Source organism: Myiozetetes cayanensis, unplaced genomic scaffold (assembly GCF_022539395.1).
Source record: "Myiozetetes cayanensis isolate MyiCay16 unplaced genomic scaffold, myiCay2020 scf1, whole genome shotgun sequence".
NCBI lineage: Eukaryota > Metazoa > Chordata > Aves > Passeriformes > Tyrannidae > Myiozetetes > Myiozetetes cayanensis.
This window is the reverse complement of record NW_026086604.1, coordinates 7,785,201-8,361,916: the sequence shown is the minus strand read 5'-3', so window position 1 is coordinate 8,361,916 and position 576,716 is coordinate 7,785,201. Positions and strand designations below refer to the sequence as shown.

General features: G+C 40.3%; 2 protein-coding genes and 1 long non-coding RNA gene across 15 annotated transcripts; 1 reads left to right on the top strand and 2 right to left on the bottom strand.

Annotated features, from left to right (window-relative positions):
- Nucleotides 1-247,321: 247,321 nt before the first annotated feature.
- CYRIB (CYFIP related Rac1 interactor B) lies at nucleotides 247,322-343,906 on the bottom strand. Of its 9 annotated transcripts, none has more exons than XM_050314185.1 (14): nucleotides 343,769-343,906; nucleotides 289,716-289,793; nucleotides 278,245-278,281; nucleotides 265,718-265,800; nucleotides 264,622-264,704; nucleotides 258,550-258,671; nucleotides 256,746-256,851; nucleotides 255,579-255,715; nucleotides 254,879-254,956; nucleotides 254,664-254,780; nucleotides 253,495-253,574; nucleotides 252,215-252,341; nucleotides 250,547-250,617; nucleotides 247,322-248,122 (listed from the first exon to the last, which is right to left on the bottom strand). In XM_050314185.1, exons 5-14 carry the CDS (start codon nucleotides 264,692-264,694, stop codon nucleotides 248,059-248,061), a joined length of 975 nt encoding a protein of 324 aa, XP_050170142.1. In that variant the 5' UTR covers nucleotides 264,695-264,704; nucleotides 265,718-265,800; nucleotides 278,245-278,281; nucleotides 289,716-289,793; nucleotides 343,769-343,906; the 3' UTR covers nucleotides 247,322-248,058. The 9 variants fall into 9 exon arrangements, with proteins under 9 accessions (XP_050170142.1, XP_050170149.1, XP_050170120.1 ...); XM_050314192.1 differs by lacking the exon at nucleotides 343,769-343,906 and adding an exon at nucleotides 322,935-323,081; XM_050314163.1 differs by lacking the exon at nucleotides 264,622-264,704.
- Nucleotides 343,907-349,321: 5,415 nt separating this feature from the next.
- Nucleotides 349,322-497,263, bottom strand: ASAP1 (ArfGAP with SH3 domain, ankyrin repeat and PH domain 1). The gene is given in 31 exon segments (XM_050313880.1): nucleotides 349,322-351,992; nucleotides 353,874-353,996; nucleotides 357,709-357,734; nucleotides 357,737-358,210; nucleotides 360,147-360,205; nucleotides 362,466-362,532; nucleotides 365,398-365,559; nucleotides 374,999-375,221; nucleotides 376,564-376,671; nucleotides 379,134-379,201; nucleotides 381,429-381,544; nucleotides 383,090-383,175; nucleotides 385,631-385,817; nucleotides 386,385-386,476; nucleotides 387,617-387,750; nucleotides 389,296-389,459; nucleotides 394,680-394,728; nucleotides 395,440-395,527; nucleotides 396,702-396,771; nucleotides 397,192-397,292; nucleotides 403,505-403,591; nucleotides 404,418-404,493; nucleotides 405,254-405,339; nucleotides 406,110-406,239; nucleotides 408,435-408,484; nucleotides 408,823-408,897; nucleotides 413,673-413,818; nucleotides 422,355-422,427; nucleotides 467,659-467,788; nucleotides 478,511-478,597; nucleotides 497,048-497,263. Coding segments are annotated over 30 exon segments (3,384 nt in total). The 5' UTR covers nucleotides 478,570-478,597; nucleotides 497,048-497,263; the 3' UTR covers nucleotides 349,322-351,917.
- LOC126639536 (uncharacterized) lies at nucleotides 468,390-573,885 on the top strand. 5 transcript variants are annotated; one of them, XR_007628832.1, is made up of 6 exons: nucleotides 468,390-468,506; nucleotides 469,136-469,194; nucleotides 469,648-469,772; nucleotides 478,522-478,670; nucleotides 507,747-507,877; nucleotides 573,177-573,885. It is a non-coding gene; the product is annotated as an uncharacterized LOC126639536 (long non-coding RNA). The 5 variants fall into 5 exon arrangements; XR_007628830.1 differs by having other exon boundaries at nucleotides 468,420-468,517; nucleotides 507,770-507,877; XR_007628829.1 differs by having other exon boundaries at nucleotides 468,420-468,517.
- The last annotated feature ends 2,831 nt before the right edge of the window (nucleotides 573,886-576,716 follow it).

Here is a 576,716-nt window from a genome sequence, read left to right as displayed (position 1 = left end):
AAAAATCCCAAGATATTTTGTTTTATCTGCTTTAACAGGTGGTAGTCTAACATGACTGCTCTAATACTTGGAAAGTTATTTGTCTTACTTACAGTTGGCTGCATTTCTATCACCTTAAAACACTGATTCAATGCCCATCAGTAAGTAATATCTAAACACCTAAACAAGTTACCATTATTCAGCTGAGTTTCATTCCTGCTGCTAGAGATCTAGAAGGGCTATTACTTAATATTCACCTTAATATTCACCTTAAGCCAAATGGAGTTACAGGCACCGATTTGGAGACATTTTTTTTAACTTGGAGCCATATGTGTGTGTGCAAAATGTATGGGAAATAATGCAAAACGTTAACAATATGTTTGAACCAAATGAAATGAAATAAGAATCTGGACTTGGTTATACATGAGGAACCCTCTTTTGCTTGGGATATAGAGTTTTCAGCAAGATTGTAAACAGAGAAGGGACATCACATGGTTTGCATTATAATTTCTCCTACGAGCTTTCTATTTCAAAATTAAGTACTCACTCCAAGATTTCATGTGTTTGACTTACTGTGGTGGAGAAATAAGAATAAATTATTGAAACATTTGTGCACATAATTAGGCCAAATTGAGTCTGATGGAATAGAGCTCTAGGAATTCCGGTTATGCTTCAAATCTCCCTTGGAAGATGAATAAGAAAGAAATGAACCCACTATAGTCATCAAGAATTTCAAAGAAGATTGAGGAAAAAAGAAGAATGATACTGTGGTTAAGACAGTTGATTTAGGTCTTGATTCAATTTCTTCCTTAGTTTGAATGATCTTATGGTTTAGTTGAATTTAATCTCTCTGTGCCTCAGTTTCCCATTAGCAAAATAGGCAGTGATTAAACCCTTCCTTTCTCACTCTCTGTTTAAGTTACAAGCCAGAATCCATCCAGAATGTGTGCAAACAAAGGAAGTTCTTAATACTTACTTGGTTTCTGAAAACTGGTAATATTTCTGTAGCAGCAGGGAGACTGCTGACAGCAGGTGTGCTTCTCTCCCATCCCACATTCGAACTCTTTTACATGGAGACTAAAGGCTGAATTCAGAGAAACATGGGTACCAAAATCCTAAACTGTAACACAGTGCAATGCTTGAAGGGATGCCTAAAGCCTAAAAGTTGGTGAGTTATTAGCAGCATATTGAAGAAAAAGTATATAGGAAATAAATGAGAAATGGATGCAAGCCTCTGGCACCTAACCTCCTCTCTAGTAAATTTAAGTCTATAAAGTACCAGGACACGCTTAACATTTTACTCTGGCTGATATTGGCACCTCCTCTTTGAATAAGCTGTGTACTTTGAATATACTATACAGATGAATATGCTGTCCCAGATTCTGCTGCAAAAACTTCTCACTAAAGTAGGGTATTGCAGTATGTAAACTTGACACAACTCTCTTGTGGAAAAGGAAAAGATGTTTTACAGTGAAGGCAGACTAGTCAAGTCTTGAAAGCTGCTAATGACTGCTTGAAGAGCAGTGAAACCAAAGTGTGCTGTCATCCAGGCACTGATTCAGATAACTGAAATATAACATGAAAACTAAAACTGTGTAACTAATGTGCTTGCATTGGGAGTAAAACTATAGTGCAGTAATATATGGTGGAATATCTTCCTGTTCATTGCAAATGTCCCATACTTGAAGAATCATTATAACCACAATTGAAGAACTTTTAACAAGCCTTTTCATCAGATGGAAAGAAGCAAACAGTAGGCTAAGTGAGTGTGAGAGTGTGAGAATGATTGTCTCTGACCTGCTACCTTCCCAGTCTACTAGGAGGGATGGATTTTTAATTTTTTTGGTATGGTTAGGGTGAAGACTTGCATATTGCAAAAGGTAAATTGGCTGACCCTCTTTTCTCTTGCAGAAAGTGTTTGAAGGTGTTGCTTTTCCATCACAAATTGTCTTAACCAGCTTTTTTTAGGACAAATTTCTAAAGGGAAGCAAAAGTCTAATGTACTTTCCAAGTGGTATAAAGATGATTTTGTCTTTAAAGATATCTAATTTCTGTAGCAAGGGAGGAGATTACTTTACACCATATGGTAGCTGTCCTGTGATGTCATAGTGATTAATGACAGGATCAGTTGGATGCTCCAGTGGCGTAACAAATGACCTGAGTTTCCTGTAATGGCAAAAGTTACACGCTCATTCTAGGAACCTGCAATTAACTGAGCTCTAGTCACGGCTCCCATGGGCTTAAGTATAACTATAAAATGAATGTGAAGACTACTACCAACTTCATGAGGATGTGGGTCAAGCATTCTGTGACTTCTGGCAGATCCCTTAGACTGTGGATATCTGTTTCCCATCTGTAAAACTGATCTTATAATTAACTGTTCATAGGTTTGATGTAAAACTAACTGGTTGAAGTATGTCAAATCTTTGTAGAAGAAAAATATTAAGGGAAAAATAACATTTTAGGGAAATTATCTGTGTATCTTTAACTCTGTATCATGAAGAACCTTCAACACTGTCTGCCTAATTGGTCTAATTATCTGTCAGATAAAACCAGGAAATCTTCAGTAATGCTTTGTACTCTACTTTAAAGTCAAACACCTTTTTTGGGTAATCATAGTTCCCTGTCTGAAATGATTCTGGAAGCAGATAAAATATTCCTCCTGTACTGAAGCAAAGCAGTACAGACAAGGAACAATCCATTTTGCCAAATACCAGCTTTATTGACAGCCTGATGACTGCCACTGTAGCTGTTATTTTAGCTGATGAAAAAAACCAAAACAATCCCAAACCTGAAAAACTATTCATTTTCTTGATCCAATTTTTAGATTTTCTGCAGTACTTACTGATAATTTTCATCAAAATTACAATTAAATTTTTTTTTTAAATTATGTTGTTCACATAAACTGTATTTGGGATCAGACTTTGCATTTATCAAGTGTCTGAGATTCTTTGAACCCAGGATCTTCAAATGATTCATCTTTTGGAGTAGTTTTTATCTGTCTCTAATGATAACAGTATAATATTTTTAGGTGATTTCATTATATTTCGATACCTTTCTGCCACTGCTGGTTTCTGGACAGTTCAGTCAACAAACAAAAGGAAGAAGATCCTGTTGCTATGGACATTGGGTTTTCTCAAAAAACAGAACACCATTTTTATTTGGTTTGTTCTTTCATTTTGCAAAAAGTGAATGCTGCTAGGTTATGAAGGGATTGCTTGAAGGATGACATGTTTGGATTCTCAGGCTAACGTTTTATGATTTTCTTGAATAAATCACACTTCTGACTGGTTTCTGAACCTTGCAGTATATGAGTGTATAATTACTTCACACCAGTGAGAGGAGTTCACCCAAAACTCTCCTATACTACTGATATTCTGATTCCAATTGCATCCTGGAGGGAAGAAAAAAATTCCGTTTCTACAGACATTTTCCTTCAAGTTAGATGATCCAGAGAGTACAGACGTGAATACTGTGCTCTCTATAAACTAAACAACACATGGATTCATGTTATTCCCCGTTCACTCACTGTTTTCATGATGGGTTCAGAAGTGACATGAACATAAAAGCTTCACGCAATTCATGAAAGTAAAGATGCAAAATTCACACAGATCATATTCCAGTGATGAGATCCTGGATGGTATCTGGAAAATACCAGGTGCCAGAAACAGTGATGGGAGAAGGTGAAGATAAACACAGACTGATGGCTGGCTTCATTCATCCAGAGCCCCTGATCCCTGCTTGCTCATGGGAATGTCTTTTTGTGTGATTTGGAAGTGATGGATGATGGCTAGTCTTATGGTCAGGACAGTGCCTAAAGCAGATCAGAGCCCTGATTTTGAAATGACAATTCTGGTGTGTTTTTATAGTGAATAAAATTGCACGTATCCTTTGAATTCTTTTCTGGTTTGTTTGGTTGTGGGTTTTTTCTTTTCTTTTTTTTTTTTTTTTAATATTTTTATGTGATTATCAAAAGACATTCTCAGCTGCATTTTCTTCATTAGCCTAATTTACAACATTTTTTGTTTGTGAACTCTAAATTAGACCACAGCTTTTGCAGGGGATAGGCATTCCTTCTTAAGTTTATTTCATCCAATATATCTATGGAGTGACAAGGGCAGTGTTAATTTATGACTGGACATTGGAACCTGAAACAACAAGTGGAAAGGGAGAGACAAGAGACTTTCAAAGCATGAAATTAAAACCTTTGGGCTATGGCTTAACTTACTACTTATTTTTCTCATTTTGTTGCCATCAATACTTTTGTTCTATTCTTGATGTGATGTTTTTCACACGGCATGATTTGAGGCTTTATTCACTCTTTGTTTTCATGTGATATATGGGGTAATTTTTATTAGCTTGTATTATAACCCATGCTCTGTCTGTTCTTACTCAGATGTGTGCTATTAATTGTCTTTATGAGAGTTATAAACATTTCTGAGATACTTGGCTGTGGTTCTCCTTTAACTTGCATGAGAATCAGATCTGAGTAAATAGAAAATGTAAATTTCTGGAGCAGCCTCAGAGCTGGCAGTCTTCTGCTTCTGCACTAAATTGGCCCAGGGGACTGGCATAGTCACTGGTTGCTTATTAGGAAAATCAGTGAGATGATCCCTTTTCCTGGTAGTGTTGACTGGGGCCAATCAACAACCTGCCAGACAGCGCCTGGCCCAGTGTATGAAACAGGGCTGGACAGAGCAGGATGGGACAGGACAAGGGCTATTCACATAACAGTGAACATATAACAAGTCATATGAATCAAAGTCTGTCCATTTGCCGCAAGGGACACAAAAGGAGTGCAGGATGTTTTTTGTTTTAATTAATATTAAGAACAAACTTTAGGCGTACATTAAGAAACAGGAGGACAAGATGTAAGATAGAGTGAAGAAATCACTCTGGGAAATAATTGTTAACCTATTTTTATGAACTTTGTTGAAGAAGGAAAATCTGAAGTGAATTATTCGTTTTCATGACCTCTTGTCTTCAAACGTACTTGAAGTTGTCAAATGCTTCAGGGTTAGAAAGAACTACCAGGAGAACTTATTTATGTTCCTTACTCTGCTACCACTCCAAAACAAAAACATTAGCAAGTTTCTTTCTTTTCTGAGTAATATAGTGACACCTTTTTCTCCTATTCTTTTTTTCTGTCTCTTTTCTTTTGACATCGATTGTCTTTTCGAAGTATAGACGCAGTTTGCTGGCAGTGAGTCCTCCGAGCTATTGCAATGCCAGTTATGATTTTGATACCTTGGAGTTTTGATGTTTTAATTTTTTTATTTTTGTAGACCTTAGAAGTAGTTATGTAGTAAATGTAGATTTTAGAGTAGCAGCATATTATCCCTTTACCCTTTAACACACCAGCTCAAACCCCTGTTACCCATTCCCCTATCAATTCCCTAAATTCCATAGCCTGTTTAGTCTCTTTTTCAAGGTAGAATTGTAGAAGAACACCCTAACCCTACGGAACAAGATATAGCCATAGACCCAACAACCTTCAGGCCTAGAATTCTGGAAGGCCTCCAAGGACATTACGTGCTCTGAGGAAGATGAAGATGAAGAAGAGGGGGTCCCAAAACGCCCCCAGACCCAATTCCCAAGAGGCGTGGCGGGGGCAGAACCTGGGTGGTAGCAGGACGGGGATTGGGTGAAAATCATTATAAAAACTGTGGACATCTGTATTTCGGGAGCGCGCGCTGGGGGTATTCCAGAAAGCCTGGGGGCTCATTAAAACTTTTGTATCCTTATCTTATCTCCTACCTAATTTGGCTTGGAGTCTTTTTTTCCCCACAGCCATTTAGGCAACAGTTTGGTGACTCCGTACGGGGAATCGAGACCTGTGACTCCTCTGGATCGGTATTCCGTTTTGCAGGGATTTCTTTCCGGCCGGCATATCTTGAAGAATTCCTGCTCTGATCTTGGGGGGCCCAGCTTCTCGGAACCGCACGTGGAGGAGGTAAGATAAAGAACAAAACTCCTAGAGAATTTTAATTAGCAGCTGCGGGAAGGAGTTTCCCCAGGGCTAGGGAATACGGTGAGGCTGGGAAGGGAAACTTGGACTTGGGCCCAAAGTCAGTGTTTTCCCAGTCTGTTGGCAAAGGGATTTTTGCCGGAGTGGGCAGTGGAACTGCCCGGAAAGTTTAAGTTAGGGCAGGCAGGAGGATTTCGGGTTTCTTGTTGGCCAGGTGCGGCCGGAGAGGGGGGGACGCCTCCCGCTTGAAACTCTGTGTTTCTGCCTGAACCTGGTAGTGTCTGGATTAGACACAAGGTCTGCGGTGTGTGTGGCTGTGAGTTCTAGGTTAGATCTGTCGTTTTCCTCGTGTGTTGTTTGTTAACATGGGATGTACACAAGCTAAAGAAGAAATTCCAGAGGGAACCCCTCTTGCTTTGGTTTTACGGTATTGGGATGATTTAACTGGCCCTGAGACATCTTTAAAAAGGCGGGAGGTAGTTAGACTCTCTATGGATGTTTGGCCCTATACCGGGAAAATTAGAGGAATAACCTGGCCGAAATTTGGCTCTTTTGAGGCAAATACAGTGTTTCATCTTATGACAATCCTTCATAAGGAGGAAATGTGGTCAGAATTGCATTATGCAGAATTATTCTACCTTTTCTTAACCCGTCCGAAATTGAGAAAGGTATATAAAAAGGACAAAGTTAAAATAGAAGCAGAACACACAGAAATGGTATTACAGGAGAAAAAGAAAAAGAAAAATCGTGCTAAGCATGATCCTGAGGAGGAAATTAATCTTGAAAGCCCTGGAGATGAAAATCTGGACCTTTTAATTCCCCCAAATATGAGAATAGGAAGCCCACCCCCCCCTTTGGCTCAGGCTTCGGGCGCAGCAGGAGTAAGTCCATCAGGAGCGGGGGTAGCCCCTGGGGCGGGTCCTGCCAGCTCGGCAGGGACGGCTGGATCTGCAGTGCCGGGTCCAGTTGCTTCGGGGGCCTCGGGGGCAACGGGGGGACAGGTTGGGACTGCGGGAGGAGCGGGGGTCCTGGGATCTGCTGTTGGTGCTCCGGGACCCGCGGGGCTGGGGCCGGCTGCTCCGGCCGACGCGGGAACAGGAGGAGCGGGGAGTGTCCACGTCCCGCCTGCCCCTCCTGGAGCGGCTGAACTGGCCCCTCCCGTGACCGCGGAGCCGGTCCGGTCCGAAACTGTGAGCTCCCTAGGTGTCGGTGACCGGGGGGCGATAGCCCCTTTCGGAGCCGGGGTGCCGATCCCATCTGGAGCTGCGAGCTCTGCCGGTGCCGAAAGGGGGGCGGTAACCCTCCCCGGGACTGCAGGTCCTCTCGGTCAAAGGGGGCCTGCACTGGCTCCCTCCTGGGCCATTCCGGGAGCGCCAGGCGCAGGAGTGGTTACCAGGACAATGGGGGTGGGAGGTTCGAATCTCAGCACTGCGGGAAGAGGAGCGGGGGCAGTGTCTACAGCCAGAGTCCCTGCCCCGCCTGACACAGGACCCTTTAGCTCTGCCATGAGGGGCGGGAACGAACCCGCCCCCATCCCTTCGGCACCACCCTATCCTATGGAGGAATGGAGAACCCAGGGTTTAGAATTACAGCAACGGGGGAGAAGCCGGTTAAGGAGGAGCAGTTCGGTTCCTCCTACCGACAAGAGACAAAGATGGGGTCTTCCCCCTTTTGACCCCTCGAGCACAAACGTTAAGACTCGGGATAGTGATTTTTTTGATACAGGCACAGAAACTTCTGAGGATGAATCAAATGATAGACTGGAGAGGAGGGAAGAGAAACCACTTATAGTAAGACTAAAGACAGGGGGAAGAAAAGTACAAGAAGCTCTGTCAGACCCCAGTCCGGTGGCTAGTAGGACAAGATCACAAAAGGAAAAGCCTACAGTAGAAGCCCCCTTAAGGCAAGCCCTGAGCAACCAGGGTCCAGTTTTGATAAAAACTCCCTTTTCTCTAGGTGAGTTACAGCAGTGGAAAGCTTCAGTTGGAACATATAGGGAAAACCCAGACAAGGTAACTAGGTTTATGAAAAGAGCAATAAAGACACAAAATCCTGATTGGGAAGATTTGGAAATAATGTTATACACATTGTTAGATTCTAGTGAAATAGACATGGTTAAGAAAACTGCCCGGGATGAAATAGAAAGGCTCATAACATCTGGGCAGATGCAAGGACAACTGCAAGATGTGTTTCCCTCAGAGGATCCTAAATGGGATCCCAATTTACCAGAAAAAAGAGAAGCATTGAAACGCTATCAGGATTGGATAATTTATGGTCTTAAATATGGAATTCCAAAAGCAGTAAATTGGTCAAAAATGTATACAGTGAAACAAGATAAAAATGAATCACCTACAGATTTTTTGAACAGACTAACAGAGACCGTACGAAAGTACACAGACATAGATATAGAATCAGGCGCAGGGAAAAGGCACTTGATTTATTTATTTATAGGCCAATCTGCAGACGACATAAGGAAAAAGCTACAAAAAGCGGGTGAGGACAAGAGTATTGGTGAATTAATGAATATAGCTTGGACAGTCTATCGAAATAGAGACCAAAAAGGTGGAGAAAAGGAGCATGATAATGACCAGCAGAAATATCGCAAACACAATATCCACCGTGAAAATTATAGATCTAGTTACCAGCATGATAAGACTAATGATGTATGTTCTTTCTATAAAAAGAAGGGACATTGGAAAAGAGATTGTCCGGACTGGAAAAGGAAAAGTGAATTTCCACCCCCTCCTCCAGCCTCCCAACTGACTTTAAGCCAAATGCATGGAGGGAACCGGAGGTTTCTACCCCAGCAGAACCTCTGGTTGTAGCTAAGCTGGGGGGAGAAGATGTGGAATTTTTAGTTGATACAGGTGCTGCATATTCCGTGTTAAACACCCTGGAAGGGAAACTGAGTCAAGATACTGTAACTGTGGTTGGTGCCACAGGGGTAAGTGAAATCAGGCCTTTCTTCAAACCCTTGAAATTTAAATTAGGGAAACACTGGGTAACTCATCAATTCCTCTATATGCCAAATTCTCCTATGCCTTTATTGGGCAGAGATTTATTAGAAAAACTGGAAGCTGAAATTAAATTCTGTAAGGGGGGGGAATAAAAGTTATCATCCCTGACACTAAATATATCGAGGCAGCCACCTTTTTCATACAGGAGAACCACGGAGAGATCCCCGCAGAGGTTGAGAATGCTGTGATCCCTTTAGTGTGGGCTAGCAAATATCCTGGGAGGTCCAAGCGAGCAGAACCCGTAAGCATCACACTCAAGCCAGGAGCAACACCGGTAAGGCAAAAACAATACCCCTTGAAACTAGAAAGTCGTCAAGGTTTAGCACCCATAATTGAAAAGTTCCTTAAATTTGGCCTATTGGTAGAATGTGAATCTAAATATAACACCCCCATCCTTCCAGTGAAGAAAGCTGATGGTAAGAGCTATCGATTGGTCCAAGATCTGAGGGCAATCAATAAAATAACAGAGGATATATACCCAGTAGTAGCGAACCCCTATACCTTGTTAACCACATTAACAGAGGAATTAGGGTGGTTTACAGTGCTTGATCTAAAAGATGCCTTTTTCTGCATTCCTGTGCACAAGGACAGCCAAGAGCTTTTTGCTTTTGAATGGGAAAATCCTGAGACAGGGAGAAGAACTCAACTTACATGGACTGTCTTACCGCAAGGCTATAAGAACAGCCCGACGATATTTGGAAACCAACTAGCAAAAGAACTAGAAGACTGGAGAAGGCAGCAGCCAGAAGGACTTGTCCTACAGTATGTAGACGATATACTAATTGCTGCTAAAAGTCGGGAACAATGCATCGAACTCACTGTAAGTCTTTTAAACTTTTTGGGACTAAGTGGATATAGGGTCTCAAAAGAGAAAGCACAAATTGCAAAGGAAATAGTCATTTACCTGGGGCTTGAAATCTATCGTGGACACCGACGGCTCAGCACAGATCGGAAAGAAGCCATCTGCCGTCTCCCAGAGCCCCACACTGTACGAGAAATGCAGGCTTTTCTAGGAATGGTGGGGTGGTGTCGCTTGTGGATAGCTGACTATGGGTTATTAGTCAAACCCCTATATGAAGCACTGAAAACAGCCAAGAAAGGAGTTATAACATGGACAGATGAGATCAGAGCTGCATTTAAACAACTGAAACAGTCCTTAATGTCAGCTCCAGCACTGGGACTACCAGACCTAACCAAACCCTTTGAACTGTTTACATATGAGCAACTAAATGTTGCCCTGGGGGTACTGTCACAGACCCTGGGAGACCAGCGAAGGGCTGTGGCCTATTTCTCCAAACAACTAGACAATGTCAGCCAAGGATGGCCAGGGTGTTTGAGGGCTGTGGCAGCAACTGTTATCTTGATCCAAGAGGCCCGGAAACTCACCCTGGGACAGCGCATTGTCGTGTATGTACCCCATGCAGTCCAAGCTGTACTTGAGCAAAAGGGGGGCCACTGGCTGTCCCCTAGTAGAATGCTTAAGTATCAAGCTGTGTTGTTAGAACAAGATGATATTACCCTGAAAACAACATCTGTTGTAAATCCTGCTATGTTTCTGTCCACAACATTAACTGACAGTATGCCTGAGCATGACTGTTTACAGACCATCGAGGAAACTTATTCCAGCAGACCGGACCTGAAGGATGAGCCTCTGGAAAACCCAGACTGGGAACTGTACACGGACGGAAGCAGTTTCATGCGAGATGGAAAACGGATGACAGGGTATGCAGTGACAACCAGGGACGAGGTAATCGAGGCAAAGGCCTTGCCTGCTGATGTATCATCCCAGAAAGCAGAACTCATTGCATTGACAAGAGCTCTAGAGCTGAGCGAAGGTAAGAAAGTGAATATCTGGACAGATTCTAAGTATGCATTCAGTGTGGTACATGCCCATGGAGCCATCTGGAAAGAGAGAGGGCTACTAACTGCACAAGGCAGTGGAATTAAACATGCTGACCAAATCCATGCACTCCTTCAAAGTATCTGGAAGCCAGAAAAGGTATCTATTATGCATTGCAGAGCTCATCAGAGAGGGAAAACAATTCCTGAATTGGGAAATCATTTTGCTGACCAGGCTGCAAAAAGGGCTGCAGAAAAAGGCATTCTAGCAGTAGTTCCACAGAAAGAAATCGATTTGACAGGGTACACCCCAAAATATGATGAAAAGGACCACCAATTAATTAAATCGCTTAAAGCTGAAATCAAAGAAAGTGGGTGGGCTGTTACACCAACAGGACAGGTTGTGGTCACACCCCCACTCCTAAGGGAAATAGCTCTGCGGGAACATGAGGCTACCCACTGGGGAATAGAAAACCTTCTAAAACACCTAAAGAAAGTAGTGATAGGGACAGGTATGACTGAAGTCGTACAATCCATAGTAACTAAATGTGAAATCTGCCAGCAAAACAACCCAGATACAACCAAGAGGGTGGTGCTAGGAGTAACAAAGGCTGGAAACCTTCCTGGAAATTACTGGCAAATAGATTTTGCTGAGTTACCACCGAGGGAGGGATATAAATACATACTAGTGCTGGTTGACACTTTTAGTGGATGGCCTGAAGCTTACCCGTGTCGCACTAACACAGCAAGAGAAGTGGTAAAAACTTTGCTTAATCACATAATTCCAAAATTTGGGATTCCTCTGGGAATGTCATCAGATAGAGGGACACATTTCATTGCAGTGATAGTAAAAGAGGTGTGTCATGTCCTAGGAATTGTTTGGGACCTACACACTCCCTATAGACCTCAGGCAAGTGGCAAAGTGGAACGCATGAATGGCACTCTTAAAATGCAAATTGGTAAAATTTGTCAGGAAACATCCATGTCATGGGTTCAGGCTTTGCCTCTGGCTCTGCTAAGGATTCGTATCCAGCCAAGGCAGAGGGATAACATAAGTCCTTATGAAATATTGTATGGAAGACCATACCAAGCTCCACACATTCCAGGAGACATTCACATGAGAGGGAAAGTTGATTTACAAAAGTATTTAATTGCTTTAGGCTCTACTTTACAGAAGCTCCAGAAATTTGTCGAACTTTCAAGACCCATTGGATTGGACACCCCTGCTCATCAATTCCAACCAGAAGACTGGGTCTACATCAAATGGTGGGACAGTGACCCGCTGCAAACCAAGTGGAGAGCACCTTTCCAAGTCCTGCTGACTTCCCTCACTGCTGTGAAAGTTGCTGGCAAAGGACCGTGGTTCCATTACTCCAGAGTGAAGAAAGCTTCAGTTCCTGGAACTATCAGCAAATCAGAACCCAACTCAGACGAAGAGGATGTGGCATAGACTGTTTCTGCTGTACATGTTATCTGTACAGTCGGTAACTATGAATTAACTTTGGAGCCTAATTTACATTTGGCTTTAGTAAAATGCACTTAATATTCTTTGTGAAAGTAAGTGCTGAATTTGCACTATGAATTTGTCTGCAATTCGGAATCAAACTAAAATTCTACATCAGGTGTCTCTGGACAATGTCTCACTGGGTTTGGGAGACACTCTCCACAAACTTACTTCATGGTTACCGAACTGGACCTGGATTAAACAACTGTTTCTATTGGTAATGTACATAGGTAGTGTTTGTGTAATAGCTTATTGCATGAACCAATGTTGTAGATGTTGCTCATCTTTTTGGAAAGTGATTAGAAGTAAGTAGTAGAGATTGGACAAAATTTTTGAGTTTTGTCCAGTCTCTAAAGGGGGGACTGATACCTTGGAGTTTTGATGTTTTAATTTTTTTATTTTTGTAGACCTTAGAAGTAGTTATGTAGTAAATGTAGATTTTAGAGTAGCAGCATATTATCCCTTTACCCTTTAACACACCAGCTCAAACCCCTGTTACCCATTCCCATATCAATTCCCTAAATTCCATAGCCTGTTTAGTCTCTTTTTCAAGGTAGAATTGTAGAAGAACACCCTAACCCTACGGAACAAGATATAGCCATAGACCCAACAACCTTCAGGCCTAGAATTCTGGAAGGCCTCCAAGGACATTACGTGCTCTGAGGAAGATGAAGATGAAGAAGAGGGGGTCCCGAAACGCCCCCAGACCCAATTCCCAAGAGGCGTGGCGGGGGCAGAACCTGGGTGGTAACTGGACGGGGATTGGGCGAAAATCATTATAAAAACTGTGGACATCTGTATTTCGGGAGCGCGCGCTGGGGGTATTCCAGAAAGCCTGGGGGCTCATTAAAACTTTTGTATCCTTATCTTATCTCCTACCTAATTTGGCTTGGAGTCTTTTTTTCCCCACAGCCATTTAGGCAACAATTTCATGAAATCATAATTTGAAAAGAATCTTGTTATTTGAAATAACTTTGAAGTGCCAAGTATCTTTGAGGATTGAGTGTGAGCAAAACCATGGTCAAAGCACGTGTAAAAGGGTTGTTGGTTGAAAATTTCCATTCTTGGCTTTCTGTTGTATAACCAGTTTCCACAGCTGCCAAGTAAAAAATGTTGTAGATATATAAGAAAGCTCTAAGGTGCTATAAACTCATTCTGCTGGTTCAGAGCAAACCAAAATGTTCTGTCTGCACCAGATTTAATGTTTCTATGGAAGAGGTGGCATCTGTCTAATGCAACACGCATAAAATCATAAAACCAGTACAAAATCTGCAGTGTTTCCTGCACTTCAACAGTCATGAGCTTACTTCAATCAAGATCAGAATTAATGTTTGAGTTATAAGGAACAGATACCTTATTCTCTGTTATAACAGGTTTAGTTGAGATTACTCCAAGTTCTGTAAACATACAGACATTGCTCAATTGATGCATTACCAATGAGCTAAAAAAGAAGTACAAGTGGAATCTGAATGAAACTAGAAAACAGAAAGTATTGATATAAGTTAAATACCTTCTAAGTTAAATCTTAGAAAGTATTGGTGAATGAGTGGCAGTATAACTTTTTCAAAAATGTGATTCAGTGTTTCATGGTTATAGCAACTGATACAACCAGAAAGAGCAGAAGGTTGTGGATAAATCCTTTGTCTCAGTTTTTGGACTGCTCACTCTGCCGAGTTTGCACATATCTGACAGCTTTCAAATCATCTAGAACTCTACAGAAGTCTCTTAACACTTCTGAATGAGGTGAAGGAGATGAGCTAGCTGCAATGAATCTCAATGCACTTTCAATGCAGTGCCAGACTTTTAATTGAAAAATTGAGGGAACTGTGTCTGAGAAGGCAGTGGGAAATTCCCACAGAAAACTTGGATTCGATTTTTACTGCTTCTTGTCACTTCCTGGTTGCATTGAAACTCCCATTATTGTTAACCTGCCTAAGTGTCCATGAAAATTATTTGAATCAGGGCCAGCATAATCCTGTTCTTCTTTCCTGTGTCACCTTTGTTGTTTGAGTGTTAAACTCTGAAGGGGTCCATTGCAGAAAAAAGATTGTTAACTCTAAGCACTTAGAAGTTTTTAATCAAGGATCCTGATACAGGCTTAAAAACAAAAGATTATATTAATAAATTATGATTTGTAATACTAAATAGTTATCTATTTTGTCTTCTGTTTTGTGAGACTGAAGAATAAACTTGATTGGCATTTTAAATTTTTCACTATAGCCATGCAGGGATGTTTTAAAGAGTTTCTAGTACCACAGAAATTAAAGAGGTTTTTTAGCTCCTCTATACAGGGAATCAGTTCTTATGAATTAATTTTGTTAAATGCAAATGTCCTGAAAAATCTTACTTTTAAGAAGTAACATGGAGACTAACAAGTCCATATGAGTGAGAAAGGTTAAGACAGTGAGCTGGATAGTAACGTTGCTGCTGAAATAATTTGAAGAAAATATATAAATTAGTCACTACTCACTAGACATTTAGAAATCATTTCACAGAATCCCTGAATATACCGAGTTGGAAGGGACACACGAGGATCATCTAGAGGATCAACTCCTTCACAGAACCATCCCCCAGAAACACACCATGTGCTGAGAGCAGTGTCCAAACACCCCTTGAACTCTGTCAGGCTTGGTGCTGTGACCACTGCCCTGGGCAGCCTGTTCCAGTGCCCAACCACCTTCTGGGGGTAAAACCTTTTTCTAATACCCAGCCTAAACCTCCCCCTGAAACAACTTCAGGCCATTCCCTCAGGTTCTGTCACTGGTCACCACAGAGAAGAGATCAGTGCCTGCCCCTCCTCTTCCCCTCACAAGGAAGTTTTAACTGCAATGAGGTCTCCCCTCAGTCTCCTCTTCTCCAGCTGAACAGGCCAAATGCTCTCAGCTGCTTCTCATATGGCTTCCCCTCAAAGTCCTTCACCATCTTTGTTGCCCTCATTTGGACACTCTCTAGTGGTTTAATGTCTTTCATATATTGCTGTGCCCAAAACTATGCACAATATTCAAGGTGAGGTTGCACCAGCGCAGAGCAGAGCAGGATAATCACTTCCCTCAACCACTCCCTATGAGCAGACCTTTAACCATTTAGAGGCTTATTTCATCAGTTTGGGCAAGGAAGAGAATTCTTCTTGGGTGCCAGAACACACTGTAGCAATTCCAAATTTACTTATTTATTTATTTATCAGGCAGACACAGGCTGAAATAATTTGCAGATTAAGGAAAAAGTTATATCCATTTGCTTGCTTCCAGCTGGCTGCAACCTCTATTATCAAGAAACCAAATGCAACCAGCAGCAAGCCTGAAGAAATTCAATATGTGAGCTTGACTTTAAGGCTCAGGGTCATTTTGCTTTGACGTATTTCAAACAACTGAATCATTCTCATCAAAGACACTGTCACCCTTGGTTGACTTACAGGAGAGTACGATTCAAGAACACTCTAGTGAGTCAAGCTTCCACTTTTCCAAAACCTCAGAACTGGTAAAATGGCCCATACTACATGCAGTTGTGTTTGGTTTTTTTTTTCCCCCTACACCTCTGTTTCTGTTGCAAAATACATTTCATAGAAAGAAATGGTATTTATAGTTTCCTGTACAAAGAGAACCTGACTCATACCTAAAGTAATGTCTCCCTCCCCAGTGTAGTGTGTTATTGTGGTTACTTGTGTAGCCTCAGGTACGTAGACTGAGAAAACGCCACCAAATATGAAGACAAATGAACTGACTGGTGAATCCAGTATCATGATCAGCTTTCTGGTCTACAAAACCCTTTCTGACCTCTTGTTCTTATTAGAGCTTGTTGTTTAAAAGATCATCAAAGTATGCCCAGAGAGCTCTCAGAATAAATACCCTTGCCTCTTTTGTAAAAATGTATCCTTTACTGCCCTAAACCCAGCACTGAATTCAAGAGCACATCTGTGATTTGTGGATGCAGGTTACCTAAGAAGAAGCAAAACCCTGCAAAAGCCCCTGATCCTCTGTCCAGTATGAGGAACTTATTTTTATGAGCTCATGTGTTCAGACTGAAAGTGATTAACTTATCTGCAGAGATCGAAAACTTGATGATCTGTGTTTGATGGGAAGAAGGGAGTGATTCTAAAGTCCTGCCAGTGGGGTGTGGGTTGAATGTGTCAACTGCATGTGTAGGTATCTGTGTGGCAGCTGCTCCCTCTGCTGCACATCATCACATCTTCCCAGCAGCTCACCTTTTTACACCAACCACAGTTTGCTCATCATGCTTCTGAAGCTGGAGAAATTACTTTCCCCCTGCCAGTGAGATATTCAGAGTCACCATGCTTTGCTCTGAGCCATCCATGAAACTTCTAACAGGCTATAGCTGTCTTGCAGTGGTCTAGAGCAGTGTTTCTGCTCTACCGCCTGATGAGTGTGCAGATCTCAGCCTCAGCCATCCTCACCATCACCACAGTAGTGGGAAGAGACTTTGAATCTCTATATGAATCCTGGTAGCTGTAGTAGTAAATGCTGTAGCAATGTCTATAGAAAGTAAGCATAACCTAAAATTTTAAGACATTCCTCACTTTCTACCCCCGAACCAAGAAGAATTTCCTACAGGCACCACTGGGGAGGTTGTGCTGGCCCCTGGGCTCAGATTTTGCCAGACCATGGACTTCATCTTACATCAATTACTTCCCCTCACATCAGGAAACAACAAGACATGGACATAATCTCATCTAAGAGAGGGAGAGAAGGAATATCCTCTTTCTCTGGCAATCACTGCAAAAACAATGGCTTTCACCTTTGAAGAACCTGAAGGGTTCAATATTTATACGTCTGAAAAGGGTTCTGGGGAGATGGAGTATGATGAGAAATCTGCAAGTTAAAAACAACACAAAATGTGTGTGTTTGGCAGTATTTCAGGACAGAAAGCATAGATTAGACTGTGCAGAGAACTACTGGGAATTTCAATATGTGAAAAGATTTTTTAACCTGAACATTTTTTTGGTTCAGATTTAGAGTCTCTGCCTACTGACAATGCACTATTGAAGATGACTTCAGTACAGGCAAATTTTGGCTTAGCCTGAGAACTCTCCAGCCACTGTCCAGGCTCCAGGCCAGAATAACACCTTACCTTCTGCTCCCTGCTGCTCATTCACACATCTGCAAGAAACTTGCAGGACTGCCAGCCAATTTGTCCCTCTGAATTCACCTTAAGCTAATTCAGCTGCAAAAGAGTTCAGCTAGCTAAAGCTGTTTGAAACAGATTTTGCTGGCCTGGTCACTCTGATTCAGATAACTTAAATAAGCAAATTTGTTGTAAGAAGCAAGCTGGAGCTGTCAAAAGGGCAGTGAAAAATATCAGGATGAAGAGTGTCAGATCACGAAGTTCAGTCACAAAAGGAGATACATCCAAGACCCAAAGACTGTTATGATTAAGGAAACTCCTAATATATTCTTTCCTTAAAGATTTAATTTTGCATATGTATTTATGGAAGTGTGCACATGAGGTAAGACTATGTGCACAAGCCATGTGCCTGGACATTATGAAAAGTGAATAATAAGAACTGAAATTTCTCATAACTAGACCTTGTCAAACCTTCCAAATTCAGATGCTTTTCTCTTAGAAAATTGTTATTTAAGACTTTCCAAATAGAATTCTCATATATTTATTTTTCATGTGCTTTTACTCCTTCCACCTGCTCTCCTTTTAAATTATTTATAACTGCAACATCTGGAATTGTGAATTGATTTGAGCTGTCTTAATGTGATCTGTTGATATGAAAAAGAAATAATGGTGTAACGCCACATTTTCTTGTACATTTTCCAGTATGTGGTTAATGCAGACTGGGACAGTCAAATACAGAAAAGAACATGAAAGTGTCATGGCTATGTGAGCATATTGAATTACTGATGACACAGGCAACATAAAACTCTACTTAAATGCCAGGGTTAACCAGAACCTTGCAAGTGATTGGTCATTTGTTTTAAAAATCCAAACTTTTTCGGCTAATAGTATTTCTGCTATTTCAAATTTACCAATTATCCTCCTTATGATTCATATCTCCCCTTCATTGCTCCAATTTATCAGTGGTTTTATTATACCCATGAGAGTAGCCAGCTCTGGCTACAGCCTCTGAAGGCACATTCAGGACCTACCCAAATCATCTAAGAAAAAATGAACACATGTTTTTCATGGTTGGAAGCCTGGTCTGGAAAGACCACTATATTATAATTGCTAAAAGTGTGACTGAAGGGAGTGGATTTTGGTTGCACAGAGTCTCCTCTGCCCAGCACTTCAAAACTCTCTACACCTCTTTCTTACACATCTGTCCTCGGAGAAAGCTTATCTACAAATTGTGGGGTTTTGCTGCTGTTCCACTGTTTGTCAGGGACAGTCACGTTACACTTGCTCAGTGACCAGGGGGAAGATGTTCGTGCATTAGCTCTATAAGCAGAAAGCAGCTGCTTTGTGCCTCTATGAGTTTAAGGCACATATAAAATATGAAGGAAGCTTGTCAGCTCAGATTAACTTTGCAGACACCTCTTCTTCATCCCATGCTGCAAAGGAAGGAAGACAGTCTGGAAAAAAAAAAGAACATTTTGGTGAATACATGGCCTTGACTATGTGTGATCAGCATTAAACTACTCTTGTTTGTTGGCTACCAAAGATGTAAAAACAGAGAAAGGAAAGTTGCTTCATTACAGCTCAAGTCACTAAGTGAAGTTCAAGGGGAGTCAGGTCCTTACAGATATTCACTTGAAATGTACAGATGCAAAAAAATAGACTCTAGAAGTGACAAACTTAGATTATAAAAACAATTTCAACATGCAGCACTATTAAAAAAATATGTTCTCGATGGCAGCAGCTCAAGTAAATCACTCCTACTGAGCTTGTGGCAGTAGTTAAGAGCCTGAACCTCTGTTCTAAGAGAAACTCTTCAAGGGTTTTTTTTTTCAAATAATAGTAGACTTGTTACTAATGTGGGGGGTTAAGTTTCTGTGAGAAGTAAATTGTGAGGATAAACATTATTTCTTTTTGAAAATTTTCCCTGCAGACTGGAGCTCTAATAATCTAATATGGAGTTAATAAAACCTTTATAAAAAAACCAACAAAACAACAGGAGGGATGATACTGGGGTTGCTGTGATATTATTGTTAAAGTCTGTGTGGGGCTCTATGAAATACTTCACATAAGTGAGTTCTTGTTCATTTTTAGAGAAGTTATGGGATGTATTTTGTGGGATGTATTAAGTACATTGACACTCTGTAATAATGGAGATATTTAAGTGTACTTTTTTAATTTTGGTGAGATATACAAAAGTTTGGGGGTTATTTTCTCTTTGACAGCCTTTGGCATCTTACCTGTGCCTTTAGGAACTTTTTACCCTTTGTGTCACTGAGTCTCTGATTTATCCCAAACACTGGTGTGTCATTAATTGTGGGAAAATTGTGTTTGATGGACAGTCAAGTGCTGGTTACTGGATTCTTTTCCAGGTACAGAAAAGAAATTTCATAAATGATTATGGAAAAATTATTTTATTACAACAACATGTTCTATTGGCTTTTTTAAAATATTTATTAGTCTACGTTTTTACATTTTGACTTTGTCTGTGTTTTGAGAATGTACGTATACATCAGAGGAATCTTTCACTGATGGTCATAAAGTTCTCTTCTCACATTATTGCATATGTACCTTTGAAGCTACCATATTTCTACTGTATATAATACTCTTTCCCAGTAAAGTAAACCCCTTAGAATTTTGCTCTTCATTCTCATTTGATATTTTGGGGTTTTCTGTGATATTGAACTTCATTCAGCATTGTGTTGCACATCATATAACTATTTACCTTTGCAGAAATAAAAATAAAGTTAGCACAAAATGTTACCACGCCAGTTCTGTAGCATTACAAGACTGCATCAAAATAGTTCCAAGTGACCACACACAGTGCAGTGAAGAAGGAGAGGTAGCCAAATATTTGTAGTCATTCTGTATTTCCTAGCAATGTGTTGGGGACACTAGCTTCCATTGTCCAAGAAAGAATTCCTTCACCTATTGAATAAAATGATGGTTTGCATTTGTTTATTGTTTGTCATGTAGAATGAGGGAGTGTATTAATCTGCCTGTTGATGTAATCTGGGTGTTCTTTTGCATACCACTGAAATGCAGCCACCTCTGGGGAAATGAGTGGCAGCTGTGAGTAGCTCAGGGCATTGCAATAGTGTGGGAACCAAGGGAAGAACTGTGATTTAGTGGCAACCTGGACTTTTTAACAGTTACTGCTCAATAAGTTCTTTGAAATGGTGACTTTACTGCCAGTTGCAGCAGCTGCTGGACTCTTGCACTCCCATAAGGAGAAAATTAGAAACACCTAATTCCCTCTTGATGTTTTGTTGTTGTTGATGCTTCAATAAAACAGCTGGCTATTTTTTGTTTGTTTGTTCTGTTTATTGAATTAAAGACATAATAAAAATAAAATACTTTAAAAAAATAAACTATTCTTAGCTACTAAGCAGACCCACACTTCAAAGATATTTACTGTTTGCTACCTGCAAGCACTGTTACGCAGTTACTCTGCTGCTTCTCTTTACCTGCAAGTTTCATCTCTCACTGTTTCCAGAAAGCCTCAGTCTATTAATCAACCTGAGCAGATGGGAACTAGTTTACTGTGATAAAACTCAATGGAACATTATTTATTTAAAAAAAAAAAAAAAAAAAAAAAAATTGAAGCAAAACCATCATAAAAACAGTTTTCAATAAACACTATCATATTATTTACCATATTACCAGTTAAATGTAGCCCTTTGTTCTATGTATTGTAAAAGAGATGTAGTCAAACGAGTCTCAAGGATTAGATATGGGATATTCTGCCATGGGGTTGAGTCCAGAGAATTGTTCTAGTGCTCATCTATTCAACAACCAGAAAAGCTGGTGACGAGAAAAAAAATTAAGAAAAGCTAGGATGTCAAGAGGAGAACCACCTGGATGAATATTTGTCGGTTTTAAAAATATCCAATGAGTTTTTGCATATTCAGGGAATAGCTGGAAAGGTGCAACAATTTCAACAAGTGAGACTTGAGAGTGCCCTGTTCCAGAGGACTCTGCAGTCCATTGATTTGGATTTCCTCCAGAGAGCACCAGAACTTGCAAGCTGTAAATCCATCTTCTCCCATCCAGATAAGCGAGTTAATCAAGGTGCAACTCTGCACCAGAATACCTTGGAGTCCAATCTCATTCTCTTCAGAGTCCTGTTATTATTAGAGAAAAATGCAAAGGTCTTTATTAAGAAAATCAGACAGAAAATAGGAGTCCAAGACTTCAGTCTGTATGTAGAAATAACTAATAACCTGTTGTACATTAAAATATTCAGAAAAATAAATTCCTTCAACATGTATAATGAAAGAAACTAAAATTATCCAAGTTTTATGAATGAGGAAATCAAGACATATTAGCTTGTATGTCCCAGCAAAAATTTAAATGTCATAAACATCAGTAAATCCTAGAAATACTCCCTAAATCTCAATTCTGCTGTTTTGTGATAGTGGTCTGAGTTAATAACTTTGTAATAATTTGGGTTGAAGAAACATTTTCTATGCACTTATTTCTTTTCAACATAACAATATTGAAAAGAAATTGTCTGCATTTAAAACAAAGTTAAAAAATAAGGATTTCTACTCAATTTTTAAATAAATTGTAATATTAAGTATGAAACTAAAATGAGACTAAGCTGATGCCTTTCACTTTAAATTGGTTCTATAACCAATCAGAGCAGTTCAATCTAAGCTGCACACAATTAGACTTGAAATCAGTTCCTCCTCTTTTAAGGGAAGAAATCACAGTTGGCCAATTTAGAAGCTGTAATGTTGGCACAAGTAATCATTGTCTGATGCAAATCAAATAATAATTATGCTTAAGTGTGCTGCATAAAATCTGTGTAGAGGATGCACTTCGTAAGCAACACTGTTTTCCACAAATGTGGGAGTTTCCACATATATGATGGAGAAGCATCAGAAAATCAGAAATAACAAGGTTTTGGAGAAAACTATGTAGTAGTAGACTATTTCCACTGAAGGGTCTGGTCAGTTTTACAGCTTTATTACTCTAAGAAATTCCTAGCATAATCACAGTTTTCAGAAAAATTAACCAAAAATGCCGTAAAATGCACAGAAAGTTTGCAGTCAGTGACAGTATCAGAAGGCCAGGACTGCTGCCCTTCTAGAGACACAACCTTCTGCAGCAACGAAACGTAACAAGGGAACTCGTTCCCTTCTTTGCAGCTTCATAGTTCCTTCGACTACTGTGGGGTAGAAAGTAGAAAATTATGTTTTTGGGCAAAACATAGCATCTAAAACTAAGTGTTCAGAGGAAATTACTTATCTAATGCACCTCATTGTGCCTTTCTTCTCAGTGTAGGAAAAAGTACATTTGGCTACTGTATTTCTCAGTAGTAGTTAAATCAAAGGATGGGAGAAAAGAACCACAAATGACTACTCAACATTTTTACTCTGTTTAATGGAGGAGGTAACTTTGGCAATTCTGTTTGTGTATTTTAAACCAAAAATGATCAAATAATAAACTTTATTTTCATTTGCCTTTATTTTATTCTCCGCAAAACTGCTTTTACACTGAGCTTTCAAAATATTCAGAGAGTTCTAATAAAGATTTCCATGGCTATTTTTCTGATTTATTAGTGTATAATTCTTCATGGACAGGTGATATTTTCCAGAGATTATATTTTGGGAGAGTAAATTGTTACTGGAGTAGCAAAAGGAAGATGCCAGATTTATGAGAGGAAGAATCCAAGTAGGCTGCCTATGCAGACTTTTCAATTCCTCCACAGACTCTGGCATATAATATACATCCATTGGAAGAAATCCTTTTTCCTGTTAACTCAATGGGAATCTACCAAAAATTTTCAAGTGACTGATATTTTATTCAAGGGATTTTGAATGTAGATAAGCCATCATTCTTCAGGACACTGAGGAATCTCTAATGAGTAGAGTTGGGTAGCAAATTTTCCCTGTGGGTAGGTCATTTATGGTGTGGTAGAACTCCAGGCTCTGTGCCCTAGTGTGGAGTCACAAGAGACTGATTCTGACTCTAGCAGGATAACAGCTTCCTTCAACAGTACTCCTACTTGATAGTTTCACTGGGACTAATTCAGGTCTTCCCAGTACCTGAAATTTTTTATTTAAGGCTCTTTCTGGCATTTCTGGGCATGCCATGCCTTCATCCCTTCAACAGCTGTTTGCTCCAGAATTCCTTACACCTTATTTTCATTTATCTAGGATTAGTCCCTTCTGAAGACAGGATATTAGACTACATGGAACACTTTTGGTTTCATAAGATCATTATCAGGAACGTTTCATCACTGTCATGGAGATGCAGGAAGCTTTTCTTAGTCTCTGACACAAAGACGTGGCTGTGGTCACAGAGAGCCACTGTCGGTGCTGGGATTCCATATTTCACTGATCTATATCAGATTTGCATGTTTTATATCTAACCAACTGTCATCTCCACTCATTCTCCAGATCTCCAGCATTTCCCTTCTCCTAAACACAGAGACTGGAGGGTTTTTCTTTTTTGACTTGCTGCATGCCCAGTATGGATTTCAGCTACATATATATATATATACAGCTCAGCACATACATCTGACAAGTCTAGGTCCTTCTTTGTTACTTTCCCATCCTCCCTGATGCTTGCAGCACCTCCTAATTTAGTAATATCTTCAGATTTAGCAAATGTGGTGTGTAGTCCTTCTTCAAGATCATTAATAAAAATGTTGAATAATGATGGGTCAAACCCCTATTGCCACAGCACTTCCCTACAACATGATGCATTGCTGTTTAAATTAAATCATAGTGAGTGCTCCTCCTTTACACAGCCAGTGCTGAGGATGTTCTGTGGTGAAAAATCATAGATAACAGCAGAATAGAATATTCTGATACCTTGGACTTCATTAAGTTATATTTCAGAAGTTTCCTGGTACCTTTGAAACTTGAAATGCAGGTGTAAAATATCTTTGTAGACAGGGGAGTTGTATTAATGGGTTTGGCAGAACTTGGAAAGTACAGATTGAGCCAATTGTTTGACTTTGAGAGAATGCTAATGTTTTATTAGCACTTCTGCTTCTTCTCAAGGGAAGTCAGTGGTCTTTTGGGAGGTCTGATAAGAAAAGCCTCATTAATGGAGTACCAGTGTTTCCAAGGAGGAAAATTAAAATAATTCTGTACCCCAAAAACTGATTTTTTTATAAGAGTATCCCAAGTTATCTCACTTGTACCTCCAGTCATAAAAGACATGAGGTATGAGGACACTGTCAGGGTAATGACATCCTTTTCCTCCCTAGGCACTTTGCTAAGGTGTAAAGCTAAATAGCTGTTCCAAATAGTTGACTTTACCTGGGATTTCTCAGCAGGGTCAACCTCTTGTCAGATAGCTATTTTCTGAATGCAGCCTAACAGAGAAGCTTAATGACCTCTATTTACTTCAAGTAGAAATCCATCAAAGGGACAATTAGCTAATTTTAAGCATAAATTGGCTCCCTGGTGAGAAACAAGCTTATAAATAAACCATTTCATTTGTTCACTGAACTAGACTGTCATGCAAGTGAAATTGCTGACTCCAAAGCAGACAGGCGATTCGAAATGTTTACGTGAATGACTTCAAATTGGCAAACTTTTCTTGCCTTAAGTGCCCTGAGAGGACTTTGGGGAAAAAACCACAGGAAGCAGCTTCCTTTGACATTGCTGATGTTGCAGGCAGGTTGGATCCATGCTTATCCCTCCTGTATCTACACCATTCTCCCAAGTAAGGCAGTCCAAGCCCTCTTCAGTGACTGTTAGCAGGAGGTAAATGGTGCAGACAGACAGGGCTCCTCAGCTTTGCAGCTTGCACGCAAACAATGCGGACAGTAGCACAGCACATGGAGGGAAGAGCAGGTTCATGTTCAAAGTTAGACTGTGTAGAATCAAAAAGTTTTGCAAGAAAGATGCAACTGATTGCCTCTTGGTTTTTCCTCTCTCGAGTGTTCCCATCACCATGGTACATGAGCACCTTCAATCTTCACTGTAATTATTTTACCAGTACAAAACAGTTTCCTGATGGGATGGAAGGGCTGGTTTATGATAGAGTCACTGTACCTCAGTTTCCTACGTGATGTGATTGATGGCATCTAGGTTTGCAGAAGAGAAAGGCAAGGAAAGAAGATCCGTATCTCAGGAGGTTGCCTTATGACACACACTAGGGGCTTTCATCTTTTTTCCAAACTGCCATTCCTGAGAAGCAGCATGTGCATATTGCTAGTACTCATCACCACAGTGTTTCCACAATACTAGCTTTGTTTAAGGGGTGAATACATGACAATAGCCTAAAGGTATTTAAAAGATTACAAATAGAGCAATAGAGAAAAGGAGAGGTTGCAGGCCGGTTTCCAGTCCCATGAGATATGGGGACTATGGAAATGCATGACGAGACCCCAGTGCATTCTCAACCAGAAAAGAGGACAAAGCCTTTCTAGGTCAGATGGGGGGCTCAGGAGGGAAACTTTATAGCTATTTTCACTCTGTTTGAATAGTTTGTTTCAGTTTGCTGTGTGCAATGCTATCAGACCAGAGATTAATTGCTTCTAAAGGCAGCCAAGTAACTGCTAGAGGCAATAAAAAGGGGAAGAAAGAAAAGATCCTTTAAGTAGAATTTAATGACCACATTGTTTTACTTTACCAGATTAATATATAGTCACTTGTATAAATGTGTGTGTGTGTGCTTGTGTGATGATGCATGTGTGGTGAGATTATACTTGCATACCCAGTTTGTTCTGTTTTTTAATGCTGATTATCTTTGCTCAGAGGAACATGTCATGATTAAATCAATAAATCTCATCCAAACTAATCTAAAAAAAAGAGATACAACTGTTTCCACAGCTGGCAAACAGGAAGCCTCTATCCTCAGGTAGATTATCCATGTTCCGTGAATTTTTGGGACCTTCATCACTCTTTGAAATCGTTGGCAGAAAAGTTCAAAATGTGGCACTTTGCTTTGGTGTTCCATGCCTGCTAAGTGACAGAAAGGTCTGTTCATGCTGAAAAATTCTCCCAGAAATATTACCTTGATGGGGTTTTATGGTGTTTTACATGACACATCAATGCATTTAGTCATGATTTAGCAAACTTGTGACTCAATCTCTTTCAAAGTACTGAAGTATCAGACCACTTTTCAATTGGAACACAGAAATGCTTCCAATGATCACACAGTAATTGCATATAATTAATATGCAATTTTTGCCCCAAAGAGGTCAAGCATACGATCTTACCTTCACCACAGCTTGGTTGTCTACTGTCTCATTAACTACCGATAGATGTTCTTTATTTTATAACTATACGTATATAAATCCACAAAAGTGCATGCTGGAGAGAAAGAAGATTGAGGAACATCTGTCCTAATATCATTGAGATATTTCTAGTGAAGACAGGTCAGTTTTTCTTTCCTTAAGTCTTTGTATAATCTGAATTGATAATTGCCATAACTGAAATAGCTATGCTTCAGAAGTTGCAGATGCAGCAGAAGAAATCAATAAGTACAATTAGTTCAGTCCTTAAGGGATTCACACCATCATATACCAGACCTGCAGGTAATGGAGCCACATCCCTTTAGAAACCATTTAAAGACACAATTAAACACAAGAAACATTGTCATGGATTTTTTTCTTCTTCTTCCACTTACTCTCAGTGTTGAGGAAAGAACAAGTCTGCCACAAAAAAAAAAAAAAAAAAAAGAAAAGGATTCTAAGAATAGTCCCTAAAGCATGTTTGGTAGAAGAGGACTCATGCTTCCAGAATTTTGTGGAGAACCACAGCTGTGGATCAGCACACATTCCCATAAAATGGTTATCAGATGCAAGCATACAATTTCCCAGCAGTACTCTGTGGTTCAGTTGGAGCTAGCAATTCTTACCACGCAGCTGAAGTCATTTCCCTGGGTTTGCAGCAGTTTTTTAAACAAAATGAAACACACCACAAATTCTGAAAAACTGAGAAGATAAATCTTGAAGCCAATGCCCAATTTGGGAAAACTAAAGGATAGAGATTTAAGGTATGAGTATAAGGCATATGGCCACATTCTGTCTTCTAGTGTATCTTCATTGTGACAAAAAGAGAAGTGGTTTTCAGTTATTTTTTCTAAGTTGGACCACACACCACTTTCTTCCCAGCATGCAAATTTTATCTCTTACTCCCTGTAGGAAGGCATAGCTGAGATATTCATATCAAAGCTGCAGGCTAGGGTCAAATCAAGCATCATTGATTAGATGTTCCCAGTGTTTAGAGTTGTCCCTGATTTCATAGGAAAGAAAACTCATCTGTCTTCTGTTTCCCTTTACTGGTTGACTTGATTATACGTTTGAAGCATAACACTGCAAGAGCGCTACATTAAGATGAGTGTCAGCTATACCATGAGGTTGTCTTGGATCCTTCCCAAGAAGTTCAATCTGAACTGAAATCAAATACAAGTCCTTTCAAACTTGCTTTGACAAAGTGATATGTCCTCTAGATAGGAAAACAATGAGCTGAACCAACTTATAATGATGGAAAAAAATAATGATAAATGTTTTTAAAGATTCTGGTTGCAGTATGAATGAAGATCCATGTTGCTTTCTTGCAAAGAAGTTACATTACTTTGAACATTCATTAGCATAGCCATTCCCAGTAAGGGCCCATGCAGGGAATTCTAAAACTGCTGTTTCTGCTGTGTTACCTTCTGTAGGAGTTATTTAGTCTATTATTAGGATGGGCCTGCATGGGAATGATAGTACCAGCACTGTTAATTAACTGTAAGTTACAGAGGCAAGAAAAGTGGGAAATGAAAGGAAGCTTGTTGAATTTTGGCATTAGCGATGGTTTATTCCTCCATCTAGTCTTCCCCCACTGTGTGTCTGATCAGCAAAGACAGAACAGCCATCCCAGACATCTGCTTAGAATCACCTTCTGGAAGAGTCTCTGCTTTTATTCATTGACTACAGAGGGAGAAAAGGCAGCTCCATCTGGTGATTCCAGCAACTCCTGACTAGCAGTGTCACCTGAGGCAAAGTCCCATGAAAAGGTGAGGAGATAAGATCACTCACAGCTCCTTCTGTTCTTCTTTGCTCATCTCTGTTTCACTTATCTCTGCACACAGATCCCACTTACAGCAGAACTGTGAGCTTCCTGATGCTTACAGTGCAGGGGCATTTGGATTCATCTGCCAGATTTAAACTCTAGACCACTGCAGAATATGGGTGCTCTAGATTGCATTATTGTTTTTCTTGATGGATGTATTATTATTAACCTCATATCAGATCAAGATATGAAGAAATGACAGGTCTTTGAACTTGAAGATCATACAGGAAGGTTTTGAGACTTCATAAGAAAAAAAGTAATTATGTCTATGATCTGAGAAAGCATTTACATATGCTCGAATATTTAAATATGATATAAAGTATCCTTTCAAAGTGAGAGAAAATGAGAAACAGGGTCTTAGGAAGTACAAATCTTACACGCTAATCCCAACCCCTACCCTGCTTTGGGACCATGAGCACTCATTTATTTACCTCATTTTCTAAAGAGATTCAATAATAAACAGTTGCTATCATTATTTAGCTCCTAGGTAACGTTTTTATCTATCAGTCTCATTACTAGTGAGGTCACATTATTTTTTGTTTTCCACGCCTGGGGCAAGGGCTGTGCAAAGATAAGCAAAAGGACTTGTCCCGCCCTCCCAGTAGAGGGGTTGGAACAGGACACCGTTCTCCTATGTCTCAGCTTACTCTTATACCTGCTGACTCCCACTTTGCAAATTGCTTTCTAATCCACAGTGAATTCTAAACTAAAGCAATCAAAGTTTGAGGAACCTACTCACCCTGAGTTGAAAGAAATGATGTACACTAAGTGCATGGTAAATATTTTATGCATTGTCTCCATATGACACCAAGGATTACTATCTCATTGCTCAAAATACAAGTAAGAATTTGCTTGATAGGAAAGAGAAAATGTTGTTTTCGTGACTATTTTGTATAGTTGGTCAGCAAATGGATTTTCCAACCAAGGGGAAAAGAGAAACAAAACAGAATCTTGCAAAATTCTTTTACAAAATAACAATCAAAAAAATGTATTCACTTCAGGTCAATGACAATACCTTCTTCTGATAAAATAAAAACATTATCTCATAGGCAGACCTCAAATATGTCATTTTAAAATAAGAAATTCTACTTTTTAACTAGGCTTCAAGTATTGATTTAAAAGAAATTTTATAAAAATTAGGAAGATTTCCAAATTATTCTTTCATTATAGACAGAAAAATTGCTCAAAAGAGAGTTTCCTAGCTCTTTTCTTCTCCACTCTTCCCATCTTAAATTGTTCTTGCTGTCCTCCTAGCAGATGAAATAAACATACTGTGTATTTCTGTCACTTGGTTCACTTGAGAATGAGACCTTCACTCAATTCTGAAACTGTGTTGTGGATTGGGAGGATTTATCCTTTGTCCTTGTACTTGGGGACAGGGAGAGGAAATAAATTCAAAACAAAGCTAAGAAAACTGTATGAGAGGAGCAACTCACGGGGAAGATGCCTGAAGTGTTTGCATTCTGCTTGTCCTTCCCACACAAGCCAATGGTTAAGACCTGTGCAATGATCATGTTTTCTCAAGTATGTTGCTCATTTTCATCAGGAAATTTTTTCCCAGTAGAATTTTATAGTTTAAAAAAATTTGTCAGAGGTTTATGAACAACAGTTACCTGTTTAAAAGACAGTGATCCGTCTGACTCAGCTGCCATATGTCTGTATAAAGACCTACATCTCCAATATGCAGATCAGCTATCTCATGGGTAAACACGAAGGCAGATCCTTCCCTGAGCTCCAGGTTTGGTGTTCCACCATGCAGAACCTTGCCATGAAGTTTGTCAATACTCTTCCCTTCACAAGCAATTTCATGTGGGGTAGAAGATCCAAGACCTTAATTCCTTGAGAAGTTTAGTGCATCTGAAACTCGAAGCTCAGGCACACAGCCCTGTCCAGCAGCTCTCGGACACCCAGGCAGAAAACAGAACAGATTTACAGCATTTAGGCTTGCAGTGAGAATACCTCAAAGCTCTCTGCAGAATTTCACTTAAATGTAGTTTTTCTAACAATTCTGAAAACCCAGCAAAACATTATAGCAGTGGAAGAAAACGTAACTCAAATATCCAGTATTGAAACTTTTTCTACTGCTTCTGTTTCAAAAATCATGAGACAATTAATTTAGAAAATGAATTAGTATCATAAATGTAGATGTTTTCTCTGTAGTACGATTTTTCAACCACTCTAAATACTTCAGATCTACCCTTTTACAACAGCTCTTATATTGTTGTTTCTATCTCTCATATTTTTACAATTAGTAGCCTGACCTTTCCTTATCAATGTGCTGTAATGGTTTACTTAGTTCTAGTTAATAAGACACTTTTGTTCATATTTATATTTCAGGAATTTTTATTAATTTAGTTGTTGTTTAACAGTAATAGTTATAAGTGGATCCAAGTATGTTAATGTGGTTTATTTGGGCTCAATGTCAACATCAGTGTAGTACTGATTCAAAAGTTATCAGAAGTAAGATAAACAGAGCTTTTAAGGAGCAAACTAAACTACTCAGTGGAGCAGCCTTCTTCTGACCCCAGTAATGGATTTCCTTCCAGATCTGCTGGAGCAAAAGTGCTACAATAGGAACCTTCAGGGTTTTTAGATGAAATTTCAGAAATTTTGACAAAAATGATAATGGCTAAATCCTACCTGCCTAATCATTCATCCAGTATTCTTGTATGCATATATATGTGTGTGTATGTATATATATATATATATATATATATAAATATATAAATAAATCTGGTTATTGAGTTTGTATGGTGTGTATTTTATTTTCAGTGTGTTATGCCAAATCACAGGTACAAGAAAGCAAAATACAACATAGGTTTTAGATATTTAGACATATCTCATATTTTCCCATAGTCTGATATTTGACATTTGAATATTTTCATTTGACAACTCTGCCATGGCTTTCCATTGGGATTTCTCAGTTTTTGTCTGCTTCAACAGGGTATAAGGATGCTGAATAGGAAGAGATCTATCAACACTGTAAGGAACATAGGCCAGAAGTTCCCATTTACCACAAACTGAAAATCTGTAGTCCTGAGATGCTGAGACTGAGCTCTTTTACCACAGGGTGCTCTGGCTGAGTGTCTGTAGAACGCTACCACTCTTACATGTAATGTCTGCAAAAAAAGCCTATGGGCAAAAGTCAAGTGGAAAAAGAAAACTGAATTAAAAGCAGTCATTCAAGGTGGGAAAGAGCTAATATAGCCTGGCTTTCAACAGCCCTTTCTGATAGCTAGTAAAACATATTTGCCTTTCCCTCGATGGAGACACAAACATCCATTTTTTATGCAACTGCTTACTTTTCTGATGATTTTTTAGTACTTAACATTGCTTGGGATTTCTACTTCTTCATCTGATTTTCTTGAAATTAGACAAAGAACTCAAACATTATTAGGAAAGGTCAGATGGATAGATAGACACATGCACGCACACAGAGTATGATCAAACAAGCCTCATTTCCTTACAAGCCTGAGGTAAAAATAACATTTTGGAATTTCCACTGCCAGAGTTTTGAGCATTTCTCATTACAGGATCAGGAATGAACCTTGGCACTGCTGACTAGAGTCATTTATTGTAGACAGTGGAATTATTGTTTACCCTCCAACAAAATGTTTCCTCCTTCTTCTGGGCCTCACATGAGAAGTGGGCAAATTGCTTAAGAGGAGAAATCTAAATCCCACTATGGCTACTAGAATCCCTCAAACTTCTGAGAAGCACCAAGGAGCTGTAGGTGAGGAATAATTGATTGGGCATGCTTAATCTCTTCCTTGTGCACGGATATGTGTGAGCATGTGGCAGTTTCCCCACATCAATCATCGATCGAGGAAAGCTCACCTACCATACATCCAGAGAGAAAAAGCTTGCCAGGGCATGATAGCAGCACAGAAACCTGCTGCAAGATGTTCGACACAGAACTGACTGGTGGAGAAGGTGAGTGCAGAGCAATGAGCCTCTCTTACAGTAAAGGAACCAAAGGTTCACAGTGCAATGCATTGATAGCAACACTGCTGCTAAAATAAACAAAGGGAGAACCTTTTTCACACATAAGGTCACCAAATTAAAACATGTGTAACCATATGAAAATAAAAGCCAGCCGTGGCTTTTCCTTGGAACAGGGGAATATAGCACAAAAGGAAGTTAAGCACTGCAATTAGTTGCTTCTTACTTCTTACTCCATGTAACTTTATTCTCCCAGCCCTGAGATCCACGGTTACGTTTTTCTCCTTCCCTGTAGCAGAGAGCCTCAGATACAAAATGACTTGGAAGCTGCCCTGGGAAGGAGAGATTTATTCAACGGCAGGATTACCTCTCTCCCAGCCTGAGCCCTTCCTCACACTGTATTCCTGCCTCTTATTGCTGAAAAACAGTTCTCTGTCCCACTCCTGCTACCTACACAATATTATCTGAACCAGGGACAGTGGCAGCTATAGAGAGACACACAAGTTATTAATAAGTAACATCCAGCTATTTGACAGCAGGATGCAGTGGTTTCAGTGACGTCAGGAAAAACATGTTAAATTTTTACAGCCAAATTCAAGCTAGAATTTGTAGCCTGTGCCTTGCAAAAAGAGAACATGACTTTAACATAAGTAAAGTGTGTTCTCCCTGCTGAGAGTGGAGAGAAAAAATTCCTTTGCATACGTCATTCCAGGGAAATGTTTCTGCCAGAGAAGTACTTTTGAGACATTCTCACCTTTCAGAGAAAAGGTTCATAGGTACAATTCAGCTGAACAATACTTGAATTGTAATAGCAGCTGTTCAGATGACTACCTAAAAGAATGCAAATCAGCAACTTTAAAGGTGGTCCAAATTAGTGCATATGCTGATGAAACTGAAGTCATCCAAGAATACCTGTAAAACCTCAGGCAAGGAGATGCCTGATGTCTCCTTAGAAAAATGATGAGCTTTTCCTCATGTATCACTGACCTAAAAATGAACTCAGATCTTGCAGAAAGCAGTTTGTACTCATTGATGAATTCTCCTGAGTTTGACAACCCTGTAAGAAAAGCAGCTGATGAAGCAGATGCAAGAGGCATGATTATTTCTACCACCATTCATCAGAAAAATAACTTTATGCTTGTTTTAAGTTGTTCTAGTAAAAAACAAATAAAGTAAACTCTCCAAAAGTGTGAAGATACGCCTCTTGAAATTTTGAAAAAAAAAAAATAGGAAGAAATGGTGGTGAACTGCATTGAAAAATGATAGTGGGGGCTTTTATTCACAAAATTGTCTGACCTTGGCTAGTGGAAAAGATGACAGAAAGTCTTCTTTGAGTTGGAATTAGACTTGCCATATCTAGAGGCCAGATGAAATTACTACAGCCATGTTACAACCAGTAATCATAGTTTTTAAGCATTTTTCATGAAAATGAGAGGAACCACCACAAAAAAAAAAAAAAAAGTTTGCAGCAAAAAGAATTAGGAGAATTTGCAGAAAACTTGTGCTGTCAACTATTGAAGATCTATCTATTGAAAGAAAAAAAAAAAGGTATTCAAAAGAGAAGATCATGCCAGCACTTCAGAAAATTAAACTGATGAAACTTTGCTCTATCTCCAAATGTCAATTGTGAGTATGAAGCAGTTGCCAAAGGCAATGCTCTTCTCAATGACAAAATCCAGCATATGCTTTGAAGCCAGAGAACTGACTCTATTTTGATAAGTATGGTTGAAATTTTTGGTTGGTTTGTAATTTGCTAAAATTATATTAAACTGTGGAACTATTTATTCATCAAGCAATTATTTTAAATATGCTAATGCTATCTCATACTACCGTTATTTCTGTAATGAATTTTTGTGGTAAACTATCTGATGACGTAAATGTATCCACAGATGCACATGAGTGGTTACATTTAAGAAATTCTCTCTTTAGAGAAGTGTAGATTGCTTGAGATGTAAATTATTCGTGTCAATAATATGTAGTATAGCTACAAATTTCACTCCCAACTTTTGGAAGCCAAAGACCTAATATTTTCTCTAGCACAGACCTGTAATAGGTCACCTTGCAGTCATTTATGGTTAAGATGCAAATTCCAAGTAAGAAAATGCCTGAAGGTCCACTTTTGGGATTGGGAAGTATAATAACTGCTCCACCATATTTGTCTTCTTCGTTATATCCTGATAACTCTACCCTTCCTAGGATTACATCTCAAAATGGAGATTTGTGTTTCTCTCTCATATACTTTCTTTCATGACTTGAAAGCAGTGTGCCATAATATACTTGCTTTCACATCCCTGCCCAGTTCCATCATCTCCCTGGCTACTCTTTCCACTGGAGTTCCATTTTTTTCAGACATAAATAGACCCTTTTAAACAACTTATCTTCTGGATCATAGCCTTATATCAGCCTCACATCAAAATTATTCTTTTATTGATATACATTGTATGTGTACTAATATCTCATAATTTTAATCATATTCACTTTAGCCATGAGTTTGTTTACTCAGTTCTTTTGGCCCACTCTGAAGATTCTTTTGTTAACACCACTATTGCAGTGTCTTAGTTATATTCCAATATATCTTCACTTTGTTTTAACTCTCATTGCTTTTGTGGTCCCCTGTTCACCTTATGATATAATTTGTAGGTCAGCATCACCTCCCTTTGCGACAACTCTAGAAAATTAAGGTATTACAAATTGCTGTTAAAAATTACATAAACATCTGGCCACTGTAAAGAAATGTCTTGAATTGGACTGGTAGGGATAAGAGTCAATCTGTAAGCAACAAAATGCATTGTCTTTTGAGGCCTCTTCCTTGGATAACAAACTATTATGTTACATTATAATTTTTTGGGGGGGCACTTAGTATTTGCCAGCTAAAGACAACATACAGACTCCTCTGCTTCTGACTACTCTGTTTTCTTATGGCCTGTCTGTCTTAATTATTGAAGGAAAATAGTTTGTCAGTCACTGCTGTAAAATATTTTCTGTATAATATGGAGCACTCAGAGGAAAGAAAAAGAGCTACTAAACAAAAACAGTGACAAGATTGCAGGTGGTGTACTCCTTGAGTAAGGAGTGAACTTAATGTACAGTGGGACACAAAATAATGATCTGAGCTCTATATCAGCTTTTGTTCAAGAGTTCAGATGGTGGGTTAGGTGTCTGAAGTTAAAAAGAATGAAATGCCTCAGAGGTACTACTTCAGACAATGTATTTTTAGCCTACTGAGCAAGAAAAAATATGAATAAGGCACACATTTCCCAAAGTCCTTGGTCCTTGTATGATCTTCCTGACACAATCAATTTAAAATTCTTAGGAAATGGTTCTGTATGTATTCACATGCACTAAAATCAATGGAATTTTATACACAGCCTCTTGGTATAATCACTCAGGGTTTTGAGATTACCTACAAACACTTGTGCTGACAGAGTATTTCAACCCACATGAATTCCTGGGGATGTCTTTCCTTTTCCAGTCTTTAATAAACTCATATTCAGACAAAATTCCTACTTGAACTGAGCAAAGGTTTTTGAGCTTAAAAACCAGTCAGAATCAAAATAGACCATACCTGGAGGTGAGCTACAAGAAATCCCATAATCCCCTCTCTGAGAACACAGCATGAGAACACACGAACAGCTGAATCAGGTTAGACCAGCTCCGTGGCTGAGATGGATAATCACATCTTTGTGTTTAATAAAAAATTCTCTATTTCTTTTTCCTTTCGTGATTTTTTCCAATCACTTTTCTGAAACCATGAAAGCTTCCAACATCCACAATGAGGAGTTCTTCATGTCTGGTTGAAGAGAAATCACCATTATCTCTATGAATCTACTTCCTATTTCATTGATGTACTAGCTCTTGTACTAGAAGAGACAGTGAACAATAATTTCCTATTCACCTTCTCTGTGTCATTCATGCTTTTGCATATCTCCTTTCACTCATCTTCTTTTTCCAGTCTGAAAAGTCTCGGTCTATTTATTTGCTCCTCGTATGGAAAATATTTCCTGCCTCTGATTACCCTTGTCCTTCTGAAAAACTTTTCTAGTTCTACTAGTTCTACTACTTGGAGGTGGTAGTCAGCTCAAACCCCATTACCCTGTTTACATATGTTTTTAATTGCTCAGCTCTGCTGTATTTTTTCTTAAAGTCACAAAAAAAATGGGAAAAAGTAATCTTTAGCTGCAATATTGCAAAGAAATCAGCCAGTCAGCATGATCTGTCCTATTGCATCATCTCCTTCTGTTGTGCTGGTCTAGCTCACATTGTGTTCAGAGTGAATCTCTGGGACTCTCTTGACAATTTGCCTGGGATTGAGGTCTGTTGGCAGTGGGAATGAAGGACACCGTTTTGCTCTGCATTCCACCAAAGCTGGGGAAAGAGGTAACCAGCTGTTTCTTCCCACCAGGCAACAACAGCTTTTACGAGGGGAAAAAAAAAATATAAACGATCTCTGGATCTTATTATTGCTAGACATTTTATGTTCAATAGTGAAAAAAAGAGGGAGGTGACTAACCAGGACTGTTTGAAGTCCAGCTGGTGCTGTTTGGAAGAGGATGTGTCACCTGTAGTTGTGAGGTACAAAGGTGAGGTGGCGATTTAGAATGTGTTTTTGTAATAAGTCAGTTTTTTATAACCTGAGTAGTTTAGTTTCTATCACCTGTTGTCCCTTATCAAGCACGCCTCTGATGTTTTTGATTCACTTAGTTCATTCATTTTTACCATGCAAAACAGCATTGGTGGGCCTGGTCTCATAAAAGCAGATCACTAAGGCCCCTGGGGCACAGGAAACCAGCAAATGCATGTTTGAAAAAAAAAAAAAAAAAAAAGAAAGAAAGAAAGGAAAAAAAGCTATATGACCCAGCACAGGAAACAAATCTAATGAAGGAATGTCCTCAGCTTTCACAGGAAATTATTTTCATTTTATGCCATTTTCTGCCTCCATAAAAAGTAACAGAGTTGACCTCCTGTGCTCCTACCTAACCTTTCGGCATCAAGGACTGGAAAGGAGAAGTGCTGCCTCAACCACCAAGATACTAATCCATTAAGAGTGTAACAGAGAACAGACTCTTTTCATCACAGGCAGCTTAACTGTGACACAACCAATATTTTCTGAAACAGAGTTAAGTAGAGAATGGGGGATATTTTCTGTTTTGCAACCAAACTGAGATATTTTAAAGGTGTTACATTTTTATAAAAAGCACTTTGTTTTCTGGCAAGCAGATCTTGACTGGGATATTCAGTATCACTGACTGTTGCTTAAATCCTGATAGTTTTTACTAAACTGTGTAAAGCAAGGCTGTAATAAATTACAGGCAGTTGTTAGTGGGAAAGGTGGTTTAACCTGATGTGTTTTGTCCTATGCACATGCTGATTCTGTTTGGTTTTGATTTAGGGCAGAAGCTGAAATAATGTTTTTATTTTCATCTCCTGGAGTCTACACACACCTTAATTTGCTTTAGCCTTGTGAAGGAGCTCAATATTCTCTTGCATGACAGACCCTGCACTCACATCTTTTATTGCTGACAGGATATCTCAGGAAGAAATTGTGTTGGGTACGGCCTAACTCAGAGAAAGATAATCTCACAATATCCTTGTTACACTGTTAACACTGGAACAGTTGATGATTCAAACTCTCATGTTTGTTTTCCCATGGTAGAAATAACAGCAATGAAACTACTAGATGTCAAAATGTTGTTTCTTAAAGCAACTGCTCCTGGAGACAATTTTACAAAATGCTTTGGGTCAGGAGGTGAGTACCCGTGTCTGTCCCCCTTCATTAGTCAGACATGTTAAAACTACAGAAAACAAGCCTCCAAAATGCTTTTCAAAGAAGACCTTACAGGGAATAGATGATCACCCTTTAAGAAATAACTTTATCTGTACCATATTCAATTTCTTTCTGCAATTTCCTGCAACTCTCAAATTAACACCAGTGCAAGGAATCTTTGTAAATTAATGAGTTTAATGAGTGAACAAGAATCAATCAATCTCCCTTGTTTCAAAACCACTAATAAGAACTTAAACTAAGTATAAACCTCAGAGTCACAGCCTCTTGCTAATAAAATGCTTTTTGCTTTGAAGAGGATAATTAAATCATCACCACATTCCTTTTCCTCTGTATAACTTCCTGTATGATATGAATTTAGATCAAAACATACCCTTTCTCCCCTAAGGGTTATTTGTTATATCACTTTGGAAAATGATTTCAGGAATTACTTTTGTCCTTGAAGGAATACAAATGAGGATGGGAAGTTAGCAGTGCTGATTGCCTGAACCTCAAAAGGACTTGATAAGCCAGACACACCCCAGTATTTTACAACTCTGTTAGATAGCACACAGATCTATGTTAACCTTCTTATAAAGGAGAAGCTGTAAAAGTCTGGGAACTTACACAGGGAGCACAACAGGCAGGTTAGCTTGCAAGTTAAGGGATATTTCAGCAAAAGAGGTATAACTGAAAAAAAACCAAAGAACATCCAAAATATATTTAGTAATGTAATATCAGACTCTAAACATACATACGAAATTGAATCTGGATCAAAGTTGTAAGGGAATAATATTTTGCCATAAAATCAGTGCAAAACTCTGAAAAGAGCAAGAATCTTACTGAAAAGAAAGCTACATTACACTTTCTCTATGACTCTAGGCCCTGGGTCATAAAGGAAAAAATGTATTTGTGCTGGTTAATATTACCATTTGCTGGATCAGGTAAAGGCTATCGAATGCAGAATGTGGAGAAAGATCAGAGACAATCCAAGTCTCATAAAACGGTGATAATGGGTGACCTTCGTAACCTGCATATAAACTGGTCAAATGTCACAATGGGAAAAGGTTAACAGAAGCAATTTCTTGGTACCTTAAATGATTGTTTCTCAGAATAGCCATTAACCTACTGTATTTCCATCTGCTGGTGTGTTTTTAGTTCAAACAGGTAGTGTATTATTACCAACAGCTGCATATCCCATATAGTTATGACGAGGTTCACGGAGCACAGTGAGGTCAGAGCACAAGGGGAGTGAATAAAGTGCAGAACCACATGTAAGGTGACCTGGTTTCTATTCCCCACCTAGACAAAGATTTGCTCTGTGATCTTGAATTCAGGTTCCTTGACTTCTTTGAGTTTTATCTTGCCATCTGTAAAGCAGGAGTTTTGTCCACTGGTTGAAATCTCTGGTAAGTTAAACACACTGGTATGTAGAGACTTTTGAGATTCTTGATGGAAATGGTGGGTAGACATGTAAAACATCTCTATGCATGTTGAGTGGTTATTGTTTATGGTCTGCGAGTGCCTCAAAAGGATGTCATCTTTCAGCAGATGGTCTAAATCAGCAACATTGTCTCCAATTAGGGTAAAAATACCATGACTGAGACCAAATACATAAAGACCACTCAGTCATTGACATCATGGCAGATTAATCTTCTTTAACAAGGGAGAAACATACTCTTATTTCAAGTGGTGACGGAAAGAGTCTGAGAAGGCTCAGCAGAGTGGCAGGAGCTTCAGAGAGCTATTTTCATGCATGCCACGGTGCACAGATGGAGAGAGAGTGGGACGTCCTTGCTCCCTGTGGGAAGGAATCTGCAAGCTATGAGCATTCAGCTCCTCATAATGCATGACTCCAGCTATCAGCTGGTCAACAGGTTTTCTTCTCCCACAGAGAAGAGTGACTCCATTGTTCAACATTATTACTTTCCTCTGGTTGTCAAGTGATGAACTTAATCCCACAACCATATTTGTCTTTATGTTGAACATAAACTCCCCAAAAAAGTTGCTCTCACACACTCTCCCTCTACTTTCAGCAACTAACTCCCAGCTTGGAATTCTCTTTACATAACATTTTAAAAATGTGACCTGTATCCCCGCATCTCAGCTTGCTTTTCCATCTTCGTTCACTGATCACTTTATACCCCTACTTTAAACTGTATTTATTTCCTCTTAGGCTTGTAGCTGTTAATTTAGTACTTGAAGTATCTGTATGTGAGTGCAAAGTTGCAACTTCCCATGACATAGATTGCAGGTACATTTTTCATATGTGTACATCATTTAATCCCACTTTCAGCTATGCATTTTGCAAAACCTTTATTTTTTTAAATGTATACACTAAAATTCCATGTAGTAAACTTGTCTGCCTGTATCTTGAGCCAAATTACCAAAAGAGAGTCCTGATTCATCTGTGACCACAGACAATTAATTCTCTTGCTGGATTCAGTTAATGCAACCAGAACCTATTTTGGGGAGAAGAAACATTGTCTCTTTCTGGGCTACTGCCCTGGGAAAGGGGGAATTTTGAAGTCTGGTATGCACTTCTCTGAAGAGTGGCTTTTCTTTTTAATTGTGTTAAAAATGGAAGGAAGTACAAACAAAGCTTTCATATATGGTATGTACAAATAGGATTTCAAATCTATTTTGGGTCTGGTCCTACAAAGAATGAATGGCTGCATAGCTTTGTGGAGACTCATGCCTTATACTGAGCTTCTGCACACTCTAAATTCAAGTGCTATGAGACCTTCCACTTCGAAATAGACATGCTCTCACGTTGAAGAAGACTGAAGGTTGTTCAGCTCATTGTCTCTACCTAGTGCTTCCATTTTTTAATAGGAGGCTAAAAATAATTGCCTCAACTGGAAAATGTTAGCATGTAAATGAGCAAGGCAAAAAATAATTAAGGGAAGAAGTATGTGTGCAACAGCATACACGTTTCTGTATATGCACGTACAACTGCAAATTAATTTAGAAACTGGGCTCTTATTATGTAAATATGATTTACATAAAATTGTAAAATTCAGCTCACTGTTTGTTTCAGTGCAATTCCACAGCCCACATGCTTAATTCAGGAACATTCTTGTCCAAGAGCTGCTACAGGCTTAAATGACAATGGATGGATCATATATTTGGAAAATATCTGACTGGATGCAAAAATGCTGCATGTCCATTTCTTGGCATACATGTAATCCACGCACGTGCACGGTGGCAGTGCCTGCTCCAGGACAGCACTGCTCATCTACACTAACGTGCCTGGCAAATGCAGCAGTGGGTCCTTATTCACCAGGGGTGAGATACAAAAATCTCTGCCCAAGCTCCTCACAGATTAGTATCTCCCCAGATCATGGTCCAGTGCTCTTCTGGGACGTAATTTCAAGCCCAGAAAGCAGGACACCCCTCAGGTTGATTAGCTTGGGCAACATGCCCTGCTAGTTACACTGAGTCCCTTGAGTGTCTCTTTGCTGCACCTCCCACCCTCAGGCTTATAGAGCTGAGATCCAGGAGTTTACATCATCCTTCTCCTTTCTTCTGCAGAGCTCTCAGATGTGGAAGAAAAATCATGCCACATCTTTCCTTTCTGATGTGTGAGTGGGCTCTGGAGAAGATGGAGAAGCGTGCAGCTTCTAGAGTGGGTCTATATAATATAGTGCACCTTGAGACAGAATAAGCAAATTTATTAGAGAATATAAACACAGTACCTACAAAACTATTTCATAGTCACACTTCAGACTATCACTGCTCTTTAAAATATTTATAGATTTTTAAAAAATATTTTATTGTATATTCTGGTTTATAAGCAAGGCCCTAACAACTCCACCATGTAATGTTTTATATTTTCTTGCCAATATCCCTTATTCTAGTGTTTCAAACTGTGTTTCTTCAATAATATCAACTGAGTTTATTCACTTTTGTTTGTATCCTCTGGAAATAATGTGAAGAGTCAAGGAAAAAAAAGCCCTTTTTGTGGAAGGAAATAAATCAGTCATGCATTGGAATGGAAAGTCAAAGGTATGAAATTTTGCATAGAACCTGGCTCAATTACCTTTGTAGATACTTTGCATTATAAATTATTTTCAGGGGAAACATCTGAAATTTAAGATGTTCTTATATATATCCTAATAGTCAGCAGAGAAGGTATGTATTTTTTTCTTTATCTATGTCTCAGAGTCTCAGGACTGTAATGAAATAACTCCTAAAAAAGGAAAACAGCTAAAAAAAAAGAAAACAACATCTTTGTTTTATAATGTCTGATAGCCAGTGGGGAACAAAATTCACCTGGAAAACTGAAGAAAGTGAGGTCACATTAGCATCTTTGTGAAAGTTGCTACTTCTCAGCAGCTTGTTTCTGCTGAGAGCTACAGCCTCAGATACTGCTTGTGTGTTTTACTGTTTCTGTGGTACAGGAAGATGAAAACAGATTTTTGGAATGGAAACTCTGAGGACTTGCGTAAATTGCAGCATCTCAGAAGAGCGGCTGAACCTGGTTAAAATGGGCTAATGAGGTTGCAAGCAATCCTAATCGGTAGGTCAAATCCCTGGCCTGCATCATAAAGACAGTTACTCTGAAAATGGTTGCTCTTTCAAGAGAAGCCTAGCCTTGCCTTCTCATCTTTCATGAGAAATTCCTGTCCTGTTGGAGAGAGAGGTGTTCAACTGCTTCACAACGCTAAGACAGTTGGTGTGACAGAAGTGATTCCTAGGGTAGCATGTTGAGTTCAAGCCACAGTGTGATCAGTTGTAAATATTCTTACAAATCAGGCCAGTGACAAGAGGAAATACTGCAAACAGTGCTTAATATAGGGCTGGTGACTTATGTTTTGTTATAGAGGTCCAAGTTTACTTCCCTTAGGTGAAGGGCTAAAAGAAACCCCAGTGTCCTTCTTAAAAAAACACTCCAGATAAGGATTTGACCCCTGAGACAGCCCTTTGTGGTGAAGCAGTAATGTTAGCGTTGGGCTCCAGATTTTCAGAGCAGCAGCCAGATTTGAGAACTTCAGTTTGAGCAACATTGTCAGAGCACTGGATGGTCCTTTTTAAAGCCCTGCTTTAGTCTCCCTTTTTAAATCCACATGGTTTCACATGAGGGTTAGTCAAGGTATTTATTTCTGTAAATTCATCAAAGAGTAGACTGAGATAAGCCACATGGAAAGGTGAAAGAGATAGTCAAAGATAATGAGTGGATGAACACCAACTAGATAGTCTAGAGATCTACAAGTTAAAAAAAAATTTTGGGGAAGATATACACTTTCTAACAATCAACAACCTTTCTTTAAGTGGCTTATGAATGTTTTCCAAGTGCATTAAACGGAAAAAAAAGTCTTTGAATCCATGATGCCCTTAAATACACGCACTTTGAAGATGTGTTTGGGGTCCTAGATGGGTTCTGACTGTGACTGGACATTCTCATCTTATTCTTTCCTAAAACCTGAAGTACATCATAAAGAAGCACAGACAAAAAATACCATTGTTTTCTCTTGAAGGGGAAAGAAAAAGCAGAGATGTTTGTTTATACTCACCTACATCCTCAACTTAGTACAGTTTCACACTCAATAATGGATGTTAAGTCTGTTGACATTAAGAGAAGTTTCCTAAGTGGATGTGGGAACAGAAGAAACAAATCAGCTGCACTGCAAACATTCTGTACGTGCTCTCCTCTGAGTATTCCCACAAGATCAATGCAGGCTATGCTAAACTCTGTTTTTAAAAATGTAAAATCAGATGAGTCGAGCCTGAAGCTAAATTTTGGATCTGGAAACCTCTGTAATTTGGGGAAGACTGAATCAGTATCTGAACACTGTGGCTCAGACCTCTTCCTAAAATATCACAGTTGACCTCCATCTGCCCTCAGTGTGCCCTCTTCTCAGATGACTGTGGCTCCTCTGCTTGCTGTGGCTGACTGCTCCAGAGCAAGACTGCACCAGAGGGCAGTGACATGATGAAATGTAGGAGTAGAAGTCTTTTCTAATGTGATATTCTGCAGTATGCTTTTTTATTAGAGCCTGAAGGTGTTTTAAGTGAATGACTCAGTGTTATTGTGTCATTATGTCTTATCTCTTGAATAAAACCACAACAATAATAACCACAAGTTTCAGTGATGTTTATTAGCATTTGCAGAAAAATGGTCACGTTAAAATTAACAGCTTTACCTCTATGATGTATCATCAAGATCTGATGCTAGTCACTGCCGACTGTAGTGATGAAATAAAAGAATATTCCACCATAATTGACACCTTTTCCAAATGACTGAGGTGACTTTTGGTTTAGTCTACCCTGCAACATTACATGCTCTGTTAAAAGCCACTAGATCTTCTCTTACTTTGGGTAGAAAGACCCAGACTAAAATGGTTGTCATAAGCTAAAAATGTTTATACTTCAAAGACCAAGACAGTGGTCTTTTATTGTACTTATGTGGCCTTTGATTTGTCTTAGAGAGTTGAGAAGTGTCTTGCATTATATTTTTGTTAGAAGGTTTTGTGGCTGGTTCTTTGAGCATGTTCACAGAGCCAGTGTTCTGCAGATCCTTCCAAGGAACTTGCTGGCTTTGTTGGCTGCGATGCTTGGATTCTGGGTTCAGAGATCTAGTGGCTGATTTTAACCCTGCATTCTGGCTGAAAGGGTCATTTGTTACTCCAGCAAAAGTACTCTGATATTGCTTTTGATAAGTTCAGCTGAAGTATCCCAAAAGTTTTAAGAAAGAGAATACAACACGGGGCTTCAGCCTCAATTATTTTACAACAGCAATCTCCTTGGACCTAGCAACTGCAACTGCACGTACATTTATAGAAATGTGCCCTCCGAGGAAGAGGAAAACATCTGCACCTTGAGGTCTGCAGCTACTGGATACTGCGAAACCAGAAAGGAGAAGGCATATGGCATCTTTGTCAAGACCTTATCTCAGCTACAAGGCCTCAAAAGCAGCAAGGATTTCTGCTAAAACTTGCAGAATTACAACTGCAGACTTGCAACTCTCAAAGGGGAAAAAAGTGACCCATTCCAAAGAAGTATGCCACTTACAGCAAGATCTTTTAGATTCAAACAGCTTGAGTCACCAAAAACATTTGGGAATTATGCAGAAATACAACTCTTCAGAAAAGGAAACAGTTGGTACTATTAAAAAAAAAAAAAGTAAGAAAAGAAAAAAGATAGAAATCAAAGATTTAGTTTTGCAAATAGGACAAATGTAAGGAACAATATCTTACGTAATCACTTTGCTCTTGGCATAGCTCTCATATAAAAAGATGGAGTGACCCACATTACTGACCATAGATGGTATCTTTGTAAGTGATCTCTCTGACTGAAATAATTTGTGATTGGGTTTAATTGTTTTCACTGAAAAAGGTGCATTTAAAAAAATAAAAAGGTAAAAAATCCATTTTTTTAATTTATCTTGAAAATCATAAAAACCAACTCTAATTATTTATTATAGCTCACTGTTAAACTTTTCAAGATATTTGGAAGTAGAGAGATATTATTAACCCTTATTGTACAAACAGGAAACAAGATCATGGAGAGAAAGCTTCAGCTTTTCAATGAAACGTAAGCTTCTGTCATATTTCTAAATGCCTTAACCAAAGTCAAAAAGCTTTTGTAACAGAATAGGGACCTGAACTAAGTTAGCCCCATGTTTAGTAAAACATCTTTCATCTTAACTGCCATAGTGGTAAAAAATCCAATGGTATTTTGAAAAATAAATTCAAAAATATATTAATACGTAGCTATACTACTACATAGTTCTCAAATTAGGAATGTAAAACACACATTACCACTCTTTTTTTTCTCAGTGTTGTATAAAATAGCAACATCTTCGAAATATGTCATTTTCAGCCACATCTGAAAATAACATGTACTTTTAAAAATGTAACCATGTAGGACATCCTGGTGATTTAGTGATTGCGTAGTGTGTTTGCCTTATGAGGGATCCTAATTTGTGCCCAGACTCTGTGAGCTAAGAAAGAGTCTGACGATGCAGCAGGAGAGAGGGGGAAAATCCAACTGCAAAAAACATTGGTAGGTTCTGGTGGGCACAAAATAGTCTAAGCATCCAGACACAGAAGTTCGCATGGTCAGCAATGTGTCAAATAGCTCTATTGTTTTAAATGGTAATTTAGTGTGCAGGCATGATTACAGTTTGGTTTTCTTTTTCCCTTGTATTCAGTCCCTAATTTGTCTGAATCATACACACTTAATGAAATCCTGCATTATAGTTCAGGCAGTGCAGCTCTGAGCTCAGTGGGGTTGTTTTCCTTTGTGCTCCAGGCATATCTACAATATCTGGCTTGATTAATCTGTTGCCTTTGTGTGGTTTATTTTAAATGTCAAATGAATTGTTAATGTGGGAAAACATTCTGGGCCAAATTCATCTTCCAGCTACACCTGTGCTACCTAAGCAAAATCTATGGCACCCTGTAGCTGTAAAGAGAGAGCAGAATTTGCAGCTCATTCAGAGCAAAGAAAATTCTCAAATCTTGGGTTAAATTTGTCAATGCTTGTAAGAGCTGAATACTCATAATTAAGCCTCTCACCAATGTTAAATGAAGTCCACTAAAATCAATGCCATCTAAAATTTACAGGATCAAGATTTTTTCTTTTACAGTGATCTCATGCCCACATATGCCAAGATTTTTGATTTGGCTTTTCTGTAAGAACCACTCATTCATCTTTTGTTTTACGTGTATCTGTGTTTGCATCTTTCTTTGTCTGAAACATTTGTATAATAATCATCCTTTCCACCTAAAATACTGGTGAAATTGCATGAAGACATTCTGTCTGTCTAACCAAAGGTCAGTAGAACATCCATAAAGTTAGGGATTTACTTCGAATTACTAACTGATGTTTCAATGTCATGGGAAAGAACCTTCAACTCTTCACCTTAAACTTCTTCCATCTTCCATGGTACTTTAGCTTGAGCAAACTAGTTTTGATTAGACAGCTTAAACCTGTCTTTTTTTCTAGTTTGGGTGGGGTTTTTTGTTTGGTTTAGGCTTTTATTTTGCCACAGATACATGGTGATATCTGTATAACCACAGCTGAGGTTACAGCTTTAGGTATCTCAGCACATCACAACTTTTGCAATATTTATTTGTTCACAGTCTTCTGGGAGGTATTTACAGATGAAGAAGACAGAAAATTTATTATACTTGAGATAACCCGAAGAAACTAACCAGGTAATGGAAATGATCGAGTCACAGAGGCAGAAAGCTCCTGCAAGTTTAGGAATAACTCCCATAGACCTCTATGCTTCAGTGGCTGTACAAAATATAAATGTAGAACTGAGGGACACTCCAAGGAAAACTGATGGACAGCTCCAAAACCGTAATTCATCCCATCTTAATAGATTAAATGGATCACTCTATGTATTCATTTCTCACCTCACTGAGTCTGGAGAGAGCTTGAGTGACTGGCTTAGTCTGAATGTCTAACGCAGCAACCTGATACACCTCCCATCCTAGTCTGACATACTGTAATCATCATTCACTGATTTTGAAAAGAGTAATACAAACCCACTCTACAAAATCTCAGGATATTCTTTCTCAAAAGCCCTGTAGTGAATAAAGAAGCATACTGAAAGTTAGCACTAAATATATTCAGAAGGCAGACAAATCAGACTGCACACTGCCAAGACTCACCAGAAATCAACGTTGAACTAGGTGGTGGGGGTCATTTACATACTACAAAGATATCCTTTTTTTCTGACTCAGCAGGGGGTTTTTAGAGTGTTTTTTCTATATGGATATCTGCTTTTGAGCTCAGCAATATTCTCAGAGATTATGCTGGCAAATTGCATCTACAGGTGTTTTTTTTAGAAGCATCCTAGGAAGATTCCCAATATCATTTTCTAAAAAACTGTGAGCCCCTTGTCTGCTTCAAAGGAAGGCATTCCTGCTGACCTAGCTAGTTGGAAATGCAAGCTTTACATGGTAACAAGGCACATGATATACACCTACAAAAGCTGATCGGTGGTGATAGTGCTTTGTATATTTGAGAGCTGAAAATGTGATGGCCTTGCTTCCCCTCCAGACAAATGCTCTGGTGGGTGCACAGCTGCACCAAGAGGTGATGATGTAGTAGGCCCTGCTGTCTTATCTGCTTCTTCAGTAAAGAAAACTTAGACTCAGCACTCACTACACCATTATAAGCCCAAATCACTCCCAGCTTCAGATCCACACCTAAAATACAGTCTGTGTAAAGTGCAAGCTACATTGGAATAACAATATACACGAAATTCATAGAGGAGAATATTGGAAGAGTAATTCTGAAAGACAGCCCTTCGTTAGAGGGCTAGAAAAATTCTTTCCCTTTCCCTTGGAGGCTGTCTTATATCAAAGAGTGGTTTTTAGGCCAGTGACAAGCCTAATGCAGCTCTTTTAATACTAATCTTAGCATTGTATTGGTCAAGCTCTCCATTGCCAACCCACTCCTCATGCCATACAGTTAAACATAGTGGTTCACTGGTGTTTTTATTTGGTGGCTTAATTTTCTCTTTGTTTTTGCTCTCAGAAAAAAACTAAATTGAATCTTGCCTTGTAAAGCCCATATATACTCTTTCTGCACGGACTCTAAACAGAAAATATGGCATCATACCCTAAAACATAATTGCCAACTGCCAATAAGGAAGAGTTTAATGATTTTAGTGACCTAAGTAGGAAATAAGTTTTCTTTCCATCCAAATCCCTGAATATCCACTTCTGGTTTAAGAGTTGACCTCTGGTGAGTGAGATGTCTAAGCTGCAAATCCACAGAGCCTTGCATGGAGAGAAAAGCTCCACAAGAAGAGAAACTGAGGCTCCTGGAATTGTCCTACAGGGCAGCCTGTGTAGAAAGATGACCCTCTTCAACTAGATTAGTTTGAGGATCCAGAAACCAGTTTAACTGTGGAGACCAAGCAATTCAGAAGCAGCTCTTGAACAACAGTGTCAATAAGAGCTTCCTGACTCCGTTCTCTGTGTGGGCTCCAAGCCTGGTGAGGGGTCACAGGGAGGAGCTAAGATTCATTTGCCTATTCAGTCCTTGGGCTGCCATCCAAGGCCAACAGCAAGAATGCCAATGGTGATGGAGGTTTGTGTGATGTGGTGTACCCTCTTTGCTGCTCCAAAACTGTCTTATGCTTTCCTTATTCTCTTGCATTCTTGGAAATTCCAAATTGGGGTGGCTTTTTTTTTTGTTTTGTTGTTTTGGGTTTTTTTAAAGACGGTAACCAGAAACATTCTAAACCCGACAACATTCTTCCAGAAGTGTATTTTGCTGCCTGGTAGCTACCCACATTGCTTCAGTGCCTAACGGCAGTTGACTTTTGAGGTTGTGTTTCTCAGTGTGCTTGAAGGTGCTCAGTTTTGTGGTTTCCTGACCACTGTGGTCCCTAGGGACTGACTGATCAATACAGGATTAAGCTCTGACAGGAACACAATCACCCCAGTTTGGCACTACAAGTAAGTAAATGCCCAAATCCCACAGAATTTAGGAATATTTAAACACAGGCTTCTTGTCAGCTGCCTTTAGCTTTACTAGTCGTCCCAGCCACTTTCAGTTAGGATGGTACAGGTTTGACTGCAATTTGAAGAACCCAAAAAATGTGTCCTGTTTTATGATCCTCAGGGTGCAGAAAGGTTCTTAACAGTAGGCAATGCAGGAAAGGCTACAGTGATTGATAGGAGATATGAAAATTTTTAGCTTACCACTGGACAAGCAGAGACAGTTTGGAGAGTAGGCACAGGATGACCAAAAGCAGACAGGGAGTTGCTAAATCAATTTTTACCTATATCTCTTCCAGCCCAGTTTTTTCTAGGCATCCAAGGCGGATTACTCCTGTCTAACTCACTTCTGCAGCAAATGCAGTTAAATACAGAATCTTTCTTTTTGCTCCCGCTTCAATTACACTGTACTGTAATTTATTAGTACAGACTCCCTAATGATTTTTCTCTTAGAGAATATTAAGCAGTCACTGGCTCAGAAATATAACTGACTGCAATGATCAGTTCCACCACACAATATACTGGCAAGGAAAGGTATTTGTTGTAGTCGTTCGATAGAATTGTCCTTTGAGAATGGCATTTTAAAGTGTTCAACTAAATTACAGTTGTGCCATAAATATGACAAGTTTAAACTACAGCAGCTAAGAAATTATATATATGAAAAATTACAGGGATATGCTCTTTTTGCACTGGTGCATAAAGTTTTAATCTCCTGGGTTAAGTACCCAGAACGCAGCACTTGTGTCAAGATAATAGTTAGAATGACGCTCAGAGAAATGTTTCTCATGGTTATTTCTAAGACCTTTGAAGTTTTCTTTGAAATAAATGCCTTTTGTGGAGTACAGGTGCAAAGCTCATGTGGTAACCCCTGGTGAGCACTCTTTTGGGGGAAACACTGCAGAAAGACAAAGGAGGCAAGTGACCACTGAAGGGTTGAACTGAGTTCCAGTTCATGTCTCAGCCTCTCAAGTTCTAGGAATGCCCCACAGGTTTCTGGTTAAGCAGCACAAACTGGAAACCAGGAAAATGGTACTATTCCAGGAGAATATGGCAGAGATTAGGTCAAGAAAATGATACAAATAATTCCTTGCACCTGTGTAACAGTCCCAGAACAACCCCAACAACTTTCTCAGAGATCTATGTACTTTGGAATGTATAACCTGTAGAAAGTCTAGTAGACTAGTGAGGCTGTAATAATAAACACTGCTTTTCCCCTCCAATTTTTCCTGCAGTAGAAATTATAAACTCTACCTATCATACCTCTCTGTGTAACCACTGCCATTATTTGACTTAGAGGGGAGTGGATCAAGTTAAAACATGTAGCTGTACAACTGTGGCTTTTGATGTGATAATAGATACACACTTGTTCAACACACCAGTAAGCTCCTAAGCATCAGGGATCTGAAGAGGACCTGGGGGACATTGTGTGCAAATATAACATATATTCTCTGACAAAGTAGATTAATGTCACCTTTAGTGTGCAAGTGAAGAGTACTGAGCCAGCAGAGAGAGGAGACCGTGCCCTGTGTGCAGCACAGTCTTCTGCTACCCTCTGTAGAAGAATGATGCACACATTGCTGCCACTCTACAGCTTTTAATTGTTGTGCAATAGCTGGAGAGTGTTCATTAGGAAGCTTAAAATGTAAAACATTTTGAAGATGATAAATTTTTTTGTCTGTGGAGACTCTTAAGTGGTCTGAACCTGTTTATCTGATCAGAAGAAGAATGGGAGAGTTTACACGTATGAATCCTTTTCCCAGGAAGAAGAGAACAGGTACTAAGAAGTGCTTTGATCTGGGAGTCAAAGGCATCCTGTAATACAAGAAATAACAGCCAAATGTTTAACAGGGAGGATTGTTACCAAGTACAACAAACCACTGGCAGCACAGATAGATTGCCTTTCTGGAATAAATCTTTAAGATGAAATAGAAGCAGAAATAGTTTTCATATAAAAATAAGTAGGTGATATTTACAGGACTGTAATATAACAAAGGCCTAGGTAAGTATCTTCTAGGGGAAATCAACTAATGTTCCCTTTTTACATGCAAGAACAACATCTCAGAAAACTGCAGTGATTCAATCACAGTAACCAAATACACTAATGGCAGAACTGGGAGAAGACTTGAAGGTCTGCTTGGTGATCTACCCTTCAAATAACTTTACAAAACTTCCCTTTCCTGCATATGTAGAATCCCTTCACAAATCATTAAATCCTTTGTGCTTAAATTGTGTTCAGGTCTGTGAGACTTTCTATAAGATTTATTTTCTGTATGTATTTGTTCTATACATGCTGCTGGCAAAGAGAGGAGGAAAGTTGGCCAAAACTCAGGTATTTTACTGTACATCTGGAAGCTGGTTTTGAAGACCTGGGGCGAAATTCTGGCCCAACTGAAATTAATGGCAAAACTTCAATGGGGCAGGATTTCACCCCTGGGAACTAAGCAAAAGTATCTCCACCGTTACAAGCTGAGAACGGAAACTTGCTTTCAACAGGACATTATTTGCTACTACCTATTCCACAGTAGTTCTAGAGAGAGTTTTGTAATCAGTCCAATTAGCTTTTTAAAGGAAATAAGGATAAAAATCATGGTAAATTCCATTTAAGTGACTTATGAATACCAATTAATTCATGTACACAGAAAAGTAATAATGAGATATTTCACTTATGTTGCAGAGTGCAGAGACCCTTTTTTTCTTTCAGATTATACATTTATATTTATCTGGATTGAATTTGGAAAAGTTAACTGTAGGGGTTAGGTTAATAAATCAAAAGAAGCAATGGTGCCCTCTCACAAAATCATAAACAGTCAGAATCTGATATCCTAAGTGCAAAAAAAGAACACGTCTTCTAAACTCAGAAAAAAAACCCACCCAGGGTTAGGGGAAAAATAAAGCTCCTTTTTATTTCAAACAAATGTTAATTCAAAGCTAAGTGGAAAGAAACACCACAATTGCTTCTAAGACTTATATGTCTGATCCTCATTTGTATGGAATTTTCCAAAATCTTTCAGTTCTAAGGACCTAAAATCACTCTGTGCCTTGTGACTGGATGGTAAAAAGCATTGTTGAAACAAAAACTTTGGTCTGAGTCATCATGACAAAAAGATGCCAAGATATTTGTCCAGATGTTCCCTATTCCTCTATTTTAAAATGAAGAGCAAGAGGATGAGCAAACTGGGGTGGAATCCCTCTTTTTCTTTTTACAAAGGGTAAAAGCTGTGAAATCTTTGGGGTTGACCAGTAGGACTTCAGAATACCTAAGGTTAGACGATCACTAAAATGTGCTGCTGAAATAAAATAGCCTCTTTGAATTAAGGCCCAACAAGGTGGTCTGAAATAAAATCGGCCACTGCCCAGGTCCAAGCAATTCTCAACATCAGTTTTATAGGAGGAATTGATGTACATAGTTATTGGTTAACTTTGCAAGTTCACAGTGAAAGGTCAAAGACCTGTCCTAATGCAGGCTATTTAAAAACATTATTTCTTTCCATTTACAAGATTTTTTTTGTTGTTTCTTCTCTCATTCATTTCATGTGCTCTCTGTTCAGGTCTCAAGACACTCACCTCCCAGCTCCAGACAAAGCATTTTCTCAGGTGTTGCTATCCTAGTATGCTTACTTAGTAATTGATTCACATATATCACTTTCCGAGATGGCAGTGCTAAGGTTACTGTGAGGAGATACAGACAAGGAGGGCTATAAATTAGAGCAGCACATTTAGTGGGCACAGAGGAGCACAGCAAAGCAGCAAGTCAGCTGTCTCTGCTTATATTCTCCTGGTACTTCGAAAAGAGATATAAACACTCATCATGTTCTGAGCATGACTCAAGCATACTAAAAATCATGCTACTGAAAGAGCTAAAATGGTACATAAGATTTTGGGATCTGTTTGCTTCAGTCAACACTGGGATTTTGTGCAGATGCTGCTAAAATGTGACTTTGCCATTGTTCTAAAGCTCATGGGGAAATAAGGAGAGTGACACTAACCTGGACAAAGGGAACAGTCACAAATATTCCAATAAATGGTTTTGCATTTTCCTCTGTGAAGGAGTGTCGTATTATGAAGGTGTTTCACTTTAGGCAAGTGGGGTCAAACTGTTGAGAGAGCTCGGAGCTAAATTTACAAGCATCTGGAGCAGGGGGCAGACTTTCAAAAGAGCCCAGCTCAGCTCAGTTGTGACACTCATTCCTTAGCCTGACTTTGTCTTATTTTACGCACACAGTTTTACGATTCACCTTATTACTTATCGGGTTTTTTTTCATTCTGTTTGCTCATCTTTCTGTGTCCTTTCTTTTCTTCACTGTTACTCCCAAGTCTTTCCCATTTATGTTCCATTATGTTCCTCTCTGCTCTTAAGCCTAGTGCTTTTCCTCTCCCTCTCTATCTCTTTCCAATTGACTCAGTTACTAGTCATTATATTTCCAATGCGTTCTACTCTTAACCGTGTGCGTGAAGGTCATTCGGTGTCACTTACTTTGTTCTTCTCCAAAAATCCTAGCATCTTTTTCTAATACAAAAATACATGTAAGATGGCCAAAGCTGGGAGATGGGATAGAAAAGGGGAGTTAGATTTAATGGTATGAAGGTCTACATTTCATGATGTCTGGATCTATAGGCTGGGAAAGTAAGCTTCAAATGACTGAAGAAGGCATGTAAGTTCTGTTTGCACCATCTCAAGAGGTAAGTGCCTAGCACCAGACAGTCAATAGGAAACACTTGAAGAAGGTTTGTGTGAAAAAAACTGTCTCTCCCTCGAACAATGACGATGAGCTCAGGCAGGCAGAGAGACGCCTCTGCAAACTGGAATTCAGTGTCAAACTGCTTCCTGCCTTCTTCATGCATTTGGGCATGGACAAGTAGGTTGATGTTCTGATGCCAAGGCAGGTGGTCCAACTCTTACACCTAATCCTTTCCCAGAACACCCTTTGGAACAGCCTGAGGACTTGGAAGACGCTGAGGAGACTTCAAAGCATGTCTTTTTCTTACTGAAGATGTTATGTCACTTTAGGTGTGCATCCTAGGATATGATTTTTCTTAAGCCAAAATGAAGAGGAGGCAAATTGTTTCAGTAACAGTTCAAGATTTTTACTCAGCCTTTGACATTAGTGAGAACTTTTTGTCTGGCTTATATGACTCATAATTATTGTTCACATTCACTGAGAGTCTGCTGGGATCAACACAATTATCTTGTCCACAGTCCACGCACCTTCAGAGCCAGATCCTGGCAGGCACCATTCCCTCCTCTCATGGGAATATGACAGTGAACAGAGAATATTCATCACCCAGGGGATCAGGGCCTTGAGCTCCTTACGTATTCTGGTTCTGTTAAAATAAGGGCAAGACAAGCCTTTGGTCGAATATAGCTATGACATACATGTCCCCCGTAATTACCCAATTTAGCTGTAAAAAACAACCACACTTAGACCTGGAAAAGGGTAGCATTTTTGGGAACTGTTTCGAAATAGACCATATTTGAGTCAATGTCCATCTGATATCACTTAGCTGTTGTGGTATCTTTGTTTGAAGTGGTTTCTTTCAGTGTTGGCTTGGGCCCATAAACCAGTCAGCTGTGGTACATTCTGCCACCCACATTTAACAGAGAGGCAAGCAAGGCACAGCTGGAAATAGTCACTGCTCTAGAAAGAGCAATAGGAGTAAAGTGAATGAAAAAAATGATGACTCATGTCTTTGGCTGGCTTGGTTTTCAGGAATTTAATGGGTTTTGAAGGGATGAAATCTAGAACTGTTTAATTGCATAAGGGCAGATGTCAGGATCCTGTAAAAAAGAAGGTACTAGCTCTTTCCGCCTTCAAAAGGAAAAAATTTGAGGTTTTTTCATTGCAAAGCTTTGTGGAATTTTACTGTAACTTAGCAAAAATAAATAAATAAATATATGCTAATTATCAGTGAGGACAGCAGAGAGAGGTTAAGAAAAGTAGTGGTGATAGATCTGAACAGCTTTAATGAAAGAAAGAATTAAACAGGGCAAATTTGCTGAAGTGTGAGAAGTGGAATTTTGCCTGAAGTTTAATAACAAAACATTAGAGCAACAAGTAGAACAGTGCAGAAATTAATCAAAGGTAAATAGATCATAAACCTGCAAGGCAGTAAGAAATGTGACAATTTCTGTAACAAAAAAACAGTGGATGAATGAGAAATTCCTTTTATCTTCCCTCCTTCTACAGGACATGGAAAAGTGGTGTGGAGATATGGTAAAAAATATCTAGTAATTTGGTTTTGATTTAGTTCTTGCTTGTGTTCCCCTGCAGTTTTGTAATAATGTTTTATGCATCTTGTTAATTATCTGCATTACAATAATAGAATGAGGAGTGTTAAAGATCAGACTCTCACTTAAATGCATTGCAAAATGCTAATAAGTGTCAAAAATGTAAAAAAAGAGAAAACAATAACAGGAATAATAAAATGGAGGAAGGGAAGGAGCACTCTCCCTAGTTTACAGATGGAGCACAAAGGTCTTTTAGCCTTTTAGAGTTCAAAAGTCACAACCAAGGATGCAGAAATGACAGAGTGCCTTGGAAGCAGAACAAGGATGTTCAAAGCATGGAGGAGCAGAAAACAACACTTCTGTTTCATAAAACATATCCAAGATTCAAATGTGTTTTGCATGCTATAAAAAACGAAAGGAAAACTTTTCAGAATTTCTATGAGGAAAGAAATTAATGGGAAGTACAAGGAAGACTTGGTAACAGGTACACTCCTGTGATGTGAGAGAGCAGGCTTACAAATATTCTGGAAAGTAAGAGAGGGCTTGAACTAGAATGACTGTTATTACCAATGAGGGCCTGAATCAGTTCACCTTTGTTTGCAGGGTCATTCTAGATCTGGGCAAAACAGTCCACAGAACTTATGGGATATTTTAGCTTTCAAGAAGTGTCGTTTTTCACCAGGTAACTGTTCCACTAAAAAAAAAAAAAAAGTTTTTCACCTGCTCCAGGTCCTTCTTTATCAGGATGCAGTGTACACTGGCATTATTTTTTTCCCTTATTTCTCTATATTCTTCCCTTATTTTGTCAATAAAACCCCCTATTTTATTGACAAAAATTTTGTGCAACATAGACATATCAATTTCATGTATTTGGACTTCAAAAACATACTGGAACTATACCACAAAATAAATTAGAACTGCTTTTGATGTTAACATCTCCCAGTCACTCCTGGCAACACAGACCATCATTTTTTATTGATTGAGTTAACTTTAAACATATTTCCTTCAAATGAATTATGGTAGGTTGAAGACCTGCAGTCACTTTTCTAGTCTCAACTAGCCTTTGTTTTCCACACCATTCACTCCAAAACTGACAACAGGAAAGGTCAGGTAGGTCATGCCTAGCTAGTCTCAAATGTCACAGTATATTATCCAAGACAGAGAATATAATTATCTTTTCACAAGTGGCAATTAGTAAGAATAGCCCCCATCAATTCTGTTTAACATTCAACATTTGTAATGTGGCAGAATCCAAGGCATTACAACAGCAAGGCCAAGTTACCTTAATAAGGTTAAAACTAACATCTAATACAGAAGATATTTTTTTGTAAACAGCAATGTTCCAAAATTTTAAATTTTAATGAAACACTTATTCCAAATCTGTCAAAGTATTTTTCTAAAATTTTGTGCTGTAAAAGTATGTATATTTGGTTAGTCTGTTCCTTCTGCATATCAGCATCCCTTACAGTTGCAATGGATAACAAATAAGTAGCAAATGATTTATTATTATTATGGGATAGTATGCTGAGAGTATTATTATTTCCTTTCCATAAATAAGCAACTTTTTAAAAAGGAATAAAATTATCCTTCTTATTACTGAACTGATTTACAGTGGACAGGGAAAACTGGTGGTAAAAAAGAAGTTAAGTAGGCAGTTAGAAAAGTGATAGTTAATTGGGGATACTTCTGTTTCTGGATGACTGATGTAAGTACTCGGAATCATTTTCTGAAGTTTTCAATTGTGGTCTGGCTTCAGCCCAGATCTCCTCTGTTCCAGGTCTGTGCTTTAACCACAGGATTATTCCTCAATCCCTCTACAGTGAGTAAAATGAAATTATAGAGATACTGAAAGTCTTCATTTGGGTATCTGTGGACTAACACTGAAAGTATCCTGGATCACCAACAAAGAGTTCATACACTACGAACATTTATTTCCTATCATGCCATATCCACAAGATCATTTTTTTTGCCAAGTTAACTTTCCTATATGTAATGGTCTCCAGTCCCAGCACTGAGTGAAATGGCCTTGGACTTCATTGTCTAGTACTGTGCTATGCACCAATGGTCTGAACAAGTCTCTCTGATTCCTTCCAAGTGATGTCTATTTTTCTCTTATTTGTCTCAAAACTACAAAATCCTTTTCTGATGGATTCTCAGTTGAAAAGTTCTTTCCCTGTGTTGTCGAGGGGAGCATATACATTCAGTTTGGCACCAGGCACAGAGAGAATTCCAGTAATTCCCACAGCAATTTAGCCACAAGCCATTTGGGATGATCACAGAAATGCCCTGTGGGAGGGATTGAATTAAATTTCCCCCACTTCTTTCAAACAGCTGAACAGCACCCTGCATCCTTCCTTCCTTTCTCAAAGAGCAGAGCCAACCCCTGACAGTCAACCCAGCATCCACTTGCAGCAGACTCTGACCCTACTTTGCATGCTGGAAAATCAGCCTTCTGGTAGTTATTTAGTGGTATAAAAGTCATAGGTTATATGAAGGGTGACTTTCCTTTTTACTTTTTTCCTTTCTAAAAAGAGCTGGCAACATTGAAGACAATTGACTGAAATGGAAAAAAGTTATTAACAAAACATTTATGTCCAGAAGTGTCAGGGTTACAGGATGCCTGATAAAAAGGAAACACTTATTGTCAAATGGCAATTACCCTTGAACTAACAGTACAGGGTGATGACGCAGAAGCAAATGGATTATGCATTCAAGTTTCTCTTGAGCATTTGTGGGTAGCTCTGGACGACTCTCTCACACAAAATTCTCCTGAAGATGCATGGAAGGACTTTGCCAAGTTCTGACTACAACCCAGCTGATTGAAAACTTTAAATCTTTTCAATATTATCCACACAAATTCACCTGATTTCACTGGTATTTAGCAGAAAATAATACACAGTACCTCTTTACTTTGACTGTATCAGTGACCAGTACTGTCCACAGACTCTTTTTCCATCTTTTACCATAAAGACAAACGTATTAACTCAGTATCAGGGAGTTGACAATTATGGTTCTCTTTAAACCTTTTACATCTCTTATTCGTGCAGAAAACGTTTTCCCTCCTTTCTGTCTGTCAAAAGATGTAGCTTTCTTGACAAAGGGGTTTTTACAGTTTACAGAAACCACATTGGCCCTCAAGACTGAAGAGAAAGCCAAATAGTCCCCTGGCTGCTTAGAGATAGAAGAATTTGTTTAACTGCCTCGAACTTTATGAGTTTCTCTCTTTCCGTTTGCTATTTGATTACAATGGTGCATAAGATGCTGAAACTAACTTAAAGGCCTGCATCTGAGACCTTAGAAGCTCATGATATAAATGGTTACACAAAATTCAAAAGGAAAGAATCAAGAACTGATGGATTTTTGTGTGCCTGAGACAGTGGGATATTTGCCTCAGGCCACAATGAGAGTCAGCATCAATGTCAGGATCTGAGCCTCAGGCCCCCCAGGTATGTCGATCTAAGCCTTCCACTTCCAGTTGCCTCCTCCAGGCTCAAAAAAGGAAAGGGCTATTCAAAGCTTACCACTGTGAACCCACAGCAAGTTTGAAGAAAACCCAATTAGTTACCAGCAATGACCGCACCCTGACCCTCATTTCAAATGCTTGTAACATTAATTATTAACCAGGCAAAGAACTAAAACCTTGCAAGGGGCCGGTCGGAAGCACGGATCAAGAATAGCATGCAGTGTGACAGGGACAGACAAGCAGATGCCAAAGATGCTCTTGTGTGACCTATTTTTTGGCATTTGGCTACCACTTGAAACCCTTTAAACAGACATAACCTACTTCTCAAACATTCCTTCCTTGAACTGCTAGAGAAAGCAAAAGGAACTACCAAACGAAAAAATAAAGGAAAACAATGAATTATAGCAGAACAGTGTTCACTGTGAGTATCACTGACAGCATCACATTAAAGCACAAAGGTGAAAAGACTTTTTTATAGCTGCCGGAAATCCTGGTAACACACTCTCTTTGTTTCCAAGCTACTGAGGCCAGAAAAACCTTGCCTGAGTTCCTTATGTACAAACCTCTAATATCCTTGTTCCTGGCTCACGGGAAGTACCTCCTAAGGCCTGCTGTCAACTCATTCGTGGCACGTAACCATAGTCAAAAAGTGGTTGAATTGCCAGTTTTGTAGTGCACACACACATTGTTCAAGATTATCTAAGAACATTAGCCTCTGGGAAAAGGATGCCTTCAGGGGTCTAATTAAAGGAAATCACAGACAGTCAAATCAAGTGCTTCCTATTTGTATTTTATTTAATAAAGAAGGAATGACAGAGATAGAATTTCCCCCAGCCTCGCCTTTTCAGTAAAGGACAGGGGGAGCAATGAGGCTTTGAAAGCCCTACAACAGCCGTAAACTAGTCCCAAATCGATTGCCATCCCCAAACCCCTTGTCTGAAGGCTTAATGGTATTTTCACGTGGGATCCAAAGCAGGCGGTCTTCAAGGAAAGTTATTGCATCTGGTGAAAAAAATAAAGTTGACATTTTTTGACAAGACCTTAAGTATGACTCTCCCAAGAGGGTTGTAACATAGAAGAGGCTGAGCAGGTGGTAATAATCAGCATTACATACATTTGAGCATTTTCTATAACATGGATTACCATGGAATTCCTTCCTCCCCCTCCTCTCCTGGGGGAGACTTGCACAAATTGCAAGCATTTTCAAGTCCCTTTGATAAGCATTTCTATCATCAGTTTCACAGCTGTAGGGAGATTGTTTAAAATATATGAAACACAGCCCCACCCTCCAGTGGAGATAAGGACTAAGGAAACAGAGGACTTTGTCCCCTTTCTTTCTCAGCTCTTACTAGGCCAGTATTATAAATGCTTCCTAAAAATATTCTACTGTTGTGTTTAAACACAACATAAAAATGCTTATGCAGCAACAAGTCAGAGCTTTACAGTGAAGGGTGGATGCACAGACACATCTCAGAGAAAACTGGTGGGGAAAATCAAAGGTAATCAAGCAAAGATTAGTGTGTGCTTAGAAAAGGCCAGGACTTAATTCAAATCTTTTGTTCCAATTCTCCTGCCTACACTAGAAAGAGGTAAACAGGGTGAAGGTCTAATCACAACCAGAGGGCCTTTCAAGGCTGAAGGAGGAATCCCACAGGGAAGTGAGATGTGACAGTCCTTCTCCCGTGTGTGTGGTCATATCCAAGGTCTCCAAGGTGGGAGCCCTGCTCTTGGGAACTTAGCTCTCTGTGTTGAAAATGGTCTCTGCTACAAAGACCTTACAATTTAAAATGATGCAATGAAACAATGAAGTTGACATTAATAAATATTTTTATGATTAGTTTGGTGATATATATTCACTGAATAGTAAATTGACAAAAATTGTAGTTTCTGGAGGTCACTGAAGCAATTAGGAAATGGTAAGGAGTGGCTTCAGCCACAAAAAAAAAAAAAAAAGGAAGAAATGAACTGTGGAAATAGGGGATAGAGGAAGGCCCTTCAAATTAATAGCTTATTACTGTTTAGAAATTTTAATCACCTTTTAATTTTTCATTTCAGAACTTTTTCTTTTTTTATATATATTGCTTTTGCTGGGTTTGAATTTAATATTCTTTTTTGTTGTTTTTTTTTTTCTGAGAGGGGAAGATTTTTCTATGGAAAGAAAGCACTGGCCAAAGAGCTTTGATCAAATAATCCTTGATGAATCAACATAAAGCAATTGTTGTTGTTTCTAAAAATCACATCTATATCTTCTTGGGTTTCTCTGTATATTTTTAGCTTAGGATATTTTACTTAAAAATCTATTATTAAAATAACTGTGATAGCAATACACCACATTTACATCCTCCTCAATCTTATAATATTTCTACATTTTTGTAATTACTTTATGAATTAATGTAGAGTTCGTTTTTAATACTTAAGCAGTGGCACTAATATAGGCTTTTGATTCCATCTCAGCTAATATTTACCTCACTCTGATAAAATCAGATTTTAATATATATTTGTTTGTAAAAGGTTGTGAAAGATTCTCTGTGTTGTTGGTTTTTTTTTTCCCCAGAATAGCTCTAATTGTCTGTTCAGGTAGTTATTGGAGACTAGATTTTGGGTTTTTTTCAACAACCCATATAATTTAGGTTCTTCTTAGCTGAAAATCATAGATGATAATTTTTCTTTCATCACAAATATGCTTACCCTCCAAAGAACAGCTCTGTCAGCTCTCCCCTGGTTTCAGTCACAGTCATGTTATTTTCACTTTTTATTATTTCATTTTTTTTTGCCAGAATACTGCAATGTGCTTTTATAGTACTTAAATTCTGGAAGGACTTCAACAGAGGGAAGCCACAATTAAACCTTAGCATGTTCTCCCATGGTATCCTCTGACTAAGTAATGTTCAAGTTTCAGCACACTGAGGGTTTTATTTCCAAAGCATACAAGCAATTTCTCCTGAAGCCAGAGAAAATAAATGGTAATTTTACTGGTTCATTTCTATCATTTGTGTTGCAACTGTGTCTAACAGCATGATTAAGACCCATTTATGTGGACAATATATTCTTACATGAAGCAAGTTAATACCCACTTTTGCTTTAAAAGGTCATTTTGCTAATGATATTTGAACAGTTTCATGGAAATATTAGGGATGTGTCCAGAGAAGCATCTCTATGTGTAAGAGAGAGAGGCTAGAGAGACTGTTGTAGTCTTGGGATATGTACAGGACTGTCTGGCTGTGTTTCAACAATTTCTGTAAATTCATAGTACATTTGTGAACTAGCATATAGAGGAGAAAATTGGGGTGGCCTCAATAAAATGAAGCCCTTTCAGTGAACTTAGCAAGATCTAACCATCATAAATCAGATGAAAATTTGAATAATTTTTGTTTCAGAGTATGTCTTTACTCTAGAAAAATACCCTGCCATGCACTTATGTTTCTTTATCCTCATTTTCTCTTGAGTGAGCCCTATCAGCTGTGTCTAAGCTACAAAGCAGCTACCCTCTGGGACATCTTCTGCCATGTCATGACTTTCAAGGATGCTCTTAATGGGACAAGCATGTCCTTCAGCCCTACAGGTCCTGTTTTAAGGATTGGGCCTCCTAGACCAAGCAATGGACTCATGTCTTGGCTCACCTTGGACAAAGCCCTGTAACCTTGATCCTTTTCACTCCAACTAAAATCTGAACTTAGTGTCTACAGGTTCATAAATAAGGCATTTGAAGCTGATTTCAGATGCTTGAGTGTTGACACAGTAATAGAGCCATCCAGAATGAATTATCACCCTCTCATGTGACAAGGGATGTCATCTTTCTATTGATGAAGTAAAATATTGAAACCAATGACTTTCATCTGATACCTGCAGTCATGTAGGGTTGAAAGCAGTCATGCACATGGGAGAGCAGACTGTAAAATGAGAGCTAGCACTGTGGCTGGCTGAGGTTTGATTTGCATACAGCCAAGTAAAACAGGCTAAATAAAACATGGATGCAAAAGCAGTATTTGCACACTAAGGGAAATATAAAAGACTGGTTTCACAGACATGTCTGTTGGGGAGGGCAAAACTTATTACTAACAATTAAGCCTGTTATATCACTATGACACTTGCTGATTCTGAACTCAATACAGAGAACACATCAATCTAGTTTGTGGATCACTGCCCTGTTCTATGGATATTTTGCAAGTTCCCATTAAGGGAAATAATATTACTATCCCTACACAAGCTGGTCATTGTGGCAAAACATGAAAAAGGAACTCCAATAGCACCTGAAACTGCATATGGTGGTCTTAGGGAGTTTCTAGATTTTAGGTTCAGTGATGCCTCCAGTTAATGGGACTATACTTAGGCAATTACTTGAAGAGGTCTTCAGACTCTCTTCTACTTCCTTTTTTCTTGCTTTGCAAGTAGCCTCCTTTCAGGCATCTTTTTGCTGCCTGCTTTCAGCTGAAGCATCTGCATGGACACAGCAGGACACAATTCTCCAATTTCCATTCACACACACAGTTCCTATTTCGAACAGGGGGGTTGTGAGATCTTGAACCGCAAAGGGGGAGCAGAGGGCAATTCCACAACTGGGGAAAGGGCAGCAGAAAATGTGGTATGAATTACCATGTCATTCCAAAATGCTGGCTTTGGTTGCTGTCAGTTCATCAATGCAGCAGTGCTCAGCAGTAAAATGGTTCATCTATACTTAGGCAAACACATCCATGATTCATACTGCCCAGCTGGCATCCGTCATTGTTTTTGACTGCCACTACACACACTGCCAGGCTCCAGGGTTTCATTGATCTTTGATCAACAAAACTATTGATTTTATATTGTATGTTGACTCTGGAGGTTTACAACTAAAAAAATATTGTCTCCTATAAGAAACTTCCCAGAGTCTACCTAAAGTCAGTGCAGGTATGGAATTGTCAGATGTGCTGCTTCACTTCCACCTGCATCTCCTGCATCCAAACCACCATACTACATTGCAAAATTAGGTCTCTACAATTTGTTGAACTGAGTTTAGGCCAGAAATATTTAAATAGTTTGAAGTGTTTAACAACATAGTTCTCACAGTCCTTATAGGGTAAGTAAATTCTACATGGATTTCATATTTGTATGAAGAATTATACTTTATGATGTATGAGACATCTGATACCATCTTTACCATTACTGCACTTCTAAAAAGCATTGGGTTTAGGCCTGTTTCTCCTAAAGTTTGAATGTGGGCTCTTTACATCAATAAAATACTTTTTAAAATATGTGTAGAAGCTCATACAAGAGCTGTTAGTTTTATTTCCTAGAGTGCCTGCCATTAACTGTGTTTTGCACTTGACTTCTCATTTTACATTTGAGAAACTAGATTTGATACTCTTTGTTAATGTTATCAATTAATCTTCACAGTGCTTGAGAGCCTATACTCTACAAATATGGAAGAAAATTCAGGAAAAATTGAGTCTTTCCTGGAAAATAACCCAGTAATCACGTGCTGCCTGCAGCCTCCTCTTATTTTATCCTGTGGGATACATCAATTGACCAAAGCTGAAAAGATATACTGATATACCATTCATGCAAGGGAAATATTTATGCTCTCAATTGGCAAAGATTCTTCTTTTCTTTCTAGCAAAATAGCTGTTACCCACATAAATGCTGACTTGTGATTGTAAAACACATGGTCTAAATGCCATTTGTAAGCCCAGGGTTACTCATGAGTTCTAGAGACTTTCAGACCATTGCCCAGAGCCAGATGAGAGGCCCAGATTTTTTAATGTTAAGAGTGATTGAAGGAGAACATCTACCCTGTTACTGGAGCTGCTAAAACCAATTGCACAAGATGCGGTATTAGGCATGTTTCAAACATTTCAGGAAGAGATTAGTTAAATGGTATGCTGGGCTTTTTCCTCCAGCTGGGCCCACAAGCAGTGATAGCAAATCCAGACTTTTCACTGAGGTTAGTAATTAGGTCTGCCTCACTCCCAGGAGATAATTCTCTGCAGAACAGATTATTACAGTCCAGCTTCTGTATCCATCTGTGGACTCAGTCAGCAGGCTGATTTCAATTAGAGAAGTTAAGTGCTATTGACTTCTCCCATGTACAAGAAGAGGTAGGCATGGGAGGTAGGAGCCAGATAAGAAAACAGATTACTGAGTTAATCTTACAGTTAAAAATACTGGAAAGAACCTTAATCTACTATCTCCTCAACAAAAAGGTGAAGACACACTTCTTTATTTCATTGCAATCAGCTCAACCCTTATAAATTATGATTTTCAAAGGAAGAAAACATGGTGTGGTTTTGTTCTAGTTTTCTGTCCTACGAGAGGAGAGAACACAAATGTTTTGTCTCAGCAATCAAACTCCTGTCTTGTCTACCTTAAAAGTCTCTGTGATGATGGAGGACTAATCAAGTTATAACCTCATAAGAGGGGCAGGGCTGAGGTCATGGTTTAACAGTACAGGAGCTCAGGCAGCACCAGTGCTTTTCCATGAATTTGTTTCCCTGCTCCTGGTTACATGTTCCCATGCTGTTAATACAAAACACTGCACCATAGATGTGACAGAAGATAGTCCTGTTTTTGAAGTACTTGGCCATAGAGATGCTGTAGCCTCCTCACTGTGCCTTGCAGCTGGCCAAAATATCACTGTATTTCACATCTACATCACATGTAGATGGCTATCCATCTATTTCTTTGGTCACCACCTTCTTAATACTTGTGGATTAAAATGAACTCACAACTTAATAACTCTGAGCAAAGCAGTAGTGATATGAGTGATATGAGAGATCACTTAATATGTAAAATGCTTGCTGGAGATTTACTTTCTACTGTGTCCGAATGAGTAGAGATTCATTTTGCTTTCACAGAGACAATGAAAACATTGATGTTGCTGCCCCCTTTGCGTGTATCATGAAGACTCACAGATTCCCATGAGGTGAAGTATTCCACAGCATTTCTTACACCAGCTATTCAGAGGGTAAGAAAAAGGTTCTCAGAGGGGTTCACACAGTCTATTTATCAGAGGACAGATGTAGAGGAGTGGTTGAGAATATTCAGTGCACACTGTTTCCCTTTGTTGCACTGGCAGAAAAGCCAAACGTTTTCTGTTCAGTGACAGCAGGGGCTGCTGAGCAGGTGGAGAGAGATGTGCAGGTGGGGAGATCACACAGGTTTCAAGAGCAATTTCACATCTGTGCTCAAGGCCTTTCTTTCATCGCAACATTTATCTTTTCTTTCTGAGCAGCCTGACTGCAGAGGGGTTTGGGGTTTTTTTGCGGCTCAAGAGTGATGATCAAATAATAATGCTTATCATTTACCTTTTCAAAGTCACATCCAAGCAACAATTACTTCAGTCTCACAACAGTTCAGTAGACTGGGAGAGCTCTTTCTGTATTGTTATTTGCAAAAGATAAACAAGTAGATATGGAGAGGTTCAGTTTCCTCAAGACTCGCAGACACATATTGGCAGAGCCTGGGCTACAGCTTGGAAAACATGGTAAACATCTGTATGGAGTACTGCAACATGGCAGAGGTCAGAAAGCTGAGCAGTGGGCGGGTCTGCAGGAATTCTAATGGCTTGAAGAGCATAGGGAGGTTATAAACTGTGCTGAGACCTCCTGATGCTCAGCTCCAAAGACAGATTTGGATGCAGCTCTCCCACTTGAAGGACAAGAAAGTGAAGACAGATATGAGTGTTCACAGGAAGGACTGTGCTTTGAAGTTCTAGTGCACAGTCTGGCTCACAGCTGGACACTGGTGCAGCACAGCTGCAGAGGCTGTAGTGGGTTGGCATATTTGGAGGTGGATTTTCTGAAGTTAGCAGCTACAACCTGCCTAGATTGTACTTTTGTTACCTAAGTCACAATACGGGTTTTTCCTTTATGGTTTTACTTCACTGTCTGTCAGTATTAACATTTATTTTCATTCAGAATTTTGCAATTCCCTTATTTCATTGCAGTAATACCAGGTGGTTCTCAGACACGATGCTAATTCTGCTCAGATGATCCAAAGTTTCTGGTGAATGAAGAGTCTGAAATTTCCTAGAACCTGTTAGTGGCAAACCTAGTGTGATTACAATTTAAAGTGATGAAAATTTAGATCAGCTCTAGTTTTTACAAATTTATTTCCAAAGCTACAAAATTATCAAGTCTTCTCCTCAACATGTGTGTGAATTTCTTGCTACTGCTGGAGTTTTCCATGTGCTCAGCTTCTGTACACAATAGGGCTTCAGTCACTGCAAAAATTGTGATGATAGCTGAAATAATTCAAGCTAGTTCAATAACTGAGTTATTAGATGTCCCTGGTGTATACATGCACATCACGAAACCCCTGCTAACCATTCCTTTTGTAGGTAAAAGCATCTGCCATTCCCATGTAAATATATTACTGTCATAGTGTTGCAATTTCCATATATATATGGGAGTGTATAGGAATACACATTATAGAAAGGGTAGAGCAGATTTGTATCCTGCCAGTTCCCCAGTGGTAGAGAAAGAAAAATAATTTGACCAAGGGCAAAGATGACAAATTATTATAAATTATGCAGCCAGGTGTATTCTAAATGACAGATTAACTGTGCCTGATTTTCTCATGATATTTGTCTCCTATAATCTTTAAAACTTCATTGTGGTGCAAACATCATAATTTCCCTAAGCAAGCTACTCTGGAACTTCACTTTCCTTACTGTTATAAGACTTTTTCTATTGCCAAACCTAAATAACCCTGTCTTTGATTTAAGACATTTACTTTTTGCAACATCTCCACTGGGCAACAGCAATAATTCATTTCTTTCCTGATATAAGAGAAAAGTGGATAGTTCTAAAATATTATTAATTCTTCACAAAAAAATATGAAATTATTTTGAACTTTCAGAGATCTCCTCAGAAATCTCTTTGGCCAGTCACCTGAGTACTCTAGGAAGAATTTTTTAAAGACATGGGTAACAGGCACCAACTCATGTGTAAGTCTGAACAACAAGTTCATCCAGTGTTGTAATAAGAATTTAGGAAAAAAGGGCATAAGTCCTCCCAGCTCCATCTACCAATCATTTTCCCTCTCTATCAAGTGTCATGGTCATGCCAACATTATTCCATCCTCTCACAAAAAAGCACTATGGAATATTATACAGCCTTCATTTACCATTGGATCTATTTTTTGTCTTTGTGCTTCTGATTTTGTTCTGACTTTTCTTCCATCACATTTATACATGATCTCAGAAACTTTGCTTTTCTCTGCTTGATTGTGGGGCTCAAGTTCTTTAAAGGAAACATGGTTTCACCAAGTTTGAATCTCTCCAGATTTCCTTTTTTTTTTTTTTTAATTGTCAGCCTATTCTTATATATATAATTCATTAGAAAAGTGCAAATTATTTCAAACACATATCATCTTTAATTATGTTTCACAGGCCGTGTTCGGTGTCTATGAACAACAATGAAGACTGGTTTCAGCAAAAGAATGACATTACTGCGATTTTCTTTCTCACACCATAAGCAGACCACATTTGTGCACCGACTTCTGTAACACAAGCCCAGGTCTGATTCCATCCTCACAAATGTAGGTAACATCATCACAAAGTCATATATGCTTTGCTTTCTGCAAGTCTCTTTAAAATGCCTCATGCTTAACAGACAATAAAGATGACATAGTCACTGATACTGACTTACAGGAGATACAAGAACTACAGTAGGTAATTAAAATTGTCAGGTATTGTATCTTCTGAACATTTACCCAATTCATAAATTCATATTTGATCTATCCATTCCAATCCCTTCTAGTGATCAGTATGACTGCAGTCACTGTCTGCTAAGCATATCTACTATAAATTAACAGTTTCTGTTTCAAACTGTTTCCCAGTATGCCTTGACAAAAGCAGAAATGTCTATTCTGCAGTGAATTACAGAATCTAACTTTTTTTTCCTAAAGTAAAGCTGAAATCTAAAATACAGCTGCAAAGAGATGCCAAGAAATTAATTCAGGAAAACGTTTTTCTTTGGTATTATTCGTCTAGTAAAATCCAAATACTGAATATAAGAAAATAACGATCAAACTATTGTAGTTGGTGTTCCAATGTCAGAATAAAAAATTGAAATTATTTAAAACACATTAAGTATACTCTGTGCATGAATCAAGAAGAAACAGTCATCGTATCAAAATGAAAAAGCCAATTCTCTTTAATATTTTTTTCTACTTCAAATTGTCAAAAATTATGTTATCCAATTAAATGCTGTGATTTTTATTTAAGTGGGTTTTTTCCTGTAGAGCCTAGTCAAACAATTCATTGTGCCTCTTTACATTCTAATATAATTGAAAAAACTAAGTGAGATAAACAGGTAGAACTGACTCATCAAAATTATCAGTTGGATGAAATTAGCCAATTAAAAGTGACTATTACTGTATTTCTCCTTTGGGAACTTTTGTTCCTCCTGCTCTATGTACACTTATGCACTGATGTTCTTCATTCATGGCTGAGGACCTCACTTTTTGAGTTCACATTTCCTCCCAGGCTAATCCCCTCCTGATGCTGACTGAGATGGTGATTTCATATGAATGTAAACAGATAATAGAATAACTAACGATAGCAGAAAATGGATTTGGTTGACTGAGCAGAGTGCCTAGCTCTATCACAGTTCTTCGGTATTCAGGGGTCTGTGATTTTTTTGGGGTTTTTTTTAAAGAACAAACATTTGGCACCATGTACATGTACTGACCTTCTAATTTTGTAATAAGTTTCTGTCAACTCTCTGAGATTCTTACCTTTTTTTCTCACTCCTTTCTCTGCTGCTATTCAGAAGAGCTTGGGACTGTGGTCCATATGCATTCCATAATGTGCTACTGGGGTCATTATTTCCTCACAGGTGCCCATTTGAAAAAAGGAAAATTAGGAGACTTCAAAGCCGACTAATAGACTTAGGACTCTAGTTCATGATCTTTGTATCAAAGACTGACAATCTTGATAAACTTGTATATGACCTGAACCTTTTAAGGCCTGTGCATTTTCCTGAAATCAGGGCAGGCACTTGCTGTTTCTGTTCAGTTCAGGGAAGCATTGAGATTTGTTTGGATTTATGATCAAGTCTCACCTCCAGAAAAAAAACAAGTTGTAGTATGGGAGCTTAAAGGGCTCCCTTCCCCTTCCTGCATAACACCAGCTTTTCTTGGGCTGTTGGTTTTATCCACTTCATGATTCTGGGCACTGGCGCCGTGGGGGCTGGAGGGAGCAGCTGAGAAAGGCAGGGAGGGACTGACCACAGCCCCATGTCCACCCCTGCACCCCTCAGGGGAGGCAAGTCAGGAGTGAAGGGGGGAAGCTGGGAATGGGAATAAAATGTGGAGAGAAGGTGTGGATTGTTTTGTTTGTTTGCTTGTTTCTCATTATCCAAACCTATTTTAATTGGCAATGATTAAATTAATTTTCCCCAAGTTGAGACTGTTTTGTTTGTGATGGTAATTGGTAAGTGATCTTGTCTTGACAAAGGAGCTTTTCCATCCTTTTTTTCCCCAGCCCTGTTGATAGAGCAGCTGGTTGGGTGTCTGGAAGTTGTCCAAGGTCAACCTGCCTCGTTGGTTTATTATAATATTATTTATCCATATTCAGGAGTATCCTTAGTTTCTGTCTCATTGTTTTGCTGAAGAGTTCAATTGCAGCATGTTTTTAAGATCCAAAAGTTACTGGCTGAGAGCTGGATCCTGCTCCTTCTTTACAGTCAGTGTAGAGGAGAAGGATTTGGTAATTTAGCACAACCTAGCTCAGATACTCTGAAGTTACTTCCAGAAGAAAGGAAGTTACAGAGGATGTATTTTGCTGAACTACATGGAGAAGGAAGAATTCATTCCTGCCTTTAAACTGTAAAGAAATTGTTTAATGCCAGATGCTGTAAAAAAATGCCTCTTAGGCTATGACTGTGTTGGTAAATTCCCAGCACCTTCTCTGGCACAGATATTGAGCAATATGAAAGGTTATAGGGTTATTTTCTTAAACTCCCTTATCTTTTAAAACAGTTGAGGGTTGTATTCTTTTTGTTTAATGTGAATGGCCTTTGGCCCCACTGTTCCCTGAATGATACACAGCATTCTTTAGAGGAGCCTGGATTGACTCGGGCCAAAGCAGTGCCAAGGGCCACTCTAACAGTACAGCAATACAAGGGATCAAGTCCCAGAGCACAGAAATTTCCCTGTTACTGTTTACTAGTACAGGTTTAACTTTAGAATCAAATTTAATCCCTGAATCAAATTTGAATAAATGTCTGGAGTCAAAGAGGTTTTGCAGCAGGCCACAGGGTTGGGAATCCCACACATGAACCACAACACACATTGCCCTACAGGCTCACATCTCCTATTCTGGGGCTGAGCTGCTCAGTTCCTTTCTTGCAGTGGGTGAGTTCCCTCTGCTACCAACATCTTCCTGTCAGGGAAAGCAAGTGATCCCCCCAATTTTGTTGTGCCATGCCATTTCCCTCACAAACTGCTCCTGATTTGCCCCCACTTCTTCAACCTGTCATTGACATCAAAGCAGTTTGTATAATACTGAGCAAACCTTGCCATTCCAAAATGTTCTCTCCTATTTTCAAACACCTTCAAGTTTCACCAAGAAACTAATCAACATCTCCCACAAAAGCTTGAAAAATCAATTCTGTCTCTGTAATTGAGAACTTACTTTCATTCAGTGTGGGAAGAAGCATGAATGATTTACTGATTTAGGAACTGGGTGGAGTAGACCACAAAGATATAAAATGAAAACATGTGGTGTGAGTTATTTGCAAAGAAGGAGAGAAAGAGAGAAAGAAATGCCTATAGATCTCTATAGATAGATCTGGATACATAAATATATAACGTTGAGTACCACTGAAACAAAGCACAGATGATTAGGCCAAACCAAACATTCACATTAAACATTGCACTTGGCCTCCTTTCAAAACAGGCAGCAGTAACAGCAGGGAGAGATGGCTTGCCAAAATTGCATCAGACACACATTAGGGAAGGAGGAAATGAGTTTACTTGAGCCAGCTGTGACATCAAAGGGGTTGGTCTTGAAATGGATTGTGGGAAAGGGTTCCCCCTTTGGTAAAGTTTGCAAAGTTCAGCCAAACTTTTAGAAAGAGACCCAACTCTAAAGAAAACTTGACTCTTTTTACTTTTTCCCCTTTCCTAAAGAAAAATAGCATTCTCAGTCAGAAGTGTGAGACTGGGGACTAATATAAGAGAGAAAAGTGTGGATACAAGGTGCAAAGGTTTGTTCTGGAAGAACAACTAGGATTGTATCCCAGCTGGAATGCTTCTCTCTCTCACAAATGTGCTTTAGTAATAAGAATTTGTCTGCACCGAAGTGACTGCAATAGTTTTTCATTAAGAAGACTCTTACTGAGATGAATTAAGAAGGCAAAAATATGAGAAACTATCCACTGGTTCAATAATTTTCCTGAACTGCAGCCAGCCTAATGGAAACTGTAGATAGAAATTAGAAAACAAATTAAGATGAGACAACTCCTGGCATCACTGAGATCAATGGCAAAAGTCCCACTGACATCAAGGAGACAAGAACATAGATCAGTTCACCAACTCCTCACTTAAGCCGTTCTCCCACCTACCTACTTTAAGCCCTGTTGCAAGTTTTCACAACTGTAATTATTATGCAAAGATGTCCAGCTAAGGGAAGTCCCTGCAACTTCACTGATGACAAGAGATACTTGAAACAATGCACTGGCCACACTGCTTCTCTTTGGGACCCTTCACATTCAAAGTCACTATTTTACTTTGAATCTGCCTATCTGTGCTGTTCCTGTGGAGAATGTATCAGTGTATCATAACAAGTCCATGCACAACACCCAGTACAGTGAACTCACCAACTCAGAAGAGAGCTGTAATTTAGTTTTCCTCATCATTGGAGGTTTGTTGGGGATGCTGGCAGGGATTTCATGTGTACTGGTAAAATATCAAGTGTCAGGGAACAGTCTCAGCACTGAATCCCCATCAGCTGAACTGCCAAATGATTTCAACCCAGATCAGCAGACATTCCCCCAAGTGGCTCTGGGTGCAGGTGAGAGTCAGCTCTGGTAGGAACCACTCCTAGTATGAAATTTGGTGTTGGCTTCCCAGTGATGGACAAGATACACAAACACTTAGTGTATAGCAGTCTTAAATTCCTATTTGGGATATTTTCAAGGATCTTTTCAGAGGTCAGCAGGAAACTGAACTGTCCCAAAACTGAGACCTCTGAAATTACTAAGCTTCAAAAAATTTCCACTGTGGTCTATGCTTTGTGAAGCACTTTAATGCAACAGTCCCAGACTTTCTTTGTGAAGAAGGAAGACACCCACATGGTATTTCAACTTCTATTAATCTTTCTCTCCTGGTAGTTGAGGTAGAGGTTGAAGGAGGTCTTCCTCAAGTCCTGTGATTCATAATCATCTTCTTTCATTGCATGGTGCTCTAAAGAATTGGCAGGTTACGATTGCCTTTTACTGGAAATAGTGTAACAATGCTTTTGTATTTTTATATAAATATATATATATATATCTCCTTCCTAGTTTCTCCACAGTGGTCTCAGTCAAACTGCCATCTTACAAAAGTCACTTGAATTTTGTCATGACCTAAGATCTTAAACATCTCTAACCACAAATCTATATCAGTCTTACAGCAGCTAGATCTCAGGGTCCATCTGCTTCCTTCTTTTATCTGAGATCCCTTTACTAGCTAGGACCAAATGCTGTTTGTTAATCTTTCAATTTAAAGTAGTGCCTGAGATAAATTTTGCTACCTCACAGAGGACCCAATTATAGAGATTATTCAACATTTATAAAGTGCTTTGATATTTTCAGAGGGCAACAGTTATAACACTATGCACAAATATTTGTTATTACTAATACTGTAAATCTCTCCTGCCAATGTTTTATCAGTTAGATACAAAATTATTTCAGGTGTCAACCAAAGGACAGTAGCCAGCACTGGTAATTGTATTGAAACTATTATAATAAATATAGAGGATGAGACTACATAAATCAAACATGCAATGTGGGGAGGTCAGAATAACCAATTTATTTTCACTCAAGGGATATAGCCTTGTGTAATTGGCACTGATGGTTTCTCTGCACTTCACCACTTGTGAATTTTGTGGTCACCCCTCAATCACAAAGATAAACTGGTCTACCACCACGTATAAGTGAAGTTTAAAATGATTGCTAAACATTTTGTTTCCATTATTGTAGTTGGACTTCAGGTCTTGCTGTAAGAACTTTAAAAGAAAAGAAATATGATGTGTGCATGGAAAATGGGGAAATTTTGAGCCTGGACAAAGATTTCCCTATTCCTTAGGTGGCTGCATAGTTTTAAATAATTGTCACATTTATGTAGCTCAGGTTTTTTCTATTAGACTGTAGTAGGTCTGTAGAGGGTCTTCCCTGTGAGAAACAAAACTCTCATGCCTTTTGGAGCATGAAATAAAGAAACAACAAAGTATACTGGTACTATACTATCTCATGTCTCATTCTCTAGCTTTGAACTCAGCAGCAGGCTTTATGTATTTCTCAGATGTTAGAAGTTAATTACTCCATCCCTATTTCCTAATAGGTCTCCTTTCCATGACTACTTTAGGGCAGAGCTTCTGGCAACAACATAGTTGTGCAGAGACAGACACCATAGATGTTTCTTTGAGAATAACCTCACTTTCTTAATATAATAAGTTGGAGAAACACTCATGAAATTCTATGCCTTTCAGCTTTTCTCTGGTATTTGTTTGAACAGAGACTGTTGTTCTTGGTTCCACTTTCTTCTTGGGAAGCAGGACACTAAATTTCCCAAATAGGCTATTAGCAGGAAATATTGTATTCAAATGGGAAGGGAGGGTGAATCTTACCTTCTAATATTAAGACAACCAGAACACTTAATAATGTGCTATCTTAAGAAACAGAAAGATATTTTAAAATACTCTAACACTAAAGTTTGAAGCTTATATCTTGAGTCTCCTTTTCAAATTTGAAATATTGCTTCTTCTCTCTGGTTAAAATTAGGTAAAATAAATTTGCATTTGCCCTCAGTTGAATAATTAGGTTATTTTTTCCACTCCATTTAGCAAGCCTGGAAGCCTGGTGTATTTCTGAAGCAATTTAAGTACATTGGTGTCTATAAAATGTATTGCTTCAGTGCACTCCTCTAATCATCAGGTTTTTGAGTTAGAACTTCAAACTGTTGCTGCACAAGTTGTGTCCTAGTAAAACTAAACCAAACTGAATTTCAGCTTCACACAATACTGTATGTGATTCAGACCTGAGCTGGTGAAATACTATAAAGTTTTGTATAAAAAACACAAACACTGAACTCCTGTTCAAGTGAATGTTAAGTCATCTTTCTTGTTTCTGAAGTCAGTTGGCTCATGACTACTCTGTATTTTGTATAGATCTCAATGCCATTAACACCACCATTGTCCTGTGACCATACTATCAGTGCCAGCCTGGTGAGATGGACATCAACAATTGGATTTACAACTACTTATTTCACCCTGCTATTAAGGCATCACTCTGCAAATCCAGAATACATGGTAGGACCCTTCTAAAGTATATATAAACAGTGCCAGACAAAAGAGTTAACAAGGTTAAACTCTACATCAGTTCTCATTAATCTAAATTAATTCCTTGCAATCTGAAAAATATGTTAATTTTCATTTAATAATTTAGCTTTGAGGAATATGAAGGTGCAATGCTGGTATTCTGTGAAAAACGCTAATTTCTTTATAAGACTTTACTGGGAATAGTATAGCAATACCTTTGTATTTTTATATGAAAAACATATATCCTCTCATTTTTAGTTTTTCAACAGTGGTTGCAATACAGAAAAAGAAAGGCCAAAATGTAGTCAGTCTGAATTCACCAACTATTTTTTATCCTTCTTCAATTAGATCAAAAAAATTTGCATAATGAAGATACTGTCCTTTAATTGTCTATTAGATGAATGGTTAGGATATTTTCTCAGGATGTAGGAGAACCTGCTTCATTTCCTTCTACAGCCTGAAGTGATTTCAGCTTGTTATAGGCAGAAGGTGGATATGGATTTTAATTTCCATTTTCACACATCAGTGTAATGAGGGTGTAGAAGGAGGAGAACTGATGCTCACTGTTGTTGTCCCTTTCACTTTTTGTGAATCATTAACCCTTAATTAGGGCTGGATATGGAGCACAGGTGCTCTGTTGCCCAGCTGAAGATCTTAAGGATCAAATCTGAGCTACTACTCGACTGTCAGTGTATATGACTTAAGCCCAGGGGCAAAGATGTTTTAGTGCCTGTCCTGAAAAAATCAATCTACTCACCTTGACACAGATTCTTACATTTCCATCTAAGCCAATAAACAAAACTTGCCTCTCTGATGTACTCCAAAGCAAACCCAAACTGGAAGCATTATTGAGACTTTCCCAGAATATCCTAAAATCTTTATATGGAGTGACTGACCATGGTTCAGACCTCATCTTATCTTGGATGTTCATCTACCCAAGTGAGTGGCAAAACAACTGCATAAAGGCTTGTTCTGAAACACGTTTTCCACTGTCTCTGCAATTAAAGCTGTTTTCTCATCTATCAGATATTTAGTAGTTAAGCAGATGTTTCCAATAAAAGGCTAATAATCTAAGTAGTGGTCATTATAATATGTTTTACTGTTTGCCTCTCATAAACAAATGCTTACAATTGCAATTCAGTGTCTGAGCCTAGTTGGATTCCAGATGAGTTTTCAGGCACAGAAAATAGATTTTACCCTGTAAAAAAAGGTACTTCTCTCCTCTTCTAGGAATGAAACGCAAGAGCTATAATTTCCTCGGAGTCTTTTTCCTTGGTATTGATTAATACAGTACACAGGAACAAAAAAATAATCCAGCAAATTAGTGAGTTAATTGTGCAAAGGAAGAAAAAGTAATTTATTTTTAAATGTTTTCATTTATTTTTTAAATTTGTAAGTACACAAATGAAACTAGATCCACTGGCTATTTTACCATGTGTTTGCTAGAGCCCAGTCACAGAGTGAACTGTCACGGTGAGGCAGTTTCTCTGTAGGAGAGAAATTTGGAGTGCTGCACTAGTGGTGCTTGGACTGTGTCCTTATGGAAAAGCCTGCTAGCATTTCCTGATCAAGCTGACTCCTAAAAGATACTTAAGGCTAAACAATGAGCTCATTGTCACTGTGCCTACTTACACCATGATTTCTGAAATTATTTTAAAGTATCTTGCCCAGGGTTAATATTAATATTTATTCCATCTCATACATAATGAAAATAACTTGGTAAAGTAATGCTATACGTGTGTTGATTAAGATTTGGTTTCTGGACTTACGTCTTTGTTTCTGTCTAAAAGGTAGTTCAGCCAAGGAACACGCACAAGATCTACCCACAAATAGATTTTCTTTTTGTTCATACAATAAACAAACCCTCTCTTTTTCTTTAAAAGAAATTGAAGAGTGGGGAATCCTTTTTTTCATATTTTTCTAGCTTCTCAAGGGCAAAATAACAGAAAAACGTATTCAGATCAGATGTGAAGATCTTATTAGGAACATCTGTGCTAATCAATGTTTATAAAAAATGTAAATAAATTATACAAGAAGGGAATATTAGAAAAGACAGTTCCTCATTTTCTCACTCTTCAAGCTATTACATAAATAAGATCTGATCCTCCAAATCTGGAGTCATGTGAGTGTTGTCTTTGAAGCTGATGTGTTCACTGAATTAACATGAATAAATTGCTACTCACGTGACTCAGAACTTGGATGACTGAAACTCTGATATAAATATTTTTCTCTCTTGCACATCAAGTTAAATAAATCAGAAAAGGGCAGGGTTTTTTCAGCTATTTGAAGACTAAGAAACCAATTTTACAACTATTCGTTATTCCTGACCTTGACATTGGCTCCATCCCTAAGACTGCTTCTACATCAAAGGCCACTGGCAGCTCACAGAGGTCATCTGCCTCACTGGAATCAAGGAACAGAGCATTTTGACTATCTCCACTTGACTCCAACCATCTCATGTAATAAATGACATGCAGAAGCCAGCACATTGAAATCAGGTCCACCCTAATAATAAATCCTTTTGTGACAAAGTTTTTATTTAGCCCTTCCCTGGGTGGCCATTTTGCAAGGGTAATTAATCTCTCCTAGCTGAAATTTAGCTTTGGCTAAAGTCAACTGTTTTGTTACAGTCTTCAGAAGAACTGGAAAATCTCTCTCCTATTGGGATGTTTTGTCTCTCTCCACCAAATATGTGATTATTATTCTGCACTGACCTTCACTAGCCAAAAACAATTTGATGACAAAATATATAACGTGGTAAAAAATGTTCCTACCCTCAACTGTTCTTTGGACAATTTTACTGGCCTTGACTCAAGCAGAGAAAACTTTATCATATAACCTGTAAGAACTCACAAAATAACATGATGTAACCTGACAATTCATTAAACTTGGCTTAGGTAGACTGACAAAACACAGAGATGTATGTACTGTCATTCCACAAATACAAGACATATGATTAGAGTAATGCTGTGGTCAAACTTCCATCAAATGCCTTCTACCTGGATTATCTCTGGGATGGATGGCCACAGGGCATTTATAAACTTCTATGTGGACCAGCTGGTGATGAAAGGCACCAAAATAGTGTTTTCAACATTTTCCTGGGAACAAAAGTTCACTAAAGAAAGATTTTCCCATCAGGGGAAAAACATTCATTAGCTGTAAATGCCAAAGATCAACAACTAACAACCTTAAATTGCATCCCATGGTATATTCCCCTAACATTTTGAAGCTTTTCTCATCTCTAGCAATTTTTGGACATAATAAGCCAAGACCTATGTTAAAATTGAGTGAAAATCATACAGGGAAAAGATTTTTTTTCCCATTTGCCCTCCTTTAGATTATACTACTTGACCTCTGTTGATTTTTATTTTAAGGATAAAAATATCATCCATATGATCCTAGATTAATGTTTTGTTTTGCACATTCTCTAAATAGGAGATGCCATACTGGAACAGAGCAATGATTATAGGTCTCTTTCCGCCCAGGAACAACCTATACCTGGTTCTTCAGGGGCATTTGAAAATGTATCACTATAAACAGTGCTGGTAATGTAATACCTTGTTAATAATTTAATTTTCCGTCACTTAAAACAATGTAGAATAATCCCTATGCAATTGAAATTCTTTCTACTCTTCAGCAGCTGTGGTTATAAAAAAAGTCTAGAAAAATACATACTTATTTTCATTCAAGCACTGTCCTTTAACATTACTCTTGTTGACTTCTTAGGTTTGTTCAAAAAGGTACACGTTCAAGTAACTGGTATGAGCTGGTCTCATCTGTTTTTCTACATCCATTTTCCCAGAGTAGTGCTGGACATAAACTGCTGGTAATGGAGGTTCCAGTGCTGACTTTTAGTACCCCAGAGATCTACAAACAATGTGTGCCTCTAATATATGCATAAATTCAGCACTTAATTAAAGGCTCTGAGTTAATTGTTGAGGTTTATACTGACTGAAACTTTTCCCTTCTCTGTGTACAGGCAAGGAAAATGGGGAAAGTTTTATTGATCTTATCCAAGGATAAGGATCTAGTATGCTGAAATGAATTACCCAGGTGTAATATCATTCCTGAAGAGATTGAATCTCTCACGGTGACAGTTTTGTGGAAAAGTCCCCCTTTATACTTCACAAAGGAGCATGTATTTGGGTGAGATTGGAGATAAAGACAGTGGACATCTTCAATATGCTAGGAAAGATTGTTGCCATCTGTGCCGCAATTTCACTGGATGCTTATCCAGGTTTGGGTTGTTTATCTCATGTTCGATTTTCCAGTAGGAATTTACTATTTCCCTTCTCCAAATTGGGTTGTCAAATATTCCCAAAGTAGACATCCAAAGCTAGTTGTGACTTTTAAAAGTCTGGCCACCAACCATCAAATCTTGTGTTTTCTGCTGTGGATATTACTGGTGTCTATTTCTGAGATAAAAACTTGAATCTGAACTTCCTTGCCTCTTGGCTTTTGTTGTATATCATGACCAGCTCTTACTTTTGAGCTCAGCTACACAACCGCTACCAAGAAATTTTTTTCTTATTCTTACATCATCACTGCTATTTCCACCTCCACTTGTGTAGTGCAGAAGCAAACAATTGAATGGTGCTTAACTCAGAAGAGCACTTAGCCTTGAGGTTGATGGCACTCTGCAATCACAGTTCATTCACATTTTAGATACTTATTCTATGCATGTCCTTTGTAGTGAAGCATTTATCTCGTGCTGTGTTCATAAATAAGCTATGGTCACTAGAATCTTGGTAGTCACAACTTTAAAATCAATTTTATTTACTGGCAAGTAACGATCAGCTCTTATTTATGAAGCTCAATTAAGGATTGTTGAGACTTCTCAGAATATAAAAGGAATTATAATCAGTTACAGTCCCACTCTGGACCTTCCAGCCAAGAAAGCTCCAAGCCATGCGATTTGCATGTTCTGTTTGTTGAACATGTTTCCATGTCTCCTGGAAACAAATAATCCTGACACAGTGGAAACTTAAGGGATACTCCATGTAGAAAAAGGAGAAAGCCTGACTTTCCAGCTTCATCCCAGCAGTAGACCTTTTCAGTAGGTTGGATCTGTGGTATGCAGAGAGCATAGGGCCTGATCTGTACAAAGGGCCAAGACTCACTGTTCTTAATCCTCCTGCTGCCATTGTGGAAGGACTCAGTCTCGTTCACTTCATGAACTGAGGCCAGGGGCTTGTACCCCAGGGAGCTGTGAGGTGTCTTGGCCCTATGTTTTCACTTCTTTCTTTAAATAATTAAATTTTTTTTTAAAAAAGTAAAAATAGTGATTTGCACTGAGAAGCTTTAAACCTTCAAATAACCTAAGGAAAAAGAGAAGTAATTTTTTAACAAGTCTAGCACTTTATCAAGTGAGCTAGCAAGAGGTAGAACAAGCTACATGGAGGTATATTTGGCTTTCCTGGAGAGCACTCAAGGGACCAGATGACTTCAGGGCCTTTGCTTGGACACCCATGAACATGACAGGGACTGGTCTTGGCTCCTGGATCTGAAGGAAAAAATCATCTTCAGCTGCATGATCAAGTCTCCCTTAGATGCCTTGTTAAAAGTCTGACATAAATCGAGTGTGTTACCATGGCAGGGAGCCCAAGAATTCTGGGAAGTGCAGTCAAACAGCTGTTGTGCCAGAGAACTCAGCAACACTTCAGGAATGGATGGTGAGCAGGCTATAATTAGGATGTTGAACTACCCTTGGTTGTTTGCTCAAGAATACTTTGGAAACCTCAGACAATAAGAAGAGACTCACAGTGTATTTTCTGTTCAGGGGCAGAGCACTGCCACAGATCTCCTTCAGGTGTGAGCTAATGATTACTTCATCATCTGGCCCTTTGTTTTAGTTGTCTTGCCCCATTTTGCCCTTTCCACCATTTCCCACGTTTTGCTATTTACACAGATTTTAGGTAATTCTCCTACAAGACAGAGATGCTCAGAAGCAAACTTTCTACTTTCTCTCATGCACTACACCACTCCAAACAGAGCCAGCATCCCTTCAGCAGGACATCAGAGTCTTCTGACGTTTCCTGTATGTGCTCTGTATTATTATTTTATCTCTTATAGTCTCCTTTTTCCTTTTTTTTATTTCTTTTTTTGTTATAGGGTGGCTGCAGTTTCTATTAATCAAATCTCAGAGGAAAGATTTAATGAGCAAAAATTATGAGCCTTTAGCTCATCATGAACCTTTAGCAAGGTGGTTCCTTTTCTCTCAGTAACATCCTCTTGCCAAAAAATAGAAAAATCTGCAAAGGAAGGGGCACTTATCATTAGTCAGGATATTTAAGACATAGGTGTAGTAATCCCTTGGAACATTTCTTCCATTGTCTTTGGATGGATTTTTGTAAAGCAGAAGGGCACAGCCCTGCTCCACAGATTTTCAAGGAAAGCATTCTGTCAAACAGAACTGGCAAAGTTGAGCAGCACTGTGTCCATCACCTAAGTCAGGTGATGGAGACAACCAGTCTGAGAGTGTCTGAAGTCACAGTATCTACACAACACGTGAAATTTGGGATGGCACCTCTCAGTCTCAGTCCCCTCTGACATGCCATGTTCCTGTAGGGGCAACAGGAAGAGCAAGCTGGGCTCTCCTGGCCAGGTCTGAACCATCAGCCCTGCAGCAGCAAAATGCAGCTTTGCCTTCAAAGGAAAGCTTTATGCCAGGTCTGGAGAGAAGTTTGCACCAGAGAGGCAGGGTGTGGACTTAACTGAGCACTGGCTGCACTTTGGTGTGGGTGGGCACCAGTACAATGCCTTTCCAGGACATTGTATGAAACATTTGTGACTCACCACTGTCTTCTGCAGCAGGAAAGGCTCCTCAGAGGCATATTCAAAGAATCAAAGGAAGGTTCTCGCTTTGAATAATTTTCTGTGGAAATCTGGCTCTTTCCTTTGAATACAGTGGAATCCTAGAGGCAAAGATGCAGTAAAGCTTTAGGGAAGTATTTATAGAATAGTATGATACTCTTGCAATGTCTGCCATTCATTTCATCAGTGTTACTTGCAATATGTTCCTGACCAGATTCTAACCATTATATTTTACACAGTTTTGATGGTTCAGTAAGATTTGTGTAGTCATTACAAACATTTGAGCCAGCAATAGCCGTGTCTGGTTGTGTGTACTTGCAGCAATTTCAGCCTGTGACCTTTACCTGCTGCTCCCAAGGATATGGTGAGTTTGTATCCATTTCAAAGATCAGATAATTATTAGATGGTTCTCTAGGAGTAATTCTGCAATAAAGCCTTTGGTTTTACAGTCTAGGGGCATGACTGAGGAGATTAGAAAGTAGTAATTCACACTCTTGATACCTGAGATTGATCTTGAAAGGAGCAGCTGTTCTGCCTCCCATCAATTAGACACTTTGCATATATATCATACCATTAGTTACCCTCAACAGTTCTATCTTCACATGTACTCTAAAGAAATCATCATCTATGGTTCAGCTAGAACTACGTTGAAAAATAAATAAACACAAAGGCATTTATCAAGTCCATCTTTCATAACACCAAACCAAAACCCACAATGCACAATTCATAAAATCTCAGCATTAGAAAAGAGTGATGAAATTTGCTAATCCATCACTTTGACTACGTGAGATTGTTCCTGGCAGTGTGCTTGGTGGTGCTCTGATACTGTCTAGACTTACAGAACTAAATGATCGACTGCCTGTGCAGAACCAAGACCATTTTGTGAGTGAATTTGTCTATATGTGTCAAAAGCGCGATGATTTCTGGTGTTTATCCCACGTGTTTTTTACAGTGAAGGCAATTTCTTTGAATGACAAGAACATGATAAGGTGACAGTTTTGGATAAGCAAAAAGATTTAAATGTTCAGGTTTCTCATTTTATGTTTCACTGCAAATAGTTTGCATGTTTCTTGACTTGTGTCCTGGAGTTGAGGAGTTAGAATGTGAGCTTACTGCATCCATCTGCCACAAAGGAACAGCATCTGTTTACATTTTAAAGCCTGTACTACCAACTGCCAGGGGAGATTCATCACGAGCATCTACAGCCTTACAGTGGGATAATGAGGCCCACTGGTTTTGAGAAGTTAAGTTGCCATGAAATGGCTTAAAATTCATTTTGAACACTGTAACAAGAGGTAAGTCCCAAGTCATCATTGTTCAAATTATTAGTGTGTTAAAAGCATTTATTAGATATTAATTTTAACAAACTCTTTTCTACTTCTGAGCCTTTCAATTTCTTTTTTTTGTACAGGATTTGTACTTGTCTATCATAGTGGCAAGACTATTAAGGGAAAACAGTAAAAGTCAATGCTTCTGTGACAATAGAGGTGATTCATAGTTTTACTAGGATGAAAACCATCTTTCAAATGTTATTTGACTATTAAATACTGTTCCAGCCTAACTGAGCATGTCGTCACAACTGAGCATGATTTACTAATTATATATGATGAATCTACTTACATTTGGTTTCAAAAGATCTCGTTTTAGCACTCTTGGGCACTGGATAAGACACAATTCAGTGCTGACACCGGATATGGCAATTCTTACATCCCTTATGTGCCATGCCAAAGGCCTGAGATTGACCAAACTAGCAAACTGAGATACCACACTCTACTAACTGTGGTTTTAATGGCAGTCCTTGAAGAACAAAAGACCAGTGAAAGAAAACAACACAGCAGTGTCAGTGTATTTCCAAGGACTGGTCAGAAATAAGTAATCTGAAACGTTATTTTATTAATGTTGTCATAAAGTTTAAGAACAAATCAAAAAGGGCTAAGGCAGCAGATTCCATTAATGCTAACTAGGTAGCAGAAATAAAAATAGAGACCACAGGGACTGCTTAATATGTGAATCACTTTTGTGTGTAACTGCAAGAGAGAACTCAGGCTTTGTATACTCTGAAAAACTTTTTCTCTGAGTTAAGAAAAATCGATTCTCTTCTATGTTTTCTGTTGTCATCCTAGCTTTCTTCTTTTCTTCTGAACAGTTTTCCAATCTAATCTCCAAATATTTTAGCTTTTTTCTTGGCTGAAAAACACTGATCAGCTTCTCCACTCTTGAAATGCCTGAGGGTGAATCAAATGAAAGAAACTACATTTGATGTGTTCACATATTTAGCAATTTCAGTGCCAGACATGAGTGGGCTTTGTGATCTGTGATTCAAAGCTGAAGGTCTCTGGTGAGAGAGAGGTCTTCTATTATTGTAGAAGTATGTCCTGTAAGAAGATGTTCTGTTCATTGACTAAAAGCTTAGAGAGCAAAGATACAAGAGATGGAGCTTCCTTGCTGAACTCACTGGTAGGAGGACAAAGAGGCCAAAGAGGAGTAGAAAATACCTGACAGCCTCCACTTGACTGGGAATGGAGGTTGCCTGCTAAGATTAACAAATACTCAGGATTCAGCCACCAGTTTTACTGCCCTGCAATGAAGCACCTCAGACATAACCTCAAGCCAACTTTTCTGCGCTAAAGCAGTTGAGGAGTTTTGTTAGTCTCCACAGGAATTTACATTTCAGTCTACTGGTCAATGTGTAAAAAGAAGAAGAGGAAATCCCTGTGGAAGATACTCACACATTACCTTTCTGGTGTTTCACCCACCAGTGTTTGCATCCTGCTCAGAAGCCATTTGTTTGCTTTGAAATGGAGCCATCACACTGTGAAAGGTCAGATCCTGATATGAGACCACGATGTGGGGAGCAAAATTACTTCCTCAGTGGGTATGGCTTATAGTTATAGGCATATTAATGAGAAAGAAACTGCCTTTCAGTGTCCAAAACCCAGAGATGCAGTTGTCTCTCCTAACCTCCAGGAAGCCAGGCATGGCCATCAGTGCCTTACACTTATTTAAATAGCATTGCAGTGTCAGTGTGAGAGAGCTGCCACCCTCAGAACCCCAAAGGCTTCAACATTGTTGTGCAGGGCAGATCCTGGTGGTTAGCTTGAGCAAGAGCAAGTTCAGAGGCATGCTCTGAAGTTAACAAATACATCTCCGGGTTGCAAATCTTTATTACTTTTTAAGTGAGCCAATATACTGTAATGCAAAATGGCATTATCACTAATGAAATAAGATAATTACACTAATGGCATGACCAGTGATGGTAAGTTCACATTGTACAAATTGTAATGAGGCTTCTGGATCAATAAGCAGCTTTTTGGCTGGTCGCATCAGATGCACAGGGTATAACATTTGTGAGAAAAACCTTTCAGAAATGCAGATGGTTAACTCTAAAGATGCTGGAACAGTTCTCCTTAAATATCCAAGTCTTAACCTAGTTGCACTGATTTGTTTTATTGCTTGTTTCACTAAATGAAGTGATACAACTGTACGTTAGAAAACCCAGTGAGCTAAATGGTGCCAGTTTTCTCATTTTTGTAAATTATAAGTTGTTATTATTCTTTGGATGATCTAAATGCTATTCTTTTATCTAGGATGAAAAATTCGCTAGTTTTATTGATAAAGTCGTCTTGATAGGACCTTTCCCAAACGGTGAAATATTTTTTCAATGGTCTTTTATTTTCTTTCTGGAAAAAAAAATTTCTGTGCAAAACTATTATGAAGAAAAAAAAGTATATTTCACCAGATCATCCAGTTCAAGCAAAGCATTTTTCTGTGCCTCTCTCACTGTCACTGCTGCTGGGAAGGAACATAAGGAAAAAGATAGTGAAGTCTTTTGTCTGTCTATTTCCCTTGGTGGTAATATTTTATTTTTTTCTGCCAGTGGATAAATTCTGTACAGTCCATAAAACTTTGCTCTCCTTCCTCGGGAGTCAGATGAGAAAAGATATCAAAAGCAACTGGTTGGAAAGTAGCTTTGCAGCTGTGCCCTCTCCTACAGCAGAATACCACAGTGTGCATGTTATGCCCAGCTCTGCACTGAACTCTGGCAGCAACACAAAGGGGATATAAAGCCAACAGACTTGTCTGCCTGGAAATTCCCTTGGCTCTTCTTGGTGATGGGGCGAATACCTAAGAAATCAGAATTAGAGGGAGGAAATGGATGTGGCTGAAGGCAAAACCATCTGAGCACAGGAATTGTCCCTACAGATCAAGATGACCCAACTTTAATCAGCCAAAGAAGTCCCCAGGCTGCTTTAAGTGCGATCCTGGATGGTCTTGGGATATTGCTATTGATGGAAGCAATGTGAATTCCCTTGGCAAATTGCTCATGGGACTTGAGGGCATTCACAGAACTTAGTAAGACTCCATTTCTGTTGCCAAACAGCAGCAACAACAAAAATAAGTACAGGGAATTACTTGAAATATCCCAGTAAGGATTTTTTTTTTTTTCACTGAAGTTCTTCACAATGTACTTCCCATAAGGCAGAAAAATTTACAGCCTTCTACCAGAGGAAGGTATTAATAAAAACGATGCTCCAGACATTGTGTTGCGGCTTCATGGAATGCCTGAGAGGCAGGGACATATTATAAATGACAACTTTATTTAATAATAAAAAACACTAAAATATGTTTAAGTTGTGTTTTGGTTGATTTTCAAGCCTTTATTTGCTATTATTGAGCTGTGTTGGAAGATGATTGCTTAATTGCTGTCCCACTGGGCCCATCTCGGAAATGAGATGTGTATCTCATAAGCTTATCCCTCAGAGTTATGTTTTAAATAAGTTCCATGTCAACTAGGAGATTGAGATGTATAACTGATGCTGGGTAAGAGCTTACAAAATGAAATCGGCGATAAATAGGAATTTCCAGTTCTGTGAAGAAATTCTGTCATAATGAGATGTGTTTTCATCCAGTTTCAAAATATTTTAGTGACATATAATCAGATATTTTAATAACATAATATTTTAAAGCTGGAATTTTATTCAGGTTTAATATTAATAATATTCCTTTATTATAGTATCACTACAGGAAATTTCTATTTAATGATGATTGCTCAAGGTGGAAAAAAAAAGTGTTCCCATGTCCCTTTTGTTTACACTCTGTGTATTGAATTTCCTACAATTTAATAAAAAGAGGGTAGTTTGGTCTAGAAGGACAAGTATTAAAACATAAGTAGCAATTCTCTAGTGATTCTGAAATAAAGTTAAAATAATATAATCTGTCATTAAAATAAGAGTCTGTAATTAAGTGACATAAAATGGAATGAAAGAATTTCCAAGTTGAAACTAAGAATGTCAAAGAAAACCTTTAAGACTTTTCCCAAAAGTAAACAAACCCTGAAGGTTTTTTTGGATTTGAGTTTAATTTACAAGTTTTTCCAGAGGACTTTTCACTGAGATTAAAATGATTTGGAAGAGTGTCTTTTTCAACAAAAACTGTTCTTTAACGAAGAAGATTTCAGTCCCACTGTTATTAGGAGACACAAATTAGCAAACCATGGCAATGCCTGTGGCATAAGATGTACAGCACAGCTCGAACACCTGAATGTTTTCTGCCCTTCTTTGGACCAGGGATATCATTAAGAGTTATGAGACAGATGTAAAAAAACTGCTAAATCTCACTCCTAAATTCATTCTTGGTAATCAACAGGATGTTTGGTTCCAAAATTAGCTTCTTCTTGGTTTGCCCAAGTCCTGCAGTTTTTGCTGTCACCACCCAGCAGAAGGGCTGAGCTTAAAACTTGGGGTAACTTATAACCTGGGCCACAGCCTCTACCTAGAATTTGTTTTAACACCACCAAACAAACAAACAAAAAAGAACAAAACAACCCAGCAAAATTTGCAGTAGCCAGATAGCAAAACACACTTCCTTAAGAAGTGAGTGTAAACTGTAAACACCGCTTTGATTCTCACAAAAGACATAAACATGTTTATTATCTAAGGCATGAGACCTAAAGACAGACAAAGTGTAATGCAGGTAAGAAGTGTTTAGCCGTCAGTGAAATCCTCCACTTGGACAGACTATGAAGAGAAGGTTTGGACTCTCCTCCCTGAGGTCTGCACAGCAAGGCTGGCTGACACTGGAGATGAAAGCATCGTAGGCAAAGATGTGTCTTAGGATACGTCGGTGAAACGCTCAAATGTTGCATGGGAGGATGGAGGAGATGACTGATTAGTCCATTGGGATCAACTAATATCAACCATAAAATCAAAACAGTGGTTCTTGTTTACACTACAGAGAGGATCCAGAAGCAAATACTTAACTTCTTAGCTAAGCATTTTGCTAAGGTAATAGCAAATTGTATATCAAATTATAACCAGTGGGACACATCTCGTAGGAACTTCTGAAGTCCATGGCTTGAAGGTTTTCCAAATCAGAGACTGTTCCTTTGCATTTAGCTGCTTTTGGGTCCTTTTTCTTCTACGAAATTCTAGTTGAATTTTTAAGCAATTCTTGAGTGTGACATCCAGAATCCAGTTTGCTATCCAGGCTTACTATCCAGATTTTCATCAAGAATATCATTACAAAGACACTCAGCAATTGACCTACATACTTCCTATGAAATAATAGAAAAGATACTGTCTCGAATGGACAACTCAAAATTTAATTTTTTAGGTCCCCTGTCTTTTTAACTGCCCTTGTTAAAAGCCATTGCATAGATGGCCTGATGCCAATAGCAATTCTATTATATACAACCCAAGTCTATGAATCTGAGGTGTTTTGTTTTGTTTTTCTCAAAATTGAGTTTACAGAACTTTAAACACAACTTCTACTTCAATTATAACCTTTTTCCACAGTGGAAGTTTAATTCAGAAAATAGGAATGTGAGGCTCTCTAATTCTAGGTGATTTCTGATTTGAGAAAAGTCTACTCAGTTCTCAAGTGGAGAAAGCAGAGTAAGCCTTGATTGAAGGGAACTAAGCTAATCACATCCTGCAGTTATTGAGGACACTTAAAGGATCATTTATAAAATAATGGTTGTTTAAATTGTCTTATTGAATCCATTTGCCAATCCCTAATAATTTTTTTATTGCTGATCAGAGGAAATACCTTTGCTATTGGCATCAGCTTGTCTATGCAATAGATTTCAGCAAAAAGCATTTAAAAATCTATATCAGTCAACCAGCCTTGATTTGTTTTGCTCCTAAAAAAAAAAAAAAAAAAAAGAAAAGAAAAGAAAAGACAAGACTTTTCTGGTTTATACTCTGCAAAATAATTGTTCAAATCCTGATGACAAATAATTTGTGTGTGTGGGGTTTTTTTGTTGAATATTGCCAAGTAAACAGATTAATGTTTATGATAATTCATATCATGCATCTGAGAAAATATCTTTTTGTGAAATACACACAAATTAACCCAATCTAACTGGCAGCTGTGCTGCTAAATCAGTTGTTTCTATTCCCATGGTAACAAAAGGAGTTACCCCAGGCAGCACTTCTCACTGCAATTCCTACAATGTAGACAGATTCTTGCAATGTAGCAGGTTTAACCTCCTTGGATTTTAAATTTCCTGTATTTCGAGGATTCACTGCCAAGATTATTTTTTCTGTCCTAGCAGATTCAACTGCCTTTCCTGTGTGATGGCAGATCACCGTGAAGAGAGGACAGTGGGAAGACAGTCTTCAGTTCTAGTTTTAACCCAGATTTTTTCTACAACATTTTTATCATCACCAGCAGATAAATTCTACCCTCCTATGAGTTTTGCTCCCCTTCTTGATCAGCTCTGACTCTCTCCCACCACTGGCCTGGATATTCATCCCCCCAAAGGAAAGAGAGTATCTGTAGAGGTCTTGTTCTCAAATCCTCTCTTAGATGTGCAGGAGCTACTTTAATTTTACTGACAAAAGCTATTGTTGCTACCCTAATTATGGCTCCTTGATAGTTAGTATAAAAAACAAACAACAGCAGAAACTAAAGTATGAACTGAAGAAATCCTGGGCAGCTACACATGTCTCAAAGTCTGTGTTCTTCGTAGACTGAAGTTATGTATTTTCACATGGTGGTTATCTAAATTTGCCTGAACAGGGAAAACAATGCAACAAGCAATCTGTATATTAATAATAATATATAGGTCTCTTTCAGCATTTGTTTTTACATCCCTCTTTCAAATCAGCAAGCATCATCAGCTGACTCATGGCAAAAAAGACCCCTAAATACATTTGTAAATAGGTGAGAAATGTGACTCACAGCTCCAGGAAGCAAGGTAGAAATGCAAAAGGAAACAAAGGCCAAATAAAAGATGTCAAAGTTATCTTGAGTGACAGAATTGAAAAATTGAAAAATTACAAAGAATTCCAGCACTCAAGAAGAAACTGCAGACTCAAACCTGCCAGCATGACATTGGATGTTGGGGGTTTTCAAGCCACCTAAAAGAGTTAAGAGCATGGCAACACGAGATTAATCTGACTTTTGGTAAGAGTTGTAGAGCTACACTTTGAAAAGCAGCAGGGACTCATGAGAGTATATTGCTTTACCATTCAGTCTCAACAGGCAGTTTGCAAGACCTTGCAAACTTTCCCGAGCATGATCATCATGTTTTAGTGAATGGTACTTAGCAAAATAGCTGGAGGTTAATTTTTCAATCCCTCTGTTTCATGGTGAGTTGCACTGCTTGTAACTGGTAATAAGATAATATACAGAGCAGACCAGGACTAGCACATGTGGAATTAGTGAGACTTAGAGTGACTTTATGTGTATTGCATCATTCTAGTTTTGTTCAGTATTAGTGGTGGCAGTGCTTCATTTTTAGTTTGTTTAGATCTGTTTGGATTTAGGGTGACCCTGTGTGGTAGCATTAGCTGAACATAGTATAGGATGATTTTTTATGAGTTAGGAAGACACATATCTCATATATTTTATGCTATAATAATGGCAAAGAACAAAGAAATAGTTTTGTTCCTTCTTTCCTGCCAAAGGTGAATGGAGAAGAAAAGAGGAAGTGGTGCATAGCTCTCAGGTCTGCTCTTCTTCCTTTTAACTATATTTGAAACCTTTTTTATGCTTTAGATATGCAGAAATAATAAGCAGCTCCTCTGAGAGGTAATATTTCTGGAAATCTAGAGAAACAATCAGTAGCTGCTGGGTAATTTATGTGCCTTTGCTTCAAAATGGTCCTAGTGTGTTTTCTTCTAATGTCTAAGAAGCACAGTTATAATTAGAAGCTTTTGAAGCAGGCAACCTGGTCTCCTGGTGGTGTTTGCAGGGTTCCACCTCACATTTTGGTCTGCTCCCCAGACTTGTCATCCCAGACTTATTTTTATTGCTGTTTTTATGTTTCCACCATGCAACATTATTTTGATCTATTTTACAGGCCGTAAAAACTGTAAAAAGGTTTTGCATGTGCAAACTCCTTTGAAATCATGGAAGCTGATCTCACAGGACAGCGCATACTGTTCCATTCCTTGAGTCCCAAGCATGTTCAGCATTGCTCTGCAGGCCTGAATGGCTGCATTGCCTCAGTTCCCTCTGGAGATGCATTTTTAATTATTTCATTCCAGCAAAATGATACAAGTTTCTCCTGTTCCCCCAGATTAATGGCACAGAACAGGCTGCACAACAGATTTGATGTTAACACCAAAATTAAATTAATCACAGGTTCTGATTTTAAACAGACAATTCACACCCCAACCATAAAGCTAGCCTTGCTTCACAAAGATTGTGTGAGATTTTTAAAAATAAACTAACAAAATAAAGTAATATAACACTCTGTCCAAGCTGTTGATCCAGGCTTTGTGCATAAAAAGGAAAGACAGGTTTCTTATACTTTGATCTAACAGCTTTAATGTGAAAAAATGGAGAGGAAAGACCTAATTTGTTGGTTTAGCAAAGTAATGCCACTCATTAATCAGAGTACTGAAGAGAGAAAACATAAAGTGACTTGATTTGACTTTTATCACACAGGCCTGATGATAAAATATCCACTTCTACTGGAAGCCCCGCCATCCCAGTTTTATTGAATACACAGTAATTCAATCATGACTAGGAATAATTTATTTGTAACAAGGAAGGTTTCTGTTTCTCCATAATGAGTTGATTATATCTTGTCAGAGGAACCTTAAACCCATCAAATGTCAAATGAATTATATCAAACATATTATTTTCATAGCAGCTGGATATGAGTAACTGATGAGACAGAGCTCTCTATTTTAATTTCATACTGTGAATGATAAAATGTAGTTAGTAAAATGGAGCCTGCGACACAAATTCATGCAGGTCCCTAATTTCCTAACTTTAAAAGGTCAGTTTCAAAAATTTGACGTAGTCATTTACTTAAAATATTAATTCATAATTTGTTGGGGGAGTCTACACCAGAATGTTACATAAAATATTTGCACTATTTTTTTTTTTGCATTCAGATGAAAGCAACCCTGTTCCCAGTGCATGGCCTGATAATGCACTTACTTACCAAAAAATTAAATTTGAGATAACATTTGATCCCATCTGCCTCTAAAAGGCACTTCCTGGAAACAGGAGTGTGGCAGGCAGACTGCTGCAGGGCCAGAGGGTGGGAGGCAGCCACAGGAGTAGCTGGCTATCCATCCCAAAGAAAACAGATGTGTGGGTGGCCCATGGGGATCAGTTTTTTGTCACAGCCCTAGCCAGCCAGGGATTAGGGTTCCTGTCTGCTCCACCAGTACGTGTCATCTACTTATGGCTAGACCCCTTTGACCTGCCTTGCTGCTCCATCTCACTGAAGCAATCAGCACAGGGGAGAGGTAGAGGAAGATGAGCTCCTCGTGAGCATAACTGGAAGAAGAATCATGGAAAGATAGTGGACAGATTGAATACAATCTGCAGCAACTTCTTGACCAGTTTCAGGAGCGTACAGTCCTTGTTTACTGCTACATGAAGTACCCCATTTTGCTAAGTATTTTAATGTATTAGAGACAACCTTTGAAGTAGATCAAGTTCAGACATCAGAATGAAAGAAGAAATGGAGAATGAGAGTTGGAGAAAGCAAGAGAGAATGGTCAGCTCACACCCATGGACCTGTCTGCACTCCTGGCTATGTGTTGGCAAGCATCAGTATCTGCTCTCCCTTCACTGCTACATCTCAGCAGGTAATGTTTGCTCACTTCTTAAGTAAAAAGCCCAGGACTTGTTCAGTAGGGAATTTAACATTCACCTCTTCCATAGCAAATGTCTGCTGTGGACAGATAGAAATTGTGATCCCTCTCTATGGTCCTGGCAAAAGTAACTTTCAAATGGGACTTTTTTTGTGCCAAACTATGTCTTTGAGATGCATAAAATGCTGAGCTTGCTACTGGCCTCTAAGGGAGAGAGGGAACAATGGACAGCAGCTGCATATTGGAATGAGTTGTCACTTCACATGGGAACAGCAGAAACTGCAGTTAAATAGATGAAATTTGCTTCCCTTTTACCTTAACTAATAACCCGAGGAGGTCCCAGAATGTACAGAAATTCAGAGCTGGGAGGTAGCAGGACTGAGCAGGGCAGCATGCACACTGGAGTGGTGAAGGGGTCTTTCCACTGGCTGCAGTGACTAACTTCAAAAGGGATGTGATAGGCAGCAGCTCATTTCTTACTATGTTGGAACATACAAACCATTTTAACATATATACCAATATATGTCGGTGCATTCCTGCAATTACGCTGTCAAGTTGAAAGCCAAGGGAGAAGTTATGAGATCCGTGTCCTTGGTACTCTCTAGCCCTTCTCTTTAACAGGGTCTCATGTGAGACCTGTGCAGGTCTTCCCCCTCCTTATGCAGAAGGCATTCCCATCTTCTCTTTCACCAAAACTCTGATGAATTCCCATTCAGCTGCTGTGCTGAGACCTCTGGGCTGGTAGATTTTGTAATTTGCTTGAAAGCTGTATTTTATTCAGGGAAAAAAACCCAATATCTAGTGAAATTGTTTCTATATGGGTAATTATCCCCAAGATATGTTTCAATATATATTTTCAAGGTATATCCCTACCTTCTTGCATGAACCAGCTTTGTGACAAATTATGCTTTTGACACATCACCCCCTGAGAGTTTAGTAATGGGATTTTCTAAAGATGCTTGGGCAGCGGGGGGCAGCTTCAAAGATGTTTCTGGTTCTCATTACAGATGCCTGCAACAAAACTGAATAAATCCAGGTAATAATTCACTAGTATCCAAGAAACACTTTTAGAGACTGAAGACAGACCCTGTATACTTGAACCATGGTGAGAGCCACCTCCAAAGCCATGAGATGAATGTGATAGAGACAAAAAAAGGAAGTGTTTTACTTCTAGGAAACTCACACCCTTGGTCAGGGAAATGAAATAATGTCTGAGTACCATGTTGTGTTTGAATTTTTCCCCAAAATCCTAAAATCCATCTCATTTATAAAGTATTTTCTTGTTTTATACAGAATTCCTGTGCTTATGGCTACAGAAACACTACTTCTGAAGAGAAAATGGGGGAGGTATCTATTTATCATGTGTTTCTGGGTGTGAGGTTCAAGCTAACAGTATTTATCTGTTTTACAAAGAAATGTAAATGTTTTCAGTTCATCTCCTCTTGCTTTCAATAATACATTGTCAGTAAAGCAAATATGTCTGGGTGTGGAGTTAATTAATAGGAACTATCACTCAGAACACTAACATATTGGTATAAACCCTGATTATCTTACTGGGATACAGAATCAAATATAGTGGCTATATAAGGCATCACAAAGTAAAGGAATCACATTTGTAAAGAAAGAACAAAATTTCCTTCAGACCACACTAATAGCACTGAAGAAAAATCAACTATAACCATAGGACATATGTACATTTAGTAATTGCTATTCCTGGACAGAAATCCAGTGGCCAGAACTCCTATCTTGCTATTTTTTTCCTTTAGAGTAAGGAGATGAAAGAATTTTATTAAAACATTTCCTTTAACAAAATTGCCATCTTATCAATGTGATCGTTCTCTTAGTGAATGGAAATATTTTGGAATCTCTCAGAGGTTTAATATTTTAAGAGAAAGTTATAGAATAATGTTCTGTTTGAAGAGTTGATAAGGATAATATTATTGTTCTTTCTGTCATGGTTGATATCCCTTTTATGTTGCCATGCTACTTTCTCAATAATGTATTGTAAAATCCTGTATTTTTTACTATTTCCCCAATGTATTTTTCACTTGTATTGTTCTGTAAGATCAAACTACCTATCCCAAGAAGCTGTAGCTCTGAATGTATCAACTATTTTTTTATTACACTGATAGACTTGCCACTTCGTTTAGACCAGTGAAAAGTCAAAGTAACTGTGTAGATTTCAGTGAAAGCTGTTCTGTTTCCTACATCCTGAAAGTGAAGTGGGCCTCCCACTTCTAGAGTCAGCCCTTCAGGAAACCTAGACGCCACTACATTTTAACTGTCTAGATCTAACTGAGCTGTGGTTATAGTCAAGTATTTAACAGCATTTCACACTTCTCCTGTCATCTGGATTACATAACAATGTGCTGATTTTATAAACAGCAACTACTCATTTTTGTGGTCGAGTTTTACTGGATGCACAAGAGAAAGATCTAACTAAATAAAGCTGGAGACAGGAAAATTGAATGCAGAGGAAGGGCAGGCATTCCTAGGCACATGCAAAAACAAACGGTGCCAGGATTTGCAGACTGCAGTGCCACCATGCAAGGCCCCTGCATACACTTCCAGCCAAGAGATCATAAGAACTCACTTTCTTGTGGTTGTTGAAAGTGCTTTTGCTTGGCACTTGCTCTTAAAAATCCCGCAAATGCCACTTACACTATTAAGTGCACAGGGAGGGAAGGGTATTTAACTATTCAACTCCAGGAGGTTAGCGATGAGGGAAAGTGTTAAAAATCAAAAGAATCCCTGTGTATAAACACAAATGTTGAAAGTGTAGTAAAACTACTGAGGCAGACCCTCAAGCAGCGTAAATCCAATGGCTCTTTTGGCCTCAGTAAAGCTCCCTTAGCCTGGGCTAATTTAGTCTGTACTGTAGTAAATGCCTCCAGACCAGACACCTGTACCTGGGCCTGACTCGAGCTCTACTGAAACAATTTTCTCTAATCTGTTGTCTAAAGTGTGGAATGTCTTACACTGTGTGATTGTTACTGCTACTGGAGCAGCATGGGTACTCAGGGAGACCTTTTCTGTAATGTTTCATACTACCCCAAAGGACTTCTATTCCTGTGTCATTGTACTGTGAAGGTGGTAGGAGAGTACCTCTGTTGGATATAGGCCAGCTGAAAAGATGCTCAAGAACATCTACAGACTCAGCTTCTACTAAGTGGTTCTGAGCTACCATTATCTTACAGACTTTTTGAGAGCTGTGAGAACACAATTGTCCAGGATTGAAAACAGTGTTTGTAGTATATACTTAAGAAATCTTTCATCCGAGGGGGCTCCTCCTCTCAGCCTGGGAAAAGTTCAGCAAGGCCAAGTGTCAGGTCCTACCCCTGGGTCAGGGCAACCCCCTGTATCAATACAGGCTGGGGGATGAAGGGATTCAGAGCAGCTCTGCCAAGAAGGGCTTAGCAATGCACGAAACAGCCAGTTCCTGATTCATTGCCATGTAAACTGGCATGTGGCATGGCATGTCATGCACCACAACAGGCAAGTCAAGAGGTCTGCAAGTAAGAAAGTGACATTGTGGGATTCCCCTGAGTGAAGATGCCTAGAGCTTAGGTATTCAGAGTTGAGAAAAATCATCTTGGATCCCTTCATAGTCAGTAAAAACCTGTCACTGAAATGTGTGAAACTATCTCAGTTTAAACAGGTTGTGCTGTGAGATCAAATGGATGCCAATCAGCTTCCATTGGTTGATATTGATTACACCTTAATGAGCTTTAACAAGAATCAGGTAGGGTGGCTCAGATACAAAGACCCATACTCTAGACTCCTAAAGCAAGCTATATTTACTAAATATATACTAATATATTGAAGGAGACTTTAAATTCATGTAACTTAGAGGGAAAAAAGCTTTTTTTGCCTATAGTCACAGAGTTCAGGCAAGTGTGAAATTGAGGCGAAGTTTCTGTTATGTACTAGTGCAGTAATAGGTAGTGTATGAGTGATTTTGGCTCCACCTTTGGCTCTCATTTCTCCTCATTCCACTTCCATATCAGGATGCAACCTTAGGGATAAACCACCTTAAGTGTTCATTTCCTTCTCTCATTCACTACAGTGTTTGATTCTGGTTCACACTGTAAAACTTGAAGTCCCCAATTTAGTTGGAAGTGTCAACAAAAATAATCTTAACCTGTTCTTCTGTTTGTTTCTTGCTTACCCCCCTCTCCCCCCCCGGCTCCAGAAGCACAGCAGTGTTCCAAAGATGGTGCCTCATTACAGGTTTAAGAATGGGAGTTTCAGAGCTCACTCTGGTCTGAGTTGCTTAGAGTTGGACCCCGTCCTTCCATGTGGGAAAGACATCACACAAGTCAGGCCACTCCTTTGTGGGCCAGTGACTTATAAATGCCTTAGGGACAGACTGGAGTACAGGGACATGGTAAGTCACACAGACTTTTGGCACTTATTGGATGCTGTTTACCTTTAGAGTTGGATTTAAGCTGTTGCATCCAGACCAAGTTTCTTAAACTTGATACAGAGCTCACATCTGAGTCTTTCCCTCTCCTTTTTGGTTTGTAACTCATCGCCAGACGACACAGAAATGTTAAGTAATCTCAGGAAATCTGGTTGGAAATGTGCAGCTAGGAGAACTTTCAACAGAGTAGAGGGGGAATATTTCAGCAGATTTTTTTTCTTTTTTTCCTTTTTTTTTTTTTTTTAACAATACTTTGCTCAGTTTATGGAAAACACTCAAGGCTATGATAAATATACACAAGATTCTTCCACTTGTTGTCAATAGATTTCCCTTTGTTCCAGTTGTCTGCAGCTTCTTATCCTTAAAACCCAGCTTCTTTTTTGCCAAAATTTTTAGGTATGAGAGAAGGTTCCACCTTGTTACAGTAATTTAAAAAACACCTGTCATCATATATTTTCATATGGCAGTTACACTGGAACTAATCCACACATAATTTTCTTAATATGAGATACTATGGGCTTACTCTACAGATAAGGGCTTTGCATTCATGTCTCACTAGATTTAGAACTTAATTTTACCTCTGATGCTTCCACAGTATATTTATATGTGTCTTTCCTTGGCATGTTTGCCTTTTATCAATTTTAGGGAAGAAAAGTAAACACTACACTTTCTTTTCTTTTTTTTTTTCCTTTAATAATAATTATTCCCACCTAGTGGTCTTCCTTTTGCCTGATTGAACAGCAGCTTTTGTAAGTAGAATGGTGCTAACTCACTTGTTCTCCATGGCAAGATGAATAGCTGTGTGTTCACATTTACACTGTCTGGAGGATGAGGGGAAACACTTGAACACATGCTTGATTTTAAACATGTGTCCATATCCTGTTGATAACCAGACACCTTCTGTGTTATGCACAAGCAAGTAAACAATAGGATAACAAACTTTAATTTTGAAAACAATTTCCAATATGTCATTTGTTTTTTCCATGCTATTAATGTACCATTACCACATCAGTAATTAAACTTGTTTATTCAAAATCTTTTTTCCTTCCTTCCTGACTGAAAACCATTTGAACTCATGGACGTCATTCTATTTTATCAAACACACTGTTGGTCTCATTTTTACCTCTGGTTCATAGTGTTTTGTGGGGTTTAACCACTATTTTAAGGTCTTTTTCAAATATTTAAATGCATTTAATTACTCACACTTTTTATTTAATTATAGGTCATGAATACTTCCTATCTGTACAGGGTCTGTATACAGAGAGCTAGCTGGTTTAGAGGTATGTACATATTTTGGAGTGTATAAATACATTAAACCCAACCCTTTGGTTTAAAGAGCATTAAGGTGGTAAGATCAAGTAATCATCGCGTATGAAATGCCATTACTAAGGATGAATACACAACTCCAATTTTGCCTTGTGTGCACATTTTATCAAATATCCTTTAATTACAGAATGACAGATTTTTTTTTTCATATGCCCTCCTTACTATGCAAAAACAACTTCACTCATTGAATCTACATTTGAATTTTCACCCTCTGACCTCACTAATCAGTATCTGCTTTCATGCCTCTTCAGCACACCATCTTCCAACACTGCTCCAAATATAGCTGCTCTGGCTTTTATCTGGTTTCTTCACAGACATTGGAACGTTATTATTTTTGATACCTTTTATAAGGAATATCCCAAGTTGTGGATTGAGATCCTTTGAACACATAGACTAAACACCAAACGAAACAATGCTGCAAACCTTGCTTCACTAAGCGGCTGTTTGGAGAAGAAGCTGCTACTCTCCTTCTACAGGTAGAAAAAGTGACAGTAGTCATCATAATTTATCAGCCTCCTGGTGCCTAGATAAATTTTTATGCACCATCTCTCCCAGTCTCTGAAAACCAGTTTCAATTTCAGATAATTTTCAAGAGTATTGGTTTCATTCAAACAACACACCTATGGTCCAGACATGCATCTTGTTCACACTTCATCTCCAAACATAAGAACAGTAGGAAACACAAGGAGAAGTAGCTGAAGTCATGGTAAAGAAACCAAAAAAATTCATTAGGCAGCCAAACTGAGTAACTGCCCGTGTTGGTTTCATACATACAGGGACGTTTCTTGTACCAGTATGTTGCCATCTTTTCTCTGCTAGTCTGACCTGTATCCCATTCAAAGCTGAAGGAAGATACTCTCCCATCACAACACCAGAATTTGGGTATCAGACCAGAGGATACACAACAGATACACACAGGCAAAGGAGTCTGGAGTAGAAGTTGTGGGGAAAGGTGTATTCAGCTTGTACTGTGCCGTCTTAGCATGAATTCCATAAGGAGAGAGGATTTGGAAGGTCACCTGCCAAAAATAAAATTCACAGCAACTGTTAACTCAGATTATTCATCTATTTATAGCTTAGCTAGTTATGCTGGGATTTTCAACATGACTGCAGCATAAGATCTATCACCAACAAAGCTCCCATACTACCAAATTTGAAACACTTACTTCAAAATGTGATTTCCATAAAACATGGTTCAATAGGGACAAAACTGCGTATTTTTCTCCCTAATCTTTTTCATGAAAATAACTGAACCACTTTTTGCTGGAACTGACAAGTAAATCCCTCTCAGGCATATTCACAAAAGAATGTCCTGAAACAGAAAATTGTCCAGTAGCTTAAATAAAATTCCTTCCCATAGGTGAAGACAAAGTACTGAAATTAGAGACCTACAGTATGAAATTTCAGACAAAAATCACTATATATTTTCTAAAAGCTAGTCCTCTACACCCCATAAAATGCATGTAATGTACACTGTTGAACCCATATTTATAGAAATGTGTTGAACACACATTTATACATTAACTTACAAGTTTAGATTTCAATTGATTATTTTTCTCCCATGTTTTCTGAGTTTCAAGGTTCAGAAAATAGATGTTTCAGTGCTGTACAGAATGCTGCATGACATACAGCTTCTTCATGTCAAGGTATGTGTGGCTTTCATTCATTTTACAGCGATGCTCTACAGGAAGGGAATACTTGCTGGCAACATTTTTTGAAACCCACTGCTCCACTGGAAGGGTAATGCAGAGCCATGAATGTCTTTTCCACAAATTGCCACTAAAATTATGCTGGCTTCTACAAATGTATAAGTAGACACTATTGAACACATTTTACAGAAGCTGCAATGTTTTAAGTGCATATTTTTCACTGAAAATTTTAACCTCTGCAACATTTTGGTCTATTTCTCTAAAAGAAGTATCACATAACACCCTTCTCAATTTCAGATATTGAAAATAATGAGATTCAGAGCTGGGAATGACCCTACCATTTTTAATGTAAAGCTCAACAAGCACCATATACAAGTTTAGTTCAACATTTGTGAGTGTGGACCAAGGGCAAATAGTTTACACAGGGCTTTATATTCTTTATGTGTCAAAGCCCTGAGCACACCTTTTCAGAGCGAGAAGTGACAACCTGTTTCTCCTTTTCCTCAAGATTTGCATTTAAACTGAGGCTTTGCCACTGCTCTTCACCTGTGTTATATTACAGTGTCATCACAGCTATGTCTCTGTCTAGTCTTGTACTTCCTCTCTTCAGCTCTCTTCACAACAGCTCTTACTAACAAAGGTAGACACAGATGAGATCCTTAACTCCAGAAAGGAGAGACACTTGGGGTCTTGAGACTTACCAAGCAAGTGAATTCATTCTGGTAAATTAAATAAACAGAGTTTTACGCTGCTACCTTTAGAATGATCATTTTCTCAAGCTCCACTTGTACTTTATACTCTTTTGATATCATGGCCTTTTAGTTCCTTTACATGCTCATGGAAGACTTGGCTTTGCTTCAAGTCTCTTGCTCTTTATTTTATTGCTAAATGAACATTCAGAGATCTCCGCTGATCTTCCAGGTCTTCATGACTGTTTATAACCAGGATTTTTTCCTTCCTTCTCATCAACTTCTTTGCCTGCACAACTAGACATACTTCAGATCTCAGCAGTAACCAAACTACTAAATTTGTAGGACAGCAATTTCTTGGGTTTTTTCATGGTTTGGTTTTGTTTCTCTATAGCATATTTTAGAGGGAGCTATTTACTGTGGCTGTGAAGCCCAATCCTTTGGTGATTTAGAGCTATAACAATATTGATGCAGATGAGCCTCTGCGGAGATATTTGATGACATTATGTAAATGTAATCAATGGGCTCAATAAAGCATAACAATAACAAAATACTGTTCACATTATATATAAATGCACATGGACACATCTATGTGCTTCCTACATAATTACTGTAACTGTGCCCATTTATATTACTCATCTTCCAGCTTTCTATATGCCATTTCCATAATGTCTGTTTATACAGCCTTATTGAATCCATAACATTTAACTAACTGATTAGGATCTTGACTTATGCCAGAAGATCATGTATCTTCTGAGAGGAAGGAAAAAAAGCTGAAATTAAAGTGACTCAAAATTTTCAAATGTTGCTATTCAAAACTTTCAGGAATTAATTTTTTAGAAGGGAAATATTTCAGCAATTCTTTGTGACATTCTCTTTACATTTTGACTTCAATAGAGGAAAATGAGCTTATAATCTTCGAATAGAGAGAGTAAAAAAGAACAAAATCTTGTTGGAGTTTTCCAATGCCAGATTATGACATTAACTCTCTAATCTAAAATTTCTGCAGTTATAGGTATGAGCTGGATTATCAGGTAGTGCAACATCTGGGTACATGAAGGAAAAAAAAGAATGGGGGAAGCTATGATAGACCAGTGCTTGCCCTACTTCAAGATAACTGTAATCTGAACAGATTTTTGGGGAGTATACAATATAATATATATAATATATAGATGTTAAATTGTTTATATGTGAATCCTGATCTCACAGAACTGAGTTAGATCTCTCAACAAGACCACAGGAAAAACTGGTTTTTTCTGTTCAATGTTTCATATTACACAGGCCTCAATGTCATGTAGTGTGTTATGTCACATTACTGCTTGGATTTGTGTTGGAGATGATTAATAAATTGGGGTTCGATGTCATCATAACTAAAAGATTACAGAATGTGCACTATATTCTGAAAATATATGGCATTTCTGAAAACATATGGTACGATATGATTTCAGTCATGGAGGTCATAAAAGGATGACAGCCACATTTTACTACTCCTGTGACAGCAATGGAAGAAATTTAGTCCAGTGATTAAGGCAAAAACAGGAGAACAAAGCTGGCTTGAAAACAAAAAGTGTATTTGGAAAACTGCTGCTATTTCAGGATATACTTTTCATAACATATTGTAGGAAAACCCAAGATCACTCCATCATCAACTAAGTTGAATGATAACTTTCATGGGGACACCTCTCCTGATGCAAAAACTCATGAGGGTCTCCTTGTGAATGAATGAACACCCAGGCTCTCCAAGTGCAGGTAATCAATGAGGCTGTGCAGTCAGTCTCACTGTGACCTAACTGAAATTTATTGCTCAAAATGGAACAGATCCTAAAAGAGGGGATGATGCCCTAGCCTAACTGCTAGGATGCTCAAGTGGAAAGTGGGAACTCAAAGTTCACTTGTCTGTTCTGAAAAAGCCGTAAAAGTTATCCAGGATGACTTATGTTTCACTTTGAACAAAAAACACATCTTAACAAAATTTTTACTACAACAATTGGCACGTGTCCATATCTTAGTCTTTGGGATATCTAAGTTCAAATACAGTCTCTTCCTTTTCTGTAAGCATTTTATATAGATGTGAGAAGAGATAGTTGACAACTTGGATTAAGATTTAACTGGACTGAGTAGTCTTCTGGAGATAATTATCTCTTTCTGATAGCTATTTAGTGGAGCAGTGTTGACTATGCTCATAACTTAGTTGTCTCAAGTATTTAATGTTCTCATGTATGAGTTTCATCTTTCCTTTTAAAACGTGTAATTTTCCCTCTCCCTGACATGAAGGCTATAAACAATCAATGTAAAAGTGATCAAAAAACAGATGATAGATGCAGTTGGTTCTTTATTGGCATCAGAACAGAGAAGCAAAATATCTTTTACTGTGGGGAACACAGACAAAATGAACACTGGCAATTATTTTTACATAGGACATGGGGTGGAAAAAAGTAAAATGAGAGAGGGATTCAGAGCCACAAAATGGAAGAAAGTGCACTGAAAAGGAGAAAAGTGAACTGGAAGGATGAAATGAGATGATGTGTGGACATGGAACACTTCACTTAGTCTGACAAAAGACAAGAAGCAAACTCTGTTACTGTGTTTCAGTATCACTTGACTTCAAGTGCCACTAGGAATGTAAACAAAGGGAAGTGTTAACTAAATTTCTATCCCTTTCTTCCAACCTCTTCAAAAAGTATTTGGGTCAAATTTCAGGCAAAGAACTGGAGGCACTTTTGTTCTTTACACGAGTGAGTTCCTCATTCATTGCACAAGTTAGAATTCATAAAGGTACCTACGCTATTCATTAATACATTCCTTCTCTTTTCTTTTTAGGCTTAATTATCATTTATCAGCAATTTGGGACTTGACATAAATCTCAAGGTAGCAACTGCTTAAGAAGAAGTTCGGTCCAGTGATTATTCTTTCTTTAAAAAAAAAAAAAAAAAAAAGAGAGAGAGAGAAAGAAGAGGGAGAGAGAAAAGAAAGCCACAGAAGTCTCAGGAACAGTTTGGGTCAAAGGAACTCTGGTTTTTTCTAATTGTCCCAATAAATTTTAAAGATGTTATTACTCTGTAGTGATTAAGAAATGGTAGAAAGAGATGCAATGCTATAACATCAAGGCCATTAAGCTTAATAGTCCTTAACTGATTGTCACCCCACCCCAACAAAAATAGACATGCTGTTCTCTGCTCTCCCTTCCCTCCTCCATTACCCTTCCCCCCTCATTCGAAGGCTTCTAAAAGCACCTCCAGCCAAACCAAGGGGAATTTATACTTCCTGCAATAAAATCCAAAGAACAGAACAGCTGGCAGCTGAACTTAAGATTGCTAAAACAAACATTGTGACATTGATGTGGGGAGGGATTTAGTTATTATTACAACACAGCGTGGCCGGTTCTGCAGGGAAAAGATGCAAGCAGAGCTTCTTCTTTTTTTTTTTTTTCCCCCATCATGCAAATAAAAGGCTTTTAAAAACCCCAGTAAAACAACAAAAGCAGCACTATTTGTTCTAGAAATACCTAGGGGCAGAGGGAGGGGGCAGGAAACACTGGGCAAAATTCACAATGTTGTTTGCCTAAAATTTAGATTTGAATGACTGGAATTACATGAATAATGTTCCACAGAGATGCCATTTCAAATAGGCCAGGCAGTATCATTATTAATTCATCTACTCTGACAAGTACAAAATATGCAAACGAATACATTATTTCATAAAACTCCTATACAGATCATGCTCAACTTCTCTGGTGTATTTAGTCCAGTTTCCTGTGATAACTTAACAATCTTTCAGAAACTTTAAACTCTACTTTAACTTGAAGGCTTCATCAGACATCCCATGTCTATACAAACTGGGTGAGTAATGGAATATTAATAACTAATCAAAGGTTGGACTGATGACAACAGGTAGTAAATTTATAACAATAGCAAGTGGATTGATACTCCACTGTTACATGGATTTTGGTTACTATTTCACAGCAGAATATTCTATATTGTAGATTCCAGTGTGAGTATCCCTATTTCCATAAGGTTGAAGGAAAATCCCTAAGCTTGTTTAACTACCTCCTAAAATTCTGGAATTCCCAATACAGATTGTTAAGAGAGATAAATTATTAACTGCCACATCTCCCCATTGAGGTTAGGCACCTAAATTAGTGGCCTTTAAATTAGATAGATTATTAGATAACTACAGTCACATTTTCCAAACATCCTGCATTGAGAGCACTGGTTGACTACTCTTGACTTTTTTCCCAAATCTGATACTTTCCACTGATTTCTTCAAAATTCAATGTTGTTTTTGTCTTCAGGATCCTATTATAATGAACATTGTAGCCTTAAACACTGTGTAGGGTTAAATAAATAATCTAAGCTCTTGTTGTTTGCTCTTGCTGTTCTTTTATCCTGTGTGAAAAATGACAATATCTGGCATAATTTGAACTGAGTTGAAGCTATTTTTCTGGATGGAATTAAAAGCTTGAGGTGGTATTGCAAGACTGTACATGATGAAAAATGTTACAGTAATGACACAGAAAATTACCAGTCATCCAAATAGGTATGGGGAAAAAAGAAAAAGAAAGTTCTTCCTTGTTCCGTGCTTGAGAAAATGAGTTCAGGTTTAGGTTAATCAAAGATTTAATCAAAATTGTCAACATCTCAATTGAAGAGAGATAAAAAGCATATGAAATAGAGGTTTCCATTGTTCAGAATTTATAGAATAAATAAATAAATAAATTAATAATTTAAAAAGTTCTTTTTGTTTTTTCTAAAGTGAATCTGTTTGTTCACCTCTGTCCCAAAGCTAATCAGCTCTGGTCTCAAGGGAAAGGAAATGGTCTGCTTCAGATTCCAGCTAAAACAACCTGTCTGTTTGCCACCATCTTCAGCTAACAACACTGCAACCAGGTCATTGCACATCTCACAGCTCTCTTCCTTGTAGATACAGTAGAGGGCAAAGACAGACTAATCTCCCAGCTATGCCAGAAAGGGGTGGTGGAACATAGGTTAATACCCTAGGGAAAAAATAACACCTCTGCTTCCTAGTTGGGTGGTGAATCAGCAGTTCCCACAACTCCAGATGCTGCTTCTGACACCAGATGGTTCCTTGGTGGTTTTCACCTTTTCCGAACAGGTGTGAAAAATCTGTTTGATGATGAATTGCTCTGGGTTTCATGGTTGAATTTTCAGTTAAAGAAAAGAAACCCACTGGTGCTTTTTCACCTGAGAAGTTTAGTCAGGGACACTGACATAACCCAACCATTAACCACATTATCTTCCAGGCTCATTGTTTAAAATAGCTTTCTAAGTTCCAAAACAAATATGCTGGGCTGAAGCAAGCCCTTAAAGGAACAATTCTAGATCATATTTTAATTTATATGTAGCTGAATACAATAGAGTCCTGGCAGTGTCCACATGGAGAATTATACTTCCCATCACAGACTCTTCCTCTTCTTTCTTTGAATCTGAAGCTTATTTTCCAGTTTCACTTAAATCTGAGCTTTAAGTTTGGCATTAGTTTCAATGGAGCTAAATGTATTTAGGATGTTGCCTTAGAGGCCTGACTTGATTTCTGAAGTAGTATATGGGAGACAATCCTGAAATGTACAGTTTTACAATTGTCATACAAGCTGGGTACTTTTTCCTCTAAGTCTAAAGTAGTTTTGTGATGTGACTATGCAAGAGCAACTACTCTATCTCACGTCAAAGATCAGTTTAGCCCTGTTGCAGATCCCCATGGAAGAGCTAGGGAAAGCATTCAGGGATACTTTCCCAGAATAGGATCCCAGCTGCCAATAATTCATAATTCAGGGATATTCTAAACCAGAATTAGAATTTTTGTACTTAATAGCCCTCAATGGATTTTTCCTTCATGAACTCGTCCAGTTCCCTCTTGAACCCAGATCCCCCACATTCTGTGGGGAGCAGTCCTATAGCTTAACAACATGCTGTGTGAAGAGTTGTCTCTGGACTTGCTTCCCAATACTTTCATATGACATCCCCTTGTTCTGCAAGAGGCAGTGAACACTCACTAATTTTTCACTTACCCTACATTGTTTATGATTTTACAGCTTTCTGTCATTACTGTCTATTCTCCAGGCCAAAGAATTGTAATCACTTAAAATTTACCCAACAGGAGTTGTCCATACATTTTATTATCCATTCTCCAACTTGGTGCTCTTGTGTGGTTGACAATGTGATCTCACAGGTTATGCTTAACCTGTAAGGCCAGATTAGCCCTGTCAGAAAGAGTTTCAGCAGTCCAGATTTTTCTACAGAATTCACTCCAATTTTAATTGGCTTATGAAGGTTATAAAAGTGCTGATATTCTAAATTAATATCTCTCTACAGGTCTTCATGGTCTGTCTTCTGCAGGGAGAAGAAGCAGAAATACACAGATTTTCCAAACTAATACTAGCAGAAGGGAAAGGTGGAACCTCACTACCTTACTGTGCATCAAAATCATCATAGTAATATTTACTTTTTTAAGAATATGCTAATGAAATGGCACAAAGTCACCTACCTATCTAGTTCTACAACTTTCACTGCCTCATGTTTCATTCTATATATATTCATGTGTTGTTTTCTATTGTCCACATGATTTTTTAAAAATCTTTTAAATCTTTAAAAAAAGTACTTTTAAAAATATACTACCCTTTGCTCACTAGCTTTTGGGGACATGTACAGCTCTGAGCTGCAAGAGGCCAGTGTAAGCTTCAATATAAATTAAAAAAAGATAAGTGTTTAACCACTTGATTGTTTCTCTGTATTTAATGGAACTTATGTAACCCAGGAACTTCAGCTTCACACTCCTGAGTGTGACCATGGTCTTCCCCTTCCAATGAGAATCTAGTATTTTACACTGTCACTTCTTCACATCTTGAATCAGCCTAGATACATAATTCCCTGGTGACTTATAGTTTGGAAAGAAATAATATAGATAGTGTAAATTTTATCCAAATGATATCAGGAAATTGCTTATGATTTTACCAAAAAATTATGTTCCATAAAAGTATCATCAGTTCTAATCAATTCCATGTTTTATGGTTAATAAGACCTAAAGTCTTTCCATTAGCAGATTGTGATCCTAAACCTATGCAGCTTTAACTTACTTAATAGGAATATATACTTAAGTCTTGAAGGCTGATGTATTTCAGAGGCACCATGGTGTGCATGAGGGCAAACCCTTCAGGGGTGATTTTGTGGTGGCAAGGAAGCAATATCACATGGGGGTCATCACATCCCAACGCTGTCTCACACCAGCCTGTGTACAAAACTAATTCTGTTCCTTGTGAATATTGATCAATAATTATATGATGAAGGCTTATATAAATATATCCTTATAAGCTTTCACATTTATGTCACTATAAGTACTTTTGTCACAGGCGTTTAGAGGGAATGGCTGATTGTTAGGCAACTTCTAATTGTATTTTAAAGGGTGTGTTTTTGGTACTTTTTAATGGCCTGAATTTCCACTAGTTGCCATGAGGAATTCTTTAATAATCTCCTGTTCTCTTTTAGGATATCTCAGGAACACGGGCCAATTTTTCAGCTGTTTATAGTTAAATAATCATATGTGCCTAAGCATCCTGGACTTGGTCCCAACTATGCTGTGGAAGGAAATAAATGGATGGTCCAGATCCCAAAGAGGTAACAATGTAAATTAGAAGGTTTAAGGCAGATAAATGTAGGCAAGCAAACTACACCAGAGCTACAAATTTACTTCTGGTAGACAGTTATGACTTTATTAGGCAAAAATGCTTTGAAGAAATCAGTATATGCTTTGCTGATGTGATAGTTTTTGAAGCTACTCCATTGGTTGTAGTGGCCACCATTAAAACATCCACAATTCTTTTTTAGTCACCCAGTGTCTCCATGGAGTAGTTGGAGGATGAATTAATCCATGGAGACAGCTTTAAAAATGCTCTTTGGCAGAACTCAGCTGCATTGTTAAGGTGAATGGGATGAACAAAGCTGAAGTGTGTCCTCTGCTGCAGGCCTGAGGTGGGTTGTTTGCCAGGGAAATACTGAAGTTCCTTGAAGTGTTCTTAAAAAAGGTCAAGAAAAAAGGAGTTGAAATAATGAATAAAATATTTCAGCAGGGCTCCTTGAATTTAGACAGTAAACTCTATTGAATTTCTTTTCTAAAAATGTAATATTTTGCATTAAAATCTAATAACACTCAACTCTGTGTTCTGGTCCACATTTCTGCAAGTAGAAAACAATGACAGGTGAGAAATTTCACTTAAGCAGGAGGACAGATGGTTGAAGAATGATTAGCCTCTAAAGTTTCTTAATAGTTTGCCATGATTGTGTCTTACAGACACTTCCCATAAGAAAATGAAAATGTATCAGCCAGAAAACCCCTTAGTAGCTTTCGGAGAACAATCTCTTTTCTGTGGTGAGCAGTGACAGGACCCAAGGGAATGGCATGAAATTGTGTCAGGGGAGGTTTAGGTTGAATAGTAGGAAAAGGTTCTTTACTCAGAGGGTGGTTGGGCACTGGAACAGGCTCACCAGGGCAGGGGTCACAACACCAAGCCTGGCAGAGTTCAAGTGTTTGGACAATGTTCACAGGCACGTGGTGTGATTTTTGTGGAGATCCTGGCCAGGAGTAGGACTCGATGACCTTGTGGGTCCCTTCCAACTCAGGATATTCTATGATTCTATGAACACCAGCTGATGGGATTCTGAAGAGAATGTGTCCTCATGAACATAGAAATAAGGAACACATAAAAACTGCTCCCCAGTTTTTTAAGTTATAGAATTTCGGCAAGGTTATCTTACTAGACTTCTCTAGTGATTTTCTTACATTGCATACTATCTGAACATAGTCTACAAGTTTTTTTAAGTCAAGAACAATCTCTAATTAAATACTAACCCTTCTGGGCTTGACCCACAGAAACTATTTTTAAGACAAAAGATAAAATTAAAAATGCAGAGAATGCTAATTTTTTGATAAACTGATCCATACCATTTTATTTGGGTTATATCTGCATAAATTTGTTAGTAGGAAGTTAACACTTTATCTTTTAGAATATCTTCCTTTTTCATTCATGGGAGCTCATTAATGGATGTTGTGTATCTCCAGTGGAGGCCCCCACCATCATTAATATAGCAGCCTCCAGGGAGCAACCAGAGACACCACACAGGTAGTCTGGTGTAACAGGAGAAATGTTAAATGTGAAGTTAAACCCTTGTGGACAGCCTAGTTACATGAATTAGTTTCTCTTCTACCCACTCTGTTAGGGACCTCACAAGACAGTTAATTAGGGTCTTAGAGTATGGCTGATTGTGTGAAAAAGGAAGGAAAACACCTTTGGGAACTGCAAATCTGTGCAGCCAGGAATCACTGTACTAGCATCAATCTAGGAACTATTGTATCTCTGTCTGTTTACACTGACATGGTTTTATTACTCTTTACCTTTGAGGAGAAATCCATGGCTGCATTTTTTTTTTCTGAACAATATTTCTCTTCATGAGTTTTAAATTAATGCCTGTGGAAGGTAATTAATATTGGTTTCAGTGAATTTGGGTCTGAGGTCAGCTGTCTGTCTATCCAAACAAGAGAAGAAGGGGCACATGCTCTCTTCCTGCTCCTGTGCTGAGGTGGAAATCTCGTTAATCTCATGTGCACAGGGGCAGGACAAAGCATGGCAGGAGCAGAGGCTGCCCTGAGGTTAGTAATGGCTATAACCACTTAAGTTTCATCCCTTTTACCCTAAATATTAAAGCCAATCCTTGGTTTCCAATATGATCCATGTGACAACAGTTGTTAAATTTTCATTGTATTAGGATGAAAAATAATTTAACCTGGAGCATAACTTTGCCAACCATAGGAACCAAATACTATTTTAATTACACTCTTTTGAAGGCCTAATTAGACACCTGGTCCAGAGCTACCTCCAGCCTTATCTCATACTCAGGGTCCTTGTGTTCTCCCATGTCCACACAACAGCCATGGTGGCTGGGCTCACGTGTCTTCCAAGGGCTGGCATTGAAGTAGCTGCAATTATGGCAGCATATTCACTGCCGAAACAGATGTCCTGGTATCCTCTGTGGGAAATTGTTCCATTGGCCAGAGTGAACCCCTAGGATGCTGGCCTTTCAGATTGAGACCTTTGAAAAAGCTCCAGTTAAATAAATCATTGTTATATACTGAATTAAAGGTTCTGACCTACAGTTGATAATTGGTTTTGACACAAAGACCAGGAAAATTTGTGAGGACTTGTAATGAAAGAGAAGAGATAGAATGGTCCCTTCTGATCAGCAAGTAAAAATGAAATCGGGAAACAAACCTTTTTTAGCTTAAAGCCTACAGTTTCTAACCTGCTGGGAAGGAGGAAATGTTCTAAATTCTTCCCTGGTTAAAGTGCCGGAGCAGAAGGGGAAGATCCTGACCAAAGGGACATGGAGGGTCCTGCATTTGAAATTTATGAGTGGGAGGCAGCATTACCAGATGTTCATAAAAGTGTAGCTTCCAAACTGTGTTCTGTGAAGCCAAATGTTTCATTTGGTTTTCTGTTTCCCCTATTGACTGAGCTACAGCAGGATCTACCAAGAGGATAATCTTGTACTGCAGGGGGCCAGGGTTCAGCAACTAAAGGGCTTTTCCATCTCTGACTGCAGTTAATCCTCAAGCTTTTATGTGAAAAAGTATAGGAGACTGCAAGCTGTGGATCAGTGTATCTTCACACATGACCTATGTACAATCCCATGTCAGCCCAGTGCAGAGTATGATCAGACCTGACTTGGAGAAAATCAGCTCAGGTACCAGATCAGGTCAGTACAATGTTTCTCCTACCTTTTCCCTGTTTTCCAGAGTGAGGCCTTTGGAGGGATTGGTCAGTCCCTGGTGTTTCCTTGATATCTGTAGCTGCACGTTCTTCCTGCCTGATCAAGAGCTTGGAGACACAAGTGCTCCTCAGACTTCATGTAAGGAGCAAAGGCACTTTCAGTTTCTGGATTCTACTCCAGAGACCTGGCTCCTAAATGTCAAATGTTACAGCACATTTCTTCTAGACTTCTGACCTTCTTTTCAAATCTAACCTTAAAAGCCTCTCTGAGACTTAAATAGTGATCTTATTTAGCAGCAAGACAGATGGTATCAGTCTTTTGCTCACTGATCTGTTAAAGCACTTGGACAGTTTTGCACCACGTGGAAGCAAGGAAACAATTTCACTAATGTAACTCCACACCCTTAGAAGCTAGAGCACCCTACCAATTCCCCCTGTTTTTGTCTCCCTCACATGGAGGGATGATCCCAAGGGATTCTTCTTATTGGGAGTTGAACAACACATACAGCCTTGCCATGAGTAGATGCACTGAGGCTGCTATGCCCCCACATTCATTTATTATAACCCACTGCGATTGAGCATGGGTGCATGTACATATGCATGAAACAGTGAGCTTGAAAATGCCTTCCTTTGTGTGATGTTAGTCCCTAGGTCACAGGATTTAAACTATCTCTTCTGCCTCTTTAAACAGACACTGTTCCCTGTCATTTTTTTTAACAGCTGTGGGCCACATCCTGCCAGCTGTTTGGTGGATGTCTGGATCAGCTGTTAGTGCTGCATGTTGACTGGAGCTGGAATGGGGCCTCTTGGCTCAGCTCCAATGTCCTCATGTATTGCATCTCCTAAACAAGCCTTGCATTAGCTCTCAGGATGAAGGAATGAGTTTGGAAGTGAATTAATCATATCCATGGGAAAACAAGGAAAAGAAAAGAATCACTAAGATGATGGATTGCTCTGAAAGTGCATTTGGGTTGTGTATGTATGTGTCACCACAGATGTATTTCTTACATCTGTGCAACAAATGTTATGTATTTCAGGTAGGAACCTTCGTTTGTCCAAGCCCAGCAAAACAAGGTTAGTAGAGATTTAGTGCTGAATTTTCAAATCCAGTGAAATAGAACTGGTAACAGAATCTCCAATTGCTTTAAATCACCTGAGTTTATTACATCTAGTCTTTGCAAACCAGGTTTTCAGGTAGAGAAAAATGACTGTGTGGGAATGGGGAAGAAGACCAGCTGAGGCAGAAGACAGAATGCTTCCAACTTTCACCTGTTGAAGAGTATAAAATCCAGGCTGGAGTTGTAATTAGTGAGAGCACAGATGAAGCTGCATGCTCCCCATAATAATGTTGGACTCCAACACTGTGGAAATCACTAGTTACCATGAAACAGCATGTCTTCACACAGGTAGCCTGGAAAACAAAAATGGAATTCAAGAGAGGAAGTTGATGGTTTTATGATGACAGTTTAAATCCCACCATTCTTATTAACTTTGTTACTTTGCCAATACATCCACTTAATGTGCTTATCCTAGAGCTTCAAACTGACTCCCAAGGCCTTCCCAGGTGTCTAAAGCATCAGCTGTCAACTCTCCAGCTGTCAAAACATGTAGCTTCACCTCTGGCAGTTCCTTTGATGCAGTTCAAAATCTGTCAGTGCAAAATTCTGTGGCATGTTTGAAAATGGCAATGCAAGGACTGCAAAACCTAAGTTGAATGCAATATGAACATCTGTAACCAAGGACTGACTTCCTCAAATTCAAGTTACTGCTGTCTCTGTGTCATCATATTATTCACATCCATGGCTAGGAGGAGGTCAAAGTAGTCACTGCCCCCCCACCTAAGAGCTGGAAGTTTCCCTTAAATTGCAGGCCCTCCCGTATACATAGGAGAACAGCTTCTGGTCAGACATGGCAGCACTCATTCATCCCATGTTCATGGATTTCATTCATCAGCGCTGGGAGCTTCCAGCTCTACCCTGCTGAGAGTTACTTCAGGGAAGAACGGTGCTGAGGATCAATCAGCCTGTAGAGAGTAGGTTGGGATTCCTCTTCAATTTTTCCTTTTCTCTCTTCAAAAAGTATATGCATTTACTATGCCAGTGCCAACATAATCCACCACTGAGCAGAGCTGAGAGCAGCAGCAGAGCAGCCTCATTTGTGGGCACATGTGCATCTGAGAGCCACTGCCTGCTGGTCATGTGTACTGATGTCACCCACACCAGTGGCAATGGTCACTCAGCAGCATGCCAGCTTGTTCTCATCCCTCTGTCTTCCCTGCACAATGCAGATGTGGCATGAGGCCCCTTTCTGCCAGGGGCAGCATTCTGCATGGACAAAGCAGGGTGGAGCACGTCTTCACTGCAGGACAGAGATGAGAGGGGTGGTTAGCAGAAGGCAAAAGAGGAGGGAAAAAAATATTCTCTCTTCTCTGAATTTCTGATTGTTTAGTTGTTGTAGTAGTGATGGTGGTTGCTGATGTCTGTCTACCTGTCTTCAAACTCTTCTAAGCAAGGCCTATTTTACCCTCTGTGCTTGTGCAGTGCTTAAGACTGCAGCCACGCTACAAAATCACAATAGTAACGGTAGTAGGATTAAATGTGAGGCTTTAATATGCTTCACATCAAGCAAGCCTGTGTCCATGCAGAAATCACCAGTGAAGGCATGTGCAGAAAGACATGTATGTGCTTGGTAAGCCTTATCTGAGCAAGAAGGGACTTACAGAGAACTGACTTGGAGCAAAGCAGGATAGCAGCAAAGCCCACGCATGTGGTCAGCAGTAAAACAAAGAGGCTCTGGGAGTTGAATGAAGCCCATTGTTTTCCTTCCACCAAGTTTTTTTATTATATGTTTGTTTCTAGTGGCAGACACACAAATGTGTGAGGCCCTTTGCAACCTCAGTCATGCCACAGACGAAGCAATTGGATAGAGATGAAGGGAAGGGTGATGCATCACAAGCAAGTCCAGGGGCAATTCTTCACTTCCCAGTAGGACAAGTTTTAAATCTAAAGGTTATATACCCGTACGTGTGTGACTGCACATATGAAAAAGAGATATTTCAGGTGCTTTCCTTTATGTAACCATGAGCTCTAACCAAGCGTATGCTGGATCAGAGCCAGTCGAGTGAAAGAATATAATGAGGAAACTTGCAGAGGATGATGCTTTTAATCCTGGCAAACTTTTCATTGTTCTGATTTTCTCAGCCCTGAACCCTCCCAGCTAGCACTTATTCACTTACTGTCTGCTCACAAAATGAGCTTTCCCCCAGTTCTTCAAAAGACAAACCTCTGCTCCACCACCAGAGCCCGACTTTGATCTTGGAGCTCTGCAGGGCACTTACCCAGACAAAAGTGCATTCAGAGATGTCCACACCTGTTCATGCCTTAAAAATCCACATCTGGTTTTTTCATACTGCATCAGCTGTATTCCTCCTCCTCTCAGAGCTGGCACTCCCAGCTCCTCGGTGTGCAGAGCACAGCTGAACCAGCGATATGGTGACTTTCTGATTTTAATGCTCAGGCCCTGCTGCTGTTTCTCTCCCTACTTATTAGCACTGCTTTTCTGTGCGCTCAGAAGGGATGGCTGCAGGATGCTTTCTCCCCCTCCCTTGCCTGCCATGCATATGATCATTCAGGGTTTTGAAATTTGGGTGTTAGATTGGTGCATGTCAGGAACAGAGCTCCATAAGCTTATCAAACAGGGACCAGTGTTCCCACTCCTGTGGTTTTCAGAGATTTTTCTTTGAGATTAGTCAACAGCCTCACAGCATTTCATTATCGGGTGTTTTTTCAGTGTCTGCTGTTACCTTCAAGAACTGTAGAAAGAGGGATTTCTCTCTTTCTTCTTTTGTTTGCCCACAGCCTCCATTCACACATTTTATTATTTTATGTCCATTTGAGGCTGGCAATGGCACACTTTTGGTAGGTGATTATTTAAATGACTTCCCATATACATCAGTGGAGTTTAGTAATTGCATAATTAATCTGTGTCATGCCTGTGAAGTCACATTCTTTTTGTCACTGATTGTTCTTCCTTGAATTGTTGTTTTCCAATACCTCCCTTAGTAAGGCGGTCATCGCCCAGTAAAATTTTCCAAATTAAAAGAAGCACAAACCCCAGAATGTTTCAAGAAACAGTGCCATTTATATATCTTTGTTGCTTTGATGTGACTGTGGCCTTACATCCAAGTTTTTTGCCCACCCTTCTTTCTGCACTCCTGTTGGCACACTGGCTTCTGGTTGGAAGACCGGTCCCAAGTTTGTTTCTTTGCCAGTTCCGAGACAGTTTTCCACTATATTCTCCAAGACTTCAAGCGGTACAGTCATCTCAACAGCTGGTCCTCTGAATGCACTTCCATTCAGATGTGTTTTTCCAACTGTTTTGAATCAAAAAACGATGCCTTTTGCAGGAAGTCTTAGGACAATTTTCTGCAATGCTGTCCCAAAGGGATGTCATTTAAAAGCAAATAAGGATCAGAATGGACACTGAAAACACTCTTATTTCTCCCATTTTGTTTGCTGCTGTGGGAGTGAGGTGTTTGTTTCATTTTTATATTTTTTCAGCCATTTAATGGATTGTGCCGATGAGACTTATGTGCCATCACTGGTCATGAACCACCAAGCAAGAAAAGCAATCTAAATCAGATTTCTACACATTCTTCCTTGCAGATGCTTTGTTCTAGAAAGAGCTATTCTTGAAGATTCCACAGAGTTACCTTTCTCTCTTTCAGGTTTGTTTTTTTCTGCTTTTTTAGAGTGCTTCCAGAAACTTGTATTTTAAAATTACTATTATCAGGAAGGAAGATAAAATTTCATAAATAAAATCTTTAAATCTTTGTGACTCAGATGTGTTAGAAAAAATATGGCTCTGACAGCAGGTTAACAGTGTGATGACATAAAAAAAAAAAAGGAAATCTTTGCTAACTAGCTTTTCACAATCTACATATGTGAAACACATAGAGTTGGAAAAAGTACTTTTGTCCCTCTGAAAAAAATACCAGAATACAGTTGAAGGTTTTTTGCAGGTGTTGACTTACAAAATCCGTACCTTGGAAATTACAGAAATACAATTATTGTAGTCCCACACATTTGAAACATTTTGACAGAAAACACATGAGCAGTGCCTGGAGCTGGGCATATGCTCACCTCCCTTAAGAAAGCAGGTCTTCAGCCTCTGTTCAGAGCGCTTTTCTTTCCCACTGTAGCTAAGGACACAGTCTGGTCTCTACACAGAGGGAATCCAGTCCTGCCCACAGATGACAGAGCAAAGAGCAGCAGAAGTGTTGGGTGATGGGTTCCCACAGGTTTCTTGGTGTAGCTCTCCCTGGCCAGTGCAGATGGATGGTGAGGAGGAACTGGAAGCTCTGGAATCAAAAGTCTGAGCTAGAGTTTGTTACGCCTTTGCTAAAGGAGCTTAACTGCAAGAGGAGAGTGACAGTAAGCTGACACAGATCAGTGGCTTGTCTTCCGGAACAAAGTAGGGTTTTGGTTTTTATCCCCTTTGTAAATGCACACAAAGGACAAAGGTGCTGTGGATCCACTGGTGGAGGAGCAGAATCACTTCCAGGAGATCCCATTGCACTAACAGAAGATATGTTTCAGTGACTGACCAACAAGAAGCTGCTTCTCTGGCTACCACTATCATTTAGCACTCAAGAAGATCTTCCTTGTTTATATTTACCTTATTTATATTACCTTAACTGAATGCTTATCAGTATGAAAACAACGCCAGAGGCCTCAGCCAGTCTCCCTGTTAAAGGCCATGCATTGTGGTGTGGCTGGAGATACAAACACAGACTACAAGGCTGTCAAAAATGCCAAACCACTGTAGTTGGGGATGAAAGAGCTTGGGACTCTTCTGGGAACACCCTACTCGACAGATCAAGTCGCAACCTGAAATCAAGGAAAGGCCTCAGCAAGAGAAGGATGAAGATTTGCCTTTCTCTCCTTGATAAACTATTGTTACATTTCAGGGATCTTTAATCTCACTGTAAGAGATGGGAGGGAGGGAAGTACAGGGAGGACTCTTTGTTCCTCTTAATGCTATCTTAGTTCTTCATCTGAGATGCAGCAAGAAGTTTAATTCAAAGCCAAACTGTGTGAACTTCATGTGTGCTCCTAGTCCCAAAATCAAGGATATTCTCAGATAAGAATTAAATTACAAAGCATCATGGAAAAAGAGAATGAAGTTACATTGCTGTTAGCAAACTTAGAACCTGATACTCTTTATATCCTCATATTGTAATTCCTCCCTAAAACAGTTGTCTTCGGTGCAAACAGAGGACAGACAGGATTGCCTTTTTGTCTGGCCAGTTTCCCCTGATGTGATGGGAGTGGCAGTCATGTCAGCGTAATGGTCTGAAGAATAATAAGGAAGGTTTAAAAAAGTACAGTAACACTAAGAAAGGCAATGTTTTGACCACAGATGGACTTACCCACTGCAGAATCTTGGGCAGGGAAAGGAAGGGAAAGGGATTTTTTACTTCATTTTATAGAGCTCATAATCAGGATCATGAGGCCAAAGAACTACTCATTCAGTGGATGTAGGTAAAGCTGAACAGCAAAGTTCCCACTTCTGTTCCTGTTTGTTCCCATCTGAACTTTTTAACCTAAACCAAGATGACCTGACGTTGAACACATCAGCTGTACAAACCAGTTGGAATTATGTATGTGAGTCTGTGTCCCCTCTTCCCACATTTCTGCATCTAGGACAGAATTTAATAAGGCATTCTATGGCCTTGTTCATTTTCTGGGTCCACTGTGCTAAGCACTTTCCATGGGCCAACCTTCAAACAGATGTGGAAGGTGCGGTAGAATTGTAGGAAGAAGGTGGTGAAGGGCCTAGAGGGGAAGATATACAAGGTTACCAAGCCTGCCAGAGTTCAAGGAATGTGTGGACAATATTCTCAGGCACATGGCGTGATTCTGGTGGTGGTCCTGTGCAGGGCCAGGAGTTGGACTCTCTGCTCCTTGCGGGTCCCTTCCAACTCAGGATAGTCTATGATTCTATTCTATGTTTCTAGGAGGATGATGGCTGCTGAGCAAGAGACACTTAGGAGCATTTTGTGCCCGGTACAAGACTCACACCGAAAACTAGTGGCCACCTGATCTTATATTTCTTCTTCCCACTTTAGCAAAAGATACCAAAATACATGATGTGCATGTATATGTTGTAAGGAGATCTGGAAAAACAATTTTTCTGTTGACAACCCTGGCTCACTTCAGGGAAGAAGTGCTGGAGAAAGGCAGTCTGGGCATTTGCAGCTGTTTGCAGAAATTGGTAGGGAACAATGCTATAATATGGTCTTGGTGCAGAAAATCCCATCTGAGCTTCTCAGGTTCTTTCATTTTTACTGACTGGTGAGAACATATAGAACTCAAAACATGGCAAAAAGGGTTTGGTATTATTCAGGTTAGCAACTGATGTTCTTTAAAATTTATAATGGATTGAATTCCCATTCAAAATGATAAAGTAACCCAGGTAAATCCTTATTTCAGTTCTTTTATGGATAAGAGAAATTAGTTGCTTGTTTTAATAAATCAATGCATCATTTTGGAGCTGTGATTTCAGACCTTTGCTTTAGAGAGATAAAGTAAGAGTATTTGTATCATCAAATTTCAGACATCTAAGATCCTCAGAGAAACTTTTAAACTTCTATTGACCACATCAGGAGCCTCAGCTCCTGAATTATAATTAGCGAGTGTAAATCCCATTAGGTGTAAATAACCTTGAATCAAAGGAAATTTGCAACCCACCAGGAGTCTAAATTAAACAGTCCCGAGTTACAGACGGACTTATGCAGTGTGAATCTGAGGGCAAATCGATGTTTGGATCTTCATGAGAGGCAACTGAGCTTATAATGACAGTTACCAATGTCACAAGCATTGGACCATGCTTATTGTTATAGAATCACAGAACCTCTTATGTTGGAAGGGACCTTAAATATCACCTAGTTCTAATCACCGTGCTGTGGGCAGGGACACTTTCCACTAGACCAAATTGCTCAGAGCCCTGTCCAGCCTGGCTGTGACCAATTCCAGGAATGGGTCATCCACAACGTGTCTGGGCAACCTATTTCAGTACCTTACCACCCGCACAGTAAAGAATTTCTTCCTAATATCTAATTTAAACTGATTGTCTTTCAGTTTAAAGCCATTCCCTGTCAATATATGCCCTTGTACATAATGATACAAGGGCAAGAGAAAGCAACTTATATGTCAGTACTACCTGAGGGTGAAGGGGAAAAGTGTGGCACATACTAGGAGGCACCAAACTTCTCCATGGAGAAAAAATAAGAAGCCAGCTATCTCCCACTGATATTCATAAGGAGTCATTTTGTCAGGATGTGATGGGATTACTCCCCCTGATCCCTAGCCACACAGCAGGTGTTGTAACTTGCTAGCATGTGGTGGGAATCACTGGAAGACCTATGGCCAACAGTTGGCACATTTAGAACCTATTATTCCCTTTTCTGCTTCTGCTGAACAAGAGTTTTCTGGAACAGTATGAATTAATTCCCAACAGTTGTGAATCCTGCATAATTCATTTATTCATGTGCCTGTAAAAGGCATTAAAATTTAAGAGTCTGAAATAAAAATGAGTGTAATTGCAACTAGTTTTAGATTCCTTCCTATTCTGCTCCACCATTTCATTTTTACTGCCATTTAAATGCCACAATGTTTAATTGAAAGCCCTGAATTGCTGATTGCTGGTACAATGCAACTTCTCAGTGGGGAAAAATACACCCTTTGTAAATTATTTGGAAACGAAGTGGTATCTTTGCTATGCACAATCTCAGATACAGATGTGGAAAGTCAGAATTAGAGCTGTGATAGTGCCTATAATTTCTAGCTTAATGCAGATTCATAGGAGTGGTTTTAGTGAGCACATTGTGGGAGCAGTGAGAGATCTGGCATTTGTGGAGACACACAGCACACATTTCACCAGGACTCTTACCATGCTGGGTCAATTAGCAATTAGTAGCCTTTAGAAACTTATTAATTTGTTTAATCATAACTTCATAAATTGCATATAGTAAATTTCTGTGAAAAAAAAAAAAGACTACTAAACATGAATCAGACATAAGATTACTTGGGAAAGCTGCACCCTATAGAATTTATGAATCCAACCAAAGGGCTGCTGGTCACACCGTGTCAGGGATGCTCTACATGTGTAGCAGAACATTATATGGCACTGCTGTGCAAAGTGCTATATCCAGAGGCAATAAGGTAGCTCTTCCTAGCAAGAGTAGGAAAGAGGAGGTTCAAGACCACCTGAGGGGGCTCGTGATGTCAGGGAAACACTTATGATCAGGGAGCTAAATGGTGAGTTTATACACTGATCCCAGTGATCCCCTGTACACTCCTGCTACTAATTTGTGGTGGAATGGAGATGTTTGGGTTGTTTTTTTGGTTTGTTCCCAATCCAAAACTTTGGCCAACATGTGCAAAAAGAACAGATATCTGAGCTGGGTTCAAAGCTGACTGTGATTAGTCTGTGGTTTTGATCACTCCTTCGTCCTTGCTAAATTTGTGCTTGGAAAAAAATTCAGTGCATATCAGTTTTTATGCATTTTCTTTTTAAATTTAGGTATACTGGGTTCACCTGAATACAAACCTGATGGAGGGCATGGGAGGTGATAGTTCTTGATATCTCTGGGAAATAAAACCACTGATACTTTCACATAGCTCTAGTTTCCAGCCACTGTTACGTTTTAATGATATGATCAATAACCATATAGATAGAAGGGACATTTCCTACCACACAAAATACAATAGCTTGAAACATGAGAAGTGGTTTCTGCATCCCTTTAACTAGTGGTTAACCTCATTGAATTACTGCACCTGCCAAGGCTGTGAGAACTAAATACAGCTGGTGGTACTGTCTGGCCAACTGAACCCAACTCTATGTTAATTTGAGCAGATGAAAGCAACCACATGGCAGACTCTGGCGTGACGTGACGAGACTGTGCTTCATCACAGGTTGGAGTCATTGGTCCCGAGGTGCAGAAACCAGGGCAAGATACAGCTAATTGTTTCTCTCTCCTCACTTAATCCATCCCTGGCAAAACCACAAAATCAGGGAGTAATTCAGGCTGGAAGGGACCGTGTTAAGGAAGCTTCAGGAGGACCAGGAAGTTAATTTCACCTCAAGGCCTCTCAGAGCAGTTGAGTTGTTGGGTGGAGACAAGGAAAGAAGAAAGAGCCTTGGGGGATACCTTGTCTAGGCATCCCTTAACCAGAAGTTTTATTTCCTGCCATGCCTTGCCCCAAAATGCTTGCCTTCAGCAAGCACCATGTAAAAGACTGAGACAGCAAATGTTTTCTTTCTTATATGGAATTTGTCCAGAACCTCTTGCAAAGTCCAAAGAATATCTTACTTGTCCTACATAGAGGACAAGATGGACAGGAGAGGGATGCTGAGCTAGACAGACCTTTATTTCTACCCTTTATGCAATTCAACTCTCCTTGGCTCCTCTGAGAGCTTATCATATTTACATTTTGAAATTTGGAACAGAAGCCTCTTAATGAGTATAAGGAATGCAACCAGCCTGACCCTCTTCCTCCAGTGCTGCATAATTTCCTATATTATTTTCTTAGACTTTGTTCAGTTTTAAATGGCATGAATGTAAGGTTACTAGGTCCCTAAAGTACCCTCAGTTCTATAGCAGGTAAGACAATTAAATAATACACACTTTCACAGCAACCTGCGCTCACAAAACATATAGGCACATACATGAACATGTGATGTCATCTACCAGATGTTTAGAATTACATGCTTACTCTGCTTGAGATGTATAAGTTCATGTATATGCAGATTATGTAAAGACATTAGGCATAAATTATATAGACACAATAGGAAGCATCACCGAGAGAATTCAGATTAAGTCAAACAAAATTAGTCATATGTTTACAGTTCACATGCCTGGGTTTTTTTAGTGTTTCTGAATCAGAGCAGTCATTCATGAACAACTTTCTTCCTCTGACATGTACAAATTAGGGAGAATGCATAACATGGATGTGAATCCTTATTGCCCTTCCCTGATCTTCTCACACTGAACCCCCTGACAACACTGTTTACAGTTCAAAGGTTACTCAACACTATTTCAGTGTCTAACTCTTTATGAATACTGAGGCTGTATTTGTCTTGCCAGAGCAGGAAAATCCTCAGGATTACGTCTCAGATTGGAGAAATGCAAATCACTGCAATGTACTTACAGTGAGACGCCTAATAACAAGGATGTTATTTTACAGATTGCCACACTCAGGTCAGGAGAATGTCTGAATGAGGTATAAAACACATATAATGGGAGCAGACAACCTCTGGAGGTCCCTTCTAGCCTGAATTATTCTGTGACTTATTATTTTAGAGAACAAACAGCTAAGTTGGGTGACAGCAGCATGAAAACCACAGAATGAAGGTTTTCCTTGTATATCTTTTCCCTCATGTGAGTTCCACTATTTTCTTCACTTTCTTCTTCTACTTCCCTAGAGAGTAACCTTGCAGGTTTTCTTAACTGGGATTTCTCGGGTGGAGGAGAAGCCCTGTGAGAAATGGAAGTTTCATGAGATCTTAGATGACATTCTGTTTCTCTTTGCTACTCTGCAGCTGCCAGATTAAAGCTTTTCCACCTTCAGCAGTCAGGAATCAAGAGAAGGAGAGCCAGGTTCTCAGGTGCTCATTTCTGCTCCCCATGCCCACCTTTGGGGTAGCATTGGTACCAGCAGTGCAGGAAGCAGCAGAGGTTCGGTGTGCTGTGGATGGCTGTACCTCTACCTCCAAACTGACACCTCAGCAGCCACACCTATGTTTTAGCTCAGTCTATAAGTCTCAGCCACATAAGATTAGACCACAGTGAGACCACAGCAGAAAAGGTAGTTTTTTAAAGTACAGTCATGGGACAAAGTCACATCCTGGAGTGTTTCCAGAGAGGCATAAATAAATATAGTGTTACAGTCCTTTTCATTTAAGGCGTTAACTAGCAATTTGAGAAAGCAGGTTGATTAAACTTTTCAGGTTGATCTCAGGCCATTAAATGAAAAACTACATTTTAATGTCACAGAAATTTCAAACCTGCCACTCAGTTTCTGCCTACCCTGAAAGCACATAAGTGTTTTTGCAGGGAAGCCCCTCCAGCAATGACATTTCTTTTTCTAGCAATATGTAAAGTGACCTGGTGATCTGCAGAGCCTCATCTGCATTCACAAATTGTGTACCACTCAGTCCCCAAAGCCCCGAGGCCCAAGGTGGTGAACAGTCTGACAGCAGGGCTGGTGCCACTTCTACCCTCTGTCACCCAGTTATTACAGCCTGTCTCCACTTGAGGAGAAACATGGCTTTTCACTCTCCAGACCAAAGCAGGAACTTGAAATCATGACTCAGCTCTAGGGGAGTTCATGAGTCACCAGATTGCGTTTTTTTTTCCTCTTCCTGTAGGCTGTACAACTTTGTATAATGTAAGGGAAAGGCATCCTAACAGTCATGGTCCTTCACTGAAGTAGTGGAATTCAAATGCTGTCAGGGTGAAGTGCGATTCTAGATAAAGTGGAACTCTTGCAGAAGAAGGATTGCTATTTTCAGTAATTTTGGAGAAGAAAGAAATTATGCTTAAGCCCTGCTCCAAATCAAGCAGAAGTTGACCTTGAGGGTCCAGTAAAGAACCAACTTGGCCTAGGTGAAAAAACACTTCTCTTACTTCTGGTAACATTTTTGCAAAGAAAAGTTCCAAGCCTAATCTCCCTTTAAGTGCCTTTACCATCAGCCTAGCAGCTAGCTGAGCATGCAGCATAGCTTGCTATCTATTCCTGTTCCTGGCCTTCAATTCTCACATGTAAAACAGAAATGCTAGCAGTTTTCTGACTCTCATGGATGTTGAGAAGGAAGACAGAGATATGACTCAACACTATATTAATGAAGAACACAGAAGTATCTAGAAGATGAGGAAATTTCTTGGTTTTCACTGTATAAAGCCTAGGTGATTTTCCCTTGTTAGATACTCAGCTAGTCTACATCCAGACTACTTTAAAGCAACAGAAACCTAATTCATTATTATATATATGGTATCCTGCCCTTAAAAACTGGTCTGTAAAGAAAAGGAAAGTAGCAAAAAGTACTTTTCAGATAACATCTATTAAACATTGACACAATGTTAGGCAAACATTAATTAATCTCAAAATGATCCAATATTAAAAATTTTGGCTCAAATTAACAAATGAGAATTTTATATTTAGTTGGTCCAATTGGTAACTAAAGCATAGCAAGGTCCCTTTGGCCAGAACTGGATTTTCTGTAACATCGTTTTTCCACGAAGAATTCCTTGCAAGTTCTGATATAAACTAGGAAAACTCTAATCTCCTTCAGTGATGATGGCTCAGGTAGCTTAGTAGAACTCTCAATAATGTTATCCTCTTTGTAGATGTGTGTCTGGCATAAATCTGAGAAACTTCTTGTCATTTTGGAAGAAATAAAACACAACAGAAATGCCATCCAGAGATTAACTTGTCTATTACAAAACTTTTTTTTGGCTGTGTGTGTCACACTAAGAAAATGGTAGTAGTAGTAATAATAATAATAGTAATAGCAACTAAGAACTGCTAGAAGTTGCATTTTAATGCTACCAGCAGCTGGTATAGGAAGCAAGATAGTCAGGAAAGGAAACATATCATCAAAATAATGTTAGCAGCTTTTGCTGGACTGCTTTTTTCCAGATGCCACAGAGCTAAATGACAGTTGCTAAATATTAGAGAGGGAGACAAACTGAAGTTATTGAGTTTTCTAAGCAGTCAGCACACCATTTGCTTTACAGTAATTTTGGCATAGTAATTATCTAAACACAGGTAAGAAAATCCCACAGCCCTACTGTAATCAGTGCTTAGATTCTATTAAGTTCATGGCACTAGAAAAATATCTTATTCAGCGTTTTGTTCAGAACATAGAGAAGATCTGTCAGAACAGATGGTCAGGGATAGTAAAAGCTACACAAGGAGATTATAAAACAACAATACTACTGACTCTTAATGGACTTTAAACTCCTGGCTTCTGCAGATGCCACCTTTCTTCCATACTGCAAAATCAGTAAATTTATAGTCCATTCTGTACAATGCAGGCAATTCCACAATGTCCAGTAACATTGCTCAAAATGGCAAAGCCTTTGAAAGAAACTTGTCAAGTGTGACTGCCCTGTTAGTCGGCTTTTATTCATGCTAAAGTGGCACTTAGAGCTGCATCTGCAATTAGAAGTGTCTACACATACTGTGATTACAGTCTCTGCAGAAAGAGAAGAAGAACAGAAAAAAAAATCAGGAAAAGAAAAAATATCCCAATCTGATCTCCTACCGAAGGTGCTAAACTGTGAGCTGAGACTCACTCTCTCTTGACTGATTAAGGAGAAAATGTCTGGCAGCTCTGGACAAGAGACAACCACAGTATCTCATTGTTGAGCGTAGATGTCAAACAAGTAGCCATGGCATTGTCATGCTCTTATAGTAGAAAATCTAGATGCAGCCTATGTAGCCTGAAGCTCAGCTATGAATCAGAATCCTATAGATTTCAAAAGGAATCTTAAAAACATTTAAAGTTCTGAACCTGAGTGAGACAAAGTCACAAAGGAAACCTCTGGCAGAATGAAAATTGGATGAATTCTGTACTCATGAAACACTTTCCGCCATGACCACCTTGCTTCTTTAAAGATGGTTACTAATAATTTTAGTGAGGAAAATATGTTAACACAGAAAAGATATGGCAACAGCAAAACTTATAGACAAAAAGCATGTATGTAAGAAATTTTTCATTGACTTTGCCCCAGAAAGATTACACTGGCCATCCAGTGGAAAAATATCCATACAGTACTCATGCCATTAATATGTAGCATATAATTCATATATTTTACAACACATATTTTGGAAAGATGCCCAATCTTCTTGTCAAGTATTCAGGAATCTATCACAGAGCACCAGAGATGTCCCAGTGATTGATACCACCTCAGTTCCACACAAATGTTTCTACTGTAAGTTTCTTGATTATAAAGCCTAATAGTACCAGAGAGCCACTTTGTCTTATTACACATAAGTAAATCTTTTTGAGACAGGCAGGTCAAGCTCTTTCTCTTTGTAAAAACTTTTTCCACACCCCATATACTCTAGACTTTTTCAGATTATAACCATGCTCAAAAAGGCTCCTTTCAGCTAATGTATAGTTGTCTAAAAAGTATAATCTTACTCACACTACCTCTATGTTCAGCTCAAGAAATTCCCCTCACTGCTGGATAACTGGTGTGAATCATCCCGATGAGGTACTGGTCTATCCACTGGCTGCAGAAGGAGCCTGGACAACAGATTTTGAGTAGACATCAAATGTTTTGATCAAGACAGAGCCTGTCCTTTAAGTGGTAACAGTAATCCAGTTTCAGCTAAAATATACCCTGGTAGCTCGTCTCCCAGCCCTGCCCAGAGGAGCAGACATTATTTCCCACAGAGATCATGGCTGGCCCTCATTTCCTAATGGCTTGTTCTGGCAGGAACGCTTGTACCCAGCCTTAGATAAAAGACTGAAGCTGACAGAGAAGAAAAAACTGTAAAAGCCAGACTGCTCACATTGCATTTGCGAGGCAGCAAAGTTAATTGCTGTGTAATTACCACCCAAGTAAATTGTTTAATGTGGTAAAATGTGACCAGGGTTGTTACTTCTGCTGCAAGCAGTGGCTCGTGATGCCATCTGCAACCCATCAACAGATCACATAGTGAATTTGCCGCAGATGTAAAGCAAACCCTCAACATCTCCAAGCATGTTGTTAAAAACCCCCATCAAGTGAATACTAACATTTCTGTTGTTTCAGATGTCACTGTGGCTATTTACACAGGGCTCAGTGGTGCCGCACTTGTTCATGTTGATGAGGGAAGAATATGGTTAGTTAAGAGAAGAGCAGGTTGGCAATGGCTTCTGAGGTTAGAAAAAAAAAATAAAAGGGGCATAAAAGACAAATCAATGTTCAACCATAATTGGAAATCCAGCTATGTCATGTGGAGAGGGGGGTGATGAGGGGGAAAGGAATGTGGTCTGTCATGAAAGCAGCTTTCTGGCAATTTAGTGTGGGACTGTGAGCCATTCCTATAAACAGCAGGCAACTGCTGGATCAACTACTGACTCCTTCTGGGTGCAATGTGCTCAGTGCTCAATGCTAGTGGGTGGGAGCACCAGGTCAGTCATAAACCACACCAGGCGCCAGTGCTCAAATCTGTAAAGCTGAGCTAACGTGCTGAAAAAGGAGTAAAATCTGACTGCATGGGATGTGACATAAACTGCTGATGGATCTGCAGCATCTTTTGCAGGGCACTGGCAGAGGAGCCAGGGCTCCCTGGGAACCATAAGGTTTGGGCACAAGTTGCTGCTGTCAGCATTGTGAGACTTGCAGTATGCATGGGGAAAACCTTTGCATCTTATTTTACCAGTAGCATTTCATTACCTGCAATCTCCAGTTCAAAAAGTCATTGGAAATAAAAAAAAAAATTAAAAAAAAGTGACATTTTCAATCTGTGCTTTAAAACACTGACCATTTCCTCTTGCTGCACTTCTTGTGCCCCCACCACAAATCACTTGCCCTGTTTAAGTGTTTGGATTTGTTTCTTGTGTTTTTAAGTTTTTTTATATATATATATATTTTTAATAAGAACATTTCAGAAACAGATAAAGGATCAAGGCACCATCAAATCTCTTTATATTTGAACTCCTTGGCGCCTGAGGTGCCTTTGAAAATGCCTCCCATGGTCTGTAGTAACACAGACGCTCAGCAAATCTCATTCAAAGCAGAAAACTGAGCCCTATAAAATGCTGTTCTTCCCACTGAAGGTATCCAGGATTATCAGTACACATTACTTCATGAGAGAGAAATGCTTCCCAGCTTCAGTGATTGTCACACTTTGAGCCATCTCTCATGATGGTTGCAGCTTGGTTTTGCTTCTTTGGTTACTTTGCACAGAGTTGTAGGGAGCATAAAGGAAAAAGAAAACAATTTGCAAGGCAGTTTTATTTTGTTTTGTTTTAAGCTCAGGTAACAACACTGCCCTAATACCACTTGTGTGTGTCTGACATGTCTGCTGAGCTGCTTGAAGAATATTTATTTGTGGAAAATTTGTAGCTGCTCAAGTTTATATATCTTACTCTTTTGCATTAAAAGCAAACAGGCTCAAGAATATACACCATTACTTGACACACAAACTTTTTGCAAATGCAATATGTAGATATGAAGTTCAACAAGGGAAAATGCTGTATTCTGCACCTGGGATGGGGTAACCCTGGATGTGCGGACAACCTGGGGAATGAAATGCTGGAAAGCAGTGCTGAGGAAAGGGACCTGGAGGTCCTGATCAGTGGCAAGTTGAATATGAGTCAGCAGTGCCCTGGTAGCCAGGAGGGCCAACCCTGTCCTGGGGGGCATCAGGCAAAGCATCGCCAGCCAGGTGAGGGAGGGGATTGTCCTGCTCTGCTCTGCACTGTGGCAGCCTTACCTTGAATATTGTGGCAGTTTTGGGCACCACAAAATAAGAAAAATATTAAGCTATTGGAGAGTGTCCAAAGAAGGGCAACAAAGATGGTAAAGGGTTTTGAGGGGAAGCCGCGCGCGAAGTGTCTGAGGGCAGTTGTTCTGTTCAGCCTGCAGGAGACTGAGGGGAGACCTCATTGCAGTTACAACTTCCTGGTGAGGGGAAGAGGAGGGGCAGGCACTGATCTCTTCTCTGTGGTGACCAGTGACAGGACTTGAGGGAATGACCTGAAGTTATTTCAGGGGAGGTTTAGGTATTAGATATTTATTAGATGTTAGAAAGAGGTTCTTCCCCCAGAGGGTGGTTGGGCATTGGAACAGGCTCCCCAGGGAAGTGATCACAGCACCAAGCCTGGCAGAGAAAGAAAAGTTTGGATGATACCCTCAGGCACATGGTGTGACTCTCGGGGATGTCCTGTGCAGGGCTAAGGGTTGGACTCAATGATCCTTATGGGTTCCTTCCAATTCAGCATATTCTCTGGTTCTGAGATATATTTCTAGAAAATGACCCACAGAAACCTTTTGGTCTTGTAAAAACTCAGACTCATTTTGACTTAATGGGAGTTAAATTTTTCCTTCAGGTGAATATATACATTTGAAGATAAACATTTGTTTATATTTTGGGGAAGAAAAGTAGCTTCTAGATTTTAAAGCTGTTTGTTTCCTTTCATGGAACAGTCGATTTGGAGAAAGAACTTTTACAAATAAAGCAACACCATTTTGTACCATGACAGAATTTATCTGAGAGACTGATCCACATCTATCTTCAATCCATGGGGACTTAAATATTTGAACTGGAGCAGAAATCTTGCAATGGTAATTGCCATAGTTCAGCTGATTACAGTAGCTGAAGAGTTATTATCACAGGTTTGAAGGATATCAGCAGACTGAGAGCAGTCCTCAGGTTTGTATAATTAATTTTCATGTACACCATAAAGTGGCAATGTTTAACATATGCTAATAATAACCAAGCCATGTACTTTCTTGCATTTTTTTCCCTGATATTTCTAAGTGCAAAGATATTTTTATTGGAAGAGTGGTTTGTAATGTACAACAATCCACAGTTGTTTTTGCTGGCATTATTATGGGAGCAAAGCAGTGTCCTAATGGTGTTTACTATTACAAAAGAAACTGTGGTAGAAATGGAACCATTGCTACTTGGTGATATCTTACATTACAGAAGATTTCAGGAACCAACTCTTTAGAATTTTATGTACCAGGTAAGGGCTAACACTGAGCACACTTGAATCATGACAGATCCACTGCAAAGGCCCAGAACATTTGCTTGCTTTTATGACTGGTTTTATCAGTAGCAGGATATGGTATTTTGTCATCAGTCTTAAAATGCCATCTAATCAAACTATTTTTTGTTTTGTTTTGTTTTTATGCTTTTATGATCCTCTCCTAATAGGTTGAAAATGATGCTGCTGCAATCCAGCGCACAAAGCACCTTCACTGGCCCCACACAGCTGTTCCTGTCCTTTGGCAGTATAAAGCTGAAGCAAACACAGTGATTGCACCACGAGCTGTAATTAAAGTTGGTTGAGACTTAGCACAGGACAACTCAGAGACTGCAGAGGAGTGTCACAGACTGGGAATGGGAAGGGTCTGGGATGTGCAGTAAGTGGGGTCATGTGCATCTTAGCAGAGACTTTCCTGGATTTATTACAATAGCTGTAGGAAATCAGCTTGAAAAAAACCCCAGCTTTTATTATCCCTAAGATTTAATAAGGTTATTAATGAGCATAATTTGGCAGTTAAGTATTTTGATAGAAGCTGTTTCAATAAAATTATTTTCAGTGGAAAAATGTATTACAGAGCAAATCTTCCTTCAGTTTAAAGTTGCACAATAGAAGATACACATAGAAAGGAGGTGGGTAGATGGCTATTTCACAGCAGAAAATTGTATTCAGCTTTAATATTAAAATAAAGAATGCTTAGGTATTTCTAAATCAAACTATTCTACAGCATTTTATTTCATCAGTGATAGTTTGCCTTTTTATACACAGTGAAGACCTAAATGAAATACAGATATTCCACAATTCCATGTAGATTGTAAATCCTATTTTCTGACTAGTTCTAAATACAGCTATGAAAATAAATAAATTCAAAAGTGGATTTTTTTTTTTAATTTTTTATATTGGAAATATATTGACTTTGTCTAGAAAATAAATCTATACATGGTGTAAATAAACCTTGCAATAATTATTTGGAAGAAAAACAGAGGACCACAAGAATAAATAAAGAGAGATTGTTTATGGCATCCTCATTTTCTTTTTATGAAATGAGGAAAAATAAATCCTTCACAGCTGAAGGCCAGTTTTGCATTCTGGTTCCTCACAGATATTTTTTCAGCATTTTTTAAAGTTCACAAATCAAGACAAGGGCATGTTCTCTTGTTCTCAGTAGGCAAAGCATATAGTTTTACTGCAAGGGGAAAAGGGCAGCAAAGTTGATCTGCAAATCTCTTACTTGAGCCTTAGTAATTTTAGACAGGTGCCCTTTGCTTAGCAATATTTTTTTCTTGGAAGAATGTATCTTGGCACAAAGGGGAAAAAAATAATTGTAGACATGTGGCCTTTAGAAAGCCAATGGCTTACAAATTAATTTTACTGGAGGCTGTAACAATTACAAGACTTTATAGTGCCATCTGGATATTCACCTGAACCTCACTGCAGAGTCCACTCCTCTGTCCAGGTTTCTGTAGCAATTTACTGAGAAAATGCTGTAGATCTTGACATGTCCTAAAAGCAAAATATTGTGGTCCTCTCACTGCTAAAGAGAATCAGGCTGTGTGTCGCTGTGTTGATATTCAAAGCCTTTCAGAGTCAGGTGTTCCATGGATGGAAGTTCACCTTTCGCTCTGCAGCTGCCATTTTTTCTGTTAGCAGCCGTCTCCGCTGAGATTAAGGATGCTGCCAGCTTGAAATGAGCACTGCTGCTCTCCAAGGGGCTCAAAATATCTTTAATTAAACTTTTTTTAGCAGATTGAGGAGAGAAAGAATGCTGTCCAAATGACAGCACCTGTCTGGGAAATGAAATCTTTTTTACAGGGAGCTGCTGATCTCTCAGGGAAAGATCTATCCACAAAGATCAGGAAAAGGGTCCTAATTCTGCTCAAAGAGTAGGAGAGACTGGAAGTAGTTTGAGAATAATCAGCAAATGGTAAAAGTCAGTTCAGATCTGTCATCCACCCAGGAATCAAAAGAACACTGAACTCCTCCATCCTGAGTACCTTAATCCACAGAACATGGGCACAACAGCTATTACTCATGTTTTACACACAAAACATCACGATATTAAGGGTTATTTTCTATATTAGATGTGGCTTTGTTTTCCAAAACATTAATAATTTTGTGTGGTGGAAGGAAATATTTTCATCCCAATTCCAATATTAGCACAAATTATAAAAAAAAAATAAAATTAAATTAAATAATGAATTAAGACAGGATAAGATATGACACTCTTTTTCTGGGAAAGAAGAGCAATACAGTGAGCAATAATACAATGGAAAAGACCCCAGTGTCATCAAATAAAATTAGAGTCTAGCTTATACTGTCAATAATTCAGTATCTCCCACGTTTGAAGGCTCCCTGTTGTGTAATCTTCTGTGTGGATCCAGGACCCATGGACAGCACTGTACTCCCACATCAGAAACTCATTTTCTGTCTTCAGCAGGGTGTGGGACTGCATGAGGTCAGGGCAGAGCAGTCACCAGCTTGTGGTAGCTTTGAGACATCTACATGATGCTCTCCGAGCTATGACCCTTCAAATCTTGCCTGGGTATCACAAGACTCAAGTCTGGTGGGGTTTCCTGGGAACCTCACACACTTTATTACTGAAACTGCCTGTATGAAACATTTTAAACCCATTTTAAAGCTAATGGTATGTGTTTTAAGAGATAGTAAAGTTATGATTTCTTCTCATTAAAACCTCTTCACAGTATTTTTCCCAGTTGTGTCACTCTTAACTTTCTGTGCTTTTTAAATGTTTGAGTTCCTGTCATGTCTGTGCTGCTTTAGCTTCTTAAACCATATTCTTTTGAAATGCCTTTTTTTCTATTAAATCAACGCAAAATTTAAATAATGACTAAACAATAATTCACTAAAGAAGATACTTGTGGAGTTTTAACTCAAATGTGAGTTTATTTTCCATAATAAAATATGTCAATATTGATCCTTATTTAAGACACAATTTTTTCATATAATGGAGCCAATATTAGGGGAACTATCTATCTTAGAGACATATAAGATGCCATTTTTAATTGTCTGGAGACTGCAAAGCTAAGAAATATTGTAACTGCTGCTATACCAGCATATCTCTTGAGTCAGCTTCGATAGGGAGACATGAGATTTTTTCCATTAATCATTCTTTCACTGCTACTCAGTTTCAGTCATTAACTTGTAATGCCCCAAAGGCTTATAGCACAGAGAATTTGACTGCTGCCAATGTAAAATCACCAATAAGAAGCTGGGCTTTTCAAAAGATCTGTAGCAATTTGTAGATGTTTTTAACAGTAGAATCCAGAAGGTAAATAACTCCTAAATGTTTTGAAACTTGTGGAACTAGTTATAAATTGTAAATATGAATATTGATAAAATTATTACAATATTTTGTAAAAAGGTGCTTACAGTCAAAGCCTGACTGCTTTTCAATAGAAATGAAGGCAGCAGTGGCCTTGAATCAAAACTCTACATCTATGAGGCTTGAAATAATGAGATATTAAAAATGCAGCTCTCAATCTTGATCTTTACTCTGTTCTAAACTTTAGTTTAACTCTGTCCCACAAATTGAAGCCTTTCATTTACAGCTTGGTCATCCAGGGAAGGAAAAGGACATAGCCCTCCAAATGTCATTGCTTCATACGTCTCAGCACACCAGGGCAGAGACATAATTTTATACAACTCTGTCTCTAAATATTTAACTGGCCTTTTTTCAAAGGAAAAGACAATCCTTGAATTCAAAACCTGTATTTTTCCTCCTATATTTAATCTCATCAAATTGTTTTGTGTGTAACTATCAATCAATTGGTACTAACCTAAATACCTAGATAACTATTATCACCTGCATCAGAGAAATTCATCATCTTTTCCATTTGCTACCTGGCTACCATGCAGTTGATAATGGCAGTGCCCTTATCTGAGGTGAAATCCAGCTCTAAGGAGTAGTGGGCAATATTTAGGGGATATAAAACCAGAATTAAATTTTTGACAGCACTTTTATGTTTGAAAAGTAAGGTTTGAAAAATTAAGTTTTCGTCTTGCAGGAAAGCGTAATGGTTGAAACTTATTCCTGTGAATAGGATTGGTCCTCATTCTCCATGAGGTACAGAATAGCTTATATGGAACACATACATAAGCCTGAAATTCAGTGGCTGTGAATTCTGAAACACAACCCCAATAAAAGGACAAATAGCTTCAGATGTCTTGAAATAAATCTAGATTCTGCTGCTCCTGGCTACTATTTCAAATGAACCAGCTTGTTGGCAGGACCAAAAGCATATGGTGAATTTGACTTTAAGGTGAATATTCTCCTTTTTTAATGTAGTTAATCTGTCTGGAGATCTTTCTGCCAATGGCTATCTAGGCTAGAGATTATATTTCAGTCTGGTTTGAAGGGAAGACTTTAAATGGCTGTCCCAGAGAATATGGAGCAAGAAACCTTTCACAGACAGAGAGACAACAAGAGGCAGCTTAACTTTTACTATATCAGGTATCTGTTTGGTTTACTGGTGTACACTGTAGTTTTAGAGGCATTAGTGAATTAATTTGTTGCAATTATATGTGATCATTCTGGAATCCTAAACCCATTCTGGAATCCTAAACCCACCGTGGAAGTGAGTATTAGTCCCCTAACAAATGGAGACACCAGCTTCTACCAGGTTCCAATTTGGCTTTCCTTCTACAGGTACATCACTGTCTATCACAGCATGCTATAACTCTCAGCTTCATAATTTAATGGGGAAGCCTCTAGTTGCCACCCAGTTTTCCTGAGAAGATGCGACTATTAAGGATTATTGCTCATCTTCCTTGGAGGCTGGACTCCATGCCCAGCAAAAATGATGCTTCTGAAACTGCACAAAAGAGTGCAATTTTTAAAGGTGGATGAGTTTATACTAGTCCTATAGGAGCTCTCACAGCTGAAAGAAATGTCTCTGCTATATTGCTGCAAAAGCAACACATAGGGTTACTGCACTTTCCTTCATTGTGTCAGAAAGCTTCTCAGCTTATAACGCTTATAACCAGTCACACACATATGTGTGTCCCATACTTCAGCCTAACAGGCAGATGTGGCACATCTGCAGTACTGAGGGATCTTTGACCACAGTGCAAGCTTTAAATTCTCCCTTGCAGGCTCCAAACTAGATGCACAGAGCTCCGAAAGAGCAGATTTGCTGAGGCTTTATAAAGAGACTCTCCGTCTCATCTGGCACAGTATATGCCATATGTCACATGCAGGAAGAGAAGTTATGATGGCTGTTTGGCACTGCCCTTCCGAGCCAGGTGAAGAGGACTCCATGCCCAGCAGTGTGACAGCTCTGCTTCTCCCAGAGTCTGAACTCAACATTGAGGAGCAGCACGACACCACAACACACACCAGGTGAAGCCATATCATCACTGAAATCAGCTTGGCCCTCACACTTTTGTGTTCTTGCTCTAGTAATGATGGTGAGAGCATGTGATGACCAGAAGTGTTGCACAGATTTCAGCTCAACGCTTCACTTTTGTTGTTATTAGCAGGATAGTTTGGCTCAAATGAAGACTTGTCAGGTCTGGCATGGAAATGAGGAATACGGCTAGAAAAGACATTGTCATTGTTCTGGAAATCTGTCTCAGAGAGCCATTACCTCAGTGGCAAAGCTGTAGAAAGCACTAGGCAAGGGAAATGGGACCATATAGGGCTTTAAAGAAAATCAGTGTTCTACAATTTCTGTTTTAAAATTACCTACTAATTTAATTCGGGAGGAATTTGGCATGATGAACTGGTCAGGGAAACACCACCTTTGAAAGCAGGTAATTTTGGCATTGGATAGAGAAGACAGTTTTTCTTCTTTTTTCTTTCCTTCTCTTTTCAGCTAAAAGCACTATTATTCAGTGTTTGAGTTGAAGATAATTCCTTTCTTAATAGAACTGGCTGGACAAAAGAGTAAAAGATCTTAGATTAGGTAGGTTGACACCCTGTGCAGATTCTGTCATTAGAGATGGGCCTAAAACCTAAAACTGTCAGGGACAATCTGAGTTCATAAGACAGAGATATTGGCACTCATGCATTTTATTTGGATGGAGACCTGTGAGAGTCATCAACTGCTTTCCCTTCAGTTCAACAATTTTTCTACTTACTGTTTCTGTTCTCCTCAGCTGTAGATCACCAGACCCTCAGACAAGTAAGGCACCAAAGGTTAAGCCCCCCCCACCTAGGGGATACCATTGGGCACACTTTCCTGGTTAGGAGTGTGGAAGCAGCCTCAGCACTTTGGGTGGGTCCGTGCAGAAGCTCAACCCATTGGTTTGTGGGTGATGTTGAGACACCAGAGTATGCACAGATCTGCTTCCCATGGGGTACTATGGATTTAAATACAGTGGGTTGCATGGTAACCTCCATCATGACCAACTTTTCCTGCCAGTAGTGGTTAAACAGGTATCCACATAAACTGAGGGAAACAACCAGACACAGAACATGATGATGCCTGATGAGCTGCAGGCTAACTCATATTTGTTCTGCCCAAGGGATCTGGTTGTCTCTGTGCCAAGACAGCCGAGGCCAGCTGAGTGTCCCAATTAGCCATCCAGCAAAGCACAAAGATCATAAATGGAGCAGGAAGGGGAGTCCCTCCCTGCCTTAAACAGAGCAAACACATCACTGAGTAGGTGGTATCCTGCTCCAAAATGAGGCAAGGGTTTTCTGACCCCACCTTTTAGGCAGTCAGGGGAACAGAGGCTGTGATCACTCACAGAAGCAGGACACCTACTTATATTGAACTCTAACATCTCTGCATGAGGCAGTGCTCCCACTCAGGGAGAGCCCAGGGTTCTCTCCCCCAGCCCTGCACTGCACCAACACTGCGCTGGCCGCCTGCCCTCCCACCATTAATCCAAGCAAGACCTGGGTAAACATCTTTTGGCACACAGCTTTGCAGGCAAGCAAATCTGAGCACATTTGTAAAGTAATTAACTTCCTTACAAATTGCTTAGATTTGCTTCTCTAATCATAAAAAGCCACAGAATACAAATAGCACTGGCTTTCTCATTACAGAAATGACCCTGTTGCTATCCACACTGTTGTCATTCTGCTAGGCTAGGCTATTACAATTAGAATTTAGAGTCATAATCATCATTCTTCATCCACCCCTCTCAAAAGTAAATGTCTTGGGACACATCCCTGGGTGCAGGGAAACAGTTGTAAAACTGAAGCAATGTCATTGTGTTCAAAGAGGGAGTGAGACCAGAAATCTCTCTGCTGGATTCAAAAACAATTGACCCTTCTTTAGTAATAGCTGACACAGACCAATAGTTTATTATCAGACTTGACTTTCAGTTACTGAAGAAATTCAGCAAAGGGAATCTCCAGCTTGGAAGCATCAATTAAAAAAATACCCAGGTAAAGAAATGGCTTACCAAAAGGATAATATAGCATGTATCCACTGCATTGATTGAATCCAAACACAAATAACTACCTGACTAAAAGGAAATTATGAAAAATAGAAACTAAATTTTCAGACTTTCTTTTATTACCCTTCCTAAAAGTTTTTATTATAAGAGTTCTTTAGGAGTCTTGTCTTTCTAGTTACTGGTTGAAGTAAAGACTCACTTAAGGTTTTGCATTTATGTACCAGTTGCCTAGTAAAGAGCAGAATTAATAAAGCGTGATCTCCATGTGATTGTTTGTGGGTCAATTTCTGCCATGCTTTTTTGACAGGAATACAGCTTCTCTGCTTTCACTGAGCCTTGAGTTACATTAAGCTGATAATGGTTCCTCTTCACAATCTTAAAAAAAAGGATCCTGCTTATGTTCTGCTCCTTTTTCTTTTCTTCAGCTTCAAACCCATGCCTTGTCAGTCAAAAAAAGTTACCTTTAGTATGAAAAGGCAGTGCAACACATATGATTTCAATTGCATGACCATGGCAGAATAGTGTTCTTCAATTGAATTTTACAATCTGAGCTGTACTCAACAGGGAGTCATTTCCAATTTGCATCATGTCAGAAGTAAACTGTTGAAACTGTTGTGTTACTAGCCACATACATCTTTTCAAAACATTGCTTCTCTTGCTTTTAGTTTGGATAATAGTGCTATGGAGTCCAGCTTCTTGTGTCCTGCAGCTGGAACCAGCATTCTCTCCCCTCTGCATTTCCATCAAGTTTTATTTAAATTACACCTAAGAAACTGAGGTCTGAAAAGCAATGAGTTCTGGAGAATTTCATGGGGATCAGAGGGATAGAGGAGTGTTATTGAACAGCTAAACAAAAAAGGGAATAATCCACATATTAGTTACCCTGTACTGTGGAGAATAGTACCACTGTGTTTTGGCCAGTACAGCAAAGTTCAAGAGCATAACTTAATATTTCAAAGACTGTGAAACACTTGTAAAAGTAGAAAGGCTACTAAACATTACTACTGGATATAGGATACCCATAAATGTATGGATTAAATCAGTAAAAACCTTTAAAAATCAACTAGAACATTGTCACCAATTACAGCAGACCAGATGTTCAGGTATAAAAACAGCAGCACAAACATTTTCAAAATGTTAGCAAGAGTGTATTGTATCAAGGTTTTGAGGTGTACGAGTACATGTACTCACTAAAAACAGTGATAAATGAAAGGTGATTCACCATGTATACACCAAGATTTAAGGAAACACCTCCTGTATTAACTCATCCAGCTCTAGAGCAAATGGTTCCAGTGAGAAAGCAGAATTTCAGGTCTATTTTCAGCCTTTAGTCTAATATCTTTACTCTTCCACCTCAAAGGCAGAATGACATAAAAATAATAGGTTGGGAACGGCTTTGGTTTATGTACACTGTCACTTATTATTTCTCATGACTTAGTTCTGACCTGGTAATGAATAGTACCAAAGGATCTGAAGAAAAATAGGTAGTCAAACCTCCCACCACATCTCTGAAGGTGTTTAGATTGCAGTGTTAACTGGATTTAATCTGAACTTTAAAAAAAAAATAATTGTAGATAATGAAGAGAATAGAATTGTTATCCCTTGCAATCATTCCTTTCAGATTTACCATTGTTGCACACATGTACTCAGCTGTGATGAGTCCTTTTGAAATGTACTGATTGCAGCCTCTGAGAGCTAAATCTCGGTGCCCAGCACTGTAATTAACTCAAGATTTATTAATTTATCAAGACTCCTGAAACGAGCATGTCTAATTGCCTTTCTTTATTAATACTTTCAAGAATGTTTAACATTTTACTGCTATTTAAACAAGAGTTCTAATAAGATACTGTATCAATTAATGGTCCTATTAAAAGTCAGCTGGTATTTTTACAATAGCAGCAGAACTCCTTGTTACACATTAAACACCATGAAGCAATCATAACGTTTGTGGCTTTGTTTGGAAAGGTGCATTGCAAAGATACACTGCCAAGATTTTAACAAGCATCTCCCACAAGACATTCCTTCCTTAAGAGGATAGTAAAAGACTCTTAGTTTTGGACTTGCCCACAAAAAGAGAATGAAGGAACAGGAATTGCACTAGCATGTTTGTCCTTTAAAAGCAATATGCTTTTCCAAAGCCCTAAGGATGCAAATTCACAACACTCTACTGCTTTTTTTTTGGTTCTTGAAAAGTGTTGTTCTTACAGTCTGCATTTAGTTTTTGGCTTTGTTTTTTTGTCTGGGGAGGGTCATCAGTTTGAACCAAGCGGAGATTAGTATACATCCCCACCCCTATGCTCCTCACTCAGGGTGTTCCTGACCTCTGGGAGTGTCACACACGCAGTTCACACCTGGGTGAAGGCTGGTGCTGAAAACCCTTTGTCAGAAGTGGCAGTTCCTTCCTTGCTGAAGAGAGCAAGACTTGATAGTTCACTTGCACTAAAGCAGTCTTGTTTTGTAACCACAAATAATGGCCCAAAGGCACAAACAGAGCTGACCAGAATGGCTTTTTGACAAGGCACATTGTTATTTCAAAACCGAAGTTTTCTATGGGTAGACTGATCTTCATCCAACTCTTATTAGGATGCTTTCTTTCAAAACCTGAAGCTTGGTGATGATATGGCTATAATTAAATAGTTGACTACAGTGTCTGTTAAAACACTGGCCTGTGATGTGAGCAACACACCACAAATGCTCTGCTCTGTTATGCAGTGGCAATTATCAGGACACCTTCAAAGTAACCAAAGTAACCAGATTGAATGATGTATGATGCTTTAGCAATCAAACTCAATTTCTTACTTCAATATTGTCCAATAAACTCATACTTTTACTTACTGAAAGAATTGCTATAAAATTTATATGTTAGATTCATTAAGCCAATTGAAGTATTTTTGTTTCCTTTGTGAATCATAGAATCATAAATTTCCATAAACCAATGAACACTAAAGAGCTGAACACAATAAACTGGGAAATTACTTGCTAACTCAGGCATAGTGGGTAGTGTATTCAAACACCACCAGACACCAGGAGCTACCATTCTGGCAGCCACAAGCCTCTGCAGTTTTATTTACTGAAAAAGTAATCTATAACCATGGAAGATCCAGACCTTCTCTTTTCTTTTGTCTTTGTAGTTGCCAAGCACCCTCACTTTACAGGGCAGTAACACAGACGAGCTAGCACATAGCAAAGGAGGTGTCTTAAGAAGTTTTTACTGTCTAAAAAAAAAATTTTCAAAAATCACACTAAGTCAGATTTTTACCCAGAAAATTTTAATTTGAATCCCTGAAGTGCATATCAAACTCAAGATCTTTGCTGTTGGAGTTCTTATGCTCTTTCTGATGTATCCTAGTCTCTTCCAAATTGGACACGTGCCTCAATTATTTAAAATGAAATATTAAAGGCAATAAAATCAAACTTTCAGTTATAGATATTTAGCTATCTCTTCCTCAATGAGACATTAAAGAAGACCTCCTATGTTTGAACATGCATGTAGCTTTTATTCATGGGAATAACTTTTCCAGTGAAAATGGAAACATTTTCCAACTAACCTTTCTGAAGTTCAGGTCTAGGATACTTTGCACCAAGGCCCTGAGACAAGTGATTTCACCATCATAAACTTTCCATCCTGGTATTGTGCAACACAGGGCACGCCTCATCCTTCACGCTGAAGGGTCATATACTGTGATTTAGATGGGCTAAAAAGAAAACAACACTCACAGTCAAGTATCCACTAGGGAAAATGCTCTTCTTTGGACAGTGTACGATTTGTCACCCTACCCGTACACTTACCTGTCCCTACATGCTCTACTGTGTAGGAAGACCTAGGGTGACTCCAAGACCAAAGGAGTCCATGTACACGACTTGATGAAGAAGCAGTTTGATCCTGTAGAGACCTTTAAGGTTCACTCACCCATGGTGTAGTTGGGCTTTGTGCCTCCATCTCTGTCTTGTGTCCCCCCAGTGATAATACCAGCCCAAGAAGAGAAATAGGCTTCTTCTCAGCAGGGTTTGGCATGACCTGCTTGAGCAACCTTCAGGACTCTGAGACTACTTGGGTCCTCAGAGGGGATGTCCATCCTACAGGACCTGTACAGAGCAGGAGGGAGACAGTTCAGACAGTGCTGGAGCAGAAACAGTGCAGTCATGCTCAGGCCATCTCTTCCTATGCTTATGTGCTTTCCTTGAAAGGTTAATTTTCTTCAGTGGATATTATGCTAAACTAATGATTCCACCACATGGGGCAGCTCATGTAGAGTCAGTGCTGCACCAGGCCATACGAATAGACTCAAGAGAAGTAAAATACTTCTGTTTGCTTTGTGGCCCAGGAATCTAAAGCCAAAGAGTTTCAATCTTCACATCAATGATCCTGTGAAACCCACAAGTGCTCGTTGTCACAGTGCCAGGTTTTGTATTCAGGGAGTCATTTGCAATGGGATTCTGTTACCCTTTCAAAACAAAGGCTGCATAATTGCTGGAAACAAACTGCCTAGCTAGGAAGGAATGACTTGTAATGTTTTAAAAGCCAATAAAGAATACTCAGCAATCCCATTATCATCTAATTATGACATGGTGACCAGTGGAAGGGATTGACTGCCTAAAATACTGTCAGCTTTTTCTATCTCTCTCAGCTGGTCTAAGAAAAGATTTTACCCCTTGTTATTAACTCTGCTGCTCACATTCCTCATCCCTATCCATAACAGTCAACTCCTTAGCTCCATAAATGAGACAACAGCAGATCTCTAGGGTTTTCTCCGAGGAATAAACCAAAGTGTTCAATGCAATTTCACCACATTTCCCTAATTCATTCTATCATTGTGTTTGGACAGTTGTACAATGCTTATTTTTGCTTTTTTTATTTGTTTGTTTTCAGACTGTTAAGGCAAAAGGAATAAAATTAGTAGACAATAGCACAGAAGAGGGTTTAAAAATATTTGGGTTTAGTTCCTTCAAGGTCATACCTGGGACTCTGGAACACAAGTTTAATCCCTCAAATCTCCATTGATAAGTAAGGGATAATAATTTCTCTGTCTGTCTGGTCTGCTTGGATTAACACCCTGCAGGATATTAATTCTGAATTCTTCCCTGGCAAAGGCAGCTTTTACATAAAGCCTGAAGGTACCATTAGAATACACATAATTATCAGCACAAGCACCTATTTTCCCCCAAGAAAAAGCCTTTTAATTTAAAATCATCATTGCAGTTTCACCTTCTTCAAACATCTTTTATTGACAACTAAAACAATTGAAAAGTAAACTCCATAACAACTAGTTTTGGCAGGGACATTTAAATGTAAACATCAGTGAGCAGAAGAACAGGTGCAATGTGGGTTTGAACCCTGTCTCTGCTACTTTTTCAATGTCCTCCTTTGGCTTCACTAACTTTAAAATTAAGGTACTAACATCTACCTTCCCCATTTACCGCTTTGGGCCATAAACATTTCAATGCTCTCCTCTGATGAGCATCTCCCTGCCAGCTAGTGAAGGTTTCAGAGCTAAGGTAATCACCCAAGTTGTCAACAAGGTGAAAGGGAAGAATCTGTCATGTAAGAAACCAATGCTGAGTGGCAGCTGCTGAGTCAGCAAGCAGCGAGCAGCAGAAGGAAGAGGTTTATGTTCTGTCTACATGGCATCATCAACCTACTTCAAAGCTATTACAACTCTAAATCCTGTCAAAATTAAAGGGTTTTTTAAGTGTTTGGGATTTAGGGTAGGGATTTATCTGCTTTCGGCTTCTGTTAATTACACAAATTTTCCCTGCAAACTCTGAAATTGGAATTTTTAATATAGGTATAAATACAATTTCAGCTTGTCACAGAACATTAGAAATTTCTAAACCCACTGTAACATTATGAGATTTCAACATTAAAAAATGCTAAATCAAAAAATGTTTTCTACTTCTCTGTAAATCCCTAAGCATCCTCTCTTCCTATGGCTTACTTGTAGACTTGAGTCCACAAGACTTCAGCAAGTATTTTGTTTTCAACACAGCCAACTGCACTCTTGCCACTGAAAGAGCAAAATAAGAGAGAACCATATGATGTCCCTCAGGCAGGAGCATTTAGCTTGAGTCCATGGAAGGCAATGGATTTTGCTTGCCCTTTCCAGAGTCCCTGTGATATGAAATCACTTTGTCTTATGATACCACAAACTGAATGGCCCCAGATAGGGGCAAACCTCAGAATCACAGGCAGTGCCTCCAACCCTGCCCACTTGTTCTTTACATAGCCATTTCTGAACCAGCAATATCGGAACATCTGGTTCAGAATATCAAGATCAGGACAAATTGTACTCGATTTATGGCTGCCCAGCTCAAACAGGGAATTTTGTGGTCAGGAGAGCACTTGCTGGTGGTTCACAGAGACCTTAGTCACATGTATGATGACGGCTCCTCCTCTGGGTGTCTGATGGAAGCAGGGGAAGAGCTGATGCCAATGACACAGTTACTGTCTCGTAGGGGTTGGGATGGTCCTGAGTCCACAAGGAGTGAAAATATTCCACAATCTTCATCATATCATTGTTCTGAGTGTAAGCCTTTCTTTACGTCCGTTCCAAGAGTATTCTGATTGTCAGAAGCAGCTTATACTAATACTAGGGAATGAGTTAATAACCATAAAAATACATCACTATTGAAAGAAAGCCCGTGATGAGCAAACTTTGGGAGTCATCAGAACCTGCTGGAATTTGTAGAAAAGGATCATTGAGTCAGTAAACACTTCGGAATAAGTTCAATGTCATAAAAATTTAGTTAAATATCACTAAGTTCCCAAAATTATTGCTCTGTAAGTTTTATCACAGAATCACAGAATGTTTTGGATTGGAAGAGACCTTAAAGATCATCTAATTCCAACCCCTTCCATTACACCAGGTTGCTCAGAGCCTCATTCAACCTGTCCTTGAGCACTTCTTGGGATCGAGCATTCACTTCATCCAAATGTATGCCTCAGAAGTGTTTAGAAACACAAATAAATGAACTAATGACTCCTCATGGATCCACCACAGCAAATAGGGCAAGAATCAGAGCACTGTGAGGAGTCCAAAGACATCCAGGATGTTAACAAGGGGCTGACAGGTATGATGCAGCACCTTCAGCAGACCACAATCTGCAGTATACCCAGTGATGTGTGAAATGGTGCTAACTCTCCACTTCAGAGACAACTAAATGACAACACACTTTCCTGTGTGAGGTGTTCTACAAAATGAAAAAGCACATATTCCTAGGCAGACTTATAATTAAAAGAGCCACATGAGGGTTAAGGGGAAAGCAATTATCATCCTGTTTCTACATAAATAGGCAGAAAGAGATAGCGATTTACTTAAGAGTCACTGAGGAAGTCTATGGTTCATGGGCCAGTCTCATTCTGGTGCATCATTGAACAGACCCCCTCTGTATGCACAGACACCCCATAGCAGTGTGTACCATCTCAAAAAAGGGTGCAGCCTTACCTAACTATTTCCCAAATGCTGTATTAGGACTACAGGGTTATAAGGGTGTGCACAAGACAGAGATCCTCCTGGCTCATCCAAATTTTGCCAGAGAGAAGCTTTGTCGGGAAAGTAACCAAGTTGAAGGAAATGAAAATGTTGTTTGAAGTCCTCCTGGATTCCTTCCAGGATCTGTGTTAAGTATTGCTGGTTGAACTTATTCTCCTCCTCCCTATTCTCCTCAAAAAGTGATCCTCCCATGCTGCTTTTAGGACACTGCACATATCTGTGTGTTGTGCCAGGAGTCAGAACGTTCTGACTCTGGCTGTAACACAGGCTCCCATCGGACAGCAGCATTTCTGTGTGGTTAGCATGGACACAGAAATGCTCTGCTCCCAGAGCCAAAGAGACACGACCAGATCATTAATTATTTCCATACCTTCAAAAACTTCACAAAGAAGTAAATAGCCATGGAAGCTCTTGCCAGGACTTGGACCCCACATAGCAGAAAACTCTTGGTTTCTTGGAAACTCATTCCCTCAGGGGTCTCAAGTTCCTTTCATGAACATGACAATTTATACCCTGCAGGCAGAATGGACACTGATGGGTTGTGTGTCCTCAGTGAGTGATTGTGAGGTCTTTCTTTCCCCCATCCTCTTATAATTTAAGATCTTCCCTCTTTGATTTTACATTTCCTTTCCTGCTACATGTACTTTTTCAGCTTCACTTACATGGGTGTTTATCCCGAAGCAGCCTTTCCTCCCCCAGCTTCCTCTTCCCCCTCCTTACTCATTGTGAAGAAGACTTCTCTGTCTAAAGCAGCAATTGATGAAGAGCCTCAAGAGTACTCATTTCTCATCCACCCCCTTTTTTGATGCACTGATTATCCTCTTGTTGGATCAATAGCCCATCAGCTTTTAGAAGTTTTCTAGAATTCTGATGCTAAATTAAAACAGAGAGAATCAATCCTCAGTTAATTTACCCAATCAAACAATTTATTTCTCTCTTCTGATCTACCATCATTTGAATTATACAATACTGACACACTGTGAGGCCTTCCCAGACAAAGGAAGCACTTTTATAATGCTAAATTATCTTCCTTATTAGTAATTCTCAAATGTGACAAACCAGGAGATTTATTTTATAATGTTGCATAGTCCTTGGTTGAACTTGTTAAAACTCTCAGCTATTGTAATGAAGTAATTTGCTAATTAACAGTGGGTTTTGCTTTGTTTTTAATGGACTTTGGGGATACATTTCAGACTTAGATTAAGATTAGTGTAAAAAAAGAGTTCCCTTTAATTATTTCAAATTGAGTGTTATGCTAATAGTAAACAATTAGTTCTTTCCTGACTGAAAATTAATGTTCTATAAATAATTACAAAACCAAGCTCTTATGTGAGTCCCAAAAGGAGCTGCCAGACTTGCTGGTTAACCCACAAGAAAGAGTTGTGAATTTTTTCCATGGTCTCCCACTTTGTGAAAATTAGGCATGAGCTTTGGTGGTTTTCTAAGGTTTTTCTACCCTAATTGAAAAAAAAATTTAAAAAGATAGGTAGATAGATAGATAGATAGATAGATAGATAGATAGATAGATAGATAGATAGATACTGTTAGATAACCTGCAGAGGGAATTTTTGATAGCAAAAGTGTATGGTCTTATGCTTTGCCAATTCTCAGGACACTTCTCAAATCAAAGCTTAATTAAAATATTAGCATCTGTCCCAGTAGAGATTTCTGCCTTGTAAGGCTTTGTACCCACTTTTGCATTGGGAAAACTGGGAACACAGAAAGTTGTTTTATCGGTTGATTCCTGTTTAAGTTTCATTGATAAGGTATGAGACCAATGTACATCCTATTATAGAATACCTAATTCCCTCATTGAACTCCTAGGAGTTGCGTTTTTTTATAGCTACAAAATCTGGTTATTCATTTTGATTGATATTAGCTTTTTCTCATGACCCTGAGCTCTTCAGCATTTTCCATACCTTTATAGTTGTCCTCTTCAGTCAGTGGAAGCGGAGAGACACCTCTCGTGCCTAAATCAGTAAAAGGTAGAATCTGTAACTTCACAGAGTAAAGGATTTCTCATCAGCAAAAGCAAAGTTCATGTTGGCAAGGGAAGAAGAACAAGTCCTCTGAGCATCAGCATCATGTAAATAACTCATGAGGACAACCACCAGTGCCCTGTCATTGGAGTAGTCTGTCTTGGCCCTGCATGACCTGTCCCCAACCCACTCCTCTACCAGAACTGATGGTGTGCCATGCCATGAGGTGAAGGAGTGATGTGTGCAGCCAGGAGCCAGGTCTCCCAGACTTTGCCTTCTCAGAGGATGCAACCCTACAACATGTACAGGCTTTTGCTCAGTGGTGAAAGAGGAAAAACCTGCCAGGAGGGTGGCAGCCCTGGGTAACAAATACATTGGGACTTGATAACATTACTACAGGTTTCCCTCCATCCTGCTGCACTTCACTGTACCAGCTTCTCACAGAGACACCAATGCTGCTCTGAGACCAGGGAGATATCTCTCTCATGTGTCTCCAAACTGAAAGTTTGCCATTTCCACTTTTGTACTTTGGTTAACTACCTACTTGGCCTCTGTTTGAAGCCTTCCCAGCCACGTGTTGTGTTTTGCACAGCATAGCAGAGCCACAGAAATCAATAAAATTTGCAATAGACTCTTGCCTCAGTTTTCTTCTCATTTCTGAGTGTTGGCTTGAAGTCTGCCAAAGCCTGTGATAATCCCCTCCTTCCTCTCGGCTACTGCCTTATTCTGGCATGAGGGAAGAAACCAGAGATTCCTCAGAAGAGATGTGACATTTTGTTCCTTGTCACCTCCCCTCTCCACGCAGCCTCCATGCCTCACTCAGAGAGGGCAGTGTTCTCATCTCTTGCCTATGTGTTAGCCAGCTAAAAAATAACCCCCCAGCTCCTACAGACCAGCACAAGTGCCCAGAGGCCTCTGTTAAAAAGCTGGTGGGTCTTGATGTCCAAGAAGCGCCTAAGCCACAGCAGTCATAGGAGAGAAAACAAAACAGCACTAACTTAGAGCTTGATGAGTATGTGCTTTCCTAATGTTCTTCCCGGATTTGCGTCAGTCCTGAGGTCTTCCTCTAAGCCCAAGTTCTCAGGTGAGAGAGAGATGAGTTCTGTCTGCACTGTAAGTAAAATAAGATTTCAATTTGCTGTCAGAGCTTTAATTAAAGCACTTATAGATCAACTTTACCATGGTAAATTGTCTGCTCTACTATTACTATAGGAAGACGAATGTTAGCTGTGAAAACAGGCAACGTACACTCCCCTAGACTAATGTGTAATTTCATAGCCATTGATTTTTGACTTTGAAATTCCCCCACATGCTTCTGGGAATTGGAACTTGTTACAGGTGACCTCACAGCAGCTTTTGCAATTTTTTAAGTCTTTTGTGAATGTGGAGGAAAAGCCATTTTGCCCATTCACATTTTTCCATGGCAGGCATTACATACTGGCACCTCCCTGTCAGGTTCTGAAACCCCGAATAATTGTTGGATGACTGTATTTAATAGATAATACATAATCTACAGCTTTAATTCCTATGGGATATTGATAAACAACCACTATTTCCTGCTGTAAGAGTAAAAATATAATTCTGCAGTTAGTCTGAGTATCAGCTTTCTTTTTGGTAATTATGAAAAGCCAAATTGTGTACCAGGATAAATTTAGTTATTGGGATGAATCTGTTTATGCCATTGAGTTACATTAAGAGAGCACAAAATGTAAGTAACTATTACTGACTTGAAAGCAGGTGTGTGATTTAGTCTATAACAGGCTATTTGAAATGGTTACATAACTAAATGGGCAATTTTACCATCAAAATTAACCATTTAACCCACATAAACATTGTGATGCTTACAGTAAATGCTGAATACCTAAAATCAGGCAGCGCACCTGAGAACCTCAGAGTCCCTAGGACATCATCTTCCGATCACTTCCCTGGAGCAGCCACTTTAATCATGACTGTCACTTCTCTGCTCTTTGCTCAGTCCAATGCCACAGGATGTCAGCAACTCTCTCAACACTCCCTTAAATGTGGAGGCACAAGCAGGATTGAAGAGTAGGCTATGCTCAGGGGGTCTGAGCCACATATGTCTTGTGGTTTCTGTATGTCTAAGTGGACTGTCCAATGCCACATAAGAAATCAATGGCAGAGCACCAGGTTTAACTGAGACCTGCATCACTCTTCAGGCAGCAGCTGAGGAATGGGTTTCTGTAAGGACATGTCATACATGCTCCATCTCAGAAACACCCCTACTCAGGCAGGAAAGATATAAAGAATATAAGGAATAAAGAAAGAATCACCAGAGAGACAGGGGAAAAGGAACCTTTTTTAACTAGAAGATAATGCACTTGGGGTTACCTACTGCTTTAGATTTGCACCACACCGTCTGCACCATGATGATGGGACCACTTGAAAGTGCTGGCACTCAGACTGCACCTCCTAGCAGTCTCTGTGACTGTCCAGTTGTACATGTTAAGCAGAACAGAAATAGACTGTGCTAGTGTCAGCACGTTCACACTGTTGATGGTGGCAGAGGATGAAAGACACCAATTTGACCAGATAACACAAAAAGTTCAGGACAAAGGTCAGGGTGGGGTCCACAGCTGCTCAGGCTCAGCTAGACCTCGGTACAAAGCCTGCAAACCCAACACTCCAGCCACTCATACCACAAGACCTCATGCCACAATAACTGTGCCCTGACCACAGCTACTCAAGGACCTGCCCCAGCAAATCTGGGCCTGGTTGTAACCACATTTATCTATGGTCTGAGTTAAACACATTAAGAGAGAAAGACTATACCAGCATAGCTGTGATCAAGAGTTCAACCCAGCTGGCTACAGGAAGATGAGAAGACAGCCTAGTGGTTATGCAGTTTCCCAGCAATATCCAGCATTATCTGGGACCTACATTCTATTAAAGTACTTATGTATATGCACTAGATATGCAACTGCATTAACCTCATTCACTGGCTTGATTTACATACTTAATATTAGTGGCATTTTTTCTTCTGCCGTGGGGTTGTCAAAGACATCTTGTCCATCAATGCCAATGTGAGGACTTAATTCCAGCTACTATATGTGTGGCCTCAGGGCACTGATGAGCAGAACAATGTGGTTTGATTAACCACATTCCTGTCTACATTGTCAGCTGAGTCCCCCTGAACAAACATAGTCCAGCTGTTTCTTATGCTATTATGCACTTAGATTTGCCTTTATTATACAGTAAATGAGAAATCAGGGGTAAACAAGAAGGTGAGGGTTTTACTGAGCTCCTTTACTGTGACTACTGCTTCTACTGGCATTTCCTTTGACTTTTGACCTTTCTTGATGCAAACGCTCTGGTCTCCTTGCAGCTAAGTTTCGGCTTTCTCTGAAGTACATGGGATGTAATGTGATACCTGCGGATATGGTACCAAGGGTAATTAAGATGTTTGTTGACTTTGGTTCTACCCCCACCAGTGTGTAGTTACATTTATAGGAAACCAGTGTTTGCTTGCTGATGAGGTGCCAAACACTGGTTCATAAAATCACCAAAGTTCCTAGTCTTCAATGTTCTATGCTTCTTCGTTGCTAATTGAATAAAATTAAAGTCAGTGTGTTTGGCAAAGAACACATAAAGGTTCCATTTACAATGCAGGAAACAAACATTTATAAATTGGTTATAGAGTGAGGACAGTACTTGGCTTGGTCTCTAATGGTAAACATCCAAGGCATCATGGAATTATTCAGTCTTGCAAGAGTAAGGCCGGATGAAATACACTTGGCCAAGTATCAATGTCTTTTAGAAAAGACTATAGTGCACCCTAAACTCTGCTGATGCTAGTAATCATTTCTCCACTGACCTGAGCTAGCCACACCTGATGACTGACTTTCACTTACAGTTCAGTGAGATTAATCCTCCTTTTATACCCTGAGCAATTTTCACTACCATGGTTTCTTTTCATTGTTGATAAGTGATTTCATACCTTCATACCATTCCTACCTGATATGTGATTCCTACACATCTAGAGATCTTTCATGAAGCAGATGACTTCAGCAATTTCCACTTCTCCTGGTTCTCCATCTTGTGGTACAAATATCCTCAAGCCTCTCCTTTTTTTAGTTCTGTTGCTGATCTTTTCTGCTCATTTTCTTGTTTTTCTCCTCTCTGTCTCACTTTCTACATCATTCTAGTTCTGATAGCTTTAATTTTTTTTTTCCTAAAGGGCTTTGATAAAGAAGAGATCATTGGGAAGTTATCGTGAATGTAGCCTGTCAGGAAAGGGGTAAACTGGATGTTCCATGGACCTTCCTTGCATCTGATTTCAACGTCTGAACTGAATCATCAACCTGATGCTTTCAGTCTGATATTTGTAACATTTAGTGACACATGGGGATTTCTGTCCTCTTCGATCAGGATGCTGTGGGGCTCAAAAATGAAGTAACAACAGGTATCAGGCATAATAGAAGCAGTGAACTTTTATAACTCTGACAGAGTGATCCAAGAAATTTAGGTACTTCCTTTAAGGCACAGAACTAGAAGAAATTATTGTAGTTTTCCTAATTTTACCTGTAAGCAAGCATTACTGCAGGAAAGTTAGATTGAAATCTTCCCCAGTATTGGATTCAACATCTCCAAAATCACTGGAAGTTGGCAGTGTTCTTTGGAGGAAGGAGGAGTGCAGAGGACAAGAGGAAAACTCAAAGGATGTACAAGAAGTGGAGAAAAGTTTACAAAGAATACAATGAGGATTGTGTTTGAGTGATTGGACTTTCACACTGGACCTTCACTCATATGGACAATCAAAAGCACCCGGAGATGACAAGTTGCAGAATGGTTTTGAGTAGTGTTGTTAATGCATGTTAATGTTAAATGTGCCCCAGTTATAAATTCATTATTTTATTCCAAATGTGTTTTCCCCTCACAAATCCCTAATCCCTGATTGGTTGTAAAATCCTTCATCCTGATAGGTCGAGATTTGCCGCAGTGTGGGTGGTCTTGACACACCCCCTGAGTGTTGCTATTGGTTAAGAGTTAATGTATGCTTGTTATTGATCCCTCATTGGTTCTACCCTGTTGTCAATCCCAAACTCCTCCCAGTTTCCAGACCCTTCCATCCCCGAGCCTATAAAAACCCTGTTCACCCTCAGTTCTTGGTCAGTGCACCTGTGCTCCTGTAGCCCTCGCAACTTCTCGCTAATAAATCACCTACAGCAGAGCACGAACCCTTGTGTGCTGCGTGTCCTTTCCATCCACCCGGACTGTGGCAGAGGAGGACTACTGGAAGCTGGTAAAACAAGACTTGAGAATGAACAGTTTAGGAAATGGATTAGTCAGCAGATTATTTGTAATGTAACCGATAACAAGGTCAGAGCAAGGTTATTGCAGCACTGGGTTTGACTTTGCAAAAAGACTTGATACTTGCAGGTCAAGTCAAAACTCTGCTTTTCAAATGAAAAGTTTGCTAAGACCAAGGGAAATCCAATTAAAAATGAATACTGGGTTAAAAAGATGGGCTGCAAAGGTCAGCAAATGGCCCAGACAAAATTTACTTACAGAAAATGTGTCATTTCATCACAACAAAATGGAAAGGGGTCCACTGCCGGAAGAATGTGGCTGCACAGAGAACACACACAACTTGAAGCCATCAGATTCATGTTTTCTGCGTACTCTGTCAGGCAGCACTCCAGTAAGTTCCTTGTAGTTGTTTACTTCTGAGCTAACCACCTAGATTTCCTTTATCACCAGTGGCAAAAAACAGGCTCTTCTTGAGCATAATTCCTCTCACAGTGACACAGACATCTAAAACACATGACAGGAATAATGTTTCAAAAAGTGCTATTTCTCTCTGTCAACTATGAAAAAGACATGGGTGACTGGTTGATATGCATTTGCTTCTACACCATGGACATCTAAGCCAAAGTAATATTAATCCAGGAAAAGATCACTCATCAGTTACCATCATGGGCAAAACAGTCTGGACTTGAATTTACTAACCAAATCAGAGTAGGGTAATTAAAATTAAACCAAATCTTAAAGCACACCCCCCCCCCCTTTCTTCCCAGGCTCAGCCTCACTCCCCATTTTGTCTCTTTCCTCCCCTTCAGTGGCACAGGGGGACAGGTAATGAGAGCTGAGGACAGCTCGTCACTTATTGCCTGCAGGAATCCTCACACTCCTCCCTACCTCCCATGCTGGGTCCCTCTCATGGGAGACAGTCCTTCGTGAAATTCTCCGATGTGAGTCCTTCCCATGGGTTGCAGTTCCTCACAAACTGCTCCCACAAGGGTCCCCCACAGGGTCACAAGTTCTGCCAGCAAACCTGCTCCAGCCTGGTCTCCTCTCTCCACTGAGCTACAGGCCCTGCCAAGAGTCTGCCACTCACAGGCTTCCCACAGGGTCACAACCCTCTTCAGGCTCTGGTGTGGGTTCCTCCATGGGCTGCAGGAGGTTGTCTGCTCCTCCATGGGCCCCCATGGGCTGCAGGGGCACAGCTGCCTCACCACGGGCTGCACCATGGGCTGCAGGGGAATCTCTGCTCCGGCTCCTTCCTCACTGACCTGGGTCTCTGCAGGGCTGTTTCTCTCACATATTCTCACTCCTCTCTCCAGCTGCTGTTGAGCAGCAACTTTTTCTCCTCCTTAAATACATTATCCCCTAGGCACTACCACTGTCACCGATGGGTCTGTCCCAGCAGTGGGTCCGTCCTGGATCTGACTGGCATTGGCTCTGTTGGACAGGGGGGAAGCTTCTGGCACTGTTCACAGTGCCCCATACTGCCAAAACCTGTTCATGCAAACCCAATACACTGCTAGACAAGCTCCTCCTTTAACAGTATATAAGAGATATGTACGGGCTGCTGGAAGACGCTACTGTAGAGGAATTATCATGGCCTTGGTAATCTGCTGGATCCAGCTAGTGAGGCAGCGGTTAACCAAATAATTCTGGACTAAATTTTCACACACCAATGAAAACTACTTGGACAATCATGAAATTAATAAGTTTACTAAAAAAAATTTTTTTTTCCTAGCTAAACAGCAAATCCATTTTTTTTTCTAAATTTTGCGTTGAGAACGTCAAACGTTTAGTTTAATGCTAGACTGCAACCAAGGGTTTTAAAAATGTGCCTGAGAAAATGAGTTTATTAGGGTGAGGAAAGAATGATATGATACCCACAGATGTGCAAATATGAAATACACTAACACACACCGTCATCTGATCTTGCAGCAGAAAACACTGCCAACAGGTTCAACACAGTTAATGAGGGTGTGAAGGGCAGGCTAAAACAAATGTCTGATGAAAGGAAAATCTAGTTCCTGTTGTTTCAACAGCATTTAAAAGTGACTATTGGGGAAAACACTGCTCAAGATGAGTAGTTTGTGCTGCTTTGGGCCAAGCTTCCCCCAAAAGACAAACAACTTCAACCTCCACCACCTTTATTGGTACATGACCTGCCCCTAGCATGTATTGAAAACGTGTGGACCAGGAGGCTTCCAGTGAGATATGTGTTCTGCCAGAAAGGTTGGCATAAAATGTAGTAAAAACTACCAGATCCAATCCAGAGAAGACTAAGAAGAGATGTTTGCAAAGAGGGAACAAGTCCTACAGAAACACTACTCAAATCATTGATTTTGGGCATCTGCGCTAGGAAATCTGACTCCTCCCATGGAAAGTTACCCATTGCCTGTGCAGATGTGTCTAGGCTCCATCCAGGTGTACCTGCAGCTGGGCAGAGGCTGCAAAGACAGGTACCTGAAGTTCTGAGCATCCTCAGCATCTGTTATTGATCCCATCAACCCCCTCAAGGATCCCACCAAGGATCTCACACTCCCTTGATATAAGAAGACCTCACACATCCCTGTTTTTTTTCTGTTAACTGAAATGAGGAGTAAGACTTCACTTGGGGTCAATCCTACAGTCAAAGATATGCTACTACACCATTAAAAGCAATGACACTCTGGCAAGAGGGACAAACCCTTGCAAAAAGGATCTTGTTAAGAAAAGGAGAAGTAGCTTAGGAGAAAGAAGGAAAATTAGACAAAGGAATATTTTTTTCTTTTTCTCTACTAAGTAGGAGGATGTGGTTTCAATTTTGACCATTATAATTTTAAATGATGCAACTGAAACAAAGTCACCCCACAGGACTGTGTTTAAAAATACACATTTGTCCCTTTGTCTTTTTCTGATCTTTGAGATGTAATTGAACCCACACAAAACTGAACCTGTCAGCAGACACCTTTCCTGGCTACTGCATAGTGAACCCCAGAGATCAGTCAGTCACTCCACATTATGGCAGGGGTATCTCCTCCATAGAGTGCTGCAGACATGGAGGATGGACACAAAAAATTTCTGTCCAAAAGAATATGAATAGCAGGATCTCTCCTTAAATCTGATGGATTCTTTAGCCTTGGGATAAGGGACTATTATGTAATAACTCTCGAGCAGATTTGGTTTACTTAAACCTGAGTATCTGATGCTGCTTGAGATGCCTTTGTGTATTTGAAATAGATAGATGTGGTCACACTGCTAGATATGACACATAACCTACCTACATGAGACTTGTGCCCTTCAATAGCAGCTGAAGGTCATGTGGGACAAGGCAGGGCATCTGAAATGTCACCAGACCCTATATTTAGGCTAATGATTGATGTGAAATACAGATAAATCAAAACCTGTCCTTAGCAAGATTCTTCTCTTTCAGCAAAGTAGACTCCCCTCATCCTTCAGGGGAAGCTTAACTATCACCTGGGACTTCATTTGGAAACATGCCGACACAGATTCCCTGAAATTTCTATTCTAACCTTTCTTAGGCCGTTCCTACCCATTTTGGCCCATGATTATTTTCTCTAAGCTGAAGAGTCATGAGCAGAAAGATACAGATACCTCCCTTGGTTTTATTGTCAGTGAGCTAAAGAACACCCTGGAGAAGGCCATCTTCCTCTATATATATGCTATAACAGCTCCTGTGGTAAAATCTTTGGTTTATGAATTGAGTAAATAAAACTATGTGGATGAGTCTAAACATTAGAGTTTGTTAGTCTCAGTTGAGAGTGCCGTGTGCATGAGAAATTTTCTCCTTTTTTAGTCCAGAATTAAGCTCAGGGTATTTGCAAGGTATATGTCTCTAGAAAAAAATATCATCTAAGATTGAATTTCTGCTCATCTTGACAGGGACTTCTGTGAGTATATCCACCTATAAGGAATCAATAGCTGCCAGCTGGCTAACGTGACTGAGTGAAGGTCGCACTGTCTGTGTTGATGGGTGTGATCAATTGTGGAGGGTCAGCTCAAGCATATCCTGCAAGGGGGTAAAGGTGGCACTACTAATGCAAATTGGTCAGCTGGGAATAAACATCATTAATTCCATATGACATGACAGATAAACAGCCTATGGAGAGGCATGCATTTACAAAACATTGAAAGACTAACTTGTGTAGGGTTTATCCTGAGACAGCAATAAAGGTAATCAATTTGGACTTAAAGATGCTCCCAGAGATATGATCACCCAATTGAGATGAATGGTTAAAATATGCACCTGCTAGCTTGCATTGCAACAGTCAGTCAGCAGTAACTGGCATTGTAAAGAGCAAAGTTTGTGCTGTACACTTGGCCATTAGTGAAATTTTTGTCTCACAGAAAGCAGCAGGGGTTCAGAAAAATGTTAGTGTCAGATGGGTTCAACAGTAAAAAAAACCCACAAAATAATTCACAGGGTTGAATTCCTCCATCCACCCATTCCCAGAGCTCATTGTATGTGAAGGTACTGGGCCATCACAATTTCTAGGAAAGTTGATTTATCTGGAACTATCCTGTTCATCCCTTCTTCTACACCTGGGCCTCCAGTTCAAAGACAGGCTGCTTCCTTGGCAAGGATCAGTGAGAGCAGTTGAACACGACACTGGACTCCCAGATCAGTAGGTACTCACTATATTTTCAGGTTCCCAAAAGAGAACTCAACATTTTCATGCAAAACTTATGTTTTCCCTAATGCAAATTTTATTTCTGCAAGACTAGCATATCCTAGCAGTAAAATTTCACCTCTATATACAAAGATAAATTTTGGGAAAGACAGTCTTAAGCCCCTCTCCCTATGACTTTTGTCTCTGCACCTATACAACCCCTGAGACACAGGCACTGAGTCATGGCTGGAATTATTAAGTACATATCAATTAACAAAAAATAATAATTTCCCATGAGTAATAAGAGCTCTACTGCAGTGTGCTCATAATGTAATTACTGGTAGGGGTCTCTTTGCTTGGAACAAGTAATAAATTGACATCAATCACTTGCACTTTTCCACACAGCTACATTTCTTTCATTAATAAATCTTGCTCTATGTACAGAGTAAGCCTATTTTTTTGGGTCCTAATAAATATTTAAAGTACAAATCTTCTATAACTAGAAGACTAGATAACTATTGTCTGAAAATTAAGCCTAATCTGTAACTAAAAACTCACACAAAGTTGATCAAGAGCTTCATACAACCAAAGCTCAGATGCCATGAGCTAATGTGACTTTACACATAGGTTTTGCAAAGCAGATGCTCACTACTTTTTGTAATGCCTCAACAGGAGCACCCTAATACATCACTACAAGCTCCAGACCACCACATCCACCAGTCCTTTGCTTTCTATCATAACTCTGTGTTTAGATGTCCATAGATCTGAGTGGGGTTACTTTGTAGGCTGAACATACTCGGAAGGTACCACTTATTAGCACAAGCAATTTTACTTTTGATTTTTTTTCTTATATTAAGTGACTGTTTCCAAACTAGATTACATAAAGCATAAAAATCAGGCTCTGTGATCATTGGCTCAGCTGCTTAAAAATGGAGAGGCTTTCACTCACTGTGCCATGAGCAGAGAAGTGACACACATGTGCAGGTCTGAAATCCCTGTTATCCTGACAACAGGTTCCCATCCAGGAACATGTCCAGCACCTTCCATTGGTACCAAAGGAAACTAGGAAATACTTTGCTGGGGAGGGGGACAATTTGTCAAGCTGACTCTATATAGGCTGGAAATTACTTGTTCTTTCTCTATCCTGAGAACTGATGATTGAGACAAGACAAATGGTGTTTCATTTACCCTGAGAAAATATTGCAGTGCTAGATAAGAAAGCGAACACAGAGACTTGACTGGATCTCCTCATGCCCTTCATTATACCAAAAATGAAAGAACAAGTTCCTTTCTGAAACTTTATATTCTTGCCCATGCTTATAGCCAAAATATACATAAGAAATTATGTCTACCCAATTCTAATTTGAAAAATACTACATTTACCTTCTTTTATTATTTTCCAGAGGGCTGATCTCACATATTTTTTTTTAATTTACTTCCACTGCAGTGGCTGAGAATTGATTTCTAGAAGCTTTCAAGGACAAAGTAAGGAGGAAGTTTTACTAGTCATGTCAAAGACTGTTCTGTTTCCTGCACAAAGAGGAAGTCTAAAATATTCTGAATTCCAAGAAATAGTTAAAATAAAAATGTCACCTCAGCTGACTAGAGGCACAAAAAATTAGATTCCTCTTCCCTAACTTTGCCTGTGATATGAGTTTCCATCTAAGCAGAGTGTTCAGGTTCTGTTTATAGACAGTTTAGGGAGTGCAACACTTTTAAATAACGTGAGTGACCACTTTAGGAAATACCCTCAATTCCCTGAGCTCTGCTGACAACTCTTCACTGATTGCAAAGGCAGCCCAGGTGACTATCTGAGATATAGTTTACTGCATTGTAGACAACCACTTTAAGGAGATAAATCCCTCCTTGGAAGCCCACAACTCCCTCAAGGCCTTGTGCTTCTGGGAAGTGGGAGTGGTTAAGACCTGAGGCACCAAACTGTCTTCATTTTGCAGGACTTCCAATACCTTTATCTTCTGGGGCATAAGATATTGAGAGGCAACTGAGAGATGGTTATTTGCAACTTTGCCACAGTACTCTGCACAAGTGCTGACCACATTTTGAATCTGAATGTTTAGGAGAGATGGGAATTGGGCAGAGAGGGGAGATGGGGTTTGGGAATAGGGGGTATAGATGGAGGGGTTAGAGTCGTAGAATCATAGAATATCCTGAGTTAGAAGGGACCCACAAAGTTCAAAGTTCAACTCCTGGAGCTCCAGGGCTGGATTATGGTTGAAAAAAGAGAGGAAAAAACATTTGGCAGGAGACGGGAGCTAAAAAGAAGGAATGGAATTTGAAAGCGTATGATAGGTAAGCCCTTGGGGATGGGCTGTCAAGGGAAGAACAGAAGAACTTGCTGTCTACAGAGGACTTGGGAGCCGTAACTCCTTGCTTGAGGCTCCTCTCACTGGCACAATAAATAAATAAATAAATAAATAAATAAATAAACTCAATTTTGGTTTTATTCTTGCTTAAATCATAAATAAAACACTTAAGCAGACCTATGTTGCTCTCCTGGAGAAGAAACTCCTGGACTTTCACAGCATTCAGCTGTGGGGTTAGACTGCACTTCCTAAATGTATACAGTAAATCAATGCCTGTTAATTCACATTTCAACTCATGAGGATCTCTTTATGAAACTCTTGTGTGTCCCCACAGATGCCCCCTTCCCCTCCTCTTCCATTTCCACTGCTGGGATTTGTCTTCTTGTGTCTGGTTGATTCAAAACTAAAAGCTGAAATTGTGCTGCAAATTAACGACTGCAAAAACCAGCAGCAACCACTGTGGCTGTCGCCCTTCCAAAATTAAGGAGAGTTTGCCATCTAGAGGGGAAGCAAGAATTCTGATCTGTGGTTGGGAGCAGCTTTCTATTTGAGTACAGATAGTTCAGCATTACAAACTGGGCAGCACGACCATGACAGACTCACACCACATAAGGATGAGGGTTAGTTACTTCTCTCTGAGTCTGGGACAAATAGTCATTTTCTTATCTAAATTGTACAAGCTGAAAAAGCCAGACAGTTTAATTAAGCTCATCAGATACATAGTGTTCACATTCAGCAGAAGAAAAACCTTGCCAGAGACTGTATTTTTTGGGCCAGTTTGCTCCACTAGACATGTAGCACAGCTGGGATGATAACCAGCAAATGGTCTTTTTTTTTGTTTGTTTCCAATGCAACTGGGTTTTGGCTGCAAATTTCTGCTCAACTCCAAAGCTTCATCCCATGAGAGTGGAAACTTTTCCATTTTTACACCCAGATTACACAGAAAATTAATTACTTTTCTCCAGATTGAGTCCTTCACCAGTATATTTCCTTCATGATAGATATTAAAATGTACTGTCAGGGTTTCTTTTTGTCTCCTGGCAAAACTATGGGGGTTTTCTCATTTCCTTTATTTTCTTTTCCCTTCTGGAGTTTCTTGACTGCATTGAGATACCCTGCTCTTTCAAGTCTTGAGCTTCCATCCATACTGCAGCTCTGCATTTCACCTCACTTGAAAATATTCCTGTTTCCTGAGGGAGGAAGGACTAGATGTCCTCCAAGGCTCCCTTCTATCCGCCATTTCTGTGATGCTGTGGAGTGCAGGCAGTGCGAGGAGCAGTTCCTGCTCCACACAACACACCTTTAAACATCATGGACCCCATGCTGAACGGGGCTCATGGGGCTGTGACTTGGTGACATAATTCAGTCAGTTTGCAAAGCAGCTGAGAGACACTAAACTGTTGAATAAATATCCCTTTTGTAAACTACCTGGAAGGGGTTAGGAATGATGGCAAAGGGAAAAACAAGGCAGAGACCTCCAAGAACTTCATGATTTTGAAGGCTTGTTGAAATTCATGTCAGGAGCTTGGACACCAGTGGATTGGAGAGGCTGGTGTGCACATCAGTGGAAAAGCTTCTCTGCCTACACATTTCAGCTGCTTTCCTACTCATTCATCTGAAATTTTCTTCTACCAATATTGTTGACTTATCTTTGCTTTCCCTATGTCTCCTGGCACTCAGTTTTCAATATGCTCGTGGGCTACTACAGGTATTGCTGTCATGACCTGTGCAGTACTAATGAAACCATCTGTTGGGTCAGCCTGTCACTTTACATGCCATTCCAGGCTGTGATTCCATGAGATCACACAGGCAAAGCAGTCAGAGCCCTCACAGCAGTGCCCTCATGTGATTTTAGGAGGGGCTAAGCTACAGAAGAAGTCCTTTTGCTAGATGAGACACTAAGCTGCTGTTGTGAACGCTTGTGACCTTTGAAGACCACAGACTGCTTTCTCTAACAAAAAAAGCTTAAGTTCGAGTTCCCATTTCTTCTTGGAGAAATGTAAATTTTGCCTCTGTTTGCCCTTCACTTTTAAATAGCACAGCACACTGACTTCTGAAGTGCATCTAAGGCCTCCTCTAGCTTATAAAATGTTGTCCAGGGACAACTAAATGAGATAATAATATATATATTTAGATCTTTTCCACCCACTCCTTTTGGACTGGGGTGCATGAGTGAATTCAGGCAGTTAATCAAGCTACTGATTGTCAGCTAAGCCACAGTAATGGTTGGTGCCTGACCGTGCATGTGTCCTTAGCATAATGCAGCTGCAAAGTAAATTGTGCTAGCTTAGCTCCTAATGAAAATGAAATCCACTGTAGAGGCAGTTTAAACTAACATACTTCTCAGTGGGTCAAGCTTAAGTCATGCATATGGTCAGTTAGCAGGTTTCATATGATGGGCATCTTCAGTAACTCAATTATTCCTTGTCATGTGCTCAGACCTCGGAAATTATCCATTTGGAATAGTGATGTAAGAGAGGACTGAACTGGCTGAAACTGCTCTGCATAAAGGGCTCCCACAACTTGAGTTATATCTATGCATAACCTTAACTAGAAATGAGGAAAATTCATTTGAAATCTTTTACATTGAGATTGATTTTGTCTCCCTAAAAATACACAGACTTTCAAAAAGAAACTATGACCCTGGTGTAGAAAGTTTGGGGTGATATTCTTTGACCCGTGTGATAAAAGGAGCTAATGTAGATGGCCAAAGTGAACTCTTCTTGACTTCAAAACCTACAAAACTGTAAATCCTTGTGGTTGAGTAAGGTATAATTCACTGCCTATGCCAACACTCCCTTCCCATCCCCCTGGCATCTGGCCCACTGAGGCTACATGTCTGTAGTAAAACTGTGTGCCATGGATCTGGGACAAATGGACGGGAAAACCTAACTTCTTAGCAGAGCAAAGCTAAAACACATCAGCTTCCACTCCCTGATGCACTGGTATGTGGAGTATTAAAGGCATTTAAACCACAATCCCCACTCAAATCAGCTTGTGCATCCCCTCTGGACAACAGAGTAGCACTTCCATTTCTTGCTGTGCTGGTGATTTGTTTGACAGTAACATGTTGAAACTCCCTAAACCCAAACTCAGGTGATACCATGTCCTGATATTACAGCCATCCCATTCATCCCAGCTCTGAAGAATTCCCCATGTTCAGTCCACAGTTTCTGCACTGGAACAGCTTATGTAAGAGGCAGATTTATTTGTCAGAGGCAGAATTACATCACAGAAAAGAGCATTTTCAAAAATTTACACTAAAAGATTGGATGAAAAAGTATCTTTATGTCTTGGATTTAAAGCATTTTTTTATTGCTAGTAACATTAAACCTTACTAGGACTATGAATTTAACTCGACTTCTGAGCCTCAGCTGGTATTTTGCAATTTTACCCTTCAGCCTACTTTTTTTTTTTTTAATTGAAACTACCAGAATATACACTTTCTGTTCAGCTTTTGCAACTTCCTGCATGAGTGAAATATCCCCTAACCCTGACCAGAAAAGCCTTCCACATCTCTTTCAGAAATTCACTTCAGCAAATGTAACATCCTCACCAGAAGGAAACACAAGCTATAAAACATGCTGCAGCCTTCCTTTCTGCCTGGCTTGCTTCAGACTTCATTCATAAAAAAAGAGAGAGAGAGAATGAGAAAAAGTGACAGTTGATTCAGAAAGTTGTACAATGTAAACACTCGTCCACAGATGATGCATTGAGGGTTGGTGTTGCATATCTTTGGGGACAACATACGCCTGTCTTTCACACTTGTCAAATCCTAACGGCCGTGGTTATCAGCACACAAAAGCTTCCAAATTCCTACCTGTCTCTGAAATTCTTAGAAAATGAGAAACCATAACAGACTGAGAAAAAATAACTGTGATCCTTCCTATCCTACCACTGCTTGGGTCCCCAGCTTTTTCCCATAAGCACAATCCTTACACAGCAGCACTATCTTACTGATACTCTCAAGACTTCTCAGTCCTTCCAAAGGCTGCAGACACCTTAGTGAGTTTTATAACCAACATTAAAACACTCATTATGTGAAATATTTATTTATTATTCTAATTATTATTGTTGTTGTTTCCACTTTATAAACAAGAAAATGAGAATAATAGCCCTTCTTTTCAGCCCTGCTCAGACCAGGGTTTACGTTAAGGTTTACCAAGCACCAAGTCAGGACAAGGATGAAAAGTTTCCAACCTTCTGGGATAGCATAAACGTCACTTTCTCCTGAATTTTAAGGTTTTATGAGACCTTGCCTACAGCACACTTGAGACAGAAGCAGTAGCCTTTCCATTTTGCCAGGTCTCATTTGTGGGACAGAGGTACAGGCACTCATCATAGCCTCTCCTCTTCCCTGGACCACTCTTCCCTTCCCAGCTCCACCTCCCTGTCCCTGTGAGTGGAGATCCAGCCTCCCAAAAAGTCCTTCCTGGCCCTTGCCTCAGTTTCTCTCTAGCAAATGGTGGGATTTATACTGCACCAAGGCTCTGGAAACATGTAGGCATCAGCCCATGAGTGCTGCTGTTGACTCTCCAGATACTTTTTCCCACTGCTCCCCCAGCTATATCTGTCCCCAACACGGGTGGCCCGGCAGCTCCGAATAGAAAGGCATGCCTGGCACAAGGGACACAGGGAGAGCAGTGGCCGCCCCCACAGCTGGTGCAAAGGTTTCCCACAGCCTCTGGAGCTGCCTTTGAACAGGCTTCGTGTCAGCAGGCGGCAGGAATGCAGAGAATGTTCAACTGCAGGGCAGTCCACTTTGGGGGATTAAGGCACATGACTCCCAGACAAGAGAGATAGCCATAGCCGCCCTGAAGGCCAAACCCCACAGAGAGCACTTTCTTCCCCACCACGAAGTGATCTGCAAGCTCCCATTATCCTGGCTCTCAGAAGGAAGCAGGACCTGTCTGTGTGGCACTTAGAGCTTCCTACTTTTCTTTGAGAAAAATGAGAGCATGGTCAGTATTTGACAGATTATCTCTCCCAGGGCAGAAAACTGGTTTAGGAAATGGGTAGGGATGGGTAGGTATTTCTTCAATGAATTCCGCTCCTACTGCGTGTAAGGGTTACTTCCCTCCAGGTTACTTCCCTCCACCACCTCGCTGGATCCTGTCACACACTTCCCACTGTGAATGAAAAGCAGAAACTGCCTTTCTGAATGAAACCACTTCTTTCTTTGCTGTGTTTGGGCAGCCAGGATACCCACTCTTCTGTGTGTCCTGCTGCAGTTTGGTTCAGCACTGAAATTGCTGTGTTTCTGTCAGCAGCCATTGTGACAGAAGACCTTGGAGCTCCTTGTACATTTTGATAACAAAAATGTTTGTCAGGCCCATGGGATTTGCACTGGAAAACAGGTTAACTTGGTGATTTCATGCTGTGTGTAGTTTCCAAGCTGAATGGTGGAAGGATACAGCCCCCTCTCTTTTTCTTCATAAATCCTGCAGGCCCTCAGTATGCCAGGTTGTCCTGAGGTTACTTGTCTGAAGCATACCCCAAGAGATTTCCTTCTTTACCCTAGGAGCTCAAGGAACCCCAGAGCTGACCATAATCACTCCCTTCCTCACACACCACTTGGCATTACTGCCAAGGGCTTTCCAGCAGGAGGAATCCCTCTATCACCTGATACAGCTCCATAATCTTAAAGGGTGATAGTGTGTGTAAGTACATTGGGCCAGCAGTATGTAATGGCACAGGTTTGAGAAGTTCTCACGTGGTCCAGAGATGACCATGAAGAAGGCAACACAATCAACCGTGCTAACCCTCTGAACTGCAAAGCATTTGGATGTGGACAGATGATGGGGCCTTTGTCTTCTCCTCTCACTTAAAGAGATAGGTTTAAAGAGCTTTTTGCAAAAAAACCCCACACTGATTCAAATGTTCCCTATTGCCATTCAAGAGCTACACCTGCACTGCCAGCAGGAAGAGCAGAGGACAGACAGGGGGAGGAACCAAGGTACCCATGACATACTAAAGGCCTGATTCTGCTTGTTGTTACACTGCCCCACATCCACCAACTGCAAAGGAATGATTCTCTGTTTATCCTTCTACAAATAAAAGCAAATTCAGCCTTCAAACAGTCTCTGCAGATTTTCGGTTGCAAACACAGTTGCTTGTGGGATAAGTAATTGATTATCATTAAAACTATATACCAAAGACAGCAAGTTTCACATTCCTCCTTTCTCCCCAAGTACTCAGTGTCCACAGTAGAATACCATCTGGAGTAAGGGCATCGGAAGTTTGACATAGTTGGCCTTATCTTTACTGTGCATGACTAGAAAACCTCATGTTTGTAAGCTAACACCCTGATCTTATTCTTCCTTCAGAATATATGACCATGCAGTTTGCAGTTAGATAAGCTACCGCTTTTGCAGGTGATAATTTGTGCCCAAAGTGTGACAAGACACATGTAGGTCTTCAGTTCTACTCTCAGATTATTAAAAGATTATTTATAAAGTGTAGGAATAGCTGTGCTAGATCCAAAAGTTGAACATCTCAATTTGCTGTCTTGAACCTCAGTCCCTGTCATATTAAGGAGGAGACTGAAGGGAGTGTGTTAAGATTTAAGGAACAGAGTAGATCACATAATGCACAGAATGATCCTTTTCTAATCAATTATCTAATAATAGCCTTCCTGGGATCATCGTATGTAGTCATTGTCACTATAGCCCTCCTCCATGAGTTACACAGGCTTAGAAAAAAAACACTTCCTTTATGCTTTTGTCATCTATATCCCTTGGCAGTGATTTGCCCTGGTCAGTTCTGAACTTTGTGAAACTATTTTCTTTTCTTTGCTTGAAATTTAAACCATGACTTGACAACCCTAGGCAGCAAAAAGAGAAGCAGCAAAGAGAACTCACTAGAGAAGATACTGGCATTCACTGAACCCAAGACAGTGTGGAGGTACAAAGCTGGGCAGAGGTATAGCCAGGGGGTTGACAGAGCAGACCTCCATTTGAAGCCCCTTAACTTAGGGAGTTAATGGCCTGGCACTGCGGAGCTGAGGCTGGTAGGATCTTTTGGCTGCAGAGGCATCTTTACCTGGAGCTTCAGGATCTCTTCAACTCCCCATAAACCAACACTGTAACCAGAAGAAGCAGTCCTATCACTGATCCACACAACTTATTTCTGCTGTGGTGCCTCCATGCCTCATCTATGGGGCCAGTATCTGTGGCTGTACAATAAATCAGATCAATTAAACTGTCTTTTGGTTGCTCTTCCCTGGATAGTTTTAAACCAGGTCACTTGCAAGACCCTGTTACCTGCAGAACACAGAGGCACCTACTCTTGGTGATGGCTACAGAAAGGTCAGGGAAAGGCAGACCTGCTTCTTTGAGTGGCAACAGTGGCTGCTGCTGGCTTACAATGAGCCTGGAAACACAGCACTTGACTCCTGGGCATCATCTGCTTGATGGTGAGCTCTTTGACTGAAAACCAGTTTAGCACTTGGGTCACCCCACTGAGGCAACGAGGCCAGATCTGTCAGCAGGGTGTTGGACTCTGTCCTGACAGACACATGCTCCGAGCCCGATGGACACACACCCTGAGCAGAACCACTTGCTGCTTGCTCCCACTTGCGTTCTGTTGACAGAGCTTTTCCTCAGATCTTCACAATGATGTTTTGAGCAGTTAATATACATATTAGGAAATAACTGCTCTTTATTGGCACTGAATGAACCTCTTTGCCTGGAGGAGACTCGGGAATGTAATATGTCATTTACAAAGCTGTCCTGAGAGAGCTGAGACAGATTACAAAAATATGCCTTCTATTCAGTCCATTTAAGTGAGTAAGATGACAGCACAAGGATTATGGGTTGAATTTACATGCTGAATGGTCACACTTAGAAACCCAACAAATTGCTTTGGAAAAATAAATAGTATTACCTTAGAACAGGGACAGTGTCAAGTGCTCTCCACATGAAAAACAGAAGAGTAGAAGGAAAACTGCAAACACCAAGATAACCTTATCTGCTTCAAATGAGACGCATAGTTTTAAGAACAGTGGTTTACAGGTATACAGGGCGCAGTCCCTCTGTGGCAAATGAGCCAACTCCCAGATTCAAGATATTCAAAGTAAACAGGCAATAAATTCCTATTTAAATTTTATCCACCAATCTGAATTTGGCTTAATAAGCAGGGTGATCTGGTTACACAATTGTTCCTGTCTATTAAAAAAACAAACCTCATGTGATAGCTGACATTTTTAATTCAGCCCATGCACATTTGAAACAATACCCCGTGTCTTGCTTCATGTGGCTGAAATACTTTCTTACACACTCACTGCACAACCCATGCTGAGCCTGCAGTAATTCAATCTACACCCTCTCTTAGTATGAAATACTCTGTGTGATGTTATCGGCCTGGAATATCACCAGTGACATCGTGCCTCATAGTGACTTAGTGACATCTAATCTCCACGCATTTCTCATCAGAAAACAAAACCCAAGAATATGTCCATCCCCTATTAGGAAAACAAGCATGGAATGCATGGAGACAGAGTATCCCCAGCCACCATCCTGATGTTTGTTTCAAGAAAAATGGCTACAAGTTAAAAGCAAAAGCAAAAGTCAGATGTTTAACTTTGCTAAGTTTTGGTACTGAACCTTTGTTTTGTTGTTGTGGGTTTGGCTTTTTTGTTGTTGTTTGTTTGTTTGTTTGTTTTTCACAAAAAAAGACTAACTCTGATCTCATTCACGCTGGTTTGCACTCATGTAACTTCCTGGCTTGATCTGAATCACTCCAGTCGTGATGGAAATGAGAACAGGATCAGGATAAGGAAAAAGACTGATAGTTCAAACAAAGGGCTGGTGAAATTATGATAGTTTAAAAAAGGGCAGAAAATTATGTCAAGGATCTCCTCTGCTTTTTTAATGTAAGTTAAAAGAAGGGCTAAAAGGCTTCTCTGGTTCCCCCAGCCAGCACAGGAAAATCAAAGCTCAGACATCTTTCCTCTGTTGCATACAGAAAGCCAAACAAATGAAAGTGAAGGTCTTTATTTACGAAGCACCCTCAAGAGCTGACATGATTGACAGTGCTTACAGAAAGGTGCCAACCCATGAATCAATGGAATTTCCTTGCTGCACGGCAGCTCGGAGTAGATCTGATGAGGAGCGCAAAGGGAGGTTGGGTCTTGCTGGGGCAACAGCTCCCTCTAATGATAGCTGGAAGTCAGCCTCAGGGAAGGAGAGGCCCTTGCTTAAGTGTTAGAAATGTGACAGGAAGATCCAAAGGAAGCAGCTTTCCTCCCAGTAATCTGGCACCCATATGGAGCTGGCCTCTCCATTTACTGGTCACTCTTTACTGACAAGTAGCAATAAACAGTATTTTGACAGGAAGAACAGATTAGGGGGTTGATCTGCTGTAGTCACACACATGTACTCTCTTTATTTGCAATGGCCCTAGCAACTCGGGCTGACTGGTTTTCCGTTGCTGATGGAAGAAATCCCTTTACCTACACAGAGGAAACTAACTATAATAGGTACCTGCAGCAAGGCTTCCTGTGCAATAGAAGAAAAGCCAAATACTCCTGTGGTTGCACTGAAGGGATAGCCAGTGCACAGGTCAGAGAGGGTCATTTCTGACCAGGCTGTGCTGGTTTTTGGTCCCTCTGCCTAACACTATTTCAGCTTCTTTCTCTCCCGTTGATCTCTGCCTGTTTGGGGCAACACTTTAAGATCTGATATCATACCTAGAGAAATCAACAAGAGTTTTTCTGGTGGTCTCAGGGAGAGTGGGGCTGACAGTACCTCTTGATTCACATAGCCATGGAGAAAGCCTCCCAGAACTCTACTACATACACAGAAACTTCAGTGGTTTGTAGTCTTTGCCTTACTGATGCCTTTGGGTTGGTTACAAGACTCCTTTCTCTAGAAGGCTTTTTAATTTCTTCCCTCTGGTGTTATCAGTGTTCCCAATAACACGGCACTCGTTAATTTTATCTATGTTGGTAAATGCTGTATGGTGAGCAGTGATCACTTAGATGTTCTGGGGTCAGCTCACACACCTGTAGGAGCTCTGTTAAGATTATTAAGTCGAGAAACTTTTCTCCTTAAGTTTTGTCCTCAGTCAGCCAGGAAAGACAGTCATTTAAGAGCAGTCTACAGAAATTTGGAGTACCAAGCGTGGTCTGCACCACTACAGGGCATGTAAGGTCCTTTACACAAGACCAAAGTGAAAGTCAAATGCTGCAGCTCTGATCTGTCAGAACATCACATCCACTTGCACCCTTTGGGCACTGACAGTGCCCCCTCCATGTGTAGTGGAGACCATCCTCTGCTCCCAGCTAAATTTATTCTGCAAACTACCTAGAACAAAGAAGTCTTCTACCTGCTCTATTTCCTGAGCAACTACTGCCTGATTTAAAGAGTTAAGAAAGCAAAAGGAGTTAAAAATAATCTCATGAAGTGCCCATGGCCACTACCTTGGACCAAATCTAACTAATAGATTTGGTCAAGAGAATGGCATGATGCTCTGACAGGGGAGGTTTAGGCTGGACATTAGGACAAAATTCTTCATACAGAGGATGGTTGGGAACTCCCAGGGAAGCGGTCACAGCAGCAAGCCTGCCAGAGTTCAAGAAGCATTTGGATAACTCTTTCAGGCACATGGTGTGACTCTGTGCAGTGCCAGGAGTTGGACTTTGATCATTCCTGTGGGACCCTTCCAACTCAGGATATTCTGTGAGTGTAACAGGATTTTTGCAAAAAGTAGGCATTAATTAGAATGAGTAAATTGCCTAAAGAAATACTAATGGGAAGAGAGAGGAATATTTGCTTGTAGGAAGTGCATGATTCTTCCGATTCTGATGATGAACTTATGATTCCTATTTGAGGGCCCATTTTTAGTTTGCTGTGCATGAAAGATTTTTTCCTATCTTTGCAAAAATGTGCTTAACAATAAAACTTACAGATAATCTTTCTAATACACATATGGGCCTGAAACTGAGAATACATAGAAAACCATTGGCCTGATTTTCTAAACAATTTAGTGCCAAGAAACTGCAGTGCAATAGGCCCAGTTTTAAGGTGTCTAAACAGCATATCCAAATATTCCAACTGGTTACTGAAATCAGCATTTAAGAGCTATAGCAGCTAAACACCAGTTTGATTCACCTGGTTTGCAGCTTCACATCTCTTCTGGAAACTGGGTTGTGGGCACCAGCCTTACATAAAGTACCGCCTATTCCTACAGACCACAAAGGAGGGAAAGGTTTTTTAATAAATTGTGCAACAAAACCTTGAAAAGGCAAGGTCAGGCTACATGACAACAGTCCTTTTTGCTTTTAAAATCGATGGATCCTAGCAATGTGATCCCATCACTTGTGCAGTACACCTAATTGATTGCACGTTTGCCTTGCACACCATTCAGGAAATTGGGCACAGCTGCCAGCAGCATTACTGCACAGAAGACTCCTGTGGGGAGTAGGCAGTCCCTAACAAATGGCACAACTCTGAGCAGTCGCTTCTGTGGAGCAAAGACGAAAGTGAGAACAAACAATGAGTGGAGAATATAAATATCAGGCAGTAAAAGTGTAAAAGGGAGCTGCTTCCCACAAGCCATGTTTTGACTGGAATCCTGGGAGGCAAGGCAGCATGTACCTTGAAGAAATCACGTTATCACAACAAAGAGTAACCATGAAAACAATCCACACCTATTGTAGCTATTTTGAATCATTCATCTCAGCAATTCACTTCTCTTTACAGTAGAAAGTTTGTGTGTTGGTGACCGCCCTGCAAGGCTTACCTTTGCCATTACTGATAAGATTTGCTGTATTCTCTCAAACATACCTTGCACTGAACTGTTTTTCCATCCTAAAATAGACATGTGAAGCTTCAGTGTACTCTGTGTTCATCAATATCACCCTTGCCAGGTTGAAAGCACTGGGCTCTGCATGGTGCACAAGAGTCTCCCTCCAAGCGAGTCTCTTAATACAAATCTGACCACCCCAAAATAGCAAGGTCCTGAACACTGCCTAGCACCAATATTTACTTTTCAGTTCAGAAGAAGGAGACAGTATGTCATTATCTGCATACTTTAGAAAAAACTGTTTGGATTTTCTGTTTTGTGTTGGGTGGCTGTCTGTGGGAACATCACCTTCCCAAACTGTTCTTTGGACCAGTTCTGAGTTTAGTCCACCCAAGACACTGCCTGGGACTCAGTCAGAAACAGTTCATGCACATCAGCAACTTCGTAGCGCTTTTCCTTATAAGCAGACCCATACTGTGGCACCTGTTGTATTCCCAGAGCAATGAGCCACCACCTAGAAGGGAAAGCCACAACACCAGGGACAGAGTGTCAGAGCATCCCAGATGAGGGTAGGAAAGCAGGGCAGCACAGTTCTGGGAATAGCAAATACTCCCAAATGGGTGAACCATGGGATATCGAAATGCAAGGTGTCGGATGTCCAAAATAAAGGATATGAGGATAAGAAGCAGGGAAGATTAACTTCTTTTTGAGACTCAGAAACCAGGGGGGTCAGCACTGTTGACTGCCTGTCTTCACTGAAGTGAGAGTGCTGTCCTCAGTGGGCAGTGGAGCTGGATTCTCTGCAGTAATGAAACTCCTCACATTTATGAATGCTTTTAACAGCCTGGCCCATCAATGCCAAATCACTTGTCCAGCTTTACTGCAGACAAAATAAAATAGCTCTAGCAAGATAAGCATATCCTGGAAGGCTGGGTTTTTCCAGCGGGGAGGGCCAAGTCTCTGTTGGTGGCTATTGGCACTGTTGAGCTCAACTCCACAGGCAGGTGCCAAATGACCATAGCAGAGATTTTGGCAGTGGAACAGCAGTTGTAATAAATGACTCTCTGAAGCCTTGTGCACTTCACCTAAAGTGTTACAGTTCGCCCTGCCCTTCCAAAGCACTCCAGAAGTGTGGGATTCTGCTTATCAGCCCAGTGAGCCAGCAAAAGCCAGTCGGGAAAGTTCACCCCCACACTCAGTGGTATGAAAGCAGCAGCCACCTCGCCTGCAGCAAGGAGAAACCCCAACTACCTTTCCAGAAGTCTCCCATTGCTCCAGTTCCTGAGCCACCAGCCTCAGGGGAAGGAACCACAACATCTGGACGAGGCTCTGTGGGGGGAAGGTTGGCACAATAGCTGCAGCCACAACTTGAGCACAACAGAATTAGGAGTGGCTTTTGTTCTTCCAGTTGCAAACTGTAAGGGTTCCCAGACAGCCATCTCATCCTCTTTCAGCTGCCTGGAAAATCAGTGTTTGCAGGGGGACAACAATCCTGGTGATTCACCGCCAAGCCCAGGCTTACCAAGGGACCTTAGAGAAGCTGCAACACTCACAGTGGTATTTGGCATGTGCTGGCCTGACGTGTCGAAGAAACAGTCACGCTGCTTTGCCCACTCATTGCTTGGTTGGTCTCCTCCAGATCTGGCTTCATCAGATGTTTCCCATGCCAATATGTTGACTAAGCCAAATTGCTTCTTACGTTAAAACCCTCTGGGTTTGCGCTTTATAAGTCTTTAGATTCCCACAGATGTTTGGCTTATGACTCTTGGACTGGCTTGTCCAAAAGCCAAAAGAGATGTGCAGGTCCCAGCTGCCTTTTTCCCCAGACTGGTTGAAGTGGCCAGTTGCTGCTATATGTGCACAGCAGGTTGGCAAGTTGGCAACGGAGTAGGAGTCAGGCTTGTCAGTATTTGACCATTTTTTGCTCACCTTGACAGATCCAACCTAAATTGGGTCATGTTGAAGAGTAAAAACATAATGTGGATCTGTGCCTTTGTGTGAGTGAAGCTTGATGCCCCTTCACCACTTTGTCCCTGATGGTTACACCTAATAACTCATATTCAACATTCCAAGCACACTCAATAGCTCAGTATCTCTGAGAACCCACAGGTGCCTGGTGACACCTTCAGCTGCCTACCTGCTCTCAGCCAGCACCCAGTGAAGGCTGAGCCTCCACGCAAGAACTCCCAGTGTGATTTTATTGTATTTTCTTTAATTAATCTCTGCAGGAAGGTAAAGGCCATTCCTGTCCCTGGAAGCAGATCGTTAGCTAGCAACACAAACTTCACAGAAAAAAAGCGCAACATGACAGTGGTAATGAAAACAAGACAAAACCAAAAAACTGTGAACATTTTTATTGCCACTGGAGCCATCAGCATTCACAGAGTATATTCAGAGCTGTCAGCAATGCCTCTCCTCATTTGGGACCCAGTCAAAACAAAGCTTCAAGTCAAATTTCTTGCCTGACCATTACATCAAGTTTTACTTTCATTCTCAGTCATGGCCTGACTCTGATTACATTATGAAATGCATTAAGGAAGAGAAAATTGCAATTATTTCCTTGATGGAGCTAAGTGGTGCTATTGCAGAATAGCCAGGAGCAACCAGGGAAAACATGCCCATTAGAGGCTGGTGTAATCCCAGAAGGATCACAGCCAAGCAGTCACAGGACAAAAGCAGCAATGGAAGAGATGCAGTGACAGAGCACGGGGTAACTTTTGAAAAAGGAAGATGTTTTGCAAGGCCTGATCTTTTGGGTCATATTGAGAAACAAATGTGTATAAAAGCCTCAAGGAAATGAAAAAAAAAGAGCAACTAACCATATTCCAAATATTTTCCTGCTGTAACTATGTGTTATAATAGAATAACCTGGTGGCATATTTTATGGTCATTAGTGGTTCAATTAGGAAACATCATTTCACATCACCCAGTTCCCACCTCACTGCCATTAAATAGTTCATTTCTTATCGTTCTCACAGAAAAGGTAATGCTGTGAGAGCAATTACATAAATGAACACAGGCTGCTCAGAAAGTGTAAAAAGGAAGAAGACACCAAGATTTTCACCACAAACAATCTCACACTTTAGCAGACACATATATGAAAAATAAGTAAAAAAGTCTCAAGGGAAACATTGTTTCATTCCCACAGAGTGGTTGTGATTGAGCACAGGTAATTTTCACAAGGCAATGGCTTTCTTTGTGGGACTAATTTGAACGATTTCCCACAGAATGGAGCCACTGTGCCGGAAAGTTCGAAGCCAGAAGCTGAGGACCCTAAACTGGCAGCACAAAGAGGCACAAAGCCTGCACTGGCCCTGACTGCCTTGGATAAGAGCACAGTGTAATTCTCACAAACCACAACTGACAAGGTGCACTGGGAGATTGGAGGGAACTTGTTTCTTCTGTTAGTAACCACAGGAGTTTCTTGTGGTCGGTAGTTCTGAGAACGGGAAGCTGGACAAGCTGTAGGTGCAGGAGATTCTTGCTGCCTCTGGGGTTACCCACCCAGCCAGAGCTCAACTGATTAGGAGGGTATCAGAGTTACATAATGACATTTCTGGGCTGTTTTACGGTAAAAATGTGGGGGGCCTCTTTGAAGAGAGGGATGGGGGTTGCGGATAGCAAAACCACAAGAAATCGAATTTAAATGGGAGAACAATTCAACAAATTCTTTTAAGATGTAATATACAATAAACACATATATTTGTTAAATTAAAATACAAGTCAGTATTTACAACCTATTGAATCTGTTAATGTTTTTAGACTTGGAGTTTTGTTTTTAAAATACCTATACAATTTTTTGTGTTCCACAGTGATCCAGCTGTCCTAAAACCACACATCTGAAACACTGACATCTATCTCTGAGCTAAGCTCTGAGAGTTCCAGAAAGAGAAATTAAAAGCCCGTTAAAAGAAACAGGCACTTTTAGGATGTTCTTAGAACTACAGTTTTAGGTGTTTTCTTCAGGGTGGATCAAATCTTCTCTATCTCCAGTGGCTAATGATAGTGCTTGGTTACTAGCCCACATACAGATATGTGTCTTCCAGATGCCAGTATTTACCCACAGGAATCTCACCCCAAATGTCCTAACATGTTTAATAAGACATCATAATAATGGCATCAATATTTTAAAGGGAATTAATTCATCTTCCTACAAAAAGTCTTTTCCGGGTTTTTGTCATTGCAGGAGGCATCATCCACCTCTAAATTTCTTGTCAAATGGATGTTTTGTGCAGGATCAATGGCCACGAAATTCAGGTTTCATGAGGCCAACATGTGTTAGAAGGCATTGCTACCCCTCACCATGCAGTTACTGCACATGGTTTTCACAGCAAGGCTGTGATGCAGCTCAGGTGGGTTTGCAGACACAGTGGTTTTCTGTGTGGAGAAACCAGAAGAAACTTACCACAAAAATGACTATGAAGGGTCAGACTACTTGAAAACGGATCAGAGAGTCAGCCTTCATACTCATTCCTGCCTCCTGAAACCAAGTAGAGCAATGGTTTCAGCAATACACTTTTGTTTGTTTAATAAGGAATTATATCAAAAATACCCTTATTTCCAAGTGAGCACCAGCTCTATAAAGCAGGGCTATAATTTCTCCAGAGTGTTTCTTCCCTTTTAGTTTTTATATCAATAAGGAAATTCAAGTCTTATTCTATATACCTCCTACAGAAATAAAATTGAATATGGATTTCAGAGGGCAATATTCATTAAATGCTATCAACTCACAGTAGCATGGGGAAAAACCTTCCTTTATTATCTCATTGGATGTGGAAAAAATAACAGAAAAGCTGCTATTGTTTGGATGCTTTTTGTGATAATACTTTGAGAGACAAAACATTTCTCCTCCCAGCTCTAAAGCTATTGAAAAGATTTTCCTGACACACTCTAAAATGATTTATTGTAGGTCAGAGGGCAATTGGAAGAGAAAAAGATCAATCACACAGGAAGAGATAAGTTTTCCCCTTGATCTTTTTTTTTTTTTTTTTGAGTGAACAGCTTCACTCATAGGATTTTAAAACTATAGTCTCCAGTTTGCTTAGGGTTAAGCCATTTTTTATCAGAAGAGCTAAGTTCATGGTTCTGACCTTACAAAAGCAAAAATCCAACCATTGCACTGTAGCAAATAGTCAGCTGAGATGTTGTTGTGAATAAGATACTTGTAGTGACTGGAAAAACTTCTCTGGTGAAGAGAAGAATATAAACTACTCTGTACTACAGTGAAATACAACCCAGTGCTGTTAAGATCCCATAGATGCCCCTCCTATTCACCATGATTAATGTTATCACAGCCTGGATTGTCCCAAGGGTTGCAGTAATGACTGGCCACTTTTCATGATGAGCTGTGAAATAGTTTTTTTTGCTCTACATGCAAGACAGAAATAATTTAAGTGCAATAGACTGAGCAAAGCTGATTACATTCAGGTACAAAATCATTGCATTCATAATGCAACTGTTCATAATGCAAATATTTTCTTTCTCTCTAATATGAACAAAGGAAATTGTCCTTTCATTTCTTAGAGAATTAGTCATGCAGATCCTATTGCCTGTCAGGAGAATAGCATGGCTGATTCCTCAATAACTGTACTCAAAACAAATCCTTACCTGGTAATTCATATTTATCATTCTAGCACCCTGCAAGTATGAACAAAGAGGGGATACAACGGTTTTGTGTTCACTGGAATAACCACAACAGTTGAGACTGCTTTTGTTAGCCAGGTATTATTTTCATAGCTGTAGTGTCTACATGTCCCAGCATGAGCAGAACTGTAGATTAACTCTGCAAGAGAGAGAACCTCCTCCAAAGTGCTTTGAAATCAAGGCCATAGAAGATCTGTGGATATGTTTGGATATGTTACAGAAGTTGGGATAGGCAATGACCTACCCAGCCAGTGACAAACAGAACCAGCCACATCAGGTTGTGTGGCTGGTCCTAGGAGTCAGTCAGATCTGAGTTAGTGGTGCTGTTTCTGATTCCCAGTGGGGTTCTGATTCCCACTGTCTCTCCACATTAGACAGCTGGTGCTACACTCTTCCTGACAAAGCCCAGGTCTCAGGAAACAAAGATGAAGGTGTGCAAAGCAAGGTCTGGATACTCTAATGCGTAGGCACTTGTTTAGATAGGGTGCCTGGGCAGCTTTATTGCATCTGTAAACCAAATGGAAGAAGCTTCAGCACAAGCCTGGAGCCAACATCAAACTCATCCCCTAGATCCACAGAGAAGCCTCTTCACTTTTGGTCCCTACAATCTCAGACTAAGCAAGCCAGAAAAAAACCCCATTTCTTTCATTCAGACAAGCTGATGGCAGATGCATAAGCCTGGTTTATTATGGGTGTTTTATGCACAAAATCCCCTTTTTAGGTACAGTGTCATGAAAGCCTCCACTCTTTTTGCCATAGGTAAAGTTTGGCACATGGCTGTCAGTTTGAGCAGCATAAGCCATGGAAAAAAATCACACTCTCACTATAAGTAGGAGTAAATCATAGAGAATTGTAACGCAAGCCAGAATTTTACCCAGAGGTTTCACTGACACTCATCTGGGAAGGGTATTCATGTCCCCTCTGGTAGACTAGGAAGCCTCCAAAGAGCCCAGGATCCCAAAGTGGCACTTGGAATGTCAGTGCTAGGAGCTGTGGTGTTAATTGTAACTCCTTGTAATGTAGGCACATACACCTGAGCACATCTCTGCAAAATCAATTGAGAGCTGATCAATTGCATGTATGCTCTTTATTGAGCAAGATAGATAGACTTCAACCTGGATAGACTGCTGTCTTGGGGTCAGATCTCACCCTGAACTCCGTTGGCTGCACTGGGACATCTCCAGAGACTGTCACAGAGATCTACTGCCAGGCAGCTCAGACCCAGACACCTACACTGTGAACACCTACAATTAAAAGACATGAAACCCATCATTAAAAGTTTCTCTCTAAAAATTGAGCCTTGGTGAACAACAACGTAGAGAATGGCAGAGTGAGAAAGCAAGACCCCATGAATTCTAGTTTCCAAAAAGTTCCTTCCCTCTTCTCCCCCCTCCAAAAACAATTTTCTGTCACTACACTTAGAAGACCATTACTGTTCTTTGAGTTTCTGTAACAAAATGGAAAAGGCATTAATTTTCATTGTATTGTATATCTACAAATCAGTTTATAGAAGTTGCTCTCAGTGTCTAATTTTTTTCATGATAAATCATAATAGCCTCCAAGAAATGTTTCTTAGTACTAGATTTGGGGGTTTGCCCACTGGAAAGTATCTGAGCAAATAATTTAACTTCTCATATTTTCAGCAATGAAATAAATTATTCAACATCAACTAGGTAAAGACTCACCTTTTCCATCATCTTCAATTCTCTTCTGAAAGCTTGTTCTGTCCTAAACCCCATCTGAGTTAATTACATGGTTTACCAACTGTCCAGGTTCACTGGCATTGGTCTGGCACTTGTATCTTTACCCTGTATTTTCCCCAGTCTCCCTAAATATCAGTAACATAGGTTTGTGTCCATTTAGTCAGCCTTGTTGGTGGAATAGAGCTATTTCTTTCCATTCCTGTTTTCCTGCAGCATGTGAAGGAAAGCACCTGAGTCATTTGGTCACCCTGAGGATTGCAGGTCACCCTATCACTTAAGTCACCCTGGCCACACAGTCAGCTACATCTCCCCTGTCATCTGTATCAAAATCCTCAACTCCCAGGGGAGGTGAAGCCCAAACATTGAGTACAAATATCTTTGAACTGAGAGGGAGATAAACTAAACATGTTGCAGACAAGCTAGAGCATTAGATTCAAGATAGGCTTATATTCAGCTCCACGTTTGTTTAAATGTAATACTTCATCAGAGAATATATCAGAGGGGGGAGGGGTGGTGTTCCCTATTATCCAGATATGAAATTCATCATGGATTAATTACAAATGTAGCAAAACTATATCAGTGTCTATTCACATCTTCAGTTACCATAATCTCCTGAACATAGTGTTGCTGCTTCTACTTTCTTTGCCTGGCTTTTGGAATACAGTCTTCTTTGACAACACCTCTATAGTGATACATCTATTACACTTTTAGGATGATGTTTCAGACAAAAATCAAGAGAATTCATAAGCACAAAATTGCACTAGTGTGTTTCTCCAGCATTATAGAATCTGCACCAGGTAACCAGCTAGGAAACCCCACAAGCTGTTCAATGACAGGGAGAAGAGCGGAGAGCTTAGTTAACCGCAGTCCAAGAGGAGCCCCTGCTGATCCCTGGAGGGATTGCAGTGAGCATTGAGACAAAATGTTCAATATTTTTCACCCATCAGGCACAGAAACTGTGCTAATGTGATTTGAAATGTAACAGCAAAAAATAAAAGAAGACTCAAAAGCAGCTGAAGAATGAAAAACTAAAATGGATCTCAGTAAGAGTAATCAGCTTATCTTTAGCTCAGTGTCACTTAATTTTCTACTTTGTCATCACATTTGAAATCGAAACAAATTTCAACCTTTCTTGAGGAATAGAAGTTGCAAGTTTCACCCCACACAGATGCCATTCAAGTGTGTCTGCCCAAAACTTGTATCAGCCAGCTTCAGCGTTCATCAGAGGACCATCACTGGAGAAGAACATCCTAGTTCCTACTCAATACCAGCAAGTCATGACCTCCTCCATGAAAACCTTAGAATAATTTAGGGTGAAAAAGGCAAGATCATCGAGTCCTACTGTGAACCCAATACTGCCAACTCCACTACTAAACCTTGTCCCTAAGCACCACACCTAAACGTTTCTTGAACACCTACAGGTATGGTGACTCAATCACTTCCCTGGGCAGCCTGTTGCAATCCTTGATAATGCTTTTGGTGAAGAAATTTTTCTTAATATCCAATCTAAACCTTCTTTGTGCAACTGGATTCCATTTCCTCTTGTTTTCACTTGTTACTTGCAAGAACAGACTGACCCCAACCTCACTGCAGCCTCCTTCCAGGTAGTTCTAGGGAGTGATAAGGTCTCCCTTGACCCTCCTTTTCTCAGGCTAGAGCATGCTTCTATAAGCCACTGTAAGGACACAAAGTCCTGGGGACAAGAGATGAGTTGTACAACCCCAGGGCTCACATCATTTGTCTGGAGTCTTGTGAGAAGTAAAAGTGCCATTTTCATCTAGAAGCTACTTTTCTAGTGCCATTTTCATCTAGAAACTACTACCCCTTGCTCTTACTGAATTACAAAAGCTCAACGCTGAGCAGAACAGGAATGGTCTTGCCACAGAGTCGTGTCAAAAAAGTTTTATGTTACTGGTGGTCCTGTAAAGATAAATATATATATATAAGGAAAAAAGAAAAAAAAGTATATAAATATATATATGTATGCAGCAAATTGGAAAAGTGTGGATATGAAAAACAGAGGAAATTATCTCAGAAAGTTAGATCTGAGATGAGCACATAGGCCTGGGAGGGAAGAGTCTCTAGAGACGTGTGCATACTCACATTACAACTAATAACAACAGTACAGCTGTTCTTTGTTCTTATTGAAGAAAGAAGAAAGTATACTTATGGATAGATGTAATTAATGTAAAATTCCAGCTGTTTAAAAGGAAACTTGGAGTTTTCTTGCACATCCTCAATGTGTTATTCCTTACAAAACAGCTGAACCTGGATGTCCTTATGCACATGAGAGCCAGCGGTTAGAGCCAGAGTTAGTCAAACAAATGTGAATTAAGGTCACCTTAACTCTGAATAGGAGTTTCTGTCCTGGCTTTCAGTTACACTTGACAAATTCATTTCTATTTCATACCTTTCTTATACTTAGATTCATCTCCTAATCTCCTGATATCCTGTTGTCAGTGTGAGGATAGGAAGAGGTCATTACCTTCAGTGAATGAAATGCCATTGAATCACAGTCTCCTTCATCCTATCTGTAAAATTTATAAATGCCTAGTGATCCACAATGAACCAGCTCTGGATTTATCCTAATGCATTCAAATGGTGACCCTTGTTCACTTCACTTGTTTATGAACAACAACTTTGGTTTCCTGCCAGCTCTATATGACTGAGTTTTTCTCTTGACCTGCTACCTATTTACAGTATTATAGATGCATTATGCATGCATTAGATCCCAAAATGAATCTGAACTCTCACAGCCTTTCGCACTGAGGATGTGTCCTCCCTTAACCCTCCTGCACAGATATTTGCTTGAGATCATTTCCTTCTTTTCAGCTTCTGCCTGCACTGAGCAAAATAAAGAAGCAAAACAGCTTTACAAACACTAAAATGCTGTGAGAGAACAATAAATTTATAACAGCCTTCAGATGATTTTGCCCTAGTAGAAATACCTGGTCCCTCAGCATCCAGGGACTGCAGCCAGACCAGTAACAGGGTGGAATTAGGTCAGCATCTCCTTATTTTCCCCATTCAGCTCAGCACGAGGTAGGGGAATAAGGTTCCTATTCCTACATTCAATTACGAGGCACATAAAATCCAGCACATCTTTGTGCTGTGGTACAGAAAATCAGAGCATGTAACACACAAAGGCAGGAGGTAAGATCAAGAGTCCATAAGTAAAAAGCTGGAAAGGTGATAGAGTATTGCAGGACAACATGCTCATTATTGACCTATCAGCAAGCACAGCACACCTCGCACAAGGTCTTTTTTCTGTGAGAGAGTTGCCCTTTCTGGTAGGCTGAAAACAAATATCAGCTGGTTTATATTTTCCACTCCAGAAACTATTTCAGGTGATCATATACTTTTCAAAACCTTAACTATTTGGCTTTTTTTTTTTTTTTAACATGTAGTGAAAATCTGAAAAAGTTGATCAATGCATTGCAGCTATTGAGTAAAAAAAGTACACCAAAAATAAAACAAACAAACACAAAACACACACACACACAAATTCTAAATCCTCCTTTTAAAACTAGCATATTTTTGTCATTTCATTTAAAAATTATGAGGCCCAAATGGCAGTTTTGCTGAAATTGTAATGCTGCATGGCAGAAGAGATGGAGGCAATTACAAATGAGTGTATCTAGAAAGAGAATAGGAAATAAAAGAGCCAAGAACATGGAGCATAGAAGGGCAGAACAGCTCTGACTCTATCAGTCCACAGCAAGCAATCAGATCTAGTCTTCATGAAAGCAAGTAGAGATACTGAAAGAGGCAACTAAAAGCAGCCTTTCCATCAAAGAATCACAAACCTTGTTTTATAATATGCATGTAAGTGAAGATCAAACTAGTGATGAGATTATGATCATGACACTGAAAAAAAAACTTTGTTCTAGACAGAATGAAACTTTTGAGAGAGATCTTATGACGCGAGACAGGATATCATATGAGAACTCAAAAAGAGGGGGAAAGAGGCTTTTGAGGTCTTGAGAACAGAGTTGTGACTGTTGCATCAACTGCGCTGTTTAGAGGGTTTATGGAATCCTTCATTTGAGGCAAAAGTTGTAACAGACAAAACCAAGAAAAAGATTGCAGAAAAGATTCTGACTTCAGTCTGGAAAAGGTAATTAGACCATAAGTGAGAACATAATATGCAGATTGAAAGCTCTGAAGGAAAACAGGTCTCATTCAGAGGATTGAGTTAGTCAGAGGAGCAACTGGAGGAAAATCAAAAGCTCAGAAAGGAACAGGAAAATTGTGCACAAAAATTTGAAAGAAGGATAATGAAAAACTGCACAAGAAGGGGAATAAAACACAAACCAAACTTATATCTAGCCTTTGTAAAAAAACTGCTATATTTTTTAACAAGCAAAATTATTTTGCAAAATCTTGTTAAAAAAACAGAATTTACACCAGTGGGTGTGAACTCTATTACCTCTACACAAGCAAAGCCTAATTACTTCAGGGAAAGATTTAAGTAATACCTAAATGGAGTAGATTTTTACCTTACAGAGTAACAGCTCCCTTATTAATTTTAGATTGGGTGCATGGATCAGGGCAATACCTGATTTACAATACAGAGTATGAAGACAGAACTAATACCACCAATATTACAGGGGACAAACCACTCCTGAAGAGGTGCCACGTAAGTGTAATGGGACAGTCACCCGACTGGAGAGGTAGAACTGCCCAGGCCCTTCTGGGAAGTGCATATCTAAAAAGATATCTTTGCTTTGAGTGAAAACTTAACAATATTAACTAATATGATCTGAGTAATATTGTAAAGAAAAGGCCATTTTAAAGGGCCAAAATAGAGAAATAGAAGTAGCAGAGAATGGTAACTCTAAAAGCTTTAAATATATGATCCAAAACTGATATCAATTAATTTGGATGTGGTGGGGGGAAAAAACCCTATCTATATATATTTTTTTTTTACCCATAAAGCATTATCAGAGAATACAACCCTAAACATGCTATCTCACATGTAAAATCTTTCTTTGTAAGCCCCAGCACATCATCTCCAGCAGTAATGGCTTACAGACCACAACTGACACAACTCTGGTTTGCAAAAATATTTCATTTAAAAATAGCATTATTTCATCTCTAGGATAGCTACATTTTGTTGCTGCTATAAAAAGACTTATTTAAAGGGTGCTTGAAAGAGATGAAGAATCAGACTTGGAGCAGAGCAGTACCCTCTGAACACTTCTGTCCAGACCAGAAGGTTATTTTAGGTGCTGCTGCTAAGAACTGCAGCATTTTCATCCAAAAAAGTGAGCCACAAAATCTATCATGATTTTGGATAACATGAATTTTATGGGTCCACAGGACACTAGACTAGTATATTACAGCAGAGGACAACAGTGAAGTAACCTCCCTCCCATGAGGTGATTACTAACGGAAGGCAGACCTGCAGTTTCCATAACAAAAAGAAGATGAAAAAAAGAAAAAAAAAAAAAAAACACAAAAAAAGTCTTGTCCTCAAAACCAGAATCAACAGAAATGAGGAGTAACACGAGAGAAGGCACAAGGCTGAGAAAAGCAGGGCTAAAACTCATGAGATGCTTTAGACATCCACAGAACAGAGATGGTCAGCTTGGAGATTGGTTGAGACCTGGTGATGCCTCATTAGAAATCTCTACTTTGGTACTGAGTGGGAAATAGGTTGTTAGACTAATTGGTTCTTCAGGAAGCTTGAGCTAAAATACAACCCTGCCCTGCCTTCCAAGCTCTTTCCTAAAATGCCTGTTTTCTGATCTCATGGTATTAAAGAACCATCATAGTTCTACACTTCAGCCCCAAATTATTAGTTCTGTCTTAAACCCACTTCCCCTCCATGGTCCAAGCCTCCCCTTTTGCAAATATCCTCATTACTCTGTTCTTCACAAATATCTGGGGCACTTACAGGCCACATGTTCCATTTTCTTTGAGGGTGTAGGAGAGACAGGGACCCACCGATCCTGTGGATTACCCTGTAAACATACTTGGTAGGACTTACTCACTAAATTTAAAGTGTTTGGTCCAGCCAATAGCAACTTCAGATTCCTATGTGAAGTGTTGTGTTTTCAAATTTTTGAAATTGTTGAAAACCTAAAAAATGCACTGTGTACCCACTTAGAGATAGAAAGGGATATTTAGGTTACAAAGTTAGTAAATACATGCTGAAATAAAGGCCACATACCCAACCTCTTTCTGCACATTTTATAGATTCACTTTTAAATTCACAGTGCCATACTCAGCCTGCTTTGCCCATGTTCATTCAGTGCACAGGAAAAAACTCTTTTAGCCCTCAGCTGTAACTGGAGGTGAAGGGACCCATACCCTGAGCATGCATGATACACCAAGGTCTCTGAGAGAACATGACCTGTATTAAAGGCTGATGAATCTCTCTCTGCCACCAAAAATACGAATAATAACTTCACTATATCTTTGGCATTAGTGAGAAAATGTTTCCTTTAGAGTTAGCCTAGCATTTGACTCCTACCATGATAGGAAAACTCTTGTAAAATAAGTGGTGCTGCATTCAGGGTACGATTTGTGCAGGTCTGGTAAGCAAGATGAGCTCACACTGACTATGATCAACTATCCAGCTAAATGACCACTGTCTGTGGGAGTCCCAGAAGGTGCAGGGGTCTGCAGTCACATCATTAAATATGACTTGTTCATATGAGGAGATCAAGTTGGAGCTGCCTAGACAATTTTATCTTTTTTATCTCCTAATTTGGGAGCACTTAAATTTACCACCACAGTAGGTTTCTTTCAATAGTTATGAAAGGGACTTTCTCAAAGGTTTTGACAAGTATTGCAAGGAACATTTCTGAATGACTGTGCCTGAGGCTTCAGGTCTCATTTGTCAAAGTTGTTGGCCAGTAGCTGTTCCTTTGTCCTAAGAGTGTCCCGGGGTCAAGACATGGTTTGCAGCAGAGGAGCAGGCAAGGGCTCTGTGAGGTGCTGAGAAGCTGCTCCTGCCTTCTGAGCTTTACAGTAACAGCTGCAGGGGGTTGTGTGGGAACATCAGGTTGGTTGAAAGGGAGGACATTGCCCCTGGAAATAGGGGAAAGACAGTAACAGGTATAATGTCCTCAGCCTCTTCAGCTCCTGCCAGGAAGTAAATTCAAGGGTTAAATCCAAATCCCACTTGAACTTATCATAGAGGGGAAAATGTGGCATTTTATGTGGTTACCTAAGGGTTGTAATAATGCCATTTTAAGAGATATTTAAATTCACTTATATATAATTGAAAATGGATTAAGAAATACTATTCACCTGTAACACTGATTATACTCCACTTGACCACATCAGCTAAGTGATTTCAGCTTTGGCTAGGCTTTGGATTACCTAAAAACCAAAAGCACCAAGAACAAGCCACACAGTCACAAGGGATCACTAAACATCAATTTAGTGAGCAGGGAAACAATTTAAGTCTAAATGGAGATTAATCTAAGTAAGAAAGCTTTATGGACACAAAATGAGAGAGAGCAGACCTCTAATACATAGGCTCAAATATCAGCTGAAAGATGGTTAAGAGTATTAAACATGAGATTATGATGGAGTGAAGCAAAATAAAGGTGCCTGATAAGCTGAAGCAGCAGCCTTTCTGTGCATGTGTTTACCAAAGATCTGAATCTTCATTAGTTTGCAATTTATTTTCACCTGTGATAAGGTAGGTGCAACATATTGAGTTGGCAATAACTTACAACCCCTTTGGAAAGGTTAAGAGATGAGTGTAGATGATTACCAGGAGCTGGAGTGTGGTGAGAGATGCATTGACCAGCTTCCAACACTAGAACTCTTTTTTTCTTCATATTAAATAACTTCCCAGAGGAACACACCACACTCATTTCTAGTCCTGGAGAAAAAAAAAAAAAAAAAAGTTATGATATTATTATGTATCAAAAAGCTATTTTGCATCATCTATTATTTATCCACTGAGGCTTTGAGAGCACTTGAGTTTCATCCATGCATGCAGAAAAGATAAAACCCAGTCCCAAGAAATTTATTAGCTACAATATTTGCTATAACTAAACTTGCGTCAGATTTACTTAACAGATTTCCAAATTGATTTAAATAGTGCAAACCTTTCTGCAGACAATGTAAACTTAGCTTAGATGTTACTTACAGAAATTTAATATCCATAATTACTGACTGGAATCAAGAAAACTCAAGTGAGGTTCTCAAGTTTAAGATGTTTATTTTGTGGGGTTTGTATCTGGAATGTATAAGTGAATTGCAAACACAAGTTTTCAGAGGTATTTCATTCTCTAAAAAAAATCAGTTTTGAAAGAAGTGATCTTTTATGTCTAGAAAACTTCTCGTAAAACATAAACCAGCTTTTACCCTTCATTTTGCTGCCTGATTTTATACTTGGCAACAGCTGTCTAGGTTTTTATAAGGTGTTAATAAATCTACCCATACTATTTTTAAATAATTTATCAGAGAAATGCTTTCTCATTCCTGCCATGAAGACTGAATCTGTCTGGGAAGTACTTGGCTGCTATACAGATGGGCTCTGTAGAAAACCCCTTGATAAAGATAGCTGATTGTGTTGTAACCAAAAATAGTTTCTGCCTGTATTAAGGACACACACTGAATGGAAAATCTGACAGCAAAGAGGTGCTTAACACCTGTGCTTGGTACTAACTAGAGCCAAGCCAAAAGTAGCTTGGAGCCTGACAGGCTTTCTGCCCCTTCTTCCTCTTCCTCATACACAAATTTAGGCATAACTGAATTTGTGTGGGCAAGGGGAATGGACTAGACCCTTTAGGCCCTGATTTCTATTGCTTTACAGTGAGAAAATGAACTTTTTTAAGAGAGAAGAGATTGGAGTAGGGGATGGGGGAGGATAGGGGAGAAGCCAAGAAAGCAGAGCACTAAGGAGAGCTGATTGCACAAGCAAGATGGGGGTACAGCTTCATACAATGACAATCTCTGTGGCAGTGAGGACAAACTCTGGCCAATATGACTTAAAATTAGCTCTGTCCTCTTGAAAAGGGTAAATGAGATCTAGGTACCTTTCTAAAAACTAACTGCTGCTCTCTGTGGAAGCTCAGAAAAGCTCACCATGAGTAGCTGAGCTTTCCCTTGGTATCCGTATGTCTTAGTATGTCTTCTTCTGCATGCATTTTTTGCTGAGGAATTTGAGTCAAAGGACTTTACGACACATCAAATTCGAGGTGGGAGACTCTGGCATTGGGTGGGTAAAAAATATGTTAGCACAAAGACCTGCTAACCATATATCTGATTTAGTCTAACCTTAGTCTGCATCTTGAGACAGAATTTTATAGTCCTAGGTCAGAGACTGTAAGAGCAGTTTAATACACTCCTCTTTCATTAGACAACTGACTAAGTGCTTAAGTGAAAATTACACCATTAAAAAAATCCACCATTATCAATGGAGCATTTGCAAGTCAGAATTAAAAATGCAAAAAGGGATGATAAATGTATCATTTGGAGACTCAGGGTTCAGAAAGGCCTTACAGAGACCCATTCTTGACCTACTTTCTCTCAGTGTCTCTATCATTGCTCCTTTCCATCTGTAACACCAGCCAGCCACAGAGTTAAGCCCAGACACTGCTGATGGACTGGGGGCTCCCCACGGCCCAGCCTTGGCTCCCCTGCTCAAATCCACCACAGACACTGGGCTGCACAGTCTCACTTACTCTTCCTGCTCTTCTCAGGGACCTGTGAACCTTCCACTTCTAGTGAAGTGTTCAAAATGCAGCTTGTACTGATCCTGCTGCAGATGCCCTCCGGGCACACTTGGCAGGATGCTCCCCTCAGACATGAGGGCACTGGGTTCTGACACCTCAGGGTGCACGACTGGCTGTGAGTCACAGCCTACTGATCACATTTGAGTTACGTGGGAGAAAGGCAGCTCAACAACCAACCTCTGTGCAAACCACGGAGCAGCACAATCCTGCTTGCGTTCACAGGATATTTTATCTACTTATCTCAAAAAGCTTTCCACACCTTGCTTACAGCAACGGAAACAGACATCCCTCTCACTCCTGGATTTGCCAAGGGGCCAGTGAAGGCTCCAGTGCATTTATGGACTGAACTGCAATTCACACAGGTGTAAAAAATGTCATCCTTGGCATCAGTGGCTTCCTACTGAAAAAGGAATATTGCAGCTAATGTGAGTATCCAACAGACGTGCAGCAATGGCCAAACAAATGAGCATCTCCCCTGGGCTCACATTATCTGCCTCTGCATTTTCCACAGTCAGGCCCTGATCTTGCTTCCATTAAGAAAGATGGAAACACTCCAAGTGCTTTTGGTGGGAGCAAACGCCTGCCTCTATACACTCCAGACTCCTGGGGTGTATATATTGTAGAATATATTCAAGCTACGTGCCTGTATGTATTTCCTATACAGTTTCAGTTTTCATAAACCTCTGAAGTTTGCAGCTTTGTCAGCAGTGGCATTGACAAGTTTTGTTCCAATTGGTGTGTTCCCAGGGAAAGTTCTTACTCTAAAGAAATGTCGCTTCCCAATGAAAAAACTGTTCTGTTGAAAAATTCTTCACTGTTTCTGTCTTTTGAGCTAATTGAAAGCCTCATCTTGCTTTCAGGTGCCCTGCACACTTAGGAAATACTGAACCAAAACAGCTGATACTGTAGTGATTATGCACTTCTTCAGACCCCCCTTTGTGGGTCCCCATTCCAGCTGGAAAGCGATGACAAACTATGCCTGGCCATTTGTTTTTGCTCATCCTGCATAGACAGTAATAATAGTAGAGGCTTCCAGATCCTTTTCTGTTTTTTGGGACAGAAGTTAGCAACCTTTGGAAGGTCTTCTAACACTTTATACTTCAGCTTTGCTAATGTCATCAGTACAAAAAGCAAACACCTGTAAGTAGCATTTGAAGTTTAATGGGAAATTCAAAAAGCTTCTTCTACATTTGCATATATTCTTGATTTTGGCTTCTTCTACTCGTGCTGTGCACTCCTCCGTGCATTTCCCATCTTTGGATACTAACATAGGGCATATGTTCCCCATTTAGCTCTTCCTTGATTCTTGTTGGGATCATGTTTATGGCAAAGGAGAAGGAAAACAGCTGCTTCAAAAGAAAATACTTGTTTGCAAAAACAAACTTTTCTTTGTATTTATATGTGAAAATGGTCAAAACCCTTATATTCTTTGGATAGTCATATCTGCAGGAAGAATATCTTTCATGACCATTTAAGTTAGGAAGTAATGATTATGTTTTAATGGAGTTTATGTAACAAAAATGAAGTAGAACAGATGTGTTAAAGTGTGTTTGTGGTCCTGAACCACCTGTGTGTTTCATGTATATAAAAACAACTGGTTTCTGCAACAGTGCTGGAATCTTAAAAATTAAAAAAATACCTTCTTCAAATAAATTACCTTGTCCATAACTGAAAAATGTTATCTAGCTAACATTTCCATTTCAGTCACTGGTTTGCAAAATACTGATATGCATCTGTAAGTCCCACAGGGAATAAGCCTGCCTGGGCACCTTCAAAGAGTGAGGACCAGGAACCTAGAGAGGGAGCAACATGTACTGAGTAACCACTTGTAAATCTCACCCAGTCAGAAGTCATTTTGGAGACACATGTATGCCAAGACCAAGTGAAGTAGAAGATAAAAGACCACACATCTGGGAACAAACAAAACAAAAAAAAGACCATCACCAAATATAAAATCAAACAGGAAGAATTCAGAGCAGCTTTGCTGTTCTTTTTCTCAATGGCTAAAAGAATATACCATTGAAGTCAGCACTAATGATTGCAATGTTTTGCCGTATCCTTTAATGGAAGCTGATACAGACCAGATATAGAATATTCCAGATGTAGGATATTTTTAGAAGGGAATAATGTCCCAGGAGTTGCAGGTGTTCTATTACTTCTCACAATTTGGCCAAAAATTACAACACTCTGTTGCATCAATTTCAGAGGAGGGTCATGCTTGCTGAAATATGAAGGAAGCACAAAATGCACAGGCGTATGAGCACCTTCTTTCTCAGGACTGGAAAACACTCTGGAATTGTCATGGCTTTAGCTCCTTTGGAAAGCCAATGGGACTAATACCGGAGCTCTTTATAGAAGATAAAGGCAAGGAGGAGTCCTATGACCCAGTATCACTTCAAACCTCCATGCTCTCTTGTCTTTACCCATATTTCTTGATACCAAGACAAGGGGGATGGTGTTGAAGGAGTGGGAAGGGGGGTCTTCTCAGGGTAGTGAAGGGGACAGCAAGTTCTTAATTCAGTTAACGATTGCAGGAAGTGGTTTGTCAGTTTAGAGGTAGTCCCTGCTCAAAGCCAGTGCCCTTCTCAGAAATTAACTTGCACTTCTCTAAAGATAGATTGCGCAAAGCACCAGGGGACCCTCAGGAACCTGCAGCCACAATTCCCCAGACAAGGAGCTCCAGAGAAGCAGTGAAATGCCCCCCTTCCTGCAGCTGCTCTGTGGACTAAACCAACACTCACTGGAGCTTGTCTCTTATGCAAGTTCTCAGGTTTCATATCCGCAGTGACCAAGTTTTGTTAAAAATATGACAGCTGCTCCTGTCATTTTCTTTCCATGTAATTTTAACCGTTGCTTCAAACTGCACATGCATTTTCTGCCTTTCAGCGATGGCAAAGGAGATTTGCATAAAGCAAAGGACTTACCAGAAGTTGCCAGCTTTGGCACTGAAGGATCAGGTCCCCTTGGCACACCTCATAGATTGCATAAAAGAGTTTGCAAACTACAGCAAGTAAGTGATATTCTAGATGATGTTCAGAGCAGTTTATTCAAGCCATGTAACAAAGTAGGATTTGGTTGGGTATAATTGCAATAAAACAGGAAATTGTTTGATGGACTTCAAGGAATAACTCCCAGGTTGCCTTGAGCAATAGCAAGGATCTGATCAGTGTTACTATAGAGTATCAGGATGTCTCATTCCACATTCCCAGGAACCATATAATAAGTCCTTTCACCAGAGCCTCTAAGATGCCCTGTGAGAGCATTTTATTCACCCTTAAGGAATCACTTCAGCTAATCCATCTGAATGATTCCATATCTCACTGATGTAAATCTAGATTATCTGCACTGATGTCAACAGATTGACTCAGAGCTTTCCATCTTTGCAGCTGGAGAACAGAATCTTTGCATTACTTTCAAACAAAAGGTTTCTCAGTTAATTTATACTCCTTTTTTTAACCAAAACTGCATAAACTGGCACAACAGTGAAATGAGTGCTCCATATAACCCAGTCTCCCACTCATGGCAGAAGTAACTACTTCACGAGAAGACATCTTAGAGTAGGTCCACGTTGGTCCATAACTGCAAGTCAGACGTGGTCACACATCGCGCAAAACAGCAGTGGTTTTGGGAGCATCATGGTCCAGTTTCCATCCAAATTCTCACCTCAGCAGGTATATGTCTGTCCCAATGCCAAGCAACAAGAGGTTTGCTGTCCCTTCCTCAGTGGTGGTGGTTGTATCTCAAGAGAGAAACATGTCAGTCTGTCATAATCCTGTCACTGTGTCTCTCCATATGGCTTGTTATTTTGTCCCACGGAATTTTTGCACTATTGTAGGCCAAACACTTCAGGCAAAACCAAAGCATCTTTGTGCTTTGAAATCTTCTTTTTGGGTATTTGGGAGTTTTGTTTTTATCAATAATGCATTAAATGCTATGTGGCAGAGAGAGATAGGCCTATTTTCAGGTGTTTTAGACAGAAGGTTGAAAAGCATGGCACTAGCCCTTCCTCACTGACCTCAAACCAGAGTTTGTTTGTAAGCAGTTGCTTGATCTAATCTCCCATGGCAGTAGTTCCATGAGCATTCCACTTTTCCTCATACCTGCTAAGGCTGGTAGAGAAGCAGAGGCAGGACCCTACATGGTCCATACTGCAAAGAAATGGAGAATGTGCAAAAGAAAAGGTATCAAAAAAGTGGACAACAAAAATCAGTTTTCTTTGGGGTAGATTTTTCAGAATAAATGATGATCATTAAGTGAGGGTTCAATTGCTTTATTAAAACAGCTTTTCTCCATGGGAGACAGATATCACCATGCCCTCTCCTGGTCTGTGGCACCTCTGCATCTCATCTGCAAACATTGCTCATTTCGTATCTCTTGCTGAAGCATTTACTCTTGGCCTATAGTTCCCTCCTTGTTTGAAGGTACTTTCCTCTGCCGCTTTGCTTGTTTCCCTGTCATCCAGTCACACCAGCAAAGATCTTTCTTAAAGGGATCTGCAGAAGACACTTTGCTCTAGTGAAAAAAGCTCACAGAGGGCCTTAACATCTCAGTTGCTTTCCAGCACCAGGTGCCTCCCATGTCACGACTGGTCACCCCAGCTACACCTCCAGACACAGGGGCTTGTTCCAGCCTTTGGGAAAGAAGGTGGTATGAAATGGTGCTGCCATATGCAGGACCCCAAGCACCACAGGCAGTTTGTTTGTGGTAACAGCACATCACACTGTCACTGTGATCCCTTCCTCAAGTATTGCTCAAAGACTCCACACATGTGAGTAAGTGCTCCACAAACTCACCCAAGTGCAGCATATGATGCAGCTGGCAGATGTGGCCTTGAATCATCTGCTACCAGAGCCCCCCCATGTACCTCCTGCATCTTTTAACTGAAAACATTAGCTTTCAGGAGAACTCATGAGATGGTTATGTACTGTCCCACAGGGGATAGGAGTCCATCATGCTCCCCAGTGAATTAATCAGACTCTCAAATGAGTAGGCTCTGTCTGTCTCTCCAGCTTCCACTTTCTCAGTCATGGCTCATTCTTATGTTCCTCGTTTACGCTGAATTCCCACACTGGGCTCTCTTGTGTAATTTAGACTGAGATTTTCTCCCTTTTCTTTTCCCTCCCTCCCCTCCGCCCCCCGCATCCTCTGTACAACAGAGCTGGCCACACAACAACAGAGGAAATGAACAACATCTGGTGAGATTGATTCCTCGTTCTTGTAAGCAGTGCAAGCTAACAGCTGTGTCAGGCATTTCATCCAGCTCTGGAATAGAAAAGAAATCAATCACGCATTCCACTTTACCACACCTCCTCATTCTGGCGCCTGCACCGGTCCTGCAAGATAATTGCATGGTTCACTTTCCTGAAAATATACTGGAATCCCACCCTTTGTATAGAGGACATTCCTTGACACAAATGTAATCATTCTCTTAAAATACAGGAGACTTTAAAGACAAAAGGAAAAAGAAAATAAAAAAAAAAAAAAAAAGAGCAGTGCACTTGAGCACTTGCCCACCTTAAATAAAGGAGTTCATTGGATTCAAAAAATTATGCATAAGATTATGTGTGAGTTTTAATAAACAGGGTTATCTTATTCTGTGCATTTAAATCTGTGCATTTAATAAACAGGGTTATCTTATTCTGTGCACCTAATCACTGTTGTATCCTAGGGCTCCTGGTAGTACCCAGGCACTTAGAAAAGCTCCTTTTAGGCACAGACATTAGTGGTACAATTATGCTCAATGATACCATAATGGTGACCTCATATCTCACTGGATTGAAACTTTACTGCTGACTGCTCTGGAAATCAGAGCACGGGGACAGAAGAGATCCAAGGCAGTAGCAGCCATGAGCCATTGATGTAGCAGGAAAAAAAGCAATTTTTTTATAACTTATGAGCCTCTGAGCCAGCTTTGGAGTTAAGGATTAATCTCTTCTTTTGAGTGTTTCTGCTGACACTGCCAAGAAGCTGCCAGCTATCTTCAATTGCCGTGGCAGTTTCTGTGGTGCAAATGTTGGACCAGTAAGAATTCGTCAAAGATCCACCAACAAGTCTTCAGTAATTACTGCCCCACAAGCCCCACTGTGACCACAGTAAGCACAACATAGCTCAGGAAGGAGGATTCAAAGGTAGTTTCCAAGAGAGTGTGGAACAGTCAGGCACTGGGCCACTTGCCCTGTCTGTCTCACAGCTGCATGGGCTGATGGTCTTGCAGATGAGCAGCTGCAAAGAGCCACAAGCAAGAGCATCTTCATCTGTCCCTTGGGTTCTATTCACAGGCATACTGGCTTTGACTCCATTTCATTGGGATTCTGGCAAAAAGTATGGTCACAGAAGTCTAGAAACAGCAGCTCATTTGTCATCGATCTGGATAGTTCTTTGGTCCACAACCATTGTCAAAACTTGGATCCCTCTGGTAGGTTGTGCAGGCTGCATGCTGGACTTTTCTGCAGAGATTTAAGCAGCCTGTGTTCTTGCTATCCATCTGCTTTCCTAGAGGTTCTTCAGATTAGTGATACCCACCTCCAGACCTCCAGAGGTGTTTCCTTAAGGCCCTATAGGATTACTCATGATCACAAGTAAAGGAAAAGTAAAGCATGACGCCGAGAAGGATGGCAATGTATGATATTGCATGTGGCACACAATCCTGCACAGTTTGCTAATACTGGAAGTGACTAACAAGAAAGTAAGAAGAATGGTTTGGGGATTTTTTAGCCTCAAGTACCATCGTAGGTGTCTCATGCCTGCAGTGAATTATTCCAGCACCTCTGTACTGACATTCACCCTGAAAATCTGAGCAGTACAGAGCACAAAAGCCCTATGTCGTAAAAGGCAGGACAAACTGTATCTTCCTTTTTGTCAGCTATATGCACTTGTAAGTAAGTCCTCTTCTCAAACCAGTGGGATTCACTACTGTGAAGTGGAATGGAGAATTTGGAAACAGGGAGAAAACAACCTAAGAAAAAGTGGAAAGCAGCCACCAAAAGACATAATCAAGAGAAGCAAGCTATAGTGCTAGGGATTTGCTTGGAACTGAAGATTTTCCAATAAGCAGTGCAACAGAACAGATTTATGATTTTACCATAAAGTTGCATGATACCATTTAATGAATTAAACATTCGCATACAGGTTCAGAGAAAATATTACTGACTGGGAGAGCATAAAAGCATTGGGACATTCTTCACATTTATTACTCATGAAAAGCTAAAGAAAGAAAGCAATCACAATAGCAATGAAACATACTTTTCCACCCACATAGCATCTGATCAAATATTCACAGATGGAATTTATATGGGGGTTATGGTAGGTTTTTTTTTTTTGCTGCAGTTGTAAGTTAGGTTCTGCTAAAATCCAAATATACATATATATCTTAGGTATTTATAGCAGTCCTATTACCATAATAATTGAGCACTTCCCCCCTTTTAATGTATTTATTCTCACACCATCCTTGCAAGGAGGATGGGCCCAATGCAGAAATGGGAACTAAGGCACAAGAGGAGCTATGGACAATAAAGTGCCTTAACTGCCTTCAGTCTGGATATTGCGATGTCTAGAAATTAGGCACTTGGCCACATCAGAGTGCTTAAAAAAGCAAGAGCTAGATGGCTTCCTAACCAATCAATAGGGAAGACTGCATGCCCCCTTAGACAGAGCAAGGAGAATAATCTAAAATAAAATTAAATTCCCTGAAACATTCACATTTTGGAACACTGACAAAACGGGAGAGTACTTCCATGCAGCAGAATTCAAGTAAAATGCAGCTGGTGAATATACAGATATAGAAACCAGCTGATTTTTTTTAACTGCTTGAGCACAGTCTTTACAGGTCACAAAGATCCTTCAGGTCCTAAATTCTGCCTAAGTAGCTTCAGTGAAAGCTGTCTACCAGGACCAGCAAGAGCTCCATCTAATAGAAGCTGGGAAAGTTCTGAAGTTACAATTATGCTCTGTTGGCTTCAGTCCCACACCATCCCACCAGTGCCTTCATCCCACCAGACTCAGCTCAGCTATGCAGGGAATGGCTGCCTCAGTCACTTACCCAATTGTTTTCCACTCTGATGCCCAACCTGAACAGGTCCCTGATGAAATACACTTACAGAAATAGCAAGATTGATATTTCTGAGGTTACTGAGCAGGAGGAATAACTCTTTTTGAAACTTCTAAACCCCTGTTCTTTCTTTGTTCACATCACTGACATGAAAACATCCCATGTAAGTGTGAGTGATATGACAGTGAGGAGGGGAAGCCTTGTACACTGTGGGCTGGTTTTCAGAAGTATAATTCATTAAATAAACGAGGCTGAGTACATGTCTGAGATCCAGGAAGGGTTGCTCAATTGGGTTACACACAAAAAAAGGGGTTTCAATTCAGATTCAATGTTGTGGCACATTACCAAAGGCCTTGTGCCAACAAATTTTGCTCAGAACAGAAACTCATAATCTCACAGGGAAATACAGCCCAAAACAACCAAAAGCAGTAATTGGCTCATTGCAACAGGTCAATAGAACTATATTTCCTTCAGATATGATGGGAAATCGTTCGAACTTTAGCAGCAGTGTTGCGGTCAGTTTGGAAACTGGGGTAAATATGACACCACTACAGTGCTGAAAACATTCCAAAGATTTTTCCCACTCTTCTCCCATCCCCATTTCTAAAGATGAGCTCAGAAATGCTCGGTCTCCAACATTTAAGAAAATGTGCTGGTTTTGGCTGGGGTAGAGTTAATTTTCTTCAAAGTAAATGGTAAGGGGCTGTGTTTTGGATTTGTGCTGGAAACAGTGTTGATAACACAAGGATGTTTTCCTACTACTGAGCAGAGCTTACACAGGGTCAAGGCCTTTGCTGCTCCTCACTGCCTCCCCCTCCACCCCCCACCAGTGAGGAGGCTGGGAGTGCACAAGGAGTTGGGAGGGGTCTGAGCTGGGACAGCTGAACCCAACTGACCCAAAGGATATCCCAGACCATATGGCACCATGCTGAGTATATAAAGCTGTGGGAGAAGAAGGAAGGGGGGTACATTTAAAGATAGCATTTGTCTTCCTAAGTCACCACTATGCATGATGGAGCCCTGCTTCCCTAGAGGTGCTGAATACATCCCTGCCCATGAGAGGTGGTGAATCTATTCCTTGTTTTGCTTTGCTGGCATGCATGGCTTTTGTTTTGCCTTCAAACTGTTTTTATCTCAGCCTATGAGTTTTCTACCTTTTACTCTTCCAATTATCTCCCCATTCCACCAGGGAGGGTGGGCAAGTGGCTCTGTGAGACTTAGTTGCTGGCTGGGGTAAAACCATGACAGAAGGATATACATGTTACCTAAATCCACTTTGACAAAAACTAAAGTGTATTTCTATAAACAAATAATGTCCATCTAGTTCCCAGTTACCAAATGGAAAGGAAGTTATATAGCAAAATCCTCAGAACACACAGGTATCTGGCTTGAGTACTGTATTCCTTCCTCCCAAAACACACAAAGGCATCTTGTTTGATCACTGATGGACACAGAACACAGAGGAGGAAGCACATCGTTGGCACCATGAGGTGCTACGTGCAATCGGCTGTCACTGAACTCAGCAATAGGTGACTTTGGTCATCTCATACTCATCCCTTCAGATTGTCACTTCTGCAGGACACTGTGTCAGAGATTGCCTGACCTTCTCGAGCATCACCAGAGCAGGAGAAGCCTGGACCTGGGGCTGTTCACTCATGGCATCCAGCAGGTTAAACAGGGGCTGTTAGAGGAGGCACCTCCCCCAGCTGCCTGTTCCACTTCCTGGAGGCTGTGGCACTGCAGAGGATACATCAAACTGTGTGTGATGCAGTTCCCAAACTCCCAAACCATCATCTACAACCTGGGTGATTTTAACAGAGCAGATGCAAATGGTTGTAGTACAAAAGTTACTTCACATGCAACTCAGCTTCCAGACAAAGGAAAGGAGCAACCTTTGGGACAGGGGAGGAAGGAAGTACTGGAGAAGGCCATTAACTCTGCTATGTAATATTCCAATTCTTATGAATCAACATCCTTAGGAAAAAATCCATTTGGAACTTTGAACTCTCCTACTAAAAACATCCCATGTGTTACTTTTTCAGCAGCATGTCTCAGTGCATTACTGGTGTCATCTTAATTGTTATTTTAATTTTTAAAAATATTTCATTTGAAATTAGTAAAGAAGAAAAACCTCAGGCTCTTTTTTTCGGGGGGTTCATTGTTTCTAGACTGAAGCTGCAATATATAAAAACCACTTCAGCTGGTTTTTGTCAGTACTAGAAATAAAATAATAACTTACTGATTTACTATCACATGACATTCAGATTACAAAAGCAGCACTACATAAAAACCAATGCAGCACATATTAAATGGATTAAAATTGAACTAGATTCCTAATAGTAACTATATGATGTGGTTACTGGAAATAGCTGAGGATTAGATTCAATGGCCCAGGAGGTCTCTTCCACAGAAGTTATACTCCTAAAAAGCAATTGTTAATAGGAAATCATCATCAAAGGGGGGTATTTTCTGTGGGTCCTACAGAGATCTCCTTTTGTCAAATGTTGTTCAACATCTTTAGCCAGGATGGTGAAGTTTTCGGAGAACAGTAAACAATAATGGGAATGGGTCAATTGTCCTCAAAGCTTGGTAAACTGCGCTGTTCTGAACTTTACTCGGCAGCGAAACACACTATTTCTTCATCTCAGACAGTCACTTTAAGAGCATATTCAGAAGCAGGTATTCCAGAAAACTCTGTATATTATCCTGTAAAACAGAAGATACAATGTGTGGATATACAAAGAGCATGTTGTGCCAAAATGGAATGTTGTTATTACCTCTGCATACAGTGCTGGCGACTCCATTACTCAAATAACAAGCACAGTCCAAGGAGGTAGCTGAAGTACTGGAAAGGGATCAGAAAAAGGCTGCAGCAATGACTCTATGTCTGGAAATTCTGCCTTAAAACAAAAGACATACGAAGCTCAACCTCTTTAACTTCTCTTAGAAAAATCTGAGAGGTAATGACTTCACAGTCTCCATTTGGGGACTGGAAAATATTTCTGACAATAATAAGTTGCTTGATTTAGCAGACAAAAGGTATGCAATGTCTGAACAGCTAGAATTTGAAATCATCCAGGTGATATAATATATATGTTTTATATATATATTAATAATGACTTAAAATAATCACTGAAACAACTTACCAAGGAAAGTGGTAGATTTGCAAATCTCATGATATCTGAAAGGCCAGGTGTCTTCTGCAATGCCATGACCTGGCTGAAGGAAGTATTCACCCTGATATGGGGATGAACAGGGCCCTTGAGATCAAAGCCTCTTTCCTGATTTCAAAACGTGTGAAGAAAGCTAATCTGCCCACTTATATGGACCATCCCATACAGCCTCTTGGTTATCATGTAGAATGTCTCAAGAATCTCTCCATCCAAAAAAACCCTTTTATTTTGACTTCAGTGAGCCACCTATTAGGCCTTTATTCTTTCCAAATCTTTCTATTCTCTGAGTTCTGTTGTAATATCTTCTTTTAATCCAATGATTCCTTCTTGCCTTCCCATAAAATTGTCATTTTCTTCAGATGCTGAGACTGATGAAAGAGCCGTACTGAAATAAAAACTAAATGAGGTGAAAATATATCCCATAAAAACCCCCATTAAGGAGTTTACAGAGAGATTTCCTGCTCCTCTGGCTCAGATAGCCATATTTTATTCCTTCTAGGAAACAGAAAACCCTTAATCCCAGAAGAATGCAGCCAGAATCAAAGAGCAAGAGGAGGCATTGAGTTGCAATAAAAGGAGGGGGGAAAGAAAGAAGAATTTTATAGTCAGCCCTTCAACACAATGTGAATGAATGGGCTATCACCACAGCTACTGCACTAAGCACAGGCACCAAGCAGAGTGGATACAGGAGAAAAATATGATAAACTGGAAATCTACACAAAGCCCACAGTCAGATAGCACTGGGTTAACATCATGCAATAGGCTGTTGAGTGCTTAATGAGCCACACACTGTTAGGAAAAATGTCTATTATAGGAAATGAACAGAGCTAGAAGAAAGGCATTAAATGCTTGTGTACGGTCATGATTAATTAAGAAATTGAGAGAAATGGCAAATTTGATAGTTTCTCATCCTTTACATAAGAAACTGATTCTTCATCAGAGCAAAATATATTCTGTCCCCAGCCGGCTCTCAGGTTATCGCTTCCCCTGCCTGGTCTCTTTATTTGTTTGTTTTTTCTCTGTGTGTGTATGAGTGGGTATTTATCCTTTTGTATTGCCAGTTGGTCAGTGATCAAACAAGACCAGCAACAATACAACATAACATCCCAGACTATGGAAATCTGATATTTTGTGAAAGGTGGCTGGTACAAATGTCACATCCTTTTCTCAGTCTGCTTGAGCACTTACATGGTTTTGTGCATTTTTTGATCAGGGTATCATGTGTTTTATTTTTTATTGTTATATTTTTTACATAAATAAAGTTCTTTCAATTATACCTTTCTGATCTTCTGAATTTAACAACTGACAGAGGTTAAACCTGTATCTGTGTTTTAGTGAATCAACACGGCATTAGATGATAGATGTAGATTTTCCTGCACATTTTCATATGTTTCTATAACAAACCCTTCTGGCACCTCTAGCACCTTCTGTCAGAGGTAGTACAATTCAACATCACTCAGGATTTGGGCTTGTACCACTTCAATAACTTTTCCCTAAAAAGGAGTCCTCATTAGTTTTGCAGTTTTTCCTATCTTGATTGTTGTCAAGTTGCTTCCAAGAGTTGAACACATGGAATTCATTGAGCATACAACAAAACACACACTCAATTAGATATTGACGGTCCTGAGGGGATAACAGCAATAAAATGTGGCCAAGGGGGAAAACAGTTCACGAGTTATGGTACGGTGACCCAAGTGTTGTGGGCAGAGGGGAATGTTGCATAATCTGAACAACAATGAGGCGAGCAGGAGGAACCACATTGTCTCCTCCACACCCTGCCACCACAGCACTGTTCCTGGAATCAGTCCTGCCGCTTGTGAGAAAGCCTTTTGAAAATCAAACCCCCACATTTTCAAGTCGCTTTTAGACATGTGGACCAGAGATTCATCTGAACCGAGGCTGGATAATTCTCTGCCATGAGTATGACATGTTTTCTCACTCCATCCTCCACATCCATCACACCAGTCAGAGGCCAGCAAAGTGAGATGTCGTCTGTTAAGCGGCTCTTTAGGAAACCATGCATGTTGCTTATGATATGGACTAGTCCTGGGCAGAACACCATATCATAACTTCTAGTACAGCCTTTTTTTCATCCATCTTTGGCTGTTTATCTAGTCTAAGCTGTTTGTCTGGGCTGTAGGTAGTCAAAGGAAAAATATTCATTTTAGCGTAACTCATCTGACCCAGCAGAGGTGTCTTAGGGTCATGCCTATCTTGCTCTGTTGATGACATATGGGCACTAAATGTGCAGATGGCCATGTTAGGTGGACTGAATTACATCCATACTTCTGATTTCAGAAGGCAATTTGCAATGGATGGGACAGTAAGGTTATTGAAATCCACTTTATTGACTTAACTTGGCTTTGAACCAGAGCAAACAGGAGCTAAGAGCATGAAGAAGGATGCTTATCTTCTGTGAGACCTGTATCCTTCCCTGCCTTCATTGGTTATAGAAGGAGTCTAAAGTTACTGGGCTCCTAAATGAGACACTTCACTTGAATGACTGAAATGAGGTGGCCTAAATCTCTGCCTTCCTGATGTTCTCTGCAGTTATTTTTTTGCAGCACTTGGATATGTCATCTGTACAAATTCTACAGAACACATCCCGATCACAATCGCAGCGTTTTGTCTGCTTTTGCAGATACATTCTCCCACTAGAAGCTGAAATAGCACAGGCAACCATCAGGAGTATGCCCCAAACTCGCACCTTAAAGCTCCATTTTCTTTTTTATTCTCCTCCTTCAACTCACATTTAATCCTTTCCTCTCCTCTGACATTTTCTAAGTCTACGAATCATGAAGTTCCCATGCCTTACTCCTTCCTACTCTCTCCTTTACCATGCCTATAGGAGTTTGTATTAAAGATTGCAGCCCTGATGTACTGCGGTCTGAGCCACAAGAGAGTCATAAGTCATGTTCTGTATAAAATACTCTCCTTTCCTAGAATTCACTCCCACTTTCTGCATTTGTTTGCAGAGAATCTTCTTTTGGAAGGTAGAAATAATTTCCCTTTTGTCCAAACTGGCTTAATACCGTGGTTGATAAAACTTACTAATTTCCTTTCTTCCCTTTCATAATATACCACATCTGGACCAAAGCAAGTTTCACCAAGGGAAAAGCTATCTTTTTGAAACAGCTGAGAATACCCTGCACAGCATATCTGCCATTAGGTGTGATTTGCCTTATCAACTCAGGAACAGGATGATTCCATCCTAAGGATGTTTTGGGGTACTTTTTTTTTTGTTTTGTTTTTGTTTTGGTTTGGTTTGGTTTGGTTTGGTGTTTTTTGTTTTGTTTTGGGTTTTTTGTTGTTTTTTTTTTTTTGTTTTTCTTTGTTTGGTTGGTTTTTTGGTTTTTTGTCTGGTTTGGGGGTGAAAGAAGAGCATAATTACAAGCAATGATGTGTTTTACCCAAAAATGTCCTTTCTCAGAAGTATGTGTGAACAGACCTGGTCTTTGGGGGTTTTGTATTTGTCTGCCACAGCTCCAACCCTCATCTCCAAAACAAAAGCCTCCTCTGGAACTATCATCTACTAAAAAGGAATTTGAGATTCTCATACACTTTAACACAGGTTGTACAGGATGAGGATACACTGTTCACTGACATTCTGATCTCACACATCTCTCCACTGCACAGCCTGCATGGATCCAAGTCATTAAGCTGAAAGCCTTTGAGGATATTTCCCTGAAGGATGCGTGTGTGTGAAATCCATTTCCCTGCTGCAGACTCATCATTGGAATCAGCAATGCCTTCCCATCCTGCTTCCCAGAGGCAAACTGTGGTCTCTCCACCATCCCACTCCACAAACCTGGGACATTTCCAAGGATATCTGCAGCCAAAGGAGGGGAATGAAGTTTCCTACCACAAGAAACTGAGCTGCCAGTGCAGATGTTTAGTGTGTACTCCTCTCTGCAGATCTGTGCTAAATAGGGAATCACAACCCAGTTCATGTGAAAGAACTGATGTGGACCTTCATCTACAAGTCTCAGACATACTGGTCTAAAAAGCCTGGGGAAATGTGGGTCAGAAGCAAATACCCTGGTGTTGGACACAGCTTTGTGTTACTCCAGTGCTCATATTACTTACTACTTGCACCATCCTGTATAAGCCATTTCATGGAGTGCCTTAAAACTGATGCTAAAACATTACAGAACAAGAGTAACATGGAGAATATAATTCACTCACGCACTAGAGAAGTTCAATTCCACAGCCAGAGATACGAAACACCACCAGTGGTTTGCTCACAGTGCAAGTCACCAGCAACACCTTCTACAGCAAGGCTAAGGCACAAATTCCTGTGACGGGCTTCACAATTCAGCCTCTTCCTCTTTAAAAGCAGTCCTAAAGGTAAACATTGCTCCCACTGTTTGCAGTACATATTCCTGTATTCCAATTTAAATTCACTCACAGAGATGATTGACTGCTGCTTTTAGTCATACACTGTGTCTGTGAGTTCATGAGACACCTGTAGCTTATAAAGTAACACTTTCCAAGCTGCTGTGACATTCATCTGTTCAATGAGTGCAAAGAACCTCTGTGCATTTATTCATAAGAATCTCAGATTGGGGCTCCAAACTTCTGGTCACAATTGCTCACAAAAAAGCACGTCAAGAAGTCCAAGGAAGAGTCTGGACTGATCTCTAGTTTAGCAAATCAGTTAGAAATGGAAATTTTTTTTTCTTTTCAGGTGTCCAAATCAGGTGTTCTCACCTTTTCTAAGTGTCCATAGTCTCATACCATCGAGACAACCTTTCTGAGAATATTTAATAACGCATTAGATCATATATGGATATAACGGAGACCAACACTTGTTGCCTTCTAGTCAGAGTTCAGACCTTAAAAACAAGGAACAAATGTCCCAAAGCAGCCCAGCTAAATCCATAGAAGGTTCATTAATCAGATACTTTATACCCACTGAAGCAAATTTCGTACAAAAAGATGCATCGCCAGCAAACAAATTTTTTAGAAATCCTTGCAATCTGGGCTTGTGTAATCACTCTTTCTTGCAAAGCAGATACTTAATTCACATTCCAGTGCCCTCTCACGCTGAGGAACCAGAACTTCTTCAGGTATCTCATTATTTTTCTGTTAATTTTGCATCATGCATCAAGTTTTAGAGACTCGACCTTCATTATCACACGCTGCTGACCACCACTTATAGACATGGAGAGTAGATGTAAAATTTTTCTGAAGCATAAAAATTGTCCTTCTGCATAGAATTTGTCCTTCTACCATCGTACCCCATCCTCTTCCCACCAGCCCTGGATGCAAACGACCATGCAAATAATTAATACGCTTGCCTCCCTTTTGGTTGACTGATAAAATGGAATCAGACAAATGAATTTTTGGTCCCCACTGATCTTTGAGTACACTGTGTTATGACAGGGTGTGAGGTGACATGTCAGATAATGTATAGTGTCACACTCCCCAACTATTTGATGCCATTTAATGTAATGCATCCTGGCATGTCGTGATGGGATGACACAAAATGAGAAAGAAGCCAAACTGGAAATACCAATTACCCACTCTTAACCCCGAGGCAATAGGGGGAAAATATGCCTGTGTCTGGGTGACCCTTGCTCTGCTTATTGCCTAAGCTTCATAATTCAGGGAGTTTGTTTCGGATACTCCTCAGTCCGAGGTCATTACCAACCGTTCAGATGGTCAAAGTGTCTGTAACCCTCCACTTCAGTGGAAACCCAGGAGAAGCAGCAGAGAAATCAACTGAAAAAAATGTAAATCGCAGTTCCCAGAGTGTCAAGTTGAGCTGATATTTTGTGTCTAATGAGCTGCAAAGTCACAGGGTATAAGGAATAAAGACAAGGCAGGAGAGAGCAGGGAGAAGGGAGAGTGTGCTGGCAGACAGGCTGAGTTGAAGATCAGGCTTGCATCCAAAGACTGCACTGACAGACAGGGTCGAGGCCTCTGAGCTGTCTAGCAGCTTGGAAACAAGCAGCACATAGGAATAACACACCCAGTTCTGCTGCAGGTCAGCCTTGGAGAAGGTTACTCTCCCAGCCTACCCTGAGAAGCTTACCGTCAGTTTTCCCTTCATCTGAAGTCAAGTCTCCTCTGTTCTACCAATAATCTGTTTGGGTATTTGCTGCCTAAACTGGTCCCCTCGAAAGATCTGAGTCCAAGCACTGCTCCCTGTTTGACCCCTCAAGCTCTGAGTGAGGGTACACTTTCCCACTTGGGTATTTTGGCAGAGTGGAGGGATAGCCAACACCCCAGCAGACAGGCAGAGGTGATCCCATGGATCCCATGGGATCCCATGTCTCTCTGCTGCACCACAACACCACCTGTGGCCATGCAAAAATACTCCTGGCTAGTGGCACAGATAAGCCTATACAGAGTGACAGTTTCATGACAAATGAGCTTAATACTACAGACAAAGCAGAAGTCAGCAAGGTTTCAGCAGTATTCCTTCTCAAAATCACCTTTCAACTTCTCATCTTCTTGCGCTCTCACTACATAGTTCTAAAAGCAACAATTTCCATCCCCTCGTCTAGACCCAAGATTTCAAACACATCATACCAGGAATGAGTTCAAATCAAGGAGACATCTGTCACTTGATTCAAATCTAGAGTTCCTTGTTTCATAAGTATGTATGAGGCTGTGCTCTCCAAATACCCCTCTGCCAATCTCAATGGCCATGCCTTTCTCCTCACAGCAGTGGTTTCGCCCCCACAACTAGTTCCTGTAACCCTTCCAATAACTGTGCAGTCCCACTGCCTGTTTACTGAAGGATCAGTGTGAATATCTACATATGATTGCTTCTCCTTGCCAGTATTGGGTCATCACTTTCCCAAAACCCACTATAATGGGTTGGCTGAAGACACTTGATTCTTCAGATTTTTAAATGGCATTAAAGGAACTCAAACGTTTTGGTGTGATACAAAACACTTATCATACAAATCCTGCTCTCATCATGTACTTTGTTGAAACCTCTAAAAGAAAATTCATATTTGTGAGCTTATTCATAATATTCTTTAAAAAAAAAATCCTTACCAAAATTTAAACCTAAATTATGTCATAAATATATGAAACATGCATTCTGAATATCTGTCAAAGGCAGCCTTGGTCTGCTCCCAAGCAGGTTTGGAAACAAACTGATGATCTATTTTCATTAATTTTTTCCATGATTGAAGAAACATTATCCTATTTATTGCAAAATATTTTAGGGATATGATGAGAAAGAGGGGGAAATGCTCCAGAGGGCTTTCTGATAGACACAACAATGAGCACATCTTCTTATAACATATAACAGCTAACAACTTTGAATATGATATGGTGAATCATAGCTACAGTGGACTTAAGTAGGGACTAACAAATTCCACATTGTTCATAAAATTGGGAGATTCCTTATGGCAAAGTTGAAGGAAATACAGTTTTACTGAAGGAATAATTGGTTTTGTTGGGCTGTATACTATAGTTTATTTTATGTACTTCATTTGAACTTCTTTTTTTAAATATAAGCTTTTGTAAAAAAGAAAAAGCCCAGCCAGTCTCCAATAGATTGATAAAACTGAAAAAATTGTAAAATCATACTGTGTAATTGCCAGAAGAAAAGTGTTAAAAGGATGTAATCAAATTCCAATTGATGGAATAAAGATGGTAAAAAGAAGAAGAAAAAAATCAGGCATCTGAAACTGTTGCACCAAATCAGTGTGGCAACTGCAGGGTTTACGTTAGGTCTCCGTGTGAGGTCCTGAACAAATGATTGTGAGCAGGAATTCAGACACGAAACACTTTCAGTTCAGACAGACACACAATAAGGCCCATGAGTGACATGGCTCAAAGCTGCAGGATTTTTCAGACCCGATGATGACAGGGTTTTTTTTCTGAAACACACTGTATTCAATACCTGTTCAATCCTTGAGACAGTCCTAACAGAATCAAAGTACATTTAGGATCGCAATGGAGGCTAACAGAGAAACTAGGAAACAGATTGGGCAGCCTTGGGGTAATCAGCAAGAATCACCTTCACCCAAAATGAAGAGTGTGGAGTTGAACTGGTCCTTCTGGCCTCCAGTAAGCCACATCTCTGCAGCAAGTGATAAACAACCTCATTCAACACTGTCTCATTTCTGACTCCTCATCCTGTAGTCCATCTGCAAAAAACACCAGCATAACCCTAGCAATCAGTGTAGAGTTGTTTTTCTGTTGAAGAATGAATCTATCAGTAGAAATGTGAATATATTGACATATACACACATGACCAACTCTCTATAAATAGAATATATAGGTGAAACAAGCCTCATCTACTTCCCAATGCATGTTTAATATATTTATGAGTATTTCTAGTTCATTTTTCCTTTTGACTCCAGATCTGCCTGTGCTGCAATTCTCCTACAGTTTAAGTAGTTTGTGTTCAATGCTTAAATTTCACACTTTATAGGTTATAAAAAATACAGTTAAACCTTAAAGGACAGCCTCTATAAGAACAAGAATAGCCATAAAGATTCCACAGGAGCCTCTCAATTGCCTTAATTCCTTACTTTATTGCAGAAAAACTTTGCATGTTTGAGTCATTCCAATCTTGATAAATTGGAAACTGCAGGTAAATAAAATTCTTAAACCATTTGGACAGTGACCAAAATCTCAGTCCAGCCAGTGATTACATTTCTGTTGTTAGAGAAGTGTTGGTGCACTCTGAAACTGAAACTCTGCCATGCGAAGGTCAAGCATAAAAGCAAAGAAAAGGTATTTGCTGGTTAGTTGATGAACCCATGAGCATTATAACATCCTGGGAATTACTCTTATGAGCATATTTGTCTCTTGAAAACTATTTCCTCTATTGTTCAGCTCTTCATTAATTGACATGGAAAAGATCCATCAACATCCAGCTCGAAAAACTAATACTGGGCTCAGCAGTAAAACTTCCCACAGCAGTTATACTGAACTTTGCTCACAGGGTATTTTGTGCATTTGTGGGAAGGAGATGCCAAATGTGATCTCAATGCCTGTGGCCAGAATGACTCTTACCAGAGCATGACACCTGTGTTTGTGCTTGCACTGCCACTGGGGCTTCAGCAGCAGGGAACAGACAAGTTAGAGCAGGAGACCCACAGTGTAATCCAAGGCCTTTTCCAGTCTGTTGTTCTGTGTCACTAATTCAATATCTACTTCCAAGTTTTCTGCTGGTAGAACATTCTAAAAAGGCTTGTATTTCTTTAAAACCAATGAATATTCCTCATGGTTTAAATCAGGAGCACCTGTAGCAGGTATTATGTCACCTGTTCACCAGATGTTACAGTTGAAGGGTCTAAGACACTTGGTTAGAAAAATCTAATCTCAAAGTTTATATTTCTTTCTAACTAGGCTCCTTAAATATATAAGGCTTAGGATAATGATATCTACTGTCAGACAATCCTTCACCAATAGCTTGAAGATGTCAGTGCTCATCAGCAGAATGTGGTAAAGGGATGGCAATCTCAGAGATGCTACAGAGCTTTTCTGGATACCAGTAGTTGAGTTGGGGAACAATGCTTATTAGTGACAGCAAGGTCAGTGTGCAGAAATTTATTGAATCCATATAAATGGAACCTCTCATGCACACCAATAGACAAGCACATAACAAACTAGATTTCTGAGGTTCTACTGCTCACAGTGCTTCCTTCTCTCCATCAGGCGGTAGACAATACTTAAAAGACCAAGAGCCAAACTCTCCGTTAACCCAAAGCAGAAAACAAAATCAGGATGATAAGGTCCTTATTCACACCGACAGGCAGCTGTTAAGACATGACTTTAAGTGACATTGCAGCTCATTCATGTCTGACTGAAGGGAATAGTTCATCCTCTGGAATAAGGTATTACTCTATATTCAATCAGGAATCAGGTGCTAACCCATAAACTATGCCATCACCATCATGAGGTTTATATGGGCATAAATTTAAAGTAGTTCTAAATTAAGTCTTGAGCACTTTGGCCATCAGACTTCATAATTCCTATATGGAGTACTATTACTTGCCATTAGAAGCATTTTTATTTCAGAACAGTAAACAGTCCTTATCTAGCTAATTATCACTGAAAGAACAAATTATCCAATCCAAATTAAGAAACAGTAGACAAAAAATATTATTATTCAAGGCAGGATTTCTATAGGTAATCCCACCTGAATAATTAGCAGCATCGTCTCTGTCCCGCAGGGTTTTAGCAGACAGGTATATACGGGGGTATATGTATCACCCTGTGATCACCTATTTTTCAAAACTAATAACTTGGTCAAGTAATACACTGATGGAAATTGAGGGGATCTGGGAAAAATGTTGGAACACCAAGTCAAAAAGAACATTCAATACTCTGATAAGATTCCCTAATTATAGCCTCCTGGGAGAATGATCTTCGTTACACTTGCAAAGGGCTTGGGGAACTAAATTACTTCAATACTCCTTATACAGACATATCTGGTGACAGATTTTGTTGTTGGATTGTTGTTTTCACTTTCACTGAAACACTGGGGGCCAGTCTGGGAAATGATTCTGTAATATTCCAGGAAGAAATACAAGAAGTGGGGAGTCCTCCTTTTATCCCCTGCAAAGCAGCTCACATATTGTACCATAGAGGATTAAGCCCTGAAGTCCTGGGGACCTGTGGTCAGCCTTGACAGGCACTTTCCCAGCTGAGAAGTGCTGTCCCTTTCAGCTCACCTGCGACCTTCCTCTATACAGAGATTTTGGCAGCATTTTGAGAAGTCAGAAAAAGTATTCTGCTTCTCAGCTGACATAAAATGTAATCAAACTATGCCAGGAAAAGCCCAGGAAAAACAGCTGAAAGAAACTATGACCCAGTGAAGCAAAAATCCAAACAGATCAGCCATGCAGTTTTCCTCACTTTCAGTAATGCACCTGCGGAGGAAAGATTTGGCAGAGAGGGTATGACTGAGAATTTTCCTACACAATGAACCTCCTGATACACTCAGGAAAAAAAATAATCCCATAAGAGTACAGGGATCCCCTGAAGCACACAGAGTTCGGGTGAGAAAAGAGAAAAAATCAAACATTAAAAAAAATCATCTTTGTTTTAAAACAATCCTTTCAGTATGAGCTAAGAACTAGTATGGCATTTTGTCCTGTTTGTTATTTGTACATGAGTAGGTCATAGAGATCTCGAAGAACAAGGTTCTTTGTGTTAGTTTCCTCACATTGTGAGAGATACTACCTGTCAAAAAATCTTTTTAAATAGACATGACAAATATGGGGAGAAAGCATAATATTGAGGAGCTAAAAAGAAATTAAACTAAACATGCCCCAGGACATTGCAGAGATCTCTATCAAGGTACTCACTCTCAATGATCTCAGCTCCTTGGTCACAGTAACTAGCAAATACAGGAATCACCTGACCTCACATATTAACCACATGTTAACCTTCCCTAACTACAACTCGATCTCTTAGTCCTGTGATACTTGCAAAAATGGAAGGGTTACATTACATTACAGAGCACATCTGATTTTGGTTCTTTTAATTATGAACATTTTTTTAAAAATTAAGAAAAGCTGTCACTTAGTTCTAATAAAACCCACTTTAGCATGTTCTCAGACACCTTCTTCATTCCTCATCCTAAGATTCCTTATTTCCTTTGACTATGGGCCTTTAGGTGCTCACAAATTATTCTTTCTTACTCCAAACACTTCTGTCCCTTACCTAAAGCCTGAGGGATCTGTCCACCTTTTTCAGATGACTAGTGCCAGTGCAGTGTCCGTACTGGCTTGTCTGAGGAAAGCAAGCAGAATTACACCCTTGAAATACACTTCTCGAAAGACAATAAGAAATCATGATGAGGACATCCAAGTATTGGAGCAGGCTGCTCAGAAATATTATATTCTCTCCATTCCTAGAGGCTTTAAAAGCCCAGTGGGATGAAGCTCCAGTCTCACAGCTGACCCTTCTCTGAGTAGGAGGTTGGGCAAAACATTTTCTGAGGTCCTTTCCAACCTGGATACATTCCATGATCTCATGATCTTACTGTGTGAGACAAATTCTCAAATTCTTACTGTGTGAGACAAATTCCTAATTTAAAGATGTTCCAAATTCTGTAATATGATTCAGTTTAAATTGTGTCTCACTAGAAGAAACATAAATAATAGTATCTCTTCTGCCTACGTGGATTTGATAGAAAACATAAAAAAGTCATTTGCATCATCAATACCAGCAGTGGTGTTTCCAACAGCAGTCAGAAAGGTTAAACACTTTCTAACATTGATCTCAAGTCTATAATTGGCATTAGGAAATCTGATAGCACTGTGATAAATGAGTTATTGAAACCTGATCTCTTGATTCATCCTGGATCTTGTGCTCCCCTCTCTGTCTACCTCCTATAACAACTCATACCACCCAGCAGAGACCCTGGAAGCATCACAAAGCTCTCTGCACTGTGCATATGGCCAAACATACAGGTCTCAGATAAAATATGTTGAATTCACTGAACAAACTTGAACCGCAAAACACATGATCAATAGGGACCCAGCTGCATCTTCTCAATGAGCAGTCAGGGCTGGGCAAGGCACAGGATACAAATCCATAGCAGAAGATAACATTGGTGTCTTACCTTACATAATGCCATGTGGGGCAGACCACCTTTGTCCTCTCTATATATTTTTAAAAAACACCTATTATAAACTTTTTAACTAGGAACAGTCATTAATATTCAACACATCTCAGGAGCATTTAAAAGCTCTTAATCTGCAAAATTGTTCTACTTTCTTGTTACTGGAAGTCTACATGTTATGTTTGTTCAGATGCAGCATATTATTTGAGTCTGAACACTTTGATTCCCTTGTGACCATCTTCCCAAAACTATATGCCCCAGTTGTATGGCATGTTTGATTGATACAGTGTTTGCTGGATGATGTGCTGTGAGCTGTGACACAAAAGTTTATAGCAGATACTCTGGTTGGGTTCATTACTTACACTGCTGGTTCGAGATTTCAGAACTGACTCAAATCCATCCACCAAACTTTGATTTCAGTTTGCTCAAATGTGAAACTGTCATCCTTTCCACTGGCACAGTTTAGTCTGATGCTGCTGTATAATCATTCTGTAGCACATTAAAAGAGAGAACACGGGCTACCACTGTGACAGCCTTGAGGTTTTACCACTTCACAGAAGCCAGTAGCCCTATCGGGTATTAATATCACCAAGGACTTGGTGCACACAGTTGAGAAACAGTGGCTTCATTGGTTATCACTGATCAGCTGAATGGTGGAGACTGTCCAGATGATCACTTATCTCCAGATATGTGGAAGTATAATGCAACTTTAATGGTCTTTATCAAAGTTTAAGATAAAAGACTTGACCTCATCATCAGGCAAAAGCGTATGCTCTGAGGATTGTGGAGAGCTACGTCAGCCCAGCCCCTACACTCCATGGGTTTGATTGCCACATCTCTGTTGCAGGTTTGAGCCTTAGGTATGCTTGATTTAAGCTGACTGACACCACTGACACTACATGCAATGCAGAGATCCAGACCTCCACAACATCCAGCACACCTGTTAAAACAAAAAAAATACAGGAACAGCAAAGGAACCTGTAAATATATCTGAAGAAAAACTTGGGACATTCCAATAAAAACATGTTGTGCAACTGTTTAAAGCTAATGACGGTATACAGTCAAGGATCTGCAAAAAGTGTAACAGCAATTAGAGCCACCGCTTCCCTGAGCACCAGAAAACACATCAGATACGCAGCAGCAGTTATGTAATAGGAAGCAATAATTTCCGGCAATTTCCACATCAGCATATTATATAATGAACACATTGATGTGGAGCAGACCAACGACCAAGCCACAGGAGGATGGAACATTGGCACGCAGATTTATGACTCTTCAAAAGAAAAAAACAAAACAAAAACAAAAAACCATCAAGAAAGAGGAGGAAAGGAAAAAAAGGTATCAGCTCCAGTGCTATGCTTTTTCAACTAGGAATCTTCCAGGAACTCCACAAAATTTGTGCAACACAGTTCCACAGAGCTTCAAGGAGGATACTGAACTGGTACAAGTGCCTCTATTTTGTATCTCTGTAAAGTAAGGGCAGGACAAGAAGTTGTAAGGTAATAGAACGAGACTGTGGGAATTTGGATTCCCATGTCAGTCCCAAAAGAAATACACAACAGGAAATTAGGAAAACTATTTTAGGCCAAAATTCAAAGGTATTTTAAAAAACCAGATTGGTTATCCAGACAAAACTTTAAATACACTATAGCGGGACATTATTGATTTTATGGGAAGTCAGTGGGAAATTTTTGAGGAATCTTTGGGGGAAAAAAAAAAATGGCACCTCTTTAGCCTGGTACTGGTGATTAGCCCTGGAGAATATATGTGTGTTTTGTGTTATACATATGTTAATGTGTAAGCTTGTCCTTAGACCTCTCTTTGAAAACTAGAGTTGCTGATATTGTCTTCTCGTGGATTTTCCTGTTTAGAAGCTTTTTGGAGCAAAGACAGTCAGTAACCTACACTTTGTTGGCTGGCAGAGTCCCTTGGGAGGCTCTCCTGAACAGCAAAGGAGTCCAGGAAGGGCGGAAATTTTTCAAGAAGGAAATTTTACAGGAGCAGGAGTAGGCCAACACTATGTGCCAAAAGATGATCCAGTAGGGATGACCAGCCTGACTGAACAGATAATTTTGTCTGCAACTTAAGAAATATAGAGAGTTTATGACTTTTGGAAGAAGGGCAGGCATCTCAGGAGAACTACAAGGATGTCATGAGGTTATGCAGGGAGAAAATTAGAAAGGCTAAAGCCTAATTGGAACTTAATCTGTCTACTGCCATACACAACAATAAAAATGTTTCTATAAACACATTAACAACAAAAGGAGGGTGAAAGAGAACCTCCATCCTTTTTGGATGAGGGGGGAAACATAGTGACAAAGAATAAGGTTGAGGTACTTAACACCTTCTTTGCCTCAGTTTTTAATAATAATATCAGTTGTTCTTTGGGTACCACAACCTTTGTAACCTCAGTCTTGAATAAAGTACAGTTTACTGTGACTGATAAACACATTCAAGGGTCATGGTACTTCTTCTGGGAAAACCAATGGAAACTTTGCACAAACACCAGCAAGAAACAACCTGTGGCCCAAGTGAAAAGACATCAATAGTCCCGTGGGGCTTTTTTCCATCAGTGAAGTCCACATTCAGGGCATGATGAACAGAAATATCAGCATATTAGTATCTATTCAGAAATGGAAGCATTGGGTTTGACAAGTGACAGACTGCAACAAAGGCTTTGATTCTGGCAGGCAGTTTGTTTCCTGAGTCCTGAAGGTTATGTAGACTAGGAGAAAACTGTTTTTATATTCAGTCTGAAGAGTCAGGACTCCAGGGAAATTGTTTTGTTTTACTTTAAAGTCTTTGGAACATTAAATTTTACAGACATGGAATCACATCTGCTTCCACACTTCTAAGATATTTACAGGTGATCTGACCTCTTTTCGGCCTCATTAGACTCACCAAATAATTGCAAGCAAACGATTAGACCCCTCTGAAGGAGAAAATCATCCAGACTGTGCTAGTAGGATGCACTCTTAATTGGCAAATCCATGCACCACTGAGTATTGCTTGGCTCATTGCTGCTGTGTGATTTAACGCAGCAGTCAGTGCTTCCCCCTGTGTCTGATAGTAACGTGACAAGGGATTTTAAAATGTATGTGTCTGGGAAACGTAATAAAGTAAAAGTATGGGGGAGAAACCAAGGGAGCAGCTGTATATTTATGGTAGGCTTTGAACAAACGGTGCCAAATCACAGTTCCACCAAAGTTTGAAGCTGGGGAGAAAGTGCTCTAAAGGGGGATTTGGATAAAAGTACGTGGCTAAACAGTAACAGAACCTGTGGATGCTTGGGCTCACTGAAAGTCATAGAATCATGGAATGGTTTGGGTTGGAAGGGACCTTTAAAGGTCATTTAGTCCTACCTCCCTGCCATGGACAGGGACATCTTCTGCTAGATTAGGTTGCTCAAAGCCCCGTGCAACCAGTCTTTAAATAATTCCAGGGAAATACAACCTAAGTGTCTCAAATAGGGAACCTAAAACTGAGTCTCCTTGAAGAAAAACAAATAGCTCATTGCTTGAAACTTGACATAGACACAAGGATCTGCACAAAGGAGTGAAATCCAGGGACTTGTAAGTGTTCCAGTTTAAGCCAGTAATGTTTCTATAGTCATGTTTCACTCCCAATGTAATACATAGCTCAGGAGGCGATATCAAAGGCAGCCCTGTGCCAGTTCTTGATTTCTTCATTTCTTCTGACCTCCAAAGCATTTATCACACTCCTGGAAGGAACAAGAAAGAGCTCAAAGAAGTGATACCTGAGCAGTCAAGAAGCACTCTGTGAAAGGAAGTCTTGACAGTGCTTCTCTCACTGTGACTCATGGCCATATTGTCCAAGGGAAGAATCTGCTCAAATTAGTTCAATTATCCACACTTTCTTCTTCTTCTAAGAAGAATGTTTCATCTGTTCATTAAACAGGCCTTTGTGGTAGTGCTTGAACAAAATGCTTAGTGTGGGAGAGTACTAAATTATCTTTCCTCAGGCAAAGATGTTGATTTATAAAGGTTTTTACAGTGGGGGCACATTTTAGAAATGGTCCAAAAGGAAGAACATAGAATGTGGTTTGTGGGAACTAAAGGCACAGGGAATACCCAGGGGAAAATCTAGTTACACTTTTGCGTATGAGTTTGCACGTGGGGTTTTTTTTTCAAGTGTTCATGTACAAGTTGCACATGTTGCACTTGGTTTTTCAGGTGTTTTGAGATCTCTCTAGAAAACAAAGCTCAGCTATTTAAGGAACAAACACACCTTTAACTTTTCCCCCAAGAAACTAACAAAGAATATCGATTGGACACAAAACTGATGCAACAAAACTGCATTTAATTCCTGCCCCCAGAAACATCACAATGGTCAAAGGGGGAGATCAATTTCCACAATCAAGACACATCAAGGTCTCTGTTGAAAACAGAGGCAATGCTGCAATGGAGCTAAAGCTCCACAGGACTGTTGTACCCTAGAGTGAAAACAGGTAGGTTTGCTCACTGAAAGGTGAACAAACCCCATAATCTCGTTCCACTTTCCATGGGAAAATTTGACCGCTGCCTGAAAGGGGTTAGTGCAGGCTGGAAATAAAGAGATATCCACCCAATTCTAATCCTTTGTGTCAGCTTGCTCAGGGGTCACGTGCGAGAGGGCAGAGACATCTCTGCACTTATGGACACCAGCATCAACCAGGAGCAGTTCTCCACAAGGATCAGCAGTCCAGTGTTGCAAAAAAAGAATGGAAACCTGAGCAATTTGGGGTCATTGTAACAAAGCTCTTGAATGCCCTGGAGTGTACATCCCCACGTATCTCAGAATTTCCTTCCACTCTCATTGGCACAAAGAAAGTCAACAGTAAGATTCTGGGCAGCCCACACCAAATGCTGTGAGTTTCAATTTCTAGCCTGGAGCAATAGGAGGACAGAAAGAGCTTTCTCTGTTTCATATGGATAGGGGGAGGAGGAACATTTAATCCAAGGCAAGATCTTGTGTCCCATCTTGGACAGCATCCAGAAGCTGTAGTCTGAGAAGACAGCAGTAGAACTAAGCTGGTCCATGGATGTGGACTAACATGCTGCCTGAGGAACATGATCCTCCAATTTCTCACAACAACTATACTGCAAATCAAACCTGTCTCCCTAGAGCAGCGTGACTTGTTCTTGAGTTAACTCTGCCTCTTTTTCCTGATATGATTTCTAATTCTTCAGAGCACTTGGAGCAGAGTTAATGATGTGTTCTATTTTCTCTTTTTTTCAAAGAAAAATATCCAAATATAGCTGAAGTCAAAAGGAGTTTTTAGCCTTTTATGGAATCTGGACAGCCAGCAACAGAGAAAGGCTTTATTTCAGGGGAACCCAGCAGACACTCACTGACAGTGATCAATGAGTCCCAAAGCAGAGAAGAGGGAAGACTGATCTCATTTGGCATGCAGGCAGCATCTCCTGTTCCCTGTATGTCCAGCTCAGTGGCAGAGCGATGAGTAAAGGTCCCCCTGGTGACCCCAGTCTGGGTAATGTCCCCATATGGTGCACTGACACACAGGCCTGTACAATGAGCTGTCAGAGGACAAAAGACTGGACACTTCTTCACATTCAAGCTGCACTGTCAAAAACTCAAGAGAGAAACATGTATTTTCAATCTTAAATCACGCTGCTAAGCACAGACTGAAAAAAAGTTGGTGCTTGGAAGGCTTTTCAGAGTCTTCTTTCAGTAAAACGAGGAACTCTGCACCAACTCCCCCACTGAAAAAATCATAGCTGATACAGTAAGATTAATTGGATGAGATTACACAGAAGCATAACATCATTTATAAAGATTACTCTTAATAACTATGGAGTTACTTCAAGAATATGATCCTTAGTAGGGGTTGGTGAAATCATCCTGGAGAAGTCAATAACAGTACAAATATCAACTTTTCAGTCATGTAGCATAGTCAACAGAACACTGCAGACATTAAAAGCACTCTCCTTGGCTGCTGGAGAAGGCTCCAATGATTCCCTCGGTAGAAGTCGTCTGTGATCTTTCAGTCTGATAGGCAAGGTCTGAGAGAGAGCCTGGAGATTTTCCACACTGCCATGAATGTACCAAAAGGACCATGAAAACCACTTGGATCAGCGGGACCTGAAGTTATACCTGGAGTCTGTTCCTTCTGGGGAACCTCGTTCCATCTTGAAGTCCTGTCTGGCAGACACAGGCATGGCAGAAGCAGTACATCTGCCTCCCATGGGCTGGAGTAGAGCTGCTCTCCTGGTGGCACCTTAGCACCCAGGAGGGGCTAAGGATGAACAGCAGCTACCAATCTCCCATACACAGGTGCCTAAAACATCCTCTAACACGTGACTAACCTGCACCAAATCCACCTGCTGGCACACAAGGAAGAAGATGGTAGCTCATGTGCTTTTCTAAACCACTGTCAAAGTCTTGCTGCAAACTGGACCACAGCACCCTCTTTGGAAGAGCAGGCTGGAGCCACTTGCTCTACATGTTCACTCTTCATCATGATTAACTCCTCCGTCACAGAGAGGGACACAAGCATCCATCTCTGCTCAGCCAACTGGAATCACTGGCCAGCACACCCCATGCCATTTATCACCAGCATTTACGTGGGAGAGGATGACAGCAGGTGCCATTTGTGTCAGCATCCCTATGTGAGTGGACTGATTAATTAAAGCCTCACGGCCCCCAGGCTGCCAGGAGGGCAATGAGGAGCAGGAGGGATCGTTTGTTAGCTCTGCCTGAGCCCTCGCTGTGTCCTTCAAAGGCCCTTTGAGTAAATGAACCAAAATCCCATGGCACCCTTGGGCATGGAGATGGGAAAGGTGATCTCCCTGGGGAATGGCTCCTGAAGGTCACTGTTGGTGGAGGTCTATACTCTAGGAGTGGGCATGAGGGCTCCATGGATTCACTCCATCTACTAGAACCTTGTTTTTAAACATGCTGCTTTAAAAGATGTGACAAAAAGAAGGAAAAAGGCCAGCAAACACTGAGATAATTAAAAAAATTGTCCCAGATGCTGTAAACAAGGAATCTCTATTATTCACAGAGCAGAGCTGATGGGTGCAATAACATTTCTATTTGTTCTCACACTACAATTGCATCCATCCAGTTTCCCAGCCCTCACATGACCCCCAGTTCAACAAATTCCAGTAAGTTTGGACAGATACTGATGTAAGTGAGACCAATACCCGACCCTGTCATGCAAGTCCCCAGGATGTTTCAGAAGGGTTGCAATGACAGACCCCAGAGTGGTCCTTGCCCATTTTCAGCTAGGCTGACTTTTGTAACTGCATGAATCTCAGTGACGTGATATGCCATTTAAGGGCTTCCCCAGGGAAATTTGAGTATGAAGCAGGTCTGATTCACAGGGGACGAGGCTGCACATTGCACTGGAACAGCCGTTTGGGATTGCCATCCATCCCTGGTACAGAGATGCCAGCCTACTTCCTACAGCACTGGCGTTGCTCATTCTCCCACAGTCAGGCATTTTTCGTCTCTGTTCCGGGATGAAAAGCTCTTCCTGATCCTGTTCACTGGCCAAAACCCTTTCCCATAGTTTGAGACCGGGAAGTAGAAGAGGCATTTCACTGTGGGGAGATATCAGCCAGGACGCTTCTACATTTCAACACTTGCTTACATCTCACTGGAGCAAAGGGCATTGGTTTCTCTATTATGTATTACAATGAAAATAAATAAAATTCATGAACTTTTAGTGCCCTAGAGGTATTGCCTATTTCCCAGACTCAAAATAGCCACTTGGCACGGTTTAAAGGTGGCTTGCACTCAGATTTTTAGCCTGCCAAGTAATATTACTTCAGTGAACAGTACAGAAGCTTCTCTCTCCCCAGCAGTTGTACACACCCCCTGACCTAGTCTTGCATCATTCAAAGCTAGAAGGAGCCTAAAGGAAAAGATTTAAGGTGATTTTGATGAAGACTGAATGGGGATATTTCACTGGACTGTCCAAGAGGAAAATACAGCTTTTCATATTATTAAATACACATGTGGCCCCCTGATCAGTTTTCCAGGGCATTGCAACCAAGAGCTCAGGGAAGAGTTTGTAAAGGATCAGTTGAGTGGGTAAATTCCCTCTGCTCTCCAGTAGTGCCAGGGACACCCTGGTCAGGGTCAGACTAAAAGGCCAACACCTGAGTTCACTTAAGAGATCTGGATGTATTCCCTTGCACTTGTATCTCTCAACCCTCTACATTTAAATCATCAGATGTGTCCCAGCTTGGTTACCCTGCAGGGAAGGGTTAGTATGGGGTTAACGCACCGAAACCGCCCCACCGGTCAGGAGAGGCAGCAGAGTTTGTCCCCAGACCAGGATGGGCATTGAAGTCTTGTGCAGCCTCACATGCCAGATGTGACACACTGATCATTAGGCCCAGCTCCATTAGGAACCCCATCGTTTTTAGGAGAAAATATCAGGGAGTTCATTCCAGAGCACCCACCCATTGGTTCTTTGTCTGACTGAAAAGACAAGGGTCAAGCAGACACAGAGGCTGAGACACTACAGAGGCAGGTCAGAGGAGACTGCATAACTTCCATCCAAAAGCAAAATTTTAATACCTTCATATCCAGTTGGGCACTATAATTGAAACTGGGGGAGTCGCTTAGTAACCATCAAAACAGAGCAGCAGAGTAGGTGATCTGCTGCACCTCTTCCACTGCCCCCTCCTGTCCCTGACCAGCGGACAGGTCCCTTTGCACCTGGGGAGGAAGCAAAGCCCTCTGGCCACGGCGTGCAGCACCAGCCTTGGACACGGGTCGAGAGAGAGGCTGACAGGTGAGATTTGGACAGTCCAGACAGGGCAGCCAAACACACACCAGTGCAGAGGGCACTCCTCTCCCCTCCTGTCACACTCCTTCTGTCTTCAGGACAGACCCTCCACTGTCTTCTTAGCCCTAAGAGCGGCGTGAGCACCTTCCCACTGCCGTGCACAGCTCCATCCATCGTGCACGCACCCACTGCCTCCGCGGGAGCCCACGAAACCAGCTCTGGCTGTGCCTTTCCATCCCGCAGCCTTTGCTGCCATCTACAGCCCCAGGACTCCCCAGGGGGACGGGATGGGGACTGGCATGGGATGCCCATCCCAGAGGAACCCACCCGAGAGCCATGGCAAACGCTGGCCTCTGCCCTGTCCTCCTGCAGATCTCCCCACGGAGGGCTGAATAATGCATGGGCAGTAGTTTCATTCAGGCAATTCGCCCCTTTTTTTTTTTTTTCTTTTTCTGTGGGTTTAATCATTGGGAGATAAATCACTTGCATCCCCGGCTTCCCGGACGAGGAATCGTTAGGGGCCAGACCTGCAATTTATTTTATTTTGGCAGAGAGAAGCTTTAAACACTCTGGGGTGGGGCGAGGAAGGAAGGAGCTCTCACAAAGACATGAATTAATGCTGCTAAATACTCACCTCTAATCACAAGCGTTCATAGGCAGATTGATTGCTTTTGTTTGAGGAACAAGGAGAAAGTGAGGCAGTGGGAACTTGCATGAGACCCTGCACAGCCAAGATCAGGCGTCCCCTGTAACACTCCAAATTACTTCATGCTGCAAATGGGTGCATTCCTACATCATCCTCCCTGCCCTCAGTACCCAGAGGCATCTTTTCACACCATCACCCCAATATAAAAATAACAAACATTAATTCTTATAGAAAGGATTTTCTCAGTAAGTTTCCATGTGTTCCAGGATAGCAGCAAATATTGCAAATAAGAAGTCAGAGGAAAAAAAAATCCAATCTCTTTTTAACATTTTTTTATTTCCCTTTCCTTTACGCTTTCTTTTCCCCCTTCCTTTCCCCTTCCCTTTTTCTGGACGATTATTGCCTATTTAATTTAGGCATCAAGACAAATCAGGGGTGAAAAGAAAATATATCTCTACACCTCTATGCCAAGATTGCCAGCACATCCTACAACATTCAAACACAGCTCAAGACAGGCACATTTCAACCACTTTATCCTATCATAGGACTGCATCACCTTGGCAGAAAAAAAGAAAACAAAATAAAAGCACAGTTAGTCATAGAGTCAGAAAACCTCTTCACAGGAAAGTCCTTGCCCACTTAAAGGGGCTTAAGACCCCAACTTCATGAACAGTCTTTTCAGTGATTGTGCCATGGAGTTCTTGGAAAAGTTTTCATGAAAGCGCTGCAGAGATTCCAACAAAATGCATTTAGCAAGCAGATTTAACAAAGCAGAGAGCTGGGGAAACTACACGCACCAGGTACATGCAACCCAAAGAAATGTAAAACCAACCAGGTGAGTGTGTGTTGGAGAGGGAGGAGGTTACATGGCTGATACCTACAGCATGAAACAAATGCAAGCCAATCTCATTGCCCCAGATGCCCATGGTCATCAGAGCTTCACCACACTAAAATTACTGTCAACAGATTTTGTTACTTCTGACCCATTTTTAGAAAAAAGGTGGGAGCTGTGTACCATCATGAAGTACTGAGCTGAGGCAATATCAATAATTCACAGAAAAAAATGAAGCCAGGATGAGAAAAAAGATAATTATGAGGGACAAAAACTTAGCAAAGTCTGTAGGTCTTGGACTACACAGAAAAGGCAACAAAACTGAGCTCAGCAGTGCACTCCAGGGTGTCTGAGTTTGTGCACAGGCCTCTCAGCAGCAAATGGACACAGAAAGCAAACACTGTCCCTTCATGACCTCATTTTTTATGTACTGCTGGTGACTTTGCTGGAGGATACCTCCTGTCTGCATGGTCCTTGTTGATTGTCTAGGCTCTGTCCCAACATGACTGTGTCTCCACTGGGTAATGGTAGCCATCCACTGTTGTCACAGCTGTCTGCACTGGGATAACACTTCTGCAAAGGGTTTTGCTTAAAAATCTGCAGAAGGCAGTGAGGGAGACACAGCCTCCTCTGGGAAAATCTGCTCATGAGCTAACTGCTCCTCTAGGAATCTCTCCTAGAGCAGCTCTTTTTGAAAGAAATTAACATTTTCATTTCCAGTCTAAGCTTTTTTCCTGGACTATTTGCATCACTTATTACTCTCCAAACTGGTCCCTGAATTACAATGTTCTTTTACCTCACTCCTCTAAACCCATGTCTATGCTCCCAGAAAATGCTTTCTATACACTCTCCTTCAGCAAAGGGTCTGTTTCTTTAGCATGAAGCTGAACAATCATCCCTAGATCTCCAGCCCAGATTGCAAAAGGCATGTGCAGCCATTGGATCTTGGGAGATATCCACCACTGGCAGCAAAACTCCAGTGAGAACAATCTAGAGCTGAGCTCAACCCTTGTCCTGATTTGGCCCAGGCTGGGCTCCTGATCCAGGCTTTTGCTTTTGCTCATGCCTGTTTTTCTTCCACTGACAAACACAAGAGAAGGGAAATTTCTTGCCAGGCCTTCCCACTGTCTCTTTATGGCAGTCAATAAGGCACTCATCCCCATCTGACCCAACAAGCTCCATCTTGTTCATTTTCATCTCTCAGGTGCCAGCAGGAGTTTCTCATCTTTACAAAAAAAAAAAAAAAAAAGAGGAGTTTGTAGCTTCTTAGAGTGCCTTAGAGTGGGTGTTTTCTGTGGATGCAAGAGTATATTGAGACACATCACACTCCAAGTGCTGTTTGTGTGAATTAACTCCAGCGCTCTTCACCACATTTGCCTCAGAGCCCAACCACCATCAACACAAACCACCATATCACTGAGCATTGTCATCAGCAAGGTGGGCTGATGAGCCCCACATGAGCCAAACAAGGCTTGGGGCATGGCCAAGGAAGATGGAGAATTCAAGGTAAAGGAAAACAAACAGGATACTTAGTTCTGAGTCACTTCATGGCAGCAAAAAACTAAAAATAAGAAACACCTGGCATTTAGAGAGAACAGAAAGGCAATTCTTAGCATAGGGCAGTCATGCTAAGTCCAGATCAAGGTCAGATCTAGGTGCTAAGAGAACAGAGGAGCACCAAAAGGATGCGGCTTTGTGCTGAAGCCAGCAGTCAACACCCACCTCTATTAGAGATCTAGTTGCTCTTCTCCCAAACCAATCATTTCTACTGTTTACAGTGGGGGCTTTGCACATGCACAGAACAAACACCCAGCAAGCATTAAGAGTGCTTCTCCAAGGAAGTTAACCCTTCCTTTTTTTTTTTTTTTTTTTTTTTAATATTAGAGACTTGGTCCTTTTTTTTGTGATTGCTCATTTGGATATTATATCAACATCATTCTAGAACCAAGAAATAGTCTATGTCTCGACCTGGAGTGAAGACTTTTCAGGGACACAAAAACACATCATGAAATCTAAGTATATTCTTACTTAAGCAAGCACTTGAACACAGGCACCAATTCTGAACTATTGCAATGCCCAACAGTCCTGCCTTCTGCCCAAAATCCGTGTTCATGGTAAGCAACCTGACACCCATACTGGCAGATAAACACTGCTCAGGGAAGAGGTTTGAGCACTGTACCATGGAGGTTCTTACTCATCATGGAGGTGAGTAACATTTGGGCATGTTCAGGAAATGGTAGGTTTCAGGACTACTTGGATATGGCCCCTTTGCTTGGCAGAAGACAAGGGTTTAGTCATGACATTTGAGAGTTGGCTTTGGTTGTTAATGCAGAAGCAGTCACTGCCTCCTTATCTGGCTTAATTAGAGTACAGGTTGCATCTGGTCTTATCTCACTGCCAACCTGCGTGTTCTCCCTCCCTTACAATGATTACTTTACACAGACACTGCCTACATCCAATGGTATGAGCCCAAATCCAGGTGTGGGGTTTTTAAACACACCAGGAAAGAACTGGGAAAAGTTTGCCATACCAACATGCCGCAGCACCCACCCATCCAATTGACAAAATAAGTAATTGCTGAGTGTACATTTTAGGAATGTTATTTCAGGGTTTCCTGAGTAGGTTCACAAGGACTGCACAAGTTCTTCAGTGTCTCATTTAAGCTATGGTGAACAGTAAGGTGTCAGGCCACATGATTTAGCTCTGACTTCCCCTCATTAAAGTGAAATAAAGACTTCAGGGTAGTGAGGAAGACAAGGAGGGCTCATTGGCCCATTTGGCCCTGTGCATATTGGCATTTGACACCTGACTACTCTGTGTAGCAGAGGCAAGGATAGAAGAGGGAAGCTTTAGGGATACCAGAATACCTTTTCACTGCACACAATGGAAACCTACTGTGTAACCCCCCTATATTTCTTAGATCACCAATTAGCATGATCACAACTTTTGCTCACGTAATTATTTCTCCTTACTAGAGGAACAAAATAAGCATATTTAGAACTAAAGAGGGAAAGATATCTCTCTTTCATGCTTATTCTCTGCCAGCTTAGCTGTAAAGTGACAGAATTAAGACTTCAAGCCTTGGATTATCAATAATGCTTGGTATTAATGGAACTATAAATACCTTGAATTCAGTAGTAAGTCTGTGGGTAAAACACTGTGATAAATCCTTTGCTGATGTAAATTTTCATCACTTCATTAATTCCATGTTAAAAAAGGATTGGCTGATTTTCCCTAAGAAGAATGACTGGCTATAACTGCTGGAAAGATGGTAGGTCAATTGTAGGAAATTTTTCATGCCAGATAATAAGATTGGAGAAGTTAGGAAGGCCGAGAAAAGCTTTATGCACCTGCAGTAACATTCTACAATCTGTTCTGTAATTTAATTAATCCATAATAGCAGAGAATCTATTTTTTACGACCTCTAGGAATTAGATGAAAAAAAATTATTTTGAGCAGCAGATCTGAGACTTAAAGAAATAAAACCCCAATATTATTAAAGTGTGTGTAGGGGGAAATCTATCAGTCAGGGAAGAAAAATGTTTATATAACATTATATAATCCTATTTATATTTTCCAATTCATATAAGGGCAAATCAAAGCATATGGTGCTTTGGCTTTGTAGAAGAATACTCTCCCTCAAATACAAGATAAAGATTTCTATTGAAAAGGCTGTTTGAGACACAGCCACATCCTCTTCAGCATTTTGGAGACACTCTGCACAGAGGCCTCACAGCTGCAGGTGACAAGGCCAAATATCTCAGCCAAATATTTTAACTTGGGCATGGGCTTTTGAACTTGTCCCATGTCTTGCTGAGGATATCAAGTCATTTTGTGTGCACTCATCTATAAACAAACACAGTAAAACCAGAGTAATTTCATTACTGCTGTAGCATCTAGGAATCTTCATTGTAAACCAGAAAAATACTGGGCAAGTTTCCATTAGATGGGAAAAAAAAAAAAAAAAAAAGAAAAAGCAGTCAACTTCCTTTAGAGGAATTTATAATTTACATGTACTCAAGTTTTGGTTTCTACAGAGAAAAAGGGCTTTTTCATTTAAAAACATAAAGGGTTACTCTACATGTTGTTACACCTGCTCAGTGGGAATTGCTGTGATTTACAGGAACAGTGATGCTTTCAAGGTGCCATGCAATATCAGGAATAGGAAGGGATGGATCAGTGTCACCTGGAAAATAATAAGTTTTACAGAATATTCTGGAAGAGATAAATCCATCTGCATGTCCAATGCATGTGCACTTTCCACTACTAGCATTCAGTGAGGAGATGCAAGTCAACAGCTGCTGCTCTCACAGATAGTCCTGCCCTGGCTAAAAGACACACACCTACAGCAAAACCATAGAGGGGGACTGCTGTTGTCACCAAAGACTAATTAAGAGCGTGTTATTTCTTTCCCACAGTTGTTACAGATGTTGACAGTAAGTGTTTAGCTCTTTCTGGAAAGCTCTTGATTGCATCTTGAGAAGTTAAAGGACCAGCTTCTGCCAGTCTCAGTGACGTGAGGTGTCACACACCTCACACTCCTTCCAGATCTTCATCCAGAAATTTCCAGCCTGACTGCTCTACGTTCAGACCTCCAGCAGCCCATGGACCAACCCACCCCACCCAGTCATCTTTGAATCAAGCCCATCATTTCTGGGTTTGCTCAAACACATGCGCACGTTCGAGTAGAGGAATGCCGGGGTGGTCAGCACCTCCCTCCACACACGCTCAGCCACCAAGAGGGAATGACACAAGTTTGCGTCACTGGAGGAAATAAGCTGTGGCTTGGACCACAACAAACACTCGCAGTCTGGCATCCCGTTGGAGATCTTGTGACTCTGGTCGTCCCCACAAGACAAGAGCCCCCTTCTTGTACGTCTGCCCCATGCTGCAGTGGGGGCCTGAGGCCTTGTTCAAAGGCTTGACATCAGTGACACAAGTGCAAAATAAAATCCAGAGCTGGCTGTGCTCCAAGGATTCATCCTGCTGGTGTCTCAGCTGTGCCAGTTGGAGTTAGTTACGGAGGAAGAGCAGAAACTTCCACAAGTGCTGGAAGGATTGGGAACGTCATGTATGGCGTAAACAGGAACTGCAGAGTCGTGGCAGGACCTGCTTGATCTTTGTGGTGTGGGAGAAGACATGATGTGGTTTGCTTCAGCATGGTCTTCCTCTCCCTCAGTTCAGAAGGGAACACTCAGAGACTGCTAATGCAGATAGAGCAAGTAAGAGCGAAAACTAAGGCCCTTCGAAAATATTGGATGGAATTGCTGCCTCCTGGCAAAATGGGCAGGTTTCTCTCCACTTATATTCTCTCTGACTTAGAACAGCACTTTGTACCTTAGCCTGGTTCCATGGGCAAGACCAACACCCCAGGTTTGGGGCTCTCCTCATCCTCTACAGTTTCAACAACTAACATGAAATCACAAGAGGGAAGAGGAGATCCTGCTAGCTACAGGCCCAGTCACGAAACTATTTTGGGATCTCTGACCCATGTTAACCCCATCTCCAGGAGCTGCCTGCAATGGGCAGCTTCTTCATGGGCTGCAGATTGCCCTGCAATAGGACAACTCCCTGTTTGATGTCTAGAGCTACTGCAAGCTCGGTCAGAGTCTTTTTTAAAGGGGTAATTGATATAAGCAGGAGAATATATTCTGTGTCCTCCCCTAAGACATATTCAGGTGTCTTTGCTAGAAATGCTTCCAGCACAGATAAGCAGTTTTTTAATTTCCTCATGTCCTACTCACTGCAGCATTAACACACTCCAGGGAACCAACTTGCCCAAAGGGGCAGGCAAGACACAGCTCTCAGACAACTTTTGCAGCCTTCCTACATTGCCCCAAGCAAGTTTGCTGTAGATCCTGACAGGGCTTGTGTGCCCAGAAAATCACCAGGAATCATAAGATGACATGAAACAGGAACACACTGACCTTCTGGATGCTTTAAACTCTGGTCAGCACTGGAGAGAAAACATGTAAGTCAAAAATATGATCTTTATGGGAGACCTAGGATGAAACAGAGTAAAATGCACCATTTAAGTCCAACAGTTGTTACCAAACCCTCACATCTCTCATTACCTCCCTGCCACTGATTTACGAATCAGATGGCTCATCCTCTGGACAGGCACACACATGTTTCACATTGACACAGGTTTCTTTCCCACACATCTCTGCTGTGTAAAGTGACCATTTGAACTTATTAATTCACCATACAAAGCAAGTACGTTCCCTTAGCTGGTGTCCTACAGAGCACAGGTTAAGGGCAGGAGAGTGAAAGGTGTTCCTGGTTTGGGAAAGGACAGGAGGAGGGAAGAGAGCACATGAAAAGGCTGTACTTTAAACCCAGCACAACTTGCCTTCTCTTCATGCACAGCATATGGTGTGCACATGATTTGAATGTAGCAAAATAGCTCATTACTTTACACAAACCAAGCCAAGCATATTTGTAACTCCGGGGGGTCCCAAGTCAACCTGAGCTTGGAGAGGCAACAGCAGCTTTTTCATACCAAAGATACCTGTAGAGCTCCTAGCTCTGATGCTTTTCACTGTCTCAAATCCTCAGTTGAAATAGTGCTGGCTCAGATCAACCAGGTGAGAGAGGCTGAAGGAAAGCAGATTTCCCTGGGCCTCACCCTCTGCCTGACCTCATTTGGGGGCACCTTCTCTCCCCATCATCTGCCCAAGCTCTGGACGTCCCATGTGTGGGACACCAGAAACTTGAGAGAAATAAATGAATCTTCTTTGCTCTTCCCTTTAACAGCACACATTTTGGTATGAAAGAGGTGAGAACTTGTCACTAGGTTGAAGTGCCTTGTAGGTGATGTGTAGATCCTGGTATCTTAGCCACTATAGCTCCCTGCTCCATACCTATGTGTCCAAGCCCCACCTGTGCTCCATCACCGTGGTACCTGGGCCCTCAAAAGGTAAAGGACACTCAGCTCATGTGGAATGTTCTCCATTTCTTCTCCCAGAGAAATCATTAATAATCTGCCAAGTTTGCACAAAATTCAGACTCACTCTTGCATATCGCTAATGTTAGAGTTTGGGAATGAGTCTGTTTGCGGCAAGCAAAAAAAAAACTGAGGGGAGGAAGCAGCAAAAGATAATTGGTAGGTGGATGTCTTTAAGGAAATAAATACATGGTTAAAAGTAATTCCATGGTCAAGAAACAAATTTTTCCAGGAACTTTAGGGAAGATGATATGCACATGAAAACACAGAGAAAGAGAAGGGGAAAACAATTTAAGAAATTACACACACACATGTATATATTTACTTCTTCATTAAAACTCCTAATGTAAAAAGGGTGCTCCCATCTCCCACTGAACTTTGGGGTTCTTTGTAGTATTTCACAAAACATCTGTCACCCCAAACTGTGATGAATTACTTGCTTTAAGATGCTTGGTACTCCTGACTTCCAGTGACAGCTCTCTGCAACTGCCTGAAAGGCCCATAATTACTAGCCATATGCCATGGATGGAAAAAATCCACGCCAAATATTGCTAGAATGCAGTAACATTATTTCCAAAGGTCTTTGAGATGCATCCAGAGCAAGGGAGACCTGACTCATTTCTTTTATTTTACTTTTGGCAGGAAGAAGTGGGGAAAAGGGATTAGTCTGAAACTGCCGAGTAGTGAAAGAAAACGATAAAACTGCCGTGCAGAAGTTGGACACAGAGGGTCACTCACTATAAGGCATGTGAGGAAACCATTTGGGTCCCCTCCTCACCACTTCACAAGGCCAAAAATCTCAGTTGATGTAAATTATTGTTCCCTCTTTTACTTCAATGGCACAGTGCCAGTTTGCAGCAGCTGAGGACGTGACACAACAGTTTTCACTCACTGTGAACGTCAACAAAGTTATGCAAAAATACAAGAATATAAGAATTTGAGGTCTAACATCCTGCTGGGATAACACCACTGATGGCCCTGGTATTTACATGAGCCTATAAAATAGGCTTTTTAGTCTTTCCTTGTCCTGACCTTGTGCTTAAGGTATTACAAAGGTGGGTAATAAACAAGCAAATAAATTCTTATGGCCAACAAGCAAAGGATCATCATTGCCACACTGCTCCTGAGTTTGAGTATTATCTCAGGCAATCAAAACTTTAAAGGGAAAAAAGTCAGCTACAGCAAAACCACCAGCTGTGTGCCCTTACATCCATATGGCTGCAGCATGCTGAGAGGGGAAACGCCTGGAGCCACTGACACCAGCCCACAAGGGGCCAATTCTCCTGGCACAGAACTGAATTAGAAGGAAAGAATTGTGTCCTGCACAGCTCAGCACTCTTTCCTTCATGACTGGAAAATCCTCCCCGTGGAGAGAGGGGTTAATCCTGCAGGACTCATATGGGTGAGCTCCCTCAGCACAATGATGGTTGGAGGATCTACCATCCCCATCCTGAGGAGTTATCATCTCTCTCAGGTCCCACAGTCAATCATTCTTCAAAAACCGAGGTGCTCTTGCAGTGACGCTCTGGGAAAGGCTCTTTCTTCAGGCAGACACCCTTACAAACATGAAGCTGAACTCAGCAAACCTAGATGAACCTTGCCATTAAATCACATCAGGAATTGAGTGACAATGATCTTATGCCGTATCTTTGACCACCTGCAAGTGAACACACTCTTCCTAATATCCACAATTTTTAATCCTTCCACTGGAAGCAAAGGTAAAGTAAATATAGCCAATGTCCTGGGACGGTGACAGGCAGGGACACAGGCACAGGCCAGATAACATAAATCGTCTTTCTCCTCCTGTCCCACCAGTTCAGCCTGCTTCCTTCATCTCACAGCACAAGGGGAATTCCTGTTGCAGCAACAAAGTTACTGGAGCTCCGAGAAGTTCAGTGTAACGGACAAGATAACATTAAAAATTCCAAGGGAAATAAAAGCTGGGAGTCCTGCCTCCCCACCGTCAATATAAAGAACACTTCAGTTGTAAAGACTCTTCATTTTACTTCTGCAGAACCCTTATAAGGCTGCAAAGCAATCCTAAGAAAACAATAAAACCCAAGACACAAATTTCAGCATGGACTGTTTTTTTCATGGGTTAGCAACATCAAAGGTCTTGCCCTAACCTTGGAGATGGTGGTAAGCTCTCACTTTCTGTCTATGCACTTAACCTGAAGCAAACATGTATGTACACACACACACACACACATATATATATACACACACACACAGATTCCTTATGCAGAAGTAAACCTCTAATAGTTCGTCTTGCCAAACATACCCAGTGGCTTTTATTACACCACTGCAAGTTTCCTAATGCTTTATGTCCTCAGATCCTAAAGGGAACTATTAGAGAGCCGATGTGTGATCCAGCATCCATTTGTGGATGAAGAATGCTAACGGCCGGCACTGCCGCGGCAGGAGGGGTGGGGAGGGGGGAATGGCAGGTCCTGAACGACCTCCAGACAACCAGGAGGCAGTTCAAAACACTGCTGCAGGGATGTTAATCCCATCTATGCCTGCAGTAAAAGCTCCCTGTGCCATTTTGCAATGCAGCAAGTGCTCTCCCTCCTAAGAGCAGCAATTTCATCTCCTCTCAGCTTTCCCTTACTGCATTTAACATCAGTGCCAAGGCTCCTTCTCCAAAATGCCTTAGACACAGCCCAAATACTTGCCAGATGTCTGGGGGAGCCACTGAATTAATACAGTGAATACACAGAAAAAGCTCTGCCTTTTAAAAAGAATATATAAATTCCTTAGGACTTCTTCCCTCCCTCTCCCCCCCCCCCCCATAAAACAACTGTCAGCTACGTGATATCTCAGCTGGACAAAACCCATAAAGCTGGGACAAAGCTGCTGGGCACAGGAGTTTTCTGTGCAGAATCACAACATTGAGGGGCAGTACGAGGAAGGATCTGGTGGTCCAAGGGGGCAGCTCGATCCATGGGTTTTCATTTCAGAGTTGCACATGATCGCCTCCACTCCGGAGTCTGAATCCTCAGGCAGCAGATGCTTATTTAACTCAGGGTAAGATCTTGGCAGGAAGTCTGATATTTTCAGAAGATAACTGCACTTAATAGCACAGATCTACTTAATCACTTCAGTCAGGACGGAATGACCCAGTGTCATCTTCTGATCTATGAAATGATGGCATCAAATAGGATAAAGCAACTGGTTGTTACAGTGTTGATGAAATGATATTCCTGCAGTGCTCAAACACATGGTTTTGGGGAGAGGCAGAAGGAAAGCTAATGAAGCTGTAGAGACAGAGGATCACATCTTCCTTAAGGACCCCAGCCCGGCATGTTAGCATCCCAAGAAACTACAGCTGGAACATGGTTTTTTTCCCACAAGACAAAATTTGGGCTTGGAAACTTGCATAATCCCCCTAAAGAGAGAGTCCAAAGGTGAAACGAAATAAGTAAAAGGGGATATACCATTGTTATTTCCAGTCCCTCCTTCCTTCTAATTCTCCTTAGCTACTGTCCCCTCTAGCTAGGGAGGCCACCACCCCTACAGAGCTCAGCACGCCATCCCCACACTGACAGTCAATAAACAGAGCAGGCTCCTTACTGCAACCCTTCCATGGTCACCTTCAGGCCAGCTCCTTCAAAGGAATCACTTCATAATTTACCCACTCCCATAGGATGCATTAGTCCAATCCCCAAATATCTGCTAAACCAGTGGGTTGCAGCCTGCAAGTATGGACCAGCCAGTGATGGGTTGGAACTGGTCTGTGAAGTGCTTCAAGACTTTAAAAAAAACCCAATCAACCAACCAACCAACCAAAAAATTATCATCATTCTTACCAGATTTTTCTGAAAGAAACAATGTACTATTTCTAAGCACTTAGATGAATTCAAAGGCCACAATCACCATGAAATTATTTAAATGAAATTCTGAATAATGAGGATCATATCACGTCAACCATCATCCATTACTGAAATGAAAGACAGAGCGATAAAAACAGTTTTCACCACAGTAAAAATAACACCATAAAATGGGGAACGACTTTTTTGTGTTCTTGTTGCTGAATATTCAGGTTTTGTATCATGAAAAACCATGTGACAAGGTCCCTGCAGAAGATGCCAGGCGTTTCCGGCAAACCATACCAACCGCAGTATCATTAATTTAATCTTCCACTACTCAACTCTCCTCCTGACTGAAAAATCAATGCTAATAAGGAGCTTTGGGGAAAGGCTGTGTTGATGCCTCATCTTGTATGGACTAATTTTAACCTGCTATCAAATGACTAAGTGGCTTTAAAGAACCTATAAACCGAACAAAGAGATTCTTAAATGTCTCTTTCCCAAACGGTGCTCTCCACTGATGAAGACATCTAAATGCATGAGGATGGGTTTATGTGCTACCTCAGCCTCTCTGTCAGCAACGCTGGGGATGGAGGCCAAAGCCTTGTACTTCAACTGCATCAGCCTGTGCTTGTGTGCAGGAAAGCACCAGGCAATGAATCCACCAAAGAGCAATTTCAAGTAGCTGGAGACACTAATAGGGTCTGAATCTGTTATAGCTGAAAGAAAAGAGTGTGTTGCTATTTGTTCATTCAGATAAATTGCTGCTAGAATAATAATCAAAGCCTGAAGAACAAGTGTGATCTTAAGCAATGGTTAAGGTAGGAGAAAACCATCACCCCGAACAGCCTCAGCTTCACTCCTGGGAGTTCCTTCCAGAGCTGACCTAAGGTGTCTCTCTTTACCTTAAGGTCTTTGGGGAAGCAGGCCAGGTCATAAGGCACCTGGAAGATCATTCCTCACCTCTGGGAGCTGTGAGACTTGACTGTTTTGAGTCACACAGCTTTTTTCCACTTTTTGGCAAACTTCCCACCAAAATTTGCTACATGGCCACCACATTGCCCTATTTTAAATCATGCCACCTGGGGAACACTAAGGCATGAATTAGAATATTGTTTTTTCTGGAAAATTTCCTTTTATGACTAGTCAGTTCTTTGAGTTCATATGTCTCTTCCATTCCATGTTTTATCCGAATGTGTAACCACTAATCCTGTTGATCTGACTACCTGAACAGCAACTCTCCTATGTCTTACCTCTTTCTACATCTCCTAGCACTGTGAGGACTTGATCTTTAAATCAAAGGTCCTGAGATAACTTCAGCTGCACTCAAATACAAATAAACACACCAATATTGTTCATAGATTCTTAGGAATATGCTTTGCTTTTTGAAGATTCACCTACCAACATTGGAAAGCACCTATGAATTTTTCTTATGACTGCAAGGTTGCCTCTATAATGAATAGATTATTTACTGAATACTCGTTCACCTTCCAAAGGCAGTTGAAATTTGTTTCGCCTTCTATTCAGCAGCTTTGACCATGAAAGGAGGTAGGGGAAAGGATGTATCTAAGACTAAATATTCACTCAGCCTGAGCAGAAGCTGCCTCCCTCCTACAAGAGAGACTGAGAAACCCTGGAATGCCTGCTTCACAATTCCCTCTTCAACACAGTCATACATTTATAATAATGCCTACTATTAATGCAAATGAGGGGGGGAAAAAGCAGAGTATTTATCCCAGCTAAACATCACTGTCTTATCATTGTGATAGGAGTGGGAAGGAAATCAAACTCCACTATATCAAACCAGCTTTTAACACTGAGATCCATCCTGATAATATCACGGCAGATAGTTTTATCAGCAGGATCTCATTCATCACTAACTCCAAACAGGGAGTCTGTGACGAGGTTATCATCCCACCAGAGCCCTGTTTCATTCCCCAGTGCCTTGTTTTCATCCCACTATCAGCATGCCTAGCAGAGACACTGGTCCAGCCCCCACAGGGCTAATCCCAGAGGGACCAAGGTGTCTCAGAAGAGCTCTGTGCTCTAATGAGTTGGCAGCTGCAGTGAACCACCATCACTTCATACCTTGAGGCTGTAATGAGGCTGCTCTCCTCTGTCACACAATGCCACAGCTCATAGGAAACCCAGACATGGCTGTGGGCTGTTTGGGTACCACATATCAGTATGAGGGTGACATTTGGCTAAAAATGGCCAAAAAAGAACAGCTAGATGCATATATGCAGATAAATCCCACATCCCCAGGCACACTGGATGTGTCCAGCCCACCCTGCATCTCCAAGAAGCTGACCTCTGTGTCTGACTCTGCTTTTCCTCTATGTCAAAGGTGGCTACAACTCTCACCAGGGTGACATCTGCCTCCATGCTGGAATGACTTACCTGCCTCAGATAGCACAGGTTCCACAGCATGCTGTGCCCAGGCTCTCCAAAATCCCATGTACCCAAATATTTCTGTGCCTGGGTCATCAGTGGTCCCCTTGTCTTGTCCCTGCAGGGCATTACCTACAGCTCTGTTCTCAAGTACTGCCCTCAGTGCATGGGAAGGAGGAAGAAGGGGCTGGTCCAGGTGAAGTCTTGGACCCCAGCACCTGAGGTGACTCTTAACCAGCAGCACATTGCAGCTCCCATCAGGAGAGGCCAGGTCTGAGCAATATGCTTTGGGATTGCCACCAACACAGAGTTATCGGGGTGAAAAACAATCCCAAAATGTATTGTTGTGCTTTTGTGCTCTGCTACAGCATGTTACATGAAGTGGGAAAAAAACATAGGAAAAAAGTTTATTGTTTTCCAAAAATTTCCCCAAACTCTTACCATTCTTTATTTGGTCATTCTACAGATTACTGCTCTCACCCATCCTTAGATCATCATGCAGCAGGATGAAGCTGGAAGATAACAAAGCCATGGCAGGACTCCCACCATGATTAGACATTTTGATGAGTAATGAGCATGACCAGAGTTACAGCAGTAAATATTTAAAGTTATTTTTGAAATGAAGTCTCAGGAAAGATGTAAACTCCCATGATTTGAGAGGCATTAGCTAACCTCTAATTACAGAGGGAAGGGGAGGAATGGAAACTTTTCTGAGATAAGGGATAACCTAACTGCTTATTGCAGGGTTTCTTGGAACAACCTTGGTCGGTCCCGTTCTGGTCATTGTCAAAATCCTGGGCTAGAAGACTTGCAGGTCTGAGAGAGCTTTGCAGCTCCTAAATTCCTAGAAAAACAACTGTAACCTATACTTTGCCTGCTACAAACATTTGATTTTCTACACTAATCATAGAAATATATTATTATTATCTAAAATCAGATGTTTTGTTAGAAGCAAAACATTACCATAGATACATTTTTTTTCCCCCAGAAGCTGCAATTAATACTTTGTCCATTACGAATATCTAGGACGTATTTATATCTTATGTCTTTTATATTTTATATGTATATATACACAAACATATATACACACAAATTAGGTTCTGTAAATTATTGTTGAAGTGTTTTTCTGTCACATGAGAAAGCTGGAATGAGAAAACAGCTTCCCACTGCAGGATACCCAAGCTCAAACACTTTTACAGATAAACTGTGAAAGAAAATAAGGGAAGACCACAGTAATCATTGATATACAATATGATCTATTCAATTCACTGAAATTTTAATTATTATGTGCAGCCTATTATTATGTGCTTAACTTCTCTTTCCCCCATACAGTGTTGGATCCATTCACTGTTTCTTTTTTTGGAAACTCACTTTCACCACCCATTTTGTAAGGAATGAAGCAATAGCCTCCAACCTTGACTGTGTCCCTCAATACAGAGGTCTCACGACACACATCATTATGTGTGCTCAGGTTATCATCCCTTCTGCTTCCACTCTGCCAAGGCAGGAATTTTGGAGTGCTTTGTTGGTGGAAGTAGGTGGGTTTTGGTGTTATACAGAAAAGGGTCACTCCTTACAGCTGTAAAGGTTGATCACCATCCTTGGATCCACAACCTCAGTGCAGGAACATTTCACCTCCTGCCCAAATGTGGGTTTTTTTGCTGTAAGAGGTCAACAAAGGAATTCAGTGGTAAACCCCAACCTCTTGTCCCCAGCACCTAGTGATTTTTTGGATGTTACGGGCTCAGGCGTGCCAATCCTCCAGAGAAGGAATGCCACAGGAATGCAGAGACGTGCCCAGAGACCTTCTGGGCTCCCCATCCCTGGAGGTGTTCAAGGTCAGGCTGGATGGGGCTCTGAGCAACCTGGTCTAGTGAAAGGTGTCCCTGCCGATGGCAGCAGTGTTGAACTAGATGACCTTTAAGGTCCCTTCCAATCAAAACCATCCTGATTCTGTGATAAAGCAGCACTCCAGGGCAGGAACCAGAACAGATCTGCTGGAGCTGCCAGAGCTGGTCCAGTGACACACAGCACCATTTTGGGCTAGTGAGAGCCCCCCTTGTGCTGCAGGCTGTGCCAGATTTACCCTACAGTTATAGTCTCACCAAGGATGGGTCTGTTCTCTCTGCAAGGAGGAGGTACAGAAATACCCCAGGCGTGCAGGTCAGCCTGTGCTGACACAGGGAGCAGGTGACCCTCAGCACCAGTCAAATGTGCCTGTTTGGGCTCCTTTTGGGGCCCTGCTGAGCCATGGCTGAAATGGAAGAGAACAGGAGTGGACAGGTTTCCCTGGGATGTGCCAAGTCCCTGGAGTTGATCAAAGCATGGAAAAGCAAAGCACTCGAGGCAGTGTCATGACCAACAAACCAGGGAGTGCAGTGGGCAGCACCAACAAATACTGATGATGCCACCATCTCCAGAGCAGTGGTGTTAGCCAGCTGAGGCTGTGCACACCTACTCACAAGCCAAAATGCTGGGAGCAATGGCCAGTCTTTGGTACAGACCACGCAACGCAATACAAAACCATCACAGTCCCTACACTCAGACTGAGCCCACCTAACGAGATTCTCTAGTGGCTGCATGTAGACAGCAAAATAAAAAAGTGAGAGGAGGGTGATTCCTGTAGGACTTGGCAAGCTGAGCAACACCAATCCTGGGCAGCTCATTTGGTGTTGCTGTTCACTGTGTGAGCCTCCCTATGAAAAATTCAAAGTATTTTTGTGCATTTTCCTGGAACATTCTTTCTCTCCAAGTTGGCACCTAATGGTCAACAGTGCCAATAGACACTGATGCGGTGGGAAGCAACATTTATTCTGTGTCCTGATTGGTTTTGATTTTGCAGTAACGCTACTACGGAGTTACAAGCCCTTTCTCTTGGCTCAAATCCAAAACTGGTGCTTGAAACCTGAGGTTCAGCAAGCACTGATGCTGTTAGCCTGCTGAGGAATAGGCATTTCTGGCAAGAGGCTGCTGATTAGAAGAGGTGACAGGAGTGCTGAGTGGCTACATCACTCCTGAAGAAAAAACCCAATTTGATTAGCATCCCCCGAAACTCCCGCAATGGAAATTTGTCTGCTTTCCCCATTTACAGCCGACGCTGTGCCCATCAGCATATACATTATCCTTGCAAAGCAATCTTTAAAAAGCTGTTCCAAATCTGTGAGTTGTTCACACAGACATCATTTCAAGTCCAGGGCCCTGCTCCTTGATGCTCACGTGCTGCTTATCAAAGCATCAGGCTGCACCTGAAGCAGGGCTCAACGTGCCTGCTGCCACTCCTCCAGCACATCCCAACACCCAGCCCAGTGCTCGGCTCCGGGCAGCCCTCCTCCATCTCCGACGCCTTGCTGAGGAGGAAGCGGAGCAGACTGACCAAATTCCGATCCCCTTACACAGCCCCTCGGAGTCGCTCTCTGGACGTCTCAGCACAGCCTTGGCCGCTTGCTCAGACCTGAAAATAAAGTGAAGATTCAGAGAGCCAAAGTCTTCCTTTACAGGAGAAATCAAGTGTGGGATATTCCCAGCCTCAGGCTAACCAGACCCAGAAACTTCTCTGCACTGGATGTGGTCTCAAGCTGAGTCTGTTGTTACTGACATTATTTAAAAAACAAACCGAAAAACCCCCAACCCAACAGTTTTGGGGAAGAAGAATGCAGCCAAAGCCCCAGCCCAGGGTGGGGAAGGAGATGCAGCAGTCTGAAGAAATCCCTGCAGTGTCCAGTGTCAGCTCCTCCCCTACCTGCAGCAAAGGTTTAATTGTAACCTTACAGCGCTGACAGTAGCGATGCAGAAGGTGATGAGAGATGTACACTCAAGAGATGCACAGAGCACTTCATAGCAATAGCTGCAAATGCTGATCTAGGTTCAGATCACAGAAATTTCCCATGATCTGATCTCCAGCTCTCCTGGACTCCAGAAGAAATCTATCCCCCAGAGAGATGGGGTGGGCTTGGTCTCTCATCAGATTTGTCTTTTAAGGGTTTCCAGACCCAAGCCCCATATGAGCCACCTCTGTGCTGGGAAGCTGTTTGGGGCTGCAGACACCAGGGCTCAGGCTCAAAGAGTAAATTTGAGTCCAAAGCGTGGGAGGGGCCATGAACTGGCCAAGCATGGAGCAACATTCATAAAAACAGCTGATATTGCCCCAAAGCCTCACTGATGAGAGACAACTCTCTGATAAAGAGGGACAAACCCTGAAGATGATAATGCCTGTGAGGCTGAAGGTCCTTCGGCAAAACAACTCACTGAGACCCTCCCACTCTGCTCTACCTGCTCTGCTCCCCGAGCAAGAGCTTCCCATGACAAAGACCTAGACAGAGCCTTCCATAACCAAACCCACCCTGGAAAAACTAATTAAAACATTTAATTAGCTTTTGATTAACAGCGTATTTCAAAATCCTTTAGAGACTTGCAGATCAGCAGAAGCACAACTTCGGAATCCGGGGCTGTTCGGTTTTGAAACACGTTCCCTCGTTGAGAGCAGACACGCAATTACCGTGCTGCACCAATCGCTCCTCATTTGCAAAGCCAGAGCATTAAGCAAGTTGTGTTAATGTGTTGAAATGGGGGGAGAAATAAAGAGAGCAATGGATCACTGAGTCTTTGAAGGGAAAAGTAATATTGCAGTAATTTATAGAAGGGAGAGTTTGTGGGTACGTCAGTCACTCTCAAAGAACAGCGGCACTTGGCCAGTAAACATGGTTTGCTTGAGAAGAGCATCACTGCCATCTTCAGGACAGCCGCCTTCTCTTTCCCAACCCACCGCAGCTTTCCTGAGAGCGTTTTTTGGTTTATGAAATACAAAGGAGAGTCTTCTACAACTGCCAAAGTTATATTTTTAGATATTACTGACGCGCTGCGGAGGATGTTTTGGTCCAATGCCTCCCTGCTTCTGGATTTTGACACCTCAAACTGCCTATGCAGGAAAACCTCATAAACATCACTTGCAGTGCATCCTTCAGTTTAAGATGGAAAAGACCTCTCAGTCAGTCTGGTCCATTTCAGTTCAGTAACATTTCCTAATGGACATCTCTGGCCCTTTAACCAGTCTAGCTGAAATGTCTCTAAGGAGCCACGCTCTTCCACTTCTTTTGCAAGATGTTTACGTTAGCATTAAGAGAAGCATTAGGAAACTCCTTGTGACATCAGCCAATCAACCATCATTCCTCTATCCAGGACACAGTCAATCAGCTGCCACACACAGAAGGCATCTCTAGCCTGGGCCTCGGAGCAGCATTTCACTCTCAAGCACTGCCAGCCATTTCAAAGACACACAGTGCTGAATGTAGTCTCTCATCTTAAAAACAAGAGAAGGATACTAAAGATAAAGGGAATTGCTTTAAAGCTAGGAAATAGCTCAGTTAGAATGCCCACTTTACCAAAGGCCACATCTTTCAGCAGTGCACTCCCACACTGTGTTTAATGACACCAATGCTGATCAAGGGTCACATAGTTGGTTATGGGGACATAAGTTTTATACTGCAACATCTCCCTCCACCCTGGAATTGGACACGACTCATGTGCCCCTTCACACGATGGATGTGTTTCCAGCACATGGGATGAGCTGGATGTGCACACATACTCCTTTCCCAAGCCTGGACACTGGCCTGTCATTTGGTCAATGCTCAAGCACCACTTTGACACAATGGGCACATGTGAAATCACAACACAAGACTATAGGGGAGCCACAATAAAATAAACAGCTCAGTTTCTTCTTAGCCTGCATCCAGGGAAGAAATAGGTCAGGTCACAGATCAGGCCAGATAGATGCTCCTGCCAGGCCAGCTCTGACTTGGGGTTGCCTTAGACTCCCTTGACCATAGAGGCCATCTCTTCTCTGCTCCAGTCAGTTCACAGTGTACGTGGTTACCAGCAAAAAACAAAGCCATAAAGGACATACAGATGTCACCTGCAGCAGGAGCTCTCCCTGCTTCTGAGCATGAGGACATCAGTGATACACCCTGAATGGAAAGGAAGGGGAGAATGTGCAGAAACACTCCTCCAGAGACCTTGGAATCAAAAGGGATTTGCCATCTTTAACAAGGGAACTCCATGGCAGGAACCAGGAACCATACACAGCTCTTGTATGTCCCACTTTATTATCACAGTCACCAGGTGCTTGTAACTCCTCACCTCAAGCACTGGACACCTCTGACCCTTGCAGTGATATGCTGGCTTCTGGACAGGGCTCAAGCATGAGCAGAGATCACAGGAGCTCCAAGGCAGGAGCCTGCAGGGTGTAGCAGATCACTGCATTTCACAGCAGACTGCTACAGGGTAGAAGGTAAACACACCTCCAGAATTTCTTCAACTCCTGTTGCGCAGACTGAGGTCCCAGGAGCCATCCAAGGAACTGTCCTCAATCACTTCTAACTGTAGCAGCACGTGGAATATAACTGGCACCACCAACACACTTCCATATATAAGACAGGTAAGATGAGTGATTTTGAAAGGAAAACAAAGGGCCTTGCATGAAGCTGGAGCTGTGAAACAGAGACATGACTGAGCAGGGCAGCCAAGGAAAGGCTGCAAGTACAAGGGCAACCTCAGTAAGTATGTTCAAAACACACCAAGTCCCTGTAACTTGTTGCCAGCCTATCATGTATTTATGCATTTGCTGGAGAAACAACTGCAGCACTTGGAAAGCTCAATTCTACTTGGCCTAGTCTTGTAACACCCCTGCAGTAATTAGATAACTTCACCATTGCCCCATACAACCCCACAAATGCCCATTTCCCGCTGCTATAGCTGTGACACAAAGGATCCACCATATTTCACAGATTCAACAGACAGGGCCAGGTTAAACCTGGTTAGATTTGCTCACCAGGTACAGCCCTTCTTGTGCTGTAACCTTGAAAGAACAGGTAACCCTGTCCAGGCACCTTTGTAACATCACAGTAATAAAACTGAAGGATGAGACCAGCCTGAAAGGGTCATTAGCAGGCGGGGAAGCAGATCATTGTCCAGACCCAGAGCATCGAGCTGGTTGCAATCATCTGGTTTTTAACTACCCTATGTGATAGCAATTCATTACAAAGTTCATATGCAAATTGATATCATGAACTTTATAGTGGGACTGCTTTAGTCCTTGCCCCACTGTCCCCAGTTGGGGAGCTTGTTATTATTGATCAGCCTGCAGGCCTTACACTGGGCTTGGGAGAAGGGGATGAGAAAATTTGGCTTAGGCCAGTAGAACGAACCAAAAGGGCAAGCAAGAGCAAACAGCCTGGTAATTCAGAGCTAGTTCTCCGTTTTGATAAAAGAAGCTGCTTCACAGAGGTATTTCAAATTTTGAGGAAAAAAACCACCCCCATCACCACAGCCAGGAAGGGCACCCTTAAGGATGGCTCCCACCTCAAGCAGGACTTGTGACTACTTGTGTCTGCAGCACCTGGGGAACATCAGTGACCCTGCACACTGACACACTCTTGAAATGCCACAACTAACTATAAACTCATGGCGACTGCATAAACTACTCCTTGTTAGTTATTTCACAAGTCTAAGTGGTTTTAGGGACAGAAAGACAACACTTTCTGAGAAGAAAACCCAAAGAAAAGGAGGATGAGTATCCTTCTAGTGAAGCAGCAGTTTAAAGAATAATCACATTCCTGCTGTGGAAGACATGCTGGTGCTGGCCTTGCGAGCCAGGAGAAAGCAGCCACAGGACAGCGCATTCAGAACAAGATGTTTGCACAGGAATGCTCGAAGTCCATGTGCAACAAGGCATTTCAGGGCCTGCCTCTCCAGGTCTGCCCCAAACATAATAGAACTAAACAGAGATAGGCAGCATTTCTGTCTGGTAAAGTGAAACACTGATGTGGTTTATAAGCCGGAGAAGACACGGACAGGAAAGTACACTTTTTTTAGGAGAGACATTTCCATAATTTACTGTTGGTGTGAAGTTCAAAGAACCTAATCAACACCACTCAAGTAGGCTGCTATTAAAGAACTGCAGAAGCATTCCAGAGCTTGGGAGTGGCACACATTGTTAGCCATGCAGCCTCTCCACTGTCCGTGACACACATCACACACACCACTGTGGATCTGTTCCCCCCCGAGACCCATCTGTGCCCAGAATTTGAGACTCACAAGAAAGAAGTAATAGCATTTACACTCAATTACACAGCACCATGAGGAGAAGGACTTCCACCCACAACAGCTACAGGGTGGTTACAGCAGCTCACAGCACAGGAAGGATGGTGAATTCAAGCAAAGCATTTATCTAAGCCAGTAAGTGCCACCCAGCCCAGCATCCCAGGGTTCCAGTTATCACATACACTAGGATGGAGCCACCCAAACAGCACAGTTTCCCCCCCAAAACTTACATGGAAGCTGTTTGGTGGCAAATACTTAGTGCTGAGTCTCACAGTTACTCTCCTGTTCACTGCCACATATAAGTGCTGAAACAAAGGGGATAAGATTAAAGAGCGGGTTTGCAAGGAACAAGAACCGAAGCTTGAAGAGGAAAATGCAGCAGTTTCAGTTCAAAACTGCAAACAGCTCATGCCTGGTACACTGGGAGGGCCTGTTTTCTTTTCTTGGAAAGCTCCTGAGGGGGGAAGCTTGTGGAGCTGTGGGCCAGCCAACTCCAGGCAGGCCAGTTCTAATCTCCCTTCCCAGCTGCCTACACAGAGAAACTTCAGAACACAAATACCAGAGGAAAAAAAGGAAAGCTCCAATTATCCTAAGACCACAAGAACAACAATGTTTAAAAGCAAAGATGCAGGCAGGGCAGCAGAAAGGAAGAGCTGTCCAAAACAGTCAACTGAAGAAATTATGTTTAGTCGGCAGCCACTGGGGCAAGACAAAGAAGAAATCTGCTGTATGGTTGGTTCTTCCACAACAGCACCCAGGCTGGATTTACTGTTTCAAGTGTTTTCTAATGAGATCAGAAGTAAAAACTGTCAACTACACAAGCTGTGCTTAAAAACCATTCTCTGTAACTTAGGTTTCCTTTAGAAAGCTCTGCTTCCAAAAGTAACCCTGGACAGGAGGAATGATTTGCTCCTCCTGGGATTATTATTTCTTAACTGTATTCACAGTAACAAGGTTGACACTAAATTGTTTTTTCCTCAGGGTAAAGGACTGATGAGGATAGTTTCCCTTTAAGACCCATGCAGAAGGGTCAGTTTTATACAGTTGGTAATATTCATATGATTCGAGGAAAGATTTTTCTTTTTAAAAAAAACAAATCTAGTTCTGTCCTTCCTCAGATTGATACAACTATGATATTGCCAAAAGGACTAGAGAGCAGTATCATGTCAAAGAAAGAGTATTTTATTCCTGCTGAAAGCCTTGCACTTGGGTTGGTTTCTCTGTGGCAGAGACCACAGCAAAGTATCTTTGGCAGGAAAGAAAAAACGTCCAGGTGAGATGGACATACAGGTACACACAATACACACTTAAACCTCCTTCAAACTCTGCAAGTGTCCTGATTCACAATTTTGCAGACCTCTTCTTTCAAAAACAAACAAAAGATAAGAAGAATATTTCTGATGGTGTAGAAGGGGTATCCACAGAAAATCCAGCATGATCGCACCAATACCTTGTATTGGAACCAGTGTACTATATAAAGTTATAAAATATTTGTTCAGCAAATAAAGCTGAGGGGCTCACACTTGCCTGGAGGTTTCAAGTCTCCTATATGGAACTCATGTTAGGCATAATCACAACAGCACCATGCACATGAGGTGCACTAATGTTTGCCCTTTGAGGCAAAACAGGCCATTTCCCAGAGATGTTCACTAGTAATTCTCAATTTGCTTTCAGAAAACCCCAGAATGGATCTGGTTGGAAGGGACCACAATCTGGTCAATCTGGTCCAACCAGGGTTATCCTAGAGCACATGGCACAGGATTGTGTACAGACACTTTTTCAACATCTCCAGTGAGGAAGACTCCACAACCAATCTGGGCAATCTGTTCCAGTGCTTGGTCACCCAAACAGTAAAGTTCTTCCTCATATTCAGGTGGAACCTCCTGTACATCATTTTCTGCCTGTTGCCTCTTGTCCTATTGCTTAGCACCACCAAGAAGAACCTGGCTCTATCCTCTTGACACCATCCCTTCAGATACTTGTAGACGTTAATGAGGTCCCTTCTCAGTCATCTCTTCTCCAGGCTGAAACCCATTTCCCTCAGCCTTTCCTCATAAGAAAGATGCCCAGACCCATAGTCATCTTTGCACTCAGCTGGACCTGTTCCAGATGCTCCACATCCCTCTTACACTGAGGAGTCCAGAATTGGACACAGCACTCCAGGTGAGGCCTTGCCAGGGCTGGGTAGAGGGGCAGGATCACCTCTCTCCACCTGCTGGCAATGGTTTTTCTAATGCACCCCAGGATACCACTGGTTCTCTTGGCCACAAGGGCACTGCTGGCTCATGGACAACCCCCAGCCTGTACTGGTTCCAGGGATTATTCCTCCCCAGGTGCAGGACCCTGCACTTGCCTTGGCTTGAATTTCAGTTGGTTCTTCTCTGCCCAACATTCCAACCAGCCCAGGTCCTTCTGAAGAACTGCATATTTTCCCCTTCAATTCTTTTCCTTCCAAAAGAGCTTTAATTTCTTCACCAATCTATTAAACACTTCTTCTAAAATGCCACACGAAGAAGAAATGTTATTTAGTATACTGAGATGTTCAGATTTTACACAGTTCCCGTATCTGGATCAACAAGCGTACACACCAGGACACAGCCAGGGGAAGTTCATCTCCCCACCACTGGTATGCAAAGAGCCTAATCTGGAATGCCACTTCTGAAGACCATACTGAGGAGTCAGCATGGGTTAATCAGCAACATCCTCTGAGATCAATATGGATTGCAAAAAGTTCCTTCCCACAAGCTCTATCCGAGTAACATTTCTGGGGACAGGGAAGCAGCACGGAGTGGAGAGCAACAACCCTAAAACACACTGGGCTTAAATCAGTGGATTAGGCTGGTGCTTACTGGTAATGAAACAGCAGAGTTTTCACTATATAAAATTTATAAATTTATTTTTTTTTTGTAAAAATGCAAAGAGCACGAAGACATCTCACTCAAAATACTGGTAAATCAAACCACACTTAGAAAAATGAAAGCTGATTTTATTATCTTATCCACAGCCAATCATTTGACATGAACATGCATACGTAATTTTGCTACGCACACACCACAGTTTAACGTTAGTTATTAAAGGTTAAACATACAACATACATCCTTACAAAAATGAGTCAAAATGCAAACGTAACTTTTAAACAAAACAGTTTTTACTCATTTAAAAAAACTTTTGTGTTGGGTACCATTTTGTACAAACACAGTTAATTTAAACAAATCTGCTTTTAGTTTCCTCATGGTTGCACATGAAAATAAGCTGCAATAGAAAATGAAGTCATCAAGGGATTTTTAAATAGCAGAAGTAGGCAGTCTTGCCATGCAGAAGAAGCAATATTAAATATTAGTTTTTCAAAAAAAGAAAAAAACCACAAGTTTAAAAATATTTAGTTCAAGTCACAAATCTTTCCCCAGTACAGAGAAATCCAAATGCAACGCATAATTAGCTGCCACTCAGGATGGCTATTCTGAAAAGTAGAAATACTTTCCAGAATTGATAAATTTCTTTGATTTGGCACAGAAAAGAAGTCTGAGCTTACTTAGGAACAAGAAAGTGATTAAAAAAAAAAAAGGGTAAACAGGAAGAGAAAAAATAAAAAGCAAGAATGAACAAGATAGTAGTTGCAATCACTAAAAAAAAAAAAATAAATCTGTGCATCTCAGTCATTGCAGAATACTGTCTACAGCAGGTGCGAATTCCAGGTAATTGTTATTGCAACATGGATTTAATTTGCTTGGAGGTAGTCTCATCATTCAAATGCTTTGTTGTGTACCTAAACAAAGAAATAAAAGTTGACATGAGCATAGAGGCTATTGCACTTTGACTTAAAAAAATACGTAATTTCTTTGTTTATGGTTCAACCTGACTGTACCAGAGCAAAACCCTCAGCCATCGATCACCACCCACTCCATGGTTCCCCAGAGCACAAATCAGACATCCTGATCAGAAAATGCTGTCATCAATCAGAATTCTAACCCAGCAGCCTTGCACCAAGGGGAGTTCAAAAGAAGCCTCAGCTGGACATTGGCTTCTGTGCTCATAGGCTATTTCATAGTAAACTCATATTATCACTAATCAGACTAACAGTAACATCAGACTAACTCTGAGGTCTCTGCCCGCAGGAAACATCTTCAAATAAAACAGCGTCAGAAACTTTTCTCCAGAACTTCCAGTGATCAAACCTTCCTAAGATCCCTCAATGACAATGGATTTAATAATTTTTCAGCCTAATTTCCTGCTTAGTTAAGTGACTGCTGCTAAAACTAGAGAGCATACACACGTGCTTATTTCAGCCCCTTTCCCCTTCAAAATTCTCTAGGACAATAGCACATTTTAAAATTCCTATAAAAATCTTAGTAACCTCTATTTTTAAAAGGGAGTAATGTATATCCTTAATATTGGCTTCTCTGTATGATTAATTTCTCTGATCTTCCTTTCTAACTAATCTAAAAGCAAATAAAATCTTATTCTGTAATTTAAATTTAACCCGTTAAATTAGCACTTCCATTGTTATCCACAACTGCAGTGATATCTATTTGTTCACTTGAAGAATATATAACGACTTTTTCGTTTGGAAATTAATATCAATGTAGATTTCTGAACTCTTTAGTAATTTATATTTTCCACAGACAAGCAGCCTAAGGTTTTCTGAAATCCTGAAAAGTTACTGTACTTGGTATTCTGCCCACGTGAAAAAGCTGAACATGATTACAATGCCCATATGAATTTCAAATTACAAACAGCTGATCTCCTTCCAAAATCCTTACCACCTTCCACTTGCTTTTGAAACACGTTATCTATCCCCTGAGGAAACGTGAGAACTTCTAACACTCCTCCAGAATCACATGCTCAGATTTGGACTTAACTTGCATGACATCATCTTGAACCTGCTTTCATCACACAGCGGTTCACCCCTGCATCTCTTCCTAACACTGCCAAATGTGATTTAAAAAACATTTGAACGTCCTGGCCAAGTGGCTAATCAAGTGTATGAAACCAGGGCTGTTGAAGCATCTGTGGATGGAAAGGGTTGGCGTAGGGAAAGGTCAGTCTGAGAGCACGGGTTGAATTTACACCACTACACACATCACTACACAGTGAGTGAGAACCTGAACTGCACCTTCCATGTACTTTACTAGTGTCAACAAAGATGGGAAAAATGAGGTACCTGTAAAGACTGGTGTTAATTTGCAGCTGCAATCACAATAAACTAGTCAGAAAATAAATGCTAATGCAGGGTTTTCCCTCTGGAAGCTTGTGTTTTTACTGATCACCATCTCAAAAGGTGATCATGTAAAGAAGTTCAGAAATGACCAACAACATCATTTTAGCATGGAAATACTCACATGAAGTCCCAAATTAAGAATAGATGTTTTCTTTCATTTAACTGCTAATCTGAAAGAACTTGGCAAATGAACCCACTTACAGCACCACATTACTTTACTTCTTACCATATCATAACACACAAAAAAAAAAAAAAATAAAGAGAGGTCTAATGGAATTAAAGCAGTTTCACCATGGATAAGAAAAAGCAATCACAAATGCTCACTTTCTGGCACGACAAACTGAAGCTTCCACGTTCCAAAGCAAGTGCATGAGTAACAACATCCAGTTACACCTATCTGTTACCAAAGTAATATGATACTTTTCCAAGTAAGGACAAGAACAAAGATTTAATCTACCTATAACATTTTGGGACCTTTTGCCACTCCTCCAATGCTGGACACCCACGCAAAGAACATTTCTGACTATAGATACAGCTTTATGACCCAAATTAGCAGGTTTTAGATTAATATACTAAATTATTAATTTTTCCTTACTTCTCCAATTAATATGGCAAATTCTTGTCTCATCTGTTCTACAGCAAAAGAACTGAGACTTGTGCCTTAAGTACTTCCTGAAAGAGGAACAATTGCTAGTTACTTACCCCACCATACTGACTCATTTTTAACCTGTATGCAGGTAATGTACACAAAAAGCTATCTTAGAATGACAACTGCAAGTTTACAACCCAGCTGTTAAAACTGGTTTTCTCATGCATCCTTGTCTCAAGACAATTGGAAGACAAGCCTGCAATAATCACATTCATCTTTCCCAGTAACAGTGACCGAATACTTTGGTGCTTAAGAAAATGCCCTGGACAATTAATGAAATTTCACATCAAAATATTAACAAAATCCAAACCAAAAAAGAGTACCTGAGAGCATTTAGAAGGCCTTCTACACTGTTAGGAGGCTGGTCTTTAAGAACTTTGATGCATCCTTTCATCTAGGAGTCAAAAAAAGATACAGTTTTTTTCATGTTAGTACCTTCTGAGTTTACAGAAATGTTTTATATTCAGTTTGTCAAAGAGAAAAAAATAAGTATTTAAAACCAGCAGCACTGTAAAGACATTTTCTGGATATTAGAAAGGAATTAAGCTTTCAGTATTATATTTTCCTATGACAGACTGGCTTAGCTACTTAAAAAGCTGCATTCTGAGTGCACCCTCAGCAAAGTTTGCTGATGACACCAGGCTGTGTGGTGCAGTCAACACGCTGGAGGGAAGGGATGGCATCCAGAGGGACGTGGACACGCTTGAGAAGAGGACCCGTGTGAACCTCATGAAGCTCAACAAGTCCAGGTGCAAGATCCTGTGCCTGGGTCTGGGCAATCCTAAGCAAAAATACAGGCTGGGCAGGGAATGGATTGGGAGCTGCCCTGAAGAGAAGGATTTGGGGGCATTGGCGGACAAACAGTTCAACATGACCCTGCAAAAAAACCAAAAAGGCAAACATGTCCTGGGCTGAGTGGGCAGCAGGTCAAGGGATGTGATTCTCCCCCTCTATTCTGTTCTTGTGAGGCCCCAACTGGACCCAGCTCTGGGGTCCCCAGCAGAAGAATGACATGGACCTGCTGGAGCAAGTCCAGAGGAGGCCACGGAGATGCTCCCAGGGCTGGAGAACCTCTCCTATGGAGACAGGCTGAGAGAGTTGGGGCTGTTCAGCCTGGAGAAGAGAAGGTTCTGGGGAGACCTTACAGCACCTTCCAGTACCTAAAGGGGGCTACAAGAGAGCTGGAAAGAGACTTTTTACATAGGCTTGGAGTGATAGGATGAGGAAGAATGGCTCTAAACTGCTACTCCATCCCTGGAAGTGTTCAAGGTCAGGCTGGACAGGGCCTTAAGCAACCTGATCTGGAGGGAGGTATCCCTGCCCATGGCAATGGAGCTGGCACTAGGTGATCCTTAAGGTCCCTTCCAAGCCAAACCATTCTATGATAACTTCAGACAATGCCAACTTTCATGTCAAGCTCTGCTTTATCAACCTTAAGAAAAAAAGAAGGGAACTGTAAATAAAAATACTTGTTTATCATAAATCCTTTAAGAATTATTACATTCAGCCAGTGAAATAATGACCAACTCTGTAGCTAGTACAATAGGATAACAGACCATTTTAAACCAGGAAGCCACATACAATAACAGCATGTATTCCACAGGCTTACGAACTAGCAGTAGAAAGTTAAAAACTTGAAGGCTGTTGCATTATGAACTGAGCTATTTACCAGACAGTGAGGAACCAGCCAGATGCCGTTATTTTCAGTTGTTCTGATTTGGATCTTTCAGCACAACCACTGTTTACAAGTATTTCAAGACACTACCTGAATTCCATAAAACCAGATTTTACATGCCTAACAATGACCATTTACATGCCTGAAGGCCTAGCTTGTGTTTCTCACTACTTAAATATGTATTTTTGCTCGCAGCTACCACTACCCATTTAGTTTGAATCCAACGTATACATCCGCTACTGGAACTTGGAAGACAGAACAGGAACCTACACACAATTTAAATACTCAAGAGATCATTTAGCAACAATAAACTTACATCAATTTTTGAAGTTTTGGCAAAAGCGCCCACTGGATGCACGTGGTCATAGAGTATGATGACACCCACCATTACCCTCAGACAGAATGATACTGTTTCCTCATTTGTAAACCTGCTTCTATATTCACTGTAATTCAAAAACACAGGTTATTATCTACAAAACACAGGATAAGAGTACATACTAGTAACATACAACATAAGATTAAAGAGAAAAATTCTACTATAAGTCCTCAGAGAAAAAAAGAATCCTCTCCCTAAAAAAAACTAAATCCACCAACTCCAAGCTTTTGATAGTTTTCTTTTTTCCTTTCAATAACCTGCCTACAAATCAGACAACTGCGTAGAAAGATTTACCTCAAGATTAATAAAGATTCTCAAACCTAAAAAAGGACCCTGCTGCTAAAAAGATTAAAACAATGCATACTAACTTTGCTTTCAATGCTTCCTATTGTTTTCCCTACCACCGTATAATACACAAACTTCTTACTCAGGGGCAAAAAAAAGGTAAAGAAAGCAAGCTAATGAACAATGTTTGACTACTTTCCTGAATAGAACAGTCCATTCCTAAGAAGGATAAGAATATAAATGTTTGGAGCTCTTAATGTACTTCAAAACAAATGTGCTGTGGTATTTGGACAGAAAATTATTTAAATAAGACATAGCTCATGCACAAGTAATTTTACCAGTGCAAAACTATTTAAAACACAGAAGAAACAGGTAAAAAGAAAAAAGAAACAAAACGAAAAAAACCCACCAAAACCTAAAGTTTAGTCTGACTTTTTGGTCATACTCTGAGTGCCTGCCAAATGTACAGTAGACCATAGAATGCCTTCGTGCCTGGAAAACATCTCTTAATTCCCTAGACAGGGGTACTGTCATTTTGTTACAGACATCAGCTGGGCCAGCCCACAAGGACGAACCATCCAGCACATTGCCCACAGCCCCTCTTTCAGGAGGCCCTAGGCAGTCATGCTCAAATAGTCTATTTCTCTGAATTATACATGAGAAAACCACTTATAAAGAGTGCCAAGAGGTTGTCTAGCTTCCATAGCCATGCTATTTTTAAATATTAATATGTTCAGAAAAGTAGACCGCATGATTTGCATGGCTAGCAAAATGAGACGCGGTAGTTTCATATCAAGGTAAGCAACTAGGCTGGTAAAAAGAAAACACCACAGTCCCTAATTACCCCAATTATATTTCTTTCATCTTATGCATCACAAGTCACATCTGAGATACAGAGATGACTCATACCCAGAACAAGCACTGTTTATACTCACGGGGTTTCCAGCATGACCCTGCACACACTGGCCATGGTGCTTAAGCAATCTGTTGTATTCTCTATCGGTAAATTTTTATTCTGCAAAAGATCAACAGTTTCCAAGTCAATTCTTGGGAAATATTGTGCTACAAAACCTAAATCAAATCAGTGATCTGCTGGCATGGCAACATGGGGGAATTAAAAACATCAACACAGTATGGTAAGTTGGGTAGTTCTGCACCTTTTCATAAAATGTTACCATATAGATTAGCAATTTCCAGAACAAAGTCTAACACACAGGTTTTGCTTGCTTTGTGAAGTCAAAGTACTACACTATTGACACTACTGACTTTTGGCAAATTTTAAAGGAATCATCTAACTTGCTCCTTAAAGACAAATTTCTATAGCCAAATATATTCATCTGCTGTAATACTAAAAAATCGTAGCAGACAAACATCACAAAAAAATGTAATATAAGAGGACAATTTTCTTGAGGCATTTCAAGCATAAAGCAGAATTTTAAAAAATATTAAAAAACACATGTATCTTTTCATTAATCATGTAACATACAACTATTTTTAATTAAGAAATAGTGTGCATTCTTTGCATGTAAGCCAAAAATCACCACAGTTACCAGAAGGCAAGCACAATACTTGCAGTGACTGGATTTTACCACCAATATTTATCTAGGTAATTAAGAATAAATAGGGATGTGTGAAAATGTTGGAATACTTTTCCCATTCAGATTCCTCCTGTTTTGCAATAATGTAGTATACTTGACTCTACACAGTGAAACCTTCTCTTGGGAAGGAGAAAAGAAAGGTACATTTGTATTCCATTCCTTATTTCAAGCACACAGAATTAAACTGTTTTGCTTTTAATTTTCTGAAATTTCTGCTCTAAGCCACCACCAAAATGGAGGCATAATACTTACATGTCCCACCTCCCTCTCTGAGGAATGCTATCAGCACTGATGTGACACTATGCACTAACTTCTGGTGACACAAAAAGTGGCTGCAGTCTCTAACCTCTACAGCATCTGGGAAAAGACACTTCACATTTCTTGAAGCTTCAAAAAACAAGTTTGGTTTCTAGATGGCAAATTAAGCCTGGTAGAAGTTTTCTGTTCCAAATCATGCCTGGCCCTGTGGTGCTCTGAAGCACACTATCCAGGACATACACTCTTACCTCTGACACAAACTTTGTAGTAGCATCACTTAAGGTTTTCAACATTGGCGTTGCTTCAGCGTAAAATAAAGACATTCTGTTTGCCAACTCGTTATTTACTTCATTTTCTCCCTCTGCCTACAAAACAGAAGGAAATGAAAATTTAGTTGTTCTGTACATGAAGAAGAGGGGTGGTAGCATAAGATTATATTTTATCTCCTCCAAGGGTTACCTACTGGGACATTGTTAATTCTCATACGGCTCAGAGTTCTTCTATAGTAGCTGAAGTCATTCTGTATAGCAGGATTTGTCATCTAGAGAGATATGGAAGCAAGAGAGTTGTGACAAATTCAAGAAAAATAAGGACAAGTTTTCATAAAACATAATATAAGAAAATATCCGACTTCCTGAAGTAAAAAGGTCTGTGACATGGTGGGAACTGATAAGCACAAAGTAAAGCTTTCTGGTTAGTTTCTCAGATTTTGCAGAAGAAGATCTAACAGGAAAAAGAAAAGGAGCAGGAGTTGGAAATTAGAAGGTTGAAAAAAAATTACTTTCCTAGTTTGACTCCATGTATCAGACCAGCAAACTAATAATCATTTCAGCTTAATTCTTCGCACATCAGCAAGAAAATAGCTGGACTATGCACGTGCACAAACTAAGAGTAGCAGCACTATCCCAAGAGATATGCCAAATTTGGATGAAGAAACATGATTAATATGAACTGAAATATAACAAGTGCCTAAAGCTAATATGATATTTCATCTCTTTCCAATCTAATCTAACTCTAGGTCAAGCAAGCAAGCCAAATACACTGGATCTTTGAGTATGTACTGCACACTCTGTTCTAGAACAGAACACAGCCCAGATTGCTTTGGTAAACAGACCTGGCTTCTTTTTGCCAGCCTTTGTGCTCACAGAACTACGAGTCCTTACCTTGAGCTCATCAAACCGGAGTGTAAAGTGAAGAATTTCTGCAAACTGCTTTGCGAGAGCCTGCTCTCGCTCCAGGTGCTGCGTGGGGGAATACGGAGTGCTCGTCAGGGCTCCCAACAGGCCTCGTAATCCTGCCTCTGAAACAAGAGGACACAATTTTTCCATATACAACAGCATCTGCTTCTTGTACCTCTGTTGGCTGATATCCTGCATGCTAGACTCAAAATATATACATCTGCCAACATACATGGTGCTTCATAATAAAGGGGCTTGATTAATTGCTTATTTATGTGTCACTGTTGTCATATTTACCTACAAATTGCTGTACAGACTAGGTCTTAGCACTGACAACCATAAAAGAAGTTTCTGAAAAGGTTTCATTCAAGTTTTGCCTGCAACATTTGTGTAGAACATATTTCAATAACCTCTGTTAGCAGACTTCAGCCTTTAAAACAACACAGAATTCAAGAGGCACATTACTACAAGCAGAAGTCATGTCTTAAGATAAACTCATAATCCACTTCCTGTTCATCTTCTTGAGAAAAATGCCTCACCTCTTTAACAAAGCAGAACTTGCCTGCAAAAAGTTTCCATGTTTTTAACTAATTTTTTTCATGAGTTATGCTAATAACTCTGATTAAAAGTGAGATAACAACAGATAGTTTGTCAAAAAACCAAGTCTAATAGGTTTAATCAGCTTAGCCACCACATCAGTCAAGTTGGTTTCATAAGAGGTATGAAGAACCATCTTAAGTATTGCAGTGAACCAAGATCAGGCATTTCCACAGACCAGGAACAAATTATACAGACACTTTTAAATTCTCTTATTATGAGAAACATTAACAGGACTAATGCCCAGATTATTTAGTCTACTAGTTTTCAAACAATCAGATGGTTTCTGCTTTCTGGAGTTCCTAAAGGAGTAGGGGAAGAGGATGACAAGCAAGCTCCCATTCTCTCTCTCCTTTCAGGCACCCACTGAAGCAAGTCTGCTGTCAAATGCAAGAAGGTAGTACACAGACATAAATAAGACCCAATCCAGTGTACAGAAGGAATCTATACAAGATGAGTTTGTTTCTATTAAGAAGTTGACCTAGATGGGATCACATATGCCAAATATACTAATTAATGAAGACAAAACCCACAAGTTAATACCTTTCCACTTACCTAGTCTTTGAGAAAATTCATAGAATTTCTTTAGTTTGCCTACTAGTGGCACAACTGCACCCCATGCCTTCTCTTGCAGCTTCTCATCATTGGGATGCTGTATTGCCTTAAATTAGAAAAGGAGAGGAAAACAGTATGCTTAGATTAATTGAGGTACTGCTGACTAAAAAAATTATAAAAAACCTATGCAGGACAATTGTTTAAAGATCTAATAACTAAAACTTCTACCTACTGAGAGGTTTTCCAGTTGAGAGACAAGCCTGTACTAACCCAAGTCTGTTCCAAAAAGGTCTAAGTAATTGTGTTGAAAGTAAGTATCTTGAACAGGAAAACAACTTGGAGAGAGTAGAAAGAAATTGTTAAAAATAAAGTCACTCAGATAAGAAAATTTACATAATCAGATTTCATTAATTAAAATCAACAATTTTACTGTGGTTCCTCCAAGCAAAAAAGTTTAGCAGTCAAAGCCTCATCCTAATGTTGGTATCTATCACCAATTCCTGAATTTGTGAAGAAAAAAAACCAACCAAACAAAATCAACAAATTTGCTGTGAAATTCAGGCTAAATATTACAGGAGCATTTAAACATAAACAACAATATAAAGCACCACCAGGACATTGTGTATACCAGATCTCTGAGGTATAGATCTTGTCTTTACAGTACACTTCCCAGACATAATACCTTAAATTCAACCCTCCAGGTTTTTAAGATAGAAACTCGGCTACTTAACAACTGAAAATATACTATGAAAAAAGAAATAAAAATGTTCATAACTCTCCTGCTGCATTTTCACAGTCAATTCCTTGATTCAAAAAAATGTGTTGGTCAACCCTGGGTTGTGAGTTGCATCACACTCCCCTCGGGTCCCTAGAAAGACTCCTTCCTGAGATGTCTCCCTCCTCTCAGGAGTGTCCCTCCTTTCTCCATGGGAGCTGCAGGTTTCTTTGCTAAGCCACAAGTTCCTGCCTGATCCTCCAGCCTCTCCCTGAGCCTGCTCCTTCCTTGAAGAACAAGTAAGCCACCTCCCCACCTAAGGGGTTTTTGTGTGACACAGTTACCCTTCTTAAACCTACCTGATTAATTCAACAGAGAGAAAAACTCCCAAAGCTGAATGTCTCTGAGTATCTCAAATTCATCTAGAGAGAGCAGAGAGCCCTCCTATCTAATACTATTTCTTAAGGGTATGCTACAGTGAGAAACTCCTCACTTCGGGAGTATAGCAGCCCCCATTCCTGCATGTGAGGAAGAAAGAAAGGGGGTTGGGAAAATATTTATCCCACCCTTTCTTAAACATAAAGAAAAAATGGAGTGACATTCCATATAGAAATTCTGCTTCTGTTCCAAACATCTACTGTAGTAAATAAAAGCCCATTAAAAGGGATTGAAAATGAGATGTCTTTTGTGTTAGGATTACCACACCAGACTTCTCCAATTACTGCACAAGAAGATGTCGACACTACTCAGCATTGCACTGTAGTCACACCACGCTCTTTCCAAATTCACTACTAACTCAAGGAGAGCTCATGCGGGAACACAAAGAAAAATCAATAGCAACAATTCCCTGAAAAGTTTGAGAAGCATCATTTGCTATTACACATGTGGATTAATACGACTGAAACAAGCGACATCTGTTCCGCTGTTAAAAAGAAACATTCCAGAGCAGAAATTCAAGACAGTGATTTTAATAGACAACATGCTCTGCCAAAACAGCTCCTGCAAGCAAAGTTAAAACCCAGCAGTATTTGGTTAGGGTCAGACAATGAACAACCACAGGTTGTGCACAATTGTAATGCTCTAGCTCACCTCTCGTATTTCATGGCCAGCTCCTCTATATGACTGCAAGTCTTCCAGTATTCCTTCTGCATCCTTTAACACTACATTCACCTGATTATAAATTTCCTTTTCAGATTCTGTAGGTTGGGCATCTAAACAGCAGAACATATTACATGCATATATATATATATTTAGCAACAATATGGAATTCAATAGGCACACCATCACCCATGGGACAAATTCTTCATGCAGCAACTCATCAAGAATTTCCATTCCCTGAAGAGCTACTACAGTGTATGAGGAACTCCAGGAGAGCAATTTTATTCATTTTAGTAGTCTCTTAGCTTCATTTACCATCCCAAAAAACCACCTGGAATCTATCCTTCCAGACTTATTTAAAACTGAGTTAGGAGAGGAAATCCTGATGAGTTGTCTTTATGACTATCAAGTCATCTCACCTTGGGGTGCTGTACAGGCTCACTGGAAGAGACTTAGGTAAGCACTCAGACACACTCACTGCAGATTGCACAGGAGGTGTCCATCTCTATTGCTATCTAGAAACACTGCATCAGGTCATTTTCCATCTTCTCTGCCTCATCTTTAACTGGCTGGGAGCCATATCTTTTACTTCAAATACAATTAATTCTCAAAACATACTCTTTATCGCACTCATTGCACAATCAGAGTTGAGAACAAAAAGATCTCGCGTGAGCTTGTGGGCTTTTTTTTTGTCCCCCATCTTTAAAGACATATGTTGTCTCCCAGGTTTTTTATAATTAGTAAGGACTTCCCACATGATCAAATGTATATTTGATCATAATTTCAAAAAGCTACAAATATACTTTTAAAGAAAGGCAAATCTGTAAAAGGTATGTTTTGAGAAGAATCAACAAAGGGCTTTAACCTTTAAAAAGAATCACCTAGTGCAAATAGCTTGGACATGGTTTACCCGAAATGAAATAGATTTTTTTCTTTTAAAACTTTGATGGAAGCTACAGGGTTAGTTCCTTTTAGACTAATATTAAAAAAAATAATTGTTAGTTACTGAAGCTCTTGTAAGAAAAAAAAACACAAACAAAACCAAAAAAACCCCACTTTTCTCTTTACAGGGGGAAAATACATTATGAAATAAATATCATTGTATTTCAGTCCACTATTTCCAATGCCAAAAATCAGGGGTTTAACAATAGATTCTTTTTTATAGGGACAAACAAAAGCTATCTAAGGACAATATATCCTCATGACTTTGTGCAGTTTAAGGAGTCTGGAAAATGTCTTTTTAAAAGTGCTTTTTCCATGATCCATACATAAAACTGCCCATAGAAGTTAGGTAAAACTTATATATTTGAAATAAAACCCCCATAGTATTCTATTTCACATTAGAAAAACACAACAGAAAATGAAGTTTGTATTAGGAGAAAACAAATTTCACATGCATTGCCCGTATGGATTTTTCTGTAATTTTTGTACAATAGTTCTTATTTTTATGGTTTAATGTATAGACAGTGCGTATTACTGGCAAATATGCCTATATATAGACCTTGCAACAGTTTAACTAATATTTTGAGAAACATCAAGAATTAGTACTGGTTAAAAAAAAGCTGGTCACTCCTTTAAAAATAAATAAAAGAGCACCACATTGATTAGGCATCGAGTAAAAGTGGCCAGTGCTTTTCAGACCATCACAAAAGTCACATAATTTTGAAAGCTGCTGAAGACTGCTGTAAGAAATGAAGACAAAAAATGAGGAAAAAGAGCAGACAGGGAAGCACCAGCTGACTGGCAGCAGTTCATGCACCAACATGAAATGCTGTAGTGAAATACAGACTAAGACGTGAAGCTCTGTAGCATTCCAGACTGTGTTATTAAATAATGCAATCAAGACTTGTCACTTGGATCGTCTCACACTGAGTACATCTCTTGCCTACTTAATTTTTCATGCTCTTTTTTCTTTACCCTGTGTAGTAAGGAGAGTTCATTTTTCAACACTGGGAGGGCAGAGCAGAAGGGCCCACAAGAACTCCTGCTCCTCATTTCAAAATACACCAATAAGCAGAGCAGCTGCAGTTCTGTGACCCTCCATGAAACAAAAACCATCTTCCAGATATGATTTTAGTGGTCTTCACTGAACAGCTGGCTAGGCAAGTCAACATCTTCATCACCTCCGATAGTGTAGGACGTAATCAGCCAACTACCGTATTTCATTTCCCTAAAATATTCCAGGAAACCTATATCCAATGGTTTATAACTTAATTTGTTGGGGTAGTGGGTTGTTTGTTTGCTTGTTTTGATTATTACCAACTTCCAAATATCAAACTGTTCTAAAACCCAGTAGGTAGTGAGTTATTTATTTTGGTATGCATTTCATCTTGGACCTCTCATTTGGTGGACCAAGTCCTCTCCAATAAAAGAAATCTGTAAACCTGATTTGTCCTAACTAATTTCCTCTGCCACCTGTAATTTTTTTTCCCACCTAGAAGGGAGCTCACTTTTATAAAGCAAACTTGAATTCTTTTAAAATCCCTTCAGAATACATTTAAGATTTTATTAGGACAGAGATAAAAGGCATGATACAGAAAATCTTCAAGACTTAGTGCTGCTTGACCCAGAGCAAATGGTTTATTTGCTTCTTAGTGCCGGTCAGGGCACTACATTCTCAAAGCCCATCACAGGTGGAGAAAGGAGAGGTCCCTCTTCCTAAGCACAGTTGTCACCTTGACTAGTTTGAGGTACCATTCCCATATTATGGGAATAGTATCCCTCAGGATGTACCTGAGGACTCAAGCTATGGGACTTGTCTCAAGAATCACTAATTTTGGAACTCATTTTCATCAATGTGGAGTGCACAGAGTAGGAAAGGGAGCTGTACTTCTGGAGTTACTCTGGCAACTAACAAAAAGCAGCCAGCAATGCCAGGCATCCAAATAGGAGGATGAAGGAGACAAAACGTCAGGGATTTCCCTTTTCCCCCCACATCCATTTAGGTTCCTTCTATAATCTTAGAACGAGGCTGTGCCTTCACCCAGAAATGCTTTTCCATTGGAAAACCAACTGGTTCTCCATCTTCTATGGACAATAGAAAGAACAAACACAGTAAGCACAGCACAGTTCACTGAGATGTTCTGAGGTTTGATGCTGTTGCCACGGGAGCTGACCCCTGGTTATTCAGGGCAACTTTCCTACTTTCAATCCAGTAGTAGAGAAAGGGAAGACTGAGGTCCTGCAAGCAAGTGGGGAGTTCATCTTTAAATTAATTTTAAATTTAATCACAATGCTACTGCACTAAATGCAATATACACTTAGAGTTTAGAATGCTCACACCATACAGTCTTAAACACAGAAGAGTAGACTTGCAACAATATACAAACATTGTTATGCGAACTAAATACTACAAAAATATGACAACATACGGCATGAGGGGGAACACACACATTTAGTGACTATTTAAAAAATATATTTGGCTAGCCTACAGAACTAGTAGGCAGAGAAATTTGGGGTTAAAAGTTTACGCTGCACAGCAAACACTACTTAAACTGAGATTTTCCCAGGGAAGAACACGTCAAGTCATCTGAAACTGTCTGGGACAAAACTCACAAACAAGGGAGAGAAAAATCCCAGACTGCTGGAGATGAAATAATTTATTCATCTCTATCAGCATTACTGTGGAGAACACTGTCTCTGTGGCTCCTCTGAAACCTGGCCAAGTTCTCTGGGGTAACACAGAACACTGTCAGCCCCAGCTTGAGATCACCATCTGAAAGTACACTGTATTTTAGCTACTACTCAAATCACTAAATTTGGAAAGGATTTGCACTGTGACAGAAATGACTCTAATGTAAAAATTGAGCTGTAAATTTCCCACATTACAGGTGGCTGTTTTATGTGAACAATACTGTCCTTGCAAAGCTGTGCACTTTGCTCATGTTCAACTGGAACTGCACAGACTTTAGCAGAATACTTAAGACAACTCTTTGCTTCAAATAGGTAAGGTGAATGACCAAATAAAGCATAAGCTTAACCAGTGCTGGGGCAAAGGAAAGCCAACAGCCCATCATATCATTTATCAGAATGTTTTTTGCATGTATTCTGATAGTCAGTCACACCAATCCCTATAATCTAGCACCAAGACAAATATCTGGGGGGGGGGGGAATAGCAGCCAGAAACCAGTCTAAAATCTTTCTAGATTTGAAGTTTTTAGCACTATAAAGCTTTATGGACATTGATTTTTAGCTCTTTGTGATACTACACAAGAAATGTTTAACTAGCCTGCTCACTTCAAAGATAGATCTATCCATCTATCTATATATGGATTTAAGAACAAAACAACAAAAGCCTTCCAACTGCCTATTATTGGGCCAGACGTAACACAGAATTGTCAAATTTGTGTTTAATACAGAGTTTACTTGTCCTTCCACATAAAAACACAACATTAAGTATCACAAGATAAAGTGCCAAGTCTTGAAGAAAGATCTTGACTGTGTCAAAGCCAAGATCCTGTCAAGGCAAGCTATCTGAAACAGAGGAGAAAGAAGCATGGATACACAGTATAGCAGCAGAAACAAAGGCAGGACAGGGTCCAAAATGAATAAAGAACAGTCTAACAATTCAGCCATAATATAAGTCACTTAATTTAACTGCATATGTAAACATTTCATGTCAGCAACCTGCTTACTCTCATGCCAAATCTTGTTCATGCTCAAAACATGCATTTCAAAACAAAACTGATAGCTAAAGAATCTGTATTTAAAAAAAAAAAAACCCACAGCAATTTTTATTGCAATTTAAGAATTATGTCTCTTCTATCCAGCTACCTTGAACTTCACTTACTTCAATTAAATGTTCAACATTTGTAGATTAAACTGGAGCTTCACAGCTCAAACATTCTCACTATGAGTTCTACCTCCTTCATTAAGTTGTACCTACTCCGACAATATGCAAGATTTGATCTTAAAGAAGTATTGTTTCCTGATTTTTGAACACAGCCCTTGATTAATCTTCCCTTTATTAATAATTTGTATAGTAAAAATCTTCCAATAACAATATATTCATAAGAGACAACTGATAAAATTGAACACTACAATGTAAGGGTTTAGAGAAGTTGTAACTTTAAATGTCATCAAATCAAAACCATATTTCTCCGAGCATTTGTTTTCATATCATAACTAATATAAACCAGCTACTGTTTCATCACACACAAATAAAATAATTCAGGGGAAGAAAAGAAGATATAATGCATCTCAAATTGTCCATATCACAATACTTCATTAATTTTTTTATTATACTATTTCATTGTGTTTTATAACACAGTCAAAATGCACTTGAGAATTAATTTTCTTAGTTTTAAGCTTGTTGATGTACAGCTGGGTAAAGCAACAGCACATCCCAAAAGATAGTAATTAAACATGCATAGCAGAAGCCAGCAACACTTACCTGCCATTCTTAGGCTTTATTGTATCATGCAACAAAAACTAAAAGCAGAAATATAGACAATATGTGAACCTTCTATGACACCTGGCATTGATCAGCCAAGTCACATCTCTTTTCAAAAGCAATTTTATTTCTATATACTCTGAGATCCCCTTTTAAGAAGGGATGAGGTTAAATTTCAGTGCCAAATCAAATAAGGTTCACATATACACCTTTAACGTGATGATGCTGGAGCTATGAATATGTTGTGAGCAAATCTGTATGTGCAGCATTATTAAGAGGAAGTGATGAGAATCGGGTTTCATTTTCAGTCCTTCCTTTAAGGTGCATCCATCTCCTTGTAATTTCAGGAAGTCTTCAAATAATTCCAATTCTTTTTAAAGTTTTGATTAAAAGTAGGCAGAATTTTAATTTCAGAAACAAGAACCATATCAGGTTTCAAGATATAAAACATAATTTGAAAGCCCTTCCTGAAATAAAGATTTTCCATTTTAGAACCTGAGGATATTTCAGAACAGGTTATTGCTTTATATCAAAGTTCGCTGAACAATTATCCATAGCTCAGGCATACAAAGCAGTTAGAAGGATGGCAAAATGAAAACATACATTAAGTACATGACAAATGCAGTCTACTGCAGGCAAAGAGTAATAGATATATAAAATCATCTTCTCACTTTCAAAATCAAGGAAAAAATTTGGCCCCTGCTCAAGGTCTGTGCATGTCAAAACTTTTAGAAGGTTCCCCATGTTAAGGTACCTGCCAAGACAAGAATGAGAGAAAAGAAAATTTTCTTTTTATAAGAAGGAACAGCCCAAATGTAGTTGATTGAAGCAGTGGGGGGGAAAGAAGACCAGAGAGTTCCATCAGGCGTGAACCCGTCCTTCAGGCCCCTCGCCCCAATGGGTGAGGGGAGAGCCCCACACCTCAAGGAGGCACAGCTGGTGGTCCCAGCCATACAGCTTTCCTGTAAGAAGTGATCACATCACCAACATCTTCACGGTTCCCCTTCTGGCAAGGGGCAAAATCCAAACAAAGGCTTTGCCAGTGACTCATTCTGTCCTGGAACACCCTAGCACCAGTGTCCTGAGCAGGAGTACTGCCTTGAGGGCCAAGTACCATATTTGCAAGCATTAGCCATGCTACAGATTTTTACCTGATGGGACAACAGAAGGAAAGAGCTTTAATTTTGTCAGCCCTTATAATTTTGTCAGAAAGCCATCATAGATCATCAAGGTCACATCAAGATGCACTGCTTCAGTGTGCAGAAAATGCTAACACAGGTATGCCACAGATCTTTTACACAAGGTGCCCAAAATGTCTGGGAAACTCAGACAGTTTCACTTTGGACTTTTGGATGTTAAAAAACACACATTGACTGCACGATGAATGACCAAAGAGGGATCACTCTTGTCTAAGAGGGGATTATGGTGAACAACGGCTCAGCACAGATTACTATGGCATACTGACAGAATTTTCCATTTCATGATTACTAGATTTGCAGGCAGATGGATGGACACCAGTGACCACAGAGACCTGAAATGACTAAGCACATGGAAAGAAAATTTACACAGCAGCATGATGGTGGCTTGGCTACTACTGGAGGGGAGGAAAAAAAAAAAAAAAAAAGCAAAGAGGAACAGAAGAAACACATGCAACTCTTTCAAATTCCAGATTTGCAACTGAGTCCCCTGGCCTTCACTGCAGCAGGTATAAGCAACCCTACTGTTACCATTTGAAATGCACCAGCTGTGAAGGGCTGAGAGACTTACTTTCAAAATCCAAGAAAAAATGTGTTGCATTGTGGTCTATGTCCCTGGTTAGCACCTTAATGAGATTACCCATGCCAGCAAACCTAAAAATAAAAATGGCAAAATAATTTAGTTCCAATAACCATTTCCTATTTTAAGTACACGCCTCGGGCTCACTGGAGCAGGGCTCCCACTGTGCTTTGCACACTGGACTCGTCAACTTCTGGTGGGAAGCAGAACACATGCACTGCACAGTGCATTTCCATGCCCCTTCTTCTCAGGGATTCTCAAGGATTGTTATAAAAATGGAAAAATCATAAGCTTTGACAAAAATAAAGGCGTGGTATCTTTTCTGTCTTTGCTTAATGCATTTAAAGAACATGTGACCTATGATGACTGAGCAATTGTTTTGCATAACTGCAGCACTCAGTGCCAAACAAATCCATTATTGCTTAGGACAAAAGCAACCTCAAATGGAACTGGTGTCATCATAAGCCTGTTTTTTCACTATCTCTCCATAATCCAAAACAGATTTCAGAAAGCCTCTTAGTAGTAGTCATCTGTGGCCAATGAGCAGTTTTCTCATTAAATCACAAGTTAAACACAAGTTAGACTTTTCCAAAACCAGGAGAAAATCAAGTTTCAACAGTTCTTCTTATGTTTGCTGTCCCATCCCAGCTAAAAGAAATGAAAAGTGGAAGAAAAATTAAATAGTTGTTAGATTACTTGAGATCAGAGAAATTATCAAAACAGTTTCAAATGTTACCACAAGTTTCAGAAATCAATACCTTCAGTAGGACTATGAAAACTGCATTTTATAAGGCAGCCTTTTCAAGGACTCTCCCACATTTTACAGAAGCTGAAAATATACCTAAGAACAATTGCTCTGAAATAACAAGAGCTCACTAGAGTGAGCTGCAAGGTAAACAAGACACCACCCAAAAATCTCATCTCAAATTATTTAAGAATAAGACATTGACAGTCTGACATTTGGATTAAAGCGTAAGATATAAAAAAAATCAATTTTCAAATTAGTCTTACTGTACTAACCTACCATTATATGCTCCTTTTTTCCTGATCTTTAGTTTTGTTGAAGACCCATGTTTACCTGGGGGGGAGGTAGCATGACACTAAGAATCATTCATTCATTAGGAATCAAAGAAACTGAAGCAATGCGAACTCAAAACAAAGTGCCTGGCAAATCAAACTTTCAGAACTTGTGTTGACAGATTTCTTGAATTCTATAAGAAAAAGGCAACTGCTTTGTGAGGGGGGAAAAGCAAACTAAAACCAGTATGTTTTATTTTTCCAGATCCTCAAGATTCAGCAACTCACACAATCAAGAAAAGCTACAGAAGGAAGGAGGAATTAATCCCCAGTTGTTGAAAATTACTCAGTCTTTGCTCCAACAACTTCTACAGAATGACCAAATGACTGTTAAGAAATCTAGATTTTTACAACAGTGACTTTGAGTGTAACCCTGCACACAGAACTCCATCAGCAGGTATATTTTCACTTTTTTACATGTTCAGCTTTCCCCTTTAAACTCAAGAAAATGCAAGACGTGCTTCCTAAGCATTTGAACTTGGATCCTGGAAAGTGAGATCAGACTTCTGAGCCTATGAGAAACACTCATTATTTCAAGGAATTTTTAAATTAGAGTGCCCAGTTTAGAGGCTCCTCTCAAAACAGAGCCATGAAAACATGTTTCTTCAAAGAGGTAGCTTTTCCAGAACCTTCTATTCCATAGCTTAGTAAACTCTTTATTGCTACACATGCACCAATGCTGTGTAAACACACAACAGCAGAAATCAGATATATTACTCTTCTGTATCTTGCAAGCATGTTCTGTAACATGGGACTGAATAAGCCACTTTGTATTTCAGCTTTATCCAGATTATGAATGTTCTTCTTGTTGGGGAGTGGACAGAGGCATTCTTAAATATTTTCAACAGGACCAGTAAAAAGCCAAAAATAGAAGCTGCACAATGGTGATCCAGTCTGAAGATTCAGATTTAAAACCCAAACCTTAAACTCAGAACAGTGTATTCCACATTTCAATTCCAACATTAACAAACAAGCAGCAAACACATGGCAGTGAACAGTGTTAATGGCCTAAACAGCACTCCTATACACTACAGTTACTGCTGTGCTTCAGCTGCACCATCCCCTCCTCCACCAAAATATTTTCCACATCTCAAAAAAAAATGCCTCTGCATAGGTTTTGCCTTCGTTTAGATATTAACCAGTCTCCTAAGAGTTTATAGGCTCATGAATGTGCTTATATATTGGATAACATTACTTCTGAAGGTCAGAGTAGGGACATGCTTATAGGGTTGAAATGTTTTGAAGCTAAGGTTACAGGAGAGCACATAGCCACTGCCGAGCAGATTGTTTCATTGAGCCCCTGTCACCTCCTAAAATGAGTAGGGGGTTGGGGACTCAGTTTTGAATACAAATACTTTAATCCTCCAGAAAGGTTTGCCAGGAAGAAGAAGAATATATGGTTTCTTTTCTGGGTGTTAAGTTTAACAGATAGAGAAGCACAATAAAAGCCTTGGCACTACAATGGAACAGTCTATGTGATATTCAAGCAGAAGATGCAACTGACCTCAAGGTAAAAGCTCAGTGAAAAGCCTCCCTGAGCAAAGGAAGAGAAATTGAAGATGATGATAACAGATTAATTCAACTACAACAGCAACAAAATGACAAGGTGGGATATAGGAATGTATTTCAATTCACATGAACAGAAAGCTGCATGAACACTTGTTTGTAATGAAGTTCCTAATAGACCTCTTCCCTCACATGTGCAGTGTACTGAAAAAATCTTGATAAACTTTAATCACAACAGAGTTTTTCACACAAGATGTGCAATCATATCTGCTTCCTTAGCAGCAAAACATTCACTATATATTCAATTTTTATGGAGTGCATGGAAATCTAGCAGAAGCTGAACAAACAGTATTTTGGAAACTTGAATCAAGGTGAACTGTAACAGTTACTCAAGGATCTCAAACATTCTTTAATACCAATAGACCTGCTGTGTTTTAAGAACTGTAAAAATGACCAATTCTCCAAGTTGTATTCCAGAAGAACTTTAAGAAGCTTAAAAGACCTTGAAAACTCAACTGAAAGATATTTCTTTAGCATTTTTCGGGAGGACACTTTCAGCTTAGCATTCAAGGTAATGAATGAGAGAGCCAGTAGGTCAGAATTTACTCTTTGATCAAGTCTAAACACTCTTTTCTTGAGCTCTAAAAGGGCTTCTTAGAACCAAGGTCATGGTGCCACTTGTGGAACTTCCCAGATACATGGAAGCAGCATCAGGTCAACACGCCATGGCTAAGGTTAGATGGCTCTACACTTCTGTACGTTATTTTCCTTCCAGAGGTATAGCTGAGCAGTAAGCAGAGCCGACCTGTTGCACTCAGGTGGAACACTACAGAGGGCAAAATGAAATCTGACCTTTCTGAGAAGCGGCTGTGTCAGCAGAATACCTGGTTCAGTCTAGAGTAAAGTAACTTAGCTCAGAGATACATCAGGTCCATGACAGATAAGATAAAGATTTACTAGAGATTCTTGTTTTGTTCAAGATAGCTCATCATTTGCATTTCTTCTGGGTCCAAAATACATTAAGAGACCACTACTGGTTCTAATATTAAAGATGATGACAATTTGCAAGTAGCATAAGAAGTAATCTATAAAACCAGCCACTAGTCGCCTTCGGCAACCTCTTCTGCTATTTGATGCCCTGTAAAAGCATCATTAGCATGAAGATTTTGGTAATTCCATGAATTACCTTGGTAATTAACCACCATAGTGGCATGCCCAGTCAGTATTACTACACCAAGCACTCTTCCAATTTCCTTGAAAGTCCACAACTTCAGCTGAAGAAAGTAGAATTACTCATTTACAAAGTCAGATATGGTTCCAGTTAGGTAGTCCTGACACTGAGCTACCATTGTCTAGTCAAGAATATCTTCCTGCATCCTTCTTGAGCACACTGCCACATCAATCAGCCCTGATTCAAGACTTAAGCCTGTAGGAAGACCAAAGCCAATACCAAGCACTCCTACTGATGTCCTGCAACTGGGCTTAATCTTGGAGCCAAACAGCTGATTCAGAACACTGACTGGAGATGACTTCTGTGGGTGCTAATACACCTTTTGACCCACAGCCCTTCCAGCTGGAAAAAAAATCCACGCTAAGAAGAATTCTCCATAGTGCAATCACCAGCATCAAAATATTCACATGTCCAGCCTTACGTACACTTTAGGTCACTATCTATTTGTTCTTCCACAGCTTCAGGATGGCCAACTTCTGTCCAATTTTATTTGGTATTCTCATTCAGAATATATCCAGTACACTGTAAACCAGTTTTACTCCCAGGGGTATTATTCGTTTTAAGATTTTATAAAGCAGTGTGCAGAAGGAACTCATTAGGTTAAACTAAGGCTCAGTAAAAGCACACATTAGACCAGTGAAGTCTTCTCTTGCCACAAATCCAACATCATAAAAGCAGAGCAGAACAAAAACACTAGTTTCTGTCCAAAAACTGTCTATCCCTGTGAGGTTGCTTAGAATCCCTGCTGGCATGCTCTGTACTCCACCACAATACTCAAGCCACGTGGAGCAGGTTATGGGAAATCGGAGCACGAGCCAAGAATATGGTTTAAACTTGACCTACTTGCAGAGGAAGACATACGGAATGCCACATCGGATTAGGATGATTCGGCCCATTACAGCCTTATGGGGTTGTATGATGTTGCGTGTACTGTCATGATCAGACAAGCGGAAAGCAAAGGCATATTTTCAAAACAAGCCTTGCACGCATGCCCTTCCTGCTGAAAACATCCCTGACACACTTCGGCTCCCCCCACTCCCCCCCCAGCTAAGCCCAGGGGAAATGTAATAGAAATACACGATGCAAATAAATTCATCTGAGCACTAAAGGCATTCCCCCTCTCACACCTGAAAGAAAAACTGTACATGAATGAGGATTTTGCTTGTGATTGGTGAGCTTTCAAACGAGTTCAAAAAACCAGATAAACAGATTTAAAGAATCTGTTTGTGACTGAAGGAAGCCTGCTTCAAGAACACATCAGCTCACCTTCTGGAAAAGTATATACTATTCCCAATACTAACATCCAGAGTGTGAAAACTTTACTCCATGAAAACCTTGTATCCATGGCTCTGGAGTCCAGAGGAGGAAGTTAAGCACAACACTACATGGAAAGCACATCTAATGAAATAACAAACATTTTCTTCCCATGATTTGAGTTTTAAATTTTCATTTAGTTATATGAGGCACAAACCTCCAATTCAGAGATATTTTGGTAAAAAAAAAGTGAAAAACAATTATAGCACTGAAGTCTAACATTATAGTGGAACACCATAGAGTTAAAACACTCTATGTGTTACCACATAAACATACCCCTCGCTGAACATCTCCCTGTACTATTTTTCTAGAAGGATAATCCTATCAGCCTGGCAATTGTTTCATGGCTTACTGAACATTTTCTGCCTACAGTATCTGGCCATGAACAGGGAGGTAAAAAAAAAATAAAAATTAAAGAGGCAGTGAATAGGTGGCTGCTCACATCAGCTGAATCCAAGGCAGCCCTTAGCAACACACAGCATCACAGAGCTGACAGCCTATGGGATCCAGTGCCACTTTCTCTCCCAATGAAGCAGTCAAGCTTCACAGCCAGTAAGAATGCATCAGCCCTCAGCCTTAAAAGCCAGAGACTGCTGTAGAGATGGAAACAGGCTTGTAAAATACACTGCAGGAATCACTCTTTTCAGGGAGATGTAACATTTTCCCTGGATACAAACACGTTTTTTCTAGTCTAATGCACATTCACTTCTCTTCTGAATATTGCTAGAGAAGTAGAGATGCCCTCTGACACATTCTAATTCCTACTACTGATATTAGTGGTGTTTAAAGCAAAGAAGATCTGTCATTACACAAAATTCAAGGCAATAAAATACACTGTCTAGAAAATAAATAATTAGAGTCAACATTAAAAAAAATAGTAGCTACCACTCAAAGTGTGGAAAAATAAGGAACGCATAGAAGTGATCACCTTTAGATTTAGGAAGGAGAAGCTTGGTGCTACTAGCTTAAAACAAGTTACATATTGGATAATGTGGTTTCAATTTCAGGAGTCATCACAGCTCTAGCAACATTACTAACATTAAAGGTAACAGTTCAGATCGTTTCACCCAAATGCTGAATCAAACACATAAAAAAAGTGCCAGAGCAGTCACCAGTTGTGCATAAAACATGCAATTTCATTCACTGATGGACAAGTTGTTCAAGCAAGTGTTAAGATTTCATTGGTTTTATGGACACTTTTGGGACACAGTTCCCAGTCAAAACCATGCCCAGACCCGCTCACGGCTCTGCACTGCTGACACCCAGTGGCCACAACCCAGGGACTGCAAATCGACCACAGTAAGAATAAAAACATGCGGGGGGGGGGGGAGCATCCCCCAAAACCTGTACCACTGAATTATTGGTACTTCAATAATTAATATTTTATCTGAAGAGTGGAAAAACAAATTATACAGCCAGATAGAAAATGTTTTTTACAGGAAAGTAAACTATTCGGGCTACTGAAAAGCTGTTTAAAGCTGCCTCTGATGTCAGTTCATTTGGTTGAACTGACTTTGATAAAATAAACTGTTTTAGTTGAAACTGAAGTGTGGTTTTTTGGTTTTTTTTTGGAGCTCACACATCATCAATAAAGTCTCCTTTATGAACAAAACTGAATTCAAAACTTGTCATATCAGGAAGATGGAGGTCTGCCAGGGAAAACAGACCAATGAATAGACTCACATTCCTCAAAACCAGAATTGTAAAAGTACGGTCAGGTCAGTGTTTATTCAGTCCATTTTGCCTCTAAGAGGAAATCAAGGGAAAGGCATTGAAGAATCCACAGTTCCTTTAGAAGAAGCAGTCTTAGAGCCTTGTTAATTTGGGAACGTTTTAGTGGCACAGCTGACACTGAATAACGTATTTGACAGGAGCTACAATAAAATAACTAAGCATGCTCACACAAGTCTGGAATAAAACCAATTTGTCTGGAAGAATTACGCTTGTTTTTAAAACAGAACTTGTACTGAATAGGGGAGAGACTATGCTCCAAAAATCTGCTCTGAATTACCCTTCAACAAGTAACTTCACAATTTTTCAAAGAGTGAATCTGGGGCTAAAAAAAAATTAACTATGCTTTCCTCTTTCCAAATGACACAAGCTCAACATGCTTCAACTTAATACTGCAAAACACTCTTTTTTAATTCCATTCCATTGCAACCATCAGGAAAACACACCTTTTTTCAGTTCAGGGACATTGCCATTGGAATGCAATTTACACTCTGCTTTCTCCCAACAGAGTTTGAAAGCTGCAGAGCTTTCTGCAGTGCTGTAATTCCTCCAACAGAGGCCGCTGCCCTACCGCTGGATCTTCCAGGGCCAGGGAAGCTGGAACCAGCGCGTCCAACGTTATTTTAACAGCCCAACAGCTCAGAACCAGCAACGTCCCTCCAGCCCGAACACTGCATTTAGCTTTGTGACATTACCATAGAAAGAAATAGTGGCTGACCCTGAATTCTGCCTTTTTCTAAAGTAAGCTGAGAATGTTTTTATCAGGTACATAAAAGATACAAATCCCCTCCCATTTAATAAGAGCTAAGGTAGATTTACATATTGGTTTTTTATTCTTTCAGAGAAAAGCTGCTTAATCTACAGAAGTTGGTATGCCTATTAAAACTGTGCCGCATTACCACATTACTAAGAAAATTTCATATTCCAAGGATGTCAGCCTGTAATTTAACAAACCCTCAAGCCCTTGTCTCCCAAAAAACCCAAACCCAACAGTAATTTGTTTACTAAGTCCTTCTCCTGCCAGCTTTTCACCTCATTGTAAAGAAAAAAAAAACCATCAAATCCCAACCAAAAAAACCCCAAATAAACAAAAAACCCACAACCCACAAAATCTTCAAGTTTTAACTGAATGCTAAAAAAAAACCAAAAAACCCCCTTTTTAATTTCCAACTTCACTACACTGTGTAGTTCAACTGAATTGCCACTTTTCAGTTGCTGTTTCACATGTGACATAGAACTCTTCTTCAAGCTTAGTTTGACTTGGAAATGTTTTCTTTCGGAGTAGCTGAATTACCATCTACCAGACTGCCACACATTTCAGTAGTGAGCTGGATGAAGCTGCACTGAGGTTCCAACAGTCTTGGCAGTGCTGCCATCTAATGCACCAGGACAAGGAGTACAAGCATCTGCATTGCTCTGCAACACTCATTCCTCTAGATGGGCTCTGAAATTGTTGCACCCCTTCAGTGTCCTGGCTTGTAATCCTACACTAACAATGTTATGACAAATTATCTAGTCATAAAGCTGATGGATATTAATAGTCACTGACACATTCCATGTCAAGGGACTTCTTCTGGAATGCCACAGTGCTAAACCACAAACCCTGTGTGTATGAACCTGACACTGACTGTCCATCTGTGAATTCAGTTCAGTGACACACCAGCTCTGAAATACCAAGGAATAAGGGAAGTCCTACGGCCTTCCAAATCACAGAGCTGGAAGGGTGGGTTTCCATATTTCAGGATGGCTTTCTGATTATTTTCTGGACTTTCCTTTTCCCGAGACACACATCAGACAAAGTATGTTTGCAGAATACAGAAGGCTAATGAAGCACATCAAGATGATGATGGAACAACAGAGGATGACTAGCAGGATGATGCTCCTTCCCATCCCATCTGTTTTCAGAAACACTAACAGACAGACGGGGCAGAAGGATAAAATGGGTCTCTACAAGCTTTACTTACTTGAAGTTTCAAAAGAGATTACTTGCAAGATCAAGGCTCTACAGTCATCTTTGTTACATCCATTTACTTCTTCAGATCCCCTCATGAGATACAGCATCAACTTTTACTAAACCTGCATAGTTTTTCCTGTTAGAAAGCAAGTGTTTAAAAAATCCCATTTACACAAAAACACCCTGACTACACTGGTCCAGATTCCTCTAGCTGTATAAATATCAGACTTTTTATCTCCTTTTTCATCCCTCCCAACATATCTCAAATTTTCTTTTAATCTTAAAGTCAAACTACTAGTGTCCTATCAGCCTAAAATATCATAAGACAATTTATTTTCATCCACCTGTTGGAAATATGGAGGAACATTTGCTATTCTTTAGTGGTATTATACAACCTGCAATCCATTAAGGTCAGTAACAAATATACAGAATATCATGCAGTTACAATTCCTGCACTGGTCCATCTGTGAATTCTCCAAGCCCATCTCATGAGGAGTTTGCAGCAGTTCTTGGGGAAAACCAGGTATATATGCAGAACAAAATACGTAATACCTATAATAATCACATCTGGCTCCGAAAAATACTTGACCTGAAAATACTGACATCCTAGAAGAACCACATGATCTCCCTGTTGCCATTTTTCCCTAGGCATTTGTTCACATATGAACGTTCAGGTTTTACTGGATATTAACTTTTTTTTCAAGTTTACATCTAGGTTTGCCCCATTCTTTGAAACTTGAAGTTTTCAGTAGTCCCCAGTTATTTTTGGAGCTCAGCTACCTTAGTAGGTAAGGTGATTTCAACAGATGCTTTCCTATTGAACACGTTGCTTGGGTAGGGCTTCTGCCAGTCCCTCCCAACCCTTCACAATGGTGATTGATTCCCTGATGCTTTATGATGCCGTCAAGCATTTGGCAGCTACTTCGTTCCAGTACAGTTGGAAAAGTTAAAAGCATCAGCAGTCTGACAACAAAACTTCTGCTAAGGGGGACGCCACACCACCTTAATTTATAAACATTTTCCCTTCAATACCTGAAATACTGTTGATTCACAGTTTCTTCAGAGAAATTAGAAGTCATTTGCCATGTGCTGCAGCCATTTTCTGGACAGCATTCCTCTTCCTGCAGGAAGTACCATTCCCAGCAATGCTCCTTGACTTTTGCTAGCTTTTCTGGATGACTCTTATCTTTCCAAGCAGAAGCAGTAGAAGTAGAGGAGTAAGTGGAGGGTGCGAAAGGATGTGCAAAATCAAGTGCACACATGCAGAGGGCAGTAAGATGGTGATCCTGGAGCTTGTACTTGGCTAGATGGACCCACGGTCTGACTCAGATTAGTGATTTTTATAATGTATCATTTGCTAATGCACATGATGTTGTAAATTAAAAGTCTGCACTAGTTCCAACTGCAGCTTTAACAACACACTTACCCATTGACTTTGCAAGTAAAAGCTACTCAATGAAAAAAGTACTACTGCTGCTGGCACTGGACGTTTTTCCATTAGTTTATTGTAGATTTGGAAAATGTTGCTGTATGCTTGCCCAGTTCCTAGATTCATTCCATAACCCAGTGAGTCAAGACAGTAAAGCAAAGGACGGTGGGTCTGAAGCAGCAATACCACAAACTCTCCTAAGAATAACAAAAATGTGATATCTCCTCAAAACCAAAAATTCTGCAAAATATTTTAAAAGATAAATTATTCACTAAAGTAAGTAAGATTACTTTAGTAACATATTTATAGGGACATATATTCTTAATTCTGAACAGAGTATGCAAATAATTGTGGACACAGCATTTGGAAACGTTTTCTACTCTTGACAACAGAACTGAAGACAAATTGCATTGAGTTTGAGTGACAAGCTTGTGGTGGTGGGGGTATGACAAGGAGAACTTCTGTGAGCAGCTTCCAGAAGCTTCCCCCATGTCCAACAGAGCCAGTGCCGGCTGGCTCCAGGACAGATCCACCGCTGGCCAAGGCTGAGCCCATCAGTGGTAGTGCCTCTGGGACAATGTACTCAAGAAGGAAAAAAAAAAGTTATGGCACAGAAGTAATTGTGGCCAGAGAAGTGAGAATATGTGACAGACACCAAGAATACGGGACAGACACCAAGGTCAGTGAAAGAGCGGGAAGAGATGCTCCAGGAGCTGGAGCAAAGATTCCCCTGCAGCCCCTGGTGCAGGTCATGGTGAGGCAGCTGTGCCCCTGCAGCCCATGGAGGTCCATGGGGGAGCAGAGGTCCTCCTGCAGTGTGGGAGGACCCCATGCCAGAGTAGGAGGATGCCTGGAGGAGACTGTGATCCCATGGGAAGCCTGAACTGGAACAGGCTCCTTGCAGGACCTGTGGCCCTGTGGAGAGAGGAACCCACTCTGGAGAAGGTTTGCTGGTAGGACTTATGACCACATGAGGGCCCCACACTGGAGCTGCCTGTTTCTGAAGGACTGCACTTCATGGAAGGGACCAACACTGGAGCAGTTCGTGAAGAACTGCAGCCCTTGGGAAGGACTCATTGGATAAGTTTGTGCAGGACTGTCTCCCATGGGAGGGACCCACACTGGAGCAGGGTAAGGACTCCTCTCCCTGAGGAGGAAGCAGAGGCAGAAACAACATGTGATGAACTGACTGTAACCCCCATTTTCCATCTTTCTATGCTGAGGCCAAAGAAGGAGGCAGAAGACTGGGAATAAAATTAAGCCTGGTAAGAAGGGAGGAGTGGAGGTAAACTGTGTTTTAGGATTTGTTTTACTTCTCATTAACCTGCTCTGATTTGATAGGTTATAAATTCAATGAATTTCAGTAAGTCAAGGCTGTTTTGCCCATGTCTGTAACTGATAAGTGATCTCTCCTTTTGTTCTATTTTCTCTCCCTTGTCCAGTTGAGGAGGAGAATGACAGAGCTGCTTTGGTGGGCACCTGGCATCCAGCCCAGGTCAACACACCACACAAATCAATTTCAAAGGGTTTTTTGATGATTAATCAAAAACAGAAGAAAAAAAAAATCCTACCTCACGTTTGGTACCATTACCTTTGCAATCTGACAGAAGATGGATAGTTATGCTGGCAAAGCACAATAAACATGAAGTATAACACAGACACTCCAAGCAGCAGCTCCAGTAACAAGCAACAGATTAAAAAACTAAGAGCTAAAACCTTCACATGAGCACATGCTACCTCTTAAATCTTACAAGCTGGTTCAGAGTACTGGTTTCTAGCATAAGGCATCTGGTTCAGGAGTAAAGTTACACAGCAGTTTTACTGAAGAGACTGAGAAAGAAAAACCACCAAAACATTCTCTCTTCATTCATATCTCTCATGAAGTTGCATAATCTTCCAGGATGCATTCACAAATGTGGCCAAACCCTCTGCACACCAAAAATACCTTCTTTGAAACAGTGGGACTTCATATGGTGCAGAGTTTTCAAAATCATTATCAGGCTGTGGTGAGGTGCAGTGCAAGCAAAAACCAAACCCTTGCAGCCTGGTTTAGCAAATTCAATCAGAGAGGCATAAATTCAGCTACAGATCAGCACTTCCTGATCCTGAAGTGAACACCACAAATTTCAAAAGTTATAGAAGGAAATTAGGGGAAATGAGTTCCTGAAGAGAAAATTGTTAATATGCAAATAGTCCCATTTTCTGCCCTTTAATATTATTATAATTTTGCTTATTTTTCAGAGGTGTTTTCACCAAGGTTAAGTTTCAGTTCTTACCTACAGCCAGTGCTGCACTCTGTTCTTGGCCTCCAGTCTGTTTTAAAAGAAAAGAGAGATTATGAAAATTTATTCTTTTGCACCAGGAATCTTAAATGCAATGTTACTTAACCTTGGAAAAGCAAACACACATCTGGCTCCTGACATACTGTTTTTGTGGATCTACTTCATGATCATAGTTCTGGATCTATACACCACTTTGACTTTTGAAAAATACGTTAAAATAGAATGCAGAGCTGTGATTTATCTCTAGGCATACAAGTAAATAGGGAACGCCATTATTTGGCAACAAACTTGTTTTCAGGGAAAAAGGCTGCCACGTTAGATAATCCATAAGCACATATATTCCAGAATAAGTTTAATTACTAAAGAGTCAAAGCTGCAATAAAATACCAGTGGCAAGTTGTTCCACTTGCATTTCCCTTTGCTTTAACAAGAAAATCACACAAGATTCTAATTCAACCACACAAATGTGCACATGAAAAAAATTCAAGTCTTGTATGCTGACCTCCAGAAAAGGCATTTTCAAGTGACCACTGAAAACCATTTAACAAAGAAAACTAGTGTTCTTGGACAGTCTCAGTGTGCTGTACACATCATTAACCACTGTCTTGATGCTGGTAAAATAATGACTTTAATAGTACAGATTAAAGGAGAAGATAAGGAATATTACAGCATCTCATAAAGTTTCAAGGGAAAAATAGCGTAACATTATCAAGGGAAGGCTCTGCAGATCTACAGTACCAACAGGTAAGAAGCAGAGTGGAGAATGTAGTGAGACCGACTCTTCACAGCGCAGAGAACCGATCATAAGCAAAAAGGTGACTGTCAGACACTGTTACAACTGCAGAAATTTAGCTCTCCATTCTTTCCAGTGCATGCATCCCTCTCAGAGCAGCTTTCCCCTTGACCAGGGTTCTTTGAGTTCTGCTTTTGTCTTTGCTCACTGACTCTCGGCTTCCCCTCACTCTCTCAGCAGTAACCGCCAGTACTCCAGGACAAAAAGATGGGTAACAGCACTGTCGCTGTAAGAGCTGCTGCAATTCCCTAAAACTCACCCACTCAGGCATATCTTAAATATGGTTGTTTTTTTTCCCCTTCTCATGACATCAAATGGCTCAATTTGTGCTTTGAGACAAAGTAACAGAAAACAATCAAACACAGGGTGAAAAAGCACTGATCCCCTGAAGGTCAGGGCTGAACATGACTGACATAGCAAAAAGAGAAACTGAAACCAAAGTTTAGACCCACCACTACCGCAAAAAGCTAATTTCCTGAAAAAGAGTGCAAGAAAAATAATACAGGACAAAGTGTTAAGAATACTAAAAAATTCTACCTAAAAATAATATTTTTGGGGTAGTTAAGAGCTCTGGTTAAGATTATTTTGAATGAAAGTCCAACTTAATTCACTGAGTTATAAACAACAATGACAAGTCTAAATTCATTAGAATGAGAAGACAATAGAAATAAATATTAAAATGTGAGAAAAGAAATCCCACTACATCAGCAAAAGTAGGGACCTTTTAAAAGTGTATCCTAACAGTACTAGTTCATAACTAAACAAATATATACATAATTCCAATTGATGAAATTACTACAGAAGAGCCAAGCAATGCTTAGCTCTTCCCATCTTTCTGGGCACAAGGCTGCACAGGGACACAGGCACTTACCACCTGCAAGAACAGTGTGCTGATGCTCAGGGTGGCTTGTCCTGAAGGCTTCAATGAATGAGTGAAAGTTAATTATTAACAAAATCTTACAGGACTCTTGTGGTAATGAAGGCACGAAGAGAGAAGAGGTCGAGTAGAACCATTAGGTAAAAGGGAAGCAGGCAGGAAAGCTGAGAATTATAGGTCAGTTGGACCATCATCAATAACAGGCAGAGAGATTTTAGCACAGGAATCCATTAAGTGGATTTCTATCTTTTAGTACTCATGAGCATCATGCAAAACAGATCAGACTGAGCACAGCTGATGCTTGGTTTGATTGGCTTGGTTTATACTGGCACTCTGATAGTGGTTTTTTTTTTGTTTTTTTTGGCACAGTGTGACTTCACATCACATGGTATTTTAAATTTAGAGCTAAGCACTAAGCAATATAATAAAGCACTTTTATAAATGGATAAGAAATTGACTCGCAGATCTGTAGCAGTCAGTAGGGAACGCCAGTAAAGATGCATTAAAAACGGCCAGATGTGAAATTAATGGCGTGATGGATTCTTTACACAATTAATTTTTGCACTTTGGATGCACCTTAATTCAAGATGCAGGAGTACCTAAATGAACAACTGTCTATTGCCAGATTCAGAGTGAACGACTTGGGTTCTTCCTCTGAGTTTCCTTCTGACTGATTCTTGAGGTTTGGTTCTGCAGATTAATACAGAAATACCACCAACAGGCACAAGATGAGACATGTATACTACAAAAACTAATAGGTAGTGAAAATTGAACAGTACAGACCCAGTATTTTTCAATTGCTTGTGATTCTGAGGCAGTCAAGCATTTAATGTTATAATACAGAGAAAAGCACCTCTGGGCAGGAAAATTACCTTTATTCAATGGGTTAATAGCTCATGGATTTTGTTTAGATTTTTGTTTTTTGAGTTTGTTCCCCACCTCCTGTTTTTTTTAAACTACCTTATGGAGTCAGAAGAAAGCTTAATGCATCCCATCCTTGGGATCTCATTTACACACATCTGCACTCTCTTTGACTTGCAACCAAACTTCACCACAGCAGAAACAGGTCACAGTACATGCCAATATCTCAGGCCAACTACAATAGATGTTCAAAGAATTGTCACAGCAGCTGGAGAACAAAAATGGAAAAATGTCTATAGCCATCAGAGAGGGCCAGTGAATGATCTGAACTGCAGCTATTCATTTTCAGAACAAACCCAAGCATCATTCAGTTTGTCAGAGGAAAAGCCCAAAGTTGACACAACTCAAATGGTACCCAAATATAAAAGATGCACTAAGTAAACTTGACACCATCGTGGATAATGAAACTTGAGAAGAAAAAAAACATCAAAAACTGGTTAACCACTGAATAAGCCCTGCGTTTTGGGCATCCACCTCACATTCAACTGATGCTGCTTAACTCAGCAGCACATGAAAACAGAGTTCAGATGAGAACAGCTAATCATTAACTTCCAGTATGAAACCAATGTCTTCTTCCCAACCCTGACTGAACTAATTAAGATGCCTCTACACTCAAGCATAGACTTGTCAATAGTTGTCAGTCAAGATTTGCTACATGAACAATGATTTTTTAGGCTTTCCAACACTCAGGTTCTTCTGCCTATTAAGAACTGAAAATACTGAGCAGTAAGAAATAATTGAAAACAACTTTGTACTAAGAATCTAAATAACTTTCTGTGTACTCAATGGGCACCTCAGCTCATCAGGGAACTTCAGAAATAATTACTTCCCAAATCTTACTTATTAGTGAAAGCTTGTACAGGATTCATGTACTCCATGTGAAATACTGGGCAACAAGGCTAAAGTAATCTTCAAAACATAACCCACTGCTGCTTTCACAGAGCAAACATTTAAATTGCTTGTTTGGAGTTCAAGCTTGCACTGGAATTCCCCTTGGTAAGCATCATCAACTTGAAATCCATGAGAACCAGCGGTGGACAGCACAGATGTTCTCAGTCCACTAATACTGCGGAACAGAACAGGACCCAGCTCCAGGACTACCTGCTCTGGCAATTTTTAGATGCTCCTGCTCTCTTCCTTCAGTTACAGACTCAAAATTCAGTGTGAGGAAACTGCTCCAAAAAAAAAAAAACCCAAAAAACCACAAAAACTTAATACCCTTAGAAGTACAAATTAAAACGTAAAACCCAAGCCCAGCCCAAAACAGAACTGCAAGTCAAATACATTCTACATCTTGTGGGTAATAAAAATAGAAAGCTAAGAAATATTTAGTAATAAAACTTGATTTTTACTTCAGTAACAATAACAGATGGTTAAGCTATAAAAGAAATAAATCATAGCAAAGATCATGTTTCAAAGGAAGTTTCAGGGCATCTGCAGATGAGCCCAGGGTTCAGTGCTCTGATGTTAACATCAGTGATTCTGAACAAAGATTCTCCTATATCTGTATGGCAATCACATAACAGATTAAGATAACCAAAGGTAATCTGTCACTATTGCAAAGTGACCTCAGTTCTTTATAAAGAGTAAAAGTACTGGTTGACTGCTATAAAACCACTTTTTTTGGCTTCTGGCTGTAAAGCCTCAGCTCAAATCCAGCAGTTTTCATTTATCTTTCTGAAGTTAAGTTGTATATTCAAACTTCATGAGTTATAGAAAGTCTTTCCCTATCCTATATAATTTCTCAATACTGTCACAGTACCTCATTAATTGCTACACTCAAACTCATGTTTTAAATTTAAAATTTAATGATAGAAATGGTCTGTGAATGTATCAAAGCACCTACTGTTCCAAAATAATTTTCATGTTTATTTTGCTTTTCATGATTCATTTCACAACATACATTCTCTCTAAACTACTAGCATTGCATAGCAGCTTTGTTTTACGTGATCTTAATTACAAGATTTTTTTTTTCAATCCCTTTTGCAGTTAATGTATTGGCTTAAATTGCTGTGGACTTGGCAGTGCTGGGTTAATGCCTGGACTTGATGATCTTCCAGATCTGTTCAAACCTAAATGATTCCTTGAAAGCTTTCTTGTAGTTCTTAACCTGTGCTAGACACCTGCCAAAAGCACACATTATGCTGTCTGTCCTTTATGCACAGATTAAAATCCATTTATGCCAATATAAATCATACTCTACACAGCACTGTTCCAGTTTCTCTAAAGTTTCACCTGGAGATTTGGCTGCAAGAGGAACACAGCAAAGAACAGTCAGGTTTGCTTTGGAAAACGTATTTCAAATAAGTTTAGACACTGCATTATAGGTTAACAAGAAGAGGACAAGGTTATATACATATACCCCTTTTACCAATTAAAAAAAAAAAAAGGAAAATTAAAAAGATACTTGAGAAGCTTGTATGGCATAAGAGGATATCCACACATACACAAGATTAGTATTCAGCATGAAAATTTATATTTCATCCACTTACAGATATGTTTTCCGTACCAAACCATTACTTTGGTTTAGTGAAAACAGTAAAACTATCATAATCCTCATTTTTGCATTTTAAAGCCCTGCATAACAAAAAAGGGAGTTGCAAGTTGAACACCAAGTACAGAACTTTTTTTAACCAAATCAAAAAGTTAATTTAAATATGTCCAAATAAATTTTTTCACTTCTCAAAGCAACATGAGAATAATAAATGTTGGGTAACCAGAAGACAAATAAGGAATTTTAGTAAAACAGAGATGGGACTCTTTGGATTGTTTAATTAGGAGTTAGGGGTATTTTGTTTGTAATGGTTGCTTTTTTCGATAATGGGGTGGAGGGTAGAATGGTGGTATTTTAGTCCAAGCTACACAACTTCTGGTTTTACTGCAAGAACAAAAATACTAAAAAAGCCTGCAAGCAAATCCTGTGTCTAAAAGTCCATTATTCAAACAACTGAACTTGCTATTTTTGTAGCATATTATCTCCTGTATTTCTTTTGAACCTTCATAAATCCAAATCCTGAAGTGATTTAGTATGGGGTATATAACACAAGTAGAATTTTTAAGAACTCTCTAGAATTCAGGTTTTCAATCCTCAAAAAAACTACTGAAGTATTCCTAAGCTAGGAAGAGATATGGGATACCTTTACATCTTTAAATGGTATTGCCATTTGCTCTCCATTGCATGTTTAGCTTTCCCGTGACTACCTGGCATTTTCCAAAATCCACACTTCCTTTTGTTATGATGCTGTTAACACCCAGTTGGGAAGTGTTCCTGAATACCAGCCAAGTGATTCATCAGTTTCCTTATTTGAGCTATAAAAATGATATAATTTATAAGGAATATGGTAGTTGAACACAGAGTTCTGACTCAGTATCAGCATAACAGAAACGAAACCATGCCCTGTCCCAGGAAGTTTGCAGCAATAATTGTCCACTTGTGCAATAAATACAGTAAGATGAGGAAAGGTCAGTAGAGCTTTCCCATTCAACATTATTAGTGGTGTATTAGCAGCTCTGAGCAACCCCAGGACTCACAGTCCTATTCACCAGCACTTGAACAGAGGAGTCCTTATTTCTTATAATCTGGATTTATGCACTCAGGGTAAACCCCTCTTCTCAGGACTATGCCAGGTCACATGAACAGCAAGGAATTTCTATCATGAAAGGAAATCAAAGAAGAGTAACAGTAACTTACCAGCTAAAGATCTTTGCCCTGGTTTTAGCAAGTTCTAACCATCAGATGTTCCTCAACAGTATGAAAAGTTGAAAGCTGAAACCCTAGTTTCCACTCTGATAGGTAAAACTCTAATAGAACTTAGACCTAAGCTGATTATGCCACAGCTATGGAAGTATCCCAGGCAGCATCTCCGCTGTTCAGAGACAATGGATTTGTTTATTCCAGACTTCAAGGAACACAAATTAGATTTTTAAAAACCCAAAAAGCCCTTCAGCAGAAACCAGCAGCACTAAGTTTTGCCATATGCTCCTCTCAGACTCAGGGTTGAACAGGTTCTTGGAGATACCCAAGCAGTTCACTTTAAGTCCTTCCCCCAGGATCCCAAGTGCTGCTCCACTTAGCAAGGTTCAGCAGAGGCAGCTCCTCTGAGCTGTAACTCATCCACAAGTCAGGAAACAACACTTTCTAAACACAGAGGAACTGTCACATAGCACCTTGGAAGCATCTCCAGCTTGCCCAGCTAGATGGAGGCAAACTGTGTAGAGGAACTTCCAATGGGACACCAGGAAAAGCTTCTTCACTGAAGTGGTGGTTGGTCACTGGAACAGGCTCCCCAGGGAAATGGTCATGGCACCAAGCCTGTCAGAGTTCAAGGAACGTCTGGACAGTGCTCTCAGTTATATGGTTTAGTGGTAGATAGTGTTGCCAGGGAGCTGGACTTGATGATCCCTGTGGGTCCTTCCAGCTTGAGATATTTTATGATTCTAAATAATAAAGCTGCAGTTATGTGGTCAAGCAATAAACTGAATACTAAGCAGATCTGAAGGACTGCATGTTTACAGTTCAAGTCCCTACAGAGTTAAACCAACAACCTTCCCTCCACAAAACCTAGAATTATCATTTAACTAGCATTTAAGAGTCTCTCTTTAAGTCAGGAAGTGAAATAAGTAACATCTGACATTAACCTAATAGCACAGACCACATAACACTTAATACGAAAGTCCAGTCACCTGTCTCAACAAGTTTTTCAGGTCAAAAGTCTTTCTGATGAGACAAGTTTACATATTTTGCTGGTCTGTTTAAAAGTGACTTTTCAAAAAGTCAAAACAATCCTTAAATTAATGCCTTTGATTTGAAGGTTTATTGGACAAACAGAATTAAACAGTTCATGTTGTCCTGAGCAACTATTTACAGGTAGAGAAAAAGAGCAGCTTTACCTTTGTAAACAAATCCACATGGCTGAAGTCTCAAGGAGAACACAGTTTACTAAATGAGCCTTTAAACCAAATTCATAGCTCACTTTTTTTTAAACTTATTCTACTAAGTGTTGCAGTAGGACTACTACACGTAAAGAAAGGATATTTTTGAAGAGGTCTACACTGAAATCTGCTTGGTTATAGTAAAAAAATCCTGTCATTGATCATTTGCAGATTAATACAATCTTCATTAGAGGTTTTAAGTAATTGTAGATCTACTGTGGGAGAAAAGATACAACGTTACATTGCCTCAGCACAGGCAGATTATTTACACTGATAATACACACAATTAGACTTTAAAAAACACAGAATTGCATAAAAGCTTTTAGCCCCTCAATCTATTCCTGTGCTATTGCAATGAGCCACATAAAACAAGATCCAAGATAAAATACAGCAAATAAGTAGAAGACAGCTCAGTTAAGCCTAAAAGAACCTCTTCCTTACTTTAGATACTGGCACTAATACAAAATAAATGCATGCTGGTAGAATATCAGTAACATGATCAGAATTTCTACCACAATGTTTTGAGTGTCAAAAACACAAGAAGTACCTGAACTCCATGTACTAAGAACCATTCCCATAAACTCACTTTCACATAGGTGACAAATCAATTCAAGAGGCTCTGCTAAATTTACAGGCAAGGCTACAACAATATATTTAGAGCAACACTACCAAAGGAGATTGCTTTTAACCAGTGGCACAAATGCGAACTAAAAGTGGTTTCAGTTGTCAGAAAGACGTTAATTTTTCCTCATGTGTTTACAGCCTATAACCTCATTGTTGTGGATTATTCTTTTACCCCTGATGTTCCCATATTACTCTGCTGTTGGTACCTGGTGGGCTACGCACTGAAAGCTTTTCAAGTTGCTCAGAAGCATTTGTAACTTCACCACTTTCTACGTTGGTTCCCTAAGTTTCCCAGGAAAAAAAAAAGTCCTTCTGAAAGCACCCATTAAAAGCTGCACATTTATAACACCTATTTCCTTGTTTAACATTTAGCATTGAGCAACACAAAACAGAAACTTGCTTTATATTTTTTTGCAGCACATTTGACTTTACATAAACTTCCCCAACAGTCAAAGCCATACAGAAGACTGTAAACACATGCAATAAGGCCTCACTTACACACATTATTTCTTCTGAATGAGATCCTTCAGTTGTAACCTTTTGCAGGCACACAGTTATGGGGACAACAAGCTTTCCTGCTCTTTTAAATTTAACACATATTAAGGGCTTTGCACTAAAAGACTCACATTGTTACCGAAGAGATTTTAAAACTTCTTCCCAAGACGAAACAAAACATTTAAAGATGTGTCAGCCAGACAAATGCTACTTTTATGAGAGCTATACAAACCACAACAAAGACTTTTCAGAAATTAATAATGTGACAGGTATGCATTTGCTTCCACTTTGCAAACATAATACTGAAGGTGTTCTCATATTTATTAAAATTAGCATAAATGCAAAACCTGTTAATCCACCAACATTGCAATATTAGTCCTCGAACAGAGACTCCACAACATGTTAATCAGTTTGCTCAAAACATCTCCCTATCATCATTACAGGGGAACAATTCTAAGTTGTGTGGAAAGATTTTTAAATCTTCAAGGATGCAGACAAGTTCAAGTTGCATATAGAGATAACACTATGAAATGAGAGTGAATAATTATCAGAGATTATACGTGAAAGCAGGAGACAATTATCAAGATCTTTTCTGAATGACTGATACTCTGGAAAATAATCCCACCCAAGTAAGTTAGCATAATGAAAAAGAACAGCAAATACATGAAAAACAGGGCAAACACTAAGATTTTACATGTCCTTCTGTGTCTGTGATAATGGACACTTGAAACATCTTAACCACAAGAAATTCCACCCAGATAAGATGAGCATGTATGTATTTTACACACATTTGGGATAGTCTGCACCACCTCAAGGACCAGACATACTCTGCCCCAAGGGATGAGGCATCTGAGCGTCACATTCTCTTTTCAGCATGTTCCCAGAGTTGGGGGCTTGAGCTGAGACCTGGGTCAGGTCTAAAATGCAGTAGAGCTCAGCAGGCTCTCAGCTCCTGTCTTCCCAGATCAAAGTTAATGCTGGAAACAGTGAAATCAAGTTTGGGCAGCACAAACTAAGATGAATTAAGACAAATACTTTACCACAGTTGCAGACAAAGAACTACTTTATAGAACTACCCAGTTCACTCAGCACGGCCAGCCTGTTAAACTTCTCTCTCTGAGAGAGATGGGGAGATGATGGGGTGGGAAGCCAAAGTAGGGAAAATGACAGAGGGCCCTTTGCTTCCAGACTAGTGAGCTTTTCAGTCTTCAGTACAGGGGAAGCTATGAACCCAAATTTAGTGACAGACACACATTACTTATTCACATCATATACCATCAAAATAATCTAAAGTAATAACCTAAAAATTACTATCAGGTAATTACAACATGGTTCAAAACTTATGTTGGCTATGCAGCATTTTGGTATCTCAAATGGTGACACACTACACACCACAGGGTCTTTCTCCTGTAACTTTAAGGACATGCACTTTCAAGCTAAGTATTTGGGAAGGAGTCTCACATGCATTTTAGCTTCAGGAGCTGCAATTTTACATGGGCAGGCAACAAAGCAGTTGAAATTATCACTCACAAATAGCTGCACCATGCAAGTCCTCTTTATATATAAAACCAAAAATTACTAAAAAATCAGACATTGTTTTTACTATGTCACTTCTGATTGCCACATTATTGACCACTATAAGCCTTCAACACTTTCCTATCATTAATCTAGGTTTGGCAGAGTAACAGAACACAGTAGTTTATAATCTCTGCAACAGCCACACAACACAACTTCATCAAGTTATCCTCAACTGCTTACAAAAATTTAGGCAAATTAACTGGCAAGTGAAGATTAATAAAGCATCTGTGAATGCTTAAGTGATAAAAGCCTAATGTTTTCATACTGGCTAGGATACTGCTTCTTTCCATGTTCATCCTTGAACCCAGCTGCATCACCCCGTTCTGGGCTGAAAATCCTCTTGACACAGGTTTACTAAGCCCTGGAGCTCAAGTGGTGGCAATAAACAGAGAGGTAGGATTCAAGTTTTATAGAAGGTAGAGAGTAAGGTATAATTACAGAGGAAAACTGCTACTTCATGCATAAGATTAATTATTTGAAAAGCGAGCTGTAAATCTAGTACCCACTATCAACCTCAAGACATACTCAAAATGTTCTAAATCCTCATGTTTTCTTGTGATTGCCTTGTAATAGTGTAGGTCAACAAATTAGCTTATGGGCTGGTAAACTGCTGTTAAGTGGTCATAGCTCTTCACTGATGATCCTTTTACCACTCTGAACCTACAGGCAGCCTGCACACGACTTGAAATGCCTGGAAATTACGAGACATCCTTGGTTTTATTATCATATATTATTTTCAGTGAAGATTGTGCTTCACCAAAAAGCCATTGAATAATTACAAGCACATTAATGGCATCTTCCAAAGCATCTAAACTTCTGCTACAGCTTCCCTTCTTCTCTCTTCAGACTCTGAAGTATCAGATTTGAAGTTTCACTGTTTGCACTGCCACACTTCAAACAGTATTTATATAGGACAGGGTACAGATGCATTGTATTTGTCTCAGCTAAAAGAGCAAACAGACAATGTTTAACATGCCACTACAGGAAAAAACCCAGTCTTTCTTCTCCTACTGAGAGAACTGGAATCTAATCAGTTTGTATTCCAGTTTAAATACCCACGTTATCCACTGCTACTGAGTCTTTTGCCTGGTAAGCTACAGACAGAAAGAAAAAATATTGCATGAGCTACTTTTTGCTTTCAATAGATCCAAAGTATATACAAAATTACTTTGTACTCCTTGGCCTAAAATATTATGGAAAACAAAGACACATTCTACAAGCAAAGAAACCTAAGGAAGTGTTTACCAGCTGGTAGTATCTTCTTGCAGTCTTAACACAGAACTCCCTTCTTCAGATTATCAATGCAGCAGCTCGTCTTCAGATCTGAAAAAACAGAAGAACCCCATTAAACACAAACAATATACAATATTTAAATCACATAAGCCAGTGTCAGGGGTAAATCAAAGTTGATCCTGCAGTGCCAGGGAACCTGCACAATTCTTCAGGAATGCAAATAAAACACGCCGATTTCAAAAACACTTGTTATTCCATGAAGTGATATTACAAGGGAATGGAGAGGCATCCTTACAAACCCTGAGTCAGTAAGGCCATTAGCCAGCCATGATCACAAGCATCAGAAATAGAGCATTGCATCTCAGCATTACCGAGTTAAGTTACGTATAGTTACAGCACAAAAAATAGAGCATTACATCTCTGCATTACAGAGCCAAGTTACACATAATTGCAGCAGAAAAAAGTAGGTCTCGGTTCAAGCTTTATTTACAGTGTTATATATATATATATTGCACACAGGGAAAAATGCTTCATTGCTACAGTTTTCATCAGTTAAAGAAAAACGCGGCCAGTGAAAGTTTTTACCTTTCTGAACTTTCTGCATGTTAAGCAGGATTTCCTGCTTTAAAACTAATCTCCTAGTTTAGAAAAAAACCAAAAAACACTATTTGTTATGGTCAGACAAAACAGCATTTCCTATGGAAATGCAGCACAGATTCCACTGCCAGCATTCAAAGGGTGTTTAAGTTCATTTGGAGCAGATTTCTATAGCAGTTTACCTTTTTTAGTACAGTAACTGGATGATGAACTGTCCAAAACTGGCACCTTTCTGCTGTGGTGAAAGGTTCATAAACCTTATCCCTTTGAGGCTTTGTAGGCTGCTTCTGTATGAGGGATTTCAGCTAATTTGAATATTTGAGCGTTGTCACTTAACCTGTCTCCAGTGAAACCACTGCTGCCCCTGCTTCCAGTGTTCCTGGTCCCAGAATCCACCCTTCTAATATGTCACATCTCAAGGTTTTTTTCAAAGAGTGATCTTCCCATTTTGTACTCCAATTCTCTTTCTGCTCCTACAGCAAAGTCAAGCATATTCTGCAACGCATCTGGTTTTCGCCCAAACTTGTTTTAGAAACATAAAATCCCTGCCATGTCATTTCAAATCCAGCTGAAGAGGCATGAAAAATTCAGCGTTAATTTGTATTTAATCATCTATCAGCAGTTCCCCTTTCATCAGGTAATCCTGATTAATGAGCATTTAACAAAAAATACGCTGCTTTGCAGTGAATTTTCCAATCACAAAGGCCATAACGTTACTGATTTGTCCCAGCTTGGGAAGCACGGGTGGAAAGGGGAAGAGTTATGAAGTATCAAAGCTGGCGAATGATTTTAGTCACAGTGAAAACTACCATTAAAAGATACCACCCATTGCCTCTTGCCCTCTCCACAACGGAAAAGCCTGCAACCTGAAAAGCACAGCTCAGAGGAACAAGTACTCTGAGATACTAACAATATATTAACTGATAAATAAAATCAAGGGATCCTATTCACAGCTACTGCCTGCCAAATTAATGTGGTGCTTTCTTTTTTTTTTTTCCTGCAAATGTTGTAAAAAGCATTATTTCTCTCTCCTGCAGACAGGGAAATCTAAAAAATACCCAATTCACTCTGTTAAAGCGTAGGCTTTGTTTTAACAATTGTTCCACTACCCTATTTCAGTCCCTTTCATGCATGGTCCTCTTGCCAAGCAAGTTGTATGAAGTTAACAATTCCCTTGAAAACTTCTGAATGGAAGCCATAAGGTCCTTCCACTCATGCTGCTTGGCAAGAGCTGAGCAAAGCAGTTCTGTCTCTTCCTACATCCTGTAACAGGATTGGAAGTCCTGCTGCCTGAGTGACCATTTATGCAACACAACATGTGCAAGTTCCTTCAACACATTCCACAAAAACACTTCCTTCTACCCTGCTACACTCCAGTATGAAAAGCTTCCTATTCAGTACCACAAAGTGGATTTTTGTTCCAAGCATGATTGATCATTTCATTTAACAGAAATTTTGTTATGCTTCCACTGGACCAACGTACATAGAATTATGTTGTTAAATTCAAATGGTTCAGTCTCTGAGATTTTAACTACCTGAATTCACATGTAGGAATTTGTTTTACTGAAAGCAATATTTAAGCCCTCTGGAGACTCTTCTGCCTCTCCAGTCCTGCACTGATGCCACTCCTGGCTGCTCAGCATTTACCCTGCTGTTGTTTCTCCTCCCTGACAACCCATTCCTGCAGACTGGCCTTTAGGTGACAAAGAGAAGCAAGTGGCAGCAGCAATAGCTGTGGGACAATTCTGCATGGGAAAAGCCAACCTGCAGAACAGCTGTAGGTAATAGCAGACTGGAGGGATCATGGAAACATCCACAGGTTGATGGAACTACATCATCTGCCAGGGCTGGGCAAAGAATAAAGCCTAGTGTGACAGGAGGAACTGCAGAGGTAAGAGGCTGCTGCACAGGCACGCTGGCCAGGAGCGGCATTGCAGTGGGAAGGACAGGGGTGCTGGAGTGGGAGCACACAGAGAAAGCTGCACACAGGTGACCCTTTTGGAAGATTTCTACAGCTTTCAAGGCAAAAAGTCCCTATACATGATCTAGATTAATCCAGTTCACCCCTTAAAACCTGTCAAGAGAGCTTTTTTTTTTTAAAACAGATTCCCAAACTGTAACCTATGGTATAAATAACACACCTGAGAAAAACCAAATTAGGTTCCATCTTAGTTTTCAGATCAAATTTGTTCACAAACTAATTTTCTTAACTTCAGTAACCTTTGTGGAGCAAATTAACACAGTTTCTTTGACAGGCTAATGAGAATAGCAGGTGAACAACAAAAGAATAAACTCATTCCCAGAGATAGCCTTGCTTGCCCTCCACACACTGTGTTGGCATAGCTTTATAGGATGGTGAGTTCAAAAGAAGGAAGCAGACAATAAACCCACTTGTTACTGCTAAATTAGGGAGACTTCATCTCTTCATTTAAGTGACCATCCCTTACTTCATTAGTTCTGTCACTTAAGGGGAAGGTGGAATTAAACTCTGAAGTACTACATCTGATTAAATCTCGATCTCCATACAAAATTCATGCTCAAGAAAACCATTAACCATGAAGATGCAAAGAGCCTTCTGTGAATCTCACTGTTCACTTTTCTCGGGTGTACATGTTCCAACAGGCAGAGTCACAGCCACTGATTCTCAGGCCTCCAAGTTTTGCACTCATTTAAGCTACAAGGAAGAAAACTTCTGAGAAATTTATTAATGGCCGCGTCCTCAGGAGGGAAGAGCAAAGCCACTAAAACAGGAGCTAATAAGTTATACTGAGAGATTCAGGGTACTCCATGCAAGATTTTGTTGAAATACTGTGGCAACACAGGCAGTTATTGTCAGATCCAGCAGTTTCTATGTAGGGGTTTCAAGTTAACATAAATAATTTTGCAGTTTTGGCCACCATTAAAGCAAGACTGCCACTCACAGCCCAGGTAAGCCCTGTGTCAGAGCTGGTTACAAGTCTTCACAAGCAGGTAAAAGGGATGACTCAGGGCTGAGATGCAAAGGGAAACAGGTCAAAATCTGTCCTGAAATTCTGCCCAAGCCCTCAGTTGCTGACCCAATAACACGCACTCCAGGTCTCTGCCTTGCTCCAGCTGGACACTTCTCCTCCCAAGGACACTACTAAAGTGACCATCTGGGGTGGCTTGAGATACCATTTCACTTCCTCTTTAATTAGTAACCGACACAGCACCTCTTCAAAGGCCCAGACAAATTTAGATTTCATAACTTAACATGAAGGTTTTTTCAACTCAACAGCTTTGTCTGAAGTACATCCACCCCTCCACGTAGCATGTATGCCCAGCACTGTTGTAAAGATATGGAACACAGTTAAAAATCTCATTACATACATCCTCTTTGCATGTGCTTGGTTTTGCTTAGCTCAAAGCAAAGGATGCACAGAAGAGACAGCAATGTAGATTTAAGGTGATGTATCCTCCCTGACACAAGATCACAACAGACGGCTAGAGACAACAAGCCCATCATGAGAGATATCTGAAAAGCAGGGTACACAAAGTGAATTAAAGAAAAAAAATAAGCCACAAAGACAACGAAGTGTCAGAAGGCTTATGGTAGTTTACAAACAATTCTGCTGTCAGACATAACACGGCACATACATTGAGCAGTCAAAATAATCCCTGCAGAGCTTCTGGCAGGCTACTCTTCATAATAAGGCAGTTACAAAAGAAGAGGCAGAAAGCAACACAATCAGCATCCTACAGAAACAGGAACACCTACAAATACTACAATTCACAGATAGTTCCGTGACAAGCAAAACTCGAGAATTTTATAGCTCACTAAAATGATACAGACTTTTTCCCTTTCTAATTAAAGTTTTGGCAATATGTTTGTAAGTTTAATAAGTTGAAAGAAGAAATTCTCCTGTGATCTGAAGAATTAGTAGACAGAGAACTATGAAAAATATCCCCAAATTTACTTCTACACAGTTGAGAAAGATCTCATTACTTTATTTCCAGGACAAAAATGAAACTAAGTGTTTAAGATTAAAATAATTACACCAAAACTCAATAGTCTGAGCTTCAACTGTACATCATACAGTTAATAATTCTGATGCTAAGACACATTCCAAAGTTAAGACTATCTGCCTCCAGAAGACTGCAGCTCTGCTTCCGTGTAACACCACAGCACTCTAGTGACACCCTGACCATTTTCAACATCAAATTATTACTTTTCTTCATTCACCAGAACAGCATCAGTTACAGGATTTAAGCATGCTATTCCTCACAGGTTTGATCTGCAAACCAACAAAACATGTTAGTGTACCAGAAGATAATTTTGTGTGTCAATGAAGATGGTCCAGTTCATTAAGAGTTGCAAAGACAACACACATAACCTTCCTTTGTCCCACAGCAAACATTTGTCATAGGTTTAAAGTATTATCAGCCCAACACAATGTATTCACTAAAGTATAATTTACCAACAGAGCACTGACCAGTTTTTCCTCTGATAATTACTCCAAAGGATTTCCATCTGTAAATACTTTCTCCTGTCAGGGCCGTATTGCAGCTTTCAAACACTGGACTTGATATTTTGAGTTCAGTACTGTGGCATGGTTTAGCAACTTCCTTTAAACTTACAGGATTTTCAAAGTAACTCTAAGTACTACAGAAGGACTGAATCCTACCAGGTAACTACCCTTATCACCTTTTTTTTTAAGTATTTATTAATTACAATTGGAAATAGTGTACGCTTCAGTTCCAGTAGTTTGCTCACACTGCAGTAGTTCTGACTATCACCAGACCACTACTTACCTTCAAGCCCTTATCCACCCAGCTTCTTGGAGCTCAGGAACCTATGCCTATATTTACTGTAAATGCAGCAGTAAAAAAGTAGCTCTTATGTAAAAAAACAACCAAACTGAAATTGTTCAATACATACTCCATTTGGCCATACAACAAACATGTTCCCCTGTTTCAAAGACAAATGTGGAAGTGGAGTTGTAATGATGCCAATCATTTGAATATTCGTACATAGGCCAGGTTTGCAGTTTAACTATGGGCAGAGAAGATTATATTTGATGCGGACTTGAAAAAACATGTGGAGTATTTTCTCCAGTTCCCTTTTAAAACAGAGCTACTCCTTAGAGAGTGACTAAAGCCCTCAGAGTGACTCAGAGATGAAGAGGCAGCACACAGATGACATGTTCTTTACATTACTTATGGAGCAAGTTTCCACAGCAGGCTGAAAAGGGCACGTACATACAGTTACACAGAGACTGAAACAGGACTAATATTTTCCTACTCTCAGTGAGAGATGTTCTTGATACAATACAAAGGAGGAAGACAATCAAGGTCAGATCATCTAACTCATACAAACTTGGTCAGAAATGTCAGGAGCAGATCATTTTTTGACATACAGAGAAACAGGCACAACTTGGAATGCTTCTTCCCTTTCAAGTACAGGCACCACATATCTTTTGACCCCAGATCTCAGTTAGCGTATGTTTTCTCCTTGGATACACAACACTCAACCAAAGCACTGAATTACATTGTAGAAACCAGGAATTACCCCATGGAATCAACATCAGACCAGTCCTAATTCTTCTACTATCCACAGAGGAACAATAAAAGCAGGTCCCTGTGTGACCAGAACAAGTAAACCAGGAGTTCTGGTTTCTAAGAGCTTTAACTGTTAAAGTTATGAGCAAGCTGCACAAATCCTTCAAAAAGTTAAGGCTCACAACCATAGGATATCCCAACTCCAAGAACAGTTTAAGATTTCCATTGGACAGAGATCTATTTTAAGCAAAGATTAAACAGAAAAGACTTTCCCACTTCACAAAAATTCCTTCTCACCAGGCTCTTCTGTGCTTAGTCTTTCCTGGATCCACACCTTAATAACATATCCCAGCTTCAGTGTCCTTCATATTTTTACTCATTAAGTGTCCCAGCCTCAGCTGGAAGAGAAGCACCAGACTGGCTCAAGACTCCTCAAATAGAGGATGGAGTGAGGTGGCCCATATGCTACCATCAGTAGGTTATCATGCCAGAGTCTGCTATTTAAAAACTGTGTAGAAAAGGGAAGGGCAGAGGAAAGATGCTATGAATCCCCAGCTCTGAATATTTGGTCAATACATCCTTTTTTTCCCCTCCTGTTTCCTATTCCTCTGGATTTAGACAAGCTTGTTATCTAGTCCACAGAGAGGCAGGCATTAGTTCCAGCTCTTAGTGATGTTTACAGTACCTAACTTTATCTGATATGTAAATAGTTTAAGCTCTTAGATTAAGCAGTCTGAATGATCTTTTTAGGAACCAATATTTGCTTAAAAAAAAAAAAATACTGCAAAGCTTATGTTTTGAGACCTTGAGCAGAAAGCTTCATCTCAGAAGGTTGTCTGCAGATTGCCTCAGATTTTACATCCGCTTCTCACTAGCGAGACATTAAAGGCAACTGGACTCCTGTTTCTGCACAGGAAATCTGATGAATTTTAAGCCATTCTTACGCTCCCCACATCCTCCCATTTAGGTCTGTACTGAGAGAGCACAAGATCTTTGTTCAAAGGGTCCTTGCAGATGCCAGCATCTCCAGAGGCATTTTTCCTACATTTAATGTGCATGTTGCAACCTCATTCAGAAGAGGAGCACAACAATTTTTCTATATTACCCTGTATTTGGAGTAACAAAGAAAATATTTAAGAACAAGTCTTACATTTTTCTGCTTAAGGGAAATAAACACCAACACTCAAATAGCCACGTACATATTCTAGAGACTGCAACAAGAGAGTCAGTTCATGCTTTTCAACTCAAACTTTATCCTGGAAAAGCAGCCAAACAATAATAATAATAAAATTATTTTTATTTAGAGACTTGTCACACTACAAAGCTTTTGTGCTACAATAAAGCTAGAAAGACTTACCTGAAGACTAACAGATTCTGACTGAGTTTTTTTATGAAGAAATGCAGCCACAAAACTCAATTAAATACACACAAGAAGCAAAGGAACTGTATCGCATAAAATTGGGGAATCATGGCCAGCACAATTCTGGTAGACACAAGGTTGCTCTACATAAGTAAAACTCCAAAACCAGACATGCATATATAGAAGCTTCCCTTCACCCACTTACCATTAATTTGCAAGTGGATGAACACACAACAAGAGTACCGTTAGTACAAGGACTTCGCGCATCACAAAAAACTCCTAGGACCACCAGGTTCAAGAGTACCATTGAATAACTGTGACAAGTTGTACTAATAACCTTAACCAGATTTCAAATCAAGGTGCCTGGCTTTTGCAATCTCCAAATTTAGATCAGGGACTCCATCAAGCCACGCGATGAGGGAGTTGCTCTACAGGCAGATCGTGCTCCAGGCTGCTCCTTCAGGAGAAACCCGCAGGGCCCTTCCCATACCGTGCAATCAAGAACATGGGCAGTGCCACGTATGAGGTTAATGTCCAACCAAACGGAAGGCAGAGGTTCCTGAGCACTTCAGAAACACGGTAACCGGAAAAGTGTGACAGGAATTGTGTAAGAGAAGCCCAGAAGGAAGCTCCAGCTTGGCAAGGGGTATAAATGAAAGTGCATGCACGCGCACCATCGATGCCTTCTAGGAAGAAACTGGATCTATCACGTGGTGCTGTAGTACTCATCTGTTCAAGGGCTATGATTCAGTGCCTACAGGGCGTGTTGGATGGAGTACAGATGCACAGATTAATTGCACACCATATATACGTGTCTGGCTGCTGACAGGAAAAGGCTACACACACACAGAGTTAAGAGCGCTCAGAGAAGTTAAATCATCTGCTGTAACAGGACTGACTGAAGCCTTGTTGGCTTCAACTACAGAAAGCTTCCATATCATCTCTGTTGGAAGGAGTCTCAGAACAAGTGAGGCTAGTTAACTTTCACAATAAACAGGGTTTAGTGTGAGGGTCGCTATGCCCACCACGAGCTAGAACAAACATTACCTACTATGGAATTATTTGCATTGCTATACATGAACTTACACAATTTATCAGGGACATCTCATGTGGCAAAGACACTGCCAAAGAACTGGATGATTTATGGGTGTTCTTATAGCAGAACCTCCTGTAGCAGGAACTTTCCAACACAGCAGACATTTTCCAGCAATCTCTGAATACTGGAATATGACAAAAACAAGACAGAGGAAATGAGAAGACTTACATAACAATAAATCTCATTAATAAAGATATGCTTGTCACTGTGGGTAAACTACAAAATTACTTTTGCCTTATGGTACTGTCATAAGCACCACAGAAAGCACAATACCAAAGGGAGGCTGACTTCATAAAGAGCAATGCAAAACCCCTTTGGCTAATCAAGAGGCTTCCAGTAGCTTTTTTCTCTCTCAATAAAAATTAATCTGGCTTTCAAAGATTAAGACAAGATAAATATTAACTTATTCATTATCTTATCACTCAAATCTAGAAATGGATGTTGGTGTTCTCGGTCCCCATCTCTAATATTTTTGTGGGAAATTAGTTATTTGCTTAAAAATACAAGTATCGGCAAAAACAGTATTTTAAAAAAAAACCAAAAAAAACCCAAAAAACAAAAACCAACAAAACCACCAACAATGACTAAGATCTTCCAGATCTGAAAGAATGAAAGGTTTTCACTTGGACGTACTTTCAGTTAACATATCACTGCAGAGAAATTAAAGGAGTTCCCCAAGCTACTACTAACCTTGCCTCTATCTTATAAAGATGTTTTATTAGGAATCATTCAGCTACAGAAACTCAGTCTAATGCTGCAGTAACAGGGAAACATGCATTTGATCCCTGTTTTTACTACAGATTTCCTATTTGCTTCCAGGTAATTAATGATGCTGTGCCCCAGTTTCTTATCTTAACTTTCTTAGTGATAAGGCAAAACATCCAACACTGAGCAGAGCAGGACTTTAGCCAGGTGTGCAGTCTTTGAATTCTGCTACACCAAGAGTTACTAAAGGCAGCAATGGATGAATCTTGAAGGGGATAAGCATAGAACACGCTGTTTAGTGACCCTTCAAAGCAGTCAGTGAGGACACACTGGGTGAAGCACACACGCAGAACACCTCCCAGATCTCTGCACTACATCATGTTACAGATAGAAGTTGCTGAAGCAGTACGGACTCCAAAAATCAGATACTGCATTCCTATCTAACCAAGATATTCATGTTAAACTCTCATTCATCAACCTTGAAAAAAATGGAAGTTACTGCTTTACTGCTGAAAACTTGAGCTTTTAAGCCTTTCAGATAAGGCCCTACAGACAGTAAGAACTTAACTAATTATTTGAGACAGTCCAGTTTAACCCTGGACATAACAAACATTAACTTCACTTCAATATGTACATTATGATTCTGCCACAAAAAAACGTTTTATTAAGACTACTTTGAATAATAATAAAAAAAAAATCATGCAAATGTTCCAAATTGCTGATCAAACCATCGTTTCACAGAGATTACAAATAAAAATAATTAAAAAACCTGAAAAGATGCACACATTAAACACGATGTGCTTGAGGGGGGGAAGTTTCATCCAGGTCAACCAACTGCAACACTGGTTACTGTTGGATTATTACAGGGGAGTGTACCAAGATGTCCTGTAGTTAGAACAAACTTATTAATTAAAAACAATGCTGAACCTGCACTGGGACAGCTTTCTAAGATGAAAATTGAGTGTAAGAGTATTATTTGCATTCTATTAGGCATATTTAAATCAAATTTATAGAAAAAGCTGCTCCCATGGAAGAAATCTTAGAGTCAGAGATAAATTTGTGCTCAAACCATTAACAGGATCCAAAAATTCTATCCCTATCTCATACAACAAGAGTCTGAAGAATAAACCACACTTAGAAAAGTAAAACCACCTTCTTAGTTTGTTCATCAGACAGAGTACCCTCCATGATCATGAATACCATCCTTATGACAATAGAGAAGTTATTAAGCAGTTCATGAGAATGTGAGAAAAGTTGTCAAGAAATCAGGCAGAGAAACAATGGTAGTTCAGAAAGATGGCATCTCTAACTGGTTCCATGTCACATTTTTAACAGATAGCAGAGGGCAGCAGCTACAGTTTCTTCGCCAACACTGAAACCTCCAAATACAATGTACCACTGCCATGAGAAGTGGATTCAAAACCTGTAACTTCAGGCACAGAGTTGTCCCATCCTGCTGATGCTCGAACACAACGTTAATGAGAACTAATTCATGCTAGTTGTGAGAAACCCCATATTTGTAAGGCAGTTTCTGGAGCCTCATGTGCTGCCTTTGTGCACATACACAGCATCATAAGAGCACTGCATGGTAGGAAATTAAAACTCTGAGGAAGGAAAAGTTTCCTTACCTTAAACTCCTGTACATACTACCAAAGTTTTGATTATCATAAGGAATTATCAAACGGCATTTTATAGACATTTAGTTTTTTCCACTAAGCACTCTGCCTGTAACAGAAAAGAGCTGCTTCAGCACCCACTTATGTCAAGGAGCACTGTTCCAAAAAGGCATATTGGGGTAGTGCCAAGGCACCGAAGCAGATTTATTTCCAAAAACACAGCTATAACTTTTCTACTAGCCAATAAAAGTTACTACCTAAAGGCAGAGACTCTCAACCTCCTTCCGACTGCAGCTCTTTCTAGTTTATTGTCACAAGCCCACATCTGTAAGACCAAAGGTAGAACACTCCACTTCCCTTGCTATGTCCATCTGCAAAAGCAGGGGAATGGCAAATAGGATCGTTCCCCAGTATACAAACTCAAGTCACACACAGAATGTACATGGAAGTTTAAAAGACACACAAGGTGAAAAGCAGCTTAAGACCAGACAGTGACAAAAAAGGGGTGGTGGAGAGGGGCAGAAAGAGAGACACAGACAGAAACCAGCCCACTGATGGATATACCTGATCCATCCTACTCTTCTGAATGCTTCTGTGGATGGGAATTTTTTTAATATAGTCACTATATTCTAAAGTACCCAGGGCTTCACAAAGCTGCTGTCTCACACCCACGAAAAGAAGTGTAGCTTTGGAATTTCTGGTTTAAACGGAATTAATACTCCATGCCATCAATTTTATGAATGCCAGTGTTCCATTAGGTGTCCTAGTGAGTAAATAAAATGCTTAAATATGGGATATGCATTTCACATCATAAACCATTTTAGGTATTTCCAATGGAAAAAACGTAGTGAGGTAGTGAGCCCTAAACATCTCACTCTGCACAAAAATTACTCTAAATTTCACTCAGCCACATCAGCATCCTTCACGAGCTGACAGTTAGAAACACGCTCCACAAGAGAACAATGTAATGGTTTAGTGGTTTAATCTGAACTTATTGCTACATTTCATCAGAAATCAGAGCTCCCCAGAAGTTTTCTTAACTATGAAACGTTTTGAAAGCCTAAGAATTAACAAAGTTTTTAATAAGTTGTATTATCTGTGCTGCTGTTCCTGAATTTGAATCTGCTGTCAAGCTGAATGCTTCCTCACCCTCACCAGGCTTCTCTGGTGTGCAAGTATTGTTATCAGAAATATTCAAATCAGTAAAGTACTCAGGAGTTGCAACACAGTTTAAAGTCACCACCATAAACACCAAGCCCAACGTGCAAATTCATAGCTTTCAGCCCTCTCCTCAGTGTGTAGCTCTGTGCTGAAGGATAAAAAACTTCTTTCTGGCCTGTTTAATCTTTAAAAATGCCTAACTGGAAATTTTAAGGCAAAACAAGCATTTCTGAAGAGGCTGAGCTTCAAGATTTTGGTTCCGCTTTCAAAAATTCTACCCAAGTCTACTTTTCTTTGTTTACAGAATAGATACTCAGAGACCAAAATAGACTCTATTCTAAGTTAAAGAAACCAAAAACTGTCCACATGCATAGGCTTTTTGGTTTTTTTTTCTCTGTTTCTGAAGGCAAAGAGCAAGCAGTTCCAGAGCCTCAGCTTAGTTAGGAAGGATGAAAAACTGTCCTACAATTATCTGAGGATAAGGGACCAGACCAAAGTAGTACAAGTCTGGGAGAAATCTTTGTATATGGAAGCAAGTCCCTAGACAAATTTTTCAAATATGAGGTCGACTTTGAACTTACCTGAGGGGAAAATTAAGTATCTGCAGCTACCAGCCTTGTTCTTATAAATCTCTCAACTCAGAACTACTCAAAACATTAATTTATACAGCTGTACTGTATCATAGTTAACTGCAGGCAGACTTTGAGGATACCACTGTTACTTGACTAAAAGGAGAAGTTAAGCAAGACCCAATATCTGTTCAGTCAGTCTAGATTAATGTACTTTCAGTTTTAAAACATTCTTTAATTTACACTGTCTCTATATAGCTATAACCACAAAGAAATGCATTCTTAAAATATTCTTCAATGGCAGAAAAGTCTTGACAATTTATTCCTTTCCTTGGCAGAAAGGAGATAAAAATCAAGGAATGCCATTCCTTACTTTCAATGAGGAGATAGCATACAATCTGCAAAAACAATTTTGTTGTACATATATGAACAAGTATCTGCAAAAAAGAAGGGTGAATTCAGTACCTCTTTGTAGGTTGAGTGTCTCATTATATTCTAAAGTACATACAAAATTAATATTAAATTAGCACAACTATACAGAATTCAAAGGCAGGCATCAGGACAATCAATCCCATGTTACTCCTGAATCTCACTGACAGTGGAGATTGCTTGTGACAAAGATCACAGGAATAAATTTATCTCCAAACTTATTTAAAGCATTTGCCTTCACAACTTTGACCGGAGGACATCCTTTAAGAGGTATCTGCAAGACACTAAGTGGTTCCTAGCTTAAAGATCTGCTCTGTCATCAGACCTGAAAATGCCCATTTTGCCAACATAAAATCCCAAAATCCTCCCAATAAAAAAATAAGATCAGTTGGTCTAAATTACCAGGATTTTTTTTGTGGGGTTTTTTTTGTGGGGTTTTTTTTTGTGTGTGTGTTTGTTTTTTGTTTGTTTGTTTGTTTTTTGCTTAAAAAACCCCCACATCTAAAAGCAGGAAGGATGCTGGAATTTCATAAGACATAACCCTTTCAGGTCCGCCTTACAAGTAACTTGTCACTGACAACAGTTTTTTAAAATTGGATTGGTAAGAATTATTGCCACTTCTTCACAAGCCTGATACAGTGAGAGGAAAAGCCTTGAGATACCAGACTTTGAGACTTAGAAACCTGAAATTGAAAATGAACGTAATGAACTATAAATACCGAACAGAACTGCTACAAATTTATTTAAGCTTAGAAGGAGCTACTACAGAGAGGCAGTGGTAGGAGACAATATTAACCACTTTATCACCTGCCTCCATTATCTCCCAGAGGACACAAGAAAACAGATCTTTTATTGCTGTACAGCACAGAAAGGTTAGCTCTAAGAAAGAAATTAAAAAAACACATTATAAAAATTGGGAAGAGGGAGAAAGCCATCATGCCAGGAACACAGTTAAAGCCATGATGTAATTGAGAAGAGAATTGCAACTAATCCAAGAAAGCAGCTGTAGTTATGGGTTATGTAGCAGTTTGTCTTTTCACCAAAGTCGAACTTCCATCAATGTCTGTGTTACAACAGAGAAATTCTGCCTGTCAAGTACTTGTAGGATTTAATATCTGTATACACTTACACTTTTCCTCCGTCTAACCATTAAAAACAATGTCAACTTTCTTGTTTGCAGATTGGAGTCAAAACTGCAACTTTTCATCAACCACCTTTTATGCCAAAGGTGTTGCTATTCACATTAATTCACACTTCAACTCCAATCCCAAGCACACACAGCCCTCAACACAAAATGCATGACAGTCAGTCAACATGTTACTGTTACATACTCAAACAGATTTTGGTTGTACTCTGCATGTTTGTTCAACACAATTCCTCCCAACTCCTAAGAATAAACCAAGATTTCTCTCCCATTTGCTTTACTCTTTAGACTGCAACAGCATCAAGATTGTCAAATACTCAGAAGTTCCCCAGAAAACTCAGCTCTGGCACCATGAGCACTATGTTTATGTAGTAGGACCATCTTGCCTTCTGAGTTTAAAGACCAGAGCTTTATTATCAGTTGAATTTTGGTTTGGTTTCTTTCCTTTTTATTCCTAACCTAATGTTATCCTTCATTCAGCTGAGCCAAGTCCTTCTACTTCACACCATTTTCAGCGGTATCATGGGATGACAAATTCTCTCCATTCTGGTGAGATAGTGTTACATGCAGCCATTTAAAGTCAGATCTAACCAAATGGTGTTTAATGAATGCTGAGATATAAAAGAAAAAGGTACTTTGTCCACGTACAACAGAGATAACAGCAAAAGGAATTTGCTGGAATGTGTAATTTTTTTTTTTTCATTTCCTCAGACACCCTTTACAGGACTATGCCAGTTACTTTAACAGTAGCCACAAAATGATCTGCTGTGTGTCATTTCCTGCTCATCTTTTACACACGTGCACAAAAAGCTGCTGCTTGGCAATCAAAATTCTGGTAAGTTGAAAAGAAGTCACTAACAAGTATTTTTTTTTTGCCAAATTACCGTTCCAGTTACATACACAATTTATGTCAGTTTTATACTAAGATGCATTTTCGAATTTGGGGTTTTTTTTGAATATGACACCACTACAGAGATGGTGGTTTCCAATTTTTTTTAAACAGAACAGTCTGTCAGAACTATCTGGGGAGGCCATACTTGAAACTCAAGTTTGCTTTGAGGCAACAAGTCTTAAATAATGACTGTAATGCAGAGACACATCACATTTTGAATGTACTTCTGAAAAGACCAGAAATACAACACTGGTTTGAAAGGAATCTGAACATGGAAGGATGTCCTCCTTAACTTCTCAGTAGGGCTAACGTTTCCATGAAATGCAAACCAACAAAATCTTGGATCTTTAGGATATTCCACCAACTGCCAGCATTACCTATGCCTGCAGTTTCCCAGGCTACTTTCCCTAGCAGTACAGTGTCACAAGAAAATATAAATCACAATGAGTACCTGAGGGTGAGTTAAATTCTAGCTTTCCTCAACTGCCTTCGGATAGACTTCAGATTAGGACAAATTGTTCATTGGTTTTAGCCAGGAAAAAAGTTAAGCTCATTTGAATTTTCCGGTTGAGAATGCTGAACTATGAGTTTGTGCAACTGCTGCTTCTTTACTAATAGTAAAGGACGGTAAAAGATGCACAACTGATCAAAACATTCAGAAGGCCAAAAATTAACTTGCTTTAAGTTGTGCTTCTGATTTTGATGTACTACTCACCTCACCCTTAACACAACAAGACCAAACAGGCAATTCAGACCATGAATGCATAATGCAAAATCAACACACATCACCAGATCAGAGAAGCATCTCAAAACAGATTTTCCCAGCACATCACTGCTGGGAAGCACAGAATCAGAACGGTTTGTGTTGGAAGGGATCTAGTCCAACCCCTGCCATGGCAAGGAACATTCTCAAATCCATCAACTCACTCAGACCTAACTCTGAATGCTTCAGGGATGGGGCATCTACCACCTCTCTAAACCTGTACCAGTGTTCCACTATTCTCACTGTAAAATTTTCTTCCTTGTATCTAGTCTCAATCTGGCCTCTTAGTTTAAAATCATTGCCCCTTGTGCTATTGCAACAGGCTCATTTAAGAAGTCTGTCCCCATCTGTCTTTTAATCCCTGTTTTGGTACTGGAAGGTGCTCTAAGGTCTCCCCAGAGCCTTCTCTTCTCCAGGTTGAACCACCCCAGCTCTTTCCACCTGCCTTCATAGGAGAGGTGCTCCATCCCTTTAACTGTTTTTGTAAGTCTCTTCTGGACTCACTCCAACACGTCCATGTCTTTGCTGTGCTGAGGACTCCTGAGCTGGACACTACTCCAGATAAGGTCTCATGAGACTGAAGCAGAGGGGCAGAATCCCCTCCCCAACCTGCTGCTCCCCCTGCTTTTGATGCAGCCCAGGACACAGTTGGCTTTCCAAGATACAAGCACATATTGATGGCTCATGTTGAGCTTTTCATCCACCAACACCTCCAAGTCCTTCCCCTCAGGGTTGCTCTGAATCCCTTCGTCCCCAAACTCTACTGATACCAGGGCTTGCCTGGACACAGGTTCCAAACCTTACAGGTGGCCTTGATGAACCTCATGCTGCCCTGGGTAGCAACATCCTCAGCCACTGTGCTGCCCACAACATCCAAGCTATTGGGGATCCAGCAGGAGACCTTCCACTGCCCAATGAGATGCTACTGGATTTGGTCAGCCAGGATGGTCCCAGCAACATCCCAGTGCCTGGGGATCCTGGTGGCACCACCAGAAACATCTCCAGCTACAGCTCTGTCTTGGTCTCGCACCCAACCTCCAACTGCAACATTCTCCAACACTGTTCTGAGTCTCAAGCAACTCAACACCATCAGGACAGGTCCCCCAAAGCTCTCATGGAATAAAGGGACAGCCTTCCCATCAGTCAGACTTGAAAAGTGGGGAAAAAAGCATACAAGCACCATTCCAAACCTACCCAGCAGGTGCAAGGCTCTCCCAGTCAGCACTAGGGTGATGGAATTAAACCTACAACAGGGATAAAATGGAGACTGGGGGCTGGGGGTGGGTATGAAGTCGTGATGTAGCTGAGAGTTGTTTGTGTTACCTTATTTAAGTTCTTGTTACACCTTTACTCTTGTTTTTTCGTGTATCATGCCACATGATACATAGGCCATTATCTTCAGAAAAAGCAACACCACCAAAATGGATACAAAAAAGTCAGTTTAGGCAGTAGTTTAATACAAACAGGAATCACTGTAACTAAAAAAACATGAACTATATCTTCTAATAGAAAAGTCCCACTTTCAAGCAGTAAAACCCATCAAGTTCAAGTTTTGTGCAGACCAATATCAGTAACTCAGTTTTTACAGCAATCTCACAGAGGGAAGAAAAACACCACCAGCATGAGAAAGTAACCACAGAATAAATACTGCAATATCCTTACGCAGAACTGTACGATTCCATGCTAAACAAGACTGTCCAACAGGTAAGTGCAGCTCGGTTTGAAAACTACAGTAGCTGTTAATCTGCCCCTCCTTCTTCCCACTTTTAACACCACTGCTAGCTTCACACAAAGAAAAAGAGGGAGAACTTGATTCTTTTCAATTCAGCAGGTTAACCTGTTTCTCCTGCTGGACACAGTAGCAGAAAAGACTCCAACTTAAGCTTACCTCCATCACAAAATTTGAATTTGCAGAGCAAGAAATGTTAACAAGTAGACTGATGCAAATGATGGGGGGGTATTTAATAAGGACCCACATCAGTAGATTTAGAAAGTCACCTTCCACACCAAAGTGTGATACATGAATAATCATTCAGTATCTTTTATAATCAAGACTACCACAGGTAGGACACGGGATCCTGACTTATGACTACTTCAGAAACAGTTCTCAAGGTACAGGATTTTCTACCTAGTGGCCTTAAATAACAAATTGATAAGCTTCCCTCCTCCTCTGTTCTTTGCTGTCAAAAAAAAATCTTACAATCAGTATCACAACCAGTACTACCACTACCTTTAAATACATTGATTTTCAGCACTGATACAAGTACAGACATGTTCCTATTTTTACAGAAGTTATCAACTCAAGCATGACTTAAAGAAGAATATCCTTCTAGTAACAGAAGAGTTTTTTTCATGAAATATCTTTTCTTTGTCTTTATACTTCTTAAAAATCCACAGATGAAGAAAACTCCTGAATTTTCTCCTTAAAAGTTAAAGGATCTTGACACTGAGTATAGACTATAACCACTTTACAGTCTGATTTATTAAATGCAAATGGGTGTTTTTTGACAAGGAATGAACAGCCAAAATGATTCACACCAGGTGCTCACCTAGGTCAACAGCAGCTATTTATTTAGGGAACTATCCTCAGGACCCTTTTAGAGGTAGTGCAAAGACTACCTGAACTACAAGTAATCTCTGCACATTTGGTATTCACATCTTCAGCCTCTCCAGCCAACAGTGACAGAAAATGTCACAGTCCAATTAGGTACTTTGTGAGGTGAGGGGGAAATAAAAAGCCTGATTTATTTTACACTTATTTACACCTGATAACTGGGTGCCAACTTAAGAGGCCATTAAGAAAAGTTACTCATTCTGTCAGCCTGTGTTGTATATCTTATTTCATATACCTTTATCACATCACCTTTTGATTTCCTTAAAATCAAGGCCTAAGATATTTAGGTTAGCAAATTACCTTTACATTCTAAGATTTTCAATCACCTTACACATCAGCTTGTGTATTTTATATTTTTATAGATTTTATAGAAAGTAGACATGTATTAGTTTGTTACCCAAAAAACTAGGTCAATCATCTTCTGAAATCCATTCAGTCCCTGCAAACAAGCAGAAAAAAGTAACAATGGTATGGTGGGGTTGGATCATGTGAATTCTTCAGCCTTTATCAGAACAAGGCTGTTCTGCAGTAGTTTCACATATTTTCTTTAATCTACTCCTAAAGTTCAGTGCCCTGGATGACAGTATTCTTTAAGTGGCACCTGCATTAATCCGATACTAAGCCCACAAGGCTGCAGCTGTAACAAAGTCCATCTTCTGCCACCTGTTCTCTTTCCACCTCTGCTTTCCTGAGGTTCTCCCCTTCTTCACTTACCCTATGAGTCAAATTCTAAATTCTCAAGCAGCACAACAAAACAAGAGCAATCATACAGTGCAGAAGTCCTGATCAGCCATTACTCCCAAAAGTACTGGGAATTGCCACTTCCTCAGTTGGCAGAAGAGCTGATTGCATGTCTGTGCAAGGCTCTCCATGGGCTCAGGGGTACTAAGTGTTATGATTTGCAGGGGGTTTTGAAGTTTGTTTGGGTTTCTTCTTGTTTTTTTCACTTATAAAACTGTACTTCAGTATATTGTCCATCCTCCAGTGTGGGGAAACAAAACCACAGTTACACTATTGTCATGAAGAAGATACCATTCCTAGGACTACATACAAGCTGTATAAAAAATAGAATAAAGACATCATATCATCTCTTCCTTAACTAGCACACTATTTTTAGACAAAGAAAACTACCATAAACCAAGTTTAATATTTATGCTCACCACCTGGGCTTATAAATTTGTATTGAATACAAATTAATTTTCAAACAACAGATGACAAGAATAATCATAGTCAGACTTTTAAGTGACAAAATGATTCAAGTATCTAAAACAACGGAGAACCAGCAGTGTTATCGTTCTCCTACCCACACTTCTCTTGTTTGCACGCCAGCGTCAGCAAACCTGAATCCACCACCTCAAACTCTTCTCTCATACCAACAGGGATACAGAGCATTTTGTTCCCACATCCTGAGAAAGGTGGGGAAGGAACAATGGGATTTTATACTCTTTTGGACTGAAATTATTTAAATTAGGGGGTAGGTTGTTTTCGTTTTCCTGAGATGCAAGATGCATCTAAATGCAATGTTTTTTCCATGAAGCCAGGAACACTTACAGTGCTGTGCTTTCTCTGCCATGCCCAGTTTACAGCTGTTCTACATTTACTTGGCAACAATGCAGAGCCCTCTGCAAAGGTTTGCTGTAAGTTCAGAACAAGAGAACAGCCTACATTTCATGTTTCCTTCCTTCTTCAAGGTTGAGTCACATCCTTAGGTCTCCTTTTAGAGAGCTAACAAGCCATGGTAGAAGGAAAAAAAAAAAGTCTTTAATGAAGAAGCCTTGCTTTCAAGAGAACATACAGCACTGAGAGAGGCCACAGTTCAATTCTTTGGCTCATCTTCTGCAGTGACACAGACAAGAGAACTGCACACCTTTTTTCTCTTAGAAGCAAAACCTGATGCTCCTCACAGCCAGACAACTTCATCAAAGGATTTCCAAGATAAATGAAAGGCGCTAACATTAATGAGTGAATAATGCAGACAAATTCCTTGCAATTACTGTATTTAAAAAAAACACCAAACCTTCCCATGGGAGAAAGTAGAAAGTTCAACGAGCTTTAAAGACTATGCCTTTCTACACAGCAAGTTCAAAAGTATAAAATTAAGATCTGTATTTGTTTCATTTGATCTCTCTAACACTTCAAATAAAATAAAGCTTTATCCTATTATATCTTAAGCCATGACTGCCAGCAGATGAAACAGTTCTTTCCTCATTTCCTCTGTTCTACCAAGTGGAACAGCACTAGGTAAGTTCACTGCCTAAAACTACTACAACCCCACAAGCTGTTTGTTTGAAGTCTGGACCAGTTTCACAAGCCTGTTCTGTGTGGCCCAACCAGTACACAGGCAGGGCAAGAAAAACTGTTACCTTGAATCAAGTAAGCCCAACCCTCAGACCAACTTCTGTTTATGAAATATACAACTACAGTTCATTTCATCACACTGAAACAGAGGGACCTCTTCAAACCACCTACCCTGCACACCTGTACGATCAAAACAACTGAGCAACCGGGATTGGAGCATCTCAGCAAAGACAATGAAATCACATCCAAGATCAGCCGGTACAGCTGTTTATGTCAGCTTAACTTTTGACTGCACACTCCATCTATTGGATTTTGAAACAATTATTCACATATCACAGAGTATTTCATATTGTGATTTAAACATATATTGATGTATTATAAATTCTATGTTTGTTTATAAGTATTAAGTAATAGAATATGCATTTCTATCTAAACCTTCCAGTGAGTCAGAAGCTAGGCAAGGAGACAAATGCAAATGTAATCATTTTCTTATAAACATGATAAGCAGACAGAACTGATCCCCTGTTACCAGGCAAATAGATTAGAGAACACCCTACCACCTTTTCTGCTCTGGATAAGCCAAAGATCCCAATATACTGTTTCAATCTTCATATGTGCTGTAGTTTGCTACAAACACAGGTTTAGACAAAATACATCTAAGTCAATAATAAAAGGGGCAAGTCTCATTAACCATGAGATAGCTATGAGGCTGTACCTTTCACAGATGTTTTTCAAAACAATTTCTTTGTAGTCTAGCTAGCTACTAAAACAACAATGCAGCATGTCTAAGAAAAGAATATCACCTATTTCAAACTGGTTCAAGACAAACCAGAAAAGCCCAGCTAGATTTTCAGAATTACTCCCACATAACTAAGAAATGCATAAATACCTCCCATTATAAACTCTAGGGCAGTACCAGACACTGACACATGAGACTTGTATCTTTCAATAGGTACTATTTGCAGCCTATGATAAACACTACTAACATCCTAGTTAAGAAAAAAAAAAAAAGGAGATAATAAATTTAGTTCTTCTCAAATGATATTAGACAAACTTGAACTACTGACCTTGAAGATCAATGTCACTGCAAAAGTAAGAATTTTTTTTTCTGGAAGCACTGTCTTGGGGAAAGAGTAGTGGCTCATGGCTCTTCACAAAGAAGAGAAGTTTCGTTCTGCACTGTAAACTTTACTTGGACCCAAAAGGAAATTTGTCAAAAATGCAAACCAGATACTACACTCTGCCCCAATTACAAGTATTGAGAAACCCTGAGAACCACAGCATAAATGGGAAAAAGAAAAAGAAAGGCCATTCAACAAGCCATCCCTGATTCCAAAGCACCATTCAAACAAAACCTGTTCGGACTTCTGGCCTGACTGTCCCTGCACTCAGAGCTAATTAACAGACTACAAGGAGCACGCTCCCAGAATCCCTGAACCTGCTCCATCAGGAGGAGGGGCAGGAGGCTTGGAACCAGGTGATCTTTAAGGTTCCTTCCAACTCAAAATCAATTCTGTGAAAAAAAAGGAAAGTTCAAAGACAAAATTCAAACAATTTCCTTTTCAGGCAGTTCTAGCCTCAGCTTTGCAGAGATGATTACAGTTGTTAATAGTGCTAAATGAAACATGTAGTAGGATAACAACCAGGCCTGCTGTACTACTAAGATTTTACAAGTAGCAGTTAATCTAAAATTTTTTGTTTAGGAGCATTCAAGGGAGTACAAAAGCAGAAAAAAGTATGGCTGGTAAGAGCAAAAGAAAACACAAAGAATGTTATCTATGTCAGATATTTCCTGAAGTACAAGCAAGAAGAGCCTTCTACACAAATACCAAATAAAAGAGGATTAGAAAGGATAGAGCACTAAGAGTGAAACTATCTGACCAGAGGTAAAACGAGAGCATGAACCCCACCTTCCAGTTACTTCCACTGCAGCACTGCAGGCAGGACACAGACTCCACATTTCTGCTGCAAGCCAGTCCTGTAACAGCAGCCTCAGCAATTTATGAAGCAGAGCACAGCTGAGAGCAGCGAGGGAGGGATGATGTTACACACAATAACCGGCTGATAAGAGAAAAAAATACTTTTACGAGGTGCCCTCCCTTCAGTGAAGGGCAGCAGATGAAGTGTAGAAATTCATACTCTGGGACTGCCTAAGGTAAGGAGGGCGAGGGGAGGGGGAGGGAAAGACTACCTTAACTAAACCAGCTCTAAATCAAGCAAAAAAAAGTTTACACAAAAGCACAAGTACTTTAAAGAATTAAGGTATTTATAAAGTACTATGATGACTATTCAGACATATCTAACAAGGCTTTCACTCACTGTCTTTCATTTTTCTCTGTCTCTGAACTCCCAGAAAGTTGTAACACTAGTTCAAACTAAGACTGAACACTGTCCTTGAAAAGAGATACACTGAAGTACCAACAAAAAATAGCTTATCTTCCTTGTGATTATGTTATTAAGAAATATCTTGAACTGCTAAATGAAATTTGTGCTCATTTACAATACATGATAAAAATGAAAAACCCAATCCCAATCCTTTTGCAGAGAACAACATTTTACCAGGACTAAAGTAAATAATTCAGTTGTTTTTTGTTGGTTTGCTTTTTGGGGCTTTTTTCAAACACTGATTCAGAACCAGGAAATAGACCAATTCTAAGCACAACAATTGTGCTTTTCATTTTAAAGGAAGCATTTGACCTGCACCTTTTTTTTTTTCAGACATGTTAAAATGTTCAGACCAAAGCTGACATGTTCTCTGAGGAAGTGATAGCTATACAACAGTGGAAGCTAAACACAAATTACTTGAACCTAGTAAGTGATTTTTAGTTTTATGTATATGCTATTGCATATACATTCAAACCACAAAATTATGCAGCACTGAATCATTCTAGCAGTGTTATATATGCAACACATTGTGAAAAAAAATCGAACTATATTGTACTTGGTATTTTTTATTTCCTGACAACTGTCAGCGACACACAGCATGCCCTGATGAGTAAGTGTGTGAATGCCTGTCCCCTGGCAGGGAGGACCTGCCCTCAACAGATGGAATGAGAGAGCATAAGCAAAGCCTGTTATCATTGGTACACCAAAACAGAGGTTTAAAAATCACTGAAGTATTTTGGCCAGCAATTGAAACACTGGTTTCTTAAAAACACACGTGGGTTCCACATCAGCTCAAATTTGTTTCGGATACAAACTGCCCTGCTTGGGTACTGTACTGAGACACACACCTACAAAAATCTGCACACATGAGAGTAACTAAGATACAAACTTTCTTGAGTCCCATTCTCTGGAGACAGATGGCTGTTGATTTGCTTTTGTTTTTTTTTTTTTTTCTTTTTCAAATAAAGTTTTATCATGACTGTACTTCCTTTTCTTTTTAATGCTGCTACTCCAGCTCTCTCCTGATTCACCCACACGTAGCTGTGCTTCAGCATGCTGCACTTTTGGTGTTCTTTTATAAAGTGTCACTACGATTCCTACTTGAACTGAAGAGACTTAAACTGAATAAATCCACCCACAGAGGTAAAGGTGGGTAGAGCTGATAGATCACATAACTAAACACACAAAAAGCCTACATAAGGCCAGAAACAGCACCCAAGGTTCTAATTGTTTAAAGTCTTTGTTTATGTGTCCTTTTCCACATAAAAGCACCTCAGGTTTGAACACCAATGTTTGTCACATTCCAAATATCACATCAGAAGCCAGCTGTGCTTCTAACAAACCCAGACCAACTTCTGAGATCAAAAGCACTCCTGTGATCGTTCCCTTCCTTAGTAGGGGATAAAAATCTCTACCTTAAGACTGAAGAGAGATTTGCTACCAAGGAATGCCAGGCTTTCAAGAGAAAGCAAGTTTCTACCAAATTTAATCTACAGAAGTGTTTCTAGTCCTCCTAGATGCAAAGTTGAACAGCCAAATATTAACTGAACCTAAGACAACACAGAAGGTCTAGTAAGAAAAGGCAAAAAAATCACAGCTCCTCTAGCAAAGGCTCCTGGTCTTTTTTTTTTACCTAGGAGTAAACACTTATCCCTTTTTTTTCTAAACACTATACAGTTTTCTAACCAGCATAAACCTAACTCATAGTATTTCTCTTAAAAAAGAAGCTTCCAAGAAAAAAAAAAAAAAAAAAAACCACAAAACAACAAAACCACCAAGTCAATAAATCCAACAGGGTAGTAAACGTTTTTTAGCCTTCCTTCTACAGGAATAGCAGCTTTATACTTCTTACCTTGGTTAATATCGTTTCTCTTCTACAGAGAAACACAAAAAGTCAAAAGACTCTACAAAACAAAGAACTTATGGGTTCTCCCCTCCAGTGGCTACACTAGAACTATCTGTCAAATTAAACACCTAAACAGAGCAATGTGGATGACAGAGTCACAACTGAAAAATAAAAACCAGCTCGTTCCTCCTCCCTTCAGCATAAAGGACAAAGGAATTCATTGCCCAATATTCTGCTAATAAAGCTGTGGCATCACTTTAACTTTTCTATAACATTTGAATGCTAAAAGTAGGTGTCTTTTACAACACATGCCAGTTTGGCCCTAAAGCTGTGTGAATACAGTACTGCTAAAGGAATGCATCAATACCAAGTGTTTACAGGGGCTACTAACACCAGAGCCCGAGCTCTTCAGAGTCCCACACTGCCAGAATCAATAGTTCCTCATTTCTTTATTCTCACGTCTCAAGCAACATTTTTACACAAGCAGAAACTAGAAACAACTTTGCCTTTTTGAATGGCCATGTGCTGCTGCTGCGATAGCCAGCGTGACCTCAAGCGCTGCCGCGTTCTCCGGTTCCATTACCGAAGCTAAATGTCGAAAGGGACTACAAACCAACACAAGAAACAACTGTGAAGTTATAATCTAGTATCAAAATGGAACCACAGCAAGAGAAAAGCACCAAGTTCGATGGGGATGTGGCTGCAACATGTAAACCATTCTAAAAAGAGTCCGGTTACAGTCATTTCTAACCATGCAAAACCAACTGAACTTCTCTGTGCCTCTGCTCCTCCTGTAAAATAGGAAGTAAACTACTTCCTCATCTCACTAGACCATTCTGATAATAAATAACTTTACAGAAAGCAGTACCAGACTATCCATGAGGAAATTAACTGCATCTCTGGAGCAATCTAGCAAGAGCATGGCACAGTTTAAAGCAATGAAGACGTACTATCGAGCACTTGTTCACTAAACTAGCACCAGTCACTTCATGAGGGGAATGAAGTAAAGGTCCTAATGGAAGAAATAGCTTACAATTATGTATTCATGGCTGCTTCCTTTCTGCAGTGCCTTGACTTTCGAGCACTGCTTCACAGACTAACAGGGAAAAGTCAGTATAAGCTCTTAACCAGGAGATGAGCCCAGACAATTCATCCTCATAGTTACGAGACCAGAATCAGAACCATTTGCTCACAACACCAAATTTTACCACTCACAGTAATGTATTAAGAGAGTGGTGAAGACGTTAGCAAATAATGGAAATGGACAAAACTCTGTCTTTTATTTCACTGTAGTACTTTCCTTACAGATTTTTCAGACTACTTTTACCATCACAAGTTCCTTATCCAACAGACCTGTCTGCCTTCTTCACAAAACCCCAGCTTTTATTCTTACTCCTCCATCTTTCCCCACCCATCAGCTCTCTTTTACATATTTTCTTTGTCCAGCAAGTCCCTATTCCCCTTGATGTCCCCAGGATGCTGGGTGAGTACTCTCTGAGTACTGACCCACACTTTCCACGTAGCCAGAGAGCTCACAACTCAACTTCTCCACTTTTTTTTTTTTAACAACCTGGGTTCAACTCAGTCCCACATTCTAATTAATATTCTTCCCCTCTTTCAGCTCAAAGTAAGCTGCTCCTCCTCCTGGTTAATTGCCATCACCCCTCACCTCATCAGTCCTCTCTATCCAGACCCATTTCTTCTCCCATGCTGCCTGCCTGGATACATGTTTATTAGAGCATGAGTTTTCACAGGACTGTAATGGGGTCATACTGAGGCCCATTCTGGACTAGGAACAGGGGAAAAAGCAAAGCAAGAGGCATCAGCCCTGCAGAAACACTCTGCTGTAAAGCTGACACACACTAGAGCTATTTGAAGAGCTGTCAAATTTTAAGACTCCCGTTACAACATCTGTTCCCAAGCTTCACTTTTGGCAGCTACTGAAGTAGTTTGACTGAAATTCCTTTGAAAATCTGACAAAATATTAACATCAATATTATATAACACTATTTGCTCAAAGTATTAGGTCTTAATCAATAGTCTCCTACACTGCCATTTACTCAGCTTTACTGCCAGTCCCACATACAGTAAGTTCCCTACTAGAACACAATTCTACCCCAAGTTTATTAAGAAGCCAGAGTTATGGAATAATGGATAGTTTCTCCATAACAACTTCGAACTCTGCTAAACCCAGAAACTTCAGAAAAGGTAAGAAAACAACCTGGGTTTTGTTAGGCTATAGCTGAAAGCTCTTGTAGGATTGTCCTCCAAACTTCAAGGTTGGAGACATCAACTAGATTATGTTATTCTGTTACTCCCACTAAGAAATTAATCCAACTCTGAACTCTGAGATGCAGGTGTAAGAACAGGCTAAGTACGTACTGGTTTAGTGCTTGGGAGTATATGACTTCAGCCAGTTACACGTGGGAAGAAGCAGTAAGTAATCTTCTACAAGTAGTAGCCATAGCAAAAAGTTTCAAAACTATCATTACAATTCAACTGCCCGTTCAGCTGACGAATCCTCATCTCCCCACACAGGGCTTCTACACGTAAGCAAATCAATTAACTGCTTCCATAAGCAATCTTTACACAATGCTCTCTCTTGTCTGTATGATCTTCATTTATATAAAAGGTCAGCAATTTTATCTGTGAGATGAAGCCTCATGAAGTCTAGCGGTTACATATTTCACTTCCACCTTAGGAAGGAACAGTTTCAAGTAACTGTATGTCTCAGCACATAAAAGGTGCAAATACAACAAGAAATGCACTGGCTTTTCATGCCCAGAATATACTTCGCCTGAGAATTTTCACTTTCAGGGACACTAAACAGGAAGATCTGTGTTTTTAATTTGGTTTTTTTTTAAACAGCTATGAACATATTTCTTATAGCTTTTATTTTTTTCCAGAAGAACAGTGCTAGAATTCAGAAATTCTAGCTGCCTTGGTTTTTTTCTTCAGTAGAAGGGTCAAACTGATTTGTGCATCAGAGGCTGAAACAAACACCTTTGTTGACAACACAAAAAGGCAAGAATTCCCTTTCCATAAGGATGTTACCCTCAAGACTGCTATAATAAAAAGGAGAATCAGCCATCATCCAGTGCCACACCTGACTGCAAGAATACGCAATTAGATGTAACTTTTGAAGTTACAGAACTGCTACAGCCACTAGTCACAGAAACGGGGCTTTCCAGTCAGCTAATTCACAACTAGGGCTCCCAGGAACTCATCTATTACCCTGTGTAGTACACCAGAAAAAGTTACTCACGTTAACACTCCATTTAATTTAATCATCTAGTACTGAAGGAGAACCAGAATTGCCTCATGGCTGAATTTAAGAGTCTTTTGAACTACGCCAGTTAAACAGAATTTGCTCACAAAACAGCCTCCTGCTACCGGGGAACAGTTAAGCCCTGTAGTCTGAAGTAAAAAGAGCTTTTAAAAATGTATCTAGGACAGCGTTCTGCTGCACTTTCTTACATATAAAATGATTACCGCTACAAGATTTCTTCTTTGCCTGGTGGACACCCATTTCAGGTAAAGCATTTGCTGATGGAATCAGCCTCCCAGACAAACGTATTAACTGCCTACAGGATCGAGCTTTAGGTTTTGGTGTGGGTGGCAGACAGAAGGCCTGTTTTGCAAGGCACGCTATTTCTGTAGCTACAGCCACACCAAACTGAATGCACTCAATCTCACACCCTAAGCTGTCCCAGACCAATCACACTGCTTGCACAGGGACCACCTGGGAATCCCAAGTGCTACAGATACAAGCCAGAGAATCAGTCAAACACTTGAGCAACCAAGACCACAAACCATAGAGCACCCTGAGCAGGAGTAAAAGAAGAAAAATATATCCTCCCATACAAACATTATTAGAGGAAATTAGTTTCATACACTTGAAAATTGTACATGAGTACAATCTCTGTGTTTCAGAGGTATTTAGTCCCCAGTTTTTCATACAGTCCCCAGTTTTTCATACTGTAGGAAGAATTTCATATAGGGAAAAATGGTGGATTTGATCAGTCATATACCATTCCCCAAATGCAATATTAGAACTTCAGGTTAGTGCAAATAAGGCAAAGTCTTTTGCAAGACACAAAAAATTAGTCAATACTTGTCCAGATACTAGAAACATAAAAAATTTTTTCTAGGTGCTGAAAAAGTAACACTAAAGAACACTCTAAAATAATAAGTCTGGTACCAAAAGTTCTTTTAGAAATCACTTTCATGGCCAGTATTAACATTTTCAGAGTTAACCAGAAATAAATTACTAAACATTTCATCAGTGCCACCTGATTCAGTAGCAACAGAAAAAGAAGAGGGTAGCACAACCAGATGACGAAGGCTGTAACGGCAGATTTGAGTTCATAAGCCACATACACACACTGAGCAGGACAGTGTCAGCCCTTACCTCACAACTATGACTGTCTTACAAGTACCTTGAAATTCAAATGATCATGAGTCAGAGGCGAAAGAATGCACCATTTTGCCTGCACCTTTCAATATGCTTTGCCTGTAACCAGTTTCACTGTTTCCACAGTGAAGGTATTCTCTGTGCATCAGACTTTCACGTGACAGAGAGGACAAAATGCCATTTCTAAAAAGCAGAATGCAATTAAAACCACAGGGGATGGGGAACACAGGAGAAAGTGCTGTAACTAAAAATACTTTCAGTGTTACCTACCTAGTCAGTTCTAAAACTGCTCATTGTTTGTTGTTAGTTTCTGTCAAGCTCTGCTGTTTATATAATTGCAACACACATATCCCCAGTAAGCACTGGAAGTGCTAATGTAAAACAGTGCCTATGTAAGAGCCTATTGCTCTCAGCATATTTTAGAGAGTTGGAAATACTCTGCCAGCTGCAGCAGCCAACTTGTGGCACTTGAGAGAACATTCCTGAATCACAGATGGGGGGAAACCGAGGTGATTTTATAAGAGAACCTCAAATTAAAAGCAACCAAATAAACCCTTTTCTTCATAAACTTGCAGAGAAATGCAGACTTCTCCACATTTGATTAGAGGTGTTATATTTTCCACAATCACAAGGAAGAAAATACTAATACTCCTAAGTTTATACAGCCATAGATTAATAATAAAGGACAACTTACGAGGTATGTAAAAGGACCATCAACTTATTTAAAATTGCTCTTGATATACAGAAACAAATGGGATTAGAAAAGGCGTCAAGTGGTACATACCAGTGGCCATCATTTACAGTTGGAAAATTGTTTGAAGTAATTCCTACCCTGCCTAATTGATGTATGCATTTCAGGTGCCACAGCTAGTACAGGGTGCCAATGTTTCACAGTCCCAGCCCTTAACTCTTCCAATCCAAGCACACTTTCCTTCATATCCTCAGTCCCCTCACTCTCAACCCCTCTTGAAGCCATGTTGATAGACTGGAAGGATTCAGTTGGACCAAAATGACCACTCTCTGCCTCCTGGTACTAAGCACAGGAGTTGGCATTGACATTCAAGCCTTGTGTGGATTCAGCACATATACTCACATGAGCTGCATGCCTTGCCTGTAGCACATTTGCTTGACAGCTGATAATCCATGAGATGCAATTTGACAACACTCAAAATATTTCAGCTTTGAAGCTATATTTTCAAACATTTTTACAATAACTGTGTCTCATAAAATTGATTTATAATATACTTCAGGGTAGTTAACATTACCTTAATGAACAGGAGTCATTCTTCTCAACTTATGCCCATCTACATCAATGACAAAAACTCTTGGCAGAATTAAAGAGAACAAGCCTTTAAGAAGGACAAAGACAGAGGTGATAACCTTGAACTTACGTTAGTGCCATAATTTCCTAAAGAGAACCCCAAAACACTAAAACAGCCACACACAAACCTGCTTAAGAAACAAATCCAACTCCCTGCACAAAAGCTTTAATTTTGCCCGTCTCCACTACAGGATATGCGTTGGTTCTATCTATGCCCCCAGCTGGCAGCCAGACACATAAAAAAAGGGGACTGCAGGCTGTTTGTGTGTCTGTATTCTCCAAGATACACAGCGAGAGGAAAAAAAAATCTGCATTTATGTTTACCACGCCAAAGCAGCTACAGAAATACAACGTGGCCCCTACTTATGCTTTTCCAAATGACAGAGCCAATTTCTGTTACTGTATTACTCAATAATTCAGTAGTTTGCAATACAAATATTCCCCACCCTTCTGTCTCTTTACAGTATTAATTCCAAGTGTTTAGTAAGCACCATTAGAAGTCTGCTGACAGATACCTTAAGGTCTCCCCCTTTAAAACACTGTGTTCAATTAATTTCAAAATCAATTACTTCGCCAAGATATATAACTACTGAGAGACACAACAAAAAATTGTTTCCTTTTTTCTCTCTACCCAGACATTAAGACTCCCACAAAACTCAGATAAGGGGACAGGACAGTTTTGTGTGCAAGAACAGAACTGGCTGGCACCAGGTTTCCACCACAGGCGAGGTTCTCACAGGGAAGAGGCAGAAACTTTCAGAAGACAATCTCTTCAATAATCTGTCCCCTCAGGTGGCCCCAGTTAAACTGCAAACAAGGAAGAAAATCTAGAGCACCTGATGACAAATGGAAGTTGTATAACAGATGGGATCAAATTCATTCCTTACTTTCATACAACCGTGGTAAATCCTGACAGGGGTATTTTAAAGCAGATTCTGGGATCATTTCTTTCTACAGTCCCTGCTCTCTGACAGCCAATATATGCAGTAAGAAATCTGACAGCCTGACTGGGATAAAAAGATATCTACTCTTCTACTGAAAGCTTCTGTTTCAACAATGGAACACTCTCTGTATTGCCAGGCAAGAAACACTCCAACTTCATGGAACAGCAATATATTATTCATGTGGTTTAGGATTTTGCTGCTAAAACTCGCCACACAGAAGTGAAGATACTGTCTGCAAAACAGTGCACCTTGCTGAACAAAGACATTTGTCAGGTGGAACCTTCTAAGTTTGGATCCATGTTCCAACCTCGACAACAGTAACCTCAGGCTAATTACTGTATGTCTCCTGTCCAACACCCATATCTGCCACAACCTACTACAGAAAATGTTCTTTAACTTAAAGATTCATTTAAAGTCCATGCAGTCAGAGCACAAAGAAAGAAAACTCTGTGTCAGTGAGGGGGAACAGAATTTGAATAAAATCGGCTTTCCAATTTTTTTTGCCTCTAAAACAGTAATAAGGAAGAACACATTATTAGATCAATCTAGAAAACGTTTTACTGGTTTGAGGATTAACATGCACGCTAATCAACAGTTGTATCTCCATACTATGTTATCAGATCCTCAGAATGACAGATTTTAAATGTTCCTGAGACTCCACTATCACAGCAGTATGACAGCTGTCACACTTGCTGACATTTGTACCCAGGATGCTGATGCTATGGAACAGATAAAGGAAAGAAAAAAAACTTCAAAAACCTTCATAACACACAGTCTCTTGATTTCTTTGGTATCTGAAATGTTTCTGTGAAGAAACTTCTCGTATTTTATTGCCACGCAAGACACAACACCAGATTAAAAAGTAACACAAGATAATTAAGTTGCACGCATCCTTATTCTTGAATTGCATGGGGAAACATTATAATTCAATTAAAACCTGATTTTATCGCCTATTTAATAGGCAGGTTAGAAAAAACACTCTTCTGCTACAGACTCCAAATTCACCTTAACCCCACCTGGAATCACAGTCCCAGCACCACAGCACGGCAGGATACACCCTAACCACGGCAAATTCGCAACGATTCCTGTACATTCAGCTTAACCCGCCGCATGTTTCAGCCACACTCCGAGAGGCTGCAGACACCCCCTCCAGAGGTTTCCCCCTCCCGCCGCTCCCGTTATCCATTAACGCCGTGACCGCATCCCCGCATCCCGCGGCACCACCTGCATCCCGGCGGGAGCCGCACCGCGAGCAACGCGGATCCCGGGACCGGGGGGGACGGAGCCGCCGGGCAAGCCCCGGGGAGGGCGGTCCGGCCCCGGCGACCCGCGTGGTTCCCCCCGGGGCGGGGAGCGGCGAGGAGGGGCCGCGGGACGGGAAAGTTGCGGAGGGGCCGTGGGGGGAGCGGGGAAAGGAACAGCGGGAGCCGGGCGGGGAATGGGCGAGGGGGGGGAGGAGGACCCGCGGGGACGGGGCGGGGTCGCGGGGTGCGGGAACGCGCGGGGGATGCGGCGGCAGCAGCAGCAGCAGCGAGCGCCCCGCCCGCCTCGGGCACTCACCGAGCCGGGCAGCGAGATCCGGAGCGGGGCGCCGGGAGCGGGAGGCGGAGCGGGAGCCGGGATCGGGATGGGCCGGCTGCCCCGCTCGGCCGGACGGGACGGGCGCGCCGGGAGCGCGCGGGAGGGCGGCGGGGGCGCGCGGGGAGGGGAGCGGGGGAGGGGGCGCGGCCGCAGCTCCGCGGGCACCGGCCGTGCGGGCGGGCGCGCGCTGACCCGGATGTACCGGGGGGCGGTGGCCAGGAGCAGGTGAGTGCGCAGGCGCGCCGGGCCGGCCGGCCGCACTGCGCGTGCGCCCGCTTCGACTCGTAGTGTCTCGGGCGGGGCGGGGGAGCCGAAGAGGGGCGGGCGGGCGGAGAGCGGGGCAGCCCCCTTAAAGGGGCCGCCATCTTCCCGCAGCCCCCGGGGTTAAACGAGTCACTCAATTAAACATTACCGACCGTTCCTCGAGCCGCTTGTGTGGTTTTCGTTGGTTTTGTCCTTCTTCTTTTTTTTTTTTTTTTTTTTTTTAAGGCGCTTCAAATGTCTCTAGTTGGCAGAGCCAGGTTGGGAGGGGAGGCGAGGTGCTCTCCTCCTCTGCGAAAAGCCGGGCTGGAAGCAGTGCGTGAATGCCTGACCGGGTGGATCGTGTTGTGAGATTGAAGTTAAAAAAAAAAAAATAAAAAGAAAGTTCCATCCCTCAGTAAGAGCTGCCACAACCCTGTCTGTCCCACCGCCCTCACGGCTCGTCCTGCGCTGCTCTCCGTACCCATGTCCCCGAAAACGCTAAAATACGCAAAAAATGGGTTAAAACCCAGATGGGGTTACGGGGGTGTTACACCTGGAAAAGAGAAGGCTCAAGGGGCACCTTATTGCCCCGTACAACTCCCTGAAAGGACAAGTGTCGGGGTGAGAGGACATGGCCCCAAGTTGCACTAGGGAAGGTTTGGAATGGATTTAGGGAAAAATTCTTCACGGAAGGGGTTGCCAAGCACTGGAACAGGCTGCCCGGGAAGTGGTGGAGTCACCAGTGGTAGATGCGGCACTGAGGGACATGTTTTAGTGGTGGATTTGGCTGTAAGTTTACAGATGGGCTCAGTGACCTGAAAGGTCTTTTTCAGCATACATGATTCTAAATTACTCTAAACACAGAAACATATTGAGGACATTTCATGGACTTAATTGTTTTTCTCTCCATGCACGCACGCATCCATTTACGAAGGTTTCACCTTTTCTTTGTCCATATCACAACCTGGATTTTGGTGTCATTACACTGTGACGACGCACACCCTGAGCTGCTTCTACTTCTGCCATGGGTGAATTGCCAAAGTAGAGGGATTGCACAAATACCTTGTTGTGGGGCTTGCTGTTTCAGTAAATCTACACACTGAGAAAGAAAAAAAATTCTTATTGTTTGTTTGTTTGTTTTTTCTTAAAGTGACCTGGAATCTAGACAACGCTTTTCAAAATTTTGCCACGAAGTCTCACCTGAACCTTCCTGCTGAGTTGTTCTGATGCCAAGGGAAGCTCACCCTGTGTGAGGCTGCACTGGGAGCAGTTCAGAGACCAGGTGGGACAGCCAGGCAGTAGCATACCAATGCTGCCAAGACAAAACTTGCAGCCTCAAAGAGCCAAGTATCATCAGTAGAGCAATAATCAGATGTGATTATTCAATCTGAAAGAGGCAATCCAACCACCTCAAAGTCTAACCACTTCTGCTACTTTTTTTTTAGAAGCCTCATAGCAGTTTTTTAATTACCAAATATTAATGAATACCAGGTACCCCCAAACCCACTTTGTGAAAGAAAAAAAAATGGAAAGTACCTCTGAGATTGTATTATATGCCAATGCATTTCTCTTTTTATCTTCATACTTATGTATAGGTTGACTTAAACTGATAAACTTAGTTCCTCTTGTAACTTGTTAGTATTCAAGATACATGGATTTGCTATACTAATAACTTTAAGGTATTCTAGCTAAAAGAGTATTCTGGGACATAAAGGAAGCCATTTGTGAGTGTAGTTCAGCTGCAAAACCTGCTTGGTGAACTCAAAGGAAATCACCACACTCGAGTTTTGGGCCTTGGGGAACAGTCAGGCAAGACCAGGGCTGATGCACAACATACCTGCCTGCTGCCTTCACCTCAGCAGGGAAAAGGGAGTGTCCAGGCAAGCCCTGGAGGCTCCGAGAAGTTTGTACAGACTGGAGTAAACAGAACAGATGTCAAAAAAGAAACGGAAGGAGGTTTTCACAAAAGTACCTTGAGTAGAATGACAGAAGAAGTCCCAGTTCTGCTTGTGTGTGGTTCGTGTAAGTGGCTGAACATAGTGCTTGATGTGACTTTTCACTTCTGTCACAGAAAGGATATTTTGCAGCTGATGGATACAAATTTTGAGGTGTAGATCAATGCACCCTCCTTCCTGAGATGATGGAAGGTCACTACCACATCCTCGTCTTCTCTAAATCCCACTGACCTGTGAAAGTCCATGTGCCAGGCAGGAAGCGATCCAGGTCCCAGTGAATTGAATTGAAGGGAAGCAGAATCGTGCTCTGAGTTAATGTTGGACTTCTTATCATATGGGCTTAATAGAAAACCAGGGGTCTCATCTGTCACGTTACAGAACTTTGTCCTGCTACACAGAGCTAAAGAAACCACATAACCAGCCTCAGAGATGGATGATTTTTGTTGCTTGTAACATTATAAACCACTTGGGGCTTGGTAGGGTGGGGTTAGATAAGGAAAAATTCCTACTGAAACCATGAGCAGGTTTATAATTATATTTACTCCTTGGGGCTCTCCAAAGTTCTATGATACCTTTGATTTTACCTTTGATTTTTTTTTAATTTTTATTTTTTTATTCTCCCAGGCAACTAGCAATAGGATAAGAGGACACAGTCTTAAGCTGCAGCAGGGGAGGTTTAGGTTGGACATTAGGAAGGAGTTCTTCACAGAAAGGGTGATTGGGCATTGGAATGGGCTGCCCAGGGAGGTGGTGAAGGCTCTGTCCCTGGAGGTTTTTAGAAAAGACTGGATGTGGCACTTAGTGCAGTGGTATAGTTGACATCATGGTTTTGGGTCATAGGTTGGACTTCATGATCTCAGAGGTCTTTTCCAACTTAAATGGTTCTGTGATTTGGATCTCACATCTCGCAAAAGTGCAAGAATGCCCAGACCCTGAGCATCACTGATGCTTTAACAGCAGCTGCACACTAAGACATCCACATCCCACATAATAATTGAAGCATAAAAAATTATTGAACACTGTGGAAAATGCTGCATGACTAAACAACCCAGCAATTTTCTATTAGTTCTGCCTTCACTTTTAATTTCTTAATTGCTTCTTCTGAATACAAAATTATTTTACCAGTCTATTACTGCAATAAATAATGAAAAATAAATAAATAAATATCCACAACAAAATTAAAGATTATATTTACTAACTAGTATCATAAAATAAAAGACTGGTAACAGAACATAACTGCTCCTATGCTGCTAAATGCCTGAGGATTGTCTTGTTAGTAGGAATGCTGGTGCCAGTCAGGTATGGCTGACCAGAAAGAAAACAGGTCAGAGTGTTTTCATCAAGAAAAGATTAATAAGCTCCAAACATACAATTGGATGTGTATGTATTGTTTATATGTGTGTATATGCCAGTGACAAAAGATGACTTTATTTTATATACGGATGGCCAGACGGGTAAATAAAACCAAAGAAGCGAACCTGCCCTTAGGTCCCGCGCACTGTTTGGGTACTTGGGCTGCTTTTCAGCCTAATGGTAGCCCAGGGGAGAGAGTCCAAAGGGAAAAGGAAGTCACAGCCACCCTCTGCCCTGTGTACTCAGCAGGGACAATAGAGCGCTCTGGCCACTGGCAGCAGCCTTGTTTGTCTTGGGGGGTTGGAGACCAACAACTTTTCCATTACGTGGATGAATATAGAAATAGAAAGTAAGCATCCTATTGCCAAAGATTATTCTTTTTTAAAAGCATGAAGAGATGAAATTTCTTACAGAAAACATCAAGAGTGGAGAAAAGGCAGCTTTGCAGAGCTCCCTTGTTACACCGCTGTGGTTCAAAGCACCTTTCAGTTCGGATAAAGATAACGTCAGGTTTTGCCTCCTCCCTCCCCACGTCCAGATTTTCCCACCTTCTCAAGAACCCTGCCAGTAGACAAGGGAAGGCAGAAGCAGTCACATTCACACTACAGAGTCCTTTAGGGCTTTCATTTTGGATAGTACAAATCCTCTGATATAAATGTTGCTTTTCAGAAATATAAACAGTTGCAACAAAACATGAACTATCTACATAAATTTTGAAAAGCGCAGACAAAACAAAAAGCCAAGGTCAGTTCACTGGATGCTCACAAGGATCACTGAAGTGCTTCCAGATACTGTAATACCAAACAATTACAATGTTTTATACTTGCAAGGAGACAGACAAACAATCTCAGAATGCCTTTCCCTCCTCAAAAAAAGGTCATTTTAATATTTAGGTGGCAAGTGGGGAAACTGAGGTGCTTCTGGAGTTCAATCTTTTTACCCTGACAGACCTGGCGAAAGCCTGTCGTCTCCTCTCGCTGTGCCCCAGTCACTTCACATGACTAATTAAATCAGTCATATCTGTTCTTCTGCCATTACAAAGTCTGAGATTATTTCCAGGATCACTCATCTGGTGATGCAGTGGCTCCCTAGAAATGATTAGCACAGCCTCTTTGTATGGGGAGGCTCAGCTAACATATACAGCACACTCTCAATCAATGAGCACTTCTTTAAGTCAAACAACACAAGAGAGTTCAGTGTTGGACTGAGATCAAGAATAATGGGGAATTGCACAATATAAAGCTCTTTTGTTTTCACATTTTGCTGCCTTTACTCAAAAGTACAGTTTACCTGTATGAGACAGGGAAGCAAAAAGAGGAATAAAGAGAAAATGTCAGGTGTTAAGCCTGAACTGTAAGAAGACTGCAGACCAGTAAGCACAGGGGAAGATGGAAAGAGGAACTGCAGCTATTTTAATCATGTTTTATCTCTACTGGAAAATAGATGAATTAGAGTAGTAGACTGTTACAGAATAGAGCAGAACACAGTATTAGACACCAAGATCTTTAAGCTGCTTATAACAGTTTGTGAAATACAGAATTTCTTCAGTGATCACTGCATGGACTCCATTGCACTGACAAGTACTTTGAGTAGCTGCAGTGGTGAACCTACACTGGTAGCAAACAGGCAAGAGAAGAGGCCTGCTAAGTAATTAAGGTAATCCAGCCCTACTAAGTTTAGGAGGTCATGGCCACAGGCTGTGCTTCCAAATTTATGGCACTCAGTGGAGGAAAAACCCAAGATGCACCCATTCTTCTGCAGAGGTGGAAAAGCTACGATCACCTTGGCAGGTGCTGGATCATCACCTTTGCTCATATGAAAGGCAACTTTCTCCAGCAAAGCTCCTGAATGTCACTGGATTTATTCAGTCTGGGTAGCAGGCAGTGTCTTTAAGTAAAGACTTCACCAAGTCACAGGAGGCTGTGAATCAGGGGTGATGTAGAGTGGCAGAGTTTCACTTGACCTCCCATTAGCCCCAGTCAAGCCAGTTTATTTAACAAAGTAAACCACCAGGACCACAGGAGGAAATAAACCATATATCTGAACTGGAACTTTCTCATAAACAAATTTTCTTTTTTTCTCTTCCCCACAAAATGTTTCAGATCAATCAGCAGCATTACAGTATTCCAGTTAATGGACAGAATCAATGTTTTAGAGAATAGGGAAGGCAATATCTAAGAGGGTTAGACTGTCTCATTACTCTCTGGAAGAGAACCCAGTTTTTTGTTTTGGTTTGGTTTGAGGTTTTTTGACCAAACACAATTGTTCTGCCCTAATGAAAACAAATATTCATCGATTCAGTAAGATTTCTGTCTACCTCAGGAGCATGAGACTGGTATTTTTGATCACATCCTTTGTAGTGATGTAATAATTGTAGGGGTTTTGTTTGTTGGTGGTTTTCTGGTTTTTGGGGGTTCTCCCCCTCCTCACCCCCCCAAAGTGCTTAATTCATTTGTTATTAGAAGCCCCCTGAATAACTTTTGGCTCGTAAGTGATTTTTGGGCTGTGTCTAGGTGTTACCAAGGGAAATTGTCAAGAGACTATTTCACTTTGCCTCAGCTGTTCCCTCTGCTGCAGCTGTACTTAGTTTCCACTTCACATCACAGGGGAAGTTGCAATCTGTTGTTGGGGAAATAGGTAACATAACTAAAGCACCTCAGGGAAGGTCTCTGGAGACTATCAATCTCAAAGGAAAATTTCAAAATTCATTGAACAGACACTTCACAAAATACAGTGTTAGGCACTTGTGGGCAAGACATGAGCAAGGGCAAGCACCTCAGGCTTCATCCAACAGGATGTGTTCCTTGACCTCCAGTGGCATCACCACAAGCTCAGGGTGTTCAGCACCCCACAGGACTGTAGTGTCACTGTTGCCACAGTTGTTCCCTTCCACCTCTGATTTGCTTCGAAATGACCTGGCTGTTTAGTCCCATCTGAAAAGTAAAATTCAACTTAGTTGATCAAAACCTGAACTGGTTTTGCAACATTCACTTGAACTACTACTACAAACCAAATTTATCTTTGTGTGTGATCTAAGTGATACTGAGGACAAGGCTACTGAATAATGAGAGAAAAAAGTATTATGATTTAGTTACTGGCTCATCAACTACATCTACCTCATTAAAATAACGCTGTTATGATGCAGTCATCTGCTGTAGCCCATTATACTGCTACCTTCATGTAATTCCATCAGTATGCTCCAAAGAGCAGCAGACATTAAAATCATTTTAGTGTACCCAATATCTGAATGTAAAGAACTCTGAAGAAACCCTTTTCCCATCAGTACACACATTTTCTTGTAGTCTCTCCTGTGACCTCATATGAAGTGGGATGAGAAATTCCCAGTCATCCATCACCCACATGGTAGGTGTATTTGGGTTACGAAGTGAAGTCTTTGAGAGTGATTGTTTTAAGAAGCCTGGGTAGAAGTAGAGCCCTTACTGCTCACTGTCCAAGTGCAAGGAAGAGTTTTCTAGCAGAGGAAGTGGAAACCCAGGACTTTCCCCTGTGCTGTAATCTGTGAGGGACAGACTGGGTGCAGATGAAGGCTGCTATGAAACAAAGCGTTCAGACTGCACTTAAACACTTCCTTTGCTGAGTGACTGTAACACTGCACACCAGACGTCTTTCTCTTCCTTTTTCCTGAGCATGAATATGGCACTCAGGGCTAAATCGAGCACCAAATACAGCTGTTTAATATTCAGTGAGCAAGAAAAGAGAGTAAAGCTGATATTGCACATTGCAATTGCTTAAACTTATTCTTTGAGTTTTCCCAATGGATTAAAAGATAACATTTTTTTATGTCCAGCTGATAAACGCCACGCATGAGCTGGGAAGCATTCTGTGCCTGTTTATAGCAATCCAGACACAGTTGATCTGAGACATCTGGGTTCCTGGAGCCAGAGCCTAGGTGCCTATTAAGTTAATGATCAGACTAGAACAAGGAGCTTTTCCCCATGACCACGCCACCTCTGCAGGATTGCATCACAAACCAGCAGGACTTTTTAAATACATGGTCCTATTCTCCTGAATCTAAATGAGTCCCATCTCAGGCAGAGAACAAGCTAAAAAGTGGAAAGAAGCAAAATAGTCTTCTCTTGTGAGGTACTAAGCTGTGGCCATTCTCCTTGTCCTGTGCTCCCTTGGAAATCTGGTTTTTGGTGCTGGACACTCAGCAGCATGTGTACACTGCTGGGTCAACCTGCACATGTCGTCTCCTGCCCAGCTGGCAAGATGTAAGAGAGACTGGGAGAGCTGCTAGCAGAGGCACTGGGAACATAGCAAGGAAGAGGAGAGCTGGAAACGGAGGAACCCAGAAATTTTGCATTGAGAAAGCTCCAGTGGGAAATGTAGGGCACACAAAACCCATATCAGGAGAAAATTACAATTCATTAGTTACACTGTTCGCAGGACTCTTTATGTTTCAATTATATTCTCTTCCAAGAAAAGGCAAGTGGTACCTGCTTCTTCATGCTCCCATTATGCTCCCATTCTTATTTTAATCTTAATTGTTTACCCATTGAATTTTACTTTAAAAGGCTGGTAGGGGCAGATGTAGAGAACATAACATTTCTGTGGTTTGCTCAAAGAAGTCCAGCTTAAGCAGGGAGGAGGGAGGGCCTGGGGAACCATGTGAGAGCAGGGAGCAGCATAAGTGCAGCGAGACGTTCGTAAGTGTGCTTGCTTCTAAATGGTTTTAATGGGGTCACTCCTGTCCTAAGGCACTACACGCTGCTGCTCGGATGACAGACTCTTCCCCTGAGCTTCTGAAAGGTTTTGCAGCTGAGTGTGACAAGCTTGGGTTTAGTGCAGAGGGGGCTGCACTCAGGACTTGAATGTGGCCAGATGGCAAAGAGGGGGCACGTGTCCCCAGTGGAAGACTGAAGGGCTACCAAGAAATAAGGCTGAGAGTAGAAAACCACGGTGCAGAAAAAGATTTCATGTCATGCTGAGACTTGGACAAAGGTTTCATAAGAAATGGATGTTTGGGAAAGGCTGCAATGGGGCAACATTACAGTATAATGCCTATCAGTGATAAGGAATGGCTTCATGTTTATTCTGCAGTAAACCTTAAATTTGTCCAATGAAGAACATTTTAAAACCTTCCTCATCCTCCACAAGTACAGATATTCACCCAATAACTGTTTTCTCTTTCCAATGCTATATTCTTCTGTTATTGCAGAGAAATTGAAAATATACTTTCAAATTAAGAAACTGAATTAGGTAGGTAATAAACAACATGGGGTGGTCCAAGCATCTCCTTGTTTAGAGCCTTTCTTACAAAAGCATTTGTCGAAGCCTGGTCTCTCTGCACTACAGTCCATCCCTGCCACAAGATATCACAGGCAGCCCTGGGAGAATTTTGTTAGAATTAATCACTGATCAACTCCTTATAAAGAATTTATTTAATTCTGAAAGGTGCTAAGGGAAAAGCAGACTCATACACATGTGCATCCAGAGCTTTAGGATAAAAGGAGTAAAAATATGGTCATATGTGTTTCTCTCTCAGGAAAAAAAAATACAGGTATTTACTAGTCAGTAAGGGGTTTTTTGTTTGCTTTTAGTAATCTTTAAAATGCTTAATACATTTCTTGTGAGCTGCCTGTTTCACTTTAATGCAGAATTAACCCTTGCAATTCATTAATTGACTTTATATTGCATTAAATGTTGCAATCAATTCAGTCTCATATTCTACACTTCTATCTCTGTTCCAAACAAAAGCTCTACTAGTTTTACTTGGCTCAAAACCAATACAGTGAACTGCTCTTAATTATTAATAATCTGTTTCCCCTTCAATAAAACTTTTTGGGCTTTTACTACAGTAGGACGATATATTTCTTTGGTGTGTGAGGTTCAGAGCAATACAGTGCACTCTCTCTGGGAAAGAATCCAAAAATAACTATCTACTTGATATCAACCCAAGGGATTTCCTAAGGGAATGGGAGTATCATTTCAGGGCAGATCATCAGTGGTTGAGGGAAATTAGACAAATTCGTGTCTGGGGAACAGATGCCTCAGGGTTAGTAAATGTGTGAGAGAACCTTTCCCCCTCGGTCACCAGTTCAGGTCCATCCAGCACAGCAGTGACTGGAAGCTATTAAACATCTAATGAACTTCTGGGGCCTCCTGAAACAGGGAGTGAGATTCCTAACAGACACTTGCTTACATCTTGGAGCCACTCCTACCCAAACTTGCAGTCTCAACAGCAATACATAGAAACAGAAACTGGAATAAGCATGGTAGAGTGAAGAACACTTTATCTGCAAAATGCAGTAAGCAGGCTTCTGGGCTGGCAATCCAGCTTTAGATTTACTGCTGGCACTTTCCTGTTCTTTAAAGGAAAGAAAATGATGTATTGCAAAACACTGTGTTACATAAGCTTTCTTCACAACCTCCATCCGAAGGGCCCAGAAACCGTACAAACCCACATTTGCAATGTCTCAGACCTTGGGGAGGATAAAGGAGTAAAGAAGGATTTGATTTCGTGCTTGGAGGCCAGTTCTGGGGGTCCTGGGACTCCCAAACTGCTGCATGCAGCACATCCAGCTTTGGTGCAAGTCTGCTAGGAGAAAGGAGGGACAAATGCTGAGCATTACAACCACAACCCACAGCTGTTGATGGGAATTGGCAGGAGACCAGGGAATGCTGGGACGCATAGATGGCCTGCAGCAGAAGGTAGGACTGAGGAGGGCTTTCTGACAGTTGAAGCTTTTTTTATTCATCTCCTGGTGCTTTTCCATCCTGGCATCTGGTTTCCGTGATAGCGCAAGGGAGGGACAGTATGGTGCAATTTTATGGTATGTTCTCCTAGGTTATGTTGGCACCTCCTCGGGTAAACATGTCTCAGCACAGGCTCAGGTTCACCGTGCCCCTGGGTTCAGATTATTTGCAGTGCTTTATTTTGCTGATGGCTCGGCCCAGTTGCCTCTCTTTTTCATTTGAGGAGGAGGGGGTCGAGACTTGCTAACTGTCCTCCTGCTCCCACAGGACAGAGCCACACTGAGGGGCAGAGACAAGCTGTGTCACAGCCCTGTCCCTCAGCAGAGCTCCCACCAGAAGGGCATGTGATGGGGCTCATAGGTCTGTGGTCCAGAGCAGGAACTGGTGAAGTTGGAGCCAAGCTTTGTGCTACAAGACCTTGGATGTACCCTGGTGCTCTCATTTCCTCACACCCTTTTGAGTGGAAGCTCTTCAGGGCTCTCTTTATCCACTCGTATGTTACACAACTAAACTGTGCCCAAATTCAGCCATGGGCTTCTGAATAGTGCAGTAGTATAAATTACAAAGAGCATGCAAGTCTTAATGGCTGAAAAATGAGGAGAGAGAAAAAAGAGGAAAGGTTTTCTGTAACAGGATCTGCTGCTCACCCGCTTTTGTTACCAGCATGTGCAAATCTTGCTATTCTGGTCCATTATATTCGACAATCTTATACTCAGAGGCAGGTGAAATGTCATACCTCAGGGTAAATTTTCTCTACAGTAGGCAGAGAATTTGTCCTTTAAACACCCTTAGTACTAATGAGACATTGATCCAGCAATTCAAACTCCAAGAGATACAGATGTCTCATGTGGGACCATTTTCAAATGTGTTGACATTTTGATTCACAAAATGAGACACTTTTAGAAACAAATGCAAATTCATTTCATTCTAGATTTGAGGTCAGCTGGATACTGGAAGAGAAATGTGCAATGAATGTTTAGTATGCTCATCAACAATCTTTTAATCTCTGTACACTCAAGGGATAAAAGTGACATCAGAGAGAGGAAGGACAATTTCTAGTTCTCTGTATTAACTAGTGCATCTTCTCATGGGGCTGGAACCTAAATCAACCTATTGCACTTGCAACAATAGTGTCTAGGGCAAAAGGAGGCCTTCGGATAAGGGACAGAGTTTCAGTAACCTCTGAAAATATGTCTTTTGCACTACTGAATATGCTTTCATCTCTGAAAAGCTCTGATCCTGCTGAGCTCCACCTGGGGAGTTGTCAGTGTTTTACTGATGTCAGTGAAATTCATGGCAGGACTGGAGCTCAACAAAATAGTTCAGGAAACAAAACAAAACAAAAAACACACCAAAGAGAGGGTTGCTTAATATGTTCCCAGGTCAATGCTCTGGCCACTCTTCCAGCTCAGATATTATTCAGCACACTATGAGGAAGATGATCTAAACAAACATTTAGAACACCTCCACAGCTGCCTGACAGATAATGAGTTCCCGGTAGGTCAAACCTTAGCAAAATCCAGCAAAGCCTGAGTGTTGGTCTGAGCTCCATCCTGCAGAAGAGGGTAAGGCAGATATGGAGCAGCTTTGGGGAAGGATCACTTGGCAAGTTGCTGGGCCTCAGCTGGTTGTGAATTACCACCACCTGCCCTTGGACCAAGGCTTGGAGGTCACTGCCATGGCTGCAGGCAGGGCACTGGGGGCAGAAACATGGCTCACCTTCCTCCTGTCCCCCTGTACTTGAGTAGGTGGTGCAGCTCCCAACAGAGGGGACTGACAGGCAGGGCCAGCAGGGGCCGGCTCTGGTTTCCCCCAGCAGCAGGACACCTCTGACTGCCCCTCAAAGTCTCCTAGCAGCAGGGCTGAGGAGAGGCTGGGGCATGCTGGACAGTAATGGGGATGGGGTGTGTGCTGTTACTTCTCAGGGGGATTTCACAGGAAGCCCATGTCTCCTCTTGAGTGGACAGGAGCACTCCCTGTTGCAGACACCCCAGCTGGTGAACATCACATGACAGGGGGAGCATGAGGACTCAGATCATCTCATGCATGAGGAACTAGGGGAGAAGAAAAAACACAGGGCAAGTCCCTTGCCAAAGTCCCCCTGCAGAGCAGCCTCTGCCCTTCCCCTTCCTCAGCAGGGCTGGTGCACAAGGGGTTGCATTTCTGGGAGCTGCTGCCCAGGGGAAGTTACACCAGTTTGGTGCTGACTGAGAGCACGACTTCCCTCACAGACACATGTATGAGAGTGCCCAACAGAGTTAAGAGGAAGAGGAAAAGCCCAAATGCTGTGCAACATGCAAATGACTGTATCCAGCTCTATGGAAACAACTGCCCAGGAACAGCTCTGTGCAACACTGGGCAAAGTGCTGATAAGCCACGATCTTTCTGGTTGCCTTGAATCAGATGGTCCTCTCAAAGTGCTCTGGTCTGCCAGTTGGATCAGCAAGCACACAAGGTTATCAGGATCAGTCCTTTTCTACATGCTCACTCAAGCACAGTATCCTCCTTCTAGGCCCCTGTTCTCCTCTCTTGCTTCCTCAGACTGACTGTCATGCTGCAGGAGTCTACAGGGGAATAAATTTACTGGTCCTGTACCAGATACATGATCTCTTGGGAGCCCCATGCAAAGGCATGAGGGAGGGAAGAGTCACCACCCAGGTGGCATTTTCTCACAGAACAAGAGTTCTGAGTGCATCCACTGCCTGCCTCTCACATCAGGTAGTTCATTTTTTAAGAAAAAGATGACAGACCAAACAGAACCTCAACAAGTGTAAAAGACTTTTTTTTTTTTTTGGTAAGAACAGCAGCTAAAGGTACTGGGTAGAGTCATACCTCAACACATAAATGTATTGTAGAGGTGTTGTGAATCATGTTATGTCCAGGCACAGCAGACCTGGAATAGGTACAAGTGGATCTAAAGCAAGTTTTGCTCATAAATGCAATTATAGTAACGCCAGTAACCAGGATATATCAGCTGTGGATTCAGAGCACAAGAAGTCCTGCTATAAGATTTGGAACTTTGAGCCACTCCTAAAAGCATCTCCTTTCAAGGCAGTAATCATGGAAAAGAAACTTGGTTCCAACCCTCAAACAGAGATGGGAGTGGCTTCTTCATTCTCATCTGATGGATTGCTGTAGGCCATTGCCAGTGATGGATATCTGTGGATACTCAGAGAGCACTAACACGAGAACACTAACACACAGTAAATATTTCTTAGTGCCTCAACGTAAGCAAGATGCCAGACAGACCCACTAATGCACAGAAGATTGTATTTGGTCATCAGCGAGTCCTTCAACTGGATTTAGGATTCACAGGCAGCAGCATCCGCCCTCCTCTGTTCTGGGACTCCCAGAACAGTCTTGGGAGTGGGGCTCCTATTTTTTCAGTTTAAGTTTTGTTGACTGGTCCAGACCCACCACCATGAAAACCCAAATCATCCCTGGAGTTAGCAGACCACAGGGATACTCCCCATGACACTACTCTATGTCCCTGTGCCTCTGGAGAGACACTGAGTTGGAGGGAACATGAATCATCCACCATGTAACTCTGCCCTGATGGCAGCAGCTGCCCACTTCCAGGAGGACACTGCTGGGTGAGCCCCACAGAGACTCAGAGGCTCCAGTTGCCCCTCCATAGGGCAGTGCAGCAGAGATGTGACCCAGGGAAACAAGCCACCTCCAGGTCCCCTGTGGGCTGCTGTGGTCCTCCAGAGAACAACCACATGGCCATTCCCATTTTGGGGTGGTCCCTGCCCCTTGCCTGAAACAGCCCAGGCACCTCACAAGCTTCCAGTGCAATCCCTGCCAGAGGTTTGTGGGCAGCAATGTGCCTGGCACAGTCCAGCTCTCACTGCTCCGATGGGAGGATGGTGTGAGGAGCGTGAACCCAGCCCTGCCACCCAGGATGAGGCTCTGCAGCCACTGCTGGCTGCTGACAGCCAAACCAGAGCCCTCTCTTGCACTGTTTCACGGGAGGGAGGTCATCAGTTTAACCGCACTGGAGCAACGCCAGTCCTTTGAGTAAACTTTTCAAAGCTTCACTAAGGCATTGTTTAATTTTGATTTCCAAGTGACCTCCAATTCCTCTGGATATGCTAGGGGTGGAAGAACATTCACTCCCAGGAGTTCAACTCTGGCAGTGGGCACAGGGCCTAGCAGGCAGTTCCCAGGGAAAGGGGGAGAGAGATGAAGGCTCTTGCTGTTCTCCCCTCCCTCAAACACATCACCCCCACCCCCAAATATGAGCAGCCGTATGTCACCTCCACCAGCAGAGCCAAACAACTCAACCACCCCTCCCGCAACTGCCTTCCCCAGCAACTCAAGATCCCTTTTTCATACCATTTTCCCTTCCACCAGCAAATTTCCAACCTTTCCCACCCAGCACATTGCACATTTTAACTTGCATCAATAAACCTGTTTGCATAGGCCATGCTGCAAACAAAAACAGCAGGACGTAAAATGAAAAATACTCTGCAAAGAACCAAACCACCCAAGAGTTACTCTGGTGAGGTGAATAATTCAGTGACTGGTTTTTACTGCAGCCCCGTTAACAGCAACACAATTACAGTGGAGGAAAATAAACCACAGCTGGGGAGAGGAAACAAGTGTCTTGGGGGCTCCTATCTCGCTGAGGAAACAGTGGGTGGATCCGGTCCCCAGCGTGGGACTCAGGCCACATCCAGGGCTCTGACAGCAAGTGACCTTAGCACGATGCACCCAAAGCTGCATTCACAGCAGCTGAGCAAAAGAAATTAAAGGAGTGTGGTAAAAAACGCTCTGGCTGTTGCTAGCACTTCACAGTGCTGAAAGTAGCACTGGTATTGGCACAAGGTTAGTGGCATCTGCACAGCTCTCTGCTAACTGCTGACTGAGCCCTGCAGGGAAGCAAAGCTGCAAGGACAGGAGTGGGACAAGGCGAGGGAAGTGTGAGCTGCAAACCTCTGCTTGTCTTGCTCAGCATCAGATGAATGTTAATTCTCTGCTGGTTTGTACAGCCACAGACAGGCCTGTTCATACCAATTTTAGCTCTTGCCCAATTTAAAACTACAGACATGCTATTTTCATGGTGGGCTTTTTTTTATCCTCTTTTTAACAGGTTGTAGGCTGCCAGATGCACTCCACGCGGTTAAGAAACTGGTGCCGTCCAAGGGGAGGTGAGAAACCTTTATGTTAAAAATAAGAACAAAATTGCACATTTAAACTCGAAGCTATTAAACTCCGAGGGCAAGCCTTGGTGGCAGAGCAGCTCTGCCTGTGCTGGGCTGTGGGAGGGAGCAGAGACTCTGGCTCGGCTGCCCTGTGGTCTGGAGATGCACCTTCCTCAAACCTCAAACGTCCCAGCCCTGCGTCTCCCAGCCCCATCACGAGCACACATACAACCATCTGCCCTCCCTACCTTCACTCCCTCCACCCATACACCCACCCTGCTTACAAGCCCCTGCTCCTCCTGCTCCAAACTACACCTGCACTCGGACCCCTTCTGCCCGCCCCTGCGCCTTTCCTCCCACACCTGCAAGCACCTTCTCCTGCCTCTGCTCCTCCTCCCGCACATGGATCTGCCCCCATCTCCTGCAAAGGTGAACAGTACATGAAGTGCTGAGCCTGCCCGCAGCAGGAGGCAACCCTGCGCTAGAAACGGGTGTGAAAAAGTGGTGAAGTGAGGAAACATTTGTGAGAGGAAGTGAGTGGGTGGAGCGAAAAGCCTGGAGTGAACAAAAATCAACAAATAACACATTGAAACTTGAGCTCTGAGTGCCCAGGGTGGATAAAAGGAACTGAAGTACAGAAAAAGAACACACAAATTACTATGGGAGTGCAAGTATTCTGTGGTAACATACACCTAATGTATGCTAGGGAACAAAGTACTGAAAATAAAGAGGAGGCTCAAAATAAAAAGTCTTAAGAGCAAATGCCTGAACAGCAGCACAGGTTGCTCCCATGAGGGTGAGCAGGGAAGGCATCAGACCATGCACACGCATCTTACTGGATCTAGGTTACTAGATCTCAAAATCCAAGTGGACTGAAGGTGTCTCACTAAACACAGACACAGATTTTAGCAGTTATTAATAGACTGCATGCCCCTGCACATTTTAATTTAGTACTTTCAAGTAAAGCACTTTAAAGATAATATTAAAACCAAAAATTTAAAAGGGAAGTGTTATTTCTAGAACAATCGAAATGGAAGCCCAGCTCTGCTGTTGTTTCTGATAGAGTAGTAGTTCCTCAGTTAAGTTTTCTCCCTGACAGATGTAGCAGTGCACGGACTTAGCAATACAATTCCCAGCTTTTCAGACTATTACTTGTGTATTCCTGACCTGTAAACCTTTCCTTCCCTCTCTAGCCTTGTAGAGCAAGATTGGTGGTGCCATAGTTTCAGTAACATACCACAGAAGATCTTTGTTTTTCTCCTTAAAGGACAACAAACTTGACTCAAGGGGCTGTACCAGAAGCCAGCCAGTTTTGACCTCTGAGAATCAGCCCATGCAACCTCAGCTCTCACTGGTGAGAAATTATTCAGGCAAGTCACTCCTCTAACCACTCACCTGGTGAGTGGGTTGCATCCAAGTTGCTGCCATGGTCATGGGGAATGAGCAATCAACAGGTAAACAGCTATTATGGCATGCACAGAAAAAACTGTCCAGTTTTCACTGCATCTCATTTTCCTTCCCACGCGTTTCAGGCCAGCCTTTCCACAGGGACTGCCGGCAGAAGAGGAGGTTCACTTCCACACATAGCAAGACCGCCCATGCTACTTTCATTTTAAGAGAATAAAAAAAGTGATCTGAGAGTTGCCTGTGTATTATTCCCCAAATTTGTCAGTGGAGGAGCCCAGACGTAGACACTCGACATGACACCGCTCCCTCTGGGGCTGCGACGAGCGAGCGCTCTTGGAAAGCCAGCAGTGCATCCGTGCCACGGGTTACAGTGATTGCTACTGACAGGTTCTTCATGGTATCACAACAAATTAGGTCACAGATTAGATTTTCATAGCACAGATTACAACTTGTGTCTATATCTTTTTGTTAAATAGAGAGGGTTGTGGCCAGGAGGTTTGACCTCAGGACTGGGAACAAGGCAGATGTGGGGGGCTGGGAAGGCCCTATTTCTGGCTGAGACAAAGAATATCTCAGTGAGACTCAGATAAAATGCCTAGTTTTCTGCTGTCATCAGAAGATTTGCTATTTTCCCCTTCCTATACAACAAGCCTTTGAGAAATAATGAGTTTGTCCACTAGATACCATGGAGTAGATCTTACAGCATTGTTGCAAAAGTGATAGCAAAACCAGCATTTTATACAAATTGCATTTTTCATGATAGAAAAGCAGCTTGCACCATGTGAAAAACTGCTGGGAATTAAACTCGAAGCTAGCTATTAGACTTATCCCACCTATTACCATGAGGTCACATGTACACTCAGTCTGAGCATCTCTGGTTTAGAAAGATCTTAAGGGAATAAATTCGTATGTGCAGTGTTCAAAAACCAAGCAAAAAAAAAAAAAAAAAAAAGGAGAAAAAACACTGGGTGGAAGAGTTCTAAAATATACCCAGCAAGGACAGTAATAGAACTCAGGCACCAAAAAAAATCCAAGCTATATCAAGCTCCACACAGAGCAGCGCAGAACAAAGGTTTCCAACAGCTGAGTAACTGCAGACACCATGCAAAGTGCTTCCTACCCACTGTGAGCTACAGCCTGGCTGCAGATCTGAAATCCTGCTCCAGCAGCTGGGTTCCAGCAGACTGCCAGGGCTGAGCTCTGCTCCCAGCCGCCTCCTCCCTCAGAGCTGGGCTGCTGCAGAGGAGAGAAAGCACCTGGGAGCCAGCGAGCTGCATTCAGCTCCCGGTGGAACCGTGCAGGTCTGCGTGGGGGCAGCAACTCAGCTGATGAGCAAGCCCACGGTCATGGCAGGCACTAAAGGAAAACCTAACCCAGACAGTTTAGGGGGAGAGGTCTTGGACTGAGCTAACTCAGAGACAAACCCTTCTAAGTCAGGGTTGAGAGAGTGCTGCAGGAATGACCTTCAGCTCACAGAAGCAGTCCTGATACCCATGATGGGATCACATCTCTGCTTGGGCAGCCTGGAGAGCCACACTGGCTCTCTGCTGAGCCTCTGGAGCATGTACTTAGTCAATCAGGGCAGGTCTGCTTATACCTGCTGGCAAACTAACCTGTAGTCTCTAATCAAGCTCTCGAGGCTGTCTGCAGGCAGAGGACACAGCCTCTCTTCCTGTTCCCAGGGCAGCAAGAGGAGCACATGATGCTGTGCCTGTTCCCCATCTGCAAGTTTAGGCACGCTGGTGCTCAGTGACCTCCACTCTGCCTCACACCAACCCGGCCAGCCCCATCTGCAGGTGCCAGCACTGCTGGCCTGAGTCACTGTGGCTGTGCCTCCAGCTCTGAAAGGATCTCACACGTCACGAACTTCAGCAGTTTTTCACAGGAAATATGCTTTTACTTTCAAAATACTCTTGGCCTTGTTCTCCTCCAGCAAGCACAGGAAGTATCTCAAACACCAGTCTTTATTTTTGTGAGCCACTATTTATCCTCTGATACCTCTGAGTACAAAGAAACAGCACTTGCGAGTGGCTGTGCCCTCCCACACTCAGAGGTGGAATTAAGCTTTTAACTACCTCCAGTGCATCAGCTTTTCCCACTGCCTTTGCTGGGCACACTCACATTTTGAGGCACAGAATGAGGCCTAATAATTTTTTCCTCAAGCCTGAGCTGTGCCGTGCAGATTATTGAAAATCCATTGGGCGTGCTACTTGCTGAGCAGCCTGGACTATCGATCCCAGTCAGAGAAACGGATGCTCTGGACTTTATTGGAATTGTCTTTAAAAGTCCTGTTGGCGTGACTGTTCCTGCTGGATGCTGGAGCACTTCCTAGTCTCCCTGCAGAGCACTGCCTCAGAGCTGCTCAGAAACTCCTCCATGCCAGGGGGGCTCCTCCTGCTGAGCCGTGGAGGGAACCACATCACCAGTCCTGGGAGAGCAAGCGGTGGCAACTGTCAGAGAACAGAAGGACAAGGCCTCTGGTCTGAGCAGTGCTCGAAGCAGCAGGTAGGGACTGCTGCCTGCAGCAGCAGCTGGAGAGCATCCCACTGCCTGGATAGGCACCGGCTCCCAGTCCCTGCTGAGTGGGAACACTGAGCCATGCAGCAAAGCGCTGCCTCTCGCTAAGGCAAGATGACCCTGAGCAGCTCTTCCGTGCAGCATCAAGCACGAAAATGACCTGGTGTGCCTGTGTGCACCCGGGAGGGTCCCTCAGAGCTCAGGTAGGCACTGTGAACACTCCCTGCTCTCTCTGCAATGTCAGTACTGGCCTCCTTGACACAGAACAGGCAGCAGCCATTGCCAGTCTTGATTTCAGTCAAGAGCTGAAACAAAGAGGATGTTGCACTTCCACCAAAATCCCACATCTCTTCAAAGCACTTCTCAGTTTGAGGTGCAGATGTGGGGTTTTCTTTCTTTGAATGAAAAAAAAAGGGCCTTTCTACGCTTTTAATCACACACCCAACCAAACACTTATTTAACATACTCCTCAAGACTTTTGGGGTCATGTGTATTAGGGATAAGAGTTCATTTTTAAATGGCACAAGGGTAATCCTGCTCTAAACCATACAACCAGGTAATCTTTACAGTTTAAGGGCTGCTCTGTCTTATTTCCTCTATTTCACCACTAACCCTTTTGAAACGCTATGGCTTGCTCAAGAGAGGGGTAATATTCACACACAGTCATGATCACAACCACACCACCATCCCTGCCCAGACGAGGAAGTACCAGATGCCCAAAGCAGAAGTGCTCGCCTCCTCACTGGCCAGTCCAGCCGCTTTTCTGGTTGCTGGGCTGAACTTCGGGGCATGAGATTTGCATGAACGACGACGACTGTTAAGTTTCCAGCCTGGTACCTGTCTGAGCATCAGACGACAGCACAAGATGCCTCCAGCCAAAGATAGTCCCTGCTGCTCGCAGCCCGGACGGCCATGAGCAGCACCCACGGTTCACAGAACCAAACCGTGGTTTCCTCTTGAGGCCAACCAGCCCAGCGTGCTGCTGCTCGGCTTCAACCCGGCTGAAGATGGTGCGGGTTAGTGTCACACCGCTGGCACAGAGGACCCTCCCGCCCCTGGCCTGTCACCCCCTCGCAGACAGGAGCAGATTCTCACCCGGGCAGCCTCACAGTCCCGGTGCACCGAGGGACGCAGAGCCCGGCCAGGGCTCCCCTCGGCCGCCCTTGCTCCGCCGCGGCTCTGCCGGCGGCCCCACAGACCTTTCGGCCCCGTGGGAGGCAGCGGGAAGGCTCTGTCCGGGAATTTTGAGCATCCCCCACCGGGCTGCGCCCTCCGGCCTGGGGACGGGGGACAGCGGGGCGGGGGCTCCCCCGGGTCCTCCCCGGCTCCTCTCCGCCCTCCCTGGCTCCTCTCCCCACGGGTGCCCACCCCACGGCTCCGCTCAGGCTCCTCCCGGCTCCCTCGGGCGATCCCCGTCTCCCCGCCGCTCCCTCCCCGCTCCGCCCGCCCGGGGGGCGCGGGCAGCCCCTACCTGGGCGCGGGGCGAAGCCTCGTCCCTCCGGCTGCCGGCGGCGTCACGGCCGCAGGTTGTGGCTGCGGGCGGCGGTGCCGCATCGATATAAAAGGAAGCGGCGCGGGGGGAGGGAGAGGCGGCCCCGGCACCTTCGCCGCGCCCGGCCCCGATCCCCGCTCCCCTCCCCAGCCTCCCTCCCCGCCGCCCCGGGAGCAGCGGCTGCGGCTCCCCCCGGGCAGCCCCCGCGGGGCAGCGGCTCTCGGGAGGTGTTTACCCGGCCGGGCCGTGGCTAAAGGATGGGGCTCAGGTCAAAGCCTTCCCCTCAGGCCCCACATCCAACCGAGGGATGAGGAGGGACCCTTCTCGAGAGTCAGACGCGGCCCTGCCCTCTGGGGGCACCCATGACACAGCAGAGCAAGGACGAGGCTCTGCTGCCATGGGAAGGGTCCAGCCACATGCCAGAGCAGCTTGCAGACTTCAAGTATGTGTACACCAAACCCAACCATCTCCACCAGTCTCTGTTGGGAGCTACCCAGGCCCAGGCGGCACCTGGGGCTGTGGGTGAGAAGGCACCTCAGCGACCGTCCTGGGGACAGGGCTGTTGGCAACTCCAAATGGAGGTGTTGGTCCCTGCTGTGGTCAGGACCTGGTTATCTGGCCTGGCAGCTGAACCATTTCAGTGAGATGTTGTCTATAAGACCATCCCAAGCTAAAGAAAAGACTCATCAAGGCCAAATTTTTCTTCCAAACCCCAAGAGCTCCTTTAATGTCTAGAGCCCAGAGCAGTTTTGACATCTCTGAGGCACCTTGCTCCATTTCTTCTCCATCTCCATCTTCTCCATCCTGTTGACAGCTGATGACACCTTGGTTGCAGGAGGAGTGAGGGTCCCCCCAGGACATGGCCGCCCCATCTGCTCCTCAGGAAGCTCTCCCTCCAGCAACAGATGCTGTTGTTCTCCTGCACCATCAATCCCTTTCAGGAAGGGACAGGGATTAGATGGGGGTAACATGTCTTAAGGTAATTTCTCTAAATGGCATTTTGCTGACTGGCTTTCCTGTCAGTCACTGATGGGAGGCTGTGATGCTTCAGCTCACTCTGCTGCCCCCGAGGCCCCACATCATGGCCAAAGTCCTACAAGTCCTGTCTTTGGCCCAAAGCAGATGGAGATGTGGGCAGCAGTGAGGCCGAGGTGCTGAGAAGTCACACGGGTAACAGGACCTCTAGAAGTACTACAATCAGTGCCTTCTTTAATATTCCACCAGGGAAGCAGCCTAAGCTATGCATCATGGGCAGAGCAACTGCCTGCTAGAGATAGAGAGAGAGAGAGAGAGAGGAAGCAATGATCCCTGGCAGCCCCCCATCTAAATAAACACTACTGGGGCTGCATTTTCCATTAAAAATATTTAGGCAGAACACTGCTGTGGGCAAGTGAGAGGAGCAAAGTCCTGCTCTCAAAGGTTTTAAAGTAGAGAGAGGTTTTCCACCTCCAATTTTTTTTTTTTCCCCTCAAATTTCTGTGCATCCCAGCAGGAAAGGGGGAACAGAAGGAGCTTTTCTGCTGGACCCAGCAGCATCTCCCCCAGACAGACCTGGCTGGGAACACAGGTGCCAAGTTAAAGACCATTATGAGCAAAATCTGTCCCTAAGCGTGGTGACTATTCCAGACCTGCTCCAAGGAGGTGATGGGGGTGCCGCAACCACATCTGAGGTGGACCTGGGTCCTGAATGGGGCTGCTGCCAGGGATTGCTCTGGCAGGACAGCAGCACCTCCATGCTTCCAGGCAAATGCTCCTGTTCATGGGGTCTTGGGCATGGGCCCTGCCTGCACATCTGGTGCCTTCTGCTCCTTTGCAGGGCCCAGCTACTTGCATAATGCTGACCAGATGGTCTCACTGTCCCGCTGCCCTCCCCCTCCAAGTATTGTTTGTGAAGACCTTGCTGCTTCTCCTGGACAAGAGACCTTCACTTCACTCGAGTCTCTGCATTACCTTGAGCTCTGAGGGAAGTATATGGCCCATCTACAGGCAGTGCTCAAAGGAGAGGTGCTGATTCCTTCCTCTTCACATCAGTGATAGAGCTGTTTTCTCTCTTTCAAAAGTGTCCAAGTTGTGGTTTGTGATGGCCCTCATCCCCATCTCTTCTCACACCTCCACTTTGTAGCACATTTAGAGCTCGGATTTATTCCTACACCCTGCAGAAGACTCAGAAGTCCCCATTTTCCTTTATCACTTGGTGTCAGTTTGCTTCAGATGAAACTCAGTGTTTCTTGCTCTCCAGCTGTCCAAGATGCCAAACTTCCCTTTCAGGCAGGCCAGCAGCTCTGTGCACCCTATCAAGGCAGGTTTAGCGTTTGTTCTCCTGTTTCTTTCTGCAGAGGTTGCCCCAGTTCCTGTAGGGAGGACAGAGACTGAGGAATATCCTGGATCACAAATCTGCCCTTCATCCTCACACTTCTATCCACAGAACTGCTGCAAGTGGTCCAGGAGTTGCTTCACATGGCTTTTTTTCCAGCTCCTGGGTGGGTTTCCACACAATAAGAAGTCTCAGCTGAAATGAAAGCATAGGGCTGGCTGCAGCTCACTTAGTGCTCAGCTACCTGGGCCTCTTGTTTTCCTGCCTAGAGCTGCTAAAGTAGGGCAACAGCTCTGGATGCAAAACCTACAGTGACAGGGAAGGTTTGGGCACATGGATGTGTAGGTCTGGAGCCTTGGTTGGGATAGTCTGCAGTATGGACAGGTGATCACAGGCAGTAGAATCTTTACTAATTTGAAAAAAAAAGTCTGCTTTGCCTATGAGGTGTCTGAAGCACTGTGTGGCTACGGGTGTCACCAGGTCACCAAGGAAGTCTGCAGGCTCCAGCAGAAAACCACTGCAAACTCCTGCTTAACCACCAAGCAGCTGCTGACCTCCCCTGTGCAGGTTCCGCTCAAGGTAGCTTGTCTTTCCTTCAACCTGATGTTCAGGAGCACATTTCAGTCCTTTCTAATATGTAAGTTTTGGAATTTTATTTAAACACTAAGAACTCCAGCTCAGAGGCACTGTTGACACTTATTGTAGCAGGGATGTGAGAGCAGGGAGAGATGAAAAACATTAATATATTAAACTATGTTTAAGAGCAGCTTCAGACTTAAGGTTGTAAGTTTACTGGCAGTGGTAGTAAATTATTCCTGGAGCATAAAGACTGGGGAAATTAATTAGTTACCAAAAAATCAAGTGTAACGTTACTGCTTTTAAGTGAACAAAGATAAATACAATAAAACAATCTCTTGCAGCCATTCTAGAGTAGCTGAGTTTGACTGTTCATGGGTGATTTATCTACACAATGGGACTGTGAGAGAGAAATCAGGTTCCTAAATTTCTGGCAGAAGCTGAAGCACAAACCCCTCTTCAAGCCTTGGAGAAAAGAAATCCCCATGAGGGATTGGACCCACATAGCCTTTCAGCAAAAAGCAACAAGCACAAGGGGAAGGGATGTTTCTGACCAGACACTGCAAGAACCAAGGCCAAAATGGTAGGAACAGCATTAATAGAATTAACACTAGATTTGAAGTTCCAGATAAGCTTAAAGCTCGTCTGAAACATTCTTCAGGTGGTGCAGCAAACGACTGATCAGCTTCTCCTCTGCTCTGACAGGCTCGGCAGATGTGACAGCTGTCACAAACTGTTCCTCCCCTGCCCCCAGCATTATAAAAAGACTGGAGCAGACATCCGCCTCGTGCAGACGGGCGGATCTGTTCTGTAATTTACAGAGGAACAAGGCAAAGCCTGTGCTGTGACACACTATCGTTTTTACTGTTACCCCAACAGCAGCTGACCAGAACCAGCCGAGACGCGCAGGTTTTGTGCACAAGTTGACAAACAGCATTTAGCTTATCTCGAAAAGAAACTTGAGCACTCCCTCAGCAGATGACAGAGCTGTAAATCATGTTATGTGTAGCCATAAAAGTATCCTCAAGACAACTTGAAATAGTTAGTTTGTCTTAGACCAGAAAAATTTTGGCTTGCAGCTATATAGATGAAAACATCTTAACAGTTCTGTGTGCATTTTGTATCCACTTGAAAAGCCTCCGGCTGTGTTTCAGAAGGGCTAGCAGGTCTATTAAAAGCATTCCCAAGAGCCTTAAACTCCTGAGAAGTTGTCTGTAAGAACTTAAGGTCTGAAGCTGAACTTTATTTGCTTACAGACATTAGCTCCTCTGCCATATTCTGGTTTCATGGGGTAGGAGGGTTCCCAGCCTAGGGTGTGAGTGGCATGAAACAGTGTGGAGCATGGTCAGGTGAACTGTCCACGGACAGACAGAATGAGCAAACAGAACTAGAGAGTCTGCAGAGGAGGAAGCACCTGGAAACAAATCATCTTTATAGGGCTGGGCTGTTTTGGTTGTGCAGCAGGGAGCTATTTCTGAGTTTCATTCCTTGGTATTTAAGATTTGCACCACTTTCACCAGTACAGATTACCTATTTTCTCTTTAACTGTGAGTTTTAGGTTTGCCAGGAGAAGAGCAAGGAGACCGAAACTTTAAACAACAAGGGAGTTCTCTGGGCATGCGTTTGTCTTGTTCTCTCTGCTGCAAACAGTATATGAGATATCCACCTCAATTTTGACTTGGGAAAGGAAATCAATACATGTCACTGAAGAACATGTAATACAAGTAGGACAGAGAACTGAGAGTGTTGGAATCAATGGCTCTCTGAATGCTGTTATCTGAAGTATTGTGACGTGGTAGAAACTGAGCAAGAGCAGAATATTTATCCCGACTTCTTCCCTGTCCCACATCCATATTTCATCCTCCTCCCCACGTTTAGCTTATGTAAAATTGAAGGCCCCAAACTAACCAAGCAGAATATTCTGTGGTAGTGGGTCATCACTCCAGCACTACAATTCGGTGCTGCAGAAGCTCTTTCCACGGCGGTCTCCTGAGCCCTGCGCTGTGGCAGTTACTGCTCTTGATACAAACCAGATTTGATAGCTCCAAACTCCAGCTTTTCCTCTGGCTAAAGGATGTTCTTGTTGCTTTCTAGCAATTTCAAGTGACTTGTTCTTTTTAGAGCAGCTTTGACAAGAATGGGTCTTAAGTGGGAAACATGCAAGAACTGAGTCAGGGATGGGAGAAAAAATAACCTCTGCAAGCTGGGTTGGAACCGAAATTCTAAGCAACAAGGTCACTCCATCCAGGAAAGGTTAGTACTGCTCTAGTTGGTGTGAGAGCTGCTGTCAGGCAGAGTGGGCCATGCTGAGCAGTTCCTTTCAACCCCACAGGCCAGCTGTGGAAAACAAGACAGAGTTCACTGGCTTCCTGCAGAGCCTGCTAAGCCAGAGAGAAAGCAATCGAAACTCATGGACAAAACAAGTGGTTTGATGCTAACTTTAGTAAGTAAAGTTTTCCAGATAAAGGCAATTGCATCCATATTTAACAGCTGTTAAAGAGATACACATTTAATTGCATTATATAAGGAGTGCTTTATATTCAAGAGAAAACATTTCAAGTGTCTTAGTTCTACCTGTTTGGAATCCGGACTTTCTCCCTAGAAGATATTCCAGTTGACAAAAAGGGCCTTGTTCAGATATCTGGGATCAACTGAATACATTTATTTAAAAGCAATTTTAAATATTAAAAAAGTAGAAATTAACACATACAGTACTCAAAAACTGTCACATTAAATACATGTGAATAGACATGTGTACTGATGTTTTACCTTAACATTCAATGAGAAGTCAAGATTTTAACTAGTGGCATGAGCAGATCTGATTTCTGTACATGTTGATGTACTATGTAATAAAAAAATAAATAGCAACTGTTGTTCAACAGTAAATAAGACATCATCTGCAGAGCAAACTTCCCCCTCTGGGGGCACCTTCCCCTGCCCCTCCCCCCAACCCTTTATCAGCTAATTTTCCATAAAGATTTAGACTTTCCAAATACTATGTCATATACAAAATTGCAGACAGTGGCTCATTGAGTTCAAATATAATACTGTACTTAAACTCAATCAATATCATACATTTTCAGATTTCTTATGACCCACAATAAGCCAGAATAAACAGAACTATTGTTCCTGATGGAACTCATTTAATTTTATAAAATGCATATGTATACTATTTTAAAGAGCGTAGAAAAGAATAGACATTTGACTCTACATAATTTTACATGCCTAGCTTTTCTTTATATGATTTGCATTTATCAGTTTATTTCAAGATCACTTAAAAATACAATTGACCACAAAAGTGAATAGGTTTTGTTCTTTAATGCAACTTAAAACATTGTAGTAATGGATAAAATGGAATGCTAAATAAATGCTAAATCTGACTTTCTTTCCATAAAAAACAGAATAAAGTCTGAAATACTGGAGCTGGTAATACTGAAGATTAGATGCCAGCAGGCTCACTCACTCATTGCATATTTCTTTTTTTGGAAACAAATTTTTTAATAAATGATAAAACCATTAACAGTTGATAAATGATTTGCATTTTTTTTCCATGTGGGATTTAGACTGATATTTGTTTCTAAATTAACCACAAACAGAATTAAATATTCACTGACTACAGTCTTGTAAAACTGTATTAGAAATGAAAGCTCTCAGAAAGTCTGAGATGTGCTTTTATGAAATGAAAACCTTTCCATGCAGCCAAGACAATCTGCTTTGAAACAGCAGCACGAGGTACTGAAGCCAAAATAACATTTAAAGCAAGTAATACAAAACTACATATGAAAGTCATGGAACCTGCTACAGACAAACCATGGGAAAAACACAACCACATAATGTTTCAAAAGATGAAAAATGATGTTGGAAGTGACACAGGAAATTAAAGTTTCCAGTAATATGTTGAAGTGTTTTCTGGCAATGCAACTTTATACCAACTTTCAAGAAACCTCAGGTCAAATGGAGCCTTCCAAAGATTTCGTGAGAAATTAGCTTTATAACAGCATGTCTGTTACTTGGTGCTTTGAGTTACAACTATTACTGTCACAGCTTAGTGAACTCTATGAAAACCAGCCTGATACTTGTGATCTGAGCTCTGTCATTAACAGCCTGATCAAATGCACGAGAGGTCATCTTAGCTTCTGCTTTTGAGAGCATTAAAAATAATTTAAATTTATACTTATATCACCACTTAAAAAATTTATTTTAGGTAACTAACTTTTAGCAAGGTTGAAGACAGAGGAAAAAAACCCCACAAAATCATTTTTTCAAAGAGCCAATTTAGCTATAAACAAATACTGTTGCAAGCTCACATTAATCTGAATAGCAATTAAGTTAAAATGTTCTTTTCCTCAAATGTAGCTATATGACTACAGTACTACTTTTGTACAAAGGCAGGTTTCAAGTAAGCGTCTAAATGCATGCACAATGTCAACAGTTAACATTTGCTAGAAGTTCTTGGTTACTAAGAATTCAGTGAAAAAACCCAGCAAATTTCACATATATCTACTAAAGAACAATATGACTAATTTTCATTAAAATAAGTTTTCGGATGAAACAAATTTGTAACCTTTTATAGTGAGGTAATATCACAGGGGAACTGCAATCACAGTTTGGCATAGGTCCACATAATATAAACATGAAATGCTGTATGCACACCGTAAAACATTACTGTTATCTGTAAAGTCAGTGAATATTTGTCTTCATAATTACACTTAACTGAGCACTATATTAAATAAATACCGAAGTGGGTTTCATAGCTGTAAACTGCATACACTTATGAACTGCAGACTGATTTTTAAATTGTCCAAAACCATTCACTCATCCTAACTTTTCTGCTAAATTGTATGTTGAGAATACCAAGTTATTAGGAACAGTCATTTCTGTACAGTTACAAGGTTGATGGAGACCACCTATGTTGGAAAGCTGGCAGTCCATACGTGTGGGACAGCACGGACAGGGATGTAAGTGCTGGATGCCGAGGATGGCTTCAACAAACCCAATAAGGCGTGCCAGGTTCCAAGGCTACCATAATACTGGCAAAGGCAGAATAACACAGTATATTTACAATACATATAATTCAACCTCATGAGGTGAAACTTAAATGAATTCTTAATTTGTAACAGCAGCTATATATACAACTGTGCACGGGATTACAGGGAGGCAGCAGCGTTCGCTTTTGCTAAAAAGCCCGTCTTGCATGAAGAATGTGCAATGCTCAAGTTTAGGATTTGTTTGTTTTTACTAGTCTGACAGAATGTGCACAAAGGACACTGGAAAGACCCCCTTCCTCTCTGGCTGTCCTTCGATGTGGCCAATCTGCAACACAGGAGAAGAATGGACAAATGTAGATGTGCATGTGGACACGCAGACTTCATAGACTGCATTGACTTCATTTTTGCATTTACTTTGCAAGCTCCTGGATAGTCTGAAGCAGACCTTAGTTAACATTTGAATTCTTGTAAAGGAACAAAATGAAACTGCACAAGTATATTATAAATAAGACAAATTAAGTCAATTAAATCTAAAGAGAACAAAACTCCATATTTTTGGGGGGCAAACTTACACATATCATTGAACTTAAAGAATGTCACCAAAACAGAAGCCTTATTTTCTTTTGTCTGGTAGGCTGAGTTTCAGTAACATCTCTGAAAACCATTTATCTTAGTTAACTAAATAAATCCTGAACATCTTACTTATGGGAAATGTCTGCTACAGTTTTGAAGTTAGTTATGATAATCTGCATGTTTCCCTTACTTAAGGTGAAAAAATCCCAGCTGTTTTCTTATTGAATTAGCATGGTACCTAATGATTTAGGTGCATACTAGTTTTCATAATAAATCACAGTATTGTCTGATTAAGTATCCTTCATGTACAACTTCTTACATGTTTTGCAAAATGATAATTTATAAAGAAATAGCTAAGAAACTTATTTAAAGAAATAAAAAAATAATGACATCTTTTATAAGAACTTTCCACATTTACAGTGCATAATCATAAATGACTTTCAAACTGATAGCACTGGAGCAGCAGTTCTGACTGAACACTCTCTTCTCACCCTGCTACTCATTCTTGCTCACTGCTTTCAGAATAATGGTGTACCTCCTTCCTCTTCCACAAGTTTAACAAAATGGGAAGGGGAAACATGCAGGGCTGGCCATTTCCTCTTGGAGAGCCAAATTTTTGAAGCATATGAGTCAACAGGCCTCGTTTCCCTTCTCAGAAATACTCAGACTGGAGCGTCTCATGGAACTTGTAGGCGTGTACCCGAGGGTCTTAAAAAGCCACTTCACCAAACAGATTCAGCAACTAATGCAATGGTAATCAGGGACTGGATGATATGGATAACAGCAGCTTTTGATACCAGCTTTTCAGCTGAAAATCTTCCTTAAAGGATGAGTGAGAGGAAATGTGTAGCTGGAAACAAAACACCAAAGGTTGTGCTGCACTTAGATTAGGAAATCACAGGCAGCATTGCAAGTAGATTTTGCTTTAATCAGATGAAATCTGTCTCATTTTCCCCAGTAACAATTCTTCAGCAGGGAAGTACAATGCAGCAGGGCTTTAGGGACATGAGGTGGAGTGCCAAGGGAGGGCTGGAGCCTTCACATGGGGTTGACAGAAATCTCCTGTTGGCACTCCAACAACATGTAGTCCAGAACAGGGGGAGTATGGTATAAACCAGTGGCATGGGAAGGAAGAAGGCAAAGAAAATGTTATCTGCCTTTCATTTAAGGAGGAAAATTATCAGCTTATAGCACGAATTACACATTATTTTTCAGAATTCCAGCAACTCCTGTAGGTATAACTTAACATTTCAGGTGAACCCTAATTACATGCCTCATTTTTCATGAAGGGTGAAAGCATTTTAGATGGATTGATTGAAAATCACCACTTCTACATTTAATGAAAGGCCAGTGTGCATTGCAGGGAGGGACAAGTGAAAATATGTGCTGCTATGAGCCAGCAACAAAGCCAAACCCAGTGGGGATGGTTCTAGCAGACTCTCCCTGCCAGAGAAACCAGGGGCCTTTGCTAATATGAGTTTAAGGTAAAGGCTGGATGTTAGCTCAGGAAAAACAAAATAAAACAGAAACCCAAACCAAAATAGCAACAAACCCTTCATATTTGGAAAAAAAATGCTTTCCTATAAAAGTCATAAAGAAGTTACATGGAACTGTAAAAGGGAAAGATACATACCCACCACTCTTGGTCCTCTTCACCAGTTACAATAATTACTTCTCCTTCAACAAACGTGAGTTCATCATCGTTATCTGCCTGACAATCATAAATGGTCTTCACTCGCCTAACTTTGTTTTTCCCCTAAAAATAGAACAAAGTTTTAGATGACAGACATGAGGAAGAGAGGAAAAAAAAATACATAATATGAATTTTGACTTTAGGTTGTGCTTTATTTTACAAGAAGGTGAAGACTATCGATTGCTTTCCCTGCATTTGGGAACATAAAAATACAAGACGTCTTTCTTTTTCTTAAGGTTCAAAACTCCCTACAGAATTTAATGTGTTGTACTTAACATGTAGGACTTAGGAGGGCTTAAGTAACCTCTGCTTCCTCCAGTGAAGAATGTTTAAATAATATTCCAGTCTACTAACTCCCTCTTTCTCCTTTAATACATACTTCATCAAAAAAATACCATGAACAGAAAACGAAATCCAGTCCACTCTGATTGTTCCAAGGGAGGTAAGGGCTGAGGAAAAAGCTGCATTGAAATCCCAGTATTTCTTACAGCTTCGGTTTTGGATCTAGTGCAAAAATACAGTATTCTTTGATTTCAGATCTGCTTACAGGAGTGGAAATTATTTTTTGAGTGATTTTTCCATCCAAATGGTAGCATTTTCTTACTAAAAGTACCTTAGTTTCAGATGGCAGTACTATTTTTTGCTGACAATTCACACTCGATATTCTCACAGCTCTACCATTCTGAGTCCAAGTATTTTCTAGGTCATCCTTTGCTGCACACTGCTAATTCATATGAGAAAGCCTCAGCCATGGACTCCTCCCCAAACATATGGTTCTCACGGCAGGAAAAAAGACTTAAATTATTTCTAAATAGAGTAAGTAAACAATATTCACAGCAAAATACCCCTGTTGCTTTATATTCCTGTATTTTTGTACCCACACTTCTTTAAGACCTACAGTTCCTTCTTTGAACAGAAGTAGTCAGACAACAAGAGAGCAAATACCCAAGAAGAGCAGAAGGAGATGAGAAGCAGAAGGGCTATGAAGGGAAAAAGTCAGCAGGTTTAGAGGAATTTGAGCCAGAAGTAACTTCACAGAGGAAATTTCCTAGGGAGTCTTCTCCTTGCTGTTACCTATCCACTTGAAATTCCTCCATGTTTTGGCAAAAAAAACCCCCAAACCAAAACAAAACCCTGTAGCTCAACAGCAGAACAGACACACATCAAAAAGCACTCACACTAAACTCAAGGTACAGGAAAAACAACAATTATAGGGGAAATCTAAGGAAGAAACAGTTAACAGAATATGAGACTAAAAAAACCCCATACAAATGACAGAAATACCTGAATTGAAGCTCATATGAGATCAAGGATTTTTTTACAGCAAAGGTTTGTTGCAACAAGAAGTCACTTCAAAGAATGCTTCCTCTCTTTTTTAAAAAGATATTCATATAATTTGAACAAAAATCTCAACTATCAATCAGTAGGGACTGGAATTCAATAGGAATGGGTATTTGGAGCCATCAGCTCAAAGCCTCAGCTTTCAACTGCAAAGAACCTTTACAAACTAGGAGAATTTCCAATCAATCCTCTGGTGATGAAGGGAAGCAACTACTTCTGCCAGGTAAAAATTACCTCATTCAATAAAAAGAGAATAAAGAATTTTACACTATTCTAAACTTAGAGAACTGTATGCAACTCAGCTTGTAAGAAAAACGATGGGAAATGCTCCTGGTTCCATCAGATTAGTGGCACAGATGAGATTTTAACATTCTGTTCCTTTCATGGAGAGCAGCAACAAGAGTTCAAGCCCAAGTTGTATTTAATCGTGGGAAGGTTTAAAAAAGGATGGATCTGAAGAGAGCACATATGTTCCAGAACACAGTTTGGGGCACTGGTGTGTAAAGAAATGCAAGCAATTCCAGGAAATGTAATCTGTGACTATAAAACAAATACCACTACCCCCCACCAACTCCCTGTATCCAACACTAGTATTTATTCAGAAGAGATTTTATGCTTAAGACTGAATAAAACAAGTTGCTGTGATCATTAGTAATCCCTCCATGTTCTTATTACATTCAACACTTCTTTTTCTTTAAAAAATATGTATTTTGTCTCCTTTATAGAAACTACCACACACACACACACACACAAAAGAACACTCAAGTGCTCAGTGTGATTTCAGAAGCACTCAGAGCAAGTTTCATTTCTCTAAAAATATCCTTTCAAATCCTTATATATTATCAGTCATTGGAATTTCAAAATTATATTTCTGAATGATTAATTTTCTAAAACTTTCAATAGAAAAATTTAGGCTTCTCTATTTGGTGGCTAAATAGTCAAACCCCAGAGTGAAGTACCCACAAATACTGGTGGTTGCTGTTGCAGGTCTCACTGCTACGCTGGGATGGAGCATTTCACCAGCTTGTGCAGAGGATACAGCCAGAGGATGGAAACAAGGAAGACACTTTTAAAAGGAATTCTTGCACATTAACACTTAAGCAGAAAAGACTCCACTGAACAAGAAGAGATACAAGTGTGCATGTAATGATGTGAAAAAAACCTGTGAAGAAGTTTTTGATCACTGCACAACAGTGGAACTATTTGATTTACTGCACATGTGAAAATGGTTGAATTTGGAGAACACTGAATCTTTCCTCAGAGCTTTTCTGTATGAGGTAGGGAAAGAGTTTAAACAAACCAAAACAAACAACAAAAACCAAACCAAACCAAAACAAACAATCTACTATTTGCTTTTTTTTCTTCTTTAATAAAGTGACAAATAGCTGGGGATGTCCAGCATTATTTGCCTGTTTATATTTAAAAGTATGTAAGCAAACAAACTGTACTTGCAGACACCTTTTGATCAGATCCCAGTAATATTTAATCTCCAGAACACTCAGGAAGCCCAAGCAATAACCCTGTCAGCCTCAGATGAGATAGGAGCTTACTGGCAAGTCCATGCCAGAAGCCAAGCAGAGTGATGGCTCCAGCGTGTTCTTCCTCAGACAAGCACAAGACAGAAACTCACCCTCTGCTTTCACTGCAAGAACGGAAGTTTTATTTCCTTTTACACAAGTGCTTTGCATAGCAAACCTGACAAACAAAACTATCCCCTTTTTGATGATGAAAATCTTAAGAGAGCTCTGGAGTTTCATAAAGTTATTTCCATGCACATATGCATGAAGGATCCTCTGTTGGAAATTGCACTGGTTAGCAAGATTAACAGCAAGATGAATTGGGGGGTTTGAATCGAGTTAAAGAACCAGCTCTGCTACTGCACAGCATCCAGCAATGCCAATTTTGCCACTTCAGCAATATATCTGAACCTTTGTTAACCACTTAAGTACATCAACATTAAATACTCATGACAGGAACATTTACTACTTTGTCACAGTTTACTTTAAATTTTGCATCTACTGACAATAGGTACTAACATCACTTCTTAAAGCTTACAAAAATCAAACATATAAATATTCTAGCAATCTAAGGCATACAGAGCAGTGAGCAAAGACAGCAGAGAAAACCACCAATTCATTCAGAATTATGACTGGCACAGAAAAAATGCTCAAAGTCCCCAATAAATCTAAATACACTGCAGTGCTCCCAACGTTATTGTTTTATGTTACAGGTATTTGTTTCAGCATGCAGGAGGCCTTGTAAAACCTCAGCATTTGCTGAAGCTGCTTAGGGGCTCAAAAAGAACCCCTCATTCCCTATCCCAACCCATAATGTTATGTTGCTTTGTGTGAATATCTCAAGGGTGCACAGAAAGTCCTTACAGTAACTTCAAAGCCTTCCAAGGATACTTCCAGCTAGCTGCAGTAATACCTACCATATTTATTTTCCTGGGAAGTGGCACGGGGTTTCTGGCAGGGCGTGTGTGATGTCATTAGACTCTTCAGACGCTTGCCTTTGGACGGTGTCTCTGGATTGTATGTTTGGAGAGAGATCTATGGAGTGAGATTTTTGATTCACCTCTGAGGGCTGAGGCTTCGGTGCTGCTTCTCCACCTTGAGTTTTAGCCAACAGCTCTCCTAGCTGAGGTTTTGGAGGAAGGTCCTTCATCTGTGGCTTTGGAGGTAAGTCTCCAAGCTGTGGTTTTGGTGGCAAGTCTCCTAGCTGAGGCTTTGGGGGCAGTTCTCCAGGCTTTGGGGGTAAATCTCCTATTTGAGGTTTCTGAGTTAATTCCAGAGGCAGAGGCTTTGGGGGCAAGTCTCCAGGCTGTGGTTTCTGTGGTATATCGATGGACAGTGAGGGCTTCTGAAACATTTCCATGTGCTGATGTGATTTATCTATTGAAAGGTGATGACTGGTTTCTATTTTTCTTAGTGCCACTAAAATAAAAGAGCAAAACAGTGTTTTTCACCATCTCATTTTAATATTAAAGAAGTCAGGCACATATCAAAACTGCAACTGTATAGATGACCACATGGTCACTGTGCCCCGTAACTGCCCATAAATCCTCCTAGTTTATGACAAAAGCAAGATAATACAACTTTATATAACCCTCATTCACTGAGGTCTCACTTAATTGCTCCTCCTGGAGGTCAGTAGTGCTTATTCCAACAATAAAAGGTGTCATTTTTTAGATTATCTACTTAAAATGAAATAAAGTGATTACTTTTTGGACCTAAACCAAAAATTATTAAAGATAATAAAAGATGTATTTTGTAAAACAACACATAGACCCATGCATGTGACTGTAACAAAACTTCTTTTTAAGGACAATTATTCAGGGATGCAGTTGAATTCCATAGTAAAAAGCACCTGAGTCTCAGAATTAGTACCTAATGTTAAAACAGATTAATTCTTTTCTTCTCAGGAAAGAAAAATTTACAACCCATGATGAAAACAACACATTTTGACCAGAAGGAACAATTTCCTATTGTATTCAGCATTGCTTTGTTATCATATTCTACCAGCCAAAAAGGTGGCCTGACATTTGACTATGAAAGCAACAACACTCTCTTTGGATATCACCCACTGCAACAACACTTTCATGCTACAGTAATGGTTACTTATAAAAAAAGGAAAAAAAAAAAAAGAAAATTTTGCATTGTTTCCAAGGAAGAAATTGTATAGTTACTATCAGATGCCTCATTTTAAAAAAATGTCTGTGTTGATATCTGTATACAGCTCTGTCTCATAGACTTATCTTGTAGCGAATGTACATGCACTGATCTTCCACTCAGGTTTGAGACATAAGTAAATTACATAAAAAACTCTGAGAGTAGCCCTTATCAAAGTGCTTTGAGTTGGCCCATCTTAAATTCTCACCTATATCATTTCAATCAAGGAAGTGTTGACTTCCTTCGCAATGCCACCCTGGCATGTCATTGGTGTCTCCCTCAAAAGATGATACCATGTCACAATAATTGTAATTTAAGTTGAAATTTCACATTTGCATTTTCTGTTAAAATGATTCGCACTCTCAGTTTCAGTCATCTATCTTCAGAAGTCTGGACAAGCAGCATTTCCTGATCTTCAGACTCTATGCTGATTATTCACGCATACAGATGTAACATATATTTGATGGATTCTGTATCACACAGAGCTACAAAGTAGGTCTACTTTCACCTTTGTAGTCAACTGCTTCAACAACTCACAAAAAACCCTAAATAAACCTGCTGTATGAGTTTAAAGAGAAGCTTGAAAAAAACACTTCCAAAAGCAAGGGCCAGAAGGTATTCCCTGGGACAATGGTCTCAGCAAGCTTGTCACTGATAAGTGAGCATGTAGCAGTGCCTGATTCTTTCCAAAGTGGTTATCGGGACAACAACCCTGATGGCCAGAACATGGCATGGATACAGATTGCTCCAAGGGTATCAAGAAATCCGACTTGGAGATATTAGGAAGAAAAAAGACTTTACCAACAAGAGCAGTAAAAGATAGGAATGGAAGCCCAGAGAGGTTATCCATGGAAATACTCAAAATGTGACTGGAACAGCCTTGAGCAACCAGTCCTTATGGCAAAAACTTGACCCTGCTCCGTGTGGTGGACTGGACCACAAGACCTCCTGAGGTCTCTTCCAACTTCAATTAGTTCATGAATTTTTTTCTTTCCTCCATAGGTCTAACTATTTTTTTTTCAGTTTAATAAAAACCTTCCTGACCTTTCGAAATCCTCTCAGTTTTCTAAAGCTTTCATGGTTTGTAGCATTTTAGAAATAAAACTTTTGCTGAAAAGACCATATATTTAAAACAAATATCTACTCTCACCCACATTTAAAAGATAATCAGTATAAGAATAGCCACAAAGAGAACTCTTACCTTTCTGAGGTAGTTTGGGAAGAACTCTAGGGCCAAGTGCAGTCTTTGCAGTCCCAGTGCTAAATCAACAGATGTGAATTATTAGCGCTTACAACTGTTGTAATATGTACTTATTTCTCACTTTTCCCCTCTACACATCGATAATTAAAAAAACCCAAACCAAACAACCAAAATCCACATTTATTTTGTTTCTTTCATATAATCATCTTGTCTGTGGATCAATCCCGAAACTCAAAGCACTGTTAAGAATTAACTCTTTTGTGTTTTTTTTTCCTGAGAAAAAGGCATACAAACCCCACACAGCTTCAATGCTATAGAGCAGGTATATTCTACAAACTATGGTATGTGCAAAATGTACTCTGAAAATAGGTGAAGCTGAAAGACCAGCTCCATGGGCAGATCCTGAACTTTAAGGAAAATGTGTTCTTTAAAACAGTCATACTGAAGCATTCAAAATATAACCTGTCCTTTGTGTCAGTGGTTTGAAGTTTGCCAGGACTGAGCCTATGCCTTGTAGCCCACTGCACAGGTATGATACTGTATGACACACACACTGCTGCTGCAGTAGGAAACAAAGTCTCTGATACTCCAAGGAAATACTGATGACTGTGGGAAAACAACATGTTTTACTCTGTCAACCCTTGTTACACCTGTGTTAGCTATTTGGAGGGGTAAGTAACAAGACAAGCAGAACAGTTGCAAGTAGTTAATTAAATTAATAGCATAAAAATTTAAGATAGTTGCATATTGCCAAAGTTTTCCATCAATGCTTTTTTTGTAGCCCTTTTTTTTTTTTTCCCCAGAATCAACATCAGGCTGGCTCGAATTTGCAAACATGGTATGTGAGCACAAGTTTCAAGAAATTCCACCAAATTTTTTCCTTTAAAACCACACCTAGATCACTTTTATAGAAAAGAACTGTGGAAGAAAAGAAAGTAAGTTGATTTAAGGCATAAAAATCAAACAATGAATAAAAATCAGTATTAGCTTAAAATAATGACCAAAAAAAAAATAAAAACAAGAGAAAGGAAAAATATGTGAGAAAGTTGCCAGAGTATGTTCAACAGAGCAGAGTCTTCTGCATCACCAGCCTTGATTCTGGTATTACTTGTCCCTGCAGCCAACATTTCGAAATGATCATGATGAAACACTTGTAATTTCCTACCTGTTTTTTAAATGGCAAAAATATATCATGACATGAAACTGAAAGAACAGCCAAGCTCAACCTTGGTTCAAGATACCATAAAATCACAGAATATCCTGGGTTGGAAGGGACCCACAAAGATCATCGAAGTCCAGCTCCTACCTTGGCCTTTATCTAATGCCATGGAGTACAAGTACCACACTTTTACCCTTGTCTGACAAGTGTTGAGCACAGGCCCAGCATTTTGTGCTGTGGAGCATCACCACTTTTTCCCTGAATGCCCAGTGCCACCTGGATGGATTCAGCAAACATGGCAAGTCAGCTGTGCTGCCAGTAACAGCTCCCCTGCCTGTCCTGGCAAGGCAGATCACAGACTGGGGGGGGTGTCCAGAATTCTACCTGCACATCTTCTGCTGTGATCTGCTGGATGTTACACATCCCTCTCCAGTCACGGCCTGATCCCGCACACCTGTGGTCAGGCACAGTCGTGTGCCTGAGGCAGGTGTTTGTTAGAATCACCACGCTCTGAACCACAGGACTTGGGAATCACAGTGCAGACAGAGGAACAGCAAACACTAAGTGACAGGAATGTATGGCTGTCCTTACTTCTCCAGCTATTGAAAAAGACACTTGTAATGGACAGACCTGATGAACTACGAGCTAAAAGCAGTTTATGTTATTGCAGACTGTGTGGCAGCACATAAACTTGACAGACTGGAAAACAGTTAAGCTGGAAGACTGAGATGAGTTCTCTCTCTTACAGATGATGCCAGCCTGTACCCACAGTGACATTGCTGCAGCCATGGGCATAAGACCTCACACTGAAACAGATAGAATGAAATGCCAGGAGACATGAAAATAAAACTTTTGTGCTGTCTGAGGCAGCATTTCCCAGCTCAGAGAGCACTGCTGTAGGAGCAGCAGAGAGATTCGGGTACAAGTCGTTCTGTCCATCCCGCTCAAAGGATGGATTGTGTATGGACAGCAAGGAACAAAGCGTAGGAGGCTCAATGAAGCCACAGTGTTTGTCTGCTACTAAGGCATGCAGAAAACTAATGAAGAAACATAGCTAGGATTTTACGCCCTCTGAAAGGCTTTCCCCCCACCCCCCTAATTTACAAATTAGTTATGTTTATTTAAATTTTCATCTTTGCCTTCATATGTGGAGATTTTACCTTGATTGCTGAGACATCCCCTCAAACTTGTTTGCAGCCTTAGTTGAAGGTGGGCCCAAATCATTACCTGAGGTGAAAAAAAGGACAATTAAAAAACCCTAAATAATTAGGATAACTGAAATATAATCAACAGAGGGTGCAACTTAAAGCGAAACACATATTCCTCCAGGTCTCCTCTATACAACATGTCTAAAAGATCATGTAAAACTTCATTCTTCATTAATAACTTCGTAGCTGAAAAAGCAGCAGGGACCATAATAATACAACGTGACCTTTCATGTAACACATTTTAAAACAAGTCACTGGTAGCTCACATCTTCTGGCAAGGGAAGATTGAATGACATTGCTGTAGGGCATTTGTTTTGAAATAGTGTTTCAATTTTCCCTGAATAGAAGAAGATACTGCAGGCCAGTATCAGATAAATTTATCACAGATGTTTACATTTTGTGCTATGAGGCATGTCTTTTTAAAACCACCATGAATTTGATTTTATTCACAAAACATTAAATTTCTAAGGATTGGTATTTTATCCTATGTAAAGAACAGCCTTTACTGATTTAATGACTGTTTGTATATTCCCATTACCTGCATATTGACCACTGGTAATGAAAAGATCCTGGGTATACTGAATTCTGTCAAAAGGCAGCAAAATCCAAACCCAAGTGCCTGGACTCCTTCAGCAGAAGGCTTCTCTTCCATTAGCCATCACCATTCAAAGTTATAACGATATTAACTCCCATGGTTTAGTGCCTTTGCCATTCCCCCTTGCCTCTCCTATTACAGCATGTAACAATCTTAGAACCAACTTCAACAACCATTAGTAAGTTTTGTCACTGAAATAGATGTAAAGTGACATTTAATGAGCCAAGAACATAAAATGCTTCTCATACAAAAGAATGACACATTTGCCTAAATACCATTCTTAGTGCATTGAAGTCTAAATGAAACGGCAGAAAAGGCTCATGCTGAGCCTTGCTAAAAATATGTTTTTATTTAAAAGTGGGGGGAAAAAAAGCAACAAAGGTAAAACAAACAGCAAACCCTTCACATGTAGATCCTATGGATAAAGCAAGGAAAAATACCTCATGGTTGCTATGGAAATCCAAAATAACCTAAATGACATTTTTAGAACATCTTTGAATAGTAACTTAATTTGCTTAGACATAAGCTAAGGATTGCTCTGCTTGAAACTTCAATTAATGCACAGATTAGAAAACAAATGCTGAAATTTGACATAGCAAAAAATATAACAACACAGAAAAAAGCTTCTGAAAGGAAAAGCAATGAACATTTGACAATAGTCTTAAGCCAAAAACATGAAGGCAGATACAAGAAACTCTCTCTTTTATAAACACAAAATTAAAAATCCAAAAGGACTTTCAAACAAGCTTTTGTGCAGATCTCAGATAAGAAACATGGGGAGAAGAGCTCTCTCTTCCACCTTCTGAAGTTTAGCCTGCACTGAAGAGCAGCAAAGAGACAGAAAAGGCCATTTTCTTCTCCAGCTCTGCTCTGACAAGGTATTCAACTCCTACAAGCTTCTTCATCTTCGACTCCATACCTGCACCTTTCCCATATTTTCCTTTTCCTTTATCTGTTGACTAAACGTTTTAAAGAAAAGTTGGCACTAGGTTAGCATCTTATCCTACCATACCTTCATTCTAATAGTGTTACATTATATAGTATTGTAGCACATGGTACTTTAGGTGCTGTTTGGACTTAAATATTTGGGACTTTTTTCAGTTTTAGAGTCCAAGCCCTTCAAAATGTCTTTACTACCCTGAAATAGTACAAGACTATTAGACTTCAGAACACAGGAAACATCTTTTTTCCATATCCCAGACCTCTAAGAAGTAGAGAACTGAAAAGACTGACATTATTTGTATTCCTTGAGAAAAAAGTCTTTGCTCTTCATTGGACTCTATACTTTTCTTCATATTGAATCCTAGATTCAACCACACATGAATACTCCATGACTGACCACATCTACCTCAATTTTCTGGAAAAATGGTGCTTTTAGTTTAGATTATTTTTTTTTTTAGGTTAGTAATTGTGTGTTTACACTAGAACAGAGAGAGGATACTCCTAAGATATAAGTAGTGTATGGATGATGCCCTCATGTAAGCATTGGATTCCAGCTTGAAAATTTACAGATTCATTAAAATCCTGCCACCAAAACTAAAATTATAGAAAATTACATGGGCCTGAGATTTATAGCTACAGAAAGAAGCTGACTGCATAGAGCAATGTTTATTGAAAAGAGGAAGAGTCTGAGTAGTCTGGAAAATAGTGTCTAAAAAACATCTGTCAGAAAGGTATCCTGCTATAAAAGAAAAATAAATTTAAAAGTGCTGTTTCTGTGTAACTTCTGCAGATAGAAGGCTGCAAACCTATCAGTCTCTGTGTATGTACAGACAACATCACAAAAGCCAAATACATATTAAGACAACACATTCCCACCAGTGAGGTGTGAACACTTCATGGGAGGGATGTGGCACAGAGCCCTCTGGCAGCTGTGAGACCTGCACGGACTCATCGAGGTCCGTCTGCCCCAAATCTACATCGACCTGGATTAATGAGCTGGTCAGAGCAGCGTCAGGGGTGAGGAGGCAGAGGCAGAGCAGAGCAGCAGCTGAGGGGGCCGGGGTGAGGGCAGGCTGGGCAGCTAAGGCAGAGAGAGGGAAGCAGTGGAGGAGGTTGGATTGGGCCCCAGGGGAGCATGGAATATTTTCAGCTTTCTCAAGTGAGACTTGGCTGCAGCAGCCTGGGAGCCAGAGTGACAGAAGATAGAACTCTTGATTTATCTGAGCTGACGTTACATCAAGCTGAAATCATTGGAAAGCAAGCACCAGGTAAAGAGAAACCAAAGATCATGTATCATCCATCATAAAGGTTTTCCCCTGCCCTTTTGTTTTGCATTTCAAAACTCACCCCAAGGAATTGGGCCCTTATTCTGGGGTCCATGAGGTAGTGGGCTTGGTGGGTCAGAGAGGGTTCTTTTGTGTCCTGGGGGTGGGGGAGGTGGTCTCTTCTTGGAAAGAGTGGAGCTGCCACTAGAGGTTTGAGTGCTTAGAGGGAGGGTTGAAGGTGGGCCTGCAAAATAACAAACAACCTTCTTACAAATACATGTGCATAAACGTCAAAGCAGCACTGAAAAATTCACAGTCAGACCCACAGCGAAGTGCAGCAAAGGACTAAAATAAAAAGACAAGCCATGCCAAAACACTGTTTAGATTAAACGACACGTTCACCACATTTTTGACCATCTCAGCTGTGGGAATATAAGGAACTTGACAATAAAATGACATGTGTATTTATGTTTAAAAAATGCAGAATTTATCACACCAGGATTTCTAATTTTAGCCTTTTTTTTTAAAGTACTTAAAATTGAGTAATATTTAGCACATGGGATTAAAATTCCTATTAATTTATACTAGAATGAAATAGCTTTCTAGATGTTCTAGTATGTGGGGAGTTTTTTCTCTTCCAGAGCATTCCATACAAATTCTGTTAATAAACGGGGGAAGAAGAAAATAGAAATCTATCTACAAATTTTCCTTGCACTTTCAAAATATGATTGTAAGATTGAGAAGCTTTTCTGTGGCTTAAATAAATCAAATTTCTTTTTTTTTTCTGTTGCTTAAATAAATCTAATTATGTATTCTAAGAGCAATGCAAATTGCTGTACATGGTATAAAGTAAACATCAGAGAAGTCCTTTCTGAGACTGAGATTAGATATTTCATGGTAGCATTGCTTATAAGAGCCTTTGCAGTCACTCCTACCCTTAAACACTTTTATTTCCCCCTGCATTAATGTTGGCACAAGTATTATTCAACACAACGCTTGTTTCACAGGATGTGGGAACAGATACAGATTGAAAGACAAAATAACCCAGAGGAAAGACAAGAGTTTTCTCTAATCAGCTTCACCATTGACCTTCAAAAATGTCTCTAATAAGAAGCTCAAGGAATCAGGCAGAGCAGGGCACAAACACACAGTGAGGGGACAACTGCTCCAGTCAACTGCCATTACTGCCCAAAGAAATTACTTGTAACACTTATCTAAATTAGTTCTACATTAGGTTAGAACAGCTCTAAGGGGTTTGTTGTTGGGTTTGTTTTCTTTTTCCTGCTAGTTTGTTGGTTTGTTTTGCCTTTTTTTTTTTTCTTTTCTGTTTTAATCTAACCCACAACTAACACTTCACTGCAGTCATGACCTTGCAGTAAGTTTTTCATGCCAGAGGGCTTTGCCATCACAGTCTGGATAAAGGCAGAAAGTCAACATAAAAATTTAAAAGCAAAGTCTATTTATACCTGAAACTTCAACTCTATTGTCACATATTTTGTAGCACTGTAGAACCAAATAGCCTATTTTTGAAAATCTATTTTATTTGAACAGTATTTAAGACAAAACTCTTCATTCAGTTACTTGACATATACCCTACCCTGAGCACAGAACCAGAGCTGCCTCTTTAAAATATTTGTGACAGTTGACTACAGGTAAACTGAAAATTATCAAAGCTTGCACTCCTTCCCAAATTATTACATATCATAGAAGTATTTAAATCAGTGAAGAATAATATTTGTTAAAATTCCTTAGATGAAACATTAAACACTGACAAAAGAAACGTCAACAATCTATAAGCACGGGTCTCTTTGCCAGATATTTTCAGTGGCTGACCTTCCTCTTTCTTCTAAACTGCAAAGAAAAATTTAATAGAACTGCCCATAATGAGTTAATAATTCAATCTACTCTCTTCCAGATTCAAGTCTGGAAGGCCTTCTGCTGTGCAGGAGAATATGTCAACCACAAGCCCAGCAGGTATTTTGGGCCTGTCTTAATTAATTGGTTACTTTGGTAAATCAAATTATATATTTTGTGATTGTTCCTCTCAATTTGCTTCCAAGTTCACAAAACCATTAACTGGCAACAAGTCAAATGCCAGTGCAATTTAACGATTGTTCCCCAGTTTGCATCCTTACCCTTTCTCATTTTAATTTCTTCCTCGAGCTTCAGGATGCAAGATAATTTAAACTGCGCATTGCGACGTTCCTGAAAGCAAAACCAACTTTCCTCATGCCAAATTTTGACCGATGATCCCTTAAACTTCTGCAAGTTATCAATTCTTTCTTAAAGAAATACGAGCCAAGGGTTGTTCTGTAAACCATTACATAGCTCGGAGCGTATCTAGGACTGACGAGGGGGGAAAGCAATAGCCAATACCCACTGTTAACGGCGGGTATTCTTAAAGCCTGTGGCAAACAGGCAGGGCACGGCAGAGCAGCGTTTGTGTCCTGCCCTGACACGCCGCGCCGGGCAGCTCAACACGGCCGAGACGGCTCCGAGTGGGAATGTCCGACCGCCCCCTGGCGCCCGCCCGCCCGCACTGCACCCGCACGGCCACGGCGCGCCCACGCCGGGATCGCCGGGAAATGCACGGGAAGGGGATGGAGCGCTTATTGCAAAAAAAATAAAACTTCGGGCGTGAAGTATGAGTTGTGCTTCTAGTTGCCGATAAAATGAAGAAACCTTCTCTACAAAAATAAAATTTAGTAGGATTGAAAAAACCCTTAAAATGATGTTACGTGGGCATCTTTCACGTGAGTTGTACATATCCAGGCATTGCAGATGAGTTGGAAAACATCATAACTTTCAGAAGTTCACGTGGCATACAAAAGCCACAGGGAAACGGTGTTAAAGTATTAAAAATTGAGCATACTTTCAGACTCTTAGCACTTGTTCCTGTATTAAACTCACAGAAGGAATAAGTAAGAATATAGAAGTCATACATTAATGATTACATGGCTGAAATACAAAACTTACTTTCAAATAAAAAAAAATAAAGGGAAACTTCAAAACATCTTTTCAGAAAGAGGTATAAAGTCACTTCATGCTTTGACTAAAGAAAAGATGGGAAAAGTTCTTGAATCTAAATCAGTTTATGGGAACAACTGGTGAAATAATACAAAGATCTGATGATGTATGAACTGTAAGTAAAAATGTTATGAAATACAATGTATCATAGACTAACTCATGGAAAAGACCTTTAAGACCATCAAGTTGGACATTGCCAAATCCAGCACTAAACTGTGTCTCTGCTCCTGCACTTTTGGGGTTTCATTCCTGAGGAATGTCCACCCTTCCTGGACTCCTTTGCCCTTCAGGACTGTTTCTCAGGGGACTCTGACAAACAGCAGGTCCAGTGGGTGCCTTCCCTAGCTGGATCCCTCACCAGCTGTGCCAGGAAGTTCTCTTCCACACACTCCAGGAACATCCTGGACAGACAGGTAAGTTGAATTCCCCTATGAGAACAAGGGCCAACGATTGTGAGACTTCTCACAGCTGCTTATCCAATATCTTGTCTGCTGCTTCATCCTGGTTGGGTGATCTGTAACAGACTCCCACCAGAATATCTGCCTGCTGACCTCCCCCTTGATTATTACCTATAAACATTTGACTCTACTGTCACCATCATTCAGCTCAGACACTCAAAACAGTCTCTAACATACTGGGCTCCCCCACTGCCTCTCCTTCCTTGCCTGTCCCTTCTGAAGAGTTTACAGCCAACCACTGCAGCACTCCAGCTGTGTGACTCATTCCACCCTGTTTCCATGATGACAGCCATGTCACAGTTTTCCCACAGCACAACAGCTTCCAGCTCCTCCTGTATTGTCCTTGCCAAGTGCATTGGTGCAGGTGCACTTCAGTTGGGATACTGATCCCACAACCTGTCTGGGGGAAGAAGCCCTAATTCCTGTGTGACTGTTCAGAGGCATTTCTGTGCTTTGTGTCTTTGCTGCCACAAGGCTCTCCATTCCCCTTCTCCACTGGGACAGCAGACCAAAGGACCTCACTAACACACTCCCTCAAACACTGGTGTGCTGCCCCCAGAATGTCTCTAGCGTGCCTGGTTTTATCAATTTCCCTTTCAAATCTAGTTTAAATCTCTTCCAGCGAGCACTAATCACTCAGTGGCAGATACCATTGCTCCCTGGCCAGGCTGGCAGAGTTACAGTCCCTTCCTGCGTGGTATTCCACACAAACTCCCATGCAAACTGCTGCACCATGCCCTGTTCACTCTCACTGTTCATGGTGCTACACAGGAGTTTCTTTATACATGCCTGAGCTTGGCCACCTTTGCCTCTGGCCCTGCTCAGGTCCCCTCAGCTGCTGTGGCGGGAGCTGTGGGCTCCTTCCAGCTTTCCCACTACCCCGAGGTTCCCTGGTTCAGGAAACACTTCTGTGCCCCTCGTGGGACACGCCCACTGTGCACCAGAGCAGCTGCTTCAGCAACTGTATGTGTGTGTGTATACAAATATGTATATATGTATTTGTGTAAAAACAAAATCTCAAAACAATTCTTACATGACATTTTTAATTATACAAGGATAGGGTAAATATCTTTAAGCAATTAGAGCAGTTATTTTTCTAGATCAAAGATATTTTGTGATTTTTAACCAGGCAGCAATTAAGCCATCCATTTCTTCTCCTTAGACACATTAATCATGATTTCTCACATAATTGAGGTATTCACATTTCAGAAAGGACATTTTCTTAAAACAAACAAAACTAACAAAAACACAACCTTTGCCCTATTTTTTTTTTGCTTCTGTTGGACCTTCTTTTCCTCAGCAGTTGCTTTCAATACTGACTGTTGTCATATTTTATCCCTTTCTCATATCACAAGGATCAGGCTTTCATGTGTAAATAGATTAAATAATCTCAAAATTATTGTATGAAGGTGAATAACAGGATAAGGTCTGCAATTAATAGTGCATTGCCCTTCAGCGTTTGTGCAGTTAGTACAGTAATGATTAATTTGTGTACTTGTGAAACCATGCAAAGCTGTTGCCATCCAATCAAGAAATGGTGGGTTTAGAGTGTAAAAATCCCACTTATGTAATTTTTTTTTACCACTTAATGATAGAGAGGGAAGAACCAAAATTCCACTTAATGGTAGAACGGGCACTGAAAAGGAAAACAATTTATATTAAAAATAGTATTTTCATTTACAAGTGTTGTTATTATAATTTTTAAATTTCCCATGAGTGACTTTTTCCACAGGTGTTACTAAAAACCTTCTTCAGTTTGTCTTATTTCAGATCATCTGTTTTCAGTATTGAAAATAAGACCATAATAAAAGAAAAAATTATTGTGATCACTCTGCATAAGAAAGGTAAGAATAAACATTGATGCAAATTTAGCACTTGAACTACATTTTATAATTAATGCTAATAAAAGTCCTGTTTAAAAAAAAATAGACAAAACTTATTAAAGAATGTTGTATTTTGTGTTGATTCAGAAATAAAAGAGCCCATGAAAGCACCAGTGGTCAGTCAGCCTTCCATTCCTATTATATTAAAAATACAGCATTTGAGTGGGATAACTAGTATTTTTTAATCAATATGTGCAACACATTTATAAGCATATTTAAAAAACTAAGTCATTAAGTATACTTAAGTATATAATCCTGAAAGCATTCAGAAGAAACAGAAGAAACCAGATGACCTTAAAGGCTGTGATAATGGAAATGAGATTAAATACATTTGTGCTATAAATTAAAGACTTCAGTCAAAATTGGTAGTAGAGACTGTGTAATGCCTGCTATGCCAGATTATGAAACAATCCTGAAAAAAAAAAAAAAAAAGAAGGACAAAAGGATGTTTTGATGTGGTATTTCCAGTAGAAAGAACAAATTTTACTGCTGTCCCGACACTTCCAGTCACTTGTATTTCAGAAAGCTGTTTTAAACAGCAAAGGTATGGATAAGAGCTAATGTGATGAAAGGATAGCTCAAATCAGAGGAGAATGAAAATACTCTTCGATCAGATAAAGTGACATGATCTTGGTTTGTTTAGTCTAAGAAACCAGAAATGGAGACCTGTAAAGTTGCCCTCCAGGCAGTGCCTTGATATGGTCACCAATGTCTGAAAAATCACCAAAGCCAAACACAATGTTGGTACATGCACAAAGTAATTTAGTGGACTTCAGAAGATTCCTAATCCTGTTAGCAATGCAGTCAGACAACTTCTAGAAGTTACTAATAAATTCAAATAAGGTAATTTGGTTAGAAATTGAGTCTGATCTAGTGAAGGAGCAGATGATATCACAGTGTCTGCAGCAGCAGTGGAATGGAACCACAAAGGAAGAGCCTTTGGGTTTATGTCCCTCATGTTAGAGCTGAGACAGAGTGCAAAATATGCAAACTCATAGGCATTGAAGATCCAGACTTTACATCATGACACAGAATTGATCCCTGACCTGTTTGTCCAGTATGGGAGAAGTAGGCAGAACCATTAAAAATCAATTAGCTTTCAGCTAAAATGAAGGAAATCTGGCTTAGATTGCCTAACATTCCTCCAAAACTAGTTAGAAACATCACCCTCACATTGGATTTGCAATGAAGGTTGTGCAATGGGGAGAGTCACGCAACTACTTAAATATTCTTTTTTTTTTGAAAGCTTTTTGTAAAACAACAGGCAGATGACTTGCTAGATGTCTGAAGCCAGAGTGCAGGGGTGTAAGCTGAAGAGAGCAATAAAAAAAAAATAATTGGCAGAACGTTACAGACTAAAGACTTGACTGACAACATAAGTTGAATCTGGAGAAGCTTAGATAAACTATTGAAAAAGGCACACAGTGGTTGGCTCAGGCAGCTACTGCACTCATTCTATACTTTTCTGTTAGGATAAACTATATCTGTAGCAGAGACAGCAGAAAGTAAGATGTATCCACAAATGACAAATAGTTCACAGTAAAATACATGATCATTCCAGCATTTTTAGGAGTGTTTTGAAAAGTTATGAAACTGGAAAGCCTGGACATGCATTATAATGATGTATAGAGAAACTTAAAACATCTCCATATCACCTTCTCCAACAATTATTTTCAACCAGCATGTCCACTGCAAAACATGAGCAAGAGTGGTGTGCCATGTAAATTGCTTTAAACTTTCTTTCTTTCCCCAACACACGTTCACTGGATGGCTTCCTATCCCCTGTGACACCTCAGGAACACCATGGAACCTTTCTACCCAGGAACTTCACTGGCCAATGAAGCCAGCTAACAGATGGATACAGGGAGGGGGTTTTGTTTAAATATAGAACAGGTTCTGGAAAGACAGTTTTATCTGTATGTCCCTAAGGATAAAAAACCCATGAAACTTTAAAATCCTCTCTGCCTCCTTCTAGAATACAGGTCTCAGCTGTCCATTCCCTACAGACTCCAGGTGCCAGCAGAGTCCCATGGTACCTGCCAGGGCCTCACAGCAGCAGAGGGACAAAGATCAGATTACATTTGAGGACAGAAGGTAAGTCTAAATTTAATTTAATTTAAATTTAATTACAGATTCGATGCTTTTCTTACTCGTGTTATTTAGGGAACTTAGTGCAAAATGTAATACTTTTCATATAATCTTAACTCAAACATTAAAATGAACTTTTACAAAAAAAAGAAAGATTTGATAAGCAATTTTGTATGTTAAACTTTGATGTAAGGGATATACTCTATTATTGCTAATCTCGAAAGAGCAGATAAATTCTAGAGGATTATTTTTTTCCTACAGAAACAAAATTAAATCTGACTGTTTAAAAATTCAGATGTGTCATGAGTGTCTTATGGTAGTGGAAAGTCTCTGCTTCTTGTCTTTTAAACAATCTGTTTGGAAGTTGAAAAGGGGGAGATAACAAGGTGAAGCACAGTTTGTAATGAAGCAAAAGTGCATCTGTAATGATGCATCTAGAGCAACCTTTCCACACTAATGAGTTTTCCTATGCATGTTCCCCCATCCTTTTGAGTCTTCAGTTATTCCTGTAACACAGGTATGTATTTAACGTAAACTCCTAAAACTGATTAAATACTTCACAGTACTTGAATGGATACCAACTAAAAACCCAGTATCACTCACAGACTGTAGAATTTTGGCATGTTTGAAACAGAGAAGCAGAGGTACTTTACTGTAACAGCAGTTCCATTAAAACTCTGGCATTTTCCATTCTGATGAAACAGTTAATGTTACATTAGAAGGCAATACTTCTCTGTATTTCGTGATAATATATTATTTTGCTGTAACAGAAATAAGGATTTCTTTTGTGTAATCTTTGACATGAAAACATGGAAGAACTCAATGCCTCGATTCTTTCCAATTAGCTTCAGTGCTGTGTTGATTCACTTGTCTAAGAACATCCAGGAACTTGCAGGAACACCTAAGAAAAGGCCTAACATTTCTGAAACCAGAATACATACTTTGAATGAAATGTGCACATCACTATTCCCCTTCCTGCAGAAAAAGACAATTTTCTGACTAAGTCTTATGAGACCTTCACTATATAATGACAAAGAAGTAATGTTGGTTATAATGCACTGAAAGCTGACAACATACTAAGCAGTGTGTACAGACAGACACCAGACAAGATCCTTAATCACCTTCAGGAAATGAGATTCCTGATTAGTTTCCAAGTTTAGCACCTTTATGGCAAGAAAAAGTTATCCTCGGTCAGACTGAAGGAACATCTAAGACCCTACACTGTGTCTGCAATGGACAATCCATAGCAGACTGTGACACAGGGCATGTAGAAGGGATGGGGGATAGGAAGGAAAAGGTTAGAATCTTGAAATGCCAACAAGGAGGTCAACATAGTAAAGTTACAAGGAATAAACTGAGTCCCCAGTGAAACTGATATAAAGAGATGTGGATTACAAAACCTCATGTGAAAAATGCAAACCATGGCAAAACCACTTTGCCTTGTAATGGCAAACAAACCTGTTTAAAAGAGAGCCAAGGGATCCATTTGAAAGTTGCCAGTAGATGGTAAAGTTTGATGGTGGAACAGTAGTGCTTAAGCACAGCATCTGAACCATGTAAAAACAAAGACCTGATGCCAACACACTGTGTCCTGTCCCTTTTATTCTTTCACATTTCAATGAAACCATTTCTTTATCCTTTTTAAACAAAGTTAATTGCCAGTTGAGAAATGAAATTATAACAGTGCTCACAAAAGGGAGCATCAGGATAACTGCTGAAGCATTAAACTATACTGTAGCCTTGATTACAACTGAAAATTTCTCTAACAAGTCTACTGTAAAAACACAGCTTATCTGTTTCTAAATTAAACATGTAAAAAGGAGGGAATAGATGAAGGGCTTCTTTGTCCTAAAAAGTAGATCTGCACAAAATATAATACAGCAATATGTTTTGCTCCATAAATATATCTTCTAAACTTGAAGATTATAGATATCTAGGTCAAACCAACATGATCCACTAGAGCTGCATGAATAAGTCTCTTAAAATGAAACAACTTTTATTTAGAATATTAGTTCATTTTTCACCCATTCATGTGCAGGATTATAAATAAGTCCATTACTGAATATCCCCCCCTTTTTTAAGTCTAGAACATCCATTGTGCCATATTACTGCATTAATGCAACAAGAAAAACATGCTACATCTTGAAACATTGCAATGTACCTGATTAAAGGAAGGACAACTCTGGGAAAATCACTGCTTGCAAGTGTAGGTTGGAGTCAGACTTACCTTTGCCAGCATTTCTAGGAGGAAGAGGAGGAGCATCGGCAGTTGGAGAGGTGGGTGAGTCTGTGCTTGCAAAGATCTGGTTGGTAAAAGCTCCGTAGGAGAGTCTTTGCTTGTCTCTGGGAGTGCTAAATGAAGGATGAGTCAGTTTGTCTTGCGGAGAAATGCTTGAAGAGTGACAAAAACTTTGTGGTCTCGGAGATCTTTCCTTTTTTATAGGACTAGGCTGTGAATAGAAAAATAAATACATTATGCAGCTCTCTTAACACTAAATATAGCTAATATGTTTGGAAAATAATATAGTAGAACATATTCTAGTGAACATGAGCCTAATTTTTTTCTTTATTGGACAAATAAGCCCCTGTTCCTCCCCTTGACAGTAATTCAACCTGAAGGGTGCTTTCTTCTAACTGAAAATTAAGATTGTAGTGTCAACAAATCATCACGTATACAAAATTAGATTTAATCTTTAAGCAGGAGACACACACTAATAATATACTAAACAATACACCAATATAAGACTAGTAACATTTTTAGAATATAAGAGTAATTTTCAGTACATACAGCCCTTTACTCAGATCAGATGATTATCCCCAAGTATCAAGTTTATTACCCCACTGATTCCTAATAAAAAGAGACAAACACTTCTGACAGATCAGATGTATTTGGTGCCTGAACTAGCAATATATTCCATGATACAGCTCTTTTTAAATGCATATAATTGCTCTTTGAAGAAATTTCACACATCAGTTTTTGCCTGCTGTACATTAATAGCTGCATATGGAGCACGATCTGTTTCCCTGCAGCTCTGGTTCAGGCTATTATCTCCAGCACAGCATCACTCATCCTCCCAAGGCTCCCTGCACAGATGATCATTTTGTTCTCTACTGTCCTTGAGGACATGTAAATTATTTTGGTTCCTGAATCTTTCAGTCTCAAGTGTCACAGAAAATGAGAAGTTGTCCACATTTCTTTCTGCAGCTCTCACATAGAATAGGAGAGGCGTATTGGCATTTATTACAGAAACAGAGCACACAGTAATTAACTGACTTGCTTAAGTAGGACACTGAGCCTAAGTTTTCACTTATTCTAGGATAGCAATTATCCTGTGCCCTCAAGTTTTGTCTTTCCATTTCTTCTGTCTTTAAAATAGCACAGCACAGTTTGTGAAATATGGAGTTATTTATTCAACAACCAGGTTTTTAATTAATTTATGGAAAAAGTAAGTATGTAAGCTTTGGATTTCCTCCAGCTAAAATTTAACAGTCCGGAATTCAGAAGAGGATAAAATGACAACAAAGTAATCTAGATTTACTGATCTATATTATACTGTATGTCTTGTCAAAGCAAAACCTCTAAAACTCACGTACAAAATAATCAGGTTGACAGTGTATATTCAAAAAACACTTTGTCAGTCTTCAATACAGGCCTCAAAACTATTCCCCCCCCGCCAAAAAAAAAATCTATAAGAAAAAAAAGGTTAAAGCGGGTCTCTAATTCCATTTATTACCACGGATCTGAAATGGTGACAGTTGGTGTGCAAAGCCCTCCCAGTAATTCACACTTACCTTATCATCTAAGTCATCGTCACTTTCATCAATTTCTTCCTGCCGAAGATTCCATTCATACTCCACGTGGACATGTGGGTTTAGCTTTCCTGCCTTGGCTTGAGAAAGCTGAAAGAAATAAAAATTCTTGTTAAAATACTTGCTGTTATTTTGGTGTTAACGAAGTTAAGATTTCTAATGGTAAGAAATAAACTGAAATATTTAGAGGTTTAGAACTTTTCTAGATTAAAAAAACCCACACAGTTTCAAGGCAATCATACAAGCATCCTTCATTTATTTGTGGTACAGAGAAACAGCTAAAATACAAAAAGATTTTCTCAAAAATGGCAGAAATTGCCATGTTTGACAAGCATTTGAATGGATGACATCAAGGGATATGCACAAAAGTAGAATGCATCTGGAACCCTCCTTTAAAAAAAGTAAAGGCAAAACCTATTTATAAATTCTACTACATACAGCTACTGCTCCTCCAAAATCACAATCTTTGTACTCAAACCAAAATAAAAGATATTTAACCTTTATTTAAATACTTTGCCTCTCCATGGATGAGGCCAACATGTCTTAAGCACAAAAGTCCTCTACTTTGCCAGCTCAAAAAATGTATTAAAAAACTATTACTTCAATGATCAGCAAAAAACCTAAAAGAGCAGTTCATGGTTATTCTGAGGAGATAAATTCTCCATTCTAAGGCCTAGATTTTCCATCATTATTTATTCCTTCACATGCTTTGAAGTGTAGTCTACTAGTTGATTCAGGAGAGCCTTTAACCATCTTCCTGAAATAAAATATGTAATAAAGAAAGTATTTCCAATCTGTTATGTAAGTATTCATGAACCTACTTGAGTTGAAACTGAATTTAATCACACAGTGAAGACTCCAGTTATGCAACAAAAATCAGCTTTGTACATCTATCATAATGGAAACCCACAGCTATTTATCTTGTACTTTCTTATTGCTGGTAGTAAACAATATGTTCATTCATGGATTGTTTTTATTTTTTTCACTCTTAATCATATCTCATTGCCACTTTTGAAAAAAAATGCAGAAATAATTTTCCTCTTCAAAAATAAAATAAAAAAAAAAGAAAAAAAACCAGAAAAGGTATAAATGCTCTATGAGAGTTAGGTGAAATAATCAGTGAGGTATTTATGGAATTTGGGTTACAACAACTGAAACACTTAACTGCTAGATAAGATCACTGATAACATCCACTTCGTTTTGTTTGCTCTATAACACAATCAGTTGGTCCACATTAAGGGTAAATGTCACTTTACTAAAGTGATACTCTAAAGAAAAAAGCAATCCATCCCAATTGTGTGCTGTACAGCTGATCTGTTTTTCAGTTGACAGAATACTCAAACTACTGGAGACAGCACTTACACAGCAGACGTGGCACTAACTGAGAAGTCAGTGACAGTACACCTTATCAGCCATAGCAAAATGTTGACTTGTATCCCCAGAAACATGGAAAATTATTTACATTTCTGAAGGATAAGCTGTTTTGATTATGCAATGATTAATTCATGACAAGAACTTTCAATTGTCAAAGGAAAGGTATTAAAATTACCAGCTATGGAGCAAAAGTAGATATCCTTGGATCATCAAAATGAGGAAAAAAAGAAATAGAATTAAGTAGCAAGTGACAACTATTTTGTAAATTCTCCTGGTTTTGTTTAGCATGTGTAACTGCCACACTACTTAGACTTTTTAATACCTTGGCAGTAATTAAAGTCACTTGCCTACTTAATGTGTGCTGGTGGCACCTTGGAGGGCCATGAACAAACAAGTTTGTTGGTCTGATGCAGAATCCTTATTCCTGGCTAACTGCTTCAGAGGAGTGCATGGGAAAACCCTAAACACATTTATTTCTTGAACACCAATAATTTTCTCGAGTGGCATCTGTTAACATCCCTCACATATTCTCAAAATTCCGCAAGGTTTCTGCTCTGATCATGTTCAGTAGAGGGACAAAGTCCCATAGAAGCTGGTGTTCTACATTTTTTTGGTATACTAACTTCCAGATATTACACTTTTGCTTCTTTCTCCATTGGGGAGTTTTAATTTTAAGTTGTTTCAACTCTCTTTGTAAGAAGACTTTCTCCATCTCTGAACTACCTGTCCCATTAAATAAGAAAAGCTAAAGCAGGAAAAGACAAACAAAGATCCAGACCTAAAAGGTCTTGACAGATTTAATATTACAGAGCATTGTTTTGTACTTCTGATATAAAAGTCTTTAAAAAGAACTTCTGACGTGATGAAGCCCAAATGTCCTTGAATGATTTATTTATTGGTATATGTAACCCTCCAGTATTTAAGGTCTTAAAATACCATGGTGAAAACAACTAGTACTGCCAATAGAAGTGAGATACTTTACTTAAAGTGTTACAAGGAAAATTACTGTTATGTTTTAAGTAAGAAAATATTCACCTATGGTAAGGCCTTCAGATCAGCACACAGCCAGTTGGTAGCAATACCACATCTGAGATAAGTGGTAAGGATATATTAAGTAGCTCACATTTTTAAAGCAGTAAACATTCCCCTTGCCTTTCCCCCCACAGCTCCCTTCTTACCAGTTCCTCGCACTGGGCAGCTTTCACTCTTTTCGCTGTGTCCAGAGCTGTCTCTCCAGCTTGGTTTACTACAAAATTAACAACACAAAAAAGAGCAATTCTTTGAGATGTCAAAGGAAACAATTCATTAAGTTTCACTACTTGTAGCACAGTAACTTCTAAAAGTGATCAAAAATATCTGTTTATTATATAGTAGCTGCATCTCTCCAAGTTTCCACTCAAAAGTGCTCAAGCATTTTGTATCATCAGGTTCTTTCTGAACAGCAGCATCTGCTGGGACAGTTCCCAGATCCCTCCTAACCATCCTAGCAGAAAATATAAAGAAAATTTGGTCATTTCAAGTTCCAAATTAACACCTTTGCCAATAAAACTCTGACATGAATAAGCAGGAGAAGCAAGTAGAAGGGTAAAATGGCTCAAGAAAGAATACTATTCTAATATTAAAAAAAAAAAAAAAGGTTGATCCAAGCACATTTTACTTTGATTAATATTTAGAGGTTTGAAGCCTTAATTTGAAGACATTTGAACAAGAATAAATTTAAAACTTTCTAGATAATTTGTCTTTATAAAGGCTATAAAATGGTTTACAATTTAAAATAACACCCAATCAGAAAGAAAGCAATATCTGAGCCCTCTGGAAGGTCCTCTGGCATAGCACCTAATGGAATCCTTGCTAGATGCTCAGGTAGGAAGTCTCAAGAATCAAAAATAACCCCAACATTCGAACCTTATGTGGATAAACTTAGGTAAAATGTACATCAGCAAATGCCATGGAGCTGGAACAGAGAGTGGTTTACAGCACATCCAGACTGTAAAGCATTTCTGTGATCAGGAACTGAAAACAGTCAGGCTGAGGTCTCACAAGCACATATGTCTGTGTGAAATATTACACAGAGAACTCCAGTCCTAGAAAATACAAAGCAGTAATCTAGAAAGGCCTATGACTTTGAAAGAATTAAGATCCCTAGAAGAAGGATTTCCTTGTGGAAAGATCTTTGAGATGGTTCACAGGTTTAACACAAAAAGGAATGAAAATACAGTACTTCCTGAGTAAAGTTAACATACAGATAGCTTAAGGGACTACCTAAATTCCAAACATTCAGCTTTTGAGTATAAACCTGATGTCTTAAGGTCTAAAGACAATATACAGTGCAGAAAAAACAACACAAAGAGGGCAACACCCTCTCCCCCCAAAAAACAAAACACCTCAGAAAGGTGAGAACACTCTTCTGGCATCTACATAGCAGAGCACTCAATGGAGGGACCAATAAACTTGCTTTGACTTGTTCAGCTAGCTTTCTCATTATAACTGCTAGAAAAGGTCACATTAAATTCTTTGACTTATGATAAGATATTCTAAGGATGTATAAGAAGGCCAAGGAAACCAATGACTTCTGACACTAAGCCACGCAAAAGTTTTTTACCAGGAAGTGGAGGAAAATGATGGCAATGAAGAAAAAGGGAGAAACCAAATTTCACACACTGCAGTTGCATCAACTATTGAAAAAACTTGTCCCCTATACCATTAACTGAATGCTAATGTTTTACAGACATGTTGATGACATTTAACTCCTGAGCCTAACAAGCTGGGATTCATGGAATGCCTCCCTAACTCACAAAATATGGTAGGGAAAGGAGAGAAGGTAGAAAACAGGATATTATCCTAAGTGTGAGCAAATAGAGATTCTATCTCTAATTAAACTTTTGGTAAGCCATGATGAAAAATGGACTAATGCAGGCACAGCAAGTGTTATACCTGTCTCATACATGCAGATGGCAAGGAGAAACAGAAAGGTAGCTAAGAAAGCTGATCCCTTCCCTGAACAGCGACAATGGTGGCTGGGACTTGCTGGGTGAAACCACAGTGCCAGCTGCCATTGATGTTAACAGAAGAATTAACTGTTGTGTACACAAAACCCACACGTATTTAAGAGTGGAATTAACATGAGCAGTCACTTGAAGCATTATAACATACAAGTTCTAGATGAATTTTACAACATAAACAATAAACCTAAATTCCAGGCAATTTACAATGGGTCAGAAATAGAGCTCTGCAGAAAAACTTGTTTACCATTAGTATTTTGTATTAGAAATCTTTGTAACTATTATATTGTAAGAATTTAAGTTCCATTTCTTAACTGAACGTTGCCTTTAGGTTTGTTGGTGACAAGGTCTTCATCTTTTTGACACAGTTTTAAAAGCTTACTTACCACAGGGACATAAATAAAAGTGGTTAAAATAATGGAAAGAAATTTTAGGAAATTTTTATTTCCTAGTTTTAAATACTGAACTTACCTAAATCAATAGTTGGCTTCCCCCTCAAAAGCAATTTCAAACACTCAGGTTTATTGTACATACTGCAGTAGTGTAGAACTGTATTACCCAATGCTGTTTGTTTGTCCAGGTTTCCACTAAACACAAAAGAAAAAACAAAGAAGACAAATATAGTAGCTGTGCTATTCACTTCAGATTCAGTATGCCTGTAAACAATAAATTATTAGAATCTTTACTGGACAAACACGAAGTAGGAAAAAGAAATATTTTTAAATTGAACATTACTTTCAAAGACTATGAAAAATAGCTCCAAGGACACTGGAAATACCTGAGCTGCCATTGAAAAGGACTGTGAATCTACAAATATTCAGTAAAAAAATTAGTGAAGTGAGACTCTAATATTCAAGCCTAATCCTCTGTAAGGCCATTCCAGTTGTTTTCCACCTGCCACTTTATTGGAATTTCTTTTTCAAACATGCTAAATTAGCCCAATAAAAATATCTGAAAAATCATTCTGATACAGTTAAAATAGATTAATAAGTCCTATGCAATCAAAGAAATATGAAAAGGGTGGCTGTGAGAATGAAAATTATTAGGATATACACTGAGTTAGGGGAAAAAAACAGCTATGGAAAAAGATTCACACAGCTTTTTAAAAGCTGAACTTCCTTCAATTTTCAAGTTCTAAAACCAGGTTTCTCCAAAAATGTCACTGACGTTTTGGGATCAATATAATACACTTATAAAACAGCAAAGCAAAGCTCAGGAGATGACAGCTTTTCCCAGTGTTACCTATACTGCACACTAAGTGCAGAGCCCACAGGGTTGTAAAGGTGCTCTTAAACTTGAGACTGAGACAAAAATACAGACAACAGACAGAAACACATACGAAGACTATAGTTGTCTGAAGAAACTATGAAGCTTCATAACTAAACAAAATAATTTTAAATAATAATGCAAAATAAAAAATTCTTTAATAATGCTCAAAATAATAATTTGGGCTTCTAAAACATTTCTTAATTTACAGTCTCAAACAGTTTGCAAATATTTGTAGTTTATTTTTTATTTGTTACTTCAATAACACTCTACCATAATCAGTACTCACAATTTTCTTAGGGTTTTTTACTTCTATGAACACATCCCTTGACAACAAAAAATATCTCAGTCAATAAACTAGATGCTGAAAATTACTAATTAAGAAGTTAATGCTCTCAATAGCTTTAATACAGTTTATTAAATATTGGAATACATTTTTCAAAGTCTATCTATAGCCTGTTCATAATTTTCTGGGAAAGATCCTTGTTTTCTACTCACAATTTCTTTTCATATGTCCTGCATTTGGCACATTTCCTTGCCATCCCTCCTCTACCTGAACTATTCGTTTGCATTGCTTCATGTTGTCATGTGTTCTAAATCAATGCTCTCCTGTGCTCTGCAGAGTTTTTCCTTTCATCCTGTTTTTATATAACTGCTTTCCATGTTTTTAATCTACATGTCTTTCCCTCTCTCTACTCATTAGGAGCACAAAGGTCAACTCGAAGGTGCTAAATTATGCTCTTTTGGAACACATCTAAGGAGAAAGATTACAAGTGATGAGCAATCAGCATCCAAGGCACTGCCAGGATAGCTCTGGACATTTACATTTTTCATGCACAATTTAATGATAAATGAGCAACCCATACCAGTTTTGTACAAGGAAGTCAACCAGATGGAGAGAGGTTTGGTCAGCAGTCCGGACTGCTAAATGGAGTGCTGTTTCACCCGGCTCCTAAACACATGTAAACAGAAGTTAGATTTCTTTGTCTTGCTTCTGAAAAGCTTGTTATATCAGACCTAACAAGATACACGTCATTCACTCTTTTACAAATCTTTCAACAGAAAAATACTACTAGGAAATGATGGTGAAAATAGTTATTGCCTTTCGTATCTTTAAAAGACGCCATGTGCTTCAAGGGAAATGCCATCATACTTTCTGAGATCACAGCTTTCTCAAAGCCAGTATTCCCTTTTCCCCACTGGATGGAACAATCCTGAGAAGCCTTTAACTATTTTAGCTACTAGTAACTACTATTTTAGCTGCTAGTAACTAAAAGGGATCCTGTCAGGAATACTGAGTGAGTTTACAGTACTTGTTGCTCTATGAGCCCCTGGTGAGCACTAAGCACAGCCACAATACTATTTCCTACAAAACCAAGGGAAAAAACCCACCACAGAAATCAGCCCCACATACATTAAATCTCTTATAGACTTGAAGAACAGTTGAAATTGGAAAGGACCTGTGAAGATCATCTATTGCAACCTCCCTCCTAAGCAGGGCCACCTAGGACCAGTTTCCTAGGACCATGTCCAGATGGCTTTGGAATATCTCCAGGGACAGAGACTCCATAAACTCCCTGGGCAACCCATGCTTGTGCTTGGTCATTTTCACAATACGAAAATGTTCCCTGATGTTCAGAGGGAATCTCCTGTGCCCATTGGCTCTAGTCCTGTCACTGGGCACCACTGAAAAGAGCCTAGATCTGCCTTCTTTGTACCCTCCCTTCAGGTATTTACATGCCATGATGAGATCCCTCTGAGCCTTCTCTGAGCCAAACCATCCCAGATCTCTCAGCCTTTCCTCATATGCCAGGTGCTCCAGACTCTCACATGTCTGTGGCCCTTCACTGCACTCTCTCCAGTATGTCCAAGTCTCTCCTGTTCAGGGGAGCCCAGAGCTGGATACAGCATTCCAGCTGTAGCCTCATCAGTGCTGAGTAAAGGGAAGGATCACTGCCCTCAACCTGCTGGCAATGTTTCAGTGCTGCTAGAATACCACTGCTGGCTCATGCTCAGCTTGGTGTCCACCAGGACCCCCAGGTCTTTTTAGACCAAGCTGTGTGGTTCCCAGCATGTATTGGTGCATGGGTGGTTTCCCCCAGATATGGGGTCTCCTTGTTTGACTTGAACTGAGTCATAGTTTATTTTCTATATATATCATGTGCAGTAATGCATTTAAATAGAAAAGCTGTTTAATTCCATTTAAAAGTTGCAAAAGAAGTTAATCTAGATCTAGATTTCATTAACTCCAATTGATCATAAAGGACATTTTATAAAAGCATATTACAGTATGTATACTTATAATTAAAGTCCCAATTTAGAAAAAAGATATCACCTTATTAAACATCAGAGAATTTACAGTGGAGAATGCTGCTATAAATGTCCTAACTGCAGACTACATTTCACTTGGTGCTTATACCTTTCTAAGTATCACTGCCTGTAAGAGCTGAGAAGGACTGAGGAGCTAATTCTGTGGTAACTGCTGTGGATGACAAATACAGAAAGCTTACCCTGCAGTTAGAGAATTTGTCATGTGTTTCCACAATAAGCACTCTGTGATAACTCAAGTGCTGAGACTATACTGAACTTATCCCCTTCACTTCATACAGACACTTCATACTGTGTCCTTTGCCATGTTAGCTATTTTCACACAACTGATTGAAAACATTCTGTGACATCTCTCCAAGTTGGGTTTAAAAGTGATGGGAGAAAACATTGCCAAGCAAGTGGTTACACAGCATTGATTATCTATAAAAACATGTTATTTTGCTCATAAGCAACATTTCTCCATGAATAATTGAGGTCAACCTGGACTGATTTCAAAAAAAAAACCCGACTGTTACTGACTTCAGAAGTAAGATCAAGTATTCAGGACTTTATTAAAAAAAAAAAAAAACAAACCAAAAAAAACCCTCTTTCTAGTTGAAAGACTCTATACTTCTGTAAATGTTTCATCAGAAGCTGTGAGGGTATCAGATTTATTCTGTCGTCAGATACAGTAAATAGAGACTTGTAGACAGTTAATAATGTTTTCCTTCAGCAACTATTTTAAAGGCAGTTTTATCATCAGGTGATATCAGGTGACCCTGAGCTATCAAGTCAAGTGTCCTTTCTCTAGGCCTTTTCCTAAAGAAGACACACTGCAGAACAGGTGCTTTTCAACATATTAAAGTTGCAGCAAGAAGAGTGTATATTGCATTTCACACTCCTTTAGACCAACTGATTACAAAAGATAGTGTTCTTTTCCCTCTCCACAAGGATATCACATTAAGGAAAGAAAATAAATCCTCACCCTTTTCATCTGTTATTTTGCTTGCTTTAGCATCTAAAGTAGCTAAAGCCTAGGTCCTGGGCACTTTACAAATACACATTATTTAAAATACTCTTTGTTTACCTGATAAGCTTACCTGTCCAGGTTCCAACAGTGGCTCCATTAGCTCTACCCCCTCTGCATAGACTTGAATTAGTGCAAGTAAATCCCTGGATTTGACAGCCTCAAGTAATTCACTCAGTTTAGCTGCTGCAGATGCACAAGTCTTCCTAGAGAACTTATGATCTACATATTTAGCAGTGATAAATTCTTTACGTGCAGTCCTGTGGGGTGTGAAAATAGAGCTTGCTTTAGAAATTTTTAGAAAAATGGGTCAACGATTTTAATTTGCAATCACCTTGTCTAACTTGAGAGATGAGAAAGGAAAGGAAAGCTATCTGATAAAAAAATCTGTTATTTATTGTTATACTCCAATGTCTTTCTTGCAAACAAATGCAAAATACAGTAAGTACATTGTCAAATTTATCCTCTCTTCTTGTTATATATGAAAATCACTCTGACTCTGGGGACTAACACCAAAGGAAAAACAGAGCTGGTGTCATTTAGTCCGACTGTGTTCATTACCTGAGGGGATGCTATAAAACTCAAACCCATTCAAGATTCAAACAGTGAACCTTGAAACCCAAACTTAAAATTTTTCTGCACTGAGAAGCTGAGGTAGCTAAAATGTGGCAACATATCTTATAAGAAACTCCACAGATGGAGTAAAAATCCCCATTCTTCTGCCATTCTAGCCTTCCTCTAGCTTGGTTGCTGTTTAAGACACTTTATATCAAATATACATTCCACAGTAAACTTCATGTTAAAGATTTTAGAGATTCAAGACTTACATATCACTTGATGGACTGGGTTTAGGTGAAGGACTAGGTAAATTCCCTTCCATAATATCATTAAAACTAGTATTTCCTACATTCTTGGCCAGCTGAAAAAAGAAAAAGAATAAATGAGGGTGATGGCTTTTGGGGTCTAACAGCAACCTAAAAAATGGACTATTAATGTGCATTTTCCACACTATTAATATAAGATGAAACACGCAGGACTGCGAAATGAAAGCACAATGATTGCAGGTCAATATAGAGCTATTAAAAAAACCTCTAAGTGTAAATTCTATCATCTCAGAACTTGTACAATAGACTTCACAGTCACAACTAATTATTTGTATTTCAGGTCAATCTGCCTCCAACGCCAAACCCAAAATGAGAATGAGGAACCAGCAGTATGAACATTGAAATGGTGCTAGTACACCGATTAGGAAGCTACTTTTGGAAATAAGTTGAGACCTACTGAAGGTCATGCTTAGCAAAATTTGATTTATATTAATAGTAACTTTGCAAACAACTTAGTATTTCAAAGAGAGAGATAGTGCTAATGCTGAACCTATACCCAAATCCAGAACTGCCTTCTATCCTCACTCAATTTTCCCATATGAAATTTATGTAGCAAGTATCTTTTCTCAGGTCAAACATAGAGGGGAGAGATAAACCTGCTACAACTGTTTCTTTTTTCTTTCTCCATATCTTTTTGGTGGTTTTGGTTTTGTTTTGTTTTGTTTTTTTTTTTTTTTCTTTTTAGTAGTCTCACATCAAATTCCTTTCACACCTTTAATATTATACTGTTTCTTCTATCAAATTAAAAGATTCATCCAACATTTTTCTGTCAAAATTAGCAACAGTCATTCTCACTTGCCAAGTTAAATTATATTTACTTTATTTTTTAATTGTGTGAGATTTTAGACTGCCCTCATTCAGGATCAAGGTCAGCTATTGAGAGGCAAAATTCTGATGTCACTAATCACAACAGATATCAATACTCATTCTGCAAAACCCCAGGAAATGAACATGAGAAGTGAGAAATCACCAAAAGCATCAATAATAAATAATATTATCTAATATATAATTATGCTTCTATAAAATACATAAAAAAATATGAAGGAGGTGTTCTGCAAAAACACATTCCTTGAAAAAATTAACTGTAAATTATATATCTCAATCCTTCCTATATATTTATGTCATCAATTGTCTAAAAAAAGCCCCCAAAAGTAATCCAAATTAAAGAAACTTACCAAGAGTTCAGATGTTCCTAATTTGTCTAATTCCAAAGACTGGATTCGAGAAATATGGACACCCATTTCTCTGTGTATTCCAGAACACTCAATGCAGGTTAAAATGCCCAAATTAGTTGATAGCCATGTTGGATCTGTAGAATTGAAAAACAGTGTATTTAATCAAAGTACAAGAAAATGTTTTCAGTGGTGGTAAGAAATCCCAATGTATTCTGAAATGATTCCTCATTTAATGTTTTAAAGAATGGAAATGTATGGAATATTCTTAGGTTTTTCTCCAAACTGCAGTGCAAATTAACCACAAATTGCTACCAATGGAATTAAGTTTTTCAGATTTAGGGACAGTCCCAAAGGCACTGAATTTAGACTTATAAATTCATACTGCATGAATATATTTCAATACATTTAGGATTTGTTTCCTGTACAAATAACATAAGGTTTTTAATTCCTGTTTTTAAAAGGAACAGATCTCCTAATTTGACAACCTCTGAAGTTTTGAAATTTACTTATTAAACATTAAATAGTCCTTTATAAAAGATTAACAGTATCATTTACCAGTATGTAAAACAGTAGTATGTTGTAGAAAATTTAAGGAATGTTGGCTAGTCCAGGTAAAAAATAAATAAAAATAAATAAATAATTGCTGTCATGGAGATCTGCATGTAATATTAGAGTAGATCTTACACTATGAATGCTACATAAGAAGCATGACCAGTTTTTAAGGAAAAGGAAAAGCTCCAGACACACTTTGTACACATACATGTCTTCAAATTAAGCTCTTCCTTGGTCTTAAATAGTAAGCGCTGAAGCATTAAGTCAAGAGTTTTAAAGCAGCAAGCTGGGGTGCAGGAGTGAAGCTTAAAACTTCACTATAAATTAAAAGATGAATGAGAACTATAGTCTGAAGTTTCTGTAGCTTTACATGATGAAATAATTGAATGAACCGATTCCGGGATTTGACATAATTATATCCCAGTTTGTATTTTTACCTAGCTATTTCTTATTTGGATCAGCAAGTATCTGCAAGATACATACTATCTACTCAGTTCCAAATAAGCATCACGTTCTTCAAGTGTCTCTTTAGATGAGAAAGCTGCAACAGCTGCCAGATACCACATCAATTCAGTTGTGCTGGGTCAAGCTGCCTCTACGCAAGCTCTGAGTGACACATAACTGACCTGTAACTCTGTACTTCTGAAGATATTATCTTGGAGGATTTCATTCTTTGTACAAGACTACTTATTCCAGCTCTGAATAGTTGTGATACTGCAATTCAGTAGTCTCATGCCAAGATAAAACCTCAGAGTAAGATCCTGGCCAGGTCAATTTTTCCACAATCATTGTCTAAATATTACTCACTTCTACTTAGTAGCATGCACAGGATCAGTGATGCCAAGCAACTTCCATTCAAGTGCAACAAGCATCTAGACACAGTGCAACAAGAACAGTTCAAACTCCAGAGGGGCTTGAACTGCTGGAAGTAAGCACAGACAACACACAAAAATATTTTAGTGAATTAAACAGAACTAATGTAGGAAAGTCATATTTGTTCTTTTAAAAACAGGCTGAAAACTGAGAAACACATCACTTAGAAAATTAGTTTGCTCTCTATAAACACTTCTTTAAAGAAATTACTTAGCTTCCAACAAGAGGTTGATGACATGAACAAATTGAGATACCTGGTGAGCCACAATCACAACAGACTTCATTTCCGGGTAATCTCTGTATGTCATCAATAATGGCTTTTGTCAGATCCTCTAAACTGTTTTCCCCTGTGCTCTGTTCTCCACGGAATGCCATATTTAATGCTTCTTCTTTGCTGTTAGTCAATACTGATATCCATCTAGCACAAGATAAAGACCTTAATGAAGAGCTGCATTTGCAAATACAAGTTAATCTATAAACTGTAGAAAGCTCCCCAGGAACCAAATATTAGTGGGAATACAGGGAAGGACTCTATTGTGGGAGAGACTGAAGAGGGGAAAAAGTGAGAGACAAAAAGGAGAGATTTGAGAAAAGGTAAGTAAGAATGAGAAGAGACAAATAGTCTTAATTCTAACATCCCTTTGGTGAACAATTTTAAAGCCAAAGCAGTACAGTTCAAGTTCCTCAAGTAGGCAGAAGCTGTGGAAGAGAAAAGAGGCAATTAAAGCTCTTGTAAATTTAACTGTTTAAAAGGTGCCCAAAAATCTTCCTGAAGTCTCTCCTGTTATTAAAAGAGAAAATTATAACCCCTGCTTTCTCCACTGTGCATCTTTCTCCTCACAGAGGAAACAGCAAGCACCCCTGTGAATGTGTTGATGCCTTTTAAAATGCAGGCCTCTGTGCACTAATCAGAGTCAGGCTGTAATGCCCAAATTAATTGCCATGGCAACCAATGGAGTAAGGAAAAGAGGACGAGGACGACAAGAGAATAACCATATCAATAGCCAACACAGAATTTTAGAGGCAGCTCTTGACTGCAACAAATCAAGACTCTTTAATGATATTTCAGGCACTAGTTCCCCCACCCCTCCCAATCACTTGTTTACAGTCTTTGTTTACACAATAATGTTTTAATTAAAACCAAACAACCCCTTCTCAGTGGCTGTGGCACTACAGGTGGAAATAAAGAGGGAAAGCAGTTACACTAAAGACAAGCGCATTGCAGATTCGGTCTTGCTAATTTAGGAAAAAAAAAAAACCAAAGAAATCCTCACAGGTGTAGTGATTTCAGATGTTTTTAGATCTATTGCAAATACCCTTTTTTACACATAAATATTTTAAATTGGCAGAGTCCTCAAGGCATTTCATATTTACAATACCCAGATTGCCTGAAATCATCAGTCTTCTGAAATGTGCTAAAACTTGTACGCACACAAAATAATCTGGGAACTTGTGCTTAAAAGAAAATGCTTTAAAAATATCGAACAATCAACCTCAGAAACAAAAGAGAAATTTAAAATCTTGAACACAAATTTGCTCCATATTTTGCATGCTGAAAACAGTAAATTTACATTAATCTCTATCCCTTGTTACATGAGAAGAGCCCACACTAGATGGCATTCTTCTGCAACTTTTCAGAGGAAATCCATTGCTACTAAAAAAGAGGAAGCAGTGTCTTGCTTGTCTGTTATTATAGCAATGTTTGGTTAAACACACAGAGTAAAATAATAATTAAACTCAGACAGACAACATTTATTCTGACATTTGTTGACAATTGCTTTCAGGGTTAAAATTTGATTAGTTTGTTAAAAAGGCAGAATTTAAATAAAACTCAGCTACGCAGTAACAATTAAAAAATATTAGATGTAATTAAAATAAATACAACACAACTGAGCCAGCTGTTAGTTTGATATAGATTTCCTTATTACGAGTATCTAAACTGTCAGAACAACAATTTATTTTGGTCGCATTTGCTCAGGTAGAAAGAAGCTGCTCTTCGAGGCTGCCTGTCACTGGTGTCAGCTGTGGGTCAGAGCAAGGGGCACTGCAGTGCCAGCTCTTCCCAGACACGGCCCAGGCAGCACCGGCACAAGGACAGGCACACTCTGAATGACTGGTGCTGCTTGTGCAAGAAGTGCCCAGCTGGCCACCAGGCCTTCCTGCCAGGCTGTGCACTCAAAAATAAACAAATCAAATCAGTAAATACAGTATGTTAATTCAATGTCAATAGTTTATAAAACTGCCTTCTGATTGCTCTTCTTCCTCTTTTTCTTATCCGTATTAGTCTTTTTTTTTTTTCTTCCTTTATAAAGAAAATGTGTTTGCTTTATCTCACAACACTGCCAGTGCCAAAATAATATTTAAAAAGTTTCTGGTAATACTTTGTACTGTTCTCTCAAATAATTTTAAGTTTCTAAATTTCTTTAGTAAGACTTTTTAAAAGCCTTCTTGTTTTAGGACAAGAGGAAAAGGCCTCAAGTTGTGCCAGGGGAGGTTAAGATTGGATATTAGGAAAAATTTCTTCACAAAATGGGTTGCCAAGCACTGGAACAGGCTGCCCAAGAAAGTGGTTGGGCCACCATCCCTGGAGATATTTAAAAGGTGTGGAGGTGTGGCACCTGGGGACATGTTTTAGTTGTGGGCTTGGCCGTGCTTGATTAATGGTTGGACTCAATGACATTAAAGGTTTTTTCCAACCTAAATGATTCTATGATTCTATTCTATCTTAGACAATAGAAGAGGTTGTCCAATTGTCAATTATACTTGTTTTTCTGAATCTCAGAAGTTTCTTATGATCCTTCAAGGCATTTTGTTTGCTGGAGATTCCTGGTAGGGAAGAAACTCACAAGGGTAAACAAAATTCTGGCATCGTTGGTGCCTTCGGGAAACAGAAGGAATTTGTTATCTTGGATGGACCAGATTATCACTCAGATTCCTCTTATTTTTCTTCAGTATTTTCAAGCCAATAAAAACTCCTCTCACAAGAATAGCAAGCATTGCATTTTTTCAGTCTGCAACAAAAATTTATCTGTGTCTTCTGACAAGCACTATTGCAACATTGTTGTTTCCAGGTAAATGCATAAACAGAACAAGAATGGCGTAGTATCTTTCAAATAACTTTTTTTTTTTCAAATAACTTTTTTTTTTTTGTATGGAAGAAGCAACAGATAGTACCAAGACCTTCCAATTCAATTTTTCCAAAGTAAAAAATGCCTGAGGACTGCTGCTAAAACCTAGACTGAAGTTATATGTGTGTTTCTTCATAGAAAAATTTCTCAATCTATCTTTGTTTATAATCCAGGTGTTTCCTGTAGAAATGGATATACCCTTGATCTTCAAAAAGAGGGTAGAAAAGAACTAAAATGGTCATGTCTGGATTATGTTTGTCCCTATTCACAATTACAAAAAAATAGAAAGCAGCTATTATTCTGTAAGTTAAAAAAAATAAATCTGGTTATGTTTCTTAGAATCTACACATAAAATACAGTGTATTTGGGAGAGGGGGTGCGTGGGCAGTCTGTTTATTTGTGTGCATATATATTTTTATCTACTAGAGAAACCAATAATCCACTGAAATTTAAGGACTGTCAATCTATTCAGACAGCTGCCTGGATAAAAATCAAGAAGTACACTGGACTGAAGGAAGTGTTTAAGGGGAAGCAGTAATAAATCTATAATAGAATGTAGGCTTCAGTGGCTTTTATATTAAACCATCTGCTTTTTTTAAATTAATATTAATTATTTTTATTTTTAAGTAGTTTGAGGTGCTGTTTATAGAAAGTGTAAAGTGATCACAAGGCATATGTATGCAGGGTCAGTTAAACTAGACTATAAAGAAATGCATCTTGATTTTTCCTCTCTGTAGCTGTGAGTCTGTAAGGAAAGTGATTTAAAATCTACTTTTGCATTTCTTTTTCAATTGGTGCATAAAGTAAAAAAGAACAGAAGCAGCATCAAAACTAAAGCAGAAGGTGAGGTGCTGATCTTCCCTCTCTTGTGATCAGGGATAGGACATGAGGAAATGGAATGAAGCTGCATCAGGGGAAGTTCAGGTGGGAAAAGGTTCTTCACTGAATGGGTGGTTGGTCACTGGAACAGGGACCCCAGTGAATTGGCCAGGGCATCAAGCCTGGTAGTGTTTAAGGAGCATCTGGATAGCACTCTTAGTCACATGGTTCAGTTGTAGCAGTCCTGCAAGGAGCAGGGAGATGGATTCAATGATCTTTATGGGTTCCTTCCAACTTGGGATATTCTAGGATTCTGTATTCCAGTACAAGTAATTTTCTCAGCCAGTGGACTTTAAAGTGATAAATGAGACTTCAGTGCTTCTAATGGGAAATAAAACCAGCCTGGAACTTCAGAACAGTCCAACAGGCAGCCCACTAGACTGAATTTATTGAACTGCTAATCAGAAGAAGGATATTACTAATGCATTCTCCCCTACCTTGCTCATGTGTTAAGACAAAAAAAAACCAAACAAAGCACTTCTTAAAACAGCTAATATACTAAGAGTTAATGCAGGGCAAAGTCCCAAAAACTTATGACTCATCAGAAATAACAGTATTTTCTTCTTGACTGAGAAAATTACTGGAATAATTAAGTTCCAGGATGAATGCAGCAAACATGACTGGCAAGTCAGCTTTGTACTCTCAGAGCCAACATAAAGCTGTGGAAGACTGGAAGGAAATAAGTGCACAAAGAATCCTCCAGCCCTCTCCTTTCACCCATACCTCCCAAGGCTCAGCTGTCAATGCCACTGCCTCCCAACAGTACCAAACAAGTAAAATACCCTACAAACATTCCCTGTACCTTTAAAATACACATGAAGCAACACAGGCTTCCATTAGAATATGGATATTTAACAAAAGAATGAGGCAGCCTCGCAGGCTCAGGCTTGCTGTCCTCTTCACTGGTAACTTTATTCCTTGAACTGTTGGGTGATGAGCATTAGACAACACACACAACACACGTTTGGTGGCACAGAGAGCAATGTTCAGCAGGATAAAAAAACAGTGGTACATGGTTCTCAGGAAGTAGTCCTGATGCAGCAGGAAGAAAGATTGTTTTAAAGGAAACAATCTGTTTGGAAACATGCATTAATGAAGCAAGTTCCTGGATTCTGAAGTACACCAATATCAGAGATGTGCTTTGCTGTGTATTTCTAGGCCAACAGTAGAAAAGATGCACTGCCTGTGCATATATTCTGTGTGTTCTATGGAGTTCTTTTATCTATTTATTATTTTTAATTGAAAAGAAAAGGCAGAATCAGGAGTAAAAGAAGTAACTGCAAAACAGAGTTGACAGAGAAGACTTAGGAAGTATTTATGTCGTTTGAATCCTAATAACCTGATACACTCTATTATCATAAGCAACTGCACGAAAACCATGTGCTGGCAGGATACACAATCTAAATGGGTTTTTGGTTAGTTTGGTTTGGGTTTTGGTTTTAACATTACAAGGCTTAAAAAGAGCTCTGTAGTGTGACACAAGATAGTTTACATTTGTAGATTCACAACAGCAGAAAAAAGAGACAGTAGGCACTACTTGTGCAGTAACTGAGTAAACTATTGCCATTGTTACACGTGATTTTATACACCTCTATTGGCAAAATAAACTTGAAAAATGTAAACATTCTTACGCCACGTATTCCTGTTCGTCTTCTGCTTGGAAGTGGTATGTTCTGTTATCTGAAATAAATAAATACATCTTTTCATTTGGCACATTATATATTTTAAAATATCTGCATACTTGGTACAGAAACCTATTTGGCAACTAAACCCTTTAAGAGCAACTTTTCTTAACCAATAAAATGAATACCCTATTCATTGCCATGGAAAACAATTTTTAAAAAAAGTTGAGAAAGATGAAACTCTGAATTTTTATTCGCATCAAATGTATGAATTTCAAGAATCTTATGTTTAGAAATATTAAAGAAAAATAAGCATATGGATCAAATTTTACCCTTTCAGAAGTCAAATCTGAAACATAAGCTGGAGAAAAGGGCAAAATTAATTTGATCCTATAGTAAAGTTTTCCCTCCAGTTGGGTGAAGAAACATCTTTTTACTAACCAAAGGATGAGACATGAACTGGCTACTATCTCCCATGTTCAAAGGTTTCATAAACTGTCCTTGTAAATCTAGAATGTTGATTAATATTATGTATGTAATGACTGAAAACACTAAGTCAATTCATCATCTTTAAAAATGTTTTTAAAACCAGAGCGCATACAAATGCCTGCTGTACAAGATCAAAATGGGAAGAAGGGAAATCACAGGAGCTTTAATGCTGAGAAGACAAGACACTCCCAATTTTAGACAAGTAGGATAAGAAAACAAGATAAATTAGTTCTCCCTTGCCTTCCTCATCCACTCAAATGGTACTGAAGATGCTACATACGTGATATTAGATCAAAAGACTTCTTATCTTCAGCATTTGGCTTCACCTGGCAGGTCAATAAATTCAGTTTAGCTGGTTGCCTGTTGGACTAAAAAGAAAATTTATTTTACTTTAAAAAATGTATTGATTTAGGATTATTTTCCCTTTGTGGGGAGTGGTCATGTATGATATTAAGTTACAGCATGGACATCTACACATGCACACCCTCAAAATGGTGGAGACAACCATCCCTTTGTCTGACTTGGTCTGTCAGAATGGACACACTGCTAAATCTAGACAAAATTAAAATCTTCATGGCCACTCTTTCTGACTATTTGAAAGGGATTAAAGGAACAAACCTTAATTTACAATAGGCTAATATTAAAGAGTTTTTATTGCATTTCATAAATAATGGTAAAACTAGAATGCAGTTTTTCATTACAGAATGCCCATAGACCAAGTTTCCTCCCATTTTAAATAAATCCAAGATATAATTCTAAAACTTTAAAAGGGAAGTGGGAAGCTGGAGATCTGGAGTTTCAGAATTTGGGATAAATACATTTAGTTACATTGTCTTAGGTGACCTAATTATCAGACAGAATAGTAGTATATGTATCTTTAAAGTATTTTGAGTTTACACAGGTAGTAAACATTCAACACCAATGGCCATCACTGGAATTTGGGGTGAAGAAGAAAAAAGGATGAGGAAATGGGACCATGATCTTTAACAAGAGTAACTCCTGTTCTCTTGTTTCCAACAAGTTTGTGTCATACTGCCACAAGGTACTTTTAGGACTGCCTCTACCATGATCTGTTGTTGCTACCTCATGATTTAGCATTCCCAGGAAGATACTTCAGATACACGCCTGATTCCCAGAACTCACTGTGATCAAAGCTTCCCAAACTTTCACACTTTTAGCTGAAAGCACTCAAAATATTAACACATTCACTCATCTGTCAGACTGATGATGTGTCAATAATATCTAATATCAACTTCCCAACTTTCTAAATTATGTTATTCACAGATACATGACATGACAATCCCTACAAGCAAAACCAGCTCAAGTATTAATTGAGAAGTCTGTTCAATATATTTGCCATTTTCTTATTAAACTACTCATAAATTAATTTAAGTATTAAATCAACTCTCATAAACTACAGTTCCACAGAACTTCAGCAGTCAGGTGAAGCGACATCCTTTCTGCAACAGCAAATTAGCAGATTCACCAGGAAAGGGTAATGTTAATTTCCTATTTCCATATAAAGGTATAAAAATAACTTACCGTTGCATGTGATATGGTAAGAATTCCATTTTTAACAGTACACTTCCTTCTTTGCCATACTTTCCTTAACCTACATAAGAAGAGCAACAACAAATTCAGTAAGTAGACATGACTTCAAAACACATGTTAATCCCATTAATATTTTAAGAAGATTAGCCTTAAGAAACAAATAGATGCAGTCAAAATTTTACTAAATGCCTCACCAAAAAATAACTTGGGAGATTTGTGACAGGTCTTAATCACCTTTTAGAGACTTACAAAGACAACAGCATTCTTTTAATTATGACTATTATTTTATGTTTGCTTCTCATGCTTTTTATATTTTCTGTATTAAATTCAGTTCTGTGTTCAGATTTGAACTGCAAAACTCTCGAGTATTTGTAGCATATGTATTAGGAGAACATGCCTTAGGCAACCACAGTGGAAAACAATTAAAATTAGTGCAGGGACATAGCTATAGTTTTCACTATTATGTGTTCCCAGAACATACCCATCACTCTTCTTCAAAAGATAACCTTTCTTCTCACTGCCATATTCCTTATTCCCCTGAAGCTGATGCATACTATATCCTCCTTGCCTGCTCTGTGAATCCTAAAAAAAGGGAAAAACAGCATTAACATTTTCCTGATGTGCACAGTAAGCTTTTTTAGCTTTTAAGCCTATGTTTTCTTCTCTACAACAACTTCAGAAATTTATAAAGATTAAAAAAGGAGAGATGACTCCTACTGCATATTTTACAGTCATAGGAGAGCTTGCTTTTACATCATGTGATCTTGAACTAACTGTTCAAGATTCAATTAATTCATTAGGCACTTGAAGTACAGTATTGATGCAAATATACATCTCAATATACCTTTAAAATATAGATATCTAATACTGTATAATCCTATAATCAAAGAGTAAAAGTCTAAGATGAAATTTCAAAAAAAAAGCAACAGAATACAGCATGCATATATATATAAGAACACATATATAAACAATGACAAACACTAATAATCACTATTTTTTTCTCAGATTAAAAATACAAGTATAATTCATGAGCTTTAGTGAATGAAGTCAGCTGAAATAACTTTTGGCCTGATCTAGTGAAACAATTAAGTGAAATGGATTAACTTGTTATAAGCACATCAGAAAAAAAATCCCCAAAAGTTCATTAAAACATTGACTTACTCTCCTAGACTTCGATCACGAAAGGCAAAAGCAATAGAGGAAAGAGAAAGCAAATAATTTAAAACAAGAATTATTATTTATTTAAAAACATGTTCCTTGAAAATAAATTTTATAGCCTGCATATCTGTTAAAATAATGTTTTCCACTTTCTAATGGCACAACTAGAAAGAAAGTAAGAGCTACTTTTTTAAGGCACATTTGTGTTTTTTCTCATAAAAAACAAAACATCACAACAAAATGCTGTGCAACCTGGTATATATGACACTGGCTTCACACAACAACTAAGATGACTACAGGATCAAATTTTATTATGTCTTCTAGACTTTTAAATTATCTAAAATTATACCATATTTATCCTCCACCAAACTCAAACTAATTCTGAATTTCTATTGAAAAAGATCAGGCCCAAAGTTCACTGTTAATTTTTGCAAATGTATATAAAAAAGGTATAATTAAGGACACATTAGTAAGGTTTTAAATGTAACTATGAAACAATAACCTGCAAAACATCTGATAATACCCCACCAAAAAAAAAAAAAAAAAAAAAGAGGAAAAAAAAAAGAATCAAAAGAATGGGAAGTTGTTACTCCCTTGGCATTGACATTTCCCATTTAAAGTAGTTTCTCACTATTACCACAATCAATACATATTGAAGGTTACTCCCTCTTGTTTTATTCAGGATCCCTACAACTGTTTTTAGTTTTGTAACAAGTCTGCCACAGAAGTTCAGAGAGAAGTGCTCTGGTAAAACTGGCAGTTGTGGTTGGAAGCAGCTCGAAGGCTGCTCTGTGCCATGTGCTGCCAGTGCTGTTCACACCATCAAAATAAGCAGCTCATTTGTTATAAACAAATATCAAATCCCCATTGGAATTAGGGTCCTTTTTGGTATTAGCATAGGAAAGAACATAATGAGATGTGGTTCTTGTTGCAAAGAGCATATCAGATGGAGATTTGGTGAAATAAATCAAAATCTAAAGAAACAGTTGACAAACCAGACACAAAGCATGGTTCTAAAGATTAGCTATATTTAACTTAAAGCTGTTAAGTTACATTGGTAGCAATAATTATTATACAAAAATAGGCAACAAAAGCCTGTATTAAAGGCCTATTTTCTTTTAAAAAGTTAAAACTTTTTTAGGATATAAGCATTTTTAAACACACAAGATGAAATATTTTACACAATTAAAATTATATTGATATCCATTAAAATAGTTTTTAAACCATAGTCATTTTCAAAAAATCAGATAATTCTTGAACAAAGTAACAGAATCTGCCCTAACTTGACACCAGGGCAGCACAACAGTGGCCACAAGAGACACTGCATGTAACAGAGCCAATGTAAAACAGGACTGCCCTCAGCAAAGCTACAGCACTGGCACTTCTGCACAGCCCAGGATTCAAAGATGGTCAAGATATGCTTTACTAGGCAGTTCCAGGGATTACAGTAATATTTGTTTTCACTGATCAAAGGACAGGTAAAACGTGTAAGGGCATTACAGATATCCATAATGCTAAATAAATGCCTTGGATCCATGAAACATGGAAATAGGAGTTACATTATGAGACCTCAAAAGTGCTGGGACATCTCACTTCTCTAGTGGCAACTCCAAAGAGGTTAAAGGTGGACAAATTTACAATTTGGACAGGAATCACTAGTTTCAAGTTCCTTCTCTTGCACCAAGGGTCAGAAAAACCTAAAACTACATAGCCAGAGCCTCAATTTCATTATTTCAAACTGCTTCCCAGTCAGAGCAGTGTTTGATAAGAGTACTTCTAAATTTTTACAAATCTGGTGGAGAAAATCCTATTTATTTAATATTCTTCAGCAATTCCATTAATCCATAAATTTTCCAGTGGTGATATTATAATGCACTAATGCAACAGGGAAAACGTCACAGTAACAAAGCCCAACTTTCTGTACTTGAAGATTTGGATATACACAATGATGGAGACCCGCCTGGGTAAACTCAGGCCACGTGTCTTCAATCTTTGTTATCTCTTAACTGCTGACATGCTGCTTCAGGATTAAACACCAAATACCTAAATGACACAAGGTTTTATCAAGCTCCCCCATATCTGCCAGCATCATTACACTCTGACTCAAGTCATGCAGCAGAACCATGAGTGAAAGTCCTCACATTGATTTTGAAAGGAGCACTCAAACACCAATATGATCAGTTATTTTATCCAAAATAACATGTTCTTTCATTACAGCATTTCTCTCTCCTATGATTTCCCTGGATATTTGAGAATCACACCCTTTTTCTTCTAAGACAAAATTTCAATTCTCTTTAAGTGAAACACTTTATTTTTATATTTATAACTTTATATACAGATATCATACATATATACACATACAGTTTTTCAGCCTAGAATTTGTCTACAGGGTAATTCCAGTCAGAAAAGTTGCACAGGTTATTTTGGTTTGCCTGTGAAGCTACTTTATTACAACACTTTTTCCGTTTCAGAATTTGACTTAATTTTTTATATTTTAGATGAGGTTACTTTCCAGTGAAACACAATGATTTTTACTACACATCCAGGAAACAGGTAACAAAAAAGCCAAATATTATATTTCATTTGTTCTACCTCATAATATTCTTATGAGGAACTTTTGAAACTTGACTTGTACCACTGCAGCCATGGATTTACAACACAGCACTGAGGAACAACCACCCATTTGTCCTACTTTATTTCCAAGAACTGGCTGAATACCAAATAGCTCGAACTTAACAACATACACAGCATCCAGGAGAGAAGGAGACATTTTTCTTTGCTTTCCAGATAATCAGTTTGTGAAAAAAATGGTACATGAGAAGAGAGCAAGTCCTGTTCCTCTGTGTGTTGGGAATTGAATCATAAAAAAAAAAAAAATTAGGATTTAAAATTGTTTCCAAGTAGGTCTTGAAATCTCATGTTTTGTGTTCAACTTTTGGAGGTAAGGATAAAGAAGGAGCAGGAGTTATGTTCAGGATGATTTAGATAGTAGGGAGATTACAAATGTAATGCTTGTATGGGAAGCTCTGTAAGAGTTGTGGAAGAGATCTAGTAGGTTCATGTACACATTGGAGATGGAGAGAAAAAAATAGCAAACAGAGCATTGGGAAAGACTGTAAAGTAGGAGATAAGGGAAAACTGAGCACTAGAAAGAGCTGGCAGATCTTACAATAAATTGGAATCTGTTCAGAGGTGCTCTGTAGTGCTCCTGTTCACCATTTGTATCATTAAAGAAATTCTAAAATCATGAAGAGTGTATCATAAGATTATGTTGTCTTTCAGAACTGAGATAAGAGATGAAGGGAGAGGAACAGTCTCCTGGCCAAGGTTTAACTGCTATAAAATGTACACCTACGTAATACAAGGACAGATAGGCAAGTATTCAAAAGAAAAAAACTCATTATTGTAAGAAATTACTCATCCATCGTTCCTTATTAACTGTGATTCCACCTGAAATAATTTACTATGTTCAAGTCATGTATCTACACACAGTAGCCATAATCACAATGTGCTACCTACCAAAATTACATGGAAGCCCTCAGTTATTCAAGTCATATTTTTTAAGAAGTTCCAGAAGAATTCCAGTAAAGATCTTCACCCCACACAAGGGTGATTGATGAAAAGTACTTTTAAGAATACATGTATTATTTTATATACTGGTAAATCAGTGTAACTTTTGTGCAGTGAGGTTATGTCTCTAAAAATCGCCCAGAGTTCTCTGAAGGAATCAGTAAGAAAATGATGACTGATGCAGTGTATCTGGACTTTAAATGGGTACCCACTGTTCCTTATGAAAGGGAAAGAATTACATTGCCACAGGACAAGAGGAAAAGTCCTCAGGTGAGATAACAAGTTTAAAGCAGGAAACAGCCAAGTGAGTTTCAGAGAAAGCTGTGACAGCACATGTGGTGTCTAACACAAAAAACCTGGAAAAGGGTGAACAGCAAACTGTCAAAAGTTTGTTAGATGGTATTAAATTATTCAGAATATGCAAGAAAGACCAACTGAAGAATTTCTCAAGAACCTCATGATAGTGAGTAACTTGATAACAAATGACAGGTGAAGACCAGCATAAAAAAATGCCAAGTGATGCAGAGGGAGAGAATAAGATACTGTGAGCTGGGTATGAAGATTCAAAAACACGATGACATGCTTATAGCTTTACAGATTATTAAACTTACACAGTTCCTCTGCACTAAGCACTGGTCAAAAAGCAAGTCGATGTTAGAATATGTATGAAAGAAAAAGAAAAATATCAGAAATTATCTATTGATTATCTCATAAATTCACATGGACTCATATCCTGAGTAGGATATGCAGATCTAAAAGTTCAAAACAAATTAAAGGAGAAAGATTTTTCCCACAACATGCAGCCACGGTGGGAAAAACAGAGCTGTAAAACGAGCTGATGATTTACGCTTCTTCAAAAAGTAACTGCACAAATTCAAAGAGAGGAAAACCACAGGATGGCGGAGAGACTTCCAACAGTCAAACTACTAATGGGAGGGTATTCTGGGGAAGTATCAGTGTTTATTGCCCTTCATTTTACTCCCAACGTCCCTTACTGATTTGTGTCAGAAATTTGGCTGACTCAGTAATATGGTTGTAAATTATGCTCTTATGTATATTTGATAATAGCAATACTGTCCAGTCATTTATGTGGATGATCTTATGTATTCAGCAAAATGGCATCTGCCTAGTGTTTAGTTATAATTCATATTTAATAATAGACACCTGGAAAATAGGAATGTCTTATTTGCCTACAAGAAAACTGAACAGAGGGTAAGCGAAATTTTCCTAAAGGAAAACCACACCAATCCCTCCAGTACAGTTTCACAATGGGATATTCAACATTTCTGACTCTCAGGCACTATAATTTGGCAGTCACAATATTATCTCAGGTAAAAGCTGTGATGTATGCTATTATGCTATCTCCTAGTTCAAGAAGTATTCCAGAACATCTGTAAAGGACATTGCATGTCCCTCCCTTCACTTTTGATACCAGTGCAATTAATGATGTATTTTACTTTTGAACTGCCCTGTTTCAGCCACTGCTCTCTGATTAACAAATAATAAATTTTCTTCCTTACCAGGTGGTACTAGCAAAAGGGGTTTTGTGAAGGAGAAAACCAGCACAAAATGTGAGTTATCAGATGAACAGTAATACATAAACCATAGCTAAAGGTAAGTCTCTAGTTCTCGTTCTGTCATGTTCAGGATCACTCAGGTCAGGAAAATCCTGAACACAGGCTGGAAGATGGCAGAAGAAAGAAGTGTGCACCCTATTAATTAATTTTTTTTTTCCTGAACAATCATTCTTTATCATTATGAAACAAAGTATACTGGGTCAGATGAAGTATTTATCTGATCCATTACAACTGTTCTTACAGTACATTAAAAAACTACATAAAAAAAGGAATAATTTCTTTTCATACATAATATGGAAACAGAAAATCAATGTAAAAATATTGTTTGTTGATACATGAACATTCTAAATATTAGTTTTGTCATAATGTTTGAAGTCCAACACTTTTGAACCAATAACTACATATATTGAACATTAATTACACAAATTTCTGAGCACAAAATTCACAAATTTAAATTATCTCAGACAATAGCATGTATAAATTATTTACCTCCTTCTGATCAAGCTGCAGAGAAGATTTTATCAAATCACGAAGAGCAGTGAGTTGTTTCTTTTCTTCATCTTGTGTCTGCTTTATCTGCAGAAAGAGACTGCTATTAGATGCTTGCTGGATGCAACGTTAACATTTTATTTCAATATACCATTTCTGATGTCCTGAACAACCAGCTCAACTAGTCTGTGTTTCCCTAACAGTTGAGTTTACTTTCATGGTCTACTCCATTCTTAGCTATTCATCTTCTATGCACGTACCACTTGAAAATCAAATTAAAATTAATCTACAACTCCACATGCACTGTTTGTTCTGTTACACTTTAATGGCTCACTATATCTAATGCAGCTAAATTAGCTACTGAAATATTAATTAAATAACTCCAATAAACTTGACGGATGACTTAAGGAATGAAAATACAGTTTAGTTTAGCAACAAATGATAATTGCAAATGGGATTATTGTAATTCTGAGTATAGAATGCAGAAGCACTCGGGTGACAAGTGGGTTCCATATTGTTGTTTGTCTTTAAGAAACATCCCAAGTTAATTAATTTTAAAACCTTGGTGCTATCATTAAGCAATTTGGTTTTAAGAAGTGAAAATAGTAGCTAAAATTGATGCTAATAAAATAAGCTGATTCAAATATTCACATTATAAAGAAGTTTTATATTAATGCATCATTGAATTAGTAGTGAACTAAAGCTACTTTTCCTAATAGCTGTAAAAACCAAATACAAAGTTTAACATAGTCAAGATGTTTTTGCCTTGTCTAGCTGTGTTCAGTTTCAAATAACACTTTTCATTTATAAGATGCAAACGAAATATAGACCCTCGTAATAATATGTAAAATGTACTTATACATACAACATACTTTAATTTTTCAGACATAAAGCTACTTGTAAGTAAACTTACATTATATAAGTCAGCAGCCAACTTTTCAATATATTGTTTAAGTTTATCAGCTGTTTTCAAGCCATCTTGGAAGAAACTAGAATGAAAAATACCTGTGATTTATCAGGAACACGTCTAATTCATAATACAAAGTAGATTGTCTTGTGGAGAAAGACAGCAAAACCAACAAAATATATCCAACTCCTTCCATGTTCAAAACTAAACAAACTAATAAGACAACCAAAAACCCCAACAGAAAAGCCTTTCCTTAAGGTTTTAAAGTACAAGATCTTTCAGCAGAGACATACCATTGTGACTTTTCCAAATACAAAATTAGAGAGAATACAGCTTAGCTTATTTTTATCATCTATTTTTATCAGCCATTGTGTTTCTCACTTAGTAATTTCTAAAATCTCTTTCCTGTATTTAACTTAAATAAAAGTTTCTGTGTGTTTGCCTTTGCAGCTCTACTGATGACAAGGTCATATCTTGCTAGTTTCACCCCAGAGAAATTGGAAGAAATTACTGGCTTTCACAATGGTTTTTTAATTTACATAAAAGACTAAAAAAAAATTAAATAAAATAAAATGTTTCTAAAATCACATTCTAGATCTATGCCTCAGGAACTAAAATTAATTTTGTAAGCAGCATACAAGATTTTCCTTTGGCCTCTTAGTCCATCACTCCTGCCCCGCTTGCTCACTCTCTCTACCAAAATTTTGCAGCCTCAGAAGATGCAGAGGCAGACACCTGGCACGTTAAAACTATGGAAAAAAAAATCCTGACAAATTCAAACAAAGAGAAAAGACACTTGTGAAAAAAATAAAAATTCTAATTAAGGCTTGAAGTGTACTTACTTGCACTGTGCATGATAATACTTAATAAGGTTCTGCAGAAGGTCCACACCCTTTTTTGTCTTTATTTCATTAACCTTGATAAGATACTGTATAGACAAAGAAAAGCATGTTGACAATCATGTCCCAAAGCCTTCAACATTTTTCAAACAATAAAACATAATTTGCTCAGTGAATTAACTGTTTCTGTGTTTAACCTGAGTGCTGACTCTTAAACCACCAGTCTATCACTAAGCAAAATAAGCAAAAGATAACCGTTTATTTGGTCATTCCTTAAAAATTCAAACACCCCAAAACATAAAACAAATTCAAGAAAAAGTTTCATCTTTTACAATTGTCTAAAGTTTTCCCTTTTCCAATGCTACTGCAGTAATTACTGGAATATTCTAAAAATATAACTACTGTGTAATTTAAAGTAATCACCATTAACATGTAATAAAAAGAAGTATGAATATAAAAAACCCCAGTTTTATGGAACTAATACGTCACTGTCATTTGTCACTTCATTAGAAATTTTAGAAGTCTTCAGAAAGTGTGTTGGAAGAAAGATATCAAATACTTCCTGAACTGCTCAACCATAATCCTGATAAAATAAGAAATATTTTCATAGTGTATTTTCAACCTAGGAACCTTCCCATAATAATCTAAAAACAAAGAATAAAAAAAAAAGGAAGCAAAGTTGCAACCAGAGTTGCTAAAATAATTATCTCTATATTGCTGTAATATGTGACATTAAAATAATTTCCTCCCTCCACCCCCATTAAAGACAAAGCACATTTCACCACCTTCAAGTAAGGCCCCTAAGGGACTTAATTTATGGCTATGGTGTCGTAATTAAAAACTGAAACTTGTTTCTTACTTCACACATCTGTAGCTGAAATAGCCGCCTTTCCTTCTCCATTTCCTCTGCTATCTCAGCTCCCGTTATTTCAGTTCTTATCATCCCATGCTGCTTTGCATGTTCTCTTTTTTCCTTTTCAATCTTTGTACTGAAATTTTAATTAGAAAACACTTTAGAGAATTTTTTTCTACTACAATGTGATCTAGTATTATTTAGGGAAAAATAGTAATTAAGAAACATTAAAGAAGCCATTCCTCTAGGATACCAAATCCTATGTGTTTTAAGTCTTCAGAAAGTAACTGAGTCATGAAACTGTCCTTTCTTCATTTCATCCTGCAACTCTTTTCTCTTGTTTGTGTGTTACTTGAAGAAAAAAAATATTATTATATCATTCATTCTGTATGATGGGCTCCACAGCTTCCAGCTCTATATACTGCAGTGTAAAACATCTAAGAAACTACTGACTTGGCAGGAAAATGGCAGAATAACTCAATAACTTTCATGTTTGTAAGGCAGGAATTAAGAAAAATAATAAGGCAGCATACCAAGTTCAGCACCTACCCAAAATGACACAACTCCCAGTGACTATGTTTTCAGAGTAAGCCAACACTGAAATTCTGAAATAGTGAAATGCAAATATGGAAGTAAGGCCATCCTGAGATCTTAACTAGAGAGTGACAGTGTGGTTGTCCTTACATATCCACTCATCCCAGACTAACAGGATGCTCCACTTGTAACCAAACATAGATTTCCAACATGGAGTAGAAAAACATAAACAGTTTCCTTGTTTCTTTAAAAATAAAATAAAATCTTTATTTTCTAGCAGTCTTTTGGAGAAAAATAAAACACTGGAGCTATACGTCCGTAAAACAGGTGACAAAGCACTGTGTGTTTATTATACTGGTACTTCTTACCAGCAGGAAAAGAAATTAAAAAGAATTAATCTATTTGTTTTTCATCTCTGCTTTTCTGTAACTAAGAAAAGCATCATATTTTTATATAGAATAAAACACTTTTCAGCACTGCACCTCTAAACTGAACTCAATATTTGGTCTTGAATGAATTCTAGGAAACAGGGTTATTGGAGAAATATAAGGAACATTTCCTTCTTGGTCTTAATAAACCCAAGTGAAATTTGCTCATAAAAGAAAAAAAAATAGTAACAAGACAACAGACATCTTTCCCTAACCCTTCCAAATTCAGAACAGAATCCACAGATGATTCCATGTATTAGGCCTCTATGAGATACTTCATCTCCTAACTTCTATTTATTGGCACTTGGTATAAATAGGCTTTCAAAGATATCCCTAAATTCATACATAGAAATTGGAGAGGTAGAAATATTTTTATTTTGTTGTCTACAGAAAACCTTTCAGTATCTGCAAAATACGTAATATCTGTGAGAACTAAAAAACTAAAAAGGAATTAAAAAAATCAATTTACATGTAAATCTGAATGCTCAACTGAATACAACAATTTAGTTTGGGGATAGGAATCTCCTTTTTGCCTTAGATTAATAATAAAGTGATTTCTACTTCAGTTGTTCACAAGGATTTCCATTGTTATGAGTTCTGAAAGCAAAAGTTACTCTATGTAGGTAAGAAAATTAAGCCAATAAATATTTCAGCAGTTCTTAGTGGCCTGAGTTTTTTTTTCATTACTTTTCTCCCCTTCTGGTTGGACATAAATGAAACAACACTAATGATAGGATTAAAAAGGGGAATAAATAAAGGATACAAAATATTAATTAACTCCTGAGGGCTCTTGAATTCTGATAAAGCAGTTGCCCATCACAGCCTTGAGAGCATTCTGAACCATTCCACCAACAGTTCTGCAAGTATTATACTACTTGTTTCCAACCTTCTATATTTATAAACCAGTTGTTGCCCACAGAAAATAGGAATCAGAGAAAGAAAATATTTTTAAAACCACACATATTTTTGAAGTCACACCAACTGCACTAAAATTTTTGTTGTTCAAAAATACTCAGTTCTGAAACACAGAAAACATATAAATCTCATAATTTGTATTATTGACAGATATTATATATGTGACTGCAAGAATGTACAAATGCCATCTGAAACCTCCACAATTCACTTTGCAATGTTTAGTATGTAAGCATTAAGTGTATTAAGTATCTTCTTTACAGTGAAGAAACATTGGGCAGTCATTTAACTACTTCACAGGGCACATAAAAATATTTTCTTTCTATTAGTGCAGAAAAGAGATCCACAAAAGAAGTGCCTTGCTCAGCCACATTTATATCCACAGATACAGTACAAAGTTTGGGATCAGCAGAAAAAGGAAAAAAAATAAATTAAAAAGTGGAAGAAAAATACTTACAATTTGGTTTCATAATCCTTCCAGGCTTTGTCAAAAGGTTTTTTGAGGTCCTTAGGAAATAGAAAATTTCCTTAGAAGATTTTTAAAAATTTGTCTTTGTAGTTATCAAGTTATAAATAGCAACAAAAATACTGTTTTCTTTAAAACTTTTCATACAGTAGTTGGAAAAAATACTGGGTTTGAATCTTGTAAAGCATTGTCTTCCTGTGCATGTCAACACAGGAATTTACAATGAAATTCTCAGGCATTGCAGTCATGCCAGTTTTCCTCTTTGGACTACATATAAAATATTAATGAATGCCAATATAAGAAAGAATCTCATGAATGAAAGGAAAACAGTCACAAAACAGACAGACCTGAAATAAAAACTTAAGTTTTCAATACTTACCCCTTTAACACCTTTTAAGTCTCCTTTTAAGAGAGAATCCAAAGTGAAAATAACATTGTGGCTTAAACCCTGGAGCTAAAAAGAAAAACATTGTACTGTTATCATTCAAAACAATTTATTATGATCTTACCAAACTACTGCCAATAAGTCTTTGAACTTCATTAATGAAGTTGCAATCACATTTCTAAATTAATAGTAAATTTAAGCCTGTAAGGAATTAATAAACATTTACTTGCATCAGACATAGAAGCATCATAATCAACGTTTACTTAAGGTGATATAAAGTCAGAATTTTAAAAATAGCACATAATCAAAGTTCTGAAAGCACCTTAAGGTAATACACAGTCTCTGGATGCAAACATTTGAACACAAATATCTCATAGCCTCCTGAGTGAGGAGCAAGGACCTGCTGTGCCACAGGCAGGCAATGTGCAAGGAACGTGTTAATTCAACCACGAACAAAAGGAACCAACAGAGTCACCAGCTCCTAGGTTAATCCCAACTATTTGGGAACACTGCTCCTTTCTTTGCCCACTGTGGAAATCTGAGAGCTCCTCAAACTCTCACGTTTAAATTTCACCCTGTTGAGTCCCTGCCTGTTTGATTGTGGATGATTTGATTGTGAAATGTTCTGTTTGTCTTTGCCAGTGTGAGGGTCGAAAAGCCGACCACTGTGATCCTATCTGAACATGTATGGTGTGGATGTCAAGAGTCATGACAACTGGAAAGATGTGTATCAGTATTATCCCAGTCTAGTGAAGAGTTTGTTGCCTTTTCTACTTCCCTTTGTTTCTCCCCCAAAATATTCCATGAATTCTTCAGTTCCTTCATAGGGAAGGATAGGAAAAATGACAGGAAAGCTGAAAAGACTTCATGTCCTCTGCATGCCAACCAATGGAGTAGGGAAGTGTTACACTACTGTTTTTATTCTACCATACATATGGCACAGCTCCCCTCTCCTGTATGATCCTCTGAGAATGCTTTAGTCCATGAAACTAATTTTTAAGGGACTTTTGTGGAATGATGATCCACACTGATGAGAATATCGAAACAAGCACTTAAATGGGTTCTCCAGGTCTAACACTCCACTCGAACTCCTCATATGTTCAAAAGATGCTGTAGTTTTTCTCATTTTTCCAAGAGAATCTGTTAAGGATAACCAATTCAAGCCATTAATACCTGGTTTGAAATTACTGAACAGTAGCCAGCTAGAATGTCAGCTGGGGGGAAAAAAACCAAGCTAAATATCAGGGTATTACGCCAATATGATAAGGATTTAGAATCATTTATTACATTGTTGAAGACTTAATAAAACAGTAGCCCAAATGAACTGGAAACACATTCAATAAAGCAAACCAATCTCACATATAGAGCAAAATAAAGGAAAAAAGCTTTTAACAGATGGAAACATGTATGATAATTTTTTGAGGGTTGTGAACAATAGATAATTTGCCTGCAAAGATGAGCTGAGGACATTTACAGGAAAGGGAGGTGGGGAAAAACAAGCTTGAAACTTGGAAACTTGGAAAAAGGCAAGCACCATGAAAATTTTCAAAAGAGGTAATCTGTAAGTGCTACAAATGTTATTCCAAAACATCATCTAGATGAATTTAAAGATACTGACACACTCAGTTTCATATATGTAGGTCTTCATATGGCTTAATGCACTATTATAATGAATTACTGTATAAAGAATGAAATCTGGAACAGGAATAGAGGTAGAAGTAAAAAAAAAAAAAAAAACAAACAGAGAAACTGATTCTGGTAAGACAATCAGAGTTTGCTGAAAACATAGACCAGTGTTGGCAATGGTCAATTCCAATGTATTACCTTCAGAAAATGCTAAAGAAGTGGTTGTTGTGTGTCATTCTTATAAAATAGTCTTTACAATAACTATTTAACAACTTAACAACTATTATATTTACAGATTTTAAGTTTCAGTCCTTACATTTAGTGATAATGCCAACAGCTTATAGTGAAACTTGCATAGCAACTTATTTACTTTTATTAAAAGGATTAATGGACACATTGCTATTCTTGCCCTTGTGTCCTGAGCAATCATTTCAAAAGGATGCTCTCCAAAAGTTGTGTATGTAATACAAGTTGCTGTTTTTACTTCATAGTAACTGATCTTAGTAAGTGAATATCACTCTGAAAATGATAACTCTCTACCTCTTTCAGAAAGAAGAAAATAAGTTATTTTATACTCTCCTTCTCATGAAATATCCATTATATCACAATTCATAGGAAAATTTTAATTGAAATTCAAAAGATTTAACAAAAAAGATTCGATTTTTTGAAGCATTTTTTGTTGCCTACTCTGTAGCTCTATTCCTTATTCATCTGTCTTTAAAGACCATTCATTATTTATTGTATCTTTATTAAATAAGGCAGCAACAATCTGCTTTAGGTAAAAAAAAAAAAAAAACAACCTATTAGCCTGTCATTCATCTTAATACCTTTTGCTATTTTTCCAATTAATTTTATTAACCTAAGCCCTAGCACCTACTGTGGGGCTTTATAAATGACATTACAGAGTCCTTCTCTCAACTGCTTTTTCAATGCACCTCAATTTCTATTTTGATATTGAAAACATCTTTTTTTCTTTCAGCGTAATCGTATTAAACAGAATGATGCTTAAGAACAACAAAGTAGAACTTTCTATCTCAGGGTGAATCAAGGTGAAAAATAAGTGTTTTTAAAATGCTGAGACAGTTGTCAGATAAGTTTGTTTCTATGTGGGACTGCTGAATGAGGTAAATTAGTGAATAGACTATTTTAAAACCTGTCAACAAGAATTTAAATAGATAATGCTTCATAATCTAGCTGACATAGCATAATGTTCTTTTGAATAAGTATGGTTTCTTAAATTAAAAGATCTTTTTCCACTGGATCAGCACTACTTTAAATAAGTGAAAAATCCACCACTTCTTGGTTGCCAGTTGAAAGAAATTAAAATTTTATGTGGATGCCATGCAGGGTCCAGAAATCTTCCAACAAACTTGAGTTCTAGTCCCAAAGACTCCTTAAACTGCACTTTTATTCACGTTTTAAAATATTCACTTTTGATTGTGTGCTAAATTAAGATTAAAAAGTGTTAAAATAACCCAGAATGACAGAAGTCTTTACTGAGGAAAGCAGGTCCCTTGCATATCTACTGGTCTTTAAAACTGCCCACACTGAAATAAAGGATGATCAAGGTAATAGGTCCAAGCAAAGCTTCCAAAGCAAGTTAATGAGGGGAAAAGTGTTTAGTCTCAGGGGAGTAAGAAAGTGATCATAAAGCAGCAAGACTCAGAAGGCAAAGTAAGTACCAGCATGAGAGGCCAGAAGTGACACCCTGGTTTAGGGCTGATGGGGCCTGTGCAGCCTGAGGGAATCTTGGAGAAGTGCAGAGAGTCAGGTGGGAATGTCTGCTGATCCTAAGCTATCTGGGTAGTAAAGCAAAAGCCATATACAAAGAGTTGCATAAGAGCCTTGTAAACTGCTGAGAGAATGAAATTAAAGACTGAAATCTATGCTGAAAAATGTAAAGTGATAGGTGGAGAGAAGAAACTGATACAGAATCATGCTTATGAAATACCAATCATCCAGGAAAATGTCTTAAGGAAAAAAATACCTTGAAGTTCCAGCACAGAATATCTTGAAAACATCAGTGTCAATGCTCAGTAATCACAAGGCTACCAGCCTTCAGAAAAAGCAGTAAGAAACGGAACCATCTTCATGTTTGTCCACTCATTTCAGAAAAGGGTACAACAGTACTCAGAGAAGATACAGAAAGGGTGAGCAAGAACAATCCAAGCTATGGAATAAATAAGACTCAGCTAGAAAAGGAGGATTCCTCCACCTTATGAGCCAAGCCTAATACACATTCAAGAAACCCTTAGCCAAATTTATGGAGGTAATACTAACGAAGACTAAAAGCAAAAGATTGTCTCCAGCTTCAACATCTCTGAGCTGAAGGCTGTTTGCATGACCATGGGACAGAAGTTATGCCCATCTTTGCTCCTAGCACTCTTCCCTAAAGACTCACTCCTGGGCATCTGTCAAAGCCAGGGAACTGTGGTACACAGGCCTTTGATGTGACCTACAGCAGTTATGGTTGTATTAAGGACTCTAGGAAAGAAAGTCTGTAATATTGCTTATACTCCACACACCAGAAAAAAGCTTGGAAATAACCAAACTGTAAGAAAAATGTAAACTTGAATTTATTACTTTCTGAATATAACAACTATCAAGCCCATGAAACATGATTTTGCAAGAAATGTGGCTTCATTACTTTCAGCGTTGGAAGATATTTGCTATGACTATAGTTTTATTATCCAGCTTTCAGAAATAAAAGGCCTAAGACAAATTTTAAATGAGACAAACCTACAATTTAAGTAATAGATGCTTTACATACCACAGGGAGAGTGGACTGTTAACACCATTTAAGTATTGTTCCTCAAACTGTTATTTTTCTTCCATAAATTGAATGTTTCTCTTTTTGTGGTCAAACAAGACAGCCATAACTAACAATATTATATTTTTAACTGGAAAGACTTCAAATCTTCAAGGGGATGATTTAAAATTAGGGTCCATGAGATATATAACATTGTCAATCACTTCAGAATGATGACTCAAGTGATGCCTCAACATTTATGTTTTTCTTCTTAACTGCCAATTAACAATCAAGCACAGTGTGTAATAATACCCCTTAGAGAGAATCTCTGCAAAAATTATTGTGTTAGGTTTTGAAAAAAAAAAAAAAAGAAAGCATCTCAAAAGTTATCATTACTCATCAAGATCATGCAGTTATTGTGTTTTATTTTGAAACAAATTAAAAGCTAAGGAAGTTTGAAACTCCTCACCAGGTTCTTCAACAGCGTTGATAATTCTTTAGTAAGCGTGGAAAATTTTACAAAAGCTGTGCCAAGATCTGGATTATCCCGACTTAAAAAATTACTTCCAAATTTATCTAGTACTTGTGCATAGTTTTCTTCATTTTGAACGTGATCTGCAAAAAAAAAAAAAAATAAAAGTCAGATTTTTTTGTAGCCAGTCAATTATAATTTTAAGCTTATTGCAACTTAGTAACAAACCAACAAACAGTACTTTGAAAAAAGCCACAAGTTAAAATTATTTTGATTTTCAGTAAATATATTAAAATTAAAAAGAACTATTTAGTAATAGGCATATATATGCTTTTTTTAAATCAGCAACTTGAATTTGTAATACAGCAATTAAGAAGGCTCTGTAGTTAATAAAGTAATAAGATCAAGCATATATCAGTGAAAAAATATAGGAGCATAAGCTCATTCTGTAAACAACATCAGAATTTATAACTGCCTACTGTAACACTTTTTTTTTTTTTTTTTTTTTTTGCAATGTAGGACACTTACAGAATAAAAAAGTCAATATGATCAGATATAAAAGTAAAGAGAACAAGTCTGAAACTGACTGTAAGTTTAAAAGAAGAAAAGTCTCTTACAGACAAAGATTCCCTTTTCCCTGCTTTTTAAAACTGAGTTATCCCAGATAATGGAATGTGTACTGGTGCACAGCCAAAGACTCATTTCAATGTATTTAATAGCAAACTGCACATACAGAGAGGTCAGAACCAAGAAGATGAAAATGAAGCCAGTGAGAGGGAGGAAAATCCTTGACTCAAGGATGAATTAGGAACTGTTGTATCTGAAATGTCTTCCCTGCTTCTATTTATTTCCCTTTCTGCTGTATGTTTCCATAATTTTTGTTACTTCCGTTTTAGCATCTTTAAATAGAAAATTCACCTCTACAGCCCTTTGGGACGGACTTTATCACCCTCATCCCTCTTAGAGGATATTGGTATTAATTAAATCAATATTTCACTTTAATGAGTTTCCTAGTCTTACTATGTGGTTTCTTTCTGCAAGCCACAAACACAAAACCACAGAGTTCTTCCAGTTAGTTCTGTGCAATGCAGGGGGGTGGGAAAGAGAATAGTTACCAGTAGGTACCACATTTTTTTCCCAAAAGATCTGCAAGTTTTCTTTAAATTGTCATATTGCCTGAGAGCATCTGAATTACAAGTTATGACTCAAAAGAGGGAAGAACAGAGAAAAAGACATAAGCTTCAAAAAAGTCTCATGAATAATGCCCCACAACAAACAAATCTATTTTAACATATACAAACAGCTGATGAAGAGTTAAACAATAACACTCCTAAGTTATTGGGGATATTCACACAGCAGTGCACTAAAGCTCCAACAAAAATGTGTGAAAACCCATTAAAGGAAAAAAAAAAAGCATAAGCCTAATTTACCAATACCAAGTCCCAAACACCACACATCAGACAAGTTCACATTCTAAAAATCAGACATTAATACTGAGGTTTTCAAAAGGCCAAATATTTAATCATATGTTAATACAAAGTTGTAATTCAAACAGTATGTTTTTAAGAAAACTATTCCAAAACCATACGGTTTTAATCAAATAGCTTAGCAGTGAACCCAAGGAAACTGCTACACAACAATAAAATATGCATTTTGTTTTGATGTAAAAGCTGTTGCATAAATATACATAGAGGACCTTATCTATGAAGGAGCTTTAGCTTATGCAGTCCTTAGTGAGTGAAGCTCAAGTGTACCCAGCTGAGCTGAAGGAAGAAGGACAATGGAAGGTCGGAAAGAATTCTGCTAGATCATGGAACCCTTATCCTTGCCTGTGAAGCACTTCTAACCCCACAGTATTTCCCAGCATTTTGACTTTAAGCACTGTGTTGTTTCATAGGGCGTTTTCAAAAATAATTTTGTGAAGTGACTGAAAAAAGAGCTGAAGAAGCCTGTTTCCTTTATCTGTGGAAAGCAAAAGAAATTCCCAGCCAGAAAGAGGAAGCAGGAAGCAGATCATTGTCCTAGAACAATATATAGGAAATTCTCAAAAATCTCAGATTGAAAATCACCTAAATCTAGAAGTGAGGCTTTGATTGTAATGTAAAAGGAGTATTTCTGTATTTATTTCTGTAATTATCACATACACATAAAATGCAAGTACTCTGCAAGAATAAGAAATATTCAATTTCCACGTGAGTATCAATGCAAATCTTGTAAAGGAGGTGAAATATTTTCTATTGAAGAAGTAAGGTAGTTCTCTACCTGACCTTAAATGCACATAGTTGAAAAATTAAATCTGCAATGTAGCCTACAAGAAAATACAACATGTCAAACCCAACATGCCTAGAGCAAACAGCCTCCTTTAATCTCACTGTAGGTGTCTCATGCAAACTCAGAAATGATTTCCTACTGTCCTAATAGAATTTCCTCTGCATAAGGAAAGCTATAATGGGCATGACAATATTTACTTCCTTAGATACAAGTCCTCCTACAAGCCTTTAATAACCCTGAGAGTGACACACGATCAGTGACAGCAGTACATATAAGGGATAATGTTTGCCTTCCAGAACTGGCTCACGTCTTCTCAATATCGTAAGCACAACTCAGTAGTGCGATGAAAATAGAACATCTTCCCCAGACAGACATCCTGCTCTTTCAGCAGCTCCCTGAGACGTGCCAGAATCATGGACAATTGAGGATGGGCTCTGCACCTACCAACAGAGGCAGCTCCCTTCGAAGGGGTCTCACTAATCCCCCCCTTCCCAATGGGATCTGGCAAAGCCCCAAGCACCTGAGCCCAGGTTGAGGACCTCACTACAGCATGGCAAATGTGCTGAAAAGCAACATACTGGACTGGGCACAGCAGTGGGATCTCCTGAGCTGAAAGATGTGCGTCTCCTCTCCTCCACAATCCACACATCCAGCTCAGAGAAACACCCAGCACAGAATCTACCTTTGTTTTGAGAAAGCTCTGGTAGGGCCCCGTGCAAAACAATGCTGGGGCATCTCTTACTTTGTGTTCTAACATGTATATTGAGGATCACGTGTTAAGAGGAAATAACAGTAAGATGTGCATCCAAGGAACTAAGGAAGGAATGGTGGTCACAGCAGCTTTACAGCAGCATTTTGCTGAATAGCAGTACTTTCCAGAAGCAGGGAACAAAAGTGCTCTGAGCCCTGAGCACTGCAGAGGCACAGGCTGAAGGACTCCCAGGCCTGAATTCCACCTTGCTCTGCATTCCCAAGCAGTACCTGAAGTTGTCTACGCCTAAAGTCACCTTGTGGTAAACTTTTCCCAGGATAAACACAGAAGACTTTGATCAGATTCCCAAGATGTACAAAGAATCTGTACTCTTTCACTGAAACCCACAGCATTCATTAAGTACTATATTTATTTCCCACTCAGAAGTTGCCAGAATTTTAGCATATGCTTCTGAACCAAGTGAAATTCCTGTCTACTTGTGCATATTAAGTAAGGAAACAGAAGTACAAATACTGTGAAGAGAGGTTAAAGAACAGCCTTTATAAGCTGGAAGCTTGAAAACACATCACTAAAATTAAATCTTTAACATTTCCTTTCTCTATAACAGATTTGTTCAGATATATTACCCTGCAAACACTGAAAAACACACAAAAAAAAGTTAAATAGTTTATGGAAGAAAAAGGCAAAACCACTATTCTCTTCTGTCACTGATTATATTTTAATTACACCCAAAGAAAGTCAAAGAAATGTTTAAATTACTGAGAATTATTCCTGCATATCTGGTTAAGTAAAAAAAAAAAAAAAGTTTCAGAATTTTGATCAACTTTAAAACTATTTTTATGTTGCACTTATAAAACAGCTTTGTTAGCCAGAGGAAAAATAACCAAGGTCAGAGCCAAGCTGCATTTATGAATGAAATATGACTCAGAAGGGCTTTAGAAATAGCAAGAAAGCTGGCAAGGTTAAAAAGGATGGCAGAAGTTATTTTAAATAAGAAAGCATCCTTTCTCCTTTCATCTTTCACAAAGCTGAAATCTAATGAAAATATAATAGAAACGAAAAAATTATTTGACCACCATACACTTATCTGGACTTGATAACAATAATGCCTTCTGGACTGAGACCGTTCAAGGGAAAAGGAATAAAAGCCCCTTTCAAATATTTCCAGAGCAAGGAGTATGTCAGTGAGACTGTTCTCTAGATCACCACAGTGCAAAAGCAATGAGAGATAAGCCAGCCCAGAAAAGTAAATTACTTATTTTTGCATCTCTTTTCATCACTGACATGCTTGAGGACGTTCTCATGCAGCAATTTTCTTTCAACTCTGCTTCAGAGGACTTATATCAAATCTAACAGTAGAATTTTTAAAATCTGATAAAATAAGAGATGGTAAGTCACTTAAGACACATGTACAAAAGGATAAAATAGGCAAACTATATAGTTTGAAAGTAAAGCCTCTTATTTATAACAGCCTCAACACTACAGCAAGAATGAAAAGCAAATATATGAGTTATTTTTAGTAAGCTTCAGAGAGAACTGAGAACTCTAATATGCACCACCAGCAGTATAGCTTATTTATTCCTGAGGCAATTTGTAGAAATCACAGTACAGAACAGAACTTGTGGACATGTGGACAAAATGCTGAACCAGAAACACAGGTTTTATAAAAAGAAATTTTTACTTAAAGAAAATCCTGCCTCCACAGGGATCTACAAGCAGATGGGGAGAGGAAGTGTATATGAAATGATTGGATTTCTGAGAAGTTCTGTCCCTCCTCAAAACACTTAAAGGAACAAGGATCTCCAGATTGGAGCTTGGGGTCTACCCTTCTCCTTACATTCAGCATAAAAAAAGTTACAGCTCAGTTCATCCTCATGTAAATGCAGAGGAAGTCAGATGGACCTCACCCTAGAAGAGTCTACAGCAACAGGCTCACACCTGGGTAGCTCCCAAGTTAGATGAGGAATCCCGTGTTGAATGCCCAACACAGGGAAGTGTGCATTAGGCAGCACACTCCTCACTAGACATTACAGGGAGAGGTTCTGGAGTTATATCACCCTGACATTCAGTACCAAACAAAGCAAAGCTTAATGTCAGAAATTACTAAGAAATTACTAAGTATGCAACAGAGCAACACCAAAATATTGCCACTGTGTGCTTAAAGCCTTACTATTGTGCACAGTTCCTGTCCCTGTTGCCCAGAATTCACTCCTCCTCTTTCCCGTTTTAGAAAAGAAAATCTATGCTGCCATTTTCGAGAAGGAGAGTAAGGATAATTAAATGTGACAGTTTCTGTAAAAAAACAAAGAACAAAAAAACCCTCAAAAGCCCCTAGGGCTGCTGAGATCAGAAGAGAGATAGTATGAGTGATGGAATTGGGATTCATCCACCAAGAAGTCCTCCAACTCTACTCTTAAGAAGCTTTGGCACCTCAAAGCCTCCTACAAACTCTCACGCCCAGAACATGCAAAACTCCCTCAATTTCATGTCAGATAAGTAATTTTGGTGGGCTTGAGGCCAGTGCTTTGAGACAGGCACTGTTTCCTCCTTAGGTGACTTAAGGCCTGAAGAACAGCACAGGGCAACTGCATGGGAGTTGATTAATCTAATGATTGATTCCAGACTATGAATGATCAAGATTTACATGAATTCAAGTCTCAGACAAACTGTCAAAGTCCATTAAGAAGTACCAAACATCAGGGTACCAGTTCTGACTCAAAGTAATTCCTGGCCTTCATATAATTGTGAGCTAAGAAAGTGTTAAACAAAATAATTTAAAAAAACCCCCAAAAAACAAAATCACTCCATTTTTGCACCGTTTTTCTACTTCCTTGAACATCTGCTGTTGGTCATTGTGGGAGACCATGGGGACTGCTGGTCCTGCTCAGTACCTTTGGTCTTGCATGGATTTTATGTTTTTATTTCTTCGCTGTGTAAACTCTTTTGATTATATTTGGAACTTATACCAGGGAAGTAATGAAAAAGAGCTATTGAAAAATCTACAACACTAATTGTGCAATCTACTGCTGTTACAATTCAACCCAAATATTACAGGAAAGGAAGTCAGAACAGATTCTCCATTAAGTTCAAGCACCATTGACATAAGACGGGTTCCTAATACAGATGCAATCTATCATGCCAGAAGTAAACAGCAAGCCAGAAAAGGAGGAAATGGTGAGAAGGAGGTATCCATCTGTATATCTCACTGGATTTCATAAACAGCTCTTTCCCAAACAGTACTTTAAGGAATGTAAAGAGGGAAGGGACGTTTCTAAGGGATTTCCATATTTCTGTGCTGGTATGTTTTCATTCCCACAGTAGTCGATCTAAATGTAAATATGACAAATGGGTGAGGGATGTGCATGAAAAGCAGAAAGTATTTGGGTGATGTTTAAGCTCTTTATAAGAGAGCAGAGTGCCTTGTGGTTCATAATTCAGCACTGGAGAGGAATAAACCAACACACCACAGGGTTCAGCCTTCATGAAGAATTCTGTATGAGACACTGCATTATGTTAATGTCACTCTTCAAATGTTACTTCAGGCAAAACCAAAAACAAAACAGAAAAACCCCAAAGCAATACAACCCAAAAAAACCCAGCTATGGTTTTTGTTAGAGTTATGAATTGGATTACTGAACTGAAGAGAAAACAATTTCTATTGTCCCTGAATAACCTTTTCTCACCAGTTCAGCCAGAGTTCTCAAAGGAGATTATGGAGCACAGGAGTTTTAAAAACAATTTTTCTACCCTAGTAGTTTAAATATGGTCTTACCTTCTAACAAACAATTCAATTTGTAAAACAAAATTCCAGTTTTGAGTTCTCAAAATGTACTTAGAGGCTTTCTTTTGAAATACAAAAATAATCACACAATTCTTTCTTGAACTGACAAACAACAATTCATTTTATAGGTGTTTCTGGTATGTTTTACTTAAACATCAAGAAAATCAACTTTCATCCCTGAAGCATAAGAAAAGAGCTGGCCCAGCAATTCTCCTCATACAAGGAGGCAAAATAAGCCTGAGTTTCAGTCGCTTTATATTTATATTTATTTTTATAAAGTTTCCATGTATAGCAGATCTTTTGTCTTGCTCTTACTAACCCCAGTTTATCAGTTACTGCTGGAAATCCCTCCTGTGCACACCTTTTCTTTGTAACAGAGCCTATCACAGCAGCATTCTGAAGAGGGAGCCAGAGGGTTATGTTTAGTCCTTTCCTTAGCCAAAAGAATTCCTACTAACTTGTATCTTTGAAACAAGACTTGTTAAAAAAAAATAATTTAAAACATTAAAAAAAATAAAAATCAGGTGCCCCACTATCTCTGCTTCTTTTGAAGTGCAGAGCAGTCAATCAAAACCATTAACCAACTTTTTATTGCGTTTACTCAATGCAACTAGTTCATTGTACAGTATTGTCCTACTTACAGGCCTTGACAACAATATCACTTTTATCACAAGTTTCAAACCAAGTGATAGCTAAAATCTCTCATTCATGTATTTCAAAACAGGCAGAACTCATGTTTTCATCAGTTTTGAAACTCAGTTTTTAAAACTCTATTTGGAAGTTAACGCTTTCAAACATAAAAGATGCTTGGAGCATCTGAATACTTCTAAAAGCATAAAACTAAATACACACGTAGCAAATACTATTCTCACTTTGTATCAAGCTTCACAGTCTATTGGGAAAATATTTATCATCAACTGAAATTACAGAAAAGTTAATTAAAGCATGGTGCTAGCAAACCAACATCAATGACAGAAAAGTTAAGAATCTACGAGACATTAAAAATCCCATACACTTCCATAAACAAGTTAATGGGACACCACAGAAACTAAGAGCACTCAGAAGTAGCTCTGTATAAGGAAAAATCTGCTAAACTGATTATTATTGTTAGGGAATTGGAACTGGGATTTGCTAAAATCCTATATTTACAGCCAGGTGGTCATGGGAAGGCATACAGCAATGCTCCCTTCTCTGCCTTTTGCACAGTTTTTAGGACTTAAGAGAAACAGAGGTAGAAGCCAGGTATATTCTATAACCTTTTAAAAACTGAATTTGTATACTGGTCTGTGTTTGATTACCATTTGTTACTCCACCCAAACTGGTTATCCATTCACATTCCAGCCACCTAACCACTCATCCAAGTAAGTTCTAAAGCTCCAACAAAACATCAACTGTGTTTTCAAACAAGCAAAAAGTGATAAATCTCCACTATTTTAGATAAGAAAGGAAATATATAATTTTGATTGTACCAGTTATGAGGGGAGTACACATGTGGATGAAACACAAACATCTACCACTAGATATTTCTTTTTATTACTTAATTTATTTATTTATTAAATCTTCTAAGAGGTTCAAATTCTTGTTTCACTTAGAAGTGCTGTCCGTAAACACAGTCGAGGACACTTGTCACAGTTCTAACTGGAAGTAACTGCTTGAAATATTATGACAGCAGGAAAATTACCTATGGGAATTCTCCTAGAGACCCTTGAGAAGGAATATGAGGCTAAAAGAACTTGAGAGAACATTAATCCGATGTATAATCAGAAGGAAAAAAAGAAAAATGTTAACTCCAAACAATCCTAAACATATAAGCATCTCTTATACTATACACTTGAACAGGAGAAATTGCAAGACACATCTCAAACTTGAAATCAAATGCTTAGGTTCTAATGTAAAACTGAAAACAATGTCTTACCTTGCCCCGAACTATATATTGCTTTCACTGATTTTTTCACCTTCTGTAGTGCAGTTCTGTCTTGATCCAATGCCTACAATAGCAAGAAATAAAGAAACTTTAAATATTTACTTAATTGATTCCTTTAACAATTAAAAAGAAACCCACAAAATAAGCAGTTTCATAGGCTAGAAAAACTGTAGGTACAACTTATTCAGCCTGTAGGAAGGTCCAAGGTTATTCAACCCCTTCAAGATTAATTAAAGAACAGAACTGGAAACACTCTGACAGTAGAGCTGTAATGACAGTGCTAGAAGAAAAACACTATTTTAACTTTGCACAGGACAAAGCATTTATTCAAATTTTATTCTATTTTGAATATAAAAAAAAAAGAAAACCAACAATAAATAGTAGATGGTTCTACTCTAGCCATATAGTTTCTACTACAACTAAATTGTTTGTTAACATCTATGGTTTTCCCACAGTAATAATCTTCCAACTATAGACACAGATTATCACACTAACCTCTTGCGCCAAATTCCACAACATAAATCTAAAAATACAGAAGATGAAAAGTAGAAATCAAAAGAAAGGACTAAGATCTGATTTTGTGCAACACAATTTGACTGAAAGGAATATTGTAATAATAATACTTAATATGTTTTTTCAGGATTGCATCTTTAAGAATTTAAAATTTTCTGCATTAGTTCCAAAATCCAGTATCATAGAATCACAGAATATTCTGAGTTGGAAGGGACCCAGGAAAGAATCATTGAGTACAACTCTTAAGTGAAGAGCCCATACAAGGCATTGAACCTGTGACCTTGGCATTATTAGTACCAAGTTTTAACCAATGGAGTTAATCTCAGGGTTGTATAAAAGCTTATTAAGTAACAATGAATTAAGGATTAAATTTCTAGTTACTTTCTTTTTTTAAGCTGTGTAACTTCTGCCTATCCACTTGATGTTGGAAATCAAATTAACATGAGCAAAAACTATTTTGATAAGCAAAAAATAAAATGAAAGTAAACATTAGTTCGGAATTAAGAAACTTAAAAGCTACATACTGGTACTGTGCACAGTGATCCAGTCAATGTCATTAAGTGTGAGTTTGGGATGTTCTGCATAGTCATGTGAAAGCCTCCCTGTTATCCACAGTGAACATGTACAGAAATGTTTAAATAATTTCCTATATATTTTTTTCCCCAATTAGATCACAGGCAATTTCCCATCACATAAGTAATGTTACATCAATAATCTCAAGTTTTAATGAAGTGTTTGCCATATTATAGTCACTTTCAAATCACTGAACATTGGGGAACTTGTACTCAGAACTACTGTCAGGGCAGCAGCCCACCTGAAAGTGCAATGGAGACCCCAACACTCACATTGCAGAGACCCTCACAGCCATGTCCTCCAAAAAGCCCAAAGTCTGGAGCACCTGAAGACTGGCAGAGCAAGGCAGAACAGCAGCTACTGCCAGAGTACTGTGTCCCTCCTCAGAGGGACATCCCCAACAACACTGAGTGAAAACTTAACCAGTAAGCAGAGTTTTCACTGCTAAACCCACGATGGTTTGACAGTGAAAGCCTTAAAAAACCCGATAGTACCTTCCAGTACCTAAATATGGGGGTCTACAAGACAGCTGGAGATGGTCAAATGTGAGAGTACTGCTCTCAGGTAAGTTCCAAACACTGAGTATTTTGGGGTGTGAACACTCACAGTAGGAATCCACACAGAGAGAAATCAATTAATACAGAGTAGTCTATTTTGGAGTGGCCCAGTTTTAACTATGCAAAATGTTATAGCTGAACAACACATGAAAATCTCTAACAAAGTGTTTCTGTTTCTTAAATGAAAACAATCACCTTCTCAAATTACACAATCACTCCTGTGGCAGCTAAAACTAGAAAGTTTGGAACCCCAGAATTTATATAAATGCTTTCTGATGCTATTTATCTCTGATTATTTTTTTTTTCAATTGCAGTAGAACAATGGATTCAAACATTAAGAACTGCAAACATCATTATTTCTTTTGCTTCTCAGCAAAACAGTGAAATACAACTTGAGTTATATCTTGCCAGGAAAAGTTACCATTTTTAAATTTAATAAAATATTGTGAACTCTGTGTTCCTTTTCAAGACAGTGCACAGCAAGTGCTTCTCCTTTGATTCCTCTGCAAAAACTGTCAAAAGCTTTTGCCTCTGCCTGCCTGCTACGCCAGACAGTTGTTCTCCTACATTTCTTCTGAAGTTCTCTCCATCCTCAATGACCAGAAAAAAATAATGATTCACTTGTCTACTGAGATTTTGAACAGTGGATAAGAATTTGAAACCAGTATTTTGGAAGAAAGACAACGGTTAACATTGACAAGATTCAGAGACAAAAGTTTATACTAAGGTCTAGCAGTGAAGCAAATTGGACACTCATGAAGAAGAAAAAAATACAAAAACTCCAACAAAATTGTTCCTAAAGTTATCAATCTAGATAAATAGACTGGAAAATCTAAATTGGATTTGCCATTGAATTAAATTTAACCACTAATGTAGGAGAAGGAGGGAAGGAACATTCATTATTTTAAAAGAGGAATCACTGAGCAAAGCAATATATGAAGATGACATCCACAGCCTGAAGGAGCCAGTGATCTAAGTCAGAATGACATCACAGGTCAATTTTGTATTTTTATATTTGCAAATACAGTCTTTATGTGAACTAGTTCTTCCTAGTCCAAGACTTGAAATAAAAGAAATCTATGCACAGTTATATACCAGGCTACACAAAAACTTATCTAGGGTTGTTTGTTTTTGTTTTGTTTGCTGTAGATAGTTTGTTTCCAAACATATTAGTTCCTCTTGGATGTCTTCTGCAGATAATTTTTAGCTGCACTCTGCTGTGAAGGAATTAAGCTGCACTCAGTGCTCAATTCAATTAATATTGCAGACTAGACAGGAATAGTCTTGCTTTCCCTGTTTAGTCAAAATATGTTTTTGCAGTATCCCTTAATTTTATTTTCTAGCATTTAGAATGCTAAATATTTTAACTGCCTCTCTTAAAATACACAAAATCTGATCTTCCAATAGAAGTGACATACATTTATATTGTTGAAAATTACTATGCCTTGGAGTACAAAGGAATCTCTGTGACAATGTCTAAGTATTCAGATACCCTTCTTCCAACCTTTCTACCTACTAAACTCTCTCATCACCACCCATTCTTGGCTTCTTTCTTTGTTTCTGTGACATCTCCCAGGAGGCCTTTTTAAGTTCCATGGAAGAGCATTTTCCAATCATCTTATGCATTTGGAAAAGACAAATAATTTACTAAAGGTATTTGCACCACAGCTTTGCTACCTTCTTGGCTGAACAAAGCTTTGTTCTTGAAAATGCTCATCTTGGAGACAAGCTCCACCGTATTCAAAATAATGCAAAATCAGTGCAAAAAAAAAAATGTGTTGAGACACATTAGTGAAGAAACAAAGGGGAAAAAAAAGAGCACAACCCCACTACCATATTTAATCTGCTTAAATAAAATTAGGAAGGAAAGCTTCTTGTTCCTCATACTGAGCAGATTTGCTATGCATGATCTCTGACATATTCCCTGTTGAGGTTTTATGTTGCTGCATTCCCTTATATTGAAGCTTACTCTCAAGAGGAAAATCTGATCATGCAACATCAGCTCTTCTAACTAATGAGCGGGGAACCCTCCAGTCACCCCCGATATAATGTTTCATTTCTGCTAAAATATAGCTACTATGAATCTAGCCTGCAAAGTCAAACCACCAACCTAGTTCAAATCTGTGCTACTGAAGAAAGCAGCACCTCTTCTCCCTTCTCCAGAGCACTCGTGTTGGCTGCACTGTGATCCAGTTCAGGAGCTGCTGTGGTGATATCACTTCCATGAAAGCCAGGGGCTCCTTTTGAGCACTATGGATTTAGCTCACCTTTCATCACTGCAGTGCACTCTGACAGACACTCATACTTGCACTATCATTTCACATTCAGAGAAGATCCTCCTCACAGCACCCTCCCTCTTAAGATGTACATTTACTGGTATAGCTATCCATATCAATATAAAAACTGGAAAACTTGTCTACCTGAGGATACAAAATCAAATTAATTCTGCAGTGGAGAGGAGGTGAGTCCTCCTAACAGATCACTTCATTGATGCAGATCACTGGGTAGCTGCAAATACACTTTCACCAGTTTAACACAGCATGTGGATCAGGGTCAGGTCTGAAAAGATGTACAATGACATTCACCCCTCTAGAGCCTGATCTCTTCTCAGTGAAAGGTATTTCTATTTTGGGGCCATGGCTCTGTTTCAATAGCTTTTAAATTTTAAACCAGAAATTATACTACAGTGCAGTGGGGAAAGTGGTAGATTTTGGTTTGCCATTTATCTGCAAGGTAGTAAAAACTGGCAAGTTCACATTTAGATAGACCACTAACTTTTTCTTTAGAACCTCATTCCTGTTTATTCTGTAGAGGTATGTATATGTTTGTGTGCATGCATGTGTATAGATACTAATAAATATATTAAAACGTATTTGCAAGTGTCCCTGCCCATGGCAGGGGGGTCAGAACCAGATGATCTTTAAGATCCCTTCCAACCCAAACCATTCTATGATTGTATACTTGGATGCACGTGTGTGTACATAAAAGTCTATATTCAACAGTTGACTACATACTTACAAATATTTGAGTTTCTTATTGCTAATAAACATGAAAAGCATAGTTTAAGCAACACAAAAACCTTCCTTTCTTGATTGACATAAAACCAATGTCCAGAAACCAATCACAGAAGTGTTTTGCATGCATGTTAAATTTAGGTCTTCTAGAAGTCAGCATAATCCCAGGTACACATTATGTGTGGATGCTTTTGAACAGAGAATGCTACTGCCATTTCAGCCCACTAGAGCAATTAAAATATCAAACACATTTTGTGTACTTTGGAAGCCTTTATAATAATAAAAGACAAGAGTGGTTCAAGACACTGACAATCACATTAATATGTCAGCATATATTACTGTTTATGTTAGTAATCCCTTCAAGTAGATTATTATCCAAAGGAGATACATTTTTCAACTGCAACAGAATGCTCATCTTCATATCAGAGTAAGTTTAGAATTTCACACCATTTGTAGGAGGTTTGTCCTAAAAAATTCCATATCCTAATGCTACCAGAATCCATCCACAAAAATAATATACTGGAATAGAAATGTTTTAAAACATTACAATATTTTGCACAAGACAAACCCATGACAGAAGCTTGAAGGCAATTAGAGCATGCACCATCTATGTACTCATGACAAAACCCCCTCCCTCCAGGTACTTTAAGAAATTATTTTCATATATTTGAAAAAAAAAAAATCCATGTGAAATATAAACTATTTGAAGTTATACACACAAATAGATAATTGTAATGAATGCTTGGTAGTCACATGCATGCATTTTCAGATACAAGACTAATTATTTCACAGAAAATAGATGGATGATTTATCTATTTCAAGGGACAAAAGCAGTAAATTTTTCACTTACCAGTATACACCCTTCTCTAACCCTGGCACAGAAGAGACTGACAATTACTACTATCTGCACTATAAAATAAGCTTGCCCTCTGCTCAATTCCCAGTTACAGCATCCTTGAAATTAAGTAAAGCAATGGCACCTTGCAAGGTTATGGCTGTTCAGCAGTAGTATCAGCTTTCCTCACAATAAAATCCAAACTTTATTAGATATATAATAAACACAGATTAGACAGCTGGTACGTCATTGCATGCCACTGAAATGTCAACAAGGCAAACCCCCGTAAATTTCCACAGTGAAATAAATGTGGAATAAAACCAAAAGAGAAGATGAACATCAAGTGTTGGTCTCCTGTATCTCACTCATTTGGAAACAAGCAAATTACAAAACCTTAGTTCTGTAATTACAGATCTTAGTTCTGTACATGGAGACGTGTCTCCAGTGACCCTTCCTGTCCTTCCCTCTCTGCTCAGTTTGTACTGGCTCTGTCAGTCACCAGTGGGAAGCCTGTTTCCAATTGTTGGTCTCAGCATTTGTCTACATGTCAAAAATAGGGGAGTGGTTAAGAATTTTCTAGAGACAATTTTTTTTGTGTAAAAGACGGAGAGAAAAGGGTCTAGTTTGAACTTATCCTAAATTACTTAAAAAACAAAGGGTCCCAATGATAGGGAGCAAACCAAAACACATCAACAAGCATTATCGCTGTAATAACTGCTGTCAATATCATTTCATACACCATTATTTACCAGCTGCTCAGCTGTTCCCAAAAGAAGACAAATTAAAAGATAGCATCATTTTTAAAAACTTGTCTTTTCCTTAAAATTTGGGATTTTCAAGTATTTTAATGGTAAATTAATGAAAAGGGCATCTGTGACTGAATTTAGTACATACATCTTTCCAGAAAACATTTTTTCCAGGTAATGCCAAAATATAACTGAGATTCCATCAGCTGAACTTTCCTCACATCTGCTGTTAGTTACAAGGCCTGATGCAACTCAACAGCCTCTCTCCAAACTCAGCATACATGACAAAAATCACCAGCCTCCAGTGCTGTAAAGGTCACACTAGATGAGCAAGCTCATTTGTGTAGGCTTTAAAGAGAGCTGCAAAAATAATAGCCACTAAATTATTCTTCAAGTATTACTCAAATGGAAGCCCAGTAGATATTGCTTCTAAAAGTGCAGTATTGATAATTGTAATTTGTTTTGACAGTTGGACCCCTCAAACTCCTACCCAGCAGCCTTTTCTGCAAAAGCAAGAATGCAGACACTAATCACAATCTATGATCACTTCTGGATAAAATGAACTGAGCATCAAATTTTTTTCTAATGAGTATGGAGCAGATATTGGATCTTGTGCACGTGTAAACACCTGAGAATATTTATCAATATTTTGGGCAGTTCTTATAAGTTCTCAGATAAATTACATCAATATTATTGAGTTTAACTCATTTTGTTCACAAGGTACAGTAAGACATATCTAAAGAATAAACTAAGAGGCTTGTTTCTAGATACCTTGATGACACAGATGAGATTTATTTTTTCACTTCCATTGTGTAGGAGATGCTGAAAACCCTAAAACTAGTGACAACACTTGAAAACTGGTTCCAGTGACAGGTACAAAATTTCCCACACAGGCACAGGCTCTAAATCAGCTTCCACTGGGTAGAATCTTGGTGATAAATATCACAGATTCTTGGTGAAAAATATCACAGAATCACAGAACGTTTTGGATTGGAAGGGACCTTAAAGATCATGTAGTTCCACCTTCCACCCTCTGCCATGGGCAGGGACATGTTCCACTAGACCAGGTTGCTCAAATCCCCATACAACCTGGCCTTGAGCACTTCCAGGGATGGGGCATCCACTTCTCTGGGCACAATGGGGCATCCACAGCTACTTAGTGCCAATATTCTTATCTTTACACTGAAAACAACATACCTTGAGCTACCTACAACTGTTAGAACATTATCATTCACTACAAACAGACTCACTTCTTTCATTAGTAGCAGCAAAGTTGAATAGTACAGAATGCTAAGACAGCAAAACCAGTGAAGAAAACTTATCAGTTTACATGTCACACATGGTACAATTTTGTCTCTTTCTTACTGATTACTGGGGTACAATATGGCTAAAGCTCAGAAACCAGCACACCCATAGCCAGGCCCAGCTCCTGAAGATGCCACTGTACCGGATTCCCAGGCTGCACACACAATTTTGCCAGCATTAAAGCTGCATAACATTAGCAAGTGGTTGCACAGAACACTAACAGAAGAGTCTTCCTACATTACAAATGCTTCTGTGTTTAAAAATAACTAGTGCTGTTGCACTTCACTTTTTAGCAAGTCATGGCATATTGTCAATCTTCTTTACTCCAACCTGGTAATTCTTGTCCACATTAACAAGCACAAAGGGAATGATCCTAAACTAAGAAATAAAAGCCCATTCTCTCCCTGTGCTCTGGCAAACCTCTCCTTACACTTTTTTCAAAGGCCAGTGAAAATACACTGCTTTGAGTGTATTTGCTAACGAATACTACCCTAAAAAAATAATTTTTTTGTCGCCATCAAGGTGGGGTAGCGACACGGTTTCAGGATACCAGCTCCTTATTACAACAGTACAGCTACCCTTATACAGTTGTGGATGACACATGTCATTGGTTTACCACTAACATAACAACTCATGACTGGACATAGCCACACATGTCCGAACGCAATAGGTCAGCATTCCTGACAGGAGACCCATTCTGTGTTACAGTCCTTACTGTCCGTGGCTGACCCTCTACCAGGTGTAGAAGTTCCATCTTCAGTATTTTAGCTTACAGAGAGCCCAGAACCAGCTGGGCTCCCCCCCATTTTTTCAGCATAATTCATTGAAGATTCTTGTCATTTGAAAAACCCAAGTAAAAAGTCCCATTTTCATTTCATAAAAATCAAACCTGAAAAGCTTATGTACAAAAGACATACCTAAACACAATTCAAAACAGCCCAAAACAGAAAAGATTATTTCCTTTCTAGAGAAATCAAAAAATAAACACATCAGGAGACAACAAATAGTTGAAGTAAGGTTTTTCAGAAGGAAGCAAAGCGAGAAGATGACATGCAAACAGCATAAACACAAACACACTCAGCAGACGTGCTAGCAGACACAGGGTTATTAGAAGTGTGATTCTTAGCAACCTGAATTGGAAAAAAGCACAGAAATCTCTGGAAAATTGTTTCTCCCACCATGTTTGACTGTAAATTGCTCTAACAGGAGAGCTCTTCTGTTGCAGCATCAGAGTTAAATACCACTAGATATTTTTGTCCCCTGCTAAGTCTTCTTCTGAAACCACCAAATATTTTGCAGCAGGTTTTGCATTTAATCTCTTATCCCAGGAAATCACAGGCCTCGTCTACTCAGGGAGGGAAGGTGCACTAGACCAGGACTCATGAGTTATTATTATGACCTTTTCTGACAGCAAACTCCTCAAATATTGTGCTCAGCTTCTGTGAATGCTACAAAAGTTCAAAAATGCAGCACTCCCTCTCTCAGCACTCCCCAGGCTCTCAGTGGTGTTCAGTCACACAGTGTCCTCACACCTCCTGGCTCCATAAACTCCAGTCGCCACTGGCGTTGTTGGGATCTTGTGTCAGCCAGCAGCACATAGGAAGGAAATCAGGAACAAATCATGGTAGACCAACTAATTTCAAAACATTACTGATAATATTATAAATAGTTTTTTTAATGATTTTTAAAATTGCCATAGTGGTAGTGGGGGAGAGACACGATTTCTTACTTGACAACAGAAACAACCCATGCTCCTCCTCCTAACCCTTGAAGAAATATTTAAATGCTTAGAGTGATACATGACTGCAATGTCCCATTTCAGAATTATTCCATTCAGAGAAAAAAGCAAGATAATTCACTCTGTCTATTTGTTCCAAGCTGCAGATTTCAAGAGTTTCATTAGGAATTAAAAAAAAAAAAAAAAAAAAAAAAAACACACGGGAATTTCCAGTACAACATAGGTGTTGAAGATTACTACAGCATTCTGGAACACCGTTAGAGCTCAGTTTCATTCTGTATTGGAGAGTGCAATGATGACAGACTCAATAAGATTTCATCTTACATTATGTTAAACCCGCAACCACCACCACTTATTATGAAATTCAGAGCTACATTCATGTAACCAGTTAAGAGAGTCTATCATCCTACAATCAATCCTCATTACAGGGTATAACATAGACTGACACTATGGGACAACAGCAGGATGAAGAACAACAACACATCTGGAAACATTCTAGAAATTCAGCAAAAAATAACAACAAAAAAATAATGCAAGGTAAAAGTTAAAAATGGAAATGAGAAGCTTTACAATATACAATAGGAGTTGTGCTTCTAATCATTATGATTACACTTTGACTAGAAATTATTTACAAAATGCAAAAATGAGGGGGTTTGAATCCCACCTTAAAAAAGGAAAATAAAATCACAAGAGTATATTTTAAATGTGAAGCATTAGAATTCATTTTTTAATTTCAATGTCATTTCTTAAATATAAACATATTCTTTGAACACACATATTTAGTGGGGAAATTATAGAAAAGAAAACATGATAATAAGAATAGTCACTTCTTGCATTTTAGTAAAAGCCTCATCTAAAAGCTTCTATTTTCTTCTACATTGTCTTTCAATCAACATTCAAAAATAGTATAAATGACCTGACCTCTAAAGGCAATATAGGTCAAAAACTCCAAGCCATAGATTTGTGTGTAATACATATGATGTAATTTCACATTTGTTTAATTAGCAGAATAATTCTATGCACGACTTAAGACCAGAGTGAGATCTGCATTCTCAATATACAAGTGAAATACAGTGAAATGAGAAGGGACATCCAACCTAAAGCAAAGTCCTGTGCTCTACGTAGACTCTCCAAGGTTTATTTTGGGGGTGCTGGCACACATTATGACCATTTGCAAACCAGTTACACCTAGAAAGGAATTTCTGACTCACGTACAAATGCATAAGCAATAGCAATCAATCAAGGCTGCAAGAAGAGGATATTCAAACACTGCTGAAATCCTACTGTGTAAAGACAACCTGAAATTGCCTGAACTATGTATATGACCCAACAAAGTCATTGGGACAACAGAGAAGCTACACCTTTCCCTTTCATAGGAAGGACACTTTAAATACAGTGCTAATTTTAAAGGTATTGCTTTCAAATCACAGCAAAACTTAGAGCAAACTGCTACTTACTTCACAGCATTTGTTTAACCTAGTATCATGTTTTGTAAGAAGAGTGCTATCTATTTCTCTTTTAAAACTCTACTAGAGAACAGATGCCCTATATTTTATAAATTTTCTTAATAATATAAAGCTTCAGACATAATTTACAGGCAAGATCCTAAGCATAACTAAATTACAAAAGACACAACTTTATTTAAAATACTTATATAAAAAGCATTCATATTCCACAGATTCAAAAGCAAACATTAGACAAAGAAAACAACTCTCCCGTATATGCAGCACCTAAAGGAGAAGGTTCAAATTCAGGGAAGACAGAGACCACCATGCAAAGTCATCCTTCTCTTTCCCAATTCAGGGCTTAAAACACTTCTGCTAACGCTTGTGCTGGACACTCATAATAAATATCAAATAACTGTGCAACAAACTTTGCCATGTTTATTTTGGTTCTTGCTTTTTTAAAACAGCAGTCTAAGAAACGAAGGCTCAGAGAGCTGGGGCTGTTCAGCCTGGAGAAGAGAAGGCTCTAGGGAGGCCTTAAAGCACCTTTGGTTCCTAAAGGGGCTACAAAAGAGCCAGAGAGGGACTTTTTACAAGGGCATGGAGTGCCATGACAAGGGGGAATGGCTCTGAACTGAAGGAGGGTAGATTTACATCAGACATTAAGAATAAACTCTTTACTCTGAGGGAGGTGAGGCACTGGAACAGCTTGCCCAGAGAGGTTGTGGATGCCCCATCCCTGGCAGTGTTCAAGGCCAGGCTGGATGGGGCTTTGAACAACCTGGTCCAGTAGAAGGTGTCTCTACCCATGGCAGGGGTTTGGGACAAGATGATCTTTAAAGTCTCTCCCAACCCAAACCATGAAGAGGATATATATCACTTCACAGGAACACAGGTTGGCAATATTCTTTTCTAAAATAAGGAATATAATTTATGTTTCAGAATGGAGAAAGGAATTTGGGAAAGCTAATGAAAACCAAGATTGCTACCACAGGGTACCAAGAGTGCATGGATAAAGCTGATTATTGCCATGTAGCTTTTCATTCTTGTATAATATGCAACTAGAACATATAGGTTACACTTAAGCATAGGACAAAGCAATGCCATAACTTAAAACCCTTTCAAAAGAACAGTAATTACATAATGAACTATATTTAATCAGAATCCAAGTTATTCATATTTTAGTCTAATGATTTTTTCTTTTAACTACACAAACCCTCCAAAGCACAAAATTAAGGCTAATATCAAAAATCATTAATTTATAGCATTTATCTTATCGTTATCTTGGTTCTCAAAAACAATTTATTCATTTCAGCCCACTCTAAATATTATATTAGCTAAATCTAATGGATGCAGCTGGTGCTTAAATAAAATTAACACATCAACATCAGTTTTAAAGACACTCAAGAATTTTCCAAAATCAAGGAATGATTTTACATATTAACTAGACAGACTAAGATACTAGAAAAATAATAGATTAATAGGCTGCAGTATTTTAAAATTAAATAATGGCACAATAGCTTTCACAAAGTTGCAAAGAAGCTGTGAACAGAAAAGAAACTTCTGAATTTATGCAAGTGTACTCTCTTGACAAACACCTTCAGACCTTGATGCTATGGGACATGACAAAGTGCTACCACTAATAAATGCACTACCTTTTCATGAACATCTTTACTGACACAGAGAGACACTTTTTCCATTTTTACATTTTTGCAGCTTTCTCATAGTATTTTTTAATAAAAATTTAAGACATTCAAATGCAATTTAATTCAGCGGAGGTATATGAATGAAAATGGATTTTTCTCCTTTTCCTTAGGAAAGAACACTGTTTCATTGCCAAAAAATACAATATACACCAAATGTATGCATATGGTTCAAGAGCCTTCCTGGAATGCAGAATCAATGTATAAAAAATTGCTGAGTAATATAATGAAAATTTGGACAGGAAAGATGAAATCCTTAAGCAAATGCAGGTTAAAATCAATAGCATTTCACATTCCAGCTTATATTTTGTGACCAGGGGCAACAGGACAGGCATCCCTGAAGGCTTTTGTGGAAAGCTGGAGTGGTCAATTGCTCCACAGGACCTGAAAAATATGGTCTATATGGTTTTCCTGTTTACCTCTGCCAACCACCCATTCCCACTACCTCCTTTGTACCAGCACATTAGCAATCAAAAAACCACAAAGTCAAGTAGCTAGATCAGAATGAAAATTGCCTTTTATTGGTGGGTTATGGCCATCAGAAAGGTGGATGCACAGCTACACACAGGGTGTCTCTAACCCTTTCAAGGGATGCACAATCTTGCACACACAGATGGTGCACACACCCTTCTGGTCAAGAAGGCCAATGGTTGTATCCTGGAGCGGGTCCAGAGGGGGGCAACAAAGATGATGAAGGAACTGGAGCATCTTTCATATGAGGAAAGGCTGAGGGAGCTGGGCCTGTTCAGCCTTGAGAAATAACAACTGAGAGGGGACCTCCTCAATGTCTGTCAGTATCCAAAAGGAGGTGTCAAGAGGATGCACGAGGGTCCACTTGGTGGTGCTGAGCAATAGGACAAGAGGCAACAGGCAGAAACTGATGCACAGGACGTTCCACCTGAATATGAGGAAGAACTTCTTTACTGTGTAGGTGACAGAGCACTGGAACAGGTTGTCCAGAGAGGCTGTGGAGTCTCCCTCAGTGGGATATTCAAGAACTGTCTGGATGCAATCCCATGCCATGTGCTCTGGGATGACCCTGCTTGAGCAGGGAGGTTGCACCAGATGATCCACTGTGGCCCCTTCCAACCTGACCCATTCTGTGATTCCATGAAAATTGCCATACGACCATAACCTGAGAAGACAGATTATATTTCATATTTCAACTATATTAAGATTCATTCCATCTGAGCTGCATCCCTTGCAATCCACCTACTTTTGATCTGTGAAGATACACTTTGCAACTGTAAAACTTGGATGCTTAGAAACCAACTCCGTCAGAAGGCAGCAATATCCACGCATCCAGGAGCTAAATTCAATCTTCTGCTTTGCCAGCAGGGGTGACTCAGGCTACAGATTTCCTTTTTTAATCTCACATTCTTTCTCTTGATATTAAAATGGTTATACCCTTCAGAAATTCAGTCAACTATTTAAACTACAGTAACTAACTGGTGTTCTTTATGCTGCCTCTCATGACCTTCACAAGCATGTAAACCTTTGCTGAAGTTTCATATTTGCAGCTACACAGAATTACTGCACTTGACAATACCAATGAAGCAAAATCTGCAAAGCACTTTATGTAACTTCCAGAGTGCTGTATTATTAACTCTCTAGTAACCTAAATACCTCCTGCTACTTTTATAAGGCCACTTATCCTCTGCACCAGACAACACTCCAAGCTGATGGATCCTCCTCTCATCACACTTCTAGCTCAGAGAAAGGCAGTGTTTAGTAAAGGGGAATTTATTCTAAAGGTCAGATGCTGGTTTTGATAGAGCACTAAACAGAAAGAAAGCACTAAGTGGTACAAGAGAAGTTGTAGGACATCGACAGTAGCTTTTCTAGAAATACATAACCTTGAATTTCCTTTCACAGAGCAGCTCCTTCAAAAGCTCCACCTATTCCTCCTTCTTACCCAGTAGGTACAGTGAGACAGCAAGTACAGCCCTTCAGATCTCTGCAGAGCAGCCACAGCAGGCACAAGCTGCATCTCTGGAGATGAGCGCATGGCACGACAGAGGCCAAGCACCCTGCCTGGCCTCACAGGCCTATCAAAATCCCAAATGGCAAAGAGGGATGGGTATCCAACTGCTGAAGACAGTCTGTTCCAACGTAAAGGGCAGAGGACTTTAAGCAAACCAGCAGGTAGTAAATTCAAAGTAATGAAAAACGGAAAAATATAGTGCTTTGCACCACATAAGGTAAGCTGTGGAACAACTTGTGAATACAAAAATTTTACATACTTTGAAAAATAAAAGATAAAGTCACTGAAGAAAAATTCAGGATGCTCTTTAAATATAAATTTAGCACCTTTGTTCTGCCATACACTGAGCTACAAGTTACTGGAGATGGGGAGGTCATGTTGGAGAAGGTATCTATCCCCAGATCTCTGCCCTTTTCCTACACTCTTCTCTTATCCTTTACTGCTGGTGATGCCAGAAAAGCTCCTGGGCTTTTATCAACTTCTGGACTACCCCAGGACAGCTGTTCTTCCCCTCATTAATGGCATTCCTGTTATGTAAGCTGAAACAAGAAGGAATTCATCACTAGATAACCATATATCCACAATACCAAACACAGACAAACCTCAGTAAAAAAGTTGGAAAAAAACCCAAAAAGCCCTGTAGCAAACTATGACAATTTTTCCTCTTCAGATCTGAGAATCAGCTATCATTGCAAGTCCCCCAAAAGTTCTTTACACATAGAATGAGGAAGATTTTCTGAAAAGCTTAGCAATAATTACATAGCAAGGTATTAACTGAATAATTATGTTCACCAGACCAATGAAACATTTCATACATTTTTGTTTTTAAATGTACATAACCCTTAGACATTAGTCCAATTTCACATGTAATGATGCTCTCTAACAAAATCAAATTATTAAACTCAAACCAAAATAAACAATTTTTTTTTCAAATTTCTGTTGTATATTTCACAGTATGTGTTAAACCAAAAAGAGAACAGAAGCTGATTGTTTTATGTGTAGATTGGAGAATGTTTGTTTTTTCAGTCATAGAAAAAGAAAATCTGTGATTTATTGCCAGTCTTTACAAGGACAGCTGCCTGATATTTTGTCTTTTGCCCTATGCCCACCAGGAGTGAAAGTCAATTAACTTCTTTATATCATTCCAGAACATCCAGTCTTTATGCAGTGAATGGAAAGTTACTGAACTAATGCATCTAACTGAAACACTAACAGTAGAAAGTATTTTCAGAACGCCATTTTGTTTTAAGAAAATTCATAATCCTTTACCAGAAAATGAATTAAGCTACCTGCCAGCCTTTTAAGATTAACATTTTTAATATAACTCTTTTTTTGTTTTTAACACATATACTTTTTTGAAAGAATCTTGGTGCACTGGACACTGGAGAAACCTACCATGCTGAGTTCAGCCCTTTATTGATCTCCTTTACCAATGAGAACAAGTTATGCTGCATTTGAGAAGTATCTACCCTGACCCAGAGTATTTTGACAAACAAGCAGAAGAAAAATTTATTGATGAACCATCTACCAGGCAAACCACAACAAAACTCCAGTTTATATCATCACAGATTTGGGCAGGAAAAACAGAAATGGTAAAAGACAGGGTACTGATGCTTCCTTTAAGTCAGAAAATCTTGGTTCAATTGCAACAGCCTTTATGGAACTCCAGCTCAAAATATCCCTATTCATAAACTGGTGGAACTGCATACCAAGAAAAATATCGCTGCAAACTGTTTCTACACTCTTTCTACAAGCATCCATTTCTCACCTTGCTTAAAGGCAGCTTTGGGCTGAGCAAGCAAAGGTACTTACATTCCCATGACCATAAATCATTCCTTGTGAATTCACAAGAGAATATTGTAGGATTCTATTTTTGTCTTGGCTTATTACAAGTTACCAGTAGGCAGCTAGAACAGAGTAAATCCTACACCTGGCAACTGCAGCCTTTCAAAGCTTTCATGAACGTGGCATTGTTTGCCTCCCTGGAAGCCAGGAGTGCACAGAATGTTAAAGGCTGTATCCGAGCAGGGCTGAAGGCAGGACACAAATAGAATGGAGCAGTAGAAAAGGAAGCTGTGTGCAGTGATGCAAAAAAATCCTATTGCTGATTTGTATTCTGCCTGAATACGAGGAAGAAAGTAAGAAAACCTCCAGCTCATTCACATGAGGAACATAAATAGAAGATTCAGTAAAGAACAATTTTTCTAAACATTCGCATTTGGAACATGTTCAAAATAGTTATATATTGAATAATCATAAAAGGTAACGCTTGTTAATCACAAAATTGGAGAGTTCCAGAATTTGGAAATAGATTTAATGCCAATGTTACATACAGTCTGTATAATGTACACAAATAGAAATCATTATTAAAGACACATAATACAGTAGGTGATGGCAACTGTGGGTAACCAGCTCCCATGGTGGATGTGATTGTATGGTACATTTCACAATAGTTATAAAAAGATGAAAGGCAGAGTTTGAGGACCATAAACAAAGGATTATTTTACAGACATTCAAATGACAAAGCCATAGGCACTGAGATAAAAAAATTATGTTAAGGAAATAATACAAACAGAAGCAAAAGAAGCAGCACAGTGGAAAAGCATTTCAATACACACAATAAGGTAAAAGATGAACCAGATTTGCAATAGAGAATCTTTTTAAGGGGTATATATTTCTTTCAGCTCCCTGGCCAGGGTGGTGCACAAAAACAAAGCCCCTTAGAGAGCCTGGGAAGGGAACTCCTCCTAGGTGAAGCTTTGGTGTTGTTTAAAGGAGGAAAAGCAAACAAACAACCCACATATTTGTGCTGCTCCATAAAATATAAAACATATCTATAGGGACAAGTAAAGCCCAATATTAGGACAGGATCTGCAAAACAAAATATACGTTATTCACAGAAGATGCATTTCACAGAATCACACAATCACAGAATATGCTGAGTTGGAAGAGACCCACAAGAATCATCAAGTCCAACTCCTGGCCCTGAACAGGACCATCCCCAATAGTCACACCATGTGCCTGAGAGTATCATCCAAATGCTTCTTGAACTCTGTCAGCCTTGGTGCTGTGACCACTGCCCTGGGGAGCCTGTTTCAGTGCCCAGCCACCCTCTGGGTGAAAAACCTCTTTTGAGTACCCAACCTAAGCCTCCCCTGACACAACTCCAGGCCATTCCCTCGGGTCCTGTCACTGGTTGCAGAGAAGAGAAGGGATCAGTACCTGCCCTTCCTCTTCCCCTTGAGAGGAAGTTGTAACTGCAATGAGGTCTCCCCTCAGCCTCCTCTACTCCAGGCTGAACAGACAAAGCAACTTCATCCACTCCTCATACAGCTTCCCCTCAAGGCCCTTCACCATCTTCGTTGCCCTCCTTTGGACACTCTAATAGCATAATACCTTTCTTCCATTGTGGTACCCAAAACCGCACACAATATTCAAGGTCATTTTATGGTCATTTCTATCCAAATGTCTATTATCCATTCTCTGTTCCTTGAGAGTAGGAAGTGTGGGTTACAGGTTGTGCAGAAAAGGGGAGATATCACTGGGTTACTGTAGCAAGAGGAAAGAGGCCCTCTTGACGTCAGGTATGATCTCCAGAGGGCTCCACCAAAAAAAAAAATCTAAAGTCAGAAGTGATATTTGTTATATCTCAATAAAGATTTGCTAATGTTAGACATACAATTTGGTAAAGACGCCTCTTTTGAAATCTATAAAAAGCCTCATTGCCTTGTTAGGTACATGCAGAGTCTACCTCATACTATTTTTAGCCACATCCAAAAGAGCAGAGGAAAAAGACAACCATACACACAAATTCCACCCAAAGGGGTTACGGGTCACAGATTCCAGTAACTCAGCAAAGGTGAGGTTCCACATTCCTGCTTCTGTCCAGTACAAAGGTTGAGGGTGTATTTCCAGTTGACACACAGAGCACAGAGGGCTCCTTATGCAGGTCTCCATTATGGCTGATGTGGACAAAAGTATATTACTGCAGTGTACATGGCTCATGCACACACAAAACACATCCCTCAACCAAGCCTGACACATTATTGTGCCTGCAGAAGTTGGCTTGGACCTGTCAGTCCCTCAAGCAACCAACTGGCAGATATTCTGTTCCCTGTCTCTCCCAGATTTATGACTTCTTCATTACCTGGTTCCCACACCTCTGACCTACTCACCAGCCTAAAAACAGTCCTGCTGTTGTTGCACACAGGATGCAGATGCTCCAGCTGCTGGCATCCCAAGGTGTATGGGCCCTTGGACCCAGTGGTCCCACTCCACTCTGGCCTGTGGGCTGACACTGGCACTTAGTGCTCCATATATACAAATGTATATAGAAGAGAGTCCCCCACCCACCAATACAAGAGTAGCTCCTTTATTCCCCGATCCTCTTGTCCTATGCTTGTTCCTCTCCAAACAACCTCAAATCCTCCTTTACAGAATCACATACTCTGCCTTTTGTCCTTCCCCTAAACATTTCATAATACATCCTGAGCAATTCAAGGATGCTCTTCCCCTCCATCTCATAATGAGTGTCATAGTGTGGTAGACTTGGGAAGAGCCAATTCAGGGTGCTCTATTTCTCAGATTATTACCATTTCCTCACCTGCCACCATTCCACTGGGTCCCTTTATGTTTTTGGAGATGAGCCTTCTATCATACAACCTAATTTGTCCCCTTACTTAACAGTAAAGGTACAGAGGGTTGCACCATGGTACACCTTGTATCTCAAACACGGAGGAGTTACAGTGATGTCATTTGGAACATACTGTCCACAGAAGTGGTAGAGTCACCATTTCTGGAAGTGTTCAGAAAATGTGTGGATATGGTACTTGAGGACATGGTTTAGTGGCGAACATGATGGTGGTGCTGGGTTGAAAGCTGGACTTGATGACCCTAGCATTGTTTTCCAACCCACAATTCCATGTAAAAAAAACTTTATTGTTTTATAAGGATTTATTTTAAAGTCTGCAAATCATCAGAAACTTATTAGGTTGTACCTGCCATTCCCTATCCCCTTAAAAATTGAAGAGAGGAAATTTATTTCTAACAGTGATAAGGACTTGCCTTGATTAATTTGCCAATTAACTTGCCAATTAATGACAACTTCCCCACCAATGGTATATAGTCTGACAATTAAAAGAAAAAAAATAAAAAGCCAAATTCTTACTTATATTGCCAAAGCGTCCGAGCACAAGCCAAACTCCTCTGGGATAAGAACTCTCTGCAAGTGTCGAACAAAGTCTCTGATCTGACAGAGGCAACACATGAAAGAAAATGAAAAGGCTTTCCCTCACAGAGGATGAGGAGCAGCACAACAAGACAGCACTTGATAGCATGACAGACAGCACTCTTTTCAAGTTTCTGCTGACAACATGAAAGATACATATGTAACATTTGAGCACGCTCAGAGGGAGTCACTAGCAAGCATAAGAAGTATCACAGAAGTCAAAGAAATTCCCTTTAAATTTACAAGCAAAGGAGCACAGAAGGCCAGAGCCAAGTACACCAAGTGGAAGACAGCAAGAGACAACCAGTTAAAAAGGGACAGCCCTAAGGTTACTCCTCCCCTCAAAGTAAAAACAAACAGCTGAAGATGTATATATAAGCCACCACAGCTATTTTAGAAGAAATCAAGTCACCCCTTTCTCATAAGAACAGTTCAAGATAACACACATTCTTCATATTTACCCCAGAGATAAATGAAGCTGTCAATGACTGGATTAAATAAATAAAAAAACCCAACCCCCTATATAAAAAAACCTGCAAAAGTAGAGACTCTCACCAAGTTCAGGCCTTGGAAAGATCCACAAGCCTCCAAGACGCTGCATTTCATGCACCTCTGAAAGTGCCCTGGTTTCCCACAATCTGCCTTGCTGCTTGCCGTTAAAAATATAACACCTTTGGGTTATATTTGTTTTAACTTACTGACCTGAAAAATCCACAGCCAACTCATGTAACACTGTGTCCTTTTCTCTGCCTGCTGTTAAAGTTCTCTGGGCTCCTCTTTTTTCTGAATCCTTATCGTACTTGTCTCAGCTCACCCACTCTATGCCTTTCTTCCATTTAGTCTCTTCCTCCTCCCACTTTAACTTGGAGACTTTCAGGGCTTTTTAACTCAAGTCTCCATTATTCCCATTCTCTCTTTCTGTGTGTCAATCTATCAGTGCCTTGCAGACAGCTTGCAAAATGCATTTCACTGCAACTGTTCTGGCTGAGAGCTCAAGAAAAATTCACATCCTTCCAAAAAACCCCATGAATTCCACTACCTACCCAAACAGCTAACAGACAAGTAACACATTTTAACACACTCTCAAGATAACTGCAAAACAGCCAAAGAACATGTCACATAGTCACAGTCTAACCAAACAGTTGAGTGAATTCATAGATTAACTGACCACAAATTTTGAACAAATTAATATAATAAAATACATACCCCAAAACTATGCAGTTAAAAAAAAAAAAAAAAGGCAATTAGTCCCAAGGTGCTATTATAGGCACTACTAATTAAAGGGGAAAATACAGAATTTCTTTGATTGTTCAAATTTTATTCCAGGACTGGTTTCCCAGTAGACAACGCAAATCCACTCTGCTGCTGTGATTTCCACGTGCCCTCCTGGCCCAGCAGGAGGTGCTCCCTGGGGCTGTAGGACAGGCAGGACTGCACAGCTCAGGTTCATGCAGAGAGAGCACCTTCAGCTGCTCTCCGTGCCTGGCCCTGCAGGAACAGATGCTACAGAAACTTTGTCTGTGTCACTCTAAAAAGTGATGACTTGGGTTTTGGCCTGTAATTACGAGTTCCACAAACAAATATCTTGCACTGACATGTTTCATACTGTTAATAGTTAAGGAAGAATGCATTTAAATAAGGAAGAACTTTAAATTCCAAAGATTCTTTCAGATTGGTTGCTACATTAAGCTACCTTGAGTTGCCTTCACATGTCAACAAGGTAAAACTACATGGTCACTTGGGTAACAACTCATTTACCTGCTCTAACTACTGTGTGCATGCCCTTAAATATAGGAACTGTAAAATTAAAAAAAAAAAAGTCTTCATTGCAACACCACTATTCCGCAGCAATTAGTGGCAATTTTGCTCTTCTTCTTGATTGTTTTCTAACTTTAAGAACTAAAGTTTTCTGGACCATTTGTAGCAGTATATAACTTTATAAATTAAGTATCCTAGTCAAAACAAAGTGTTATTCCTTTATAAAGTGTTTTGTTATAACAAAGTGTCACTGCAGTCAGTGTACCTGGCTCATGCACACACAAAACACATCCCTCAACCAAGCCTGAGACATTACTGTGCCTGACACTGAGTTCAAGTCAGAGAATTCTCAGTCTTACAAAAAAAAAAAAACAAGCACTTTCCATGATGCAGCAGTATTTTTCAATCCCTACAAGCATAATTTAAAATGAACTATGGTATCACAGAGGCCTGGAGATAGGTCGAGTGTGGGATTATAATGTGTGCATTGGATGTCTTGGGAATCTTGGGGGAAATATAAAATGTCAGTTACATGCTAAGCTTTGTGAAACAAAGTAGAAGCATTCCAAACCAACAAGCTGGAAGCAATTGTCTAGTATAGAAAGGATATTCCAAAGATGCACTCATGAAGCTACTACTTCCTCATGAGGGGAAGAGGAGGGGCAGTCTCTTCTCTGTGGTGACCAGTGACAGGACCTAAGGAGTTGTGTCAGGGGAGGTTTTGGTTGGATATTAGAAAGAGGTTCTTTACACAGAGGGTAGCTGGGTGCTGGAACAGGCTCCCCAGAGCAGTGGTTACAGCACCAAGCCTGACAGAGCTAGACGTGTTTGGACAACACTCTCAAGCACATGATGTGACTCTTGGGGATGGTCCTGTGCAGGGCTAAGGGCTGGACTCAATGATCCTTGTGGGTCCCTTCCAACAGAGTATATCCTGTGATTCTGTGATAAATTTACATCTAAAACTCAGATAAATTATGCACCTCTTCGTTTCCCAACTGCGTGGTACAACAGCTAATCTAAAACCCCAAAAACAAAGATTCTCCCTCCAGTTTTCTCAAGACAAAACTCAGTGCTGGTTTGATTGTTGCAATGAATCCAAAGTACATCCCTGGTCATTAAGAGAACAGATGATACAAAATTGACATTTCACATTAAAACACACTTGTATTAAAACACTTTGAATTCTGGAAAGATTACATGGAAGGGACAGTACATGTTATCCTGGTTTTTTGACTATGGAAACTTATTCAAAACCAAGCTATCAAAAACATACAACTATTTGAAATCAACTTCTCCCCTTAATGTCTTATAGAACACAGATGTCTTGGAAAGGTTGGCACTAAAAAAACCTCCAAGCTATTCAACCAGCTGCTTTGATTTTGTTATGCCTGAACAGTCACATGCTCAGTTGAAACCTCTATTTTGTTTATGCCTTGAGTCAGTATAAAGCTTTTTGCTGTTTATTAGCACAACCAGCAGTTTTTAAATGATTTTTTTTTTTTGGGACACAAAGAAACAAATCAATTCCTGGAGAAATTATTTTCCACGCAAGTTTATAAAAATAGAGGCAAGTCTTAAAAATCAGTAACTTATTACCAACGTATGAATGTCCATAGATCATACAATGTAAGCTGGGTTCTTGACCCCCCAAATCTTAAGATATATAGCTGACATACAGCATCTTAACAGGTAAAATTAAATGGAACCAGTAATAGATGAACAAACACAAAGTAACCTAGATCACATTTTCACAGGTTACCTTCCATTAAGAGCACTGGGCAATCATTGCAAGTCCTTAATTTACAGGCCTTCACTGCAACTGCACATGACCAAGGAGCATTATGACAAGGAAGAACACTTTCCAAATCACCCAGTAGCTTCCAAGCAACTCACTCGCCAGGAGAAGCATTATTTTCAAAAAGTACCATGAGAGACAGTAAAATGTATATACCTTAAAGGTATCTTTTAGGGCCTCCAAAGATGAAATGTAATTGTCAGCTTTCAGCCCAATCGATCTAAACTGCTGGTAGAAGGGAATGAAAAACAAGCTGTCCACTATTTTAGTTTGCCTGTAAATACTAACCTCTGAGCTATCTCAAGTGCTCTCAAGAAGAATAACACAGCTGTGTGGTCTTATCATCAGGTAAGTCATCACTGGTGCAGTTACTGTACTACGGAACTAAAAGTAGAAATTTTTCATTTAATGCTAGCATCAGTAAACACAAAGGAGTCATTTTTTAACAGGTTTTGCTGAAACTCATTCAACCTAAATCAGAGCAAAGAGGGAATATTTGCAATAAAATATTTATTTATATATATAATATATAATCTATATGTATATAAAAATACATATATATAACTATTTCTTCTGAACTGTATAAGTTAGGGTACATATCCTATACCCTTAAAGTATATGAGAGCATTCTTGAATGAGCTATTCTTTTCCAATATGATGCTTGTGTTACAGTTGTGTTAAAAAAAATTGAATGCACCTGATTCTGACAGAAGAAAAACAATTAGGGATGAGAGAAATGGGTTTGTTTTGTTTTGTTTTGCTTACATACTCATTCAACAGCCCTGTTCATACGGGGTTACTGTCTACTGTTATCATAAGCTTAAAAAAAAAGTTGAGGTCAGTTACCACAAAAACTCTAGTCCTCGTGGCTAGACACAAGTCAATGCCTGTAATACTTATTCATCCCATTTATGATCATGCATAAAATATGACTATTGGCATACAAAGTGACAGTCTGTATCATGCAAAAAAACCCCAAACCAAAACCTAAATCAGAAATACTTTGCAGCATAACATACAAGTCACAGAAAGGGTCAGAAAATTTTACTACACTGAGGCAAATACACTTGTTCATCACCCTGTCAAACACAGTATGGTAGTTTGTAAGACACCTTGACCCATATTTGCATCTCCAAGAAGGAAAGAAAAATTATATAAAGATTTTAAGTCTAGACTCCTCCCTCTTTTCCACCCATGGCTTCAAGGATCAGATTAGTCATACACACAAACACTCTGCATCAAGGCTGGTTGTGCTTTCTACCAGGTGCAGCAGGAGGTATCATGAAAGAAAGAATCCAGGACAGGCAGTTCTCCAGCTGACTCAGTGTGCTAACTTGAGAGAGACAGAAAAAAGAAAGAGACAAGGAGAGAAAAGCTCAAAGTGAAGTCAAAGTTGCAGTTTGATTAAGTATCATTCTCCCGTTTTTTTCCTACATGATTTAGAAACATTTGTCATTGTGTTATCATTCACAAAGTCATGACGAATGTTTTAAATTTGCACTCTATCTTACACTGTTTGGAGTTAACAGTGATTTTAAGGTAAAAAAATTACCAAGGAGGGGTGTGCTACCAAAAATCCCAGCTGCCTATTACATCCTTAAGTTTATTCAAGGGGTTATCAGAAGGACAAATTCCCATTTCAGCTGGGTGGTCCAAGAAACGAAGTGGTATGACAGGCTAAGAAACCCAGAAACTGTGCCCACACAAACTGAGGATTTTCTGGAGCTGTCTGGATTCCCAGAGGTTTTGTGACCCAGTATTAGTACCAGCTCACATCATGGGCATCAGAAACTCCTGAATATGCTCAAGAATCTGGAAATCAGCATCATTATATCCATCCTGAAAAATCTACAAGTCTTACACAGTAATTTCTAAAAGGACTGCATTTGCTATACACTTCAAGAGCAACTCTACCGAAAGCCTGGTTCCCCCAAAATTGTCAAACTTGCTCCACAGGCAATGATTCCGGAAAACTGATTTAAATGTCCTTTAAGTACACTTATCAGACAAACTAGTTCTTGGCAAATACTTTCAGGCAATTTCATGTTAGAGAGTCTTTCACAAAGTATTGCACTATCGGCACTGCATGCTCACGTCAGGCATGTTCTGATCCGTCTTTCACCACTTTATTGTCTAATCCACAGCCACATTTGACAGTTTTGTTACCACAGTTAGACTAAGGACATTCTCAAATTCAACATTAAAATAACTTTTCTGCTAGGTAGTTGTCCTGTTTGGTACATTTGGTTCATGTGGCAAGATTTTGGCAGCTGGGAGCAAGGGGATAGAGAAGGGGCTGTAGGGCTGCCTTCTGTGAGAAGACACCAGAAGCTGCCTCCACGTTGGACAGAATCAGTTCCAATTCCACAGAGGACCCACAAAGGACTTGACAACAATTTTTTTTTTTTTTGTTTAGTTACAAATGACTGTGAAATTTGTCTTTGATCTTGAGATTAATTTTTTTTTTAAATGAATTTGCTCAGACTTCTCTTAGACAACCTGTAACATCTTAGTTGTATCACTGGTTAAAAGTAACGAGGGTGCTCAGGTGCTGCAGTGGTGCCCTGTGACCTGTTAAGGCCAGCCTTGGTTGTAACATGATTAGACAGATAGGGATCCAGCTTATTCATCAGCCTTCAAACAGCAATCCTCCACAATCAATCACACAGAGTAACCTTGCCACAGGTGTCTCCTCTGCCCTTAAGCTGAAGCCAGGTAATTTCCTACACAAACCACGTAGATGTTTTATTAATATTATTGCAATACTCTGACCTTCCGTGCAAGTTCCTTTCTCTATTTCAGTTTCCTTTAATCTGATTAGCAGGCACGTGTGACACCTGGCTGCAGTACCAGCTCACCCACATGATCTGAGACGGAAGTTTACAACGTGAGGACTGGAGAGGTTTAAATGTATTGAGACCGGGGACACAAAGCAAAAAGCAAGTACCAGACAAATCTATGCAAGCTAAAAATAAAGTAATAGTTTCCATGTGCTGTAAGTGGTGACTTGAAGGGAATAACTACTCTTTTTCTTCCTAAATAGTATTTTAATTTAAATATGATTTAACACCAAATGTAAAGTTCTGCTAATTTTATGAAGTCATCTCATAAAACTGTGAAGTGTTTCCATTAGACTTAAAAACCAAACATTTATTTTAAATTTTGTGAAAGACAAACATCAAAATACTCAGAACATAAACAGGAAATAAAACTAATGTACAATTTACTATCATAAGAAAAATATAAAAAGCAAGCACAGAGCATGACATCAAGACTGTAATATTTTAAGCACTGACTTTAATGATCACATGGGGATAACTTATCCATTCATATGCAACTTCAATACCAAATGCTCTTAAAAAAATTAGTCATCTGAAGAAAAAAAACAACTAAGAAAACTGTTACAAAAAAAATCCACACCAACTTCTCCATTTTCCCTTGTATTAAATTTAATCCCATAGAAATAAGATAACCAAATTTTCTAAAGCCTAGGAGATTGTCTGGGAAAGAAAAGCTAAATAAGAAATGTTAACAGTTACAGGAGAAAGTATGAAACTGTAAGACTGCAGTTTGAAAAGGAAACGAAAAAAGCAAAGTAAACATTGCCTGGCACAGAAACAGAACTACTCCCTAATGAACATCAAAGGCCCCAAAATACCCTATACTCTGAATACCTTCAGGCCTCAAACAAATTCCTAGTTAAATCTAATGATACATTTTGCTATCTCTGTAAAGAAAAGAAACAGGATGAAGATAGCATGGAAGAATATTCCCCCACCATGCCTAAAGAACTTCATCTCCCTTTTCATCCCTTTTTCTTTTCCCAGAACTGCATCATTTTGCCTTCCAAGCTCAATGCCTGTTGTGGGGCTGATGCCTTTTTGGTATTTTCTTCACGCTTAAAAGTTGGCAGCCAAAACATCCAGCTCAGGAAACATACTCTCCTAAAAAAGAACTACAAATGCCCAACAGACAGGAATAAAAGTAAGGAGAGGCAATCTCATTCTTCAGCAGCAAGAGCCAAGAACTAGCCCTTGCTGTGGCACAGTCCAGTGCTAGCCTGTTCCCTGTTCCAGGCACACAAGCCCGTCGGGAAAAGCAGGCTGGGGAAGAAGGGCGGCAGCAAAAGCCACTCCTGCTGCCCAGGCAAGTATGGGGTAAAGGGGAATTGTGTAACACCGGTGGCTCACCTGCCCTTTGATATAAGGACTGGATATTGAAATAAAGAACAAAGAAACTTCTTGGTTAACAAGTTAAGCTTGGAGGATTCACACCCTTTACTGTTTCCACATCTGCTACACAAGCGATAAAAAGAAAGCCATGAGAAAACTAAGCCCAAAGGCAGCACGAAACACCAAAGTCACCCTTTTCTGTGGCCAACAATGTACCTAACAACAGTTGGCTACACATTTTTAATTGATCATATCCACATGAAGACTGGTAATCCCACCTTTCTCCCTTGTCGACCCCATTCCGGAGGGGGGCAGAGAAGGTACATTCTTCCTGTGAAGAAGCAGAACTTTACAATGCCCCCTGCACAACCATGACACCACTTCTCTTGCAGAGCATGCAAGAAAGTTTCCATTTCCTGTGCAGGCACTCGTGTGGTTACTGCAGCTCCAGCAGCACCAGAGCACAGGCTCTGTCCCACAATAACGCACTGAGGTGAGGAGACAAGGAAAAAAAAGTGGCCACAATCTCCTGGGTTACGACACATAGATGATATTGTAAAGAATAAAGGGGTTTGTTTTATTTTTAATTTAACTCATCCAATTAAGCAAGAGAAAAAACTGTAACACTGTGAACCTTACCCACCACTGTGCTAAATTAATGATAGCCTGGTTTTGAGTACTCTTCTTTTTTTTTTTTTTTTTTTTGAAGTAAGCATCTACCCGGTTCTCAGATGGCAACATAAGACCAGGATATTCTAATATTTGTTTCCCCACAGAAGTGCTGTCTAATTTTCCACAGGGAAAGAAGGAAGTTTCTTGATTTTTTGAATATCAGCTTAATGGGCAGGGACAATGCATGGAAAGCATGTTCACCAATCCCATTTATTAGTGGGTGTCAGAACCTCTTCAAATAAATAATAAAAGAAAATTTAGATGCTGATGTCTTCAGCATACTCGCAAGCTAAAGTTCTTCCATAAACATTCCATTCTGGTACATGTTTTTAGCAGAGGCCAGCTGATTAAAAGCTCTTTTTTTCTTGAAAATGTACAAACATTGGCATTGTTAGCCCAAGTTTATTTGAAAACACAACATTTTTTGAAAGTACATTACAATTAAGTTTAATATGAGATGGTCTCCTACTGTAACACTATGAATATTTATTTGCACTAAATTAGTACTCACATATAATTTTCAATATCACAGTGTTTCAACAAGATATATTGATGGAGATCTTCTCCCATTCTCCCTGACACACAACTTGAAATCTTTGATTGTAAGACTTTAAAGTGATTGTTCGTGAGTAAGGGAACGGCTGTCTTCTCAGAAACAGATCTCTTCAGAATGACTACAATGACAAAAGAGCCAGTAAAGGAGATTACTAAAAGAAGACATCCTGCAACAAGTTGAAGTCATGAGCAAATCTGGAAATCACAGAAGCACACTGCAAACTAAATGTAAAGAACGTGAAACAGGAGATTTGTAGTAACAATTTAGAAAAATGTATATGAACTAGTAAAGGTTTCAAAGACATTCAAAGCAAAAAGCAGGTCTTAATTCTGCTGTGAACCTCCTCTCTCATTCACACACCTCAAAACGTGAAAGAAACTGGCAAACTATGGGGAGAGAGAACAAAATAACCCAAACCATGAGCCTTTTAAAGAGATACCTCAAATCCAAGTAATTTGCCTGCTTTTAGCTCAACAAACAGATTTGTTGGCAACCTATTTGACACAGTCTATACAAATTTCAAAAAAATATCTACCCATGTTCAACACTAAAGGTTCTTGATTAAAAAAACAACTGGCATGAGGGGAAGCCATTGTTTCTGTTTAGAAAAAAGGAAATAGGAAGAAGCTGTCACTTTTATCATTCAAGAAAGGGCATCAGGAAGCAGTTCTGTCATCTGTACAGCTCAGTGCATTCATATATATCTAGAAAGGATGTGAATGTGAAGTTACAAGGGTCCCTGATGATATAAGCTGTTCAAGTAAGGAAAATGAAAACTAGATGAGGAGGGGTCAGGTAACTTACAAATACTCACTGTCCATTAAGACAGCGAATGAAAAAAAAAAACCATTTATATAAAAGCATAAAGAAATGCACACAGGAAAAACACTTCTGTAAATTTATATATATTATGTGAGTCTCTGAATCCCCTATTACCAGGGTAGACAAAAAACATGCTGCAATTTTAAAAGAAATTTTCTTGAACTATCTCCTGAATATTAAGGAGCGACACCAGGATATCAAACCACTGAGGATGGAGTAAGAGCAGCTCAAAAAGCACCATCATACTATGATGGAAGTTCATAGTACATCTGCATTTTGTTCTTTGTATGTCAGAAAGGTAAAACAGAATATAAGAAAGCAACTAGGTTGACTTCAATAATGGAAACATTTCCTAAGGGGTGGGATTAAAGATATGTAGGTTAATATTCTTCAACTTCAAAAGAAATTACTGATGTAGAGCAAGAGAGGTCTGTAGTCTATAAGGAACAAAGAAAATAAAGAGGGAGTGATGAATTATTTTCTCATACTATTAAAATATTAAATTAAATCAGCAGGACATAAGTTTTATTTAAAAGTCTGCTTTTTATCCTAAACAACACATAGGTAAGCTGCAAAATTTAGGTTTCCATAAATGCTAAATAAATTCTAATTAATGAGAGGGACATCCATGACATCTCTATGTTTAATAGTTTATCACTTTCAGCTCAGGAAATTTCTGAGCTGCAAATTGCTGAAATAGTATCATGGCAAATTTTCCTATAAATGTTCTCCCTGAGACAGCTGCTATTGATCAATGACTGTTAAAGGCCACAGGCTTCGGTGAAACTGTGGTTTTTAGTCAACGTGGTGGTAGTTTCTGGTGAAAAATTTGACAGCCTAGAAAACTTTTGAGAATATCTTGAGCAAATGAACTTTTGACTGTTTCAACCATAGCACACAGTTCAACTACACTTCTCAACCCACACAGTGTGTTTCAGTTCCCACCAACTCACTTTTCTCATTTCTTAATAGGGATGGTCATATGCACAAAAGCCAGGGAGTCTGAGAAGCTTTAAGTTAATGCAGTAACAAAAATGATAACAGTACAGGAGCTACAACTAGTACAGTTTAGAGGCACATGTATTGTCTTTCAGAACAAACTATCTACCAAAACAGAATCTACCAAGCTGTGAATAAAAACTGTATTTCTGCAAAATAAAAGCAGCTTTTACAGAAAGGGTTGTTAGCTAAGTCTTCTGGAGGTCTTGCTTCAAGTACAGAAGCATTTAAGGGCCTTTCACACAGACTTGGTATCAGTCAACATCAGGCCCTTCAGGAAGAAAGACACAAGGTACAGCAGAAGGATGGAAAGCTGGGTGGAAAGTATGAACACACATGTAGAACTGAGTCAGCAAAAGAAACAATTTTTCCCCTTGGAAGAATTTAAGTTTTATACTCGGCAGCAAATAACTTAAATCTCAAGTAAATGTTGCAAATAAATCTTGTATCTGTAAGTAAATTGTTTACTATGGGCTCTAAATTAGTGCCAACCAAGTGTCATCTGCCTTTGATCTGTGATCCTGCTGTCTGCATTTTTGTTTTTCTAGACAAACTATCTTTTTTTTTTAAACCAACATATTCTTCTACTTCATTTTGTCAACTCTATTATTAAAAGAAAAAGAAAGAAAAAAATGCTTCAAAGGCAGAACACTTGATGGGGCAGAGAGGCCATCTACTACATACAAAGTTCCCATTTGACGATATTTGCTTTTAGCAGCAAAGTATTAAGCAGGGCTTCTTCAAACAGCTGAAAACTTCCTAAGAATGCTCAAAGCTCGTCTGAAGATCAAATCCACAAAATCAAAGCCCAACACAAATAAAATCATCAATTACCACTGATTACTGCTTGAGATGAAAATGAACTCAAAATAAACCAAAGCTCATGAACCTGAACTAGCTGAAGATGTCCTTTCCAACCTTAATCATTTTAGGATTCTACACCACCCTAAACTGGTTGACTGTCTTTAAGCTTCAGGAGAGAAGTGAGATGCTGGGACCAGTGCTTATTCTTTATGCATCAGCTTGATTCAAATTAAATGCCTGTGTTGCTGAAGAAAGATCACTGTTTCGCTACATGTGTCTTGCTTAGTGGGCCAGAAACCACAGCACAGACACAGAAAAGCAGCAGCTCCATTCACACACAACAGTTTTATACTGAGATGTGCATATATTTTTTGTACCGATGTGTGTGAATATACCCTGAGATGGAGGGTAAAACAGTAAGGTTAGTACAGAACACAGAAGCCCATTGCAGGCTCCACTCACATCTTAATTGCTACCATGTGTAAGACACATCCCTAAATAACCATCTGTCTCTACAGCCTTTCATTTTAATTTATCCCAGCCCATCTTCCCAAAAGGGCTGCATGGTGCTCAGTAAACTGCTTTTTAAAGCATTTTCAGTCTACTATCATCATAAACTTCTAGGATTGCATTTTTTTCCTTCCCATTTAAGGTACATGCTATTCAAACCTGCACTGAAAACAGAAATATTAAATTTACTTTTGTAATTTTTTGAGACTCCACTATAATTTCGGAACTTTACAACATGAACTAATTTACCTGGGGCCCAGTCAAAAACATAAGATGACAGATTAGGGTTAAAAATTCCCATTAATGTTAAATGTCCAGTACACAAGCAATTTATAAAGTTTTCTATGGTCAATTAATACATTCAACTGCCTTCAGGGGGAGACCTCAGTATTACCTTCATTCAACTAGATTACTTGACTTCAAGGTAAATCTCAAAAATTCAGAAATCCCAATTAGTGGCCACTTGGAAAACATGCTACATGATTGTTTTAATACCTCAGAAAAAATTCATTAACTGGACAGGGACAAAACCCACTTCTCTATCATTCAACTGACCAAGAGATATTGGTTTCTTTTTGCTGCAAATGTTCACTTCACAGACACAAATTAAAATACTAAAATACACTAAAAATACTTATAGCTTGTATAAGCAATAGTTAAGCATTTACACTATCAAACCCTAGTGGTTTTTTTACATTTAGTTCATCTGGAATTGGTTTAAGAATGATCTAACCTTTATTTAAAAATTCTCAATCATCATGGTCAAGCTTTAACTTCCCCTGTAATTTCTTCCAGCAGAAGCACCAGAAACTCTCCATGTGGTGGAATTATTCAGCAGATTGGCAGCCTAGCCCATAATGGCTGGGAAGTCCTTCAAGCACTTCAGTCACTGATGCCCAGGAATGACAAACACACAGTGTGTTTCTTGCATCTAACAGGTTCTCTGTGGGTTCTCTACTTATTTTTAAAGCCTCAGGCCAAGCTCCAGCTCTACTTCACACTCCTTTATGATGAACAAAGTTCAGGTGTTCTTCCTCTTCCACAGATTACAGGTTTGTTTCAGAACTAGAGACTCTTAGCAACTTGATGAGAAAGATGCTCCAAAATGCCCAGCCGAGTAAGTCTAAATCACAGCCTTCTGGTTTAACTTTTGGTAAACAGACAAAGCTCCAGGTGCGTGTTTACAACAGGCAAAAATCACTCTATCAGAGATGATATCTTTGTACACATTGTACATGTGCTTTCAGCACGCTACAACTACAGCAAAATGTCCTCACTCCATCCAGTGATTTAGCATTATCGTATGACTCACAAAACAATCCATGATTTCATACTAATTCCCAAGTCAGTAATTGTTTCCCAGGTTTATAATATGAACTATGCTCTGCACCAGCTACATTATATTAACTCCTCTTATTTCCCTTAGCTTTTCTTCAGGTATACTTACACAGTGTTTCAAAAAAAACCAGTTGTATTGCTATAAAAATAATCATACTATATAATGCTCACCGCAAGACAAATGAGACAGTTTTAATAAGCACTTGTCAATTTTATTGTACAATTATCTTAGGATAGCTACACACATCTGGACCCAATGAAGTAGCACCATTACTTGTAGGAACAAGTCATATGAATGAAGCAATAGAGATTATGACAGAAAAAAAATAAGGCAGGACAGCTCTTTATTGTTACCATCAAAAGACAGCAATAGAGGGGAAAAAAGCAAATCAAAACAAATTGAAAAGGAATACACAGAAAGGCAGATAATTGGTTTGTTTTCAACCAGGTTTGGCCTTCCACACAAACATTAAAGCTATAGAAAAGCATCCAGGATTTTGTAAGATTCAAAGAGACATTAGTTGCTTTCGTATTTTCAATATGCATAATATTCACTGATTCATTTTAAAGGAAGCTGCTTTGCTGCAACTTGTTGCCCAATTAAATAGGATGAGAAAAACAGGAAGCTGCACTAAATTACACATGAGTTCAGCAGACAGACCAGGCTCTGCTGAAGTAAAAGAACACTGTTACAGCTATTTTAACCACAGACAAAAACATTTTTGAAGGACGTAGTCTAGATACAGTGGGAAAAGGCAAGTAAGGAAGCATTCAGAGTACCTCAAATGAAATGGGGAGCCAAGGAACAGCAGGCAGTGAATCTGAGGGTTTAAGTCAGGAGCACCTATGCCAAAGAGCTTTATTAACCTGCAAAGTGTCAGCAAAGAAAAAATTGCATTTCTTCTCATGTTTTCTTTGCCAGTTTAAACAAGGTTTCCTTCCAAGCACTTCCTGTGAAAGCAACATTAACTTGGCAACAAAACTGCCATCAGAGCATTATAAACATTTTTAAAAGGGAGGTTTTAGAGAGAACTAGTATCTCTTTCCCTGTAACTGTACAAGTGAGGAGACAATATTTTGGGCACTCAGGCTTCTGCCTGTTGAACTCAGCCCAAAAGATTTTTACTTCTCTCTATGCTTAGATGACATCAGTAGAACACGACCATTTTTCCAAATGGTGTACAGACAGCCCTGGTGCCGTAACACTGAAAATAATTGAAGTAGATCTTCACACCAAAGATCCTCTGGGGGCTTCTTTCATCCCAGAAGATGGTAAATGTGTGGGAGAGAAAATCCACAACCAACAAGCAAACAACAAAAATTGCACAAAACATTCCCCAAAAGATGACACCATTGCAGGTGCTGCAGCCATGACAATATACAAGAAAAGTATAACATATCCCTCTGTCTTGTGAGAGAATCAAAATTGTTTTGCCCAAGTATCTTTTCTCAAATAAAAACATAAAAGCTTAATTTTGGCAAGGCTTCATATGAAGAATAATTTGCAAAAGAAATCAAAGCATCAATTATAAGGTTAGGAAAATGCCATGTGTAAGACCTGTTTTACAGTAAAAACAAACAACTTTGTTAAAACATCCAAGGCAACTTCATTCAACTTTCTCTTTAGTTATAACTCATTCTGTGTTATAATTAGTTTCAGCTTAAAGACTAATAGAGATAGCATAAATACTCTTCTAAGGTAAGAGATGGTATTAGACAAAAGACATAGGATATGCTACTTGCAGTGTCATACCATCATCACTCTTCATTTTACAATCTTCCCCATAATTTTGACACTTAGCAAGGGAAGAAAAATATAAAACCAAAACACAACCAACAAGAATGGCAATGTGTCAGAGTACCTTACATTTAAGCTACCTCCTTAAAAATTCTTAGTTAAAAGTCACCCATTGCTGCTGATTCCAGAAACACCATCACCATTGTATAGTACATTATTAAGAACACAGGAATGGACCATCACGGTCCTGCTCACTTACAATATGGCACAGGCTGGCCCAGTTTGCACATTCTGTTGTACTTTACAGTCCTGGGTACTTTACACTTGTCCTTTACAGTTTTCCTGGGTTCCCTGACTGCATCCTCATCAGAGACGGGTTTGTTCAACAGGTCAGTGGACTCAAATTTCCCAGGCCCATTCCAGCGTCATTCAACTATATTAAAATTCAATAGCTTTATAAACTGAGAATTAACAAATAGCGTTTGGAGGCTGTAAACAGGCACTCCGTCATCACTGAACAAAAGTGTCTAAGTTTATTTTAACATCACTGTTAGATTTCTCTAACAGTTGTCTTCCTTGCTACACACTGCACAGAACAGCTTAACTACTCTCACTGTCTGTGGTACTTTCAAGACTATGACACTGACACGGAGAGGTATTAATTAAAATGGTTTTGTTTGTTTTGCATGAGCATTGTATCCACGAACTTTCATTGTCATGTACTTTTATGTCATTAACCTTGACTTTTGTAAGGTCTTTGACGTGGTCACACACAACATCCTTGTCACTCATTGGTGAGATAAGTGTTTGATGGATGAACTAATTGATGGATAAGGAATTGGCTCGATGACCACATCAATGATTCAGCATCCAAACAGAGATCAGTAATGAATGGTGTCCCTTAGGGGCTCCTACTGGGACCAGTGCTGTTCAATATCCTTATTAATGACATGGATTCAGGGGATTCAGGGTACCCTCAGCAAGTTTGCCAATGACACCAAAATGAGCAGTGCAGCTGATACACTGGAGGGAAGAGATGCCACCCAGAGGGACCTGGACAGGCTTGAGGAGTGGGACTGTGTGAATCTCATGAAGTTTAACAAGGCCAAGTGCGAGGTCCTGCACCTGGGTCAGGGCAATCCCCTACGTCAAGATACTGGGGGATGAATGGATTGAGAGCAGCACTGTCAAGAAGGCTTTGAGGATTCTGGTGGACAAGGGCAAGTTGAGTGTGAGTCAGCAGAGGTACCCTGGCAGCCAAAAGGGACAACCATGTCCTGTGGTTCATCAAGCACAGCACTGCCAGCCAAGGGAGGTGACTGTCCCACTGGACAGTGGTCACACCTCCAGTACTGTGGAGGCCTCAGTGCAAGAAGGACACCAAATTATCAGGCTGTGTCCAGAGGAGGACAACCAAGATGGTGAAAAGCCTCAAGAGCAAGACTCATGAGAAGCAGCTGAGATGACTTGGCTTGTTCAGCTTGGAGGAGAGAAGGCTGGGGCTGCCCTCATCAGAGTCTACACCTTCCTCAAGGGGGGCAGCAGAAGGGGAGGTGCTGATCCCCTGTCTCTGGTGACCAGAGATAGGACACGAGGAAATGGAAGGAAGCCACATGAGGGGAAGCTCAGATTAGACATCAGGAAAAGGTTCTTCACTGAGAAGGTGGCAGTTCAGTGGAACAGGCTCCCCAGGGAAGTGGTTGTGGCACCAAGCCTGACAGAGTCCAAGGAGTGTCTCATATGGTTTAGTTGTAAGCAGTCCTGTGAGGAGCAGGAAACTGGACTGAACAATCCTTATCGGTCCTTTCTGACTTGAGATATTCCACAATTTTATGAAATTAAGTGTTAAAAATCTAACCAAGTTGGATATCTAAATCCTAGTGCGGTTTCATAACAAGCCACAAGTCTTCCAACAAAAAAATCTCCTATATTTTATTCTGTCTTGCCTCCCCCATCCTTAACAAGTTTTTCTGAAGTGCTATGGAAAAGACTAAGTTTCGTATTATGTACACTTCTCCAGGTATATTTCCCTCTTCAGTCCCCATCTTCTTGATTTGAAAATCAAAAAAATCAAGAGATAATTTACCTGAAAAGTAAAATATAGTACAAGAAAATTAGTGTGAGAAATTAGTGCACTAAATTCAAATTGGAAGCTCAAGAATTCAAAATTCAAATAACCTTCCTAAAAAGAAAAGTTAATAATAAAAGTTAATACAGCATATAATAGTTAAGATGTAATATAATCATAATTTCACAGAATAAATTAGCTGACTTTCTAAAACTGCAGGTTGATCATTTACAAATAATTATATAATTTCAAACACTCAGTAACTATTCAAATTATTGTTACAAATCATAAAAAAACCAAATTTGATAAACTTCTTGAACTACATATTTGCAGAAATGTGAGTAGTATCCCATTTCCTCTATTAAAGAAGTCTTTCCTTGAAGGAAAAAAGTCATCAGCTTTGCTTACATCAGTTTGATTAGATTTAAATGTGCTGTTTTTCCGAGAATAAGTGTAAACTTTTACCTGAAAACACAAAAACACATTCATGAAACTAAACAGCCACTTTACTCTGCCTGCTTATCTTCTTAAAGATTAAATCATGCAGTCCAAACAATTTTAAGAAGCCCTACTTCTACAGTCAAGTGGAGTTCTGAATGTCTCTGAGGACAAGAGGCTCCACATCCTCTCTGGGCACGTGTTGATCAGACTCATGGTTCAAAACAAATGAACAAAATCCCAAAATAATAATAATGAATAACCACAAATTCACCCCCTTGAAACCCCCTCAAATCTAATCAAAATTTTGGCTTTCTCAGTTTTCTCCCATTATATATTTGAAGAAAGCAATATGGCCTTCCCTTAGTCTCTTGTCTAAAGTTAAAGAAGTCCAGTTTCCACTCTTTAAGGGATCTGCTCTAGGCCCTTAATCATCTTGGTGATCCTCACCTGAACTTGTGGCATTATATAATTTCTTTCATGTACTGGTGAACCTAAACATTGTACTTTAGATGTGGTCTCACAGTTGCTCAATAGATGGGAAGAACCACTATTTTCTGGCTACTGGCTGCACTTTTACTAACACAGCCCAGTGCATGGCTAGCCTTTGTCACTGCCAGCTCACACCCAACTTGTCATCCACCTGAGTCCAAGGTCCTTCCTTAGAAACCTGTCCTCTAGCTGGGCTGGGCTGCTGCACGTGGCTGCTCCATCCCTGGTGCAGGATTTCACATTTCTCTTCAACTGGCTACACAAGGCTCCTCCTGTCAGGTCACTTCTCCAGGTCCTGTTGAACAGCCACTCTGCCTGCCAGCATATTGAACAACTTGATATTATCCAAATACATCAGTTGAGATCACACTCTAGCCCACCATCCAGACATTGTTCTGGTCCCAAAACTGATCCTGGAAGGATGCCACTTACAACCTACTACCAGCTGGACTTTGCTCCACTGATTCCCACCCTCTGGGCTTGGCAACACAATCAGTGTCCCACCTGCCCTGCAGGTCCCTCACCTGGTCCATCTCTCACCAGCCTGGACAGAAGGCTGCCAGAGCACACCATGTCCAAAGTCTTACAGTCCTAGACTTTTGTTTTCCAGAAAGTTACCTTCAGGACCAGACAGGATTTTTAGTTCTTAACCAAGGGAAAAACAGCAAATGAAAAGACTCTATTGGTATCCTAAGTTTCTATTTCTGCACTATGAAAGAATTCTATATTTCTCCTGTTAAGAAACGTAACAAGAAGGATAAAACAAGTAAGGTCAAGATGGAGGTGGCTATTAAAAGGAAAGAAAAACCATGACTTTTTCTTAGGCTTACCCATAGTAAAAACAGAACTTCAGGCCTTTCCTTTCACCGGTGAGTAAAAGAGACAAGGAGGCCACATGTGCACCCACATGCACATCTACATGTACAAAGGGGAAAATGGGATCCTCACAGCATTTTGTTATTTTTTCACAGGAGCTTTAAAGGAAATATTTTCCATAATCACCACAATCAAGCCCTCTGTCCTCATAAATCTTACTTGTCACAATGCTTATACAAAGCCTCAGCATTAGCCCAGTAATATGTACAACCCAATATATACATACATAGATATAGATAAATAACACAGATCAACACTGTCTCTTTAGGAATGCAAAATAACTTTGTTGCCTTTCTTAGCAGAGAATTCACTTTCAGCTACACTCCTTCAGGAAAGGAAACTCACGCTATTATCTCAGGAGTCTTCCTTTGCACTCACCAATAAACTTTAGGCCTCTTGATCAGTATCAATCAAACCTGATGGAATAGTGTCTAAGAGAAGTACCATGGCACTTTTTTTAGAACACGCTTATATGGCCTACCTCTACATCTGAAATAATACTTGTAATTAACATTCTGGGCTTGATTCTGCCTAATGATTTTATTGCAAGGCACTATCCCATTCAAATAAGATGTGATCTCTCTTACAATTATCCTCTGTAAATTTCTTTCACATCTGCTTTTTAAAATTATTAACAACCATCTTCATTCACATCATTAAAAATCACAACAATAGCTATGAAAATTGATTTTTACTCATTGGAAATGACATCAACCAATCTCACTCTGTTCTGAATCATTCACATGCAGTTTTTCAGTGACACGACGCTGAAACACAAACATGGGTTTGTGGGCTGTTTCCCCTGCTTTCTGTTTTGTTCAAAGTACTTTTTTTACTTTTTATTGCTTTTTAACTACAGAAGGTGTCTCCGCAGGACTCCAACCTAAACATTAAACCCAACTTTAAGTCAAGTCACTTAAAACAGTCTCTCCTCCATCAGGGCCGAGTTCCCATGACTACACGGTACACACTCCCTCAGGATTTACCTGCATGGCATACTGAAAAGAGAGCACCAAAGAGCACTTTCACAGCTTCCTAACTGATGAGCAAACATGAAGAAGCCTGCTGGGAATTCAAAACAAGAAGCAGTACTTCTCAAAAAAACATATGAGCTACTGAAAGCAGTAAGTACATTCAAAAATGTGCCTAAAATGAATACAAATTCTCAAAGGGCAAAGCTAATTCATCTGCCATGACTGAAACTTCGAGCTGCCAGTGAGTATTTCTTGGTTTCCCTTCCATCAGTCACATTTAAGTAAAAGGAGATTGCCTGCTTATTACAGCCGAATGCTTTGACTACTGTCAAATGAAGGGTAAAACTGATTACACACTAAATGCATAAATACTGTAGCATGTAAATATAAAAGCACCATCAGCTGCATTTTTTGCAAGACGGCTATTGTAAATACAGGACACTGCTGTCAACTCCTTCTGCATCACATTTTCAGTATTGTGATGGGGAGTCACCCATGTGCTGACATTTCAGAACACTCAAATGCTCATTTTTTACATCTTTGGTGCCATTTGCCATTCAGTGTAAAAACAGTAACAATTACCTTGAGTTTTATTTACTAGACAAAGAAAATTTTCTTATCTGTTATTTTTAGGATGGTCTGCTACCAAAAGTGCATTTCTTCCAAAACTGAAGATTGCTTGTGGCCTGTTATATAAGAACCAGCTCTTAAGTACAAAGCTCCCTATGATGCAAGACTGTTTCTTACTGCCATAAACGACAGGTTACAAGGTTAGGAAGAGCTGGTTTTAAGTCTAGTGCTGCTGGAGTTGCCTGGATTCACCTTCTAAAAATAAAAATTCATTTTAATTTAAAAAATGAGGAAATACAAAGAATAGCATGTAACAATTTACTTGCTGCAATTATGTTGTAAGAGGTGATGCTTCAAGAGAAAATTCAAGAGAAATTAAGTGATGGAAACAATAGAAAAATTTCTTTCTCTTCAGACATACACATATAATAGATTCAACCACTTTTCACAGTCCAGGCTGATGAACAAAGTCGGTGCATAATACCAACAAAAAGTTGATTTAGAATGGAAGTGCTCCATTCAAGTTTTACAGAAGTACAACAGCAAAACAGGCATCAAATAGTAAAAATCAGCATCAGAAACAACTGCAGTTATTCTTTGTCATCAGTTTTTAACTGTCCCTTCTTATCTACCAGCCTGTCTAAAGGGATTTTAAATATTTAAGCTTAACCACTGTATCTCAAGACAGCCCTGGATGACATCTGCTACTAACTGCCTGGTCATGACAACTGAGTTATCCCTTGAGTGCAAAGATGTCCTTTCAGCTGGAGCTGGGACACAGCAGAATCAAGACAGTCTTGTGGTGATCCCACATGTGCACTACTTATTCTCGGAACAGATGTCATCATTCCCTAAAAATTCCAGCTAGCTCACAAAGTAATAACTCAACAATTAAAGTCAACTCTTCAAAATCTAATTGAGTAACAAAAATCATGGAGCTTCTGTAGATATAAAAGTATGTCTGGTCAGAACAAAGCAGAGGCATTTTTAAAGATTGTATCACAAATCTGTCTATATTTAGTATTTCAACTTTTTTCTTTAAAAAAGCAATTAACCACTCATCTACATATGCCATAATTCCTTCTTCATATGAATATTATAGAATTATATTATGTTTGGGTTGAAAGAGACCTTAAAGATCATCTTATTCCAGGCCCCCTGCCATGGGCAGGGACACCTTCCTCTAGACCAGGTTATTCAAGGCCCCAACCAACTTGGCTTTGAACACTTCCAGGGACGGGGCACCCACAACCTCTCTGAGCAACCTTTTCCATTGTCTCATCCCTCTCACAGTAAAGAATTTCTTCCCTGCATCTAATTCAGTTTAAAGTCATTCCCCCTTGTCCTATCACTCCACGGTCTTGTAAAACGTCCCTCTCCAGCTCTCTTGTAACCCCCTTAAGGCACTGGGAGGTTGCTCTAAGGTTTCCCTGGAACCTTCTCTTCTCCAGGCTGAACAACTCAACTCTCTCAGCCTCTCTAAAGAGGAAAGGTGTTCCATTCCATAAAACTTTTCCCAGTTGCAAAAAGAAAAATACTTTTTTTTTTTTTTTTTTTTTTGGCAAGAACTTAACTTTATGCTGAAGGAATCAACAGAAAGCAGTAGAGATTGCAAATTCTCTCAAATTAGACTTTGACTACATTGTAATGGCTTGTTTCTCCCTCTACAACTTTGAAAAACAGCCCTATTATTTTAGCAATAGAATGAACCTTAAAATTTGTGTCTACCTGAGGCAATCACATAACACTCCTGCTTTAAAAATAAAAATGTCATAAAGAAAAAAAATATTTCAGTTTTTGGTAACTACTATATAAGATGCCTAAGCCTGGCTGCAAAGATGGTAGGGTCTTTTTCTTTTTTAGCTTTGTCTCCTGAAAGGAAAAAAACTTGCAAATATTTGGAAGTTTCAGTATTTTAAACAATGTAGCATGAAACCTTCCTATTCAATAAACTGCTACGTAGTAGCATGTTCTTACTCCCTGCCTTGATACTATTACAGCAAATTTAAATAAAGTTTGCCTTTGTATTTTGTTGGGCTTTCCACTGAAAACTCATCAAATGCAAAGTCATCGGAATCAGTAAACATGTCTGCTGAAAACATGTAAGCCTGTCAGCTGAAACTTGTCCCAGAATTGCATCTAACAGGATCCAAAATCTCCTCTGAAAAGAATTTAATTATAACAGGAAAAAAAATTATAGCTAGGAGATAATATATAGCAATTTAGGTAGCTGAACAGACTGCCCTTCTACTGATAGGCAAGCAAGTGAGAAAATCAGCAAATGAGTCTATCACCTATTTTATTATTTCAGAAAACTTGTTAATTGTGATTAAGGAAGACTAAGTTCATAATTTTGTAGTAACTTCAGGGGTCTAGATAGAGGCCCACATATACACAAGACCATCTATTTCTTTTATTCACAGTAGTTTATGCAAAGATGGTTCTGATCTAACCACTGATCTGAGCTATGGTAGGAATCACACCAAACTGAGAGGCTGGAAAACATATCTAACTTTTGTTAAACCTGTTTAATTCCCCTTCCATTTCTGTTCAGAAAATAGTTCTCGTTTGCAATCTTGTTTAGAATAAAGAAACTAATTAGTTTATCCACAAACTAGCTTATAGTCACTGATGTAGGTGGAAGTTGTGCTGAATTAAATTAGCTGTAAAATAATGACCTAAGATACTTCAGGCAGCAGCGCCACAACAGCACAGAGCCTGACACTGCCTGCAAAAACCCAGTGAGAGCTCCAACCCAGATGCAACACTCAGTTAAAGATCAAACAGCTGCAAGGATGGAATCATCCCCTTTGCCTTAACACAGGAGGCTCAAAACTGAAGTTTGGGCGCTGTTTGAAATTCTTCAGTCACCCCTGATGCATGGACAAAGCAGCAGGAGGTACAGAACACCCACCTCAACCACTCATTTTCCAGCCCCTGTTTCACAGCACCCACTGCCTTAGGTAAGCAGGTGTACAGAAACCAGCCCAGCCTGAAAGCAGCAGCAGCAAAACTGTGCCTTTATTGTAATTGTAGCTTGCATACACAAAGGCTCCAAAGGAGCACTTCGCCTGCCACATCCTGACCATCTGTATTTCTCCATGCAAATTAATAAGCACAAATTTAGGAGAGTTGCGGATTTTTTTGCACATATAACAGTAGAGCTTATTTGCATCTTGTTTTCCATCAAATGAAGCTTTTTTATATTTACAGATAAAAAAAAAATTACAGAAGACAAGCCCAGAATCAGTCTAACCTGCAAACAAGTTAAAGAGAGCACATAAAACAGTTATACAAACAAAAGAAAATAAAGAAACAGCAACGCAAGCACCAGAAGCACCTGCTATTCTTTATTCCTCTGATTTACTGCTGTCAAATCAGACATAAAAACTTTGAAAATATGCACGATCCACACAAATAGTGCAGAACACCGTGTATTTATCTTCTGTATTTTGGTTTTCTTTGGACAGGCATTACCACATTCAGACTGTTCCAATGCATCTCCCAAATCATGAAATCGTTACACTGTATTTTTACCCTGGGAATCACCAGTGATAACAAAATATGTATTTTTACTTAACTCTACGCATGCTGTCAACTGTACTAATAAGCATATCAATGGCTATACCTATTCCACATAGTTAAGACCAGGGGGCAGCAATACTGTCAAACACAAATTTAACAGGTTGATTTCTGACAAATCTATAAGCAACCACAGCTTAGTTACAAGAGGAAAAGAAGAACAAAACAGCTACAGTTATGGAAAAGCTGCAGAAGTTAACCTAGGTTATATAATAAAAATAAAATACATAATTTTAAATGTGAACTTAATATAACTCAAGCCAGTTGATGTAAACAATATCACTGTTACAATTTTGAACACAGACATTTTTCCACTAAGGCAACTTTAACTGATCTTAATCCTATGGAATTATATTTTCCATAGCCAGGATTATCAGGCAAACACCATAATTAAATAATTAATACTCTTTCCTTGCATACCAAATGTTTTGCTCATGCCAACACATTCAGCAAAACTAAGACTTGTTAAATCCATCTCCTAGATACGCTCTGGCTCCTGAAGAATTGACAAATACTTGATGAACTAAGTGTATAATCCAAAGCAACAACTAACTGCAACCCATGCAACAATAGCAAAAAACCGTCTTCCTCCAGTGTCATTATGCTTGTACCTTCAAGCAAGCACAGGGTAAGAGAAGAGCTATACAGTGCCTTGTTTTAAAGTCATTTGGAAGATATTTCCTCATAACTGCTGACCTAGTCCATAGGAAATCACACTAAAACCTCAACTAGGAAGCAGTAGACTGATATCCCTTAGAAATCAGCTCTGAAAGTTTATCCGTTTTCACACTCCTATTTCTTGAAGCAAAGCAGGGTGAACATTTGAATAACATTCAAATAACGCTCATAACCAGCATGAAAAAAAACCCAACACCAAGGCTTCAAGGTTGAGATGCTGAGACTGTGTAATCACTTCTGCTGCATTATTCTGCTCCTCTCCTTCCACCAGTTTTGTTTTCATATCATTTCCCTCACTCCACATTCATCCCTTCATCCTTACCTCATTTCTTAAACCAAGTCTCCCTTGGCAGATTTCTGCAGTCAGAGTTCTGCGCTGACTTGATTTAATGAGTGGCCAGGGAAAACCTCTATTAACGCTCCCAAACAAAACTCATCCCTCATCTTCCCTCTAAAAATACCAACATTCATGCATTTTTTACTACTGCAACAACCGACAACACCGAAAACATTAAGAACTACCACAGCGATATTTAAGTTCAGACAACTGCTTTACGCACTAATCTTTGAGACGCCAGGGCAGAAAAGCTTTCTGTAACTAGCTCAACACAAGAGCAAAGTCCCACAATTAAAAGACCAGATTACATGCATACCAACGCCTCTGGCTCCCGTGGATTTGGGCGGGTGGTGCTGCCCCGTCCCTGATGCTCTCTCAAAGACAAGAGAGGGGAAAAAGAAAAAAAAAAAAAAAGAAAGAAAGAAAAAAGGAAAATAAAAAGGGAATGGAGGGTGTGAGTGTGCATGATTTACCTCTTCCAGCAGCGTGACCGTGTTCCTGCAGTTCTGCAGCCGGGTGGTGAAGCTGGAGGTGGTCGGGGAGTTGTAATCCTCTGTGGTCTCGGCGATGAACTCCGACACGGTGATCTGGTCCGGCATGATCCTGCCCCACCGGTAAAGCCCAGGAGGAGCCGAGCACACAGATCCGGAGCGAGGAGAAGCCAAGTTTCGAAGGGGGCGGGGGGAGGAAAGAAAACGGAGAATAAAAAAAAAAAAAAAATAAAAAAAAAGGCAGAGGGAAGAAGATGTTAACAGCCAGCAGAGACCCGCAGCATCAAAGCAGCGGAGCCGCAGAGGGAGGCTGAGGCTTCGCCCTCCGCATCCAGCCGCTCTCCGGCCGCCCCCTCCTCCTCCGGGCAGGAGGTGAAGGGGGAGAGGCCCCCGCACGGCGCCCCTCGCTCGGCCCCGCCGGTGGGGAGCGCTCCCGCCGCCCCTGAGCACCCAGCCCGGCCCGGCCCCGCCGCGGCGCTGCGGGGAGGGCGGCGGGAAAGGGGAGCGGCGACCGCGCCGGAGCTCAGCCCCTTTCCCCACCCGCGCCGAGTTCCCCCACGCCTCCCCCCGCCCCGGGCTCGGCCGCGGCTCCCGCCCGAGCGGATCACTGACTTGTGCGGGCTCGGGCTGCGCCCCCGGCCGGGCAGAGGCGGGGCCGGGCCGGGCTGGGCGGCTCCGGGGCGGGCGCGGCCCCGCTGACGGGCACGGCTCGCGGGCACGCGCCGCGCGCCGCCGCCGCGGCCGGGGGACAACGAGGAAGCGGCTCCGCGCAGGCGCGGCCGCCCCTCCTCCCCCGGCCCCGCCGTGAGGGAAGGGGGGCCGTGGTAAGGGTATGGTGATGGTGTGTCTTTTTCCATTTTCTTACGATAGAAAAGGGGTTTTTTTTGGTGAAAGCAGGCAAGGTCGCGGAGTGCTGGGTCCCAGCGCTGTCACCAGCCGGGGGGAATGGGCTTCCCGTGCCGTGTGGCGGCGCGGAGGGACCGCGTGCCCGCCCCGCGGTCCAGGGAGCCCCCGGGGCGAGCCTGAGGGGCTGCTTCTTTTTCATCTTTCTTAAGTCCGTCACGGCCGGTCGGAGCCCCATCCGCCGGTGATGCAAAGCCGGGGATGTCGTGCAGCCCCCGCTGACAGAGCCGTCCCATTCCGCAGCCTGGCTGTGCAGGTTTTTACCCTCCTCACACTTCGTTAATTTTTAAGAAGTCCTCCTGTGTCTCAGAGAAGCTGCCGTGGCCGATTATGTATTACCTGAGCCTTCCCAGAGCGAGGGCTGTGTCTGTGCTGCGATGGCTGGGTCGCAGCAGGAGCAGCGCTGCCCCGAGACCTGAACGGCGGGGGTGGCAGACCCGAGTCCCCTCCAAAGCACTATTTCTGAATAAGTTAACATATCCTTTTTTCCATCATTGCGTCATGTAACTCAGGGAACTGACAGACAGCTCTAATGATATTTTTTTTTTTTTTTTAGCTAGGGTTTTGGGACCCATATGTTCCTTTCTAAAGAAGGCTAAGTCTCAGGAGGCTCAGGTAATTATGGTCATCTGCTGTATCAGTGTGATTTATTTAGCCACACTATGTGATTTCCTACTCTTTGTGTTTGTGATTCTATTCACATAAGCTCGGCCATTCAGGAATGGGAAATATACTCAAGTCTGAACAACTGAAAGTGAGCAATATTATATGGCTATATCTATTTCAAAAGTTTTTATATTATCTCTATAAGGACCTACTGCATTATTATGCACTTAGGCTTTTACATGGGTTTGTATGCGATTTTAATAAAATGACTATACAACTCAAAAATAGTTGACAGTATCAACTGAAGACTGCAATGCCTGAGTAAGCATAAAAAGGAGATACCTGATTTGTGTATACCCATAAAAAATGATTTGTATGCAGTTCTGCCAGAAAAAATATGACCAATACTGCTGAGAAATGGTCCTGCCTGAACATGTTTCTTTGATTTCATTGCCTTAGCAGAAGCCCTCCATATGGCCATGTGATTGCTGTTGCTGCTGCTGCTGCTTCTTCACGTGATCCAGCTTTCTGGCACAAAGGCTCGGAGCTCGTACAGATGATTGTTAAACATCATGAGACTCTGCAAGGTAGAGTAGGCAAGAGGAGGAGGAAGCCAAGAAAAGAACTGTGTGGGAGTTGCACTGAAAAATGGATTTGGGGAAAAAAAAAAATCAAACCTGAAGCACTGAATAAGTGGCTGGAGGGGTAGGAAGAAAATCAGTTGAGGATCGCGTTCGTAAGAGCAGTGGAGGAGGAAGAGAGATTAAGAAGATAAAAATGGCTGGTGGCATCGGAAGCATTATAGAGAGTGAAGAACTGGCTGGGGGGTTGGGCCAGGGAAGAGCAGTTGGTAGCATCCAAAAGAGCTGTTTTGGCATGCCCAGCCTGCACGGAAACTAGATGGGTGAGGGACTAGGGTATGGCCTGAGGGCCAAACAGGGTCTCTGTGGTCATCCCTTGTAATTTCCTGCAGAACATCAATCATGGGCTGTCACACAGCTGTTCCTGGGCCAGACCTGTGGTCTGCACGTCAGACATGGTGTTCACGTTAGGAAAGGTCCTGATCCCTCTCTAGCAGATATCAAGTGAGGATAAATCCATTGCACTGATGGGCTAACTGGTTTAATTAGTTGGGTACTCTCACTGTTAAGGTTGAACTGTTCCTCTTCAGGTTGTAGTTATTGAGTTTGAGCACTGGTCTCTGGACTGTAAAATAACCTTATGTGCTATCCCAAACAAATCCTACCCGAGGGAGTGCAGACAGAAGCTGGACATACTGCTAAAGATGTAATTTCTTCAATACTATTTTGAGAAAATTTAAGCTGCAGAAATCAAGAGCATGTTCAACTAAGAAGGGGAGTAGGCAGGCCAGGGAAACTGGAGCAGTGAAGAGTGACAGAAGTGAAAGCTGAGTAGAGAGTAACAGCAGCTGAGCTTCTATGTTACCTCATCAGAGAAAAAAGTTATCTTTTGAAATGAAATATTAAATATATAAAAAGTAGAATGAATACAGAAGAAGAATACTGGTAAATAAAGAGAACAGCACAAGGCCTAAAGAAAAAAGGAAGATCAGTAGCTACCAATCATAATTGCCTTTTTTTTTTTTTTTTTTTTGACAGTTCTGAAATTGTTAACTGTTAAAGAGAACATGGTGCTCTGTTTTGCTGCACAGAAGCATCATTTCCCTTCCCCTATACAAATGTTAGTAGAGAAAATAGCCCTGTGGGCATGACCTCTTTAGGCTTGGATTATCTTCACTTAAACTCACTGGAAGCAAGATTAGTTAATTATGTGATGTTAATAAAAGTAAATTATACAAGCTACCTATAAAAATGTGCTTAGGTTTAAAGTGGTCAAATTATGTAAGTATTTCACATAACGTTCAGTGGATTTCAGATTTAACCATGTTTCCTGTTTTGAATTGCGATCAGTATCTGAGATGCAATTCTAAATTTGTAGGATGCACCTCTCTACAAATTGTCACTAACTGAAATCACTGTTTCACTTCACAAATGTCAAAGAATAATCATCAGGGTGTGAAAGTTATATTTCACAGCGTCTGCTCTAACGCTATCTTAGTCTGTGCTAGATCCTGGGGGAGGCTGTGCTGCAGCCTTTTTCTCATGGAAGGCTTGCCAATGAAGTAATGCTTATCTCACTCCCCTTGGTATTCTGAAGTTAAATGCATCTCTGTGTCCATCCTGGGACAAGCTAGTGCTGGTGAGGATCATGGAAACAGCACTGGAAAGCACACACTTTACTGCTGATGCACTGCAGTCAAGGAACCTGTGCTGTCTAGCTATCCCACCCGGTGTTTCAGTCTACAAATCCATTTAATTCCCCAGCTTTTTGTACTGTGATCGCCACAGGAGAGTTAATTACAGCAAATTGATAATAATTCTGCAATACTGGTGATAGTCACCATGTTTAGGGAGAGGCTAAAGAATATAGCAGTGACAGTACAAACTACTAGCACAGGTGTTGTGCAATAAACGGAATAGCAACGGTAGTATATTTCATTTTATAGACCTCTAGACAGCTTATATTTAGATTGAGATCATCAGTTCATTCACAAGCACTGAGCAGGAGTCATCAGGTGATGATGACTGTTGTCATCATTGCAAACTTTGCAGCATGACCAATATGTGCTGGAGGTGAAGAGCTACATGGCACTTGCACAGTTCTTCACATCATCAGTGCAATTAACTGTTGAAACCACACAGTGGTAAGGTAGAGAACAAGATTATCTTTCCACTGTAGATAAGGAGCCAGATAGAGGAGCCTGTGGCCCTTCTGTGTTTGTGGCTGTCAAGCTTTAATCATGCAAAGTCAGCTCTTCAGGGTATCAACACCTCATCTGGGCAGAAGCTGGTGGCGGATCTCCTGTGGGATATGCTTATGCTGCCCGCAGAGAGCAGCCTCAGGACCACCCTGAGGTCACATTTCCCTGCTGCATAGGAAGCAGGCTCACAGATACAAACCACAAAGGTGTGGCTGCTGCTTGGCTTTTGTAAACAAGCTTGACCCAAGTTCCTGGCTATGCACCAAACCCTGCCATCAAGCATGCTCAGACAAGCTGCCTCCAGGGCCATTTGCAGCCTGTCAGCGCGGTGCTGGAGGGAGTTGTTAGCTGGAGAAGGAAATCACTATGCACAGCGCTACTGTGCAGATGACTCCTTTTGCTTAGTACAGGCATAGTCATGCCAGGATCTCACGTGTCAAATTTGGGGTTTTATGATTGTCAAGTATGAACAAGATAATTCCACTTTGCAAATATGGGTTTACATCTACACTCATTTCTTTGCTTGCAAGGTTCCCATCTTGACTGTTACTGCTGATAAAAATGATGTAGATTAGACATTAGTGTTTAGTTAAAACATCAAATCATTGAAATTCACATGCTTTTGTTAGTAAACGACATAGTTGTTCTTTTTATGCTCTTTAACGTCTTCACCAACATGGAGAGTGTCACCAGCTCAGCAGCAAATAGCAACAGAACTAGTGGTGTGTCAAAAATCATCAGGAAAATATCCTTAGGCTATGTTTCTCTACTATACTCTATCCTGAATACATTTGTGGTTTGGTGTTAGATTTATCCATTTCAGCTAAACACAGCAGTCAGCATTACTTCCCATCCTCCTCCTGATCCTAACTCACTGTATGAGATTCCTGTATGACATAAGACAGCTATGGCGTTTGATACCCAATAAAACTGGTTTGAGATTCCCCAAGAAAATGTCTATATGGTAAATTGCTGTTGCTGTATTTTTGTAATATTATTTTCAGATAACTTCTGACAAAATTAGTGGGAAAGGCTTATATGAGTTTATGGCCATAAGTACAAGAATATCCACAAATATTTCTGAACATCAGCAGTTTGAGTTGAATGTTGGGCTTAGAGGATAAAAGAAGCTTCAAATCAACAAGAATCTCAGCAGGCTGAGTTTTGCTTTTGGTTTTGGAGTATCTCATGTGCTAAAACTCAGTAAACTTTTTTTTGTTAATGGAACTCCCATAGTTTTGTTTTGAAAAACAAAACCACCCCATTTATGTAAGGACATGCAGCATCATCACTTTGTACTTCAGTGGGAAATGTTTAGTCAGGAGGCACTTCACCTCCAGGAGCTGTGTCCTCTCAGAGGAAGGCCCCAACAGCTGAGTGAGCCTTGTAGAAAATGTAACAACTACATATTTTAACCTGCAGCATGTTTACACATTTAATATCACATAAGTGCACGATGTACTCACAGGAAAAGGCAAAACCTATTTTAAACATTGAAGCCTACATCACACATTGTGATGGGTGCTAATTTGCTTGAAGGAAACTTATATGGTAAACTGCAGAGTGTTTCTGATTAAGAAAGAAGGCTGTTGGCTTTGACATTTGCAAACAAATCCTTGAAATGATTGTGTTGCTGGGACAGAACAGTCAGGTAATTTTCCAGTCAAAGGAAACTGTTCTCGTCTATATCATATTGCTGTATATGCGGAAAACCAAAATCCAGGCTCAGGAAACATGCTGATTGCAATTCTGTGGGTTTAGGTGACAGTATCTACTACATGAGCTGCACCAACAATTTGTGTTGCTGCTGTGACTGTTTTCAATACAAGGATCAGCTGATTTCAGTTTTAATATGGCATCTCTGAGCAGTTGTCTTCATTTGGTATTTAAAATGAGATACGAAAACATAAGCAACTGTCTCAGAAACTACAGTATTAGTTTAAAAGCCTTTTAGCACTAACAATAGTGGCCTAAACAGAAGGTTCTTTTTGCATTCTTTCAATATTAATATGATAGCAAAAAGAGAACTCATTGTGTTCTCATTATAAATGACATTTTGGTAACATTAAGATCTTGCAGTTTTAACACTATGTGTACCAAATGAAAAAGATTAAATCACAACATCAGAAATATTCTGCTGAGTGATATGTTTTCCATCTTATTTACTTCAATGTCCTGGGTGAGCAGCTTGGCTGAATGATAAGTAAGCTCAAAGAGTGATCTCAAAGGGCAGCTGAAAATAACAGCACTGAAAATGGAGTGCAGCGTTGAGTTACACAAGATTAAGCTGACTAATCTGCTGATTCAGTTTTGCCTTTGTTTTTTGGTTTTGTCATGCAAGATCAAGAGTCATGCAGAGAAACGGGTAATGGCATTCCAGGCTAACAATGACAATACCATCAACAAGCAATGGGCTTTTCCCCTGCAACCTCTGCATCCTCCAGAGAGGAAACAGGAAAATGCTCACCTGTGGCAAGAGCAGCAGGCTCAGGACAGGGAAGGAGTGTTCTTTTGCTTGTTACAGGTGTACTGAATTTGGTATTTCTATTTCACAGAAGTTTTTTGTTAGAGTTTAAGAACCTCATTTAGGAAACCTTACGTCAGTTCATAGGAAGTGTAATACTGCATATGAGGGCCCTAGGAGGGAAGCCGTACCAGGAGTGGCTGAGGTCGCTTGGTTTGTTCAGCCTGGAGAACAGGAGACTTGAGGGGAGACCTCATTGTGGTCTTCAACACCCTCATGAGGGGAAGAGGGGGGGCTGACAGTGATCTTTTCTCTTTGGTGACCCGTGACAGGACCCTAGGGATTGGTATGAAGCTGTGTCAGCAGAGTATTAGGCTAGATAATAGGAAAAGGTTCTTCCCCAGAGGGTGGCTGGACACTGGAACAGGCTCCCCAGGGCAGTGGTCACAGCACCAAGCCTGCCAGAGTTCAAGAGGCATTTGGACAATGTTCTTAGGCATGTGGGGTGATTCTTTGGACTGTCCTATGCAGGGCCAGAAGTTGAACTTGGATAATCCTTGTGGATCTCTTCCACCTCAGGATATTCTATGATTCTGTGTGTCAGGAGAGAAAAGATTCAAAATACAACCCTTACAACATCTTCAGAATATAAAAGCAGCAGCAGCAGCATACTCCTCTATAAGGACTGTAGATTGGACAGCCCAAAGATATCAAACTCTTATGAATGCTGATGGATAAGAAAATTGTCAGTGGAACCACTGGAAAGTTTAACCCTTTCCCATGGTGTGAATGAGAGCCTGCTCTTTGCTCACAGAGATGGTCATTTAAGAACTGCTTACCCCTGGGAGCTGCTCTCCCAGCAGTTCCCACCATTACTGCTTTGGTGAGGCTGAGGACCAGCACAGGGAAACCTGTCAGTGGTTATCCTTGCATTCCTGACCCTGAGGAATCCTTGGAGGATTGTTGGAAGGGCACTGCAGGCACATTGGCATGAGAGCAGGCCAGGTCAGTGGGATTGCAAAGGACAAGATGAAGCCAATATATTATGAAAGGGTACTCTGACTGAAACAAGAAAAATAAGAGTCCTTCCAAAGCAGGAATCATAGTAGCTGAATGCTTTTTTTTTCCTTTTTTTTTTTTTTTTTTTTTTTTTTTTTTTTTTTAATATGAGAAATACCAATGACTAAAATCGGAGAGTGATACTGCAGAAATGAACATGTTGCAGGGCAGCTGGCATAGCAGGCTCTCCAAAATAAAAAGGGAATGAAATAAAGACTCAACCCACATTGCAAACATTTCAATATTTTCTCTTTCCCTCTGGAAGCGATGTGGCTGTGTCATTACCAGGCACATCTCTGGTTCTACCTAAGCAGCTAAATGTATGCTGATGGCGGCTTGCGTTTTGCCTGCAGTGAAAATGGAGGTTCAGACCCAAAGGAACCTGGGAAGTAGTTTGAAAATGAAATGAAGGTTCTGTACACCTGGGGTCATGTCCTTGGGGTGCCACTCATGGCTCCAACATGGCATTTGATCTCTGTGTGCATCGTTTCTCTATCTGTGGAATGCAGACAATCACATTTATTTTTCTAGGTGAAAGCACACTGGGCTTTTACGACAAGTACTGCTATATCAGAACTAAGTATTTTTACTATACATTATATTGTAAGAGTTTAAAAAACTAGCTGAAAGATTAGATGGGTTCCCAGACCAAACAATTTTTTCAGCATTTTATTGGATAGACAAAAAGGTTTGGCCGGTAAATTAAAGAGTTTCTTTCTGCTAGGTGGTCATGATGTGAGAATATAAAGCAGAAAGATCTGGTTTTGTGATGGATTTCCCCCTCTGTATTATGATTTTATTAGCATAAAATCAGTACTTTGGGGAAGAAGAGGGACTAAGACCCTAAACAGAGGCACAGAACTCTTTTGTGCCTTTACACAAGCTTTGCTAAGACGCGGTTTGCAGACATGAATGTGTATGAACCTACTGAGTTGAAGTTCAAATGCTGGCTTATAGTGTTGACTGAGCATACTTCATTTCTTAATTTCCTAAATAGCATCTTGTTAGAGAAATGCTGGAAATAAATCTGCAGATGTTGGATGTTATAAAAAAGGTCCTTGCAAACCCTGAACTTACTGGTCCATCTGCATTTCCTTCATATAAGCTACTATTTTCAAAGATGCATCACTTGGCCATGGTCTGGACTTGAACGTAGCATAGTTCAAGTTTTCAATGCCCGTTGGTTTTTGGTGGGTTTTTATTTTGTTTCGGGTTTTTTGTCTATTTGTTTGCTTTATTAGATGGATCAATATGTTTAACAGTACATAAGACCTGAAATAATTTGAGGCATATCTGCTTTAATGCTCAAGCAAAAATTACTTATATTTAAAATTATGGTCTGCATGTTTTTTTAATGTAGATATTTGAATGTTGAAGTTGTGGGGTTCTGTTAAAACTCAGGATGGCAGATAACCATATGGAAGCTTTTGGAAACTAGTCTTACTGTGTGAACCAAATCTCTGTTGGGTCAATGTTCATGTGGTGCTAAATGAAATAAAGAAGTACAGAATTTCAGTCTAGAAGTTCACCACAGCAGCCCCTTTCTCTGATTACTCATTTGCTTCTACTTTTAACCACTGAGTGTGAGCTTGCGTCTTCCTGTGTTAACTGGCTCTCTTGTCGAGAGTGACCATCTACTCATCTGTCCTGCCTCTAAAGGATTTTTTAAAATCAATGCTCATCCCAGAAGATTTGAAAGGGGGGCAGAAAAAATGTCATAATCCTTCAGTTCTTAAAAGTGTTGTGGGAAAATAGAGATGAGCAGAGGAAAAAAATGTTTTATGCCTCCATGGATAGGAAAGGCTCACCATCACCTTGGTCTTTATCAAGATGATCAGTGTGGGAGAAAGATCCTTGAAGTGTCCCAGTAATGGGAAAAGTTTCAGTGATGTTTTAAACCTCCTCAGGAACTGCAGTCACGACAAAAATATGAAACTGGGTTTAATTAATTTCAGAGAACTTAGCACTACTTATTTTCTTGTTGGTGGTTGTGTTTTATTTCTCCAAGAAAATCTAGGAGCAGTAGGACATAAAAATGTAAGTACTGTTTCAAAATCAAATAAGAATGTCCAGCTTAAGAGCTTCATACTTTTTCAAAGATGATTGTTTGACTTCTGAACTCTTGCTTATTTAAGACATCATGGACTTAAAAAGGAAAAATATGTGTAGCCATGTGACAAAGCAAATGCACCAAAGGAGGATTTATTCAGTTTTCAGAAGATCAGCAGCAGTGATTCACCCTCTTGGCTGGTCTGGAGTGCAATATGGTCAACTAATTCCTCCAGGGAGGAAGAAAAGATGAAAGTCCCACAGCATTGCGATGGTCACAGGGAGCAGTGACCTGTGCCAGGGCAGCTCCAGCCACTGCTCCAGGTACAAAGAACACTGCAGCCTTAACCATCAGTGCTGTGGTTCAAGTCAGGCAATCCAAATGTAACTTTTAGTGGTTCAGTGAAACACAGTGAAAACTTTAAAACAAGAGCACTCACCATCCAGAGACTGAATAAACAAAAGCATATTTAGACAACTGTGTGCTGTTCAGCACTTTACATCACGCAAAGAGAGTCCCTTCTCTTTTCAAGCCCCCGCACAGATCTTGCCATAGATTTTTCAGGCTGATCTCAGAGATTTGTTGTTTTCAAAGTTAAAACAACATCAGTTACCAGATCAAGATGAGTTGAAAGGAGGGTCCTTTTTATTCCCTGTGCCCCTTATCCAGCTTTGAAATCTATTACAGAAAAGCAAAATATGTAATAAATGTGTTTGTTTCAGTATGTGCTCAGGTGATCAATGTTTTGTAAGGATTTACTGATTTATTGGAATTTTTGATCCTTGGAAGGATCAATAGTTTAGACTTTTTCTGAGAAGCACCTACTGTAGTAATGTCCAAAGTGGCATTAAACAGAGAAAAAAACCCACTTGCAGGTATTAAAATTGATAAAACCAATGTCTTTTGGGTTTATTTTTCATAGATTCTCTTTAACCTGATTATTTATATTTATGTCTTTTGTCTTTCTTACCGATTCCATAGTGAATCTCTTGAAGAAAAGCTTGAAAGCCTGGATGCTGAAGATCTCATGTCTCATCTGTCACGACCAGAAACCTACCTAGATGAGGAGAAAAGATCAAGGAAGTAAAACTGACCAAACTATGGGACTGACAAGGTCACTTATGCAAACAGTCAGTATGAAACGTCTTTTAATCCTTCAGTTATGGCAATTTATTGTACATTATTTGATCACTGAATTGGATATTTTGAATTTCATTGTGGTAAAGAGATCCATTAGAAATCCCCCAAAAATAACACTTTGTTAAAAATTGCCACAGGAGAGCTTCATTTGGCTAGCTGGGAAGACTCTGTCTAACTCAGTGTGGCAACTACTCACTCAGCTGCACTGAGTGCAGCGCTGGTAACATCATCTGTCCAAGTTGTCTGACACTTCAGAAGACCCTGTTTTCTGATATAACTTCAGTCTAACCATTCAGGCTTAAAATTTCCATGTCAGGTGTATGCACCAGACTGATCTTTTTTGGGAGATGGAGATAAGACTTGAAGGATAAAGAGACTGGGAGCAAGAAGTGTTCTGACAGGGAGCAATCCTGCATGTAAGAGAGGGAAGGAGGGTGTGGGGGGACAGTCACAGCAAGCCATGGAAAAGTGGTTTTGCAGTTTTTCGTCAGACTTCTCTGCCATTATATTGTGTGCTCTTTCCAGTTTAAGTATTGTGTTGCTCTAGGGGAGGGAAGGTGTTAGAGATGCTGCAGAGCCTCAGACAGGTAGGCAGGACTGGCACATACCTTTCACTTTGAGCCCTTCTGGGCCAACCTCCATGTTTGGTCCAAAGGGACAAGGCAGAAAAAGACTGACAGGGTACTGGGGCCAGGTATTTGTGCTGGGAAGGAGAATGCTACACAGAGGAGATTGATTGCCATGAGATGATAAAGCCAGGAGTTTGGGACAAACCACATGAGACAGAGAGATGTGGACTGGGTAAGCTGGCAGAATGAGAGATTGACAAGGACCCCTAAGGATGAGATGGGATCAAACAGAGGAGCTAAGGCAGCACGGGAGTGGGAGGCTGTCCCCAGATCACACCCTTTGCTTGACCAGTCTGCCCATTTTCATTTGAGCATATTACTTGATTCCTTGATTCCACAAGGAAAAGCACATCTCTTCCTCTATAAGTCTTTTTTCTTTTTAACCTTCTGTCTAAGAGAAGTCTGGTTAGGCCTGTTGACCTATTTCCCCAGAGACTGCTGTAGTTTGTTTATGGGTTTTGTCCTGTTTGTTTTGTGTTTCCAGATATGTCATGTGGGTCTGGAGGTTTGCCAACCCTTAACATTAAAAATAACATAGAATAATCCCTGTCTCCAAGACACATGAGATTCAATTAAAAATTGCAACATAAGAATTTTCGGATGGGATGTTACTATCTCATTTTTCCCTTCTGTTTCTGAGCCTTTAGGGTACTTTCAAGTGATGTTGTCAAGAGCTTTTTTGTTATTAGAAGGGCTAGACAGCTCTTTAACCAGCAGATTTCAGATTTTTACATACTGCCTGGAAAGGATCTGAGATTCTACCAGGTATGCCACCAGCTTGGCAGCACAGGAGAGAAAATGGTTATGGGCTCTGCTAGTAAGGAAGAGGTGAGTCCTTTAATTTGAAGTCAAATATGCAAGAGGAGAAGTATCTACCTTAAACCAAGAACATTATGCCTGAATGTTGTGTTACATGCAGGAAAAAGTTATTAGAAGAAGGCCTGCGCACTGCACTGTTTTTTTGTGGGCTGGGAAAGGTCTCCCCTGGCAGACAACTGAGTACCACCAACTTATAGCAAACACATAGCCACCGGCAACCCTGGATCTGATTCAACCCATGATGACATGTCTGCTTAAAATTGTTTAATTTTACAGCACACCTCTTTCTTTTAATTGTATTATCCATCTCCTTAGGCAAAAAAGTCACCTTCATCATCATGGGTTTATACTATTCAAATCAAAGCAAGGAATAAAATATATATAATGGCTCATTGCTTTCTAAATTGGATGCTGACCTAAGTTCACAAGTAACTATGATTTACATTGGATTATGTTTTGAATTGATGGCAATTTAATTTTCATAAATCTAAAAAGTCACAGAATCTCTTTACATCTGCTATGATAAGCTACTGAATATTATTTAATTACTCATTTGCTATAAGCAGAGTTATCAGCATTTTTGGCTAGATCTCAGTGGTTCAGGATGATTGTATTCCCTTTCTACGTCTTCTGCTGGTTTTTGGTACAACAGTAACCAGCAAATAAATGAAATATCAAAGAAATCTAGAAAAATATTCATAAAGAAATCAAGTTGGTGGAATTTATCATCATTGATTAGTGAGAAACAACAATGAGAAGGAAACATGCAGCTCTCCTAGAGAGAGGAAAGGTGGTGAATTTGCTCACGTGGGTTCAACACTGAATCTGTGACTTTTGGACAATTTATTAGGGCACCATTCAAATGGCAAATTCCTCAAACCTCATGCCCATGGAAGTGATTTGTCTGGGTAAAGAGTCCTTTGAGGCTAAATACAGATTTTATGAAACTCTTGACCCAAAGATAGTAGTAGAATTTGGCTGTGTCAAGACGGCATTTTGACTCTCTCTCTCATCCCCCAAGGAAAGAAAAACAGTGCTTCCCAACTGTACTTGGCAGCGTGAAGATAAAACTATCAGGTTTATGTAAAATCCTTACATGTGACAGAATATGAGTGGGAGCAGGGAGTGAATATGAAATGTAAAAGCCCAGAACAGATAGAGAACAATGAAAACCAGGGAATTATGATTGCCTTTTACCCAGGGACACCTACACCTCAAAAGAGAAAGACTAGTTGTGGCTTAAGTAAGAAGAGGGTCTAACTAAGAACAGGTTGACATTAATGGCAGCTGGGTGGCAATTAAATTCAATACAATAATGAAGTAGCTGATTCCATAAGGAAAGCATTTTTTCTTGTGCCTGATTATAAATACATACAATTATATTGTATTAATTGCTACAATTTAAGTGCTTGACTAATTCTAATGCTTAACTAATAAGTATAATGACTTGAATCCCTATATTTTTAAGCTTTTAAAACTGGTTAAATAGTGTGGAAAGCCAATGGATTCTCAGTAGCAGAATATAAAATTTGCCAATATATTTGGTAATAGTCAAGAAGAGAATCTTATGCAGGGATTTTGCAGAGGAGAAGGAAATAACATAAAATATTTTGTACACTATTTAATTACCTGCATTAGATATTGCTTAAAGTCTGTATGATTTCATGCATAAATAATTTAATGACTTACTTTGTTTTTTTATTTTGGAGTTTTGTTTGTTTGTTTTTTTCTTTCATAATAGAATATGCAACCTGGACAGCAATAATATAAATACATATTTTGCATATATAATGAATACTTTAGGGCAAATACTAACCAGCCAATTTTTCTCACATGCCTGAACTGTAGTTAACCTAACTAGAAAAACTCAAACAAGCAAAAGTTAATATTGTTTCTACAGTCAGTGATATAACAATAATAGTAGTTGTGCACCACCATGCTGAAAATCAACTCCCTTTATGTCCAAACAATAGTGTGAATCACATAAATCTGACCTTGATATACAAATGTGATCATGTAGTAATTATAGCTCTTGTGCTTTCTGTATAAACAGACTACTTCATCTGGAAATGCTGTAGGGCACTGCTTCATTCTGCAATTTGCAGCTAATGACTGAGCAGAAAGCTTTTATATCCCAAGAAGCTTTAAAATAAAGCAGGTAGAAAAATCTTATTTCCTGCAAATGAAAAAAATAAGCTGTTATTTGAACTGCTTTGAATCAAATCTTTGCTCTATCTGTGTTCTGCTGAAAAGCAGATCTTACAAATTTAAAGATTGTCTTCAAAAATTACATTTTGCAAAGGCTATTAAAGATATTTTCATGGGCAAAATATAGAATTTAATTACTCAGTCCATGTGATAATTGACATGTTCTTTAACAACTGCGAGTTTAACGAAAATGTCTTTGATTTTGTGCCAGAATCTGCTTGTTCTGTTTGTGTCTATGCTGGTATCATCCAAACAGGATGTGACAAACATATGTTCTTTGGCTTTGTCCTAATCCATGATTTGGATAACACTATTACAGTGTGGTCTAACAAACTTCAGTGAAGCAAATCTGAGGATATTTGTCTGTGGACTTGGTTTTAGTATGTCCTAAGCAATAGAAGCTCTGTCCTGACCTCATACATTAGCCGTGTGGGTTTTCAGTGATTCCATAAAAATACACTATCAAAATATTATGGTGCTTATAAACATGGACTAAATCCTGAAAGAGAAGAATAATGGAAAACTTATTACTGACTTGTACTAACCCAATAGAGCCAAGAACTGACCCTGAAGAGCTGACTGACATCCTCTTGATGAGAAGTCCCTATTTATAAGGGTTTTTAAGAATGTAAATTGCTCAGGTTTTAATCTATTCAATCATTACATTGATGATTTTAGATAATTCTAGTTTCTTAATCAAAATTGTGTTTAGTGCCAAAAGTGCTACCAAAGTTTATAAGTATTACATCAGTAGTATAGATTTTTTTTCCCTGGAAAATTTAAAACCTAAAAAAATATCAAGATAGCTTTCTTGAAATAAAATATATTTTCCTTAATTCCATCCTGATTGGCATGAATTGCATTATGTTTCTCTGATTCTTTATAAATAGTGCCTGGAATTAGCCAGTCCAGTGTTTTACACTGGATTGATGACAGGTTATTAATCCTCAGGTCATTCCACTGAACTTTTCAATATATTGGCAAAGTATGAGATTTCTTCTATTCATCTTGAAATACCCACATGTTAGAATATGTATGGAAAATCAACTGAAAAATTCAGAACTTTTCTTGGATGGCGCTTTTAGAAATAGCAACTGATTAGAAAAGAACCCAGTTTTGGGAGATGGTATGACTGTTAGAATGGAAATTACTTCTCCGCCCTTATCTGATATGATTGTCATATGATTATGAAATAATCATGGATGAGCTGTGCAAGAGCTACAGAATAGTTGCACTGGACAGTGTGGTTTAGGAATTCATGCTGCAAAACATGATAATTCAGAAATAATTCCACAGTTTTATACTATATCACAATCGTACAGCACGTTTCTATAGAGGGCCAGAGGGCCTAAGGATACTTTTTGATAGATTTCTGCAGTCTCATTCAGAGGTGAATTTTCTTTAAGACTCAGATGTATGACAAAGATTTGTGTAAGTATTTAGACTGAAGGATTCTCTAGTTTTTGAAGGCTGTCTTTTGTTATTTGTGTAAGGGCTTCAGGACGATGGTGTTGTGAGTTAAATCTCCTTGTATCCACTTAAGAGTGACCTTTTTATCACTTCCAACTGTATCCATCAGCTGTTTCTTGGGCTCAGGGAAGAATTTTTATGTTGTGGAGGCCGCAGCTAATCAGAGTGTCTGCTGCCCAGCTTCAGACCTCTGGAGAGCTTTCACTGATCTCATCAAGGGTATTTTTTTATATTTGATGACAAGGTTACCATCTGTAGCCCAAGATTCTGAGATTATAATCCACTTCTGAAGACTGTGAGGGGCTAATAACACAAAAGAGCACTTCCCACCTTCTCTGTACAGTTAGTCGCTGTGTAATTATTTACTCAGTAAATAGTCTATAGCAGACTACCCTGTGCATGGTATATAGATTACAGATTAACAATATAATCTGAATGCAACATCAAACCCTCTTGTCACTGCCCCCACTCCTTCTCAATAGCCACTGATTTTGGGCTGAATTCAAGATCTGCCATTTGCTGGCTGTGATTTTAGGAAAGAGTCATTATTAAAATTAGGAACTAAATCTGGTATAGACATACTGAAGATCAGCTTGTCAGATGCATCTGAATTTTCCATGTGCTTCCTTCCTGCTGTGTCAGCAGCTCCCAAGCAAAGCAAGCAGCACACCTCCTGCTTCCAGCCTTCATTGATTAGTCAGGCACTAATGAGGTCATGCATTGTCCTTACGTCTGAACACCTCACAGAAGTTAATATACTTCATATATATTTGTAGGATGGTGACATCAGACTGAAGACAAGCCTGTCAAGCTCCAATTTGGGACTTATGCTTGTGTCCAGTCTAGTGTCTCAAGAAGAGAGCCAGCCTTTGATCACAAGGATGGTTTCACGGTGCCTTCTGCCAACCCCTCTCGTCTTGGTACTGCTCTGCCCTTCAAAGTATTGTGTTTTTCTTGCCTTCTCCTTCTGCCAAGCAGAACCAATCTTCTACTGGCAGCAGCCCTATGAAAATGTCATTTATTTTGGCTCAGTAACACTTCCAACCAGCCTGTCCTTCAGCTGAGTGCAGAACTATCAAAGCATCTGTACAGAATTTCCCCAAATACAAGGCACATAGGAACCTCAATACAGGTGTAGAAATATGTTCTTGAGTATTCTCTTGTTCTTTATGTCTTTATCTACCCATATAGTGAGTCATGCACAGATCCATGAGCATAGATCATTTTCTCTTTGAAATCAATGGCCTAAAGTTGTGTAAGGGGTGGGCTAGGTTGTATGTTAGAAAAAGCTGCTTCTCCCAGAGGGTGGTTGGGCACTGGAACAGGCTCCCAGGGCAGTGGTCACAGCACCAAGCCTGACAGAGTTCAATAAGTGTTTGAATGATACTCTCAGGCACATGGTGTGACTCTTGGGATTGCCCCAGGAAGGGCTAAAATTTGGACTCAATGATCCTCGTGTGTCCCTTCCAGCACAGGTTACTCTGTGATTCTGTGATTTCTATCTACATAAAAAATGAGATTAACTCAAAAGTAAGTGACAGAACAGAGCTTTAACAACTTGATCCAAACTCAGTCCATGTAAATGAGATTCTTTACCTCTATTTTAGTAAGCTCTCACTCAACTTCTAGTCTGTAAAAGGTGGAATGTATCTGACAGAGTATCTTTGTCTGGGCTGCTCACTCCAGGCTCCTTTTATTGTTACTGTTGATACAGTAAATACAGACAAGTGAAAATAGGGTGCAGTTCACCTCATCCTACAGAAGCAGATGTTTAAAACAGTGATACTAAAGTAGATGTCTACAAAGTCAGATGAATCACAGCCTAAACTGCTTCTTTCATTTTACTGACTAAAAGAGAGAGAGCAGGGTGCTGAGCCCAGAGATAGACACCTACCCCAAAGATGCTGCATCTCCTAAGTGCACTGCAGCAGAGACTTCTTATTTCTGCCTGAACTACACTAGATGGTTCAGATACAAGACTGTATGGGCAGATAAAAGACTGTACCTCTAATTCTACAGTCAATAAGAAATATTAGGAGGAAGAAAACAAATTTAAAAGAAAAAAATCCCAAAACTTTTAAGGGAAAACCCCAGGAAAAAGTCCCTATTGGTGTACTATAATGGATGCTGATGTATTTTCCAGTGGCAGTCTAATGGGAAGTTGTACTGATCTTTAGATTTTCTTGGGTAGAAGTTGCACAAAGAACCCACAATAAAACTATATGTTGTCATGTAAGTTTTATATTTTTACCAACGGAATGACGCAGCTGAAAAATAACCTCTTTTTTCAGTTTCATTTGTATCAGTTTCCTGCTCAAGCTCACGTGACAGTACTTGGGCTGCCTGTCTTGGTGACAGCATGAATTTATACAGAGACACCAGCAATCAGATCATATAGTTTTCAAGAAGGTAGGAAAGCACTGAGACTGAGTGTCTCCAGGCCTGAGGGTAGTTAAAATACTGAATAACTCACACATTATTGTTTCTAAACACCACTTTTTATTTAATAAATCACTTAATTAAAAATTAATTTTACCAGTGCATTAGTTAGTTAAACTGGCTAAAGTGTTGCTGATATCTCTGGAAGTGGCAGTGAGATGAGTATTTTGTATGTACTTGGATGTGGTTGGCTCATGTTATAGAAAGTAAAGATGTGCATGGTGGAAATCTTGAGGTTTCTTTTGGCCTTCTGCAGCTGTGGAGCTGAGCTGCCTGCTTGCTAGAAAAAGAGGGGGAAAAAAAAAAGAAAGACAACTATTTCAAGGGGCAATTATCTAAATGAGCTGAAGAAGCCTGGGATGACTAAGTCCCCAGTCTCTGGAGAGTTTCCTCTAAGCACTTTGATGAATTTTAAAATGGTGTTGCATTCTGGGTTTTAATAACGTAGCCTTGCTCCTCTTTTTCTGGCTTTAGGCAACTGTTGTGAAGTCCATTTTTTACAAAAGCATAAGGAACCTGAGTTAATAAGGCAAAGTCACCAAACCCAGCACTGCAGATCTGCCAGATGCCTGAGCACAGGCAAGAGGCAGGTGTGTGCACTCCCTTCAGCATCACACCTACCAAGGTGGGCCTTCTGATCTGTCGGATTGTGGGTCTCTTTCACTTGCAGTTCAGCAAATTAATTAAAGGGGAAAGAGTTTTGGTATTTCTAGCACAATCAGTGGCAATTTCTGCAGCCTTGGTTTCCTTCCTCTGACATATTAATGACCTGAGTCTCGATCTTGACGAGACAAGAGACATCTCTGATTAGAAAAACCACTGGCACCAACGGGAGGTGTCAGTTCCCATCACTGGTTTACAGTTTTAGGTCGGTTTCTTCAGTGAGCAGTGATTGAAGTGCAAATGTTTTGCTGCTTAAGTTGGAGTCACAAGCAAATCTGGCACTGAAATATCAAACCAAGGGTAGGTTTAGAGTGCCTTAGTCCCTGGGAGAATTCAAAAGCCTGAGTCAGCTGCCTATATGTCTCATTACACATCTGGAAGGCTGGACACTTAAAAGTAGGTTAACAGAAGACACAGAAAGAAGGAGGCACCTAAAGCACCTAACAGGGAACACCAGAGGTGCAGTTGGGCTGTGAGCATAGCTTTGGGGTTGTCCGTCTCTACAGCAGACCTGTAATCTTGAATCTGCCCCTGGACGTGGGAACTGAAGTCAGCCCTCCTATCTTGTAAAAATGCAATGCCCCCTGTAACACTTGAGAAGTTTGTGGCACTGTGTATTGGGGAGGCTCAGTGGTCAGTCCACTCCACTGCCTGATGGGACCATGATTTCCAGCCAGCCAGTGCATGTCCTCTCCCACAAGCCTCCAAGACCACTCAGCAAGGCCTAGAAATTGTTAGTAGTTACAAAACATTCAAGTTAAATCTTCCTTTGTGAAAAACAATACCAATACCATAGAGCATTGTGAATCTATCTGAGATTTTTTTTCCAGGGAACATCTGATCCAATTTAATTCAATAAGACCCATTCCAACCATTAGTCTCCAGCCAAATTTTGTTTTTTATTTCATTGCACGTTATGATTTACTGCACAGCTCTCTGTTCATTATTACTTAGAGAAGCAGCTGTTCAGATCCTCCTTCTCTTGATCTCCTGATCAGGAAAATACTGCGCAGATGTGAACAGAAGTAAGACTATTATTCCTCTGAGAAAACTCTTCCCCAATTAAAAATAGTGTCTATGAGGGAAGTTATGATCTTGCAAATAGCTTCTGCTTCTAAGAAAGACTACATTAACAGCACAAATGAGGCCAGCTTTCCTTACATCAGGTCTACCGTTAGCTGCGAAAACCATGCAGTAACTGTCACAACTGATATTGCACAAATATCCTGGGAGGGGTTAAAAGTGTTGAAATCCCACATATATATCCTTCAGTACTTAGAAGAACCTGAACTGCCCAGCACATTCCAGAATAAACCTATTTCCTTTTCAGGAAACAAGTATTTTGTTTGCTTCTGTCATGCACAAGACAGGACAAAGCAGAAGCATATTTTCTGGTGATAACTAGTGTCGAGACCAGAGGGTGTTGTCAGTGTTCACACAGATGCTGCCTGGTCACTGTAATCGTTCCTCCTCCTTTGCATTCTATCTGTAGGAACCAGAGCAAAGCCAGTTTGCTTGGGAGGCAGTTTGCTTCTGGAGTAGGAGCTGAGTGATACTGCTCAGTTCTAGTATTTGTGACCACCACTCATCTCCTACTTAACCTGGTAAACTCATTTATGTTGCAGATGGCCGGAGGTGCTAAGGAGCAAAAGCACTGACCTGTCTTTTCTGGGCATCTCAGTTTCTTTCTCATCTACGTTCACTTTCTGAAGGGACCCCAGTGTCTTTCTGCAAGATGCAAATTGACTTGTCTTCAACAGCCTGGCCCAGCTGATGGTATTTATTTAGAATAGGCCTTTAATTATAAAAACAAATGTTCCTCAGCTCAGGATGGATTTACATTGTCCTTCACTGGGAAACTCCAGAGGAAGAACTAAACTCTTGTCTACCGAAACCCTAATTAGTGGACTGAAATAACTGACCTCGCTTTCAAAAGGACATTGAAATAATCTACCCAGAACTTTGTTATGAGCTAACATTCTGAATTTTAGGCAATCAGCTTTTGAAAATTACTGATTTAAGCTTTTACCTACAATGTCCAGCTTTAGCAGACAGGGTCCTCTCCTGGTATCACTTGTCTAAGCACAATGTTGCCACTGTACTAGCAGCCAGCACTAGTGTGCAAGCAATACTGGTGTTAGGATATTATTATCCCCAGGAAATGCTTTTTTGCATTAACATGGTGATTTAATGGCCTGTTTAATGGAAAGAAGGTGTTTCTCCCAAGGAGAGAGAATTTAAGCACTCAGACAACAAGTGCATTTCACCTAAATGTTGTTGCTCCTAAAGCCATGCTGGCATACCCAGGTTTGGATGAACACCAAGAAGATTTGGGAACTCTGAAGCCCCATATGGGCAGCCTGGAGGGGCAAATGCTCGTGGAAGTTTTTCTCCTGGGTTGTGGGGAGCACAGCACTGCACTCCCATGGAAATTCTCTTTTGTCTCACAGTAGTTTTGGCTTTTCCCTTGGGGAGGAGGTAGTTAGAGGTTTCAAGCACTGTGTTTCTCTTCTAGCAGTCTGCCTGTTTTTACAAAGTGTGTAGGAGCTCTTGAGTCCTCTGTGCCTCCACCTGTCTTGGCTGGGGAGGACTCAAAATCTCAGGGGGACGCATACACACACAGTGCAATTACTTCAGTCTCACTCACAGAGACAGGCTATGGGTATTGCAGAGTTCTCAGTAACACATTATTTAAATTCCATTTGAATAGTATGAATTTCCATGATATAAGTTACTTTTTTCTCCCAGGATGCAAATCACAACACAGATAAGGTTCCCTTAAATTATAAGGTGTTTTTCAGCACCAGGATTGTGGAAAAGTGTTGTCTAAGGCTCTTTGCTTTCCTTAAGGTCAGCCTAAACCTGATCTTACCGGTTAGGGTCACGTTCCCTCTTGTGCCTAATCTAATAGTGTAAATCTATGTCAGGAGTTTACTTCAAAGCCTAGCTCCCTTGCTCAAGTTGTAGCTGTTGGAGGGCTTTGCTTAGGACACTGCTCATATGACTCACAGGACATGAACCTATTGCGCACCCCAACCTTGAGAAGGAGATGCTTAGAGCTTAGCGCTTAGTCTGTTTGGGAAACCTTGAAATGGGCAGAATTAATGTTAGAAATGATCCTTGGGGAAAGGATGTTTCTGGCTGAAGAGGAGCCTTACAGCCAGGCTGTTCTCTGTGCTCAAAGGCAATGGAAGGGATGAAGCGTAGGAGTTTATGATATACCCTGTGCAGACATGTATATACCACCCTGTGGGGGAAACACCATAATTACTGTTCCGAGCCTCCAAGGAACTCTGGGAAGAAAAACATAAATCTCAACCATCTAGAGATTTCTGTAATTCAGACCAGGTGTCAAGTAGGCTGTTGTATGGCTCCAGCACATGACTTACAATCACCTTTTTATCCTTGTTCCTGCTGCTACTGACGCCCTTTAAGTCTAATATTCTCAATAGAAAGGAAATATGTTTCCACTGAGCCAAATCCCATTTGTCTAGGTAGTGAGAACAAATACCAGTTGTAGATCATCTTGGATAGTCTATTTTTAACCCCATCCTGGTCAATAGCACAGTATAATAGCTCCTTCTCAACCCCAAATTCATAAACACAGAAAATAAAAATTACAAATGACATGTGAGATCTGGGATTTTGGCTAAATGTAACATCGGAATTATATCCTGGTGGTTGATAATAATTCAAAAGCTCTACACTTAATGTAGAATTATGATACCTGTTAGTATTAAATACCTTAATTATTTTAAAATATCTGCAGAAATTATTCTACCAAGGTAGAGGTCCTATTTGTTCATGAATACAGATAACTACTCAGTTGTAGGAATTTCTGATCCTGACAAGCTTTGCTAAGTACTGAGCTACTAATTATGAACAGGAATAAAAGGACACCTGCTGAAATAATTATTAAAGGACGTGCAACTACAGCCTGCCTCTTATCAGATGGATAGAGCAGTATCCTACATCAGCAGAGAATGCAGTCTTACACATTTTATGACAAATATGCCATTATGTAAATGAATACATCAGTAAGCATATTAATTTAGTGAATACTGAACTGCTTGGATTTTAATGCATAAGGAGAGTAGCAATATAGTTCCATGCTAAATTAGATACAATAAGCATTAGATTTCCATGGTGCTAGCATAATCTTATTTACTCAGAAATAAATCTGGAATATTTCCACAAAATTCAGTTTGTAACACTACTATAAATCAGCTAGGAAACTAGGATTGTAACCTCACTGTCAGTAATGATTTAATACCTGTAAATTCAGGACAAAATTCCTTCCATTAATTTGTCTACTCATATTTGTCTACCAATCTCGTGTACCCATAAAAGCCTTTTTTTAAACTGATACTTAAAATGTCTATTAGCTTGAGTAGGAAAAAGCCTACAAATCCACGTTGCAAATATCTGCAGGACAAGTACATCTTAACTATGAGCTCTGGCTCAGAAAGTCCTCCAGATGAGAAATCTCCAGGGCCATAATCTGGGGATCTATCGCTACACGTTCTCCCTGTTCAGCTGTTGTATCCTACGTGTGCCAGCCACTACGGGAGACAGGATCCTGAAGTGTTGGCTCAGGTGGTTTTATATTCCTATACAGAATCATAGTACTATGCTAAGGGTTTGGTGCTATGCTGAATCTAGACACCATAAGGCTTGTCCTAGCACCTGAAATGTCCTGCTGCCTCTCTGTCTGGCAGTTCTGGCCAGGACAAAATTGCTTTCTAGGCATTTGGCCAACTGCTATAAAAAGGACATGCAGCTGTGCCAGCCGTGGCAGGAGACATCTCCCTCCTCTCCTTTCCACCATAGTTTTCAGGAGGACATCAACCATGTACCCTGCATTCCCCACGTACCTGCTCCCTTCTGGCTACTGCAGAGATGAAAAAAAATAAGTGGGAGCCAGCCACACTACTCCTGCTGCTGGTCTAGGTAGTGCCTGCAGTGGTTACATCATAATTCAGTGCTAGAAGGTGGCAGTCCCAGGGGTGTTGTTCAGCCACTAACTAAAAGCTGATTTCTTTTCTCCCCAGACTGGAGAATAGATATGGAGGGATGCATGGGGTTGCAAGTCCTCCTGGGATTCTGGGGCACAGCTCAATTTCTAACTGCAATCCCATCCCATCTAATCCCCGTGTCACAAGGCTACAGCTTCAGTCACTGTAACCAGCAGAGAAGATTTGGCAAGGCCTTATTTGCCTTTTCTCCAAATCAGGTTGAGTTTTCAACCTTCAGGCCATACTCCAAAAGTCATTTACTTTCCCAGATCAGGGACCATTCTAGTGATTGTATAGATGTGGTATTTTTACCTGCTAAATTATAAGTGAGGCTTGCAGCTGGGTGAAGAAGATTGATTTCCCTCTTTTTTTTGTGCAATGATCACTCAGGATTGTGTCTGTGTGTAACCAAGGCTGTCCTAATCATGGACTGAGGATGCACTGGATCAGATGTCAATTAAAAGCCCATGACTTTAGGGAGTCACAAACCACTGGCAGAATGTCTCATGGACAGCTTCTCCCATGGGGAGATGTTACAATCTTCAGTTTTATGTCTTCATTAAGCCCAAAATTCTTTAAAACTGGATGTTAGCATTAGCCCCCCAGCTCTGGGATAAGGAGCACTGAGGCATCATGCAGGTGCTGGAACCTTTACCCTACACAAGCACAACTGCTCACCTTATTCCCCCATATCTCTCTAGTCTTTCCTCCCTGTCCAACAAATTCACATTTGAGGGATGGAGAAGCTCTAATGAGGCATTTTACCAATCTCAAACAGGGTTGTTCTTTGCCCTCCCCCCAAGTCTGGCTCTCCAACACACACCACCCACCTCTCCCTCCTTCCACCAGGGATAACACAGCAGTCTCAGGTGCGCTCGGCTTCACAGCAAAACTTCTCCAATTTGTTTGTTATTTTTCCTCTGGCTTTATTTATGAAAGTGGTGTGCCGGAACACTCTCCCACTTTTTGCCACCTCTCTTCCCTCTATTTTGTTTCTTTTCAGGCATTTCGCCCTGGCACACCAAGTAAAGACACGAAACAGGAGTTGGAAACATCTGGCCCTGGCTACAGAACATTGTCAAGAAGTTCTTAGACATAAAATCAGCTTTTTCCCCCTCTTCACGGGACCTTGCTCTGGGATGTTCAAGGCTTCCTGCTGCAGCCCCCAGGGTGGCCAGCAGCCCCCAGCCGGGCTTCTACTCTCTCCAACACAATTACAGCCTGAAAATGTTTAAAGGCAGTTTCTTTTGATTTAGCCACATGCTTCAAATTGTTATGTGGTTAACCACTGAGAACAAACCCCCACACAAATACCTATGTATCAACTCGCTCCAGCCAGGGTGGTAGTGTTGGGGGAGGAAGGGGAGAGGGGAGGCTTCCTCATTTTGCTTTTGATGAGAAGAAAATAGAGTTTTCTTTCAACTTTCCCAACTGCCAGCAGCTACTGCACCATGGTGTGTGCTGGTTGATGCCCATTTGATGCACATTTGTTTGCTGATGAAAGGAGCCTTGTTCGGGAGCCGTGGCCATGTACCCCACAGGCCACGTCCTGTGCTAGTGTAAATCAGCTTGTCTGGTGAATAGGAGTTGAAAATGCAACCTCCTCTGTGTGTGCGTGATGTGAAAGAGCCAAGCTGGGGGAAGACTTCTGTGCTTTGACATTGCCCTATCCCATGTCCCTTAACTCTTATAAAAACCGAATACTTTTCTGCTGACTCACAGAGACACATGGATTTTGTTAACTCCAGTCGAGATAGAGGAGGATACACTAAAAGCATCACTTGGTGGGGCTGAACCCAGCTTTGGGATTTAGGGGGACTGAGCAAGGAGTTTCACAGTTCACTGTCTTCAGCAGGGATGGAGCTTGGCTCGTGGGTGCCACATGGGAGGAGCGTGGTCTAGGCTGAGCCCTGATGCTAATCAGTTTCTGAAATAATGGCCCACATAGTTGTTTCCCTCCCTCTCCTTGTGCCCTCTCCCTGGAACACTGCAACTCCCCAAAGCCCAAGAGAGAGACTTGGAGCCAACACCAATGAAAAAAGAAACACCCCAATACAAACACAGAACTCAAATCCCCTCAGTAATTCCATTGCCTCTGCTTAAATCTTCTTAAATTACAGAGGGTTTAAGTGAAGTAAATTAACTTCCCTTTGCTTGCATTTCCTTGTATTTTTGAGGACTATGATGCTGGAGAGCAAATTGTCTTACAAACACAATCCAGCATGGGGACAGTTGCCAAACACGACTGGCAGAGCTGTTCATGTAGTGGTACCGAGAGTGAATCTTTAGGATCCATCTTAATTTTATTTTCATTTATAAAATGGCAGATTAAAGACAATACAAGGTGGCTAAGGGATTCTTGAGGCTAAAACTGCAATCCAAATGTGATCTGCTTTCTCAGGTATGAAACAAAATCGAATCCTTTGCTTTTTGTGGAAAACTGCATAAAAAGGAGGGGTTAAAAGCTTTGGATGTGGAAAACATTTTTGGTGAAAGTGGTTTAGTTCCTCAGCTTTAGTTTATCATCTGAGCAGTCAAACATCACTGTGTGTATGAAGTTAGCTCTGCAGGACTCTGTACCTGTCAAAATTGTTTATCCATACTTGCCAACAACAGCAAGAAAGGCAGGAGGACTGGCAGCCGTGATGGTGAGTGAGTTGGACACATGGAGTGAGGGCGTATGAGTTGAACCTCCTCACTGATGCAGAAAAAGAAAATGAGTGAGAGAAGGAACATTAAAGCATGAAGAGTCTAATCTTACAGAGTTTAATGGTTGTGGTGGGTTACAAAAAGAAAAAAAAAAAAAGACCTTTTGCAGAATATTTTCATGGTCAACTGAGTAGATAAGTCTTGGTTATGAGTTAGTCCTCATGCTGCTGAAGGTTCAGCAGAAGCCCCTACTGGGGGTTATTGTTATATTAACATTGTTGGCTGTGGGTAGCTGATTGGGAATATTGCACTTACATAGTTAAAAACTAATTTAATTATCACTTATTAAGGAATTATTAAGGAACTACTTAGTGCTTGGTATAGTTTTGTGAAAAGGCATAAAAAAATCCTATGTAAGGGCTATCACAAAAAAAAAAAAAGGAGGGGGGCGGGCAGAGAATTCACGTTTATAAAAAGAAACACGTACACAATGAGCTGAAGGTTGTGCTTCTGCACTTCCTGCTCTGGGTGTGAGCAGAAGAGGAAATACCAAAATACCATCAGAAAAGCTATTCCCACAGCATTCCCAACCTGGCTGAAACCAGAAAAGTTCTGACAGCCCTGCAGAAAAGGGGGTAAAATCCCACAACCGAACTAGTCCCAAGCATCTTGCTCATCAGAAAGTCAACAGAATTTCCAAAGATGGGAAATTTGGGTAGATCTAGATGAGTCTTTAATATTTTCCCTGACTTCTCATCTTTACTTTGTATTTTCTGCAGTTAGTGGGTCATTGGTGACATTTGACTTCTTCCAGCTTTGAGAGGAGCACATTTCTGCTGCTGCCAGTTTGGTTGCATCCATGACCACAGACCATCAAACTGCATGTTAACCACAAGGCAGGTCCAGTCTAACTCAGTGAGGGGTTCCTTGGCCCCCCTTTCATTTTTGACAGTCAATCCACTACAATGAGGGTACAACCTGCATACACAGGAAGCACTGTCCTTTCAATGCGTAAAGTGCCATCAGTTTCAGGGTTGCCCCATGTTAATGATTAAAACTGAATTCCTGAAGGCTAGCAGGCAGACAAGACATGAGTTTGGTCTGGCTGTTCTTGTAAACTTTCCACTGATAGCAAAGTAAACCTTGAAGATGAGCAGCAGGATCACATTCAAAGGGTTGTATGGAAAGCTGGCACATCAGGCCATTAGTTTAAAACTTCAGATCTGGAAGCTTTTGCAAAGGATTTGGAAAATGGCACTTTCCCTTCACTGGTATATAAAAAAGGAAAGTATTCTGTCCTACTAAACCCCAAAAATTTAAATATTAAAGTCTTTTGTTTGACATGCAACATTATACACCAGAATTCAGGACTTACTAAATAGTCTGAGGAAAATCAGAGCTAAAGTAAAATTACTATAGAAAGCTGGTTTTCCTATAGATGTTTCCTCACATCTAAGCAAGGTCTGAATCAAACTTTTCCCTTACAATTAGAGAATCAAATCCCTGAACTGGCTCCAATGAGCAGCTCAGGAATGTTCAGCACAACCACAGCCTCCAGCTATGGGACAGAACAAAAGTTGCAACAGTGATGAAGCTTTATCTTCCACATCTTACTCCAGCAACACTTCTATGGGTGCCAGCAATGAAATCTGCTTGAAAGAGGCCTGAAAAGAAGATTTTTTTCTTTTCAAATTCTGAGTCAGTGATTTAGAGACTGATCAACTCCTTGCATTTGTGACTGTGGTTAACTAAAACCACCTAAGGCAGATAATGCCATCATGAACTCTCACATCCAAAAATGAAGCTAAAACCATTGCTAAGCCAAGCCCCATGTCTGAATTCAGCTTTCCAGTTCATTCAGAGCAGCATAACACTCAGCATTTTCCCTCCAACAACAGAAAGCCCCTTCCTGGCCTCCCGGAACGTTTCTGCATGGAATACAGTTGTCAGTCCTACTGCAAACTTATTTAAGAGACAATAGGACAAATAGTTGGCACATGGTTGCTTCTTAAAACGTAAATCTGGATCGACAATAAAACATAAAAGGCTGAGGAAACATGCAAAGACACTTAGAAAATGCTCATTTTACTTTTCAGATTATTTTTTGCTGAGAGTGAGACATTGCAATTTACAAAGTGGGGCCCATTCTGCAAGTCCTTTCTTACATGAGCTCATTTTAAAGCCACTGAGGTTGTTTATGCGAGTAAAAGTTACTGACATGAGTAAGGACTCACAGATTCTGGCCTTACGCATTTTGCTACCTAGGCATTATCTGGGATGTAGAGCAGCGTGTATTTTTAGGAACTAAAAATGGACTTCAGTTGTTTTTTTTTGGAAAAATTTCCGACTTCAGCTTTCACCCATCTGCTTTTTACAGTTTGCTCCGCAGCCACATTGAATGGACGGGCTCAGCCTTTGTCCCTGTCTCTGCTGCTCATTACCAGCCACTCTCAGCCCCGACGCGCTGTAACTCACCAGGACGTGTGCAGTCTGAATTCCCATTCCAGATTTGCTCCTCAAGCCTAAGGCCATTATTCCATCTCAGACTAAAACATATTCTCCCATGGGCAGCTGAAAAACAGCATGTTTCTTCATGTTTTCTTGCCACAAAATGATAAGATAAACTGAAATAAAATAATAATGATAGAAAGGAAATCCAATGTACGACAGTCCTCGGAGTTCTGGAGTCTAAGAGTGTTGATCTGCATCCATAAATGTCCTGACTGGTGAGGAGACACAGGCACTACAACTGGAAAGAGAGCAGGAAGGAAAACCTACCATGTGAGCAAAGTTAAAAAAAAAGGGGGAGAGGGGAAAAAAAAAAAAAGAGAGAGAGAAAAAAAGGTCTGCTCAGTGGACAGCACTTGGGCTGATAGCAGGGATTTCAGGAAATCCAAACACTCAGACAGGAAATCTGAACACTGGATAAACATGCCATAATCTCCACAGATACAGTTAACGTGCTGCGTCCCCCGTTAACCCATTGCCTGCCCGTGGCTGAGCCTGAAATCAGATCTGCGATGTGAGATGCCTGGAAACACAAGCTGCCCGGGGGGCTCCAAAGCTTGAGCGCTCAGAAGTCTGAGTAGCAGCCCTGCATTCAACCCTGCCCTCTCCTTCTCTCAGCGCTCTGGCGAGGATGTTTTCCTCCCTTGATTTCTACACAGTGATGTTTTATTTAGAACATCCTCTGAGAAGGAGATGCACCCTGAGCCCTGACACAGCAGGGCAACCTGCCGAACTCCCATGTGCCACTGACTGTGGCTGCCTGGTAGTCCCGAATTAGTTTTACATGGTTTTTTCCACCTCCCTTTTGCTGTAACACAAAGATTTGTACAGCTGACTGCGATGGTTTACTCCAGGGATGTGCAGTGGGGACTTCCACCCCTCTCCCCAACCCTGCCCTCCACCTTAGTAATTGTAGGGAGAAACTACCTAAAGTAACAGGGGGAGTTTGGAAACTCCCTTTATGCCCTTTTGTGAAGGAATGTAGTTCCATGGCAGAGGGTCTGGAACTAAAGAGACCTTTAAGGCCTCTTCCAACCCAAACCATTGTATAATTCTACGAACTGAGGAACAAACCCTTCAGTTTCTAGTAAAATTAAGATGAAGCCTGTTAGGTTGGTTGTTTTCAGAATGTAGACTTTGCTCTTTGTGTCTTGTGTCTTAATTTGTTTCTTTGATATGTTCTACCTTGGTTACACTATTAACATAAAGCTCTTAGCTAGTTACAAAAGCAAGCAGAAGCAATAATATTTCATAGAGCTGACCCTTTGCTCCCACAGATGTAATTAATAAAGTGAAGTTTATGTGAGAATTGCCAAATTCAAATTCATAGGATTATGAGCACACAGACACACACAATTAAGCCACTGCATGTTTGCAGGATGGGGAAGGACTTCACTGTATTTTCTGTAGGAGAACAATTTCAGGCTTCTCTGCTTTTTAGAGGTTGCAGACTCCTAAGGAAAGGGTCCACTTCCAAAAATGTTTCTTCTCCCTGAAACTTGACTTTTTGGGACAGTCCTGCCTAAAACAATTTGAAAAGAAAACATCATGTCTTCAGATTTTCTGATTCTTCTAGGATTTCATAGAAATAAATAAATAAATAGATAAATAAAATAAACAAATTAAATAAATAAATAAACAAATAAATTAGTACCTTGAATTTCACTTTGCAGTTTGCTGGTGGAAGTAATTAGACACAGAGGTAATATCCACCAACTGGTGCCCTTGCTTAAGGCATTGACAATTTCCTCATCTGAAATAGCCTTAGTGTAAGTCCCACATGCAATATTAACCTGTATCATTATATTAAGGTCCCTGCTAGGAACAAAATAGGAGCACTATAAGAAAAGTTTTCCTTCAGCACCTTCTGCTGTTTACATGATGTTTCTGTTTATTATGTCATGGACAGAAGCTCTGGCAAACCAACACTGGTTACAGCATTCCCAGATAGTGGCCAGGCTTGGACATCATACCTGCTCTATGGGGTTGGCCAGGTGACACTGCAGGGAGGCTGGCAGCAGAATTGGGGTAGAAAATTGGGATTTGGGGGCATCCCTGCCTCAGGAACTCTCCTCTGGTCTCCAGCCTAATTCTGACTTAGGAAATATCTTTCAAGTTGGGCCCTCATGTTCCCAGTCAGTCTCCTGCTATTTCTTAGGAAGCACAAGGCTGGTGATGGAGGTTGGTTCCTGCGAGCATGGATGGAGCTCTGGTAGCTGCATCTGTGCTGGTAGAACAAATACTTGACTTGCGAGCCATGAAGTCATCTGGCTGGCCTAGCACGTGCTGCATGAAACAGGGACCAAATGGTTGCTTGGTGATGTCAGGAGGGAACTGGTGGAAAAACAGGGAAAAATTAAAACATGTCAGGGTTGAACGTTGGGTTTTTTTTTTCTCCATGTTCCATGTGCTCTGCCAGTGAGCTATTTCAGTTATTCACTTTTTTTCCATAGAAGTTCTTCTGTTGTCACGGTATTTTTCACCTTTCCTTTTCTTATATTTTCCCCTAAGTGCCATTCTTTCCAGTAGCAAAAGGAAAGCAAAAATTAAGAAAGGGAATGAAATGCAGCCTTTGCTTTTCAGAGTAACTGGGGGCAGGATGGGGTGGGGGGAGAGAAAATAAACATAAACCTTCAAAATATTCATTTGGGGGAAAAAAAAGCCTTTTAAGATTGAGAGACTTTTCATTTGAAAACATTCAAGCAGTCTAGAAAAAAGAAAAAGGGAGCTGGGGGAAGTGGGATATAATTTATTACCACTAACATCTGCTGTAAATCAGTTAGAGGTAGGCAAACATTCCCTACCAGGGCACAGTTAGGTCAAGGTGAGAGGGGATAAAGCAATAATTAAAAAGACCAGCATCCCCCAGGCACCTTCAATAGACTGCAAGCAGAAGAGCAAGTGCTTACTGTGAAACTGTTTTGTTTGTTTAGAAAAATTTCAAAGGGGGTAAAAAAATTAATCGGTATATTCAATGGAAACTATCAGTTTATAAAACATCTCCAACAACTTCCATGCAGAACCATAAAAAGTATTATACTTTTCCATTTTTCTAGTTAAAAAATAAGTTGAAAAAAAGGTTGTACTTATTGAGAGAAGTTTCATTTGATGAGAAATTTCTGTTGAGAACTCTGCAGAAAATTGTTATTGCCAGTCTTGCTAAAAGGGAGAACAGGAACAGCATGGTAGGCAAAATAATGAAGCTGAAAATAATAAACCACACAGAAACATTTCAGCAGAAATGAAGTAGAGAGAAGGCTTCAAACTCAGGTCAGCAGAGTTATGGGAGGTAAAAAGTGGATAAAGAGTCTTGAAAGGACACAGCAGCTGCAAAAAATCCCCCATCACCTGAGGAAAAAAAAAAAAAAGCCAGTGGCCTTACTCGGTACAGATGTCAAGGTGCTTGCTTTTAAATTGGAAAAAAGCCCTCTACCACATCCACCGTTCACGTATCCACAACATCTGAGCTTTCTGATCACTTGCTCTATATACCCAGGATGTAACTTTGTGTATTCCTAGAGCTGATAATGAAATTCTCACTTCTTCCAAAAGAACTCTACAGCTATGGAATTAAGACAAATCAGTTAATTAAAGATTAAAAGGGTTTATCTATGTATGTGAAAGATAAAGCACATGGAATCACTATTGAGATTGTGAACAAAATTCTTGAGAAAGTTATCATTAACCTATGAGGCCCCAAGCTCTGTTATTTTTCATGTTTCAATGACAAACCTTATCATTATAATAGTTAGGAATTTTTTTTTCCAGTGTAGATTTGAAACAAAGATCAGTTCTTTAATTTTCACTGTCCTACTTACTGGATTTGAGAAGACTTCAACAGAATAATTAAAACATTTGGAGACAGAAATCACTGGTCCCGGTTTTGTCATTCTCTACCCATCAGTCACCCGGAGGCTTTACATTCTTGAAAAAAATGACTTAATATATTCACATGAAACTAATTTACTTTCCATTTAGAGCATGGCCAGCCCTGTGCACTCAGCCATTCCAGACCTCTCTCTCAGTAGCTACCAGAAACTGGATACCAGAGAAACACTGTGGCACGCTAAACAAAGTTCCCCAATCACACTGTGACTCTATCTGGATTTACAACAACATATGCTAAGACTTAGCAAACATTAGAGAAAATGAGTAGAAAACACTATCCAAAAGGATTTCATAAACACTGACACAACTTACCATAAACTATAAACACTATTTTTCTTGCAAAACTTCTGTAATTAACTGGTTTAGAGAATTCTTACTGCGCTACAAAACATATCTCTTTGTGCACTGGGTTTCAATTTTAACATTTGCTTGGAAATCCCTGCCACTTTTATTACTAGTCCGCTCCTTCCTAAATGAGCAGGGAAGAAGGTTTGCTTTTGAGATCAGCATCCCTGCTGGCAACGCAGAGCTAGGAAAAGCACCAAGCCCCCTCCATCCAGTAGCAAACCATGTGCTCTGACATTACCTAAGAAACATTGCCACTTTCCTCACTGTTCATTCAGTGAAATACAGCAGAAGCTGTGTTCTAACAGGTTTAACGACATGTTTGTACATTTATTAAGCAAATAGCACCTCTTGACGTTGCGAAAAGGTCTGGGCATTAGAAACTGCCTTGACAAGAAGCACTTGACCCTTGGTGGTAGCTGCAGGCTGCATCAATGCACAGGAGGCTGTGCATGTTTCATTTCTAACTGTTTTTAAAGTTTTCTTTTTTAAAATAGGAAAAAACCCCAAAACACTGGAGCATTTCCCTTTTTTTGCCTCTCTTTTTCATTCATTGTTCTCTGTCACAATGGCAAAAAAGAGGAATTTTTTTATAGACCTCTTTTTCTCCCCTATTTTTTTTTTTTACTGATGTGGCATGTGAAAAGAGGAAACCAAAGGCATGTCTAAACGATTATTTTTTAATGAGCTCTGCTCAAAAAATACTGTATAGAAATATACAGTAAAGGATACTAAAGAAAACAAATGCTACCTAAAGATGTCCCCATGGTATGAGGATAGCTGCTGGCTTCATCATTTGCCAGAGATAACACTGAGAGACTACTATAAGTTGAGTTATGCACCATGGGCCCAGGTAGCAACAAAATGCTGTTGTGTAGGGGAATCTGAATTTCTGAGCCTCTCTGCATCATTCTCTGTAGGTTCCCAGGCCATCAGTTGTGCTGAAAGGGCTGAGTTGATAGAACACCTTGGACAAGTTGTGAGCATCACACGAGGCTTTTTCTTCCTTTGTCACCAAAGTTTTCCCCAGTTTCCTTTATAAAAATGGTTGAAAAAGATACTTCCTCAATTTGTTGTTAGTGGTTTGTTGCAGAAAAGTTTAATGACAAACAGAACTCATGAATTCCAGACATTAATAAACACTATGACAAACCACAGTTGATCACCAGATCAGTTTAGCTATTACAGGATTTTTTTTAGAAAAGAAAAACTTCTCATGATCTGAGTCTTTGGAAGTCATATGAGCAATTATTTTTTACAAAAGAAGACTAAACGTGTACATAAAAATTAGTGCTACATTTCTTGTCAATCCCTTATCACAAGAAGCTGAGCATTTAAAAGTATGGATGGGTGCCATGAGACTTGTCATAGACATGTGAGAGTCAACACTGTTATAAATACTGCAAACTTCATATGCTCAAAGCACTGTATATCTGTATACAGCATAGGCTGTGTACAAGAGTTATTAGCCTAGGGAGCTTTAGAGGGGTGCACAAAATGAGAAGCCACTGATGAAAAAATGTTATTTCTAATTCTATTTACAGATTTTGGAAATAGGTGACGGCCATCATGGCAACATGTCTACAAAAAGGAAGATAAATCCAATTTTTTCCTCCCCAACTGTAATTCACTAGGCCATTCAATTTTTATGCAAATGCATATGTTTGTGTTGTCAAAATCCAAACCCTCAAATGCTGATGAGAAAACAGGACTGAGAAATAAAGCGGAATGATAAAATAGAAGCCTGCTCTGTTGTGGCCCTGAAGTATTTAGATGAGCAGGAGATGGTCCAGCAGAAGGTTGGGGCTGCTGCAGAAAGATGTGACTTTTTGCAGGGAGAAACCAGGACAGTGTGGGTAGTGGGGTTGCCTCTGTTAGATCCAATGAGCCAGAAAGTGCCGTATCCCATGCTCAGAAGGGCTGCAGTGCTTGTCCTCCACTACTGTCCCTCAGTGTGCCTGGGACCATCACCAGAAAGGTTCCTGGGGAGAAGTAGTGATTAGAGGATATTGTTGTCACAGAGAGACTGCAGCACTTCCCTGAAGGAGGAATGTGCTCTGCAGATGTCTCATTTCCATATTTCTCTTCATCACATCACTGTTCTGGCTGGTTACACTCTGGCTTTAGGTTTCTCCTTGGGAGAGGTTCCTTCAGTTCTTCTGTGGGAGGTGGTGGCTGCCTTCATCCCACTCTCACTTGCTGTGAGTCCCTCTGTGAGTGTTCACCAGTGCAAGCACTCATTCTGGCTCAGCCAGGATCCCTCATTCGTGCTCTGCTACACTTTTATTGGAGGTTTCAAACAGAGCATTGTGTTGATCACACATCTGTTTCAGGGCTGCACAATACATCCATGGAGGGAGATCATACAACAGCAAATATGAATTAATCCCCTTTCTGAATGAGTTTTCCTGGGTTAAACATCTTGCTTTCCTACTTTATAGTTGCTGCACACACCGCCTCACTAGCTTTGTATTTCAGATGTCCTGATGCTCAGCAGTGTTCATGTGGTCCTTCTCACACAAACGAGGGATCGTGACTTTTCCTCACATGGAGGTCAGATGAGTGATCTCTTATTCAATCTTTGGTTACTCAGTGACTAAAGACCAGGGGTTTATAACCTATTCCAAACACCTTAACACCTTCTGACCAGCCTTTCTGTTGCCTGGGGCCCAAACCACACTCTGCCCCAGTGACTTGCCCCTTCTGATCCCTCTCCAGTCCTAGGAAGCAGATTGAGTTGTTAATGAAGATTCATTAAGCGGATTCACGGATAATTCTGAGTTCAAGCTCTTATACTGGCCTTGGTCAACTCACCCAAACTTCATTTAAACTGACAAATCCCAGGGCACTTTCAAACTGCTCGTTAGTTGTGTTTTGGTTTAATCCCAACCCAAAGCAGAACGCAGGGACATTCACCAACCCTACTCCAGTCATACACTGCCCCACACCTACTTAGGCAAAACACAGCCTGGCGCTCTCTGGCTACACCTCTTACCTTGGTGAACTATGCCTCAGATTGGGATCTATTTTCATTTCAGGTCCTTCTTAAATGGTGGGATCCAGAACTGCACACAGAAAAGTCAAATGCAAGCTTTAGTCCTAAGACAGCACAGAGGCACAAACATCTATCTGCTTTAATTCTCCATGTAAAAATGGTCATAATCACACTCTGTGACCTTACAACACATTACTTGGATACAGGTTGCTCATTTGCAAGGCCTAAGCACGAATTCTAAGGATGGGATACAGTCTAATATTTCTCCCATTATGGCTCTAGTGGTCAAATTGGATTCTTCACTGTATAAGAAACTAGAGAATATGTCCTACAAGGCAGACTGGATGACATCAGTTTTCCCTCTCTTGCTTCAACAGTTCATATGCATTCAGTGTTCAAGCTTGGTTTTCCCTCATAAAATGTACAAGAAGTTTAGAAGAAAATAATGCTCTTGTCTGGGCGAGCTTCAAATCAAATGATTTCTAAAATAAGGCTGAAATCAAGAGCCACTGCTGTTAGCTGTGTGAAAAAGGAGAGGAATATTAACTTCTGTGGGAGGAGGAGCTATACCTTAAAAAAAAAGTCGCTATTGAATGCAAAGCTGGTATGGAAAGCTGAGATAATTGGAAACACATGTTCCTGGCTGCAGGCGTACAGCACATGAACTGCAGAAGAAAAATAATAACAGAAAAGACACAGAATATTTGAAAATAGAGCACGAGAAGTCAACATTTTACAACTTGTTAATAGTGACTATACCTAAAATATTGTTTCGCTTCTCCATTAACCTTAAAAACACAAATATATCTGTAGACTTTCTGTGGTATGTTGACTTTAAAATAAAATAGAGATCTCAGGCATGTTGGATGATAGTATTACATAAGGAGAATATTTTAGTAAACTATCTGAACAAAGATGACTCATAATGATACAGATGAATATTTTATTTTAAACATAAAATGTTGTGAATTACTTAGCACCTAAAAATAACACGCCCCCTCTTAACTTTCAATGAACTGTGTTGACGTTGCAGGAGTTTCTAACTCTTTCAGCACAGCAAATCATCCATCTTTTGTAGTCTGTTAACAAAAATATCTCTTTTTGGGCCAAAGCTTCAAAACTAAAGCACACATAAACCCCCTCACACCCACACTCCCTTCATTTTGCAGCTTTTCGTTCCGCCTCTCTCCCTTCTTGGGTAGTAAAAGCCACAGGAGGAAGGAAAGGCTGTGAAAACCTGCACAGAAAAATTAAAATTCAATGTATACTGTAAAATATACCATAACCATACTGTAAGGGAGTGTGGATCAGTCACGTAAAGCTGTGTGGGTAGAGCTGCAGCAAAGCTGCCTCTTTCTCATCTCTGGCCACTAAGTTTCCTCCCTTTCCTGTTGGATATATGAATACGTGTTTCTCACTCCTTGATCCTGACTTTCACTCCTTCTCTTCTCAGCAGGGGTGAGTTTTGCATTTTCAGAGGTCTCTGCACTGATCCAGGTGCAGTCTAGATCACAAAATCACAGAATCACAGAATATGCCGAGTTGGAAGAGACCCACAAGGATGGATCATCGAGTCCAACTTCTGGCCCTGCACAGGAGCATCCTCAAGAGTCACACCATGTGCCTGGCAGTATTGTCCAAACACCTCTTGAACTCTGTCAGCCTTGGTGCTGTGACCACTGCTCTGGGGAGCCTGTTCCAGCGCCCAACCGCCCTCTGGGTGAAAAACCTCTTTCCAATACCCAACCTAAACCTCTCCTGACACAACTCCAGGCCATTCCCTTGGGTCGTGTCACTGGTCACCACAGAGAAGGGATCAGTGTCTGCCCCTCCTCCTCCTCTTCTGAGGAAGTTGTAACTGCAACAACAACAACTCCCCTCAGTCTCCTTCAGGCTGAACAGACCGAGTGACCTTAGCCACTCCTCATACAGCTTCCCCTGAAGGTCCTTCACCATCTTTGTTGCCCTCCTTTGCATGCTCTCTAATAGTTTAATATCTTTCTTATATTGCAGTGACCAAAACTGCACACAATATTCAAGGTGAGGCTGCACCAGCGCAGAGCAGAGTGGAACAATCAGTCCCTGTCAGCTCCAGGCTGGCATATCCTTCAAAGCAAGGGTGTCTTGGGCAATTTTGGTCATGGAAACCTAGATTTTTCTGCATATATGCTGGATTTCAAAGATGGGGAAGGTCCATCTATGTCTGAAAAGCCATTTCACTGTCAGATTTCAAGCTCTTCTAATGAGTTTCATGAACAAGGCCTCCACAGTGCTGTGACGTGGGGGCGGGAAGAGGAGGTGGAAAAGGAGCTTTCCATGCAACTTCATCATCTCAGATGACTCAAGCTTTTAAACTTCCAGAAAAAAATAATTGTTTTAAAGAGATCAGCATGAGACAGACAGCTAAGGTAGAAGTAGTGGCAGAAAGAGGTACAGCTTAGTGAACTAAATTTTTCAGGAGTTTTCATATAGTTGAGGCAGTTCCAGTAATCCACAGTGCTTCCTGCAAATGCTTGTCATCCAAAGGCCTTGAAATCAATGGAAAACTTTCCTTCAGTTTCTGTGGTCTGCAGGTCAGACTTCAGTGCTGTACTTATTAATTGGGAATGCAACATATATGGTCTATTGAAAGCCAATTCTAGCACTGCATTGGCGTAATCTTGCATTTCACACACGTCATTTCCTCCCTTTGCCAGTGTCACTTGGCTTCTGTTCATCATGGGCCAACTTAACTCTATGGTTTAATGGCTTTTCTTCTGCTAATGCCAGGTAAATTATCTCATCTGTGGAAAAAAAAAAAAAGTAGTTCTTCGGAGGACAGGCAGAAATAGATGTTGTATGCTGGGGCATCTTGAAAAACCTGCACAATGACCAGGGTGTATTTTATTCCAGTAAGAGTAGAAACTTATTCCCACACCTACAGGTGTTTTCCAGCTTTTCTGTGATGAGCTCCACATCTCAAAAAAAGAAATTGCCTCATGGGCACTTGTCCTGCTAGTCATTGTGTAACATCCCTGTGGCAATTTACATTACATGGAAAACTATACTGAAAAAGCATTTGTGCCTCTTTTTAATAGGTCTTTAAAGGAATATGGATATTGACCTTCCTGTAAAAGCTGACCATGGGTTCTGCTTTTGCTGTTTATCTCATCTCTTCTCCTTCCCTTGGCTCCTTTCCTCTCAGATGAAGTCCAGGATGAAAGCCAACATAATGCAGGCACAGTGAGCTCACCAGTATTCTGTGGACAATAGCTAAGGAATCTCCATCCCAGTCCTAATGTGAAGTTTCAGTGTAACATACAAAGTGCTAACAGGATCACAGATCATATTTAAAAAGAAAAATAAAAGAAAGACAAGTCAACATGCCCAGTGATTATTTCAGAGCTTTACAGGCAAGGGTAGCACCACTCCCCGAAGCATTCTACTCTACTTTTCCAGGGTCATTTGCCTTGTTCTTGCAGAAAAAACAGGATGGCACTGGGACCTGAACTCTGACTCTCTGCTGTTTCTGCTGTTCTGGATGCTGATGCTGCTATTTCACAACAGCTGAGCTGGATCCAGATGGAAACGTGAGTTATCTTTTCTCTAAAGTAGAAACATTTGCAAAATGCCTGACACTTTTATATAGTTAAGAAGTTGCTTCTGTCATTTCATGGCATGATAGATTGTAGACTATTAACATAGTCTAATTGCTTATGGAAATACCAGATTGTTTCTTGTTAAAGTAACATATTCACATAAATCCCCCTTCATTTTAAATACATGATTTTCAGCACTTTCATGTAAGGAATGTGCAAAGAAAAGGACTTTTTTTTTTTACCTTGGACTTGCAGAGATGAGCATGTCTGAAATTTCAAAATGGAATGATATACAGAGGGGACATTAGCTGTCACTGCTCAGGAAAAGTATTTTAATACCTAGAATAGTATATAACTCTTGTGAACATTGTTCTCTTCTTACTGCAAAGGCAAATCTTTAAAGACTGGTCTATTCCAGAAGGCTTCTTTAGGACCTGTCTGATATCTGCTCATATCATACAACAATCAGGGATAAGTAAATAATATGACAGTCATTAATGGTAAAAATACTCATAGTAGCAGCAGGAAATTCCTATTAGCTGATGTCTATCCCAGCTTTCCAGATACTTAATGTCAGCTTTTGTTGTCAGATTTTTAATATTTTTTTTTTATGTTTTCAAGAAGAGTTTTTGAACGAGTCAAAACATGTATCTGCATGGTTCACATAAAACAAAAGTAGAAAACTGAATTGCTGAGGAGCAATCCAGTCAAAGGTCTTACATTTGGGATATTCTTTCTAATTGAGAGGATTTTTGCTTTTTTATAGTAATAGTAATTAATAATATGAGAAGGGGTCATACCAGTGTTCTTTATCTAAGAAATATGGTGACAACTGCCTAAGAAGAAAGTTGTAGAAAACAGGAAAAAGGAAGGAAGCCATGGGTACCCTTCACTTCAGATAACCAATGACTTAAGTGACTGATTCCTCATTTGAACTTTTTCTTTCTAGGAACTCCTGATGCACAAGAGAGGGTGTGCCACAAGGCATCAGGTGATGCCAGTGTTGACTCCAGAGCTCTGGAGGAGATTGGCCAACACCCAGGCATCAGGAGCCTCTCAAGCATGCTGCATGCTGGTAGCAAGATGCAGTGGAGAAATTTTCCTCTCTTATGTCCATAGGCAGGATGTAACATGTGCATTACTCATATAAGATACTGCACAGTGTTCACAGCTTTTCCCTGAGCTCACTGTTAGAGCTGAAGCTTTTGAGGGGATTAAAGGGAACATTTGCACGTAGTGAAATCTCTAGTTGTTCCAATGTCAGTGAAGGCTGGGGAGTCACTTTGCTGTAGTCAAGCATGCTGAGCAATGTCAAATTTTGATACAAACCAAAGCACTTCTCAGTGCAAGTGAAGGAGGCAGTGTTGTTTCTTCACATCATGCTCATTCTCTGGGGGTGTCTGGGTCATCTGCTGTGTGTACAGAGACATCGTCCCTCACCCGTCAGAGCTCCAGCAGCTGCTTGTTGGTGTTCAGAAATGCAATCAAGGCCACATGAGAGCAGGAGCCCATGCTGGGAGGGTGAACCAGAAAACTGGAATTACAGCGGTTGGATCTTGGCCAGAAACACCAGGGTAAAAAAATGAACTCTCCTAGAGAGCTGCTGAGACCTTATGTGGCGGTCACCAGCAGGATGTTTGTTTTCCATCTCCTCCAAGGGACCGCACATCCATCAGAAGTTTCCCATCTAAAGCTGTTCTGGGACTTTTGTTCAGGACTGACTCAGAGGAAATGGTGCCAGTCAATGGTGGCACTCTTTCAATGGTGAATGACTGTGTGACTTCCCCCACTTTGGGAGTTTTCCTTAGAGACCTTACAGCTCATTCAGCAGCCTTCCTCCCCAGTGGATAGGTGGAAGAACAGGAGACACTGAGATGGCAGCACAAAGAGCATCAGCACCACAGGCAGGGTGCTCTTCAAGCCTGCTTGTCACCTCAGGCCAGCTCCAGCAACCAAATACACATATGCTTAACTCTACACTTCAGAAGCATAATCCCATTAATTTAAATGGGATTATTCATGGGCTTAAATTCCTGCAGGATCAGCAGTGAGGTCTGTTGCTGCAGCTGCCAGGGGCAGCACAATTAATGGTGTAACAAGAGTTTTGCTCATTCTATACCCAAGGGCTGCCTTGCTGAACATCAGCACTGCTCAGACCCTCAAGCCTGAAAAATGAGCCCTCTTTCAATTCAGAGGTCTCCTGGGTTTTAGTTTTGCTTCATCTTCTTTTACTTGCAAACCGGACTTTCCTAAATTGAACTCTCCCATGGTTTCTGCGTCTTCTTCATCATCCCCAGGCTGCATGGAGGATTTTTGTGTCTACCACTGCTTGTGGATCAGTGGATCACCTTAACTGCCTTGATCAGCACAGTACAGTGAAACACACACACCCCCACCCACCCCCGCTTATCTTCTCTAAACAAGCATATTTCCTCCTACTTAACATCTTTCTGCTAATCTCTACCATCCTGCTGGAGCAGTCTGCCTCTGAAAAGAAATATCCTCTCTACTTGCCCTCAGTCATTTTGGACACTGGATCCTACTGCCAACCCAAGGGTAAACCCATTGTCTGCAAGAGGAAAGTTAAAAGCTGGTGATGAAAATATGACCCAAAAGTGCTGCCCTGACCCTTGCTTTTTATATAGATGGATAATTTATTTTCTATTTGGTTGCTGCTTTTCTATCTGAAATCACCTGGCCACTTATATTTTAAACGAATCAGTAAGGCAGTGAAGTTAGTGACTTTATTTTAACAAATAGCTTAATGAATGAATTAATCAATAGCTTTCTTTTAAAGGCTCATGCACAATGTTAGTACACGTAAGTAGGTCTGACACATATAGAATCAGAAGAGGCAGTCTCTGAGGGAAAGTGAATTTCTTTTGTTTAACTGCATGTATTTTAACATTTTAGGTTTAGAAAAAATGTAATTCTCCCACTGGAGACCTTTTATGCCAAGTTTGAGCCTGGAGCAACTTTTTATGGCTCAGTTGCAGTAACCCCTTGAATATGGGGGTTTATAATGGAAACTCTGACGAGCCCTTAGCTAAAGCACTTCCAACAGATGTTTCTGTAATGAAAGGGCTGTGCAGAACAGGCAACAGAGAGCAAACTGTACTTTGTATTTTGCAGAGATTACGGATGATTGTGCACAATTTATAAAGCAGTGGGGCTTTCACCCGCAGCCGCACGCTCGCACCAGGCTGTGCCCCGTGTGTGTGCATACATTAACAGCAGAGTGTTTTGGTAACAGAACCAGCTGTTGAATGTAGCTCTTGCATAGATTTTAAAATACAGATCACTTTGCTCTTCTGAACAGCGACTTGGTAATGGTGGTGGTGACAGGTATGCTTTCATTCAGAGTGCCCTGAAGATGGATGATCGGTACTCCATTAAACAACTGGTCTGAATGGAAACCAAATGTAATTCTCTGTAACTGACAGGACCTGATTTGACTCTTTGGGACTGTCTTCTCTACACTGTTGCATCTCCAGCAGACCAAGACAGGGCAAAATGGACCTTCTGGTCTCCTTCCCTGAGGGGTGGATGGGTGCAAGCTGAGTGCCCAGGTTGTGCTATGCTGGCTTGTACCCATCTGGCTCGTGGGCCCTGGGGACAGTGTGGATTTGAGCAGATTGGGAGACTCTGGGGATAAAACTGGGCAGAGAATCAGGGAGCGGTGTCCTCACAGCACATTCTAACCTCAGAGACCCAGATGTCTTGGCCCATGGTCACTGGAATGTTGAAGTCTGCCTTAAAACAGAATTATTAAGAGAAAAATAGAGCTCAAAACTCACTAGAAAAGGAGGTTTTATATCTAGAAATGTTACCAGAGGGTATTTTGGTTTTTGTTCTAATCTCCCTGTCAGTGCTCATTAAGTGGAGTGCGGAGTCACTGGACCATCATCTGAGGGTGTGCTTGATGGTGCTGCCGAGACCTTGGCAGCCAGCTGCAAGCCATGAGTCTTGTGGAGCCTTCCTAGGCAGGATGCAAATGGCATTTATATATGTCACACACACACTGATTCATTCCAAATGCCTACTTTTTTATGATCATGCTTTGCCAGGCTGAATTCCTTTTGGGTGAGCAGCAGCGACAATGTGTAATTAACGTTCTCCCGGTTAATGCTCTGTTAATGTGCTGTACCCAGAAAAATGTGGTCCCCAGGGCTGTATTCATCATTGCCTTGCAGGTAGGTTGGAGTAACTGTGTTCCCTGTGTGAAAACTTTGCTCTCCTCCATCAGTGGAAGGAGTAGAGGCATCTGTTAGTACTGGATGACCGAGATGAAACTGCTTACAACATTCTTCAAGCAGAGGGAAAAAAGCCCCTGGATAGACTTTATCAAATCACTTTTGATACAGTATGTTATTTTTAGGGCTTAGCTGACATGAAAGCATGTGGGTTCAGGAGTGTGTGCTGGAGTGGGCTCTTCCCTGCCATTGCATTTCGTGCTGCATGGAGCTGAAAGGACTCCAGCTGCCAGTTGTGATGAAGCCACTTCTACCCTTGCAGGGCAGATCGTGGCATCAGCGCATCATCCTAAGTTGAATCATCCACTTGAAAATATCTGGCCAAGTGTTTTTAACTTCTCAGTTATCCACTCCTTGGAAATGGTTTGGCTGCAGCACTCTGAAATTTTCCTGACTTTCTGGCTTTGCTTTTTGTTTGTCATGGTCCTGACACAAGTCAAAGTTGGCCTGCTTCCCAAATGACACCTTTGATGTGTCACAGCTGAAAGGTGCTCCAGCTGCCATGGGCTGCTGAGGAGAGCACAGCCTACTGTGGAGCAGGAGCTTCCTCACTGCCTGCCTGTCCCTCAGCCATGATTCCTTGGTTATGAGAAGCTCCATGTTTCATCAGCCTGCCCTTATCTTTCTGTGGTGGAGCTATCAAGAAGCAACAGATAGTGTTTTTCTGAATAAGCCCAGTAAATTTGTCATAACGGATTCGAGTGTGGGAAAGTTGTGTTTATCTTAGCTGAGGAACAAATAATGCAGTTGTAACCACAAGCAGAGAGGAAAGGAAAACTGGAGCAGTGCAGTGCAGGAGAGGTCTCTGGATAGCATTCCCTCCAGCTTACCCTTCATCAGTCACTGTGGCTTAAAGGGATAAACATTTTATGCCTTCTTTCGCCTACGACACAGCCACCTCCTGTGTTGGTAAATTTGGGCCTGTGCTGTTCTATCCTTAACAGACCTCTAATAATCCTCCTCTGGAGGACCTGTTTTGATTTTTAAAGGAATTACATTTGGAGGGCAATAAGCTGTAATCAAAAGTTCACTGCTCAGACTTAGGAACTGCTGATCTCTGATGTGCCTGCCAAAATGGACTTTGGGCAAGGCACAGACATGCACATTTTAGTTGCCAAAAAAAATCAGTGGCTGTTTTGGACTGAAACTTTTGGTAGCTCTGTTTCCATAATTGAAAACATAAATATCAAAATTTAAACTCAAAAAAGTATTATGGCCATTAAAATCCATTGATGCTATATAAGTGCTATATATGTTATTTTAATGGGAAAGACTTGACAGAGTATTATATATTTATTCTTTAAGTGACTGATAGTTGCATCCCTCCCAAGTGATCAATACTAGGTCAAATCTGACCCATGGCAGCGAGTGACTTTCTCTACTCACACATGAGTATTATATTTGTTTCTCCAAGTGCAATGCTTTGCCCCACACTCAGTTTTTTAACCTCCTCTGCCATTGTCTGGATTCTTGGCAGAAGGCTGGGAAGGTTACCAGAGGAGCCTGCATGAACTTGTCCATCCATCTGCTGACCATTTAAAATGCTGTATGCTTTCTAGTTATTTATTTGTTCATCTCACTGAGGCTCATATAAGAACAGTAAATTAGCTGAGAGTGCACAGTGACATACTATGAAAGCTTAAATTTATGTGTGCATATTTAAGAACATCCATAAAAATGTATTAGGGTATTGCAGGAGCTGAGGGTGGGTTGCTGCTTTTGGTCTATACAAAGGGAATCCAAGGTGCAGAGTGGTAGGGAATCAAACCTGTTAGTGCCCAACCTTTTAGAGTATGAGTGATAATGACAGATTTTAATTAGCAGTAGCATCTTGGTTTGTGATAACATTACCTTCAACCATTTATTGTCTCAATGCAGTTTGTGGTAACAAAGTGGCTATGAAAAATGAGGAGCAAGGGTTAATTTCAGTCTGCCTTTAAGCTGATGGCAGAACTCCCAATGACTTCAAAGGGTGAAGATCTCACCTCAGATTTCAGCTGGTGTAAGTTGACATACCTCCATATACTTCAATAAAATCAATGAAGCCCTGATGATTTACTGCAAGTGAGAATCCAGCCCTAAAGCTATTAAGGGCTGTAATTTATAAAGCTATAATTATGGAACCGTAATTCCATCAAGGGCTTCTGGCAATATCATGGACCAGAGTTAAGTGAATTGTGCAAATAAATGTAATGGTCTTGCAGTGCAGTGGAAATACCTCTCTCTCTCCAGATAGGACTCTTAGCACAAAGATACTAAAATATATTGTATCCATTCACAACAATAATTGGAAAAGAAATATTAGATGCAGACTTGAGACTTCCAGAGCACTGAATCAAAATATGCATTTTTCAGCAGCCACGCCTGGGTATGTATGAAAATGTGCCTGAATGGCAGGAATGGATGGAGCCCAACACTGGGAAGGTGACAGTGTAGGTGTTTGGGAGCATAGATTAAGAAGAAATTGATAATCCACTATTCTACCTCTTTTCTGCCCTCTTTCTCCATTCTTTCTATGAATCTGCACCTGGATATTTAGTTTCCCAATTAGAAAAAGGCATATACAAATACTCAATCATCCTGCTCTTGCATATATGAACTAGGTATATGAAGATGTACGTGCACCAGTGGGTCTTCCTTCATTTAAAAATCTGGCTCTGCTGGTCTTTCTGCAGCCTTTTAGGTCTCTGAAGGGAAACCCAGATGTAATTAATCTTCACTAGGAAGATGTACCTGAATCACAACCCTGAATCTCAAACAGTCTCAGGTTTGGAGGAAATACATGGATTAAGATCCAGTTTGGATTAGATGTAATAATTTAGAAATACAGCTCTCTCTCGACTGAGAAAAGCACACTTTTTGTGAATTAGCCTCTTAAAATTAAGGCAGATAGAGGAAGAAATTTAAAAAAAAAAAAAAAAAGTCCTGCAAAATGTAAAACTTTGAGTAATATATTTCCCCTTTCTCATTTGCTCATGCAACAGGATTTTTAAAACAGTGCACTCAGCTGTTGGACATGAGATATCAGTCCCAGCTCCAGGTATTTATAACGTCAAGCAATTGAAAAGTGACTTCAAATTCAAGTCTCCCTTGTGCCACAGTAAACTTTATTTTGTCTGTATTTGCTCAGTTAGAACTATAAAGAAAATAAATGACAGATTTCCTCTGTGGAAAAGTCCTGCAGAATTTAACATTGGTGAAATCATGAGGGTCTTCAAGGATGGGGAACTGTAGAAAAAATCAGAACTACCCCCTGAAATTGAGCAGATTTCCTGTCTATTCTACAACATTTTATATGTAATTTCCTGTTAAAATTAAAACTATTAAAAAGCCCCAAAATAGGCATTAGCAAGTCTGGAATTTCCTATTAAGTTGTGAAGGACTTTTCTGTAGTGACTGTGGCAGGTTAACTGCAACATCTGAAAGCTTTGGCATGTGATGGACTGAGTGGCAGTGAGAGCATCCTCCCTGGAAGGTCTGTAGCAGCATCCCTCAGTGCAACCCCTGTTCCAGTTTCTGAAATGGAACAACCTCAGCCAGGCTCTGATTCAGCAACCTGTTCATCATGTTCTCAAATTAATCTCTGGAAAATCTCACTTCTGAGTCTTGTTGAAGTTACTGAAAATTAGGCATGTGGTAGAAGTAAATTACTTGCTTAAGCAGTGCCTTGCTGTGCCAGGCTTAGGCCTGATCTTAAAATCAAAGTGAAGCTTTTCACTGCCTTCTGTGGGCTGCAGGGCAGGTGCTATGAGAGCATCTCTCCCCCACTTAGATACATAACATGTTATTCCACCCATGGGATTTTTAGCAGGATGCAGAAGAAGAGAGTAGTTTAAGGCTGAAGACATATGCACAACTGAGATAAGGATCGTATATGGGAATTTTCTGTGAGACTGCCCCAGTTTATACAGCTGAAGATCTAATACTGGCTGTCTAATTAAACAGTTAATCTTCAAAATCTTCTTGGTAGACTGTGCAAAGGGAGCACAAAACTGACAGCTCTGTTTTTAAAATACACCAGGCATATATTTTAAATATCTACACATAATTTTGGGGAAATGATTCATTGCAATGTGGGGAGACCTGGGGTGAAAAACATCTCAGAGTAGACTGGACAGATTATGGTATACATCAGTTCCTTTTAAGAACAGGAACCCAAGTTTCATTGAAACCTCAGATAAGGAAGTGTCGTGGTTTAACCCTAGACTGCAGTTAAATGCCACACAGCCACTCAGTCACTCGCCCAACCCCTGGTGGGACTGGGAGGAGAATTAGAGAAAGGTAAAACACATGGGTTGAAATAAAAACAGTTTAATAATCAAAATAAAGTAAAAAAAAAAACACCCAATAATAGTAATGGAAGGAGACATAACAAAAAAAGAGAGGAATAAAACCCGAGAAAGACAAGGGGTTCCCAATACAGTTGCTGACCACCCATGGACTGATGCCCAGCCCGTCCCTGAGCAGCGATCGGCCCCTCCCAACCAGCTCCCCCAGTTTTACACCGAGCAGGATGTTCTGTGGTGTGAAATATCCCTTTGGCCAGTTCAGGTCAGTTGTCCTGGCTGTGCTCCCTCCTGGCTTCCTGTGCACCTGCTCAGTGGCAGAACATGGGACACTGAGAAGTCCTTGACTCAGGGCAAGGACCGCTTTACACCGACCAAAACACCAGTGCGTTGTCAGTTATTCTCGTTCTGACTCTGAAACACAGCACTGCACCAGCTACGAAGAAGAAAATGCACTCTCTCCCAGAGAGAGTGCATTTTCTTTATATGAAAATCTTACTAGAACAGAGTAGGATCACATGGTTTAGTATAGACTCATCAGCGAGTTTCTCTTACCTCTGTACACATTGCTGATATGGAACCACACACTGTACAGTGCTGCTTCCTGAAATGTGGTTGGTTCAATTGACTGCAATGTGTCATCTGATTTATTAAGCTTTGATGAGGCATATGGGTACTTAATTGAAATATATTTAATTTTAATTAAGCTCTAAATAAGCCCAAGGAGTAGACTCCAGATCCAAATTTTCCTAGTGTTTGGAATAGTCTGTTTTCTAGTATAAGCCACAGTGTGTAACGCTAGAGGACCAGCTTTGCTTTGGCTTTCTGTTGAGGCTGTTCTCAGGTCCTGTGTGTGGCGAATGTGTAGGCAGTGGTGGAGGCAGAGCAAGCGGGACGTGGGGAAGGAGACGCATGGCCATCGGCACATCCCCTCTCTGACATCACTGGCGGGCGCCCGAGGCACCGCTGCATCCCAGCGGGGCTGCGCTGGAAACACCTGCGGTCCTCACCCCTGTCTCCTTCCTCGCCTGTAGGAAGCCGGGCTGGGGCGGGAAGGTGGGCGGTGCAGGGAATGCTCAGCAGATGGACGGGCGCGCAGCGAGAGCTCCAGAGCCGCTGGCTGCAGCAGATGCGGCGGATGTGAACTTGCTGAATAGACTCATGCTCAGATTAATAATGGCTTCAGGTCAAGCAGTGATTGCTTTTCCCAGAGCAGCAGTCCTGCAAAGTTCTCCCACACCACTGGCATTTTCAAGTAGCTCCTTCAATCACAGAAATCTTCTATGAACTTGAATAGACTGAAGATATCGAATCTCTATTTTGACTGATACATTAAATATTCCTAACAGGGTTCCAAAGCACTGGAACTTGTTTGCACTGTTATATTATTAGAAAAGTCCCCATCACAGTTCAGGAATTAGCATGGGTCAGACACCTCTCCCAGTAGGCAACTTAGAAGAGGTTGCACTGCTCTGGAAATCAAAAAATCCTAGAAGTCAAGGTGAACTCTATCCCAGATGAAACTAGGAGATGAAACCTCTTCTTTATATGAAAATCTTAACAGAACCAAGGCTATTCTAAACTGGTTGTCCACAACACCAGAGAAGACTCCTGATCATGTTTAATTTGCCATCAGAAGTGCATCTGCTGTATCCCCTGGACCATGTTAAGTGAGGAACCCTGGCAGGGCATTGCTTGCAGGTGGGCCTGGAGAGCACCCCCACCACGGGGCTAACAGGGACTGGGAACATAATCCAGCCTCACAAGGGCTTCCCCATCACTCACACACCATCTCCCATTCTGGTGCCGCTGGCTTGGGCTGGGACACCAAAAGAGGGCACATTTCAGTGTAAAGGCACAGAACACCCTCTCTGCAATGGTTTCAATCATTGTCACTAAATGAACCTGACAGAGGCCCAGGTGCAAGGGCAGAACGAGCACATTTTCAATGAGAGAGCTCATGTGGGGCTCCACATCGTGCTGCAGGGCAGCAGCAAGGATGTAAAGTCTGGCAGGCAAAGCCACTGCAAAGGGGTGAGCAGCTCACCCTGGCACCTATAGAAAAAAGGGCTTTCTGCTGGTGCAAACCCTGTGGGATTGTTGGGGGTTATCCAGCCCCATTTGAGCAGGAACCAAAGGTCGAACAATGTCACCCGAGCCTGTTTACAAGCTCAGGCAGCATCACTCGTTTAGTTTTTGTTTCTGCTTTTGGAGGATTAGTGAGGATTTGTCATGGAGAGCGGAGCTAGTCTCTCATGAACTGTCTGGATATGCACCAGCCGACACAAGCCATCTCTCTTGAGCCTTTCAGGTCATTGCACAGCCCCAGCAGAGCAAGACGGAGACTTTCTTCTTGCTGGGCAATCTTCTGTGAGGGGATGAGTGCTCCTGAGTGGTTCTTGCCCTTGCCCTCAGTGTGAGTGGGAGCTTGGAAAAATGATCCACCTTTGGGTGCTCTGTGCTGTGTTCCTGCTCTTTCCCCACTGCTCCCCATCTCCTCTCCCACTGTCCTCGTCCTCCCCCTGCAAGACTGTGCTCCAGTGAAGTAGCTGTCTGTGAGCAAACCAATGAGAGATTTTGTTTTTTAATTAGGTTTGATACTAATTGCCTTCAATGAGTCTATTTTCACATGACAGCTGACCAAAGCCAGAAGATGTTAAGTCTGTCTCCCTAATAAATCATTTCTCCTGTTCCCTGGGGTTGGAGCGGAAGAGTGAATAGGCAGTGTACGCAGCATCAGCCTAATTGTCTCCTAAAATATGCAGGCAACTCCCACAGCAGTCAACAGAAAGGCACGTGTGCATCTGAGGGGGCTTTGTGTTGTTACTGATTCTCTCACACCAAAGGAGCCATTGTTGGTTCTCCCATCCCTCCCCAGCCCTGGCAGGAGAGTCCCTGTGTCTGCCAGCCAGGAGGATGAGCTGGAAGCAGTTGAAGAGGAGGGGGCATCTCTTTACAGTCAGACAAAAGAAACCTCAGCCCTCCCCTTGCTCACCCTCAGCCCTAAAACAAAGACTGGGCATAAATCTTCCATTTCCACCAACTGGCCAGGTTTTGGATAGAGATGCCAGCTAGACATCTCTCATACAATTAAAATATCAAAAGGCTTCTGTGGATAAACACTGGTTTGGCACCACAGTCTGACAAATCCTTCCCTAATCCCTGTGAAACTCCCAAACCAGGGAAATAAATGCCCAGGGAAAGTCAGCTGCTCTGAATTCACCCACTACCATCACTGCATGCAGCCCTACTCCAGTGGGAGCTCCCAGTCATCCCCTCTATAGCTCCAATCCCCAGAAGCCCAAATTTGTCCTCAAAATCCTATCTGAACTGAGCCACACAGCCCACTGAGCCCTCTGCTCCTACAGGACATTGCCTGGCCTTGCCTGGCATAGTTTCTAGTGACAGGGAAGACCTGATTCCTTGTTAAATAACAGGCATCAGAAAAATAGGGCAGGGAAGAACTCCAAAGCACTGTCTGGTCTCTCTCTGTCGCTGCTGGTTACCATCAGTGAGAGTTTCCCTCCTCCTGGCAGATCTGTGCCCAGTGCCACTGAGGCAATGCCCATTTGAGCCAAACTGAGCAAACACCTTCCCTTTTGGCAGCTCATTCAGCTGATGGGTTTCTCTCTGCTTCGTGATAAATGCATTTTTCATCTCTGAGTGCGTGTGATAATTAATAAAGGCTGAGGGCCAGATCCCCACCTGGTACGAGCTGGCAGAACTCTGAGGAAGGCGGCAGAGCTCCACTGCTTCAGATCAAACGAGAGGCTGACTTTGCTCCTGAAATCCCTCTGAACCCTTTGAAGCCAGTGCTGTTCCAGGATTTGCTGAGGCATCCATAGGAATTGATTGTTCCAGTGTCCCCAAGGAGGAAGAACATGTTAGGTATTTAACAGCACAGCTTATTGGATGCTTCACCTTGGAGCAGGAACTGGATTAAGGCAGGGAAATCAAGGAGAACACTTCTTCTCCCAGTCTACCCATTTTCAATGGAAAAGTAAGCCTTCTTATTAAGAGACAAAGGTTAAACACACTCACACACACACAAGCACAGAGAAAAAAGAAATATTAAAAGTACCTTTACATTTTCACAACGGTGGGGTTAGGTTTCTTATTCTTTCATTTCACAACACTGCAGAGGATCTTAAAGGGATTGATGGCTCTGCAAGGCAGAGGCTGTGCCTCTGTTTTCTTTGGAAAGTACCTTGCTGGCTGTTGGTTCTTGCTACCAGAGAGAAATAACAAAAAGCTGAAAGGATAAGACAAATATGCTCCTTAAAGAGTTTCTAATAAAACAATAACGCTGAGTGAGGTTGCCAGTATGTTCCATGTCCAAATGCACTGCAGCAGAAGGGAAGAATTTAACATGTTTTGAAAATGCCAATTGTCTGTTGTCGAAGATGCTTATGATCCCACTGCCAGGAGGGTGGGCGGCAGGGATTGAGATGTCAGAGGAGACGTCATTCTACCTAGGCAATGTTGATTTCACTGAAAAAGACAATGCAAAGATGGCCCTGTTTCCTGCAAGGAAGAACCCTTTCTCCCTCATGGTTTGCTCTGAATTCCCATGGTGGCAAAGTTACTTTTACAGGAGCCCTTTTTGCTCCCTGGATATAGGATGTAGGTACTTTTCCATGCACAGAAGGGACTTTTGTGGCCTCCTATATCTGAGAACATTTCCTGGTTCTCTACTGTCACGTGGGAGGTTGGGACAGATAGTAGAGTCACCATGTTGCAGTGGGAATGTAGCCCAAAGTGGTGCCAAAGAATGAGTCAAAAGTATCATGTGAGTCCAGGGATGGTGTCCTCAGCATCCACTTGACTGTAAGCAGTGTGTCCGTGTAGGAGTGGTGAAGCCCAACATTTCATCAGCTCCTGTCTGTGCTGCTTCATCCCAGGGAGGTGTCACTGCCTTATTTTCTGGCTGGTATCAAACCAAGATTGTGTTTCTGGTCTTCTGAAGTCTCTCCAGGTGATTTTGCTATTTTCTTCAGACTTTTTCTTCCCTTTTGGGGTCTCCCTGCCACGTTTGGTAGAGCCTAGGTGCAAATTTGGATTCCTAGTCTGGTCAATCCAGACTCCAGAGACCTTTTTCTAACCCCTGCCCCAGTTCAGAGGTTTTAAACATATGTCTAAATCCTTCCCTATTGGGTCGAGCATTAACCACATGCTTAACCTGAAACATGTGATTAGAAACCATATTTCAGTGGGAGTTAAGCATATGCTTCAATTCTGCTCTGTTCTAAATGGATACTTTTTTGAGCTGGAGCCTACATTTTTTGTATGATCCATCTTTGCTCCTCCACATACCTTTACTGCAAATTATTTTGCAATATACATATGGCTCAGTAAGTGTATTGCTCTGTGGCTTTTACACAAAAAGCCCAATTGATACATCACATACTTAACCTCTTGAACAAAGGAGTTAACTTTACAGGATCAATTTACAAGCAGGGGCCAAAGCTTTTGGATGGAAACTAGCTGTCATGTGGTGTGCAGTCGAAAGAGCAAACAGCTTATTCATTATCATAGCACTGGATTCAGAAACAAAACACAGACGGCAGAAAGAGCCTGCCTAGATTTCCAAACATATCGCCTGTCCCCTCACCGAAGCGTGTTTATTTAAACCCTCTCTCTGAGCATGCAGTCAGTTGTTAGACTTAACTCCCAATTTCCTCATGTTAAGAGTTTTGACTTGGGCCCTGCTGCTCACGCTGTGCTCTCCATCACGTACAGGCAGCTCCTACCAAACCGAGTAGGAACTGCACTTCTGTGTCAGCAGTACAGCTCTGACAGCAGAGCTCAGGTGGAAATCAAGCACTGGGCTCATTTGTCAGTATGGCATGTTTGTGAAAGAGCACATGCCACTCATCATTTGAGCATGGCTCTTTGAACGACAATCTTCCATACTCTTCACTTTACCTACTCAGTTGTCTGCCTTTTCTTTCCCCCTTTGTTAATCACTCTCATGTCCAGGCACCCAGATGTGCTCATTTCGCTTTCAATATAATGGATGCACAGGCCATTAAGATGATGGTTTAAGTCTGTTAGTGCTTGGCCATGGAAACTTAACCCCTGTCTGCAAACGCTTGGTCGTAGAAATGGTCTCATCAATCTGTTACTGCTGTCTGCAAGTCCTTTCTCTGTAAAGCTCCTGTGGGCTGATCCTCCAGGATCTGATCCAAAATTTACTGAAGTGAGTGGGAGTTCTTCTACCAATTTATTGGGCTTGGCACCAGGATTTCAAGGACGGGAAAAAAAAAGGATTGTAAGAATGAATTCGACTGCTTTAGGTGAACACTATTTATAATGTAACATGACATCATCAGCTGCCTCCAAATTTAATTCATCAGGACACCTACAATTTTTTGCATGTCCACCTACAGTAGTATCAGTCGGAAATACAAGCCCAGAAATAAAGTGGCTTCAGCAGGTTATTTTTCAGTTTTTTGAAGTTGGGTTTGGGGAGATTTCTATCCATTTCCTTTGCCGTGGACTCAGTTTTGTGTTGCTGATTGGTACTGCTCTGTGGGGGGGTGTTGGTTTACACTCAGGTATCGAGCCCCACATTTAGGGCTGTTTTGGGAGTCATGGGGAGTCATGGCCACAGTCAGGCTGCAACAAGGAGGGAGCCACAGCCGGATGAAACGAACACATGAGCAGCAGGGAGGGAGCAACAAAAGTAGGGAAAACATGTTTTGTATCAAAATCAACCATCTGGGCCCACTGCCTGTCCAGTGGAAATGAGCTGTAAGTGGGACAGTATGTGGTCTCCAGGCTCTCTTACTAATTACAGGGGAATTCAAGTCCCTCTGGGAATTCCCAGTTTAGACTCACAGGCTCAGCACAACCCACAGCACTGAGAAAAGTTGGCCTTGGACTCCCTAGACCAAAGGGCTTGACTCCTGAGTCAGACCCTTTGGCTACACATAGGCTAGTGGGCTAAAGAGGGCCAGAGAACAGGCTGGAGTCCCTCCCCCCTCATGTTAACTACTGATCCCTCAAGGCTTTTGGCCAGTCCCAACCACTGTTGCCACAGATGCTGTGGCCCAGCTTCAAGGACAATAGGGCCAGCAAGTAGCAAGGATGAAGCTGTTCTGGTTTGGAGGTGAGGACAGCAGGGGCCAGCAGGCAGTGAGGATGAAACCTTTCTTGTTTGGGGGTGCAGAGTTCAATGGGTGCAAGTTATCCTTAAAATGCCCAGAAGAAGATGAAAAATGTCTTGGCTTGTTTTATTTACCAATACAGGTTTCTCCTTTGACCCAAGCATGATTTTTTACATCTAAACTGCATGACAACACTGCTTCTATCTGATAAAATAGGGTCTGGTTTGTCCATCCATGCACATTAGCAGGAACATCCCTTAGCAAGGAGACACCCAGAGCGATGGGTGGCTGTTCCCTTTGACCATGCCTCCCTCCTACTTGCTGTGGTCATCATCTGCCTGCTGAGTCAAAGCCCTGGCACTGTTCCTGCTCTTGATAAAGTCCATTAGTCAGGCAGACAGTTTGCATGGTAACACAGACCTGGATAGATAAAAGCCTTTCTGTTCTGACATTGGAGGTGTAAGGCGAGAAGAACAAATTAGCTGGTTGGGTTCTGCTTACAGTAATGGAGCTTGGGATCATCACTAACAGATGGAAACCAACTTGAGATGCATCTTTGCGTTCCTCTTGAATGCCAGATGAATATTTATTCATAAGTGTAGCTTGTTCTGTTTGGGGATTTTCCTCCCACAGAACATGAACAAGCATCTTTGCAGTAATTTTGGCACTAAGCCTACATACGTCTTGCCCTGGGCCAAGCGGCAAGAACATAGATGTGCTCACACAGGTCAGCTCACAGCATGCATGAGAGCATCCTTGCTGAACACTGTGGGCAGAGAGCCTCTTCTTACAAGTAGTTGTAGCTAAAGGAATTAGCTATTCTTTCTTCCTGTAAAAGTTCAGGAAGTAGACACCTAATCCCCTTAAACACCTTTGAAAATCCCAGCCACGACACTCAACGGTCCCACTTTGAGCACCACTTGTAGCGGCCTGAGTGGTGGTGAAGGGTCAGATCTCTTAGGACTGGGAAATGCTACAGACATCATCAAAAGCAAAATAATTGCATTTGCTGTGCTAAAAGGCCTGTGGACACGTGGTGCAGAGAGACACCGGGTTCTTTGCATTAAGGGCAGCTTTGCCTTGCAGTCTCTGAAATGCTGCAGAAAGTAATGGGGGAGGGAAGCAGGAAACCACCTCAGAAAACAAGACTTTTGTGGCCAGGAATGGACAGGGAAGTGATTTGGGTCTTGCCCAGGTGGGGTTTTGCTTGGCAGGCTCATGCAATTCATATTTGGGCTCAGGGGTGTGAGCTGTGTGTGGTGCACAACAAACGGGGGCTGCTCCATGGGCTCAGCAGCTGTGGTGGTGCTCACCCCCACCTTTAACAGTGGCATTGCCCCAGTCATCTTCCTCGTGGTCTTGTGACTCAGTACTTCTGAGAGCTGACAGCTCAGGTACTGCCCCATCCCCTTGTTCTTGTCCTCTGCCCTGTCCTGCTGGAGGCACCTCTGTCTGCCAAGATCCGCTGCATGTCAGCACAGAGAAAGAAACAGAGCCTAGGAGGGCTGTTGTGGTTTCTGATTTGCTTGCCTATATATTCAGAAAGTATCGATATGTTCTGAGCAGATCAACATGGCTTTAATGATTGGGAAGGAAAAGAAATAAACTCCAGTCACTAAGTACTAATCACACAGTTACTATATTACAGAGCCAGGCCTGGTAATGGAGTATCCATCTCACTGCCTGCAAAGAGATCACCGAATCAATTTTTTGCATTAACATTTTATCTCTTCCCATACTAGACATTTGCTCAGCTTGTTTATACTCACGCCACATGGCCACAAGCTGTGTATTATTAGTAATAAATGAGGGGAGACATTTATCTTAGGAAACTTCGGCCAAGCCAAAAAGTTGATCACTTGTTTTTGTAGAAGAATAACACATGTGAGACTTACCCAGATAAATCCCACCAGCAACAATGGGGTTGCCTTTGTTAATTGCCCACATAAGAAATTCTGATAGCTTCTGAAAGCTAGGGGTTTACAGTGTGCAGCAGGTTTTTAGCATTCCACAATGATGATGCCAGCAATGCAGGGAAGTACAGTGTCATGACACCCCTCTAAACAGAGAGCTGGGTTCAGCCTCTTGGACACCAGGTTCTAAGTGCACCTTCTGCTAATCTCCTCTGAGCTCGGGCAGTGGGGTCATGGTCATGCTGCAACCTCCCTGCACCTCACTAGCTCCTGAGCACCCTCAAAAACAAAGGGTGAGATTTTTAGCAGTTCCCACCTCCTCCCACTGAACCACAGCCATGTTTAAACCCACCGCTAAGGCAGCCAAGAAAGGCCACTTCCACGGGTGACAAAGAGCATCCTGTTGTGACTGCTGAAGCACGCTAACCTTCACCATGGTTTTTTTTTGGTTTGTTTTGGTTTGGGGTTTTTTCTTTGTTTTGCTATTTTTGGTCAATCCAGAACAGCCAGTGAACTTGGAATGTGATGGTGTGCATGCCCAGGTGTGTGGCATGCATGCGCCTTGCCCTGTGGCAGCCTCCTTGCCTAGGGGGGTAGAAAGATTTCAGCAATTGCAAGTGTAAACTGCTGATGCACAGGCTGTGCTCCTGCTCCCCGCCTTCCCTTTCAGCTGTATTCACAGCAGCAACTCCCAGGACCCTTTTCCCCTTCTTATCAGGCTTGGTTTCCTTGTTTACTTCTCTATTCCCATCCCATGGAAAGGTGGCTGCCCTTGCATGAAGCAAAAAAGGTTGAGTACATGTCAAAGTCTGAAGCTTACATAGAAAAGGGGTTACGCATTTTTCCCTCCCTAAGCTGCTTAAACCTTACGAGAACAAAACATTCCAGTAACTTTTTTGGCTTAAAACCCTGTGATTGAGAGAGAGCAGAACAAGCTGTTTGAGCACACAGCCTCCTGTGTTATCTCCAGGTTGGGTATTTTGCTGGAGAATGCTGGAACTGAGCCCTCCAGAGCCAGGTTGTGTCCAAAGGCACACATTTCTCCTCTTTGTACAGCTAAGAGCAGCTAATTTAAAATTTAATTTCCTGAAATTTGCCATTCTCACAAACACAATCAAGTACCCACTCTATGATGAATCTATTTATACCTCCAGCCTGAGTAAAATGAAGCTACTCTTCTAAAATCTATAAGGGTAAGTGGATCCGATACTCACGTGGACATGATCCTTTTCTGCTGGGAAGCTCTTACACACAGAAACATTATCAGGATTTACAAAATCCATCTGTTTGCAACACCAGCATCTCAGAATGCAGCCAGTGCATTCAGACTGTAAGTCACAGCAGGTGCATAAACTGTGGCTGACTCACGCAGCATACAGATAGCCTAGTGCTGCTCCCTGTTTCCTCTCTCTGACAAAGAGCACATTTTTACTCACTGAGTCATTGACAAAAGCTGATTCCAATTTGCCGAGTCAGAAAATTCAGAACTCAAATTATTGGAGTCGGTGGATGCAATAGGGAAATTTGGAAAGTCAAAGTAGAGCAACAAGACGCAAAACATTTCCGCTGGCCTTTCCAGAGGCCTTTATGGCTGAGGATCTCTAAGCTGCTTATAGATATTAATGAATTAAAGCCACAGCATTCCTGAGTGCTGGGTAATTTTATTATCCCCTCTGCTAAGAGGAAAATTGAAACACAGAGAGAGAAAGTGGCTGGGCTGTGGTTTGTCTGCTCAGCTGCTGGAGGAGGAGGAGGTTTTGGGATTTCAGCACAAATCGGATGGGAGTGGCATAAGAAAAAAAACAGTTGCCTCTTTTGGGGAGTGGGATTGTATCTAGTGAGTAGTTCTCCTCATGGACATAAATGCAACATATTCTGCTTTCTAATGCTACCAGAGGTCTTCTCTCTCTGCCTTACTAGGATTCCCAAAGGATCACCATGGGAGAGCAGCTGGGACAAGTTTGTTGAGTATGGACTTCTCAGAGAGGGAGTAAGGAGGGAGGACCTCACATAAGGGACAACTGGCATTTATTTGGACTTAATTCTGGTATGGGATAAATAGGACCCTTTGCATGTATTGAGCACTCCTGAACTGACTAGGGAATTTATCTTTGCAAACATAAGTGTGAAAAGTTCATGGCTGCCAAGGCGGTTTCATTTGGCTGTTTTTCTGAAATGTCTATTCTTTCCACCATTTTTTTTTTTTTCCATCCAGGTTGTTTTCATGTCAGGTTTTGAATGCCAGCCCTGGTGAAGGGGAAGAAACCCCCTTGCTTCAAGACATAAAATAATACAAAAGTATAATATGTGGAAAGAATTAGGAAATCATGAAAACAGAACAAATCTGATCGGTTGGGCAGCATGTTTAAATTCCTCCAATTCTTTGGTGCCTTTGATTTAAATGGTTTTAAATGTAAATCTGGTGGTTGGCTTCATTCAGGGAATCACCACACCTGGACCTGGGTGTCAGTGGTCTCCTGGACCAGCTATATTGCAGCATATGTCAGCATGTGGGAATGGAAATCATCTCCTCCTTTTTAACATCTGCCCCTGAGCCTGTCAGATGGCCTCTCTGCATCCCCAGGAGGGAGATACCAGCCCTCTCTCCTAGATCTGCTGCCTGTTTTAGGGTGGGTGAATTATTGCCTCCAAGTGCTAGTTCCTCTCATTTCGTTGCTAGAGGAGACTCAGTGATGGCCTGAGATGCACTTCTCTGTATTTTATTTACCTTTGTCTGTTTGGATGAATCCCACCCTTCCTTTCCAGATAAATGCCTGGCTAAGCCGGGGGCAAATTTTTAATGTGCTGCCAGAAAGAGTACTGGGGAAATGTGGCTCTTGGTGACTGCTGCTCACATGAGGGCTGCAGGCAGGCAGCTGGGGCTTGGCAAGGTCTTCAGCTGAGCTTGACTTAGTGACTAGCAGGATCCAAGCTGCAGGGACACAAAGCTCGGAAACTCATTTACCCACTCTCTCAAATGCTTTTGCAGGTCACTAAGATGTTGGCTGAGTGGATGTGGCCTGGCAGATACTGCACTAACAGCAGTTTCCTGGAAGCTGTCCTGGATTCGCTGTTCTCTTGCAAACACTACACTCGCACCAAACCAAGCTGCATTTCCAAGGCTTCTTCATCACAACCTCATGTGATGATATTGTAGATTTGTAGAGCTGTCTGTACCAGGAGTTTTTTTATGACTTCAGTACTTGCTTGTTTTTCTCATATGTTTCTGTGTTTCTGTTGTTTTCTTCTTGCTATACTTCCTTTATTTTTTTTTTTTTTCCTTCTTATTCTGGGAAAGAGATCTGTGAAGAAGGTGAGTCATGTGCCATGCATGCGGGGAAGGGTCTTGCTTCTGTTTTCCTGTCAGGAGGGTTGAGTCAAGAAGAAGCTTTTGTCTGGAAATGTTTTGTCACTAGCAGAGCTGTGTCACTGAGTTGTGAATGGAGAGGCTGCTGAAACAAGAGCTGATCCTTCAATTGCCACCTGAAATGGACAGGAAACAGCAGACCACTGAGGTATTAGCAGTGACACAATATGAAGGGCCTTTGGCTTGACTGGCAGCCAGTTTGCTTCTCCATCTTTTAATTGTCCCAGCCCAACACTTGGGGTCCTGTAGCTCACATTCCCTTGAGAATGTGAGCTCATGTTGTGGACACGTTTAACATCCATACCATGATGTGACACAACACTTCTTCATGGTCTGCTCTGATGGCTGGGATGCTGTAGCTTGTTGTCACTTACAGCTGAGAAAAGCAGAAGAAGGTGTTTGTGTGAAACCAATGTGTTTTCTTTCTGGCCATGCCAGGGTGTGCATTCTGATGGAAACACCACCAGGATCACTTCCACTCTCAACCCGACACACCCTCCCATTCGAGGTGCTGTGGGTGATTTCTGGGTGGGCTGAAGATGGCAGGGATGGATTCTTAGTGCTCCCTGTGGCCTTGCAGGACAGGCCCAGTTCCCAGATGGTCTCGTGATGGTCTGCTAGCCATCAGGGGAGAGGCAGATGCTTTTGATGGGGGAGGAGCCCTGTCTGGTCTGTGCCCTGTCTGACGTATCTGGATTCATGTAGAAAAAGCTGCATTTCATCTCACTGCGGGCTCTGTGATGATTTACATGCAGCACTTACTTTTTGGCTTAAATAGGTAAAACATGAAACCCAAACAAAGAACTAGTGAAAGCCTCCTTCATTTTTCTATTGGTCTCTACCAGATGCAAATTAGTTCTTTCAGGAAGACACTTCACCTCAGTTCTCAACAGCTGATTTCCCAGGGATGAGGAGTGGAGAGATGCAAATTAAAGGTCTGTAGAACTTTTCCCCAGCCTCTAGCACTGTCTGCCATTGTACCCACATGAAAACAGCTCTGCCTTTGTGTCCTTTCCTCACATAAGAGACTGGAAGTGCCACAGACTCCGATGATACCTTGCCCACATCTCAGAGAAGCTTGACCTAGTTTCTCCATCAAAACACCTGCGTTACCGACTTAACCTAAGCAGCACATCACAGATTCAGCACAATCTAAAACATTAGGGTTTTTTCTTTTTTCCTCCTCAGAATTATTTTGTTTTTTTAATGTGGCTGCCAAACAGAGTCTTATTTCAATTTGATTTATTCTGAGCTGACCTAAATATTTTGCTTTCCTCTTCTGTTGGGTGCAGTATTTTTTTTTTTTTACCACAGGCTCATAGCAACATTGCAGAGATCTGGGGGAGACAGATTTGTGGATGTGTGAATGCAATGGGAAGCGATTGGGTGGTGTGGAATATGCCCATGATAATAATAACTACTGTGAGGTGTATGTGAAGTTGGACCATACAGTAAGGATTAATGGAATTGACATTTATGTGAGATGTTGTGACTAAGATGCCCAGTGTAATATAAGGATTGATTGCAGTGAGATTAGAGGAGGAGAAAATATCCCTTCTGAATGCAGGGCACTGTCGAATGAAACAGGTTCATACATGAAATGTAATTTTTTTTTCTTTTTTTCAGCTGCTTGGCTTAGGAACTTGGTTTCTTTAAAAATGTTGTGCTTTGATACTGAATTTCAGGTCCACAATTTGGTATTTTCTGATGATGTCCCAGGCCTGGGAACTGCAGAGAAATGAAGAGAGCAGGGTCTATCTTATTGTAGTACTTTGCCCCCCTGTTGCCCTGGGCTTTATTTCAAGCAAAGAAATTAAGTAGCTGCCTGCAAAGAGGAGAGCAGGAGAGGCAGCCTGACCTCTACATGCAGGGAGGATAGGGACTCATATTTGTATTTGAATAGGACTTCAGAAAGCCCAGCACTGATCTGGTTACCCTTTCAGTCACACTGGCCCTAGAGTGATATGATATAGCCCTAATATTTTCCCCATCTGAAGCACATCCATGACACTGCCTAGTGACACTGGGGCTGGAAGTAGAGGTTTAGCTGAAACAATGCTGCTCTCCCTGTTATAAATACTCTTGCTGGGAAAAACTGGTCTTTTAAGGGTAAAGGTTGTTTTCCCCAAGGGATTGTTTTTGTTATATCAGCATAATATCACTTTGCCAGTAGAGATGCCAGTCTAAGAGGACCTGACCAGTAAAGCAGGCCTGGGGTAGAGGTAACCCAAGCTCTTCTTCTCTTACAGCAAGATGCACTGTAGTAGCCTGCTGAGGACACTGACAGATGTTGAATGTGACTGCAATGGACACAGAGTATTGCTCAACCTTGGAAAATTTTTCCTCGTGTTCAGCGTGGTTTATTTTGGAGTTCACTGCTGCCAGGAAGAGCTGCAGTGGGGCTGCAAGGTTTCTAAGGGAGCTGTGAGGCATCTTCTACCAGCATTTTGCTTTTCTGGTGCTGCACCTTGTGTCAGACATGGATTCTGAGGGCTTTGTTTCTGTGGCCTGGTTACAGAACAGCATCAGCAGTTATTTTATTTGGTGAAAGGTATTTTTTCAGATGAAAATTATGGCCGAGGCAAAGAGTGACGGATTGTTTTTTCCTCTGTGTGTGTGACAAGTCTGCTGAAGGCTAGCTGGCCACTCTTCACAGCATGACAGAGAGAACTTCCCTCTCACTCACAGTCATCCAGTTGTCCAAGTTCTTCTTATGTTGTCCCAAGCTCAAATACTTTCTTTTGTCTTTTAAGGCAGGAAGACTTGCCAATTTCCCACATGTGTATGCTCATACGAGCACAGAGAAAGCTCTATTTAATAGTCACATGCATTATATTTAACAGCTGTACAACTTTAGCAAAACAGAAGTCAGACCAAAATGTGGCTCATTGTTTTTAATCAAAGGAATACCAGTCTTGCCAGATGTGGTGTATGTTTTTCCAAATGAACTAAAACACTGTCCACAGCTGAATATGATATGGTCTTGTGCAATAGCATTACTTGTTTTTGCATGCCCATGAATGGCAAGGCACAGACTGGTGTTAAACAGAAGACGCAAAGGGCTTTCCTCATGAGACAAAACGAACTGGAAGGAAATGGAACCCGGGCTATTTGCTATTCCATTAACTCTACTACAGCAGTAGCCAGCCCGTGGATCAAGAGGTGCTTTCTCCCAGCAAAAACAAACAAGGCTGATGGTCTGCCTCTCTTATAATGACTATTGTCATATCATCCTGACAGATGGTACAGAGACAAGCTGAATGTGGAAGATCCACTTGTGGTTCTGGAGAGGATTGCTGTCCTGTTCTCCTTGCAAAGATATGAACACCTAAACTAAGCAACACACAGAGTACAGTGCAAACAAGGGAGATATAGAAGCTCAGAAAGGTGACTGAAGCTGAGCTGATCAGAACTTTCCTAAAACCAAGAGCCAGGAAACATCACTGGTGTGTCTCCAACAGGTAGTGTCATACTCTAGTGTCACTGACTGTCCCTTGATCTTAAAGTACCACAGTGTTTCTAAAGCTTTTTCTGCTTGAGCTGTAGGAGATTCCAGAGGTTGCCTTGACTCTGGATATGACATCTGTGAGTCATCCTGGAGCACAGCTTGCATCTCCTGTGCAATTTTGTGAAATTTCTCTCCCAGCACCAAGGGTGGATGTGTGACTCCTTCTGTGTGACTTTTCCTGCTTCTGTTTGACATCTCATCCATTGGCAACATTTGACATCTGGAATTTGCTGGGGGAGCAAAAGAAAAAAATTCTTTTAACACATCACCTCTGAAAATGTAGCTGCAGTCACTCTCTTTGCTGTTTGATGTTGGGATGTTGCTAAATGGAGTGGAAAGGAAGGATGTTAGGGTCAAGCAGGCTGCTTCTCCCCTCCCCAAGTAGTATGACCCCCATGTTAAGCTGCTTTAAAGCAGTTCTGCACATCACAAAGCAGATGGGTCCTGGAAGAAGGAGTATGTTTAGGGGAAGTGTAGGTGCTACTGTGCTGTAAATAAACTTCCTGTTAAACAACTTGTTTCAGTGCTAGCTGTGGATAAACATAATCTTCTTTTAATCACTCACATCTATGGCAGCAGCAACACTCACCACAGCCACTCCAGGTCTTTATCCTGACATCATAAAACCCCCAAATGTTTCCTCTCCTTGCTGGTACAGTGCTTTTGATTAAATAGCTTCACAGCTTGAGAATGGATACACTTAGTTCACATGTATCTGGGTTTATTATGTCAATATGCTAATCTGGTTATTATAATATTTTTTAAAGCTAGTTACCATGAGGGCAGCACAAGCAGGCCTGGCCACAGCAATTTTAAAGGAGGAAAGGACATCCTAGTTCAGGCAGGAGCTAATTACTTGCAGGTGGCCTCACTCCAGCCAGCATGGTCCTAAATCCTCTGGCTCTCCAGGCCTTCTCCACAGTTCAGTTTCTAGGATCAGCCTTTGCATTCTGCATATGTCTGTGAAAACCATTCAGTGGATAAAAAAAAAAGAGAAATGTTTCATTTAGTGAAGAGAAGATCTTTAAAAATGGGAGTTTTGAAGGGAGGTTTCCCTCCTCTGGGCAAAAGCATCAGTTCAGTGTTTGGTTCAGGCGAGGCACAGCAGGTCTTCAGACTGGGAGTTCAGACTCTGCCAGAACCAAGTGATTCCTCATCTGGGGTTTAAATGCTGCTGTGTTATCAGAGATAACACCACCAGGGAAATGCTGTTGCCACACCAGTACACTGTCAGTGCAGGAGGGACCTGGCACTTTTTCAAAGGCAGAACAAGGTTGGCTTATAAAAGACTTGACTGTTTTCTCTGATGCTGAAGTCCATGGAGTTTGAATTTTCATATTGTTGCCTGTGCCTTTATCATTGTGTGGCAGTCAAAACATCAGGTTTGCTGTACCAGGACTCCCTTGAGGTGTACTTGAATTCCAGAATGGATGACTCTGCTCTTCACCTATCTTCAGTTTTATTCTGCCAGCTGAGAAGTCAGTATAAGAAGATTTTAATTTGTCTTCAGGGCCTGGAGGAAGATTTTGAAATGAGTTGCATACATGGCTTTCTCCATGGTAACTTACCCATTGTCCAGCTAGGAGCAGCATTTAGCCTTAGGTTGTGTATGTTCCCATTTTATGGCAATAAAAGAGGCAGCAGTGTGAAAAGCTCTTAAGAGCTCTTCAGAGCAAATGTTTCATAATTGTAGGCCATGACAAAATAAAAGTCACTAAAAAATTCAGAATGCACAAACCATAGCCCAGAATTCAGCAGCTGCCAAACACTGGGAATAAACATCTCTTGCACTGGCAGCAGGCTGCTGGGACTGAATGATAACATAAACCTATTTATTTAACTACAGATACTGCTTAGTAAAGTTTTTCCTAGTGGTTTTTTTTCTACTATCTTTACCGCCATAATTCTTAATTCTCTGATTATTTACCTACATTCTTCTTACAAATGTACTACTCTTCAAGGCACAGTACATTTCTGATATTGGTTTCAGAATCTATGATTAGTGTTCATCAGTTTGTGGGCCCATGGGAATCTCATGAGGTTTAATAGGACCAGGTACAAGGTGCTGTACTTCTGATATCAATACAGGCTGGGGGATGACCAGATTGAGAGCAGCCCTGCCGAGAAGGACTTGCAGGTGCTGGTGGATGAGAGGCTGGGCATGAGCCAGCAGTGCACACTTGCAGCCCAGAAAGCCAAACATGCCCTGGGCTGCATCAAAAGCAGCATAGGCAGCAGGTCAAGGGAGGGGATTCTGCTCCTCTGCTCTGCTCTGGTGAGGTCCCTCCTGGAGTGCTGCATCCAGCTCTGGGGTCCCCAGCACAGGAAGGCATTGTTCTGGTGGAGCGAGACAAGAGAAGGCCACAAAGATGGTCAGAGGGATAGAGCACCTCTGCTATGAGGAAAGGCTGAGACACCCAGGGTTCTTTGTCCTGGAAAAGAGAAGGCTTTGGACTGACCTAAGTGTGGCCTTCCAATACCTGAAGGGAGGCTATGAGAAAGATGGAGAGAAACTTTTTATAGGGACATGTAGTGAGAAGATAAGGGGTAATAGCTTCAAACTGAAAGAGAGCGGGTTTAGATTAGATGTTAGGAAGAAATTCTTTACAAAAGGGGTGTTGACACACTGGCACAGGTTGCCCAAAGAGGTTCAGTCATGGAGTGGATCTGTGCATTTTAAGAATATGTTATATCTCTTCAGGTATAATTCTTGACAAACATTTAATCTATGGAAAATCTGTAGGAAAAATGGATCCATCATGCTTACGTGCTGGACATGCAAAGTGGAAAAGTATGGCAAGAATATCACTGTTTTTCAAATAAAACACATACATGTTGCTGTAAGAAGCCACACTAATGTTGATACTTCGGACATCTTTACGGCAAGTAAAACTTGAAAAAATTTCCAAGGAAAATGTACATAGAATGAAATGTAGCTCTGCAAAGAACCACAAACCAAGCTCCAGTACTTGAAGAAATGTATTACTTGAGAGGTACTATGTAATACTATAGTTTAAGACCAGGCCATCTCTCTTGTGGACACTGGACAGAGTTACAGATGTGCAGCTAAGTTTTATTTTTATTGCAGTCTTAAGGTAGTTATTTTTAATTATCTAGATTATTAGCTCATTATTTATAAATGAGTTAAGTATTTCTAGTTTCTGATTTTACACCACCTACTCATAGATCTTTCTTGCTATTACAAATCTGTATGGACTTTTTATAGCAAAAGAAAAAAAAAAGATGTTGTTAGAACTCATGCAAGAGATCTTGGAGCCCTCACTGACAGCTCCCTGAAATTGTTGACTTAAGTGGAAACAACGAACATCAATAAAATGCTGGAGCTCATCAGGAAGGATGTTGCAGTCATGACAAAGAGTCGTTTTCCTGCTGTATTTTTGGTGCTCCCATGCTCTGAGCCTGGTGTGTGAGTTTCTGCATCTCAAGGGCATGAGAGTTAGGGGAAATGGTGAGAAAAGCAACCAAAATAACTTAGGGATTGGAGAAGCTGCTTATGAAAGGCTTATGAAAGGCTGAAAAGAAAACTGAAGGGGGAATGTGATTGGGATTGACAGCCTCGAGGAGGTGCTGGGCAGTGTGACTGCAGACCAGTTACTGACCACAGCCCACAATGCTGGAAGTGCAAGCACATAAAAGAAAGAATTGCTTTCACAGGGTGTACTGAACTGCTGGAATTGCTGCTACAGGATGCTGTGAAACAGGCCATGAGGAGCCTCCAGAGGGAACTTGAGCATCCCAGTTCCAATGAGTGTCGATGCTGGGGGAGTGTGTGGGAAATAAACCACAAATAGTGTCTGGGCTTGTGTGTTCTCTCTACATAGCATCTCTGGCTGTCACTGGTGGAATAGATGGATGATGGATCTAACACAGCAGAGCATTTCTAATGAGCTTATGTTCTTATGCAGAGACAGCTGATTCATTTTGACTTTTGAAGAAAACCAGGAAGGTTTTCAGCTAAATGGGGACAATTTCAGGGAGATATCGATGATTTCAAATAAAACCTTAGTACTGAAAAAATCCAACATCTTAAAAAATTTAATTACTTTACATAAAATTTACATAAAATTTAATTTAATGTCTAATAGACATTCTACATAACATACATTTAGGGTTTTTTATTATAGAACTATAGAGTAACTTGGGTTGGCAGAGTCCTCTGAAGGTCTCTCAAAGCAGGGTCAGCTTCAAAATTAGATCAAGTTGCCTGTTGTCCCTTTGCAATACACCCCTGAGAAGTCTGGCTCCATCTTCTCTGTAATGCTCCTTTTAGGAATATAATAATTCAGTGAACAGTATAAAAGTGATGTGAAACTTTTTCCATGTGTATTTCAGGAATGAGCTGTAACCTTGTGTTAATACAAGTGTCCTGTGGATAGATATATTTTATGTGAGTGTTGCCTTCCCATCTCTCTTCCCCACAGGACTGTCTTAGCACAAGTGTTGAGTGAATAACTCATTTCCTTGGAAAATGCATACACCATTTTATAGGCAATTCCTATAGTAACATAAAGAGGAACCTCAGTTCTCATAACTGCTTCCTCTTTTCTCCCAGACTTCTGCTAAAAAGGTGGTGAGAAAAGAAATCCTTATTCTGATTTGCTCTGTACTTTCCTCCTCTTTGTCCTGGAAACAGTGATGAATGTGCACTGGCTGGTTCGTAGCATAGGAAGGAAGGAATACTGCCAAGGCTATTCTTTTAAATAATTCCCTGACAAGGGAGGAGTGGAGCTGCAGCTTCCTAGGGTCTTGCCAGGAAATGAGTATAAAAAGGAGTTGGAGGTAGCTGGAATAAGGGGAACACGCCAGCAAAACACAGATCATGTCTCTTGAGTGTAGGACAGGAGGGCCAGGCACTGATCTCTTCTCTGTGGTGACCAGTGACAGGACCCTGGGGAATGGCCTGAAGTTGTGTCAGGGGAGGTTCAGGTTAAATATTAGGGAAAGGTTCTTCACCCAGAGAGTGATTGGGCACTGGAACAGGCTTCCCAGGAAAGTGGTCACAGCACCAATCCTGACAGAGTTCAAGAAGAATTTGGATGATACTCTCAGGCGCATGGTGTGACTCTCAGGGACAGTCCTGTGCAGGGCTAAGGGTTGGACCTGGTAATCCTTGTGAGTCCCTTCCAGCTCAGCATATTCTGTGTTTCTGTGATGATGGCTGGCTGTTGAGTAAAACAGGCAAGGAGAGGAAAAGGCTTTTTATGGCTTTCTACTGTAAAAGCACACGTGAACTTCTGGATACAACACAGCATTGTCCCAAGGACTCTGGGAAAATACACCAATTGCTCTGTGTTATGGGTCTCATTAGCCACTGCTGGGTGGAGTGAGAAGCAGGTACTGCTGACCCTGAAGTCTTGCTTTCTATGGCCAAGCACTCTGCAGGGAGCCACCACCATGGCAGAGTCCATGCATTCTTCTATGAATATAGGACAGCCATCACCATAACATTTTAGTGTCACTAGGCACCGTGGCTGTATAAATTCCCTGGGGATCATTATGTAGGGTCCAATTGCACAGGAAATTGAAGGTGGAAGAACAAAAGCACTTAAGGCAGCTAAGCTGGGTAACGAGAGTAGTGAGGCAGGATTTGATGTATGCTAGCACTGAGTCATGATTTGTCCTTTGAGGGCTCCTGTCTGGTCTGTCAGTGTGCATGAAATGCTGTCCCATCACGTGGCATTTGCTGCTCATGTTCGTGCTTGCTGGAGGGGGCCAGTGTCTATAACTCTATGGAGAAATGCCACTTGCTGAAGCAGAGGGCAGGACACTGTCCTGAGGAACATGGGGGTATTGCAGAAGTGAAGTGACCGCTTCCATTCACTGCAGAGTGGTGCTGCTGGAAGCAATAACATTTAGCACTGACACAGCACTTCACCCAGCACCGGGTAATTAATCTGCAAAGCAGCAGGAGATGCTCTTTGCAACTGGTTCTGTAAGCACAACTAAAGGACTAGAGTGGAGAGGGCTATTAAAAACCATGCTGACATCCAAATTGTCCCCTGGCAACTAAAGAAAAACCTCCAGAACTTACCATGTCCTCTTTGTTTTATTAGTCCTCTTAATATTCAAATGAAGAGAAAGTTTTCTGGAGCTGGTCCTCAGCCTGCCCAGCTTGCAGAAGCTTGGTGGACTTCAAAGGAGCTGCAACAATTTATTGTGGTTTTTGCTCCAGACATTTTGTGAGGATGATACATATTCTAGCTGGAAAATAGTTCTCTTATAAAGATTACAGTATATCCCTGTGTCAATTATCTGTTTTTATAGATTTACCTCTTCCCTCCCTTGATTCTTTGTAGCTTAAAAGTTGGGAAACAGGACTGCTTTTGCTACTGAGTTAGTTTTCCAGTTAGTTTTCCATCAGTGAGCACTGATGGCTCCCTCCCCAGCTCCCCTGTTCCCCAAGTGAAGCTTCATAAGAGCAGCTGTGGGAGGAGGGAAGGAGAGTTTTGTGGTTACAGCTCAGATTTGGAGCTCTGTTGCCAGTCCTGTCCTTTGTTTCCACGCAACTCCAAGCAAATCATGTCACTTACTTTCCAAAGTGCTCTGTAGTACTTGGTGCACCATGTCACAGCATCCTGTGACTGCATACTCTGGCTGGTATCAAACAAATGATTTTCATTGTTTTTAGATAAACTTCTCTAAATGAACCCACCCATGTTTTGAAGGCAAAACATACAGGGAGCGTAACTATTTGGCCTCCTATGGAAATGTTGGTTTCTCATCCTGGTAAGGATGCTTCCTCAAGAGTCTGAGGTTTAATTCTCAGGGGCAAAATCCAGTCTGTTTTAGGTCCAAATCCTCAGCATCCATGGGTCATGGGTGGCTGTTATTGTGCATTTAAAGAGTTGAGGTCACAAGGGAGGGTAGTTATGGTAGCCCTTGGTTTAGTTACTTCAGTTTTTCATGACCTGTGGTCAGGTATGGAGAACCATGTCTAGGCATAAGGTTTCTCTTATGATTTTGATTTTTAATATCATCCTCTGCAGTTAAGCTGTTTTTCAGGTTCCACCATGAACACATATTTTCCTCTGTGTATACCCATTTCAACTTTACAGACTTAGTGAGGCCTTTTCTACACCTTTGGGAGGATATTTAGAGATTTTAGTGATCCTAAGTTAGTCCCTTTATATCCATTGGTGTTGCTCTAATTTACCTCTAATTTATCAACATTTCTCTGTTACAGCTTTAATGATACTTAGCCCACATATCAGCTAGCACAATAATTCAGGACTGGTTGTTTCCTCTTATTATCACTAAACCTAAAGTGGAAAGATGCTTTCCCAAAGGGTTTCCCAGCAAAAATATGGGGTAGCAAAGCAAAAAGTGCTGCACAGACCATTATGAATGGTCCAGCTGCTTAACTAACAGTTACTGACATGGCTGAGAGGAGGTCATTGAGCTGCATGAAAAGAGTAACCTCTGAAGCAGATACTGAGAAATGAAGATCATTGACCAAAGAGGGAAAAGCAAGATGGAGACCAGCTGGGGTTGTGGTCAAGGTGCCAATGTGGATAGGTGTTTGGGCAGGCATAGTGAATCACAGGCAAACTACTCTGTTTGGCTGTTTGGTTTCTGTTTTGGTTTTTGGTTTTGTTTGTTTGTTTATTTCTTTGGTGGAAATCAGTGTGAGGGAAAAAATCTGGCCCCAGGGTGTTGGTGAGGGAACACCCCAGGGTGTTGGAACAGGCTCAGATGGGTGAGGTGAGGAGGTGCAGAGACAGGTGAGGCACAAACAGGACAGGTTTTTGCTTTGCTCCTCTTTTTCTCTTTGTCTTTTTCCACAGTGCATCCAGGACTGTGATTAATGTCTGTCACATGCTGTTTCCGTACTCCTGCTCCCTATGGGGACAGAGCTGCATTCCTGGGAGCAGGGTTTGTTTTGATGAGATTCCTGATGTCCTTATGAGGGTTGATTTTTATCCCTGTAAACTTCTCATTTTCTGTTACTAGCTGTTTCTTTAAGAAGAAAGCTATCTCTGTGGTTGCCATGGAAAGCCCTGCATATCTCATGAGACTGAACCACAGAACATATAGTGCAGCCGCAGAAAATATCTGGAAATATGTTTGCCAGAGAGCTGCAGTCCTCGGGAGTTTGGCAGCCCTGTAAGTGGAGATGCCCCAGCTGGGAAAGGGAATTGCTTTTCCCCAGGCAGCTAATGTGGGCATGGGGATTGGATGATGCCTCTGTTAGGGGGGCAGGGGAGATCTGGGGAGCAGCTCAGGGATGTGGGGGTGGCACAGTGCCATGGCTGCTGCAGAGGGAGCAGGAGGCAAGGCAAGGTCCAGGCTGGCGTGTGAGTGCATCGGTGCCTCCTTGTCCTTCTCACCTTTGCCTGATGACAGCTTCTGAAGGCTGACAACAAAAATGCACACAAACAACGTGCTCAAGCCCTGCTCCTCCAACAGCTCGCTAAAGAACTGATTCCCACACCTTCCTCTAATCTAAAAACCACAGTTTCCCCTCACTCAGCTGCCAAAACCTACAAGCTCCCCCACAACTTCCTTAACACAATGCTGTGCTTCACACTGAAGTGAAACTTGGAAGTGAAAATCAATTGAGATGAATATTGAATTAAAGATTGTACATTGATTGAACTACACATTTTAAGTTATTTATTTTTTTGAAGAGCCCATGAAGAATGGGCCTCAATCAGTGATAAGAGTAGTGGGTCTGGAACTGAGCTGAGGCCAAGTACTACTTTAAGACTCTCAAACTGTCCTCTATCTCTGCCAATTTTCTTATTTTTTTAAAAGTGAACATTATGGCTTATTTTTCTAATCCAAGAGTTTAAGAAAAAGTTCAGGCATTAAAAAAAAAAAAAAAAAAAGAAAGAAAGAAACCCAACATTCATTAATATCCTGGTGTCCCTGTTCTCAATGGCAAGCAAAATGTCATTTTAAGGCACAGATTTTCCCAAGAGAAGTCTGGGGACACTGAATCCCACTCCTGGTTTGTAAGCAGGAGTCACAGGACTTACAATGGTCAGGAATGAAGCAGACTTACAGTCTTCTCCCATCCCCACAGTGTAGCTGTCGCTGACCAGGCTGTAGGTCAGGTTACCAAACATTTCCACTATAAGTCTCTGTTTTTAAAATACAGTAGTTTTTGCTGAGAGTCTTTCAAAAACAGTATTTTCTGAGGTAGTTCTAGCTAAGGTAGTTCTGCTGTTCCCAGGAGTGAGGCTGGGGACACATGGCACAACCTGGATTCACCTCGCACAGGTATCTAGCCCCTGGAAATTGCTCAAGATACATCATGTGCCCAAAGATGGTGAAGCATGAACCAGGGCCCTATGCAGGACAGCTTTGTTGGTCTGAAAAGGACAAGACTGGTCAGAAATAGTACAGCTCCCTAATTTCTCCAGTGATCAGTGCTTTGCACACACTGAAAAACTCCACGTGCAAGAGAGCCATACACAGGACACCACTTTAGGAGTCCTGAGGAGTCACTGAAATTAATTGTAAAAACTGGCAAAGTCCTCCTTCCTGTTCCTACTCCTTATCTTAAGGCAACTTCTGTGTGTTTCATGCACACAGGAAGGTCACATTGTGGCTTAGCATCTCAGCCCACAGTAGCTCCTGCCCAAGTTCTCCTTAACAGCTGTAGCAAATGCTTTGGTGAAAAGCAAACCCTTCTCGCTCTCCAGCCAAGGTAACCAGGCTTTTCTGCTGGTGTTTCTGCCATGCTCCTACAGCCACATCTAGCTCACACATGCTGTTGCTGGCTCTAAACTCCCTGAAAGCCCTCAAACACCTGAACCTGCCTTGCAGCCCCTCCCTTGCTCACAGCATGTCATTGGGAGTGGCTGGTCCAGCTTCTGAACATGAAAGAGCTGTTTTAGTCTGCAGTTTTAATTACCCAGTTTCTTCTCCAGACAATTTCCAGAGTCCTAGTTTCTTCTTCAGGCCTTTCTTCCACCCTGAGCTGTAGATAGTTCTCACTAGACCTCAGCAAGCACAGCCTCCCTCCCAGCTCCATCCAGCCCCAAGGCAGAGTCTCTCTGCACAAATCCCCTCCCTGTACTTTCAGGTTGTTACTCCAGGACTGTGCTGATCTGTATCAGGCTCCCTCTCACAAGTGCTTTTCTCTTATGTTAACCAGAAAGCAGAGGTTTTGTGGGCATAGGAGGAAGGACAACAAAGCTTCTCTTGTAATATTTGGTCCTGCAGTTACGTGATGCTCTTAGTTCTGGCCTGAGCCCAACCTCAGCATCTGGAAAAAGGGTGAGTGGGCACAGTGGGCTTGACAATGCTACCACAAACAAGGATGAGTTGATGCAGTGACTCATTTATTACCCTCAGTTTTTTTAAAGTTTAGGAAAAGAATGAGGTTGTTTTTTTTACTTTCAGTTTACAACTTATTTTCAGTTTCTAAAGAGTTTCACTGACATCTTGCTGAACTTGGTAATATGCCTACATGGGTGATGCCTGAAACCATTCTCAGAAAAGTTTTAATACTAATTTAGGAGGAAAATGAAACCATGCAAATATTTTGCAAATAATACCATCAAGTTTTTTGTAAGTGCTCTGCATAGACAATCTGTTTTGTGTTCGAGGCCAAAGACTTGTCACACAAAACAACACTTAGTAACTAGAGATACAGGTACACTCAGCATCATGCACGGGTTTGCCCTTTGCAGGTACAACCTTGTGCTGGAAAGTTTTGCAAATTAAGTGTTTTCCTTGTTTCACATTTCCATTAAATCCCCTCCCTGTCTATGTCTTCTTGGTTTGAGGGTGCTCATGACCATCACATGTAGATCAGAAATTCCCCCTGCTAGAAGCCTTTTACTGCTGGTTAACCTTTGACTGCACTAAAAGCCATTATATCAACTTGCAAGCCACTTTCTCCTTTTAGTAGCACTGATAACATCTCAATACTCCCATCAGGAACTAGCTGTTGGTGCTGGACTGTCCCACTCCCAGGCTGAACAACAGCATTACCAGAAGCACACTGCACTGTGGAATTCAGCAAAAACGCTCCATATGTTTTATGCAAAAGAAAACATTACTTTTGGCACAATGTTTTGTGCCAGAAGCCAACTGCCACCAGAATACAGATGCAGAACTTGCCAGAACAAACCTAATTGCAATACTTGGGAGGTGTTTTCTATTTTTCTTCCTAACTGTGTCCAGGTGTTTTGGATTGTTTGAGGGAAATTCATGGTGTTGAGAAACAGAAAAAGGCTAGCTGTTTAGCTAATGATGGCAGCAATACATTCTGCTGATCCTGAACCTCTGAATTAATTTTTTGTTTTGTTGTTTCTGCTTTAAGTTACATAAATCTAATCAAACAACCTCACATGTAACAGTTACTTCCGAGAGGCTTGCTCCTGGAATTTATGGATATATTAATAAATGAACTAATGGATTATTTTTGAGTAAGGACTAGTAGATAAAAAGAAAAATCAGGGAAAATAAGGTAAAGATTAAATGGAAAATTTCCAAATGTTTCAAAAAAGATCAAATCCAAATATTTTTAGGATTTTTGTTTCATAGAGTATTTTCATTATTTTCACTCTTCATCTTGGGTCAGTATATTTTTACGAGTTCCTGAAAATATTTGAGTGAAATTAAAGTTTTATCTGTTGTAACAGTAATTACAAATGGAATAACTGTGCAATGGAATATTCTGCAAATAAGATATATTCATCCAAAATCCTCCTCCTTCTTCACTGATAACATGGAGATAACCACTGTCTTTTTCCATTGCTTTTTTGGTGTGGTTTGCCAGCACACACAGAGCTCAACTTCTAAGAACAGAAATGTACTGTTGCTACCAGCAATACCTGAAGAATAAAAAAGAGAAAGTGTTGTAGGATGGGCAAAAAGGAATAACGAAGGAGAGTATGGAAGGTATCTGATTTCTTTATTTGTGTGTGGATACACAGCAGTTGTGCACATGCAGGCACTTTTCACAATGCCTGTTAAATCATGTGAAAAACTCACTTAATAGCTCAACAGCTCATTTCAGTGTCATTTGCTAACAAAAATTCACGTGTGCATCTCCCTAGGATGGTCTCTATTAAATAGGCATTGTGATTTTTAAACTGCTGATTCTCTTTATTTACCTGTGAAATGCTGTTTCCAGGTGGGGCCGAAGTGCAATATGGCCCCACACAACGCACATGGGCTTTATCTCAGAAATAGATCTGCTCTCTGACGAGGGAAGCAAGACAAAAATCAACAACTTCCAACATTAAGACACTGAATGCAGAGGGCTGGAGAAGAAAAATATTTGTGAAGGCAGTGAGGGACTCCTGTTTCCCTCACACACTGGGGTGGGTTTGGCTGGATGCTGTAGGCAGAGGGATTGGTTGCAAATAAAGCCATGGGCTTCAGCAGAGAGGTGGGTAATTGCCTGTGGAGTTTTGCATGATTTTGTTTCACAAAATGGGCTACTTTACCATAGGGAGGCAAGAAGGAGGAAAATTGCAGGCCAAACCACTTTACAAAGCTTGTTTGAGTGAAGAGAGATCTTCCAGAGCTTCTGGCTGCGTTGCCTCCATTGCCCAGTGCTGGGGCACATTGAGTTGGGTTCCAGGGAGGGGGATTTCACTCCATGCAGTGTCAGGGAGGTGGCACACTGCCAACTGATACCAACCCAGGTTTCATACCTGAATTTTCAGGGCAAGAAATCCAAATTGCTGAGGGACCGCAGCAACCTGACACATTGCTGCAATACAGACCCCAGGCAAAGTGAGCTAATATTTTGGGGACAACTGCCTGTTATTTTGGCACTTTATCTTTCTAAAAAGAATAATTTTACCTCCTTCAAACCACAGATAGAGGCAGGAAAGCACAGAGACTGCAGTGGCACTCTGGGCACTGGGAGTTAACCTATCTCCCAGCAGCAATCATTTGGGTTAAGTGTAGAAAAACAAGTCTGAGAACCATTTTTCCATGGAATTAGCTGAGCACTCCCCATGAAGTTCAGGCTGGCTCTGTGTTTTCATGCTGGGTTTAAGCTTGACTTTGGAATGACAGAGGTCTGTCATCAAGTTAAGCAGTGGAAGCCAGCGATAACTTTTTCCAGCCTGAAGCCTGCCAGGGTGAAGTCAACCTGCCCACAGGTCTTGAACAGATTTGAGGTGGCAGAACGAGCTTTTATCAGATAAGTGCTTTATATTATGAAGCTGTAGTGGTCTCTATTTGACACCAGGTGTCCTAAGGCTGGATTTATGGTATGGTCAAGCCTTGCTCTCAGTCATTTCAGTGTCATTTGTAATTTTTCCTTGTGATTCAGAAATTCTGGATTTCTCTGACAGACAAAGCAAACCTCTGGTCCAAGTAAAAGACAATCAATTTCAGCTTGGTAGCTCTTACTGCAGTAGCTCCACGTGGCTTGGGAAATGACATGGCAAACTGATTAGTTCAGGATTATGTTTGGTAGAAGCTGTGTTAAGAGGATCTATGCCCGTGATGATAATTTCTATAGTGAGATGGAAGGTTTTCAATTACAAGGCTGCCTCTGCTATGTTTCTGTCATTAAGTCATTTCAAAAGACAAGCAAAATATTGCTTCTAATTTTTCTTAAATACAGTTGGTGCATTTATCACAACATTTGCCTTTTCCTCTGGTTTGATTTTGTTCCATGTCTCTCTTAGTTGCGTGGGTTTCTGCATTTCTATGGGCTGTCCTTTGACTAGTGCTGTCACAAAAACTGCAGCTCTTTCCTCCTTCAAGAATAGCTTCAGATATTTATGCCAAATGACAGTCTATGTTGTATGCTCCAGTCACTGGTGACTTTTCTACCTAATGTGCGTGAATTTGAATCAAAGAATGAAGATATTAATAATTTTATTAGCCATTCTGTGAGGCTATATGAAGCAGATGATTTTTAAAATTTTCTTCTTTAAACCAGTGTTTCCTTTCAATTTGCACAAGAAAACTCTCTAGGAGAAGGTGAACAGAAACCCACCTGCCTTCTGTGTTTCCCTGAAGGGGCTAAAACACTGTGGTATTTCAGCAGATGATACCATGGTAACATCAAGGATGATGTTAGGATCTAGGCAGGCTGAGAGAGACCACATCATTCACAGTCTGGATTAGTCTCTGGGGCTCCTTGCTTCCCAAGAGCATCGTGAAGGATGGCCACTGAGTTATGAATACCAGTGGTGGGCCCCCACTGGTGTAAAGGCACAGACAATGGTTCAGAACAATGTGTTCCCCTGGAGGGGTGTGTAAGCCACCTTGTAAATCCACACTGTACCTCCAGAAGACCACTGTGATGTCTCCTTACTGGCTGAGCAGGCAAGAAGAAGCAAAGAAGGAAGGATATCACAGAAAACCAAGGTAGAAGTATCCACAGAAACCCGAGATCTTACTGGGAAGGTGAGATAAAGTGACTATGATGAGACATGCACACATTTTTGAGCCTGGCAGATGTTCCTCTGGGCACATCTTCATGTTGTGTTCTGTATCTGACAAATCCCTGAAGCTACCAAGTTCCCTCTGCCACTCACACAGGGTAGAGCAGATTGGATCAGTGCTTAGCTTTTTTTTTTTTTATTATTATTTTGAAAAGAACTAATGTTCATAGTGCTGCTCAGAATTACCATCCAAAATGTGAAGACAAGCAGGCTGGATATTAACTGACTTTTTAAAACCAGCCTGTATTAATTTTGTGGCTATGCAGTTTGGATGTTCAGGTCCAGATCCTCTCTTTTACCATTCTAAAAATGCTCTCTTCTTGAAGTGCAGCAGGCCCCAAAAGCCAAAAAAACAGGGGTAGGAGAAACTGATGGCATATCAACAACATGAAAGAAGGATATGAGCCCATACTGGGAAGCAAGGGGGATGCACCAGGATGGAGGGCAGTGTTTGATGAGGGAGGGATGAGGACAAAGCTGTGTGACCTGGTGAGGTCTCCTACATCAAACTGCTTTGTCATTTGTTTTACTGTCGGCGTGACAAAAATGTGAATCACACAAAAATGACGCCACCTGGGGTAATGTCCTGATCTGTACTTTGCACTTTGAAAAACACTTCCATTTGGAGTTGGGAGAGTTATGGGGAAGCCTGGGAAATATTAATTTCTCTACAGCTGCAATCATAGTTGCTACTTACTGGAAAAATGGTGACAAGATGCTTCTTCGACTCAGTGGCTGGAAGAGTACAGGAGTACACCTGTGAAATAACTTGCCAGAGAAATGACAAAGCCATGGACAAGACAATGTCTGGGTTAACCTTTCAGCTGCTACACTAAGAGAAAATATGCACGACAAACAAAATTACATCCTTTGGCACTGTGTGACCCAGAAAGATTGAAAATAGAGAGAGAAATGCAATAGAGACAAAAAAATAGCAGTGATTTTGAAGATACTCATTAGTGGTGACTTTGGATAGTTTTGAGCTGCAGATGGGCCTGAGCTCACCCGACTGGGAGCAGAGGCTGCCTTGGGAGGCACACACAGCTGCCCTTAGACCATCTTCTAGTTCATGATTCTCCTGTTTTCCTGGGGTGCTCAGAGGCCCAGGTCATCGCTCTGAGGAGCAGGTCTGCTGCCTGGAGGACATGGGACTCAAAAGGGATTTGCTTGCGTGGGAGAGCAGGCATCTGATTAATCTGTTCCAGAGGTTCTGAGTGAACCTCTGGCTGTGTGCTGTGTTTGCACCCTTGCTCAAGGTTCCTCCTTGTCCACTGACTTGCTTTGCCACCTCCCAGCCAGCCAAATCAAACACTGAATCTTTATTGCTGCAGTGGCTTCAAAGAACCAGGTGTGTGAGTGGCAGGATCTGGCCCTGTGAGAACAATAGGAGCTGTTCTGTTTTCTTCCCTTAAGTCAGCTGTGCTCTTGGCATCTTCAAACCCATCTCTCGTGGCCGCCTTTATGGTGATTTAACACATCACAGAGTGCTTACCATGGTGCCTTGGGAGACACTGATTTCATAATTGATCATTGTGGTAATAAAGCAAAGCAGAGCAGCCCCCTTGCTCCCTGCTCCGAGGCTTTATGTGCTGCTGGGAGTTCAGCAGGGAGCAAGAATGTTTGTGGGAGAGCTGTGGTGTGTGCAGAGAAGCTGAGGAAAACTCTCTGCCTGAAATGGGGGCACAGGGATTGCTTCTGTGCAATTGCTGATCACACATTACTCTGAGCAGGAGTAGTCAGGCGCTTCAGACAAGCTGAAATTTCTCCACTCGCATGTGCTGTGGGAATAGTTTTGCCAAGGGAAGGGTGAAGTTCCTGCCACATTTACGACAAATTATGGTGTTGAGCATAAGAGCTCATAGATGTAACCACGAGGACTAGAAAGATCATTTCAAACCCTTTTATCCCAGGGCAGTAGAGGCTTGAGGGACAGGCTTTCGTAAGATTTGTGCCAATTTCTTCTTGAGGAGACATCTTATTTTTGTCAGAAGCCAGCCAGTCTGCACAGCACAACCATACCAGAGCCATACCTCTGCTCTGTCTGCTGGACCTGAGCCCTGGCGCTCTCCAAAGCCAGATGCCACATCTGGCTGTCTCCTCTCCCTCTCTGCCGCCTCTGAAATGGAAATGCCGGTCTTCCTTGAAAATATTGGCCTCATCCCAGAAAGGCATACAGAAAGTGGCGGCAACCATATAGATTGTGACAAACTGAGTCATTTTCCAAATCACCTTATTGGAAATCTTTAAAAAGAAGCAGCTCCTTCTCTGGTAACATTGATGACCAGGAGCACGAGGTGGCTGGTGGACGTGGAGTCTGGAGGGCCTGGCCCCTGGCCCTGCCAGTGAGCATTGCAAGCAAACCGCCAGGCACGTCATCACTGTCAAAACCAGAAAAATCCCCAGTTAGTCACAGCAGGAAGGCAGACACCAGCAACATCAGAGCACACTGTTGCATCCACGTGGTTGGTGACTGTTACAGACTTGAAAGTCTTCCAGAGCAGAAAGCTGTACACAGCAATAGTGCAAGCCCAAGACAAGGAAAGCAGATGTTCAGGTCTCCTCCCCCATCCTTGTTCCCATATGTTGACTAAGTAGGTTTTGTAAAACAGAACATGCTGTAAATCAGAGCTAGGCAGGGTTCACCAGTTGGGTTAAATGTGGCTTTTCAGGGTACACAAGTGAACCTCTGTCATTTACACATAAGGAAACTATTGCTTTAAGCTTTCCCTGAATAACTGCTGTGGTATCTAAGTACAATAACTTGTTCTTCACTGAAGTAGTCCTTACTCTTTCAGGACGATTTATATGTCATCCACATTTTCTTGCATTACCTGTGCACAGCGATCCCAGGCCAGAGTCAACGCAGCAAGAAGAGTCTCAGCTAAAACTTCTGGAACTTGCCCATTTGACTATTTGTCACCAAATAGGGCGTGATGCTGTGATTTTTGGGAAAGCCAGTTCAAAAGCAGAATTTGAATATGGATGTGCTCTCAGGATTTGTGCATTAGTCTCTCTAAAAATGGACAGTTTACACTGCACAATATGGTTTACAGAAAACTGAGTTCTGATTGTCTAAGGATTTTGGAACAACAGGAAATATTCCAAAGCAACCTGAAGTTTCTGTTGAAAAAGCTTTTTAAGTCACAGTTCCAGTGTTCAGGAAGCTGTTTCCTCTTCCACCCACTGCTTCAGGTCTTTAGGTTCCTGGTGAGCTGTATTGCTCTGCAGCCTGGTCCTTCTTCAAACAGTCCCAGATCCATCTCTGTGACTGCAGGGGGAGAAATCCCACCCATGAGGAACAGGCTGGGAAAAGCCCCATCAGGCTGCTCCTGCCTTCATACAAAGATCTTCCACAGCCTCAAGTCCTGTTCTCATGACAGACCTGCCTGGGTATGATGCTGGAAACCCACAGTCTGGTCTTGTAAATAATGGACTTGAAAGGGCTTCTTCCTTCTAATACATTGACTCAATGTCTTCATTAAGATTTATAAACCTGTAATGAATCTGTAATTAGCAGTTGAAAGACAACTTCATAAAATCAATATACTCTAATGTACTTCGTGCAATATGCAGCCTTTTAGCTATATATTGATTTTCTTTCTTATGAATGTTTTATTCCTTGTATTTCCTTTTTGCACAGTTTAATTAAGAAATTAGAAACTTTAAAAATTAAAATTTGCTATGAAAGGAAAATCTTTTATTGGAAATAAAATGGGCTTGTAGTCTTCCAGTATACCTTTATTTTCTAATGGACAAACTGCAAAAAAAAAGAACCTCTCCTGTTTTAGTAAAAAAAGATAATAGTTAATTTACAGGTGTCACATTCAAAAAAAGTGTCACACTGAAAAAAACTTGAATGAAAATATGCTGAGAATTAATTATTTTGGTTAAAACAACTTATTTTTTAAAAAAAGATTTTCATAAACAATTGAGCAATATTCAATTTTAAATAAATACTTCAAAGTGACTGGGATTAGAGAAAACATCAAAATGAAATAATTTCTTACCTATGTTTTAGTGAAAATTTTTGAAATCTTATTTTTTTCTCTCATTTCAAAATGAGAACCTGCATCTGAGTCTCATGAAATGCAGTATCCATTTCTATGCTCAATTGAGTTTAAAGGTTCTTTCTTTTGCTTACAACAGGCCAAAAGAAATTTTTGCTTATAATAGACATTATATTTTACGTAATACAAATTGACATACATTTTAATTGCATAAACACATCAGTCATATTTTAAATGGTGAATAAGCATTCCTTTACAATCTTAACATCTCCCAAATCAAAGCCAGTGACTGAGAAATGGAGAAACCTTCTCTCTTCAATAGATTGCAGGGCATATCAGAAATAGTGTCCACGTTGACTTAGAAGTTGTTGAGAGACAATAAAATGGCCCGATATTCATTGAATAAGCCAGTTTTTAACGGTTGGGGTTTTTAAGTTTTTAAAGACTGTTTACAGCTAGGCACCTGCCCACACACTGGTGTCGAACTTGTTCACCACCAACATAAGTATGAGGATCAAACATTTTGGCGCGCCTGAACAGAGGACTTTGGTGTCCTGATGGTTTGCACTGCAAGGCCTGAAGTTTGGATGTGAAATCACAGATTGGGCAGGGCTCCCACAGAGGTGAGAGATGCTCCTTCACCAGGATACAGGGCAGCTGCCATGTGAAGGATGGGTGCCCAAACGAGATATAGGAATTGCTACATCCTGGGTAGTGTCTGAAGCTCTTGCACACCTAAAAGAATGGGTAAATGGATGCAGTTTTAGGCTCAACACCATTCCCTGTTTTGGTATCAATGTTACGATTTTTCCTCTGGAAAACAAGGGAGTTGGTGAACATAAGCCCTGGAGTGGTAGAAGAGTTTCCCAAAAGCAGGAGAACATATTGGCTGGAGACCTGCTGTGGCCCTAAGCAGCAGTATCTAATCCATCAGGGTCTGTAAAAGAGTAAAAGATGCTTTTTTACTCCATCCTGGGCATATGGGTAGGAATCCAGGTCTACTCATGATGGGATCCTTCCTTCGTTCCCCACAGCATTGCTGAGACATCATCCCCATCTCCTACAAAAGCCTGTCTAAATCCTGACCCAAGTCCCAGGCTCTGGGGGCTGCTATTTTAAACCTGACCATGGGCCTTGTGACATGCCAAAGGAAAAAAAAAAATCTATTTCTGATAATGAATCTTGTTATTTTCCTAAACTCAGAGGAAATCTGCAGCACAGCTGGTGGTCCTGGAGGAGAGTGAAGGAATACCACTTAATGAGAACCTGGTGGGTTAATTAGTCCATTGTATGATGTGGTTAGTCAATAGGAAAGAAACACTCGGAAATTTGGAACGACATAATCATGATTGGCCTTAAGGTAGCAGTGGCCTAATAAGCAGTTAAATGCACCTGAGCAAGAGGGGATGTTTGAGCAAGAGGGGATTAAGAGGAACTGTGCTGATGTGTCCCTGCACAGTTTGAAGCAGAAGAGCTGCAAAAAGGAGTGTATTGCTGAGGCTTTCAGTAGCAGAAGAGGGACTGCAGCATTCCCAGCTCAAGGTGTGATGTCTCCTTGGTGTATTGACCCACAGAGTTTGTGGGTGCACGCAGAGGGGCAGCACATATTGCAAGAGCTAGGAGGAAATAGGGGAAGGAAAGAAAAGATAGGGATCTGAGCTTCAGGTTTGTGTTTCCTTTTGACCTTCTCAGAGGTCCTGAAAGGGTTTTGTCTTCCTCTCTCTGGCTCAGCACCCCGGTCTTACGCACCCAGACTGCCTCCCCTAATAACCTTTTTAAAACCCATGATCTTGCAATCTGTGCTTCTCCTTTTGGCTTTATGACAGTTGTTGTGCTAACTACTCTGTTTTTCTAATTTCTTTTTCTTTTTTTAAAAACATTTGCTTTTTGAAGGTTCATGTATATGGTGTTATTCCTTTCACAGCCAGTTTGCTGTGACCTACTAAGTCGTGTTCAGAGTCATATAGCCCTTCTCATGTGCAGCTCTCTGAATAAGAAATCTGCCACTACCAGCATGTGCTTCCTACTCTGTGCATCTCTCCTTAGGATTTTCTTCTCTCACAGTTCCCATCTCCTCTGACTCAGCTGATTGCTGGGCGTCTTACAGCCATTTCCTGGCCTTGGCCTTGGATCTACAAGGGCTCCAGCTCCCTGCCATTATTCTCCTATTGCTACTGGTTTCATTTCATCTGCTGTCCCAAGCCTGTTGCTATTTCATATAAGCCTGCCAGATTTGCCTGCATGATTGTTCTTTTGTCCAGATGGATGTTTAGCTCAGGCTATTTAGTGCTGATCTGGTTTTTCTATTGCTTTGTGTGTACCCAGGGGAAGAGGTTTTGTATTAAAATTCTCCTGGAGTGCTGAGTCACTTGAACTCTGCTACTGTGTCATGTGCTCGATTGTCTGAGTGCGGGACCTGGTTATGTCATATCTTGCAAAATGTGTTTTCTGCTTCCCCACTGGAGTTTTGCCTGAATGGCTTCCAAATTATCCACCTACCAGAAGCTGGGAAAGTTCTCTCTCATGATGCAATTCCCCTCTTAAGTTTGTTTTGATCATTTCCAAGAACTTATCTGGGATTTGATAGCTGGCATACTTTTTTTTTTGCATGCTTCTCTCTTTCTGTATATTTCTGGGCATTCAGGGGGGTTTGCTCCCCGTGATTTGATCAGCCATGTAGTTCCCAAATGCCAGTTGTTTGTACGTTTTCCCCATCAGATTACTGCCATGTTCCAATGTGCTCAGAGAGGTTCCTCTAATCCAGCAACCTCTTGATTGCACCCTGAAAACCGTGTGTAAATGCTGCTGGTTAGGCTTCCATTAGTGATTCAACATTCATCAGACCCTTCCTGTGGCCTGCTGAGGCTAAGTGCAAGCCCAGAGAAATTCATTATCCACAGCACTTCCCCAAAAGACTCATCTTGATACAATCACCAGCAGACAGTTTTGCCTTGAATGACACAAGTGCTCTGGCTTCACTCACTGGTAATCAGCAGTGACACTTTTTTTTTTCGTTGCGACTCTTCAGTGGTTTTGGGTCGGTGCAGATACCCAAGTATCTGCCAGGCTTTCAGTGTTGTTAGAGGCAGTCTGTGCTGGTTTCCCAAGATGTAACAATCCATTTTCTTTGCAGGCTTGTGACTTCCTTCCTCAGTGACTACACGGCACATTTCTCATGTCTCATTGGCTGCAGAAAAGCTTATTTATAGCATTAGTTCCTCCTCTTGTGCCCCTGTCCATTAGAGTGCTGACCTGCAGCGGCTGCTGTCTCACCCTGAGGACATTCTCTGGCTCTACTTTACCAGATCAGGGTATGCTGGGTTCTATAAACCCCATGCAATGTTTTTTGCGAGAGTTTCTTACTGACTGCATTCATCTGATGGTGTTAGCATGTCTTCATGGCTTTTTGCGTCTCACCAACATACAGCCATACCTTCACAGCCTTACACTGACATTTATTGTTGCTGGGATGTGCTCTGCAGCTGACTCTGCTGTTTGCATGGAAATGAATCAGTTGTTGATCCTGCAGCCTTGTGGTGGGTGGACTGGGTGCAGGGCTGGCAGCCTGCTTTTCCAGGCAGCATGAGGCCTCATCAGACAATTGAATTGACCCAGGTCGTGCTGTGTTTCTCAAATAGCCTTAAATGTAACCTGGCTTTGCTGACCTCCTGACTTCGTCTGTCTGGTCCTCTCCCTTTAACAGATCAGCAGCACTCACAATATTTCAAGAATTACCCCAGATTTAGATTTATTTCTCCAAATGTAACACTATAGTCAATGAAGGTCCAGTCCAGAGAGCTAAAAAAACTCAACCCGCCAATTTTGGGTGCCTGCTTTGAGGCAGAATGGCTGAGTTGCTCTCCTTTCAATTTACATTACTTGTTATGGCAAAGGAGGGAACCCTGTTGTTTAAAACAAGTCTAGAGCTGTCTGAGACCCCCTAGGATATCTGGGACCTCTGCAGTGGCTTGGCCAGTATAGAATCATAAAATCATTAAGAAAAAAATCTTGGAAAATACTTCCAAGATCACCAAGTCCAGCCTTTGCTTGAATACCACCATGCCCACTGAACCATATCATATCACAGTATGACAGAGAGCATCACATGGAGTCCAGAGAGTCAAAGAATCCTAATAATTTAAGTTGGAAAAACCTCTAAGATAATAAAAGGGACATACTCCATAGAACCTAAAATGACACTGGACACATCAGCCTCCACAAACAGGACTCTATACACCTACCCCACATGTAGGCACATAAGATTGGTTCTTAGTACCAGAAAAGTGCCTGGGGCCACTTGAGATGCCCCTGGATGGCCTGCTTGGCCTCCAGTTGCTGTTCCTGGCTGTCTCATAGGGCACCCAGTTTGGGCAGTTACATCTGTCTCATTCATGTTTATAAAGTGCCAGAACATTCTCTCGTCTGATTAATCTGCACCTCTCTCACAAACACTGTTGTTTCTGTAGTGTGTTGTTTCTAACCTTTTCCCCAGTGAGATAATGAAGTTTTCCACACTTTTCTCACCAGTGCTCAACAGGTAACTCTGAACACAGAGTCATTAGCAGCTTCTGCTCTTTTCATGCTTGTGCTTCTTTATTATGCCTTTGTATTTTCTCCCCAGAGGTCACAATTTTCCCTGTATTTTCCTCTTTATTTCTCATTTTCTCCCTGTTCAAAATGAAATGGCCAAAAATCCTCATCTTTCTGTTGTGTGTTGCAACTAATAACATTTAGGCTTCCACAGCTCTGCTACTGAGATTTGTTTGCAAGCTCTTAGTAGCTGAACTATCTAAGAGTGCAATTCATACTCCACAACATGTACTTAGAGAGTGTTAGGGATGCCTCCTCCAGACTTCTTCTTCCTGTCTGTACTTCATCTTCCAAGATTCAAGTTCTTTTATGAAGGGGTGAAGTAGAAAGTTTTTTGTTATGCTAGAGAAAACAGAATGCTGGCAAATATCCTGATAGCCATATTCATGAGGATTATTTCTCACTGTTGATACTGGGGCTCCAGATTGCATGAAAATAAATATTTCCTCTTTTTAGCATGTAGAAAACATAAGTAAAAATGCGCATATGTAATGTTTAAACTCTCAAGTAAGTATTTTATTTGATTCTCAATTGTGTCAAGTAGAGCACTTAATTTCTCCAGCCACCACCTTCAGTCTCTGACCTACATTTGTGACAGCTACTGCATTAAAATGTACAAAAGTAAAAGACAGGAATGGTTTTAGACAGCTTTTTCCAGTTTTTAACTGATGAATAAGAGACTGCTTCTGAATTAGAGACAAATATCACCCAAGCCCAGATTTCCAGTAGGTGTAAATGTGGCTCATAAAAGAGGGGGTTGAAGGACTTCAGGTAAAGGCAACAGCCTCCCCCCTCCTTCCTAGCCCACGCATGTATGTTAATTTAAGAAAAGCAAACATTTGTAAAAGAAAGCTGTCCGGCTACAAATGTTGAGAACATGTGTTTTCCTTGTTGCAGCACAGCCAAAAGAGACAAAGTTCCCTTTACACAGTATCACATTTTGCCAAATTAACAGTAACAGTACTATTAATATTTAATATTTATATGACACTGTCATCAGGAGGCTGATCGGGTCTGATTCTGGCTGTGTGACATGTGCAGACACCAAAAATTATCTAGATTATTTTTATTTGTGTTGAGGAACTGTTGCAATGTGCTACAACCCCATGGAGCCCGCCGAGATGTAGGCCCCATCTCCAAAAGTTAAGGTGCATTTTTAGGACAACTTGCTTTTATAACCAAGATTTTCAAGTAAAGGCCTTCCCTTGTAGTTTTTTTACATGGCATTAAAAACTGAGTTTAAATGTCTAATCAGACAATTATGGAATCTGGTTCTGATAACACCTTTTCAGGATGTTACGGAGGGCTTTTCCCACAGCTGGAGTAGAGCTGCAGAGACAAAAGTGTATATGTTTTTGTTTTGGCATGGAGAACTTGGGCATCATGGAGTTTTTTCTTTGTGTATGGGTATAAGAACATGCTTTTGGACCTCCTGAGAAGCTGGTGAGATGTTTTGCTTTACCGAAACCATGTCAATTTTCCTAAGGATTTGCTAGCCCCATAAATGGTTGTTATCCTAACCCTCTGACTGCTCCGTGTCTCTCAGTTTACGGGGCAAGGTGTGTGATGTTTGCTGGTGTATGAACTGGGTCCTTCCACACAACCACCAAATAAGCAAAGATTAGAGTATTACTTCTTCTAGCACTACCAATCTACCATAAGACATCTCTCAGATCAATACACTTTGCTTAAATTTTAGTATCTTCTGTTTCAAAATGCATAGGTTTGATTTGAGGTTCATCCTGACACTTACTGATGAGGAAAGTTAATCTCTGGCCAACTGGGACAGTTGACCTTCCAGTTCCATGTACCTGTGTAGTCCTAACAGATGTTCCAAATTGCTTCTTCAGGGTGATGGACTGACTCCAGAGCTGGTGTTATTTTGGTAGAGCTTATAACACTGCCCTGACAGAGGCATCCAGGATGGCTCACAGCTACCGTGGGAGCTGCACCCAGGTTATCATGCCTTCTGTGGTCCTGGCTTTGGTGGCCTGGAAAACTCTTTGCTTTTATTTGCCATGGTGAGAAAGAGCCTTGAAGGTTTCTATGAAGCACAAAGTGTAGAGTTTGAAGTCAGGAACATGCAAGCTTTTGGCTTCAAGCTTTGTGCTTTTGACTCTCCTGGTAGCCCCCACTCTCCAGTTTTGATTTGCACATTTGTCTCAGAGTGCCTGAGCTAGATCCAGCCAACTGTTGTGCTCCAGGCAACCAAGCACCTAATGTGCTCCAGCAATCGACAGGAGTTCTGTCCTGGAGACCAGATTAGAGCTGTCCTGAAGTAAAACCACCTGAGGCCTGGGGTGGAGATGCTGAGTGCTTAGAACAAATGGCTTTGTGGCTGTTGCAATTTGCAATAGGATAATCTGGTGCTTCTGTTGCACCACTTCACTTGTGAATGCAGACACAGCCTGAATCTATGTGTGTCTGTAAGGAGCATATACACACATGCAACCTGATTGCCTCTATGTGACAGCCTGTCTCCCAGAACACCAGTGATTCCCTTGGTTTTCAGGAGCCTGGGGATTCTTTGGTGAATAAATTGCAGTAGGAAGATGTGTTTGAAATTTCTATCATCTAGGATCCTTGGCAAACTCTCCTGTGACAATTGCACTGAAGAAAAGTAGGTGGATATATGTGGAAAGTGTTTCTTGAAGCTATATGCAATGACAGTTCACTGCATTTATGTCATTGCTTGAAGAGTTATTTTACTTCCATTGCTTCCAGAATGCTTGCTACAGAGCAAATTCAGGAAAAATAAATAGTGTAAATAAGATAATATTGCACAGAGATTCTCCAAACATTATTTTTCTTAGCCAGCTAAAGGGATATTCTCAGCTCTGAAGACAATGGAAGAAATTTTGTTCTGATCTAAGCATGCCTATCATTCAGAGCCTGGCAAGTTAAAGCTTTGAACATCCAAAGCTCATCTATTCCAGCTCTTCTCTGACTTTATCCATGCTGTGCTGTGATACTGTATAGGCATAAGAGCAAATTTCACAATCAAATTAAATGGTTGGCCTAAATTCTCTCTCTCTCGGGCTGGCTACTTTTAGGCAGGAAACAAGCACTGCCTTCCATACAGTTTGTGAAGAAATACCATGCTGTGCTTCCAGAGTGGACTCAAACACAAATCAGGAAGCCTTGCTCAACTGAGCATTTTGGGTTTATTTTTTGGGTTCTGCTTTTCGTGTTTTGGTGGGGGTTTTGTTTGTTTGTTTGTTTTTAGGACAGAAATGTAATAGTGGTTAGGACTTTTTTTAGGCACTTCACTAGAATTTTACTTCAACTACCAATCCTAAGACTTTAATACATCATCAACAACTTCCAGTCTCTGGCACATTGAGTAACACCTTTCAATTTTAAGCAGTAAACCTGCACCATAGAAATCAGATCAACATATTTTCATACCTGTCAATTCTGATAGGTCTGTCTAATTACAGTGAGATGTAATTGGGCTCCTTGCACCTCTTTCATTCCCTCCAACCCATCCATCTGCTTCTTCACGAAATCAGAGATTTTCACCTCCAAATGGAAATGACCACCTACCAGAGGCCCCTTCTGGACCATTTATTCCATTAGTTTTTTAACCTCATTTGCAGTGCACAGTCAGATATGGGGTAAGAAATTGTCCAAGCATGAGGAGGTGTAGAAAGAAGCCAAAACGTGATTTGTGTAATGCTGGAGCTGAACTAAAGCTGTGAAAAACATAAATATCATCAAATATGTTCAGATTTGAGTAAGCTTTGGATGTTAAGTGTTTTGCCCAAAAGTGGCATTTCAGTGGGCTTAGAACTGTTCCAAAAGTCAGGATAAGCTTGTCATTTATGAAGGTGAGAGGGAGAAAAGACAAAGAGATACATAAAGATAGATTACTTCATTTAAAAGCCACCTGTCTCCTTTCTTTCAATAGTTCATCTGGCAAGGGATTCATTCAAAATGCAAAAAAAGAAGTCTTTAGTTTCCTCACCTGCCAGAGAAGATCTGAACCCACCCTAATCTTCCAGGAACAGTTTCTAATCACCAGGCTGTTCAGTATCCCCAAATGCAGGATGGGGAGAGAGCTGTTTTTTTCAATACCTCTGACAGAGTATGTTCTACTTTGTTTACAATATTGAAATATTCATGAGAGTGATGTCCTGCCTCTCCACTGCAGAACCTAAACACCATGATATAGAGCTGTTCTATCTGGCTTAATGAATATTTCAATATTCTATATAGAGTGGAACAACATCAACAGGAGAAAAAAAAAAAAACAAAAACAACAAAACACAAAGTATTTCCCAGCAGAATATTCCCCTGTGCATCTGCAACCTCCTCCTCTAGGTTCTGATCTCTGCAAGGGAAGTGGGAACTGAACCCCAACTTTTTACCTCCTGGTTGAACTCTACAAACATTGAATAAAGAGGTGGTAGTTCCTGTTTGGGGCGTTTTAAAAACATATTGTATCCATTTTTAAATTGTTTTTTCCCCTAGGAAAGAGGCCAAAGTAGAAATCTATAGCTTTATTATTTTTTTTTAATAATGAAAACCTGTAAATGCTTCATATTAGTTCATTGGGCCTTGGCAGGTTTTGTTCCCAAATTCAAAAATTTCTTACTTTTCATGCCTCCTGACTTATAATTGGTGGGAAAGGATCAGGGGAAGGCAAGATAAATTTGCATCTTGCTAATGTGAAGATCAAAAAGCATTGTTTGGAAAGATGATGTTGGCAATTTTGAACTCCTCATTATGTAAGATCAAATATAGTCCCTTTACAAATTAATAGGGTGTGTTTTTTTCATGTAGAGTTTTTTTACATTTACTGATGGATTCAGAAATTCCACATGAAAGTTGTTTGGTCCGTGAACATGGGGAGCAGACCTTTCAAAGAAGGACTATTTCTGAACACATGCTTTTCAGGCTATTGCTGCTGTTTTAGAAATGACTTGCTGGATTTACTTCAAACCTTAACATAAAAATATCTCTCCTGGCTGTTCACCAAAGTACCTGAAGTTTCAGCCTGTTGGGGGTTGTCCTGCCTCTATTTTTTGATCAAAGTGGGAGTAAGAGGTTCACAATCTGGTCTGTTAAGAACGATGTCTTACAGCTTTAAATGTAACCCTCTTAGTTTTTTTACCATTTTACCTTTCTGGTTAAAATGAGTTGCAATTCATGCCAAAAAATGCCCTGCCAGCACTGAGGCTCCTGTTTCATTGCTTTATTAGAGCTTGAGCTACATGATTAGCCTGAGGGATAGATTCACAAATAACAGCTGCTCAGCTGGGGTGTTTCCCTAATCCATGCCTCTCCCTTTCAGAATCAAAGCCATACTGAGGTACGAGAAAATTATCTCTACCCTACAGAGCTCCATGGAGTGAGTAGGGAAGGGAGTAAATGGGCATGTCTCTGCTGGAAATCTTGTACAGGCTAAGACGAGACAACTGCACTTCACTGATGGAACTACTCTCTGTTGACACATTTAATCTAAATTAATTTTTTCATCTTTATGCAACAAACCCGAACTGTCTGGGGCATTGGAAAAAGCAAGACACAAAAAATAGCTGTAACCAAGCTGTTGTGTGAGCAGTGCCATGGAAGCACTGAGAATGTTTTTAGTGCTAATTATTGTGCATAATAATGAAGTTTATTTATCTTCCTGCTTGGGAAATCCTGTGAGTGTGCTGCATTCATCCATTCCCACCTCTCTGAAATAGGTTTTTCACATCTACTTAGTAATATTTTTCATAAGGAGAGGTAAAATCAACAAAGTAGAATCTAACGGGGAAAAAAATTTCTATTTTCTAGCCATAATGAACCAAATTCTTTTAATGCTAAGACCACTCTTGTCTGTCTGAAAATTTTTGGATTTGTTTGGGATATATTTTGAGACAATAAGAATTATTGGGCTAATTACAGAAAGACTTTCTATCCCTTCACCAGTTGGATTTTTTGAGGTCAGGTCCATAAGGAAAGTAGGGCTGAATGAAGGGGTGAAATACAAAATTGAAGGGAAGAAGGACTTTACTTAATTCTTGGGCTATTGGACTCATGTGAATATTTACCCTTCCTACACACAAGTGTGTTGGTACATAACTGAAGCTCAAGATAAAGCTGAGGGAGCAGATACAAGACAAATGGTTCCTATAAGAGCAATATGCCCAGTACTTTTTTGAATTTTAATGCATCCCTCTCCTGCTAAAAAATTGTTATTGTTATTGTCCCTTCATTACTCTGGAGGTCTGTTTCCTTCAAGAATTCAGAATAAAATATGCCTATGCTAGTGACATAAATGCTGTTTTGTTTCTGGTAACTCTGCAGAACAGTACTTTAGGGAGAGAAAATCAGGATTCTGCCCTTCCTTTTGCCTCATGGAGGGAATATCTGACTAGTTTCTCACCAAGACTTCACTCTGTATAGCTATAAAAATGGTGGAATTACAGTTGTATTTCAGATACTTTGAAGTTTGCACAGTTCAAAGCCTGGTCATGCCCTCTGTCAGCTCAAAGGGAGGTGGGTAAGAGCTGGCACACATCTGTAGGTCTGAGGTATGCTTGTAGGGTCCATGAAAGGCAACTGCAGAAGTTCACAGACCTGAAAGGAGGCTGTGTGGCCACCACTCTGCTTCCTTTTTACCCATGATACTAATTGGTTTCATAAAGGATATAGCTGCTGCCTATGAAACTCTCAGTATCGCTTGTCTTTGTGGTATGGTAGATACACAGGTTTACCTTTTCTTCCTCAAGATGTATTACAATTTTAACAACTGACTTATTGATAATTTTATCCTAGGTATTTTCTACTACTCCTCATTAATTGCAAGGTTTGGAATTTTTAGTTTGAAGTTGGTTGGAGGTTTTTTTGCTGTGTTCCTGTCTCAGGAGCAAATGCAGTGTTGGCCTATTTGTCTTCTGGTGCCCCATTACTTTGGTTGTCACAGCTTGGTGCCCAGTGGTATGCCCGACTCTGTCTGTGGGTGATACTCCTTGAGCTAATTGCTTCTCTTCTGGCTGAAAGAAGAGCTTTAGGTAACTAAGAGCTGCCTCAGAGATGCAAACATTAAGAGCTGAAATTATTCTATTTTTAAAATTTCATTTCTGTGAATTGGTGCATTGAAACAGAGGAGTCTGAAAGCGATGCTCTGGGCTCACTGACGACAGTAGGAATTTTTACATCAGTGTTAAAAAGGTTCAAGACTCCTCCTCTGAGAGCTCAGAATAGTCCTTGCTAGATTTCAGGTATTTTCCCAATTAGGCCCTGTTTAAATATAGATCTGTTTCTCTAAGTGCCATTTGTTATAGCCAGGCATTAACAACAGAGAGACACGGAGCTGTCACACAGTGTACAGGACGCACCTCCCTCCTGCCCTGCAGCAGCCCCCCAGGGGTCTGTATGGGCATATGGCAAGAGATTGCCTTCTTCAGTGAAGCTGATTCACCTAATCCTTAAGTGAAATAACACCACACAGAGCAGACTTGTTTAAGCTGCGTATTTGTTTTTTACTTTACAGCTTACAATTAGAGTGGAGCATATGGCAATGCAGATGAGCAGTCAAGGTCCAGACCCCTGGGATGAGTGTAGCTGCAGTCCTACCTCGGTGAAAGCAAATGACTTCTGCCAGAGATGACTCTAGTCCCAGGAGCCATCTGCTTCCTTGCTGGGGAGAGCTGTGTTGGCTGCACAGAGCTGGCTGCTCAGAGAAGCACAGACATGGAGCCAGCAGTGTGCTAGGAAGTACAGGGAGCAGCACCACCAGATCTGCTTTTGAGTGCCTGCAGTAGTGCCTAGAAGTAGTTGAACCCAGGCTATAAATCAGTAGTTTTCTGCAATATCCTGGGGCAAGGGGATGAAGAAAAACAAGACTGTTTCCAAAAGGTCACATTTCCTTGCACTTCTACTAAAAGCTCTTTCCTTGTTACTCGGTGGGCTGCCATCCCACTCAATCCAGAAGTAACATAATAATAATAATAATGACAATAATAATAATAATATCTCAGATCTATGCTCTGGCTGGGGACATTTACATAGACAATTCACATTTCAAAAGGATATTTGCTCTAATTCTGACCTTTCAAAGATCTACCTTTGGAATGCTATGTACCATAACACTCCTACCAGGTGAAAAAACCCAGCATGGGTTGTTTGCCTGCTTTAGCTGCCTGAAAGAACTGTCTGTTAGTTCACTGACCTAAGAAGGAAGAACTCCTAAGTCTTCCACGGTTTTGATCATCAGAGCTATTTCTGCTCACTCTTGCTACAGACATCATTCTCCTATCAGTATTTAATTCCCATGCCGTCCGTGGACTGTGTCTTGTGCCTCTTGCCCCAGCGGGTATCAGGGGACACCAGTTGTGTCAGTGTGGGATATCTGTTGTCCAGGGCAACTCCACTCTTCTGGTCTCTGGGTCAGGTTTTCCCCACCACATGTGGGGGAGGAAGGAAGGACCCTCAGGTGTTCCTTCTGCTCTGTGTGTGGTCTCACTACCACTTTACCCTGTGGAAGTGGCTGGTGAGATGCACAGCAGTGTGACTGAGTGCAGCTACTTTGAGAAGGGCCATTGCAATATGGAATTTATCCTGTGTTTATCTAAATGACAGCAACTGCTCAATGTTACTAAAGGACAGAGAGCATCATTTACAAAGGAGAAGGATGGTATGACTATAAATCCTACGGAATAATGGGATTTGTATGGGGGAAGTGTCTAATCCCTTTCATAATAAACAGGTTTATGAATGACAGATGTGGATAAATAATGAATACTTCCAATTCAGCATCAAGGACTGAATGAGCAGAAGAAAATGCAGTTGCAGCTCTGACTGAATTTTAAACACTATTTAAAATCTCAGAGTTCAGCTTGAAGAAAACCTATTTGATTATCCACTTCTGTTTATGCTCGTTACTTCATTAGTTTTAAATACTTAGAATTCTGAAGACACAACTAAAAGCAGAGATGGGCTGAGAACAAAGAAATGCAAACAACTAATCAGATTTCATACTTTATCCAAAGTGTTCTCTAAAGCTGTTTCACTATGAACACTCAAGCACAAGTAGTGGAGTGTTAATTGAGTTGAATTGAGTGTGAATGCACATATCAGTCTTGTCAGCAGCAGCAAGGCCAAAGATACAACAGTGAGGAATATTATATCCAGAGAAAAAATTAGTTCAAGAGGTACCCTGGGCTGGATGAGTTCTCCAAAGCATGTAATATGCTTGGGATTTGAGCACATCTGGTAAAGACAGAAATTAGAAAAGAGACTAAATTTTTCTTATTAGGTCATCTACTCAATCTCCTTGTCAGTGTAGCATCCTTCTCTGAGATATTCCCTTCAGGGTTAAAATTTCAGTGTTTTATTAATTCTAATTTGAGGATTTTATCTGCACTGACACAGTGAATAATTAACTCAAGGAACTCCTTGCTGAAGGTTAGCCTTGGAGCAAAGCGCTCAGTAGTGTTTTAAAAAGGCCTGGATGCATTTGTTAATAGCATCTGCACCTGCGCTACTGGCAAATGGAACAGGGACTATCAATCTGGCACTACCTGGTCTCAAGACAATTATCTTAATGGTATGTTATAGCTGGATTACGAGACATTTGTATCAGTGTCTAAAGCATCTCCCAGTTCACTTAGAGGCAGGAAATCGGGTTTTCTAACTGAGCTAATGCATGAGGTTTTCCAGGTTATCCATCAGCAGTGTAGCTAAACTGTCTGTGTCAGTGCAGCAATAAATATGAATGCAATCATGTTAAGGGTTGCACAGCGTGATTAAACCCGCTGCACGCTCAGCACAAAAGATGTCCTCGGACCAGTCTCACAGTAGATGGGTCACATCTGCCATGCACTGTGGCAGGGAATTATAGAGAGGGTCCCTGGCTGGGGTGAGCTGCTCCCGACTGCGGGCAAGGTGAGGGGCTGCATTCACACCAGTAATTTAAATGGTGTCAGGGAACTGTTCTAGGAACTGGAACTTGATCATTTGTGCTGTGAAAAATACCCTTCCCCCATCACTGTTGTCTCAGTTGTCTTGGCTCAAATCAACTGCCTCTTAAACTTCCACTGGCCATGGTTTGGGGAACAGCACAGGACATGGATCCTTCTTCACATGGAGCCTGAGTGTAGACACCCTACTCCACAGGGCAGACCCGCATCCAAAAAGCTGAGAAACGACTTTGGGAACATGTGACATGCTGATACAGGTGTGGTTTAGGGTGCACCATCCCCAAACCTGCAATCAGGGACCTCTGGGCTTGGGTCCAGCCCTTGGACTGCTCACTGCAGGCCTGGAGCACCCAGGAGCAGAGCGTGAGAGGAGCAAAGCTTATGCGAGTTCACAGGAGGATTTTTGGATGTGCGTGCTGTCAGGACGATGTTGCCACCCTTGCACGCAAGGTCCCATGTGGGTGGTTCCTGCCTCTGTCTTTTCACAGAGCTTTTCACACTTGCTTGACTACCACAACCGTCCACATCATCCTTTCTGTTCTCTGGGTTTGTACCAATACAGATCTCTGTATCAAAGAAAATTACAGGTGTTGTTCCTTTGCTCTTTTCCATAGCCATGCCTGAAATACACCCTTTCCAAAAAGGCCTATGCACCCCAGTTCAAATATAGAAGAGTGTAACTCAGCATTCAATTACATAAAAAAATTAATCTCTCTACATATGTAAATAGGGAGGTAAAGGTAGGGCAAAAGAACAAAACTAACGAGATAGTTAAGGTACTTCCATGACCTTCCTTTCCCATAACAACTGAAGTCCTGATTGTGGCCTTATCCCAACAACACTTCTGTGGCAAAAGGAGAGGCAACAGGCAGGAAGAAATACAAATTGGTGAAGGAATGGCAGTAGATCCAGCTTGCCCGAGGCTTGTTCACCAAAGCACTGCAAGTGGTGTGTAATTGACCCACATACTCCTGGGTGCTGTAACTGAATAAGCAGCTATAATAAAAAAAAAAAGAGCCACACATTCAGAAGACAATATTTTGCAGTTCATTTCAGGGGATTATATTTGAGATTTCTATTTAATAAAACCCCTTCAAACCTATAATGTCATATAAAGTGATGTGTAGGACTCAGAAAAATAGTTACCACTGAAGTGTTTTAGGGCTAGTAACCCGGACCACCTACAATTATTGGACTGAAAAATGTCCAAGTTCAGTTTTCAAAATGCTTCTCTAAGAGTAGCCTGCATGCCATATGTCTGCAAATGTTGCCTTCTACAGTACATACAGGGAAATCCAACAGCCTTGGAAAGCTCATATTTCATTTGATGCTGCTGCTGTGTTTATAAGAAACAGATGAAAAATAATGATCTGATGGCAGAATATGATTTATAGCTTTATGTGTAGGGTGGGATGAAAACCCTGCCTCCTGGCAGACAGTCCCTTGTCCTGCATCTTTCCAGTCGATTTCAACTTGGTGACAAACATCTAAAAGCAGTGGAACTAGAGCTGACTGAGTTTTACATTTAGGAAAGGCTGGGAAGTGGCCAGATAACCTAAAAATGATTTTTGACTGGAGAATCTAGGAGCAGACAGAAGCATTTCCGTTAGTCTTCTGCATTGCATTTCACTTTTAACTGCATTTTGGTTTTGGTTTAGCCTGCAATTGCTGACTTTCTGCAGAGCTGACAGAGATGAAAAGTCAAACCAGCACTCTGGTTTGGATATTTCGAGTGTGAAATTGGCACCAAATCTCAAAAAGAAGCAAACGCGGAGATTTGGAGTTGCAGACAGTGACAATACAAGTCTCTAGAACTCACTGAGGTGTCCAACCTTGAATGTCTGTCCAGAACTGAGACCAAGCTTACATCAGCTGTGATATAAGAACAATCAGAGGGGCTTCATTTTCAGTTTTCCAATGGAAAAAGTGTGTGATATGTAAGTTTATATCAAATCTCCAGTCTTGTTCCCTGCAGGATGATGATAATTAAATGGTTTCAGGCAGGACAAGTCACTTGCAAGCCCAGTTTTTGGCTTTGCATAAGATGTAAGATCCAGCACCTCTGAATTTCAGAGCTTTTAAATATCTAAGACATCCAGAACCTAACTGCCTTCAAATGACTTCAGTGGGAGTTACATATTTCCCTGTATTTAAAGATCTGGCTGAAGCAATATAGAAAAATGGTTCTTCAGTTCTGAAACTTCTTCAAATTTTAAAAACCTATTTCTTTTTCAAATTGTGAACCATGTAAATGTGGCTTGGCAAAACTTTGTCATATAATGAAAGCCAAGGATAAATTTGGGTTTTATTTTTTCATACTTTCCAGCATCAGTGGTAACTTTGATAATTGGATATGGTTTGGCCCCATTCCTAATCCTGATAAAGAGCAAAGATACAAATTCATGAATGTTTTTAGAGAGTATAAAAGAAATCAGCTACACCAATGGCTACTGTATAGCAGAGTGCACTGAAAGGTCTTTTACAAAAATATTTCAAGTCTGGAGGAGGGAGACATGTTTTCATGACTTGTAATCCCACCTATTGCAAAGTGAACGTTTCCTCCACTGCTTTTATTCAGGGCCTAAATCAGTGACTCTCATATGACCACAGACATGAACGAGTACCAGTGGATGAATAGGATGACTCCTGAACATCAGCTGAACTGATCTGTCTCTGTAGGCTGTGGTACAGTCACTGCTTCCTCAAAGTCCAAGAAGGAACAGTTCCCTTTTGCAAGTAGTTCCCCAAACTGACCCAAGGTCACAAAAAACCCCTCATAGTATTGTCAAAACAGAATAGGAATGAACTGCTCAACCAACCTAGACATCATTTATCTTTAATATTGGTGCTCCTGAGGCCTCAAGTCCCAGTGTAGCTGTGTATAAGGTGCAAAGTACAAGGCCCTGTCCTATGCTCATACAATGCAACAAATCAACATTTCAGGATCATCAGTCACTGGAAATCTCCACTCTGAACTAAATCCAATCCTGCCTCACAGATATCATCAGTGGTAGCTGATCTCTGGTAAAGCTCTATCTAAATCACAGATGCAGTTATGCTCAGTGGCATAAGCCACAAAACCAAAGACATAAATGGCTTGAAGGCAGAATTGCTATTTTCCTGCACTGTGGTGTTTGCTGTAGGTCAGGGTGAGGGCGTATCAGCATGGACACCATAGGGCAGCCTCAAGCTCACCAAGAGGCAGTTAGAACTGGAGGAAAAACCCATGTACAAGGTTGACTGGTGCAGAGTATCTGGAGGCATTCCCACAAATATTGAAAACCCTATTCCCAACCATCCAAAATCCTCCTACACTGAAACACTCAAACATGCAAGCAAGCAAAACAGGGGCAAAATAAAAGTAACAAATGAGTGTTTAAGGTTTCATTTTTTTTTGTTGTTCATTTGGAAAAAGAAGAAAATTGCTACAACATGACAACAAACTTTCTGTGAATATTTTTCTTTGTATATCTTGTATTTTGTTTCCAGATGAACAGTACACTCTTTAATTAACAAGGCTGGGAAACATTGTCCTGAGGTCAGAGCAGCGATAAAAAGTGTACAGCTCTGGATTCTGCGATGAGACACAGGTTCTGCATCTGCCAAAAGCCTATGTGTGATATTTGGCAAGTCACTTCACAGCTCCCCTATATCTGTGGCCATTTTTCTTCTTCAGTGTTTGCACATATACTTGGGGCATCGGAGGAGTAATGAATTACAAGCACGGTCTCATGTTTGAATAGTCACAAAATGATTAATGCTTGGTATTTGAGCCACTGGACTGAAGTCATGCAAACATGCAAAGTGATTTTTAAGAAGCAGTTTTTATGCAGATAAACTATAATTGATACTTACTGGCCTTGAGATTTTTGAACTTTTGGCTGTGTCTTCAGTAATTGCAAAGGTAAAACACAGACCAGAAAACAGACAGTTCAGAAAGCACTGCCACCATTAAAATGACAATATCTGATTATAAGACTCAGTGGGTCAACTCAGATAAATGACCAAAAATGACCTAAAAATGAAATAAATAAATAATTTAAAAAAGAAGGAAGAAAGAAAATATCTCAAATTTTCTTATTGCTGTTGGAAGGTATCTCATCTTTTTCATTTAATGCAAGAGCTCCCTGTCCCTGGAAGACTCCAGCATCACCCACTAGCACTGCTGAAGTGAAGGTCGTGCCTGCCTTTCCATTAAAAATCCCTCTGTCTCCCTCCCTTCCCTGTTTCCCAGCCTTTTTCTGCCCAGAGTTTTATAACTCAGCTGTAAGAAATTGCTTCTGGCTGAAACTTGGCAGCAAAAGTCTGATTTCAGGCCAGGAATGATCCCCCTCCCCTTCTGATTTTCAAAACCCTTTTCTTTTGGTCAGATTTGAGGCGCAGAAGAGCAGAGCGGAGGGGGAGGCGGCGCGGGGCGCTGGGCACGGGAGCTGGCTGGCTCCGGCTGCTTTCATCATGCTTCAGCAGTTCTTTATTTTTCCAGCTGAAATAAGGGTGATTTCTGCATAATGTGGCAGGGATATTTTTGTGTATGTGTTTGTGTTTAAGCATAAAATGGCTGAGTCATTTCTTCTCGAAAGCGATTTTACTGTGTGAGCCGCTTGCTTCCTTTCTGGTTCTCCTTCATTTTTCTTTGTGTTAATGTTTAAAAGGAAGGTCCAAAATAACATGCTCCTCCTTTGGGTCAGCAAAAACAGCTTCACAAATGCTTGTATGTGCTCCGGCAGCGCTGGAGCTTAAAAGAAATATTGAAATGATTATACTGATACCATTGTCACAGCAGTGACACACTAAAGACCTGGGAGTACTTTAGATGGTTTTCTTTGGATTACGAGAAGTGATTGAAATCTCAGACTAAAATCTTGTCTTGTTGTGTGAAAAGGCAGTGAGGACAAGTTCTGATTTAAAAGCCACCAGTCCAAAAAAAAAAGGAGAGACAAAACACGAGGTGAGAAGGTGCAGGGGCTCAGGGTAATGACCTCCATAAAGTCACCCAGTGGCTGTTGACACCTTTAAGCCCAGCAGCAGCAGCAGCATTGGGAGCACTGTAACATAGCCAGGGGCCCACTACTGGTATGTTTTTTGTGCTAATGTTATATTCATGACTGCAATAATACAGGAACATGGTTGCTGCTGGGTGGTGCTCACACAAGGAGAGGTGATGCTGATGTTAAAGATGTCTGTGCAGCTCCCTCTGTGTGTGCTGATTCTATGCCAAGTCCCAGCAGCTGGTTTTTCTGCTCTGAGCAGTTTGTGACCCCAGTACTGAACATGCACATCCAGCCTTCATGTGACTTGAAAATGCTTCTTTCCTCTGGTGCATTTATGAGGGTTTTCTAGAAGGACATAACTGTCCAAACCTGCTGTGACACAGAGCAGGTACTTGAGGAGGATCAGCTCATGTGTCAGGTTAGTCCATGGTGTAGCACACACCATGTTCAAGTGCACATGTTCCTCTCTAGACCTGGGAGTGCTAATCATAAAATCACAAAATGGTTTGGGTTGGAAGAGACCCTAAAGATCATCCACTTTCAACCCTCCTGCCACAGCCAGGGATGCCCTTCCATAGTTCAAGGCCCCATCCAACCTGGCCTTGAACACTTCCATTAAGCCACATATCCAAATAAATTACCAATTAATGACCAGCAGTGAAAATACTGGAATCAGTGATTTCCTGTGTGGTGTCAGAGGGTGAGGGACAAGCCCTGATTTGCTGGATCTGTGGTTGTGCTTTCCACAGCTGTGAAAGCATCTTACCTGCTGCTTGCCCAGCTCTGTCCCACTGTCCCTGCAGCTGTTCTCTGACATAAGAGTGGGACTTCTGGGACATCAGCCTTTATGCCCAGCACTGCACCTACCATGCACTGAAAATGATCTCTAGGCCCCATGGAAAAATTAGTATGTGGTCATCTAATTAAAGCTTATACACAGTGGAGCCAATTATGGTTGCCCTGGCAACTTTAGTTCTGGTATTTCCAAACTTCAGGCAGTCTTGGGAAGTCCTTTGCTTCTGTTCAGCCTCTTGTGTTTTGTTTGTTTATTTGCATCTGTGTGTTTCCCTCTGCCTGTAATCACACCACCTCCTCCTCCTCCACATCCCCTTGTAGTCTGCAGCCTCTTTTCCTCTCAACTCCCACATCTTCTCCTCCCTGACATTTGGATGTGGAGAAATCTGTGGTTCTTGTTTCCAGTCTTTGGAGCCATAAATATCTGGGGTGGAACTGGAGAGCACAGCTTGGTTGACCCCTGCATGTGTTGCTGCCCAGGGCATGGCCTGTGTGGAAGGACCTACTACTGAATCCAGCTGACTCAGCAGCTCTGAGAGGAGTGTGTGCAAAAGGAGATGTCTTAGAGATTTTCATGGAGAGCAGCAGAAAGCATATTCTTCCTCTCTTAGTGAACCCTGAGTCAAAGACCCTGCTTCTTGCTGTGAGGGGTGCTGCATATCCCTCAAGCCACTACCATAGCTTGTGGTTTGAAATACGCCTTTAAAGGGATTTTTTTAAAAGGCACATCTGCATGAAACTGAGTATCCAAATTTTCCCATGTGCCTGTTGATGCACATGTGAAGAAATCTGTTGAATTTTTTTTTCTTTTTACATAACACCAAAATCTCCTGCAGGCACAAGGCATGGATGTGGCAGATACTTTAATTCATATGGCATACTTTGTAAAATAAGATATGTATGAAGGGGATTATCTACACTCTCCTGTGAGTAGGCTCAGGTAGCCACTTCTTAGAGCTGTCTCTTAGTTGCAGGATCACTCTGTAATTGCAGTAAAGATCTCTGCAGTCCTTGCGTTTGGAAGGGGCAGCTGTTGAAGACATGAGGATTCAGCCTGGATTCATCCAACCTGAGTTTAGGCACTTTATTAATATGCCTAGATTACGGTTATGGTCATCAGAAGGCTTCCTCTGCAGATGATGGAGCATATCCAGAAAGTCCTTGGATTGACATCCCGAAGAGAACTCTGCCTTCTCTTTAACAGCTGCACAGCTTCAGCTCCTGACTCAGTGCATTTGTTAAATATTTAGAGAGTCTTCCTGCCCAGCTCATGTGCTTGGACAGAGAAGGGGAAGGCAGCCTGGGGGGAAGCTGTGAGCAGACACAGCCTGACAATGGGTTTCAAAGCATGAACGGAGCCATCCCTGTGGGCTGACATTCTGCACAGCTCAGAGGTGGTACTTTGTTCATTTTACCTCTTGATCAGAACTGCTGGGCTTCTCACTGGCAAACCCTCCTATCTTGGGAAACTGGGCTACCAGCCTTGGGCCCTCAGAAATTGTGAGTCAGGTATCAGAACAATTGTGTGACAGCTTTAAAAGCAAGGAGGTGTTAAAAAAAAAAAAAAAAAGAAAATGGGAAAGGAGAGATGGTTGTATGCTCCTGAAGTACCTTTCAGGTTTGAGTAAGGTTCATGTTTTCCAAGCTTTGTCCTGCAACAGTGAGGTCTGGAAACTTCATTTTCTCCAAGGGAAAGCTGAGATTCTTGTGCTGTGCATGTTTTCAGGAGCAGGGCCTTTAAGAAAAAAATGCAATAATGTGAGATGTAATAAAAAACTTTGAGGTTGGCAGTCTTGCAGGAGAGATGTCAGGCTGTGGCTCTGTGAAAGCAACAATGATGAGCGAAGCACAGAGTGTTGGTCTGAACTTGAACTCTTGTGCTTATACCAAAATGAGCTATGTGTCTTATGCCAGACTTGGTCTATAAGAATGTTGAATTTTCTCTTTTTCTATGTGTTTAAAGCTCATGAATTTTCCTTAACATCCCATCCAGAAATCCCAACACAGTTTTTGATTATTTAAAGAAGAAAAAAAGGTCACTAAACCACTGCTGCTCTATGTGGACAACTGAAAACTATTCCTTCTCCCTTATTAATTGATATTGGCACTGTATGTATTGGATGTGGTTTTAATATCCTTTTCCCTTTTCCTTTTTTTCCAACAGGAGTGGCCAAACCAGCTATCCTCACTCAGCTCCTGTGTCATTTGTGGGTGGAAATTAACAGCTTCTGCAGCTGAGCAGGGCTGAGACAATGAGAGGAGTCGGGATGTCACTAAGAGATCATGTCCTCGTAGGAACTGTTCTATCCCTAGTGCAAAACCAGAGCTGTCCCCACATGCTATCTGCTCACCTTTATTCCTGACCTGCTGCAGGCTAAATTCCTGGTGGAAGGAGAACAAAGAGAATAAAATGTAGTAGTTTAGTGGTCAGTGCAGTGCTCAGTCAGACAGGAGAGGCAGCGATGCTGCACAACCCCCATGAAGTTTGTGCCTGCATCCACCCCTACAGTGCTGTACTTCTCTTTAAACATCTCTTCCCTGGCCTCTCTCAAGCTGTAATTGGTAAAGAGCACTTTAAACATGCTCCAACTGGCAGTAAAATTCTACTTTTAAAATATTGGATGGTGCAGCTTATTTGTATGTTTTGAACAATAGCACACGAGAAATTGTAGATGCTTTTGAGAAAAATTGCATTGTGAAAAGCCTCAGAGAATCTCTTCATGACCATTAGGATTTAATTATGGAAGGCAGAAGAGGAAAAAAAACAAAGGACAGTAAGTAATGGATTGTTATATCGTTATGAGTCATATTGCCTCAGAGGTTTTGTTTTCAGCTGATGCTGTGTGTATCATTATTAAGTTATTTTATTATTGAATTTGCACTGACTCCTTATGGTAAATTTGACCTTAAAAATTACCAGCTTGGTACCCATGAGATGTGTGTAAAACATGAAAAATATTGATTTAAAAAGGTCCAGTAACAAGAATAGAAATGTTAAAGTAATGTAGAAGTAATTTTTACACATGTTAAATCTAAAGATAGGGAAAGCCTTGTGAATTTACTGGGAAAAAACCCACACCTCATTACCTAAAAGACAAGATATCCTGCACAAAGAAAAGTAAAAATTATAAAGGATCAGATTTGTGGCTTCTAAAGAAAAAAAACAAAACAAAACAAAACCCAATGAGCATACACACAAAACCAAAAAAAAACCCCAACAAATAGCTCCCTCTGAAATAAAAAACCAAAAAACCAAACCAAACTAAACCCAAAAACTTAAGAAAAAACATGTTCTGAAAATTAGGAATATTAAAGTGTGAAGTCCTATTTCAGTCTAGATCTATATGAAATGCTTTGCACTCATACCACTGTGTACCCCCTCTACCTAATTTCTAATCTTAAAGCAAAGTTTTCTCTCTCTCAAAGAATCTCACTTTGCGTCCTTCTTTATTATTTCCCAGCATGTATCTCCCATTCTTTGGTCTCCCCTCTGGAACATTGCCTGTACATTTTTTTGAGGAAAGGGATTGTCTCATTATGTGCTATACGGACTCGAGCACCACAGATCTCCAAAGGGTCTAATTCCCAGGGAAAGTTCCTGCCAAATTCTTTGCTGGTGGCCCACTTGTGATGTCAGTTTTCAGCTCAGGACTTCATTCGTTGTTGCAAATCCAACTTCTAAAGCGATGCTCAGGCTTTCTGGGAGCCCCACTGATGAGGGGTGGAGGTCAGGCTACAGACAAATGGGAATGAAAGAAGGGAAAAAACTGGAACAGAGCCATGGGAGAGGCTGTAAAAGCTGTACAAAGGGGATGGGAGAAGTGAAAAATGGCAGATCTTCCTCCTGGGATGTGATGTTCTTGTCCCTCCTCGTTGAGTAGAAACTACCATCCCTAGCACCTCCTTGGATAAAGCAAGTAATGACGATAATAGTAGCAGCAGCAGTAGCAACAGTAATAATTAACAATAAGAATGATTTATCTTATTTTCTGCTTGGGTGAACCCAAGTGGACTCTCACTGTGGTGCCTTCTGAGGACCTTCTATATGGTGTCTTCATAATAAGTCTTTGTGGCCCTTCTTGTCTGTCAATCTGTCAAGCAGAAGCTGCATCAATGCTAATAACAAGGTTAAAAGTAAAGAGGGGAGCAATGGCTCAATTATCATTCCAGGCACGTGGTGTAATTGTGCTGTTGGCTGCCAGCCATGCAGCTCTTGTGGTAGCAAACAGTGCTTCCCCTCAGCAGCCCCAGCCGCCCTGTTTTCATACGGGCTGGGAAGGTCACAAAAATCAATTAGCAATATGGGACGTTAACGAAAGCCAAGTCCAAAAACAACTTCAGAAACACTTTTCTGAAAGATTAATGTATCTTTAAAAAGTAAACTGACATCTGTGTCATTTTTCAGAGCTGCTCATGTTTCCTGCTCCTGCTAGAAAAAAACAATCTTCTCACTGTGCAGCAACACTGTCTCTTAGCTCCCATATAGTCATACATCAGGTGGAGGTTGCTGAACTTGATGTTGTCCATACAAAATCCACAAAAATTATCTCATCTCCAGCTGAGATGGTGTTTATGAAGCAAACAGACACACCAAGTTGGCTGAAGATAGAGACAAGGTGTGATTGCAGGAGTCAGCCCCCACAGACACTGTAATATGCAGGTCTGCCAGACCCCAGGGTAAGGGTAAGGCTGACATAGTTCAGGTTTTATAGTTAGACCAGAGAATAAACCTCATATTTCTGAAGTTTATGAGTTATGAGTTCAATGTAGTACTACCTTGGGCAAGTCACCTTCCTTTTAATGGTCTCTAATAGCAATACCTGGCAGGGGCATTGTAAAATTTAATGAAGTGCTTCCACTATCCTACTATTACAGATGACGAAAACTATAAAGCGTCATTAAATTCATTGTCATCTGGCACATCAGTCTTCAAATGGTTTAATCTAAATTGCACCTCTGCTTTCTAATATAAATATTTTATTTCGTTTATGAAGGAATGTACAAAGTACAATATAACATTGCTGCCCACAAGCCTTTTTTAAAGTCATATATATTTGTTAGATATTCATACTCTTTTCCTCACTGTTTCCTTTTCTTATTACGAGGGAAATGGTTTAGAATTGCAAAAGCTATTGAAATTGTCCCCTGGGCTTATCTCTGAATTTACCTACCTCGTTGTATCATTCAATTAGAGTTCTACTTCTTAATAGGTGTTTTATATTTTAATGTCATTAACACTAACAAAACCACACTGGGCAAAATGACAACTTCTGATGACTCTCTGAGAACACAGCACTTACATTTCCTAGGCTGGGAACATGGTGGGTACACAAACCACATCCATTTCAATGACATCTGCATCACTGGCAGATCTTATTGTGTAACAAAGACATGAAAAGTTGCCACACATTTGATGTGCTTCTTCTTGCTTCCCTGCAAAGACAAGGAAAAAAAAAATCACTTCAGTTATTTCTGTGATTTATTGAAATAGGTGGGAATATTATCTCTAGTGAAATTATAAAGGAAAGATCACACAGGTCAATCACAGACCTATGAGGACCCAACCACAAACCACTACCTTTTAGGTCCCATTAAGCTGAGCAATGGCTGAAAGTGTCCACAGGAGAAGTAACCTTGTTCTCAAATGTGGGATCCCCAGCCACCCTGGAATGGTCTAGAAGAAACTTTCCTAGGGGAGAGTTTC

Excerpts from the sequence above, each read along its gene's own strand:
- CYRIB (XM_050314185.1), bottom strand. The coding sequence starts at position 264,694 with ATGGGGAACCTTCTAAAAGTTTTGACATGCACAGACCTTGAGCAGGGG. Across the intron at positions 250,618-252,214 it reads CCAAAACTTCAAAAATTGAT|ATGAAAGGATGCATCAAAGT; the intron begins GTAAGTTTATTG and ends TTTGACTCCTAG. Across the intron at positions 248,123-250,546 it reads GGCCTTCTAAATGCTCTCAG|GTACACAACAAAGCATTTGA; the intron begins GTACTCTTTTTT and ends TTCTTTGTTTAG.